Here is a 576,716-nt window from a genome sequence, read left to right as displayed (position 1 = left end):
CACAACCACTGCAGAAAGGCAGCTGTGCTCCCAGGAACATACATCATACAGCCCCAACAGGAGTCATCTCAAGAGCTTCAACTCAACACTCCAATCCGATCATACATAATAATTATACTTCTATTCATTTATGTGTCCAGTGTCCCTGAGGAAAGACATCAGTGGCATTTAGGATAGAACTACTAACAGTTGGTTGTTTACGAAAATCAGTACAGCCAGTGCACTCCCTCAACCTATGGTTCATCCTCAGCAAGTTGGTCCATCTCAGCAAGAGGGGCCAGCATTTGGGTCATCATGGAATCCTCTCCAGAGTTCCTCAATGACTCTTGAAGTGTTACATCTTTGCAGACGATTATTCCTCCTGATCTCCAAGCGTTCCACTTGCCAGGGAGAATCCTTGTCCTTCTCTTCTTTATGAGATGTCATTGATTGGGTGCCCTGTCTGCTCAGTTGATACATTCTCCCCTACCTTCAGGGGGATCCCACTGTCTTCTCAAGCCAATCCCAGGCCATTTGGGGCAGTAAAGAGTTGTGCATTCCTTTAATGTTGAATTCACAGTTCAGCAGGGAATATAATAATATGGATGTGTCTCTTCTACGGCGTCATCTTTACTGACGTGAAGGATTTGCACATCTACTGGACTTCTTTTGTGTAATCCGGAAAGATTAGGATACTAGAGTTTTCATATTGCATTGGTACAGTTTTTGGGGTGTGTTGTAGGATCGCGTTGCAGTCTTTGTAGATAAACATTCTGGCAGTCATTGCCCTGGCGAGAGCCCCAGGTGGCAGAGGTACAGCCACTGATCGAAGGACCTGTTCTATAGAGAACAATTTAGAGCTTTAAGTCTCGGTGGACGTGATGTCCCCTGATTCATTATTCCTGGAACAGCTTGGCTGAGGGGCTTTCTACGTGCTTGGGGAATTCCACGAATCGGAGCTTGTTACACCTCAAGCCCCGCGTCTGTATCCTTGAGACACCCCTTCAGTGAGGATGCCTGGGCTATCAGTGCGGACACCAGCGGCGATTCCTCTGCTTTGGCGGAAGAGCGTTTCCCCCCACCCCCACGCATCCTCCCTCTCCCCCACCAGCAGCGGCTGGAACTCCTTTACAAACAGAAGGATAATAAACTACGTTTTAAAGGGGAAGGGCATTGGGGGTGACGGGGATCTCCTCAGTGCGCATGTGTGTTTGGCCAGCCGTCTCATGACAGCCAAACACACATGCACTCTGTGGTGTCTCCAGGTTAGCACTGTGTTGCCTGGCTAGACAAAGCAGGCACAGGCTCCCAGTCTACCTGGGAGTGCCCTGGGTGGGCGCTCCCAGCCAATCCTAATGCTGCTTTGAGCAGCGTCAGGATTGGCCACAGGGCAGGCTGGGAGCCTGTGCTTTCAGTGAACATTATGTTTTCTTTACCCCCACCCTCAGCCCACCCCCTTAGAGCGCAGTGAGCCGCGACTAGCAGCCACTGTTGATTCAGGGTTTTAATTTCTTCTTACATTATGCTGACATGTCCTGCCATCTCAGATATGTCATCTGGCATATTACACATATCCACCCTTAGAAGATTCACTTCTATGGAGATCAACAAGGAATATTACTCAACCACCTCCAGTTGGCGAACCTTATGGTGTTCAATATTGATGGGGGCAGAACGGGATAACTGCTCTTCGGTCTCCCACCCCCCATCTGCTTCTCCACCAGTGGCAACCAGAGCTCGGGAGAGGGGTGTCAGAGTCCACAGACCGTTTTGCCAGGGTGGGCCTCTACTTTCCCATAGACTACCTGAGAGAAGCTAGTCCACTCCTGCTCCACCAGGCACATCTGGTGGGCTACCTGGGCCCTAGGAGCTATATTCCAATAGTGAGAAGGAGACCTTCGCAGAGTCTCACCAGAGAGCCTCCGTGTATGCACTGAATCAAATATAAGGCAGTGCCTCAGGAGGGACAACCACATCTGTTTCTTTCCCTCTATCGATGTTCTTCTTTAGAGAAGTTATGCTGACTCACCAGGCCGCCATCTCACCACACTCCTCTTTCAGTCCGTCCATGTCCAGGGGTCTTACAGGGCCTTGTGGAGCACTGTATAGTTATGATAGAGGAGGCCCTCGCAACCTCCCAACAGATTCCAATCTAGAATAAAAGATAGTACTCAGCGGGAGCATTTCATGTCTGCCGGCCCTCTCCACCTCAGCTCCTGAGATGCACCTCGGAACACAACAGGCTGTCTCGTCTTAGGCAGCGCTCTCGTATTGGGCTGTATCGCTGCTAGCTGTCTGCTCCAAAATGAAAATTAGTGGGAGAAAACAGCCATTTGTGACAGTGTTTTCATCTATAACTTCTTGTCACTAGTGCGGATTTACAAACGCAGAGTACCATTATGTCCAATAGACCCTTCTGGTTGCAGTGATATATAAGGTTTGTTGGTTCGCCAAGAACCCGAGCTTCTCAGACCCACCAACTTACGAGGTACCCAAAGCTGCACCTTTCATTAGTTTTTCATTGTGTACAGTGTAAAGAACAATTCATATGGTAATATATGATGAGTGAAAAATGGTTGTGAAGGAACCTATGTTTTTCTGAAATGTGCACCAGATAATGAGTTTGGGACCAGTGGATATTTGTACATCTCTGAATTTATGGGTACCCATAATAGCATGTGAATCAGGGGACAATCTGCAAATGTCTTCATTCTTGCACACTGGCTTACATTTGGAAGGTACACATACAGAGAAATCCAATTGGTAGTAACAAATGATCTACTATTCTGTATTCCCATATGTCTCCTGATAAATATGTATCCCACTTATATGCCTGAGCCTACCCTCTGCAACAAGAAACACTACATAAAGACACTGTATTTCCCCTAGCAGAATATTTTTTTTTGTTTTAGTTGCACAATGTCGGTAGCTACAGATTTTGGTCCCTAGCTCAGGTGCCAACCAGAAAATGTACAATACCGAGTCATTTCTGAAAACTAGACACCCAGGGGGTGTCCAATGTGGTGTGACTTATATGTTTCTACCCAGGGTTTCTTACACAGAATCATGGACGCCATTTTTGCTACCCCTGGCACTGCCTTTGTGACTCCTGGCCTCGGAGGTGGCAAATTCAGTGCCAGACACACAGTGGCAGCTTGTCCTTATGGACATCAGTTGGGGCTCCTCTATTTGTGTTCTGTACATTTTTTCTGATACTAATAGTGAATAACAATAAATTATTCACTATTAGTATAATACAAATAGAGTACAGTTAACTGGAATATGTCTTTCCATGGCAGCTGAGGTAAGTAAAAAATGCTTTTAAATGCATGTTGTGTTCATGCTTGTGGGTGAGTGTATGCGTATGAAGCTGGCTCTGTATATTCTATCTCAAAGTGATAGTGTGCACAGAGTCTAGGGGTTCCCCAAGAGGCTTGACAGAGGCAATAATAGATAAGCCTAACTGCTCAACCACACTACCACAAATAGAGCATTAGTATTATCAGCGGGTAATGTTAAGCATTTGTTGTACACACACAACCAATAAATGAGAACACACACTCAATTACTTAACTCCAGGCCAATAGGTTTTTATATAGAAAAATATTATTTTCTTAATTTATTTTAGAACCACAAGAGTGAAATTGCAGGTCAGTACATTAAATGTAAGGTACTTTGCATAGGTATAAATAGAACCTCGAATTAAAAATAGTAATGTACACAGTTTGGCATAAAATGGCAATAAGCTATATTAAAAGTGGACACTGCAAAATTCAACAGTTCCTGGGGGAGGTAAGTACAGGTTAGTTTTTGAGGTAAGTAAAGCACTTACAAGTTCAGTCTCAGGGGCATAGGCAGCCCACCGTTGGGGGTTCCAGTCAACCCCAAACACCCAGCACGAGCAACACAGGGCCGGTCAAGTGCAGACGTCAAAGAGGGTCCCAAATGACATAGACGCCTATGGGGACTTGACATAGATGCCTATGGGGACTAGTGGTGCTCCGGTTCCAGTCTACTAGCAGGTTAGTACCTGCGTCCTTGGGGAACAGACCAGTGGGGTTTTGTAGAGCACTGGGTGGGGGGGTCCCAAGCAGGCACACAAAATACACCCTGAGTGGCACAGGGGCGGCCGGGTGCAGTGGGCAAACAAGGTGTAGAGTTTTGTATAGAAATCAATGGAGGGACCCGGGGGTCACTCAGACGATGCAGGCAGGGCACTGGGAAGCTTCTCGGGCCAGCCACCGATTGAGGACCGCCTGCTGGTCACTGCTGCACCAGTGGTTGGTTCTTTACTGGCCTGGGGGCTGCGGGTGCAGTGCTTCTTCCAGGCGTCTGGTTTCTTTGTTACCGGGCAGTCACGGTCACTGTGGTCCTCTGAATTCCCCCTGCAGGCATCATCGTGGGAGTGCAGAGAGGTTGGCTCAGGGTGGACACATTGTCCGAGTCTGGGGTCCTCTCTGCGGCATTGGTTTCTCTGGACACGGGCTAGGGGCGTCGGGTGCAGAGTGGTGGAGTGAGGTGAGAGTCCCTTTAAAGATGGTTTCTTCTAGTTACTTTAGACAGGGCCGCTGTCCACTGGAGTTTCTTGGTCTTTTTGAGTTGCAGGGCAGTCCTCTGAGTCGGCAAAGGTCACTGGGCCCGCAGGATGCATCACTGTTGCAGGTTCTTTGAATCAGGAGAGAGGCCGGTAGGACTGGGGCCAAAGTGGTTGTCGACTTCCTTCTTCTCTGCGGGGTTTTCAGATCAGCAGTCCTTCTTCTTATTAGGTCGTCAGGAATCTGATTTCCTGGGCTCATGGTCGCCCCTAAATACTAGGTTTAGGGGGGTGTTTAGGGCTCGAGGGTGGCTACACCCTCCTTGTGCCGCCTCCCTTTGGGGGAGGTGGGCACATCCCTATTCCTATTGGGCTACATCCTCCAAAGCAAGATGGATGATTTTCTAAGGAGGGGTCACATCAGCTCTGGTCACCTAAGGGGTGGACCTGGCTGAGGGGGTGACTCCTCCTTGTTTTCCTCATTATCTCCCCTGACTTGCCGCCAAAAGTGGGGGCTGAGGCTGGGGGGGGGGCGGGCATCTTTAGTAGCTGGAGTGCCCTGGGGCATTGTAATACCAGGCTTGAGCCTTTGAGGCTCACTGCCAGGTGTAACAGTTCCTGCAGGGGGAGGTGTGAAGCACCGGCACCCAGGACATGCTTTGTTCCTGGTCACAGAGTGCACAAAGGCACTCACCCCATGTGACCAGAAACTAGTCTGGAAGTGGCAGGCTGGCAGAGGCCGGTCAGCCTAGCACTAGCAGTTGGGCTGGCATGCAGGGGGCAACTCTAAGATGCCCTCTGTGTGTGCATTTGTCAATAAATCCCACACTGGCCTCAGTGTGGATTTATTGTACTGAGAAGTTTGATACCAAACTTCCCAGTATTCAGTGTAGCCATTATGGAACTGTGGAGTTCGTGTTTGACAGACTCCCAGAGCATATACTCTTTATGGCTACCCTGCACTTGCAATGTCTATGAATTGGCTTAGACACTGTAGGGGCATAGCGCTCATGCGGCTATGCCCTCACCTGTGGTATAGTGCACCCTGCCTTAGGGCTATAAGGCCTGCTAGAGGGGTGACTTACCTATGCCACAGGCAGTGGGTTGTGGGAATGGCACTCTGAGGGGAGTGCCAGGTCAACTTTGTATTTTTCTCCCAACCAGCACACACAAGCAGTGAGGCAGTGTGCATGTGCTGAGGGAGGGCCCCCCAGGGTGGCATAATTCATGCTGCAGTCCTTAGAGAACTTCCCTGGCCACAGGGCCCTTGGTACCAGGGAAACCTTTTACAAGGGACTTATCTATGTGCCAGGGCTGTGCCAATTGTGGAGACAAAGGCACAGTTTTAGGGAAAGAACACTGGTGCCAGGTCCTGATCAGCAGGGTCCCAGCACTCTTTCAGTCAAAGCTGGCATCAACAAAAGGCAAAAGGTTAGGGGTAACCATGCCAACAGTGGCATTTTCCTACAGTATGTAAGTGTGAATTTATGTGTATCTGTAAGTATGTGTGAGTGAAAGTGGAGGTCAAAGGGCATGCGATGTCACTTCCGCTACCCCTGGCATTTCGGTGAATTGACGTCCATACCCAGAATCCCTTGCAAAACCTCAGTGTGTCTAACATCACATGTTTTCCTAACATTTCTGTGAGGTAATAGAATCTGCTCGGACTGTGGTAGTGCCTTGTTTAAAAATGTGCATTTTATCCTTGTATTTGTGTTGCAATCAAACATATATCCTCGCTAGACAGGTATTTAGGTTTTATGATAAAGTTTATTTGAAGAATAAAGTTCAGTTACAGTTTATAGGTGTAATATCAATCCTATATTAATGCCCCACCAAGAGCAGAATCCTGCCACTCAGCCTACTTGTGGTGCGTAGATCGAATGTGAAAGGTTGACATTCGCATTCGATCTACGAGACGGGGGTTCGGAAGGTGGCGGTTAGGAAGGAAAGGATCAGAATGAACGGAGCGGTTCCGACATTGCTCCTGTAAAGTCCCCGCATATTTTAGAATAAAATATTACCTGTTACTGCCGGTCTCCGTCTTTACAGTGGCGACGAGGCGGGCAGGAGCGATGTCGGAGGTGAGGATCGTGCTTTTATTTTCGGCGAATTTCTGGCTGCTGGTGTTTCCATAACTTGAGGGGCGGCGCATTAAGTACTTCTTGATGTCCTGTATTGGCAAGATTCCTGTTTCGGAAAAATATCTGCAACTACGCCAGGAATTATGGGTTGGAGTGTGCCCAAATTACTCTAGAGAGTGAACAACACAGTTGAAGCAGCCATTTTGAAGTGGTTTGGAGATCTTTTCAATCTTTATTAAGGAACACAGTGATAGGCACACCTGTGTGCCTACAAATAGAAAATTGGCAGCCATCTTTAAGGAGTAGACTTCGTACCTGCAAATATTGTCTACAATTACAAGGAACTAGGCACGTTTAGTGTGCTATAAATACAATTACAAGGAATTTGGTACGTTTAATTTGGAATACGGTGATAGGCACACCTTGTGCTTATAATTACAAAAAGAACCTTTATCTATACATTTGACTTGTTGGATGTGCCGGAATTTATTGTGACTGGACTCTGTTTTAAAAAAAAAAAAAAAAAAAAATACAACTGCATTCAGTAATTATTGATATAGGACATTATTAATTACAGAATGTCTAGTATTCAACCTCCACCATTTTTTTTGAATGAACCAGGAGATCCGCCCATTCAGTGGGAATTGTGGTTGGATATATTTGAGGCATATGTTGATGTGTTGGAAGAGGGCGAATGTTCACCTGATAGGCACCTTTCATTGCTTAAACATCGTTTGGGCGCTGTAGGGTTAAGGGAATTTAAAAATTTACCACCTGTAGATAATGTGCATGGGGTAGATGTGTATAAATGTGCTTTACAACAGTTACAGGATAGGTATGGCCGGAAAATAAATGTAGTTATGGAAAGATATACATTTTATTCCAGGGAACAGAAGGTTGATGAGTCTATTGACCAGTATATGGCAGTGTTAAGAGGCTTAGCGGTTACGTGTGCTTTTGACAATATGACATATGACCAAGTTTTAAGGGACCAATTATTAATGAAGACTAAATCTAAAAAAATACAGGAGAAACTTTGGTCTTCTGGGGAAATATCTTTAAAAACGGCTGTTGAAGTGGCGAGGAGCATTGAGATTACCGAAGATTGCATACAAACTATGAGGAGGGAAGTTAAAGATTGTGACAACGTTTGTACCGTAAGCAAAGACAGGGATTGCAAGGATAAAAAGAAAAAAATGGTTTCCTGGTCTGGTAGTGGGGATAACAAGTCTGGCATGAATAACAATACTAGAGTGTGCTTTAGATGCGGCGCCAGTTCGCATTTTGCAAATTTTAATGGTTGTCCGGCGATTGGGAAAAATTGCAGTGCATGTAAAAAAAAGGGACATTTTGCACGCGTCTGCAGAAGTTTCGAGAAAAAAGTGAGTTGTGTTGTGGAGAATGTGGATGATGATGAGGTTGAGGGAGGAATTCAGAATTTGGTACTAAGTATTCAAGAGCGTAACATTAAGGGAAAAGAGCTTCAATTTCCGAAGTGTTATATAAATATTGACGGTGCACGACTGGAAGTTATGGTGGACTCGTGTGCGTGGTACACTATAATAGGCAAGTCTCTATTTAATCAGTTGTGGCCTGGAAGGAGTTTACAAAAAACAAAAAACAGTCCTTGCAGTTATTCTGGTCATAAAATTGCTATTGTAGGAAAAATACAGGCAGAAATCGAATATGCTGGAAAGAAGTGTTCAGGTGAAGTTCTTGTGGCAGAAGGAGGGGCAACTATTCTGGGTTGGCCACATATATGTCAATTGGGGTTGAGGGTGGACCCTAATGCTACTCCGCCAGTGTACATTGTGAGTATGGATACGTCACAGGATGATTTGTATCATGATATAAAGGGACTATTTCCCACCGTGTTTAGTGGTTGTTTGGGAAGTATGAAAAATTTTAGACATACAATTGTATTAAAGGAGAATGCTGTTCCCATAAGGCAGAAGTTGAGGAATGTTCCCTTGAATTATAGAGAAAAATTGAAGGAGATGTTAAAGGATTTGTGTGATAATGATATTATTGAACCCATTGAGTGCTCCGATTGGGTTTCTCCGATTGTAATTTCGGTAAAATCCAGTGGGGACCTCAGGTTGTGTGTTGACCTGCGGGCACTCAATGATGCAATTTGGATAGATACATTTCCTTTACCAAATTTGCAGGAATTGATGTCGTCTATTGGAGATGCTACTGTATTTTCAACCATCGACTTGGCAAGTGCGTATCACCAGATACATTTAAGTCCTGAGTCTAAACATTGTACAGCTTTTATTACACCGGAGGGGATGTTCCAGTACAAAAGGATGCCGTTTGGATTGGCTAGTGCGTCTGCAGTTTTTCAGAGGGAATTGTCCAAAATACTTTCGAATGTTAAGGGGGCAAAGGTATTCCAGGATGACATTTTAGTATATGGTCGCGACAGAAGTGAGCATGACCGGAACTTAAAAATAGTATTGCAAGCACTGAGTGACTATGGATTAACTGCTAAGGATCAAAAGTGCAAATTTGGAGAGAGCCACGTGGAATATTTAGGTCATATTATTTCTAAGGATGGTATTCGACCTAAGGTTAGTCACATCAAAGCTATTAGTGAGGCTCCAGAACCAAGGTGCAAGGAACAATTGTTATCATTTTTAGGCCTAGCAGAGTTTTATTCTCGCTTTGTGGAAAACTTTGCATCCAAGGTGGAGAACCTCCGTGCCTTGCTGAGGAAAAATGCGACGTTCTGCTGGACAGAGATACATTCCAAGGAGTTTTCGACTATAAAGAAAGAAATTGTCAATGCCTCTTGTCTCAAATCGTTTGATGAAACTGCTGAATGTATTATAGCAGTAGATGCTTCCGCATATGGTATTGGTGCGGTTTTGTCTCAGAAGAAGAAAGGAGACACATGGGTGGTTGCATATGCTTCTCGTACTCTGTCTCAAGCAGAGAGGAACTATTCTGTAATTGAGAAGGAGTTATTGGCCGCTACGTGGGCTGTGCAACGATTTAGGATGTACATATGGGGGCGCAAATTTTAAATTTGTACGGATCACAAACCTCTGATTAATATTTTGAGCGCGGGAGGGGGAAGGAACCTCACTCCTAGGTTGGCAAGGTTGGCTTCCAAATTACAAATGTATCACTTTGAGATTTTGCATCTTCCAGGGAAAAGTAATTGTGTAGCAGATGGGTTGTCTCGGTTACCACTATCGCATAGTAGTGCCGAGGAAATTGATGATGGAGAGTGTGATGTTGCGTTCACTTATAGGGATGCTATGTTTCTGCAAAATGGGAATGTGCATGACAATTTATCTGAATGCGTGTGGATGAGAGAAATGCAGAAGGATGAGGTTTTGTTGAAAGTGAAGGAGTTTATTTTGAGAGGATGGCCATCAGAACGTAGTTTACGAGGTGAGAGCAGTACATTTTGGAAGATTAAAGAGGAATTGTCTGTGTCGAATGATATTATATTAAGAGGTGATAAAATTGTGCCTCCCTATGGTATGCGTGATACCATTGTTAAGTTGGGACATGAAGGTCATGGTGGCATGGCAAGTACCAGGAGGAAGATCAAAGAAGTTTTTTGGTGGCCGGGGTTAGATGGTATGGTAGATCGTTGGGTAAGAGAGTGTGGTAAGTGTGTACTGAGTGATAAGTCTGTGAAACCATTAGTGGTACCATTACAGTTGGTTGAGTTGCCTGATGGCCCGTGGCGCAAAGTTGCAATTGATTTTATGGGTCCGTTTGTTAACTTACCTGCTAAGGAAGGGTATGCGATTGTCCTAGTTGATTATTTTTCCAAATGGCCAGAGGTTCGTATGGTTGGCAATATAACTACTGATACTGTGATCCAATTCTTAAAAGATGTATTTGCGAGGGAAGGAATTCCTGAAACTATTGTTTCAGACAATGGTGTACAACTTACTTCTGTTAAGATGAGTTCCTTTTTGAAGAGCTGTGGGGTAAATCATGTGAGGGTGTCATTATACCATCCTGAAGGCAATGGTCAGGTTGAAAGGTTCAACAAGGTTATTAAGGACACTATACAATTAGCTTTAGAATCTAATTTGTCTTGGAAGGAGGCCATCCAAAATATGTTGTTATCATACAGAATTACGCCACATTCAGTCACTGGAAAAACACCTTTTGAGTTACTGAGGGGTCGGAAACCATCTTCTAAACTAATCCCTTGGTGGTTGATGAACAGAAGGCAAGGAAGTTTTGGTGGGGTAGACTTTAGCTCTGTGAGAAATCGGGTGCAAGAGTATCAAAACAAAGTTTTAAGCAAAATCAATAGTGGAAAAAATATGCCAAACTTGGCAGTTGGACAGTACGTACGTGTGAAGAATTTTGGGCTAATAAATAAAGGGAATGCGAGATGGTCACGCCCTATGAAAGTGGTGAAGGTATTGAATGGTGCAGTTCAGCTTGAGGATGGAAGAGTACGTAATTTGCGGCATGTGAGTTTGTTTAAAGCAAGTAACATTCCCCAGGAATTTGGGTGTGAAGATTTTGATGAAGAGAGTGGATATTTGTGGGGATACGAGGATGCGCGGCCAGACAGAGGTGAAGGAGGCGGTGAATTCCGTGGTCTTGAATCTAGGAATCGGGAGGATGACGTGATACCTATTCGTAAAAGTTTGAGAGAAAGGAAATTACCAAGGCATTTCAATGAATTTGTGATGGGAAGTTAACTAAATGGGAATGCTTCCAATTCAATGTAAAAAATTAATTTCCTTTAGAGGTACATGTATTATGTATTTTCTCTTATATGTATTTTCCAAATTTTAAGTATGTTATTTGTTTTGTTGTTGTTGATAAGAGGGCAAGATGTGTGGTGCGTAGATCGAATGTGAAAGGTTGACATTCGCATTCGATCTACGAGACGGGGGTTCGGAAGGTGGCGGTTAGGAAGGAAAGGATCAGAATGAACGGAGCGGTTCCGACATTGCTCCTGTAAAGTCCCCGCATATTTTAGAATAAAATATTACCTGTTACTGCCGGTCTCCGTCTTTACACTACTCTCTCCAACTGTTCTCTCCTGGCATACACGAACATTCTATGACATCACACACGCCCTGGCTGAGCAGCAGGTATTAGAGAAACTAGGGAGAGAGAATGCATTATACCTAAATCAGGATGTAACAATTTCTTTCCTGATGGTGACCCTTTACATGGATTTTCTCTCATATGATAATGTACTGAGAAATCACTGTATATGCAGTTTGTTTCTTGTAAGTGTTTCTGCCATCCAGTCTGTACACACCGTCCACGGGTAAGCACACAGAATGCGATGCCCTAGTATTTTCATTATTCATGGAGGCAGCCCTGCACTTGCAGACATATCAAAGCTTTGAGTCTGCACCTCTGACACAGTGTGACACAAACGGTGCTTGTATTATAAAAAACTGCCTCTGTACCACATTCTGCAGAGGAGCACTTCTATTTGGATTATCCTGGAACATTGCATATGGTGCCGGAGATGCAGCCTGACGCACTGATGCTGATTCTGACCTCTACCCTCCACAGGACAATAGCCTGTACTACACCAGACCAGTTTCCTGGCTTTCTAGTACATTTTAACCAGGGATGGAGGTCAGGCTATCTCAACTGATGTGGCAGAGGTTACTCCCGCTATGCTGTCAATAGTATAAGTAGTAAGATAGGAGTGTACCAAAATAACATTACCATGGTTCCACTGTTTACTTTTTCCCAATTTTTGTAACATTAGTTATCATGCTTTGTCTAGTTTGTCTAATAATCATACCTCATGCTATTTATGCAAAAATATGATTGTTGCAATAAATGTTCTCAAAGTCATTTCCGCATCTTTCTCTGGTCTCATCTTGGGTATACAGAGTGGCAACAAAAGGGTAGATCTATTTCCACAATTTCCTTGGGAATCTGAGTAGTCATGTTCAAGGATGCAGATATCGCCTGGTACCCTAGTGTGTTGATAATTTCAGATAGGGCACAGTGAGCTAGCTAGAAATCGTGTCAACATTTCCTGGTGGTATTGGCAGACTGAGTCCCTATATGCTGACATTTGTTGTCCAGATGCACAGCCCTTCTTAATTTGTAGGAATGTTATAACAGGATCCACAAATGTTCTACGAGCCTGAGCCCACCCACATCTTCTGATAAAATTGGTACCTTATGTGTGAGTGTGCCTTGCACAAGTGAGAGTAAAAGGCTCAAACACAACATGGACCGATCAAATTTTTCCACCCAAAAACAGACCGTATTTTGCAATGTTGGTAGCAGCAGAATTCGTGCCCTTGCTAAGCTGACAGTGATGCAAACCTACATAACCTGTGCATTTCTGAAAATTAGACACCCAGTGGAGTCTAGAGTGTCTTGACTTGCATGGCTTTCATAGGATTTTCTTACCAAGAAGCCCTTGTAAACCTCAAACGTCAGCTAAAAGCACATATTTTCCTCACATTTCTGTGAGGGAATGTTCTGGAGTCTGTGGAGAACCACAAATTTCCTACCATCCAGCATTCCCCCAAACCTCCAGACAAAAATGGTACGTCACTTGTGCGGGTGGGACTAATGCCTGTGAAAGAAAAGGATCCAAAATGCAACATGGAAAGATCATATTTTTCCATTGAAAACGCGCATATTTTTTGCAACTTGTCTAAAATGTGTTCTAAAAAAATTAGATTATGCCTCTAGGGGTTTTGGCCCATGTCTTGGGAGGGAGAGCCTACCCCTCAAAGCCTGTATGCCATTTTGTTTTACCTTAGGGAGTGCAATTGTGCCCTCTTTATATTCATATCAAATAAATATGCCCTCCAAGTGCCAGCCCGTATGTCACTGGAGCTGACCCCAGAAAAACCACGGAGGTCCCTGGTATCTAGTAGCTTACTGCTTGCTGTGCAAAATTACACTCCTTTGTCCAACAATGCCTCCCCAAATGAGGGAAGGCATCCTGGACAAAAAAAACTGCACCGGACACAGTAGCAGAGCACTCACCTGCTCGTTCCTCTGCTCTGGTGGGGATTTGTGACATTAACATGCCTCACAGCATGCTGATGTTACAGATGGATGGCAGAAGGGATTCCGGCCCCCCAAACCCTTGGGTTTTCAAAAAGGAAATTAGTTTAAACCCTCCCCAGCGTGAGTGACATCTGCACTAAAAGGGGATATGAATAGTTGTCAATGCATGTTGGCTAGGGCCTTGTAATACTAACTGAACCACTTTTACCAATATCTCTAATTAATAAAAACTCACCTACAATTGTTTCTCCAAACCAAAGTGGTTTCAGCCGGGTAAAGGTAGAATAGTTCAACATAGCACAGTTTCCTTATAGATCCTATAACCAAAGCTTCCTTACACCAGACACTTGTATTGTGTTGATTTGGTGAAAGTGATGGCCAAGTCAACTCTACTGACCTAGGATAAGATCCATCATCCCAGTGGACTCTGCTTGAGGTAGAAGATGCTCACAACATATCAAGGTCAACTACGGCCATAAAGTTTACCAGTATGCCAGACTGTTTAAATACGAGAACAGACGTATTTAGGTAGGTGAGTCTGTTTCCCACTTCTGGATTTACACTTTTTACCGAGAATATATGTCTCTCCACTAGTTCCACTCTTCGTGTTTTAAACAAGAGTTGCTGGGCAAAGCCACTGACTTGTTCTCTAATATTCTGGCCGAATGAGGTGCTTCACTGGAAGAGGGTAGGTTGAAATGGGACAGATCCTTGATCTTCATCCACCGAGGACCAGCCGTACCACAGACTTCCTTCCAGTGAGGAAATACCATCTTAACTGTTAAGAAAAGGCCTCCCTTTTGTATCCAACCCTTGGGCCAAATCTTCTTCCTCATGTCCTTTTTCCTAGTCCAAGAGGCATTTAAAAGTAAGGCCCAAACCTGCTGCTTCAAACCTGGCAGAAGTTACAAAAGTCTCTGTCAGTTGCTGTGGACAGGTACCATATGTTCTCCCATCTCAGGTGGGGCATCCCATCCCATGGACCGATGGCTTTTTATCAACAGTCACTTTTAGACTTGCATCCACTCCAGGGGATCATGTATGTTGTTAACTATCCACGGTTGGTATGCACTTACAGCCGCTCCGGACTCCAGTGACAAAACCCACTAGTCCTTAATCAGTTTTTTTGAACTTCTGATGAATATTCAATGTGTCCTTCTCTAAAGGACATAAAGCAGTTATACACCCTTGGGCAGAGAATGGGATTTTATTGGAACTACTTAAAGACATTGAAACGGTAGTGTCGTGATTTGTATAATAAACCACTTTCTTCTCTTAAAAGGTTCAAATGTGTGCCTTTGGCACGTGCTAGCAGCACAATTCAGGACTACGCTGAGTGAATTTGAAGAGAAAAGAAAGATTAAACAAGCATTGGCAAAGCCTTTTAGCCATTTTATACAGCAGTGTGGCTAGTGTGCAGCATAGCTGAAAGTTTCTAAAAATAAAAAGCAGTGTGACACAGCCAGTGCTGCCCACAAAGGATAGAGATCCGTTTTCTTAGTAAGGGGTTTGCCTCTGCCTTCACAAACAAAAAGTTTTCAGGAACAAATAACAATAACAATTGTCAGCAAATGTAAACCAACAAGAAATTAAAATACACATTGATGCATCAATTGTTTTAAATGGGGCATGGAATGCGAGCCAAAGGTTGAACATGCTGAGCAAAACAAAAATTAAGTGATAATTAAAAAAAATGATAACAACCATCCACTAATGGGTGCAAGGGTTGCAATCTAGTTTAAATTGTCAAAAGGGAGAAGGAACATGACATGGCTGTGAGGTTTGAAACTCTCAAAGACATAAAGGGCATTCAAGGAAAAATAACTCACTTGTTTAATTATCTTACTCCCCAAGCTGAGGTTTGCTATGTTAGCCCTGCATGACAACAGTGCCAAAGAGGCCATGCAGACCCAAGAGCGCAGTGCCATCTGCATATTTTTAGCATCTTGAAATCCATTGGTAGGACTTTTTTTTAGGACTGAAACCGAGGGGGCGAGAGGGGCGAATGGGGCGAATAGGGTGAATAGGGCAAGGAACAACAGGGGAAGAGGCTGGTTGGACCGGGCATGTGGCAACACAGGAGGGGTGGAAAAACTGGGCAAGCAACAGTGCAGAAGGGTGGGAGGGAGGGGATTCAAGTGAAAGGAAAAACAGCACTTCTGAATGCAGTAAGCAGTGGAAGAGATAAGAGAAGCAATACTTGGCCCATGCTTAATGGTAGGGACAAACATACATGAAGGAAGTGAAGCTGGCACTCGCTGACCGAAGAGAAGCAAGGAAATGAGTGATAATGAAGTCAATCAGTGATAAGTAATAGGAGGGCTTTAAGCCCCCTGTAATTAAGGAAAAAAGTGGCTTTGCATGCAAAATTGCATGTGTTGTTTTATGCTAAAGGGCATCAAACAACCAACGAAATCCCCATAACATTTAGGGGCATTAGAGTGAAGACAAGGTGCAAAGGGAGGTAAGGGTGACTTGAGGGTTCAAGTGGATAGAGGTAAAGGAGGGTAAGGATGACCCTACAAAGTTTTCACTAACCCGCAATCAGGTTGTCTTGGAAGCAAAACAAAAACAAAAAGAATCAAGTTGTCTTGCAAGCGAACACAAAAAGGTGACGATCTGAGTGCAAGTGGCACAGAAGAACACTAATGAACAAGTCAATCAGTAGTACCTTGTCCATGCTCCAGGGAAGGAATAAACACAGAGAGAAAAACTAAAAGCCGACACTAACTCATCAATAAAAAGCAAGAATATCAGAGTTTGAATTAACCCAACAAATGATGAGTAATTGGCAGGCCCAAATCCCTTTTTAGTTTTTCTTATTGAGTAACAATCTATGCAAGCAACAATGCATGTGTTGTCTCAGCAAGACCTAAATACGTAATGGATGAAAAACTTGCATCAATTACATTCACAAATAATTACTGTGGGCCACATTCACGTTTAAATTATTTTTGCTCAGTCGACCATTCTCGAAAGGGAGAAACCAGATGCAAGTAAGGCATGGATCTGTTCCCGTAGGAACAGTCCAGCCCAAACTGTCACATGTTCTCTAATTAATCTAGGTCACACATCAGGCCTTTGTTTTCTGTTTTTTGCTGGTTGTGCCACTGTAGACATGGTTCAACCACATGCAAATAAAGGAAGATTCTGCTCCAGTGCGCACAGTCCAGCTCATGTTACCAAACCACATGCCCTCTTGAAAGCACAAGCAACCTCAGAACAATTTCAGCCTATTTGGGCCTTATCAGTGATGTGTATGTTGCGTTTGGTGTCACTTGAGCTATTACGCCCAACTCGTGGGTAGTGGTTTTACAGAACATACCCTTCCACCTGAAAGGGCAGTGATTTACATAATATATTCTTCTATATCAGTGTATCAACAGCATCAACAATGCCGACAGGTGACAACTGGGAACAGCATTACCAATGCAAGGCACTCCTTTGATCCCAAAACAGCTCTTTGCATAACTGCTGGCTAAGGCATGGCATTGTATCTCCAAAAGGTCCGTTGCCATGCTTCTCTGGCTGATTGCCTAATGAGTCTACTCTCTCAGGAACAAAGACTCTCTCAGTTTTTCCTCTCCTTCAGACAATTTATTTTCTGGGGTTCTGTGTGAGCATTTTAAATTTGCTTTGGTCTCAAACAAATGAGGCTACTCTCTCAGGAACAAAGACACTCTCAATTTTTCCTCTCCTTCAGACAATTTATTTTCTGGGGTTCTGTGTGAGCATTTTAAATTTGCTTTGGTCTCATTCATAGGAATGATCACATGACAAGTGATGGCCACATAGGAGAATGGCTCAACTCTCCTAGCCCAGTACAGTTACAAATTGGCGTTTTCAGATTGACTGAGATGGATTTGTGCAATGCAGTGAGAACTACGAAGAATCCATACATTTCTTCACCCTGCTGGTGGGCTATAAATATTTGCTTGCTTGATTTCCTCCTCTTTAAAATCCCCCCCATCCCACCCCTCTGACTTCATGAGCCACAGTGTCACATTCATAGACTGAAGAGCTTGTTCAGGAAAGCAGCTGGCACAACAGACAATCTGATTAGCATGAATAAAGAATGGTCGTGCAGTGTGAGCACATCACTTAAAACTTGGTGCAATGAGTATCTTTTGTTTCTCTTCACCCAATAGGAATAAACCCATTGTTATACGATTTCTACAAATTTAGTAGAACTGTGTATATGACAACAAGAGCTTCATAATATAGAGATTTAGGGTCACATATTGAGTTTGGCCGAGGCCGCCCACCAAACTCTTTAGAACAGAAATCCGCCAGTCAGGTTTTTCACCCTCCTGCCCTATTATGATTTTTCCACTGGGCCTGCAGGTAGAAACAGCGCTTCTGCCCACTGGCCCAGCAGAAAACTCACTTCATCATTGACGCTGGCTCATAATCGAGCTGGCGGCAATGTTGTGGTGTGTCGGATGCAACAGCACCGTAATTTGGGCAGTGAAAAGCGCAACAGGGCTGTTCATGGTGCCTGGTCAGTGCAGGAGCCCATATGGGGCCCCCAGCACCCCATCTCTGCCGGCCTTTGCATGGCAGTGGGACCGCCATACAAAGCCGGCAGAGAGGGGACTTGTAATTCCCCAGAGCAGCACTGCCCAGGACCGCCAGGCTCATAATGAGGCCTTAAGTCTTCATATATCATGAGTAAATTTTGGTTTGTTTTGGCTAGCTTAAAGTACCACATCCAAAACCCTAAACTGACCAGGATAATAGATGCTATATGGTAACCTCAAACATGAACACGCTGATTCACAAGAAATCTGTGGAAACCAATCCAACCCTTTCATATTGTCACTCTTAAATGCCAAAGGTATACACAAGAAAGATACAAACATGCATTTTCAAAACATTTATTCAAATTATCTTATTCTTACAAAGAAAGCATAAGCTGCAACAAGGACTGTCTTCCAATAGGCAACCACACTGTTTAGATTGTACGACCCAGGACAAGATGTGCAGATTACAGGGTGGCAATGTCTACCAAGAATAAATGTGTATGCAGCACATCATGTTAGTGGAAAAATATGTAAAAAGTCACCATCAGTAAAGATGGCAAGCTAAAAATGAAAATCTATAATGGAGACTAAGTGCAAGCCTACAAAACATGTGAGGAATAGCCCTTTCAACAAAGCTTTGTTATAATTTATTTTCATTATCTGCAAACGGTGTGTGTGTATTAATCACTGGAAAGTTCAAATATACAGAGTTATGTAGTAAACGACTCATTTGCCACAAACCAGTTGTTTTAATTCAGCTTGAATTCCTGCCAGCTAACATAGTGTGGTAAAGCATGTTAGGGCCTGCTTAGTGCCTCCATTTTAAAATGCACATTTTAACAACATTTCTTTTCTGTTGGTAGCCTTTTCCATGGCTTTTCATTCATGTGATACTGTAGTGAAAAATCACTGTACGTGTTGCTTGTCTCTTGTAAACATTGATGCAATCAAGTCTGTACACTCCCTCCAGGGCAGAGCACACAGAACGCAATACCCAAAGTACGGTGATTGTCCTTGGAGACAGCTCCGTTATTGCAGACATATCATAACATCAAGCCTGCACCTCTGACACAGTGTGACATGAACAATGGTTGTAATATAAAATATGCCTCTGTGCCATATTCAACAAAGGAGCACTTCTGCTGGGATTATCCTGGAATGTGGCATACAGTGCTCGAGATGCAGCCTGGCTGACTTTGATGCTGATCCTGACCGCTAGCACACAGGACAAAAGCCTACAGTTCAGCAGACCAGCTTCCTGGCTTTCCATTACATCTTACCCAGGTATGGGGGGTTAAGCTATCTCAATTGATCTGGTAGAGGGTACTCCCACTATGCTCTTAATACTGTAGGTAGTAACAGATAGGAGCGTACCAACACCATAACATTTCCATGGTTGAACGGTTTATATTTTGCACCATTCTCGTAATGCTGGTTACCATGCTTTGTCTTGTTTGCCTACTAATCAAAGCTCATGTTTTCTATGCAATAATAAAATTGTTGAAATAAATGCTCTAAAAGACATTTTTGAATCTTTCTTGTGTCTGTTCTTGAGTACGCTGAGTGACAACAAAAGGGTAGATCTGCCTCCATGATTTCCATGGACCCTGAGTAGTTCGAGGTTGCAAAACCCATCTGGTACCCTAGTGTGCTTAGGGGTTTAAATGTGGCACTGTGTGCTAGCTATGAATCATGTCAAAATGTCCTGAGGTATAAATGGACTGAATCCCTATACTCTGATGTTTATGTTGACCAGAAAAAAAAGACCTACTTGATTCGTAGGAACCGTATAACAATAGTAGGAACATTACAACGGCCTCATTCTGCCTCTAGTAAATGTCTAGAACATGTTGTGCAACCCAGGTTGTCATCATAACACAAATATCATTGAATCACTTGCTCATTTAATATAAGTTGAAAAATCTTTCCCAATAAAGCAGAAAAATCTCTCCTACTTGCTGCTTACAAAAAGAGTAAGAAATATTCAAGCCTCACCTTACCGCCATAGAAAATATGGTTCTTCAGACCTTCATCCCATCATCATCTACAAAATTTCTCTAGCCTGCATAAAAATCATTCCTATAGTCAACTAGTCCATTTCCTCCATCAAACTGGAGACAAGACCTTGTGCCCCTTGGTGTATTAAATAGATGAGAAATCTGAAGCGGTCAACTTTAATGGCGAGCAGAAATGGAGGGCAATCTCATTCTTGGAATATAGTATTCAATACCGATTTATGATTGCTTCATTTAGTAAAGTATTTCACATAGCTAGGCACAGATACTGACACTAGTTGATTAAGAAATCTGTGTTCTTTATTCAACTTGGTGAAGTATCTGATGCCTCTCTATCAAATATTTATTAACACAACTCCTCCTCTCTTTATCTAAAGCAGTATGGCAATATTGTCCAATAATAACATAAAAGAGTAAGAATTGCTGCAGCATGAGCAAAATTTACTTTAAGTGCATCATTCTTACTTTGGCTTATAGGTGCTCTCTTAAAATCGTCAAGTGTGCAAGTCTTCCTCCTGGTAAAGGAGTACAACTTATTACCAGCGTGGAATCTTGTTGATTCTTTTACCTGCTTAGGATAAGTTGCAGTCTTGTGGCCACACGCTTAAAACTTTTATTGGTAAATCTCTGTAATTGGTGCTTTTGAGGCAGAGACAACTCTAGCCTCCTCTGTAAACAGCAGTGTCAAAACTACAGAAAACTATCCGTGCTCAGTTACAGGTCTCACTCTCTTTGCTACACAGTTGTCTGTGGTCCTTAAAACATTGTAGCAAATACCTGCATCAACATTAACAATACTGTTGCCTACAGAAAATGGACGAGGCTGCAGACAGTAGATAGATCAATGTGTGCGTCCTATACTAGATCTGTGTAGGGCATTTGGTATGCTGAAGCTAGTATTCTCTTAACCTGTCCCTCCCTCATTCAGAGAATAAGGAACTTCAGTGCCATGGTGTTCTTCCTTTATCAACGTGCAAACCTAATAGTACAAATCCATAACAGTCAGAAATACAAACAAATCCCTAATTTCTCACACCTCCATCGGATCAATATTTGTAGTTTCTGTCCAATGCTTTGTTTCAAGTAGCTTGATTACCTCAATAAACATAAGGTGATTTTCTACTTATTAGTCATAGCCTTTCTTCGAAAACACAGCATCTCATGTAGTCAACTGTAAAAAAACTATGACCTTTCCCCATTCTCCACTGAAAGTATATTTTCTACTCCTGATGGTGTATGTCACCCTTTGCATCATAGCCAACTTTGAAAAGCATATAATCCAATGTACCACATATCGTGTGTCCCTTTTCTAAGACCTATCTTTGTGAAGGACACTTCTTCACCCTAAGAATATCCCCAGGTGCCAGCAGGCGACCAGAACAATCTTCAGCAATGCTCCCACGCTCTGGTTTGTGGTACTCTGTGGCTCCACCATGACTATGCACGTCCATAGAAGTGATTGGTGGGGGGGGGTCACAAATAAGTGCCATCACTGAGCGCTGAAATCAGTTCCTTTCTTTGCACGTCTTTCAATGTAGATCAAGCTCTCCACTCCCAACTGTGTTCTTCTGACAACACCTAAACGTTTTCAGTGTGCTAAGGAATGATGTGCAAACTGAAAATGTTAGGGTTAATGTTGTACTGATACTGCAGGTAGCAGGTGTCGGCCACAGTGCGGAACAAGGTATGTCTGTAGTACTTGGGCTTTGAGTGTGGCTTTTAAGTTGTGCAATAAGTGTATCCTCATGCACCTCGAGGTTTTTCAGCACCCAAAGGCAAAAACACTTGGTTGCTGAACACAAGAAGAGGCCATGAACGAAGCCCAGGTTTGATTTGTGGTCCTGTCACAAGACTGTTTCTGTTAAAAGTTGACTTCTAAGTGAGTATTCCTGTAATTCCAAGTCAAAGTCTTGACACAAGGCACAAAAATGCCAAGCAGCACTTGTACTTTTCACACCCCTCAAAGTATAGCGGGAACTCTTGAAGGTGCAATACAGTTTGCACTCTTCCAGGGTCTCCTGAATTCAAAGCGATCACGCAGTTAGTCCTGGCAGGCCCTGAGTGTCCCAGGTCATAGTCAACATCACAACAAATGAGTGCCTTAAAAGAGGTAATGCTGCATACCTTTGGTGCGATTCTGCATCCCTCTGGCATACCTTTAGGCCCCAGGTACTGCAGGAGTCTATATTTGAACTTCTGCCACAGGGTCCACCTTCTATGCAATCTGCCGCTACAGGACCTGCCATTGACTCTTACCAACTCACTGAATTCCACCACGGTGTCAAGGTCTACTTGTTTTTCTGTACTGCACCGACTCCTCCAGTGCCAGTTGGTGATACAATTTCAACACCCTTCATGACCATGGGTGGGCATTAGCCCGATCCAGGCTTTTGTTGTGCTAAAAAAATTACTAAAGAGCAAACAGCCAGCCATACAGACACATTTCAACCCAGTGCCTCTGCCTCGATGTATGTACTAGTAGAGGGTTCAGATTATTTTTGTTTGTGATTCGGACCCAGTGAGGAAGCACCCCGTGTCCCTCACTACACTGATGATCATGAGAGGAAGGGAACAGGTTACCCTCTGTCTCATTAGACAGAGGGTTCATTGCATGCTGACATAATAAATGGACGTGACATATACTGAAATGGAGCTAGAATCGCCACCTGCACCACCAATAAAAGAAATCGCTTTTTTGCAGTAGCGGTTTGGAGCACAGCTGAAGCACTAGAATTGCAGTTGCCCACTGCTGAGATAGTCAAAAATATGTATTGACTGAGGTTCTTTAACTAATTCCAGCTCTATGTGAGCCACTATTGATTTTGAATAAGGCCATTATTGATGCCCTTGTGCATGATGTTTCAAGCTTCGATAGGTAAGGTTATTCCATGTTACTTTCCAACCCATCCTTTGGATAGGTAATCAAAAAGAATTAATGCTTTTTGAAAGAGAATGTTTTCTTCGATCAGTGTTGCACTCAGATCTATTAATACAGTTTACTTACTGGGGAGTTACACGCATACTATGGGACAATATCAACAACATAAGGGACATGCGTCAAGTTGGCCTGGATACTACAGACTGCACCAGCAGAGCCATTGGCACCAGTGTTGTACTAAGAAGTCACACCTGGGGGAGATCAACCGGGTTTTCTGGAGACATGCAAATGTCTTTAATGGATATTACCTTCCACTGCTTTAGGCAGTTTTGAGAAAAGACTGATTCAGCTCTAGAGCCATTGAAGAATGGTCTTGCCAGCATGATATTTGATCAATAAGTTCAGATGTGATTCCAAGGGGTTAACTTACAGAAAACACCAGCCCACCCAACCTGTACTGTAACAGTCAACCCAGTACTTTTGAGGCTGTGGCACCAGCAGAAAGTACTCAGTCCAGCAGGAACAGTGATCCTCTAGGTATTCCCCTCCTTGCTGCAATGACTTCCAATCTGCTTTAGTTTGCCCTCTCAAGCTCATGACTGTCTTTGCAAGACACAATACATCATTTGCTTTCCATCTGAAGATCAATCACTTCGGACAGGTGGATCTTCCAAGTTGTTCATTGGGTGAATGCTGCACCCTTCATTTCCACCCCTCTCCATCCGATCGCACACCACCAAACCCCCCACCCTCACTCCTCCATCCCACGTCACTCACTTTTCCTCCCCTTTCCCCCAGGAACACTTTTAATTCACTATTCTCCCCTTTGGACCCCTCTTTGCTCATCGGGTGCTCACCAAAGTGATGGCAGTAGTCTCTGCCCATCTTTGAAGCTTGAGAGTACACGTTTTTCAATACCTCTGTGACTGGCTGGTTAGAACGGGCACACCACAGTCAATCGTAGACACCCTTCAGAAAACAGACAAACTCCTGACATTGTTGTGTTTTACCCTCAACTACCTGAAGTCCCACCTGTGCAGTAAATTCCATTTACCAGGGCACAGTGGCATTCAAGACCTTTCCTCCACTGCAGTGAGTGCAGGACATTCAGTATATAATACTGATGCTGTATGATCAATCCTGGTTTTCAGTAGGGATGACTCTGAGGCTTTTTGATCTCCTGGCATTTTGCATCCTCCTCATCCTTAATACCAGGTGGCACATGCAGGCCCTGCAGTAGACCCTCAGTTCCTAGTAGGCCCAGTATCATGGTTGCTTCTCCAAACCCATTCAGATCTCGAAAAAAGTGGCACAGGATCTTCAGTGGGGCTGATGGATTCCATAGGTTGTAACTGATGTGTTGCTGCAGGGTTGGGGAGCACTTCAGGAAAGGTGGAGATCAGAGGCCTATGGTCTCTGGCAGAGGGGAAAGTCCATATCACTCTTTTGGAGTTTGAGCAACCATTCTGTTCCTAAAAGCCTACCTGCCACCCATCAAAGGGAGGCTGGTACAAGTACTCACAACAACATGACCGTCATGGGGCCCTGCAACAAGCATGGTGGAATGGGGACCTGGATCCCACGTTGGGAGGTGTTACGCTTCTGGAGGTGACTGGATAAGCGGAACATATTCCTGGTTTCCAACCACCTGTTGGGTCTCCCAGTGCCAAAGGGGATGAACTGAGCAGATATCTGGAAGACTGCAAGTGGCATCTTCAGCCATTGATGGCACAGACGTACACCCTGGCTAGATCAGTTCACCACAGTCAGGAAGCACATTGTGAAGAATGTGATGAGCTGAAGTTGCCTTCAAGGCACATGAATGCATTCCAGATAGAATGAAAGGAAGGAGTCCTGTGTGCATTTCTACTGCTACCTCTTCTGGCTTGGGTTCTGAGGAAGGTCAAAAGAGACTGGGCCAAAGTAATTCTTATTGCAATAGACTGGGCCAGGAGAGTGTACTACCCAGAGCTTCTGAGCATTTGTCCTTCTGGAAGACTTTCTCATCGGGAAGAACTCCCATCTATGCAACAGGGCAGGGCCCTACATCTGATTCTCTGTAACCCTACACCTCCATGTGTGGCTATTGAGCAGCGGCGAAATGTGTTTGACTTGTTTTTGATATGGTTGCTGTCTCCCCTACCATCACATGCCTTTTCATGAAGAAGATATATGCTGGGTGTTGGAGCTAACTGTTCCCTGGTGTAGTGGCCCCATACACGACAATCTTTCTAATGGTCTTTTGTTTGTTCTTACATTGACCGAGCAATGCCTTGCATGGGGCAAAGTGAAAGGTTGTTTGTTGGCACTTTCTGCCTTTTTGTGTTTACCTGATCAACTCTCTTTGTTTAAGTCACCAGTTGTGATGTGTTTTATGAAAGGTTAGACTCACATGTTTCCCTCCAAATCATTTGTTATTCCCCAATGAGAACGTAAAATTGTTTTTTGACATTTCTGGTGTGCATGCACTTTGTATCTATGGATATCTCTTCATTAAGGCTTTTGATACTTAAATCTGTCTTCCTCATTGTGATCAAGTCAGAAGCTGCATGAGTGAATGGCAAGTGCTTTAGGTGCAACCACCCTATACCAAATCTTTTCAGGGAAATTGATCCTGAGGACTCAGGTGGCCTTCTCACCGAAGTTTGTGGCTACCTTCCACTTTGGCCATTTGATCACTCTTACACCCTCTTTTCCCTGCCTCCCCCTCAAGAGAGGAAGTGCACCTCCATTTCCTCAGTCCTAAGAGGACATTGTGTAATTTCTCATGCTAAGAAGAGCAAAGCAGTGCAAAAGTAAAGATTGTCAAGGTAGGTATTCCTCTGCATTAAAATATGCTAAGCACTGACCAAGAAACACCACCTGAGGACAGCAGGCTCATCCCACCATGGGCAAGACCGCAACAACGGCTTTGGCAAAAGGGGTACCTATTCTCGCTGTCTGCCAGGCTGCAATGTTGGCATTGGTGCATAAATTCATGAAACACTGCTGCCTTACCTGTGGGCACTGGCTGCAAGGTCACTTTCCCCAGTCAGTCCTGTAGAACATTTTGATCTGAGTCCATTCTCCAGACATCTTGGGAGGTACAGCTATGACAGCTATTCTAAAGTTGAGCAATCTTCATTCAGAAGTACCCGTCAGAAGAACAAGTAACTTTCCTTTGGCAACCCATTTTCTGGTGGACACTGCCTAACCGTGGATTCCTCACTGCCCTACTATCTCTACGTTTTCTCCCTGTTTAGAAGATCAGTACACTTTCCCAGATAATTTATTCTGAACTGTGTGCCTGAGGACGCGGAATTTGAAACACACCCTGATACTGACATCTGGGTGCAGGGTGGCGGTTATATAATCCTTCACTTCCAAGAAGTCGCTTTGAAGCCACCTATTGGTGCATGGAAGCATTGCTTAAGGATTATCTAGATCCAATCTTGTGCCTGGTGATATTCTAATGCTGAGGGATCTGCGCTTGGACAGTGTAGCCACCAGAAAGTGTGCCACCAAAGCAACTAACTTGTTCCTGTGAGCATTATTATTGACTGACCTATCCACATATTTATAAGGCAATTTGTTGTGTATACTTATTCTCCTGTTTTTGCCTTTTCTAGCAAATCTCAGTCAAGCAAGTGACCCCTTTTTTAGTGGAATCTAGTACTATTCTTCTATAGCATATGTTTTATTGTGACAGTCACCCTGGAATGTCTACATAAACCAAAAGAATAGATGAAAGAACCATACTTCATTCCTGCTCTGAAATGGTTTCAGACAACTTCCTTCTATAAACACTTTCATAGAAATCTGGCCTCGACATCTCTATATTTTGAAAACTGAACACTGCTTCAATGCACCTTTACAGAACCTTCTGCCCCATGCCAGCTTTACTTCTACCAAACCATGTAGGCAAGCACCTCCTGATCTTTCTTTCAAACCATGCATTATACACCTGAAAGCCTAGTGGTTCAAGCCTCACAGCTGCATCAGAATACCTTTCTGTCGGGCACTCCAAAAACGTATGTGGTCATTACAATCTGTTGTGTGTACTGCCAGGTACTAGGAACCATGGCTTCCACTCCCATGGCAGAGGCTTGCCTGCATAATTTAGAGAACTCTTTAGGCTGGTGGGAAGCTCTCTGCCTTCAGCAGAGCTGCTGGTGCTTTGGCTTTACAAAAGCACTGAACTTCGCCAAGAGGGCCCTGTGTTTGTTGCACACGCGTGGCAACATTTTTATGTTTTCCAGATCCAAACTCCCAACACGGGAGTTCTTACATTCATGCCCAGTGAATTATTTGTCCTCTAAAACAGGTTTCTTATTTGCCATTTTATTGATTAAAAGTTGAAGCGAGTTAGACATTGTCCACATCCTCCCTATTGACCTTATTCCCAAAGGGTAAGGTTACTTTGGGACTAAACCTTTCTTTTTTACTCAAAGTGGTGATGGGGTTGCACCTTTCTCAAGTAATTTTGCGTCCCTCTTTTTGCTGTCACTTTTCAAAGGTGGAAGAGAGGCTGCATATGCTGATCACCAGGTGGGCTGTCAGATACCTCACTTACAGAAGAAACTGATGATACCTTGTGTCAGAGATATGAAAGCCCTAGTTCGGGAACAGCATTCAGAAAACAATTTTTAGAGGAACCATATTATTAATATGAACCGACAGGTAAAGATCCCCCCCAGTCTATTTCCCAGATTCCTGTATAAATGACAAATCTGAATATATTAAGCTTGTGCTACAGAATTTCCTTGTTGCCTCCTTTTATTAACTGCTTTGTAAGAAGCTCCCGTAAGGAATCTGTGGGAAGGATTATTTGTTAGATGAACATGTTAGTAACCATCAGTAACATTCTTATTGATGGATATTCCTCTTCTCACAAATGCCTTATTGCGCTCTTAGCTCCCATCTCTGAAGGTACTAGTTGGGTGTGTGGTTACTTTCCAAAATGTATCTTTATTTTGTCTCCACCGAGCCCATTCTTGCTCTTGGTATGGCTTTACAAACCTTTAACGTCAGTTGTGTGTTTGATGCCTTAAATGGCATTAAAGATCCACAGAAAATGTTCCAGATCAGGTTCTTGTAAGGGGTCAATACAAGGAATTTGCAGAATGAGGTGTAACCTTCAGAAAAAAAACATTATCAAAGGTAAGTAACCCGTTGATCATTCACTGTTGCTCCAGGCTTCAAACTTTAATACCGTGTCTGCCCAACTCAAAGGTTTTATTTTAGAGAGTTAGTAGTAAAGTGCATGCTGCGAAAGTGGGTAATACATTGAGATATAATCTACCATTGATAAGTATGTGCAGACACTAAAGTGTATTTTTCCAGCTTTATCATATTCAGAGCACATCACAGCAGTCCTAAAATTTACCATATCACTGTCACAACACTTTCTGTTACAGGGATTGACTAGAGTGACAGTCTTTAGGCTGGATTTATTTGCTGATTGGTCTTGAGACACAGTGCAAACTGCTGCTGTTAGATGTGAGTGATGGTCCACCGGTCTTCTTATTCTGCCTCACATTATCATTGGCTGCCAGTAAGGACCAGGATAAGCTTCAAGATTGGTTCCTTCAGCCAAAGGGCTTGATATGGTCACTCTCCAGTTTACTAAGTAAGATGAAGAATCTGTGCTTGTTGCGCCTTTTGCACTCCAGTAATCTTAAGCTGTTGAACGTGCCTAGAAATACCCTTTATACAGGTGTCGTAGGATTCTTACCTTGGGTGTAAGAATGCTATGTTTAGGGCTGCAGCACTACCGAGTATGGATGACAGTCAGTCTCACATCGACTGGAAGGTGTTAGCCTGACTTTTGTCAGCTAGCTAGCAGCACCACACCCAAACCTAGAAAGTAAAGTTGATTTGTGGATGCCTCAGGGAATTAGTGGTGGAACAGAGCATACCCCTTTCTCTCATTTATACAAAGTCTCACACATGATAAGGCAGACAAAAAGATGCAGGGTAAGTTTTAATATTTATTGAAGCAATTGCATCTGATGATATAGAGCATGAGTTGGGATTATGAGGCAGATGAAACATAATACAGTGATCATTGTGACCATTAAAGTAAAACATATAAACAGTCTTGCGATCCTGATCTAATCATGAGATCTAGTGATTTCTACCTAACCCTAATGTCTAAACCTGAGAGCATATTGGTGTTAGCCCTTCTGCCTGTCCCTTTCCTATAGAAGGAGCCCGACTCCATATCTGAAAGTCGACAATAGTCTGCCTGTTGTCTGCTGACAGTCCTTCAGATTAGCTGGAAAGGAAAGGCCAGGCTCAGCAAAGCTGTCAACAAAGTGGTGTGCAGCATCAGGTACCCATGGCTGGAAAGCCATCTACCCTCCTTTTGGCCTATGCAGGGTTTATATAACAAAACATGTTGTGTTCTAAGAAAAGACCTGATGTGTTGCTATGTCTAGGGTTGAGGTTTGACTCTGTAACTCTTGGAGCAACAATACTGGGTAAACTATCATGTACAAACATGACAGCCCTGAGCAGGGCACAGAGTGAAATGTGTGCAAAGGACTGATAAATGTAAGACAGGAACAACAATGCTTTCGCAGAAAGGCAGCTGATTAGAATATAAAAACAGCCAAGCTGAAAAGCAAGCTGTGCTAAAGTATAATAAAATGGACAAACAAATAAAACAAATATGTATGTAAAATGGCACAGGCTGCGGACCTAGAGCCAAAATAAGGATGGCTAATCTAGGCACTAAAAGGAACCCACGACACAGGGATTTTAGTGTTTTTGTCTGAAATACCTTGCCACAACCCTTCAGTGAAAGTGCATCCTCTAGTAGCTGAGAAGTCAGTGTCTCCCATTTGTCCAGCTACAGGATATGTTGCGGGCTCTGGAACTATATGCAAGTGAATGCAAAATCATCCTCTTGTTCAACTGCCACTGTTCTGTATTACAGTTGTCCTCCATGATAGGTTAAAACTACTCTTCATTTAGCTTCACTTGAAGCAGCACACAGACCAGGTTTTGATAGGAGTCCGTGCCTTTCTCGTCCCATGTCCCTTCTATCATCTTTTGAGGTGGTTGGCTCCTCAACTGAACCTGCCTCACGTCTTAGAGCTAGCTAGCAATGGCTATCTTTAAGAGCCTGATTTGAAGTTGCGCAATGCAAAACTCGATGAGATTTTACTGAACCCAGTAAATATCAGAAAGCCTGGGGAGAAGTATTGACTGTGTGTGGTAAATATCTTGTGATCTGAGTTTGTGCCCTGGGAATGAGGCTTACATAATGAACTGGTATTCATTTAACCAGAATCTGAATGTTTCCCCTTTTCTGTGCATTTTCCACCCAGTATATTTCACCTTATTTTTCCTTGTGAAATAAGTCAGGAAATAACTGTTGGGGTGCAAAATTGATCACACAACTCCCAGTTTTGATCCCTGGACTAACTCCTGTTGTCCCTGGATCAGAATTTACATTCTGGTTATCAGGTCCTTAGTGTGGTTGAGAATGGCTGTAGAAATACCTTTAAAGAGATGGCCTCGGACAGATCAGGTGCAGCTTTCCATATGAATTAGGAATCGACAGCAATCTTTTTGGCCCTAAAAGCAATATTTCAAGTGCTCGGGTCGAAGGTGGCAATGATTCAGACTATTCGACAGCTTTTGTTTACTTTGGGAAACTGAGCATCATTCATTCCCCTCCATACTGACATCTGAAAATAGGCTCTTCCCGGGTCTTTGTCTGTTTCACATTGCCGGGCCATTAATCACTCCGCTAAAAGTCAGGGCTGATGTCATTTTCCACCCAATAAGAGGAAACTCACCAGGCAGTCCTAAACTTAATCTGCAGGAACTAGTTACCCTAAGTCAGCTCTTGGTGGACAGGCCTGAAATCGAATGTAAGGACTGGGCTCCCTGGAAAAGCATTTGTCCCAATTATCTACAAGTTAGTCTGAATAACTAGAGGGTTCCTCTACACCTTCCCTCATCCTCCCTGAGTTCAAGAGCCCTCTGCAAGTTCAAAGACAATGTGGATGCTTCAATGCCTTTGTGGCTCCAGTCTTGTTTACCACTGGCGATTTCTGAACTTCACGTCCCTTCATCGAAGATTGCCATTCATCTTATTTTGAGGCAAGATCTGATGAGAAAACATCTCTTAGCTAAACACGTGGTGTTGCATGTATGTCCTTTTCCTTGCAGTGTGATGTCAGCCATAAAAACCTCAACCCTTCCTCAATACAAAAGGGATTGGCAGAGTCATGTCCTTACACTATCCTTTTGGAACTCGAGTATGATCGAACCTTGTAATAGGGATATGAAAACAGTCGAAATAAGGATGTTAAAAATAAATAAAATAAGGCTGCTGTGACGACCCAAAAGGTATACCGGGAGTCCTTCTATAGGGATATCATCTACTAACCAATGCCCTTGAGTTGAGCTGTTCGCATCTACTAAATGATGCCTATTAGAACCCCCTAATGATAGGGATCTCGGTATGTCTTAAAGTAGGAATATTACTAGTCCTTAATATAGTCATCTAGACGTGTCTTGATTAATCAGGAAATCTGGAGAGTTTGTGACTGGTGGGTGTCCCGTAAGGTGGTTAGAGCTGGGGCACATTCAGCAGACAATGGCAGACGTATGACAGACTCTACCCCAGCCCTGAAGGCCGTTCAGAGACATTGCTGCGTCACAAAATCTCCAAATGTATAATAACATATGGTCTGGAAAAAACGCCTCAAATTAAGAATAGACTAAATATAGAAAATATGACAGGAAGGCATCCTAAAATATGTCCGGCTTAAACTCCCCATTGAAATGCATTGAACTATATATGCATGTCGGTCCGCGCACCTGCATAAAGCATACTGCGATGGCTGTGCCATTCACTGTCTGGCAGAAGTGGGACGTGTAGAAACGGGAGCGCAGGTGAGAGAGCCGGAGATAGTCCCACAGCAGTGTCAGAGGATTCCCATGTGAGCATCGCTAAGGTCCTTCCTCATCTTCGGCATTCCACTGCAGGTGGATAGCTCTATTGACATTGTTTATCCGCAGTGAGCCCCTGCGCGTTCAAACAGCTAATTAGCGCCTTTCTCACATTCCGAAGATGCGAAGTCCTCGTTATTTTCTTAGATCCGGTGTTTACACGCAGAAAGGTAACGTTTCAGGTTTGACCTTCTGTGGGGCTTTGGCGGGTGTAATGGTGAAGTAGGTGGTTAGGTTGTCGTTGTATGTTGTTTTGGTACTTTTGTTTGTCAGTGTCCTGTAGAAACTACGACGCAGCATGACACCTAAAATAATATCCTAAGGCGCTACACTTCAATGAAGTCTAGGACTATTCTTGAAGTATGTAAAAATTACTGTGAGCATTATGACAGACTGTTACTTCTAGTAGGTGATAGCACCTTCAGCCGCCAAGATACGAAGTTACATGTTTTTATAGAGTTAACAGCGTCAGCATTAGCCCCATAGAAAATGTGATGCTTCGGGACTGCAGGTGAAATCGTTTGACTCTTTGAGTTTTACTTCACTGTTTCTAGACAAAGTCTCAGTCAGTGGGGCAGACGTGTCAGAATAATAATTTAAGCGAAGCATGTTTCAGGTATATGATTGTAATTATCTCTAGTCTATGAGTTTAAGTGCTATTTCACCGTGATAATGATTCTCGTGAAAAAGAATGTAAAAATACCTACATCTAAAATTCCATCGCTCAAGTGACGTAAATTGAGAGATTTTAGGGATCTGAGGGCGTATGTGTGCAGTTCCAAATGGCTAGCTCGATCCAGTAGCTGTTGTCCAATCACAGCACGGCCCAACTGAAGACCAGTTATGGGCACAGCTGGAGTCAAGAACTTTTTTTTTAAAGAGGGTCAGGGAGATAGAAATAGCAATGGTCACCAGCCACTGGGGCTGTACCTAGTGGCTACAAAGACTTTCAGAAGCTTTTTAGGGGCCCTGATCGCTATTGTGGTGTGGGGCTCCTCGCTGGCATAAGAGCATCTACTTGAAAAGAAATACATTGTCCTGAGCACATTTCAAGGCAGCGTCGGAATATCTTGGCAGCTAGTGGCGACTGACGTTAGTATGTTCACTCTTCACTAGTATATTGCAAAAGAAGGCCGACCCTGCTTTGGTGATACATAAACAAACTTAGCAGTTGCAGGGTGGGACAGAGGTCAAATAGTACCAGCTGCTTCTTCTTGTGACAGCCCTTAATAAACCAAATGCTAGTAGCCCATAGCTGAACGCCCTGTGGGTGCATCCACTCTTCCACAAGGATTAAACATCTCTGATTGGGTACTGATTTTACGGCGAGGGAGGAACCACAACTTTTTAAAAAAAGTGTGCAAATGGTTCTGAATTTGGAACAGCTGGCTCCAGCCTTTGCTACTTGAGACAATTCTAGGTATGTGGCAGCACCATTGGACATGAATAGAAAGTGGAAGCTCTGGGTATCCTCAGGGTATGGGATATAGCTGCGATAATGCAGGCTAAACAATGAAGATTCACAAACCCATATCTGAACCAACACTATCCAAACAATCATCAGTTTGTGGTTATTGGTGCTAACTCTGGACAGTGGCGCTCCAGGAATCTTGAGACTCCTGGGTGACTTGGCATCTTTACTGCAAAGTTGAATTTAACTGGGTTTTCTATAGGTTTGTCAGTGGTTAGCAGCAGCTCCCTTTCTCAAGAGGGTAGTCCATTTCCTCCCCTTCCACCGATCAAAGCAAAAGGGCTCCAGGAAACCAGGATACGCTCCGGCCTGATGTAAAGACTGTAACACAGTAGAGGTTCTGTCTTCCGCACTGTGTATTTCCTTGTTATGTACAATTTACTGGCTCGAGATGGTTAGTACTTATCCTTTCTCTATACCAGGAAGGTCAACAAATGGTAAGCATTCTTCACGTTTTTAGTTTTTCTGGACCTTTTGTAGTTTACTTGACTGATGTTTTTATAGACTCTTGATACAGGTTGCTACATTTTAGGACACATTGAATTGGTCAAGTTGATAATCTTTTAACTCCAAACTGAGCCAAGCAGAAGGCCACCATTGCCAGTCACCAGCCAGTACCAGGCTCCAATCAGTGCGGGGGGCTGAAATGTGGAAGGAAGAGAGGGGCTGCTGGACCACAGCCGTGATGGCTGGGATTGTTTGCCTCTTTAGTTTTGGTCTCTGTCTTATAGTGGCTGTAAAACTGGGCCAAGTACACCCCTTCTGCACTTTATTCAAGGTAGCAATGGCAAGCACCCAAAGGCTTCCAAGGAAAGTAGTATGAGGTGCAAAGACTCAGAACTCATACAATTCACTGTCTGCCCAGTGCCTGTCTAATGAAAAGAGAAGTACTTTAATGGCACAACAAAATAAAACATTACACAAATTCCCAAAAGTCAGTAGAGGGTTTGCTATTAATGGAAACAGGGTCTCACTATCTCTAATGCTGTCTTCCTGGTTCCTTTGAGGTCCCCAAGGTCTATGGTATCTAATGCAGAAAACATGACATAGGCAAAACAACCACAGGTGCAAGTTCATGATGAGATCACCGAGTTTCAGTAGCCAGTAGGTCAGTTTGTGACATCTTGGGTGAAAATAGTTCACACTGGCAACATTAATTCCTGATTGGCATGCTTATTGTTACAGTTCAAGATACAGTCTCATTCTTTCATTTGCAGGCAACGTGTTACCTGTTCAGGGATGGCACAGCTGTGGTCATATTTGTTGGGTTAGTGCTGGTGTGTTTTTGAAAGTCACACGGACTGCAGACAGCAGATTCAGTCGTCAGTGGGAAAAGCCTGGTAGGGGGGTGCTCTGTCCTTGGCATTTGCATACAATGGGACAGGTTCTTCACTGGATGTGGAAGCAATTTACTCAGTTGGAGCACCAGTTCCCCTGGATACATAAACTGTTGCAAATTTTCTTTACGTAGTTAACCACATGAACGGCACACGGGGGCCCTTCATATCTTGACTGTCTTGAACATCAATTGTTCTCAAGATGGCAGCCAAGTTTTTCTGTGTGCTCCACATGTCTGAAGAATGGCTGGGTTTCTTCTCCGAGTCTCATGCTGGGTACAGGCACTCTTCATCCTCTCTGAGCAGGCAGACAGGCAGGCTTTTCATTGTTATTGGAACCCTCTGCTTCTCCAGAAAGTTAACCAGAACTTCAGATGATGTCCCCTCACACGTGGGAGACTGGCTGTCATGCAGACATCAGCCCTGACCTCACAGCAGTGCTTTGAGTACACTGTGAAGCATTCCCTTGGTCAGTGAAGCAGCTTGGAATTGAAACAACATGGGATGGTTTTCGTCCCACTTCTACACTAATTTTACAGACTGGATGGTAACCCACTATCTAAAGATATGGAAATGATTAGAGGTGGTTTCCTTTGAAATTATTTCTGGCTCTAGTGCAAACACAGCCTTTCTGCAAGGTAATGGCTTTCACACCACATAGTGATGGTGTTGGCTCTAAGCAGCAGTATCCCAAATTTTGTCATAATGAAGTGTGATGACTGAATCTGGAAAGCTTGATTTTGCTGAAGCAGCAATGGGAATAAAAAAGGACAGGCCTTGTCTAGAAACTACCTCACCTTTAGCATCAGAATCTGCTGACCCATCCCTTCTTACTTCAGTGACTTGGTCTGCTGCCGTAACTCAAGGAATGCAGGCAATACATTTCCACTATCTGGTAAAGCTGTTTCACATCCTCCATAGAGTGCCATGTCAAACCAGGAGCTATCCAAAGGCAATCTTGCTTGTCCCACCAACTAGCTTATCACCACAATGTTGGCATCATCCACAACATGCAGACATACACTCAACACCCACACAGAATGTCAGGTTAAGAGTTTAGTTGGTACATCTTACTGATCCTTGTCATGAGTGGGGCCTTTGGGGAACACTCACCCAAGCAGAAAAAAGGTATGTCAGTACTATAAATTTACAAAAATATAGGTATGCTTCCACCACTGCTTCATGCCAACAACCCAGGACATGGACAGTAGTCCTATGTCAGTAAAGGCGTCATGCTTGATGCCCCACACCAGGTAACGGAAGAGGTTCTTGGCTCTTGGAATCACCACTGACAGGCCTAGGTCTCAGTGCACACACGATTAGATTGTCAGCTGGGTCGTCAAAAATCAGGATACTATTTTCACATGCAGACGGGCCACCCAAAGCAGGTTAATAAACCCCTCAACCATGCAGAGAACATTCCCATCCCTAAATGAATGCTGGAGCAGAATGGCTAAACCAGCCATTACTTACCATCTGCCACACACTCTCATCAAAAGGGATACATCCCAGCATTAATTCCTCTGTTATTCCTCGGTTATATTAGTGCCAATTACACTTTGATTTCTTCACCCCAACTTATTTCATAGTCATGGAGCATCCCTCTATCACCATAGGTATGCCTGTTTTCACAGTAAAACCATGTTTTCTCTCGTAATGCTGGTGAATGTGGAATTATCCAGCCGTTCTCACCCGCATGAGTACAGCACAAAGAAGCTGTCAAATGACACCAGACTTGACAAGATTGAGGCCCTAACTAAATATATGCCCTAACTAAATACATGACTTTTATGCTCATCAACATCCCTGAATGTGGGAAAACAGTAGACAGGTTGAGAAAGTAATTTAATAATGTTTGTGTGCACACCGGGGCAGTAGTGCTCAAATTTACGCTGTGCCAGCGAGCTTTTATAATGGTAAGTAAAATTATTGTTCAGGTTGTTGGTGGGACAATATTCAAAGTCTATTCCATATTTGTAATGGTGCATGGTTAAATTCTGAATGTAATGCTACCCTGAATAATTATCAGCTGTCACAATTAATTCAAACATTTATTTCCATCCACCAGTTTATTTGCCGAAGTTTATTTACCTCCGTTATTTATCAATAGTTATGCATGTGTATTTATCAGGTAAGAATCAAGTTCTTCTCACTGTCAGTGGTTTTGCAGGTTGAAACTTGTAGAGTCATATGGTATATATACTTCCGAGATATAGTCGTTGGATTCAGAAGTGTATTAAAATTGTAAAGTTCTTTTAACTTTGGATATCAACTAGGGTATCTATCTGTCTATGTATTGAAAAACAAAGATTACCTTGACATTATAGTTAGATCAGGTTATATCTTTAGGTAAAAAAAAGAAAGCAATTGGTTGAAAAAACAAGGGTTAAAGTGATTGTTGTGGGCTAAGTGTTTCTCCTTTGGTCTTGGGAAAGTTGGAATATTATATATGTCATTTTACTATGGATTCCGTGATGCCGTGCGGTTCCAAACTGACAGTTACCCTGTGGGCTAAGCAGATGGATGTGGCACAAAGTGCTGATTTCTTATCGAAGCAATAAATCTTTACTCATGAAGTTATTCTGAGTTTCTACTTTACACCCTGAAGTACCACATGATTTGGCGATGAGGGGAAAAAGAAACCATCACATTTTCAGGAACCCTAAACACGTGTTAGTCTCATCGGACTTTCCTTCTTTCTGGTCTTCATGACGTGTGCTGAAGGTACCGCCTCGCGATTCAAGGCTTCGACTAAATCATCTGCATATATTCTTATTGTTCATGAAGTTAATTGAATTGTTTGAATTGTTGGCAGTAGAAGGCCAAGAGCATGTTAAACTTCCTCGCACTATTACAAAGAGCCGCATGCGTCAATCTAAAGTCTCTCCTGTCGCTGTCATGGCGCGTGCCGGAAGCCTTGCTGATTGGAAACGCGCTGTTAACTGAAGAAGCACGGGCGCTAGCAGGGAGGCGCGCACATCAGAGGTACAAGCGCTGGCAGCACATACTTTCAAACTGGAATTCTGATCATTTTACCAGTACAGTGCGGGCAAGAAGACGCACACTTCATGAAATGCAAAGTATTTCTCAAAGAGCCCAGCAAGTTTTCAGTTCATTTTCATCAGCCAAATTAAAGTATTTAGTATAATAATAATAAAATTCTAATAAAGAAAGAGTGACTTACTTTATACAAGACTCAGCAGTAGACTTGCCAACTCACACGGTGCCACAGTGTGTCACACGATTTCGGCTCCCTGCACCCAATGAGGAGTCTAAATCACATGGTGGCAGGGAAAACGAGCTGAAGACCAGCTCGTTTTCAGAGGCTCCATACAGCCGATATCCATAAAAGGTGTGAAAACATCCCAAGAGATCGACCACAGCCTCTGATGACACTTTGGCCCATATTTATACTTTTTTAGCGCCACATTTGGGTCATTTTTTGACGCAAAAGCAGTGCAAACTTGCAAAATACGATTGTATTTTGAAAGTTTGCGCAGTTTTTGCGTAAAAAAGCGACACAAATACGGCACTCAAAAAGTATAAATATGGCCCTTTGTTTTTCTATTTTTTTTTTTAGAATGGGGTGGGGGCCTGGTAAGGGGCAGAGAGCCTCTTAATTAGCTCTTGGCACCAGGCCCCTTCCCCTCCAGAGGTCCATCTCTCCTGACATTGTGAAAATGTTTTGTAAGATGGCAGGTATGATGTGACTGCCTCTGTTGCCCTTGTTATTTCTCCTCTCATTGGCTGTTCGTTTGTGCATTGTTATTGGACATTAAGACACTTTTCCTGATTGATTGAAGAAACATTTACTGATATTATCTTCATAGTAGTATTTGTGTTTTTTTACTGTCTTATTCGTTCTTCACTCAAAATAAATAGTGTGAAATGCCAATCTTTCAGTATCTTTCCTACCTGAACCAGGTGCGCCCAGAATTTAATGGCAACAATGGTACAACTTGAAAGTTACATTCTAGCTATTGATGGAATTAATTTTAGTGCTGCAAGGAGAAAAACCCTCTTGTACAACTGTTTGGGGACAGAAGGTCAAAGGATATTTGATCACCAACCTCAGAGGACTCCACCAGCCTGAGTTGAATGGGATATTTTCACAGAAGCAGTGAAAAGACTGGGACATCATTTTAAAGAGGATCCTAGTAAAATAGTTGAGGCACACAGTTTTCACTCTGAGATGAATGCCACATGAAACTATTGACTATTACTTAGCAGAGCTCAGAATTCTAGCAGCCACATGCAAGTTTGTAGGCCCAATTGATCAATATTTAAGAGACCAGTTTATGGTGAATTGTTCTGATAACAAGGTACAAAAATGCATTTGGTGCTGCAAAAACCCAGGGCTTCAAGAAACATTAGAAATTGTTAGAGGAATAGAAATATAGGTGGCTGCATCTAAAGAAGTACAAGAGCAAAATAATCAGCTGCTGAAAATGTAAATGCTGTGATACCTAAAGCTAAGACTCAAGGAAGATCTGATTCAAGGAAAAGTGAGAAAAGTCAATCTGTTCTATCGGGACATGTTTCAGGTGTGGTTCCAAGAGTCACATGACCAATTTGAATAACTGCCCTGTAAGAGGCAAGTTTTTAAGTGAAGGAAAGTAGGTCACTTTGCACGAACATGCAAAAGGTGGTTTATGAAAATGTTCAAGAGGCAACTGCTACAATTAACAAAATGGAGGAATTCACAAGTGGGAAAAGAATGGCTCTGTTGCTGAGTGAGAGGTTGCCCATCAATATGTCAGAAGAGAATATTTATTCAGAAAAGGTAGGAAACCGTATATGTGAAAGTAAAATTGGTGAAGAAAACATGGTAGACACAGTGGACTCTGGATCACCCAGTACTATATGTTCAGAGAATATATTTGAACAAAGAATGGAAACAAGTGGAGCTGTGACCGCCAGATAAGAGATTGATATTATGGAATATTTCAGAGAAACCATTCAATACAAGGACAGAATAATCAATACTAAAGTATATGTTGCAAAGAAAGGGTACAACATCTTAGGGTGGAGAGATCAAGGCATGTTTGCAATGGTATTGAGGCCAGGAACTCCTCACCCCATTTCATTGGTAGAGAAAGTAAAGATGGAAGTGACTGTCGAAGGATGTTTGGGACAGACATAAACCTATATTCGAAGACAAACTGGAGGCGGTGAGAGGCTTTGAGCACAAAATTATGTTAAAACCCTGTGCCATACCAGTAGTGCACAAGTTTCGCAATATGCCTCTGAGTATCTGAAATAGTCTGAAATCACATTTAGGTAAGCTTTGTGAGGAAGGGGTAATTGAACAACTGGATTTGTCACAATGGATCTCACATATAGTTGTAGCCCTAAAGAAAAACAGTGATCTTAGACTCTGTGTTGACCTCTTGTCAGTGAACAAACACATTCAAGTTGACTGTTTTCCATTTCCAAAAATCCAGGAGATGTAAGCACAGTTGGGAAATGCGAGAATCTTTCCCACCTTAGATCTCAGGGCAGCATATCATCAAGTTGAATTGAGTGAATTCTCATTCTTTTACGGCCTTTAATACTCCTTTTGATGTGTTTCATTTCCTACATATGAAATTTGGCTTAGCTTCTGCGGCCTCGGTATTTTAAAAATGAATGTTTCAACTTTGGGTGAGGAAAGCAGAGTATTGGCCTACCAAGGTGCCTATCAAGATGACATTTCGATTTGCCCAGAGTCATATCATTCTCACTTGCAGAAACCTGATAGGGTTATGGGCATATTGGAATATCATAGAATTACAGTCAAGCAGGAAAAATGTAAGTTCATGTTGAAGGAGGTCGAGTATTTGGGACAAACATTTCAGCAAATGGTGTTTTGCCCAAGGAAGATCTCATAAAAGTAATCACGGATTGTCCTTCTCCGACAGATAGTCTATGTGAATATTATTCAAGATCTGTAGGGAATTTTGCATTACAAACCAAGTCCTTGAAAATATTACTGAGAATCGGGGTGAGGTATAAGTGGGATCAGGAGCAAAGTGAAGCCGCTGACATACTAAAGAATCTCATCATCCAGGCTCCTGCTTTGCAACCATGATGTGATGACTTTCCTTCAATAATAACAGTGGATGCAAGAAATGTGGGAATTGGTACAGTGATGAGTCAGCTGGTAGAAGGAAAATAAAGCACAGTGGTGTTTGCCTCCAGAAGGTTGTCTTTGGCTTAAAAAAAACTATGGCTATATTGAGAGAGAGGCGTTGGCATGTGTGTGGGGGGTGCACCACTTCGTGACGTACTTGTGGAGTAGAGAATTCACTTTGGTCATGGACTACAAGCCTCTGGTTTATATGTTTAATGATAAGGGACTAGGGGGTGCAAGCCCAAGGTTGGTAGAGTTACTTTCCAAGATGTATGAATTTAACGCTAAAGTGAAACACAGTGCAGGTGGGAAAATTTGCAGTCGAGACTTTCTTTCTAGATGGCCGTCGAGGCATGCATTACAGTGTGAAGTGTTTGACAATGAAGAACTGGCATTCGGAGTGGTAGATGGTGTGAAGATGTCAGAAAAGGTGATGTCAAACTAATGAGCTGAAACCTTATTGTAAGGTGAAAGGTGAATTGAGTGTAGAAGGAGGTAGACACTTATCTTTAATAAAACTAAGTTACATTTGGGTTTTTCCTCCTTGCTTATATTCTTTCCCTTGCTGGTTTCATTTAGCACATAGGATTAAAATTAGTTTTATTAAAGATAAGTGTCTACATATGTATTTTTTCTTTTTGTAACTTTGTCAGCAACTTTGTAATATGTTGTTCTTCTTGCTACATGTATGAAAATGTAATGTCCTGTTTGTCAATATGTTTTGCTCTTGTTAATTTATATATGTGACTATGTTATTCTCTTTCTTTATGTTTATATGCTATTTTGCAGCCCTGAAGAAGCCCATGGTTATAGGGCGAAACGCATTGGCTGCTTGTTCTCATGAATTATTTGGTGTAACAAGCTTTTTGTACCAATTAAAGTCTTGTGGAAGAAACCAAGGGATACCTCACATCATTACTTGTTCGATTATATTGGACAGCTTACACTTGATCTATCTTATTTGATTAATTGGAGTGGTGCACCCTCGTATTGTGTTTGATTATTGGGGCTTTTGTTACCCCTTAGGCTCTTATGTGCAGCAGAGGCCTTGGTGGAGTTGCACACCGCATTAGTCTTTACAAATTATCATTGTACATATTGTGATTTACTGGACACTAATAGGGATTGGTGCGTTATTTGTGGGCTTGCTGCATTCTGTTTATTTAATATATGCTTGAAAATCGCCTCTGATTCCCCGTGGCATGGGACGTGACAACCGGCGGGCGCTGTCAAATTCAGCCTGCACTATTCAACTTTTTGCTAAAGCAGTCCTGGTGGGGAGTGCTGCTGCTGACCGCTGTGCTTGTGACATTTAAACTGCCCAAGCCTGTGGAGACCCCGTTGGGGTACCAGCAGACATTAGAAAGTAGAGTATGCCCATGCAATGACATTTCACAACAATATATGGTAAAAAAATATATATTTTGTGACTATTACAAACTATATACTGGGAGATATTTGATCCTATTTTCAAAACATAGAAACCTAAGACACTGTAATGGGGCTTACTGTTACCTTCAGAAATTAACAGATGCAGAGACATGTGAATGTGTTAGCACTTTCCTCTTCTTCACAGGACGTTCTCGGCACACTATGCACTTTTAATAGGATGATTTCTTTAATAGTGATTTTAAAATTTGTATGATTTTATTTCCTTGTTTTAAGTATCCGGTAGGGAAAGATTGTAGTTTTATTTAAACAATTTTAATCTGTGAGTTGCATATTTCGTGAACTATTAAATTTAATGTTGTATTATAGACGCTTTTATGGTTTATTTCTATGAACCGAATAAAGATTGAATTCAAATTGATATTGTCTCTACAAAAATATTGAATGACAAATTATAGAAGGTAAGAATATTGCTGTATGTAATGTTATTTACTTTAATATAATCATATTGATTATTGTTTTCAATTATTTTTCTAAATAGTTATATAGACTTTTTAAGTATAGTTGTAATACTTAGTGTAATCATTTTTTATAATTAATTAGTAATTTATAATTTCGTAGCTGGTTGTTGGATTAGTAGGGGAATGGGGCGGGAAGTTATCTAAATGATAAAAAAAAAATTTAGTAATTTTTTTTAATGTTAAACATTTAATTGGTGATTATCTACATTAATTATTTTAATTATTTAGGAATATTTTATGTGTTTTTGTATAGTTAAATTGGTAATTTGTATTTTAGTAGCAGACTATTGGGTTTGTACGGGAATAGAGTTGGAAGTTATTCAAATTGTGTATATATATATATATATATATATATATATATATATATATATATATATATATATATACATCAAAAAACACAATACTCGAAAAGAGATCTCAATCAGCCCAAAGGGGTGGTGCGAAAACCGGTACGAGCAAACCGGTAATTAATGAAGCAAAAAGAGAAAAATAATATTCGCACACTCAGGTTTCAGGAACAAGAAAAATCAATTGAATCCATACACAACGCGTTTCGACTGACACAGCAGCCTTGGTCACGTGATAAGTATCACCAATAAAAAAACCTTTAAATACTCTCCTAGACTAAACATAAAAAAGGGACTATCACCATGTGAATTGAATAAAAATAAAAACCACACCACAACTACGTTGCAAATACCATTATACTAACAAAACTAGTAATAAATACATTATGTAATAAATTAATGCCCCAAATATAACTAATGTGATAAAAATGCCATCATTTGCAGTTCCACAACTTTTCCCAGATTCATATTTTTTCATAAATTCATTATTTTATAATCTGTTAAAAGGGGAACAAACACATCAGGAAACAGTGCTATTACATATTGGAATTCATATTTCTTTCTAAAACACAATGTCTATAATAAAATATTGTTATAAGTTTTAAGAAAGTAGAAAATCGACCAGATAGTTAATATATCATCAAAGCTAATTCAGGGTAAAAATGTATCTACAATACTAGATTAGGAATTCTTATCTGAACATCTGCAAAGTGGATCACCCAACGGTATTGTGAAAAATTTTACGGAGAATGAATAGGTGAAAACAAGAAGAGTAGAGTTTGATTGATCTCCATCCGACCCAGAGTATCTGAAAGGAATATCCAAAATTGAATAAATACCACAATAAGCTTAAAGAACGAGTTAATAATTAGAAACTAAATTAAAAACAAATATAATATAAAGAAACAAATAAACCAACACACCCATGTATGTTACACAGTGCATGATACACATCTCATAAACAATATCTCCACAATAAACAATAACTATTTACATCTTCAAAAAATTATCTTCAAAAAATTAATACCCTGGACAAATAGTGTAATTTTATCAACAACCTAATGGTTCTCATATAGGTGAGTATTTAATTCTTCCCCCATATTCAAACCTGTCGGGGTCTTGGTCTCTAATTCTAAGATATATATTGACTCTTTTTTCCTTAACATTAATTCTCTCTTCCCTCCTCGATGGCATGGGGGAACATGTTCGATACCAAAATAGGAAAGTTTAGTACAATCAGAGTTATGCTTTTCTTTGAAATGCCTTGCTACCGGATAATGCTCATCATTAGATGTAATAGCTCGCATGTGTTCTAAAATCCGTTTCTTCACACAATGTTTGGAACTTCCAACATACCAATTCAAGCAAGGACATTCCAAAACATAGATCACAAAGGGGGTACTGCATGTTATAAATTGAGAAATCTGTCTAGTTTTCCCAGGTTTACGTAAAACATATTGTTTCCGCATAATGCTATTACGACATGCTTTGCAATGGCCACACGGAAAGAAGCCTTGCAGGTTATGTTGTCTCAGTTGTGGAACTGTAGTAATATCATAAAGGTATTTTTGGGCCAGTATGACAGGCACATGAATCCAGTGAGCATGCATGCCATTAAGTGGCACTCAGGTGGTCATTCTGAGTCTGGCGGTAATGACCGCCGCCAGGGTGGCGGTGCAGACAGCCATATAATGAGAAAGGCAGTGAATCCACCGCAACACAGACAACTAACGCCAGCACTGCCACCGCCGATGAGCAGCATCTGGCGGCGGAAGCCAACTTCATGCAGGTGGAAGCCAATGTCCCACCCACCATATTCCGAGTCACCACACGGCCAGGATATCCAGGGTGGGCTGGCCGCTACGAAAAACCTGGCGGAAACAGAAAGTACAAAAGTAGACACCCACCTCCAGGCACAGAGATGCGTCCACGGCCGCCATGGCAAACTAACTGCTAGTCTTCCCAGCGTTGTATCTCGCCATACACCTTCAGGGCCACTGACGAAGACAACAACCAAATACCCAATGCACACAAAAAGCCAAGCAGATATGTGCCAAACATAAAGCACAACGCACACCAACACCAACAACACACCCCATAACCACACAACGACAACTAGACCACAAACACCTCAACGCAGGCATAGACAGGCATGTTGTGCGACACCACACATACACACACACCATGAACTGTATGTAGCAATGACACACAATCAATAGCAGTGAACAGACATACAAACAATGACACAGATGACAGAACACGTACAACCAACAATCAAGGAAATCCACACATGCAGCACCATACACACGGACACACACAACACCCCATACAATCTCACAAGCAAGCAGTCAGACACATTACAACATGTCCATGGCACAACCCATCTACCCAGCGCCTGCAATAACACAGACACAATCCATACACAGACCTCACACACTGTTGCACATAGATGTCACACCACCAAGTAGAAGAAAACCAGGACAAGCAACTCGTCTTGCCAACCACAGCAATGTGGGCAGATGTAATTGGAACCATACATTTTTTAAATAAATATATACAAAATCTGCCAAATGGCAAAACCAATCTGCATTAATGCAGAAACAAACTAAGTCTAAATATATCATGGCCCCAACTTGACTGCATACAGCAAATAGGCCTTCATGTCAGAGGGGCATCAATGGAACAGGCAGGCACCTCAGGGGTGTGAGGCTTAGATGTGGAAGAGGAACATTTCTGTTACGGCTTGAGAGCGGTGGCTTTGGCACTAGGAGGTGTGGATTTCTTGCTGGGTGGAGGAGCAGGGGAAACACCAGAAGTAGCACCCCAGGAATGGGAGGTGGAAAGGCCTGAGAAGGGCAGGGGGACACAGTATTTACGGGGAACACAGGATGGGAAAGAAGTAGGGAAGAGGTCAAGGGCAGCAAGGAAAGCTTTCTTAGGTACACGGGGTGGTCACATGATTGAGGGTTGGGAGTGGAGGTAGAGGGAATGCTCGTCTGACGTGTTGGTGTGCTGTATGTGGATGCTGGTGTGTGCAATGGGTGTGGTGGCTGAATGTTGGGTGGGTGAGTGGGTGTGTGTGCATTCATTGGGAGGAGGGTGGCAGGGAGAGGGCATGGGAGATGTGTGCAAGTGAGGTGGATGTGCTGCAGGTGGCAGAGACAGTAGTCATGATGAGTGCGGATGTGGGGTGTGTGTCTTGTGAATCTGCTGTTGTGGTGATTGTGGGTATGACAGGAATGATAGCAGGACCAGTGTGTGATGATGCAGTGCTGGCAGGTGTGAGTGTAAGGGCGGAGGTGGTGGGGGAAGTGTCTGTTGTTGTGTCTACAGATGTGTTGTGTGTCTGCATGCCTGTCTGAACGCTTGTGATGCCTATGACTGTCTTTGCGCACCTTGTCTGTTGTAGTGGGTGTTTGCTGGTCTATAGGTGTGCTTCAGACGGGTGTAGGGAGAGGGGTTGTGGATTGGGAACAGGTAGCTGGAGAGGGGACGGAAGATGAAGGGACACTGGCTGCTGTCAACGAGGAGGCCAGAGCCTGAAACGATCTCTGTAGGCCAGACAAGGCACCATGAATGCCTTTCAGGAACGCATTCGACTGCTGCGTCGGGGATGCCAGTCTCTGGATGGCATTCACAATGGTTGTCTTCCCCATAGAGATGGACCTCAGGAGATCAATAGCCTCCTCATTGAGGTCAGCAGGGCTGACTGGGGCAGGGGCAGAGGTGCCTGCGGCAAAGGAGACACCCACCCTCCCGGGTGAACGGCACGTGCAAATGGGTAAGGTGCTGCAGGGAGGGCGGTGCTGGAAAGGGGGGGTGGCAGACAAGGATGATGCTGGGGTGGTCCCTAATGAGTCTGCCACTGCCAGGGAGCAGCCATCAGAGGAGGAATCTGTATCAGATGTGTTGGTAGCTCCAGTCTCCCCTGTGGTGCTCCCCTCACCCTCCGTCCCACTGGTCCCATTGGCTTCAGTGGTGTCAGCCTCCTGGGTCCCATGGGCTGCTGCATCCCCACTCGCCAGTGCCCTTCCTCCTTCGCCAGATGATGCTAATGCACACATAGACAGAGGTGGAGAGACAAGGAGGGTGGGAGAAACAGTAAGGGAGGAAATGATGAAAACCCACACACCCACTTCACACATAAACAATACAGATTACTGACCCTGCCGGGGAAACAAGAGACCATTTAGCAAACATTTCTAAATGAGTCATGCAAGTGATACCCAAATTCACCTCAACCCTGCACCATAAACACCTGAATGCCTATCAACTGCCTAAATGGCGTATCCAACAATCCAGCCCAGGGACATACCCAACCACATGTCATCCATTACGGGATGATATAAATCTGAGCACAGAGGGACTGAGAACACTAACTAGCTGACAGGTATGTGTGGCGTGCATGTGGTGCAGAGGTCCATTGATGTAGCAAGTGAAGCAATTGTAATGTTCAAAAACATGGCTGTTATTACCCATATACAGTGCCAATATGACCAACTTGTTCTACTACAGCACATGCAGAGATGGAGGATGCAGCCAGTGACATGATAGCATACTTGAGCCACCCATACGTACAGGTGAACGTGTGTCACAGTATCACCACTTCTTTTCCTGCATGGCTCAACACACCTAACATGACACATGATATTGCATGATAGGTGTGACAATCAGTACTGTACATTCCCTAAATCACATCTATCTACGTATATTCCAAGTCCAGTGAGGGTCACAGTACACAGTACCATGCAGCAGTCACCTGACAGTCAACACTTACTCCCTTGTGGCTACTTTGCTGCCTTCAAGCACCTATCCAGCTCTGGGTAGGCTACCGCCAGTATGCGGCCATTAGGAGGGCCAGGGCCTGACGGGCACCCCTCCCACATTGGGAGGCCGTCCCCAGCTGGGCCTCTGTGGTCTTTTGGCCCCAGCGTCACAGGTCCTCCCACCGCTTCCTGCAGTGGGTTCTCCACCGGCTATGGACCCCCAGGGTCCGCACTTCCTTGGCAATGGCTTTCCATAACCCTTTTTTCTTGTGGCTGCTGACCTGCATGGGAAACATTCAGAAAATGGGGGGCATGATGTAAATAATACCGATACAAGCAGTAACCTTTGGTGACACACAACAAACACGGACCATGCACACTGCCAATATCCCACACATATCATGTGCATGCAAAACACCTGATCAGTCATGACATGTCAATGTGCACACACATACATCGTCAAACAGCATCCAACATGTGGGACAAAGGACGTAGTGACCTGTTGCCCTGAAGCACTGTACAACTGCCCGTACAGGGGTAGGACCCATTCCACCAGTTTCTCAAATTCCTCCGTAGTGAAGGCTGCGGCCTCAACCCCTGAAGTGCGTGCCATCGTTGCTGCAAGATACAGGACACAGCAGCACACGAAGTGGAGGTCTGTCTTGCCCAAATGCCAGGAGTCAAGTGAGCTGGCCCATGCAAAATGGCGGTTACAACCGCACCGGTCATGACCGTCACAATGTCAATGTTAACCAATGAGGAGTTGCACGGCGGTTCAGACCGCCTTCTGCTATGATGACTTCCGCCGGCGGAACGAGGTCACTTCCAGCTATGCAATGAATGCCGGATAGGCAGATGCCATATTAGTCTGTACCATGACTGTCCTGGGCTCACACTGTGTAATTACCTGCATGTTGTCACAAATAGATACATTAGGTCAAATATTGTGGACACTGACACATATAGTGAGTGTCTGGTGACATCACCACACTTGTCACTACAGTTGTCAGCATATATGATCAGTATAGTGGAACACATGGAAAGTGTACGTGTACATGTCCTGTATACGTCCATTGCCACAGGGATCATGTGCCATCGTCTGGTTAGGAATGGAGTGTGGAGTAATGTGTCTTCCCACAACAGGACAGCCAACTTGCATGAATACAACTTTGTGACTGTCCAATGTCATACTTGGTGCCCTATATTGTGAAAGGTTCCCAGATTGTTGTTTATGTCTCTGCACAGATATCGCCATAATGGAGAGATGAGGAATGCACCAGCTTACCGTTTATACCATGGAAGAGCACCACATCATCCTGACCTATAGACTGAACCGTTTGTGCATCAGGGAACTGGTCACCCAGTTGAAGCCAGACCTCCTGCCGGGTTTGAGAAATCCACATGCCATTCCTCCAACAGTTCAGGTGTTGTTAGTCCTGCATTTTCTGGCGAGTGGCTCTTTTCAGGCTACAGCGGGACTGGCTGCAGGGTTTTCACAGCCCCAGTTCAGTAAAGTGTTGCAGGATGTGCTGGATGTCCTACTCAAGCATGTGCACAGGTACATTAGGTTCCCCACTGTAAAAGCAGCCTTCTATAACATATCCAATGTCCTACATGGAATTGGGGTCATTGATGGGACTCACATTGCCTTGGTACCTCTGAGGACCAATGAACAGGTCTACAGAAACCGGAAGAGTACATATTCGCTCAAAGTACAAGTGGTGTGTCGTGAGGAACAGTAGTGTCCCTGCAATGATGTCACAGGTACAGGGAGAAAGGGCATAGCTCATAGGTATGTGTACTGCTCTCCATGTCAGCCGTTTGTACCCCTCATAACAGGGTCAGCACTCTGCCTAGCATTGTTACCCATAGTCATGTTCCCTTTTCCACACAGATGACTCTGAATACCGCAACCTGCCCTGGCTCCTGACACCTGTGAGACATCCAACTACAGGAGGGGAGGAGAGATAGAATGAGGCGCATGGCCGGACGAGGTGAGTGAATGAGCGGACATTCGGTCTCTTGAAAGCTAGATTTCAGTGCCTTTGTGTATCTGGTGGTTCCCTACAGTACCGACCAGGGAAAGTCTGCAAGATCATTGTGGCATGCTGCATGCTCATAATCTGGCCCTCAGAAGGCACAGCCCACTGTTGGAGGAGGGAGGACATTGATGCTGGAGCAGTGTTTGGGGACGGTGACTCTGATGCTGAGGGGGAGGGAGACGAGGATGAAGCACATGACAATAGGACTGACATGATTCGTCACTACTTTCAATGACGTACAGGTATGTGTGAAATGTATGTCATCTTCACATTGAAGCTGTATTGCTGAAGCCAGTCTGTAGCCAGTATTTGCATGCATCAAGGTATGTGTGGGGACTACAGCCTTCCATCTTGGTTTGCGACCTTGAAGGGTAGGTGACTTACCATGAGGGGTAGTGGAAATGCACAGCTGCTAAGTGCATGTGTGGAATGCTGGTGCCATTGTGGTGCAGCATTATAGTTGTATCAAAGGTTTAGGGTCCTCAGTCTGCCTGTTTGTGGATATGTTATGGTGACTTATCAGTCTTGTCCTGCTGCGTAGGCACGTCATGCTGCATTGTCAGCTGCTGTGTGGCAAGTACCTGTTCCTGACTACTCAGGGAGGTAAACAATAGAGGATTTTACCTGTTACATCTTTACTGTCCCACACGTGTGTGAGTGCCTATGCAGGCCCTTACATATGTGGTATCATTGCTGCTGGGCCAGTCCTACTGTGTATGTGTTCAAATGCTGTAGATGTATGACTTGGTTCACATGCCTTACAACATTGTACCTGATTCCATTTCATTTTCCCTCTTCAGGTCACATTGCTGTCTGCAAGCTGGTTACTGTATTGTCTGTTGCCATCATTGACACTGGACATCATTACAATTTGGATGTACTTACACACCTGCTGTTGTGGCACCAACATGTGTATATATTTGCTGCTTGGAAACAGGATTGCCACTACATACAATGAAGAGACGTGCACCATGACTTGTGTGAATTTGCGTTTATTAAGTGTATGACATCACAGTCCAGAGGAGTGGGGTAATGGTCTGGGTGCTGATCAAAGTGGATGGTACAGCTGTTTGTCTCACAGGTCCTGTATCCATTTACCCGGTATGATGTGTACTTGGTTTTGGACAGCCAACAGGATGTAACAGTGACACACAAGGGTGACAGTTCAGATGAGGGATCACTTCCTGGTAAGGGGATGGTCTTGGCCTCAGGTCCTGCAGGATATCTGGGCGGGCAACCTCTCTTGGGGGGGGGGGGTCCCTCAGTAGGGGTGCTGGTGGCCTGTGGGTCCTCCTGCTGGGTCTCAATTCCACAAGAAGGTGCTGGTGTTGTTGGCAGTGGTGTTGTCTGACTACTGGATGGGGCCTGCTGTTGGGTTGAGGTTATCCGCAGGATATTGTTCAATTCCTTGAACTCCCCTAATATGGAGACCATGGTGGCATTGAGTGCCTGCCACTGCTGCATGGCTCCTGGTGGTATTTCCCCTGCAGCCTTTGTGTGTCCTCCATGGTGGTGAGTATCTGGCCCATCTTGTAATGGGTTTGCTGGTAGGCTCCCAGGACTATGGAGACGGCCTCCCGGCCAGTCGTGCCCTGTACCTGCCTCGTCCATTAGCCCATGATTGCCCTCCCACTGACCCTTGCCCTTGGTGCAGTGTACCTCCTGCCACTGACAGCAGGACCGTCATTGTCTTTGGTTTGCACTATTGACTCCTGCCCCTGTCATATGGGGCACACTGATGCTTGATGTGACCTTGGGACACAGGTATGGGAAGGTGGGCTCTGCTGTGCATTGGCTGCTACAGGGGAGGTTGTTTCAGTTGTGGGCAGGGTGAGGCTGGTGGTGGTGGACTGACCACTCATGCCTGATGGGCCAGGTTCGTCGTCCATTTCCAGACTTCCAGGGGGGTCCTTTGGACCTGCTTCCAGGCCTGGGCTTTCTGTCACTGGGCTCCTGTGCTGTGTGACAGTACTTGGGAGACCTGTGTAATGAAAGGTATTGTTTCAGATGATGGTATTGTAGCAGTGACACACATGATTGTATGCCATCATTAACTGGATTTGCAGGGCAGTTATGGCATTGACAGTTACCAGTCCACTGCTTGTGTTACCATCAGTGGAATGTTGCAATGGGCCTATTTTGGAGGATAGTTAATGTTTGTCTTGCTACTGTCATTGCCATGTACTGGTGTGCATTCCTTATACTTATTGGCGATGGGGAGTGACATGGTTAACGAGCAATTGCAGAGATGTGATGTGGATGTAGCAGTCATGCAAGGGTAAGGAGTGTTGTAGTTGTGGTACTTGCTGCAGTGTGAGGTATCCATGCACTAGGTGGGCCTGTGAGGGAATGGTGTCAGTAGGGTGCTGTGGCATGCAAGGGTGGGTGTTGGGTCCATGGTGGGTTTGCGCACATTAGGGTGGTGTGAGGAGGTGAGAAGGTGATGGGGGTTCATGCTGTGCACAGGGACATGTTGGGCAGGGAGTACAGTAGACTTACCAGTGTCCAGTCCACTAGGTATTCCCATCAGCCTTTCTGGATGTAGAATGGCCAGGACCTTCTCCTCCCACGCTGACATTTCTAGGGGAGCCGATGAGGGCCCACCATCATTCCTCATGATGGCGATTTGGTGCCTGAAAGCCTAGGCCCCTACCGTCCCTCGCAGGTCCTACCACCTCTTCCTAATGTCCTCCCTTTTGTGTGGATGGTTCCCCACTGCATTCACCCCGATGACTATCCTCTGCCATAAGTTGTCCTTCTGGGCTATGGATGTCTACCGGACCTGTGCTCCAAACATTCGCGGCTCCACTCTGATGATTTTGTCAGCCATTACCCTCAGCTACTCTTCTGTGAATCGTGGTTTTTTTGGTGGTGCCATGGTGGTTGTGTTGTGGGTGGGGCTGTATGTTGTGCAGGGATTCTGGATATACTGTCTGTGTAGTGATATGTGCATGTGCTCTGTGGTGTTTGTGTGCAGTGGTGTGTTGTGTGATGCATGTTCAGTGTGATGGTGCCTGTGGTATCTAGGGGCAGTGCCTCCTTTCAGTGTGCTCTTGCCTCACTCTGTCATACTTTCTGGTTGCAGAGGGTTCTGGGTATGTGTGGGGCTGTGTTTTGCTGTGCTGTGGAGAGGTGTGTGTATGTGTCTCAGGTGTTGGGTAATGGTATTGTCCAATGTGGTGCAGTGTTCTGGTGGTGGTGCCTTTTTTCTCGTGGCAGTTCGGACCGCCAATGGATTGCCGCTGTGTTGGGACCACAGTGCTGATTTGTGAATCGTTATTTGGCAGGTGGGATATTCTCGGCATGGAGGTGCTAGTAGTGCAGCTGCTTCCTTCACGCTGTTGTTTTGGCTGATGGTGTTGTTTTCTGGGTGTATTTTGGGCAGTGTTGTGTGGGTGACTTGTAATGCGCCTGGCACTGGCGGTCTTTCTGCGGCAGCTTGCATGACGTACTTCGATAATGACAGCCAAACTTGGAATGCCCACCTCAGTCTGTAGTTAGAAGTCAGTTGTTGTGGTCAAATACAGATTAAATACTGTTATTTATCAACAAACCTTTCTTTACACTGTTCCAACTGCCTGAGTTGCTACAAGGTAGATCTCATAAATATTTTACAAACAATTTTATGCTTGAAATTCAAACTAATGCATGTAAGAAGGGGAATCTTTGTTTATAAATTCCTGATGTACAATTTCAGGGCCTTCCTACACCATGCCGCCCTGCCCCTTACATGTAGCGCGAGCCGCGACTGGTGTTACTGAAATGCAATTTGGGTTGGGTATATAGCAAAAGAACTTTTTGCAGTCGCAAAGGCTCTAGTTTTGCTATTTGGACCTCCTGTAACTGCAAAAACCCTTTACTACATCTAGCCCAATAATTTTTAAATCCTCTTATTTTCTCATCATATGGTTTAGAAGTAGGCGGTTACAAATGTAATAGCGTCTTTATTGCTTTTCAAAGGAAACATTTCCAGACAAAATATCTCCTTTCCAAAAGCACCCTTAATTAGTGTGCACCATCTTCCACGTAGTACACCACTTAAAACTGAGATGTGCAGAGGAAAGCTAAAAAGAGCACTAAGGGGGTCATTTTGACCCTGGCGGTCCGAGACCGCCAGGGCTAAAATGACGGAAGCACCGCCAACAGGCTGGCGGTGCTTCCTGGCCTATTACGCGCCGCGGTCGCACCGCCGTTGCCGACGGTTTCCCACCGTTTTAGCCCCGGCGGTGATAATCCGCCAGGGCAGCGCTGCAAGCAGCGCTGCCCTGGGGATTATGACACCCCTACCGCCAGCCTGTTTCTGGAGGTTTGCACCGCCAGGAAGAGGCTGGCGGTAAGGGGTGTCCTGGGGCCCCTGGGGGCCCCTGCTCTGCCCATGCCACTGGCATGGGCAGAGCAGGGGCCCCCTAACAGGGTCCCGGCCAGCTTTTCACTGTCTGCATAGCAGACAGTGAAAAGCGCGACGGGTGCAACTGCACCCGTCGCACGGCCGCAACACCGCCGGCTCCATTAGGAGCCGGCTCCTATGATGCGGCCTCATTCCCGCTGGCCCGGCGGGCGCAAACTTGGTTTGCGCCCGCCGGCCCAGCGGGAATGTCGTGATGGGGGCCGCGGGAGTGCGGCCGCATTGGCAGCTGCACGGCGGTTACCGCTTGGCGGGCGGCAGTAGCCGCCCCCCAATGTCGTAATGCCCCCCATAGTGTGTGAACTTATACAATACACACCCATATCTCATTTTTGGCATTGAAAAATGTAAACCTTCTCATTGAAAAATTAGTCCTTTGGAAAAAAAATCAAAAAATATCTTTGTGAATTTCTAACCTCAGATTTGCAGAATTCCTACAATGTGGACATTTCAGTGTTAGGGTGATGTAACAGAGGCATATGTCATGAAATTTAGACTGACATAAGAGTGAATTGAGGATGCCTGAAGCTATTGTGAATCAAAATTGGATGGTAGTAAAGCATAGTCGGTCTGAGATTTATGACTTCTTTGTCAATGAAACCCTTAGTACTAAACGTATCACATGTTTAGGAGCTACAAAATATAAAAGTAATTCAAGCTCTAGTAATAATTGCTGAGACAATCTGATATATTGCTTTTTTAATAACCGTGCGGTAAGCATGTCCACTTTCTGTATTCCTGTACCATTCATGGGCAATGTAATGATGTTTCAGAGTCCACACCGGATCCTCTCAACCTGACTGAAAGGCAGATGACTAAGTAGAGTTAAATAGCACACGCAAGCAGAAAAGGTCTTTGCATAGACACCTGCATTCGTATTTGATAAATGCAGAAATACAGGGTGTACTAGACTAACTTCACTTTTAGGAACAACAAAAATGTCAAAACACATTAGTACCTCTAATCTAACACCATATATTAAAAATATACAATTAAAGAAGATGCCTGGCCACACAACACATATTACGTGGCCACAAATTGTCACTTATCATAAATAAATAAATAGTAGAGGAAACTGAAGGATGGGTGTGTAGGAAGTTGGCTCTGTATGCACTATTTCAAAGTAAGGAATAGTATGCACAGAGTCCAAGGGTTCCCCTTAGAGGTAAGATAGTGGCAAAAAGAGATAATTCTAATGCTCTATTTTTGTGGTAGTGTGGTCGAGCAGTAGGCTTATCAGAGGGTAGTGTTAAGCACTTGTTGTACACACACAGGCAATAAATGAGGAACACACACTCAGAGACAATTCCAGGCCAATAGGTTTTTGTATAGAAAAATATATTTTCTTAGTTTATTTTAAGAACCACAGGTTCAAGATTTACAAACAATACTTTAAATGAAAGGTACTTCACTTAGGAACTTTAGGAACTTGGAATTAGCAAAATAGCATATACATTTTTCACACAAATGGCATATAGCTATTTTAAAACTAGACAGTGCAATTTTCAACAGTTCCTGGGGGAGGTAAGTGTTTGTTAGTTTTGCAGGTAAGTAAACCACCTACGGGGTTCAAAGTTGGGTCCAAGGTAGCCCACCGTTGGGGGTTCATGGCAACCCCAAAGTTACCACACCAGCAGCTCAGGGCCGGTCAGGTGCAGAGGTCAAAGTGGTGCCCAAAACGCATAGGCTTCAATGGAGAAGGGGGTGCCCCGGTTCCAGTCTGCCAGCAGGTAAGTACCCGTGTATTCGGAGGGCAGACCAGGGGAGTTTTGTAGGGCACCGGGGGGGACACAAGTCAGCACAAAAAGTACACCCTCAGCGGCACGGGGGTGGCCGGGTGCAGTGTGCAAACAGGCATCGGGTCCTTAATGTAATCCAATGGGAGACCAAGGGGTCTCTTCAGCGATGCAGGCAGGCAAGGGGGGGGGGCTCCTCGGGGTAGCCACTACCTGGGCAAGGGAGAGGGCCACCTGGGGGTCGCTCCTGCACTGGAGGTCGGATCCTTCAGGTCCTGGGGGCTGCGGATGCAGTGTCTTTACCAGGTGTCGGGTCTTTGAAGCAGGCAGTCGCGGTCAGGGGGAGCCTCGGGATTCCCTCTACAGGCGTCGCTGTGGGGGCTCAACTCTGGCTACTCACGGTCTCGTAGTCGCCGGGGAGTCCTCCCTGTGGTGTTTGTTCTCCACAAGTCGAGCCGGGGGCGTCGGGTGCAGAGTGCAAAGTCTCACGCTTCCGGCGGGAAACGTGTGTTGTTTCAAAGTTGCTTCTTTGTAGCAAAGTTGCAGTCTTTGTGGAACAGAGCCGCTGTCCTCGGGAGTTCTTGGTCCTTCTAGATGCAGGGTAGTCCTCTGAGGCTTCAGAGGTCGCTGGACCCTGTGGAACGCGTCGCTGGAGCAGTGTCTTTAGAAGTGGGGAGACAGGCCGGTAGAGCTGGGGCCGAAGCAGTTGGTGTCTCCGTCTTCTCTGCAGCTTTTCAGCTCAGCAGTCCTTCTTCGTCTTAGATTGCAGGAATCTATCTTGCTGTGCTCTGTGAGCCCCTAAATACTCAATTTAGGGGTGTGTTTAGGTCCGGGGGGTTAGTAGCCAATGGCTACTAGCCCTGAGGGTGGCTACACCCACTTTGTGCCTCCTCCCTGAGGGGAGGGGGGCACATCCCTAATCCTATTGGGGGAATCCTCCACCTGCAAGATCGAGGATTTCTAAAAGTCAGAGTCACCTCAGCTCAGGACACCTTAGAGGCTGCCCTGACTGGCCAGTGACTCATCCTTGTTTTTCTCATTATCTCCTCCGGCCTTGCCGCCAAAAGTGGGGCCGTGGCCGGAGGGGGCGGGCAACTCCACTAGCTGGAGTGCCCTGGGGTGCTGTAACAAAGGGGGTGAGCCTTTGAGGCTCACCGCCAGGTGTTACAGTTCCTGCAGGGGGAGGTGAGAAGCACCTCCACCCAGTACAGGCTTTGTTACTAGCCACAGAGTGACAAAGGCACTCTCCCCATGTGGCCAGCAACATGTCTGGTGTGTGGCAGGCTGCTAAAACTAGTCAGCCCACACTGGTAGTCGGTTAAGGTTTCAAGGGGCACCTCTAATGTGCCCTGTGGGGTGTATGTTACAATAAAATGTACACTGGCATCAGTGTGCATTTATTGTGCTGAGAAGTTTGATACCAAACTTCACAGTTTTCAGTGTAGCCATTATGGCGCTGTGGAGTTCGTGCATGACAGACTCCCAGACCATATACTCTTATGCCTACCCTGCACTTACAATGTCTAAGGTTTTGCTTAGACACTGTAGGGGCATAGTGCTCATGCACTTATGCCCTCACCTATGGTATAGTGCACCCTGCCTTAGGGCTGTAAAGCCTGCTAGAGGGGTGACTTATCTATACCTGTAGGCAGTGTGAGGTTGGCATGGCACCCTGAGGGGAGTGCCATGTCGACTTAGTCTTTTTATCCCCACTAGCACACACAAGCTGGCAAGCAGTGTGTCTGTGCTGAGTGAGGGGTCCCAAGGGTGCAGCCCTTAGAGACTCCCTGGCATCAGGGCCCTTGGTACCAGGGGTACCAGTTACAAGGGACTTACCTGGATGCCAGGGTGTGCCAATTGTGGAAACAAAAGTACAGGGTAGGGAAAGAGCACTGGTGCTGGGACCTGATTAGCAGGCCTCAGCACACTTTCAAATCATAACTTGGCATCAGCAAAGGCAAAAGGTCAGGGGGTAATCCTGCCAAGGAGGCATTTCCTTACAGGGTACCTCACATAAAATAACATAATTTGATTAGTATACATTTATCTCAGCTCAGCCACATTTTTCTTACATATCTGGGGCATGGTTGGTAAAGGACAGCCTCGGTTCGATTCTTGCTCTCAGCGCCACTGGTCTCCCCTTACTATAGACTATCTTTGGCATTCACCAGTCTTGCTCTTGGGTAAGGAGTAGTTTGGTGTAGGATTTGCATCTTGAGGATTCTAGTCTGACAAAGGCTTTGTATGTATTTGTGATGTTCTATTATTTTATGAGATGCACTGGATACAGAACTCTACTCAGTTTTTATTTATTTAAGGCATTTAAATTCAGCAGCTCTAACAAAGTGCTTTTTGGGTAAGAAAAAGAGTCAGTATAAAGCTATAGTAACAATAGAGTGACATTATAGGTAAGGTCAGGGACATCAAGCTTCATTTATTAGTCAGCAATGGTCTCCTTCCACCAAAACCACGCAGTCCAGCTCCGTCCAGCTTAGTGACTGAGTATTATCAAAAACAGATCTCTGAATGACTTTGGGTTATCAAAATAAAAAGTTTGAGTATTTCATGTTTTGTTACGAATACAGTTTGAAGTGTGTATAATTGGAGAACAGCACAGAAGGGGCTGAGTGTTAAGAATGTTAATGCTCTGAGTGACTTTAAATTTTGTTATGTGCGTAGCTCTTGGGGGCATGAATCTAAGTGATAGTTCCGAAATAATAAGACCTAAAATAAGATCCTGGGCTAGAGAAGTTTTAAGGCATGGGCAAAGTGGGCTATGGACCAGGGCTCCAGCTTTTCGGGGAAGGTGGGCTGATAGTACCATCTCGGTTCTGCAGAGTCTTGTCCTGATGGCCTTGAATAATTCTTAAACAGGTTGATTTAAATGTTATTCCTAATTGTTCCTTTAACTCATTTGTAATGTGGGTGATGTGTGAGAGTCTATCACAGACATTTTGCAGAGAATTCTTGTGTTTATGTTTCATGAAACATCCACAAAAAAACTTTCTTTTAGATCAAAGTGGGATCTAACATATGAGAAATGGGAGGTGTCACAGAGATTATTTGTAGTAATATTAGTGAGCTGCTACTCTGTTACAATATTGAAAACAAAAGTCACTATCCCTGAATATTAGATATGAACACATTTAGAATTTGGAGGAGTGTGCCTATTGCACTTTCAGTGACCTGGTCAAGGAGGGCATGAAACAGCTGAAATTGGATCAGGGGCCCCTAAAATAGGTTTTGCCCAGGGCCCCTAAAATCCTTAGGATGCCCCTGTCTTGAGGGACACCAGGTACCATTGAGAGCAGCACCTTGAAGGAATCTCAGTATTATGAAGACCAGAGCTCTGAGTGTGCTAATCTAGATAGCATTGTGAACAGACCACAGTATGAGATTTGGTTATTATCAAATTATATTTCTGTTTTGGTTCTGTTTGGGTTTTATAAAGAGCTCTCTGTCTGTGTTTTGCAAAAGTGCTATTCATCAAGTAAAGATGGAAGTGACTGCTGAAAGAAATTTGGGACAGACATAGACCTATATTCGAAGACAGACTGGAGGCGGTGACAGGCTTTGAGCACAAAATTATATTAAAACCCAAGCCATACCAGTAGTGCACAAGATTCTCAATATGCGACTGAGCATCCAAAATAGTCTGAAATCACATTTGGGTAAGCTTTGCGAGGAAGGGGTCATTGAACAACTGGATTTGTCACAATGGATCTCACCTATAGTTGTAGCCCTAAAGAAAATCAGTGGTCTTAGACTCTGTGTTGATCTCTTGTCACTAAACAAGCACATTGAAGTTGATTGTTTCCCATTGCCAAAAATCCAGGAGATGTTAGCACAGTTGGGAGATGCGAGAATCTTTTCCACCTTAGATCTCAGGGCAGCATATCATCAAGTTGAATTGAGTGAAGGTTCTCATTATTTGACGGCCTTTAATGCTCCTCACGATGTGTTCCCTTTCCTACATATGCCATTTGGCTTAGCTTCCACGGCCTTGGTATTTTAAAAATGAACACGTTCCACACTTGCACAACATACACAACACAATACATAACAAATGGCACCCACTTATATCACAGCACCCATTTGTTTATCCTTTTTTAAATCCTTTCTCACTACCTCACTGTCTACCGCCACTACCATGCCACCACAAAAACATCCACATTTCACTGATGATGAGTTGAGGGTCATGGTGGACGAAATTGTCAGGGTCGAGCCATATCTATTCAGAACACAGGTCCAGCAAACATCAATAGCCAGGAAAAGGGAGTTGTGGCAAAGGATAGTTGATAGGGTGAATGCAGTAGGCAGTTCCCCAGGCACAAGGGAGGACATCAAGAAGAGGTAGAATGATCTCTGGGTGAAGGTACATTCCATGGCATACAGGCACTAGCTGGCGGTCCTCATTACTGGCGGTGGGCCCCCATCTCCTCCCCCACAGTTCACATCATAGGAGGAGAAGATCTAGGACATCCTGCATCCTGAGGGCCTGAGAGGAATATTTGGAGGAGTGGAGTCGGATAAGTCACAAGAACATTCACTGTCACCAAATAGTTTTGTCTTGTATGTTCAGTCATCACCTTTCCCCACCCCAATGACCAAACCACCCACATCCCCTCTGTAAAAATCTCCAGATACCCCTCACTACCATGCCACATGTCAAGTAACCTTGGGCCACAGTGTTTGGGAAGGACATGTGAAGTCCTGGGAACTGACAGCACTACACTCCCAGAAGACACTGTTCCACCATCAACAAAACCAGAACAGTGCACTAAATGTGAAATGTCTTGCATGTGAAACTAACAATCAAACTAATCCATCCTGAATGGTTCACCATTTAACAGTTCATGGTAATGACAGCTATGCAGTGGCTCACTACTAGTACCATTACAAGTAAATCACAGCTTACAGCTGTGTCCCGTACCAAACTGGACTCTGGGAAAAGCTCCTAATAATGTCATATACTCACCTATTTGGGGGTCACCTAAATGGCAAACTGGACACACTTGCAGTACATCCAGACAGAGGCCCAGGTCAAATTGTAACACATATATTGTGTGCCAGCTCTGACACCATTGTGCATTGTTTAGCTTATAGTTGACTCAATTATGCCATACACCTTACTAGGAGAGAAATGCACATTATCATGCCGTTACTCAAACATTTAAACTCCAACATACTCCAAGCTCACAGGTACGTGGGTGTAGAATGATGGTGTGAGCCAGAGGACAGGTGCTCCAAGGGACACAACTGACCAGGAGACCATCTCCCATGTATTGGGAGCCTACCAAAATTCCCAAGGCATGATTGGCCAGGTGCTGACCATGATGGGGGAGATCAGACAGCTACAGAGGGACAAACACCAGGAAGCCATGCAACAGTGGCAGTCCCGAAATGCCATCCGGGCTTCCATTGCTGGGGTTCTGAGGGACATGTACACTACCCTGAGTAGGTTTGGCACCCAACGTCAGGCCTCTTCCACTAAAATGAGACATCAGGCCTTTCAAAATCTGTGGCTGCTAGTGGAATTGAGGCCCTGCCAGGGTAAGGGAATGCCTCAGACACCGCACCCTCTGTAGCAGAAGAACCCCCTCCAACAAACGTGGACACCTCCCTAGACATCCAGGAGGAGCAGATGCCAAGACTAAACCCACTGCCAGGAAATTAGCCTCTCCTGATAGTTTCCCCTTGTGTGTCAATGATACGCCCTAATGACTGTTCTGATACCTAACTCAATTTTTCTATGGTGCAAGGACACTGGACTTGTGTTTCCAAATGATGTAGCAGCTACCCTGATGATTTCATCCATCATGGCAGATCCCTTCACTGTTAACCTTTTGTCATTTCTGTTTCTAATCATTCATTTTGTTGGGCACTCCCCTATAAATACCACTTAACCACAGATCAGGTGTAAGTGTGATGTATCAACCGTACACAACTGTCAGGTATGACAACTATTGTACCAAAATGTTCCTCTCCAATTTTATACCTTAGTTATGATCCTCACATGTACTGGACAACCAGGATACATATTGCATTGGGATTGTAAAATAGACATGACACAAGTCACCTGTATTGTACATCTCCACATATTTATTTGGAGAATGGCAATCAGCACATTGTGAAGTCAGGCTGTGGACTTCGGTGTTTCAGCTTAGGTGTCATTCACTACCAACCCACAGAATACAGATGTTAGGGACATATCAGTCTATCACCATCCCATGAGGTAGACAGATTGGTTCAATGTATCATCAGCTAAAGCCTTATCACATATCCATACCTTATCCTTCAAAATGACAACGCCCCATGAAACAGACAGAAGTCAGTACTAATCTCCCCAGTCATGGAACTTTCCACTTACCATGGTCAGGTATCTGTAGGTATGCCACTCACCTATGTCAGACTTCAGACACATACACATTGGTCTGCAAGGGGAAACACACTGACAGCTATGCACAAGTTAGGTCACATACAGCACAAACCATAATGATAGTAGAAGTTCTGGATACCACATTATGACATGTGTTAGACACACATGGACACACACGTGGCAGCATTTGAGCCACCTCCAATACTAAACAGGTCTTGTTTGTGGAATAGGACACTTCCAAACCACTGTCCTGACAGTCTGGGCATAGAACTCACACACCACATATCTCATGCTAAACAGTACCTGGTTTAATCTATGTCCACTTCTCATGACAGTCTGCAAATCCCATCTGCCTCTGACACTGTCTGAGATTGCCAAATGAGGATGAGCCAAACAGCCAATCTGCAAATCTGTGATTGACAAAGATAAGGTATAGGCCAGAGTGGAACACATACATCACATTGTCTATTCACAGCTACAACTCTGACATTGATTGTGCATTTTCTAAATAGACTATGTACATAACAGTTCCGTACACAACTCCAAGTAACATTTTGCATGCATACCTAAGTCATGGGCTGTGCAGCCAATTAAGAACCCACTGATGGTGGTAAAGAGAACATTATGGCATGCATACCTCAACAATACCCCATGGAATCTCTATTTTAACATCACATCACATCCCTTGAGTCAGTTGAAGTACTGATTGATTACATCTGGTCTGATATCTCCAGCTTCATCCTCATCAAGCTTATCCTCACCTGGAAAATCTGCATTTCCACCCACAGAATCTGCTGGCTCCCCTCATCTGGCATGAATGGTATATGACGTCTCAGGGCAAGGTTGTGGAGGATACAGCAGGCAACAATTATTTGACATACCTTGTAGGGTGAGTAGAGGAAGGCTCCTCTTGATTTGTCTATGCTGGGAAATCTTGCCTTCAGGAGCCCAAAAGTCAACTCCACGACACACCTTGTCCTTCTGTGGACCTCATTGAAGCAGACTTCCCCTGGGATGGTTGGGTACCTCACTGGTATCAATAACCATGGATGGTTTGGGTAGCTAGAGTCCCTTGTAAGGTATAGTTACACCAATCCAAACTTTAATCTTGGACATCTACATATATGGTAGCTGGAAAAAAGGTATAGACACACAGAGGCTCTCTCTGTGTATAGTTGTGTCATCAGCAGTGGGATTTTGCTATTTCATCTAATGAAGGAATCATGGACTGCTCCTGGATACCTTGCACAAACTTATGAAATGTGTAGTTCAGCCAAACAGACCACTCGGACGTTTATGGAGTGGAAGTTTTTCCTGTTCCTATATACCTGTTCATTAGCACTTGGGGGGACAAAGGCTACATAGTTGCCATATTTGGCTCCAACCACATGTGGAATGTGTCCCAAAGCATATAAATCTGCCTTCACATGGGCCACATCCTCCTATTGGGGAAATGTGATGTAGCTGTCCAGGTGTTTTAACAATGCAGACAGTACAGCCTTCAAAACCAGACTGAATATGGGCGAGACATCCCTGCATTCAGGGCCACTGTATTCTGAAAGGACCCAGTGGCCAGTAAGTGTAGCCTACCATGACTTGAACTATGGGAGGTATGCTATTGAAACTGCGAATGGCAGGCATCAGATCTGGCTCCAACTGACAACATAGATTGATAATTGTATGCCTATCCTGGCGTTATATTTGGATTACATGTTGCGGCTTTATGGTCTGCAGGTCTGCTAGTGGACCGTACACTGGAGGTTGTCTTGCTCTCCTCAGGCCAGATAACTATGTGGGACAACACCAGAATATGTGTGAATGACTCAATCTAAACATCATGAGTATGATCACAGCAGCGTCACACATATATCTAAATCATGTCACATGAAACAGTGAATATGTGGTATTCAGCACATAACAAGGCAAAATATGAAAGCATACCGGATTTAAATTCCCTAAACCCTCCCATATTCTCTAAATGGAGATACATGGCACAGACAGTGAAAGTTACATCAACCTAGTTGACATATAACACACATTTGTTGCACCTCTACCATCTTCTGATTGTCATTTGTATGGTAACAACACTGTTTCATGTACATAACCCAAAATACCCCATTTCACTTCCTCTACTAATGATATGCACATTGGTTCTTGTAAACAGTAAGCCAGCACATAACACATTGTCATAGATACAAGTTTTTAGTAAATGACGCAACTTTCATAACTTCATCATACATATATGAGCCCTAAAATGACAGCTGCCTAACCTACTGTACAGGACATCAAGAAGTGACCTAACTCCACTGCGGATGATGTCATGGTGGTAGGCGGTTAAAACCACGGTGGACATTGCTTTTGGAACACATTGCTGCCTTTGGTGGACTTGGGCTAATGGCGACGTCCACCTGTGGTGATGGTCCTGTACATGGTAGACGTGACCGCCATCTTCTGCACAGTCCCTCACTTGACTCCTGACACTGCTGCCAGCAAGACCTCCACTACTCGAGCTGCTGTGTGCTGCCTCTAGGAGCAATCATGCTACAACCTGCAGGTGATAGAGCCCCTGCCTTCTCTCTAGAAGAGCTGGACAAGCTTGTGGAGGAGGTCCTACCCCTGTATGAACAGCTATATGGTGCACCAGAGGAGTGGGTGAGTCCAATGCAATACAGCTGGATGAAAGGTAGAGTGTATGATGATGTAGATGAAATGTGCAGGAATGAAGGATTGAGCTATCATGTGTGGGTAGATGGTTATGTGCACATGTGTATAGAAAGAATGTTGCACCTGATACATTGTAGGTAGTGTGTGATGTATTAACCCTGATCCACATATGTACATTACAGCATTTGCATCAATGTTAGTGTGCCAAATAGTTGGGCAGATGTACCATTTGAATGACATACTTGTGGTCTGGTCATATGTTTCTAGCCAACAACTGGTGCTGGTTATGCAAGTTGTATGTCTGGCTCCACTTCACACATGGCCTGATTGTAGAGGGTGACTTGAAAAAGAGTTTGAAGTGTGCGTAAGGGTATGTTTGGCTATTTGCACTAACTTAATTGTACACCATATTTGTTTTGGGATGGAGCATGTGTACATGACTTTCTCCTTTTGTCCGTGTCTTCCATGCAAGTCAACGCCCAACAGAAAAAGGGGATCTGGTGTGCCATTGCCAAGAAAGTGCAGACCCTGGGGGTCCACAGCCGCAGAGCACCCACTGTAGAAAGCGGTAGGAGGACTTGAGGTGCTGGGCCCATAAGACCACTGAGGCCCAGCTGGGGATGTCCTCACAAGGAGGAAGGGGCACCTGGCCTGTCGGACCTTGACCCCCCCACAATGGCCTGTATATTGACGGTGGCCTACCCCGCGTTGGATGGGCATTTGAGGTCAGCACAGCGTCCACAAGGGGTGGGGGAGTACTGACTACACTCATTTACATTCCTCTGCAAGGTCAGTGTATGATGTAAAAGACTCTAAGCTGTGGCAATGTGGTAAGTGCAAAAGGTTAAATGTCTCCTAAGAATGCCTAAATATAGAGTCCTCAACATTGGTATATAGATGTGCTCATTGTATTATGTAGAGGGACATATTACTCACCCGTGTCATCCCTTATGTACAATAGCATATGATGATGCACATGTGACTGTGTCATATGTGTACCACTATACTGCTTTTAATACCCTGCTGGTTGTTCCTTGCCACCTACAGATCCATACTCCCAATATCCTGATGGTAAGTTGCCCAGGTCTTTGCCCTCTGTCCATTCAAATGCCCTTTGATCCATCTCTATGTACAACATAGAGTCTGACAGGTTGAGAGCATGCCTACTATTCCTGAGGTTTCCAATGAGTGTCAACTTATTGTGAGACTGTGATCTCAATCTGACATTTCACATGCCATACTTGATATACTTACTCAGACCTGATAGGAGGTATCCACATTGGTAAGTGAGGACTAAACATTGTCACCTCTGATGTTTCATCAGAATGGACATCCTGCATGTACTAAACCATGGTAGAATAACTAGACTCCTAGTGCAACCCATATCATTGATATGAGTGTTCAGAATATTAGTACCATGTACATGTTCCCTGGATGATAAGTGGCAACACAGCAATTTCCTATTCCAATTTGTTGTGGACATGCTAAATAGGCCACAACATCTTAGTAATAGGTACAATCTATGCTGTTTTTTGCCAACATCAGCCATTTTATCCGTGTCCAGCTGCATAATGGTAACTCCGAACCTGGGCATGTTTGGTATCAAACATGTCACAATCATACCCTGATCATACCCTGATACTGTTGCCAGTATTGGTTATATGATTCTGTATCCTCTGGGGGCTCCTTAGAGGACCCCAGCATTGCTCTAATCAGTCTTCTAGGGTTTTCCGGGCAGCCCGCGCTTCTGCCACCCCTTAGACAGGTTTCTGCCCTCCTGCTGCTTGATCAGCTCAGGCAGAGGAAGGTACTACAAAGGATTTCCTGTAGGAGAGAGAAGTAACACCCTCTCCCTTGTAAGTAAGTGTTACTAGGCTTGGGAGGGGTAGCCTCCCCAAGCCACTGGTATGCTTTGAAGGGCACATTTGGTGCCCTCCATGCATGAACCAGTTTGTACCAGTCCAGGGATCCTCAGTCCCTGCTCTGGTGTGAAACTGGACAAAGGAAAGGGGAGTGACCACCCCCCTGTCCATCACCATCCCAGGGGTGGTGCCCAGAGCTCTTCCAAGTGGCCACTTGATAATGCCATCTTGAATCCAAGGTGGGCAGAGGCCCCTAATAGCATTTGATTGGCAAGGTCAGGCAGGTGACGTCACAGCCCCCTCCTGGGCTATTTACGGTCTACCTCTTGGGAGGGTCCTAAAATTCGAAATGCAAGATTTCACCAGGACTCCTCTGCATTGTTTACTTCATCTTCTGGCCACTGGAAACGCAACTGGACTCTTCAGGAACCAACAATCTGCAACTCCTGTGATGACTACGTTTTGCAACATTGTTTCTCCGGCTCCTTCCAACAACTGCAACGTTTCCCCAGCTGTGCATCCTCTGAGGTCGATGAGACCCCAGCCTGCACCAAGAAGTATGAATGAATCTTCCTGGAGTAAAGGAGTCATTCCCTTGCATCTGCAGGCACCAACTGCAACGATGACTGGCTGCGTGGATTTGCTCTGCTCTGGAACTGCATGGGTCCTGCATCACAGGAGGTGGTCTAGAGTGGTCCCTTTGGTCCTCTCTGCCAGCTGTCCAACTTGGGAGACAGTAAGCCCTTGCCTCTCCTTGTAGGATAGTACCCTGTGCAGCACGACTCTTGCAGCTACCAAGGCTTGTTTGCTCCTGCTCAAAGGGATCATCAGGCTTTGTGTAGCACCGGCCCCCAACATTTCGTCCTGCCAAGTACAGTCTCATCTCTGCTTCTCCAGCAAACTGGGACTCTTCTTCAGGCGTGCTGAGTTGGCCTCACTGCAACTTGCCTGCTGCCAGTGGGTTTCTTTTGGGGGCTGCAGACTCTTCTAGTGACTCTCCCAACTACTGAGGGTCACCCCGGACTCCTCTCTTTGGGTCGAGTCCCCTAGGCCTTGCTGGTCCTCTTCAGCCTTGCAAGACTTCTTTTGCATTTGCCTAGTCTTGTTGATGGTCTCCCTGCACGACTGTGTCACTGCAACCCGACAGCCGACGTGGGACACCATCTGCATCACTTCAGGGACTCCTCTTCAGCTCCTGTGCTGCACAGCTGGTCTTCTTTGTCCCCCGTCGACCTGGTCCTGCATCCACAGAATGGTGGGTACTGGCTCCTGCCACCACTGGACACTCCATCACAAGCTGGACCTAGTCCTCTTCCTTTGCAGATCCTTTTTTGTCAGAATCCTCCTTTGGGTTCTTTCAGTCTGGTCGGGGTCTTGTACAATCCTTTTCCAAAGTCCTCCTGTTGGGTTTGGGGAAAACAAGGTACTTACCTCTGTTCTCCTGGTCACTGGGGGTCACTCGGGTACTCACTTCTTGGGGTTCCTAGTTCCCCCAGCTCCCCTCTAATGATTCCACATTCTTGGGTGGGGGACTGTGTCTCGCATTCCACATATTTAGTATATGGTTTGGTCCTTCCCTAGGGCCTACACTATTTTCTAATACTTTTGCCAATGCTTGTTGTTTTTCTGCTCTTTATTGATCTGATTGCAATTGTGTACATAACTAGTGTGTTTATTTTCCTCCAGGTGCGGGGGACTGCCTATCAGTATTCTAGTATTTGTGTTACTATAATAAAGTGCCTTTATTTTTGTAACACTGTGTGGTTCTTTCATGTGTGATAGTGCTCTCTGACTATAGTGGGATTGCATAAGCTTTTCATGCCTCCTAAATAAGTCTTGGCTGCTCATCCACAGCTACCTCTCGAGTCCTGGCTGTCTAGACACTGCCTACACTTCACTAATAGGGGACACCTGGACCTGGTATAAGGTGATAACACCATAGGTGATCACCAAACACCAGGCCAGCTTCCTACATTGGTGGCAGCGGTGGCATAAGACACTTACTATTGCCTTACACTTGGCCACTAGTCACTTTCCACAGGAAAGACCATTACTAGGTGTTAGGTGCACACTGCACTTAGTGATCAGGATCTCTAGTCTCCTAGGTTGTGTAAGTTGGGGGTCTAGCATAGCCCTTTCTCCAAACTTCCAGGAAGCCTAGTTGTTAGAGTACTCAGGTGCACCCACACCACTCTAGCAAGATGTCTTCAATGGAAAACACACCTCAGGTCCTAGACTGTCAATATGAGAGCTACACTTTTCAAGAGTGGAGGGATCTGTGTTCTTCCAGGAAGCTGAAGACAAGGAGAAATCCCTATAAAAGTCTACTTCTGAGGTTACTACTCCAGGCTGACCAAGACAACACAGGAAGCCAGGAGGAGGAGAAAGTAGAGACCAACACTTCAGTCTTAGACAGAGTAGACCTGGGCTACATTGGGGAGGGTCAGGAGGAATCTGGGGTACATCACAGCCTTGTTAGGAGCACTGCAGGTAGTGAAAAAGGGAGGTCACTCAAATAGGCCCTCTTTTACTCCTAGAGAGTTGGTTCAGAGAGTCCCCAGAAGGAGGTATAGGTTCTCTGAAGGGACCCACTGCTCCAACTCAGAGGTAGAGTCCCTGGATAGGGAACTTGGGAAACTGAGATTGGAGAAGGCCAGGCTGAGACTGCAGCAGTTAGCCCTAATAGGGAGGTGTTAGCAGTGGAGAGAGTGACAGGATTAGGGGGTAGCTCCCCATGGTGGCAGCAGCCTTAGGTCAAGGGACACCAGGGTCAGGGTTCACTCCTATGATTCTAGGAACCTAAGCAAGATAGTCCCACCTTACAAGGTGAGAGATGATATTCACAAATGGTTCACTGCCTTAGAGAGGGCCTGTAAAGTACAAAGGGTCCCTCGGAGACAGTGGGCAGAAATCTTGTGGCTCTCCTTCTCTGACAAAGGCAGAAACAAACTCCTCACTGTCAGAGAAGAAGATGCAGATTATTATACAGCACTCACAAATGCGCACTTAGATGGACTTGGGCTAACCACTGAACAATATAGGACCACGTTCAGGGAGACCAAAAAGGAGTGCTCCCAGGATTGGATAGATTTCGTAGACTGCTCAGCTAAGGCTCTGGAAAGCAGGTTGCATGGAAGCAAAGTAAGTGAATACCAGGCCTTGCATAATCTGATTCTGAGAGAGTGCATTTTGAATAACTGCATTTCTGATCAGCTGTATTAATACCTGGTTGACTCTGATCTGACCTCTCCCCAAGAATTGGGAAAGAAAGCAGACAAATGGGTCCACACCAGGGTGGGTAGAAAAACTCACACCGGCGGTGACCACAAGAAGAAAGAAGCAGGTAAGCATTAGGACAAGGGTGGGGGCAAACGAAAAGTAAAACAGTCTATATCAGGCCCACAAAACTCTGGGTGTGGGTCTAAGGGGGTTATTACAACTTTGGAGGAGGTGTTAATCCGTCCCAAATGTGACGGATATACCACCAGCCGTATTACGAGTTCCACAGGATATAATGGACTCGTAATACGGCTGGTGGTATATCCGTCACTTTTGGGACGGATTAACACCTCCTCCAAAGTTGTAATAACCCCCTAAGTCATGTTCCTATAAGAAACCTTTCTTAAGCAAAAATGCCATAGGGCAAGTAACAGCACCTGTCCTAAGAAAGGCACCAAGCCCTCTACCACTACTACTACCCCTCCTACTTCTAGTGCCCCTAGCAATAGCAATAGTAGTGGTAATAATAGTAGTCAGTCCAAATGTGTAACTGGGCACTCCTTTGAGACTGTACTGGGTTCTGGGCTAGTCTGAGAGACCACTGAGGCTGTGTTTGTCTCTGATGGTGGCATTGACCTTGTCACCCTAGCTGCCTGTCCCCTTAATATGGGTAAGTACAGGCAGTATCCCTTAAGAAATGGTGTTGAAGCTGAGGCCTACTGGGACACAGGTGCCAGTGTCACCGGTGTCACTTGAACAATACCTACTTGGTCATACGTACCAAGTGACTGCTGCTCACAATAACGCTTTATGCCACCCTATGGCAGTTATTGACTTTACCTGGGGGGTTACTACCCCTGAAAAGGATGTAGTGTCCTCTGATTTACCTGTAGAATATCTGCTAGGTAATGACTTGGAGACTTCAGCTTGGGCTGAAGTGGAGTTGGAGGCCCATGCAACAATGCTGGGCATCCCTGGGCATATCTTTGCTCTACCTTGAGTACAGGCCAAGAGGAAAAGTGAACAGGAAACCCTGGGGCATGGCACAATGGCCCAGGAGGCCTCCTAAAAAGAAAGGCAGGCAGGGTAAAAAGTTACCCCCTGCTCAAGCTTCCAGTGATGATTCTACTCCTGAGGGAGAGGAATCTACTCCTTGGGTGGACCCTACACCAGAGGAGCTCAAAGCTGACACAGCTGAGCTCTTGGGTACAGGGGGCCCACCAGGGAGGAACCCAGTCTGGAACAGCAAACCTGTCCCACACTGGAAAGCTTAAGACAGCAAGCTGCAGCACAGGAGGCAGTGGATGTCAGTGGTAGTCATAGGGTGTATTGGGATAACAGCCTCCTTTACTCAGAAGCAAGGGACCCTAGACCTGGTGCCATCGGAAGACTGGTCATCCCTCTGAAGTTTAGGGAGTTCCTGTTAACCCTTGCACATTACATACCCCTTGCAGACCACTTGGGGAAAAGCAAGACGTAGGACAGGCTTGTCCCTCACTTTCACTGGTCCAACATGTCGGAAGACACCAAGGACACCAAGGCTCCAGTGTCACCTATCAAGCCATTGGCAAGACAGGTGGCACCCCAAAGGCCCCTTTAATCCCACTACCAGTGGTTGGGGTACACTTTGAGAGGGTTGGGGTGGATATTATTGTGCCCTTAGACCCTCCCACAGCCTCTAGAAACAGATTCATACTGGTGGTGGTGGACCATGCCACCAAGTATCCAGAAGCCATTCCTTTTAGGACCACTACAGCCCCTGCAGTGGCTAAGGCCCTCCTGGGAATTTTCTCCAGGGTGTGTTTTCCTAAAGAGGTGTTATCAGACAGAGATGCAAACTTCATGTCTGCTTACCTTAAAGCCATGTGGAAGGAGTGTGGTGTTACTTATAAATTCACCACTCCTTACCATCCTCAAACAAATGGGTTAATTGAAAGGTTAAACAAAAGCATGATAATGTGACTATCAAAGAAACTCAGAAGGAGGTGGGAGGTCCTGTTATCTTGCCTCCTCTTTGTCTACAGGGAGATTCCTCAAAAGGGAGTGGCCTACAGCCTCTTTCAACTCTAGTTTGGACACCCTATCAGGGGTCCGCTTGCCCTTGTGAAGGAAGGTTGGAGACAACCTCTCAAGCCTCCACAACAGGACATTGTGGACTATGTATTGGGCCTCAGATCTAGAATGGCCGAAAACATGAAGAGGGCATCTAAAACTCTTCAGGCCAGCCAAGGACTGCAGAAGCAGTGGCATGACTGGAAGGCTGTGCTGACTGTTTAGCAACCAGGACAGAAGGTGTGGGTGCTGGAGCCTGTGGTTCCCCAGCACTCCAGGACAAATGGAGTGGGCCACGCACTATTGTGGACAGAAAGGGTGAGGTCACCTACGCAGTTGACCTAGGCACTCCCAGAAGCCCTCGCATGGTGCTTCATGTGAACCGCCTGAAACCTTTTTATGACGGCTGACTTGACTCTGCTCATGGCCACCGATGAAAGTCAGGAAGAGGAGAGTGACCTTCTCCCTGACCTCTTTTCCCACAATACAGTGGATGGCTCAGTAGATAGGGTGGTACTTGCTGACTGCCTCTTTGAGCAACAGAAGGAGGATTGTAGAAATCTCCAAGGCCAGTTCTCTGAACTGTTCTCTCTAACTCCTGGTCAAACTACATGGTGTGAACACACCACTGACAGGTGGCAGCCTGCCTGTCAAAAGTAAAATATACAGGCAGTCTCATCAGGTCAGCAACAGCATCAAAGCTGAGATGCAAAAGATGCTAGATCTGGGAGTTATTCAGCCTTCAGACAGCCCCTGTGCTAGTCCTATAGTGTTTGTCCCAAAGCCCTCCACTCAAAATGGCAAAAACAAGATGAGGTTTTGTGTAGACTACAGAGGCTTGAATACAGTTACTAAAAGAGATGCTCATCCTATTCCTTGGGCAGATGTGCTAATAGATACACTGCCTTCTGCCAAGTATCTAAGCACCTTTGATATGACTGCTGGCTACTGGCAGATCAAGTTATCAGAGGATGCCAAACCAAAAACAGCATTCCCCACTCCTTGTGGGCATTATCACTTTACAGTGATGCCATTTGGACTGAAGAATGCCCCTGCAACATTCCAAAGACTGGTGACTAAAGTTCTCCAAGGCCTGGAAAGCTTCAGTGCAGCTTATCTTGACAATATAGTTGTCTTTAGCTTCACCTGGGAGGATCACCTGGTCCACCTTGGGGTGTATTGGAGGCTCTGCAAAACCCAGGCCTCACTATCAAGGCATCAAAGTGCCAGATAGGGCAGGGAAGGGTGGTTTATCTGAGACACCTGGTAGGTGGAGGCCAAATTCGACCACTCAAGGGCAAAATCCAAACCATCTTGGATTGGACTGCTCCTACAACTCACAGAGGCTTCACCATAGCCCCCTTAAATGACCTCACATCAAAAAGAATGCCCAAGAAAGTGACTTCAAACAGACCATGTGCTCTGCTCCTATACTAAGAAGCCCTGATTACTCCAAGCTATTTATTCCCCAGACAGATGCTTCTGAGGTAAGGATAGGGGCAGTTCTATCTCACATTAATGAGGAGGGCGAGGACCAACCTGTAGCTTTCATAAGCAGAAGGTTGCCCCTCAGGGAGAAGCGTGGGTCAGCCATAGAGAGGGTGGCCTTTGCTGTGGTCTGGGCCTTGAAGAAGCTCAAGCCATACTTGTTTGGCACTCACTTACTTGTTCAGACAGACCACAAGCCCCTTTTACACCACACACTATGCCAGGTTCCTACAATGATTAGTTGTACTGTATGTGGCTTTCATGCATGACAGGTGTACATTGTATTTAAGTTGTTGGTATGGTACCTGGGTTGTCTGGGGCACATCCTGTGGGCCCCTATAAATGTGCATGACTTTATTTACAGGTGGAGAATGACTAAGACGAGTAGCTTCCCAAAGTATGTCTCCAACTTTCCTACATGACTACTGGGACATGTGTTGACGACGTGTTTAGACTCTATCCTACTTTATGAAAAGACAAATATAGTTGTGGCATATTTGCAATTGTCAATTGTGAAAGTTGTGGACTCGGTGACATGAAATGGTTTTGACTTGCCTGCAACATGGTGCCTTGTGTTTGGCATATGATGAGGCTCCTTTCCTGGTACATTACATCAGCTAAAAATGTAGGTATGTATGGATTTAGTGTATGTGATACGTTGAAATGAATGTTACCACTGTTTCCCATTGCTTGGTTGTTGGTTGACTGTGTTGCTGTGGATATGGACTCAAGTTCATGCTGGCAAGTCAGGTTGTCATGGAATATGATATGATGGTATAGTTGGTGCGCAATAGGTGGCTTAGCTGGTGTGTGACGTTGTAATGTAGGGGTGCAGATGGTATCTAGTTGTGACATGATATTGGCACTAACCTGGTTCTACCTGGGGGTGTAGTACAAGTGGTTGTAATGTACTTGATGTTACAGTGTGATGTTAGTGTTTGAAAAGAATATGATGACCCTATCTCTCTTTCTGTTTTCCAGCATCGGCAGGTGAGGGAGATGGGGCACATCTGAGTGGGGAAGCTGCTGGCCACAGGACCTCAAGTCTTGATACCACTGACACCGAGGGACCAGGTGGCCTGGAGGGTGAGGGGCGTGCCACAGGGGAGACAGGATTCAGTTCATCATTTCAGACTCCTCCTCCAGTGGACGCTTCCTGACGGTGGCGGACCAATCTGGGACCACCCCCGCACCATCGCTGTCCGCCATCCCCCTTTCTACCACCGTCCTCCCTGTAGCTTCCCACCCACTTGGCCGTGCCCGCTCACCCAAGAGGATGAGCATCTCCTTTACTGCAGCCACCTCTGCCCCAGCCCATGTTAGCTCTGCTTTCTTCATTGACAAGGCTATTGACCTCCTGAAGTCCACCTCTGTGAGTCAATCCACCATTGTGAATGCCATCCAGTGTCTGGCAACTCAAATATAACAGAGTATTGTGTTCCTGGAGGGCATTCACAGTGCACTGGTTAGTCTAAAGAGATCCTTTCAAGGTCTGGGCTACACACTGATGACAGCAGGTCACCCTTTGTCTATTTCCCCCCCTCCACCTTCCTCTTCCCAGTCCCAAACCCATCATCCCAGACCCAGCCAAAGCACATAGACAGCCGTGCATCCACCTCAACACCCAAGGGTAGCACAGGCAGACATAAGTACCACAAGACACACCACCGGTATGCACACATGCAACATTCAGATGCACACAACAACAGTCACAACCTGCCCTGACACGCCCTCCTCCCCAGCATCACAGACAGCACACCAACATTCACAGATCTAGCCACTACACCTATCCTACCCATAGACAGCACCACAGCAGACCCTCAGACATCCACCCCAGTCACCATTCCCAGACACCACAACTACTGACAGTCCTACATGCAGCACATCCACCATACCTGCAGTCACCACCCCGACAGAGTCACCCACCCACCACGGCATCCCCCAGCACCTCATCCTAAGACACATAAATACCCTCACTCACCCACCCAACAGACACCCAGCACTCACAAGCATACCTCGCACAAACATTGACCCAAGACATCCACAACCTCTCCCTCCACACCTAGACCCTTTTGCTATGACCATCCCCGTGTGTCATAAAATCTTTCCTTTCAGAGTTTGCCCTTTTTCCTACTCCTCTCCCTGCCATGAGACCCCTAAACATTCTGTTTCCCTCCCCGAGTCTGTTCCTTCCACCTCCATGGGCTCCCCTGCCTGCAAGTACCCATGTCCCTCCCCCTGCCAAGCAGCCTACCGCTCCCCAAAAAAGCCAACCCTCCTCTAAGCCTAAAGCTAAACCTCCAATCCCAAGCCACATCCCAAAGGCACCCCTCCCAAACCTAAACCCAGTCACCCCCCTCCGCCATCCCTTCCCCCTGAAAAACCCTGACGTGCCTGCCAGCCCCCTTGATGCCCCTACCTGTGGAGGTTACATGGCAGTCAGGAGTTAAGTTCGGGGCACACATATGTGCACTGTGTACATACAGACTTTTGTATCAGGACTGGCCTATGGCCTTTGAGTTTCCCATTTCATGAATTTTAATATATTTAAAACTAACCTGTTGTTGGTTTAGTGGTTACAGCTTTGGCATGCATTTCTTTTCCTAGTATGGAGTTATTGCTGACTGACATTGGTTGTGTGTCAGTATTTGTGTGTGTGTGGTACTTGTGCTACCTGTATTGTTTGGGCAGTATGTGAGGTTGTGTGCAGTGCTTTTGTCCCACAGTGAATAGGGTGTGTGTTGTGTGATGGGCATGTGTCTGTTCGAAACATTTTGTTGTCATGCTATTGAGTGGTGTTTGTATTTACATGTGTTTGTTGCTGTGTTATGTGTCTTGGTGTGTTTTGACAGTGTGCGTGTGCATGTTTAGTGCATGGTATGATAGATACGATGTGCTTTGTGTGATGTGTATGTCGATTGGTAAGTTGTATGGTTGTGTGATTGTGTGTGTCCGTTGCATGTTGGTTGTTGGTTGTCTTGTATGTGTGATGTGTCCCTGGATAGTGTCTATTGTGAGTGCTTGCCAACGTATTGACGTGGTGTTGGTGAGAGGTGTTGTGGTGTTGTGTGTTATTTTGTGGGCCTGGGCCTGTGCTGTGTTTCCTTGTGTGTGTGTTTTTGATGTGTGTGTTGGCCGTAGTGTGTGTATTGTGTATGTGTGGTTGTGTGTGGCTCTATGTGAGTGTGCATGTCAGTGTGCAGTAGTGTGTGGTTGTCACCCTCGCACCCTCTTCCCGATGGTATATTGTGTGAGTGTACATACATTGACTTTTACAACAATAACAGGTAAGTGTGTGTACTTAAGGTTGCTGTCGTTGTCAACAAAGATTCCATGGTCTTTGTACAAGGAGGAGCAGCAGGATGAAGTCTAGTTCTGGTTCCTTGGCAGCTCCGGACGAGTATGGCTTCCTGAAGGTGAGTGTCTCCTTTTATTACGTTTGTTTCTTCCTGGGTATCCGTTGTGGTGCGACCGTGGTTGAAACCTTGACGGTGTGCTGCCTTGTAATCTGTCCAGTGGAAACAGGGTGTCTGCCAGTGCCTTCCATCATTTGTTTTGGGTTGACCGCAGTGGCGGTGCCGGCGGTGCTTTAGCTGTATTCTTGTGGTAATACCGCCATGGTCATAATTTGGTGGTCTTGTCCTCCAGCCTTTTGGCGGTACGACTTTCACCGCCAACATGGCGGTCCTGAGACCATCAAACTTGGAATGAGGCTCTTAATCAGCTGCACAAAAGGTTTCCTTAATCATACAGATATATCCCTCTCCCCATCTCAGGGTTAATGAAAGAAAAGGGGTGAGTATGGCCGCGGCCCTTTTGAAATGGTTGCCTGTGTTTCGTCCAGAGGGCTCATTTACATATTTTTACGTTACTGGAGCCTAAAAAAGCTTCATATAATTTAGCATACATGGATAGCACATAAAACCCAAATGTAATAAGTTTCATTTACACTACAGCTGACAGTTAAAGTTACAAACCATCATTGAAGGGTCCGTTAAGTAGCACTTTACATTGCATTGCATGATCAAATATTTGGCAGCCCTGCCAAGTTCAACACATCACAGGTAAATTAGTGTATTATTGTGCTGGCTAAAGAATCACTGCAGTAACCAATGGATCCTCTGCGGATTGTAGTCCAGTTTAAAAAAAATAGGTTTTTGGCCTGGGGGCAGGGTAATCCTACCCTGCTCCCTATGTGTTTCTTGTTATAAAAAAGCTCAGGAAAGTGGACTGAACTGATTCATACCAAATAACAAAGAACACTTTCTAGACCAAGATCTCACTTTCTGCCAAATTTGGTGTAATTTTGTTCAGCAGTTTTGTGGTATCCCTGTTTAATTTTCCTATGGAAACTTGCATGGAAACACATTTTGGGACCCCCTATTTTTCTTTGCTCCCCAGTTGAAGGATTACCCTGAAATGTTTGAAGAATGAGCTGATGTGGATGAACGTTTTGGGAAGGGTTTGTGAAGATTTGTCAAACGGTGCAAAAGTTATCAGCAAATGAAAAAATGCTTTTCGTATTGAAACGTGTTCCTAACCATAACTAACCAGTGACCACTGGGATATTTACATAAAAACACACCAACACACATTAACACTTTGATGGTCTTTCTGGTGGGGAAGAACCCCCAAATCCCCATTTTGGTACTTTAATGTATATGTTAAAACCCCATGCACTTACTCACCCTTGAACCCTAAATACCCTTATAACCTGAATCCTTACCCGTCACTGAAGCCTAAAAAACCCTTATTACCCATAGCCTTACATTTTCCTGAACCATAAAAACCCTTCACTATCCTGTACCCTTACCCATTTCTAAAGCCTTAATATCCCTTACCCCTAAAAACCCTTATTCCCTGTATCCTTACCCATGTCTGAACTCTAAAACACCCTAACCCCTTACTACCCTGTATCCTTACCCATGCCTGAACCCTAAAAATCCTTTAGTCCATTGTAGTAGGACCCTTGTGGCTCTGGACATACATAGGAGAGAGATTGCGTAACTCACTGGGAGGTGTTAAGGTGTGGTTATGATGTATTCAGCAATTTGTGTGTGATCGTCTGCTGAGGAACAAAGACGTCTAATCAAGAGTTCCATATGTAGCATGTTCTTTACATGTTTTTGGGCTGGGGAGGATGCTACAACTGGCGACGAATAAGAGATACATGCCCCAAAAAACACAAGACTGCTCAGTATTTGCAACAACCCAGCAGACTGATATTGTGTGCCATGTGTGCTCAAACTGATGAAAAGCAGTTCAGAGTTGGCATGTGTGGAGAAAAAGCTCTTCTCCAGCCCTTATATGGCCCTCAACGAAGTGGAAAGCCCTGCTGAGGGCAGCATTTCAAAGGCTCACCAGAATCCATTGGTAAGGCCAAAAAAGAAAGACTGTGTTGCACCATAACACAGAGCCATCATCGATACAAGTGAAACACTAAAGGCGATGATAACCAGGTATGATGCAAAAAGGGAAACGCAACAACAATCAAGTGTGAGAAACAGAATCATTACTTACCGCCAAGAGAGAACAACATTTTTCGACCTCTGCTCAGACAAGATGACTGAAGAGCAAGCACACGGCCTGTGCTTGCAGAAGTTGCATCTGCCGGTGGGCGGCAGTCGCCACATGAACAGCATATACTCTCAATAGCGGTAGAAAAGAGTGCAAAGTATGATGCTATGTTTCTGATACCATCACCTGCATTTGATACCACCATGAAACAGAATATTAACGCCATATGGACCGCATGGATTGAGACTTTCAATAATTTTATAAATGCCCTAGAAGAAGTTGATGATAAGAAAATGATTAGATATTTAAGTAAACTTGCCAGTGGCGGAGTAAAAGTATTCAATAAAATCTTGCAGACTGATGCACTATCATACCATCAAATCAAATAAGCCTTGAATACCAAGTTCAATCCAATGCTGAATGTTGACTATGAAAGGTACATTTTTAATCAAGCAAGGCAGCAACTGGTGAAATGATGGATAACTTTGTTGAAAGACTTGATGTGCTCATCAAAAACTGTGGGCCCGATTCACAAAGGTAAACTTAGACCATATGTATAAATTTTAACAAAAAGTCTAAGTTTAGACAAAAAGTCTAACTTTACTTGTAGTAAAATCAGACTTTTGGTCTAAGTTTGGACTTTTGGTCTAAGTTTAGACCAAAAGTCTAACTTTACTCGCAGCAAAGTTAGGCCCATATTTATACTTTTTTAGCACTGCATTTGTGCCGCTTTTTGATGCAAAAATGGCGCAAACTTACAAAATACAATTATATTTTGCAAGTTTGCTCCGTTTCTGCGTCAATAAATGACGCAAATGCGGCGCTAAAAAAGTATAAATATGTGCCTTAGACTTTTGTTCCAACTTTAGAATTTTGGTCTAAACATAGACAAAAAGTCTAAACTTAGACAAAAAGTCTAACTTTACTCATAGTACTCATAGTAAAGTTAGACTTTTGGTCTAAGTTTACCTTTGTGAATTGGGCCATATAAGTTTAGTAAACTTAGCGATGAAGACGCCATATGCCTTAGAATTATTGATGGCTGTCTATCAGACACTTTTTCAAAAGACTCATGTTGAGAGAGATGCTCAGTTTAGAGAAAACTAATAATGGCTGCAAGAGTTGATGAGAGAGCAGACAGACAAGCTGCTGATATGGAAGATGGAACAGCGCCAAAATAAATCAGCGTTGGTCGTAAAAAGCAGCCACAGGTACCAAGCAGATGCATTCAAGTTGATGTTGTAACAAAAGGAAAAGTTGTGTTTTTTATATGGTTTTTCATATCCCCACGAAGGTGAATGTCCTGCCATGGGACAGACGTGCAAGGGCTGTGGAAAAGTAACCCATTTCATAGTGGTTTGCAAAGCGAAAGAGAAACCAAATGCGTCATAGGAAGAAGAGAAAAAGGCAGCTGGAAAGGTGCTATCCATGCCCACAAGGTCAAAAGGCAATACTAGTTATGGCAAGTAGAATCCAGACAAAGTTGATCAACCTCATCCTACAAAGGCTGTTCAACGTCATAATTAAGCAGAAGAAGAAGATGGATGTTAGATGATGATATCGACCACAGGACATCAGGATTGGATTGACTGCATGCAAGCAGAACAAGTTAAGGTAGATCATCAAATGAAACAACCAGGTTAATTTGAACACTGCCCCATGCCAGTCGAGAAGTTTAATAACTTGTATCCTGTGCCATGCCTCAACTTGTCAAACAAAGGTATATACGTGGGTTGCTTCTAAACTGTTGCAAAGTGAAGGGTCATTCACAGCGACAATGCAATACAAAACAGAATACGTGCAAGCACCAATTCATGTACATCCAGGAACTTCAACAAGTACATGCCTTCTCAGTTTTGCTACTACTGCTGACATTGGACTGATATATCTGAATTACAACTAACATACTCAGTCCGAAATTGTGTGTCAGTTTTTACTGTCGTTTCACGGCCTAAGAGGACTAAAAACAATGCAAGTATGATTTCACATTAATGAGGACATTCGCCCTCTTGCCCAAGAAGTACCACAGAATTGCCTTTCATTTGCAAGAAGCTGTCGAGAAAGAACTAAAAGTGCTGTTGAAGCATGACATCATTGAGTGCTCCACCAGTCCTACACCATGGTTCTCACCTTTAGTGGTGGTGCCAAAACATTACGGTGGAGGTGCAGTGCATATCTGTGTTGATATGTACCAGGCCAACAAAGCAACGGCGAGAGAAAGACATCCTGGTCCACATATAGCGGACATCTTCTCCTGTCTTGACCTGAACAAGGGTTACCACCAACTATAGGTGGGAGAACTGCAGATGAATAACTACTTTTTCGACTCATGTTGGTTTATTCAGATGTAAGAGGTTGAGTTTTGGAGTATTGTAAGCTGCAGGAATTTTTCTGGATGTTATACATCAAGTAACTCATCCAGTCACACATGCTTTTAGCTACAGTGATGGCATACTGGCATTTGGAGCAACCAGAAAGGAGCATGACAAAGCTCTTGGAAAAATGTGCCAATTGCTGGCTGATGCTGGTCTCGCTCGAAATGCAGTAAAGTGTGAGTTTCACTACAACAATCTGAAATTCTCTATGCACATATTCTCTGACTGGGGAATCATTCCAGACCCAGATAAAGTGCAGGTGCTGTCAGCTACTTGCTCCCCACAAGATGTTACCATGGAGCGATCCTTCTTGGGCATGGCCAGTTACTGCTCAAGGTACATTGTGACTTTGCCACAGTAAGTGCCCCATTGAGAGAGTTGACAAAACAAAATGTTCCTTTTGAGTGGTCTGTTGAATGTGACCAGAGCTTCAAAAAATAAAACATGAGTGTAGGAGGCTGGACTGGCTTGTAGTGGGTACCAAGGGGTACTTACACCTTGCACCAGGCCCAGGTATCCCTTATTAGTGTAGAGGGGTGTCTAGCAGCTTAGGCTGGTAGAAAAGGTAGCTTAGCAGAGCAGCTTAGGCTGAACTAGGAGACGAGTGAAGCTCCCACAGTATCACTAGTGTCATATGCACAATATCATAAGAAAACACAATACACAGATATACTAAAAATAAAGGTACTTTATTTTTATGACAATATGCCAAAGTATCTCAGTGAGTACCCTCAGTATGAGGATAGCAAATATACACAAGATATATGTACACAATACCAAAATATGCAGTAATAGCAATAGAAAACAGTGCAAACAATGTATAGTCACAATGGAATGCAATGGGGGCACATAGGGATAGGGGCAACACAAACCATATACTCTAGAAGTGGAATGCGAACCACGAATGGACCCCAAACCTATGTGACCTTGTAGAGGGTGGCTGGGACTGTAAGAAAACAGTGAGGGTTAGAAAAATAGCCCAACCCAAGACCCTGAAAAATGGGTGCAAAGTGCACCTAAGTTCCCCAAAGAGCACAGAAGTCGTGATAGGGGAATTCTGCAAGGAAGACCAACACCAGCAATGCAACAATGATGGATTTCCTGACGAGAGTACCTGTGGAACAAGGGGACCAAGTCCAAGAGTCACGATCAAGTCGGGAGTGGGCAGATGCCCTGGAAATGCCAGCTGTGGGTGCAAAGAAGCTGCCACTGGATGGTAGAAGCTGTGGATTCTGCAAGAACGACAAGGGCTAGAAACTTCCCCTTTGGAAGATGGATGTCCTACGTCGTGAAGAGTCGTGCAGAGGTGTTTCCGTGCAGAAAGACCGCCAACAAGCCTTGCTAGCTACAAAGGTCGCGGTTAGGGTTTTTGGATGCTGCTGTGGCCCAGGAGGGACTAGGATGTCGCCAATTGTGTGAGGAGACAGAGGGGGCGTCCAGCAAGACAAAGAGCCCACTCAGAAGCAAGCAGCACCCGCAGAAGTGCCGGAACAGGCACAGGCACAGGACCGGTGATGCAGTTCTTTGGTGCCTGCGGTTGCAGGGGGAAGATTCCGTTGACCCACGGGAGATTTCTTCGGAGCTTCTAGTGCAGAGAGGAGGCAGACTACCCCCACAGCATGCACCACCAGGAAAACAGTCGAGAAGGCGGCAGGATCAGCGTTACAAGGTCGCAGTAGTCGTCTTTGCTACTTTGTTGCAGTTTTGCAGGCTTCCAGCGCGGTCAGCAGTCGATTCCTTGGCAGAAGGTGAAGAGAGAGATGCAGAGGAACTCTGATGAGCTCTTGCATTCGTTATCTAAAGAATTCCCCAAAGCAGAGACCCTAAATAGCCAGAAAAGGAGGTTTGGCTACCTAGGAAGGAGGATAGGCTAGCAACACAGGTAAGAGCCTATCAGAAGGAGTCTCTGACGTCACCTGCTGGCACTGGCCACTCAGAGCAGTCCAGTGTGCCAGCACACCTCTGAATCCAAGATGGCAGAGGTCTGGGGCACGCTGGAGGAGCTCTGGGCACCTCCCCTGGGAGGTGCAGGTCAGGGGAGTGGTCACTCCCCTTTCCTTTGTCCAGTTTCACGCCAGAGCAGGGCTGGGGGATCCCTGAACCGGTGTAGACTGGCTTATGCAGAGATGGGCACCATCTGTGCCCATCAAAGCATTTCCAGAGGCTGGGGGAGGCTACTCCTCCCCAGCCCTGGCACCTTTTTCCAAAGGGAGAGGGTGTAACACCCTCTCTCTGAGGAAGTCCTTTGTTCTGCCTTCCTGGGCCAGGCCTGGCTGGACCCCAGGAGGGCAGAAACCTGTCTGAGGGGTTGGCAGCAGATGCAGTGAAACCCCGGGAAAGGCAGTTTGGCAATACCCGGGTCTGTGCTAGAGACTCGGGGGATCATGGAATTGTCTCCCCAATGCCAAAATGGCATTGGGGTGACAATTCCATGACCTTAGACATGTTACATGGCCTTGTTCGGAGTTACCATTGTGACGCTGTACATAGGTAGTGACCTATGTACAGTGCACGCGTGTCATGGTGTCCCCGCACTCACAAAGTCCGGTGAATTTGCCCTGAACGATGTGGGGGCACCTTGGCTAGTGCCAGGGTGCCCACACACTAAGTAACTTTGCACCCAACCTTCACCAGGTGAAGTTTAGACATATAGGTGACTTACAAGTTACTTAAGTGCAGTGGTAAATGGCTGTGAAATAACGTGGACGTTATTTCACTCAGGCTGCAGTGGCAGGCCTGTGTAAGAATTGTCAGAGCTCCCTATGGGTGGCAAAAGAAATGCTGCAGCCCATAGGGATCTCCTGGAACCCCAATACCCTGGGTACCTCAGTACCATATACTAGGGAATTATAAGGGTGTTCCAGTATGCCAATGTGAATTGGTGAAATTGGTCACTAGCCTGTTAAAGACAATTTAGAAAGCAGAGAGAGCATAACCCCCGAGGTTCTGGTTAGCAGATCCTCAGTGAGACAGTTAGTCATCACACAGGGAACACATACAGGGCACACTTATGAGCACTGGGGCCCTGGCTGGCAGGGTCCGAGTGACACATACACTAACACAACATATATACAGTGAAATATGGGGGTAACATGCCAGGCAAGATGGTACTTTCCTACAGATTGGACAATTCAAAATACACACACCTGACATACATACACACACCACACCCACACACCCAATCCAATATAAAACACACATCCACATTACCCACAACCCCTTACAATGACCTGTTTGGAAGAAGCCCAGAGAGAGTGGATAGCAAACACAACACCAGCATCCACAGGCACAGGCACACAACACCATCACTCATACAACATCCACGCACCTCAAACAACATACCCCAACACATCCCCCCCACACATCACAACAGACAGCACCTCACACATCACCCACACCACATCATGGCACCTCAAAGACACCCCAGGTTTTCTGAGGAGGAGCTCAGGGTCCTGGTGGAGGAAATAATCTGGGTAGAGCCACAGCTATTCGGATCACAGGTGCAGCAGACATCCATTGCAAGGAAGATGGAGTTATGGCGGAGAATCGTCGACAGGGCCAACGCAGTGGGACAGCATCCAAGAACACGGGATGACATCAGGAAGAGGTGGAACGACCTACGGGGGAAGGTGCGTTCAGTGGTATCCAGACGCCAGGTAGCAGTACAGAGGACTGGCGGTGGACCCCCACCTCCTCCCCCACAACTAACAACATGGGAGGAGCAAGTCTTGGCAATCATGCATCCTGGGGGCCTGGCAGGAGTAGCAGGAGGACTGGACTCTGGTAAGTCATATCTTTACTACTATATCCCCCCCACCCTACCTGCATGCCATCACAAACTCCTACCCCTACCCTCACCCTCACACCCATCACCCCAACACTCCACAGATACCCCATTATCACAACCCACACATCCCAATCCTAAGGCCTGCATGTCACACCAATGCATGGACACACATCACCAAAGCATGTCCAGTACAGATACTCACCCAGGCTCCAAAATTAACAATCACACAAGGCCAAAGACAATAAGCCAACCAAAGGAGTAAAGGGTAACTCACACATTAGACAAGAGGGCACACACAGATACAATAACTATGCATGTACCCCCCAACAGGACCACTACCCAATGTCACCAGACAGGAGGTGCCAGCCATATTCAGTCCCCCCACAGAAGAGGCCCACAGTGATGACAGCAGCTCTGCATGCCGGGATCAAGATGACCAGCCCGGCCCATCAGGGACCTCGGGACAGTCGGTTCCCCTGCCACTGTCACAAACAACCACAGAACCACCTCCCTCAAGAAACACCCCCACAGCACCCACCCAGCGGGCCCATGCCACTGTCCCCAGGACACGTCAATCAGCAGTGTGTCCACCACTACAGAGACCCCAGGCAAACCCACTAACCCAAGACAATCAGGGACCTGGGGTCAGTGGCAGTGGGCACACGGTTCAGGGGACAGAGGCACAGGATAACAGGGAAGCTGGGAGGACTACTGTGCAACAGGGGGAGGACAGGCCCAGGGAACACACTCTCCATGAGGCACTCTCAAACATCATGGGAGCATACCTTCATTCCCAGGAGACCATGGGCACGGTACTGGCCAAGTTTCAGAAGACCCAGCGGCTGCAGGAGGAACAATACCTGGGGATCAGGGAGGACTTGAAGTCCATTACCAACACCCTGGCCACCATTGCAGGGGTGCTGGCAGACATGGCCAACACCAAGAGGGACACTTTGGCACACCAACGGGCCCCTGACACTAGCCTGAACGATGAACAGCCCTCCACCTCCGCCGGCGCTAGTGGACAGGCGGTCCAGCCACAGGAACAGCAGGCCACTAGCACCCCACCCCCTGCAGGAGAACCACCCCGCAAACGGTCCCTGCGATCCAGGCACAAGACAGAGAACATTGCCAAGACCCCCGCTAGGAAATAGGACTCTCCTGATAGTCACCCTTCTGTCCCACTCTGTTACCCTGTCCACTTTCAACTGCCATTACTCCACTTCCTATGCCCCCTTGGACAATGCACCTGTGATGCCAATAGACTGGACTCCACCATGGACATTCCTCTGCCATCACCCCAGCCCACTGCACAGCCCCCTACACTTATTATCACAGAAATAAACACTCTTGAATCACAAATCAATCTGGAGTCAGTCTGTACTTTCACAAATGTGTTATTGCAAACTTTCAGAAAAAAAGCAATGCAATGTTCATTTTCACATACCAATTTTAGACAGTTGTTGGGCAGCAGTAGACATAGCAGAAGGCAGAAAGTGGTACACAGATCTGTAAAATGGAAAGCCAAAGTGAACTGTCAGGGTCCATACACAGAGGCAAAAAGGCAGAATCATGCAATGTCCTACAGTAGTCTGATACGAGAGTAGCAGTGCCAGTCTCTTACCTGTGTCTCACTGGAAGTATTGCATGATGATGTTGTTTCGGTTGTCAATATCTTCTTCTTCTGCCTCGTCTTCTTCACTCTCCACAGGCTCCACAGCTGCCACAAGACCAACATCAGGCCCATCCTCCTGCAGAAAAGGCACCTGACGTCGCAAAGCCAGGTTGTGCAACATACAGCATTCCACGATTATCTGGCACACCTTCTTCGTGAGTAGTATAGGGAGCCACCTGTCAGATGGAGGCACCGGAACCTGGCCTTCAGGAGGCTGAAAGTACGCCGAATTATCCTCCTAGTCCGCCCATGTGCCTCATTTTAGCGTTCCTCTGCCCTTGTCCTGGGATTCCTCACTAGGGTCAGTAGCCATGACAGGTTGGGGTAACCAGAGTCACCTGCAAATATAGAGGGACAACTGTGAGACATACACCAACCATTAGGGACTCTACCATAGCCAGACACCTATGTAATCTGTGTTGGGACCTTGGGCTCACCTATTAGCCACACACGGTGCCTCTGGAGTTGCCCCATCACATAGGGGATGCTGCTATTCCTCAAAATGTAAGCGTCATGCACTGAGCCAGGATACTTGGCATTCACATGGGAGATGTACTGGTCTGCCAAACACATCATCTGCACATTCATAGAATGGTAGCTTTTGTGGTTTCTGTACACCTGTTCATTTCTGCGGGGGGGATAAATGCCACATTTGTACCATCACTGGCACCAATGATGTTGGGGATATGTCCCAGGGCATAGAAGTCGTCTTTCACTGTGGGCAAATCCTCCACCAGGGGGAATACGATGTAGCTGCGCATGTGTTTCAGCAGGGCAGACAACACTCTGGACAACACGTTAGAGAACATTGGCTGTGACATCCCTGATGCTATGGCCACTGTTGTTTGAAAGGACCCACTGGCCAGGAAATGGAGTACTGACAGGACCTGCACTAGAGGGGGGATTCCTGTGGGATGGCAGATAGCTAACATCAGGTATGGCTTCAATTGGGCACACAGTTCATGGATTGTGGCACAATCAAGTCTGTAGGTGATGATGATGTGTCTGTCTTCCATTGTCGACAGGTCCACCAGGGGACTGTATACCAGAGGATGACGCCATCTCATCATCTGCCCCATCGGACGTGGCCTATGGAGGATAAGGGTAAGCAGAGGGCCATACACCACATAGGTTTCACAAGGGTGTTTAGAACAAATGTGATGTAATCTGTGTTTAGCTCTGTATGTCCGTATTCCTGCACAAAACTGCTGTGACGCAGTTAGTTGGCCTGCCATGTGACCACCTGAAATGGCGGCTGCCTGACCTGTAAGGAGGGACAAGGGGAAATGAGATAACTGCGCTGGCGTTGTACACCGTCACGGTAGGCGGACGAAGACCGAGGCGCAATTCAGCATTGGTTATCATTAGGTCCTATGGGTTCCAGGAGCCAATGACGATGTACGCCAGCGGTGACGGTACGGACAGCCGCGGACGTTACCACCATTTTCTATCTGTTCACTCACTTGATACCTGACCTTCAACAGGAGAGGACCTACACTGCAAGTGCTGCTGTGACCTGAGTCTGGAAGCGACAATGGCTACAGTGTCTGGGGAAAGGGCCCCTGCCTTCACTGCAGAGGAGTTGGACAAACTGGTGGATGGGGTCCTCCCCCAGTACACGCAACTCTACGGTCCACCAGTCAAACAGGAGAGTACACTGTGAGCATGATGGATGGGACATGAATGTATGGAGTGGCGTCGATGGAAGATACAGGTGGGGATGGGTTGAGGCCAGCATGTGAGGATGGTCAGTGTATGTGTTTGTGGGCCAGGGTGGGTGGTTGTGGCCAATGAGTAAGAATAACCGGACGGGGAGTAAAATCCATTCCTACTTTACATTTCCTCTAGGTCAGCGCCCACCAGAAGGGTATTTGGCGTGCCATCGCCAAGGAAGTGCGGACCCTGGGGGTCTACCATAGACGGAGTAACCACTGTCGCAAAAGATGGGAGGGCCTTCGCCGCTGGGCCAAGAAGACGGCGGAAACCCAGCTGGGGATGGCCTCCCAACGTGGAAGGTGTGCCCGTCGCACCATGACCCCCCTGATGTACCAGATCCTGGCGGTGGCATATCCTGAGTTGGATGGGCGCTTGAGGGCATCACAGCAGCCATAAGGAGCTGAGTACTGTCTCATGCAGCTGACTCTGCGTGCTTTATGGGGTTTTTGGGTGTGGGAAGAGGGCTGTGGGTTCCCCTAGGGCAGGGCAAGCGTGCCAGGGTAGCTCCATTGTTAGGCAGGCTCAGTGCCAGTCCAACCCCAAAAGTGGTAGTGGCCCTCTACACCTAGTCAGGCTCCTGTGGAATCCATGTGTGCATCAAATGGGTATAGGCACAGTCCACCATGGGCATGTGATTTTCCCCTGAACTGTTAGTGCATGGCCTAGTGCATAGGGCTGCTCCCTGTGTGTTGTGTCCGCCAATGGTGGTGTTGTTGCAGGCATTGGCCATATCTCTCCTCTGTCTTCCCCCCCCTTTTTGTTTTGTCACCCTGTCCTTGTGTGCATTAGCATCAGCTGGCGGAGGAGCAGTGGCACTGGAGCAGGAGGGAGCTGCAACCCACATGGCCCTGGAGGGTGAATGTACGGAGTCTGAAGGCACCAGTGGGATGGAGGGTGAGGGAAGCTCCACGATGGGGACAGGAGGAGACACCAGCAACAGCGACTCCTCCTCTGATGGGAGCTCCCTTGCGGTGTCGGGCACCTCTGTGCCCACTGCAACAACAGGTACAGCCACCACCCTCCCTACCAGCACCGCCCTCCCAGCAGCCCCTCATTGAGTTTCCCATGCCCACTCACCCAGGAAGGTGGGCATCTCCTTTGCGCCAGGCACCTCAGGCCCTGCCCCAGTCAGCCCTGCTGCCCTCAGTGAGGAGGCTATTGACCTCCTGAGATCCCTCACTGTTGGGCAATCAACCATTTTGAATGCCATCCAGGGTGTCGAAAGGCATTTGCAGCAAACAAATGCATACCTGGAGGGCATTCATTCTGGTGTTGCATCCCAACAGAGAGCATTCCAGGCTCTGGCCTCAGCACTAATGGCAGCCATTGTCCCTGTGTCCAGCCTCCCCCCTCCAACTTCCACTACCCAGACCCCTGTACCTCAGCCTATCCCAAGCACACCATCATCAACACACAAGAGTGGACATGGCAAACATAAGCACCACACATCCCACAGGCACTCACACAAGCACCATCCCCATGCAGACACACCAACATCCACTGCCTCCACTGTGTCCCCCTCCTCCACGTCCTCCTCCTCTCTCCCAGTCTCTTCTCCACTCACACCTGCATGCACTACTGTCGTAGTTTGGACTCTTGCTCTGAGCAAGACTGCTGGTTTAAGGATGACAGTACTTTTGTTTGTAGGCGACTGCGTCTTTCCTACAACAAGTCGCAACTGTTATCCCAACCTTACCGGCTCACTAGCAGCACCTCACCAGAAACACAATAGTAAAAGGTGATTTATGGCAGCCGTTTATGCAAGGACTCAAAAATAAGACATCTCAGGGAGTGTCGTGATTAAACGGAGATTACCCTTTTCTCACAGATATATTATGTCTCATACAAACACAGGCAATGACACAGATGCAGTAAAGTTATAATAGCTTTTTATTTAACATAACTGCAATTTGCGATAAGTTGCATGGACTGCAATGATTAGGATAATGAATATAGCAAGTAACAGTATTGTGAAGACGAGAGTCATTGTTACGAAGACCCCCACCATTTTGCAATACATAGAAAAGATATATTAGATGTAAGATGCCTTAATACCCTAATAAAGAAGGCCTAACCTCCTACCTAAAGGAGAGCTGGGTTTCTTAAACCTAATCTGCCAATGCTGTGTCCATGAGAGGAGCCCTCCAACCCTCGTTACCTTGGAATGAGGTCTCTATCTCAGACTCCGCAGGGACACGAAGACTGGGTCAGCGTCAAGATGACTGCAGCATCAGTATCACTGATGGTGGCGATGCCCTCTGGTCGGAATCCCTCTGATTAGCTGTCTAAAGTGTGATGTATTTATACAGATCTACAAGGTCCCCTGACGTTGGTGTATTCCTAAACAATAGATAACAGGCATGCTTGGGACGGCAATTAATATCAACAATCCCTCGAAAGTATAGAGAGGGAAAATCCCTAAGTGTGAACACCTACTGTTTGTTTGTCTTTGGTGCTTGATCTTGATGCCTTGGTGCGGTGACACAGATAATGGAACTCATAACAAGTGGCCTAACTATAAACAAGGCAGCCATCTTAGAAGAAATAAATAATTAAATGGGCTAAGACAGAGCAAGCTAAGTAGGTTAAAAGTCACTAGGTGACGGGGGCACGAGTCTACAAGCCAGAGGCTAAGCTAACTCCTGTTATCCCATTAAAACGAACTAGGATTCACTACACTAGATCCTCAGCCACTACCTCCATCACCAACACGCCCATCACCACACACCGCTCACATGCAATCACCACCCCCACTACCATTCACACATCCCCTGTGTCTTCTCCCAGTGTGTATGTGAGCCCTCCTCCCAAACTACACAAATGCCGGCACACACCCACTCAACACCCATCCACCTCACAACAGCCTCCAGCCCATGCACCCTCACCCAAATTCAGCAGACGTACACCTCCTACAACCACTACCTCTTCCTCCACTCCCAAACCCCCTCCATCTTCCCGTCCCAGAGTGTCTAAAAAACTTTTCCTTGCAAACTTTGACCTCTTCCCTACACCTCCCCCCGGCCTTTCCCTAGGGCCAGGATGTCCAGATCCCAGCCCAGCACCTCAGCCATGAAATCCTCCAGCACTGTGGTCCTTGCAAGTCCTGTAATATTGCGGGCCGCACCCATCAGGGCTGCCAGTGCGCCACCTAATGAGGCCAAGAATCACCCTATTCCACCACCTGCCAAGGTGAAGAAGGGGACAACATGCCGTAAGGACAAGCCGCACCAAGCAAGCAGCAAGGCCTCCTCCAAGACAAAAGAGGACAGTGCCAAGGTCCCAGCAGCGACTTCCAAGGTGGGGAAGGGACACAAGGCTAAAGGGAAGTCAGCTCAGGGCACGGAGCCTCAGGGTGCGGGACTGGTGACACCCCTTCTGCAGGTCAGAACAGCAACCTGTACTATGGTGGACACCGCTGCAACCACCGCTACCTGCACCGCCACCTGCACGCCCACCTGCACGTCTGCTGCCTCTGCTCCAGTCCCCAGCATCCCCAGTGGGCAGCCGTCAATGCTGCAGGAGATGTCCTGGTGTCTCCCTCCACAGGTGCTGACACATGCACCACCGCCAGCATGTCCGCCGCTGACACCGCCGCAACCACAGCCACAGCCACCTGCCCCGCGACATACTTAGACTGTGCCACCCCAGCCGACATGGACATCATCCCCAGTGGGCAGTCGTCCAAGGCTGCAGGAGACATCCGGGACCCTGCACAGCGTACATGAGGCACCACAACCAGCACTGGCAGTACCAGCAGTTGGCAGGCTGAGTCACCGCAGGGTGGAGTGTGTCTCTGCCTCCATGGAGTATCATGCTACCTGTTCCCAGGAAATCTCGTGACTCTGACACCCAGGTGCGGGAATGGGAACTGCCACACACCATGTGAAGCACTCTGGGCACAAAGCCCACTCCAGAACCAGTGGAGAACAGCATCCACTACCCCAGTCCTTGGTAGGATGAAGCATTCTGGGCACTAAGCCCCCTCTAGAACCAGTGGAGAACAGCATCCCCTACCCCAGTCCTTCGCAGGATGAAGCACTCTGGGCACTAAGCCCCCTCCAGAACCAGTGGAGAAAAGGATCCACTAGAGAGACTGTGGCTTTGCACTCCCCAGGACCAAACAGTGGGCAAACCACCCACTTGAGAGACTTGTGAGACTGTGGCTTTGCACTCCCCAGGACCAAACAGTGGGCAAACCACCCACTTGAGAGACTTGTGAGACTGTGGCTTTGCACTCCCCAGGACCAATCAGTGGGCATGGAGCCCCCTCGTGGAGCAGTGGCTTTGTCCCTTCATCCGGCTGAGGTGCCCCCCTCCCGTTCCCCCTGAGGAGCCTGTTTTTTTTTACCTGATGCCCCAGCAGTGCTCTCTCCATTTAGAGGCAGGTATCATGTGTGGGCTTCGGCCGTGCATTTTGGGACCACTGGTCCACGGACAATGAATGGAACACTATCTAGACTTGTTTAGTTGCTGTACATATTTGTATATACTGATCGGTTACAGACCTGTTTCCATATCTGAATTTTAGATGATTACACTCGTTACAATCATTTCCTTTTGTCCTTGCGTTCTTCCAGAGGATTACGGGGTGTATATGAAATGTTGCAGCATGTATTTGTGTGGATGGTGTTTTGGGTGAGGGTCGAGGTTGGGGTGTTGCTTGTTGTGTGTGTGTGTCACTCTCTTTTTCCTCCCCCCGTGTGCTAAGTGCAGTACTCACCGTGGTCGTCACCGTCGTCTTTGCTGCTCTTGGTAGAAGAGGAGGTAAACCAACATTGGTAGCACCTGTAACTCGGGCTCCATGGCGTCCTGGTTCCTTGTTGGGTGTCAAGAGGTGAGTGGTTTCCGTTCCAAGTACTGTTTCCGCCGTGCTTTTGATGGCGTTGGTACCGCCCCGGAAAAGGTGGCGGATTGGTGCCTTGTAATACAGTGGACGGTACATTGTCTTCCGCCTGTCTGTTGGCTGTTACCGCCGCGGTGTTTGTTTCTACTGCCGTGGCGGTCGGAGTGTTAAAGTGGCTGTATGTGTTGGCGGTTTCCGCCATGGTCGTGATTCCCTTTTTTTTACCGCCAGCCTGTTGACGGTATTACCGCCGCCTTAACACCTACCGCCAGGGTTGTAATGAGGGCCTGAATGTCAAGCATTAAAAGAGCCCCACGCCAATGTTATTATTGAACGATTCATAGCCACCCTCAAGAAAGTAATTAAACAATCATTGATGAAGGGAATCGAGCTGAATCAAACCGAGTGTCAAGCTATCCATGCTTATTACTTAACTCCTCACTTCACAATGGGTGAGAGTCCAGCCACCTTGCTATTTGGGAGAGCCATCAGAACCAAATTACCACAGTGGACTGATTCTTGATTGTTGATAAGGTTCGTGCCCTGGACACTTCTCAAAAGTGCAAGATAAAGGTGACTGGGTCCTGGTCAAGCAGAAACAAAAGCAGAAAACAGACACTCCATTTGCTGTCAATCCTCTGAGGGTGGTGACACGCAAAGGACACATGGTGAGAGAACATCTTCCTGGAAAGTCCACCATCTGGGACTTGTCACACTTTGAGCACCTACCTCGGCTTTCATCAGTTTTTCCAATATTCGATGAGGCAATTCCACTGACAGTCTTGATCAAGCTCCAGAACCTGGGGGCGTGGCCAACATGGCTACCGGAGCGGCAGGATAATACTGCAGCTCCGTGCCTGGCCCACATTAACATCCTGAAAACGGCGCCCACCACCCTCTATGAGGCGGGCGCCGTCTACTCGACTACTCAGGACCACTGGCCAAGGCAGTGATCCTTTCAGCGACGCCGGGGTCCCATTGAGCGCCGAGGAGGAGCTGGCGGCCTGCAGTGTCGGAGCCAGCGGCCGCGGCTGGTGAGTTGGCTTCTTGGGGCCTCGGGCCGGCTCCTCCCCTGGGCCTTTAGCGCTCAGCGCTTTTCTGGAGGGGCCCTCTGGAGACCGGGGGGAGACGGAGAACGGGGTGATCCCCGCCCTGGGGGACGCGCCGCTGAGGCGGGAGTGGGTGCGGCCCGTCGTCCGGACCAGAGCTGCTTCTGCGGTGCCGGGTCTGCCGAGGCGCCAGGCGCGGCGCTGCTCGGCGGACCGCGGCTGAACCAGGACCCCGCGGCCTGCGTTGCATTCCTATTAATTTGACACCAGCTCTACAAACATCTACCGGACGGCATCTGAATCACTCGCTGTGGCCCCCCATCGTGCTGGAACATTGCATTTAACACGGGCGAGGCCCGATTGTGCTGGGGCCCCTGGGACCGCGCTTGACCCGGCTCGGCGGACGGCCCGCGGTGGCGGGGTAGCCACCGGGCTCGCGCTGTCCGATGAGACCATTTAGGAATCCCCCTGCTGAGCCCTGGGTGTCCGGGCTTATCGGAGCGTCATAGTGCTGCACCTCTTTCGGCGACATAACTCGAGTCGCGGTGTGTAGGGAGATTGCTCTCTCCCTCTTGGAACCTGCCCAAACGAAGTGGACAACAGTGGAATAGGGGTGTGGGAGACACCACCCCTGATTTTACTGGCTGGGTGGGCGCGCGGCGTTGCTCTGGATCCTCATCGACCCGCGCGTTCCCGGCCTGCTCCCTTGCCGTTGGTCCACGGCAGTTATAATATAATGGAAAGCTAAGTAGACACGCCATCTGCCTCACCCGCACTGTGAACTCCTCACATCCTGGTCACACCGTCGACCCGACATTGAGTTGGGCACCAGGGCTCCGCTGACTCGAGAGCTGGGGGTGGTATTGCGGCTCCCTGACAGAACTAGGGCTCCTACCGGGCTGCGCCACGCGGGACTGCGACAAACTTGACCAGTCCACTGGCATCACTAACGGTATCATCAGTGCTTGCAACTTGGGAATCTCCGGGAGCATTGAATTCCGGGCTGTCACCCCCTGACGAGGGGCACCATGCATATCAGCGGACCCAACCGGGTCCTGCTGGTTGCCGGGAACGGCGCCTGCCGCGCGGCGTGGATCGGCTGGGCACCGGACTGGGCTCAAAACTATAAAAACTGAGTAAGAAAACTGAGAAACTAAAACAGATACTAATATCAAAACGGATGCCCGTAACTCCCTCCTGTACTACAGTCTAAAAGAACTGGGGGACGCGCCGAGGGAAGACCGAAGACGTGAGCGGTCACTCCTGGCAGGCGGCTACCCGGCAATCCTGGAGTAACGAACTGGCACAGGTCAACAGGAAAATCATGGTCAAACCAAAACACCCCAAAATGGGGTCCACGGGAGAAGGAGATCCTCCCCAAACGTCTGACCAAGCAGAAACGCAATCGCTCACACAGCTGCAGCTGAATGAAACATTACGCACGCACTCCCTACAATTCGATAAAATTATGCAAGCTATAATGGACACTAAATCCTCGCTAGAAGGGAAAATCAACGCCGCAGTGCAGGAAGTCTCATTGCTGCGGGCCGACCACCGCAAATTACCTGGAAGGGTTCACGACACTGAAAAGACATTAGAAACTATCCAGGCAGAAGTAGTAGAAATGAGAAATAAAATGCAAAAAATGGAACTAGATATAACACTACTACAACGCAGGGCAGAGGAAGCTGAAGGACGCTCCAGACGTAACAACATCAGATTCCTTGGAATCCCAGAAAGAATCGAGCAGCCTAAGGCAGAGGAGTTCTTAGAGACCTGGCTGAGGAACATTCTTAAAGAGCAGCACCCCAACACAACACCAGTGATCGAAAGGGCACACAGAATACCGGGCAGACCGCCTAGACCAGGAGCACCACCCCGACCTCTAATAGCTCGCTTCCTAAATTATAGGGACAGAGACTTAGTCCTTCAGCACTTCAGAACGTCTGACCAGACCATGCTCGAGAACAACAGAATAACTGCCTACCCCGATTACACAATGGAGGTACAAAGCAGAAGAATTGCGTATAACAAGGTTAAGCAGTTGCTACGTGAAAAAGGCATCACTTACTCCCTCATGTTCCCAGCGCGACTACGCATCGTCATGGACGAGAAAACCCTAATGTTTCCCACCCCTGAAGATGCATGGACATGGATCCATGCTAAAGGATTGGCCGACCCGGCCAAGGAAGACACAGTATCCGAAGAATGGACTACCGCTAACTCCAGGAAGAAAAAGAAAAAAAACACCAAAACATCCTCCCGCCCCACAAAAGCGCAAATGGTATTGGAGCGTGCGCAAATAATAAAAGACACAAACTCATTCGCTCGTGGGGCGCTGGATGCCAGGAGCGAAACGGACACCAATGACTCCGCCTCACATGGGGGAGATACGAGTCCATCCCCCTCACCGTTGCTGGCGGGCCCGGACCTCACACCGCGATCGGCGGACGAACTTTAAACATGTAGATCTGGCATCCATGGCCCCCTTTCGTTGGCGGCAGTGACTGGGGTGTCGCGGGCCACCGGCACCGGGCCGCTGCCCCCGAGCTCCACAGCGAGTGACTGCCATTAACATGAGTACCTATGACTGACTCTCCGAAAGCTGCGCAAAGCGAATGGAACTGTAGAAACGTGAAATATCCTGTAGGTGGGCCACCCAAAGGCCCGACATCAAGGAACCCATGACCCCCTATACCTGAACGGTATCCGAACGGACCTGATCCCTTTGGAAGACTTTTTAGGCACTGGTTGTGCCATTCTACTTAACGGACGCATTCAGTCCGCAATATCCTTTTTGTTGTTATATCTATCTCTCTCTTTTTTATCTTTAGTCTACTATGGGCTTACTCCCCACTCATCGGGGATTGTGGGGTTGGGGTGGGGGGCTGGGGGCGGGCGGTGGGGGCGGTGTGGGGGGGGCGGGGCGCAGCGCGCAGCGCAGGGACTTCTCTACACCTCAACACAGCACAATGAATAAGGAACCCAGTTATAATCTCATGACTTGGAATGTTAAGGGTATGGCCGGGACTAATAAACGTCACAGAATACACGCGTTCCTAAAACGACATCACATACATATAGCAATACTACAGGAAACGCACATCACACCCACAGAGGCTGCCCGACTAGAAAAGAGCTGGTTGGGCTCAATATATAGTGCTGGCGACTCCTCCTTCGCCAGAGGGGTACTGATCTGGATAGCGCCGGCTGTCCCTTACATAGTACAACACAGCACAAGAGACAAGGAGGGCAGGTTTATACAATTGAGAGGGCTGCTGGATGGGGAGGAACTTACGATAAATGGACTATATGTCCCCAACATCAAACAAGGTGAATTCTTACAAACCAAGGCCTCACAATTAACCAACGACCTAACCTCATCATGTATATGGGGGGGGACATGAACTGCGTCTCACACATAGACAGAGACAGATCACACCCCCCGCTCACGACCTCCCAAACAATTAAAAACGCCCAAATACTGGACGCATGGATGGAAGAACGTCGACTGATCGACATATGGAGGCACTTGCACCCACACGAAAAAGTGTACTCCTACTACTCCCCAGTACACCTATTACATACCCAAATAGACCTCATCCTCACCTCACAGAACCTAACACATAAAATAACGAGAGCGGAGTATTCCGCCAGGGTAATATCAGATCACTGCCCACTCATAGTACAAATAAGATGGGGCAGACCTCGCTCATGTATTCCTACTTGGCGATTACAAACGCACCTACTACAAGACCCCCCTTTTAGGAAGGATATTGCTACACACATCTCAGCATATTTCACATCGAACGAAGGGACGGCCAGCTCAAGGGCCATCGAATGGGACGCACACAAGACAGTCATACGAGGGGCATGCATAGCAACCACAGTAGGAGTGCGGCAAACACTGACGCGCGAACTCCGAGTATTAGAACAAGAAATTCAGGTGGCTGAGGACGAATTCGCTAAAGGTTCCATAACATTGAAAACGCTTACTAACATGCGCTCCAAATGGACCGAGTCAGATAACCGCCTTAGACACTTTGATTATCGTCATCACATGGCCCGCACACACGCGGAGGGCGACAGATCCGGTAAATTATTAGCGTGGCTTATAAAAAACAAACGCCGTAACACCCCCATAGGCGCTATCCGACTGGATTCAGGCCAGATAGTTAATACACAGGCAGAGATAAATAAAACTTTCAAAGAGTACTATAGCTCGTTGTATCAGGCACGCCCTCCGCCCTCCAATGCCCATTTAAATAGCTTCTTCGACGGAGTCACCCTGAGCCACCTGACCGTTGCTCAAACTACAGAACTAGATAGCACGATAGAGATAGCTGAAATCCAACGAGCATTGCAGCAGTTAACACACAGCAAAGCACCCGGCAGCGATGGTATACCCATAGAATACTATAGTACGTTTCAGCCGCAGATTTTGGCCCCATACTTGGCAATGCTAAAGGAAGCTTTGGAATTAGGCATACTTCCTGACTCATGTCGTGAGGCGTTGATAGCGGTATTACCAAAGGCAGGCCGCGACCCTCTGGACGTCCGCTCATACAGGCCACTATCATTACTAAATACAGATTGTAAGTTACTTGGCAAAATACTAGCCAATCGCCTGCTCCCATATATATCAGAGCTGGTACATCAAGACCAAGCAGGCTTCATACCCGGTCGCAACACATTCCACAACATCAGGAATTTGCTGCGTCTAATGAGAAACTCCCCGGTAGAGGGCAATCAACAGGTTGCAGTCTCATTGGACATAGAAAAGGCGTTTGATACACTGGGTTGGCCTTTCTTAACAGAGACACTCAAACGGATGGGCTTTGGGCAAGTATATATTAGCTGGGTGAAAATACTATACACTGACCCAACAGCCAGGGTTAAGACGGCGACACAATATCCGAAAAATTCAACATTAGTAGAGGCACTAGACAGGGATGCCCGCTGTCCCCACTGTTATTTGCATTAGCGATGGAACCGCTGGCCACCCGCCTTCGCATAATGGCCCCCGCATGGGGCATATTGGACGGCCAGACACACCAGATAGTATCACTATATGCGGATGATGCGCTGATCTTCCTACAAGACCACACGGGAACCCTACCGGGCCTGTTGGAACTCCTGGAAAAATTTCGCTCGGTGGCAGGGTTAACAGTGAATTGGACAAAATCCTGCATATTCCCTATGCGCCCGATCCCCGAGGCATCGAGAACACTAACGGGCCCGAGCGGCCTGAAATGGTGTTACACACCATTTAAATATTTAGGTGTGAATATATACCACAACAATCAAGACCTTAGAGATGGTAACCTTGGCCAAGTGATCAGATCAACGAGGGGCTCTTTACCCTTCTGGTGCTCACTCCCACTATCCCCTATGGGTAGAGTGGCTATAGCAAAGATGATAGTACTGCCCAGTCTACTTTATTATTTTATGGCATTGCCCTTGATACTCCCGAGCTCCTTTTTTAGACTACTGAATAGCTTACTAACGGATCTAATATGGGGCAATGGTCGCAGACGCGTTGCATTAACAAAAGTGCTCCAACCGCTCAGGCTGGGGGGACTGGGCGCCCCCAGATTTGAAGCATACTACGCAGCTGCCCAGATACAATGGATATCTACATGGGTCGGTAATCCAACCGGGGCCGAAACACAGAGAGTGTCGCTAGAACTCGGCGGCACAGAAATAATGCAATACCTCATGAATCGAACCGATCCAGCACACACTAACAACGTGCTGCTGTATACCGCGCATTGGGCTTGGGGCCGATACGCGTTGCAAAATGCAAAAGATCCGCAATACTCACCAAGGATTCCACTACTGGCTCACCTGACATTAGCAAAAATAGCAGCCAAGGTGGGCCTGAATGCGTGGGGTAGCAGGTGCATACATACATTGGGAGATATTTATCAGGATGGACAACTTCAAACCTATGAGGCACTAACCGACAGGCATGCGCTGGGCCGGGGAGGATTTATAGCTTACGGAGCAGTCAGGCAGGTAATGCGAGAATACTGGAGAAAGGGCAACTCAGAACCAGATATCTCCCCTCTGCTCCATGAGCTGCTGGGGACTACGAATACTCCATCAAATATATCGAACATATACAACATCCTCACAACCCAAGCGGAACACAAACAGGAACAAGCAAAAAATAAATGGGATCGTGTGCTACCGGAACCACTATCCCCCAATGCATGGGAACAAGCAATGAAAATGACTCGCGAGGTCTCACGTAATCCCTGCTTCCGATACACACAGTTCAATTATGTGCACCAGACTTACCTATCACCACACCGCATAACACGCATGTTTCCCCGATCACCGCAAACATGCCCTAGATGTGACACAGAGGAGGCCACTTTCTATCACATGACATGGGAATGCCCTTCAATCCGGAACACATGGATAGAGATAGTAACGTTACTAGCCGAATGGACAAACACCGCACTATCTCCTACTCCTGAGGTATGCCTGTTGGGCATAACACCCCACCCCAAGAAACGCAAACGCACATATAAATGCATTGCCCTGGCTTTGGTGCTGTATAGACGCCTCATTGCCATGAAATGGAAAGCTCCTGGCGCTCCTAGTATTGCCCTGTGGCGAGAAGAGGGAATACGATGGACTAAAGCAGAAACACAAACACTACAGAATTTACTGGATAAGGGTATATTAGTTAAAGGCCTAGAGGTATGGAACCTATTCTTGACAGCCGCAGAAAACAAAGACGATGAACGCCCCCCCTAAACAGAGGTGCAAGAGATAGTAGATATCACATCAATGATCACAGTAAAACAGTACCATATAGACCGACGGAGGAATACGGGGAGGTGGGGGAAGAGCGGAGGAAAAAAAAAAAAAAAAAGATGAACCAATATAAAACTGTAATGCCCCTCGCAGGTGCCCCTAGGAGCATCATCGGAGTCCTGACGGGCTCCGGCGGACACTGGGGAAGTGGGACTTCGTACCCTGCTGGTCCTTACTATTGTGACCCTCTGCTCATGTACGGCGACCCACGGCTAACAGCGGGCTGGTCCCCTGTGGCCTGGGGGCGATTCGGTTGCACGTGGGTGGAGCGTTGTCGCAGTCATGAACACGTAATCGCTTTGCATGGGCCGAGGAGTGTGCCTCTTTCCCCTGCGGCGGCTGGCTCTTCCCCCCTGCCTGGGCCCCCCCCTCCTCCCCTCGGTCTAGGCCCTCCGGAACCGCCCCAGCTCCTATCTTTTTCTCTTTTTCTATGTATTCTTGACTCTTGAATTACTGCGCACATGTTGAATACACCTTGTGTGTAGAAACACAACTCTCAGAACCCAATTCGGGTACTTGTACATTCATACTGGATTTACAGAATGTGCATAAGTAATAATTACATGTATACTGTATGTTGATACATAATGTAACCTCTTGTATTTCATTTAAATGTTGCCACTCGGCTGGTAAAACAATAAAAACATATTTAAAAAAAAAAAAAAAGCTCCAGAACCTATGCCACTGGTGCAAGACAAGAATCCATCTCAACTACCTCATACCACTCAATCTGGCCAATTATTGCGAGCGCCTCGACAACTTATTAAAGAGATGTGATATAACTATTGTTTGTACTTTTTATTTAACAAGTGAGGACAGGTAATGTTGTGAGACTAGGGCCCAGATTTAAGAAGGCCTACTGACTCCTTGTGCCACAGTAGCGTAATTTTTTATGACGCTAATGTGGCTCAATGAAGCCAAATCTGCAGCATCAGATTTACAAAGTGGCGCAATGCATGCAGTGCACCACTTTGTAACCCCTTGCGCCACATTATGCCTGCGCCAGGCATAATGTGTACAAGGGGGGGCGTTCCCGTTTTAGGGGTACTGCAAAAATTCAATTTTTAGCAGCAATATTTAATGCCTGCACCGAGCAGGCATTAAAACAGTGCACACCATTATTCTTAATGGGCCCATATGTACCTTGCAGAATTCGCGCCAATCCTGCACTGTACTACAATGGCATAAAAAATGATGTCTCTATTGTCCCTAACCTGCACCATTGTGTACCATATGTTAAATATGTCACAAACATGGTGGTGTTAGGGGGGCGCTAAGGAGTGCAAGAAAAGTGGCACTGCATATAATTCTATATAACTTTTCTCAAATTTGGGTCTAGGTGCGCTAGGGCCCTTTTGACTCTGGGTGGACTTAAGAGAGAGATTGCGTAACTTGCTGAGAGGTGTTATGGTGTGGTAATAAATGCCTATGATGTAATCAGCGATTAGTGTGTGATCCATGCTGAGGAATTACGACGTCTAATGAAGAACTTCCAGTGTGGCGCGTTCTTTGGATACTCCTTGTAGGAAGCTGGCTCTTTGTATAGTATACCAAGATGAGGTATACTGAGCAAACAGTCCCGGGGTTCCCTTACTAGTGGACAGTGGCTTGCTCTGCAATCCCAAGGTGTTCTTTTTAGGGGGTAGTGTGGTCGAGCAGCCTTAGGCTAATCAGAAAGGAGTGTTAGACATTTACAAATACACACACAACCAATAAATGAGACACATGACTAAATAGGGAGATCCACACAAATTCAAAAAAATTAAAAAGTATCTTTATATATATTTAGGCACCAGAATCAATATGATCAAATAAGTAAGTTTTTCAAGAAAAATATTTTCAGGTTTCAAACGTCTGCACTGCATTTTTCAGAGGGAGCAATGTTATCCTATGGAGAAAAAAACAAATACTTCTTACAGGTATAGTACAGCGACTTATGGAACCAATCTCCTGGACTTAAGGTATGTATTGGGCAAGGTCAAAGGCAGCACCAACAGGTCACCTTGGACGGCACTATGGGGGCCATGTGAAGAGGTGCTTTTCAGTACAGGGTGCCCACTGTTAATCAATGGGGATCGGTCCAGTTGAAAAGAGGCTGCAGGTTTGGACAAGGAGTCCAATCGAGGAGAACAAACCAGTGGGTTCAAGTCTTGAGATGCTCAGGGACGTGGGGACGCCTTAGGCCCTCTTCTCCACTGACCAGGAGCGATAGGAGCACAGGTGTCCTGAGCCGGCAGGTTTTCTCCATCGGGAGCACTTGAGGGGGTCTGTGGGCAAAGGCTGCAGGTGTCATCCAGGAGTCCTCAATGGGCAAGTCCGAGATGGGTTCTGTGTTTGGAGGGCTGGGGTACCACGTTGGCACTGTTGACCCACTTCAACTTGTAGTAGGTGGCACAAGTGACGTGGTGCTTTCCACTGTCGGTTTGTTTGCAGTCCGGAGTCCTCTCAGGCCTCTTGAGGTGCCTGCAAGATGCAGGGAAGCAATACTGCTGCTCCACGGAGTTCCTGGGTCTTTGTTGAAGGCAGGAAGTCTTCATAGGCTTTTGGAGGCACAGCAGCTTGCAGGATGATTCGACTTTAGCGCAAATCAGCAGACAGGCCAGCATGGCTGGGGCCAAGTCAGGTGCTTCCTCTTCAGTCTTTGCTTTTGCGGCTCTTAGGTGTGCTTCTTCGTAGGTCAGCAGGAATCTGATTTCCTGGTGCCAGAGCCTCCCCTAAATCCTACATTTAGGGACATTACAGGGAGTGTAGGGTAGTAGCTAATGGGTTACTTACCCCAGGGGTCACTTTACCCCCTATATGACCACTTCCTGTGGGAAGTGGGCATAACCCTGTCCCAGAGGTCCTGATTCTACAACACCAAGATGGCAGATTTCTAAAAGTTGTGTCCACATCAGGCAGTGCACTTTTGGGGCAGGACTGACCTGAGGGGTGGACACACCTCCCTAAATACTAAATTTCCTGCTTGTCCGGGTGCCGAATGGGCCCTGGGGTTGGGGGGGTTGGCATCTCTCCTGTGAGTGAAGCCAGATTCAGCATACCAAGGGGGGTGGGCTTCTTTGAATCCCCCTGTCTTTGAATGCATTTTAACAGGTCATCTTATTGGGTGGGGTGTGTAAACACCTCTCCCAGAGCAGGCTTTGTTGTTGTTGACTGCCCGAAAGCAAAGACTCGCACCCTGTGAGGACAGACTTTTATCTAGTGGTGGCAGGCTGGCTAAAATTAGTAAGTCCCCAAATGGGTAGTTGGTAGGACTTCAGGGGACGCCTCTAAGGTGCCCTCTGGGTGCATGTGTTAATAAATACATCACTGCCATCAGTGAGGGTTTATTAATACTAGATGCTTTACCCCAAATATCCATAGTTTCAGTGAAGCCATCATGTAGCTGGGGAACTCGTAGTGACCAGTGTCCAGCACATGTACCTAAAATGGCTTACCTGTTCCCTCACTATGTCTAAGAATCAACAAAGACATAGCAGGGGCATAACTTCTCTTGTTGATATGTCGGCATATGTAATATAATGCATCCTACCTTAGGGCTATAAGGCCTGCTGTAGGGGTAGCTTACATATATTACACGTAGTGTTAGGGGACAGGGCACACAGGCTGTCTGCCATGTTGTGTTTTAACATTTTAGCTGCACCAAGACACACAGCCTGCAATGGCAGTCTGCATGTACTAGTTGAGGGGTCCCTGAGGGTGGCACAATACCTGCTGCAGCCCTTGGGGACCCTCTTGGTTGCCCATGTCCTAGGTACCAGGGGTTCCATTTACTAGGGACTTACAGGGACGCCAAAGGTATTTGCAATCGGGGAACAATTGCACAGTTTTAGGGAACAAGATCCAGCACTGAGGACCTGGTTAACAAGAACTCAGTGTACTTTCAGTCAAAATTGCATCAAACCAGACAGAAAGTGGGGTGACCTTGTCATAAAGGGGCACTTTCCGACACTCCTGGGCTGGAGAGGGTGGTACAGCTGCATACTTTTTCCCATCTCAGAGCTCTAGAAACCCCTTACTACCCACTAACCTTACCCATTCTGAACCCTAAAAACTCCCTAAACCCATTACTACCCTGTACCTTGTGCACTTGCATCTGAGAGCTTGAGGGAGAACTATTGAATCACAACCCCTCCTATTTTTTACGGTAAACTAAATTATAAAATGTATGCAGAGTTAGCATTTGTGTTTGCAGTCGCCGTGCTTTGCATTTAATACTCTTGTCACATTAGAATGAACATTGTATTGTGATGTAATTGCATTTATATACTTTCCCTTGACGAGGCGTTGAAGCGCTCTTGTGTTATGTCGTAAGACAGCCTCCCCACCTCAGTAAACACTCCCTTGCCTTCAGCCATCGGCAGCAATTAAGCAGAACAGCACTTCAAACAAAGTGATAACCTGGGGAAATTATTAGAGTCCCTGCAAGAGAGGTGTGGTTATCACTGTTGCCCTCCGGTTAAACATCAATATTAATTTATGCTGCCTGACTCAGTGAAATAATAAGATGCAAATGAGTACAGCTTCGTGTACAGCTTGCCCAGAAGGCTTCTTCCACTAAATGATGGAATCACATATTATACACCACGCCCATTGCAAAAAAGTAACACATTTTCCCAGATGTCATTGCGTGGAACAGGTGCAAAAAACGAGCAGAGCTTCATAATTATCCAGCCAGGAAAAAAAGGGGGGGTGGTTTCCTCCGCCTCCTTCGCTGCCTGCACATATCCATACAATATGGAAATGGGGGCTCAAAACATTTTTGATTCATAATTAAAACTAAAGATGTCCATACATTCAACACCTCACTGGGATTCCCTACTTTGGGCCTAATTACCAGTTGGTTGGTTCATTCCGACTGTTAGAAATGGGGTCTTTGGTTGGCAGTCAGTTTACCCCCTGTCCAAGCAAGGACCCTCACTCTAGTCAGGGTAAAGGAGAATCACCCTGCTCACCCCCTTGGTAGCTTGGCACGAGCAGGTAGGCTTAACTTGAGAAGCAATGTGTAAAGTATTTGTACCAACACACACAATAACTCAGTCAAAACACTACAAAATGACACAACACAGGTTTAGAAAAATAGATAATATTTATCTAAACAAAACAAGACCAAAATGACAAAAATCCAACATACACAAGTCAAGTTATGAATTTTTAAAGAATATGGGGGTCATTACAACCCCGGCGGTCGGCGTTAATATGGCAGTAAGTACTGCCAACAGGCTGGCAGTACGTACCGCCATATTATGACATAGGAGGGTTGGCTGAAGCCAATCCGCCAATATACCACTCCGACTGCCATGGCAGTAACAGTCACTGGGCTGGAGATATCCATCTCCAGCCCGGCAGCCGCCACTGTTCCGCCTGCAGGATTATGACCCCCACCTCTCCAAAGTACCCCCACCCCTCCCATACATTCACCCCTTCAGACACACACACACACGCATACACACACCAATTCCCACATGCTTCCACGCATGCATATATCCATTCACACACACATCCGTACACACTTTCAAAAATACACGCAGACACCCATTCACATAACACAACATAAACGCACTCACACCTCCATACATGCACACACGCATTCAACACACAACACACACCTGCATCCACTCACACACATTCACCCCCCCCACACACATCACCCGCCACCCCCTCCCCTGTCAGAGACCCGACTTACCTGTGTTCAGAGGGTCCTCCGGCAGGAGATGGGACGGGGCGCTGCTGCCACCAGCAGCGCCCGCCAGCAGAACACCGCCAGGCCGTATTATTGGTCATAATACCGCTGGCGGCGGTCTACTGGCGTGGCACTGCTGGTGGCAGCAGGGCCACCTTACCACCATCCACCGGCCTGGCCACAGCCAGATTTCTGCTATTCTTGTGGCAGAAATCCAGCTGTGGTCATAATACAGTGAACGGCTGGTAGCCGTGGCGACGGTCTTTTGGCGGCCGTTGCCGCAGCGGTAGGCGGTTTTTACCGCCAATGTCAAAATGACGGCCTAAGAGACTTAGGGGGTCATTCCGACCCTGGCGGTCATAGACCGCCAGGGCCGGGGACCGCGGATGCACCGCCAACAGGCCGGCGGTGCATCCAGGCCAATTCTGACCGCGGCGGTAAAGCCGCGGTCAGAAAATGGAAACCGGCGGTTTCCCGCCGGTTTTCCCCTGGCCTGAAGAATCCTCCATGGCGGCGCTGCAGGCAGCGCCGCCATGGGGATTCCGACCCCCTTCCCGCCAGCCTGGTTCTGGCGGTTTTGACCGCCAGAACCTGGCTGGTGGGAACGGGTGTCGTGGGGCCCCTGGGGGCCCCTGCAGTGCCCATGCCAATGGCATGGGCACTGCAGGGGCCCCCTAACAGGGCCCCACAAAGATTTTCAGTGTCTGCATTGCAGACACTGAAAATCGCGACGGGTGCCACTGCACCCGTCGCACGCCTTCAACTCCGCCAGCTCCATTCGGAGCCGGCTTCATTGTTGAAGGCGCTTTCCCGCTGGGCCGGTGGGCGGCCTCCTGGCGGTCGCCCGCCGGCCCAGCGGGAAAGCCAGAATGTGCACCGCGGTCATTTGACCGCGGTGCGGACATTTGGCGGCTCCCGCCGGCCCTGCGGTTACCGCGGCCGGCGGGAGTCGGAATGACCCCCTTAAACCTTTTAGAAAACAGTGAGAACGTTATTAGTGTACAAAAGTACCTGGATACCGTCAAAATAACACCGCAAGGGCGAGTGTGCGTTGGAAAAGGCCAGCGATGCGTCGATTTCTCACTCGCATGCAAGACCATGCGTCGTTCCTCCTCCGGACAGGCACCTCGGCTCCGGGCAGGCTTTGTGTTGTTTTTCCGCGCCCAGTGATGTTGCATTGAACAGCTGTTCGCACAGTCTCCCAAAACCGCGCTGCGTGGGTTTTGCGTCGTTATCAGCTTCCGTTACCAGATGTTGTGCATCGTTTCTCCAGCCATGTTGCATCAATCTTCCAGCCACGATGCAAGTGGAGCATTGATTTCAGCTATGAAGCTGGCGGCGCGTTGTTTATCAGCCGTGTCACGGACGGTGCAACGAAAAGTTCCCCGCACAGCGGTCTGTGCGTGGATTTTCAGTCTTTGTCTGCCAATTTCACCTTTCAAGGGCCCGGGAACTGGATAGGGCTCCACTTGGCAGGGCAGGAGTCTCTGCAGAGAGTCCAGGTGCTAGCAGCAGAAGTCTTTGATGGCCCTGAGACTTCAACAACAGGAGGCAAGCTCAGTTCAACCCCATGGAGATTCTTCACAAGCAGGAATGCACAACATAGCCCAGTCTTTGTCCCCTTTCACAGGCAGAAGCAGCAACTGCAAGATAGCTCCACAAAGCACAGTCAAAGGCAGGGCAGCACTTCTCCTCAGCTCTTCAGTTCTTCTCCTTGGCAGAGGTTCCTCTTGATTCCAGAAGTGATCTAACTTTCAGGGGTTTGGGTGCTGCTCTTCTTATACCTTTTCTGCCTTTGAAGTAGGTCTACTTCAAAGGAAAGTCTCTCTTGTTTGTGAGATCCTGCCTTGCCCAGGCCAGGCCTCAGATACACACCAGGGGGTTGGTGCTTGCATTGTGTGAGGACAGGCACAGCCCTTTCAGGTGTAGGTGACCTCTCCTCCCCCCTCCTAGCACAGATGGCTCATCAGGATATGCAGGCTACACCCCAGCTCCCTTTGTGTCACCATCTAAAGAGAGGTGCAAACAGCCCAACTGTCAAACTAACTCAGACAGGGAATCCACAAACAGACAGAGTCACAGAAAAGTTTAAGCAAGAAAATGCCTACTTCCTAAAAGTAGCATTTTCAAACACACAATCTCAAAACCAACTTCACTAAAAGATGTATTTTTAAATTGTGAGTTCAGAGACCCCAAACTCCAAATGTCCATCTACTCCCAAAGGGAACCTGTGCTTCAATAATATTTAAAGGCAGCCCCCATGTTAATCTATGAGAGAGATAGGCCTTGCAACTGTGAAAACCGAATTTGGCAGTATTTCACAATCAGGACATATAAAACACATTAGTATATGTGGCACCTTAAACATTCACTGCATCCTGCCCGTGGGGCTACTTAGGGCCTACCTTAGGGGTGTCTTACATGTAAGGAAAGGGAAGGTTTAGGCCTGGCAAGTGGGTACACTTGCCAAATTGAACAGGCAGTTTAAAACTGCACACACATACACTGCAGTGGCAGATCTGAGCCATGTTTACAGGGCTACTAATGTGAGTGGCACAACCAGTGATGCAGGCCCACTAGTAGCATTTGATTTACAGGCCCTGGGCACATCTAGTGCACTGTACTAGGGACATACAAGTAAATCAAATATGCCAATCATGAAAAGCCAATTACACATACATTTTACGTAGGAACACTTGCACTTTAGCACTAGATAGCAGTGGTGAAGTGCCCAGATTAACCAAAACAGCAAAAACAGAGTCCAGCACACATCAACAACCTGGGAAACAGAGGCAAAACGTTAGGGGAGACCACACCAAGGATGCCAAGTCTAACACTGACCCATGCATAAACCCCTGTTTCGGAGGGGTCGGAATTACAAGTATTTAACGCATCTGACATTTTTTTCGGATGTGGTGAATATCTCAAGGTTCGTTATATTTCGGAAGGTAGAATCTGCTGAAAATTAACAGGGGAAATATGTACACTAAAAGCAGCATGTGATTCTCCACAAACTCCTAATAGATTCTACTACTTATCTCATCCGATAAGATACATATAAATAACGTATCCTGTGGTATCGTTATTAATCAGGTGTGCTTATTAGCACCTATACTTTTAATCAGGCCCTTCATGTTTTAAGGCCTAGTAGTTCTAAAATTCACACTGAGATGCATCCAACGGGGAATGAACCCTTGCTTCCGTTTCCTGTGCGTTGCCATGTATTGCTCTTGTCATGTTTGAGAAGTCATCAGCTCCAAAAGCACCCCTTGCGTATTTGCAAAACATTGACTGGTGTTTTTCGGATGCTTGCTTTATGTGTGTCCCAGTGTCTCCCGATTATGTATGCATGATTAAATGAAACTACTACTGCCGCATGCATTAATTAACATTTGGCATAGTTGACTTTTTTATTCACATCCCACATATTTGTATCGTTAACTTTCCCATTGTCGCCTGTTTTGTTTGGTATGCAGTCTTTATCACGTAGTCTTTACCACGCAGAACTTTACCATGCAGCAAAGTACGAGGTAAATAAGGTAAGTACCAAGCAGTCCCCTTTTTGGTACTTTAACGCACAGGTAAGTAAATCTATGTATTTTATGCATTCCTATCATCTGGTGGTGCTTGTGACAGATACAAGCATCCTAGGGTGGGGTGCTACGTTGGATCAGCAGTTAGTTTAGGATCGTTGGCAAACCTCGAAGGCGAATCACTCATTCAATTGGAGGGAGTTGTTGGCAGTGGACAGATCCCTTAATCATTTTCAACCTCTTCTGTTAGGATGCAATGTGTTGGTTCACTCCAACAACACAGTGTTATATCAGTCATCAGGGCAGTACGCACAATTGCTCAATCTGGTGGCTGGCGTGATTGCATGTTGGGCAGAGTGTCATCCGCAGTCTATACGAGCTGAACATATCAGGGGGCTGAACAATGTGTTAGGGAACTCCCTGAGTCAGACATTTCCCTCTTCCTTGGACCTGAGGTTATGTCCTCTGGTGTTTCGGCTGATTTGCAGGAAGTTCGGATGTCCCCGTCTGGATCTGTTCTCTTCCAAAAGGAACTCACTTCTACCCCTGTTCTGTTCCAGGAGTCCAGGGGTGGGAGCCTGGGGTGGATCCCTTGTCCCTTCGGTGGCCTCAGGGGCTTCTTTATGCTTTCTCTCTCTTTCCTCTCATTCCACCTTTTCTGCTGAAGGTCTGGCTGTAAGGGGCTCGAGTGGTGGCCGTGCTCTCTTTTTGGCCTCGTCAAACCTGGTTCCCATTGCATCAGAACCTGACTGTTCTTCCTTGGATTTTACTGCAGGATCCCTTGCCCTTGCAACTCCTGGGTCCCAGCCTGCCAGTTCCCTTGACGCTTGAGGTCTGGTTGTTAAACGGATAACTTTGTTGAAGTAAGGATTGTCAGATCATGTTGTTTCTGTGGTACAAAGTTCACAGAGAAGGTCCATGCTCTCCTATTCTGAACATTGGGTTCATTTTGTTTCCTGGTGTTTCCTTCACAGCTTTTCTCCTGTCCGATTTCTGCTGTTGTACAATTTTTTGTGGATGGATTTGGGAAGGGTTATGCGCTTTCCACCTTGAAAGGTCAATGGCTGCTATCTGGGCTTTTCAGGACCCTGTCTCTTTGTCCACGTCTGCTGCCTCTTTGGTGTCTTGATTATTTTGCAGCTTTGTTTTCTCCGCTCCTTTGGTGTGGTCTTCTGTTCCTTTGTGGGATCTTTCATTGGTTCTTTGTGCTCTTCAGTCTGCTTTGAGCCTCAGTGGATCTGAAATTTCTTTCTTTTAAAGTTGCCTCTCTGGTGTCTGTGACTTCTGACAGACGTTTGGCGGAATTTACTGTTCTGCGTAGTTACCCTCTGTTTCTGCGGTTCTTGGATGATGCTGTGTTTCTGTGCCTGGATCCTGGGTATTGGAAAGTACCCTCTTTCTTGGCATGGCTACCCTCATTTTCTGCCTGTTGTCAGTATGTTTGACTATGTTCACTGGGATCCTGCTAACCAGGACCCTAGTGATTATGCTCTCTCCCTTTAAACTTGGTTACTTGAACCACTTACACCCCACACTTGGCATATTAGTATCCCATGTAAGTCTCTAGTATATGGTACCTAGGTACCCAAGGCATTGGGATACCAGGGGATTCCCATGGGCTGCAGCACTTATTATGCCTCCCAAGGGGAGCCCATGCAAAGTGTATCTGCAGGCCTGCCATTGCAGCCTGTGAGACAGGGTCCCAGAACCCTTTTCACTACAGGTCTTTGCACCTAGTCACTGTAAGTTACACCCACGACAGGTCTTCCTAGCCCAGAGGGCAGAGTGCAAGTACCTGTGTGTGAGAGCACCCCTGCACTAACAGAGATGCCCCCGCAAACTCCAGTTCCATTTTCCTGCACTTCGTGAGTGCGGGGACGTCATTTTATGCGTGTATTGGACATAGGTCACTACCTATGTCCAGCTGCATAATAGTAACTCCGAACCTAGCATATTTGGGATCAAACATGTCAGAATCATACCCCAATACTGTTACCAGTTTTGGAAGCATGATTCCATGCACTCTGGGGCTCCTTAGAGGACCCCCAGCATTGGCCCTACCTGCCTCCTGGGGTTTTCCGGGCAGCCCAAGTTGCTGCCACACTTCAGACAGGTTTCTGCCTCCCTACTGCTTGAACAGGTCAAGGCCAGGAAGGCATAATGAAGGATTTCCTTTGGGAGACGGGGTAACACCCTCTTTGGAAATAGGTGTTACATAGTTTGGGAAGGATAACCTCCCCAAGCCAGTTGTATGCTTTGAAGGGCACATTTGGTGCCCTCCATGCATAAACCAGTCTACACTGGTTCAGGGACACCCAGTCCGTGCTCTAGCACGAAACTGGACAATGGAAAGGGGATTGACTACTCCCCTGTCCATCACCACCCCAGGGGTGGTGCCCAGAGCTCCTGCAGAGGGTCCCTGGGTTTTGCCATCTTGAATCTAAGGTGAGCAGGGGCCTCTGGGAGCATCTGTGTGGCCAGGTCAGGCAAGTGACGCCAGAGCCCCCTCCTGATAGGCAGTCACCTGACTAGGTGAACAATCCCCCTTTCAGGGCCATTTAGGCTCTTCCTCTGGGGTGGGTCCTCAGATTCGGCTTGCAAGATTCCAGCAGGGCTCCTCTGCAACCTATGCTTTGACTTCTAGCCACTGGAACTACAACTTGACCCTCCAGCAACCAAAAATCTGCATCCACGACGAAGACTGTGCTTGCAACATTGTTTGCATGGCTCCTTCGAGCTTCTGCAACATTTCCTCAGCTGTGCATCCTCTGAGGACAGCAAATCTTCAGTCTGCATGAGAAGGAAGAAGGAATCTCCCTTAGAGTGAAGGAGTCACTCCACTGCATCTGCAGGCACCAACTGCAACAACGACCAGCTGTGTGGATCTCCTCTCATCCTGAGCTGCGTGGATCCTGCATCACGGGTGGTGGTCCGGAGTAGTCCTCTTGGTCCTTTCTGCCAGCTTTCCAACTTTAGTGGAGGTAAGCCCTTACCGTCCCACACAGGACAGTACCACGTCTCTTGCAGCTACCAAGTCTTGTTGGCATCTCCTCCGAGGGATCTTCAGGCTCTATGTAGCCCCAGCCCCCAGCACTCCATCCTGTGACACACAGCCCTCTGTGTGCTTCTCCTGGCGGCGTGGGACCCTTCTCTAGTTGTGCTGTCTGGACTCATCTGCGACTCCTGGTTCCTCTTCCAGTGGGTCTCCTGTGGGGGCTGCCTTTTCTTCTGTGGATTCTCTGCTTTGCTGAGGGTCCCCCCTAAGTTTCCCCCATGAGTTGAGTCCTCCTGGACCTTGCTGGTCCCCGGCAGCTCCCCTTTTGCCACAATTTCTGCCTTTGCCAAGGCTTGTTAGTGGCTTTTCCACTCAACTGGCTGCAATCACCCATCTGGCGTGGAACATCAACTGCATCCTCCAGGAACTCTTTACTGACTCCAGGGCTGCATTGCTGACTGTCTTCATCCCACTGTCAACCAACTCCTGCAGCCACAGCTGGATGGATAGTAGCTCCTACCCCCCCTGGACTCTTCTGTGACTTTTGGACTTGGTCCCCTTCTTCCACAGGTCTTCCTCTTTAGGAATCCACTGCTGGTTTCTTGCAGTCTTGTCTAGGTGTTGCAGTTTGGGGAACATCCAGTAACTTACTTAGGGCCAGATGTAGCAAATAAAAAATTTGCGAGTTGCAAAGTGCGAGTCAATGCGACTCGCAATTTGCAACTCGCAAATTGGTATGCAGTATGGGGTCGCAATGACCCACCTCATCAATATTCATGAGGTGGGTCGCAAATTGCGGCCCCATAGCGAATATAGGCACTCGCAAACATGGAGGCCTGCTGTCGTCAGCAGACCTCCATGTTCGTGACTGCTTTCAATAAAGCAGTTTTTTTTTTTTAAGTGTAGCCCGTTTTCCTTAAAGGAAAACGAGCTGCACTTAAAAAAAACCGAAACCTTTAGTTTTGGTATTTTTTCAGGGCAGGGAGTGGTCCGTTGGACCACTCCCTGCCCTGAAAAAATATTTTGGGGTCCATTCACAAAGTGGAAGGGGTCCCATGGGGACCCCTTCCAAATTGCGAGTGGGTTACCATCCACTTGAAGTGGATGATAACTGCGATACCATTTGCGACCGCGTACGCGGTCGCAAATGGTATTGCATACCACTCAGACTCGCAAATAGGAAAGGAACACCCCTTCCTATTTGCGATTCTGAAATGCATATTGCGAGTCGGTCCCGACTCGCAATATGCATTTCTGCATAGCAAAGAGGCATTTGCGCCTCGCAAACGGCGATTTTCGCCGTTTGCGAGGCACAAATCCTTTGCTACATCTGGCCCTTAGTTCTTCCTGGTCGCTGGGGGGTGGGGAAGGCACTGTGGTACTTACCTTTGGGGTTTCCTAGTATTCGAGCTCCCCTCTACACAGTCCACTTACCTGGGTGGAGGTCCTGCATTCGCTTTCCATTTTCTTAGTGTATGGTTTGGGCTCCCCCTAGGGTCACTATTTATTGCTACTTGCACTAGTTTCTAACACTTTCAATGCCTATTTCTGATTATTAGTGTACATACTTAGGGGCAGATTCATGGAAAGTGGTGCTGCACCGAGTGCAGCGCCACTTTCCCTGCGCCCCCCTAACACCACCATGTGTGCGCCGTATTTAAAATACGGTGCACCACGACGCAGGGAAGGGCCAATAGTGTCATTTTTCATGACACTATTTATGTACTCTGCAGGAGCAGTGCCAAAATATTGGCGCTACTCCTGCAGAGTTCATAGTAGCCGATTATAAATAATGGAAGCCCCCTTTTAACGCCTGCTATGAGCAGGCATTAAAAGTGCCATACAAAATGACGCAAGGAAATCTCTTAGATTTTCTTGCGCCATTTTTTCAGCCCCCCTGGCCAAGGCATAATGTAGAGCAAAGGGTGACAAATTCGCGCAATGCATTCATTGTGCCACTTTGTAAATATGGTGCTAGGATTTGGCCTTGTTGGGCCACATTAGCGTCAATAAAAATGACGCTAATGTGGCACAAGGTGGTGCTAGGGGCTTATAAATATGCCCCTTGGTGTGTTACCTACTATTAGAGGGTTGCCTCTCTAGTACTTTTTGGTATTTGTGTCAGTAAAATAAAGTACCTTTATTTTTGTAACACTGAGTGTTTTCTTTCGTGTGTGTAAGTACTGTGTGACTACAATGGCACTGCATGAGCTTTGCATGTCTCCTAGATAAGCCTTGGCTGCTCATCCAGAGCTACCTCTAGAGAGCCTGGCTTCTAGACACTGCCTACACTGCACTAATAGGGGATACTTGGACTTGTTATTAAGTGTAAGTTCCTTAGGTACCCACCACACACCAGGCCAGCTTCCTACATTAAGTATCCCCTATTAGTTTAGTGTAGGAAGTGTCTAGAAGCCAGGCTCTCTAGAGGTAGCTGTGGATGAGCAGCCAAGGCTTATCTAGGAGTCATGCAAAGCTCATGCAGTACAACTGTAGTCACACAGTACTAATAGGGCATACCTGGTATAAGGTGTAAGTACCTTAGGTACGCACCATACACCAGGCCAACTTCCTACACTGGGTTTCTTCCTAAGGTTACTTCCTGCTTCCATTCTTCACAGGAACTTATTTTGCCTAGACTCTGTCCTTCTCGTGAGGAGCAATTACTGCACACCTCGGATGTGAAACATGCCTTGCCTGTTTGTTTTGCCCGCACAGCCCCTTTTCGTGCTTCTGACAGCCTTTTTGTAACTTTTGGTGTTGCTGATCAAAGGAAGGGAGACTCAAAATTGACTATCAGTCGCTGGATTACGGACACAATTCCTCTGGTTTATAAGGGTGCTGGTTTGCCTTGCCCAGTGCCTGTCCAGGCACGTTCCACTAGAGGTGTCTCGGCCTTTTGGGCTGCCTTTAATGGTGTTTCCCTGGAAGAAATATGCCATGCAAGTACCTGACCATCTGAGCCTACATTTATTAGGCACTATCATCTGAACTGCACACAGCCTCCTCAAGCAAATTTTGGCTGTGGTGTTCGGCAGGCCATCGTTGGGGCTCCCTCGGATTTGTTTGTGGTTGTTGTTTTTATTAAATCACTGCATCTTCACTGGGCTGTGTTGAGTGACTTTTCGTGGGTCTTCCTTGCTGTGTGCTTTGGTATTCCTCATGTTGTAAGAACTGGGTCGAGGACGAGGGACGTAGAGGTAATGCCTTGATTACTTACATGTAATCCTCATTACTCTTAGTCCTACTCATCCTCAACCCAGTCCTGCTTCCCACCTACCCTCCCAGGAAGTGAACCAGAGCTGTAAGTGTTTTATGCATGGACTGGAGGGTGGGTGGGGCTAGGGAGCATGTCCCATTTTGTTTCCTGTCTGGGAGAGACAACCTAATGTTGTAAGGGCTGGGTCGAGGACGAGTAGGACTAAGAATAATGAGGATTACTGGTAAGTAATCAGGGCCTTAGGGGTTTTTAGCCTGATGGCATGGATAGAGATGAAGGGAGGTAAGGGTTTATAGGGTTCAGGGGCGGATGGAGGTAATGCAATGTCAGCGTTTTTTTGGGTTCAGGGGAGGGTAGAGTTAATGGGAGTTAACAGTTTTTAGAGGGATTGAGGGGGATTACTCCACCAAGAAAATTATGTATACAAGCGCACACACATATCAAACGTTCGACCTGCATTGCGTGATGAAGGCACTCGTTGTTATGCCCTGTACGGTATTATAGCATGTCATAAAGGTCAATGTGTTGTAATACCCGTGGGGGAAAAGGCTTGCAGCGTAAAGCCCAGCGCTGTAGCGTCTGATCCTCGTTTTCCTTTGTGTAATGAGACTTTCATTTCACATCCTGTTTTATTTGGAAGGGTATGTTTCATTCTATTAAAGAAGCACTGGAACATTTTCCAGACCCTCTGGATTCCCACCACAAGCATTTCAGATGCACGAAGGCAAGGAAGGCACGAGGAACCTGCGCATAGTCGTGAGCCTGGCGGAGACTGCAGTGGGTTAGGGATGGACCAACCCACCTCTCTCACCTCTAGATGTCTCTCTTTCATCCTCTCTCCCTTCTATCACCATCTCTCCTCTGTCTCACCAACTCTCTTCGCAGTTTCCAACTCTCCTCTCCGTCTGGCTCGCTCAAGCTCTGTCCCGCCACCTCTCTCTGTCACACTCTCTCATGTCTCCTTCTTTCTTCATCTTCCTCCTGTTTGTGTTTTCCCACTCATTCTCTGTTCTCTCGCTCCCTTCTCTCTCTGATGCTTCTTTCTCCATTTCTAGCGCCATATTTTTGCCCCTGCCTATGTTCTCACTCTCTCCATCTTTCTCTCCTATTCTCTGCATTCTACCCCTGACTTTGCCTCTTTCCTTCTATCGCTCTTAGAGGCATAATAAAAGAAGACATTGAGGAAAAGCCAGGCCCATTGGCTCTGCCAATTCTTGTTCCTAGTGGAATGTGCTCTTTTATTACAACTGTGGTGTTTGCTGGTGAATAGGACAATTTTGTAGCCTGTACAGTCAACCTCGCCATTACTCCTTTGTTACTAATGTCCACAGCATGTGGGAAGCATGTGCTACAAAAATAGTTCGTTTTCCTGCTGTGTTTTGTTTCTTGAATATAGTACCCAAGTACACTTATGAAATCTAAAGTATGTAATGCCCTTTCTGATGTTCTTTGAGGTTTCTGGAGAGAGGATGGCAGTGTAAGAGCCCAATTTATATGAAGGAAAGTATTCACTCTGGGCTGGAATTAAGGATGTGTTCTCATTAACTCCCTTCTCCTTGTGTATTTTAAGGTATGTGTTTCCAGCTGACAATGCCTGAGCTACAAACATTTTCAGTAGGAAACACACACCTTAAAGATGGAAAGGTTACAGGAAATTAGGCTTTAAGCATCACATATTTCAAGATTATCCTGTGCATGGGCTTAGATTGTTTTGCTAACCATGTCAGAGCCACATTTTGATATTTAGTCTAATAAATATTTCATGTATTTAGCAAGTCCTTTCTGATGGCTTGCATAATTTAGAAAACTATTTCTTGAAAACCAATTTAAACATCTTCACCATTTAGCCTCATAGCATTTTCTCGTCTTTTAATACTCCATAGAATTGTCTGATCGATTTAAATATTGAAATTGAATTTTTTAAATCTAGAGGGGTCTGGCTCCTAGTTGTAGACCTTAGACCTTGGTGGAAAACCTTTCGCCACTGCACTGTCAGTGTATCCTAATCTCTGTGTATGTGTATGTATAATAATATAACTGTTTTTAGCTCCTGAACCAGATGTAAGAACCACGTTTGTGCCAAGCAGGGTCTATCAGTATTAGTTTCCTTTTTACGTCGAATCCTGAAAGTCAGTAAATGTACTGTGCAGCTATTTCAGAATACATCCGAATTAGAAAAGTACCATTTCCCTTCGACTTTGGGTTGTAATGTCTGGCGTATAGGTTTTGGCAGTTTGTGTTTTCTTTGTGGTAAGTAAATCAATCTATATGTGGTTTTCCCCAGTTTCGAAGTTTTTCTCCATCATCTATTATTTTGATCCCATTAGTGGGAAATTGCTTTTTGTCTGCTCACAACGTCCCGCATGACTGTTTTCTTCTCTTGCTGCATTGTTTCCGAACAATTTTATATTTGTGACAATCACCCAATTCCAAGTACTTTGTGCCAGTTTCGAGAGTGGGTAGGAAATTGTTCCCTCACGTGTTCAGATGGAACATTGCCGTACTGTTTGCCATTAGAATTTGTACCCTATTGTACTGTAGCTGACACTGAAACGCCTTCAATGGTAAAAAGATTGTCTTGGTTCCAGATAGTTTGTGTTCTGTTGCACCCTGCACTGACCAGTGTCTGCCTACTTTGAGATTGGAAATATGCACACACCACTCCAATGGTAATGCATCTGTGGTATTAATGGCGCTGGGAAGATTTGTTTCGATTGTCTGCACTACATCAAATTGTCACTGTTCCACTTGTTTACTTCTTTGCGGGCTTTGCTCACTACGACTACGAGATCCTCCTAGCTGGCTGCACTTGTAACCTGATTGTTTCTCCATTCACTAGTGCCGCATTTATGGTCTCATATTTGGAATCAAATGAATACACGATGCCATATTCTCTAGTAACGTAACTACTGTCCTCACTTTTAAAGACTGAGCCATCTCTTTAGGGCGAATATGTGCCTTCACTGCTGTTATCCTCTTCGGTGTGAAAAACACTAGTGTGAATATCATATTCAGAGTTGATCCTAAAAAGGCTTTCTCCTTCTGTGGCATTGAGGAAGGTTTTTTCATGTTGACTGTGACCCCTTCCTTGGTACATTGTCTATTGGTCCCTGAATACTGCTTTGACATTGTTGGAAGAAAATCGCCTTGACCATGAAATCATTTGGATAATGTTAAACGGGAATTATTTCTCTCCTCAGATGAGCTGCCACCTTTGCCAAGGTGTTTGCAAAAACCCTCTGCAGTGACTTGACTGACAATGGTAACACTTGGAACTGGTAAATATTTTGTTTCGTAACAAACCTCAGGAAACGTCGGTGAGCTGGATGCATAGGGATGTGGAAATATCCATCTTTCAGTTCTGGTGTAGCATGCGACGCCCTTTACAGCATTTAAATCACCTCTTGAAGGATTGTCATTTTGAAATTTTGCATCTTGATAAATTGGTTTAAGGAGCACAGATCCAGTATTGGCTTTAACATCATGTCCTGTTTTGGGATCACTAACTACAGAGCTCAAGAGCCTCTCTCCTTGTGCGGAACCTCTTCTATCTTATTTTCCACCAACTAATCATTTTCTCTTTGTTGAAGAACTTGTTGTGTTTTATAATTTTCTCTCTTTTATTTTATTGTAGGTTGTGACTGTGTGAATTCTATACAATGTCCATATTTGGTGTCGTTCAGCACCCATTTGTCGTTGTTCCAGGCTCTCACTTTTTTAAGACATTGTTTATCCCACCCCTACAGATATTACACGCTCGTGGCAGAATGAGGAAGTCATTTATGTGTTGTAGCAGCTGCTCTGATTGACTGCCCTCTTGTGTTACCTTATCCCTTAAAGGTTGGCCTGCCTTGAGAATGTAGTTGCCACTGTCCTCGAGTCTGAAAGGAACCTCATTGAACTTTTTTTTATGATATTGACTAAAAAAGGGTTGTTTTTTCCCTTCTATCAGCTGACTTCCCTATTAAAAGAAGATCTTGATTATATGGTCTACCAGCTCTAAACAGTCTTGTATGCCCTTTTCTTCTGTTTGGGGTATTCCTCAGGAGAAGCCCTAATTACAATTTCTCTTGCAGATTTTAACAAAAAAAAGTGTTTAGGTCCAACAAATTAAAAGTTAGCAAAAAAAACAGCAAAATCTGTTGCCATGCACTGGAAGGCCATTCACACAGGTTGACTGGTCGCCTTTCAGTTGCTTATTGCTATATTTGGGTGTTAAACTAGAACTACTAAGGTGAAACTTTTGCTCAGTCAGTGTTACCAGGTGTAAAAATTACAAAATGATGAAGTAATACTATCATATATTGTGCTGTTATACGCTGCATAATTTGCCTGATTATGCTGTCTAATTTAGTCAACGCTGTCACATATTAGGGCCCTCCCCTGTGGTATAATACCAGTGGCCTTGGCTATACACCATTATGTGGCTGGTGCCCTTTGAGCCTTCTGACTGCCGCTTCCTACTGTTTACTATATTTTTCTATGCGTGGATCAAGGATAGTTGGTGTTTGAGCACTTTTTCTACTGTAAACACTATGGCAGAGTCAGGATCCACATGAAATCTCACATACTTGGTGAAGGCTCACATTTCTTTTCAATTTGTTAAGTAACTGCCCTTCCAGTAGCTGTTTTTCTCAAAGCAAATCTTACTTATTTTGTAGCATTGGCAAGTGTTTTTTTTATGGTGAATGGAACTTAATGTTTCTTTAAGGGAGCATATATCTTTCTATTCTACCTCCATTTAAACCCTAAAATTGTCCCTGCTCTCTCTATGACTCCTTTACATGTAACTTAATTCTGCAGGGATGTCTTACTCGGGTATGTCACTATCTCTTCCTCTTGTGAAAGTGTCTGTGTATTCTGCCAGATTTTATCTTCCTCCTATTAAATATCCTAATGTACATTATTGTCCCCCCTACACATCTGGTTTATGAATGTGAATATCTTGAGTAACACATTATCCTGTCGTGCTGTGGTTCTTCTGTAGATGGTCTCACTTTATCTCTCCTGTTTCAATGGCTCAATGTCCTTTCTGGGCTTTTTGTCTTTATTCATAATGGTTTGGGTGTTTTAAAAGAATTTAAAGCTACTTCCAAATATGTTTTCTTTATTAGGTTTATTATCGCAAAGAGGATTGCTTTTCCTTTTTTTTCGATGTCACCACCTTTTGGTATTTGCTCCCCCTACATCATTTGAAGGAACCAGATTTTATTTAATGTGCTAGACTGTGAGGCTTTACGTCTTGCTTTTTGGCTGATTGTGTCTTTTTATGTCGACGGACTTTCTACTGAACTTCACACTATTTCATCAGAATACTGCTGACCGATTAGGACACGCTCACTACTGCCATTCCCACGCTTCACAATTGTAATGTTTACACTTTTAGGAAAACATATTTTACGGACCAAGGTCAAATAACAGTATCATGTGAAAGTATGAATCTACAGCAGATTCATAAAAGCAAAACCTCCTGTATCCAGCAAGTCTGCAGTAGGATACAGTCAACATGCTTGAGCCAAGCATATTTATTACTGGGCAGCAGTGCACACGAGCTTTCCTGCTGACCTTTTACAACATGCAAACCCTATTTGTGATTTGGGCTACATGCACTTTGTGCTCAGTCTAAGCAACTGTGTTGTAAGTATCTATCACATTTTTGATGATTGTTACTCTTTGTTTTCATTTCCTTGTGGATGGTTAAGATACAGCCAAGGACCAAATGAGGAAAGAAAATGCTAAGTGAATGGGAAACAGAAGGGCGTTCTCTGGCCAAGAAAGTACAATAAAAGCTCAAGCATGGGCTCCATTCTGGAGTGGAGAAAAAATGGAGAAAGACTAAAAACATTGTAAAAGAGGGTAATTCATTTTATTCAGTGCGATTAGAAAATAGTTTACAGCACGCAAAATGAGAACTTGTGTTTGAAAAAGTAGGAGAGGTTGTTTCTGTGAAGGATGTGGAATACCTCAAAGGTGAGGACATCTCCAGTCGAGTGGAGCTGGCTAGTGGTTCAGTTCTTTACAGTACATTAACAAAGTGGAATAAGATAGACATTCAAAGCCGAGGGAAGCTGAGTAGACAAAGTGGTTCTCGGGGAATCAACTTAGAGTTCATAGCATGATTGTGCATTTCCTACCTGGAGTAAAGCCACCTTATAAACATCAGCTCCCTGGACGGAGAAAAAGGGTGAGACCACATTGGGAGACAATAGTTAAAAAAAAGACATAGGTTTCTTAAACAAGTGCAAAAATATTGTTTGCAGTTAAAGGCAATGCTTACAGTGCTCTTTGTACACAGTGTATTGTCCCCAGACTCGAGCGCGGCCTCCCTCCATCCTGAGTTACAAATTATCTAGCAGACTAAATTGGAATTGTTTAGGAACCCATATGCTAGAGGAGGCATGACCGGGTCTTGCAGCTTGATTCAGGCCTCGCCACCTCATTGCAGGGGAGAGTCCTGCTTCCCTTCTTGTGAAACTTGTGCCTGCTATGAAAGAGATCTTGCATTACATCTAGGAGGAAGCTCGTGCTTGCAAATCTGGGAGCCCTGACCTCTCTTTGGTTGGGACAGTGAAGATGCCATCAGCGCAACAGAGTGAGAGAGGCCAACATGCTTCTGCTGGGGGTTACACACATTCCCTGACAGTGAGAGAAAAGAAGCCACCCTCTCACACCGGAAGCGACCAAAGCTTCTGTACTCCAAAAGAAACCTGTCCCTCCAGCAAGAAAGGGACACAGCCTTATACACTGGGAGACCAAATTTCTGCACCATGTGACGGAAAGCCCTACAGGAGACAGATGCCAAAGATTACAGAGAAGTACCCTTGTTGCCTTTGACAACAGCTGGACTTTATGCCTGGGAAGAGATGGAAAAGATAGACATTGCTTAGCTCCCCTGAGTGAGAAAGTGAGGCTAACAATATCCGTGCCTTAGGAAGATAACTCTGAACCCAGGGAGAGTAGCCTCATCTCTGTGAATCGCAGAGATTAAACCAGAAATGTGTGCCCTGAGAGTACCAGTCCAGATTCCAGTGCTCTCAGAGACTGACCTATCCTCTGTGACCTGTGAGAGTGAAACCTGGCCTCTATGCCCTCAAGAATGAAGCCTGGCTCCGATATACTGGGTTAGTGTGTCCTGCCTTCCAGTCCCTGGGAGAATGAGATGTTGTTTTTATGCCTTATGAGGTTAAAATCTAGTCACGTACCTTGACAGCTGGTCTATGTAGACTGGAAGAAAGAGACTAGGCTTCTAGGACTTCACTGAGGAAGGCCCAGTCTGTGTGCCCGAGGACAATGGGACTTGGTCTCACTGTCCTGGAGTGACCTCTGGTCCCGTACCCTAGGAGGGAGACTCCCATACTCTCTGATATACTCGCTCGGGTATACGGTCTCATGCAGAGAAATAAAGACCTTTCCCGACATTAGATATTAGCACTTGACCTCTGGCAATCGAGACGTGGTACAAAGCAAACATGGGAAAAGTTTAAAACGACACAATTATATATATATTTATATCATTATAACTAAAACAGGTTAAAATAGAAGGAAGATCTGTAAAATGTTCCCTATACACGGAAAAGTCGAGATTTGCCATGGATACCAAATCAAAGGTCACGTTTTTTCTCCGGTCTCAGCCTTTCCATACACCTACTGGTCCTTGGGAGGGTGGACATTGCATTTACCATCAGGTGAATATTGGAGATGTGGAGGTGGCAGTCCCATGTTCACTGAAGAGCGTGGTAGGAGAACCAGCTGGACAATGCCTTACCCTTTGCCTCAGGCAGTAGGGAGGGATTTGGATGGGGTACAGTCCCAATCTGCGAGCAGCTCTTTTTGAGCTCCCATAAAACTGAAATGCTGGTAGGGACCCTCGGGTGGCACTGAAGCTGGAGCCTGAGCGCCAGCAATTTTCTTTCTTTTTTTTGAACAATATGAACACTCTTTGGCTGTTTGGGTGAATCAGTACCATTTAGCATTCTGGGAAATCTCTGGGCCGGGGGCCACCCAGTCAGCTAATTCTGTGGTTATTCCTCACTTGTCCCCTGTCCCATCTCGTCCTTCCCTTCCCGAGAATTGTCTATTTCTTGGAGGACGTCATGAAGCTGTTCTCTATGCAGAGCACTGCAAAGGCCTTGTTACAGCTTTGTGCTTTCTGCTCTAGGAGTTTGCCATTCAGGAGCGACGATGCCTGTCCTGTCACCACACTGTCGTCAGTCCTCCAAGTTTCGCAGTAGCTCTCGGTCAGTCGTCGTCCCTTCGAGTCCGTACCATGCCACAGCATCTTGTGAGGCCTAAGGAGCAGAAAAAGTTGAGGTTACCTGATTGGCCAAACATAATGTCAAGGTGGGGAAGAGGATCAAGAAAGGGAATAGACGCACAGAGTTGAAGGGGTCATGGGATGCAAAAAAATGCAAGTGGAAGAAAAAGGAGAGGGGGGAAAAGGGGTGGAAAAGGAAGGGTGGACAAATGTACAGGAGGAATAATACAGGTTATTAAAGATTCTTCTCTTCAAGCTACACATGGGAAAGCATACACTTTTTGCAAGGAACTTTGTAATCTTGTTCATCATTATCGAACTATTTAAAAGAGGTCATCAATATTGTTTGTGATGAAAAATAATGCCCACAATCATTTTTCAGTGTGTTTAACTATATAGGTTTCATTGTGCCGATCTGCATCAACTCTTTCTGACGCAAAAGTGACAGTAGAGGCTGTATTTCAGTGACACCCAGGCATACTGTTATCAATATCTTTTTTTGGCACTGTCCGCACCCTTGGAGTTCGAACCCAAAAAACATTTATCTGTGCCAATGCACAGATCTCTAATTTGGGACATTTTCAGATGCTATTCAATAGAGTTGGAAGGTGGAAGGGTGGTGAGGAATCTGTGTTAGACACAGTAACTACCAGAAAGAGCGCTGAAGGTAAGCAAGTTGTTCTTCTTGTGGATGCTTCTAACCACACATTCCTGACCTAATAATAGATACCAAAGCAGTTTCCTCACAATGTGGTTGGATTGTGGAATGGTTCAAATCAAAACGATTTCCAGTGTGAACTGGAGAAATGCCCTTCACATCAGACCTGGCTGTGAAGGCAGTGGTGCTTTGTGAATGTGTGCACTGAAGTATATGCTGCCTAACAAATCCAGGAGAGAGGTGCCACATAGTGGTCTCAGCCTTGGCCCTGACAGAATGGTCCCTCAGACAGATTGCTTCTTGGCCAATGCCTAGCAGATCTTAACAAAGAGGACTATCCATCTTGATGAGGTCTTTGCCTGCATTGCCTCACATTTGTTTGCCCCAGATCATGCCATAAAGAAATAATCATTAATCTAATGGTCTTTGGTATGATTGATGTATTAACTCAATGATCTTCTAAGGTCCAAACAAGGGAGTCTCTCCTCCTCTTTCATGAAGTGAGGTGGAACAAAGAATGTCGGAGATGTAATGGATTTTTCAACGTGAGAGTCACAACATTTGGAAGACAGACCACTCAATTCCTCAACATCAATTTTTCCTGGAAGAAGGTGGTGTAAGGAGGCTGAATTGAAAGAGCCTGACACTCACTCATGCGGTGAGCTGAAGTTATCACAACAAGAAAGAACAACTTCAGAGTCAGCAGATGTAAATGGCAGCTGTGTATCGGCTCAAAATGGGTGCACTTAGGAATCAGTAAGGACCAGAAGATGATCCCTCTGTTGCATTGCCACGAGTTTAGAAGGAAACACAAGCCAAGCCTTCAAGAAATTGCATCACAGCAGTTTATTTAGACAAGGACAGTTCGACCAATAAACCCAAAAAGGTCAAAAGGCATGACATAAAATCTTTAACAGTGCCAACTGCAAGTCCCTGCTGGGACAAAGACATTAGCAACAATACATCCGACTGTTTGTCCTGCAACAGGTCCTTATCATGGGTATCACACAAAGCCACAGACTTGTCCCAGTGTCCGGAATACACAGATTTAGTAGAAGGATGCCAGGATGCCATCGGCAGTGGCAAAATAATCGAGCCAGGGTTCTCCCCATTGCAGAGTGTGTTCATGTGGCATTTAAATATATCTCCAGGTGGTGCACGATCAAGGAAATCCCCTGTTGATTCAGCCTGTTCCGGAGTGCATCATTGCACAGGGCAAAGGACCCTACCACATGGCAGTGGTGTTGTCTGTTAGAACCCAAATCAGCCTCCGACTGCAGGAAGACTTTTAACACCAAGTAAATTGCCCTCAACTTCCATAGGTTGATGTTGGTCTCCACTGGTGAATACTCTGACTTGAACCTCTCTCAGTTGTAATATGCCGGACACCACCATCAGCTCTAGGTGGGGTAGGTAGAGGCTCCTGCTGCTGGTCTAATTACGACTGAACATATACCACTGCAGTCTTTTTGCAGTCTCCTCAAAACACAGATGGAATCTGACAGGTTCACTAGGTGCTGGGGCACACAGAGATTTTAGATACTACTGCAGAGGACGCATATGCCACCTGGGGTGGTCGAAGAGCAGGATGTAGGAGGCCAATAGGCCAAGAACCCTCAGAGGCACCATCACTGAGACCCAGGATAGAGGGTGAAAGATCAAGATCAGAGCCCGAATGTCCTGGACTCACTGATCCAGATTGAAGTCCCAAAATCGCACTGTAACCAGGGTGGCTCTGATGAAAGAGAGCCTGTGGAAAGGAGTCAGGTGTGACTTTGATGCGTTGATAGTTAACCTCAATGATGTCAGGAGGTTTACCATCGTCTGGAGGTGACCTACAACTTACTGTGGAGAGCTGGCCTTCCGAAGCCAGTCGTTGAGGTAGAGAAAGACTGTTATTCCTGACCTCCAAAGATGTACTGCACTACAACCATCACTCTTGTGAACACCCACGGGCCGTGGTGAGGCAGAGGTGGAGCACGGCAAACTGAAAACAAGCTCTTGCCCTACATCAAAACTTTGGGTTTGCAGGACGGGAACAGGAAATAGGTACCTTGTAGGTCCAATGCTGCCATCTATCCTCCAAGATCCAGGGCAGATAAAGCCCAGGCTGGCATGAGCATAGTTAATTTGTCCTTCCCCAGGAACTATTTGCAGAACCTACCTGTTGGATATTGCGGCTTGCCACCCCTAGAAAAAATGACTGATTCTGCCTCTCGTAGGGTGGTAATGCACTGCTAAAGGCAAACTAAAGTAGCTTGTTGACTGTTTTCACAGGGACGGTGGACTGGGAGGTTTGCTGCCCTTTCAGGTTTTGAAGTTATGTACTTGCTCCCTGACTCTAAACCTGAAAGGACTGGGCTGCCTGTTGCTGGGGTGGTGGTGTTGTCTGTGTGCAAAATCTCTGGCAAGGCCTCAAAAGGGCCAGGGATGTTAGGCACACTGCCTTGTAAGCATGGAGAGCCTGAGAGGGTGTGCTGTGGTTCTGCTTTCTTTGAAGTGCTTAGCTGTGGAGTCAACCTTCTAACCAAACAGGTGAAACCTGTCAAAAAGCATGTCCAAGAATGACACCTTACAGTTACCTGAGAAGCCTGTGGATCTCCTCCATGCGTTGCGCTGGAGCACCACTCTAGTCTTGAGTGCTCTATCTAAGCAATCGGTGATGCCCAGTATTGACCTTTTAACGTATCTGGCCCCATCTTGGCCATCCTGAATAGTCTGTACCAAGTTGGTACGGAATTCCTTTTGGACAGCCAGCAGGATCGCAGCAACCATTTCCCATAATGTGAGTGAGTACCTACCTAGCAACTGACTGAAGGGCAAGACTAGCCGAGTAGAATATTATTTTTCCAAATGCCTAATTTCTCTTTGACTCTCTGTTTGGGGGGGATCATAGGGAATGATTCGGGTTTTATCCTACAAGTGGAAGCCTGAGTTATCAGGCTCTCAGGAGTGGATAAAGACTGTCCGAACAGCAAAACTTCAGTGAGGACATTGGTTTTCACTTAAATATAGGGCAACTGTAATACTAGAGCTTCAGCTGTTCATCTTATAACTACAGCAAAGGAAGATGTATTTTTGGTGGAAGGGCCAGGGGTGGGGAGGGACTCAATCCTGAGACAGGGAAGTGGGCAACCCACAGGCTTCTTGAAGGACCAAATAGAAATTCTCATCATCATTTTGTAGGGGACATCATCACCCTCATCACTAAAGGCTGGTTGACTTTGATCAGAGTCCAAGCCAAAGAGTTGTTGGAGCCCTGGAGGGTGGCTCCTATGTAAAAGTACTGTTTTGTTAGAATCAGAATGAATTGGGCTGGGAATGCTGGAACTGTTTCAGGGTGAGACCTCTGTTGAGGTTGGGACAAATTGGATTCGGGAGTCGAGGAGGACAACTCGAACAAAATCCTCCTCGGGCATTGGCGTGGCAAGAACCGTCATGGACCTTGGCACCAGGTGTGGCATCAGATCCAGAGTCGAAGCTGAACCTAGGGCATCCTTGAGGCCTGAAGGAGCATCAGAGGGAGTGGCAGGGTGCCAAAGATTCACAACTTGGCTTCTTTGAAAGCTTCAGTCTGTTGTGACATTACTGCCAGCCCTGGAAATTTGAGGTGCTCTGGAATTATCTCTGGAACTGCCTCTTTGATGGGGGACTGAGAACAAGTCTGGAAGGGCAGGATCACCTTTACATCCTTCCTACTTATCAGAGAGAGTGATGAAACTGGGACAAGTCCTGTTTGGTTTTCTTGTATTTTTTCTTGGACTTTGACTTACTGGAAGACTTGGACTACAATGAAGAGCTGCCGCTGGAATGGCCCAGAATGCAGGCACTCTCAACTTTGATGCAAGATAAGCTTACACGACTTCATTCGTTGTTCAGCAAATACAGCTTGGCTTCATGATCTTGGATCATCCTCAGATTAATTAGGGCACACTTGCTGCACGACTTGGAATTGTGGTCCAAACCCCAACACCAGAGGCACACCAGATGGGGATCTGCCACAGACCTTTACTTGTGACAGTCCCTCCAAGGTTTAAACGCTCTAGTTTTAGAAGAGGACATGGTCTCTTTCACACTAGAAAAGAATTCTGAAGAAAAGCTAATCAATGGATGAGAAAAAGTTAGGAGCTAGTTCCAGATACGGAAAAAAAGCAGAGAAAGAATGGAACTGATGACAGCACACCTGGGTGGCTCTTATATGCGGCTTACACTGTCACTTCTGGGGTGTAACAAGGTTGACGTGGAACCACACAATGCCACCTATTGGTGTGCAGGAGCCATATTGAAAAATCTTTCCAAACCAGTCTAGTGCCTGGGGATTGTTTTTACAGGTGAATGATCTGCAGTTAGATGTAACCATCAAAATTCTCATCTTTGTAAGTTTTTCAGTCAGTAGCTTAATGGGTGTCTATTTCATATTTTGTTCAACCCTCCTCCAGAGTCTTCTTCAACAAGCTGATGTCATATACTACTAGTTATACAGTCTTGGTTCTACACCAAGAAATATTTCAAGAAACCGCACTCTTCCCTGATCCCCTTATAGATTAACTATTGTCAAATGTTGTTCTCCGTTGGCCAACTCCTACACAACCTCTAGGATTAGGACTTGGCAAAAGAGGGATTAATGAGCATTTTGGCCTACTTGCTTAACAATCCTTCTGAGGGACCTGAAGCACGCCACAATTGGTTGATCCCACGGTTCAAATACATAGAACTACTTTTAGATGATCTCAACGAAGGACCAGTAGCTTCCTCCTGATAAACTCAGTAAGGGACACACCCTAAATCAGCTACTTGGGGAAAATATCAATGTACCAAAGATTCAGAAAGTTGAAGACAGTACTATATTGAACAACCCTTTGATCTGTGTCCTCCTGAGTAGGGCGTCCTTCTTCTAGCAACTGAATGGGCACCTCCTCTCACCACTTCAGTGTGGGAAAAAATGGATTCTCTTCTTAGGATTGGAGATTGTACAACAATATATGCTAACCTATCCCTTGACTTTCTAACAATACCAGCTGTCCAAAATAGAGCTGCCCTATTGACCTCAATGCACTAGTCTCAAACTCGATCAGTAACTGGGTGTTTGACAACTGACTGATCCTTCAACAGACTTAGCACTCTTGGAAAAAGTTGAAGGGCAATATCTGGAGCATGATATTAAAAACTTAAATAAATATAAAACTTTAGCCATAATATGTAAAATATTATAGTAACTGACTGGAAATTAAGCTACTGGAAGAGAAGAGCGGCATGGCCCGTTGCTAGTATACTTGCAACAAGACATACATAGTACAGTACAGTACTGTAGCGTTTGTATAGTGCTACAATACCCTGATGAGACTGTGAAGAGCTCCAATTTTAATTGTTTTCTTTGGTGCCCTTTCAGAGTGTGTGGCTGCATTGGTGTGTGTAGAATGTATGAGGGAGATTGATTGGAACAGTATGTAAAGTCAACTAAACCTTCAGAAATATGCTCATTGTATGTGAACCACAGAAATAGGATACTGACAAGTCAAGTGGTAGCATTGAAGAGGTGGGATTCTAATTTTTGCTTTTGCTCTCCTCATGCTTATAGTATACACACTTACTGGCTTGAATATTTTGGTTTTTATAGTTTATAAGTCAAGTGAAACCACCATAATGTTACACATACATTTAAAGATCATACTATGTAAACATCATTCCTTAATTAATGTATCACATATGTCTGAAGTTATCAACTCACCAAGCAGAGTCCCGTAATATGTCCTTCCCATCGAATGAGAAAATGCGTGCACCTGCTTTAAGCTGAGCTTCAGAGCCCGAGAAGAGAGACTCCCAGTTATCGAAAAGAACTTCATCCTAAAGGAGAAGAAAGAGAATACATGAACCAGAAGCAAGATCAACTGAATGGTAGGTAGTGAAACATGTAAAGGAAGAGCCATACCCTGAGGTTCACTATAGGTATGGAGTTTCTATCAGCTCTTCTGACGATGCTGTACAAGTCCTGTAGTCTGGAGGACAGGAATGCCCTGAATGTGCCTTTAAGCCCGGCTGCACGGGCCTGTTCAAAGCACTGGAGATCCACTCCACGGATTGAACGCATACTACCACTCAGAGGGGCATTTAGAGCAATGAGGTGAAGCTAAAGGAGGAAAAGAAAGAAGGAATAAGAAGCAGGATCATATGAAAATACTGGCAGTATCTTCCTACCTAGCAAGAACATAGCAAGAACAGCAATTCACACAATCCTGCCATAAGCAACATCATATGGAAAAAAAATATGCGAAGTGGCATGTCTACTCATCATGATTAAAAGGCCAAGAGTTGCTTCCTCCCTAATTATGACACCATTGACAGTAAGATCTAAACTCAAAATAACACTGATAGTCAAATTGTATCAACAATGAATATTACTGAGTCCATCTCAAATGACAATACTGTCAACAATCACATTGTCTTGAATTACAGTATTACATACATTCACTTCATGTCAACTTGTGATAATAACAACACAGTCAGCATAACCCCTATCTACTTTAACCTCAAAAGTTGTCATCCTACAAATATGGTCCATTCCCACCATTCAGAACCTTTAGCCTAAAAGATGCTTTCATCTCTGTAAATGAAGAAAATCATCCGATATAACTGTCTGCTGACTGTAAACTTTTCTGCTACACCCTCACATTCTATTTTGTCTAAGCAAAGTGAAAATAAATGCAAACTCTGTTCATTCTGCACTTCAAGCATGTCAGATCATGGAACCTATGTTATCTGGGCCAACCATCACACAGTTCTCATGATCTGCTCCTCCAAACTCCAAAACATTTGACAAACCACCACATCCATTTTTACTATTCTGAATCACTCCTCACATTACACTATATCATAGAAGAACCCTGGAAAACTGAATACTGTAACAGTGCACAGCATCTACTCTTGGAGTTTGAGTCAGAATTCCGTGGCGCTGAGTGATGTGGCTGGACGCTTCTAAAATCTATGTCCCAAACTACTAGCGTGAATTCAAATATTAAATCTGTCCGAATTTAAGGCTATAAGTATAGCAGTTATAATATCAAGCAATCCAAACTCCATTAAGTGCTTCCCTAGAAAATGCATGAAGGGTACCCTCACCGCAGGCTGGAAGTCCTGGTGTCTGTGTATAGCAGCAGGGTTGCTGTGTGGCCCTGAGTTGGGCTGGAAGCTGTTTGCGACTGGCTCATTGGGTGGCTGTTCGGGGTGATGCTGGTCCTCTCGCCATGGTCTGCTCGTGGGATGTTGTGGAGGTTTTATGTTTTCCTGTGCAGGCTGGATGTAGCCGGTATTCCCCTGAGGATACTGGATGATTGGTGGCTGTTCTACCGCAACCTCATTGCCCTTTTTAAAAAAGGCGATAAAGCATTAATCCATTGTTCTAGCTTTATATTTCTTTCTCAAGAGCCTCGCAGAAATACACATTATGAACAATAGCTCACCTGTCCCTCGCCAGTCAAGGAGAAATATTGTCCAAGCTAAAAGGAAAATAAAAATAAAATTTTCAAGTCAGAATGTAATAGGACGTGAACAGTTTTGATCACAGTTCTGAAAGAATAATAATTTGTTTCTATGTAGTGTTTGTTAATTTAATTTATTCAAGTTTTCCAATGTGTTAATCTCAAAAGGGTAAAAGGCTTGAGACAGCCCAGTCAGAATTGAAAACCGCGAACTGGTCATATCAGGGGTGTACACTTAACTCACTGATCTGTTTTTCCAGAATTGATTATAAAGTGTGCATGTGTGAACACCACATTTAGAAGAACATTTTTATTTCTTTGCTCCACACTGAAGGTGGGGATGGGGTGAGGAAGTTGTGTACCTTTTCTGTGTAATTTAATGATCTTTGGGGACAAAGTGGATAGTACATTGGTCACTAACCACGTTTTGGCCCTGGAAAGTTTGCCTCATCAACTAATTTATCGTAAGACTGGGGATATTGTAATTGCATAGTAACTCTGGGTTTACTTTGGGTACAATTGCAACATTATAATAAGAAGTGTTTACAAGAGCCATAGCTTAGCACTTACACACTAGTAACTTTAGATCACACTGGGGTTAGTGGAGGTACCACTGAGCCATAGTAACAATCAAAGAGCATCACTGCTCTCTCATAGTGAATAGGTGCTTGCGAGTACCATTCTCTACCATGATACAGAGGTGATTATGAATACCACTGTTCTCCAGGGTAATGGTGGTTACCATTGCTGTCTTGAAATGTGAGGTGATGGTGAGCAATGCTGTTCTATAAAAATATATGGGTACTTGTCAGTACCACTCAGTCACAGCAGAGAGTTGAATAACACCATTCTATAGTAATACTGTGGAGAGTGGGTACCACTGTTCTGAAGTAACATCGGGTAGAAGATAGGCCTGGGCAGAATCTCGATTATGCCAGAGTAATCTCATAATTATCAGTAATTCTGAGTCAAATAGTAACAAAGCATTAACAATAATCACGACATTACTCCAGGTGGTGTGTTTAAGAGTAATTGAGAAAAACAATTGTCCCGCAAGATCACATTTAGCAAGCGAGAGCGGCTGCTCGCTATTCGTGTTCTGTTGGATTTAATGCTATTTCTTTGTGCAAAATTCATCCTTGTATCCATTTTGAATGGAGGTGGCATTTTTGCGCTAATAAATAGTGCTTAATGCAGAGCTAATGTTCTTGCATAATTGAAGCCTAATCTTGTGGAATTCTTAGGTAATCCCGCATGATTAATACTACACAGAATTATGCAAGTTACGTCCACCCCTATTAGATGGTGGGAACGTTTTGCTGTCTCCTTGTCTAAAAGCAGACACAGAAGTAAACTACTTACTTGAACAAAGCAGACCCTTAACTTAATTACCACCACCAGTCAACAAACAATAACAATAGGTGATGGATCCGGCACTTCCATTGCTGCCAGTTTTGGTTTGCAAACATGTATTATTCGCTGCTGCCAGCAGGTTTCTCAGTGTGTGGCAGTCATGACACATGCTCACAAAGTCACAGATTTGAGTTTATATTTACCCAGGTCCCTGGGAACATGTCTTTTTATGATCACTCCCATGCTTAACAATAACACTGGATACTCCCTTACATCTTATATAAGAGTTAAAATATAAAATTATATCCATAGAGACTGGGATCTTTTGAAAGTTCAAGAGGTGCACCATAAGACTCCTGCTGACTGCATGCCTAGAAGATTGCAAAGACAGAAGGTCTGCTAATAGAACCTTCCATGATCAATCTAATAAATCACACACGGAACAATATTGTCATCTCAGTCCCTAGTATGCTTAGGCTCAATAAAAACGTGAGAAAATGGATGACAGCTGGGAGGGCGAACAGTGTTGCTGAAGAATGTCCTTTGAGGATCTTATTATATCACAAATCTATTTGTTATTAAGTTATGGGAGTAACAATTCTAAATAGCTGTATGTCATGTTATGCTATTCACATTTATATACCACCAAATGTCATTGATATTGAATTGTTATGTACCTTCAATATGAGAGCCCTTTTGTGCGGATCTGAGAAGAGTATGAATGAAATGGATGAATTATTGTCTGGTAGCATCTGTGGTTTTGTTGGGTCTTGTTGTATGAGGTTATTAGAGTGTTTGTGCAGTGTTTAGATTCCAAATGGTTTATGTGAGTTGGTGTGAAAGTAGGGTGACTTTTCAGACCCACCTTCAAGGTCAGGAGAGGATTCAGAAACTTGCCATATTGAGAATCTCAGTTTACAGACCAGGACATTTTACAGCTCCACTGGCCATGATTGGGGACCTAAGAGGTCCTTCTTCCAAGTGTGAAGTATTGCAGGTTTCAGTGAGTCATTCTCTGGCAGGAAGGGATTCTAAGGACCACACATTACTGCAATGAGGTGCAAAAGGGAACTTAACCCCTCAAAACTGGTTATCAAACAGGCATAGGGCTTTCAGGATATCTGGCCATGTTCAGATAATAACAGAAAAACAAGCATTTGCAATACAATAGGTCTTGCATTTTTCGAACAAGTTAATTGTCATCTTTTGACATAAGCACCCACACGAAAAAATAAAAGAAAATATGAGACGAAACTGAGAAAAGACACCTTGGCAAAATAAAGTTGACTTTAAAAAATAAAACTTTGCAATTTTGTGCCTACTGGGCACGGTTTTGCTAGTCACAAGCCTTCTGTTTGCGGGGCACTGGAAGTTAAAAACAACAAATAGTACCTCGATCACGTCGGGCGCAGCAGACAGGCACTAATTAAGTTGCATCAATTAGTGTTTGATCTCTGGTCCACACAGAGAAATGGAAGTGATGCCAGGTGTGCCTTGATGAATTACAAGGCTGTAAAGAAGAATGCCATGCAAACCAACAAGTGATGAGTGATGGGCGGGCTCCAAGCCCTGTACTGAACACAGCAGATTCTTGCAAGCGAGATGAATGCACTAGTGCATGCACTCGCAGGCTCAACGCTGATTAGGAACTCATCAGAGGTCCAGGCATTTCTGGAGGACCAGTGTGTCTGAAGCCCCCATACTCGTGGAACCATTAGCCAGCTTACCCTTCTGACCCTTTATTGCAGACTCCTCCTTTGGGATGTTTTTTGTGTATCAGTGAATGTATAGAAGGGCCTTCCATTTTTGTCTTGCTAGGAGTACAGTCAATTATCCTTTGCTCAGCTAGAGTATAGTGTTTTTACACAGGGAGCACAAACTAGGTATATTTCTTGTGATGCAATATTGTGCGCGTGTGACTGTTATGTTTAGCCAAATATTATCAGCATCTTTCTAAGGTTTATGTCGGTGTGGTGTGTGAAAGTGCTGTTTATGTGGCTGTACTCTGCTAATTATAAGGCTTTTGAGCTGTATTGTATTCATGATGGTGAGGGTTACTGTCATGTGTGTCCTTTAAGAGTAGGGCCAATTTGGAAAAATTGCATATTGTGTTACTGTTGCTTGTGTTTGGATGTTTGATGAAAGGCCAAATATAAGATATCAAAGGTGTGTTGGTCATGTGAGAGCTGAGATTTTTTCATAAATACTTTTGTCTTTACGAAATCATACTTATACATTAATGTGTGAATTAATTTGATTATAAATTTATGTTTGCAAACATTGTGATCTACTTAGTGGCCGCCATCGAGTGAAAAGGCCTACATATGGACTCTAAATGCTAAGTTGGCACTGTGATAGAAAATATTCTGTCTCTTTAAGACAATGTTCTCTGCTAAAATAAATGCTGAAATAAAATGTGTATTTCGTGGCCTGTGCTGGGCCAAAGCAGAAGCAAGGTCATTGTGCAATGTTATCTGTACTAAATGTTTCTAGAGTATTCCATTGCTTAACAGACCTTCATTCACTGTATTTGCATATTTGCCTGTAGTTATGTTTCTAACTTATGTTTTTCCCTTGAGGAAATGGTGCAGAAGAAATGTTTCTATATTTTGTAATAACTGTCCAGTAACGGCGTATTCGGAGGGTTGCCAAACAATGGGTCTACAGATGCAGCCGGAGAAGAGGACGTACAAGACATTTTGTATTAGTTTGAGTTTCGTCAATAGAACAACAGCAAATGAAAACTGTCAGAACTAACATTCTATATAATTTTGATATCTGTTAACTTTCTCATTGGACATATTTTTCTCATGTTATGTTTTGGCCAATCACAAGAGTTTACTAAGTTTAATATAATGTTGGAGAGAGCTTTGTCATGAGGTCATTACTTCCCCGGTTTCCAGAGACTTCACTTCGTATACCTGTTGTGATCTGTCACTTTGACATTTCATGCTTTGCCAGTTGGTCGTCTGACATTCTAGTATTTTATTACTTTCTGAGTTTACTATGTCTGTTCCATACTGAACTGATTGCTGATTACCTTATTGATAGGTAATATATAGAGCTGTATATTGCATATTGTATTTGTCTTTTGTTTTTCAGGTGCCAGCTGTTACTGTTTTAAATACTGCTGCTTATTTTTGATAGCGCCATTAGTTAGATGTTTTCCTAAATTTGTGTTACTAAATCTTTTACATGAAGCCCAACATGTTAATGCTAATTAGTGGTTAGTGAGGTGTTACTTTCAAACTTGTGAATGGTCATTTACTCTTTTTGTTTGTTAATTCAATGTATTCAGTTTCTCTTGCTCAGATTCTATTGCTATGGTTTTGTGTAATCTCTATTGAGTTGTTGGTTTTAATTGCTTTAATTAAGCTTAGGTACATTAATCGATTAAATCAGTCTTTATTGTTTCTTTACATGTATCAACTGAACTTGAGAATTATTTTCGTGACTTTAGCATTGTTAATATAGGGAGATAAAATGTTTAACTTCTTAATAAAATGGTGTGGTTATTAATGGTTGTATTGATTAAAAAATGATGTATTGTGAATTAGTTGATATTTAATTTGATGCCTGTGACATTTTTTTTTAAAGCAGATTCAGCTCGGTTCATCGACTGATAGTATGAAATCCGCTATTTAGTCTGTTACGACTAAAATATAGCCGAGATTTCTGCTTTAACAGTCACGCGTTGCAAAGGTTGTCTATAATTTCTTGAATGTGGGTTGTGAATGCTTTTGTGTTTTGACAGTGAACTATTCTTTAAAACCAATCACTTTTAACATTTTATGTTTCTTCACAAATTTTATAATCCTTTTGTATTACTATTTATCAAACAAATTTTAAAACCCCTGAGGTTTAGGAAACACAGGGATGATCTGATTTATCTCCAGTCTTTAAATTGCCATGACCTCATTTGAGACATTTTCGGAAAGCGGTGGTAAGATGCAGGAATTCAATGGAGTGTTAGCCCGATATCTATTCCTACCTATTAGGGCTATTGAAGTATGTTGTTTTAAACATTGTTGTGCGTCAGAAATTGTAATGTATTTTATATTTTTGTTTTTTATGTTGGTTTGCCTATGAAATTGTTATGCACACTATGCATGTTTTTATTTTCGCAACCTTTATGGCCACAATGTGAGCCGAGTAATTTGACTTGACTTGAACAAGGTGTAGTTTTGGGTAGTGCTTCCAGAGGATGAGCAATCAGCCTTGGTTGTACTATGGGAAAGAAGCAGGGAGAGGCAGTCCTATCTTCAAAGTCAGAGGTGTATAAATCCAAGTAATCAGCTGGGCTCATGGGATTAATAAGCACTAATCTGTGTGATTCCATTCTATTTGGCACTGATGCAGATGATTGCCCCTACAAAGCAGGTTCACTGATGTCCGTCAGCAGTAACCTCCTGCTACCCACAATTACATGAGTTTCATACTCACAAGTATTTTTCTGAAACCATCTCGCACTCGCACAAAAAGCTCTGAACGTTCCAGGACAAGGACAATGCCCCCCTCGGGCATTCGATGAGCCAAGCTCAGCATGGTTTGATAGGTCTGCAGCACAGTCACCTGGCAGGGAATAAGACATGTTATACAAGCATAGCATGGAAGGAGCTGCAGCCAAGATATGAAGTGGAGGGGAGAAATGGCAAATCAAACAAGAAAAAAGGAAAAGTGGAGCAAGAGGTAATACAAATATTGCATGAACTGCTACCCGCTACCCACATGTGTAGTTCAAAGGACCTGTCTGTCTTAAAGCTTACTGATAGGTATCTCAGGTGATGTGTCATCTCGGTTCCGATAGTCAATGAATAGTCTAACAGACTCATAAAAAGTTTTAACTTAACACAATACAGTATATTTTAATGGAGATGTAAGAAAATCTCTCAAAGCTGTAGCACAACATTATTCAAAACAAGAGACCCACTACAACAGAGGTGGGTAATAAAAGGCCTAAGTTGGGATCAGGTGATTACTACTACTACTACTACCACCAGAGGTTTTACATGGTTAGGCTGCCACCTGAAAGAGTATCTTGGTGTGGAGGGACTGCTGAACAGTAGTAGGACCAGGTCTTAAAAGTCAAGAGTGAAAAGCAAGGCTGTGGGCACTTTCCATAAAGTTACTTGGTCAGGGATCAGTCAGATATTAAGTGGTAATGAGTTGCATTGTTTGTGTACTAAGTATGACAAAGACCAACCACCCAGTCTTTAACAATGGATTTCTGAACATAAGGAGATGGAGGGATGGAACTGTGCATATATTCGACCTGGCGGTGATATTGTGCAAGGGAGAGTGTCCTGGTGAGAAAATGAGTTTCTATAGTTTAGAAGGCAACAGAATACATCATGTCTGTATTTAGTGCTGAAATGTGATGCCATCTCATACCCCTGAAGATGCACCAGAAACACCGGGGATCCCTGGTGGGCCGGGTGGACCTGGGGGTCCAGGGATACTAATACCTGAAAGAAAGGTTATTGAGAGTCAGATTACAATGAAATCATGTAGAGCACACAAGAATCACAAATCTCTAGGAAGTAAATCAAGAAAATACTCACTTTGTCTGTGGGGTCCGGGAAATGAGGGGGAACCTGGTGGACCAGGGAGTCCTGGGGCACCAGGTGGACCTTGCCGTCCTTCATATCCAATTCCTGGGGGACCCTGTGGTCCTGGTGGTCCAGGAGGGCCTTGAACACTCGGTCCCTGGGATTTAACGATGGAAGACCAGATTAGTTATTATTCTTGATACATGCCCAATATGTCTAACAGTAGCCCCAAAGGGCACCATGATGGTCCCAGTGCAGAATTGTCAGTTCCATTGAGTACAGTTGACCATGACTCCTCAAACAAATATATGTTTTTTTTATCAGATGAAGCAGTCAGATATCAGCAGCTTGCGTCTATAGGAAGGCAAAGCCACCCCAAAGAGGCACAAGGAAAGACTAACAGAACTGGCACGAGTAAGACTCATCCTACGTCCAGTCCATGCAAAGAATAAGGAAAATAGAGGTTTCCCAAGCTCACAGAGGCAACCTGTATGTATTAAGTTAGAACTGAATGAAGTAAAGAGGTGCTGTGTGGTCTGGCATACCTAGTAACTGTGCCTCAGCTTATGACAGGTTGAAGAGGAGATAGTCATTTTTCTCATGTCACTTGTGGTCAGTGATACAGTAGAGCATGGAAAAATAGAACAAGTGCACATTGATTAACATGTGAAAGGCCTAAAGTGAGCAATTTTGAAGGCTAATGGTGTAGGTTTGAATGTAATCTTTCTCTGAGACACAATAATAGTTTGTGGAATGAGAGAGTGGAGTCATATTTATATATTAAAAATGAAAATGGGCACTCTCAAACGAGATCAGGTGCCCCTCGAAAGGTAAGCATATTGGCTACTCCCTACACAAACCAAATTGTGATCAAAACTCTAAAGATTTAGGCTGTATGACCTTTTTCCTGTTGGAGAGCCCCACAGCTCATGAATTCCCGATTAGGAGCATCCTTCCTGAAAGGAGAGGATTCATAGCTTCAAATTCGATTCTATTTTGAGTCCACCCCTCAAGATAAGGAGAGGATTTAGAAACTTGCCATGTAGAACAGGAAGAGATTGAGAAGTTCAATCTACATAACAGGGGAGTAGGAAGCTGGGTTCCGTTTGCAGTATCCCCCCCCACACACACACTTTTTGCCTGTTTCTTTGATGCAACTTTGACTGGAGTACACTGGGTTCCTTCTAACTAGGTCCCCATGCCAGTGTTCCTTCCAAAACAAGACACCTGGTCACTTGATCCCCAAGTGGACAGGACCTTTAGCACCTCTTTAAGTCGTTAGTAAATGGCAGCCCTGGTACCTCGGGCATGGGTACTGGAGAGGGTCCCTAAGAGCTACAGCATAACTTGTGCCACTTTAAGGGACCCAGCACCAACCTCATGCAGACTGCCATTGCAGGCTGTGTGACAAGGTGCCCCCAATAGTGAAAAACACAACATGGCATGACGTGTGCCATGTCCCTAAACATTTCATGTAATATTTGTAAGCCACCCCTACAGTGCGCCTTACAGCCCTAAGGCAGGGTGCATTATATTACATGTGTGGAAATATCTGCAAGAGCAGATATGCCCCTGCTATGTCTTTGTTAATTCTTACACATAGTAAGTGAAGAGGAAGCCATTTCAAAAACAAGTGCTGGACACTGGTCAATACGAGTTCCTCAGCTACATGATGACTTCACTGAAAATAGGGATGTTTGGTATCAAACATCTCATATTGATAAACCCTCACTGATCTAGTGATTGATTTATTAATAAATGCATCCAGAGGGCACCTTAATTAGAGGTCATCCCTGAAAACCTACCAACTGCTGGTGGGCTCTCTGACTATTTTTAGCCAGCCTAAAACCAACAAACGAGTTTCTGACCCACAGGGGTGAGAGCCTTTGCTCTCTGCAGTGCAGAAACAAAAGCCTGCTATGGAAGAGGAATTACACAACCCTCCGAAAAGGGTGACCTGCAAATCTGCATTCCAAGGCAGGAAGTTTCGAATGAGCACACTGACTTTAGTATGTAGATTTGGCTCTCCATGGAGGGAGATGCTGATCCCCCCTCCCTGCTCCAGGGCCCATATGGCACCTGGAAAGTTGGGTAAGTTAGCTATGCAGGAGCAGTGTTGCATCTGCAGGCTGGTCGCACTCCTATGGTGACTAGCCTGAAATTAACACAACCCTAGGAATGCCTTCAACTTGTGTGTGGTGGAATTAGGTATTCTGGGACAGGGTGATGCCCGCCCCCCAAAAGAAGTGGTCATCTAGGGCGGGCGCAGTGACCCCAAGGGTAAATAGCCCACTGGCTACTACCCTTCAGTCCCCTTAAGACCCTCTAAATTAAGGATTTAGGGTACCTCCTTGTACCAGGAAAACAGATCTTTGCTGGACACAAAGGAAGGTGTGGACAGAGAAGCCTGCTGACCCAAGAACTGAGGAGCATGACTGACTTGACACCAACCCTGCTTGCTGCACTCAACCCTTGTGGAGCAACTGACCTGTCCTGCTGCTGCAGTCTCCAAGAACCCAGGAGAGCTGCCAGTGGTTCACAAATCACCAAGAGCAGAGGTGCTGCTTCCCTGCATCTGCAAGCACTGCTTGTAAAGTCTGGTACTCTGCCTCATTTGCCATTGGGCCCCTAAGGGATCAATGTGCCAGGAGAAGACTTTTTGGAGCCCAGGAGGTCAGCCCTGAAACTTCACAGAAGTCTTGAGACGCTGACCGCACCAGGAGGCTCCCTGCACCTATACCTGGGGTACTGGACCCCTTACACCAACCAAGGCTTGTTGGTGGTCCAGTCTGGATTCCAACAGCACCAAAGCAGACCTACCATTGAGAGACTTTAGCATCCCTTTTTCACCAGGTCACCAAGACCCAGAGCAAGTCCCTGACAACCGCAACCCGATGCCTCAAAGCACCTCTGCACCTGAGCCCCGCAGCACAAGTCAGAGGGCGTCAACTGTGCCCACTGGGTCCTGAGACCCTCTGGAGCTGAGCCCATCCCTGGGTTTAGTCACACTGGACTTCCAGTCACCACCTGCAGCCTCTTTCTGCAGGCCCCACCCAGCACCAGACCATACACAAAAAGACACCACTGCACCGAGTCCCACAGCCCAAGAAGAAGTGGATCAATGGTGTCCTCACGTGCCCAAGGACGTCCATTGTCAAACACCCGTGGGTTCCCCTGGACTGACCTTCCAGTTCAGCTCGAAGCAACTTCCTTACCGGACCGCTTCCCATTGAAGTGAATGGGACACCAGACGCCGTAACACACCTCTGCGCCTAGATGACCAAGGAGAACAGGACCACTGGTGTCACTACTCGAGCATTGCAAGACTAGAACCCCCTTGATGGTTCGCCCAGGGTGGAATCTCAGTCCACCCCTGAAGCAACTTTGTGACCAGACCGATCCCCATAGACTTACAAGGGGCACCTGAAGCTGAACTGCACCTAATGGCCCCTGAGCCTCCCAAGGTGAGCTGTTTGTGTGGCCTTGGTCCCTGCCCTATACTCATCTTAAGTCCAGAAGATTTGTCCTATAAAGTTGCGGTGAAGTACCTGTTTGCCGTGTATGTTTTCTCTCCCATAGAGTAACACTGAATCTAGAGAAAAATGCATTGTCGACTTTTGAAAACTCTAAAAATTCCTATCTCGAAAAGTACTCACCTGATTCCAGTGATCTTGGTATCTAAATTTATACAATATTTGTTATTTTTATAAATTGATGTTGGATTTTTTCTTATCGAGTATGTGTCTCACTTACTGCCTATGTGTGTGCCTTGCATGCTTAGAACTACCCTCTGACATGTCAAATTGCTCGCCCACACTACCACGAAAGATAATGGAATGTCCTTTGTGCCTCTGTGATACTTTTAGGGTTTGTCTGGACTCTTTGTACAGTATACCGCTTTTTGGTCCATTATATAAAGAGCCAGCTTCCTACAAAGAGACAATTCACAGCTTCCTTGGCCAGGAGTGGGGGAACAAATAGATCATCCTTCCAAGTGTGAGGAGGAATGTGTGCTGTGTAACTTTAGGACATTACGGGTTGAGTGACTCACTCTCTGGCAGGAAGGGATTCCTAGGACCATGTGTCACTACATTGAGGTGCAAAGGGGAACTGAGACTCTGATCACACTATTTCAGGCAATTCAGTGCCCCACTCTCCGAACTAGGAAGAGATTCTGAGTCCCTCAGAATTGATTATTTTTATGGACATAGGGCCTTCAGGATATCTGGCCATGTGTGGATAATAATAGAAAAATTAAGAACTCACTGGAGGTCCAGGCCGTCCTGGAGGACCAGCGGGTCCAAAGCCACCATCCTCGTGGAAACCATCAGCTGGCTCACCCTTCTCTCCCTTCATTCCAGACTCCTCCTGTAAAGAACCAGAGACACACGAGTGAAAAGAAGTAAACACAAAGGCTCTGAGAAAAACATGAGAAGACAAGGCAACAGTATAACAGGGACGAAGTAGACAAATGAGATAGTGAGAGCTTGGCAAAATTAAAGCCAGCAGAGACAGAATGAGAGGCACATGGGAGATACACACACATGTATATACATAAAGAGATGCAGAAAGATAGTCAACAGCATAGAGACTCGTGTGAAGAGATACGAGACAGCAGATGCAGTAGGAGAACGCAGACTTGTTTAACATCCTACAGGAAAATTACAGTGATATCTGGTGGAGTGAGAAACAGCAGAGCAGAGGGCCACAGAAAAAAGGAGACAGAAACAAGAAAGAATTACACTTGTGAATATGGATCACAGCGGACAAAAAATATAATGATGAGATAGAGATAAAAGGCAATGCCAAGTCTCATTACCTGCAAAACTCCGTCCAATAGAACTGTGATAGTAAGAGTTCTTTATTGGCACCAACGTGCTTTAACAAATAAACCATTACCTTACAATAATTAATGCTTTCCTAAAACACTTACCGGTCTATAATTTCTGGACATTCAGCCTATGAAGACGTAACATATTCCTATACACGTCAACCCTCTCCCTGTAAACATTTATTCTCTTTCAATGAGCACTACCTTCTTCCTATAAACTCTAACTTTTTTCCTTGTATACAATATTCTGTTAAAAACACTGCCCTGTAAACACTGCCCCTTTCTATAGACTCAACCCGTCACACCCTCCTTCTCCAATGGAAGAAACTTTCCTTGAAAAAGACTCTGGGGGTCATTACAACCTCGGCGGTCTGCATGGCATGGCATGGCAGACCGCCGAGGTTGCAGGCGCCAGAATACCGCCAGCAACGGTGGTATAGCTGACTCCTTATTTTGACTTTTCCGCTAACAGAGTTACCGTCCGCTGGCCCAGCGGAAAAGTCACATCAACATTGCCGCCAGCTCGTAATTGAGCCGGCGGCAATACTGATGTGCAGCGGGTGCAGTAGCACCCGTCGCGCATTTCACTGCCCGAAATTCGGGCAGTGAAATGAGCGACGGGGCTCTGCCTGTGGGCCCCTGCACTGCCCATGCCAAGTGCATGGGCAGTGCGGGGGCCCCCAGGGGCCCCCTTACCGCCAGCCTCTTCCTGGTGGTGCAAACCGTCAGAAACAGGCTGGCGGTAGGGGAGTCATAATCCCCAGGGCAGCGCTGCTTGCAGCGCTGCCCTGGTGGATTATCACCGCCGGGGCCGAGACGGCGGTATACCGCCGGCCCCGGTGGTGCGACCGCAGCTCTACCGCCGCGGTCCAAACATGCCGGGAGGCACCGCCAGCCTGTTGGCGGTGCTCCCGTCTTTTTGGAACTGGCGGTCAAAGACCGCCAGGGTCATAGTGACCCCCTCTGTCTCAAAAATGCCTATTCCCACTATCCCCAAAGACATCGGACTCTTTATTGTATGCACATCTGCTCTAAGGCATATTAGGCACAACATAAAGGCAACAACAAATAGTTAGATGACAACATCTGGTCATAGTCAATCCCTGTCTCACTCACCCTTAGTCTGGACACAAACGAGTTGAGATCAAATGGGAAGGAACCTGTGAAGAGAGGAGAGAAGCTGCCTGAAAAACTCAAATATCGCAACATAACAAACATTCTGTTTTCCAACTCCCCTTCTCCCTGAAAGCCTATAGCATCCAGAACCTTATTCACTATGAAATCTACATTGATAACTTAAAAAGACATGCCCCTAAGTTGGTGGACAGGTGAGATGGAGTTTGGTGTCCCTGCGCCTGCCCTCTGAGGCCCCAGCCGACTGTGAGCCCCTTTGGCCCTCAGAGTAGCAGGGAGGACCGGGACCCAGGGACGGACCGGGATGCAGAGGTGGGGACGGTGATCAGGCCGGGAGGCCTGCAGACGATCGAATGCGTTTGTAAGATGGCGGACGGGCGGGAACGGGATTAGTGCCTCCCCGCCCACCGCCTGCGAAACCTGCAGCCTTTGGGGCCCCGGGACTGTCCCCGGCCCCCACAGCAGCAATGAGGTGGGGTGGACCGTGATCCGGTGGCGGCCCAGTGCGGACGGCGAGGAAAGGAGAGAGTGGGGGCTTGCGGGTGTGCAGCTCTGTGGTGGCGTCCCCACGAGAGAGGAAGAGGTGGCGCACGGGGTCCTGCGGGCTCAGTAACTGAGGGGAGAGTGGCGGTGGGACCTTTGAGGTGGAGAGCGACTGCGGAGGCCGGTGAGGAGTGAGCCTGCTGGCCCCGCGGCTCCCGGTTGACAGTGCCGGTGGAGGAATGGCAGCGGTGGCGGATGGGGACCCCCTGTGGCTGAGGGGGTAACAGCCGAGGTCCTGTGAAGCTTCCGGTGGGGCTGGCCCGTGGAGTGGACCAGAAGAAGCCTTGTGTCTGCTTGGTGGGGCATCGGAGACCCCCGCGTCAGCAAGTACTTTGGCACCGAGGTGCCCCGGTGGCAGCAGAGTCACCCAGAGCCAGGACCTGGAGGTGGGTCTGGGGGGCGCAGGAAGAGACTTCAGGCTATGGGTCTTCGTGACGGCCCCCCTCTCCCCGAGGTGAGAAGGCAGGAACCAGGTGGCAGGGAAGCACAGGGGGGCCCTGCGAGAGAGGCGAAGTAGATCCTCGGGCAGCTTTCAAGGTGGGCCGACAGAGAGGCGGAGGACAGTCCTAGGATTCATTGGAGGTCGAGCAGGACTCCCAGAACACTATCCAGGTGAGACCTGCTGAGACTTGGGCGAGGTCGGTCCCACCAGAGGCTGCGCGAGGAGAAGGAGCTGACCCGCTTTGATAGCCCGGAGGCAGGCTGAGGTTGACAGCAACACGTGGAGGCGGAGGGGGTCCTCTTGTGCCCGGAGCTTGCAGAGGGGCACAATGGCTGCAGCGCACCCCAAGAAGGACCGATCAGTCAATGAGATGCTGGCCAAGTCTATTAAGGGCAACTCAGAGGGGGACGCCACTGCCCCTGCCATGACACGGCGGGAGGGAGACGAAGAGGGGGAAGGCCCTATTACGCGGTCCTTTCTGGAGGAGCTCTTTCAGTCCCTAAAAAGAAGACCTACAAGCAGTAAAGAGGGACCTGTCCAAAGACCTGAGGGATGTGAGACACGAGCTAGAAGTAGTCAGTGAGAGAGTGAATACCCTGGAAGAGCACCAACACAACCGCGATGAAGAGATAGAACAACTCCAGCAGGAAGTCATTCTCCTACAGGAGCAACAAATCATACTCCAAGCACACACGGAGGACCTGGAGAATCGCTTGAGGTGGAACAACATCCACATCAGGGGGGTCCCCACGGGGGCAGAAGAATGTGACATCGCCCAGTAACTTGGCTCCCTCTTTCACCTGATCTTAGGGGAGGATATGGACAAGGAGGGGTGAATAGACAGAGTTCACACAGTAGGCCCCGAGAACAACTCATGGCCCTCCCGCAGACATCCTGGTCTGTGTTCACGACTTCCCTCTTAAGGAGCGCATTCTCCGCCTAGCCAGGGAGAAACACCGCTGCAATTTTGGGGCCGCTCACTGCTTCTCTACCAGGACCTGGCAGCGATCACCCTACAGAAGAAGAAGTACTTTAGGCCGATCACCTCATACCTCAGGGACAAGGGGGTTGCCTATTCTTGGGGCCATTCCTTCGGCCTGATCTTCCGCTAGGAGGGCAAGCTCCACCAACTGCGCTCACTGCAAGAAGCCTGTACCCTGCTGCAGATGAAGCGGCCCACGGAGGAGCACCTCCAGTCATCGAGACCTGACCGCAGGCGTCGGAGGCGTAACAGATGGCAGACGGTCCCGCTGCGGAATGGCAGGCCCAGAGACAGTGGCATCAGAGCGAAGGGCGGTCCTGGAGACTCTCGCCGGAGACATGGGGACGCCTAATGGAGGGGCGAGTGAGGGTCCCATGGCCTTTTGGACATAGATCAAGGGGGTGGGGTGGCGGGGAGACACCTGGAGGGGAATGGTAACTGGGGTGTTTTTCTTCCAGGTGAGGAAATGGCTTCCTGGACTATGCCGGAAGTCTGGCTCCCCGATCTGTGATTGTTAAGACAGTTGTTGTTATTTGAGGGTTGCTGGTTTGGGGGAAGGTGCCACAGGATGTACACAGAGAAACATAAAGCTTGACGGGGATGTGGGGGTCTACTAACGCCTTGGTCACAACAGGTGACAGGGCCACAGAGAGGAGGTGGCGGTTTGCAGGCCCATGACTTAGAGAAAGCACAACACCATACACATTCAAGGTAATCACACTCAATGCTAAAGGGCTGAATAACCCAATCAAGCGTTGGGCTGTTCTTTCCTATCTGGAGAATACCAGAGCGGACCTGTGTCTATTACAGGAGACCCACCTACATCCAGTGGACCATCACAGATTGCGATCTAGGTCATTACCGATACAATACTTTTCCTCACAGGGAAACAAGGTGGCGGGGTGGCACTTTTGGTGTTGCGATCTTTCCAGGGGAAGGTGGCTGACAAGGTTGCAGACATACAGGGCCAGTTACTGGCCTTCAGGGTACACATAGATGACTCTCAGGTTCTACTGGCCTCCCTTTATGCACCTAATGAGAAACAGGAAGTATTCATACGACGAGCTTTGGGAGAGGTAATGACCGCGCAGGACAGACAGGTCATCATCGGGGGAAACTTTAACTTAGTCCTCAACAACGACTGGGACAGATCGGCCTCTAGATATGGGGGGTGGGGGCTTTGACACCTGGAGGACTCCAGACATTGGAGGAGTTGGGATTGTGCGATTTTTGGAGACCAGGGGCCAGATGTAGGAAAAAAGCAATTTGCGACTTGCAAATTGCGAGTCCCTGCGACTCGCAATTTGCAAGTCGCAAATTGCTATGCAGTACGGTGTCTCAGACACCGACTGCAACTCGCAATGGGGTCGCAATGACCCACCTCATGAATATTCATGAGGTGGGTCGCAAATTGCGGCCCCATTGCGAGTATAGGCACTCGCTAACATGGAGGCCTGCTGACGTCAGCAGACCTCCATGTTAGCGACCTGCTTTTAAATAAAGCAGTTTTTTTTTTTTTTAAGTGAAGCCCGTTTTCCCTAAGGGAAAACGAGCTGCACTTTAAAAAAAACCGAAACCTTTAGTTTCGGTTTTTTTCAGGGCAGGGAGTGGTCCCTTGGACCACTCCCTGCCCTGAAAAAATATTTTGGGCTCCAGTCACAAACTGGAAGGGGTCCCATGGGGACCCCTTCCAATTTGCGATTGGGTTACCATCCACTTGAAGTGGATGGTAACTGCGATGCCATGCGGTCGCAAATGGTATTGCATCCCAATGCGACTCGCAAATAGGAAGGGAACACCCCTTCCTATTTGCGAGTCTGAAATGCATTTTGCGAGTCGGTAACGACTCGCAAAATGCATTTCTGCATTGGGATACGCGTTTTGCGACTCGCAAACGGCAAATTTTGCCGTTTGCGAGTCGCAAAACGTTTGCTACATCTGGCCCATAGACACCCCACATCCAGGGACTACACGTTCTACTCCCATGCTCATAAAACCTGTGCTCAAATTGACCTTTTCTTGGGCACTAGAGACCATCCAACAAAGTCTGAAGGGGATAGACATAGAGCCTTGCACCCTGTCGGACCACGCAGCTGTTTCCCTAACACTGACTCTTCCAGACCTTCACAGAGCCTATCGGCCTTGGAGGCTTAGGACTACTCTATTGTTGAGGCCTGCAGTGGTGGCCCAGATACAGTCGTCTATCGCAAATGTTCCAGACTTTATTGACACCCAGATGCCTCGGTTTCCGCTCTGTAGGAAACAATGAAGACGGTCGTGAGGGGTGAATTCATTTCTATCCCTGCTGCCGATAACAAAGCTCGAAGGGGAAAGAGGTCCCAGTTACAGCAGGAGGTGGTGGGACTACAGAGGATACACAAACGTACCGGGGCCTGAGGGTTTGGAGGAAGCTGAGTGTAGCCAGGGTGCAGTTAGCAAGCCTAGACATCGACAGGGCAGAATATGCAGCACTTCAACTACGCCATTCCTTTTATGTGGGGGGGGATAGGTGTAGGTGCCTCTTGGCCAGCAGACTCCGGGCACCTAGGCAATCTGCGCTGGTGGAGAGGGTGCGGTCTGGGGATGGAAGGGAGGCGGAGGATGACACACAGATAGCTGCGGCATTCCGAGACTTTTACAGGGACCTGTATTCCCTCACTGGGTCCAATTTAGAGGGGATGTGGCAGTACCTCATTAGGGCCAGCACAGCGTGACTTTCTGGCGATGAGTCAGCCCCGCTTGAGGCTCCTATAACAATAGAGGAGGTTGTTTCGTCAATAGCCCAGTTGGACGCCCTGAAGTCTGAGCCAAAGACAACCTGTCCTTTAGCTGTTCTACCTCCAAAAGACTGGGAAGACTGCCAGCACTTCGAGAAGTAACCTGGATCTCCTGTGGAGTAGTGGAGCAGCTTCCCTGCACCCACCAAAGAAGACTCACGAGGACTAAGGACTGCCTAAGCCAGACACTGGACAGCACCACTGCGCCTAGGCCCCCTAGCCAAAGTTGAAGTGGGCCAACAGTGCCAGCGTGGTCCGCATGCCCTTCAGAGCCAAAGCCCACTGTGGGTTTGCCAACAGTGGACTTTCTGTTGCCGCCTTCAATCTCTTTCTGCAGGCCCCCTCCGTCCTCGAATATCCCCTGGACCAGAACATGATGCCAAAAGACACAACTGCACTCAAGCCCCACTGCCCGAGGAGAAGTAGGAAACAGTGTCTCTATGTGCCTGAGGATCTCCTAGGTTGACCCCCCCCCTGTGGGTTCCCTCTGACTCTCCCTCCCCCCCCCAGTCCCTGCTGCAGCCACTTTCTAACCGGACTGGTCGCCACTGAAGTGAATGGGACACCCGATGCCGTAACACACCTCTGCACCCAGATACCCCAGAGCCCCCCTAGGTCCCTAGGTGCGTTGTGGGCTTAGACCTTGCCCGATACTCACCTCAAGTCCAGAAGAACAGTCCTGTAAGTCATTGCCAAGTACCTGATGCAGTGTCTCTTTCCCATAGGATAACATTAGGGCACCCGAGGCTGAAAAGCACCTCTGCACCCGGATGCCTCCGTGCCTCCTACAGTGACCTTATAGTGCTGCTTTGGACCTTGCCTCATACTTACCTTAATTTCAAAAGAACAGTCCTGTAAGTCCTTGTTACATGCCTGGATGCAGTATATGTTTTTCCCCATAGGATAACATCACCGCTCCAGAAATTGCACTGTGTGAACTTTTGAAAGCTACAAAAATCATATCTCCTGAAGTACTTACCTGATTCCAATGATCTTGGTATCTACATTATAACCAAACTGTGTTATTTTTAGAAATTGGTGTTGGATTTCCTTATTGTATGTGTGTCTCGCTTGCTGACTAGCTGTGCGCAATAAATGTTAAAAACTATCCTCTGATAAGCCTAATTGCTCGCCCATGCTACCACAAAAGAGAGCTTTTAGGGTTATTATTTTAAACCCTGTCAGCCAATCAAGGTCACCCTGGAATATCTGCATAGTGTCCCCTTACGTTGGAACAATAAATAGATAGCCAGCTTCCTTCACCTAAAACAACATGTTGGTATATTATTCCCCTGCAACATAGGCTTTATTTGGAAAAGGACAGGCAATTTAGAGTGGATGCATAGGGGTGTACTCTATCTGTGTATAGGTCTGGGCTACAATTTTGCTTTTTGAGTGTTAATATCACTGTGTGAACAATATGACACTGCATATTTACGGTTGGAGTCTAGCAAAATTATTAAGGGATTTAACTGGAGTTTCGTAAATTGGTTACATGTGGAATTTGTGATACCTACAAATTTAAAGGACTGGGTCAGGAGCAGCGTTTCTTCATCATAGCGCACACAAAGTTAACAAGTTAAGCTGTGCATTTTATATTCTGATTGTTTATCTCGGTTCATAGAAGATCTCGGTTGTTTATATCGGTCCATAGAAGATCTCCTGGTCTGAGAAGGAAGTGATGTAGGTAGTGCTTCTATGAAATGTATACAGCCAGGAGTCTTTTTTTTGGAGAAGTGGAAGTCATCCGTTAAAACTCATGTGTAAAGAAAACAGTGACCAACATTTCCTTCACCCCCATTATTTCCACCAGTATTTACCATCCTCCTATGACTTTGGCAGCACAACGTTGTCTGCATTTCCTGAATTGGACCGTCACTTTTCCCATAGTGTAAGGAAAATGACATAACAGGTGTAATTTAGTATGAGTTAAAAAATCACTTCATTATAATAAATTTATATTAATGTACTTATATTTAATTTAGGTTTAGTGTTAATATTAATGTTAATGATTTTAATTAAATTTAATAAATAATAAGTGAATAACATAATTAGAGTTAGACAGAACTAAATTAAGTGGATAAACTTTGAAGCTAAATTTAAGTATTGAAATACAAGGTTAAGTTTAGAATTAGGGTGACAATAGATGAGTATGGTTGATAGTTATTTTGATTTAATTTAATTGATAGTATAAATAAATATATGAATACATCTGATAGAATATACGTTAATTTAAATGTATATTATTTCATTGTACTAATCAGAAAATCTGTATTAAAATATGTTTATTAAATTGTGAAATTTAAATAGAGCAAGAATTAGTATAAGGGCAGGGTAATACAGGGTGAGGTAGCATTAACATCAAAATAAGTAAACCTATCGTTTTAAATAGTTACAAAAAGGGTAGAGTCAATTTTAGCACTAATTAAACTTAATCTGACTAAATTAAAAATTAGATTAAATAAATGGCTATCATTATGGTATGTTTGAGATTGGGTATGACGTAAACATAGTACAAAGTAACAGCCACGAAATGCAATTAAATTTTACGAATAAGAGGGTGAAGTAAAGATATGCTGAAGTAAAGGCGAGAAGTAAATATTTGGAGAAGCAGAAGTAAAGATGTATCAAAAAATGATCTCCCTGTGCTCCCGCTTCCAGCCATTGACTAGTTGAGATGGGTTTGCCTCCGTGGTGTCTTTATGTATGTCCTCACTTTTGGACTTTTACGGAGAGTTGTGGCTGCTAACAAGCTCTGCCACAACAATAGTGACATAAGTGAGGACATGTCAAAACCACGAGCTGAGCAAGGGAGGAGTTTAGTGAACCAGCATGGTGACATGATGTGTGTTCCTCACATGGTATGAGCCGTGAGTCTGCAGTGTGCTGAACAGTTTGGGATGTCTGTTTCTTCTTAGGGCACAGTGTGTAGTGTACCAAACGCCATTAGAAGACACATTCCGTAGTTACAGTGTGCAGTTTGTCAAAGAGCAGCGAAAGTTGTAAAGAACTAATGTGCAAAGTATAAGATTGCAGGAAATATGTTTTGGTGCACTAGTACCTGAGCGCAAGCAACGCCTTACCTGGTGGGCCTGCAGGTCCTACGTCCCCTCGTTCTCCTTGTGGCCCAGGAAGGCCAGGGATACCTCGATCACCCTTTTGGCCTAAAAGAAAGACAATAATTATTTGCAAACCACAGCATAGCATTTTGAACGAAAGGAAAGGGCCTCTCACTATTACATTAATTAAGAGATATAACTCATCCTCCTGTTGACACAGACCAGTCCACCCGACTCCTTCGATGCAGGCCATTTTTTACTAAAAAAGCAACTGTGGAAAAGCCCATAGGTCTGGCCTTGGCAAGCAGGTGCATTGATAAACGTTTAATTATTTTTTTATTGTAAGCAAATGCCACAAAAATAAAAATTAAATAAAATAGAAAAGGTTGAAAACAGGGAGCCTTGTAAACATGGTGGCCATATACTTGCTATAAAAATTTCAATTTACAAAAAATAGCCTTAATGTAAAATAACGGTACAGGTGCTTCCTTAGCAGTCAGGTGTATATATAAAAGATATAGTAAAATTTTTAGTTTTAATGCACATAGCAGGGACATTTAATTCTTTGTGGTGCAAAGAAAATATACCATTAGCCTCAAATTACTGTTCTCTGGATAGATTGTTTAAATACACAGAGGTGACAAAAAATTAATGCTAAAGAATGGGAATAAAAAAGTACTACAAAAACTATTGGTCCATCAGCTCTGGGACAGAAGTGTGCTTCTTTTTAGTTGAATGTGACGTGACCATCAAAAATGAGGCCACTAAAAGTGTATGAGAGACCAACCCACCTATATGCTGAGGTGGGCAGAAACAAAATGGTCGACAGATGAATGCACCAATGGATAAATATAGATAGCTTCTCTATGTAGTTGTATATGTATGTGCTTTTTAACTTATGAGTTGTTTTGTATATGTAGCTGGAAAACAGAGAAAGCTGTCTCAAGGCCAGACCTATCAAGAAGTAGACATCTCAGCCTTGCAATGCAACCCAGGAATGCCCAACAGAGTTGCTTCCCTTCTCAGCTTCTCGGGCATATATATTAAAGAGGGCAGTTTGCATTTCCAAGTGTGGGTAGATTCAAGGCATGTGGTAAAAATGGACAAAAATTGTATTTGCTCCAGTTCAGCTACTAGAGCCCCTAAGAAGCTGAGCATATATGGTGCTTGTTCAGGGTTTTGCACTGACACTAACATCACGTTAAAGTTCTGATACATACCATTGGGAAAATGATATTGAGAGGCAGAAAATGGGTTTAATACATGTTAGTGCCCTATTTTAATGCACTTGGGTGTCAAATGGTCGCAAAGTTTACTGTCCAGTTCAAATGTTATTTGCCATGAGTTATTTTTGTAATCACAACTTACACCTATATGTAATAATGTTAAAGTATAGCATAGGGCAATCCACTCCTAGTGAACTCTCTTTTCCCTCCTCTTTGCCCTCTGCCCTGTCCCAGTCAAAACTCTCCACTCTTTCTATAACTTATTTTGCCCATTGCTATTTTACTGGTCTCTCCTGTCTTTCTGCTTGAATGTTGTCTCTCTTCATACTTTTCTCATCATCTTATCCTTGCACCCAGCTTTGTCTTTCTTGACTCCTCCCTCCCTTCCTCTCTAGCTCCTCTTCTGTAATTTCACTGAAAGTTTATGGTTTGCAAATAGGGGAACTTACATAAGGATGAGGGTGGAAATTGTCCTCTTATCCATTTATCTCTGTTTTAAAAAGTGTTTTAGAACATTCTTCATGCATATTGGTGTAAAGGCCAAAGTTTTCGAGACAATTCAATACTTCCTGTGAAGCACAAGACACATTTGTGTTTCTGGCGAATATTTTGTGAATAAAGGAAAGGCTGCAGCAAAGGAGGAAAACTTTTGTACCACTTGATGCATAGTGCCCATGTCATACTGCTATCAGCAGGAGGGAGAAGCTGCACAAAAGCATTCTTATCTCTGCCCTTGTTGGAACTAGAGACCTGTGAGAGTGAGAATGGCCCACTTAGAAGCTTGGAAGTCCAGGTAAGACAAAAAGGGAGATCAATTTTAAGTGTTTCCTCCTAAATGATGTCAAAATAAGTGCCTTATATCTACCTTAGTCATTTTGTACTCACCTGGTAGTCCAGGATATCCTGAGTCACGGAACCCCTAAAAATAAATAAATAGAGATTAAGTGCCCATTCTGCGAGCAAATACTTTTTTATAACAACAGTTATCCATGAGACATAACATTTTCTACTAACTTTGTTTAGGCCTCAAAAAGACTAGGTGTACATGTTTGGAAAGAAAAAAACATTAAGTCCTGGACTATCCTCTGCTCAGTCAAAGCCAAGGATAAGCAACAGCAGCGCTGAAAGGAGGGATTACTGGTTCCTGCACAAAGCTGAAAAACATGAGGTCTTCCAGTTTCTCTCTTGTGCCTACCCTCTCTCTCACTTTCTCCTGGTACAAAATCTGGTAGCACCTATGTTGAACTATCTCAGTCTAATAGCACGCCATTTATAGATTAACTGCTGGTGAAGGATCCATCTGCTCAACATGAGAAATCATGGAGCTCTACAAAACTAAATCCATAGGTAAAACTGCAGACTGGTTATTTAACTCTGGAACAATAGTAGGTTACTCCCCTTCCTTCAGCACTTGTGTTTTTTCCTAACTGAGCCAAGGGATCCGCTATCAAGGTGGTCTGCATTCACCTATGGATGTAAATTCACCAATTGGCAAGGCTAGGGAGAGTGATATCACACACCTTTTGACCGATCACTGTACCAGAGGGATTATTCCTTGTCCCCACCAGTACCCTCTCAAAAGCCTTGTTTTCTCTGTCAAGGTGCTAGGGAAAATGTAAGGCATGTAGACTCCAAGCATTGAAAAAGGTCCTTAAGATCCACTTACTTTCCTTCTTTGCCACTTTCTTTGCAACATTGTGAACCAACAGTAGTTAGAGAATTGTATGAGTTAATAAAGTGCCAGCGATACCAAACAGGAAGCAAGGAGTACAAGCTGCTTTCCTGTGAAACACAAATTAACTTCCATAAATACACTCACTTGCCCTCAACACACAAGTGCTGTCTTTCGGGGCTGGATAGTAGGGTCTGGGAAAGTGGAAGTCAGCCAGCACTGCACCATCCTTGTTTTGCCAGAAGCCTAGAAGAAATGGCCATGATTCGCATAGGTCTTATAGCACGTGGTTGACTTTGCTATATTTCTCCATCCCAATGGGTGAATTCCCTGTGTGGTCTAGGATAGGTCAGGCACCTCTGTTGACAATTATATCTCTCTTGACACAGCTGCTGATACTACGGGTAACACTTTTCTTTCTTGTTGACTGTCCCAGGAGTGCCAGCATTGGCTCATAACTTTCCATACCCACCTAACATGTTTTTTTCACACCATCACACCTTTTATGGATTCACAGGCACTTTTAAAAAAATTATCAAGAAGTGCATTTTTATTTGACAATGTGGGGGATGGTGTCATAGTTTCTGCTCAGATTCTGTAATCTAGCTTGACGCACTGAGGTGTCTGCTTTGGCATCAGTATTTAGGCAATTATGCCTGGTGAAAGTGAACAAGGCTCCCTCTGTTATCACACTGGACTACAGGGTTGCAGTCCTGCATTTGCCCCCACTAAAAAGGGCATTTCCATTTCCTGGTAATGTTGGGCTGGATTTTTGGTAGCAGTCCTTTATCAAGAATACTATGCTTCTACCAATACCCTCTTTGGATAGTTAATAACCTGTATTTGGTTATCTTTTCGACAAATAAGTTTTATATCAGCTGAATACATAGACTTTGAAGAAGGTATAGGCTTTCGTAGAACCACACTGAAGTGCTATGCATTCTAAATGAATATGCCCAGTATCCCACTGGGACACTAACTGGCTTGCCATCTAAAGGTAGAAGAGAGTCATAATTTGGGTGCTCTGTTAGTCTCTTAACCTATAATTAACCTCAGACTCACAGTCCAAAGGGAAATCTGCTAATTCCATTTTCATGCGTTATCCAAACTTGTCCTCGTTAACAATTCAACACCACATATTACTAACAGATAAGGTAGGTATGTCCACAACACTGGTGGCAGCATAGTTAAGCCTTTTCAACTACTGTAATCCATCCATAAATGTTAAATGACGTGAATCTGAGCCACCCGCCTCATTTTTGGTCTGGGGAAACATTAATCAAATTTCCGCACTGAATGCCTGTTGTTTTTGTTAACCGTTGCACATTAAGTCCAACACACAGTGCTTTGTGTGATTTGAAAGTTATCTGTGGGAAAAGCCCCAGTTACTTACCAGACCCCTTTCATCTCTATCATCTTACACTTCCCTGTGCTCCTGCTTTGACCACAAACTGATAATCTGTAAATACCTCATGGCCACATTTGTTGGCAGATCACTAAAAGTGGCTGAAGGAAAACTGTAGACAAACCTCATCAAAGACCCAAGACTGGAGAACATCTTCACCAACTTTAATTATAACCTAAAACAACTTCCACTTAAGTGGCGAGATAATCAACATTCTGACTTCAACAGCTCCTCCTGTGAAGCCTTATTTATGTATTCTCCTTGGCTCTTCCATCCAATCCTAACTCATTATAGATAGCGTTAAATATTTTGAGACTCCACTTAAGGTTGTAGCTCCCTCAAAAATCTTTGTTAGGTAAAATATTTACAGACCCAGCTACTAGATGGCAGAATAATTCGGCATGTAAACCTAGAATAGGTTCCTGCTGCCAAACCTGTTATTGCTTCTTTCAACTTTGCTATTTTATAATGTTTTCTCAACTATACACGGTATCCCTTTGTGTTACCATTGTAGCATGTTAGTGATTGTTTTCTACGTACAGGCACTGTTTATATGTGTCGCTCACTTTGAGACTCCAGTACTGTTTATTGCCCTTGCTCCTAGAAACAAGCAGTAGTCTTAAAAAGCAGCTATGACACACGGACATACGAGAGCCCCCATGTACGGAATCATCACTTGTTTGTTGCACACATAGCAATGTTTTCTGGATATAGTGTTGTTACTGACTCCGTACAGTACAAGCTCTTTGAAACATAATGTAACTAATGTAAAGTTACACGCACAGCTATACATTATTCACAATATTTTGTAAAATATCCTACAAAGGTAATCACACTCACACAATCTAGTGTGAGTCACACTTAATTTACATACCCATTGAAGAGAGAAGTGATTCATACAGAAGGCAAGAACATACAGAGACCCACATGCACGCTCAAACACTATTTTAAAAAATGTTTTATTTTTTATTTTTATTTTACTCACATTGTTGCCAAAGTTGGAGTTTCCAGGTGGGCCTGGTGGACCAGGAGGACCAGGAAGTCCAGGTAAGCCCTAGAGGAAAAATCAACGCCATTAAAGTACTCTTAATGCAAGGCTGTCTTAGTCCCTCTCAAGGCACAAAAGGAAGACCCTTTCTCGCAGTAAGAGTATCAGATACAGACAATGTCTCCATGTCACAGCATTGAGGTAAACACAGCTTCGATTCTGACAATTCACATGCACATGTTGAACTGCTCCAGTGGAACATCCTTCAACGTGGGCGTCTCTTCTCCCACTTTTGAAACTACATGCGCTTTCACATCAAAACCATTAGCAATCAGCTACATGTGATAGTTTATTTATGTGCGTAGGCCATCTACACCCATATCAATTTTTAAAGCAATGTCACTACACAAACCTCACAGACCTAACGTTCCTTCACCATCGTCCATCATCAAAATCCCACTCTTCTGGATATAACTCCCTGCACACACCCAGGTCTGCACAGCAGGCCTGTGATTGTCCCCAAAACAATAAACAACTATCAATATAGAATGAAGCTCTTCCCCATACTGTTTTTGTTGCACCTAAATACATCAACAATCTTTTGATGTACAACGGAAGTTGAGATGCAAGCTCCCAATGTAACACTCTATTGTGTACAAAACTTTAAAAACAGTACTTTAATACAAATGTTCTATTGTTTTAGTTTTTACTATCAAAATGATAAATTCCGTGAGGGAGAGATTTTCTTAGATCAGTTAGCTTTATTCTATGACTGAGAAAAAGCAAGGGCACCTCAGTAATTTGATTGTGTGAGAGGAAGACAGCTGGGACATCCACTCCCACTCTTGTGTGGTGTTTGTGCTGTTTGCCGGTTCATTCAGTCTGTCTACTGCTGTGTTCTATAACTCTGGCAGGTGTATTGCGGCTACCATTGTCCTCTTTTCTACAGCCCACTTCCATTTATGTCTGCTGGTTTAGACAGCACGTGAGATTTTGTTTCCCCGACCCCCACCTTTTGTTGCTGGAGACCATGGTGGTTGTGTTATCAGTTAAGATTTGAACTGACTTCCCTGTCATATGTCTCTGGAAGGCTTTTGGGGCTAAAAAACACAGTCCTGAGTTTCAGCACATTTATGTGATAGACTGATTCTTTTGGGACCTATGGGGACCCCTATGTTCAGCTTTTTTATGTTGCCTCCCTACACCATTTGGGATGCATCTGGTGTAATGGTTACTGAGAACGTTGGCAGTTTGAATGGTCTCCCACTGTAACATTGTTTGTTTGTACCACTGCATCTCTTTCTGTACTCTGTCTGTGACAACGACTAGATCCTCCCAGCTTCTGGCTGACTGTGACCATTGCTTTTGCAGCCACAATTTGAAGTGGCCTTGTGTGCACAGTCACCTTGGATATTAAGGAGATGAAAGATGTCACTGTGCACATCATTTTCCCCACCGTTCTGTGTCATATGTTGACTCTTGTAAACACTGCAGGATTAGCCATCTAAGGTACTAAAAAGTGAGTCTCTTTCCCGCATTGAAGACTATGCATCTCTGTAGCACTCTACAATGAGCATGTCTGTTCACGAGTGAGCATCCCATGAGCAATGCAGTAAAAGTTAATTGTAATCCTAAACGACTGTGAAGATAGCTACTTACTCTGGCAGCAAGTATGGCACTTGGATCTGTGGGGTCCCCTTTCTCACCCTTGACTCCATTCATGCCGGGACGACCCTAGAAGAAAGAAAGAACAGATGGGTAACAGCTAATGGGGTTTGCACTCTACAGAAAGTAGTCTGTCTGATCTCACTCAGCATCAACTCTGAAAGTAAATGTAGGGGTTGTGCAATGCAAACGCTCAACACTGTGTGACTCTGGCAAAGTAACACCAGGACATTTCCATGCATAGTAGAATACATAGGCTACCCACATATGTAGGCCTTATGTTTGAGAACTCTCACAATAGATATAACATCAAAGAACTTTTACAGCCTGCAGAGCAGTGAGTATTTTGACAGTCAGCATAACATTGGAACACGCTTGCGGTCTGAATAAGACTGGAGCACACTCTTATCTGGCATAACTCTGTGCCCTTTGGAGAGTCAGCATAACATAGGGACATTTGTTATTGGTTCGGATTAAGGCATTCAAGGGATCAGGATACACAGTTGCATTTTTGCAGTCACCACTAGACCAGGGCATTGACATAGTCAGCACAATACACCAGGACGCTCACAGGCATGGACCACCAACGTGATGCCACTGGAAATCTCCAAAATCACAAGGCCTTGGTGCAGTGGAGATCAGCAGGTCCGACACAAACAGATCAGGATGCAATAAAGATGATGTGCGATGGAGATCATAAAGACGGTGGTCAAAAATCACAGTAATGTAAAAGATTTTATCTTGTACTAGAGACAAGGAATACAATGTGTGTAAAGAGGAACAAAATGGATAATGTATTAAATGGCTAAGAGCAGAGGAGTAATTTAGTGGATGAAAGGAAGTATAAACTGAGTAATAGTGGTACGAGTTTACTCAGAAAATCTGTGGATTGAATGGGATGATAAATGAGATGGGTAGTAGAATGAGTTGTGTTCTCATTAGGTGTAAAGAGAGGTGATGGAAGCAATAAGAATAGGTGGGAAGATAAATGGGGGAAATTTAAATTAAAAATTTCCTTACAGGTCTTCCTGGAAAACCGATCTCTCCTTTCTGTCCAGGATGCCCATGTGGTCCCTAGAGAAACAATTGAAACACAATATAGCATATAAAAATATTCCATGAACGATATCCCCACCGCGCTGCCAGTTTTTAACCATAATTATTCCCTGTTTATGCATGAACAACCCTGGGTGACCACGACGTACCAGAGGTATTAACAGAACATTTGGTCGGGGATTAGTAGTAGGCTGAGAGGGCAAAACATTTCTTACCTGTAACAACCCGTTTCAAGCTCATGGTATCGAAGGATCACATGCGGTTCTCTGACACTACATGAACTGCCAACTGAATAAACACAAACCAGTGGCCTCAGCAGCTTCTGAATGGAAACAATGTTGTGAACCAGATAGGGAGAATGAATCCATTTGGGCCAGCTCAAATATAAGACCCTCATTTACAATAGTTCAATAGGCAGGTTGTAAAAAGCAGCCTCTGATGAAATGAAGTTTTGATGTCAGGTGCATGACAGTTTATTTATAAGTTAGCCAGTTTTATGAAAACAACGTTATCTCGCAATTGACGGGCATTTTTATGCTGGCATTTATTACGGACTGTAACAGAGCCAGTGCTGGTTATGGGTTTTTTGATCTGATGAGTGGACATATATTTGTATCTGAATTAACAAGAATTGGGGGCTGGAAGTTGTTATCAAAGCTACATTTTAAGAAATATTTATATATATGCTACCCGGACTGAGCCTGCAGCTAAGCTAGAGAGATGTTTGCAAGTCCACATGTGGAACATAAATAGTGAAGTGAAATTGCTGATCCCAGATGCCAAAGGGAGCACATTGTATCAATAACAATAGGGATGTTGTGTCTTGTTATAGATCAAGTAAATTAAATGTGTTAGCACCCTTGATAACATATGAATGGAGGTCAGGAAACAATGAGGTTGAACATTTTGGATGAGAATATTTTGAAACCACTTGGGTTGTGCACGTAGTTGTCCTGTAGAGTTAATGGGCCTCCTAAAAGGCTTAACCAAGTCTTCAGATCACTCTGACATAGTATCCAATGGAAAGTGCAAATCACATAGTTCAAGTGATCTTTTAAATCTCTTGAATTTATGCAGCCCACGCCAAGAAAACTCTAAAAGTGAGCTTTGATTAATCGAGATTATATGCAACCCCCCTGAAAATGGCTTTTGATCCCTGCGGATATGATTTAGGGCATGCCTTGAGGACTATCAAATCCATTTGCTCTACACGTCCATCGATTTCCTTCTGCAACGGAGGTTATTAACCAGTTCCAGCTTCTCTGCAAGGTCCTGTATCCCAAGCAGATCAAGAAAAAGAAGCATCTGTGTTTTCTTACAGATTACATAGTCTTTTCTGCACTCCATTCCCTTGCCAGGAGCCTACTCCAGTTATCCCAATGAAAGAGCAAGATAGTTTAGAATTTAGAACACACAGCATGAGTTACCATCTGAAATGTTCCATAAAAGTGAAATGAATGAGGTTGTTCTGAAACATGTTAATACCCCTTGACCACTGCACTTCTCTGGGAAAAAAGACCCTGCTCCACCAATGTGCGGCTTAGGTTTGTGTTCTTTACTGTATGCATGGAGATAGATCTGATACACCACGAAGGTGATTAAGGCCGCTGCACCACTTTGACCCCCGTGGATGAGTAAGAAGGCCAAAACGCAAGCACAACACTTTATCACTGGTCAAAAACAAAGGATGAGGTTGTGTAAGGTTTGTGAGCTTATGAATGTATGTAAGGTTACAAGTTTGTGGAGAAATGTGTCTGCCTAGTCTCTGGGGAGACAGAAGCAAGGGGTTTGTGGGCTATTGGGGCAGCCCTGCAGGGCCTCAATCATGCTGAGCTGATAATTCCGACAGTAGCAGAGTCTCTTCACAGAGGATGGACTGGAGTCTCTGCAACCCAAAGACTGGTTGATGTGGCACGAAGCGAAGTGATGCCAAACTATGCAGATTCCATTTGGCCATTTGTTCCAAGGCAGGCCAAAAATGCAAAGGATTGACAGGGATCACTTGACCATGGACCCTCTTACTCCTGGACAGTCAATACCTGAGTGATGCACTTTATGTAACCCCTACTGACCCAAATGAGTGTATTTAGGGAGCTCGCTTGAACACCACTTGAGCCACAAAGGGCAGAAACTGGAACGGATTCTAGTCCATAGACACTGATGTTAAGATCATGCTTTCCCGAAGGCACAGTGACTGACTTAGATTTTGGTGGACAGGTTACTCCATCCCAAACATGACAGATATCTCATCCATCGTGATAGAAGCTGCATACGATATGATGCACTTGTAACAAGGCGAATGGGATATCTGTCACATTTGTGACAGGGGTAACCTGTCTGCCAAACTGTAAATCAGGTCATTGTTATTTAGGTGGACCTGAGAGCAGCTAGGAAGGACTGACCTCATATCTCCTTCCATTAAATTGTACCACTTCTCTATTATCATGCCTGCCCCAGATTATATGTAGGACATTTCTGGGTATTCTGTAATGCTGTCTCACATGAGAATGAGGGTTACAAGAGCTAATATCTGAGGGGTATGGCGAATGAGCTTTGATTGAGTGTTTATCGTGAACGTATGCATCCAGCCTACTGTGTCTGTGTTTTCGGTGCCACAGTGTGAGAGGGCTAAGCTCCAGGGCTCAACTAACGAGGAAGAAAGTAATCAAAAGAAGGAAATCTATGTGTGAAGAAACACACATGTACATACTCGGAAGGTTAAGCTATAGATTTCTACTAGCACTAAAAGACATCCTTGTTATACAAGCAGACTACCTTGGTGACTACTGGCATTGTACCTGTTGAAGGAGGCTTGGTTTCCTGCATTTGCTCATTTTGCAGGTAGCCTACCTCTATCCTACGTGTAGGAAACCATCTCTATCTGTAGAGTTTCTGTTGGAAATGTGCCCTTTCAGCATGGTCACCCTAAATTTTTCGGACTTTTTGTTGAACCCTATTTTCGCTGACTATAGAACTCTGTGCTATTTACCCCTGCTAAACAGCAGGAAAGTGCTTGTGCTCCTCCTGTGAACATGGTAAGCGAAATGTCACCAGTAGGCTGGAGCACTCATTATGCCTCACAATACAGTGACAATATAAACATGACTATAGGCTTGCCATAAATAGCAAATTTGACCTGTCAAAATAACCCCTTTTGACAGGCTGAAAACATTCCTTTTAAATATTTAGAAGTCATCCCCTAAGTAAGTCTTACTATCCATTAAGACGGGGTACATGGTATTTAAAAGAAGGACATGTAAAGGTTAATGGTTAACGCCCTCACAGTGTCTAGCATTATCTATTTTCAATATACCAGGATTGGCAGTTCCACAGCTAAGCAATGGGATATAGTACTATGTTTAGTAAATATTATCCCTTCTAGGAAACAGATACAAACTGATTTTTCTGACCTTTTGAAATATTTATTACAGGCCTAATTCACTGGTAAAATTTGATGTGTGATAAATATTTTGGAAAGATGACTTTTAAAACTGACCTTTGTTCTGCCAGAAGTTCCTGAAATGTAAACCTGCATTTTCCTCTCCCTTCTGCCAGGCAGAAATTAGCATCTAAATGGGCACAAATTAGGTGAGCCCTTGCTTCCAGGACAGGGGCAAAAGGCCTTGGGTTTGGAGAGATGTTGTTGTGCCCTTGACAGGATGGCCTGTGTGCTAGGCCAGAGAACTTGATCAACTACAAATAGGCCTGCACTGTCACACGCAAATTTAGCTAAAACCCAGGCCTGCACTGTTCTTGTATCCCTTCAGCCAGACCTTCCTCAATCACAGTGGGCTTCTTGTTGACATCACAGTTTCAGATCCTGATGGAGTATCAAATGTGCTTGACAGGTCTGCTGAAGATTTTATATGACATTAGGTGTATACTTTAAAGGAAGGAAACATAGGCCCTCATTATGACGCCCAGACCGCCGATGCCACGGGCGCCAAAATACTGCCTGTGCTGGTTGGCACCCGATTATGACATTTCCACTGGGCCAGCGGAAAAGTCACAACCACATTGTAGCTGGCTCGTAATTGAGCTGGCGCCAATGTTGAGGTGCAGCAGCACCCATCGTGCATTTCACTGCCTGTAATTTGGTCAGTGAAATGAGCGATGGGGCCCCTGCACTGCCCATGCCAAGTGCAGGGGACCCCAGGGGCACCCGAGTCCCCCTTACTGCCAGCCTGTCCATGGCGGTGTTTACCGCCATGGGCAGGCTGGCGGATGGGGACTCATAATCCCCAGGGCAGCGCTGCAAGCAGATTACGACCGCCAGGCTGCCAGCTATCGGTAGCCTGGCGGTACTGGCGGTATGACCGTGGCAGATGCGCCACGGTCATAATACGGCGGTTCGCACCGCCAGCCTGTTGGCGGTACTACCGTAATCGCTGGCAGTGCGGTCCGGGTCCGCCGGGGTCATATTGACCCCCATAATGCCAAAACAGTTCATGTGTATCCACTATCTGTTTGCTGAAATCTTACATTTGTTGCAGCAGACTTTGGTTCTTGAGTTTGTTGAGGGTACACAGTCTGCCTAAATCTAGATTTTAGTGTTTAGATGTGAGAAAACACTAGCATAAACAAGTACATTCCCCAAATACATTCACAGCCCTCAGAGCCCAAGTTTAGTGTGGATGAAGACTTTGGTCATCTTGAAAATGCCCAAAGTGGAGAGGGATAGCCCCAGGATCCTTTTACTATATTGGTTAGGGCATTACTAGAGGTCATTCCCATCCACAAGCTGGTGCCAGGCATACATGTGGCATCTACAGGCACCTACTGCAAAACACTAAGGACCTGAGGAAGATCAGTAGAGGATTAAACCTGCTGTCTGACACCTGAGAGAAGCCTAGAAGACTGGCCCTGCTCTCCCTCTTTTACTCAGGTCGCAAAGGTCATAAAGATAATGTCCAGATAAAGCTACATCAAACCTTTTCCTGCAACTTTCCCGCTGACTAGTGGCAACCGGACCTGGTCTGGACCCTCCAGTGGACCTCTGACTACCACCCTGAGAGCCTTGAAGTGCCTCCTCTGAGGTACTGGGGGGCTTTAGAAATGTACACCTGTGGCGGATTGCGACTTAAAGGACTATAGTCAGAAGGTAAAATCTTTGACCGGGAGGAACCTGGCTAGTGTATGAGACCTGTGCTCCATCGTGGTCAGTGTCAAATTGCACCAGGTCCTGTTCTACCGCAATTATTGACTATCATTGGTACGTTGTGCTTCTTGGCGCTATTTCTACATAAAAAAAATTAAATTAATTTATTTGTTTCCCTTTATTCTGTTTTTGTCATTTTGGCATCATTTTCTTTAACTACTTGTACACTCTTTTTCTTATTCATTTTGGGATTTTTATTGTTTTGCATTTCAACTTTATCAGTGTTTTAGTCCTGTGTATATACTTTACCCATTGCCTCTAAGTTAGGCCTGTCTGCTCTGTGCCACAGCTAACACACGGTTTGTGCTCAGGTTTATTTATTGACTTCAGTGGTTCACCTGACCATGATTATTACTTGAGGTGGGTACTTACCCCCTCAACCAATATCGCAGTTTTATATTGTTTCACATATACCCGATGTGAAGATCTTGTGTACAATCCACACATTATAAGTGTCTTATATTGGACATATTTATTTTGTACTTAATAATTTACGTCCAGTCATGTTACTTACCACTGGGCCTATTGGTCCCGGAAATCCTGGATCACCCTGCAATTAAAGCAGGAGAAAGAGTCAGATATACAATATCAAACACAAAAGAAGTTGGAGTATGAAGATGTGTGTGTAACTAAGGTTGTGGCTTGTTAGGATTATGGGGCACAATCAGATCCCAAATACTACCAAATCTTTAACTGAACTACTTGAGTATACGCTTTGGGCTGATACGGTTTGTCCTGCCTAGCAGTGGCACAGTCAAGCTTAACATGAAGGAATGTTGCTCTGATGCTGTATCCTCAGGAGAGAATGCTCACCGTTTTCGATAGATTTTTTCATATGATGCAACCAGATACATGGTGACATCTGGTGTTCATTTAAATATGGTGCAGTCCCATAAAGCACCTGGAGCTTGCGGTTGAAAGTCGTTATTAGGATGGGTATAGTGAGATACAAGACACCATCTAGATCTATCATGGGGTTGGAGGAAATATTTAGGGGACAGTCCCATGTATCATAATCTCTGGCGCAACAGAATGAAGAAAAATACATTCACATATCTGGAATGATAGGATAAGAAAATAGGTTAGGAAAGGTTATGAAGGTCACTGTGGTAATGGCAGTTGCCATATGTTCTAAAACTAATATAGGGTGGGTGCAGTGAGGTAATGGGGACTACAAGATACAATAAAATACAACATAAGGAGGTGCGAGCCGAGTTGATGCTGGCACAAGTAGACTCTGAAACACCACAGGCACTACCAAACTACAGCAGTGAGGATATTTATAAAGTGTACATGTATCCAAACACTGGTGCCAGACAGCTGAAGGGACAAATGAATTATCAATTGCTCTATAATTTGTAGTGGGAATCAATGGATGGAAGCTACAGTCACAAAGAGTCTAAAGAGTGATAAAGAGTCAATCACAGTCATTCAAACATCTAAAACTGGGTGTTATTGGAAATGGTTACAATGGCAGACACTTTCATGGAGAATGGCTTCATCGTTTAATGCTCACCTTCTCTCCTTTGGATTCCAAAGGCAGGAGGCTTCCAACATGGCCAAAGTATGCTCCTGACTCTCCCTTTTCACCCTGCAAGCATGCAAAGGATACAAGTCCTTGAGAAGCGGATAACAATATTTGAGTCCTTGGAGTATTAAAACACTGGGTTAACCCATTGAAAGAAGAAGTCAAACATACACCACAGACAATGAGAGGAGAAACCTGTTTTATATGGAATGTTTAAGTGGCTAAACAAGATTGATAATAAGGAACAGAAGGGTCATTCATGTAATACGTTAGGCACAGGGAGGTGGACGTGTGGTACATCAGACGCACAAGAGGGATTAAGGTATATTGATGGTAAAAGCAAGGAGGACTAAAGTGTATCTTAAAGTAAAATGAAACCCACTGTCTTTCGCAGACGATTAAAAATAATTAAACAACCTGAAATCTCACCAGTAAGAGTGATAAAAAACAATGAATATCACAGACATTAAGGTCAAAATCAGTAAGATGTACAACAGGCAGTAAGGGAAGGCAACTGTGTATCAGAAGGGTCACAATACAAAAAAGACTGCAAGAGGGAACCCCATTTAATATTACTGACTGTATGAAGTAGGGCCATTTTATTTGCCAGACAATATGAGAGGGGGCTGTGATACATCATAGAGACAAAGGAACATAAGATAGTAAAATAGGTCTCATTTTATGCTAGTAACAGAGAAACCATGGTATCATGTAGACCAGTGGTTCCCAACCTGTGGTCCCGGGACCCCTGGGGGTCCGCAAAGCCTCCTCGGGTGGTCCGCAACTACTTAGAAAATGTTATAATTTTAACAGATTAGGTCCCCAGCTTTCAGTAATGACCCAGTGGTGGGTCCCCGGATTCCAATAATGATTCAGTGGGGGTCCCCTGGTTCCAGTATTGATAAAGCGGGGGGTCCACAGAAGTCAAAAAGTTGGGAACCACTGGTGTGGACAGTAAGGGTGGGGCCCATGATATAACACAGATAATAACAGCTAGGTAAATAGTATATCAGTAAATAAGACAGGGCACATGAGAGACACAGACACTAAAAGAAGGGCCCTTATATACCAGAGCCCATAAGAGGCGGATCCTTGATATATCATAGATAATAACACATAGTCCAACAGTTTATTGGGTTGTAGAAGACAGTCCATCATGGACAACAGACAGTAAGAGGATAGCCCATAATACATCAATAAGACATGGCAATTGATAAACGACAAACTGTAAGACGTTGGCTCATGATACGCCACAGGCAATAATAGCTTTCTAGCATTTTAGGTCAAACTGCATGGATTACCCACAGAATCTATTTTCAATGCTATTTCTCATATGTTCTGATAGGATATGTATGTCGCATGTTGGAAGTATAAGTGCTGTGGTGCTTGCCATACAATTGTGCTATCAAGCTGTCTTTATGTATGTGACAGCCTAAATATAGCTTTTACATTCAGAGTCCTTCTGCCCATCCGGGATGGCTGGAGGAATCACCATTCACATTCTCCCAGAGCTTTGCTGGTCACCTGGACATCTGCCCAGCCAGATGTCAGAAATATGCCTGGGTGGACATACATTTCTGTGTTTATCAGGGAGGGCTTGCTCTTTCTGCTGAGCTTGATGCTATGCCCTTTTGATAATTTACTGCTGCTCTCATGTCATAGATTTGCCCTGCAAAGATTAATTGAAATTATGTAGTTTGAACATGGCACACCTTAAGACTGGCCCTGGCTTCCCACTGCTGCCCCACACAGAGCTAGCCCCTTGAATTCATTGGGATTTTGGAAGAAGTTCTAATACACAAGCTGGTAGAGGTGTTCAATCATTACTTTGAAAAACTGCAATTCCTTAAAACCAGTTACTAAAGCCTAAGAGCCTGGAGATGCCCTTTAGCTATGCCATGCAAGAAGAAGTGCTTCCAGACCTCCTGAGTGAATAGATGAGCTGGCCTGTCCTGAAGGACAAGCACACAGCCAAACTAAATGGGATAAGTGAAGTGGATGACTCAATGAAGCTAGTGCGCTGGAAAGACAGGGAGACTGCTTTGTCCAAAATCAACAAAGTTAGTGTTACTTAAGGGTTGGGTACGTGCTTGGGACATGGATGGCTGTTTATGTGGTGAGCATGTTGTGCCCCTTGACCCACGTAACATTGTGGGAGATTACATCTCCCCATTCAGTCTGAGTGGGACATGAGTGCTTCTCTTCTTCTCTGATAATCTTGTGCTACGACAAGTTGGCTAAAGTTGGCTGTCCTGATCCCTAAATATTTTGACTTATGTTCCTGCAATCTACGTTCAGGAGATATCACTATTACAAAATACAGCAAGACCCTTAAATAGTGTGTCCCCCAGTTGTTTGTGTGAACCAAGGGGTACCCAGTGCTGCGAGTAATTTCAATGACCTAAAACGTGTCAAACCCAGCAGGCTGTTTACAAAATACGAGCATCTAAAATTTGTGCCACTGGATTCTTGGTGGGTGTGTTAAGTGGCAATGGACATTTTGACTTTGGATCACTTTCCTCTCACCAACTAAAGGTTTCCCCTTGTGTGTTGGAAGTCCTAGTTCACTTTGGGGTTGTAGACGTTTGGGTTTTAGGCAAGATCTCAGCAGGATGGATGCACAAACTCTAAGCTAAACCCCCCTTGGGCTTAGGGCTGGTGAGAAAATAAGTGTAGATATATCAAAAGACACTTGGTACATTTGCAACATTCTGTCTGACAACGTGAATCATGCACAAATTTTGTCCATAGTAAGGAACTGAGACCTCAGGACTGCATGAGACTGCAAATGGCTCATAAGCTTCTGCTGATAGGATAACGTTTGTCAAAGTTGTTAACCTCTCTTGAAGTATTTTTAAGGGTGAATTGTTATCTTGCTTCTGTTCTTTTTTTCACAAAACTCTTTTGGTGCTGGTAGTTGGCAACCATAAAGAAAACTCAGGATGTTACTATTACATGTTCAACCCAAATACATAGAGTAGTCTCTAGGTTAATTGGAACTTGGGTTTTAAAGAGCTAATGGACCTGTCACCTACTGCTTATTGAATACAAATAACCTTTGAGGTGTATTTTTATACAATTATGGATGGCTGACTTGACCTTGTCAAAATTCAAACTTGTGATCTGCAGTTCACTGCCAGTTTCAGTTTCGAATGTTCAACACACTGAGCCACGCTGCCATAATATACAATAGTGAGTGAGATATGGGAATACGTTTTCATATTGTCAAGGGTATAAATGAACAGATGGAGAGCACTTGGTATATTATTGACAGCAAAAGGGAAGTGGACAGCATATTTTACTGTCTAATATAAAATGCAGTGGAAATAATACAATACACAAAAGACAATATGAAGATATACGTATCATCTATTGTTGTTTATCATGAACAGAGGTGGTGGCCTTATGTACAAATGAAAACAGAAAATGTCAACTATAAGAAAAATGCATCAAGTTCTCTAGATTCACAAGCTTAGCACACTCCTGGCATCTAATGGTGGGCTTAGATATCTGTAAGTTGTTTTTGTTTGAAGTCTGTTGGATCATGAAGTCTCGCTGCTTCTCCTTCTGTTGCACATTGTGCATCGACACCGATTGTTTTTCACACAGCAGGGGAGAGTATTATGGAGTATTAATGTAAAAAAGGCATTTCAAGTGCAATGTGCAGTTAAATACAGAAAGGAAAGGACCACAAAAGACACAGGTTTCTGGGTAAGAAGTTGGGCTGACGTGAACTTACAGTAATGCACTCTACTAGCAGATACTTAAAGGGTAAGTAGTATTTTCCAATGTGTGGATGATGCAGTTCTCTGGAATAAGGTCCCTAGTGTGATGTGGCTCACCATGGCCTGATGACGGGCTATGAAGTCAAAGTAGTGCTTAGTAAAGATGTGTGAAGTTAACCAGGTGGCTGCCTTACAAATATCTGCTACTGGGATTTTTCCTAGGAAAGCCATGGTTCCTGATTTTTTGCAGGTCGGGTAGATAAAACCTTCTTTGCTATGTGATAGCACACTTGGATACTTTTGACTATCCACCTAGCTATTCCTACCTTAGACATGGGATTACTTTTCTGAGGCTTCACAAAGGAGGCAAAGAGCTGATCTGATTTACGAGTGGCTCTGTCATGTCAAAATAGTACGTAAGACCTCTTTCTCTGCATCGAAATCTGGTTGTGGGAAGGAAGATGTGATCTTGTTAGCATACCAGGCCGTCAAGCCCAGGAAGGGGCTACCAGAATGAAGGTTAGTGATGTTTGCCTCAGTCTTCTTACCACGTAGGTAAGCAGTGAGAGAGGTGGAAAAGCATAAGCAAATATATCAGTTTTTCAATAATTCATTACCCATGGACTGTGGGTGTCGGTACCTGGAGGCGAAGTTTGGGCATTTTGTGTTTTTTTGGCAAACAGGTACATCTGTGTGGAGCTCCAGAGTTAGAAGTACATGTATTGAACCTTTGGGTGGAGTTCCCACTCACGGACTTATTGATGCGCCCTTCTCAGCAGGTCTACAAAGTTGTTGTCCACCCCCACAGATGTTCTGGTAGGAGATAAATGTTATGGCACAGTGCCCACTGCCAAATCTCCTGAGCTAGGTAAGATGACTGATGGGAGTATATGACAACCTGCTTCTGTAGATTGTCCATGGCAGTCATTTCAGTTCAAGTCAAGTTTTTGGAGCTAAGTGAATGGCTAGCAGCTCCAGGTAGTTGATGTGACAATCCTGTTGTTGAAAAGGTCACACTGTTGTGAAACAAACTGTTGCTGTTCCACTACTGCAGAGAGCAATGCACCTTGGCCTATACCAACACTAAACCTTTCGAGTGACTGTCAGTTTGGGATCACTGAACCTCGAGGTGCTCTTGGAGGGTGACATGTGAAGTCTTGTGTGTGGAACAGTGGTGATGCAGGAGGCCATCATTCCTAGAAGACTTATGACAATACCCGCTGTGAGCTGACTATTGGGCTGAAAAAAAGGTAGCAACTGCTGAAAAGCTGTGACTCTTCACTGCTTGGGTTAAGCCTTCCCTGTGACTTCATCCAATAAGGACCCTAGAAATGGCTGATTTGAAGAGGCTAAAGGTGGGGCTTGGTAGCATGAACCCCAGGTTGTGGACCAGGGATGCAGCAGTCGGAGTGTGTGCTAGACACTGCCGCTCCTTATCAGGCAACTGTCAAAGTAGGAAAAGAGGTAGATGCTCTCTCTTTGCATATGTGCATTCACCACTGTTAGGCACCTTGTAGACACCTGTGGAGCAGTGGTGACCCTGAAAAGAAAAGAAGACCTAGTAGTGTTGTTCACTTACCACAAAGTGAAGGTACTGTCGATGAGCAGGGTGGGTGGGGATGTGGTAACAGGCATCCTTGAGCTTGAGATCACGGGCCGTCATGAAATCACCCTGTTGGAGGAGGGGGGTGACTTCCTGCAGAGTTGCCATACAAATAAGTACTGATAGGATGTAGCGGATGAGGGGCCTGAGATCGAAGACAGACATGAGAGAGCTGCCTTTTTTGGGAATAGGAAAATAGGGAGTAGATGCCGCTTCATTGGTTTTGCGGGGGCACCCTCTCTACGCTGCACATCTGTAGGAAGGTGAGTACTTCTTCCAGAAGGTGAGAGAGATATTCCTTACTGAGGGTGCGTGTCTCTGTCGGGATGTTGGGAGGCTTTACAAGCAGTTTGAGGCAATAGTCATGTTTGACCCACTTGTCATGTGTGATTTCCTCCCAGAGACAGACCGAATCATGTGTCCTCCCCCAACAGATGATGCGTGATAGGGGGAGTCACTGTTTGGAGGTGGCATCTCCTTTGCTGGAGCCACCATTTCCCCTATCCTTTTTGTTACCTCTGTAGAAGCCCTAACTTATCCCCCTCCCTGCTTACAGGTGAAAGGACTGCTGCAGCTTTAGGTAGGACTGCTGTCGCTCAGGTGAAGTAATCTTAAGCCCCCTTTCGTGCTGCTATGTGATGTACTGTAGTGCCCCCATGGACCTAGGTGTCTCTGTATATTTCTTGATTTTTTCCAGAATCTCTTCAATCTGGCCCCCAAAAAGGTGCACCCAAATGTACGGGGGATTGAGGAGATGCTGCTGGACCTCTGGCTTGAATGGACCCAGAGATGCAGACCGAGGTATAGCGTAAAAAGTTATGCTGATATTTATGCCTCTAAAGGCTGTGTCTAAGGCATCCTATGGGCAGGGATTACTGGTGTTACAGATGATTTTGCTGTCAGACACTGTCTCCTATCCCTATCTTCTGAACTTCTCTGGGAGAGATTTAAGGAGCTCTTGCATCTCCCCTGATCGCTCCCTATCAACCTGTGACATGACAGCCACTGAATTGGCTAACTGCCAATGAGTTGCTAATTAACTGCAATCCTCTTGTCCGTGGCATGAATCCTTTTTCCTCTGCTTGTCTGGAGGGGTCTGGGCTAGTGGCCTGGGCAGAAGCGTGCCTGCGGGGGTAAGAACCAGACAGTTAGGTGGAGTCTGCCCCTTAATCTATATTGGGACTCTTGGAGAAGGTCTAAACATTTTCTAGACCCTCGGGGTAACTACACTTCTTTTAACATGTTCCTTAAAATTCTAGGGAGCAGCCATTTTGGTACATGGAAAGGCTGAGGGGTGGGCTGGGAACGCACAGCCCGGACCTGGACCTCCACTCACTGCAAGTGTCTTGGAGTGCCCCCACCCTCCCGCTGACACCCCAGCAAGCTACCTGTGGCGAGAAATTGTGGAGCGCAGCCACATCAAACCTGAGGACACCGGCTCCCACCTGCAATGCCAATAGTGGGGGGGGCATGAACCGGTAGCCGGAGGCCTTGTAGGGTGGCCAGTGGTGGATGACCTGATCTCTTTCTCTCCAACCCCTACAGCTGAGACGTCATATCCTGTGGCAGAGGCACGTGGTAGAAGTGGTGAGCTGAGGTCACTGAGGGAAAGGTTTGGGTGCCCCCATATTGCTGTTTCTGTACAGTGCTTCCTGAGTGAGCTCTAGCTACTCAAGTGTAATGGACCTGGGGTGCGCTGCAGCTTGAACAATGGCGCAGCCATCCCTGAGTCGCTCTGCCGCCAAACCCGAGATGTATGTGCACTGGTACTCACTGAATCTGTGTCACTGATTCCCCTACATTACATTATAGTCTGCCACAGCCATGGTGAAACAATGTCCACCTAAAGGGGCTGCAGTTGATAGGGTGGTGAGGCCCGACCTACTATTGCACCACATCTGCCAGAGGGGGTGGCTGGAATCCCAGGCCCTCAGAGTCAACTGCGAGGGGGGTGGTTCAGTGAACTCCTTCAAGCCAGCAGAGATGTGAACAATGTCCTAGAGCCTAAACTATCAATATCAGAATCTACTCTAGTGGGCATGTGCCCTCCTGTGCTGGACATGCAAAACAACTTTAAGACCCTTCAAATGGAGGTCTCATTGCTGCAGGCCAAGGCTGAGGATGCTGAGGGCCAGTCCCGCCGCAATAATAATTGCGTAGTGGGCCTACAGGAAGGAGCCAAAGGCTCTGATGTGGAACTCTTTCTTGAGGACTGGTTACTTAACACTGTTGGGTGGAAAGTGGTCTACCTTCTTCTCAGTGGAGAGGATATGCAGAATATTCAGCAGGACACCCCATCCTGTGGTCCCCGCCCAGGTCAGTGGTCGCCTGCTTGTTCAATTATAGTGACTGTGACCACATACTGCAGGCTGTCAGAACCAAGGGCCCTTGGCAAAATGGCAACAGTTCACTGAACATATACCCAGACTACACAGCAGGAGTACAGAAACGCAGGTTGCTCATTGATGCAGATCAAACAGAAACTTGTGACATGGAGATCTGTACTCCCTCATGTTTCTAGCCAAACTGAGAGTCATGGACTCTGGACACACATTCTTCTTCATGTCTTCTACCGAAGCATGGACATGGCTGGAGTCAAAGGGGGTCTCCCTGGCTCCTGGGCACCCCCCAGCTGGACCTTGAGGGCCACTGCTGGAGGTCAGAATGGCGGCAATGCAAAGCAACCAAGGGCTGACCTATGCAAGAGCAGGCAGTGAGAGAACAAGCTATGGTGGTGGAACTGGAATGCCACTATTGCATACTGGCTCTTCAAACAGTGCATCAGACTCCCCGGAACTGGCCTCTGCCCTAGAAGGTCTCCCTCTGGAACTTAGGTCAGGAGCTGAACTCACTCTGATGATGGCAGATCAAGCTATGTGAACTCAATCATTATATCCTTTTACACTTCTTCCTTCCTCTATGTCCCAGGGGGTGCCCCCTCTTGCCGTTCATATTAGCTGTGGCGATGGAACTGTTGGCATGGCTACTTAGGTTGTTGAGGGCCACATTGGAGAATACCAATCTGAAATGGGTGGGAGGCGATCTCGCTTTATGCGGACGATGCAGTGGTATATTTATGGGATGTACACAGAGATCTACTGCAGAAATGGACACAGTGGACAATTTTGGAACAATCTTTGAAGTGAAGCTCAATTGGGCAAAATCACTCCTCTTTCCCGTAAGACGGCTATCAAATCGCACGCACAGCACCCTCCTACTTTTTAGGCCAGAGTGGAGGATAGACACTTTTAAATATATAGGGATTAACATCTACCATTCCGATGGGGATCTGGTTCCTGGAGAATTTGGGAAGGGTGATGGCTGGTTAACATCGCTCTACACCATTCTGAAGCTATTGCCCACAGTCCCCAAAGGATGGAGTAGCTATAAGTAAAATGTTGGTACTCATTAGTTAGTTATACAATTTCTGAGCACTCCCAGTCACTTTGCCCAGGTGTTTTTAACTGAATTAAATTTGGGGTGCGCAGAGGAAAAGTGTGGCGCTTCACAAGCTATGGGTACCAATGGACAGAGCCTGACTTGGATCTCTGCACTATGAACTCTACTATTTGGGGGCACAACTGCAGTGGTCCATGCATTGGCTCTCTGTAGCCTCCCCTGGTAAGGTGGCAGTTATAAGGTACATTGAGGGATGTCAGGTAATAGATTGGGCAGTGAATCCTCACAGAGATACCTGGCCAGAATGGGCAAACATTGCTGGCACAAATATGTGCAACCCCAGAAGAACCCCATACTGTCCTCAGCAAATACTCCATTATGGGCACACCAGGCCTTTCACAAAGTGGCTGACGGGCACAATGTGAGACCATGGACAGAGGTGGCCATTGTTACGTGGGGTGACTTATACGTGCATAACGCCCTCTTGTCCTTCCCAGAGCTTAGGGACCAGAATGACATAGATGACAGACAGTTGCTCATTTACAATGGACTACCAGATTAGAACAGTAGGGGGTCCAGAACGGACGGTACCCACAGCATCCATGACACTGCAGCTACTGTTTAGCCACAGGTGCGAAAGAAAGGTAGTCACAGAGCTGTATTAGGTGCCATTGGACCAGTGCTGCGCCCTTGATGAACCTCATGAACAAATTGCCCCCCACTTAGGGGCCAAGGTCTCACAGACAGTCAATTTACTTTTGAATTGGAACAAGTTTAAAGAGACTACAGAAACTCAGCAGGAATATCTCACCCCTCAATGGGTCCACCGGATTTTCCCTGGGGTGATCCCAAAATGCACAGAAAGTACATGCGAAGAAGTGACTTTTGTCAAATGGTGTGGGCCTGCCCAGAGGTCAGGCTATTTTGGACGGAGACCTTGACCATCTTGTTGGAAATCATTGGTTGACCCTTGTCTGCGGGCCCACAGACATGCCAACTGGGGATATTACCTCGTACACAGAAGAATAAGTACACTACAAAATGTATCGACCTAGCATATGCCATACTCAAACGCCACATATTGATGATGTGGAAATCTTTGACCCCTTCACCCCTGTGATTCTGGCTGTACGATCTATCCAAATTCCAACATGGGGCTCATTGCCTTTACAGCAGAGGGTGAACCCCTAGAGGGATGTGTGGGACACATACATGGACAAACTAACCACAAAAACAGAGAGACGTCCTTGAGGATTCAAGCCTCACTAGCCTGCTAGCATACGTGTTGGTATTCCTCATATGAATATGTGTGCCACGAAGAGATCAAGACAATAGGACAGTCACTTGCACAGCATCCCCACCTGGACATAAGCATATGCATGAGATACACACACCCTGAAAGGGCTAATCACACAGGCCCCTCCTAACAAGCGACAACCCATGACATGGTGTCACCGAGAGAATATGCTGACAGACGCAACTGCTTAGATTTGTTTCTCAGGTAGTACTAGACAGTTAAACTCCTTTGGGGCATTGTTTTTTTCACCCAGGATTGCATGAGTGATATACGCAGACATGCTGAGTAGAATATCATTATTTACTCTCATCTGGGTGCTGGATATTAAGTATGTGATGGGGTGGGCACATAGATACTCTGCAGCACACAAGTGTGTATGCTTAGGCATTATCCACCCCTAAAGCAGTGTGAACAATATAATTGTTGTATCGCAGCATTGTTACATAACATGTTGTTCCCTTGAATGGAGGTTATGTACCTACTTTTTGAAAACTTAATAAAGAACTGCTGGGGAAACAAGCATTGGCAAAGCCAACAGGTCTCGCCTATGCAAGAGCTATTTATTGATTGACATTGTCAATGTGTTTTTAGCCATGTTGTACACCAGCATGGCTTTTGTCGTCATGACTAAAAGTTAGTGACATAGAGGAGAATGGCGTGGAGAGTTGCAGAGTGGAATTGCAAAGAGTGGAGTGGCAGAGAGTGTTGTGTATTTGAGTGGCAGTGTGGAGTCGCATAGAGTGGCATACACTAGAGTGACAGTAGAATGGACTGCTGTAGAATGCACTGGCGTATAGTGTTGCAGAGTACAGCTGCATTGATTGCATTGATATGGAATTCAGCGACGTAGAAAGCAGTGGTGTACATTAGAGCGATGCGGAGTGGAGTGGTGCATAGTAGGGTGGCGCAGAGCAGGTGTGGCGCATAGCAATTGTGGTTCAGAGTAGAAGAGAGTAGAGTGGCACAGAGTAGAAGAAAGTAGAGTGGCGCAGAGTAGAAGAGAGTGGCACAGGGTAGAATGATGGAGAGGGCAGTGGCATTAGGTCAAGTAGCGCAGAGTGGCGTATGGATAAGTGGCATAGCGTAGTGCACAGTAGAGTACAGTGCCATAGAGTGACGTGGCAGAGTGTAATGGTGTAGAGGGGTGCAGAGTAGAGCAGCATAGCGTGATTCAGAGTAGAGAATAGTGCTGTAAAGTGAAGTGGCAGAGTGCAGTAGCATAGAGTGGTGCAGAGTAGAACAGCACAGAGTGGTGCAGAGTAGGGCAGCATAGAATGGTGCAGAGTGGAGTAGCATAGAGTGGTGCTGAGTGCAGCAGCATAGGGTGGTGCAGCTTGGAGCAGCACAGAGTGGTGCAGATTAGAGGTGCATATTTTGGTGCAGAGAAGAGCAGCACAGAGTGGTAGAGAGTAGAGCTGCATAAAGTGGTGCAGAGCAGAGCAGCATAGAGTGGTGCAGAGTTGAGCAGGATAGAGTGTTGTAGACAAGAGTACAGTGCCGTAGAGTGAAGTGGCAAAGTGCAGTGGCCTAGAGTGGTGCAGAGTACAGCAGCATAGAGTGGTGCACATCAGAGCGGCATAGAGTGGTGCAGAGTAGAGCAGCACAGAGTAATACAAAGTAGATTTTAGTGCTGTAGAGTGAAGTGGCAAAGAGTGTTGCAGAGTATAGTGGCACTGATTGCAGCAGAATAGAGTGGCGCAGAGTGGAACAGAGTAGAGTGGGACACTGTAGAGTGGTGCAGGTGCAGAGTGGGACAGAGTAGAACAGAGTAGAGTGTGGCAGAGTGGAGTGTGGCAGAGTAGAGTGGTGCAGAGTAGAGTAGATTGGCATAGAGCAGAGTGGCTCAGAGTAGAGTGGTGTAGAGTGAAGTGGTGTAGAGCGCAGTGGCACAGAGTAAAGTGGCACAGAGCAGAGTGGCGTAGAGTGGTGTAGAGTAGAGTAGCACAGAGCGGATTGGGGCAGAAAAAGTGGGGGAGTGTAGAGTGGGAAAGAGTAGAGTGGTGAAGAGTAGAGTAGAGTGGTGTAGAGTAGAGTGGCATAGAGTAGAGTGGTGTAGAGTGCAGTGGCGCAGAATAGAGTGACAGAGTGGTGCACAGTGCAGTGGGGTAGTGTGTGGTAGCATAGAGTAGAGTGGCATAGAATGGGGCAGAGTAGAGTTGCACAGAGTAGAGGGAACTGATGCTTTTAAACCTCTTTGCACCCTACTATGCCAACCATCACAACATTGTGCTCTTCCGGGTCTCTGGATCATGCCCTGAGCTCCTGTCTCCAATGCTCTGCTTGATATTACTTGTGGTGTGTCCTATGGATTCTTACTGACAGCACTCACCAGACATCCAACACAACAGCTGAGCCCTGCTAAAACCAGGCATCAGGAACTTTGTATTTCTGGAGCTGTCAGCACATTTTCTTAGGGACATTAGCAGCATATCAGATGATGTGGGACCCACATCATGGATGCTGTGCAGTATGGCTATGAGCAATTGGGAAAATTAACTGGTCTCAATGCTTGCCTAATCTGCCACAGGCAGATGCACAGTCCCGCAAAATTGACTGCAGTTTTAAATCTGCTTACTGCAGAAAGGAAAAGGGGACTTTTTCCCATTCCTTGTTAGAAAGGCTTATCCATGAGAGCACATGGCCAAGACTAGCATTATTGACAACCACAAGCTTCATGCTTTCAGTTTTCTTCTTAGCTGGTGGGCATTGGGCCAGATACCATCACCACTGCCTACTAAGAGAATTATATATGGGGTCCTGTTCTATAACATTCACTCTACTGGGCGTTTTTTTAAATTACATGCTGGATAAAAATTAATATCTGCAATAATTACATTTTAATGACATTAGCAGCATAGCAACATGTGATAAAATACAACCTCATTTTGAACATCGTATTGGACACATGCTGCAGATATTTTGTCTTGAGGAGTGGTTACTCAGACTTAAGAGTATTAACAGAAAAATGGGAAGGGTTTAGTAAAGATGAATGTAAATGCCTATTATATAGTGGTGGCATTCAAGATCTTCATGCGCCATTCTTTTGCCTAGCTTTGGCAATCACACCTAGGAGAGTCCTAAGAACTATATTTTGCAAACATAGGGGGTCATTACAACCCTGGCGGACGGTGTTAAAGCGGCGGTAAGACCGCCAACAGGCTGGCGGTCTTTTTTTTTGTATTATGACCATGGCGGTTACAGCCATGGTCATCCGCCGCTTCTCCGTTCCGCCCGCCAGGGCGGAGACGACCGCTGGGCTGGAGACCTGGGTCTCCAGCCCGGCGGCCGTGACAATACCGCCGCCGGTATTTTGACCCGGCTTACCGCTGCGGATTTCCAGCGGTAGGAACCGCCATGAAATCCATGGCTGTAAGCACTATCAGTGGCAGGGAATTCCTTCCCTGGCACTGATAGGGGTCTCCACCACCCCCCACCCCGACTCCCTCCCCTACACCCCCCACCACCCCTGCCACCCCTCAAAGGTGGCAGGGCCCCCCTCTCCACCCCCAACATTACCTTACACATACACACCCGACACGCACGCAGGCACCACCAACACACATACACGCACACACACCGACATACATGCCAACATCCACACACACAGACACGTACATCCACATTCAAACATACACGCACACATCCATACAGCCATACCTACAGACATACACGCACTCATTCCCATACACACAACATCCCTGCAAGCATACACGCACTCACACACCCCCTCTACATACACACACACCCCCCCATGCACACACACAACACACAACACCCCCCTCCCCTCACGGACGATCAACTTACCTGTTCCGTCGATCTGCTGGGAGGGGACGGGTGCCATGGGGGCAGCTCCGCCGACACCACACCGCCAACAGAACACCGCCGTGCAGAATCACAGGACGTGATTAGCTGGGCGGTGTTCTGTTGGCGTGGTGGTGGAGGTGGAGCAACCTCCACTCCCCCGCCGCCCGCAAGTATGGCTGTTGGCGGCTCTCCATCGGAAAAACGACGGAGGGCAGCCAGCGGTCATAATACGCCGAGCGCCAAACCACCACTACTGGAGGTCTTCCACACGGCGGTCCCTCGGCGGTCTTGTTAAAAGACCGCCGAGGTTGTAATGACCACCATAATGTGTTGACTAAGGCTGGAAAAGATTGTATCCATCCCCACCATCCGCTGTTGACCATTATGGAGGTTTTGCAATTCAAGAGTTATTTGGAGATGTAATCTTTGCATGGATGCAATGGATTTTGATAATGGAAAAATGTTCTTTGTAGACGTCACATTAAGGTCAATAACAAATATAGAATTAAAATACAAAAAAAAAAATTCTCATTTTTTTCCAGCTCCCGGACCAAACATGATCCTTAGCCAGGCTTCAGTTTTAATAGTGACAACAAGTGCAAGCTTGTGCCCTGTGATTTTGAACACATTTGTTAGAATGCATTTCAAAGTAGTCCGGTGTAAAGTGAGGATTGTGAACAATGCAGGGACCGAGGCTTCATAGAGATATTTTCAGGATTGATATTCTGGTGAAAGAGGGGATCTGGGTACAGGACATATGCTTATACGTTCATTTAAGGCACTGTCAATCATGTTTGGTGGAAAGACTTTGGGATTTTACGTCATTGACTGAGTCTCTTGCTGCTTAACTTACATGCAAAACCATTTGTGGCTTCCCTGAAGATAACTGCTGCTCAGTCTAAGGCCCTCATTACAACCTCGGAGGTCTTTTGAAACGATGCCCAGGCTGCTAGAGCCAGAATACCGCCAGTGCCTGCGGTATTTCTGGCTCCCTATTATGACTTTTTCACTGGGCCAGCGGAAAAGTCACATCAACATTGCTGCCGGCTCGTAATAGAGCCGGCTGTAATGCTGATGTGAAGCGGGTGCAGTAGTACCCGTCGCGCTTTTCACTGTCCGAAATTCGGGCAGTGAAAAGGGCGACAGGGCTATTTCTGGGGCCCCCTGTACTGCCCATGCCAAGTGCATGGGCAGTGCAGGGGCACCCCAAGTCCCCCCTACTGCCAGCCTTTCCATGGCGGTGTTTACCGCTGTGGCCAGGCTGGCGGTGGGGACGCTGCCCTGGAGTTTATGACCGCCAGGAAAAAGCCTGGCGGTATAGTGGAGGAGCTGGCAGTATGGCCGTGGCTATTGCGCCTCGGTCATAATAGCTGGTGGAACACTGCCAGCCTGTTGGCGGTGTTACCACCAGCTTACGACCGGCCGCCATGGTCATAATGAGGCCCTAAGTGTGAGGTGTAGTTAGCTCCCCAGCCTGCGAAGCAGTGCTCTGGAGACAAAAGGTCACTGCCAAGGAGCTCCCCTCCTCTCTCTCAAGTCACCATAAATATTTACTATGCCAGTCTAAAATATAAATAAAGACATCAATACCTACAATTATGGGTGCATCATGTCTATATATATATATATATATGTTCGGTGGCATGTGTAGCTGCAGATACACATGCTGTGCATAGTCCGCCGTCTGGTGTTGGGTCGGAGTGTTACAAGTTGTTTTTCTTCGAAGAAGTCTTTTCGAGTCACGAGACGAGGGACTCCTCCTACTTTGGTTCCATTGCGCATGGGCGTCGACTCCATGTTAGATTGTTTTTTTCCGTCATCGGGTTCGGACGTGTTCCTTTTCGCTCCGTGTTTCGGGTCGGAAAGTTAGTCGGAATCAACGGAAAATTAGTCGGTATTGTTTCGTTCGGTATCGGGTTAGATTGGAATCGACACCGAATCTTGAAGAGCTCCGGTAGCCCTTCGGGGTAATTTCGATCCCCCGTCGGGGCCTGGTCGGCCCGACCGCGTGCAACATCGAGACTGATGGAACGGACCCCGTTCCGATTCTGTCCTAAATGCCACAGTAAATATCCCTATACAGACCAACATTTGGTCTGTAACTTGTGCCTGTCACTCGAGCACAAAGAAGAAACGTGTGAGGCCTGTCGAGCGTTTCGGTCGAGAAAAACGCTCCGAGACCGAAGAGCCAGAAGGTTGCAGATGGCGTCCACGCCGACAGGACAACAACGGTTCGAGGAAGAGGGAGAAGAAGAAACATTCTCCATCCACGAATCCGATTCCGAAGAATTCGACGTCGAAGAAACCGTGAGTAAGACGTCGAAACAAGCATCACACAGAAAAACAGACAAAGCCCAGGGGACGCCACTGCCGACAGGCCATGGCTCAACCCATAAAGTAGGTGACCGCCCATCGGCACCGAAAAAGGGCGAGCTGGTGCCGAGATCGTCCGACTCAGGTCGAGACACAGGCACGCAGCAATCTCGGGACCAAGATACTGCCGCAGAAAAGGGTCGACACCGAGACAGCGGCACCGAAGCTGCTCGGCACAGGGATAGCGGCACCGAAGATGGTCGACGCCAAGAAGGTACGACACCGAAAAAGAGGAAAATCTCTTCGGAGCCGAAAACAACAAAAGACACGGTTTCGGTGCCAAAACGCCCAGCAACCGAACCGAAAGCCAGTTCCTACTCAGAGGAACAATCACTGTCCTCCCAACTTCAAAAACACAGGTTTGAGGAGGAATTACAAACAACAGCTGTAGATCACACGCAAAAGCGGATCTTTATACAAAGTGGTACAGGGAAGATCAGCACCCTTCCCCCAATCAGAAGAAAAAGGAAACTAGATTTCCAACAACAAGAAACAACACCACAAGCAAAAGTGGTGAAGAAGGTAACTCCACCACCCTCTCCACCACCGGCAACTCCTATATCACCGGCACAGACTCCGTCACAATCACCAGCTCATACCACCATGAGCCAAGATGACCAGGACGCATGGGATCTCTATGACGCCCCAGTATCGGACAATAGCCCTGAGTCGTACCCCACTAAGCCCTCACCACCTGAGGACAGTACAGCGTATGCTCAGGTGGTAGCTAGGGCAGCAGAGTTTCATAACGTATCGCTACATTCAGAGCCTATCGAGGATGACTTCCTTTTTAACACCCTGTCCTCCACCCATAGCAATTATCAAAGCCTTCCTATGCTCCCCGGAATGCTAAGGCACGCTAAACAAATCTTTAAGGAGCCAGTTAAAAGCAGAGCAATAACCCCAAGGGTGGAGAAGAAATACAAGGCACCACCCACAGACCCTGCTTTTATTACATCACAACTGACACCAGATTCAGTTATCGTAGGAGCAGCTCGTAAAAGAGCCAACTCGCACACATCAGGCGACGGACCACCTCCAGACAAGGAGAGCCGAAAGTTTGATGCAGCCGGGAAAAGGGTTGCAGTACAAGCTGCAAATCAGTGGCGCATCGCCAACTCGCAGGCACTCCTAGCGTGATATGACAGAGCCCATTGGGACGAGATGCAGCATCTCATCGAGCACCTCCCCAAAGAATTCCAAAAACGGGCAAAACAAGTGGTTGAAGAGGGACAAAACATATCCAACAACCAAATCCGTTCTTCTATGGATGCAGCAGATACAGCTGCAAGAACTATAACTACTGCTGTAACGATAAGGAGGCACGCATGGCTGCGCACATCCGGCTTCAAACCTTAGATACAACAGGCAGTGCTCAATATGCCGTTCAATGAACAACAATTGTTTGGACCAGAAGTGGACACTGCAATTGAAAAATTAAAGAAAGACACTGACACAGCTAAAGCCATGGGCGCACTCTATTCCCCGCAGGGCAGAGGCACATTTGGCACATTTCGCAAAACTACTTTCAGAGGAGGGTTTCGAGGTCAAGCCACAAATGCCAGCACCTCACAAACAACACCGTCTACCTACCAGGGACAGTATCAAAGGGGAGGCTTTCGGGGCCAATACAGAGGGGGCCAATTCCCAAGAAACCGGGGAAAATTTCAAGGGCCCAAAACCCCTCAAAACAAGCAGTGACTCACAAGTCACTCAACCCCTTCACACAACACCAGTGGGGGGAAGACTAAGCCAGTTCTACAAATCTTGGGAGGAGATAACAACAGACACTTGGGTCTTAGCAATTATCCAACATGGTTATTGCATAGAATTTCTCCAACACCCTCCAAACGTCCCACCGAAAAAACACAAGATGTCCAAACAGCATATAGACCTTCTAGGACTAGAAGTTCAAGCATTACTGCAAAAAGACGCAATAGAATTAGTACCAAAAACACAAAAGAACACAGGAGTTTACTCACTGTACTTTCTAATACCGAAAAAGGACAAAAGTCTGAGACCAATATTGGATCTCAGAACACTAAACACCTACATCAAATCAGACCACTTTCACATGGTCACGTTACAAGACGTAATACCACTACTGAAACAGCAAGACTACATGACAACGTTAGATCTAAAAGATGCGTATTTCCATATACCGATACATCCCTCGCACAGGAAATACCTAAGGTTCGTATTCGAGGGAATACATTACCAATTCAAAGTGTTGCCATTCGGAATAACGACAGCACCAAGAGTCTTTACAAAATGTCTAGCAGTAGTAGCTGCACATATCAGGAGGCAGCAAATACACGTGTTCCCGTACCTAGACGATTGGTTAATCAAAACCAACTCGCTAACAAAGTGTTTACACCACACAGATTATGTTATACAAACCCTTTTCAAACTGGGTTTCTACATCAACTATGCAAAGTCACACCTTTTGCCGTGTCAAACACAGCAATACTTAGGAGCGACAATCAACACAACAAAAGGGGTAGCCACTCCAAGTCCACAAAGGGTTCAAAATTTTCACAAGGTGATACAAGCTATGTATCCAACACAAAAGATACACGCACAGATGGTCTTAAAACTCCTAGGCATAATGTCCTCATGCATAGCCATTGTCCCAAACGCAAGATTGCACATGCGGCCCTTACAACAGTGCCTAGCATCACAATGGTCACATGCACAGGGTCACCTTCTAGATCTGGTGTTGATAGACCGCCAAACATACATCTCGCTTCTATGGTGGAACAGTACAAATTTAAACAAAGGGCGGCCTTTCCAAGACCCAGTGCCACAATACGTGATAACAACAGATGCTTCCATGACAGGGTGGGGAGCACACCTCAATCAACACAGCATCCAAGGACAATGGGACGTACATCAAAGAAAGTTTCATATAAATCACCTAGAATTGTTAGCAGTATTTCTAGCGTTGAAAGCATTCCAACCAATGATAACCCACAAATACATTCTTGTCAAAACAGACAACATGACGACAATGTATTATTTAAACAAACAGGGGGGAACACACTCGACACAGTTGTGTCTCCTCACACAAAAAATATGGCATTGGGCAATTCACAACCACATTCGCCTAATAGCACAGTTTATTCCAGGGATCCAGAACCAGCTAGCAGACAATCTCTCTCGGGATCACCAACAGGTCCACGAATGGGAAATTCACCCCCAAATCCTGAACACTTACTTCCAAATTTGGGGAACACCTCAAATAGATCTATTTGCAACAAAAGAAAACGCAAAATGGCAAAACTTCGCATCCAGGTACCCACACCGGCAATCTCAAGGCAATGCTCTATGGATGAATTGGTCAGGGATATTTGCGTACGCTTTTCCCCCTCTCCCTCTCCTTCCATATCTAGCAAACAGATTGAGTCAAAACAAACTCAAACTCATACTAATAGCACCAACATGGGCAAGACAACCTTGGTATACCACACTACTAGACCTGTCAGTAGTACCTCATGTCAAACTACCCAACAGGCCAGATCTGTTAACACAACACAAACAACAGATCAGGCATCCAAACCCAGCATCGCTGAATCTAGCAATTTGGCTCCTGAAATCCTAGAATTTGGACACTTGAACCTCACACAAGAATGTATGGAGGTCATAAACAAGCTAGAAGGCCATCCACTAGACACTGCTATGCAAGTAAATGGAAAAGATTTGTTTGTTACTGCCATAATAATCAAGTCCAACCATTGCATGCATCTCCAAAAGATGTAGTAGGATATTTACTACATCTACAAAAAGCAAATCTAGCTTTTAATTCCATAAAAATACATCTTGCAGCAATATCTGCTTACCTGCAGATTACTCATTCAACTTCCCTATTTAGAATACCGGTCATTAAAGCGTTTATGGAGGGCCTAAAGAGAATAATACCACCAAGGACACCACCTGTTCCTTCATGGAACCTCAACATTGTCTTGACAAGGCTCATGGGTCCACCTTTCGAACCCATGCATTCTTGTGAAATGCAATACTTAACGTGGAAAGTTGCATTTCTCATTGCCATTACATCTCTAAGAAGAGTAAGTGAAATTCAGGCATTTACTATACAAGAACCACTTATTCAAATACACAAAAATAAGGTAGTTCTAAGAACCAACCCAAAATTCTTACCAAAGGTCATCTCACCGTTCCACTTAAATCAAACAGTAGAATTGCCAGTGTTCTTTCCACAGCCAGACTCAATAGCTGAAAGAGCACTACATACATTAGACATCAAAAGAGCACTAATGTACTACATTGACAGAACAAAACTAATTAGGAAAACAAAACAACTATTTATTGCATTTCAAAAACCTCATACAGGAAATCCAATATCAAAACAAGGTATAGCTAGATGGATAGTTAGGTGCATCCAAACCTGCTATCTTAAAGCAAAGAGACAGCTGCCTATTACACCAAGGGCACACTCAACCAGAAAGAAAGGTGCTACCATGGCCTTTCTAGGAAATATTCCAATGAACGAAATATGTAAGGCAGCAACATGGTCTACGCCTCACACATTTACTAAGCACTACTGTGTAGACGTGTTATCTGCACAACAAGCCACAGTAGGTCAAGCTGTACTAAGAACTTTATTTCAAACTACTTCCACTCCTACAGGCTGAACCACCGCTTTTGGGGAGATAACTGCTTACTAGTCTATGCACAGCATGTGTATCTGCAGCTACACATGCCACCGAACGGAAAATGTCACTTACCCAGTGTACATCTGTTCGTGGCATTAGTCGCTGCAGATTCACATGCGCCCACCCGCCTCCCCGGGAGCCTGTAGCCGTTTGGAAGTAATATTCAACATTTGTACATTTGTAAATATATTACTTTAACCTTCATTTTGTACATACTTAGTCATTCCATTGCATGGGCACTATTACTAACATACACAACTCCTACCTCACCCTCTGCGGGGAAAACAATCTAACATGGAGTCGACGCCCATGCGCAATGGAACCAAAGTAGGAGGAGTCCCTCGGTCTCGTGACTCGAAAAGACTTCTTTGAAGAAAAACAACTTGTAACACTCCGACCCAACACCAGACGGCGGACTATGCACAGCATGTGAATCTGCAGCGACTAATGCCACGAACAGATGTACACTGGGTAAGTGACATTTTCCATATATATTTTCCTGTTTTTGCCTAACTGGTGAAAGATATATGTTGTGTCCTGATGAACAAGTTACTTACCTTCGGTAACACATTATCTGGTAGAGACTCTATCGAGGTGCAGATTCCTTACCTTTGAACTCCCTGGTGTCAGCTTCTCACTCAGAGCATGTGTGACCCCCATTGTGGAAAAAAACACAATCAAACATGGAGTCGGTGCTCGTGCACAATGTACACCAAGAGCAGGAGTTACACCACATCTCCTGACTGGAAAGACATGTTTGAACAAAAACAACTTGCACATGTCAAGCCCAAACTATATGGCAGGAGTATGCTAAGCATGTGTATCTACAGCCACACATGCTACAAACCACCAAATGTTTGTGATATAATAAGATCTAAAAGAAGTGAAACAGATGGACTAATTTTGTTTGTTACATAAATAAATATTTATACCTACAATAGAGGTAATAAAGTAGACAAGAGTACGCGTTTTTTAAATATTAGACTATACCAAAAGTATAAGGTCTTGAAATATTAGACTATACTAACCTTTGGCCCTGTCGGTCCAGCTAAGCCCGGAGTTCCGTGATCTCCCTTAGGACCTATTGGGCCCTGCAAGAAAAACAAAAAAAGGAATTAAAACCTATTAGCATAAAGCACACAGTCTCCACCACAGGAAGTAGTGTAGATACAAGTAAAATCAGCATCATACAATCCTTCTTCACAGAACACTGTTGGAATTTGTGTCACCTTCACATTGACACAATATCAAATGAAATCCTCTCACAAAGCACCAGTTTGATAGCATGCTCCCTATTCACACAAATGCATACTATTGACACATCAGTCGTTCAAACAAGACATCAGAGTGATACCATATCTATCTTTCACACTAGACAGGGATCTTATAATGTGTCCCTCTTTCATGCAAGCAACCAATGTAATAACAAGCCCATCTTTCATGCCAGATATCTACATAATAAAATGGTTCTATTCAGCACAAGACACCAGCTTCGTTACACTGCTATTTTTTAAACAAGACATCTCCTTAATTTCATGTCTCTCCTTCATACAAATGGCTTATGAAATAACACGTCCCTCTTCAACACAAGACACCAGCCCAGTAATACTCTGCCTGCAAACACCAGCGCAAGAACACTTAGGTCCACCCGCTGCAAACTGGAGCAATGCCATCATCCTGCCCGACACCAGACATCAGTGTGTTAACCACTCATCTACACCAGTCATCATTGACTAACAACCATAATCTTCATCAGTGACTGTAGTAACACTTCTTTCTGCCCTCGTCAGTTTTGTATTGCTGCCCTCCTTTACACCAGAGATGATGGTAACAACAATCACTCCTTGGTTCTAGAAGCTAGTAAAATACAATATCTCCTCCCTGCACCATACAGTAGTATTAATCAGACATCATTCCTCTCCACAATATGCATATCTGCATGATACCTCTTGTCTGCACACTGGGGACACATATACTCATCACTGTCATCCAGTGGTGCGATGACCCTAACTGAACTGTGGTAATATCACTTTGTGGTACAGACGTGAAAGTTGCTCTTAACTCACTGGGAATCCAGCCGCTCCCGGTCTGTTCTGAAAAGGAAGTGGAAAAACAACATTTTGAAAAAGAATTGGTTTCTGGTGAATGTGGGAGGACCAGAAGTTTGAGGTAAATCTCTTGAGTTTGAAACATAGGGAAAAGAGAGAAAATCTCCCATATGTTACACAGCTAAACAAAGACAAAACATTAAAGGGCAAATTATGGTAAATGAAAAACGACTGTTGGTAAGCTTAACAAAGACTGCAACATTTCATATGCCATCCCCACCTTCTGCATGCTCCCCACTTCTGCATGCACTGAGCCAGTGCAGGGACCAAATGCCATGCTCAGCTTATACATTACATTCTGCAATGCCTGTTTAGTTCACATCAACCTGGCAATGCTACACACAGCACACCTTAGCTTGTGAATGCCATTCTCAGCTTGCTGCCCGCTGAATGCCATGCTGATCTCACTGCGCCCTGGTGTGCAATGCTCATCTCACTGTTCTCTTGAAGTCTCATTGCATACCTAATGCCATATCTAGGTAGAAGTGCCCCAAGATTGTCATGAGGGTGTCACACTGAGCCCACAAAGGGCTTATTCAGTTCCTCGTGCCATGAAAATGACACAATCACATCCCTCTTGGAGTGTCATATTATTTGAGCATGGGCGTGCTCAACTTCTTCTGCCCTTGGAATACCAATCTGTACTCTTACCATGAGACTATCTTCCTTTATTCCTGATCTACTTGTGCAATATTCTAACCTTGTAGTACAATGATCACCCCATAAATCACACCACCCAGCCATGGAAATGCAAATTCTCACCTCTTCTTTCCATGAGTTAAATGTATGGTCCATGCTCAGCTAATTTATCGAGCAATGCAATTGTTCTGAGCTCAGTCCTCTCACAGGAAGACCTGGTCAGCCTTTCCTGCAAAAGATGACAAGGTCATCCCACTCTCCCCCGATACTGCCATTCTCAACTACTATCAAAATGCCAGGCTAAGCTTGGACTGCCTTGGGAAGTGTATGCCAGCTTGGACTTACTTGTGAATGTCATGCTCAGTCAGTTTCTTTGATCCTGGAAAAGCTTTTTTCAGTGTGCCTGGGACCAGGAATGCCATGCCAAGTGTGTTGTATGCTGCAAATGCCTTGCTCAGCTCATCTTGCCTTCTGAATATCCTGATTAGTTTTTCTTGGCATGGAATGCTATGCAGAGTCTAACCTTCACAGGGAATGTCTTGCTCAATTATATCGGCCTCACAGCTCCAAGTGTAGTTAGTCCTAATCCGAGAATGCTATGCATAGCATAACTACCATTGAGCTCTTGTTTGTATCCCCATGCTCTGTTTATCCTTCCCTAGGATTGTCATGGTCAATTTATTCTGCCCTCTAACATCATGCACAGCTCATCATCCCCTGGACATGCCATGCTTAACTGTATTATTCAACATCTCTCCATGCAGGAGTCACATAGCGTACATACCTCATAACCAGGTGAATCTACATCCACTGCCTGAAAGTAAAATGTACTTGGTTTACGTACTGGTAGCCAGTTCACTGCTGCTAAATGCCTACGTCCCATCAGGCGCTTATCAGTAACCCACTTTGGATTCAATTGTAACTCACCTGGAACCAGTAGGGCAAATACCTACAGTAACACTAGCACTCACAGCGAAGAGGCTGCTATTACCAACTCGCCCCCATGGGCTTTCGTGTGACAGTGCCAAACTTTGTGTTAAACGGTGAAAAGGTAAACAGTCCTTTTTTTGATGCATGGAGTGTCATTCCTATGCAATGATAGACTTTGACATTAACATCTACTTTGCATCGCACCACTGAATATGAAAAGCAGTGTAGACGAAGTACTGTTGGTAACAGCTCAATCAGGGGTAGTGGATGCCCAGTGGTGGGATCAGAGCTCCTTCACTGCACTACTTACACAACTTCTCAACATACAATAGAGGGTTTTAGGAAGAGGTGACAATTTAGGTCAAATCCATGAATCTGGTGCATTTCACAGTAAGATATAGGCTGCTAAAAGATGCCAAAATCTCCTGGTGAAGTATTGGGAAATAATAAGAAATTACTTGGAGAATGAGAACTGGAATTATGGCTCATCTTGGTAACTCTTCTTAGTAGATCTTCCAGTCCCCTCTGTAACCCACAAAAACTCCACTCTCCACTCTGTAAATTGAGCATCTACTCTTGTGCTTACATCCAATGAAGAACTTACAGAAGACAGAGCCACTGAGGGATGGATTCTCTTAGAAGGAGAACCTAACCACTTAATTGCTAGGTACATGTGCTGTGTTACTTTCAAGGAGCCCTGGAGTGCATGTAACTCCTTTGTGTGGGAAATGCAATGACAACATCTCAGGGCATGTGTGATAACCTGGCTCTGCAAAGTGCTTTCTGAGCCCTAGAGGCAGACGGCTTAGGAAGGAAGATGTGAGGAGATACTTAGCTTGGTATTAAAATCTGACATGAGTGGGAGATAGATATATGGAGAATGGATGTATAGAGAACCACCTTATTGCTGGTAAACACAATATGGTACCACTGATATGACTACCATCTTAATTCCATTCTACTTAGAATGAAACTCTTCAAAATCCAAATGACTGCTTTGGCTTTAGTTTGCTTCTCAACAGTGTTTAATTTGAGCCATGGTTACCAGGGTTCAACACCGGCACCTATGAATGACTGCCACATGGTGGTGCTGTTTATCTTATTTGGAGATGAATTCAACAAGAGTTGTTTATTAATTCAATATACATTAAAAATGACTTATACATGCAGCCCAAGCCACAAAGCTTTGCAGGGCTGGAACAATCTCAATTGTCAAATTTATAGGAATGTGATGGTTAGTAGTTGTTTTTGTACTGTCACTGGCGGTGCTGGTCGGGGCAATGTGTGGTGCGAGCTGAAATGTCCTCCTGGCGAGGGCCCTGGCTCTCATTTCTTTTTACAAAGTAAGCACTGGTTCTCAGACTACAGAAAAAATAATAAGAACATTCTATCTGGCAAAGTATGCCAAAGACTTCTGTGTTTTTGTTATGGTATTCACTTACTATCAAAACCATAAGCATGATCCTGTTAAGACATTTGAAGAAAGGAATAGTTTTGCCTTTAAAAATATACTTTTGCAATTTGAACTTTTATTAAGTTTGCTTGACGTTTCTAGATAAATTCACAGAGGAACTTTACTAAAGCTTTCCCAGTCACACAAATAGCTTTATTATAAACTAACAGGAAGTATACCAGGGGAAAGTCTTTTGGAACAAAATGACTGACACCTACCTGAACAAAATGAGTCCAGGAGGACCACAAATACCACATTCAGGGAGCCAGTTCTGTAGTGAAATGGCTCTCAAGCTGGTAAACTATGCACAGAATTAAGCATTTCTCTCAAAATACTCTAAGCAACTCATCACTCGGCTGCCAGGAACCAACCTGCAGACATCACCAGAACATTCTAGAAATTAGTTAAGTAAAATATTGCGTTTACTGTTTACGCTCATTTCCCCTCCTCCATTCCCAACCACCGCTCTCAACTATTCCCTTTTTCAGCCATCCTCATCTAACTTAAAATATTTGCCCGCCATCTATTTCTCATTCCTCTTTCTAATTCCTCTTCAATCTCCTTACTGGGTCCTAGCATGAACCTCTGGTGCTTGTAAACGGGACCACTGACATCGTTTGTTCTGGAATACTGAGAAGCAGTTTGTACGCGTGACATCCTCCCTCATGTAACAGAAGTAATCTGACAGTTTGTAACATGGTCCCCAACCATGAATGAATTTGTGAAAGATGCATAAAACACTATCTGGGGATCACCAACACTTTCAGGAGAAGGAAGCCTTTCATAGATGCGAATGAGAGATCAAGCAAAGGGCACAATAACATCAAACCACAAGTAGAATAGAAATAGTTCAGCTAGATGGCATTAGTAAAGGAAGCTCTCTGGGCAGCCCCTAATTATAGCTAAGTGGGTCAAATGGAATACAGGAAATGCCTGCACAAAATATGGAACAAGGCAAAGATAAAAACACTAAAACTGGGCAAAGGTGCACCTACTAAAAGCCTAGAAATACAGCAGTAAGGAGTAGATTCCACACCACTTGAGCACCCGCCTCACCCCTGGATTTTAAGAGCCCTATCCATCAACATGTCCAACGTTTCTCACACGACAAGGCTCAGGCACATGAGTGAACGCTAAGTCACGTCGCTAACAACCAGTAAAGACATGACAAAAAGGAATGGGTTAGCAGAAAACTGCATAGTGGCTTTCATGACAATAAAATCATTTAATTGGTAACAAAATCAACCTTATATAAAATCCACTGAATGTTTAAACAGACACACTAAAACCTTTCTTTTGCATAATTTTAAACTTTTTTTTATCTTAAATTCTGCTTCCGGCATGGAAACTGAACAATCTTACCTCGTTATTTGATGTTACATGTATAATCTTTCCAGGTGGACCAGGAGGGCCTGGTATCCCAATACCATCACGCCCAGGCTCTCCCTAAAACCAAAGGCAAGATTTTCAGTAGGAAAGACATTTTGTTGTAACAAGTAAACTAAAAGGAATATAAGTTCCCCTTCCTGGTGGGTGGCCAAAACTACGCGTCATTGGTTCATCCACAGGCTTACATCATTCTCATATAGCTGATCTCCTAACATTTCAGACAGGTCACACTGTAGAAAGCCAGTCTGTGGGCCACAGAAAGTTCAAACGTGGCTTTGTTACACACAAATTACAGAACAGACTCCACCATGCTAGTAGGAATTCCAAAAACCTGCATGTCCCATCAGACAGATCTAGCTAACTCTTCATGAAACAGAGGGGATTTAAGACAGATTCCACACGTACGCACACCAAGTTTAGAAAACCCTACATACATCCACTAGACACTCAGTTTTACCCTTCGTGCACAACTTAATTTAGTAAAAGAATTCAATACTTGACCACGAAGGACTGAGCATCACCATTTATAGTTGTGTATCTTATTTTGTGGGACCTTTTAGGAAATAGTAGATATGCATATTTCAATAAAGCAGCCATGGGCTTGACAGAATGCTGTCACCCATATATTTTAGATTTCAGGGGCTATCCATATTTACTCATTTTGCAAAGTTCAAACATGCTGCCATTATGGAAAGCTCTATCACCTGACAGTGTTGAGGCCAAGGGGTAGGTATTTAGATGCAAGCATTACTCACCCGCTCACCAGGTTCTCCTTTTTGTCCCTGTGTATCGTATAAGAAAAATAAAATAATCAGCAATTAGTAGATTCACACAATTTCACAACATAAAGATCGTTAAATGTGGCAGCAAAGAGATGCACTTTTTTTTTCTGGAACACTGCTTGTCCATCTTCACTGACACTGCTCTGAATTCTGCAGTGCACTGTGGGAAGAGTTTGAGGTAGAACTGGTGTGAAACTCTAACAATACATTTTCATGCATGGTTTGAAATTGAACTTTAAGAGAGCTCTCAGGCAGAACTTTATGGATGATCTTTGAGGCGGGGTATGAAAAGAAGCAGTGCAGTGCTTTAAGTGCACAAGTGTGTTTGGCTGGCCGTTTCAGGCCGGCCAAACACCCGAAAACTCTTAGGTTTCTCCAAACAGCACAGACCACAGGCTTGTCTCTAAGCAGCAGTCACTGTCGCTCAGACCAGTCCTGACGCTGCTTACATACTACATTTAGCATGTAAGCAGCACCAGGATTGCTGGAGAACCTGTGCTGGAGGGAGGCGGCGGGAGACGGGCACGCAAGGTAAGTGGTTTCTTTCTTTTTTTTTGTTTTGTTTCCCCCATCGTTCACCGTCCCCACTCCCACCCCTCACCCCCTTCCTTGACATATGTGGCAGCCACCACTGGACACAGTACTCTGCAAAGGTCATCCACAAAGGTCGTCCCATGTTTGTCAGTGAGTGTGAGTCCCAAGACGCCCTCCCAGCATGTCTGATATGGGTGTGGGATGCAAGGTTTTGATTCCTAGATAGTTTCATAGGTGTGCGAGTTCAGGCGCTTGGTGCCCTCGAATGACCAGACTAGCTTCTCAAAAGGGTGGGATGATTACACGGCTGCCTGTGTGTTCAGGGTGTGGGGAGCTCAGTGGCACAACTGGAAATATTGAAGGCGTGTCGTTTGCGGAATCCAGAAATCCTGTTTGCACTGCTGAGTTTTGATAGTGGGGCACTGAAAAAGGTTGCTTAGAATCCTAAAGTCTTCTGTGACCAAGTCTCAAATGACTTGGGGAGTCAAGGCCATGGGAGAAAGGTCCTGCTGCCAAGGGGAGTGTTAGGTGAGGAGAAGGTGGTGAGACCTCGCCTGACCTCTATGCGTTATCATATTTCGAGCATGGTCCTGTTTGGCATAGATTTACATGCACTGTTGGGGAGGTTCTGTTTCAGTAGCCATTCTAAGTTCCCTAGTGACTTGCAGGCTACAGTGCAATCCATGTGGAGCTATGTCTTTTCACTGTCTCACCACCCATTCCGAAACATATCGGAGGTGTGCTGTCCAACGGTACTCTACCATTTTGGGGCAGGCCAGACCTCCTTTCATGGTGAGGTGCAGAAGCTTATTGGAGATGTTTGGCCCCCCTCCACCCTGTATAAAGATGCACAATTTATTTTGGAGAGCTTTAATGTCTGCCTCAGGTATCTAGTTTGGGAGGGACTGAAATAGGTAAGGTGCTTGGGGCAGTACATTCATATCGTATAACTTTATTTGAATACCAAAAGTATCCATAAAAGTACAAGCATACAAAGAATAAATTGTTAAAAAATAAATAGTCATAAAAGCGAGATCGAAAATATCATACACAATCTAAACAATTTGCTAGATAAAATAATTTCATCAAAATTTTGTCTTCATTTGTATTCATAGAACGATGGGCACGCACTGCTGTGCTCAGAAATGCCCCAACATGAGCAACTACCTCTTCATCAACAAGCTGTAAAAAGTTATGGAGTGTGGCCCTAAAGTTTTTGATGTCACGTCTCTTAACAAGGGGAATCAGGAAAATCCTGGAATACATGGAATAATATTTACCAAAAAAATGTAAAATGTATCGTTTGCTCAGACCTCCCGTCACAAGGGCACGGTATGATATCAAGGCCAGTACTGAAACCTAATGGAAGACATAACAAATATTTTATTGTGCCTGCCATGTAGGAAACAACAAGTTCCACTCCCATCAGCCTATTGGTCTGCTCATGTACTCCGCGGGCCAGGAAACCATCATGAAATTCATATAGGCTGCCATGCTAGGCATCTCCCTCTCTATAGTCAACCTTTCAGACTCCGCCAAGTTGAGCAAGGCCGACTGCAACAGTTTTTTTTATTAATGTTAGAATTACTCTCAGGGTCTATAAAAACATGCTAAAAACGAGCCTTGTGCAGACTTAATTTCACGCGGGTTAACCAGGGAATCTCCATACGTTTATCACAACTAAGGCAGTCCCTAATGATGTTTCTAGAGAGGCTTGCACCCTTGTTTTTCCATACTGCCAGCAATAGCAAAGGTGGGTGGATTCTGATGTAATCTTGGATATATGGAATACCAAATAGATGAGACCAAACCAGATGTGAAGAGGAAGTAGGGACCGCCAAAACCCATCTACAAAATCTATTCTCCTCAAACTGAATCGTGTCACATTTCTGGATACTCAACACCCCTGCTCCATAGGTTGCTGAGGGTATACACTGCGACTTATAAATTTCTAGTACAGAAATGAGTGTACGCACCCCTGCTGGGCTGGGGTAAACTAAACAAAGTACTAGTTGCCTTCACTAATTTTGCCCGACATTGGGCGATATGTGGCACCCAAGAGTCAGTGACCGCCACTGGAAGGTTAATTCTAAATAGGGGAACGTGCTGGTACATTTCAAACTGCTACTGCCTACAGTCACACACGGTGGACAATCAGTATTTCTTCGGGCCGCAAGCCATAACGTAGGTCTTGTTGAAGTTTGCTTGTAGATCTAATTCGGCCATAAATCTGACAAAACCAAGGATAAAAAGGTGCATCGCTCTAGGAGTCCGCGCCATTAAACCTGCATCATCCGCATACAGCAGTGAAGGCAACAGGGAACCATTAATGCTTGGAACATCAGGGGTTACATTTTTAAAAATAAAGGATGGAGGTTATTAATATATAAAATAAAAAAATGTGTTTACCCTGACCCTGGCCTTCATGTCCATGTGCAAATAAGCTAAAAACATTTGACATTTGTATATTTCCCAATTCCCTAGGGCAGAATTAAACATTTGTACGTAGTGCCCACATGGCTCCTAAAGTCATACTGGCAGGGGTGGAGGATAGACTTCTCTTCTGCCCTCCCTTATTCTGTTGAACAGGACTCCGCCCAAAATCATAACCGTAAGGGAGATGGGCCTGTAGCAACACGGCTATAATCGATCTACCTTTTTGAAAATTGGGACTATGATAGAAGTAGTCCATGTACTCAGGAGTGGGCTATGTGCCAAACCATTGAAGACTGAAAGATTGAAGTGCCCAGAATTCAGGTAAACACTTTATGAAATCAATTGGAATGCCGTCCGGCCCGGAGGCCTTCCCACTGACACTCTGGGCTACAGCCTCTTCCCCCTCTTCCAAATATACCTGAAGTCCCCTCAAGTTAGGTCTTCATTTCAAATAATTTGCGGCTTGGGGCGCAGAATACATTTTAGCGAAATATGTCTCCCATGCCCCACTAGAAACATGACAGCTAAAGGGGGCATTACATGACTCAGATGCTTCATATCCTGCATGGCCTCACAAAACAGTTTACTACTCCTTTTAGCTGTTGATAATGAATCCCATTGGGACTGAAGCACTACTGACTTCATTCTATTAGTTACCTCTTTGGAAACCTTACACTGAAATGCAATGCCTACAGGGTCCCTCCATTTGACTATCAGTGGCCTGCGTAATTGACAGTTGGCCTTTGTGCAATCCTGATCAACTCACCCAAGGTTGGTAACTGTCGTACAGGAAGGGCGCAGTAACTTTGCCCTTATATTTTCACAAAGCTTGGTAACTGCCTTTATATCCTCACAACCAATGTCATTCTCGGATAGGCAGGCCACTACCAAACTAGGGTTCTCTACTAGTATGTCATGAAAAGTCGACCGGGTTCCACCACTCTCCAGACTAATCTTAGACCATCAGTGGATGGTTGGAAGTTTCTAGTTGCACACTCCAATCTGAATGCTTCTATTGGATATAGTCCCCAAAGTCAGAAGAGACTACCCTCCCACATAGCAGTGAATCCTCAAGATTAGATGATACAAAAAACATAATCTACAGTAAAGAAACCGACACGACCCTGTAAGGTTGGTAACAAAAGTGCAACATGCGGGCCAACATACATTTTATTGTTAAAATCATAGGATGCCAAATAGCCCTGCAGTTCCATCCCCTAGTGTCTGTGCCACTCAAGATATCAGGAAGATCAATTCCTATTGCCATTTAACTGCTCATTGGCTTATAATAAGTGCAAAGCTTAGCGGTGAAATGCCCAGCTAGACAACAGCCTGCCAATATTCCTTTGGTGCCAACTCTACATTGCAAAGAAGTGTTAAAATCAAATAAATGTAAGAATTTGGTATTCAGAATAGTACTAAAATCATTGTTATAAAAAAATATGAAATACAGGGTTGCAGTCCTCTTGTATCGCTCAACCTGGTAATTCCCACTATTGGTTTCTATAACGTTCGAACAGACCCCACAGAAAAATTCACCCATATTGCCAACCCACCCGATGCTCGCCCTGACCAAGACAGAGTAGTTGGCGTGCAATAGCATTCAAACTCATCAACAAACAAGTCCTGTTTTGCCCCAGTTTCTTGAAACAGAATAACATCATTTTGCGTTATAAAAGCTACCACTATGGTACCTTAATCTTGGAAATAAGACCTGTCACATTCCAACACACTATTCTCAACGCAGAATCGTTAGAACCAAATGCTTCCGAGAAACTACAGAAACATCAGGATGTGGCAAAACTGTGGGCAAATGGGTTGGCTTTTGTAACAACCCCTATAGGCTGTCAACATTTTTGGTTTGTAAAAGTACCCTGGGGAGAGTACAATTCTTAGGCCCATATTTATACTTTTCTAGCGCCGCATTTGCGTCATTTTTTGACGCAAAAGTGACAAAAACTTACAAAATACAGTTGTATTTTGTAAGTTTGCACCGCTTTTGCGTCAAAAAGCAGCACAAATGCGGCGCTAAAAAAGTATAAATATGGGCCTTAGTTTCTTTACCGCCCCAAGCTTCCTGTGAACTGGTTTCTCACATAAGAGCGTCTTCTGAAATTCACAACAATGCAATCCCAAACTATGTCTTTTTTTAGACGGCCCACCTACCCTAGTCTACGCACCATAATGATCTAATTTATTCTACCTATATTAAACTGCTTATATTTGCTGAGCCAATCTGTACAATTATTGTGTAGGTTCAGCCATGATTCAGTTTGAGTCCTTAAGGGAAGGGATGCCAGCCAGTACTAAAACATATGGGCATGATGCAGGAGGTAAGTCCAAAAATGTTTGGCTTGAATTTGGATAAGTTCTGGGTATAACTGGCTCAGTGGTGCTTGGCCCAATCTCTCATTAGGTAACTTGATCTGGCCACCCCCACCAAGATGACCCATCTTCGAACTGGCTGGAAGTATTGGGGTAGGCCTCAGAATATTATTAGATGGGCCCTTTGGGCCTTCGGGGAGCTTTCTTGCAGCCGATCATGTTAAGGAGCTCACCCAACTACTGATATCAGGAGTTTTTTACATTAATAGCACGTTCCCAGTGTTCTCCAAAATAGACATCATAGTAAGGGTGTCTCTCACGCTACTTTCAAAGTATTTTTCGATTGTTCCTTAATTTGGGTCAATTTTCCCTCTAAATGTCCCTCAGTTTTCAGCACAAATAATCAGGGTCAGACATGTTCATAACCAAAAAATCTGAAGTTTGAGTCTGCCTCGACTGATTATTACACTGCTTGAGACACCAGGAGGAAAGCTGGCCCTGACGCTTTATGTGATGTTTACTAGCCCCCACTAGCACCTTCACAATAGATTTTTCTTCTTCACTACTGATTCCGATTCTAATGGGCTGCCAGTAGGGCTTGAGGGTATGAAAGTCTCTTCCGTGCCATCATTAATCAGATCCAAAGCAACTAAAGGGGCATGTGAATGAGCCGAAGAGCCTATAAGACAAGGGCTTGTCAGAGTACCATTAGGTGTGATATTCTGATGGCAGAACTTCCTGTTAGTGCTGTGGTCCATAGACAACCTCAGCTCAGTCAATGTAATCTCCTTTGAATTGATTCCCATAGCCCGCTCAAACATATTGTCAAAAGTAGTGGTTGAGAAAGAAGTTACAGCTGACCTTATGGGTGTCCGGCCTGCCTTACCTTTACCCATGATAATCCCAGTTGGCGCTTACCTCCGATAGTCAAAAAGCAGGTTCCAGCCCAGCCTCGTACGGTTGCAGATGGGCCCACTCTTGGCCCGGTTTTCGCCCAGACACGGACCCGGGCACATCCCACGTGAGTCCCGCACTGCTGGAGCGCAGTCTCCTGTTCAACCCCAGCGCATCTGGGCAGGATAGGGGAAGTGGATGGACAGCCCCGTTGCAGACTCGTAACTGAGGGCTGGTGTACAAAGCATGCAAACCCCGCACTGCAGGAGCACAGTCTCATTTTCAACCCCAGCGCCTCCGAGGGTTACAAGGGAAGTGGACGGAAAGCCCCGCTGCAGGCTGGGAACTGAAGGCTATAGTGCAAGGCATGGCACACCCCGCGCTGCTGGAGCAGTTTCCTTTTCAACCCCAGCGCATCTGGGCACGATACGGGAAGCGGGCAGACAGTCCCACTGCGGGCTGGTAACTGAAGGGTGTAGTGCAAAGCCTGGCGAAACCCGCACTGCAGGAGCACAGTATCCTTCTCAAACCCAGCGCCTCTAGGCGCAAAGGGGAAAGTGGACGGACAGCCCTGTTTCAGGCTGGTAACTGAAGGCTGTAGTGCAAAGCGTGGCGAACCCCATGTTGCAGGAGCGCAGCCTCCTTTTCAACCACAGTGCCTCCAAGCGCAATAGGGGAAGTAGGCAGGCAGCCATGTTGCAGGCTGGTAACTGAAGGCTGTAGCGCATAGCGTGGCGAACCCTGTGCTGCAGGAGCGCAGTCTCCTTTTCAACCCTAGCACCTCCGAGCATGACAAGGGAAGTGGCGGACAGCCCCGTTGCAGGCCGGTAACTGAAGGCTGTAGTGCAAAGCGTGGCAGTATATTCATTTTTACAACACTAATGTGTCACAGCCAGGAGATGTAAAGGGGTTTCCACCTCCTGAGGTCCTCCAGGATGTTGCGATATAGGGACGGCCAGTTCATTTTTGTGTAGTCTTCAATTAGGGGGGTTGTGGTGAGGCCCGGTATTGATTGGAGTTTGGTGCCCAATGAAAGGGGGCTAGCGACTGGAGGCAAGAGTTTTAGTCCAATGGGACGGTGAGGTTCAGCGCCAGGAATTCCTCTTCATTCATTTTAAAGCCCGAGACTCATTCAAAGGTGTCTAGTTTCTACTACTGCGGGTAGGGAGAGCTCAGGTTTTGTCAGGGTGAGGAGCAGATCATCTGTGAAGAGGTTTATTGTATGGATACTCCTTTTGAAGGGCATCCCGAGAAGACTGCTCCTAATCTGGATGGCTGAGGGACCACAAGCAAAAAGAAGCAGGGACAGTGGGCATCCCTGCCTTGTGGCCCATTCTATCCTGTAGGAAGGGGGGGCATAGGCTGTTGAGGCAGATAAAAGCAGACGGTGCCGAATATGCTGCCATGATTCAATCATTTTGGGCCTGAGTGTGAGTTTGTGCAGCACTGCTGTTAGGAAAGCCCAGCAGACCTGCTCCAAATGCCTTCTCTGCATCTAAGGATAAAAGCAGGGAGGGATTGTTGCATTTGAATGCCTTTTCCTCATGTGAGCCAGGTGGTGGATGTTGTCTGATCCCTAGCGGTTGCACATAAAGCCCACTTGGGAGGTTTTCTGAGTGTTGAGCGAGAATTTTGGTGCAGATCTTGGAGGTCTATGTTTAACAATGCCATCGAGCGGTAGGAGGTGGATTTGGTGGGGTCCTTTCCAGGTTTGGGGATGAGCACCAATTGTGCTTCACATATTGTGGGAGTTAGGCTTGTGGCAGGGGCAAAGGAGCTGAAGTGTTTATTGTTAGGTAAATATCTCCAGCTAAATAATCTTTACTGATTTAATATTTAATCTATCCTTTGATCTGCTTCAAAATGTTACTTTGTTGTTCATTCGTTATCACAGGTGAACATATGGGGCATTAGTGTAATTGTTTTCCTCCATTATGACAGCACAGTTGGTGTATGTTGTAGGTATCCAATTCTCTTGTAAGGTTCGTAAATTTTGGTATTTTTTTATGATGCACCTTTTGGGTGTGGAGAGGCACTACCAAGAATACACATTTAATGTGTGTTGGGGTATTTCCTCGTAATCTGTAGTTATTATTTTATTGCATACCATTCTTATAATATGGTTAGTAATAGTTTGTGACTGTATTATATGAAGAGATCCAGGGGCAAGCAAGAGCTATGGGGCCCAATTGTAGGCGTTGAGTCATTTTAATCCTAATGTCCCATAAGTTGTGGCTTTCTAGGTGCTCTGAATAACTGGCCATGCACTACCCCTTCAACACTTGACTCTCAGTGGTAGCATGTGTCTAGCAATCCAAGGCTTCTTGGGAGAGGTAGGTGCAAGGTTTACACAGCCAAAAGACTCAAAATATGCTCAGCAACCCTTTATAAATGTGTGTCCTGACAGATACTTGCTTTGATGAAAAAAAAGTTCGTATTTTGTATATGAACAGAAAGTGAAATACCAATAATCTACACAGTCTTTGTAAGGCCGAAACTCTAGCATTATCCAGGCAAGACACTGAGTCTCACTCCCCGAGTCACTAACTATTATTAGTTCCCATTCACAAGAGGCAACATTCAGGCTAGGCCCTGCTACTAAGTATGAGAGTTAGAAGTTCCATGATGTCTTTCAAAGTCAAAGTGTCTCTAGGCTATAGAGCTAAAGTTAGATCAGGTTCTCTGTGGGAATTATGGCCCAGTGACCAGTCTCACCTACTCCCACTTGTGTAGCACTGCAAAAGGCCTGGGATTGTGTTAGCAGCCTGGAGTCGACTGGCGTTTTGGCTTCCCTGTCAACATGGGCAGATGCTTGGTGATGAGCAGATGTCTCATTGCTGCAGCCAAGGCAGCTGAATATCCACATTGGTTTTCCGGTTTGGCAGTATGTCCTCCTGATCTCAGCAGTAGGTCTTGGGCTTCTTGTTTCTACTGTCAAAGTAGATGTTCTGGTTACATGGGTTGCAACCACCTATGCTTCATCTTTGCACATCACACATAGGAGATGGTCCTTTCTCCTGCCCATGGCGCTCACTCATCATAGGTGCATCACTAATAGTGAAACGCAAAGTGACGGCCCTCTAAGATCAGAGTGCTGCACAGGATGACAGCCCTTGTCAGTCACAGCAATGTACCAGGGAGACTGCCCTTAATCTACATGATGGAGCCACCTGGCATATGGGGCTGTGAACTTGTGAAGAACATGGGCAGATATCTCCAGTTGTGGTGCAGACCCTACTACACTGTGAATGTCACAGGGTCCTCTGATCTCAGCAGGCAGGCAGATATTGGTGCTTCAGGCTCCAGGGAAGTGGTTTTCATTTTCCCTGGTGATATCAACTCACCTAGCGGGGAGACTAGCAGACCGTGGTCCCCAGTCCTTAGAATAATAGGCAGAGGTTGCACTGAGCTTCTCCAGAATGACGTACAGTTATATTTGAACGGATTGACCATTTGACAACTTGGAGAGTCAAGCTTCCATTCCAAGCTTTCATAATCTATTTCCAGATACATATCTGATTTTGTGTCTCAGTCTTTGACATTTGTGCTGTGGCTGATACCACCTTGGAGGTGCCCATTCCTCTGTCCTGTCCTTTGACTAGGAAGCAGTCTGTCACAGCAGGAGTGACTCCAACCTTGTTAGCCCCACAACACAGGCCATGGGAGTGACTAGAGGATCAATCTTGGCTGTCAGACTCACTGATATATGCCTAACAAAAGGTTACAAAGGCCCCAGCCCTGCTCCTTATGATTCCCTGTATCTGCAGTGTTTTCTTTGTCAGCACCATCATCTCTTTCACTGTGTGCCCCAGCCCACTGACCTTTCCAGAATCAATGCGTTCTTTTGAAGTGCACAGAAGATCCTGACTCTCCCTTCCTCCAGTGTGTGTCCCAGCTCTCAGAAATGCAGGCAATGCACATATCTGTCTATGATGGCTTCTTCCATATGCCTGTCCAAGGCCCTGGATTTCCAATATGGAACCCAGAGGTCCCTATGTACTGTAACACACACAAGCACATGTACACTACAGAATGTACATGCAAACAGGAACATGTACTGTGCTCCATGCTCACATGATGTAGGTCAAGGGCAAGTTAATTACACAACAGCAGAACCTTAAATGAGTGAGACAGTAGGCCCCACTCCAGTGACACAGGTACAAATGCCTGTTCACAATACAGATCACTATTACAAAAACGCAATGCTGCCGCCACCGCACTCGTGCTACTTAAGTTTTGGTGGAGACAGTAGCCCTTTACTACTACAAAGGGAGCATGTAGTGCACGCCTTACAGTCTGACAGTCTATGAGGCAGGCCTAGGGCATGGCACACAAGCTGGGGAACTGAGGGCAGGGGTAAACGTCTGTCACCTTGCAGTGGACTTTTTGTGCCAACAGGTGTAATGAGAGAGGTTTGTTCCCTACTCATGTGTGTCTGGAGAGTGTTCACAATTTCACATGTAAGAATGGTGAGGGTTTTGATATCCCTTCCTCTTGCAAAGCAATGTCTATTGAGATGACCCCCTTCTGTAAGGCTACAAAGTGTTGGCAATTACCTTTCTCAATTGACACTAGTGAGGCCTGGCGTTTTCCCCTCTCAGTAACACTTATAGTTGCAAAGATATTTTTTTCTTATGTAAAGGCAATAAGCATAGAGGTGCTTGATTCTCCTGTACAGGTAATAAGTGAGGAAGTGATCCCTTCTCATGTACAGGCTGTAGGTGCAGATGTGCTCCCTTCTTGAGTAATGCATTAGGTGCACAGGTGCTCCCTTCTCATGTAAAGGTGATACATGTAGAAGCTCTCCTTTCTCTTGTACAGGCATTCGGTGTGGAGGAGCTCCCTCCTTATGTAAGGAAATAGGTGTAGTGGTGACCTTTTCTAAAGTGGAGAAGTGTGGCACAATGGTTAGAGCAGCAGACCCTGATGCAGAGCCCAGGACCAGGGTTCAATTCCTGCCTTGGCGGGTCTTGGGCTCAATTCCCTTGGACCAGATAATTCTCACCTCAGTGCCTAATCTAATTAATGGGTCCCACTCTGGGCAATAGCTTGCTTAATCTCCACAACAGCCCTGACAGCACTTGGATTCCTGGCTTTACCCTGGGGCTGTTCAGGAGTGGGTGCCTCACAGGGAAAAGCCAGGAGGGGTTCCACAGCGGTATGTGTACAGTGCCTTGAGACCCTAATGGGTGAGTAGTGTGCTATACAAGTGTGAAGTGTACATTTTAAAGTAAGGAAATAGGTGTAGAAATGCTCCCTCTTTATGTAAGGAAATAAATGTATGAGAATAGGTGTAGAGGTGCTCCCTTCTTATGTAAAGAAATAAGTGCAGAGGAGCTCCCTTCTTATGTTAGGAAACAGGTGTAGAGGTGCTCCATTCTTATGTAAGGAAATAAGTGTAGAGGCGGACCCTTCTACAAGTCAGTAAGGGCAGAGTGCTCCCTTTTATGTAAGGCAGTATGTTCAGTGGTGTTCCCTTCTTGTGCAAGCCAATAAATGTAGAGGTGTTCTCTACTAATTTAAAAACAGTAAGTGTAGATGCGCTCCCTTCTTGTGTAAGGCACTCAGTGCACAGGTGCTCACTTTTCGTGTAGAGGCAATAATTGTAGAAGATCTACCTTGTCATGCACAGGTAATACGTTTAGAGATGCTCCCCCTCGTGTAAAGCAATAAGGGTTGAGTGTTCCCTTTTAATTCACTTAAATTAAGGCAGAGTGCTCTTTGTTATATACAACAACATTTGGAAAGTGCTCTCTTCTTGTATCAGGCAATAAGAGCAGAGAGCTGACTTCTGATATAAAAGCAATAAATGAATTGTGGTTCCTATTTATTTTAAAACCAATATATGTAGGTGACCTCCCTTCTCAAGTACTGCAACAGACGTTTTGAGATGTACCCATCCCATGTAAGGCCAATTAATGTCTAATGTTATACATTTAAATGTTCAAAAACTTATTTAAGGTTAAAGTTCATTGCAACTATTGATCAGTGCTTGGAGGTTTGTGTATAGAAGACAATTATTTAAAGATCATTGATTGAAGGTAAAATATGAATATACTTAAATGTTAATTAATCAATATTTGTACATTTCTTTACAAGTAATTATTTAGGTCTTTACAAGTAATTTTTAGGTATCCTCATGTTCTGTTGCAGGAAAAACAAAAAAATTATTGTGCATGAAGGGACTGGGCACAGTATGTGAAAGATCTCTTGTGTCTCATGTTGTGTTCCTATGCTCCTAATTTAGTACTTTACTTTTCAAGGTATGTACAGATGCAATAACACCACAGTCAAAGTAGTTTAAACTGAAAGTGGAGGTTTTGTGAGCTCCATGACCCTCACATATTGTGGTCTTTCTTCTCAGGTCTAGAATAAGAAAACCGAAGTGGACATTTGGGTACTCACCGGGGGTCCGAGAAATCCATCTAACCCGGGCTGACCATCTAGGCCTGGAAACCCAGCTTCTCCCTGAAACAAAAATGATGGTGAGATAGAAGGCTCTTCCCTGCTCACATCCAGTCACAATGCTATTGTTAGTCAAGTAGCTTCCTACATGTCTAACATGTGGGAGTCTTTAGCCACTACTGGATAAGCCAGAGTCTCTATCTTCACTTTATAAATGTGTGAATCCATAGTGCTTCGCTAATGTGTATATGCTGCCCACCAACATAATATGTCTGATAAGTCCCTCAAACATCATTTCTACATAAAGCTCATAAAAAGACCCATTAACAATTGCAGGCTATAAGGGAAACCAAAGTGTATCTGGTTAACAATGCTAGGAATGCAATTGTTGACTACTTCTTAGTCTTACATCTGCCTTTCTGTCACTCTCAAAAGATATGGGGGAAAAAGGTGGGAGCAACAGCCCAGGAACTCATTGTGGGTCTTGACTATGGAGCTTGACTGTGAAGAATCTCTGTCCAAATTGAGAGTACATTGCAAAGTGTAGGCCCAGCATTACTGTTCTACATACTTCAGAGAAAGGAACCAGCTTTTGGAAACCAACAAAAGCGTTCTGCTTGTGGTGAAGGAGTGGACTTTTAGCCCTCAGCGAGGCTGCCTCTTTAATGGTGAAGAAATGGCTAAAGTAATACACAATCCAGTTAGAAGTACAGAACATACAACTTGTACAATGGCCACATTCCCTTTAACAAATGTTAAAACTAGTGCAATGTGTGTAGAAGGGAAACCGCTTGATGTATACAGAATGAAAGAACAGTGGGTTCTAAGGTGATTTTTAAGAAGCATATTCTCTCTCAAATAGAACTTGTAGCTGTTTATCTCAAAGGGTAACGTTAAGCCCAAACAACAAACATTGTCAACAGATTGTCTGAAGATCTAAGGTGTTCCTAGGTACTTTAACTCTGCCTGGGGTCATTTGGCCCAAGTTCTTACCTTTTGGCCTGGTGGTCCAATTGCCCCCTAGGAAAAAACAGAGGAAAAACATTACAAAAAGAGATAAGCTCTGATGTAGTGGGTGAAGGGAGTGTTGGGGAGATGTGGAATATAGTCATAAGGGGACATGCTATATCAACATGGATTTAGAAGAAATTACCGCTGACTTCGGCTGTGACAACACATTTGAGGAATGGATTTTGTTTGTGGTGTTAGGAAAGGGTTCATCATGTGGGCATAAGGTTAAACTTTCTAGTTTAACAGAGAAATGTGTTTTGAGCTGGAAGTGGAAGCCAGCTCTGATAATCTCAGTAATGAAGGTGAGAGCTCTGAGAAGCTCACTGCTTAGGTGAGAGCTATTAGAAATTCAGTCCTAGAGGGGCTAGAAATAATAGCTCTGACACGCCTGTGCTGGAAGTGAGAGCTCCGATCTTAGTACTAGAGATGAGAGCCTTGCCAGTCTCACTATTGGTGGTGGGAGTTGTGATTATCTCAGTTCTAGATGTGGGAGCTCTGATATGTCTGCACTGGAGGTTTGAGCTCTGACATGTTCTGTGCTGGAGATGGGAGCTCTGATCTCAGTTCTAGAGACAGAAGCTCTCATTATTTCTGTGCTGGAAGTGGGGCCTCTGACATGTATGAACTGGAGATGGGGGCTCTGATCCCGGTCGGAGAGATGGGGGTTCTGATAATTTCACTGATGAAAGTGAGAGCCCCCAGGTTTTAGAACTCGCCTTGCAGGTGAGAAGAGCATGGGGGTGATGTGCTAGTTCTCTGGGGATTTATACACCGAAAAGATCCTGCCTCACTCAAAGAATATAAATGTGGGGAGCAGAGGGCAGACTGTCTACAGACAAAACCATCACATTCTAAAGTGTGAGCTAAACCAGGGCACTGAAATCTAAAATGGACACCTTATCCAGACATCCTTCCGCACAGGTCAACAAAGACAACGAAAATGAGTCCTGCTATAGGGGCCAGTTATTGTGGTGCTGAGAGCCACTGATTAAAATGGAAATACTTGCCGTTCTGTGAAAATCAGTTAGCATGCTTAGTTTGTGCTGTTGAGTATCATACACAAGACTGGAGTGATTGTTTGCATATGATATGGAGTATAAGATGTTAAGATGCATTTCTCAGTGTGTGGTGTTGAATATAGCAAGCTGGAATTAATGACTTTTCTGAGTATATTTAATTCAACCTTCTGACCGACTAGGTGCACATTCTTGATTCAATACACATGTCTGAATGCAAATAATGCATCTGGAATTCTTACCTGTGTACCACGAGAAATGAACGGATTCCCGGAACCTTCCATATCATCCTAGAGCAAGGAAACACAACATGAGTGAGATCCAAACAGGTATGGCCTCTTGTATCAACAGAGTGTTAAGATATAGTGGCCTCTTTCACCATGAGAGGATGAATAGAGCCTCATAGAGGTAACAACGGTATGCAAGATCTCTCTCACACTACAGGGGGTGGCGAGGACATGTGTGGTTTATCTCACACCGAAGGGTAAAGAGAGTATGGGGGATCTGCTTGGGTTCTGACAAAGAATTTACGAAAACCACATGAGTCAATTTGCCTCATTTATGTCCTAACCCTCTTTTGCCACACTTTGTAAATTTGCTTTTTTAAAGTCTACTTTTGCCTTTATAGACCTAATGTCAGTACCTCTAATAATGAATGAAAAGTAAATTAGCATTGTTCTAGAGGAGCTTGCCTTTTACAATACATCTAGCTATGCAGGAGAGTTTTTAAACGTCAGCTTAATGACTTACGCACCCATTTATGGTTTGTATATGATCCCATTAACATAGTATCTGTGGTTAGGTCTTCCTGTGTTAAAAGAAGTAGTGGCAGGGAGGCCCACGTCCCAAAATGGGCGTTTTTCCTCTTATCACACCTTCTCAAACAAGAAAGAGAAGATCTCTCTGCACAGTAAGAAGACGTCAGTGGAACATCCCGAAGGCTGATGTTGTCTACTCATGACGACATAGTTCAGAGTAGAGTGCACAAATAGGATGTAACTCTACACAAACATTATCTAGAACAGAGACAACTGTAACTGTAAAGATTGTTTTCTACTTACAAGCCCAGCTCCAAATCCTGGTCCTGGAGGTCCTGGGGGCCCAGGAAGGCCTGGAACCCCCCGCGGTCCGATGGGTCCGGGGAGCCCGGCTAACCCAGTTTCACCTGGATTCCCTGGTAGTCCTGGGATTCCTGCATCCCCCTGCATAGCAGCAAAGTGGAAAGCTGATGTTAGTGAGCACGAACAATGCTACCGAAGCCCTATCTTTGGACTTATACTTCTAAAATAATCATATAATAAAAGAACAATACAACCAGATGAAAGAGTCACTCAAACAAGCATATGAGGATCCCAGGATATGCTGCTTCAGCATTGCCCTACCTGTGGATCTTAGGAGCAGGATTTACACATCTCAGTGTCAGTGGAAGAAAGCTGAATTGAATGAACTAGGTCTGTATAGTACCGGCGCTTTCTAAGGCGGGCACTGAACTTAAAACAGAAGCAAATCCTTTTGTAAGTAAGACACTCTTGATAAACAGGATTTGTGGGAGAATGAAGATGCATCTTAGATTTGAGGGAGAAATTATTCTCATATTCTCGTAACATTTTAAACTTTTTCACCCATTTTCACACTTATTTAATTGATGTTTTTATAAAGCACTTCTAACCACCCTGCAGTGGACTCAGAGCACTCTTGAACATAGGATGGAGAGATGGATTGCAAAATAATAAATTGCAACAATCATGTGATGGAGAGGCAGACGGGGATGAAAAGTGTCGGCTGATAGCCGATCTCAATTAAGTCCCCAACATGATGACAGGGTCTTGAAGAAGAAAAGCCCTTAGAGCCTGGTTGTTATTGCACCGGCAGTCTCAGGGACCTTTCAGGGATCTCATGCGTCAACATTTTATTTTAAAACAAAGGTGAAAAGATCCACACTACAGAATGTGATTTGATGCAGATGTAAGCATGATCTCCCACAGCTGGAAACAGAAACAATCCTACTGGGTTTTAACAACCAGTAAGGCATGCAGGAAAGGAGGAGACATGCATAATCACTGCAGTCAACCAGAGAGAACATATGCTGGACAATCACGCAATGTGCATGCAGGAGTCTAAACACAATGTAAGCAGCACAGGAAGCAAAGCCAGAGAATTCAGTGGTACCTTCGAAGGTATTGCAACTTCTGCAATCGCTGAGGGAGCACAGGTGTATATTGCAGTGGCCCTGTAGCGTGTACTACAATGTCTGGAACTCATATACTGCAGTTCTACAGCTGAATACACTGCAAAATCTGCAGCCCCTTAGGAGGTTTATGCATATATTGAAGTGGCACCACAGCAATGGGCAGCCAAGTCTGCAGAGCCTGATGGGGTAAATGTATATAATGCAGCAGTGCCGTAGGATCTTCATGCACAAACTCCATAGCAAGACACACAGTCATCTCTCTGGCAGCAACATCATGCAGATGCAAGCCATATACAAGTCCTTTACCTCGCCCCAGACCTCCCTCATAGGTGGGGAAGTGGTGTAGTGAGACAGAAGTTCTAACAGGTAGGAAGGGATAGCAGGCAGTTTGCGCTGATTAGACAGGGGAAAAAGTGAGTAGAAATGACAGCAGAGAACAAAAAGTACAAAGCAGTATGAATGAGAGTGATGGAGAAGCGGGCAGTCTTGCAATCAAACCACCTGTGGATCTAACTCAAAAGATTTCACGAAAGAACCTCCCAGTTTAACATCGGTAACCAAGCATTTCAAGGCTAACAGAGTTTGTCAATTGCATCAGCTAGCCTATGTGCTAATCATGTGTCACTGCGGATCAGAAATGAGTGCAATGCCCTGTCTAACCAAGCGGTCACTGTTGTAAAGAATTGCTAGGAAAGCCTTGCCCACCACTCCAGAAGAAAAGCTCTGTCCACCCCAGTGGTCAATGGAATACATCATTAGCTGGGCCTGCTCTGTCAACTGAATTAGTGGAAGAAAGAGGGCACTGCCCCTGAGGTTCAGCAGCCAAAGGCACGGTACAATTCTGCAGCTTTTTTGTTACTCTGCGCACAGGACAAAACCTCACTGCGCAGTGCACACTTGGTCAGTGCTTAATTTGTAAATAAAAAGGTGCCGGTGCTCAAAGCCCTCCTCTTAAACACGTGGCTGCTGCAATTAAATATGTGAACAGGGAATACTGAGGTGGTGTAATCCTGAAGCCATCCCGGGCCTCTTCAAACCATATAAAGCCACTCCCTGCCCCTTCAGCTCACTCTAGCATCTTTCTACATTCTCCCTTTGTGACGCTTTTTCGTTTTTCTCTTCCTCCGTCTTTCCCATATGTGTCTTTTGCTCGAAGCAAATGCTTGAGGCCAAAGAATATACCCCGGCCCTCAAAAATAAGTGCGGGTGCTCAGCACCGGAAACAAGCACAAATTAAGCACTGCACTTGGTGCAGTGTGCAGAGAGGCTGACCTCAAGTGTGAAAGACTCGCTGTCTAGTTTCACTACCAAGGCGCAACCGATGAGAGAAAACCAAAAAAACCTTCACAAGATAAAAGCCACAGTTTTGACATTAATACTTTGAACTTTGCACACCAATACAAGTGGATTAAGGCCGAAAGGTATGTGATGTGTGTATGAATGGAACACAACAACTAAACTTTGTAATTCACGCGGCGTACACAAAATATAGCCAGTGCCAAATGATGTAAGACATTGGTGGAGACAGAAGTGAGTTTGCAGTCAAACCAGTCATCATAAACATCGAAAGAACTGAAGAGGAGTGTACTATGTCCACTGACAGAACACAATTGTAAAGAAATGGCTCCCTGTTGCAGTTACCCCCCACTTTTTGCCTGATACTGATGCTGACTTGACTGCGAAGTGTGCTGGGACCCTGCTAACCAGGCCCCAGCACCAGTGTTCCTTCACCTAAAATGTACCATTGTATCCACAATTGGCACACCCTGGCATTCAGATAAGTCCCTTGTAACTGGTACTTCTAGTACCAAGGGCCCTGATGCCAAGGAAGGTCTCTAAGGGCTGCAGCATGTATTATGCCACCCTAGAGACCCCTCACTCAGCACAGACACACTGCTTACAAGCCTGTGTGTGCTAGTGAGAACAAAATGAGTAAGTCGACATGGCACTCCCCTCAGGGTGCCATGCCAGCCTCTCACTGCCTATGCAAGTATAGGTCAGTCACCCCTCTAGCAGGCCTTACAGCCCTAAGGCAGGGTGCACTATACCATAGGTGAGGGTACCAGTGCATGAGCATGGTACCCCTACAGTGTCTAAACAAAACCTTAGACATTGTAAGTGCAGGGTAGCCATAAGAGTATATGGTCTGGGAGTTTGTCAAACACGAACTCCACAGCACCATAATGGCTACACTGAAAACTGGGAAGTTTGGTATCAAACTTCTCAGCACAATAAATGCACACTGATGCCAGTGTACATTTTATTGTATAATACACCACAGAGGGCACCTTAGAGGTGCCCCCTGAAACTTAACCGACTGTCTGTGTAGGCTGACTAGTTCCAGCAGCCTGCCACACTAGAGACATGTTGCTGGCCCCATGGGGAGAGTGCCTTTGTCACTCTGAGGCCAGTAACAAAGCCTGCACTGGGTGGAGATGCTAACACCTCCCCCAGGCAGGAGCTGTAACACCTGGCGGTGAGCCTCAAAGGCTCACCCCTTTGTCACAGCCCAGCAGGGCACTCCAGCTTAGTGGAGTTGCCCGCCCCCTCCGGCCACGGCCCCCACTTTTGGCGGCAAGGCTGGAGGGAACAAAGAAAGCAACAAGGAGGAGTCACTGGCCAGTCAGGACAGCCCCTAAGGTGTCCTGAGCTGAGGTGACTCTGACTTTTAGAAATCCTCCATCTTGCAGATGGAGGATTCCCCCAATAGGGTTAGGATTGTGACCCCCTCCCCTTGGGAGGAGACACAAAGAGGGTGTACCCACCCTCAGGGCTAGTAGCCATTGGCTACTAACCCCCCAGACCTAAACACGCCCTTAAATTTAGTATTTAAGGGCTACCCTGAACCCTAGAAAATTAGATTCCTGCAACAACAAGAAGAAGGACTGCCCAGCTGAAAACCCCTGCAGAGGAAGACCAGAAGACAACAACTGCCTTGGCCCCAGAAACTCACCGGCCTGTCTCCTGCCTTCCAAAGAACTCTGCTCCAGCGACGCCTTCCAAAGGGACCAGCGACCTCTGACTCCTCTGAGGACTGCCCTGCTTCGACGACGACAAGAAACTCCCGAGGACAGCGGACCTGCTCCAAAAAGACTGCAACTTTGTTTCAAGAAGCAGCTTTAAAGAACCCTGCAACTCCCCGCAAGAAGCGTGAGACTTGCAACACTGCACCCGGCGACCCCGACTCGGCTGGTGGAGAACCAACACCTCAGGGAGGACCCCCGGACTACTCTACGACTGTGAGTACCAAAACCTGTCCCCCCTGAGCCCCCACAGCGCCGCCTGCAGAGGGAATCCCGAGGCTTCCCCTGACCGCGACTCTCTGAAACCTAAGTCCCGACGCCTGGAAAAGACCCTGCACCCGCAGCCCCCAGGACCTGAAGGACCGGACTTTCACTGCAGAAGTGACCCCCAGGAGTCCCTCTCCCTTGCCCAAGTGGAGGTTTCCCCGAGGAAGCCCCCCCTTGCCTGCCTGCAGCGCTGAAGAGATCCCTTGATCTCTCATTGACTAACATTGCAAACCCGACGCTTGTTTCTACACTGCACCCGGCCGCCCCCGCGCTGCTGAGGGTGAAATTTCTGTGTGGGCTTGTGTCCCCCCCGGTGCCCTACAAAACCCCCCTGGTCTGCCCTCCGAAGACGCGGGTACTTACCTGCAAGCAGACCGGAACCGGGGCACCCCCTTCTCCCCATTATAGCCTATGCGTTTTGGGCACCACTTTGAACTCTGCACCTGACCGGCCCTGAGCTGCTGGTGTGGTAACTTTGGGGTTGCTCTGAACCCCCAACGGTGGGCTACCTTGGACCAAGAACTGAACCCTGTAAGTGTCTTACTTACCTGGTAAAACTAACAAAAACTTACCTCCCCCAGGAACTGTGAAAATTGCACTGTGTCCACTTTTGAAATAGCTATTTGTGAATAACTTGAAAAGTATACATGCAATTGAAATGATTCAAAGTTCCTAATGTACTTACCTGCAATACCTTTCAAACAAGATATTACATGTTAAATTTGAACCTGTGGTTCTTAAAATAAACTAAGAAAAGATATTTTTCTATAACAAAACCTATTGACTGGATTTGTCTCTGAGTGTGTGTACCTCATTTATTGTCTATGTGTATGTACAACAAATGCTTAACACTACTCCTTGGATAAGCCTACTGCTCGACCACACTACCACAAAATAGAGCATTAGTATTATCTCTTTTTACCACTATTTTACCTCTAAGGGGAACCCTTGGACTCTGTGCATGCTATTCCTTACTTTGAAATAGCACATACAGAGCCAACTTCCTACATTGGTGGATCAGCGGTGGGGTACAAGACTTTGCATTTGCTGGACTACTCAGCCAATACCTGATCACACGACAAATTCCAAAATTGTCATTAGAAATTGATTTTTGCAATTTGAAAAGTTTTCTAAATTCTTAAAAGACCTGCTAGGGCCTTGTGTTAGATCCTGTTTAGCATTTCTTTTAGAGTTTAAAAGTTTGGTAAAAGTTTGAATTAGATTCTAGAACCAGTTTTAGATTCTTAAAAAGTATTCCAACTTTTAGAAGCAAAATGTCTAGCACAGATGTGACTGTGGTGGAACTCGACACCACACCTTACCTCCATCTTAAGATGAGGGAGCTAAGGTCACTCTGTAAAATAAAGAAAATCACAATGGGCCCCAGACCTTCCAAACTACAGCTCCAGGAGCTGTTGGCAGAGTTTGCAAAGGCCAACCCCTCTGAGGATGGCAACACAGAGGATGAAGATAGTGACTTGGAGGAAAATTCCCCCCTACCAGTCCTATTTAGGGAGAACAGGGTCTCTCAAACCCTGACTCCAAAAATAGTAGTCAGAAATGCTGGCTCCCTCACAGGAGGGTCCAGCCTCTCTGAAATCACTGAAGGTAACTCCAGTGAAGAGGACATCCAGTTAGCCAGGATGGCCAAAAGATTGGCTTTGGAAAAACAGATCCTAGCCATAGAAAGGGAAAGACAAGAGATGGGCCTAGGACCCATCAATGGTGGCAGCAACATAAATAGGGTCAGAGATTCTCCTGACATGTTGAAAATCCCTAAAGGGATTGTAACAAAATATGAAGATGGTGATGACATCACCAAATGGTTCACAGCTTTTGAGAGGGCTTGTGTAACCAGAAAAGTGAACAAATCTCACTGGGGTGCTCTCCTTTGGGAAATGTTCACAGGAAAGTGTAGGGATAGACTCCTCACACTCTCTAAAAAAGATGCAGAATCTTATGACCTCATGAAGGGTACCCTGATTGAGGGCTTTGGATTCTCCACTGAGGAGTATAGGATTAGATTCAGGGGGGCTCAAAAATCCTCGAGCCAGACCTGGGTTGATTATGTTGACTACTCAGTGAAAACACTGGATGGTTGGGTAACTGGAAATGAAGTGTATGACTATGTTGGGCTTTATAATTTGTTTATGAAAGAACACATTTTAAGTAACTGCTTCAATGAAAAGTTGCATCAGTATCTGGTAGACCTAGGTCCAATTTCTCCCCAAGAATTGGGAAAGAAGGCAGACCACTGGGTCAAGACTAGGGTAACCAAAACTTCCACTGGGGGTGACCAAAAGAAAGGGGTTACAAAGCCTCCCCAGGAGAAAGTGGGTGACACTAGAAACAAAGAAAAAGAGTCCCCTGTAGGCCCCCAAAAACCAGACCAGGTGGGTGGGCCCAGAGACACAACCCAAAACAAAGGTGGGTACCAGGGTAAGAGCTGGGATGCCACTAAGGCATGGTGCCATAACTGTAAACAGACAGGGCACCACACCAAGGACACTTCTTGTCCCAAAAACAAACCCCCTAGCAAAATCCCAGGGGTGACCAGTGTAGCCATTGGGGATGACTCCTCAGATGAGGAGGTCTTCATAGCCTTCAACTGGAAAAAGGGCCCAACAGGTGAGTTGGAGATTCCAGAGGGAAGTAGACACTTCCACCACCTACAGGTGAATGGAATCCCAGCCACTGCCCTGAGAGACACTTGTGCCAGTCACACTATTGTGCATGACAGGCTGGTGTTCTCCAACCAGTACATCCCAGGTGAGATGGCCAGAGTAAGAGTTAGCCCAGACAGGGTCACTAATAGGCCTGTGGCTTTTGTGCCCATAGAAGTGGGTGGAACTTTTAGCTGGAGAAGGGTGGTAGTCAGTACAGACCTCCCCCTTGATTGTCTCCTTGGAAATGACTACCCAGAGGTTAGTCAGAGCCTAAGAGAAGAACTGGTCCAGGGCCAGTCCTCTCCCAAGGATTCTGGAGTGCCTACCTCTGCAGTAAATGCAAGTAGGCCCCAGAAGAAAAAGAAAAGGAAACAGAGTAGGAAAGGTGGACAACCTTTAGCCAAGGTTCCAGCAAGCCAAGGAGATTCTGCTCCAGTAGGGGAGAACTCCAAAAGTGGCTCTGATAAAGTCCAACCTGACCCACAAGAAGGCCTGACTAGTCAGGCAACTGTTAAGCCTGAGTGGGTGGCTCCTCAGCTAACAGAAGAAAGAGTGGAAGAAGGGTGTTTACTACAAGATGTGGTAACCCCCCACTCTAATACAGCAGACAGGCACCCTGAACCCAAAGAAGCCTGTAACTTAGCCCCTTCCCTTGTAGGTGAAGAGCTAAAGGTGTGGTTCTGGGCACTGACAGCTGTCAGTGGCCTCTGCTGGGTGTTAGCCTTTATGGCTGCACTATCCTTGGCATGGTGGTCTGACCCCATGCCAAATAACAAGTTAGGCCCCCTGACCCTGTTGGTCATGGTGGGGTTACTCCAGCTCTGGGTAACCTCTTTGGGTAAGCTAGGGGTGACCCTGGCTAAGATAAGATTAGCAGAGGTGGATACCTCTAACCCCAAAATAGAGAGAATGGGTGAAGACATAAAAAGCACAGACAAGAGGCAGTTCAGACTAGGTCCTATCACTGTGGAAGTGGGTCAGTTCCCCAGAGGGAATGACCTGAACAGGAGGATGTAAGGCAGAGTAGGCCCTGCAACAAACCAGCCTATTTCCTCTACTCTTCCTCGCCTGACAGACTAGGAAGAGTCTCCCAGCTTGGGCTGAGTCTCCTGGCCTGTGGGCTGGGGGGGGCTTGTGTAAAGAAATGGCTCCCTGTTGCAGTTACCCCCCACTTTTTGCCTGATACTGATGCTGACTTGACTGAGAAGTGTGCTGGGACCCTGCTAACCAGGCCCCAGCACCAGTGTTCTTTCACCTAAAATGTACCATTGATCCCACAATTGGCACACCCTGGCATCCAGATAAGTCCCTTGTAACTGGTACCTCTGGTACCAAGGGCCCTGATGCCAGGGAAGGTCTCTAAGGGCTGCAGCATGTATTATGCCACCCTAGAGACCCCTCACTCAGCACAGACACACTGCTTACAAGCCTGTGTGTGCTAGTGAGAACAAAATGAGTAAGTCGACATGGCACTCCCCTCAGGGTGCCATGCCAGCCTCTCACTGCCTATGCAAGTATAGGTCAGTCACCCCTCTAGCAGGCCTTACAGCCCTAAGGCAGGGTGCACTATACCATAGGTGAGGGTACCAGTGCATGAGCATGGTACCCCTACAGTGTCTAAACAAAACCTTAGACATTGTAAGTGCAGGGTAGCCATAAGAGTATATGGTCTGGGAGTTTGTCAAACACGAACTCCACAGCACCATAATGGCTACACTGAAAACTGGGAAGTTTGGTATCAAACTTCTCAGCACAATAAATGCACACTGATGCCAGTGTACATTTTATTGTAAAATACACCACAGAGGGCACCTTAGAGGTGCCCCCTGAAACTTAACCGACTGTCTGTGTAGGCTGACTAGTTCCAGCAGCCTGCCACACTAGAGACATGTTGCTGGCCCCATGGGGAGAGTGCCTTTGTCACTCTGAGGCCAGTAGCAAAGCCTGCACTGGGTGGAGATGCTAACACCTCCCCCAGGCAGGAGCTGTAACACCTGGCGGTGAGCCTCAAAGGCTCACCCCTTTGTCACAGCCCAGCAGGGCACTCCAGCTTAGTGGAGTTGCCCGCCCCCTCCGGCCACGGCCCCCACTTTTGGCGGCAAGGCTGGAGGGAACAAAGAAAGCAACAAGGAGGAGTCACTGGCCAGTCAGGACAGCCCCTAAGGTGTCCTGAGCTGAGGTGACTCTGACTTTTAGAAATCCTCCATCTTGCAGATGGAGGATTCCCCCAATAGGGTTAGGATTGTGACCCCCTCCCCTTGGGAGGAGACACAAAGAGGGTGTACCCACCCTCAGGGCTAGTAGCCATTGGCTACTAACCCCCCAGACCTAAACACGCCCTTAAATTTAGTATTTAAGGGCTACCCTGAACCCTAGAAAATTAGATTCCTGCAACAACAAGAAGAAGGACTGCCCAGCTGAAAACCCCTGCAGAGGAAGACCAGAAGACAACAACTGCCTTGGCCCCAGAAACTCACCGGCCTGTCTCCTGCCTTCCAAAGAACTCTGCTCCAGCGACGCCTTCCAAAGGGACCAGCGACCTCTGACTCCTCTGAGGACTGCCCTGCTTCGACGACGACAAGAAACTCCTGAGGACAGCGGACCTGCTCCAAAAAGACTGCAACTTTGTTTCAAGAAGCAGCTTTAAAGAACCCTGCAACTCCCCGCAAGAAGCGTGAGACTTGCAACACTGCACCCGGTGACCCCGACTCGGCTGGTGGAGAACCAACACCTCAGGGAGGACCCCCGGACTACTCTACGACTGTGAGTACCAAAACCTGTCCCCCCTGAGCCCCCACAGCGCCGCCTGCAGAGGGAATCCCGAGGCTTCCCCTGACCGCGACTCTCTGAAACCTAAGTCCCAACGCCTGGAAAAGACCCTGCACCCGCAGCCCCCAGGACCTGAAGGACCGGACTTTCACTGCAGAAGTGACCCCCAGGAGTCCCTCTCCCTTGCCCAAGTGGAGGTTTCCCCGAGGAAGCCCCCCCTTGCCTGCCTGCAGCGCTGAAGAGATCCCTTGATCTCTCATTGACTAACATTGCAAACCCGACGCTTGTTTCTACACTGCACCCGGCTGCCCCCGCGCTGCTGAGGGTGAAATTTCTGTGTGGGCTTGTGTCCCCCCCGGTGCCCTACAAAACCCCCCTGGTCTGCCCTCCGAAGACGCGGGTACTTACCTGCAAGCAGACCGGAACCGGGGCACCCCCTTCTCTCCATTATAGCCTATGCGTTTTGGGCACCACTTTGAACTCTGCACCTGACCGGCCCTGAGCTGCTGGTGTGGTAACTTTGGGGTTGCTCTGAACCCCCAACGGTGGGCTACCTTGGACCAAGAACTGAACCCTGTAAGTGTCTTACTTACCTGGTAAAACTAACAAAAACTTACCTCCCCCAGGAACTGTGAAAATTGCACTGTGTCCACTTTTGAAATAGCTATTTGTGAATAACTTGAAAAGTATACATGCAATTGAAATGATTCAAAGTTCCTAATGTACTTACCTGCAATACCTTTCAAACAAGATATTACATGTTAAATTTGAACCTGTGGTTCTTAAAATAAACTAAGAAAATATATTTTTCTATAACAAAACCTATTGACTGGATTTGTCTCTGAGTGTGTGTACCTCATTTATTGTCTATGTGCATGTACAACAAATGCTTAACACTACTCCTTGGATAAGCCTACTGCTCGACCACACTACCACAAAATAGAGCATTAGTATTATCTCTTTTTACCACTATTTTACCTCTAAGGGGAACCCTTGGACTCTGTGCATGCTATTCCTTACTTTGAAATAGCACATACAGAGCCAACTTCCTACAACAATGACAATGGAAAGGCATGGCAGACCTCTATATCAGCAAAACCGAACTGCATGAAAAAGTGTGGGAGCAATGTGTAGGGAGCTGAATACTAATGACAAAGTGTACGTTTAGTGCATGGTCAAGAACGGCAGGTTTCAGGATGCAATGCGATGAAAGAACTGCAGATTCAACGGGAAGTGTATGTTCTCCCTTCATGCACCAATTCAAATAACAGTGAAAGGTGTGAGATCTCTGTGCATCTACAGAATTGAACAAAGGTAAAATGTGTGCGAGTTTAGTGCTTGAGAAGAACTAAATAATATGGAAAATGTATGCAAAATCCGTATGACTGCAAATAACTGAATGAACCATGATGAAAATGAGCAATATTTATATTTGAAAGGAACTGGAAGACGCCGAATGGGAGAAAGCTTTGTGCAGGAACAGAAGCGAACAACAACAAAATAGTGTGAATTTTGTGCATCAACAGAAGTTAACAACAGTGAAAAGATGCAAAAGCGCTTCAACGATGTATAAAACTATTATTTAAAAGGTGCAAACTTTGTGCATGGCCTTAACTAGATAATGGGGAAAATGTGTTAGCTTTGTGCAAACATAGAAGTAGACAACAGTATAAAGGTGTGAGCTGTATGCACATTATAAAAACGATAGTGAGAGGTTCTGAGTTTTGTTGCTCAACAGAACTGAATTCAAGTGAAAAACGTTTTGCAAAGACAAAGACAAACTTCCTGTAAAGACAACTGAACGGGAGTGAAAAGAGTATGCTGTAAGGAGGCAGAACTGAAAGAGTGTGAACAAGTTGGCGGGCAATGGGTATAGCAACTAATGAGCAAAAGAGAGATGTTGGATGAGCTTCATTTAATGGAAACAAGTGACATTATTTTACCTTCTGTCCATTGGCTCCTGGGAGACCGAGTTCACCGGGTTCACCCTGTGACGGGAGGGAGAGACAATTTTACTTATTAACATGCTGATGGAGTTATCTTACCAGGTTCGGGCAAAGCTTTGTGAGCACAGCCAGTTGTGCACTGACACTGGGGTGTGAGCTGTTCTCCCACTTCCAGGACCACACTTTAAGGTGAGAGCAGATCCAGTTGGGCTCTCACTCCCAGCTTCCGAACATCAGCTTTCCACTTCTAGCATAGACCCTCATATCTGAGCAGCACTACCTATGCTCACACTCCCAGTATCATGCACCAGAGTGTGAATTGTGCCACCTGTGCTCTCACTCCTAGGATCCGACAGATATTAACAGAATCTCCTGTATGAGCACCCCTAAGATCAAACCTTCAAGTTAAAGCAGACACCGAGCATGACCACACTCTCAGGAGGAGTCCTTCAAGTGTCAACAAACTTGCTTCTGTTCCCACTCCCATGATCAAACCGTCAAGTGTGAGTTGAACCCCAAAAGCTTTCAATTACAGGATCAGAAAGCTAGGTGTGTGCAAAGCCATTTTTGCAATACACACAAAACACACAAAATAATGCACTCAATTTTGTCATTCACAAGTGCACTAACACTCGTGGTCAGAGAGTTCAATGTGAGAAGAGCCACCTATTTAGTGAGAAGAGTGGTGGAGGTGGGATTTGTGAGACCCTATTCACCCAAATACTTTCTTTTTTACCTAGAATGTTTTAAAAATTCCACTTCAAAGATTTATCATTTACTCGTCTCCTGATGCCATACATCTCCAAATATCACCCATTCACTACTAAAACACATTCAGTGAACACTGTGTTATGACAGTTTTATATTGCCTTCCACACAATGGCACCAGGCTTTAAGTCTGTGTCAGGTGAGTTAAAGTGGACCATTCTAACTCACTTATCTTCCCAGACCCACTGATCAGGGATCCACATTAGTGAGCTCTTGAATAGATTGCCCCTGGTTATTAATGACCTCAATCCTCTATCTATTACAGAGAACCACTATAGCACCATCTACATACCGCCTTGCAGGTTGGTCCATTTTCCTTAGATCTCTCTCCCACTACTAATGGATGCTCCACACTTCCTGGGTGCGAATGTCACCTACTCCTGATTCTGCTTCATGCAAAGCACTCACACCCCAGTTACAAAGTATTTTGTGGCCTGACCCCAATCTACCATGGTTGTCCTATTCTACACAGCAGAACTGCAAATGCCACATTCACCAGCTTCTTACCGATGCTCCTGCTGGTCCTGGGCTTCCTGGAATTCCATCCTTTCCTGGCAGACCTGGCAGACCCTGTAGAAAGAAGACCACACACATCAGGAAATAGCATTCTCAACACAAATGAGATCTCTCCTCACCTATCCTGAATGAAGTCTGACAAAGACACTGCAAAGATGGAGGATCTGAAGCCAGTTTGTGGTCTTGTTATTTTATTTTCACTGGTTATACATGCACCCCATTTCCTTGAACTCTTGGTTCTGGGTTGGTGATGTATACAACATAAGCTAAGATACAGAAGATGTTTACCAAGAGAAGAGACACATCTTCAACCGGCTCTGAAAGAGCCAATGTTCTTTTACAATTCACTGCCCAAAGCTATGGTGTTCTAGAGGATTAGGATCTGGCTCCTGTTAACTTTTATCTAATTTTAAAATCTGCAGTGTCCAACCTGAAGAAGAACATATTTGGCATTGAGGAACATAGAGACAATGTTTTTTATTTAGGAAAGGTGGACGTATTTTAAAGAAAGCACTGGGTGTAATGGAAGTAGTGGGTGTAACATAAAGCAAATTCAACTCCTATGTGATGTAAATTCGCTAAGGTCATTCTCCATCTTAGGTAGGCCCCGACTCCATCTTACTTCATGGACATTGCCATGTTCCCTGTTTCTGCTAAATCAGTCATGGCTGTATGATAACACCATTATCGCTAGACCTCATCTTTCTTAAGAAACAAGATATCGTCCAGTTCTTTGATCAGTGACAGATACAAACTATAAGGTCACATTTTTCTGGTTTAGGGTTAATTCCTCCTTAAGTCAAGGATACATAACAATTGATATAGATAAGGGATCAAAGGAGTGTAGTCTGAACTGATGTCCTTTTCGTCTATAGGTCCATAACTTAAACGTCATAAGAGTACACTTTGATGTCCATAATCTAGCATGCACATTCCAATTATGATAAATATTTAGGATTTAAGGACTGCCATTAGTCTACTTGCTAGAGAGATCCTTTGCTCAGATTATCACCCAAGATTCTGACAGTGACAATCTTATCTACTGCCAGCGCACTTCACACTTCTCAGATGACACATCTCGTCTGTGGCTGATATAGCCCAGCCCCGGAGGAAGACCGTTTGACTGCTACCGCAGTGGGTGTTTCCCCTTCGCGGGGAACACTGTCTTTACACCTCCACTGATAATGAGAGTCTTTGCTGTCAACAAGGTATGCAGTTTGCCCCTTCTCCCTAAGAACCTCTAGAATCAAGTTTCTTTGCCTTTCATGCTCTCAGGGTATAGCACATAGAAAAAGGCAATAGGGTGTTGGGTTTGAAGTAAGATTTTTAGGGTATTAGGTTTGAAGTAATATTTTTAATGACATTTTAGCAATGCTAGAAATGCTCATTTTATTCTTGTTACTTGTAACCTGTCTCCTGGCTGTTTATATAATATTTGATGTGGTTGTTTTAGATGCACTGAGAAACAGATTATTTCTGTAGTAATAATTACTTTTAACATAAAATCATTTCATTCTTCTTAGTAAGATGTGTGTGGTAGTATGAATAACAAAATGAGGTTGTTGCTGTTTCTGCGATGCCACTTATCCCTTTATGTGATTGTTAGTAACCCAAAAAAGCAAGATTTTTATGCCAATTACACATTGAATAGTGTCTAGTGGGGCTACATTGATTTGTCCTTCACACTCAGTGCTGGTTCATTGAACTAAGTTCACTAGTATCACCCGTGGGTGAGCGGGGTTCCCTTGTAGAGTTACATCAAAGTCGTAACTTATGCAACATAAGAAAGTAAACAAAGAGAAGTACTTAGGACAATTTTGGGTTTCAATGAGCTGGATGTCTGTCACATGTTGTTTTCTATGCAGGTGTTTAGGTATGTGGCCATTTAAACCAAGGTAAAGACTATGGCCCTCATCATGACCCTGGCTGTCTGAAGACTGGCAGGGCTGCAGTTGTGCTCTCACCGCCGATGGGCCGACGGTGAAGACCGCCGCATTATGAGTGTGGCAGTTTGGCCTCTGCCAAACTGCCACATCCCGGCTGGTACGGCCAGAGCGGTAGGACAGCCGGGCCAGAGATCAGCATCTCTGACCCAGCGGTCCACTGAAGACCGCTGGCGGTATCACGAGTCTCCTGTCTGCCACGGTTTCCAAGGCGGTAGCACTGCCACAAAAACCCTGGCGGAAAGGCTCCCGGTGACAGGAAATTTCTTTCCTGTCGCTGGCAGATGACTTCCCCCCCCCTGCAATTGCAATATCCCCACACCTCTTCCATGACAGTGCCTCTCTCCTCCCACCCCCCTTCCATGACAGCACGCCCCTCCCCACCCCCTTCCATGACAGCACACCCTCCCCACATACATGCACACACACACTCCCCACATACACTCATTCACCAACACTTACATACACGCATTCACTCAAACGCATACATACACTCATTCACTTACACGTATACATTCACTCATGCATACATGCACTCATTCACTCACACCAACAGACACACATTCACACAAACATTCCAACATGTACTCACTTCAACAATCATACATGCATTCAAACACCCATACACACACGCATTCAAACATGCATTCAAACACCCACACACACACGCATACACACTTACATTCACACACGCAGACAACACCCACTCACACATGCACACACAACACCAACCACCCTCCCACCCCCATCCCCTGTTGGACGATCTACTTACCTTGACCAGCGAGTAGGTCGTCCACCCGGGATATGGGAACAGGCGCTTCCACCGCTGGTTGTGCCCTGCCATCAGGACACTGCCACACTGTATTACTGCTCATAATACAGCAGGCGAAATCCTTTTGGCATGGCAGGGACGGCGATGGAACCGCCTCTGCGCCTCCGACTGCCAGCACAACTACTAGAGGATTTCCACCCTAACTGTGGCAGAAATCCTTCAGTACTTGTAATATGGCAGTCTTCTGGCACCCGCTGCTTAGGAAAAGACCGGCAAAGTCAAAATGTGTAGCGTGAATGTAATTATGCCTAGTTGTTGAAGACTTAGACCCTATGTGAAAAGCAGATAACATGAAGTTGTCAAGTCAAAGTTGTCAATTTTTACATACTAGCGCTTTCACAAGTTAGGAAACAATTGCATCTGTGCCAAGATCTATGTCAAGAGCTGTGACTATAGCAGTTCCAAGAGTTTACCAGATACTTCACACATTCAGAGAAGCAAGGAATTCTACAAGTTTTTCCTGACAGAGCATTATTGTACTCTCTTCATCGCCTGGATAGTTCTAGCATCTTGGTGCTGCTCTGAGAGTAGTTTTGAGCTCCAAACGGTGTTGTTGGCAGTACATAACTGAGCACGGTACGAAGGATGCCAAACCTGGGCTTGTTCTTCACTGCCAACTGAATGGCATGAATTCAAAAAAAAGGGGACCAAAAAAACTTCCAAGTTGGTGATTTAACCATAGGATGTTTTCTGAGATTTCCATTCCAAGATGAAGTAGAGCCTTTTTTCTGTGATGTCAGTTTTTATCTGAATAAAGTAGGCAATCACAGGAGGAAGATGCTCTGCAATCCAATCGTTCCTTGAATTTTCAGCTCATTCTTCATCCCTTTGATACTATTATTGTCCCTGATTTTTCTTCCTGCAGTTTGAACTTCTGATTTCCCTATCTGGATATTATGTCCTGCTATTTTATCCTCCTTGGTGTCAGGGAGAGTTTGATGCCTTTCCATTCACTTTAGTACAGTGGCGCTGGAACAGTTTCTAAAGTGGAGGTGCTGGCAAATAGCATCACCCAACAGTTGTATATTCCATGCTGCTGATATTTATTTTGAGATATGTTTACTGTTCTTTTAAAGCAGCTAAATCTTGATTTGTGTATGTGCTAGAAAATCTGTGGAATACTGCGGACTACTTCTTTCACCTGTGCCCCAGGAAGAGTGTCACTAGTTACAATTAAAAAAGCCCTTGCAGGCAAGAAAAGAAAGTAATAGTAAATATAGCTCTTCATTTTAAAATAATTAGCAAGTTGTAAAAAGAAATTACCTGTCAAGAGACAGTTCGTATTTTAACACATAATAAATGCTTCCAGAATAATAACTAATTGTCTCTGCATTCTTAATTCTCCATTCAAACTCAATCAAGGATTTATGGGGGTGCTGCACGCTACTTCCATGCCACTGAATTAGTATTAATCTTCATCTCCAATCAAGAGCTACAAAATTGCTAAGGAACATTTTTCCCCTTTGAGTTTGTTCCTCCTAAATGGGGCACACGTAAGGCGGCACTTGACACCATACATGTGCAATGTTCTATGTAGGTTGACACGGTGGCTACTGAAGGAGTCGTCCTTTTCTCAGGCAACCGAGATGGGGACTCAGAAGACCTTCTCAACCTCCAATCCTTTCAATCTTTGACAGACTGTGATGCAAAAGACTCTTTGGATTTGGTAATGATTCCCAGTGCATGGCACAAGAGTTACACAATTACATAGCACAAGAGTTATAGCAATTGTGTCTTGCAAATTCAGTAGATCTTGAAATTATGGCCTACAAACATTTCAGTAATCCATTCAAGTGACCTGCATTATTCTGAGGATCCAGTCAAATTCACAGCTGTCTGGAATCTCTTATGGTGCATTTTGCCTTCCACCATGCACAGTTTAGTTAAGATCGAGCTAAACTGGGATACCTGATTGGTTATGAATCACTTAGAAGTGGGCACTGTAAAGAAATGGCTCCCTGTTGCAGTTACCCCCCCCCCACACTTTTTGCCTGATACTGATGCTGACTTGACTGAGAAGTGTGCTGGGACCCTGCTAACCAGGCCCCAGCGCCAGTGTTCTTTCACCTAAAATGTACCATTGTCTCCACAATTGGCACAACCCTGGCACCCAGGTAAGTCCCTTGTAACTGGTACCCATGGTACCAAGGGCCCTGATGCCAGGGAAGGTCTCTAAGGGCTGCAGAATGTCTTATGCCACCGTAGGGACCCCTCACTCAGCACAGACACACTGCTTGCCAGCTTCTGTGTGCTGGTGGGGAGAAAATGACTAAGTCGACATGGCACTCCCCTCAGGGTGCCATGCCAACCTCACACTGCCTGTGGCATAGGTAAGTCACCCCTCTAGCAGGCCTTACAGCCCTAAGGCAGGGTGCACTATACCACAGGTGAGGGCATAGGTGCATGAGCACTATGCCCCTACAGTGTCTAAGCAAAACCTTAGACATTGTAAGTGCAGGGTAGCCATAAGAGTATATGGTCTGGGAGTCTGTCAAAAACAAACTCCACAGCTCCATAATGGCTACACTGAATACTGGGAAGTTTGGTATCACACTTCTCAGAATAATAAACCCACACTGATGCCAGTGTTGGATTTATTAAAAAATGCACACAGAGGGCATCTTAGAGATGCCCCCTGTATTTTACCCAATTGTTCAGTGTAGGACTGACTGGTCTGTGCCAGCCTGCTGCTGAGAGACGAGTTTCTGACCCCATGTGGTGAGGGCCTTTGTGCTCTCTGAGGACAGAAACAAAAGCCTGCTCTGGGTGGAGGTGCTTCACACCTCCCCCCTGCAGGAAATGTAACACCTAGCAGTGAGCCTCAAAGGCTCAGGCTTCGAGTTACAGTGCCCCAGGGCACTCCAACTAGTGGAGATGGCCGCTCCCTGGACACAGCCCCCACTTTTGGCAGCAAGTCCAGGAGAGATAATGAGAAAAACAAGGAGGAGTCACTGGCCAGTCAGGACAGCCCCTAAGGTGTCCTGAGCTGAGGTGACTCTGACTTTTAGAAATCCTTCATCTTGCAGATGGAGGATTCCCCCAATAGGATTAGGGATGTGCCCCCCTCCCCTCAGGGAGGAGGCACAAAGAGGGTGTAGCCACCCTCAGGGCTAGTAGCCATTGGCTACTAACCCCCCAGACCTAAACACACCCCTAAATTGAGTATTTAGGGGCTCCCAGAACACAGCCAGATAGATTCCTGCAACCTAAGAAGAAGAGGACTGCTAAGCTGAAAAACCCTGCAGAGAAGACAGAGACACCAACTGTTTTGGCCCTAGCTCTACCGGCCTGTCTCCCCACTTCTAAAGACACTGCTCCAGCGACGCTTTCCACAGGGACCAGCGACCTCTGAAGCCTCAGAGGACTGCCCTGCATCTAGGACTAAGAACTCCCGAGGACAGCGGCTCTGTTCACCAAAGACTGCAACTTTGCAACAAAGAAGCAACTTTGAAACAACACGTGTTTCCCGCCGGAAGCGTGAGACTTGGCACTCTGCACCCGACGCCCCCGGCTCGAGTTGTGGAGAACAATCACTGCGAGACCGTGAGTAGCCAGAGTTGACCCCCCTGAGCCCCAACAGCGACGCCTGCAGAGGGAATCCCGAGGCTCCCCCTGACCGCGACTGCCTGCTTCAAAGACCCGACACCTGGTAAAGGTACTGCATCCGCAGCCCCCAGGACCTGAAGGATCCGACCTCCAGTGCAGGAGCGACCCCCAGGTGGCCCTCTCCCTTGCCCAGGTGGTGGCTACCCCGAGGAGCCCCCCCCTTGCCTGCCTGCATCGCTGAAGAGACCCCATGGTCTCCCATTGAATCCTATTGCAAACCCGACGCCTGTTTGCACACTGCACCCGGCCGCCACCTTGCCGCTGAGGGTGTACTTTCGGTGCTGACTTGTGTGTCCCCCGGTGCCCTACAAAACCCCCCTGGTCTGCCCTTCGAAGACGCGGGTACTTACCTGCTGGCAGACTGGAACCGGGGCACCCCCTTCTCCATTGAAGCCTATGTGTTTTGGGCACCACTTTGACCTCTGCACCTGACCGGCCCTGAGCTGCTGGTGTGGTAACTTTGGGGTTGCCCTGAACCCCCAACGGTGGGCTACCTTGGACCCAAACTTGAACCCCGTAGGTGGTTTACTTACCTGCAAAAACTAACAAACTCTTACTCCCCCCAGGAACTGTTGAAAATTGCACTGTCTAGTTTTAAAACAGCTATATGTGATTTATGTGAAAACTGTATATGCTATTTTGCTAATTCAAAGTTCCTAAAGTACCTACCTGCAATACCTTTCATTTGAAGTATTACATGTAAATCGTGAACCTGTGGTTCTTAAAATAAACTAAGAAAATATATTTTTCTATACAAAAACCTATTGGCCTGGAATTGTCTCTGAGTGTGTGTTCCTCATTTATTGCTTGTGTGTGTACAACAAATGCTTAACACTACTCCTTTGATAAGCCTACTGCTCGACCACACTACCACAAAATAGAGCATTAGAATTATCTCTTTTTGCCACTATCTTACCTCTAAGGGGAACCCTTGGACTCTGTGCATACTATTCCTTACTTTGAAATAGTGCATACAGAGCCAACTTCCTACAGGCACCAAATCAGACGCTGTGGTACTTCAAAGGTTCTTGGTGAAATCAAGACTTCTTAAGAGAAGTCTCGGGCAATGGTTGTGACCTGTGCCATAGGTTCTGTATACTACACTAAGAGATCTCTTTTCAAGTGATTGACTGCTAGAGTCAAATCAAGTGTTGTGGATCAGGTATCGAGGAACTGGGAAAAGGCGTTGAAACAAGTAAAGAGGATCACTCTAAATAATTAAATGTCACTGCAGAGGACACTGAAGAAAAATGCTAATTAAAAGGGATACAAGGGTAATTCAGAGCTGCAAAGATATTTCTAAGGATTGAGGGTAGAAGAGAATATATGTAAGTAAAGAGGACAGAACAAGGTATTGAGAATGCAGCACAATACCGATGAGCTGCAGACAGGGCCACAGGGAATCTTTGCTCTAGGAGCTTCTGCTGACACAGTTCAGCACTAACGTACGGGGGCTTATGATTTTATAAAATATCTCATAATCTCACAAGACGATGTCACATATTACAAACTGAGACTGTAGAAGGGTATTACGTATTGAAAGTTAAGGACAGAAAATACATTGTGCAGATAATGTCACATGTCAATGTTCAAGCTCAGGAAACAAACAAGACTAGGATGTTCTTGATTAAAATGTAGACCTGATGACAACCACAAACTATGATGCCCAACAATCATATGCACCGTTATAAAGCTGCAGTGTACAGATGCAGGAGGTTGGTTTTGTCTCTTAGTTGTGATGTAAGAAAGCATATTTGGGGTGGATGGTGATCACACTCATGTAGTTCACCCTCCTGGAGTAGTATTTTTAGTGGGTAGTATCTCTGCTTTTAGTTTGAATTGTTAAACAAAACAGAAAATGGAAGCAGCGAGTATCAGAGCTAGTCTGTGAGATGTCTGGAATGAAGGGAGACACAGCACATAACTCTTTTTGCTACCAATTGGCGGAGGTCATCATCTAACTAGCAAGAGTCTGGTATTTCAGGTGCTAAACACATTTCTCCACCACTGAGGTCCTCACATTATGGTTCTAGCCTACAACAGTTCTACAGAACCAGAGCCTAGACTGGCACTTTACCCTTTTCTGGTCCACTGTAATGAAGGAAAAGTCATTTTCTGGGTTAATTTGCATTTTTATGATTTCCTTGTAATTCCATCTTTGCACTGGTTAACAGGTAATATTGGAGCAGGGTTGTATCAATGTGATAATGGTAAACACATTTTTGATATCTGTGACAATATTTCTCAGAAGAGCAATATTGTCATATGTGACCCACATTATACTCCCCGTGTACATCTTGCAATCTGCCTCTTATGCCGTATATCTCTGTGATGTCTCACCACTTTCAGTCAATTTTTCACTGCTTCCCTGCCTCTGTGTTGAACTGCTTTTTTTCTTTTTAATACTTCTATATTTCACTGTCTCTGGGTGAGGATGTGTCTATAAGAATAGTCTCACTACACGTTGAGGCCCCTTAGTGTAAACTCCTATGACACAAATGTGCTTTTTTGTCAGATGAAAATATATTTGTTCCTCTCACTCTCACTAAGGGCCATATGTACGAAAGCTTTTTCCCATAGACACAGAATGGGTAAAATCCTTTGGTGCATCTGGCCCCTAATGCCTTATTTTCTTACACGGTATATATTTCTGTTTATTTTGTGATTTTTTAATACATTATTTTGTTCTTGAATTGTGTGTCTATGTCTCATACGAGGTGCCTCCAACTAACTTATCCCCTTGTTTGTAGTCAGTGCCAACTCTGGTCTTTGTACTTACTGGGGGTCCTTGCAGTCCAGGAGCGCCGTCTCGCCCTGCGGGGCCAGGAAGTCCTGCGCTGTGGTTCATGCCGAATTCACCTGGCACGCCTGGCAATCCAGGGACACCTGGAGGTCCTGGGGGGCCTGGAATACCTGGGGGTCCCTGAAGAGTAAGCAAAAGGCAGAGAAACATTACACAACTGTTGAGCAGTTTCCTTTCAGGAGTCATAATGTGGAGGTCGTATTTGCACCTCCGTGAACACCAGCCTGCATCACGCTGATGGAACCCTACTTTTCTTCACTCTCAGGAGTACCATTCCCTCTGCATTCAGAGAATACACTTTGCCTCTATGCCAATTCTTCCGATTGATTTTCATTTTCTCAAAAGTTACACGATTGTAGCTCATCTTGTTCTATATATTTCTTAAGACCACTGTCTGATTGTTGAATATAAAGCACACCTTAGGGAATATAAAGCACACCTTCAGTGTTCAGAGTGCCCCTCACCACCCACACGTCCACTCAGAATTCAGAGCCCTTTTCCCACCATAATACATTCCTTTTGGTGGGAGCCAGCTCCTTGCATCCATTAAATTCCCTCAGTAATAGGGTCACTCACTCTGCCCTCCAACAACCTCCCTAGTTATGAGATTCTGCTCTCCATCTACGACCCCTCCAGTGGTAAGCCCCTAGTAAAGCATGTTCACAACAAGCCTAGTTGCAGCCAGACCCATTTTACAAGGCTATGACCCATCTTTGGTTCATATTACCATTTCAGTGCCAAAGTGCCCTTCTTGCTCCACTCTCAATTCAACGTGTATGTATGATGTAGACCCAACTACATACTTCACCCCCACCACACCAGTGTCAGTATCCCCACATCGTCTTCAATTGTTCTAGTGTTCCATCATTGCACCACTCATCAAGTGCACCGGGCACAGTTCTCCACCACAATTGGTGCAAGGTCAGAAAATTGCAACACAGATCCTCTACATTCCTGTGCTAATGGTTCAAAACATGCACCTCTGTAGTTGCTGCACAGATCAGGGTGACTGATTGGTACCATAACAGTTGTTACACTGCACAGTTCACTGCCTCTCCAGGACCCGAAGTGGCTGATACATACACCATAAATATTTCCAGGGTGAAACTTTGGGTGGTATTCAAGGGTCGTCTATGTGTGCACCCTCATGTAAACTGCAAGGTCACGTCTTGCATGCTGCTTTTTTGTATGATATAATGACACATTTTCCTTTGTTCAGTAAATAGTATGTAAATGTCAACTGAGCACAATTATTAGACCCTTCACACTGCTATGATCTTTTGCCATATTAATATAATTAATGTTAAAGATAGACTCAAAGAACTTACCCTGATACTCTCCACATCTCCACCATAGCCAGAACCTTCCATGTCAATGAATGTCTGCAACCATAAACTGTGTGTTAGGTCTGAGTAAAGGGACAAAAGTTGCAGAAATGGAACTTCACACATACCAAACTACATAAACACAAAGCAACCACTGCCTGTGGGATAGGCAGCTAGGCTGGAGTGACACCAATAGCAGAAACTACTACAGCAGACAGGAAAGAATAAAACTGGGATGAAATCCACTTTCTTGCATTGAAACAGACTTACCAATTTATCTAGTTTAGAAGCAATTCCAGGGGGCCCTGGTGGTCCTGGGGGTCCTGGTGGGCCTTTGACTCCAACACCAGGATCTCCCTAAAGAGAGAAGACGATACAAAAGCAACATCAATATTAAGAGCAGCACTTTTATCACAGACGCTTCCAGCTCGGACTTGCTATCCTGATGCTCATCACCATGGCTCACCAGCTAGGGCTGAGATTAATTGTTTATGCGGGATTTAAAAACATCCGACTCCATATAGTTACCGTGCTTGATAATATGGCAGGGAGAGGTGCCCTAACCTGCCCGCCGAGGCTGAGAGCCTTGAAGCTTGTTCACTGAATGTCACATGACTGGAGGTTGTGGAGGGTTGCTGCTGAGATGTATTTTGCTGGGGTGACATACAGCCACCTCCTGAGAGTACTGAGGTGTCGGATATTCGATTTTCACTCTTTTAATAAGCTTTTTCTTCCTTACTCTATTATGATTAAGTGTATAGTGTGTTTTAGGATGGGTTACTCGGTCCCAGCAGACAGGTGATAGAGAGTTTGAAAGACAATGAGGGTTTTTTTTGGGGGGGAGAGGCTGCAGCTCTTGTTACATAAAGGTTTCTGTGATGCAGCACATGCTGTCTACTATATAAAAACATGTTTTCTGGGACACACTACTCTAAGAAAGTTTTGTTTGAAAAAAAACTAATACATGTCAAGTGGATTTCCTGTCATCACATAGAAATACAGAGACTGAAATACTGCGGAAATAGGTCTACTTCATACTCAAAACAGTCGGAAGAAACATGAGGACAAACACTGGTATCTCCTCCTCTTTCCTCGTACAGGCCTCAGATTGGCAGAGTAATAATACGACCATATAAGGTACCACATGCAAAGAATTAGTATCAATCAAAAAACATGGATTTAATGCAGATAACTCCGGAAAGGTGTCTCCCCAACTATTCGTAAGGACTCCAACCCCATGTTCAGACTGCAATCTTGTACTTGTCTACTCGAAAGAAAACATCCATTCCCAATGGTAAATCAGTTTTCCCATAGGCAATAAATAACAGTAACGTGTTAAATCACAAAACGTGTCTATGCAGAAGAGGTTACTTCAAGGTCATGCATTCCCTAAATGTAAAATAGGTTTCAGATACACGTATACAGGTAGCACCCCACTAGGGAGCTGTTATCCCTGGCTCAGCCCTTTTCCCCTCTAAGGTTCCTAGCAGCCCACAGAAATATCCTCACAGGCTCTCTTTTCAACTTACATCACACACTCTGAGAACACTCACAACTACAGGACATAGCACAGGCCCACAGATGACAGCACACAACATTATTGATATTTACCAACATCCTGAAAGATCCGTACAGAGCAACTCATGTTATCATTAGACAGCTGATGCCCATTTTTTAGGAATTTGTGAGAGAAGAGAATACTTCTCAAAGACAAAACGTATTTACGAAACACCACATATATCCGAAGCCTATACGTGTAGAATTCACAGTGTAGAGAATGCACACTTTTAGGGACAGGGAAAACAGGCACGTGTCTTATGCACTACACTTAACACCAAGTTGCAACCCCCACTCATCTCATCTTGTGAACCAATTGCGCTTACCCAGAACAATGTTCAAGGAATGTGTAGTAATAGGGAAAATGTAGCAGAAATGGAAGGGGGGGGATTCATCCTGGCACTTCTGTTTACATGCACACTCTGACCTGCCCATCACCGGCTCGCACTAGGATTGGTCTGTAGCATTGAGAGGTTTCGTACCCGTTCATAACAGAGCAATGGGAAAATATTAGGAGAGTTTAGGAAAACGTTACCCATTCAGTTTGAAGATGGTCATAGAGGGAGGCGGACCTATGATGAGAGCACTCTCTTCTCTTTAATAAGCATGCGTAGTTGATTCTATGAAGGGAGATGTACATATCCTTTCAAGCTTCATTCTTTTCCACAGAGCAAATGCCTTGGGTTTATGGGAAATGCTTGGGTAGGGCTCACCTGCTAAATTGAGTTCTCAGGAAGTTACAAAGATGTGCACTTCTGTGAATCAAGGCTATTTCGTAAATCACTGTAAATGTGAGTTATTTACCTAGTTTTGGAGAATAAGATCCATAGTATTCTGTCTGCTTGTAAATCATAGACCCACAAAGATTTTCAAATATTTACCTTTTCACCCTTCATGCCAGAATCCCCTGGAGTGCCTGGAAATCCTTGAGGTCCCACATCGCCCTACAGAGGCAAGCAAAGAAACCTGTCACCAAAGTGCTGGAGCCCGCCAGCCAAACCATAATGCCCCTAGACCACAGCACCACCCCTTTCCCTTGGCTTCTTCCTACCTACCGTGTAGGATGATAACTTGTGGCTTCCTGAAAGCTGACTGCCATCCTTGATGGGTCCTGAGGTAAATGTTTGTACTTACCGAAGATGTCAGTAGTACCCACCTAGCAGCTATTTCCTCGAAAGCTAAGGTCTGAATGTAATGCTGTGACAGGCCTGTTGACCAATCCTAAAATGGTTTTACCTATTCAGTTCTGACATCTAACCCTATAGAGCCGACTCCCTAATTGGCCGGTCCCTTCTATTGAAAACCCCCTTCCAATGCTTGACGCCCCAGGTACTGTTTTTCTCCCATGCTCTGGGTGAGCCCTTAAAAAGTGTGTCCTCGGAATAGTGCATTCCATCTGTCACACCACTAGATGTATCCTTCATCTACAAAAATTCTTGCTCTCTGTCCCTCTGTTGCTCAAATCTTTCTCTCAGAAGTGGCCTTCATGATCACCTGTCTTACACAGAAGTTACATGAAAGAAATACCTTAATAACTTAGCAGCGTTTAATGTAAACAATGTTAATAAACACTTACAGGTTTACCATCTTCTCCAGGATCGCCCTAAAGAACAAAATGAAGAATGTTAAAAACAGGATAAAACTGAGAGCAAGAGAAGTGGTGACAGAAAAAGTAGGAATATGATGGGCAGAGACGAAGATGGGTGGTAAGAGATAAAGGAAAGAGAAAGGCAAAGGAGACAGGAGGATTGGGATAGTATGTCAGCGAGGTGTAGGGAGAGAGGATGGAGAGAGGTCCAAAGAGAGAAAAGGTAAACAAGAATTTAAGTAGGAGAAAGAGAAGAAAATGACAAACTAGGGAATTTCAGAGGACTTTTATTTTACCAATTATAGAAACATGCCTTATTTTTGCAGACTAGAAGGAATTATTCTGTATTTTTTTAAGATCTAGACTAGAGGCTTATTCAGAGTTTCCCAGTTAGTCTGGGCTTCATACAGAGGTGAGTGAATTTAGTCATTAAGAAGACTGCATTGCCTCTGACATTTACTTAGGGCTGAGTGAATGTGCATTTTAAGCACAGCGAATGATTCTACACCTTAACCAAAGTTGAGAGTGTCTGAGTCTTAGCTAGAAGTGTGATCTTTAGAAGACCTAAGTGAGTCTGAATTTTAACCAGACCACAGCGTACACTCATTTAAATGTGAGCATTCACCGCTAAACACCACAGGGCTTTTTCAAAGAATATGAATTTAGTCTAGTGACAATACGGTTCAGTATCGCTACTCTAAGAATTGTCCCACCACCATTGGTCCTTGGCCTTTTAGAAAGCGTTTACTATTTTTGTTTTCAACAACTCTATATGGAAACTTCTTATGTCATTCCCTACTGTTTCCACCAAAAAAATGAATATTTTCAAAATTTATCCTCGCAGTTGCATCAAAGTATGAAGCTGGGAGAGAGGACATTGCGAAAAAAGGCAGCAAATTGCTTTATAATTATTCCACTTAATAAACTAAGGCCCATATTTATACTTTTTGAGCACCGCATTTGTGTCACTTTTTGACGCAAAAGCAGCGCAAACTTACAAAATACAATTATAATTTGTACGTTTGCGCTGCTTTTGCGTAAAAAAATGACGCAAATGCTGCGCTAAAAAAGTATAAATATGGGCCTAAATATTTCCATCCTCTCATCCAACAAACATTACTTCGATTTAAACATTTTTAAATGGGTAGTTCAGGATCCCCCTCATGGGACAAAACAACAATTTTTTTTTAAAAGATTGCCTAATGACTATAAGGCATTTTTATCATAATTAACTGAGTGATAAAAAGTGTGATGATTGACTGTGCTTTTCAGATGTAAAATAGTCACTCGTAAAATCGTCACTCATGCATCCCAGACAATGAGACTAAAATACTCCTGTGTGCTGGTCCAAGATGTCATTGACAATGCCTCAAGCCAATGTCTTAAGATTCATGAGTCAAAGATGTTAATGGCTGCATCTGCTATGATGAGTAGTAACATTAGGAATCGTCTCATAGTTATCTTTTTGAAAGAACAACAGTGTCTGGCTAATCTGGGGCATATTTGAACACATTTTCCCTATGATGTTGACTTGCAACAAACAATACCTGATGCCTCACCACTATCTGCATATTGATTTTATGTGAAGCTAATCTTTTCTAGACCTCGATCATCTGCAGAACTCCCACATACTCTTTTTAGGGAGGTGGAAAGGGTTGCAAGCATATTTATAACAGCTAGGAACCTACCACACTATCGTTGCAGATACATCATGTTTTCTTTTGCAGTTTGAATCTGGGTACAAGGTAGTATCCTCCTTACAAGGAAGAGGGGTTAGAAGTGGAAGCCGTCTTGAATAAAGGCTAGTGAGTTCCATATGTGCATCGTGAAGCTACAGCGCTTTGATTTGCAAATAAATACACTGAACTCTGGGGGCTGCTTAGAAGCATTTTATAGCGATATATTACCCACAGACACAGCTGCAGATGTTGTGATTGTTTTGCAGCCTTTTCCGTGCCCCTTATTAACACAATCTGATAAATCCCATGATCTAATTTGGCAAGCATTACTTGGTTAAAGTTTTCTCTTTGACTTTCTGTCTCCATGGTATCTCCGAGGCCTGTGCACATTGTACTTTTGTGTCCTTCTGGCATTCAATGTGTGGTAACTTCTCTCCATTGCTAATTATTGTCATGAAGATATGAGTTATCAAATGCTCATCAACAGATGTCTTTTCTGCAGGAGATGTCTCATGCTACATGTATGCACTGTCTTAAATGGTAGCCCCATTAACTTAACTAGGACCACATTCAATTCTCCTGATGGCACATAATCAACATTGTTGAATGTCATTATTTGAGTAAGGAGTGTTTTAACAGAAAGGGATGTTGTGTCGCTGATGTACTGGGATATAAAAGTATGCATCATTCAGTTATATCAATGTTATGAAGTTACCTTCCTAGAAAAACAATACGTTTCACTTTGTGGCCCTTTTGGAAACCTGTGCTCGGATGCACTTGTCCAAGTGACTCAGGCCCAATGTACAGCGGCGTGAACCTTCCTTTTCAGGAACCAGGAGGTACATGCAGTCTACTTCCTCGTGTTTTAGTGGTACCTACTCTACAACATGATTCAGTGGACGTGCACTGACGTGAATCTGGGTGTGCCAAGGGCAAAGACAGGCTGCTTCTGGGACGACTAAAGTATTAATTTGGGCTGTTAAATACTCTTCAGTTTTTACTTACGGGTTCTCCATCTTTCCCAGGAGGACCTTCCTTGCCTTCAGGTCCAGGGGGGCCAGGAGGTCCTTGGGGACCAGACACCTGCTCAACCACAGAACCATCATTTTTACGCACCACAGTGGCAGGGGGCCCAGGGGGGCCTGCAGGTCCTGGAAGCCCCAGCTCCCCTTTTTGTCCTTTTGAACCAGGATAGCCAAAGCCCGCATTACCCTAAAGAAGGGCACAAAAAAAGTGTTTAAGGGCACCTCACACCACAAAAACATAAAACACGGGCCACTGTGCCTCCCCATCTCCCGCTGACAATACATGATCCCTGCGACAAATGTGCCCCATCCCACATACGCCTTCTCATCATCCCCTGCCAGTAGGCACCACCTCTGTCATACATGCTCCTCTAACATCACCATTACACACATGAAACTTCACCAGTCGTCCCATACAAATCACACAAATTCATCACAAGTGCCGTCTCCTTTACAGACCCATCACACACAGGTTGGGACAATGTTTACATTAAAATCACATAGGCGACCACCACCAATATAGCTCCAACACACACTGGATTACTTTCTGTAAAGTGGGTACAACCATCACACAAGGCCAACCTCATACACTTCATACAGCCTCATTCATTATCATCTCTAACAATGCCTGAAACTCAGGAATGCATAAGCATCTTCCATGAAACTCAAGATCGCACAGAATGCCTCGAGCGTCTCCCGATAACTAGATCTGAGCTTATCATTAATAAACAAAATACACACGTTGTCACCAAGCGACAACAGTGCTCCCCTCACGAAAAAAGCACAATGCTAGCTTCCCTTGCTTATTGATAAACTCATCAAACACGACACCCACCAACAACCCCAAAACACCCAGGCTGTTTCATCATCACCTAGGAACCATCACTGCATACACTGCATATCCCTTCACCCACGAAATATATATGACAGTTCACCTATCCTCGACGGACACCATCAGAGAACCTCTGCCCACACATGTAACAAGACCAGCCAACCCATATCTGCACATATGAAAGAACTCACCTTGATGCCAAGTTCACCTTTTTCACCCTGCGAAATAAAGGAGATTGTCATTCAATAGCTTGACGCAGGAGTAAGACTGTTATGTCCATATACGGCAACAGCTTAAAACCTCTTGGTGACTGTGATAATGCAGAGATAATCATGCGTGATTACAGGTAGCAATGCAGAAATACCCTGTTGTGTCCATGGATGATATGCTGGTTGTTAATGTGTAACAATAGAGTTATGTCTATGAGTAGCAGTATCCCACATGCAGACTATGCAGCCCATTTAGATTGTTTTTCAAAGCTTTTTTGAGCTATTCCGCATCAAGCCACTAGATGGCAGGAGCGTATACATAACTGTAGATTGAACTTTCGAACTATTGGGGTTGATTATAAAAAGGCATGCATGAGTACGTAAGAGTATTCCTTTAGAGGCCTGGGAGAAAATTAAATGACGACAGCACAGTTCGCATAATTTGGGGAATTTAATGTTACGCCTGTTACGCTAAATTTCCCAGATGACATCCTTTCACCACTTTGTATATTTATGTGTCATTCGTGGTAAAATGTACCGCAAAAAAGAACAACAGAATGCGAGGGACAATTGTTTGTGGTGCTTTTGTTTGATGAGCTAAAGTACAGAGAGAAATTACAGATTTTCAATTCATGTAATTTCAAGTAATTTTGCAAATTTTCACAGACATGTGAAAGTAAATTACGTGAATTTCACATCACCCTGCAGTACTATTTTATGAACTCTTACATGACGTAGCAAATTGTCTCTAAAACATCTAAAATGGGGAAAAAATGTGTTTACTCAGGGAACATCCATATAGAATTAGTACAAAAGGAAAGAACTTCGCCCTGTTGCACTTTCACTATTAAGGAGTTGGGCGTCTCAGGGCCAATTGACAAAGGCCTGAAGGAGTACATAAAACAATACTCCTGTAATACTACTTCCTGTACTCATAAATGCTTTTGTGAATCTGCTCTATAAAGTTTGAATAGCTTTAAATACAGTAGCATCCCCGCATTATCACTGGTCTGGTAAAAGAGGCAGGTAATATAGTATTATTGATATCAGGAAATTAGGGGTATCGATGATGCGTCTTCCCAGTATTACTAGGGTGGGGTGTCACAAGTTGATCCAAAATAGTACCTTACACATTGTAGAATAACATGCTACTATGCTGATTTCTGCGTATAAACTTGCAATTTCTTTGCACTTAACAGAAACAAGGACCTTCAGGTAGGACCTGGAGGCTTTTTTCCTAGTAAAGCATGCAGAAAAACACTAGGGGCCTGATTTATGAAAAGTTAGCGCTGCCTTTGAGTCATTTTTTGATGCAAAAGTGGCACAAACTTACAAAATATATATAATGCGGTAATACAGCATCACTTATGATTTCGACTGGGGCTAGTGCCTCCTGTTACTAGTCCAATTAGGAACTACAGGCCACCTGCAAATAGGGCCTGATTGATTGTCAGCTAGTTTGAAAGTAAAACTTTAATCTTTTCAACTAATACATTTAGTTCTTTTTATGTGTTTACTCCAGTGCTTAATTTGTGCTTGTTGTTTCCGGTGCGGAGCACCGTCACTTATTTTTGCAGCCCAGTGCTTCATTTTCTGCCACAAGCATTTGCTGTGAGCAAAAGACACATATGGGAAAGACGGAGGAAGAGAAAAACGAAAAAGCTTCACAATGGGAGAAAGATGCAAGACTGAGCTGAAGGGGCAAGGAGTGGCTGTAAATCGATTAAAGAGGCCCGAGATGGCTTCAGGATTACACTGCCTCAGTACTCCGTGTTCGCACATTTAATGGCAGCAGCCACATGTTTAAGAGGGGAGCTTTGGGCACTGGAGCATCTCTATTTACAAATTAAGCACTGGTTTACGCTTTCATTAACAGACAATGATATGCATCAAACCATAACCACAAAGCTAACCCAAATTATTATAAAGATTTTCGTCTCTACTTTTCTACAACTCATCCTATCCACAACCCACACCTGAAGGCTAGCCACAACCCACCTCTAACTGGAACCCTTCCCACTCTCAACCTTTAACAATAACCCTTACCTTAACACAAACCCTTTTCCCTAACCCTAACTAAAACCCGACCCACTGTGCTCTTTAAAAAAAACTAAAAATTAACATACTAAAGCTTTTAAGTAGAAGCTTTTTCAAACTTTCACTTTAGAATTTATGATCTCACTAACTACAAAATTCTCATTTACTGACCAAATATCCTTCAGAACATACGACTGTGCAACAGGATGATGCTGCAATGTTGTCATCACTCATTGAGTGATTAACAATCATTTAGACACATCCCTAGGTGGCAATGCAGGACTGTCACTGGGTGATATACAGGTGATAAAATAGCACTCTTGTTTAGGGGTTCCCTATATTGCAGGAGGTCGCTGGTCACCTAACGATGATAATGACCTAACGGAAAGCTGCTACGCAGTGTTGAAAAACATTAAACAGTTGTCTATAGCGAATATACTAATTAAATGTGTGGTTCAGCAAATAGAACTAAGATTCTCTTCAAAGGGAAATTCTTACCTTTTCTCCTCTCCCGTCTGCTGTTGCCAGACCCACTGAGCTGCCGCTGTCTCCTTTGGGGCCAGCTAGACCTTGTGCCCCCTTCTCACCAGGCTCTCCCTTTGCGCCTTTGGGGCCAGGCAGCGCTGTAACTGAAAGGTGTGGTTTACAGGTACAGAAGGAGGGACTGATGCCAGACACTGTACAACGAAGCCCAAAGTCTACTGCGCTGCATCTGCCGTCTGTCCATCCTGCATCACAAACTGACCTGAACTGTGGCCTAAGCCTTTGGGAATAGTTTGAGAATAGTTTTTCTTCAATTTCACAGAGATTTTATCAGAGGCACACATCGGTGCTAGAAAGAAAGCTATGTTAGCAGAAAGGAAACACTGCACCAGGCATTTGTTACTAAATTGGTAGAGAACTCAATCCAGAAGTAGGAAGTGGGGTGAAGGTGAGCGAGGAAATGCTGGTACCAGTTGGCAGGAGCTTCTACATGTTGCTGGTGAAGATTGTTATGCACGGTCAGTAAAAGAGAACAGAGAGCAGAAGAAAGCATGTTGGCAGCAAGGGAAGCACAAGGAGCTCCAAGCTCTGATGGTGAATCAGAGTAAGAGTTCCACATGTTGGTGCAGGGCGGGTGTTATTTGTGCGCCACCATTTAGTGGTAAAGTGTGAAGAGGGGATACATGGAATATCAGTAAGAGGTGGTATGGTGATCTATTTGTTGGCGTTGGGTGTAGTGGAGACCTAAGGGGGTAGGGGAGAAATTACATGCACTAAAGTTTCTATTACAGTTGTAAGTTTTTTTGTGGTGGTGAGAAGTTCCACATGTTGGAGCAGTGCAATTTAGTGCTACACTCAGTTACATGCAATTTATATGCTCTACTTGTGTTTAATCATATTAATGTGCGTGCATTATTTTAATCAAGTAGGGTAGAGCTATATTTACCTTAATGAGAACAACCCGTAAATCTTGTGGAATTACAATCAATGTACTCACATTAAATAGAACAATATATACCTTCCTTAAATGTAAATTATGTTTTTACTCATGCTAACAGTACTTGCTCCTAAAACATTTTGATGTAAAGCTAGCCTAACTTATAATCAGGCCACCATAACATGAATTTCGATTTATTAAATGCTTTTCCAGTGTCGTCTTTTTCTGCAGGTCACTTGTCACAAGACTTACCGTATGAGACTGATGAGTAACTGAAACTTAATTTGGAGTTGACTTTGACATGGAGACCATGATGGTGGGAGAAATCCCCCTGTACCAGGCAGACGGGACTGATGTTATGTCAAAGGTCGCACAGATGGTGGCTTTTTTGTTCAGCGCTGGGAAGCTAGGGAACCTCAGCCCTGATCCTCCTAGACCTATCAGCCGCCTTCGATACAGTCTGCCACCGCACCCTACTAACCCGCTTACACGAAGCCGGCATCCAAGAAAAGGCCCTCAAATGGATCTCCTCCTTTCTCTCCGGCAGAACCCAGAGGGTCCGACTCTCACCTTTCCGCTCCAATGTCACCAACCTCATCTGCGGCGTACCCCAAGGCTCCTCACTAAGCCCAGCGTTGTTCAACGTCTACATGGCCCCCCTCGCACAACTGGCCCGCCAGCACAACCTCAGCATCCTCACCTACGCCGACGACAACCAACTCGTCCTCTCCCTGACCAAAGATCCTCTCACCGCCAAAGCCAACCTCCACGAGGGACTGAAATCCATCGCCGAGTGGATGAACAACAGCCGCCTGAAACTCAACTCCAACAAGACGGAAGTCCTCATCCTCGGGCGCACCCCCTCGTCCTGGAACGACTTGTGGTGGCCCACCGCCCTGGGCCCCCCACCCACCCCAGCCAGCCACGCACGAAATCTCGGCTTCATCCTCGACTCCACCCTCACCATGTCCAAACAGGTCAACGCAGTCTCATCCTCCTGTTTTAACACCCTCCGAATGCTCCGCAGGATCTTCAAGTGGATTTCAACAGGAACCAGAAAGACAGTGACCCAAGCCCTCGTCAGTAGCAGACTCGACTACGGCAACGCACTCTACACAGGCATCCCAACAAAAGACATCAAACGACTCCAACGCATCCAGAACGCATCCGCCCGCCTGATCCTCGACATACCCCGCCGATGTCACATCTCCCCTCACCTGAGGGACCTCCACTGGCTCCCCGTGGACAAGAGGATCACCTTTAAACTCCTCACCCACGCACACAAGGCTCTACATGACACCGGACCCGCCTACCTGAACATCAAACTCAACTTCTACGTTCCCTCACGACAACTACGCTCTGCCAACCTTGCCCTCGCCATTGTCCCCCGAATCCAGCGCAAGACCTCTGGCGGCAGATCCTTCTCCTACCTCGCCGCCAAAACCTGGAACTCACTCCCGACCTCACTGCGCCAGACCCAGGACCTCCTCACCTTCAGGAGACTCCTCAAGACATGGCTCGTCGAACGATAGCAGCACCCTCCCTCCCCCCCTAACGCCTCGAAACCCTAACGGGTACATAGCGCGCTTTATAAATTATTGATTGATTGATTGATTGAGAGTTTGCTTGCTCCCAGAGAATGGTCATTCTTGATTGGTCCATTTGGTGGGAACAGACATGGGGAGTCTTCCAGAAGTTTCTTCTCATGCTTTAATTATGTGTTCCTTAGAATAGATTAGCAGCTCCTGTCCTAACACTGAGAGGAGACCTCTTTTCAACACTGCTGCTTTCCCCTGCCAGTGGTAAGCTTCATGCTTGAGCACTCATACATGTTTCCATGAACCTTAAAATTGTTTCATCTGATGCTAACTCCTTCCTCATAGAATTAATTCCCCTTACCACTTTCAATGCCTTATTTAGAATGGGGAAGCCCCTTTATAGAATTTCATTTGATATTTTGCTTGCTTTATGTTGTCATATTTAGCTTATTTTCCCTCGTAATATATACATTCAGATTGCATGGCCATATTAATATATTAATATCTATGCTCTTGCAATATTTGTGCTACAATTTTGCTGATTGATTTAACTTGTAACCTGAACTAAACTGCCAATAAAACCCTTAAGGTTTGTACTACATCCTCTCTGTCATTTCTGTGGAATCGCATTGGTTCAACTGTGATTGAAATATATTACTGGTGTTAGTTCCTTCTTTATGCTTCAAGTCAGCAGTTAAAGGTCCATACGACCAGTGGGGGATTCTCTTTGATGATTATACTAAGAGATTGAGATTCAAGGATTTCTGCTCCATCAGTGTTCAGGTGCGGTGCTTCATTTTTGGTGGCACAGGACAATGTCCCGACCCATTAGACGATGACAGCATGTGATTAATTTCATTTGACCAAATTGGCGATGATGAATTTTGAGAAACACCATTTAATGGTGGTAATGGGTGGTGCTCTGTTATTTGTGAACAGTAGGGGACGGAAAGAAATGTACATGCCTTGGTGGAGAGTATCTGTGTTGTGTCTTATTTATTTATGCAAAATGTAACTGGAGGAGCGCCGATGGTTTGGTGATAAAGAGCCTTGACTCTCGAGGCCATATTGTTGAAGGGAGATCATGGAACAGATCAAAAGTGCTTAGTGTGCACTAATGCCCACGTATACAGTACATCCAATGAAAAGTGCCAACTTTTGTTTGCACTTTTATTGCAATTCCTTCAAAACCACTTCATGTGGTGAGTATACTTATGGCACAGCTCTCAAAAGTGCTTTAGATGATAATATAGGTGTATATATTGCAATTCCACCAGCTATGATAAAGTGCACATAAATACATTTCTATTAACACTGATTAATATGGTAGCGCGTGCACTTCTATCTCAGGCCCCTCAAAAGCTATTGGTGTAATAAATGTGTGCATTTATTGACCACTTTTCCCAAAGGTGATTAATGTAATAATGTGTGCTCTTATAAGGCACTGCAAAAGGGTAGTACACCAAATGCTGGCAGAAGTAGCCATGGGGGAACTAAAGAAGTGTATGTTTATGGTAGGGGCAGTGAGGAGCTGTAAGTGGCAGGAAGGGGAGTTAAGGTGTTTTGAAAATGTGAGTAAGAGGCAGTAAAGATCAGCAAAGGATTGTGAGGGGTGGAAGGTTACTTTTGTATAATGGTATGGGTGCAGTGAGTAGCTAGAAGTGTTTATAATTAGCTGCATGGCACCTTGTGTGCCTTTAGTGAGGAGCTACAGGTGAATGACATGGGCTGTATGGAATTCTCAGTCTGTGTATTACAGACAGAGAGGAGCTATGAGATGATAGATGTGGTATGACACACTGAATGTTAGTAGGACAGGTAGCGTGGAGTGACTGTGATAGGGTGTCACAGATCCCTAATGCTGGTAATTCAGGCAGAAAGGAGCTACAGATGATATGATAGTAAGGTTAGTAAGGGACACTGAATGTTGGCATTACAGGCAGAGAAGTGCTACAAGTGATAGTATGGGGTGATAATTAAATGTGATTGTTGATAGAACAGGCAGCAAAGAGTTACAAGAGATAGTAAGGGCAGTGAGGTGTTACAAGAGATATTAAGGGCAGTGAGGAGCTACAAGAGATAGTAAGGGCAGTGAGGAGTTACAAGAGATAGTAAGGGCAGTAAGGCACTTTGAATGTTGTTAGTATACTCAGCGAGAACCACAGGTGATAGTAAGGAGCTGTATGACACTTTGAATATTGGTAGCACAGACAGCGAGGAGCTACAGTGTTAGTAAGGGACCGTACTATACAGTGAGAAGCCAGAAGTGATGGAGCTACTGGCCACAGTAATTGGAGGAATGGTACAGTGAGGAACTACGAGTGTCAGTAAGTGGCAATATGGCACAGAGAGGAGTTACAGGTAATAGTAAGGGGTGGTATCACTCGTTTATTGGTTGTAGGAAGGCGATGCAGGTGTTAGTAAGCAGTAGGAGGGGCTGGTAAGGGGGAAAGTGAAGGTCCGTTCATAGTATATCAAGTGTTCACTCATTATAAATGAGTGAATTAATATTTATAATGCACCAGATAGATAGATAGATAGATAGATAGACACACAGACAGTTAGACAGATAGATAGACAGAGAAAAGGAGAGAGAGAGGGATAGATAGATAGATAGATAGATAGATAGATAGATAGATAGATAGATAGATAGATAGATAGATAGATAGATAGATAATTTGTTGAGTGTTGAGATGAAACGTGACTCATAAGAGGTGAAGCCTCGAGTGAGTCATGAGATACCTCCATGAACAATAGTAATAAATAGAATATTATGTAGAACCAAGGTGCTAATAAACCCACATTGGCACAGGCCTCGTCAATGTTAGTTTACCTTAATGCACGAATGTAACTTTTTGCATACTGGCCCTGGTTAAGTATGCTTTTTTTAAGTTTATAGTGGCATTCACTATATATGCAGTGAAAAATTCTATTTTTGTATCAGTGATGAGAGAGGTGAGGGGCATCATGACTGACACACAAACGCACATACACACTTATGTTGAGGTATTGTTGGAATTATGTCCAACACTTTACTCATACTATAACTAACCCCTTCCAGTGCCACTTCGTGACTGCACCCTCTTCTCCTCTCCACGGCATTACATTTCATAAACAAACACTTTTCTTACACAGGATGTTAGGCCAACATTTTGGCATAGTTCATAATCACAGAATGAAAAAAGCACATAATCGGAGCTCGTTCTGACACTAGAGGGCGCCCATAGCCCGTCAGACTTTAACTTCAGTTGGCTGTCAAAGACCATCTCGGCTCAACTGCAGGCCACATGGGGCAATATATTTTGTATATGTCCTCGGAAGATACAGAAGAGAATCAGACGAACAACACACGACAGACAGCCTTTTATCATGGTTTTCACCTAAAAACAGGAGTTTTTAAGTTTTAAATTGAGACATACCTAGTTTATAGCCTCAGCGACTCACTCACAAACTCAGAATTTCATAATTTAAAGGCAGTAACGCTTGATAAATGACTGCCAGCAAAAAGCTGCCATCTCTCCAAGGTGTCACCGATTACAGACATGGTGGGTCATCGCGTTGTGTTCTGTTTGCCAGGGGTTAACAACCTCTTTTTCTTTCGGTCCCGTTGACTTTTTAAACGCATCTTACCTCTCAGGCCCATCTGGTCTGACTCATGCCAGCTGAATCCAGGTTCACAGGGTGCTCAGCAAATACCTACGTATGCTCCATCCTCTTTCATTTACTACCCGGGTAACCAGACTGTCTACAAACAAATCTACGGTGGTAACCAGACTGTCTACAAACAAACCTACCGAGGTAAATGTGCTGTCCATAAGCACATCTACACGGCCAATGTCAGCCTATGGGTAAATATTTCACCAAAACTGCAATCTATACAGGATAAATTTATATAATGCCCACGCACACAACCTATGGCCTAGTCTAGACAACTCACAACGTGCAGGTCTGACCCCAACCTTCCTAAAATGACGAAACAAACCTCTGGTGTCACTGACCATCCAGTAGAATCTGTCATGGCTGGGCTACTGACGGATGACAATATACAAAAGTTTGTTAATATCGGCCTATGGTAACATTGCATCCTCCACATCGACTTGTCACTACATTGCATTGTGCATATATATTTCATATTCTTAACTTCACCCATATTTACCTTGGGAGGTAAGAATAAGCAGGATTAAGACTTTTAAAGATCGGCTTCCTTTATAATCTAGTAGAGGTTTGATGCAGGGAAGCGAAATTATTGACATGCAATACACAACATGTGATATAATGAGTCCTCCCCCACCTGGCTATTAACAAATGTCCATCCAGATAAAAAATGAGTGGCAAAGTCCTCCGGCACACCCATCCATAGAACACAACACACTACAAAGATCTTTAGGCGGCCCAGCCTCATTTCAAATGTATAGGACTCGACAAGACAATTAACAAATCCCTGTTAATATTGCACAACAAACATCCACGCAACAATCCCAAAGCGGGACAAAGCCGGCACTCAGATTAGTGGAGCTATGCTGATGGTAGAATGTGTTACACAAATGTGACTAACACAACGTACCATATAGAGCATTGATTGCTTAGATAACCACATCATGACTGAGGTTCAGACAGATGGTGACAACACACAGCCTAGAGGGACTTCCATACTCGCAGGCTGCCTATACATTGTCACACACAGTCCGTAGTGACTGTCACACTACACACACGACCCGATTCCAGACTTTAATTAGTGCCAATATTTGAGGCTGGGGGGAACTGGCACTCATTTCAGGACTCAGGGCCTATTTTTCTTCATCAGACTTCGACCCAGAGCTGGACAGAAAAACAAAAAGTTACTTAGCTGCACGAATCTGTTTGTAGCCAAGAGAGAAAGAAGTGGGGCAATGAAGGCAGAAAAGCTGTGACAAAGGGAGAAAAACAATGATGTAGAATAACCCGCAAAAAAAGATAAAGAGGCAGGAAGTTTGGTGGCAGAAAGGGGCTTGAGGTGGAGTAAAGGTTTGGTAATCAGTGGTATTCAGCAGCGTCGGTGGTTTGTTTCTTAGAAAAACTTTGGGCCCCTGCACATATTTTTTTATTTTTTACAAAGAAAGCATTGTCTGACTCACATAAAAGAAGCTCATGTGTACCAGTAGATTTATTTTTTGGAACTCACAAACATTGGCAGCAATGTGACTGGGAAGACGCGCCAGTTGCAGGTTTCCAGGTGTGCTACCAATGCCATGTACATTTTGGGTGTTTCAAGTTCCCCAATGCAGAATTGTACAGAAAGTACAACTCTGTATCGGGTAAAGACAGCCTCGCTGAACAATTGAGCATTTATTTTCTAGTTCTTTTATTTTCCAAAGAGAGAACAAAAAATTCTCATAGAGAAATCCTCTCCCGTACATCCCATGATGTTTTGGGGTGTTACATTCTCCTTCCCTCATAGTATGTGGATTTACCCTAGTCCTTTGCGGGAGTAAATGTCTGACTAATTCCAGTGCTGAATGTGTTGGAGAGGAGTTTGTAAATGCCCACATGCTCACAAACGTGTGGGCATTCATAAACGCTAAAGGCATTGATCTGCTCACTACTTACCCCTTGTCTGGGTTTTACTGTTGCTTTCTTATGAAGTTGTGCCATATAATTATGTGATAGTAAATGCATAGTTGTCTGCTACTAATCCTTAAGCGAATACTTGACAGGCTTAAATTGAACTACGTTGAGCCATAAGTATACATTTATGGCTATAAATAGGTTTGTGGAAGGGCCACTGCAGTTCCTACACACATCCTAACCAGATGTTCACGCCAGGAACAATCTACCGTAAATTTAAAAGTGCATATGCAGTTACCATAGAAAGTCACATCACATACAGAATACAATTACTCTGGTATCACACAAACTGTCTGTGCAGATGGCCACATAAAGCGCAATCAAGAAACACTAGCTCACACTGAAACACAGATACTGATTGTCACATTACACAAAATCAACAGTTACTGCTACACCACATACAAAGCTACTTTTAACTGTGTGTTGCGACAGTCAGTCCGGGCTACCACATCATCCCAGAGTCCACAGTCACTGTCACACATATACAGCCATTATAGACCTCTGCAACACAGCCAGCCACACATAACTTCATGATTCTTTCAGGGCCTGTCTCCTCCACATCTTCCATGCAGGTAGGGTAAAGGGCTTCTTACCTGGAGGCAAAACCAATGGTGGCTCTTTTTCCGTTTCGGGAACCTTCTCAATCCTGAAGCTCTCGTCAGGGTCCGAGGGCGTGACGGCGATGGGTGGGGAGGTCACTGGCTGCTGCTCGGGGAGTTTGGATGGAGCTACAGTGACCTAGGACACGTGGGAGTAAGAAAAGCAAAGCATTGTCAGTCTCAAGACTTATCCTTACCTGATCCGCTAGTCACCGACCCACACACCTCTTTGGTGTGGGTAGTTGAAAAAGGCTTCAGAGGCGGGGATGAGAGCACTGGGACACTACTCCACGAGTGTGGGTGAGAAAACTGGGGCTCCACTCCAAAGAAGTGAGTGAGGACACTTGGACTTCACTTCTTAGGTTCGAGAGAAGACACTGGAACTCCACTCTCACGGAAAGTTGTACCCCCTGCCAATCCCCCCATGCTTCACTGCACCCCCTATCAAGCATCATAGTGCAAAAGCAGTGCCACATGCTTGTGATCTAATATTCATGCTATGTGACAGTGTCCCCTGCCATGGCTAAGGGTGTTGTATCCAGTGGGGGTGTACCCTCTACCCATCCTCAGGATGGACTATCTAGGTCCTGTGAGAACGTGGCCCTGCCAATCATTAGGGTACCAAATCTATGGACTGTGAGACAGCCTATCCCCCTAATCCTTAGTGTAACACTAATGCCACTCGGGGGGTGCCCTTGCCAACCAGCAAGGAGTAATAGAGATGCTATTTAAAAGGATGCCCCTAACCAATAGCTATTGTGTAATACATGTGCCATATGTAAGGGTGCCCCTTACAGTTCCCAGGGTGTCCTATCCACTAGCCACTTACAAACCCTCAAGTGTGCAATCGGGGAGTGTGACCTGTCCCACTAGGGTGTCATATTGATGTCTTTGATGAGCATGCCCATTGCCAATCTTATGATTCAGGGCCTATCAGAGATGGGCCAGGACGGCCAATTGTTTTAGGCTTCAAGAAGGCCTTTAATATGGACACTATTATGGACAATTGTTGTTTTTGGTATTTGATTAATGCTTGATTAGTACGAATTAATGCTTGAAAAGCACTTTTTATAGGCCGAGGCCTTAAACACTTGAAGAAGACTGTATATTTTAAAGCCTCTGAAAGAGTCCACATGAGTGTCATATCATGCCTTGGGAGAGCGTGCCTTCTAGCTACCTTTAGTGAGTATCATCCATGCCCTTAGGCATGCCTCAATTCTATACGCAGAGTGTTATATCGATGCCATGTCTGGAAGCATTCTCTGCCAATCTGCCTGTGGGTTGCCTATGCCACGAGAGTGCGCCCCATGCCAATCACCTGGCATCACACACATGCCATGAAGGAGTGCACCAATGTAAATCTGCTGATATAATGACAATGCTATAAGGGTGTGCACCCCTGTCTATTCATTAGTGCAATACCCAGGCCTTGAGTGAGTTTACCATCTGCTATTCAGCTGGTGTTAATACCAAAGCAATGAGGGTTGTGTGTCTGGTTAGCACAAAAATCAACTGAAACTTCATGATCCAAATACCGTTCGCAAAAATATCGGTGCAGATTTTCTATTATTAACAGGACAATATTTTTCTAAACGATATTTAGGACAGCATATATATGCCAGAAGATATTTCGGTTTTGATATTCTGCTACTATAGCTATTGTCATTCATATAAATAACACGCTTGGTGGGTTTGGCTAGCAGCTAAAGCTGTCCATACCTTTTCAGTGACAGTCTTTGTGCCAGTGGTGGGCCTCTCCTCCACTCCACTTCCAAAATCTCCAGAAATCTGAGGAAACAGAAACAATCAATGAAACTGTGGCCGGGCTGGCGGAGTGTCCTGTTTGTAGGCAGTGGTGGCTTGTACCTGCATGAGTTCGAGTAGAGTGAAAATAATTGTGCACTGGTCTTGTTATGCATGAGCAATAAGGGACAGCTTGTGGGGTTGTGTGGCTGAGGGGGAATCACACAGGAGATATGGTTTTTTAGGGCTCCTTCTAGAAAAACATGGCTTCGTACTCACCACATCAGTGTCATCCTCCTCGTCCTCACACTGCAGCTCTGCTGCTCGAGGGTCCCCCCTCACTCTCAGCTCCGCAATCACCCCCTGGAAGAAAAGGGACATCAGACACTCAGTGCCAGGAATGTCAACACTCATCTGCTGCCAAAGAACCAGTGAAGCCTGATTGGACGGTGCTCATATTAGCAGGTATAAGAGAGGCGGCCAACGTCAGTGGGCACCAAATGGCATCCTTCTGGGATATCTTATATAAATAACATTTTGGTGGGAATGATTCTTAAAACTAATTATGTTTTCAATGAGTAAAATAGCCTTTGGCCTCTCATTCCCATAGCACAGATTAATAGCTCTTCCCAGATCATATCTTTCCACATACAGAATCTCCAGATGCTGGCCTGTCCCCAATTCCCTCACTGGCTAGCTCAGCCAACAAAATTCCTTCTCAGGAAAAGTGTCCGAAATTAGGATGCGATTCCTGCCAAAATGGCAGTTTGCACTTTAAAGGGAGAGGGTTGGCTAAGTTCATGTATTGGCTTAAGCAGAAGATAAACAAGCACTTTAATGCAAAACGCAGAAAAAACTCTCCTGCCAAGACCATGCGCTCTTAGAACCACTTCTTCCTCCCAGAATGAATTCACAATAACCACTCATCCGCTTCATTGTCGAACTGCTCAGTCTTCTTCGTGCCTCTTCCCCATTCCTGACTACCCCATTCTCTCTTTTCCCCCTCCTCATGTCTTCATCCCCTTTCCCCTCATGGACCTCAATGTCCTCTCAAGTCGCTTCCCATCTGGTCCACTCTCCACTCCCCCACCACCCTCGTTGTCTCGATCAGTCTGTTCTACCATCAACACATTCACATTGAAGGTAATATCACCCTTAATACTGCTCCATGCCTGGACTACTCTGTCTGGCCCCTTATATATCTTGACCACCCTTATGTCCTTCCCATCAGAACCAACCTTAATCTGACCCTTCTTGTCTTGGCCAGTCCATCATCCATAGTTTTGAACTGCTCTCTCAAGACCAACTTGCCCTTCCCTCTTATTCTTCTTTAACTCTTCCCCCATCTGGTGCACTCTCTACTCCATCACATCTTTCCCACCTTACTCCTCACTCCATCCTGATAGCCATCATGTCTGTAGCATCATGCCCCAACTCACCGTCTTCCTTCTACGAAACAACCTCTCCTCAATCTCACTGTCCGGAGTGCCCTGTCTTTTCCCTTATGCCTTACCAGCAGAACATCCTCCCCGTCTCCCTACATTAGGACTGCCATGTCCCCTCCACCAGTCTCCCTTCTGGATGACCCAAGCCTTCACGTTACCATAGTTATCACAGTTGCCTACAATTCCCCCATCACCCTGTGTTTTTGTTGGTCTCTGCATATAATGATAGAAACAGGAATAGGGCAACTTTCAACATTCTACTACGGCCCCAGCCTCACAAGATGGACAAAATGTGAATTACATCTGATGAGCTCAATTAATAAACAAAGATGACCGAAAGCCCTTTGTATGTATGTATTGTGTGTGCATCTCAAGTATGCCTTTTTGGTGGGGAGGGGGTGGAAACGTGACTGGTGAGACTGCTAAAGTAGCCTGTATGCCAGACCCAAAAATGTTAGTATTTAACTATTTGTCTGTGTTGCTCAATTACATATTCTGTTGTACATTAACATATTTCAAAGGGGCGGGGATTGGACATGGATTGGACAGAGCCTTTTGGTGTACCCCAAATTTGTAAACAGAGAGTGCTCTATGCCGCTTTGTCTGCTACAGTTCATTCGAATAAGAAGCTGGACCAGGTCTATCCTTATGTATTTAGATGTTTGGCTCCTTTTACTGGTACAGTGCACATCTGCCTTTGGTATGGCCTATTTCTAGTGGAGGACCAGCGACGTCTCCGTTGTGAAGTGCTGCATAATGTCTCACTGACGGCATTCTGTTTGTCGAACGTAGGTTTGTCATGTGTGCGGTATTTTCTGCAAAGGAATAGGTGTGATGCCTTTAGCAAGGATACTAGAAATGGGTGACATGCATGTGGGGTGGCATATGTACATGATATGTGGCCAGTTATGTGGTGGTGGTGAAGAGTGGCACATTGCTCTTGGTGCCATCTTGAGTACTGTACTGGCTGAGCAGGGGTGGGTACTGATGTGTGATGTACTATCCTGCACTAGTAGTGTTGCGTCAGGTACTTGCTGTCCCATACTTGCCATTGTTTTCCTTTGTCCCATAAATTATTCTGCAAGTTTCCCTTTTGGCTCAGTTTGCAATGCCCCTTTCCGCAAACAACAACCCTTGTGCTCCACAAGGACGCTCTTGGTAGGCCCTGGAATATGAGAGTTCATAAACTGGTCTCCTCAACTGATTCATATTTTTTGGGTACAACCTTCGGTCCATTACCTGAGATCTTAGCGTATTGCAGCCATTCTATATATTTATGGTGAAGTGTCTGCTCTCAATGGATACACCTACTGCATCCAGGTTAAATTAAGTCCGGTGAACCCCAGTAACAGGATTTTTTAAGTTAATTAATTTTTTACTGAAGGTTTATGCTCAAAATCATTACCTGGGTTGAGATCATAGTAATCATAATGAACATTGGAACGAGTTCAGAAGTAAGAATGATAGTGATCACCTTTGGTGCACCTGCTAATCAAGTTACCCTTAGATGGCTTTCATTGTCTTTTTATCTCAACACTGAATTTTAGACAGAAGACTGGCTGCTTCCCAAAGTGAAACAAAATGCTCAGCCTGTCACTCCCCACAAGTTCCTAGTCCCTGTTACTTCTTTGTCCCAAGGGTCTGGTTAGTGGGGAAGGTACACAATTTGCCACTGCTGGAGCTGTCGACTACATCACCGCTACAGCAACCCCATAGCTGCAAAGACATCTGGCACTACATTCCACCCTGGGAGCAAGATAATTCTTCTATAGTAACCAATTCCTTTGATGAGGGAAACATGTCCCAACCTGCAAGAGTGGGCTGCTGCCTATCTGCTGAAGACTAGAGTGCAAATTGGTGCCCCATTCCAGAACCTAAAGAGTTACATTGAGCTACACCTTCACATGGTGCTTCCTGAACACGGGGTTGTGTGGTGTCCATTTCCACTGGGGTGGGTACCAGACCCTGAGGACCTTGTGAAGGCCTACCACCTGCCCTGCTGTTTTCTTGCCTGGTTAGAAGTCCAAGAATTCAAGGAGTCCAAAAATAAAGCTGAGCATAGTGTCAATACGCCCATCCTATCATTGACCGGAAGTGGGCTGCACAAGAACCTGTCCTACAAATGCAGGTAAGTTGAATAGTGACTAACTGGCAAGCACACTCGCCTTGAACAGTCTCCTGCCTGTTTTCACCTCTGCGGGACACCTGCCACGCCATGATGTTTCCTGATCCTCAATAGGCTCTGATAAGGTGTTGATCATAGACCCATTGGGACCCTTAGCAGGTCTAGATGAATAATTCACATTCATGGTCCCTTTACCTGACTGGCTCCCAAAGGTCTGAGCGGTGCCTGACCCTAACCTTTTGCACATCTGCCTCTGTTGTACCGAGAATTGATGACCTGAGGAGGCAAAGCTTACTGATCTCGAGTTATTCACCTTGTAATAACTATGGCAACCCTAATTTTGAATCAGGAGACCAAAAGGTTTTCCTAAGCAAATCTCTTACGAGCAAACTCTAACATTATTGTGTCAAGGTACTGTTGAAGTTGTCCACGGGTACTTTAATTACATTGTGTTTCTGGTTGCAATTTTGCTATCAGGTGCAATCAGCTAGTGGTCACAAACAGTACAATGGGTCATACTTGTTGCTTAGACGATCAATAGTCAGTCTAATAAATTAATGTATTTTGGTTCATATACGGTTAGGGTTGGTATTTCAGTAATTAATTTGCTTCATCATATTTATTTTAAAATAAATCAATAACATTGACAAATACGGTTAGTATTAAAGTAACTGAATTTTAATTTAACTAAATATTCGTTCATTTTAAGAATTAATAAATAACATTTAAAACAATATAGGGTAATTTACTTTGATTTAATGTTTTTAAATTGAATTAATTATAGGGTTAGGGCTGCTAACATTAGAATTATAATAACGGGTGTTTAATTAAGTAGTTAAAAAGGCAGAGTTAGAATACGTAATAATGACATACGAAACAAAAATGATGCTGATTTAATTTAATTTGCAATTGAGATTGTGACAGCTGTTGTATTGTATCTAGTCTCAGCCTTCCACCACCTAGACTGAGTCTGAGCCTGAGTCCTCGACCAAGGAACTCGAAGAGAGGAGGAGGATTTGGTGACAAAGGTTTCCCTTCGCGACAGACTACCAGCACCAGGAATCACAGACAGTCTCACCTTTGTTACTTGTAGATAGTGCCCTATGATTTAACAGCTCTTGGAAGAAGCACTGATGAAACCCTTTGCCACTGCTTGTTGCAAGACAGAAGGCCAGCAGGGTATGTGGTGTGACGCGTTAACCCTTTGTGTGACACTGGCACTGTGATGATTGCCTACATCTGGGGATACAAGGCCATGAGTCCAACTCTTTCACTGGTCTTTGACATTTTGGGGTGTGATATTTTATGGCAGTGCTGGTGATATCTTGTCAGTGGGTGTGGACGTCCCACCGGTGTTATTTGTATGTAGGTGCAGTGTCATTGTGTGCATTTTCAAATGTCCTACAGGAAGGAGCTGCTGCTGAGTGGCTTTGCTAGTGGTAGGAAGGTTGCTATTGCTTTCGTTTTCTTGAAGTGTGCGTGGGCTGTTAATGTGTACCTGATCAGGGTGAATACGTGTTGAATGTGGGCTTCATATAGGTGTGCATGTGCTCTCCTCAGAGGCTGTAAGAGATGGTCAGTCTTTATGATGAAGCTGTGCGATGTGTGTTTGGTGCCCACATACCTAGTGACTACACCATGTAAGGACCAGTTGTCAATGGCCCACATAAACAAGACAAGAAGGTAGGCGGTATGAAATATATGACAAGCAAATATAGGAGAAATGCATGGAGATGAAAGAGGTCTGGGCCAGTAGACAGGACTTGCATGGGATGGTGAAGTGCATGTGTGCTGATGTGAGCAAGTCGTGGCCAGGGGGTTAGCTGGCATCACCAAGGTCGCTTCACTGTAGGCCGAAGGGCATGCAGAACACTGCAGGGGAATGTGACTTGGGCTGAGAGTCGGTCTATGTGGTGTTCAAAGCAACGTGTTGCCAGTGGCATGGTGGTGATATTTAGCACTGTGGTTGTTGAGAATCTGACTCTGGGAACAAACGACTTGAAAGACGAGTGAAGAAAAGTGCATTGAGTGGTTTGCAGTATGTGTGTGAGTGTATGATCATGAAAGCAGTGTTTTGCCCGTGGGAAGGGTTTGGCACAGTGGTTTTTGTAAAGTACACAAGATGGACATGCTGAGGCACATGCCTGGGCTGGGTTAAGCAAGAAGCAGAATTGAGGCAACATTTTGCATGTTTTGTTCAGTAGCAAAATGATTCCTGCAGGTTGGCTTTTGGCACTGTGGTGGTGTGTTACCTGGCATTCGTATAGCGAATAGTTTGCTAAAGGCTTGGCCTCTTTGCGCTTTGTGCAGATATTAGACATTAATTGTCATTCATCTAGCAAAGGTGCTCAGTTTGGAGAGTTTGTTCTCAAACCAGAAGAGGGTGGGTGGAGGGTGTGGAGGGTGGAGGATGTTGTCACTGAGGAGGTCTGTACAGTGGGGTGGGTACTGCGAACTTCCAGGCATGTGGGTGCAGCGTGCGTAGTGGGTTGTCTCTGCACAGTGGTTCACAATGGAGGTGCGATTCTTCAAGACTTGCACCAGTCCTTTGTCGGCTGTGACAGTGGAGACTTTCTAGTGCAATGTTGGTGTAGCTTTAAGATCTCATTTCTCATCCCCGAGCTGGGCATGCCTTTCCTGTCCGTAACTGATGTGGGATTCTTTTGTGTCTGGAACAAGAGAGAGAAAGCTCTGCTGTCTGGGACAGGAGAGCGATGGCATTGCTGTCTGCACTGTACATGTTAACAGCCAGCAAAGCGAGGGATTGACCTGTCCATAGTAAGGGGCAGCAGTGCTGTTTTTGCAAGTGAGGGATAGCTCCGCTGACTGTAGCAGAGAAGGGGTAGTTGTGCTGTGACAGGGGAGAATAGCTCTGCTGTCTGCGCTGAGTGAGGAATATGTCAGCTGAGCAAAGGATGCCTCTTTTGTTAGTGGTAGATGGGCGTGCTATTTCGCTTGTCTCTGGACGAATGACAGTCAACTCTGCCCGGTGATGGCGGCTTTGCCCCTCCGCTGCCAGTACCGGTACACTGACAATGGGGGCATGCTCGAAGAGTATGAGAACATACAAAGGGAGACATAAACTATGCAGTGCACACAATCTCTAGGCTCCCATGTTGCTTCTAAGTAGCATTATGAGGTGATAATGTTACGGAATGGTATTACACCCGGTTTCAGAATTCAAGTGCGTAAAATGAGTAATAACCTGTAGCAACAAGGTTAGCACATGTTTTTCCGTCTTTATGTGCAGGTTTCTCCCACCAGCCTTTTGTACGAGAAAAATACACTCAGAAATGTGTGGCAATGAAGCTTCTGCATATCTCTACCACTATTGCACCAACATAAATGAGAACCACAGTGGGTTATCTAACTTCATGAGGACTTGGAGCCGGCCCCACAATGGGTCGGAGCTTGCCAATCCATCCGCTGTAATGTATTTTGATTGGTGGGTGTTGACTGGCACCTCCCTCTCATTTACATACAGCATGCTATTGGTCTGAAGATCTATGGTGATAAGCAGGCACTAGCTGGACCCAGATAATGTACTTTAGAGAATGACCTCCTTCTTGTTGAACAAAGAGCCTTGTTGGTCGCCAGGTGGAAGCCATCCCTCGATGGAACAAGCTGTCTGTCTGTCCGTCTGCCTCTGCCCACGAGAGCCCTAGAGGACAGCTGAGTTATTCTGTTATTCCTGAGATTCCTAGAGGGTCACGGTACAGTTTTATCATTTAACACCCACTGAAGAATTCCGCGCAGCTGCAGTTTACCATGAGAAAGGGGCTGTGGCGAGGCATGAAATCCAAGGCTCTGTGAAATGCAACTGTAATCTGGGGTGGAAACTACCCATGAGAAACCTACAGCTATGTATCCCTATGGGAGGAGGCTGGGGTACCGTGCCTCCTTCCATATCCCCATCCTCCCTCCAGAGAGAAGCTGGACATTGGGCATCGCAGCACCGCCACAGCGTCGATGTGTACCTCAAGATCCCGCAACACCAAACCAGAGGGAGTTAAGTTGCAAAATCCCACCCTGCACAGTCTGTAGCCTCTTTTGCACCCTGTGGAAATACCAAGATTTTAGTAATTGTGTCCCCACAAAGGTAATAGTGACATTACACTACGTTTAGGTTTAAATGGGGAATAATCTGCTTAAAGGGTTTCTTTGCATATTTTTACTTTTTTCATTAAAAGGTGATAAGTTGCCTTGGCGTTTTGCTGGTGGTAACAACCATGGCTTGAAAGTTCAGAGAAGTGTTTTCATGCATTTCTTGATGCAGTAATACAACATTTTTCCAATTACAAACATTGCATTGTTCATATGTTGTTTGTGCTCTGCAATCAAAATACGGATTTTGCCCCCCCCGTTCCTTATTTATCTGACATGTAGTTGTGTTCAATTTTGTCTGGAAGACCCTCGGTGCCAATTCCACTGTTTTCAGTTCTAGCATCACCCCAGGCAGTGATCCCAGCAGCGTCCAGAAACCTCGCCTCCGTGTCCTTAATAGAATTGAAAATTCTTGACGCGTAAGCCAGTCATTTTTTTTTCTCCATGTGCACCCCCCACCTGTTAGCGAGGAAACTTGTGATTATGTTCATTGTTGCAACTGGGTCAGAAAACAAAGTGCCCATGAGTAAGTGTCCGCTTGTCCACCTCATCTGACGGGTCAGTGCTCTTTGAGTTACACCCACTAGAGCCTGACAGCATCTCTGACCCCTCACTGACTCATTCTTATAAAACTCTCATGTGTAGCCTCGCATGTGGTACCAACAAATGAACACTTTCCTCGCTGTGTGCACTGTCAGACACTGGCTCAGCGGCTGTGAACAGCAACTACAGCTCGGGACAGTGGCTTTTGGGACAGACAGGATTAGGGATAGAAGGCTCTTCAACAGAGGAATCAGCAGGTGGGAGGCAAGCTACCCATGAAAGAAATCAGGAGGGTCCATCGAGCAGGGGTAATAGGTAAAACCATGTGCTTTTATAATGATTCATGAAGCAAAATACGGGCTCCCGCTGTCACACTTTGTTTTTCAGCCAGAAAGTAACATCAGTTTGGTTCATTTCACCAGACTCGTTTCCTGTCTGGAGGAATAAGCTTTCCCCTCTCATCAAGGATAAAGAACCCCAAACAGGGAGATTAGTTGGCATGAAGGAAGAAAGGAAGTCAACAGATCCAACGTGTCACTAAGGAGAGATCTTAGACTGAAGCAGATCTGGGAGCGCGTGCTGCGGAAGAGGATCCGGATCCCCCCTGGAGAGGACTGTTGCAGATTACAGGCCACCCCATCCTCTTAAGTATGCCATGATTGCACGGTAGAAGAACAAGCAGGCCCCATCAGGAAATAAGCAGCCTTGCCATTCATTTTAGAAAATCCACAGCAACACAGGCTCGTTCAACCCTTTGCAATTACCTTATCTCCTGCCACTTGCAAATTAGTTGAAATTGAGAGCCCCATTAACTGAATAATTGGGAATTTGGTGGCCTGTGGTGTCATTCTCAATCGACCATCTCCTTCAGATGCTATCGGTGCACGTCAGCCTTTGCCCTGGGGCTTGAGAAGCGTTCTGGTCAATGACCCTGACACAGGGCAACTATAGTCCAAAGAAACTTAATTCCACGCTCAGCCTGGTGGGCTGGATTGGTGGTTAGGAAGTTCTGGGGGCTCGTTTTGGGGGTGTCCACTTTGATCTTGTTCCGTGATGGCTAGAGGGGAAGGCAGTAATTGTACGTGGGGAAATCTGATGACTGGATAATTACCAGCGGTGCCTTTTCAAGGTTTAAACTGCTCCCAGCCTGGATGAACTACAGCAAGGGTCAGAACGTTCGAAGGGTAATTAGACCTAATTACATTGAAAAGATGCTGATTATCACTGGTCATGCCCTGGCACTAATGAGCGAGCTAGCCCGACCAGGGAGAAACCGCCCACAAGGTCATCAACAAGCATTGGCAAAACCAATAGTTCTCATCTATGGGAGATCTATTGGCTTTGGAAATGTTTTTTTAAGCCACATTGCACAATAGTACAACCATGCGGCTGAAAGAAAACAAAATAAAAGAGCTATGACTTGTTCAACGCTGGATGCCTCATGGTGTTTTTTTTTTTTTTACTTTCAGTGATGTTGTACAGAAGCTGAGCTGCTGTGCAACATGGCTAAAAACACATTATGCCCAACCTGAACAGAGGAGTGAGGGGGAGAGGGAAGGGGGATGTGGCGCTTCAGCCATAGATGCTAACTTTGGAACTGGGTGACCAGGATTGAGTCTTGGCGTCGCCTCAACATCCTGTGATTCTAGGCAAATCACTTAAACTTCCCTGCCTAAAAAGAAAATGAATATGAACTTGTGTAATGGAACTGATGCTCATAATAAGTGCCCCAATACCTTCCTGTTGGTTCGAGCTTGGCTATTTAAAAATACAACAAAATAAGAAATAGCACCTCAATCGCAGTAAATGGACACTAACACAGATGAGTCAATCTGTACTTGGTCCATGCTCCACACAAAGACAAGGATGTGACGCAGGAAGTGACACCTGGCACATGCTGCCAAATTAGAAGGCAGCTAAGAAAAGTGATAATGATGCAAAGTAATGGGCAGGATGCAAGACTTTTTTTAGAGGTTTCTTTTTAGGATACAAGAGATCGACGGCAAGCAACAGCACCTGCGCGCTGCCTGCAGGACATACTACAAAGTGACACCTGCAGACTGCAATGCTTAGAAACCAAATGTGTGCAAGGCACTATGTAAATTTAGAAAACGCTCACTACCCGGCCCTTTCTCACAGCAGTAACATTACCCCACCTACAAAGAGCTTATTGGGAGTTACTATCTCCTTTTTGTAATTTATATTCAACCTAATGAAGATAGAAAGTATCTCTGCTAAGGTCCTACACACTGCCCCAGATGAGGTGCCTTCATTCCTGGGCTCCTGTCAGCATAAAACAGTTTTTTTGCATGTTCACAATTCCGTGTTTTCCATTGCTTGGATACAAGCAAAGGACGGTAAGACAAACTGTTTAGACAAGAAACATTATATAACTACATAAGCATACTTTGGATGTCACCAAGCACGAACTTAGGCAAACTAGTTACAGTGCTGATTACTGGACTCTCAAACACCTAGGAGAAGAACTGGTTTCTTTCCTGCTTGCTCCCGCCATAGCAAACTGTACCTCTAATTTCAACATCCAAGAACTCCAATGAGTTGGTCAACAAAACTCCAATGAGTTGGTCTATAAAACTCCACAAAGTTGATCTACAAATACTGGCACTTACCATAATTAAAAGTGTGCTACACACCGCGGATGAGATTCCTACCACACGCTACCATGGTAAGCTTGTGCTCTCTATCTGTGTTTGCTCTTGCGTGATGGCTTTTCCTATGTCCATCCTGACCTGATAGAAATAGTGCTGTGGGCTCAGTTATTCCAGAGTGTAAATTGAGACAAATTAAAGTGCTACCTAGCAGCTGTAACATGGACAGTGCTTAATTTGTAGACAAACAAGTGCTGGTGCCCAAAGCACTGCTCAGAAGCCTGTGGCCGACATCAGCATGTGTAGCCTGGAATCCACTTCAGGCCTCTTTCAACTACTACGACACTCCCTGCCCTTTTAACTCTTTCTTACAGGTTCCTGAATTCTCACATTGTGACGTCTTTCTCTCTCTTCTTCTTTCCTCTTTGTGCTTTTTCACAATTTCTGATGACCCAAAAATGAGTGTCGGCGGGTCCCACCGGGAACCACCGCCTCAAATTAAGTAACCGGACATGGAGGGATAGCAGCACACCGAACCCCAGCAAATAAAGGCCGATACAGATGAGAGGGGCCCAAAGCTTGGTAGAAAGTTGCCAATCACACAACCTGAACGAGCAAAGGGGACATAGGTGAGAGGCAATCAAGGCTTTTTAGACCATTGTGCAACACACACATCCCTCAGAGAAGGCACGCTCTGGTAACTTGCATTGCAGACCCATGCAAGAGCAAAGGGGACATGTGTGACAATCTTCGAGCGCTTGGCAGAAATCAGCCACGCACACAACACAGACCAAGGCAACTGAGGTTTGACCACATTATGGGGGAGTTCCCACTTGTATTTGTCGACAGGGCTGAAACCTATGCACCAATGCATTTAAAAGAGTATGGTAAGCAGGAATGGTTAGAGAGACAGAAATAGGTAAAAACATTTTTTTTACAACAAAAAAAGTACAGCAATCCCTTCCGTAGCTTCCAGCTCTTATTACTGCATAATTACTTCTGTTGATATTATTGCTATTATTAATTATTCTATTTCTATTATTACTTTCTACATGTTCACCATCCCGGTAAAAGCATCTGTAGGATAGTTAACATGATAAATTTAATTGAGGGTTCTACCAATCATATCTATCGAGATACTATACAATAAATGTTTTTGACATAGTAGTTGAGTATCTTTTTTAAACTTGATTGTAGACATGCTAGACTATGGGTCCTTTTTTAGGCCATGCCAACCAGACAGTGCAATCTGTCTGGATGCGCAAAGACCTAGTGTGAGCTTACTAAAAACTGACAGGGGTCTACAGCAAGCCCATTGCTTACCATTATCTGGCCTTATTGTCACTCTCATTTAATTGCTTCATATTCAATGGCTTTCCTGGCCCCAGCTTGTGTATCTTGTGTTTGTCTCTCCCTCGCAGCATAGCCTCTTTACTATATTTCTGACTCGCTGGCTTCTTTGCCTCCACTGCTCACTTACAGGGAGCTACTTATTTCTTTTTCGTTAAGCATGCCATGTGAGTGTATGTGTTTTCCAGCTCTCTCCCTCGTGTACTGTTTCTGTCATGTTGCAAGCTGTCTCTTGTGTGCTTCTCCTCTACTCTACCAAACTCCCTGCCTTCCCTTCGCTCTGTGTTGCTTTCGTATTCTTGTGCTTTCCCCACCCCGTGTTGATTTCCCTCATACTTTGCTTTCTCCTGCCCATCCGGTACCCATTGGTTAGCCCCAACGCTCTCATCTGTTGCTCCCTCCCCATATCTGCTATCTTAGTTTTTTAATGTGTTTTTTATGGAGGGTTGCTGCTGGTCCCTCTGCCTAAAGAAGTACATAATCTCCAAAAGGCATTGGCCAAACTAGTAGGTCCCAAAGGCGAGACCTTTTGGACGTGCCAGAGTGTGTTATTATATATCAGCCTCATGCCTGCCAGAGACTAGTTATCGGGTACTCATTCAAACTTGATTTATGCGCAAGAGGGGATGGAAAAAGGTGTCTACTACACTACAACAGCAACAGTTTCTCGTAGAATTTGGGACAAATTAAACACATGCAGTATAATAAATATACTGCCTAGGCCTATTTCGCTTTTTAGATGACTGGCATAATAGCTTCATTTCATTTTCTATACACATTTGTGGTCTTCCATAAGAGTTTGCTCAAATGTGTGCCTTCCTGCTTGTAGATCTTATAATTGCCATGCAGAGTTTCCATCTCCATTTTCTGGTTTAACCCATCATCATCTCAGTGTTGGCTACAGTTGGACTGAGTCCCCAGGTGAGGACGTAGGCAAATAGAGTTAGAAGTGGTAACAAAGGGAGAAGGAGAGAAGAAGTACAAGCAGCATCCAGAAGAGAGACAGTGGCAGAAAGAGCCACAAAGGGCAGAATGAAAGCAGGGTGAGTGCAGCCTGAGTCACTAGGATAAACAATAAGAGAAATAGCAGGAGATGGAGCCACTGAGGGCTGTATGAAAGGTGGTGGAGGCAGATGGAGCGCTCTGGGCAATACCAAGAGAGGCGGAAGCAGACAGGGAAATATGAAGTTGTACAAAGAGAGGCATGGGAAGTTGGATCAATCTGAAGTTGTGCCAAGAGGGTTGGAAGCTAGGAAAGAATTGAGGCACTACCCAACAAGAGGTGGAGACAGATAGGCCAATCAGAGCATTTTGTATTGAGGCTAGAGCAGAAAGACACCATGAACCATTTACGGAGGCAAGAGTACATAGATAGCGTACACAAGACGTAAGGAATACCTGATATTTGTCGGGGTCAGCACCACCGGCTTGGGCCACAAAGAGGCCTGACCCATCCTCCAATTCCATCTCATCAGGTGAGCGCTCGAAACGGACCCTCTCAAACTCATCGCAGTCCAGGAAGAGGACCACTTCTTCATCTTCTACGCTGATGGCAAAACGCGTCCACTGGTTGACCAGCGAAGTGACTGTGAATGTGGCCGCTGCGTAGGATGTTTGCGAACCAGGCTCTGTATAGTAGAAGATTATCTGCTGCTTCCCGTTCTTCACCTCTGAGAGTTTCACACCAACGTAAATGATGGACTGGGAGGCGTCAGTGATAGCAAAAAGCATACCTGCCTTGGAGGTGGTGGGTTGAACATGGAAAAGGAGTGAGAAGTCACGGAAGAAGGGGCTCGGCAGGTGGTAGCGGGCCACCTGGCCCGTGTTGGCATCAGGGCCGAAGACATAACCAGGGCTGTTGTCAGGACCAAAGATTTTGACGATCTGGTCTGGTGGTGGATCACCAATGAGTTGAAGGAGCCCAACCTCTGGGCTCAAGATCTCTGTGAATGAGAAGAAATAAACACATTAGCTATGGTGAAGTATGCCCAGTATTATTAACCACACAGGCTCAATAGCCTTTCTTCCCCACTAAGGATGTCCCTCCTCACTAAGAGGAGTATGTAAACTTGAAAAGGCAATAAAGATCTCACTGATGGCACACATTCAGGTGTGCAGAGAGCGGTGATCCAGAAGAACAGCACAAATCTCACTCATCGATGAGGTGGCAAATGGTTATGACCATGCAAAGCGAGTATTGATTTAACTCACTGTGCACTAAGAATCAGTAATCTTAAGAGATATTGCATGGATCTCACTTACAGTCTACGATATTGCATGGATCTTACTTACAGTCCACGTTAGTTGGCCAGTGACCCTGTGGGGAGAGAGCAGATCTCACCCATAGCACTTTCCACGAGGCAGGGGAAGTGTCAGTGATCATGCTGGAACAGGTTGACCAGAATTTTAATGCCAGAAACTGGGACATTTCACAAAAATAGAAGCAGCACTACAATTTTGCTGTAACCGAGCGCACAGAATGACAGCTCTCATCAGCACAGAATTACAGTAGAGGCGCTAAAAACATTAATGAAATGCAATTTTTTTAGCCGGTGTCATGCCTGTTAATTAAATTGCTCAATGAAACTATCCCTGCTTTGGAAGACATAAAAAGGCACTTCCCACCGTTTTTCAGTCGACTTTCTCTACAAACCCGGACATGAGCTCAATTTCCAAAAATCTACCACGACAGCGGGTGAAAAACCGGTACTGTCCCAGCAAATCCGTGAGGCCTGGTCACCCCATGCTGGAAGACCAGTGATCTCACTCATAGTACACACTACAACATTCACTCAAAGCGCAGGGATGGTTCGGTGACCCCGTGGGGAGTGCGCAAATTTCACTCATACCTCAGATAGGGTTTGGAAGGGTCCGTGAGTCACAAGCAGGGAACAGAGTTCGCTTGTAGCACAGGCTAGGTGAGCATGAGGGGTAAGGGGCCATTCAGAAAAAGTACTGATCTCACTTCCAACACAAACCTGGCAAGGAAGGGTCAGTGCCCATGTAAGAAGAGAACAGGTGGAACTGATAGCATGCACCAGGTGAGGAAGGGTCAGTGACAGTGTAAGGGGAGCACAGATGTCTTTCATAGCACACACTAGGTTGGGAAGAGTAAGTGAGCCTGCAGGAAGAGACGAAACTTGATTCATATTATGTACTAGGCCAGTGAGCATTGAGGAGGAGACAGTAGTTCAATGATAAGTACATACTAAGGCATTTCAAGAAGCAGTCCTGCACGTATTTGTAAAATAGGGACATGGAGGGAGGGGTGCTGACCCCGTGTCGGACATTAGGAGAAATAAATTCTGCAGAGGGAGAAGGCACAGTTACATCACACACTGGACAAGAACAAGAGGCTTTTGTTCCGTGAAGGCATTTCGCCAGTGTGCCCTTCAAAAAGGAATAACTTCCACTGTACAAATCTGCTTCAGAGTTCAGAAGAGGCTTACACTGTGTTAGCTCTGAGCACATGCACAACACAGGCCCCTCTCCTGGTGCCTCCATCGCAATGGCATGCTTTGTGCCCCCACCCTCCCCCGCTTCATCTTACCACCACATGGATGCGACTTTGTCCGCTTACTTTCTTTAATTACGGCTGTGGCAAGTTCTGGCTTTCATAGAACTCTTTACCGTTTAATCATCATAAAAAAGCATTATTTTAAAAATACATTTCTGCCCTGGCCCACACTGCTTTTCCTCCTGCATCTCTGTCAATTATTCTTTGCTTCTCTCCTCTTGTCCGCACTGGTCCTTCCATCTGCCCCTAAAACATCTGTGAAGTTTTTCTCTCCCACCGAGGTGCGACCCCTTCACCCGCCTCCTTTTCTCCAACCAGGCCCTCTGCTACCACTGAGTCCCTCAGGTCCTTAATGGGAAATTGCTACGTTTCCTCAGGACTGTTTTTTTGTTTGTTTTCAGATCTCAAAACCCTGGAACGAATGTGAGCTTTAAAGAATGTATACAGCATATTTCCCTTCTCCGCTCCAGATGTTCCATGAAGGGCCTTGTGTGTACGAGCACCGGACTCCGAACATCTGGGCGTGCTGTACCCAGGGAGAGAGCGTGCCAACTCACCCTTATCTCATCTGCATCGGTACCTCGGAGAGGGTTCAACCTATCGCTCTGGAATTACTCGACTCTATATCATTCATATCCCACTCACCTCAGTATTTTACCTCAAAAGAAGCATCCCTATTGCGCAGAGCTCCCTCCTACCTCACTCCATACCATTTGCATCAGCAGCTTTAAGTGGGCCCAGCAATATTTCTCTGGGATCGCACAAGTGCATCCCAAGTACTACACTTTCACCTTTCTACTGCACCCTAAAATGGACGACCCCATCACAAGGGGGTTCACTCTCACTTGTACTTCAAAAACTAGGAGCACTACCCAGAGACCCAGCGATCATTAGACACAAAAATACCAACACCACACAAGACCAATACACAGAGCTGTTCACTCAGAGAGAGTAACAGACATCCACAGAAGATTAAGTAAGAAAAGACATATAGGTACTATCAGAAACACAAATAACGAAAACCATTCGCAAATTCAAACACCATGGATAGGGCAATCTGGAGGTGCTCGAAGGGCTGGTCTGACAGAGCAGTGTGTGGGCTGTGTTTTTGCTGTTAGCGGGCCTGTTTTAGCGGCTGCTGGGATAGTTTTTACTGCTGATTTCACTGATAGAACCACAAACGTTGCCTGCAGCATGCACAAATGCGTACAGTCTCCCATCTCTTGCATAACACGTTTATGGATTGTCTCTACACGTTTTAAACTGCCCTGATTTGCCAATGTGCTCAACATTTGTAGCTAACTGATTCGAAAATGGGGACACTTTCAATTTGGTTTCAAGGCCCACTCTGATCATGATGGATAGAACCAAACATTAAACAAGAATTTGCAATGCAATCGGTCTCGCTTTTGCTCGAGTTAAAGCCACTAGACTTATAAACTCCTCATCTGACTTTTCTTGCCACATGACTTGAGAATCAAAAGTAAAACAGTTTCACATAAGCGAGACGATTCACAGCGTCACGTCCGCCATGAGCATCTGCGACAACAAAAGTCACAAAAGGAAAAATAAGTTCGCTCTCAGTCATACTTATCGGCAAAAGTACAGTTAGCCATGTAACAGGGTTGATAGCCAAGGCGGTAATTAAACCGCCTCAAGGAGGGACAAACATAAACCCTTTACCAATGTCATGAAAGGATTTTTAAAGGGCAGGCCCACAAACGAGAGATAGTGATGAGAGTAAGGTGGGCGTTGTTTAAAGCCCAGATACATACCAACACATCGGAAAAGCAGTGCATGCGCGCTGCTATGCTCGACCTAAAAAGGCAACAGAAAGTAGCAGACAACCTGAGGCCTCCAGAAAGAACAAGTACTCCCCCAGCTTTAAGCCTGTGATTAACCTTGTACAATGTATTCAACTGGTCTGAAACGTATTCTGTGAAAATGTAATCAGTAAAGATTTGGCAATATGAGTATAAATAAGCGTCAAAGCAAACAGAAAGACGAAGAAAATCATGTGCTAAAAAGTGGGGTGAATCAGTAACAAAGAGAAAGGTTAATGTTTTCCAAGGCTCTCTCTGTAGATTTACTTGCATGTGTGATCCTAGGGTCAGGTCATGAGAACCAGCACACAAGACCGCCCAGTGGTAGGATTAGTGGAGGAGGGAGTATGTGGAAGGTGAAGCTTGGGGGCGGGGTGCAGGAGTGAGAGGCCTATGGCTAACTTATATCATATGTGTGAAACAAAATGGGTGTCATTTAAGGCCCCAAAAAGTAAATTTGCGAACTACTAGCTTTCTATTGATGCTGCATGCTCCCGGAGTAAAGCATCCCTTGCTATCCTTATGTGGCATCACGTACACGGGCACCAACTAGCACAACCCCTCTTTGGATCATAAGCCCTGCTTTACAACTCAAGACTTGAAAGTAGCCCTCCTAGTGTCATGGGATCTCACGTCTTGAGCTAAAGCAACATAAGTTTTGTCTTTCCTTGCTACACCGGGAAAACTTATAAGCGTTATCCAGGAGGTGAGAAGAAGAGCTACAAGGTCCTGTATGCCCAGTCAAGGAAAGTTCGCTGTTCTTTGTCATGCCTACACCCCATCTACTACTGGGGCAGTGGTTTCACAGATCCACAGCTGGTGTTTTACTACAGCAGTCTCCTCACATTGCTGACACCCAACCTGCCCTTGTTCCATTGGTTTCACTCTGCCTGGGGCATTTGCACGACTGTTCCACTCACAGAGACCAATGCTTATCTGCCACTGGTGCAGAGCTCCCTCACCGTGCCCACAACCGATCTGTCGTCGCTCTGGTAGTTCCACAGCACCTAGAGCTGATATGATACTGGTTCAGTGCCCCATCATAGCGACCTGTCACTTGTGTGGTGATTTCACAAAAGTTGCAATTGATATGACACTGGTGCAATGTCCTTGCACAGAACGCATGCTGATCTGCATACATTTCATAGTGCCTCAGCAGATGAGATACTAGTGGGGTGCCATGCTGTTACCCCTAAAAGCAGCCACTGCATTAGGAAGCACTGACAAACCCAATATGTCTCTCTTTTGGGACCTACTGCCTTTGCCAATGCCTTTTGTCAATACTGTGCTTCATCAGGAAAAAAAGTATTTGCAGATGCTATGCAGCATTGGGGGGGGGGACGGGGGAATGATGTGCTGTACCTGGTGCATCATTCCGCTGGTGTGTGCATGCATGATTATGTATGCATTAATATGCATTATAGTGCATCCGCATGCCAGCATAATGACATGGCTGAAATTTTCTTTTTCTTTTTTTTTTTTAACCAATCCATGGCGGTGGACACCACTTGGATCTCTAAGTATAAAGTGTTTTTTATAGTGTGGAAGCTATATTTGGCATTTGGAGTAGCATGTCAGTAAAAACTTAAGTAATGAACCAGGGAGTAACAGAGGAGCATATGGGGGAAGCACCAGGTAGTAAGTGTAATTGTATTTATGTAGCAGTTACTACCCCTGATGAGGTGTTGAAGTGCTTTTCAGTGAGTATCATACTACTCCAGAACCCAAAAAGGATTAGTGGTGGGTTAGTGTAGGGTAATATGAGCTAATTTAAACAGTGTCTGTTAGCTGGATTGAATAGGATAATGGAGACATAGAAGAGGGAAGAGTCTAGAAAGCATTAGTTGGGAGAGCATATTAGTAAGATGAGGTTTGGGATGAGTAAAAAGATAAATGGAGGAGAAAAGAGTCTCTAGAAATGGATTGGGGAGATCACAGTAGTAAAATGAGGTGTGGGATAAGTCAAAGGAGGGATACACAAGGGAAGAATTTAGATCATAGCAGAAAAACAAGCATTTGCAATGTAATGGGTATCGCGTTTGGCCGAATTAGCGCTATTAGCATTGTAAACTCCTAACCGGACTTTTCTTGCCATATAAACTGAAAAGTAAAAGTTTACCATAAGAGAACTGAAGGCCACCAACAGCGCAAAGAAGACACACAGGGAAATAAAAGTTAGGTCACAGTGAAACCGATCAGCAAAAGTGCAATTATCCATGTAACCGGCAAAAGTGTAATTATCTATGTAACCGGCAAAGGTGCAATTACCTATGTAACAGGATCGATGTCATGCAGAGCGCTCAACAACTGCCCAGCGAGATCGTGCTGCGAAATAAAGAGAAAAAGTAGTCCAGAAACCGGATGGAAAATATCGAGCCTTGTATGTTTTCAGTGGTTGGTTGATGCACTCGAGGAGGGCTAAACAACGGAAAAGGCATGACGTTTGCATGCCTTTCACTAATGAAAGCAAGCAAATTTTAATAGGCAAGCCCACAAACCAATGAAAGTGACTGACATGACATGGGCGTGGTTAGAAGCCCAAAGAGAGATTACAACAGGGGACAGGGCACTTTGCGCTCGCCCCTATTGAGGTTTGCGGTGATCCAAGGAGGAATAGGGGAGGGAAGAGTCTAGAAAGGTTCTTAGATCATAGTAGTAGAATAAAGGTTAGGATGAGTGAGAGGCTGGAGGCAGAGGATATATTGAGCAAGGTACATGGTGAGACATAGAATACTGTATTGTTGAGAGTGACGTTTTTTTCTTCTGCAGTAGGATTAAAGTAAAGTAATAAATATATAGATACATAAGTACGTAGGGAGAGAGTAAAAGGATTAAATAGAATAAAAGGCGAGAAGCAGCACATGAGGGAAAGAGCAACACAAAGCGCAGGGACTTGACATAGGGCTAAGCACACAAGAGAGGGAGAGCAGCACAAAGCGCATGGTGGGTATATGGCGTGGGATAGGCACACAAGGGAGAGAGACGGAAAACACATGCATTCTCATGAATTGCTTAACCTATAAGAAAAAAGTAATTAACAGACAGGGGGCAGTGGAAGGAAACAAATGAGCTAGCACTAAAAAATTGTTAGTCTGTAGAGCAGGGAGAGTACAAACACACGAGGGACAAAAAGGACAAGGAAAGCCATTGAATAAGAAGCAAGAAAATAGAAGTGATAAGAAAGCCAACCAATGGATGCAGTGGGTGGGCTCTCAGTCCAATCGAAATTCTCAGTTTGTACTAAAATAGGAATTTCGCAAACAGACAGCACACATCCTGTGCATTAACTTAGAGTGGAGCTCCATTTGCATTTTGGAGGCAGGCGCCTCTGGAAAACTTCTTTCTCACACGATCGAAATCGCCTGCAGGCAGGAGGGCCCCGTCAACAATCTCCTGTTGTGGGGGCTTTGGCATCCCCAGACATGAGCTCATTCCTCTGCCACAGAAGTCATGCCAATCTCGCAAAGCGCAACTGATTGAGGGCTATGCAAGCAGCTGTGTTCAAGTATGCGGAGATACAGCGCTGAGAGACAGGCCAAGCACAAATCCTTACCCAAGGGGTCAAGCCAGACAATCCAGGGGTGATCCTGTCCAAGGGTGTCTCCACCAGGGGGGAGATCACAGCCATTCAAGGGGGGGCCAGGGCAGGGTCAGACTGGGACAGAAAATAGGCCCAGGAACCCAAATAAAAGTGGCCCTCATTAGTCAAATAGACAGCTAAAAAAAAGAGGCCCATATTTGCAAACTGAGGCAGTTTTAAAAATGTGAAGACTTGCTGTACAAGAGCTTTGCAAGATATGGAAGACTGCATGGATTTGAACTTGCTGCAGCCAGTGCTCGATCTAATATCAGGGAAATTAACAGTAAAAGCCAGCCCAGCAGACCACAAAACAGGCCCACAAATTGCTAAAAGCAGCCCTCACACAGACCTGTCAGACCAGCCATCGGTCACTGCTGGGTTGCACTATGAGGCAGTTAGACTCTGTTGGGGTTAGAGTAAACAGCAGAATGTCTTGTGGGTGAACCTCATCAATTGTGGTCTTTACCTGTCAATATAAAACAATGCCCATGTTTTGCCTCGTCTTGTCATATTGTACCACTTCCAGTGTTCTCTCTGCCGGCTATTCCACTCACTGGTCCTGTGTTCTCTGTAAGCTCCCTTACTACACATGTGCCCTCTACGACTATACTAGTGCTGCTATGCCCTCTGCCCCTGTATTAGTGATCATGTGCCCTTTACAGGCCAAACAACTGCTCCTGTACTCTTTTCTTTGAAGGCTGTTGTTGCAAACTATGCAGGTTCTGCTTCCCTGCCCTCTGCAGGGTACAGAACTGCTCATGTGCCCTCTGCAGGCTATGCCACTGTTCCTGTACCCTTGCGAGGCTTCTGAGGTATACCACTACTCCAGTGCCCTCTGTGGCTATGGCACTACTCCTGTGCATTCTGGGTCTATATGCCAGCCTCTGGGGCTTCTACAGGATAAAGCACTGCACCTGTGTCCTATGCAGGCTAAAGCAAAGCACCCCTGCATTTTGTTGCTACATTGCTACTCCCATGTCACCGCAGGCTTTAGCCTGGAACCTTTGTCCCATGGAGGATATAGCTCTGCACGTTTCCTATGGATGATATAAAACTGCTCCCCTGCCCTACGCCGGCTAAGGCACTGCTTCTGAGTTCTATAGAGGATATGGACCTACTCCCATGTCCTATGCAGGCTAAAGCACTGCTCCTGAGTTTTATGGAGAATACAGCACTGCTCTTGTGTCCTATGGAGGTTATGGCACTGCTTCTGTGTCCTACGCAGGATAAGACATTGCTCCTGTGTCCTCTGCAGGATAAGACATTGCTCCTGTGCCCTGTGGAGGATATAGCACTGCTCCCGTGTCCTGTGAAGGTTAAGGCACTGCTCCTGTGTCCTATGGAGAATATATCACTGCTCCCGTGTCCTATGCAGGATAAGGCATTGCTTCTGTGTCCTCTGGAGGATATGACACTGCCCCCGTGTCCTACGCAGAATAAGGCATTGCTCCTGTGTCCTGTGGAAGATATGGCACTGCTCCTGTGTCCTATGCAGGATAAGGCATTGCATCTGTGTCCGCTAGAGGATATGGCACTGCTCCTGTATCTTATGCAGGATAAGACATTGCTCCTGTGTCCTGTGGAGGATATAGCACTGCTCCCGTGTCCTGTGCAGTTTAAGGCACTGCTCCTGTGTCCTATGGAGAATATAGCACTGCTCCCGTGTCCTATGGATGATATAGTACTGCTCCCGTGTCCTATGCAGGATCAAGCATTGGTCCTGTGGAGTATATGTCACTGCTCCCGTGTCCTGTGCAGGTTAAGGCACTGCCCCTTTATCCTATGGGGGATACGGCACTGCCCCCATGTCCTGTGCCGGTTAGGGCACTGCTCCTGTGTCCTATGGAGGATATGGCACTGCTCCCATGTCCTATGCAGGGTAAGTCACTGCTTGATTCTTCGGAGGATATAACACTGTTTCCATGTCTTATGCCAGCTAGGGCACTGCTCCTGTGTCCTATGGAGAATATAGCACTGCTCCTGTACCCTATGGATGATATAGTACTGCTCCTGTGTCCTATGCAGGATAAGGCATTGCTTCTGTGTCTTCTGGAGGATATGGCACTGCTCCTGTGTCCTATGCAGGCTAAAGCAAAGCACCCCTGCATTTTGTTGCTACATTGCTACTCCTGTGTCACCGCAGGCTTTAGCCTGGAACCTTTGTCCCATGGAGGATATAGCTCTGCACGTTTCCTATGGATGATATAAAACTGCTCCTCTGCCCTACGCCGGCTAAGGCACTGCTTCTGAGTTCTATAGAGGATATGGACCTACTCCTGTGTCCTATGCAGGCTAAAGCACTGCTCCTGAGTTTTATAGAGAATACAGCACTGCTCTTGTGTCCTATGGAGGTTATGTCACTGCTCCTTGGTCCTATGCAGGATAAGACATTGCTTCTGTGTCCTCTGGAGGATATGGCACTGCTCCTGTGTCCTCTGCAGGATAAGACATTGCTCCTGTGTCCTCTGCAGGATAAGACATTGCTCCTGTGCCCTGTGGAGGATATAGCACTGCTCCCGTGTCCTGTGCAGGTTAAGGCACTGCTCCTGTGTCCTATGGAGGATATGGCACTGCTCCCATGTCCTATGCAGGTTAAGTCAATGCTTGATCCTACGGAGGATATAACACTGTTTCCATGTCTTATGCCAGCTAGGGCACTGCTCCTGTGTCCTATGGAGAATATAGCACTGCTCCTGTGTCCTATGGATGATATAGTACTGCTCCTGTGTCCTATGCTGGATAAGGCATTGCTTCTGTGTCTTCTGGAGGATATGCCACTGCTCCTGTGTCCTATGCAGGCTAAAGCAAAGCACCCCAGCATTTTGTTGCTACATTGCTACTCCTGTGTCACCGCAGGCTTTAGCCTGGAACCTTTGTCCCATGGAGGATATAGCTCTGCACGTTTCCTATGGATGATATAAAACTGCTCCCCTGCCCTACGCCGGCTAAGGCACTGCTTCTGAGTTCTATAGAGGATATGGACCTACTCCTGTGTCCTATGCAGGCTAAAGCACTGCTCCTGAGTTTTATGGAGAATACAGCACTGCTCTTGTGTCCTATGGAGGTTATGGCACTGCTCCTGTGTCCTATGCAGGATAAGACATTGCTTCTGTGTCCTCTGGAGGATATGGCACTGCTCCTGTGTCCTCTGCAGGATAAGACATTGCTCCTGTGTCCTCTGCAGGATAAGACATTGCTCCTGTGCCCTGTGGAGGATATGCACTGCTCCCGTGTCCTGTGCAGGTTAAGGCATTGCTTCTGTGTCCTCTGGAGAATATGGCACTGCTCCTGTGTCTTATGGAGAATATATCACTGCTCCCGTGTCCTATGCAGGATAAGGCATTGCTTCTGTGTCCTCTGGAGGATATGACACTGCTCCCGTGTCCTACGCAGGATAAGGCATTGCTCCTGTGTCCTGTGGAAGATATGGTACTGCTCCTGTGTCCTATGCAGGATAAGGCATTGCTTCTGTGTCCGCTGGAGGATATGGCACTGCTCCCGTATCCTATGCAGGATAAGACATTGCTCCTGTGTCCTGTGGAGGATATAGCACTGCTCCCGTGTCCTATGGATGATATAGTACTGCTCCCGTGTCCTATGCAGGATAAAGCATTGGTCCTGTGGAGTTTATGTCACTGCTCCCGTGTCCTGTGCAGGTTAAGGCACTGCCCCTGTGTCCTATGGGGGATACGGCACTGCCCCCATGTCCTGTGCCGGTTAGGGCACTGCTCCTGTGTCCTATGGAGGATATGGCACTGCTCCCATGTCCTATGCAGGGTAAGTCACTGCTTGATCCTACGGAGGATACAACACTGTTTCCATGTCTTATGCCAGCTAGGGCACTGCTCCTGTGTCCTATGGAGAATATAGCACTGCTCCTGTGTCCTATGGATGATATAGTACTGCTCCTGTGTCCTATGCAGGATAAGGCATTGCTTCTGTGTCTTCTGGAGGATATGGCACTGCTCCTGTGTCCTATGGATGATATAGTACTGCCTCCGTGTCCTTCGCAGGATTAGGCATTGCTCCTGTGTCCTGTGGAGGATATGGCACTGCTCATGTGTCCTGTGCAGGATAAGGCATTGCCCCTGTGTCCTATGGATGATATAGTACTGCTCCTGTGTCCTATGCAGGATTAGGCATTGCTCCTGTGTCCTGTGGAGGATATGGCACTGCTCATGTGTCCTGTGCAGGATAAGGCATTGCCCCTGTGTCCTATGGATGATATAGTACTGCTCCTGTGTCCTATGCAGGATAAGGCATTGCTCCTGTGTCCTGTGGAGGATATGGACCTACTCCCGTGTCCTATGCAGGCTAAAGGACTGCTCCCAAGTCCTATGGAGAATATAGCACTGTTCCTGTGTCTAATGGACGATATAGTACTGCTCCCGTGTCCTATGCAAGATAAGGCATTGCTCCTGTGTCCTGTGGAGGATATGGCAACGCTCCTGTGTCCTATGCAGGATAAGGCATTGCTTCTGTGTCCTCTGGAGGATATGGCACTGCTCTCATGTCCTATGCAGGATAAGACATTGCTGCTGTGTCCTGTGGAGGATATAGCACTGCTCCCGTGTCCTGTGCCGGTTAGGGCACTGCACCTATGTCCTATGGAGGATATGGCACTGCTCCCGTGTCCTATGCAGGATAAGGCACTGCTTGGTCCTACGGAGGATGTAACACTGTTTCCATGTCCTTTGCCGGCTAGGGCACTGCTCCTGTGTCCTATGGAGAATATAGCACTGTTCCTGTGTCCTACGGATGATATAGTACTGCTCCTGTGTCCTATGAAGGATAAGGCATTGCTCCTGTGTCCTGTGGAGGATATGGCACTGCTCCTGTGTCCTATGCAGGATAAGGCATTGCTTCTGTGTCCTCTGGAGGATATGGCACTGCTCCTGTGTCCTATGGATGATATAGTACTGCTCCAGTGTCCTATGCAGGCTAAGGCACTGCTCCTGTGTCCTGTGGAGGATATGGCACAGCTCCCGTGTCCTGTGATGGGTAAGGCACTGCTCCTGTGTCCTACGGAGGATATGGCTCTGCTCCTGTTTCCTATGCCGGCTTGGGCACTGCTCCTGTGTCCTATGGAGGAATATAGCACTGCTCCCATGTCCTATGCAGGCTAAGGCATTGCTCCTGCGTCCTATTAAATATATACACTGCTCCTGTGCCCTATGAATGATATAGCACTGCTCCTGGGTCCTATGCAGAATAAGGCACTGCTCCTGTGCCCCGTGGAGGACAAATCACTGCTCCTGTGTCCTATGGAGGATATGACTCTGCTCCTGTTTCCTATGCCGGCTTGGGCACTGCTCCTGTGTCCTATGCAGGAATATAGCACTGCTCCCATGTCCTATTGAGGCTAAGGCATTGCTCCTGCGTCCTATTAAATATATACACTGCTCCTGTGCCCTATGAATGATATAGCACTGCTCCTGCGTCCTATGCAGGATAAGGCACTGCTCCTGTGTCCTATGGAGGACAAATCACTGCTCCTGTGTATTTTGTCAGAATAAAATACAGCCAGGGGGTTACAACCCATTACCCAAAATATGTTTGTATTATTTCCTATTGAGAAATGGGGGGAAATTGGGCAGGCTGACTGTGGGATGGGGGAGGGAGGCCTCGGCGGTATCGTGCCATATGTGCCTCTACAGGCTACAGTACTGCTCTTGTGTACTATGCAGCTTCACAGCATGAGCCCGGTTGCCCAGTTACACCACCCCTAGGTTTTTTATGAAGTCTTTGAGCATTTAATTTAGGGTCCTCGGCCCTAAGGAGACATACATCAGTTTAAATTAATTTGTTTTACAGCACGTTTGTCACCGTAAAAAGGGGGCATTCAACTAGTAATGACAAACTGAAGTTACAACTCCCAACATACCACAGAAAAAGACAAAGAAATGGCCATGCAAAGTCACTATACGTCACTATAGGCCATTTACAATGACAGAATGTACATCATATTTATCATATCACAGTACGCAGAAGAGCAGCACCCCCTGCATGGGCCATGGGGAGATGGACCGAATCCTGCCGTACCACGAGAATCATACGAAAAAACAGCGATTCACTCGAAACCTGGACTGGTCTGACAACCACCTCATGTAGGGAGGACCCTTGGAAGCACTGATATTGGACTCACTCGAGATCAAGGTTGGAAGTGGAAGTTATCAACTTACCAGTCAAACATCTGTGATTGTCAATAACTTGCCAGTCTACAAAAGTGGAAAGAGCATGACATCAGACTAAGATGTAGGATAAAAATACTAAGAAAGACCAGTGATTGGAGAGGGGGGAGTTGTCTTAGATTCAGGGATAATGAAGCATCAGAGTATTCTGGTACTTCCCGCAATCCATAAGAGGTGTTATTACCGCACAATGCTCTAAGCACTCATAGCTAGTGGCATCCTAGTACTCAAGAGATGATGTTTTCCAATGCTCTGAGTTCCTTGACATTAAGGTAGTCAATCATTGCCTCTTGGAGTATTTGTAGATGATGCCATCCCACCTCTGATGTACTCATAGAAAATGAAACCCGACCTTTGGGAATTTATAGGTGCCCACATCCAACCCTCATTGTACTTGTAAATCATGACATTAAAAGATCTAAGCGTTCAAAGATGGTTATATCCAACCCTAGGGTACTAAGTGAGGATGATACACTGACCCTGCCATACTACCACAAGATGACACAGAACCCTTGGAGTAAAAATGAAGGGTGATACACTGACCGTGTGATACTACCACAAGGTGACACAGAACCCTTGATACACAGACCATGTCATACTACAGCATGATGACATCGAACCATCGGAGTACAAACCAGGGTGATGCAGAGACCGTGCCATACTTCAGCATGATGACAGCCAACCCTCGGAGTACTAAGCAAGGATGATACACATGACCGTGTCACACTACAGCATAAGGATATCCAACCCTTGAGGTACTCAGTGAGGAGGATACAAAGACCGTGTAACGCTGCAGCTTTATAACATCCAACCCTCGGGTTACTAAAGATGATGTTCTCCAGCTCCAAGTGTCTGACAGTGCTGTATCCCTGTGAAAGAACAGTGCCGTCTGCCAGCTCTTGCTCGGCCTTTCATCACACACTATGGTCACGTTGCACACCTTGGCTGATATGAGAATATGAAACCTAATGATAATGACATATTTAGTTCCTCTGGAGTTAATGACCATTGACTTTCGGATGTCATCTTCTAAAGTGATCTGTTTAGAAGTTTCCATGAAGCAGTCTTCGGCACCCTGTGTGAAATTCTCAGTCTTACAATTTAAACAGACTCTCAGGATTTTAGATGGCACTGCTGAGCCTTAACAGTTCGCACGCCTCGGGGTCTGTCCCCTGCATGGTCTTTTTAGGTCACACAACAGTTGTTCTGTGTTTGACGACAATAAAGCAGTGCGCATCAGATAGACTTATGGTTGTTTAAGCTCTCTGCCAGCACCTCCGTCCAGTCTGGATTCAAATACAGGCTCGGCTCCCACAATCCATCTCGTTCTCAGGTAAGAACGAATATAGCACGAAGTCAGCTCCACTCAGGAATCACTCCCCAGGAGGTAGACGGAAAGAAACGACGCCCTTTGCCTCCAATTCACCCGCAGAAAACAAACACTTTCCATTTTCCATCGTAAGAGAATAAACAACGCGTCCCCTGTTCACCTAATGAAACGGCTCTTTAGGGATCGAATTCTAGCCATTCCCCAGACCTTTGCACCCTTGCCCCTGAAACGTCATGAATAGCTTCCTGCTGCAGTCTGTGATGTCACAGCGTCGCCACCCAACCCTTTCCTCTGATAGTCGGGCGGGTGGACGGCCATCAAATCAGTGGGCACTTCCGCAGAGCGGAGCTCACTGGGGTCTGGCACACAGAAGGACCCGGGGACGCAGCCAGGAACTCCCAGTCAGGCATTGTTGGTAAAAGAAAAAGTTACTCATTTGCTGAGTTCTTGGGACAAAATGGCCATAAATTTGCTGCCAGGGTCACAAGAGAAAATAGCAGATAAAGCCAACTCTAAAGGGCATCAGGAGAATACAAACACAGGAGGAGAATGGAGGCCTGGGCGCCATGCAGCCCAGCGCGCTACGCTAAAGCCAACCAATGGGAAGGAAGCCCTTGCTCCTAGGCTTCTCCTTCAAGGAGGTCGAGCCAAGGGGCTGCTCTGGCGCAAATCCATACCAAGTGATTCAAAAGAACACCAGGCCCAGCACGTCTGCTCATTTCCCTGCTTACTTTTGTATAAGAAGCCTCTGAAAAGTCTCCAGCTTTACCAAAAGTCTGACTGTAATGTTTTTACTTGAACAAGATCTGTAGTTTCTAATGCTTTTTATGCCTTCTGAATGCTTTTTAGCACAAACTTTGCCCAATGAGTCCTGGTGAAGGTTTTTGATGAGCTTCTTCTCTATCTGGAGCCGTGAGCGCACCTTCAAATTGGGCTTTGACGGGAAGTGTGTCACCCAATTAAGATGTGCATTCTCAGGTTGGTAGTCAAGTTTAGGTATTCAAAGCCATGAGTAGTACTGTGTATTGGGGTTCCCCTGGGAACAAAAGGGGTGATAACCCTGCGTTGAGAGCAGGGGCACTAAAAGTATGCAGCAGTAGAAGACCAAATTATGTGGCAGCGTTGACTAAATCATGCAGCATACAAAGGCAAATTATGTGGCACAATGCGGGGCATTATGTGGCTGTATTATTTCACTATTTTGTCACTATAACCTGCATTATGTAGCAAGAGATGAAAATCTGTATTCATGCACAAAACACCACGGATGCAGATTTGCATAATTTAAGTGGCCTTGATTGAGATCTGATGGCATGTTAATGAGGTGATGCGGAGAAAACGTTTACATTTTTTGCTTTTCCGACATGAGGGAACTACTTCCCATTTGATTATTTTGCCATGGGCTACTAAAAAGGTCCGCAGAGACACAAGCTGGAAGTATCTTTGCCATGATATGCGTTGCAAAGGGTAGAAAAGTGCTTTACAAATACGGTACAATACAATGAAAGCAGAGAACAGCAGTGCTAGTTATGGTCTCTCCTTTGGCAACTCTTCAGTTTTTTGGAAGGGGGAGGGAAGAGAAAACCAAAGGACATGAGGTTTTGATCTCTCTGTTTATACTTTCCAGCTGTGCCTACTCAGTAAGACAATCTTTACCTAAATTTGGCAACTCCGTATATGTATTTTACTTCAATTCTTCTTGAAAATTAATTCTGACAGATGTTAAAAGAGGTTGTTAGAGAGGAACCGGTAAAACTTTAACTGAACACAGCTCGTTGCCCCTCTCCCCCGACCAATTAAAGAAACAGCTTTTATCAATATCATATACATGTTTACTATTTTTTAAGTAAATGTATTCTTTAATATGTTCAATTACGAATATGTATAAGTAAAAATATCTGTTATGTAAATGGTAACTACATAGTATAACCTTTAATATTGTCGAAGGCCATGCTTCTGTCCACACGCTTATCACATTTTGCTTTTTAGGGTCTGTTTTGGCCTTGTACACAATACTATGACATGTACAGTTCGAGATGCCCCTGCTGGCAAAACAGTGTTGTTTGTGAAACCCTCCTCTCTTCTTTGGAGTTAGGCTCAGATTGTATCAAACACATCTGTGGCTGCAGAGATTGGGGTCCTGCCAGAATCTGGTTCCAGCAGTTATTCTCACACAAGAACCTGGTTCCAGTCTGGCTCCAGCACATCACCCAGGACGTGTCTTGGAGTGCGGGATATTGACATTGGGGCCCACATAGGGGTGTCCACACTTATACGTATTTCTATAGGACGCAATATAAACTGATTCTATTTAGAACTTACTGCTAAGTGTTAATGTTATCTAATTCAATGGAATTCATTTTTATCCACGTTAGATTAACAAACATTTTAAATATGCAAACACTTAATTGTATCACTTACAAATTGAAAACAGCTGTTTGCAGCAGGGACATGATCGATGAGCCATTTCACCTGTCCATGCAGCTTGTAACTTCACCATCGCAGGACAATCAATGCAACAAATGCATTAACCCACTGAGTTTCTTACATAGGCTCGAAACCCGTGAACTGCAGGCCAAGCTAGGTAGCAAGCCCGTGAGTCCGTTGTGCTGTTTCATGATGCTTGAAACCTGTGAGGAAAGCCTACACATCGATGTCTGTAGGAAGTACAGTAACCACTGAGATGTCTCACCAGTATTATGTCCAGAGACTTGCTAAATGAGCCTAGACACCTACGGTGTGCGCCTTAACCACCTAAGCTATCTTAAAATGTGGTCTGTTTGCGACCAATAAAGTAAGTCAAAACAGCCTTATTGTCACATTTCACTTTATTGTCAATTTCTCCTAGGGCAAACTTGGTAAGACAATTAATATGTACTAGAAAGTCACAAACTGACTGCCCTTCACTCTGCTTCTCGTTCAATCTGCTCCTCGAGATTGTGACCCTCCAGACTCCACCACTTTGCATCCCCACCCACCCCAACTTGTGAGTTCCCACTGCAAATATTTTCATTTTCAGTCTTGAAAAGCCTAGCACTAAATAAGATGACTCTAAAATAAAATACGATCTATGTCTATCTCTGCAGCAGGTCTGTTAACCTGCTAATCTATCTGACTCCCAGTTGAGCCCGTGACCAGTAGGTTGCACACAAACCATTGCAGTAGACGCTCAGCCTGCGGGGCTAGCTCATTCGTACTGTTGTGTGTAACCACCTGATGTGTCAGTTTCTCAGGCTCTTTTAATGTACCACGCACAAATCTTAATGACTGGATAGATTTTAAGGACTTCAAGATTAATGTTTACTTTTCAGACCATTATCCGCCCTAAGCATCTCAGAAGTCTCCTGTTCGCTAATATGGGGTTATGGGAAGGGAAAGGAGTAAACGCAAGCCAGGGCAAATAAATGCTACCCCAAAAGAGCCCTAGTTGGTGAAGGACTCGAGTCTGGCTGCTAGTCAGGAGCACCATACACAGAGGGAACCAGGGGACAATCTCCCCTATGGGAGACTAGTGAGGATTGTGGAAGGCGCCTTGAATTATGCTGACTTGATAGAGGCTCCAGGGTGCTCTGGGCCCCGGAAGCACGCCAGACGAAGCAGTCGTCAGAACTGTAACACACATATTTACTTGCTGCAGAGGTGGACTGGTTCTGCCTGGCATGCATTGTCAACCACGCCATGTTGCAGCGTTTGACTCAGCGGCGCATGGAGCGCGCTGCAGCGTGTGTGGCCAACAGGGAACAAGAAACCAGACCAACCAGCGCAGGTTCATAAAATGGAGAAATGTGTTTGGCTCACAGTTTAAGGAAGACTGTGCATGACGTCACCCTTCAGGTACCACTGGGTGCCACAAACAACCATTTAATGTGGATGTAGTGCAAGCTGATCAGGCATTGCACACTTAACCGGAAGTGAAGATTGAGCCAATGGAGGCAGAGGTGAAATTAGCATGCTGCGATCCGAGGAAAGTCAATGACAGAGTGAAGAAGGGGGAAGATAATACCAGGGGGCTGCAAGACAAATTGGAAATCCTAACAAGGCAGGTGCAGAAATTGTAGGCAAAGTCAGAGAATTTGGGAGTAGATGCTGAAGACCACGTTCACAGGAGCAATACGAGGATGGCGGGCATAGCTTGAATATACAGAAGGCCAATGTGATGGACGGACCAGCAATGTCTGGATTAGGGCCCACTGGACACTCACGAGCTTTGTCTATTTCTATACTATCCAGCGGGTCCACAGGATGTCCTTTTATAGGGCTCCATAGGTCTCGACTCCTCACGCCATTTTGCAACGTGGTTCAACAAAAGCGCTCTCCTCTGGTGTGGCATGCTACCCATGTACCCGGGCACACTTGTACCTTGTCAAGTTTATAAAGACCTACATAAAAGCAAATGTGCTACAACAGTTGTAATGGGGAAGCTGCAAGATGCACATCTCATCAATGGTAATAATGCCAGCAAGGTGGTTTTCAGATGTGTTCTCAGCAAGCACTAAGGCAGAGGAAGGTTTTAGACTGAGTGAAAAAGAAACTATGCACCCTGGACACCAGAAGCGTGCTGTTCTTTCCCACCAACGCGAAAATAAATCAAAATAGAGAAGAAGATATTCTTCTTCATGGATCTACAGGAAGTATGGGACTGAGGTGAAAGCTGGCACCTGACAATATCACAAAAGAAGAGTAGATCAACAAGGTGTATTGGGAGGATTTTGGTTCGGCGAGTGACAAACTCAAGTAAAAACGAGGATCCAAAAGTAAACAATCACTTACAACAGTTACAGTATTGCTAAATGCAAGCCTACCAGCATTGATGGATGGTCACCGTCATACCATGAGAGAAAGGGAACAAGAGTGTCAGTGACCGAGTATAAAGGCATTGGTCCTAAAACTCATCTCCGTTATTACACTGAAAAAAAAAACTCTCTTAGCTTGTTTTAGGCCCTGATGAAAAAGGTGGTGCTTCCCAAATTAAAACAAAGATATGCAGTCCAAGACCAATAAGGACATGCTTAAATTTCCCTATGAGCGGGGTGGTCTGGACCTCCCACATACGGAGAATTGCCAGATGGCTGCACAGCTGCACTGTGCTGCTAATTGTTTCAATGAGGCCTTGCCATGGAACGTCTCTCAGTAGAGTGACCCCTTGTCCCATACAACTTCAAACATCCGTGGTTGGTGAAGAGTTTTGCAGCCAAACATGGGACATGTAGCAGTAGCGACCAGGACAACTTGACAACTTGGAAAGCAAGAAGATCACAAGTGTGTTCCCATCTGCAGCTGGTACAACACTAGGAATAGCCCAGCTCTGAATCTGCTGCTGGAGGCCTAGATCTGCTGGACTGAAAACGCAAATGATGCAGATAAACGGTTATTTAAATGGTGGATCAGAAAAGTCTTTTTGCAATGATACGTTGGCTAGGACCACGTGAGCTTGGTTTCCTGTCATGCTGAAAAAATCACAGACACTTGTGCCTTGGTTAGGCCTGTCATAAGGGGGCAAACAACTTGCATTATTATGTGAGATCAATGAAATCAAACGCAAAAGTTGCAACACTGATAGCAATAATTAAAAATGGTAGGGTTCCTCACGGGAGATGATGGATGTTGAGCATGTTTGCATGTAAAAAACAGGTGTTTCAGCAACGCCAGTACCAGGTCCATACAGTTCAGTGTGCTACGCCACAGTGACGTGATGTATTACGTATATGGAGTAGCCTTGCACCAGATGCTCTTTCTCCAAAGTAACTTTCCTTCTGATGGTGTAGCGGTGATATTGTGAAACGTTCGGGAGCCGCAGGTTGTTGCCGGTACTTGTGTTCACTAGGCTGGGTTTGAGCTGAGATCTGAAAAGATGAGTTAAGCTTCAGCTGCGGTCTTTAGCCTTTCCTTCGAGCTGAAAGAGTTATAGGTGTTAACAGGATGGCGGGAGAGCACCAACAGTAGAGGGGTTGCCACGGGATGTTGGGGTGTGGGTAGAAACAGAGGTCCTGGGGAAAGAGGCGATTGCAGACCACCTGAATGGCTGGACCGTGCTGGCAAACATCCTACTGTTCCTCACAGAAAATAGCCAGCCATAAGAAAACTGAGAGACATATATGGGATTAAAAGGAAATGCCCACGATAACCAGCCTCGCACAGAAATATGGGATCATTAAATACTGAGAGTTGTAAAACAAGAGAGTTCTCACTTTGCTTGTATTCAAAATGTCACTCTGAATCATGTACAATTATCTAAAGTTAATTACGGTTTGATTGGTTTTTATCTCTCAAAATAATGAAAGTATTGTAAAAAAAATTATACAGTTGTGTCCTACGTGCCTGCAGCCCCAATCGTGTAAACTGGGAGCCTGGGTTTAGAGAAACGTTTTGTGCCCTCGTTTAGGGTCAATGAGGCGGCCTCGGCGTTGCTGCAATCCTGTTAAGCTGAGATGGCTGCGCGCCCCTGCCTCTGAGACCTGCAGTGACACGGGAGAGACCACAGGCCAATCACCTCATCCCAGATAAACTCAGAGGCACGAGGCAGCGCTTTCCAGGAACACTGGTGATAAACACGTGGGTATGCTTTGAGCCTTTGAGGACCCGTCAGGATACAGCTACTACGCCAGGCCGCATCTGATGTTCATCAACGCCAGCTGTGGACAGAGTCGCATAATGCACCGCTTTTTTATGGACTGGAGAGGTTAGAAGAGGCATACTGATTGAGTTCTGTAGTGTGTTACTTGTTGCATTAGGGTGGCAAGGAAACAAAGGTATCTATTCTGAGCTCCTGAGAAACGAATCAACAGCCAAGCCCCAACCACGGAAGTAAGTGAAAGCTGGATTCACAGTAATGGAAGAAAAATTGTCTAGGCCCATCCTCAAGAGCAGCAAACAGTGGCACGCTCTGCCCTGAATATGGGCGATGCACCACTATATAGAGAGGCCTTACAGTGGTCATACTTGGCAGTGCCCACAATGTGTAGTGGCATATCAAGAAGTAGCCATTAACAGCACCATGGAACGGCTCCACTGACATTAATGGAGCGGTGCTTTATAGTGCCAAGAGGCTAGCCTGGGATGCTCTGGTGCATCAGCAAAGCACTGTACTCCAAAGACACACAGTAGAGAGACCTGAGCTCATGCTTCAGGAAGCACCTCATAGGCACACAGCAAATACACCCTACACCAGGTAGGAATAGGTCCCTGAATATGAACTCTAAATATGAAACGGCAAAGGGTTTTTGTAAAACAAGTAACTTAAAACCTCCTTGTTTAGACAACATACTGTAGGATGCTCCAGTACCTGCCGACGGCAGCAGAACAGCTTTCTGCTGTTCCCGCTATAGTTACAGATGAAGTCCATGGGTTTCACAGGTCATCTTTAGTGTTTTTGTTGATTCAAATGATGTTGAGAAGCAACCACCAGAGGACGATAACAACTCAAAAACTGTAAAAAACAAAAATACATCCTCACACATCATATGTCATGATACCACCAGGAGATCACCAAGAGGAACACCTTGCTCTCTTTGGTGATCTTTGGAGAGTAGTGCTACAGTTCCAGGACAAAATCTGCTTGCCGTCTGATTTAGGGCATCTCAATGCTCACAGTAGAGGCACAGCATTCATCACCAAAGTTCCTAATTCATTTAAGAAATGGAACAAATCTATGGCTCAAGCGTAGACATGTCAGCCTTAAGGCAAACACTTGTTTTGTGCTTATAGGCAGAGGGTCCATTCCTCCTTCTAGGGATGAACTTCTGTTCTGCTTCTGAAGAGATTAAACTCCTGTAACTTAAGAAGTTTACTTCATCTAATGAGAGAGCTGCTTCTACATAGAGAAGCTAATCATGCCCAGAAGAGAGGCTGGTGTCTCCCGGGCATTCTGATTTTCACATCAGGGAACAGAAACTTAGCTCAACCAGTAGAAGAGGCCAAGAAAAGTACATTTTCCATGAAACTTGGAGAAAGAGGGCCTTAGTTCTCCATCCAGAGTTTATTAACATCCAACTCCTGGGGATAGCAATAACTGGGTTGGGACATGGGAAAAGGGCCATCCAAAGCAAGGGGCTGTGGATGTTCCAATGCACTGGGAAAATAACACTTCCTGTGTTCAATGTCAAATATTGACCTCTGCACACAATGACGTCCTGTTCCCAATGGAGAGAAACTTTCTGGGTCTGTAAGAGACGTATACCATGTGAACCACTGAGGAACTTCCTGTAGCAGCTGGGAAAATTCATACAGCATCAGGGCAAAAGCAATGCATGCCCAAGGTGGTGAGAGAATCCTTTGGTGCTGAATAGGGAAATAGGAAGATCCCGGGTGGAGAGGAAGAGAAGAACCCGCTGGGCTCTTGGACAAGAGATCAATCACCTTTAAGTATGCGGGAGACAGCATCTTTCCAAAACAATGAAAAAGAGAGCAAATTAATGTAAGGTTGAGGAAGAAGATCGCCCTCCTCTGTTAGGTAAGAGAGAAACCCTTTGTACTCGGGAGCTAGCGCCATTGTATGAAACAAGCAGTGGCAATGTCAATAAGTCTGTTTTGTCATAGTTTTTGTAAATCTTCATTTTTAGGAGCTGATAGAACCTAAACCATATAAAAACATTGGCTAAAAGCAAAAAAAAGTTCTATTCTCTAAAACCTCACATTGATGTAGTATTTCCTACACTGAAAGGAACTACAATGTGTGTGGATGCACTCTTCAGAAAGAACTAAATGCTGTCACTCTTAGTCAAGTTAGCCAATGACTATAGTGGAATGACCCACTGCCCTATGCTGCTGCAGAGGGTGGAAGATAAATGTGAATGACATAACAACAGACCAATGGATGAAGACAGCTGGCTGAATCCCCCTTAAAGTAAATGTATAAGTATATATATATATCAGAGAGATAGATAGATAGATAGATAGATAGATAGATAGATAGATAGATAGATAGATAGATAGATAGATAGATAGATAGATAGATAGATAGATAGATTAAAATCATCAGGTTTTGGTTAATGTCAGACCTAAAAAGTGACAGTGATTATCCATTTAACAATACCTCTTTTATATACTGCAGTACCTTTAGGTATTGTGTACCTAACTTTATTTTCTATGTCTTTATTTAAATTAAACCACTTCTACTATGTGCATTACTCTGGGTTAGTGTGGCTTACTTCATATCACATTATCACAGCTTAAAGTGTAGCCTCTACCACACTACCTCACTATCCAATACATAAAGCATGGCTCATTGTATACTCAGCCATCCTCCGTGAATGTATAGCTTTTATCATATCACATTACCCTAGGTCTATGTATATGCAGGACGTTAGGTTACTCTATAGCCTTTATTACACCATATTGCATTAGGCTTATGTGTAGTCTATACTATGCCTCACAACTCTAAGTTTATAAATTGCCTTAAATATACCCCAGTAGCCTAGGTTAGCATATAGCAGATACCACACCATACATATCTAGAATAATGATTAACAGCTGCTTCACCCCACTACCCTAGGTTAGTGTATAGCATCCACTAAAACAGGTCCATGGTTGACAATCCCCAGAGCGGCCTCTCGATCTCTATACTCAGACACACTGTGCACATTTTATGCCATCTCTATCAACAAACTGATCTTTTAATTCTATCCATGCCTAGTCTTCAATCTCCTTGAAACCTCTACTGCGCCTTGCAGGCACCCAGCACTCCCACCTCACCTCTCGTCCTCCGTTACCATCCCGCCCCCATGCATGTCCCATCAAGCCACTCCATTAGATGCCTTCTCCCTGCTCCCACATGCCTTCCTTCTCCTCACCACCACCTCCCAAATATTTACCTTCCCCTAATAGGCCTGGGATGGATTTTATACAATAGTCTAGCTTGCTAAGTCTTGTTTACATGACACAACCATACAAAACGGCAACCAGAGGAGAACAGCGAAGAGCTACCTGGGCTTTCTCTTACCTGCCTGGAAGAGCGGGAGGGTATCAGAAAGCCATGGTGCATCTTGTCTTATTACCTGTGGAGACATTTACAAGCACGCAAGAAAGCTCCGTGTCTTCATCAGGGAGCGAGTCGCATGACAGTGGCAGCTGGACCCCTTGCAGGTGATGCCAGCACTTGTCTCGTAGGACCTCACAGAAGCTGCGGCATGGGGGTAGGAGCAGCGGTGACACCGTTGGGAGGGAAGCATTGCACCACGGCACCAGCAGCAAGCAGAAAAAGGACTCCACGAAGCGGTGGCACCCCGAAGTAAGCAAGCCCCCCCATACATGCAAAGCAGCCCGGACCTCCTGCACACTGCTATGGTTCCAGAAGTTGGGCAACTGAAAGTTGCCAATGCCAAGTCTGTGGCAAAATGGAAAGTCGACTGGAACAGGTAAGCAGTGTGCTGCAGCAAGCGTCCCACTGGGGTAGAGGGATGGAGGTCCGGCACTTAAACTACTACTAGAAGCTGAGGCGGAAGCTTTAGTGCTCGTTAGTAAATCAAATTCAAGAGAGTCAGAGAGATTGGCAGAAAAATGTCCCAGTGAATTAGGGATATCACTATTAGAAAGATGTGGACTACTAGTTCTACTTAGCTGAGCAACGGCTATCCCAGAATGCATAGCATGGTCAATGCTTGGATCGGATTGGCTGCTGCAATTTTGAAGGCTGGGGTCACCAGTCCCACACAAGACTGATTGGTTCAAATTTATCACATAGTGGGATAGGCCGTTCTGGAAATCCCCTGCCACCTCCGACGTGCTCCCACCAGGCCTACTAGTAGCATGGTTACTCTTCAGGCTCTGTGAGTCCCATGAGGTCTCTGTGGGGGATACTTGGCCTCCAGCTCCCACACCTGCGGAAAAATCTGACTGGCCTGCCCTGGGAGTAATGGTGTGGATGTGCTCCTGCCTGCCTCTAGAGTCAGGGGTGTGGAGAGACACCGGTGACATGGGGGTAACACCTGGAAGCACTGGCAAAGAAGCAATACCTGGCTGGTGCTCACCATTGTCTGACGCATTGACGGTCCCATTTTGAGATGCCAAATTCCTGGCCTTATTCTGTGGTAAGGGGAACAACATCCTTTTGGGAAGTAGTAGGAGTGTGTCTGTCGCACTCAGGGGACTTGGCGTAAGACTTTTGCCATCATCTGTGAGGTTGACCATTTCACTCTGGCTACTCTCTTGCCTTGTAGTAATCGTGGCCACCTGCTTTGTCGCCTCGGTTCCTGTGAGGTGGATGTCACGCTCCTCAAGGACCTCTAAAGGACGAAGGCCTGGGTCAGGGGTTCCATCTGATTGCACTGTGGTGGCAGGCGCTGTTATGAGTATAGCAGCTGTGGGTCCCTCAGCACCTTCAATTTCTTTGTTTTTTTTACCATCCCATTTTTGCACCAGGTCACGTATCCCTTCTGCAACATTTAATATCTCGGCCCCAACACCAGCAAGGTTTGCCTTTTGTTTAGCAGTGTGGTGCTCTGGTTGCGCTACGGCTGAGAGCGTGGCCACGGCTGCAGCAGTGGTGTTCAATGCACCCATGCCTGATGCAGCGGTGTCCTCTGGTTTTGGGTCCACTGCTGGGTCTGCTTTTTTCAGTTGAAAGATGCCCCATACTTTCTCTTCAGACTGCTCCTTTGTGGTCGGTGGAGTTGGTGTGGTTCTGGCTAGTGGTTCCATGGGCTTGGTGGAAGGTGCCTCAGTGACTACAGGAACGGTCTTGGCCAACAGCTCCTGGGCTTTGGCAGACGGTGCTCTTGTGGATGCGGGCACGGTTCTGGCCAGCAGTTCCTGGAGTTTGGTGGAAGGTGCCCCTGTGGTCTTGGCCAGCATTTCCTGGGGTTTGGGGGACACAGTCCCCGCTGCAGTGGGCTCGGGCTGATCTGCAGTTGAAGGGTGGATTGGGTTACTGGTCACCGGTGGCAGAGTGGTCACGGCGTTCTCGGTATTGCCCCAAATCCATCCTAAAAACTGAGCATCGGCAAGGGAGAGACAGGTGACCAGCAGCATCAGGGAAGCGACCTCTCGGCGCACGGGAGCCATTGGTGGTCAGTGCAAGGGAGCCCTCGTGCCCACAAATGTCCCAAGGGCAGGGTGGCGTGTCCTCTGCTGCCCTTCACACCTGCAGGGAAAGCCGTGGAGGTGTGCCTGGTGCGCTGCTGAGCCCACGCTGCCTGCCAGCCCTGGCACACAGGGGAGGGGCAGCTGCTGGGCAGGAGGAGAGCGGGTGGGAGCAGCAGGGTTGCGAGACCCCGTCAGACCCCTTCCCAAGGTGAGCCCAAGAGATCCTGGGACCGGAGCTGTGCCTGGTGGAGCCTGCCTGGGTTTCTACACGAGCCAGCCTCTCGCTGCTAACTATTTATCTGCCGCCCTCAGACTCCATTAACTCTTTCCCGTCCGGGCTTCAAATTTCAAACTCCTTCTCGTTCAAGGAGTTGTGGTAGCAGGAGGGGTCCTGGGCGCATGAATGCACTTGACACCTGACACCAGGGCCCCCGGTCGCACACATTCATGCCCCAGCAGACTAGATACGCGGAACAGTGGGGTGCCTAGAAAAAGTTTAACCCGCTAACTTTTCACCGCACAGAAAGGTCGCCGTGAACCAGAAGTCTGTAAAGTTTAACTATTTCTGCCTCGAACTGGAACTCCGCATGTTCGAGGCGCATTGGAGGGGCGCCATAGAGTTCAGTACAGAAAAGGCAGTGCGAAGGAGCCAAATACAGTTCCAGTACTATCAGGGGTGGATTGAGGGTCATTGATGGCGTGCGCACAATTCCAAAGCTGACGAGCAGGATGGAGATGCGATGGACCCGCTGGGATAAGTCCCGACGGGGATGGGGTGTCCCTGAAAAGCAGTGGTTGACCTCACTGGAGTGCCAACAGTGGGCGAGATAACATAGGGAGCAGTGGGTGAGCTTATAGCGCCCAGAACACGTGAGTTGAGTTGATGCAGCACAATGAAGCCCACTTTGTGAGACAGGATGTGGGCGCTGTAGCGAGGATGAGTGGAGTCATGGTACTCAAGTGCCAAGCGTGAGTTGGATCGACGGATATGAGTGGAGTACTGCAAGACAGGCATGAAGTGCACTGGCAGGGATGGGTAGAGCTGTAGAACTGCAGGAGCTGTGAGGGGAAGACCAAGGTGATCTGGCAAGGGCGAGCATAGTCACAGCGCTATAGGGGCAAGACTGAGGTCTGTAGGCAGAGCTGAGTGAGGTCCCAGTAGACAAGGGGGATGTGAGACCTGCGGGTAATATTTCTGAATACCAGTGTTTTACACTGCGGAAGTGAGGCTTGTGAGAGGTGTACACAACAAAGTTAAACTTGAATTTATTTCTGCAGCTCCATATATACCCTGGGGGGTTTGTTTGCCAACACTGGTTACCCTGCATCGTTCTAATCCTTTCGAGATTCATTCCTGTGCTTGTTCCGTGAGATGCCTGAATGCTTGGGGATCACCCAGCCCCTTTGGTTGCACAGATCTTGCCACCCAAGCTGAGTCCCTTACCCTGCTCATAAGGGTGCCTTAGATAAAAGCCACCTGAGCATCAAGCCAGGAGCACTCACCATATAGATGGACCTTATCTGGGTTAAGGATTAGAAACTGACCTTATCAAGGGAACGGATGATGAGGCATCCAGAGATGCAAAGATTGTCCATGATGTGGAGACAAACCCCAGGGGACTCTCACAAAAGGCAGGAGCAGCCCTAAATCTAGGATTGCGGCCGGGGAGGGATGAGAAGGGTAGTAGGAGGAAGCGTGTCCGCGCTGGGTGAAGCAGTGCAGAGTTGTGGCTAAGCCAGGCGCTCCAGGACCAGTAAACTGAAGAGAGCCTCCCTGTGTTTGTGGGTAGAGTAAGGTGGTAACAAGGTACTGAAGACTGGTTAGGTTCATAGGTCAGAGTGTTCACCTGCATAAATGCATGGTTAGTCGTTTTCAGTACAAGTGAAGATTCACAAAGGGCTCTATCTACCTTCTTGAAAAGGACCCAGCCCCAGCAAAAAAAGACACGCACTTCAGGCATCCTCACAAAAGTCAATAAGCCACTGACATTATTGGGAGGGATGCTCCTTGGAAGAGACATCGGAAGAGAAAATAACGCCAAAAGAAAAACTAGAAAACTACAATAAAACGTCTACACAACAAGAGAATAACACGGTGGACTACAGAAGGGGTGAAACTATTACCCAACAGAAGAGAAGCAACCTGTGCACAACACAGAGATGACACATCTGCACATCAGAAGAGGTGGAACCTCTGCACAACAGAAGATATGAACAGAGATAAAAACTACAAGAGAGATGAAAACTACACATCACAAGGTATAACAACTGCACAACAGAAGAGCTGAAGACTTTGCATAGAAGAAAAGCTAGAGCCTCTGCACACCAGAAGCGATGACAACTCTGCACGGCAGAACAGACGAAAACTCTGTATATCAGAAGAGATAAAATCTTTGCACACCAGAAAAGATTAAACCTCTGCACCTTGGAAGAGAAGGAAATTACACATCAGAAGAGATGTAAACTCTACCCATCAGAATAGATGAAACCTGCATAAGTGAAGAAAAGAAAACCCAACACAAGAGAACACCAGGGGCAGCTCCTCCAAAGGGCGGAGAAGCATTGCCCCACCTGCCAGCAGCGGCAGCTGCAAACCTTTTCTCCAAAAACTATAATAAACTATGTTTATTATAGTTTTTGGGTAAATGGGGCGGGGCCACGGGGATGACAAGTAATGAGGGGGAGTGCTCAGCACTCCCCCTCACTGCGCTTGTATGTTTGGCCGGCCGTCTTGGGCCGGCCAAACACACATGCACAGAAGGGTCTCTCCAGCTCAGCAACACAGTTGAGAGAGAGCCTGCACTGGGTGCTCCCAGCCAATCCTGACACTGCTCTGAGCAGCGTCAGGATTGGCCGCAGGGCAGGCTGGGAGCCTATGCTGGAGCAAGACGGAAGAGCAGAGCAACGTTGTGTTGCGTTACGGGAGCAGAGGTAAGTTTTTTAAATAATTTTTTTAATGTTATGTTTCCCTGTCCCAGCGTCAGAGGAGATTAAATCTACACATCAGAGATTCTCAATGGCTCGCAAATCAACCTACCTCATTAATATTCATGAGGTAGGTTGCAATTTGCGGCCCATTGTGAATGGCTACAATCACAGGGATGGTGGCCTGCTGGGGTCAGCAGACCACCATGTCTGTGATAGCTTCTAAATAAGGCAATTTTTTTTTTTTTTTTTTTTTTTTTAACGCAGCCCGTTTTCCTTACAGGAAAACAGGCTGCATTTAAAAAAGAAAAAGGAAAAGTTTTCTTTTCATTTTTTTAAGAGTAGGCAGTGGTCCATAAGACCACTGCATGCTCTTAAATTTTTTTTTTGCATGCATTCACAAAGGAGAAGGTGTTCCTACTTGAAGTAGGTGGTAAAATGCTAATGTTTCGTAACTGCATTTCGGTCGCAAAACATTCCTACATTCTGCTGTGATTCAGTACTAGGAAAGGATGCCCTTGACACTCCCCTTACTAATACCGAATCGGTATGTAGTTGCAATTCAAAATTGCGATTTGGTAACAAGTTACTGAATCGCAAATTGGAATTCATACATACCAAAATGCATTTTTGCGGTCGCAAACGGCCCGATTGGGCCTGGCCCAAAATCTCTGCTCACAGAAGATATGAAAACTCTGCATTATACAAAATATGCAAACTCTATAATATAGAGGACGAAAATATCAGTAAGTAAAAATATATAGGCAGGTACATATGTACTATATTTCCACGCCTATGTAGCTAGATGAAATGTATATAGTCCAGGTTCCTCCTCACTATTTAGGCTATGGTATTTCGGTGTTTCCTACTCGATATTCAGAATTACAAACCAAATTCTGCAAACTGGAAGCGATGAAAATAGTGCACAGTAAAAGAGATGACATCTGTGAACACTGGACGAGATAAACCACCAGTACATTAAAAAAATGAAAAACATTTCACATCAAGTAAGGTGAAAACTCTGTTCATTCAAAAGAGCTGAAGTTACAATTCAGACGAGATGAAAATGCTGCATATCTGAAGAAATTGTAAATCTAAACATTTCAGAACAGACTGGAGTGCTGCACGATGAAAGGGAGGAACGGTCTGCACTTTGGGCAAGTTTAGGCTTCTTCTGATTCAGCTAAGGACACCGGAGTGCAAGTGAATTTCCCTCTGTAGAGGTTGCAAAGCAAGCAAAGGTGGTACCAGTAAAAATGGAAGTTCTGGCACCAGATAACTATAACGAACTAAATGTTCAGAATTCTGTGTTGCATCGGAGAGATGGAGGCTTGCAACACATCTTTAAAATAATATTTAAAAAATCCAAGTGGAATACACAATGAATCGGAAATTCTGACCCGGAAGAAGGGGGCAACGAGAGTTCAGACAACGCTGGCCTTCCACTGAACCTTAATAGCAACAGAGTGAATGTCAATATGTCATGCAAAGTGACCAGCCATGCCACCAGGATTTAACTGACTACATTGGCATGTGTTCCACGAGGGAAGCTCCGCTCAGCCTATAGGGCGATAGAGTGTGATCTCTAGGTGTGGAGCCCTCCTCTCGCCTCTTATCTAGAGGACTCTGACATTCCAGGGTCCAAAAACACTGAAATAATTCCTGGCTCTCGAGGTGGTGGTGTTTCTGGGCTAGAAGGGGATGCAAGTATTATTAATGGCGGGGTCTCCAGATCACAACGTTGAAATAATAATGGTCTCTAGAATAGTCTTATCTTTAGCAGGAAAGAGGTTATTGAACAGGCCTTGATGGAATGAGAACAATAGGCTTCTCTCTGGTCCTTCTACCCAAGAGTGTGTGCAACCTCACACATGCCCTCCTCTAATCGATGTCTCCTCTCCCTAACCCCAGAGGCTGTGAAGGCATTTAAAGAAGAATTATGCGGTTTTTTCCCGCATCATCATGTATCTCCTGAAGCCTTCTAAAATCCCGACAGGAGCTGCGTGTACAAGAAAAGGAAGTACCACATTCACGAAGGCGGAGGGATACTACTCTCTATTGTAGCCTTATCCTCGCGCCCAAATCAAAGTTTAGAGAAGATTCCTGAAACGGGGGTTGTTCAGACTGACGCCAGTCACTCTCCGAGGGCAGGCCCATGAAATCACGGCGTTGGTACCAAGCAGGTGTTGTCCAGTCCAGGCAGCTGTCTGCAAAGATTGGGCACCTGATTAAGGGAATTCTTTTTTGTGCTTGTGCCAGTCTCGGTGCTTCAACCAGTGCGAAAATGCAGGGCTTCAAAGTCAATGCAAAGACTTCACAGTCTGAGATAAGGGGCTGTGTGAAAATAGCAGGGCGGGCCGAGCCGCTGGCGCAGTTCCAGGGTGAAGTAACTTTGTTTTCAAAAGCTGAAAGGCGGCGATAATTAAATGCATAAGCCCTGTCTGCGGGGGGCGCGCCATGAGATACGGAAGAAAGCGTTTACAAAGAGCCATTTTATGAAAACCAATGCTCTGGGAGCCTCCTTATACGGAATAACCTAACATGCATCCGAGAATTGATCACATACCGGAAGAGCCACATTATAAGCCCCCAATATAGGACCTCCTTCTCTAAACCAACTAGCAAAATGGCTGCTACACTCAGGAAAGCTTATTAATTAGGGGTGTGAAAAGGTATTTTTCTGCCTAAAAAGTTTTTTACCGTTTCTATTTTTTTCCGTTCACAAACTGCATATTTTCCCATTTTACCTTTGTCTGACCTAAGCGTTTTTGGCATTCCAATATTATTTCCATTTAATACCGTGATTATATTGCTCTCTAGTCGAACCCAGCTAATATGATACTCACATGCTGAATTTTTCTGGGAAAGTATACTTTTCTTCAGGCATTTCTGTTCACAATTCAAAATGTTGGAAGGTTTTTATCTCTGCAAGTTCACCTTTTCCGGAGCTTTTCTAAGCCCCATGGCACTTCTCAGTGCGAGGGGACTACCGGCCTCACTCAAAGGTGTGTTGTAATAGCGGGAGGTTATTCTGCCTGCCTGAGTAATACCAATACCGTAATTTACAGAATTTCTCTTAGTGCAATAAAATGAATAATAATAAAAAATTAAATTCAGAATCCAGAGGTTTTTCTTTCTCAGTACAAATGTTATTAGGTATTACTTGACAACATTTGGACCGCAAAAAAACTTCTAAGTCTATGAGAAATTTGAGCAAAACGTCTAATGCCAGTTGGGCGCACTTGGCTCAACATTACAGGGCCATTATAATTAGTGCCTTCCATACAACGAAGCAGGAATTTCCTGGGTGGTGAATCCTAGTGGGTGGAGATGTTTTGTGGTCTGAAGAAGTGGGTATTCAGATCTGTTCTCAATTACACCATCTTCCTCCTCCCTCTCCATCCAAGCAGGCGCTACAGACTTCTACAAAGAGAGACCTCGCGTTCTACACCATTTTATGAAGACTTTGTGACAGCAACACCCAAATCACATTGCGTCTAGCACTGAAGCACAGGCAACATCCCGCGAGAAGCGCCAACACAGGAAACTTTTGTACACAGGCCCTTCTGCGTTTAGTAGTCTTGTGTCTTCCCAAAAGGCAGAATTTGTTATCTTCAAATGGGATGTGCTGGAAACATTTCAAAATGCTTCTAATACGCTGAAAAAAATACGTATTTTGCTTATCTAGTCCACTTTTTAGTCCGAATGACAACCAACAATTTGCAGTTTCTGGATCTGAAACAGCCCAGCTTCAGTTGTGGCACACTCCGGATTTATGCAGTGCAAGGCACTTTGACAAACATATTGCTATTTAGAGGGACATGAGCCCTATTATTAAGCACCTTTAATGCATATATAGCATTAAGTGTTAAAATCACTAGCACTTTATACTGAGTGTTACTGTGTGGCATAAGTGTAAATAACACCTTGCCTTAGCTACAACAAATGTAGAAAGTGAACATTGTGGACGAACATCCCTTTTAGGGAAACTACAGCAGTAACATTCCGACCATCCTAGACCTTAATAAAAACAACGTGTCTCCCAGGAACCATTCCAGGAAGAGGAGCTGTCCTGTAAAAGCAGCTAGTAAATCACTCTATTATGCGATACAACCGACTCCTCCACGCCTCCTCCTTCCCCACGCCACCCCCTCCTCATTGGAAATGCTCTTCCACAGCAATCCCAATCCAACAAGTACCCTGGTAAAACAAGGATTGGCTCTGTGTGGATGTCTGGCGTTGGCTGCTAAATGTTTGACTTTGTTAATGCTTGTTTTGTTGTGTCATGTTGATTGCTAAAACGTTATTGTTGCAGCAGCTGTTGGACACTCAATCTAAAAAAAAACATTTGTTAAATGAAAAATGAAAAAAAGGAAAAAAAGAAAAAAATCTTGCCATAATATTTCTGCAACTTAAAGGAACTACATTTTGTGCTGATGTGCTCCTTGTGTACAGAAAGAATGTCACCAATCAGAGTGGCATTAGCCAGTGGCGAAGCGGGCTGCCCCACTGCCCAATGATCAATGTGTAGTACAGAAGAAAAAAGTGAATAACACATTGGCAGACAAATGAATGAAGAGGACTGACTGTAAACCCCAACAAGTAAGTATATTACATTTATAATTTTGGTAGAATCAAAATGTCTTGTTTTAATACCAGAACTAAAAACAGAACTTTTCCTATGTCTTGAACACCACAGCGGTGCACTGGTGGGTGTGTGCAAGTGGCTGTGCTGAGCAGTTCGAGGCAAAACCTGATGAGGATATTGATTATATGAGACACAGGACGGTGGGATTAGATGCCACAAGTCACAGGGCAGAGGAAAGCCTATGCATCGGGCTCCAGGGCAAAGGAATATAATTGTGCACATGCGGCACAGCATCAAACTCACGACAAAGTAGCATGATTATGTCAGACACAGGGCAGCAGAATAATATTCGTTCAAACCCTGGGTAGAAAGAAACACACGCATCGGGACAGAGAAACGTGATTAAATCAGAAACAGGGCAGCTAAATGAGCTTCCACCATAAACTGGACAAAGGGAAATAAAATTATTCCAGGCACAGGGCAGAAAACATTTTCAGCTAATTAATTGGACATGTGGCAAAGGAAAATATACATGTCAGGGTCAGGACAAGGGAATATGTTTCCATTAGACACAGGGAAGAGTGACAATTACCCACCAATCCGGGACATAATAATTAAATTACTGACCACAGTTCCATCAGAGGGCAGAGGAACACCATCTGACTCGGAGCAGAACAGATACACAATTCCATATAATTCACAACAGAGTAACACAATTCCACTTTATTAAGAATTGAAGAACACTACTCACATTACCCAGAACAGAGGAACAAAATCCCACCTTACCCAGAAAAAAGGAGCACAATTCCGTGAGAAACACAAGAGATGATTAGGATGTGACTGGAGAGAGCAATATGACTCCTAGTAACCAGAACATGGGAATCTGACTTCAGAAACTTGAAAGAGGATTATGATTTGATGAGAAACAGGACTAAAAAAGAAGGGTAACTAACAGAATATCGAGGACAATTGTGTCTTATATATTGACAATCAAAATATTGAGAAGGTAAGTGCAAATAGGTAAATATAGATTTACTATCCGCATCTACATACCTAGAATAGTAAAACTTTGCTTTCCCATAAAACCTTACCTTGACGATATACTTGTTCTCGATATTCTTGACACGATATCTTGTCCACATGATAATTTGGACCTAAAATTTTGTCCAAAACACCAAAAAAAGATTCCACTATGCCCAGAAGATTGGATCAGTATCTAGAAGTTCCTCACCAAGGTGACACAATTTTCTTCTACCTTTACCATCTCTTCTCCTGGGTACAAGTGTACCCTCTGAAGACCACAACAGTTATCATGGTCATCAGCAGACATATAACACATATAACAGTGAGCGGTGCCATCATGAGATGATAGCACAAGCACCACACAAAATTCATATAAAAATACACAGATACAATTCCACCTAACACACAAGAGAGGAATTCAATGGCATCTGAGCCAGGTCGAGGAATACAATTCCAGCAGACCATAGAGGAAACAGTGAGTTGACGCTACAGCTAAAATCAAAGCATGCCTTCCCGGAATCAGTGTGTCTGAACTTGAAGAAATACCTCCTGCTCTATTGTAGGCAGCACCCTTTGCTCTGGCTGGGAAGCTACTCTCTAGGCACCTCCCTTTGGCACTTCTTTGTAGCTGCGGGGCAGAAATGTTTCACAGGAACAATACTCTTTAACTTTCTGAAATCACCGCCTATGTCTCGCCGGGGTGCTTCCTACCTCACCTGAACCTGCATCCTCCTGCCAGAGCAGGGTATTCTGCAAACCCGATACCTTCCTGCCTGGAGCACTGAATGCAGCACTCTACTGTCCAGAGCAGAGCACTGTGGAGGCCTGACACCCCCTTCCCATTCACAGAAGGCCTCCACTCTCCCGCCCACAGCAGAGTATGCTTAAGACTTGTCATCTCCCTGTCCAGAGCACTGCCTGCTCACATCCTGCTCCATAGAAGGGTGTTCTGGGGCCTTGTCACCCTCATGACCAGAGCTTTGTGTGATCCTACTCTTCCGTACAGAGCAGGGTGTTCTGGAGTCCTGACACCCAGTGGCGTAGCATGAGCTCCTACAGCCCCCATGGGGCAGCGCACCCACAAGCGCCAGGGTGCACTCTCAGCAAAAGTGGTAGGCGGTGGGTCAGGGGGTGGGACACCCTCTCCATCTACTGTGCAGGGTGCCCCCTCAAGTTTCGTTACACCACTGCTGACACCCTCATGATCAAAGCTCCGTGTGACCGTTCTGTACAGAGCAGGGTATTCCGGAGACATGACACACTCTTGTCCAGGGCACTGTGCATGTTCAGACTATTCTGTCTGAGACAGGGTATTCCAGAGATGGGACACCTTCCTCTCCAGAGCCCTGGGAGCCCACATTCACATTCTTCTGTAAAAAGCAGAGTAATCTGGAGATCTGGCATCATCTAGGCCAGAGGACTGTGTGGTCACACTTTTCTATCCACAGAAGGATATTCATCAGCTCTCACACTCCCCTGGCTAGTAATGAGTGCTTACACTAAGCTGTCTTGAACAGGATATTCTGGAGATATGTCGCTCTTGCAACAGGGACTGGGTATGGAAGGCATGTTGACTACTGTGAGACATAATTGTTGTAAATAAAGATACATCCTTTGTAGGTTACAAGATATAGGTGTATTCAGCTTAGTAACAGGTTACAGGTAATGCCCACGAGGATCAGCATCCTTGCTGCTCAGCCCACTTTCACCCACTGACCATTCACGCTAACCAGGCACTCATCAACACTCCGTGACCTCACACACACTGGCTGAGCAGCAGAAAACTGGTAAATAAGAAAAAAATGCACAGCAACAATTCAAGGCACAACAATAATCAAAGCCTTAGACTTCCCTGTCTATGGTATGAGGGAGAAATTATATCAAAGAAACAGCAAAGATTGCTGAGTCTTCACACTCTCCTGCCAGGCTAAGATATAATGGAGGCCTGGCACTTTCCTACTTATGGTGAAGTATAATCCAGGCCTGGCAGTATTTTCCATTGAGGTGCAATGGAGCCCTAGCACTTTTTTGCCTTTAGTGAGGTAGAAGCAAGACCTAATACACTCACCCTTGAGAGGTCTGAGAGATGTAATATGTTCTTGCCTATGGGGAAGGCACTTTCCTCCACAAAGCTTGGTATGGTGAAGACTGGGTGGAAGTTTAACAAGACTTAAGGCTTGAAGGAAGGCAAGCCCAAGGTCAATCCTCATTCAACTGACGTAGACACAGACGTAAATGAGCCACTGTACTAAGTTGTGCTTTACTACCACTGCAGATCCCCTCGTATGCTTAATGTATTAATTTTGTAATGATCACTTTTGTAACACACAGGTGTAACTGCCAGCTATCTTTTTATGCATAACATTTAAGGGCCAGCTGTATGAACAACAGGTCATAAACAGAAAGTGAAAATTGCGCACTAACGTTCTGCAATCCGCCTGTCATGCTGAGATGCAACCTGTTAACTGTTAGCTCGTGTGGCAAAATCACTATTCATAGGTGGATGATGAACGACCTCCCTAATGACTGTTAATTAGACAGGTTTTAATTTACCACCCTCTGTGATTGGCCATCAGTGCACGGATAGTGGCCGGTAAGTTACTGCAGACCTCCACCCCAGCGTTCTCATTTCAAAAAGCTTCTTTAAAAAAAAATCAGCTTCACAAATGACTTACCACCTGCTTTCAAGTGTTTGAGAATACAATTGCTGCCAACAAACACTTATAAATACCATTCTGAATCAATCAGGAGTGGACTTAAAATAATTAGTATTTCAAAACTTCGAGACAGTTCAGTTTGTTGTGTCTGTTACAAAAGTGGTCATTACTACATGAATACATTAAGCATAGGTGGAGCTCTGCAGTGGTAGCAAAGAGCAACTTAGTGCAGCTAGACACATTCATCCCTGTGGCTACGTCAGTGGACGAGTCCTCGTGGCTGCGTGTGTGTCACGTATCCTGCGTCTCGCTGTTCCATTTCTCGTTCACGTGCCTTGGTGCCTGTATCAGGCGTGGTTCCTAGAAGTGCATTTAGGATGGTATCTTCCCTTTCAGTTGGCAGGGTACCCCCATAGAATCAGTCAGGTTTCAAACCCAGAAAAACTGTCTTTGTGTCTGCCATGGAGAGTGACATCAGTAGACACCAGGGCATGTTCCCAGTGGAGAACATTTTATAAACGACGAGGGCAGAATAACGCCACCCCAAAGAAAGTGTGTCACTGTGCCAAATGGCACGGAAAAGGACCGTGCCAACTGGAAGGACAGGTAAAGGGGCAAGTGGCCGCAGAAAATTGAAAGATGAATCTTGCCAAAGCCAAACACAACAGAAATGATTAAATGACGCACATTAAATGATAAATGTGAGAAACATTAGAAGTCATGAAGAGACAGTAAGACACCGGTGAGGTGGAACTAGCAGCTGGAGAACCCTTGATGTGCCCGTCCAGGAGGCACGTTTTGAGAGCGCGAGAGGCTGCATGGGTGGTGTATATTTGGAGGTTCTGTGGACGGAGGAGGAAGTAGGTCGCACACTGCGAAACCCTAGGAGTATAACAGCTGGAGCATGTAACCAGGGTGTTTATACACAAAGCCTTTCACATTGTAAACCGGACTGTGGAATGTGAAACCTGTAAAATATAATATTCTCCCGCTTTATCATATAGCGCTGCCCCTTCCCTTCCACCTGCTAACCACCCAAGAGGAGGCAAGTCAGCCAGGATGACCCCATTGACGTCACTGGGCCCATTCTGCTGGATAAGAGCGTGCGCGTGATTACAGGGCATGCAGCAGAAGGCAAAAAAAACAAAGAAAACTAGAAATACCGTGCTGTGCATTATTCACATGGTCGAAATGAGGTGGCTGCAGACGTTTCGAGGACCTCACCTCTGACCAGATCGTTCCCTCCCTTCCACAGCCAGCACTGCCCAGAAAAAGCTCTCAGCGGCCACCTCTTCCCAGGGCTCAAGCCTGCACGACTCCCTCAGTCGAGGGAGGCATGCCTCTGGCCTGGGCCGGGTCTCAGATCCGGTAGTAATTAGAAATGCATGTAAAACGGGTCCATCTGGGGCCCTATTTTCATGTCCTGAATTCTGCTGGCAAACACACTGACACATTTCTGAACAATGAACATTAAAATGTTAATGGTAATCCATATCAGCGATTTAGCTCCTGTTTATATTTCACGTGTTGCTTGCATTCCGTATTTGGTTGTACTTCTGCATATTTTTCCCTATAGCATATTGTTCCTGTATAGACCACACTTTGAACTGAGTCTCCTCCAAGGGTTTACAACAGGCCATGATTAAGAGCTCTGGAGTTAAGACTGAATGTAGTGCAAGTTTCACATAGTGACTGTCAATGGGTCAAAAAAAGTCGTCAGAATACATGGCCATCCAATCCTTGGCCACTCTGCATATTACACAGAACAATGGTCTCATATTCCAGTTGCAATAGTGATTCTGTGCAATTGTGTGTGTAAGAGATACAATCAATCAAAAAAGTTTATAAAGCATGCTACTCACCCGTAAGGGTCTCAAGGCGCTTGGGCAGGGGAGCAGGAGGGTCACTGTTCGAACAGCCATATTATGAGTTTCTTTCTGAAGAGCAGGAGGTCTTTGGTTTTGCGGAGGTTGGTGGGGAGGGAGTTCCAGGTTTTGGGGGCGAGGTAGGAGTAGGACCTGCCTCCTGTGGTGGTGCGTTGGATACGGGGGACTGTGGCTAGGGCGAGGTTGGCTGATTGGAGGTTGCAGGTGGGAGTGTGAAAGTTCACTCTTTCATTGAGGTATGTAGGGCCGGTGTTGTGGAGGGATTTGTGTGCGTGGAAGAGGATCTTGAATGTGATTCTCTTGTTTATGGGGAGCCAGTGAAGGGTTTTGAGGTGTGGTGAGATTCGTTTGTGGCGGGGGAGGCAAAGGACGAGGCGCGTGGCTGTGTTCTGGATTCTCTAGAGTTTGCATGTGAGTTTGAGTGTGGTGCCGGCGTAGAGGGCGTTACTGTAGTCTAGTCTGCTGCTGATGAGTGCATGGGTGACTGTCTTCCTGGTCTCTGGGGGAATCCATTTGAAGGATTTTTTTAGAGTGCAGAGTGTGAGGAAGCAGGAGGAGGTAAGAGCATTGATTTGCTGTGTCATGGAGAGGGAGGGGTCCAGGATGATGCTGAGGTTGCGTGCGTGGTTTGCGGTGGGCCACCAGGAGTCGTCCCATATGGTTTTGTTGGGGCCAAAGATGATGATCTCGGTTTTGTTGGAGTTAAGCTTGAGGTGGGTAATTGTCATCCAGTTGGCGGTGTCGAGGAGAGCTGCGTGTAGGTTGGTTTTGGTGGTGGTGGGATTGTGGGTGAGGGAGAGGATGAGTTGGGTGTCGTCTGCATAGGAGAGGATAGTGATTCCGTGTGATCGGAGGATGTTGGCTAGGGGGATCATGTAAATGTTGAAGAGAGTGGGGCTGAGAGAGGACCCTTGGGGGACTCCGCAGATGATCTTGGTGGTGGTGGAGTGGAAAGGTGGGAGGCGGACTCTCTGGGTCCGGTCAGTGAGGAAGGAGGTGAGCCAGTTTAAGGCTTTGTGGCAAATTCCTATGTTGTGGAGGCATGTGTGGAGTGTGTGGTGGCAGACAGTGTCAAAGGCTGCGGAGAGGTCTAGAAGGATGAGTGCGACGGTCTCGCCTTTGTCAACTTTGGTCCTAATGTCGTCAGTGCATGCGATGAGGGCGGTTTCCGTGCTGTGGTTCTTGTGGAACCCGGATTGAGAGGGGTCAAGAGTGTTGTTTTCTTCGGGGTAGTCGGATAGGCGGGTGTTGACTAATTTCTCGGGGGCCTTGGTGGGGAAGGACAGGAGGGAGATGGGGCGATATTTGGAGAGGATCTCTGGGTCGGCTTTGGGTTTCTTTACGAGAGCTGTGATTTCCGCGTGCTTCCAGGGGTCTGGGCAGGTGGTGGAGTAAAAGGAGGAGTTGATTATGTCGCGGAGTGCGGGGTCGATGGTTAGGCTGGCTTTGTTGTAGGTGCGATGTGGGCAGGGGTCGGTGGGGGATCCGGAGCGGATGGAGTTCATGTTTTTTTCAGTTTCTTCGTGTGTGGTGGGGGTTGAGTGGGTGAGTGAGGGGTGGGTGGGGTGGATGGGTGTGGTGTGAAGCTGTTGTGGATGTCCAGGATTTTGTGGTGGAAGTGGTTGGAGAGGGCATCACATAGGGGCTGTGTGTGTGAAGGGTCTATGTTGCTGGCTTTGGGTTTGGCTAGTTCATTAATAATGGTGAAGAATTCTTTGCTGTTTTGAGAGTTGTTGTCAAGGCGTGTCTTATAGTGGTCTCTTTTGGAGGTGCGTATGAGTTGGTGATGGGTGCGAATGGTGGCTTTGATGGTGGAGAAGTTGGTTGTAGAAGGTTCTTGCCGCCATATTTTCTCCACTTGGCGGCATTTGCGCTTGGAGTCTTGGAGTTCGGGGGTGAACTATGGGGCGTTCTTGTTGTTGCGGGTGGCAATGTGTTTTCTGAGGGGGGCTAGTGTGTCTGCGCAGTTGGTAATCCATTTAGAGATTACCTGTGTTGGGGTCGTTGGTGTGGGGGGGGGGGTTGTGAGCCAGTTGGGAGTTCAGGCGTTCTGTGGGGATCTTGTCCAACATGTGGTAGGGTGTGGTGTGTTGGTGGTGTGCGGGAGGTTTGGCAAAGGAGAAGTGGATGCAGTGGTGGTCAGTCCAGAGGAGTTCGGTGGTGTGGGTGTAGGCTATGTGTTGGCTTGAGGTGAAAATTGCGTCGAGCGTGTGTCCTGCTGAGTGGGTGGGTGCGGTGACCAGTTGTTTGAGTACGAGGTTGGTGAGGTTGTCTATGAGGGATGAAGAGTTGTGGTCTTGCAGGTTCTCCAAGTGAAAGTTGAAATCACCGAGGAGGATGTAGTCTTTGGAGGTGAGGGCGTGCAAGCTGATAGTGTCGGCGATGGTGTCGCAGAAGGCGGGGCGTGGGCCTGGTGGTCTGTAGATTAGTGTACTTCTGAGGGTGGAGTTGTTGTTAATGTTGATTAGGAAGTGCAGAGATACAGAGAAAACGTAGCGCTTACATGTGTGTGGGTGCGTTGTGTGTTTGGGGTGTTGTGAAGTGAAGGAGTTATGCGGAAGTCCACAGCCTTTTTAGAGAACCCCCACACACTTCTTCTCTCTTAAAGACCTCATGTTAGCTCAGTACAATAAGGATTGGTAAATACAGGAACCACAGCCCCACAAGGGAACCATGGATGTGCTTGTGCAACGAAAACACCACACCCAAAAACATCAACAGTACTGGAAAACACATTATATAACAAGCAGGGCATCTGAGAGGGGCTTAAGAGGCAGTGGAAAGGGACAAGTATGTACTAAGTAAGAGAAAAACAATATTTTGTAAAATAACATTTTTTAGGGCTGTCAAAACAGGGATGAGAGAGTGTGTGTATGTTTTGGCAGTGTGTGCATGCAAAAATCCCATGTGAAATCTGACAGACACCCCACCTTACTTGACTGAAAGCACCTATACCAAACTATTCATCAGAAAATACATTTATTAGGGGGAGTGTAACAGCCCAAACACTCCCCAGAAGCAACGCCTCCAAGCATCTCATAAAATAAATACATCAGAGAACATGAGGTCTGCACAAACATCACTTATGCTGCAGTTAGGCCCCATAAAAGGGTTGAAGGGAAACAGCAGAGGGAAACAGTTAAAGATGAGAGAAGGAGGGGAGAGTGACGGAGGCTGCATGGGTGGGGGATGATAGTGTTAGTTTTTTTCACATTGGGTTTGGTTGCCAGGCCCAATGTGAACAGCCTGATACATCCATTTCACTGTAACAAAGACTATGTTTCAGAAACTCACAGGGTTTGTGACTGGAAAATGGCTTTTTAATGTACTCAACCCATTTTGTGATTCTGAAGCAGATTGGGTTTGGAAAGGGATATCAAATCACTATTCTGAATAGAGATTTGTTATGGAATATCAAGTTTTGTTGGACTGAAATACAGTTGCAAAACACTGGAAAGTTACTGACTCACAAGTTGAGGTGGTAACACATTTGCAAAAGGGAACATATCCGTTTGGGACCTCTTTCCCATTGTGAATGTAAAAAATAAGAGTGGTAGGCAGTGCAACAGTGTACCACTGCCACTTCACAAAGAAACATAAAGAACTAAAATGTTTTTTTTTTTTTTTAATACAGCCACATTTCTTTTAAGACAAACACTTTCTACGTGATGTAACACCCTGTAGCTCTGGAACATTTAACAAATTCAGAATTTTGTGAATCCATCTATTAGTACATAGGTTGGCTCACATAATTATTTTCCATTTGTAAAAAAGTAATTTCACAGTCTGTGACCACGTTTTGCAAATTAAAATGTCATACTGCAAGTCACTAGTTCTTATTGCGCTCCTTGGCTGCTTCAAGGTGTTGAGCGGAACGAAAAAATTAAGCAGGGGACATGAGAAGCAAAGAGGGCTCCCCAAGGGCTAAGTATCAAGACAAAATAGAGATCCAGTGGCACAAGAGAAGCATATCGTATTTATTTCCATTTACAAACCATATCATTTTAACTGTTTGCTGTTGGACACCCCTCAGGTTTTGTTACTCGGAGCGTCAGCTACATCACAGTAGGAAGGCAGAAAAAAAGCCAAATATGTCCGATACTGTTGAACACCTTTAAGAAACTTCTCTGTCTCCCTCAAGGTATAGCACATTAGTATGGCATATACTAGCTTTTTACTCTTTTATGGTCTGACTTGACTATGCAGCTGTCACCAATTATGTGAGCACAACTAGAGAGAGGGTTTGCCTCCAATCACAGTGAGGAGTCAAGTACATGTTTTGTTTGGGCAGACGTTGTGCGCTTCTACAAACAAAAGTCATTGCCCTCCACACAGCAGTGATCGTTTTGTTTATTTATCCAGCTGCCTGAGCTTGAACTTTCAAGGGCACATACATGACATTGTAATGATATTCAAACGTCTTAGATAACTTGAAAATATACGATGTTTTTCTCTGGCAGCAGCATAGATAGAAGGGTAGGCATTAATCCACATAGATGTCACCTGACCTTTTAACTTCCAACAATATTATTCTACAGTACTTTGCTTCTACACAATTACATATTCCCTCCCCATGCTACTTAGTTGTAATGCTTCACATTACCATACAACATTCATTTAAAGCCAGCCCTGTTGGCATTGCCAGTTCTTTTTGAGTTTGCACCCCAGTGGCTGGTCAGAGTGTGGCACACTTGTATCCAGGCCCAGAATAAAGTGCTGGATATTCTCCCTAATCATCATCATCTCTTGGAGTGTGAATATGCTTTACATCTCAGTTCTCTCCTTTGAAGTAGGTGGCCAAATTATGTTCTGTGCCACTAAAAGGTACTGCAAATTGGTCGCAATACCAACACCATCACATGAAATGGCTTGCATTTTCCCTCTTCATTTTAAGTGGTTTGGGATGCAACCTAACACTAAGAGTTATCAAATGGTCCTGGTTCAATAGAAGAGACAAATTCCACATTTTGTGTGTATCAATTCACCAATGGCGACGCTTCAAGCTAAATTCAAGAGGCTTTTCCTATCCCTTATCTTGAAAAGGAGGACACAAATGAACTATTTCGGAGTCATTAACCTGTACTGCGCAGTCTGGAAGCCCAAAAGATGAGTTCAAAAGAAACTCCAGTCTCGGTGAAGCTGCATTTCAATTTCATTGCCTCCAGATGTCACTCTTGGTTCTGAACCTGATGGTCGATACAAACAGAAGGTGGAATCTGCAGAGTGGTGCACTGTGGGTTTTGGGTCTATATAATGATAACTCACTCCGAGGATGCCTACAGTTCATGCTCAAAACCTTACCTGCTAGTATAACATTACAGCACAGATGTGAAGCTGGAAAAGTTTGGAAAAAGAAAACATTTCCCCAATGTTACGCAAGAAGCAATACATTTTTGGCGAAGTCCTGTTTACTGTATTTAGTTGCTTGGGCTTTGCATCAAAATACATGAGTAGCTGCACGGAAATGACTAAGGATGCTCCCCCTTGACTCAAATAGAGCCAAGCAGTGCACAGTGCTACCTTATAGTACTTTCGGGCTTCTTTCCAAAACACGTTTTGCACTGAAAAGTAAACCTCAATTCTATACTTTGTGCCAGTTTGAGCCACTAATGACGCAAAGCTGGTGTAAAATGTCGGTAAATATGGGCCAGGGGCTGTTCCTCACACAGGCAAGCACCCTCACTTTAACACAAATGTTTTCAGATTCCTTGAAAGAGTGGTCACTTGGAGAACGCCCCACCCCTCTATCAGGGTCACCGTCTGTCATCTCTCGTTTGCTGTGGGGCATTGAGGATACGCCCTGTCAGCTTACGTGCTGCAGTTTTGGAAACCTCCGTCCGCCTGTAATGCACATTTCCAGGACATGTATGAAAACCTTCCTTTATTTGTGAATCCACTTCTCACCAATAACGTTTCTGGGAACCGTGCTGAGGAAGTTTTGTTTCTTGTCAGCCTCTATATTGCCCACTGCTTGCAGAGGCGATTGGGTCAATAAATCTAGAAACACACTGGGGAAATAAATCTGCCTGGTGACAGACAGACAAACTCTGGCCATTAGAAACGGATCCTGGGAGAATCCTGCAGCTGGGACCAGGGCCTGCCTATGTGACCGGAAATGTCTGCTCGGGTCCCAAAATGGCCCCCCTAGGACTCCCTCACAAGTGATTTGCAGGAACAGCGGAGTCGCTAGGACCAGCTTCACATCAACTGATGAGTTGGTTTCCCCTCGATATCATTGACGCTGTGAATATATTAACCCTAAGAAGGGGCAAGTGATAGGGTACAGGCCAGCCGGGCACCGCATATGAGGCTTGCAGATGAAGCTAATGGTGTGGAAACTTCAGCTACACTCATAGTTTTGCACTGTTGCACAGAGGACGGCTCAGGTGGTGTTGCTGTCCGCCTGCAAGCCCTAGTGGTAATTAAACAGCATCAAAGATAGTTGTCACAACAGTTCCCTCTGTGACGCTGACTCTGTTGGAAACCAAACCGCTCCATGCCAGAGGCTCAGGAGGATCCCTGTTTGAAAGACACAGGTGCTGCAGAATACAAAGGCTGAGCTGTCAGCCACCATGCTTCACGTGCATCTGTAGATGGGCCAAGAATATTGAACCTACTCAGTAGTAGTCGAAGACTGAGGACATTCACAGCTTACACATGGAAGACGTATTTCTACAGGTCTTGGAGGGAATGACATGGACATTCATCGCCCTCTCTTCCTCTAGCTGTTACTCTTAATATATATATATATATATATATATATATATATAGAGAGAGAGAGAGAGAGAGAGAGAGAGAGAGAGAGAGAGATACCATGTATTACCTAGTGGCTAGGTAGTTATAGTTAGCATCTGGTTTCTATAGAAAATGCGTTCATTGTTCTGCTAATAACTTTGGCGCCGTTTGATGAATCTCCATGTAATTTTACAAACAAATATGCCACTCACCTCAGCGTCTGTCGGGGAAGTTTTGGGTTGATCCCTCAAGCGAGGGGTGAGAAAACAGTGGGGGGGGATTGGGGAATAGGGTCCCATAACACTTTTTCCCATGCATTTTTCCATACGGATTTTGAACAGGAATAGTGCTCGAACCACTGGACAGAATTACACCAAATTTAGCAGAAAGGTAGCTCTTGGTCCCGAAAGTGCCTATTTGGTGTAAATACATTCAGCAGTTTTTGAGAAATTAAAGAAAAAACAAATTTGTAAATAAAGTAACACAAAGGCTCCACAAACCCTTCTGATCTCGTGCTGAGATCTGATTGGCTGCCAACACTTCAACAAAGAAACATTGGCAGCCATGCTGGAACTCGGCCCAGACAAAACCATTAAAAAAAAAAAAAAAAAGGGCCAGGGTAGGGACACCCTTACTCCTTAGCTGTGGTGCTGGGGTCCCAGAGAAACTCCCTGAGAGACGCTGTAGATCCGTGGATTCACCCCCAAAAAAAAAACAAGCACAAGCTCCCCCTCTTGTTTAAATGCAGCCCTGGATAGGCCAGGTCCTGGGGGCATTAAAGATTTGAATGCGGGGGGCCTGGTTAGCCCCCCGGCAGACCCAGGGACTGCTACCTCCCTGGGACTAATCTTTCATCAAATGTGGGGAAGGGGCCGCCTGACCCCCGCAGCCCTAGGGACTGCCACCTCCCCAGGGCCAAACACATTCTGTGTGTGTGAGGGGGTGCCCACCTCCCCCACTGCCTCGGGGACTGCCACCTCCCTGGGGCTAATTTTTCTTCAAATGCAGGGGGGCAATGCGGCCTAATGCTGCCCCAGGGACTGCCACCTTCCCGGGGCAATTGAAATTATGAGTTCGGGGAGCTGCCTAGACCTCCCTGCAGCCCCGGGGACTGCCACTTCCCCAGGGCAAACATTCAGTTGTGTGCGGGAAGCCACACGCCCCCGCCCCCACAGCCCCGGGAACCACCAACTCCCTAGGGCTACAATAAAAGAATGAAGGGGGTCGGTTGCAGACCCCGAGCCCCAATGACCACCACCTCCTCAGGGCAAATAGAACGTTGGAGGGAGACTGCGCGGCTCCCGCTATGTCCTGGGGTGCCCACCCCTGGGACATAGCTGTTTGCTCTGACCTGGCGGGAGCTATGACAGCTCCTGCCAAGTCAGAGCAAACACTCCGGTTCCAGCAAGCGAGAGCTGTCAATCAGCTCTCGCTTGCTGGAAGCCGAGGTTTCCTCTGTTTCTCTGCCTGCAGAAATGCAGGCAGGGAAACAGAGGAAACAATTGCTCTCACAGACAGGGAGCTACATGTTTAGCAGCTCTCCGTCTGTAACAACAATGCCAGCCTTTGCAGGAGGCAGGGAGCCGGCTGGGACCATCGGGGCCTTCAGGCTCCCCCCAGGGTCCCCAACAGTGCTGACTAGGTGCCCTAGAGCGCACCCAGCTGACATAGCTGGGCCCCGGTGGAATGGTAGCCAGGGTCGTAATCGGCCTTGGGATGGGGCTGTGTGGTCCCCGCTCCCCCCCAACAAATAATATATGAAGGCTGGGCCCAGGGGGATTGAGTCCCTAGGGCCAAAATCGGCCCAAGCAGGGGGGTCAAGCCGCCCCCCCCCAAAACAAAATAAGGTTTGTGTGAGGTTAATATTTGCAGTAAAAATGTTGATGAAAAGCTGTGCATAACTGGGGGTGAGTTATAGTTACCTTACGTATTAAAATGTAGGACAAACTATAACATCCCTGTAACCTTTGTTTTTTTTAAGTGAATATATACATATATATGTACATATACACACACACATATATATATACATACACACTGTTTCCCTGTATTTCTCTCTCTCCTCTCTTTCTCCCCCTCTCTCTCTTTCCTCTTTTCCTCCCTACTACTTTCTCCCTTTATTGTCTCTTCATCTCCCTCTTTTACCATCTCTCGGCTGCTCTTTTTTCCTCTTCCTCTCTCATCCTCTCTTTGTTCTCTCTCCCTCTCTAATTGAATTTGTAAGGTGGGAAAATCATTTTTGGGTTTAAAAAGAGCAAAAGAAACCTTTCATCTGTCCTCCCTTGAACAATTCTCTAAGAAAGCTGCTGACAAAAACCAGGTCAGATTTTGAGGTTTTTAGTGGGACTGCAGGTCCCCGTCCTTAGAGGAGACCATGCTTCTTACAGCCACTGAATTCAATCTGAAGTTTAAGGCCAAATTAAGATTTTGGGTTCTACAACCCCGATTTAATAAAAGCTCTCTCTGAAAAATCACCTGGCTTTTTGTGAAAAGCCCACGGTCTTGCTCTCTCAGCCCGAGGTGAAGTTCTGGAGTTCAGTTTGTGCTTGAAGAGTGCCCGGCACCTAGAGACAACCTATAGCCTGCGGTGGGCACTTTATAAATACCTGCACCCACAAAATACTGGTGCAGCCTGCTTCTTTCACAGAGAGTACCCTGACCACAGAATTGAATATGAGTTAAATAAATAATAATGCAGATTTCTTCATAAGCACTAGCCAAGTTGTTGCAATTGCAGGACCATTTATGTTGCTGGTAGGGTCTATTTTTTCCATTTACCCACCTGCAGCATATATGGGAGTGATAAACATAATCTTACAGTGAACTTGTGACAAAAGAAACATGGAAAGAGAGAGAGCAAGGTGGAAAAGGAAAGGAGCAAGAGTCTGTCTTGATGACCAGTTCTGTGTTGTGACTGGTTAATGGGATCTCTTGAGCTACATTTCATCGGTATATTGTCCCACAATTGTGTCCCGGCACAATTAATACCTGCAGCCCTTTGCATATAGTTTCACTTCTTTACTAATATTGCTTTTGGACAATGAATGGGTAGAATCAGTGCTAACAACTGTCCCAAAATCCTGTGATTGCGCTAATCTTCGTGTGTGGCTATCTCGCTGCACACAATGACTGCTCAGTCCCCAGAGTCACACTGGCTAAAGGAAGTTTATCTGACAGGGCAGGAGATGGCCGGCACATGGCCGTTGGCTGCTTAGATGTGTCCCAGCCCTCTGGCTTGACGCGCTGCCTAAGCCTACGGACATATTCATCAGATGCTAGATTTGCAGAATATCCCCTGGTAGCCATTGTTGAATTACTGGACTTGGAAAGTCAACATGGATTTATCTTGCCTGATTAGTAGTGACAGCGAGCAGGAAACAGAGGCCCGCCGGATGGGTTTGGGTTAGAGAGAGCATGGGATGGGGTGAGGGGTGATTGAGAGAGGGTGAGAATTTGGGCAAGATGGACTGGAAAGATACTGGACTCCAGCTGGCTGGCTGAGCGGAAACTATCTATGTTAACAGTAGGTCCATGAGGCAAACTCTCAATATTCCACAAGGACCCTCACTCACCAGCTGGAAGAAATCTCAGAAACAATGAGTTAAAAGGTTTGCACACATGAAGTCCAAAATTCACTTGAGCATTGAAGCCAGCAATGGCTGGGCCAAAGCCAGGCTGGGCATCATGTCAAAAGCAACAAAGAAGCAAGCCTGACAACGTCTCACCAGGAAAGGTGATCTTCAAAAGGCTCACAACTCGCAATCCTCTTCATGAAATGGAAGGTTTCTGAGGTCATAGGTGGCGGAGAGCCAAGCATGTGGAAATCCGTGGGCAAGCCAGTTCTTGATGTGGAACTGGCTTCATGAGGTTCCCGGTGCCTTGCTGTCAAGAGGGAAACTATTGTGCATGAGAGGCTCTAGGCCCTATCATATATTTTTGTTTAGGTGCTCTGGGTATTCATATGTCCTGTGTACTGAGCAAGGTCACTGATGACATGTAATCAGTCATTACAAGCCACAAGAACCATATATTGTTAAATTCTCTGGGGTCCAGTACTCTTGGCTTTTGAAGCACTCCATTTGATAGCTTTCTTCTGTGACAGCAGAAATAAGCATTGTTTGGCTCAGGCATCTTTCCTGACTGATGTGCAGCTGGTATGTTAAGCCAGGTATCTGCATCCCACAGCCCGAGACATGTTTTCAGGGAGGCGTGAGGAGCAACTCATGATCAACTTGGCACAACTCCTTCCCAATGGGTCATAGCTTCTGGTCCTTGCACAAACTTGTCTACTGAGTGCAGCTGGGAAGCGACAGTCCAGGGATGAACACCGGTGCATCTCCCAGCAGGGCTGTCTCATAGAGATGGAACCCAGGTGTGTGTCCCAGGCATCAAGCACATGCTTGTCCAGGTATGAACACAGGTTCACGTTCCAGATATGCAGTACAGGAAGGATCATGGCGATGAAGCCCAGATGTGTGCCCCTGGTATGATGCTGCAGCGTGAGCCTCCAATATATACATATAAAGTGCATGTCCAGAGGATGGGGTTAAAGTGGGTGTTCCAGATTGGGAATCAAAACATGTCCCAAGGATGGAGGACACGCAATCCAGGTGCACGTCCCAGGGACTGACCACATCAAGTCCAGGTATAAGTGCTGGGGATGGCTCACATGAAACCCAGGTACATGTTCAAGGGAGGGACCCCAAATCTGCCCTAGGTGTGGAAAACTGGTGCACGCCCTAGCAATAGCACACAGGTGAGGTGCTTCTTCCTGGGATGGATATCTAGTGTGTGTCCATAGGAAGGCGCTATGATGGATGGCCTCATAGGGATACACCCATGTGCATCTGTAACAGGCATGAGGCACAGGAATATTGCTGAGGGATGAAACATAGTGCACGACCAGCAGTTAGACTCCAAGCACGAGTGCAGTATGATCAAAAGATCGAGACAGCATGTGCAACTCAGGGATGTCCCAGGAGCAGGTCTCAATCACAATATATCTGCACTCCAAAGACGGATCCCATGTATATGTAATGGAGATGATGCCCTGGTGAAATGTCCTGGGGATCAGGCAAAGATAAATGCCAAAAGAATGGATCCAGGTATGTCCCCCAGGGAGTGACCTAGGTGCCAGTTCAGAGGTCAAGTGTCTGTGCATGCAACACTGACGGGTCATGGATATGTTTCCCCTCAGTACAGCCTAGGGGCATATCCCAGGAAAGAGTGCATTTGCCCACAGCAAGGATGAAGCCCACTTGTGTGTACATCAGGGTGATGTCCTGGTGTGCAATCCTGGGGTGGATCTATTTCCAAGCATTTTCGAGGTGTGTGTCCCAGTGGTGGAATACCAGTGGGTGAGTGTCAAGCAAGGGCCAGTGTCTGGACTAAACATGTTTGTATCGTAAGTGTAGCATAGCCGTCCAGTGCGTGGTCTGAGCACCAAATCATATGCCAGTGATGGAACCCTGGTGTGTGGTCATAGTATGTGCCTCAGGGAAAGGACATCAGTTTGCATGCTGAGGGCGTACCCCGGTGTGCGCTCTAAGAGTAGGTCCTGAAACGTGTGTTCTAGAGATGGAACAATGAGTGTGTGTCGGGGATCAGAGCTCCATTATGTGCCCTAGCTAAATAACTGTGTAGAGCTCAACTGTGTGCCCTATCTAAGCATCAGTGTGTCCCAGGGATGGGCTCCAGTGATCTACAACAAAGACAGTGTTGTATTGTGAGTCCTTGGGATGAAGAGCACCAGAGTGCGTCCCATGGATGAATCCTTTGTGTATTTCCTAAGGGTGGCACCATGGTGTACTTTGCAGGAAAGAAGCCCAGGTGCAAGTTCTGTGAGTCAGTCCCCAGTGTTTCTTCAATGGATGGTCCCTTGTGTGTGTCCCGGGTGGATCCCTGATGTGCGGCCCAGGGATGGGTCCCATAACTCTGCTTCAAAGGGAGTGTTGCCTTGTGTATCCTTGGGATGAACAGTAGCAGAATGCAGGTGGATCCATTGTGTATGTCCTAGGGCTGGCGTGCTTGTATGTGGCCTAGCGAAGGAGCCCAGGTGTGTGCCCCCTGAGGGAGTCCCTACAGTTTCTTCAAAAGACGGTCCCTTGGGTGTGTCCTAGGGATGCTCCCCTGATGTACCCTCCCAAGAAAGGAGCCCAGATGTGTGTCCCAGGAGTCAGTCCCTACAGTTTTTTCAAAGGGTGCTATCTTGTGTCCTAGGGATGACGCTCTGATGTACCGTGCTCCCAGGAGTCGGTGCCTGGTGTTTCTTCAAAGGACGGTCCCTTGTGTGTGTGTCCTAGACATGCCCCCCTGATGTACTGTCCCAGGGAAGGACACCGCGTGCCTATCCTAGGAGTCGGCTATAGTGTTTCTTCGAGGAACGGTCCCAGGTGGAACCCCAGTACATGTCACAGGGACGGAGGCCACTAATGCTGTGTTTCTGGGTTGCACACTCACTTCATGCACCAAGGCCAGTGCTTAATTTGTGCTTGTTGTTTCCGGTGCTGAGCACCGGCACTTATTTTTGAGGGCTGGGTCTTATTCTTGTGCCTCAGGCATTTACTGTGAGAAAAAGACCCATATGGAAAAGACGGAGGGAGGGAAAAAAACGAAAAAGCGTCACAAAGAGAGAAAGTAGAAAGCTTCTAGAGTGAGCTGAACGGGCAGGGAATGGCTTTATATGGATTGAAGAGGCCCGAGATGTCTCCAGGATTCCGTGTTCCCACATTTAATTGCAGCAGGCGCGTGTTTGAGAGGAGGGCTTTGGGCACCGGCACGTTTTTATTTACAAATTAAGCACTGACCAGGGCACTGGATTGTGTATACCTGAACGTGTCTGCAGCAGGGCGGGTGTGTCGAGGCACTTCCCAGGCCCAGAACAGGGCGAGCTCTGAACTCAGACTGCGCACGAAATTGTAATGAGCAGTTTGGGAGCTCAGCTACTGTTTTTTTCTTCGAAATGCTGCCTAGGGATGTATTGCCGTAGGGACTGGAAATGATCAACCGATTAAGGTGCCTTTGTTTAGTTCTTGCTAGGAGCCCCACGTGACAGGTGGGAGGTTAGGTGGGAGGCAGGGCGCGAGGAGGTGTTATCTCTCCTGTGATAGGTTCTTACAATGAACCTCTTTATTCGTCGGGGGGGGGGGGGGCTCTCTTTTTATGGTTTACTCCTAAGATCCTGATCAATGGAGTCGGAGCTGATGTAATCATGTGCGCCAAGAAGCGCCGATTCTGCTGGTTATGTCTACCTGGAGTGTGTCTGTGGGGAGGCGGGAGGCGCCCCTCTTTCATCAGACATTCTCTCAGACAGGTGAAAGCTACCCTGCTGCGGGCAGACTGGATGGAGAGCACAACCTGCCCCTATGTGGACATTCCTTCCCACCATCCGCTTCCCCGGCTGTGCGTGAAGTCACAGCAGCTATGGCGCGGGTTTTGACTCCTAGCGCTGCCCACAGTCTGAAGGGGGCTCAGATCCGGAGGTGTCTTGTTGTTCAGTGTCCTGAACCTGAGGGGGGCTTGAATTCTGGGCTTCCTAGTTCCAAACTATATTCACATGGTCGCTAGGAGCTCTTCATTTCCGGGTAAGGTACCTTCAGCTTCCGGTCTCCGATCTAAGGTGGCCTCTCTTCTGTTCTGCAATGAGGTGTCCTGGAGAGGTTTTATAGGCTGCAGAGGCGGACGGGGCCTGCAGCTCAGTAACCTTCGTGGACTAGGCAGAGCTAGTTTTAACTTGTCATATGCTTTACTGGCAGCCAATAGGGTGTCTTGAAGATTTTGTACCGTCTCATTCTCACATCCCAACCGTAAATGTGCTGCACTGTTCTGGACCAGTAGTAATTGTTACATTTATTTTTGGCAGGCTTAGCTATGATTAAATTTAGAACCCCGTGGAGTGGTAAAAATGTCTGCTATTCAGGTTAACGGCCCTTTTCCGCTGCATTTACACATTACCGCAGATTACTACAGCAGCACATGATAATTACTGGCAAGCTTCCCTCCAGCTAAAGTCTTCCAGAAAACATATTAGTGAAGATGTAATTCACTGTTTCTACAGGGCAACTTGAAATACTGTACTGTTTTGGTATTCATTTAGGGGCAGATTTATGAAAAGTGGCGCTGCAACTAGTGCAGCGCCACTTTTCTTGCACCCTTTAGCACCCCCCCTAACGCCCCCATGTGCGCGCTGTATTTAGAATACAGCGCACCATGGTGGTAGTCAGGGGTACTAGCATCATCATTTTTTACGCTAGTCCAGCGATTTGCGTAAAAAATGTTGATGCTAATCCTGCAAAGCACCCAGAGGCACATTGAAAACAATGGGAGCCTCCCTTTAACGCCTGCAGGGTTAAAAATGCCAATAAACATCTCTTAGATTTCTTTGCAACATTTTTTTGTCCCCCCTGGTGACGAAATGCCTCCTTCCCTACATTATGCCTGGTGCAGGCATAATGTGGCGCAAGGGGTTACAAAGTGGCGCACTGCATGCATTGCACAACTTTGTAAATATGGTGCAGTGTTTTTGGCCTTCCAACGCCACATTAGCGTAAACAAATGACACTAATGTGGCGTTGGAATGGTGCTAGGCCTTCTTAAATCTGGGCCTTAGTGCTTTCCATATCCACTGAGAGGCCTGAAGCACTTTTTTTTCAATTCTTGAGTAAGTAGCTACTCCACAGTTATAGCATCTATAACGCTTCGTAGCCCCGACATGTAGATTGTCCTACATGGTGAATGGTGGTGTGGCAGTAATGGTGCATAAAAGCACTATTACCAATATGGGACATTAGTAGCCCAGTTAATAGCATATCCCAGAAGGGCCTCCACTGCCTACAAGGCTCCATTGCATCCATGTCTGGATGTGAGCATAAAGTGGTTTCTAGATTGACTGGTGACCGAAATTTTCTCCACAGAACATTTGGAATCCCGGGTTAGGTTGCTGAATTAAGTTGGATAGTGCACAGAGGTTTTTGTCGTTGAATAGGGGCAGAATGCAGTACCCTGGGAAAATGTAGGCAGCTATGCACAGGTGGACTTTAAGTCTCTGTAGGAAGATAGTCTGGACAACGACTTCTTAGGCCTCTCTCCAGGAAATGGATATCATTCTTAGGTTAATAGATGCAAGGCCAATGGAATTACGTGGCAGAGGAGGACCAAATTATGAGGCATGATTTACTTATTTCTGGGGTAAGAAAAGGCAACTTATGAAGGCAAATTATGTGGCATAACGCAGCACATTTTGTGAAACTATATTTAGTCATTTTTACACCTAGTAACTGTATTCGAGAAAAGAGTATGCCTTAATTAGTAGCAATTTAATATCGAAATACAACAATTAGCTGAAACATGATCAGTCAACCTGTGCAAAAAATCTTCTGGGGCTCAGGAACTCGATTAGCAGATGATGAATTATGCGGCAAATCCATAATTATGCGATCATTGCTGCAGCCAGAATCGCATAATTCCAATGGCCCTGAACATCTCTCACACTTTCTCTCTTTATGGGTAGAGCTCTGCATTTTTAACACTCTTTTAACAACTTTCCAATCCCTCCTCTCTATCCTTCACTCACCCTCTTTTTCTGTTCTGTGTACCTAGTCAGACCTCCCCAGAAATCTCAAAATAGGGCGAGCACTTATTTCCATCCTTATCTTTTTTTTGCATTCACGTTCTAAATGAGAGTTTACACGTATTTGACGGCAGGGGAAACCCCAGGGTGGGGTGCTCACACCGGCTCCGGGACACACCATAGAAACACTGTGAAGCCATGTGGAATCTTCTGCACTGCTTCCGGTTGGGGCTGCGTGGAATCCTCTGCCTCTGCACTGCTTCCGGTCCGATATATCGCCGGCCTTGTTCGCACACCTGAACTATATGTCCCGCTGTGTCTATCTGGAGTTGCGTCTCACATTATGAAACAAAGCTATCCTCCCCTCTGTTATAGCCACACCCGCCTGTCTCCTAACGCTGAACTCACTAATTATTGTCATCTTAAAGGTTTAGTGGTTTTTAGTGAATTCTGAGGTTTCACTTCTTGGAAACTTCCAAGGCTTTGAGTATCCATCATTAACTGTAAATGGCATTTCCATGATCCCTGCTCTGCCCACAATAGAAACATTATTCCTTTCTCCCAAGCACAGATAAATACACCTCTGCATATATGCGCACACATGCTGTACATGCATGCCTACTGGGCATGTAGGCACACACATGTTCCCTCTAGATGAACATTTTACTGTGCATGCACACATTTTCGATGCACAACACGTTTATAGCCACGTGGCATACCAACTGTACGTGCACACCTCCTCATACACGCTATTTGAATGCCCAAATAGTATATGGCAAACAGTGCATGCACAGGTGTACTGTGTGCAGCATCAATTCTACAACAAGCAATTCATTTTCAGAACCTACGGGAGAAAGGTTCCACATAAGTAACAATCACACACTCTCCTACAGAATTATCTGTACCTGGAATAACTAGACATCCTCCCAGCCTAGAGGAGAAGGGTTCTGTCCCTGCAACAACCATTCATTCTTCCTAACTAGAGATGAAAGGATCAGACCTCCATTAGCCATACATTCTTCTAACCTCGAGATGAAATGATCTGCACTGCCAATAACCTTACATCCTTCCAGCATAGAGGTGAAAGGATCTGTGCCTCCACCAAATATTAATCCTCCAGGATCAGAAATGAAATAATGTGTACCTACAACAACCATCCACCCATCAAAACTAGAAGTGCAAGTATTTACAATTCTCTAACCATTCATCCATCCATCCAACCTAGGGGTGGAAGGCCATGCAACTATAACAACCAGTTTGTCAATGTAAGCTAGAGACAAAAGGGCCTTTTTCTCTGCCACTGTCAATTCAATAATCCATCAAGAGCTCTGGAATTTAGCAATAAACACTTCACTCATTTAAGGGGCGGGGAGGAGACAAAGACAGTGCAACTACATAGAGATGAAAACGCAAGGGGGCACATTTTGGAAAAGTGGCACTGCATCCATTACAGCGCCACTTTTCTTGCACCAACCTACCACTACCATGTGTGCGCCATATTTAATATACAGCGTAACATGGCGCAGGATGGGGGCAATAGCGTAAAAAATGTTGACGCTATTGATGTACTTTGCAGGACTAGCACCAAAAAGTTTGGCACTACTCCTGCAAAGTGCACAAAGCACATAGACGTCCATTTTAATAAATGGTGTGCCTCCTTTTAATGCCTCCTTTTAAGAAATGCTGCTAAAAATGGCGCGAAGAAATCTTTTAGATTTCACTGAGCCATTATTTTGCCCCCCCCAATGGGGGAACGCCTCCCTTGCATACATTATGCCTGACACAGGCATAATGTGGCACAAGGGGTTACAAAGTGGTGCAATGCATGCATTCCACCACTTTGTAAATATGTGGCAGTGATTTTTAAGCCCACCGCCACATTAGCGTGATAAAAAATGACACTAATGTGACGTTAGAGCTTCTTAAATCTGGGCCAAAGTCTGTAAGAGAAAATTCACCCATCTAAACTAGAGTTGAGAGCCTTCATAATACTGCAACAAATCACCGGCTTGTTTGAATGTATATGCGTTTTTAGGTGTGGCGTTAACTGATACCCATTGGTTTTATTAAAACTATGTAATAAATATAGTGGCTTTCAGTCAGCCCTCTTCGTACACTGGTCTGTTACTGAGTCATTCACATTTTTCTTCTACCCTATACAGCATTCAGCATGGGGACAATGGGTCAGCCCACCTCAGCCATAGGATAGCTTCACTGTCACTGAAGAGATCAAGTCCTTTCACAATGAGCACATCCACTCACAAGGCAGTCCCTCATCTTCCAGGGACTACTCTGGCAATTTGTGCTTTTTTAGACCAAATAATACTGTTGCTTACGTCCTTTAGATTGATGTGGGCCCGACAGCTTCTACAACAAGGTTTTCTATAAACAATGACAAAACTAAACAAGCACTGACAAAGGTTAAAGGCTGGGTGGCAATACAGGACCTATTTTCTGTGCCGCTCCTTATATTTATTGGACACTGAAACCATCTCTGCATAAGATTATCAAGTGGGACATAAGAAAAGACAAGGGATGGAGGAAAATATAAACCAAGGTGGCAGAGATAGGGCTTTTTGAGAGGTGATTAGGACAATAAGCTCCAGTGCATATTTACAGAAAGGAGAGCATCTATTTTTAGAGATAGAGAACTCTGATCAACTCAGCTGCGTGGGTGCAGAGTTGTAGTGGATTAGAGGGACGCATGCTGATTGGTTACAGATCCTGAATGGGACGTAGGCAGGTGTAGTCTAGTTGGCATAGACCCTACATGAGTAGGGAGCAACAGGCCTACCGCAGATCCAACTGGCTAGTTAGGGGATGCAGACAGGATGGCTAATGATTCGAGGTGGGCAATAAGGGATTGCAGGCCAGTCGGTTTCATACCATGGGTATTCGAGTAGGCGATAGAGGCTAGTTGCTTACAGACCCTAGACTGGTTGGTTACTGATCTCTGGCTGTTTGGTTACAGATTTCAGGCTGTTTCATTACTGGCCTTGAGAAGTGGATGTAGGCTAGATGGTTAAATACAGGACCAGCCTTTAGCGGAGCACTGGAGCTCTCTGCAACATAAATGTTCAGTACATAGAGAATTAAATAGGATAAGTAAAGGGCACTAAATGAGATTTTGCCCACGCAACTCTCTCTGCATAGGCCAGCTCTGGTTACATACCCTGGATTGTCGACTGCAGGGCAATCCGGGGCACCAAAATCAGCCCTCGGCAACAATGTTGAAACCATCCACACGCCGCAGGAGACATCTACTAGAATGGGGCCATGGGCATGGCTGGGTCACGGCACAACATCTCGCTTCCAATGAAAACCCCCGTAACCAACAGCCCACTAGGAAATATCACAGAAGGAGAACAGCCACCCAACCCTGCTGGAGTAGGGTGATGAAGGTGGTTGTTTACAGACGCTGGGTGGGGGAGCAGTTAGATGAGTAGGAAGAACCAGTCTGGTTGCTTACAAACCCTAGACTGGTGTGTTGCATGCTCGAGGTGCTGCATGAGTAGAGGAGGGTGTTTGGTTACAGTTGTTGGTTACAGACACTGGGTGATGGAGTAGGAAGAAGCAGTCTGGTTGCTTACAGACCCCAGGCTGGTGTGTTGCACGCCCTGGGTGGGTACATCAGGAAGAGGAGGGTGTTTGGTTACAGTGGTTGGTTACAGACACTGGGTGGCGTAGTTGGGGGGAGGCAGCAGTTTGGTTACATACTCTAGAAGGTGAGGTAGGGTGGCACCCTACGTTCAGGCACTATATGTCGTTGAGTTGGAGAGCCAATAAGGCGCTTCGAGCAGATGTTTTCCCTCCGCTGACATCTGCCTGGATCAGGCAGGTGCCTGAATAATGGTCCCAGTGCCCGCCTTACCAAAGCATCACTAATGCGCGTCACCACCTCTTCTTCTTCCCAGGGTCGTGTTCCAGCAGAGGGCAGCTGAGGACCCTCTTGGGCTCCAGAATCCCAGAGTCAGCGGCCCGCATGCCCCTCCCACTGGCAGCATGGCCACGGACCCCACCCCAGCTTCCCACTCACGCACATTAACAGCACAAAGCTCAGTTCATTGCAGATCTCAACAATGAACAAGAACAGTCCTTTCCAGCGACCCTGCCAACCCCGGGGCAGGTTTTACACTCCATCAGGCGTCATTCCAAGCATGGTTTCCATGTGAGGCCGGGCCCCGGAGCCCAGGCGGCTCGTATTAGAGTGAAATGTGGAACAATCAGGGCTTAAAGCAGAGATCGCGCCAGCTGTTCTCTCAGACCCCTGAGAAACAGCCAGAGACCAGCTAATCCAGCTGCCCCAGAACTCACTGGCAACCTGAGACCCTGCCGAGGTGCCTCAACCTCCGGACTTCACAGAGCCCCTCCAAGGCACCTTTGCTTCTTCAGTGCTACGGTACACGCCCGAAACCCCTTCAATGCTCCTCAGTCGTGGCCTGCATCCCCTTGCTTCTACAGTACTGACTGACTGACTGAGATACACACACATAGACCGTTAATGCTCCTCAGTCGTGGCCTGCGGCCCCTTGCTTCTGCGGGACTGACATACACACAAAAAGCAATTCAATGCTACTCAGTCGTGGCCTGCATCCCCTTGCTTCTTCAGTACTGACTGACTGACTGAGATACACACACATAGACCGTTAATGCTCCTCAGTCATGGCCTGCAGCCCCTTGCTTCTACAGTACTGACTGACTGAGATACACACACATAGACCGTTAATGCTCCTCAGTCATGGCCCGCAGCCCATTGCTTCTGCAGTACTGACTGAGCTACACAGCCAAAGCCCCATCAAAGCTCCTCAGTCGTGTCCTGCAGCCCCTTGCTTCTGCAGTACTGACTGAGCTACACATCCAAAGCTTCATCAAAGCTCCTCAGTCGTGTCCTTCAGCCCTTTGCTTCTGCAGTACTGAGGTGCACATGCAAAGCTTCATCAAAGCTCCTCAATCGTGGCCTGCAGCCCCTTGCTTCTGCAGTATTGACTGACTAGCTGAGATACACACACAAAGCACGTCAATGGTCCTCAGTCATGTCCTGCAGCCCCTTGCTTCTGCAGTATTGACTGACTAGCTGAGATACACACACAAAGCACGTCAGTGGTCCTCAGTCATGTCCTGCAGCCCGTTGCTTCTGCAGTACTGAGGTACACATACAAAGCCCTTCAATGCTCCACAGTCGTGGCCTGCAGCCTCTTGCTTCTGTAGTACTGAGATACAGCAACACTGAGATACACCCTCGAAGCGCCATCGATTGACCTCACTCGTGGCCGGCGGCCCAGTCGTGCAGCAGTTCTGAGAATGATACATGCGCAGACCTGCAGTACAGAGACCAACACCAGCTCTGATCACGCGCTGCAACCCTGACCGGTGACTTGCAATTATTTTCTTTATGCGGCAAAGATTTGTAGTTCCAATTTCTGCACTTCCTGTAGTTTGCAAAATGTCCTGGTTTATTACAATGAAAAATAATTGCTCTCACTTTATCCTTTTCGGCATAAACTGTCGCAAAAGGTCAGAATTTCCAAGCAAGGATGGTCGTAAAACATTGCAACTTCGTGAATTTGCAAATTGTCCCACAGAACTTTGCACAGGTTATGAGAAAAATCCTTCGCACCTGCTTGCTGGCACAAGTGCGCCTTCTGCGCTATCATTGACATTAACATTAACACATTAACACACAGCCCCGCCAATGCCCCTCAACCGAAACCTTCCACACTGGCTCCCACGTTCTCCGGAAATCCTTGCTCCAGGGAGCGAGAAAAAGTCCCCAAAAAGAAAAGAGCTTACACTGTTAGACATGAAGGAATTGCTTTCAGCATTTAAATAATGACCTGGGAAAAATCTGTGTTGGCCGCATCGCAATGTTAAACCTTGAACCCGCCTCCGACGGGCCCTCGTGACAGCCGCGAGGGGTTTTACTGGGAAATGTTCACCCGGAGCACTAATGTTTGACCAACCTGTGGCTGGGAAAAGAGTTTCAGTGGAAGAGCGGACGGGTTCTGACGGAGAAGAGATAAGAGTCTCGGCAAGCACAGAACAGAGAGCAGCAAACAAAGGGAGCAGAGAACGAAGAATCAGTAACAAGCACTGGCAAAGCGAATATGTCTCGCCTACGTGAGATCTATTGGCTTTGTCGAGTTTTTCTCAGCGGGACTGCTGTGAAGCATGGCTGGAAGTAAAAAAAAAAAAAAAAAGCGCAATGATGCGGTTAAGGCAGGTCACCTGATAGCGTTTTTTTTTAAATACTTTGAACCATGATGCACGGCAGAAGAGCAGCTGCACAGCATGCCTTGAAAAACAGCAACAAAGCCAAATAGTACAGCTATTTGGTTTGCCAATTGTTTTTGGCATGTTGCACAGCAGAACGACTGCTGTGCAGCACAGGAAAGTTAAAAAAATGCATAACTGGACTTTTCTTGCCACATAAATTGGTCAGCCCTGCCGCATAATTTGAGAGAAAGAGATTGAGGAATATCATGAATATCCCTCAAGCATCAGGGTCACGGGGTTGGTCTTTTTAGAACCTCGGGCTGCTGAGGTGGTCTTGGCAGACGCTAAGGCTGTCCCGTCTGCCTCCTCTTCACACCAGACAAACGCCGAGGCCAGAGCACATCAAGCCTGCAGATCATCACCGCTCTGCGGCCTTCCCTGCTAGAGAACTACTGGACCTGTTCCCTCCACTTACCCGATGACAGGACCCTCAAAACGGCGGCGACAGTACCCCAATTCTTCCTCGGTGAGAACGGAAGTAGAGCGCACTGCCGCCAGGAGAGACACTTTCAACCAATCGTAACCCAGCCGGCTCTCCAGTTTATCACAATTACCATTCAGAGGATGTTTTGACTCACGCTGAACAAACAGATCCACTTGATCTGATTCGCCGAATAGTCAATCAAAAATAATTAGATGTGTAACGAGTGAGATAGGTGAAAAGAAACTAAAAGAAAAAAGTGTTGCCACGAGCAGGGAATGGATATGTAGAATATAGAAAATATAGTATCAGAAAAATAACAGCATTGAGGAAACAGGTAAAGTATCACAAAGAGCAGAAAACCGTGTATTGGAGAAAAGAAACCAAAAGAAGACCAAAAGTAGAAAAGGGTACGAGAAAACTGAAAACAGGATGTCAATTAGAAAGAGAAGAGAATTAAGTAGCAGAGAGGAGAACAGAAAGCACGATACAGAAAGCACCGTGCACAGCACGTTCTAATGTTCTAGGGAACAGAATATACAGTATAAGGGGAAAAGAAAAGAGGAGTGGGCAAACCACGCACAATCAAAATTAGAAAAGAGTAAGGTTTAGGTGGAGGGAATTGACTCCTAACAAGAAGAACAAACAGATAAATAAGAGAATCCTGCATAAGTGCGATCAAGAGCAGGAAACAGTGCAACAGAGAAAACAAACTATAGTAGTAGTCCTAACAGAAGAACATTTAGTATTATAAAAAATAGGGAACACACCATCAGACAAGAGAAAGAAGTGTACTTGGGAATCACTGAAGAACCACAAAGGTGCCAAGATGAGCAAAAAAAAGTAGGCATTAAAGAAAAGACCAAAAGAACAAAAGACAGTATAGTTAAGAGCAAGGAATGGTGTGACAAAGTGCAGAAAGGAAAGCACAAGAGAAGTAGAAAGAGTACAATGAGAATAGAAAGGATAATACTGAAAACAGAATCTAAAGTGTTGAGGAGCAAAACTCAGAATCTATTGAAGAGAATTATATGGGGATCAAAAAGTGGAAAATAGAGTATCAAACGAAATAAATTAGAGTAAATGTCAGAATAAAAATGATAAATAATAAAAAGCAGAAAACATTTTATATATAAAAAGGAGACTCTATAGAATAATAATAGTATCAGAGACCTGAGGAAACAGGATATTCTTGAGAGATTAAATTAGTTTTAGAGAGCAAAAAAGTGTCAAAAACAGTACCATCAAAAACAGGGAAATGAGAATAAAGAATAGAAAAGACTGCACATTGGAATGGTACATAAATAAGTACTACTGGCAGAACACGCAGTATGTAAAAGTAATAAAGTATGCTGTAAAACATAAAAAAGTGTATCAGGTAACAGAAATCGGAAAAGTAACATGAGTAGGATATAGAGGATTCAAGAGCATAAACAGTATAAGAGAAATGAAAATGAGTATGACTGAGAACAGAATATGAAGGGCCATTCTGAATAGAACATCAGAGATCATAGAACAGAGTGCTATCGTGGACAAGGATGGAGTCTAAGGAACTGAGTATACAGTAACAGAGAAAATAAATTAGAGTATGAGGGAAACAAGGGGCGTTTTATCAGGTGCAGAAAACTGTGAGTACGAGAGAAAACATATTAAACTCTTACAGAAAGAACACAAAACCGTATCATAGGGTGCAGAAAATTTTTATACTTAGCAGCAGAAAACTGAGTATTAGACAGCAGAAAGCAAAGTATCAGAGAACACGCTCTTCAAAAGCTAACCATAAAGTAATAGAGAACAGAAAATAAATAGAGCACTTAATGGAGAATTTGAGAAGAGAAAAAGTGCCATTATGAGCACAGCTTAGAGTAGCAGAGAATAAAACGCCTATTACCAGAGTACAGAAAACAGATGCGTCATCAGAGTATTAGATAAAATAGAGCTCAATATTATCCGGAGTAGAACAGAGTGTCTATCATAGAAAGCAGAACAAATATCAGAAAGCACTTTTTTGTAGCGGGGTATCGCAGGTCGATTCACAAAGACACGTAGGAGTACGTAAAAGAGTGCTTCTCCAGTACTCTTCTATGCACTCTTACACGCTTTGTGAATTTACTCCAAAACAATTGGAATACAACAGGAATGAAATGGAGATGTTCCTATATATTTGGTTTAAAGTAAAAGGACTGTATCATCTTTACATATTTACTATTAGAGAGTTGGGCACTTGAGGGACTGATTCACAAAGGTGTGCAAACGTTGAGAGTTCTCCTGTATTACTGCTTCCCATACTCACAAATGCTTTTTGTCCCCATTTGTTCAGTACATCACTCTGACCCGGTACATTGATGTCTGATGCTCCGTGACACTTACAAAGCTCACCTACATACCCCAGATAACCCAAACGTGTAGCACTAATCACCCGGGAGTAGCTTGGTCAGTATGATTTAGGGGTTTGGGGTATTAACTTGGCACAGGATGCTAAAATACATTATACAACAAGAAAGGCGCATGACAGAGGCTTAAGAGGCAGTGGAAAGTGGCAGTGGTTGGTGGGTGTACTAAGAGGGAGAAAGTGTATTATTTTGTGAAATAACTAACAGAAGTCTTTCCAAACAGAGAGAGGGCTAGAGTGTGCGTTTGTTTCTGTGTGTGTAAAAATTCCTGGTGAAATCTGACAGACAGATACCTCACCATACCCGACTTAAAGCGCATGCACCCAACTATTTCTCACGAAATACATTTATTAGAGGGGTATAACACCCCACACACCACCCCGAAGCCGAGCCCCTGCAAATCTCCCCCATAGAGCGTTCATGCCTCTCAAGAGCCTTATTAGGAGGAACAACTTCCTTGTTGATCACGCCCAACCTTTTGCCACATGTTCTCAATATCCTTAAAAATACTATTTGTTTGGGAAAGATGAGTAAGAGTTGCTCTTGCCAGCCCTAAAGCGGGAACAAGCAAGCAAAGCCGCACAAAAGAGCACACAGGGGATCCTGTCTGCAGTACCAGGTGCTCCTCTGCAACTCAGAGGTCTGCCCCGCATACAGTATCCTGCAGTCCTTACAGGCCTCACAGTATACAGCAGACCCCTAGTGGCCACACAGCAAACAGCAGCTGCCAACAGTCCACACAGTATTCAACAAACAACCACTGGCCGATGACAACAAACACCCAGAAACCCCTACATGTCACACAACTTTAACAAAAGCCACTGTCTCTAGAGTACCCATCAACCACACAACAGATGCCATGCTGTGTCCAACGACACATTAGGGCCTAACAGAATTTGGCAGCCCCTAAAGGCAAACAGAGTACCCAGGAATGCCTGGACCTGGAGCTTAATTTCAGATCTTTGTTAGCTGCTGCTAGCTTCATTTTGTACAAGCTCATACCGAGATGACAATGGCTTACCTTTGTTGTTACTATACATTTGACTGGTGCAGTCAGCTCGTGGACGTGACAGGACGGAAGCAACACGAAGTAAGACAACATTCTGCTAGTTTGTAGTAAGTGTGAAAAGGGGACAAAGGTGAATTGTAGGACAGGAAGGAAAGAGGCCACATTATGGATCAGAAAATGGAAGAGGGGAAAAAAGATAATTTGAGCTGAGCATCAAAGAGGAAACATGAGTAGGGAACAAAAGAAAGACGGTTATAGACATAAATACTCAATATCTAGGCTGTAAGAGGTGTCAGGGTACAATGGGCTCTATAGCAGCATGTGAAACAAGATCAAGCAGGGAGGGATGTAGTACACTGACCGAAGAGAGAGGAGAAAGAACACACATGGAGGGAAGAAGTTAGCTGGAAAGAGTGAAAGGAACGGGTAAGAGAACTCTGGGGAGATCCTTATTTCTTAGAGAGGCTAAGAAAAAGGCAAGTCCTTCTGGGGGCACACGTGTGTACCACAGGGGTAACAGGTGTTACAGGGAAGGTGTGATCTGGTAAGAAGTGCCAGAAGGTAATCAAACCTACAAGATGCTGAGTCCCAAGTGCATAACTGTTCTTATAAGGCAATTGCAGGACAGGAGCAGAATCAGAACTGGAAGCACTGAAGCGCGACTGAAGAATCCTACAACAGGAGCAAGTTGTGTGAGTTGTTTGCAAGATCTTGACGCAAATGTTAGAATCCACTTATCAACTGGTAGTGCAGGAACCACAGTGGGTGGTCTTAGAACAGGAACCACCTGACAGGATGGATGGGAACCCAGAATAGGAATTGTTTTATAGGGAGTGACTGGGTCGGGCAGTGGGACGCTGAAATAGTGTCTTGTGTTTGGTGGTTGTTTTGAAATGTTGTTTGTGCTCGTCAGCCATCTTGGAATGCTGTTTATGTTTGGTGAAATGGTGTTTTCACTGAAAGAGAGCTGAACGGATGCTCATGCTTACATCATTCCTGTTGCTGGCCCCGAAGCATAAAAGTAGAGGACTTTAGAAAGAGGTAACTAGGGGGAAAATGGAACATTGGAAATTCAAGAGAAAACAGAAGTCACAAGATAAAAGGGTCCATGTATGACGAGACCGCAGAGGGCCTTGAGGTAGCAGAATGACACCTTGTTTCTTTTTAACTGCCTATTCGTTATATGAGGCGTATTCTTTCATGCCCTAGATAAGCTCTCAGTGTGTCCAAGATACAGACATGTTCTTGTACAGTTACTCTGATTCATCGACACAGGCCATCTGACGGCTACAGGGCCGGGCCTGGTGGTTCATCACACTAATGGATCCAGCGCAGAGATCTGTGTTTGACTTCGCTGCCGTAGGTTTGAATCTCAGCAGGTACACTAACCGAATATCAATAAAACGAGTACCATTGAATTGGATGACAATGATCGTTTTATTTTAGCATCAGGATTCGTTTCTCGGTGAACATGCACCTTACAAATGCACATGTTATGTTACCAGCCAATAATGTAAAAGCAGGCCGCTGCATTCCAGGCCTCACCGGTTTGGATACACTCTGTGGCTCCTAAGTGTTACCTTTGGCTTGGATTTTTCCTAAGTTAAAATCAGGGCCAGGGCCGATGGTGGCCCGGGGTCGGTGTCAGTGCGTGTACTGTTACTCACTGTCCCAGGACCCTGGATACTGCTGTTTGCAAGCTTGAGCCACGGTACCGGAGAGCGCTTGACCCTCCGGGCGGGGATGTGGTTGAGCCGTCCATGCACATTCAAAGGACGCGAGTTTAGGGTCTTGGTCACATATACAATGTAGCCGTTATTAAATTCAGTAAAGAACAATATACAACCACATAATCCAATTTAAAATGAAAACGACTTTACAGCAATAAAAGTTTACTGTCAAACCCGGCGGGAGGAGAGATACAAAGTGTCTTTTGGTGCCAGCGCAGCCTAGACAGCAGGCTGGCACGAGCTCCAGACACCTCAGCAACTTTGGCCCTGTCTGTGAAGTTTCCATGGCCAGCAGGAATCCACTGAGGTAGGGTGAGATAAAGTTTGGCTGCACTGGAGGTTTGGAGCTGCTTCCCATCGAATGATTCTGTCAATGTCCTTCATTGTCTGCTGGTGCCCCGCAGCCGCCTTCAACTCGTGGTTGGGCTCACGGTTGTTGGTTAGAGGTCAAAGGCCGCTAATTCAAGACTGGCTAGTCACAGATTACTTTTCTGAGTGCCCCATGTTTCTTGATTATTCGCGAATCATATTTAAGACCATTCTGGTCAAAACTGCGCTATTTTTGGACCAGGTGTTTCAGTATTTATTCTGATGTTGGAGCTGGACAGGGGGGGTGTAGTTTAAATAAAATCAGAGTGAGAAGTGCACTGCAGGCTTTTGCGAGAGGTTGGCACCAGGGAAGTGTAGATGTATGTGGATGACAGATCCCATGTCACATATCTGAAAATAACTCCTGACAGAGTTCACTGGCTCCACAGGAAGATGTGCAATGGGACAGAGGCGCCAGGGGTAGTGGCACCCTGCAGTAGGGGAACAGTCACATACATCCGACCCACAGTACCCATCACCAGACATCAAGTAGCACATTCCCCACCACCAGATATCACACCTCTCCCTCCCTCAGGTGTCATCTGCTCCTTCTTACCAACCACTGTACACCAGCCACACCACCCGAACACTAGACCTCAGCAGCTGCCATCCAGAATGCCTGCAACCTTCCAGCTATAAGCTGGAATGATCACTTTTCTGTTGCTTATTGTTGCATCTGGGTGTTGAGTTGGTACTAATGAGGGGCAACCAACGCCCAGACAATGTTACCAAGTTTAAATATAACAAAATCGTGAGGTAGTACTATTACAAAATGTGCCGCATTATGCCGCACAATTTGCATTTTCTTGCTGCATAATTTACTCAGCCATGCCGCATAATTTCACCCTCTCCTGCCGCTTAATTACAGTGGCCCTGCTTGTAACATCTTGCCAAGTTTCAATGTCAAAATGAGGTGTGCCAAGTGGAGGCGCCCATGCATGGGCTGACGCTGACGAGGAGCGGTTCTTATCGCACCACGAGGAATGCCGTGCGACGCTCCGAGGTGGAGAAAGAGCGTGGCGCACAGACGCCGCTCAACCCACAGACCCCTCCGGCCTCTAACAGTTGGGACCTCTGCCCACATTGTTCTTTGACCTGTGAGAGCTGGCAGGCGTTGGCTGCCATTGCTCAGACGCCGTGGGGCTAGAGGGGTAGAAAGCTAGACACTCAAGCCATTCAGAAATCAGAAAAAACTTCCCTCTCCTCATCTCTACGCCTCCCACTGCCTCAAGCCAGAGGGCAGCTCTTCGTAGTAAATCTTGGAGTCAGGATCGGTTAACTAACGGAAAGTATTGGTTGAAATCCAAGCTTCAGGAGGTACGAGCGAAGCCCCCAGTATACAGACTGGGGGACTACAAGATGCGCTCCATGTGCATATATGGATCGAATAGAAGGCGCGAAGAAAGAGACCATATTTATGAAAGGTTTGTTAATAAAAGAACCAAGATGGAGACTGCGGAGACGCCAATTGTTTGGCCTCAGAAGATGCCAGAAGTCAGCTTGAGGAGCCGCCATGAATCACCACAAGATGGCGCCAAGACGAAGCCCAAGGAGAAAGGAGGACTCGGGATATGTGCAGACTGCGCCAGAGGAGACTGCATGTTTGGACCAGAGAGAGAGGCCTGGAAGACGCCAACATTCCATTTTGTAAAAATGGAGAAATGCGGCCATTAAACGGGACGGAGGGGATTTCATTCGTGGCCGTGTCAAGATGTATACCACTGAGATCTGGCGAGGCACCAGTCTGAGTCCAGTCGGACAAAAATGAACATCTTCTCATGTATTTGAGCGTTTGGAACACGCAGAGTCCAATGAAGGAAAAGCATTCATGCTGACAAGACAGCTTTACACACAAATAACAGGCAGTTAATTGCTTGGGCAGGGACAATGTTTTGCAGAGGGAGTGGTCGAGCACTCCTTCGCCAATCGCTGGGGCATCAAACGTAGGTCCAATCCTAATAAATCTATATGGACATCATTTACATAGTCAGGGGTCGATTCACATAGGGACTTACGACTCGTAAAATTACTAGTGCAGAATCTCTGCACTCGGGATGGAATCTCCGCACTGCAGTGCTCCAGGAGTGCGGAGATTGCGCACTTGTGACTTTACGGGTCATAAATGCCTTTGTGAATTGGGTCCTCAGTCTCTATCCTGAATCTATGGCATGGATGAGGCCCTTCTGGGTCTACGTTGGATACACCTGGCCTACAGGATGCAGGAATGCTTTCTTACATTGGGTAGGTGTATGAGAAAGGAGCAGCAGCTTAATGAAGAAATGCTCTTCCAATTGATTGTCGGGGAGCTTCCTGGAGGCTTTCAGCTTCTTTTGTGTCTCCCCTTGTCTTACCTCTCTGCACCTTCAGTAGTAATGGAATGAATAGGGCTGGTCCAGTCCTGGACTCCAGATAGTTGCACTCCTTGTTGGGGCTCAGGGTTCATCTATATGGCCTCTGAGCTCTAAAGGAAGATTTGTGCGTCTCTCCACCCACCATCACCAATCTTCCAGGGTACGGACAGTATCTTGTGATGCTAACCTTATCTGGCAACAAGTTAAATTGAACCCGTTTCTTCCACAAAGCAAACTTCAGCAGTGCTGTTCAAGCCTTCACACTCTTGTCCCTAGCCCATGGCCTCCCAGACTCCACAATGGCACACCTTGAACACATACTTCATGAAGAATTACAATGATATCACACCCATCCTGGTGGAACTCCATTTGCTTCCCTTGCTGGCCTGCACCATTTTCAGAACCAGAGGAATCATTTACCAAGCTGTCATGTCGAGCACCCCTGCTTATCTTGAAGACAAGCTCTTGTGGCTTTTGCGTCTGTGCACCTAGAATCTGGAACAACATCCCCATATCTATTAGGATCACCTCACTGCTGCTTCTCTGTACGAAAGAGTTGAAAATACACCTGTTTAAAAAACATTACATCACAATGCATTAACAGTCCGAAAACCGGCTACCTCTCCTATCACTCATTGATGTTATGCTGCACTTTGACCATGTACAGCTCTCCGCTGACCTCTGGCTTGGTTTGTGGTATAGAAGTTCCAATATATACATACATCCTTGCAATTGTGTTCAAAACATTAAGTTCCTTTCATTTGTCAGCCATCGTTGCTGCTGTAAACCAAGGTCCAAGGTAAGGAAGTAATCTCACTGTACAATGAGGCCGCACACAGGTCTGCTCAATGCTAATTACATAAAAGAAAATCTGCGCAGAAGTGGGGTGAAAACAGTGTAGCAAGATTACATCCTGCTGCACAAACGTGCCTGTAGTGGGTAATTTAAATTAGCCCCCATTGTGTCTTCCCACATATACACACTTTAGGAGATACCCTCCATAACAATCTTCCTAACCAATCCTGGCCCACTCCCGGAACATGAAGGATGGGGATCATGTCTCCCAGGATCTCCAAGGACACTGCATCCCTACCATCCCAACACCCAGCCCTCCATGCCTGGGGAAAAGGCCTCATTGATGGTCTGTGCAAACTCCCAAAAAACATAAGCATCCCATTCCATACAATATGTAACACCTGCCTGCGCCCCCTACCCCCATGCTACATGGACAACTGGCCCATCCCCCAAATCCACAGTCTAAATAAGACCAGCATGTAACCTTTAGCTTGTTGCTCTATATAACAGTGGCCAGACCCCCCACCTCCACGCTCTAAAGAACACTGCCCTGCACTCTGTATAATCATGAAGGTTATGGGGGACCGAATTTATACAGAACGTGGGGTAAGGGGTCGGCCGGTGGTTTACTGGAGTACACCCGGGCTGCAGAGGTACAAAGAGGCAGCAGAGCACCAGCCAGACCCGCTATCATGGTTTTTAGGGGTCTTTACAGATTTTTTAATATTTTAAACTGGAGCATGATGAACATAGAGGGTCCTGGCCTGATGCGGGAGATTTGCAGATGAGCCCATTAATCAGGCTCGCTCGGTGCGTCACTTCTGGCCACACGTTCCAGGTAATCTGTGGTCTCTGCAATCTGCCTCCCCCGCCTCAGTGGCTTGCCACTTAGCGCCCAGAATCTTGTCACTCAGGTCCTTGCAATGATTGCCAGGGGTCCCTGCTGTGTGTCTGTATGATCCAAGATTGAAATGGACAGGTACTGTCCAGTATTAAGTACCTGGACTTCTTTAATTTGAAAGAGAGAGTACCTGCTCTTCTCAGCACATGTGTAATACATTTAATGAGAGAGTATCAATTCTTCTCAGGAGCAAAGAGGTACTCTAAAAAGGAGAGTACCTTCACTTCCATACTGCCATTTAAAGCACTGTCTAGGATCCCATGCAGTTTTATCTGGGGTCCTGTAGTTTGTTTGTACAATCATTATACTTTGTCATTGGGGTCCCCACAACCTGTACTGGTGTCCCTGCAGGTGGTCTTCTGCTCCCTGAGCTTGCTCTGGGGACCCTGCAGCATTAGTCTGGGGACCCACCAGGGCGTCCCGCACTCTATGATTGCAGAACCTTTGAGCAATTAATAAGGTTTGGGTACCAAATGGAGTGGCCCGATAGGGTGACATCTTTGAAGACAGTCGTTAGTAAATGCCAGTGAGTTGCTTGAGAATGCCTCATGTACAATACAGAAAAGCTGTAAACTATATCCACTGCTTCACAGGAAGCCAATGCTCTTGATAAAGAAGAGGGCTCACTCCAGTAAAAGCCAGGTGCACGGGGCAGTAGATGTGCTGTTGTGTTCCGAGCAACTTGTACTTTTTGAAGCAGAAATGAAGGGATCTCCTGATGTAAGCTATGGCCATAATACAGGCGAGAGCCGCTCGGGGTGACGAGAACAATATGTTTACCACCAGGATACAAAAAGGAAAGTAACTTTCTCAGAAGCCTCAGACTGTACAAGACAAGACTCACGAGGAAGCCTGAAATGCCAGAGGCAACTGATGGTCAATCTTAACATGAAGGCTCTTCAGCAATGTAGACGGGGCAGGCAGAGGGCCCACCTTGCAGGCCAGTAAGCATCCAGCCATGTATCACTGCGGCCATTAACCATCAAAATCTCTGTCTATCGGTATTAAGCCTAAATGTATTACTCCCGATCTATTGTATAGTTAGCTGAAACGTTTATTAAGAAGAAGGATAATTATCTGAATGAAACAAAAGCTTGCTATCATCAGCATACATTTAAGATCTAGCGGGCGTCCAATGAGAGGACTAACACCGATGGAGAAAGTGAGGCGCCCCAAGGGACTTCACAACTGACTGAGATCTTTTGTGCCGGGTAAAAGTCCAGCTTCACTGCCTTAGTCCGATGAAATAGAAAGTATCTGCACCAAAGAAATGCTGATCTTTCAGTGCCTGCTGCCCCAACAGCTAAGAGGGTGGAACGACCAGCCGTGTCACGGGCAGCTGATAAATCTAGCAATCTCAGGGCATTCCTGTGACCAGAGTCAAGCTCTGATCTGAGATCAGGGGTGGAAAGGACTGATTCTATGCTGTGGCCTGCACGCCACCCAGGGTTGTTATTCTGGCAATGATTGCACAAGTGTTTCCCTAAATATCCTTCCAATATCTTAGCTCCAGAAGGCAGTAGCGAGTTTCCCCCCCTTTTTTTTAATCCACTAAAGGGATGACTGTGGATCACTGGGGCAGTATTACTTTCACTTTTTCTCTGCGTCTCTCTCAGGTTCCTGCATTGTGTCCCTCATACCCTCTATGGATGGTTTCCAGCCCTTGTAGCGTGTATATGGGGTCCATGCAGTGTGTCTCTCAGGTCCCTGCGCTGTATCTCTCGGGTTCCTCAAGTCTATCATGTCCCTGCAGAGTGTTTCTCGAGCACCCACAGTGTCTCGCAGGTGCCTAGAGTATATAGCATTGGTCCTGTCTCACGCTTCTGGTCTCACAGAGCTACATCGCATATAGCTCTCAAGTCACTGTTAAGTGTCTCTCATGTTCCTGCAGTTTGTGTCAGGAGTTCCTGCACTGTCTCTCTCGGGTCCCTACACCATGTCTATTGGGTCACTAAAGAATGCCTATAGGGTACCTGCGCGCTCTTTCTCAGGCCCCTGCGGTTTGTTTTCTCGGTCCCTGTACTGTGTCTCTCGTGGGTCCCTGAACAGTGTGTCTCAGGTCCCTGCACTGGGTCTCTGAGGTTCTGGCAGCCTGACTCTCGAAGATCTTGAGTGTGTCTCTAGGGGTCCCTGCGCGCTGTCGCTCGGTTCCCTGCACTGCGTTTCCAGGGGTCCCTGAACGCTGTCTCTCAGGTCCCTGCAGTGTGTCTTAGGTTCCTGCACGATGTCTCTGCGGTCCCGGAGCCTGTTTCTGGGGTCCCTTGAGTGTGTCTCTGGGGTCCCTGCGCAGTGTCTCTCAGGTCCCTGCAGCGTGCCTCAGGAGGTCTCTGCGCTGTGTCTCTCAGGTCCCTGTAGTGTGTCTCTAGAGTCCCTGGCAATGCTTAATTTGTGCTTGATGTTTCCGGTGCTGAGCACGGGCCCTTATTTTTTAGGGCCGGCGCTTAGTCTTCTGCCTCAAGCTTTTGCTGCGAGCAAAAGACACATATGGGAAAGACTGAGGAAGAGAAAAACGAAAAAGCGCCACAAAGGGAGAATGTAGAAAGCTGGTAGAGTGAGCTGAAGGGGCAGGGAGTGACTTTAAATGGATTGAAGATGCTCTAGATGGCTTCAGGATTACGCTGCCTCAGTATTTCGGGCTCGCACATTAAATGCAGCGGCTGCCAGTTTCAGCTGAGGGATTTGGGCACCGGCACGTTCTTAGTTACAAATTAAGCACTGGTCCCTGGCCGTGACTCTCAGGTCCCTGCAGTGTTTCTCAGTGTCACTCAGGTCCCTGCTGTCTGTCTCTCACATCTTGCAGTGTGTCTCTGGGGTCCCTGCGCGGTGTCTCTCACATCCTGCAGTGTCTCTCTGGGGTCCCTGCGCGGGGTCTCTCACATCCCCGCAGTGTGTCTCTGGGGTCCCTGCGTGGTGTCTCTCACATCCTGCAGTGTGTCTCTGGGGTCCCTGCGCGGTGTCTCCCCGCAGTGTGTCTCCGGGGTCCCTGCGCGGTGTCTCTCACATCCTGCAGTGTGTCTCTGGGGTCCCTGCGCGGCGTCTCTCGGGTCACACTCTTCCCTCACGGGCCTACCGCGCACTCCGCTCTCCGGGCCCGGTTGGGGTTAGAACTCTGAAGATCCCGTTGTCTCTGCTGCGGAGCTGTAATCGCCGTGGGATTACATTTTAATCCTTGCCTCGTTTTACTTCCTAAACTGCTCACTGAGATATCAAACACATTCACTCTGTTCATAAAACAAATCCACCCTCTTCGCGCCGAGGATTGTACCTTACATTCCGAGGAAACTGCCAAGACATGTTTTACAAATTATAACACGGCAGGCCCTGTTCATCCGAGCACGAATACCGACCCCCTAAAAATCAAGAACCACGGGATCAGACTGAGTCTTCAGCGTTGGAAGTTCGTGTTCACACTGCTTGAGAAAGAAACACCACCTAATATCACATACACACGGGCGGGCCTTAAGGAAACTTCACTAAATAATAAAGGCAGACTGACCAAAAGGATCCTAAAAGCCACACTCTGACCACCAACCTGCCCAGGAGCACACGCTACACAATTATTACCGACAGACTTCTCAAGTGAAGTCAGTCAAAGGTATAGCGCCTAAAACTGACGGTGCCTTCCTGAAACCATCTAGAATAAGATTGCTTTAAGACTTCCTGATATTCTCCGTACAATAACGTATTTTTCGCTCCAAAGGGAGGTCATTCCGCCATTTTACCGCCAGCGTCGACCTCCTGAAACTACAAGGAACTAACAACCCTGGTTTTGTGACCTCACACATTTTGTCAGTTTAAAACTTGTGTTAGTACGTGTGTTACGGATTGCTTTGTGGGGTATTTACTACCAAGTCTCAAAAGCCTCACTCGGTTCGCAAATGGGAACTAATGTATTTTGTGCGCACAGGGCTGATATACTTTCACCACCTAACACCTGTGAGTACTCTTGCAGCAGAATTTTACATGTTTTAAAGTCTTCTCAAGAGTATCTGGGGGGGAGGCTCAGGACAATGCTGCGCGGTTGCTTTCGGACTCAGGAGCGCCACCTGGTGGCCAACTAAGTACAGTTAAGTGACAGTAAGCGAATGGAAAGAGGCCCCAGCACTAAGGGACATATTTATAAGCCCTTAGTGCCACCTTGCTCCACATTTGCGGCATTTATTTTGACACAAATGTGGCTTTAAGGTGGCATTTCCCATGAGCCATTTTACAAAATGGTGCAATGCTTGCATTGCGCCACTTTGTAACCCCTTGAGCTACATTATGCCCGCACCAGGCATAATTTATGAAAGGGGGGCGTTCCCCCCTTAGGGGGGCTGAAAAAATGGCCCAAGGAAATCTAAGGGATTTTCTTGCGCAATTTCTTTCGCCACTTTTAACACCTGCTCGGGACAGGCATTAAAAGGGGGCATACAGTTATTTATAATGGGCGCCCCTATGTACTCTGCAGGAGTAGCGTCAACATTTTGGCGCTATTCCTGCTGAGTACATCAATACCCTGCGCCATGGTGTGCTGTATTTTAAATATGACGCACACATGGTGGCAGTAGGGGGGCACTAATGGGCGCAAGGTAAGTGGCGCTGGGGCCACTTTCCTTAAATCTGCCCCTAAATCTGTAGTCATTGACCTGTTTTCTTAACATTTCAACACAGACCTTGCGGCTCACGGTATTATAATAAAATCTGGCAACTGTATGTAAGAAAGAATCGGAAAAACTGAATAGCAAACATTTCGCTGGTCCTTAGTAGGTGAGCTAATGCTTCCTCACAGTGTAGGCTTAGCAGGCTTCTTGTTCTCGTCTGCAAAACCCTGATTTGTGTTTTTGTCCCATAAATAGTCTAATGCATCCCTGGAATTGCAGACACAACAAAATTAAAGAACCAGATTGCAAAGATTTCTAAAAGAGAAGCCCAGAACTGGAACAAGGTGTCACTTGCGAAGTCACCTGGAGATCTAGCAATAGTGAGCACAAACTGACCACACCCTATTCTGAAGGTAGACACTGCAAGTATCAGTTAATAAGCTGTAGATTTTAACCAAAAAATAGTTTGTAGCTCAAACGGATCAAAAGTTACTAAAAACAAGGTGATACTTGTTTCTGCTTACTGGAAGACCCCCACAAAGGTTGACTTATCATCTTCCAGTCGCTTATTGATGTATTTGGGTGCTAAATTGGTATTAAAAAGGCAGAATATTTTTCCAGGCAGTGTTACTGTGGGAAAAAATGACCAACTAATATCACAAAAGGTGCTGCATTAGGCAGCATAATTTGCCTTTTCTTGCCACATAGTTTAGTCAATCCTGCCGCATAATTTGCTCGTTCTCTTCTGCATAACTCCAATGGCCCTGATCATAGCCTTACAGTTTTGTGTGATTTATTTTTGCCTTACTGTGGAAGACCGCTGGATGCTAAGAATTAATTTGCTGTGGGGATCAAAATACACAATGTTGTTGTAGTGCTGTTGTGGTAGCATCAAAAATTAGATCTGATTGTTGTATTTTTGTAGCTGTGGGGTTGCGGTCACAGTATTTTTGCTGAAGAGTTGTAGTTTCAATGTTTTAATTTGCTGTTATATTGTTGGACTTCTGGTGCAGTGTTCTGTTTTTATTGTGATGTAGATCTAGTGCTTCAGAGGGGTTGTTGTAATGATATGGTGATGCATGTGTAGTGGTATGGTTGTAGTGTTGTAGTTTTGTGACTAGAAACACAGTGTTTTGTAGAAGTGTTAGTAAGATAGGTTTGCAGCATTATATCTTGGTGGATGCGGTGCTGCATGTTAATGTGTTGAATATATAGGTGGTCATTCTGACCCTGGCGGTCTTTGACCGCCAGGGCGGAGGACCGCGGGAGCACCGCCGACAGGCCGGCGGTGCTCCAATGGGGATTCCGACCGCGGCGGTAAAGCCGCGGTCGGACCGGCACCACTGGCGGGCTCCCGCCAGTGTACCGCGGCCCCATTGAATCCTCCGCGGCGGCGCAGCTTGCTGCACCGCCGCGGGGATTCCGACCCCCCCTACCGCCATCCAGATCCCGGCGGTCGGACCGCCGAGATCCGGATGGCGGTAGGGGGGGTCGCGGGGCCCCTGGGGGCCCCTGCAGTGCCCATGCCACTGGCATGGGCATTGCAGGGGCCCCCGTAAGAGGGCCCCTACATGTATTTCACTGTCTGCTGCGCAGACAGTGAAATACGCGACGGGTGCAACTGCACCCGTCGCACAGCTTCCACTCCGCCGGCTCGATTCCGAGCCGGCTTCATCGTGGAAGCCTCTTTCCCGCTGGGCTGGCTGGCGGTCTGAAGGCGACCGCCCGCCAGCCCAGCGGGAAAGTCAGAATTACCGCCGCGGTCTTTCGACCGCGGAACGGTAACCTGACGGCGGGACTGTAGCGGGCGGCCTCCGCCGCCCGCCAAGGTCAGAATGAGGGCCATAGTGTTGTAGTTGTCATTTTGTAGTTGCAGTACTACAGTTGAAGTTGCTGTGAAAGGTTAAACTGTTGAAGTTGTAGCTATGCCACAGCTGTACTGCTGTAGAGTCAAATGTGTTTTATCAGTGTATTGCTGCATGTTTGGTGTTACCGATTGTAGTGTTTTTTTGTGGTTCTGTAGTTGTATTAGTTTTTGTTGTGTTAGTATTGCAGTCATAGTCTTGGTAGTGTAGTGTTGTGGTTAAGTGCTACAATGTTGTATTCCTGCTGTTGAAGTTATATTGCAGTAGTTGTTGCAATTGTAGTCTTGGTAGTGTAGTGTTGTATTTAAGTGCTACAGTGTTGTACTTCTGCTGTTGAAGATATCGTGTAGTAATTGTAGCATTGCAGTCATAGTCTTGGTAGTGTAGTGCCATGGTTTAGTTCTGTGGTTTTGTACTTCTGCTATTGAAGTTACAGTGTAGTTGTTGCAGCATTGCAGTCCTAGTCTTGGTAGTGTAGTGTTGTGGTTAAGTGCTACAGTGTTGTATTTCTGCTGCTGAAGTTAAGGTGTAGTTGTTGTAGCATTGCAGTCATAGTCTTGGTCATGTAGTGCCATGGTTTAGCTCTGCGGTGTTGTACTTCTGTTATTGAAGTTATAGTGTAGTTGTTGTAGCATTGGAGTCGTAGCATTGATCGTGTAGTGACATGGTTTAGTTCTAAAGCGTTGTACTTCCTCTGTTGAAGTTATAGTGTAGCTGTTGTAGCATTGCAGTCATAGTCTTGGTAGTGTGTTGTTGTTTTTAAGTTCTCCAGTGTTGTATTTCTGCTGTTGAATTGATAGTGTAGTTGTTGTAGCATTGCAGTCATAATCTTGGTAGTGTATTGGAGTGGTTTACATCTACGGTGTTGTACTTTTGCTGTTGACGTTATAGTGTTGTTTTTGTAGCACTGCGGTAGTAGTATTGCAAATATGTTGTAGTTAGTGCTGCTGTAGTTGTAATACTGTGGCAGTGGTGCAGGTGCATCCTGTCTTGGAAGACAGCAAGCAATTCCTAATAAATGAATGCTGCTGCAGATGCTTGGAGGAAGAAACATATTTCCAGATCAAAAATGTTGACAATTTTAATTCATTTCACAGGGCCTCATGATTGTACTAAAGTCTACATCAGTATGTAAGAAAGAATCGGAAAAACGGAATAACAAACATATCGCTGGTCCTTAGTAGGTGAGCTAATGCTTCCTCACAGTGTAGGCTTAGCAGGCTTCTTGTTCTCGTCTGCAAAACCCTGATTTGTGTTTTTGTCCCATAAATAGTCTTATGAATCCCTGGAATTGCAGATACAACAAAATGAAGTAAAGAACTAGATTGCAAAGATTTCTAAAAGAGAAGCCCAGAACTGGAACAAGGTGTCACTTGCGAAGTCACCTGGAGATCTAGCAATAGTGAGCACAAACTGACCACACCCTATTCTGAAGGTAGACACTGCATGCATCAATTAACAAGCTGTAGATTTTAACCGAAAAACTGTTTCTAGCACAAACGGACCAAAAGTTACTAAAAACAAGGTGATACTTGTTTCTGCACACTGGAAGACCCCCGCAAAGGTTGACTTATCATCTTCCAGTTGCTTATTGCTGTACTTGGGAGTTAAATTGGTATTAAAAAAGCAGAATATTTTTCCAGGCAATGTTACTGTTGGTAAAAATTATAAAATATTATCACAAAAGGTGCTGCATGAGGCACAGACAGTGACAGGATTGCAGGGGTTACCACCACAAGTCAGTATCTGCGCACGGGCACTTTGCACCCACTGCCTTAAAAGGGGTGGGATCTAAGGGCTATGCGAGTAGGGTGACCAGATTTTGAGGAGCAAAAACGGGGGCAGGTCAGCCATAAAAGAAGGGCTAACGACTTTACACTCACTTTTATATCTGGCCTGTCCCGTTTTTTTGCGGCACACACAAACATTTACAAGACTATACTTATAAAATTAGCTATGGACTGACCTCCCACCCTGCACCCCCAACCCGCCCCCACCCACCTCTCTCTGCCCCCCACCACGTCTCGCTGCTGGGAGAAGACAGGGGACTCTGTTGCCTGACAGTAACAGATAAATTACTTCATTATTGCATACTTTGTAGGCATCTGTTAAAGGAGAGCATACCTTTAATTTATGCTTCCTAGATAATCTGACCTTTGTCCCAAAAACCGGGACATTTATGTAATAATTTGACCTTTGTCCCAAAAACCGGGACATTTGTGTAAAATTAAGAGAAGCGTCGGGACACCAGGACAGTCCTCTAAAAACCGGGACTGTCCGGGGAAATCCGGGATGTCTGGTCACCCTATCAAGGGAAGTGCTGTATGTCCCGCCATACTGATTTGGCGATATTTAAAAACTGTGTGCTGATTTAGTGATCAGGGGCCAGATGTAGCAAAGGGTTTTTCCCATTCTGTGTCAATGGGAAAATGTGTTCGTACATATGGCCCCAGGTGTTTTACAGCAGTAATGTCATGCCCGATATTGGCACATCCCACGTATTGATTTGTTGGGTGGTCTCCATTTTATTACGTACCAATGACTACTCAGATGCGAATTAATACCATGCCTTCTGTTTCGGATGTATGTGTGCCTGAGCATGAAACCCCAACATGCCTCTTATAAAATGCATACAAAAATATTTATTGTGCTTCCATATTCGCCCAGTAGCATATGTCGATCAATTTCCGAAAACCTCACGCTTTTCAGAACTCAGGTTTCTACGCAAGCCTTTGTTGTAAGTTGAACGTGAGGGGAAGGATCCACAAACTACAAAACACGCATTTGCTATTTTTAAACATAAAGTATATTGTTCTTGATTGTTAGTTACCAGTGATCATTAATGGAGAAACTCTTCCACATTTCCTATACATTTCTGCCATCTTGTGTTTCTCAGGGGGATAGCCCGGCGCTTGGGCGATGCAAACAATTTAGTTACGCCTATTTCTAAAAATCTAACAGATAGAGGGCGCTAACCAGTTCCGAATGTCACGAGAAAGATAAACGCAACCTCGTACGGGGAAAAAGATGAGAAACGTAAGGTGGCACTAAGAATGAAATGAAGGGACTTTCAAAATGTAAAATGATTTGAATACAGATGGGCGAGCCATCAGATTCACAGGGAGAAGGAGTCCGTGCACATGCCGAGCTGCGAAAATGTTTGCTGTATAAATCACACAACAGACGTCACATGAAATATGATAAAGCCGCTCCAAAATTCAAGAAAGTGTATTTCCATAACATGTGAAGCGAGGCCCTTAATAAATCACACTACAACACTGCACCGAGCAGTACTTATTAAAAGCAATAGGTTTTAAACATGAACCTTTAGTTCACTAATAGGCAAGGAACTCGTATAAAAACAGTACGTGGCCCAGATATTTATAGCAAACTTGCTGTCTATTAAAACACTGCAGTAGGTTTTTGTACAACTGGAATTCTGAAGTCACACAGTTGAAAGGGCTTTCATATGCAATAATGAAAAAGAAAACGTTTTGGTGAAATAAAATCTTTGCTCTAAGATCACACTTTTTCTGATTTCACTTCAGCCAGTGCATGGGTATCTATGTTGTCTTTCCTTATATTAAGGTTTTATTTTTACCTCTTTGTGCTTTTTTCTGCAGTTTTCATATAGCAGGATCTGGACCGGAAGGTACTGGAGCGCTTTGCTTTTCATGATAATTAGCTTCATTACAAAATGTCATATTCATTGTTTAGAGGCAGGGGGGGATTAAGTGATTTGCTCAGGAACACAGGATGTTGAGCCGACGCTGAGACATGAACCTGGTCAGCAGCTCTGGCACATCCTCGGCAGAAGCAGCATGAAAGCTCGGCTCATTACGGGCTTGAGGTTCCAACAGGACTTCGAGCTGAGCCAGAGCTAAGCTCACCCCTGGCTCGAGCTTTCAGCAGCTCACCCACCTCTAGATATGAAGGTAGGGACAGTGCAATACTCTGATCAGCCTACCTCATATTAAAGAATAGAAATACATATTCTAATAAACTCATACTTAATAACACTGATGCCAGTCATGTTGTGGTGCCCTGTCATGCCCTTGTTTTTCTTTTATGTGTCATCCTGAACTGTCCTGCTACTTAGTTGTGCCATTTAATAGCGCCCTGCCAAAAAGTGTTCTATCATTCACTCGTGTCTTGCCATGCACGTGTGTTCTGTCATGCATTTACGTATTGCAGCGGTGTTGTTTGTTTTCTTGATCGGGTTGTGTACTACCATTGTGTCTTCTCATTCGTTTGTGACTGGTCATGTGATCCCACACTGTCATTATAATGACTCCTTCTCATTCTCTATCCGGTCATGCATCACAAATATGCCCATCATGTTCTGTGTAGCCCCATCAGGCCCTTTGTCACACACTTTCTCACTGTCAGGAGTCATCATATGCAGGGTGACCACCGTAAGATCAAGTACTGGTCACTACTATAATGCCAAGGATGCCCATATTAAACCAAGGATGCTTGCGTTATGGAGAGGTTGGCCATAATATTTCCAAGGAGGCCTACTTTATACCAGGGCTGCTTCTATGCCAAAAATGGCCAAACTTAGGCCAAGGATGATGATAATCCCTATTCAAGGCATGACTTCTATTATGGATGGCTAGCATAATACCAAGGACTCCAGCAGTATACTAGGAATGGTATCCTCCTGCCGGCAATGCCAGTGTGCCAGGAAATGACTACCACAATACGTGGGGTCACCGCCAGTATATTTAGGATGGCAGCTATCACATCAGAGAGCCTTGGCATCCAGAGGAGTGCTACACTAGATGTGCATCGTCCATTTATGCTTCATATGTTAAACACACGCATGCAGGAGTGTAGTTTCAGTGGGGGTGTTTGGGGTGTTACACTCCCCTAATAAATGTATTTTCTGGAAAATATTTGGGTACAGGAGCTTTCAGTCGGGTATGGTGAGATGTCTCGGATTTCGCAAGGAATTTTTACATAAACACCAACAAAAACACACACACTCCCTCCCTCTCTCTGCTTTGAAAGTCTTCATAAATGTTGATTATTTTGCAACATATTGTGCTTTCTCTCAGTTAGTACCCCTGCCAATCCGCATTTGTCTTCCATTTCACTGCACCTTTATCTCCTCTCAGGTGCCCTGCTTGTCATATCAGGTGTGTTGACATTATATGCCAGCGTGATTGTTGGGAAATCTGAAGCTCTCACCCCTCCAAACTTACTGATCAAGCCACGCCCCTGCGCACATGCATATAGACAGTACATGATCCTTGCAGGCAGACAATGCTAATCACATGCATGAACACACAAATGGAAACATACACCTCACACATACCTAACAGCTGTCGTTGCTTTCATCTTTTTTGAGCTTCCTATCCAAATTGATTTGTGATAATTTATGCTATAGACCCCATCCTGACCTGATTTAAAACTATTTTAATCCTGATTAATCTAGATTGCCATAGAATGTTTGAATTAAAATCTGCGAATTGCTGAGACTCAAATTAAGAAATACGTTTCATTTCTTTCAGAATTTTTCACACACGTGCCTTATAAATTCTAAATTGTTTACAAAAATTCAACAACGATTCATTTGGCGACTCAATAGAGCAAAGCTTTGAGATACCCGATAAGTAGAAGGATATGTGCGAAACCTAAGTGGAGGGAAATAATTAATTGCAAACAGATCCAATGAGTCACCAAAATTCACTGCTAGCAGTAAAATAAGGTCAGAGTGTCCAGGCCAACAATTTGTGATCAGTTACAAGCTGTCCTTTTTACAGGCTAAGAATTAAGCAGAGGAAGAGATGTAAACAACAGTTGTTTTGACACGAAAAAGCCAAATGAATATGATTGAGGCATCCTGTTACTAGAAGAGGGATCATTAAACCCAGTATAATGCTGCCTACAGATCAGTCTTTATGCTATCAGTCGGTAGGTCAGTGCACTGAGTCCGAGTAAGGCAGAGACAACAGTGCTTAATTTGTCAATAAAAACGTGCAGGTGCCCAAAGCCCTCCTCTTAAACACACGTCTGCTGCAATTAAATGTGCGAACAGAGAATACTGAGTCAGCGTAATCCTGAAACCATCTCAGGCCTCTTCCATCCACTTACAGCCACTCCCTGCCCCCAGCTCACTCCTGCAGTTTTCTGCCTTCTCCCATTGTGACACCTTTTCGTTTTTCTCTTCCTTCATCTTTCCCACATGTGTCTTTAGCTCACAGTAAATGATTGAGGCAGAAGAATAAGCGCCGTCCCTCAAAAATAAGTGCTGGTGCTCAGCACCGGAAACTTCAAGCACAAATTAAACACTGGGCAAAGTACTGCTCGGCAGGTCCTCCATGAGATACCTTCAGAAGGTGTAATAGTTACAACCAAGCAGTCTTTAGTTAGTGGCCAGGGTGGTCAGCAAAATAGGTTGTCATTGCACATGAGTTATTAGAAGCAATACAGGGGGGCACAGTGGGCAACTGCAAACATGTCTGCTCCATCAGCAAACCTTTCAAATCGACAACCTCCACACAACCTGCTGGTGCTGGCAGACAGTGGGTAGGCTGGGGTGGAGGCTCTTTAGGGACAAGAAACCCGCCACTTGACTTGGTTCTGGGCCTCCGCTGGGCTCAGGAGACAGGATGTTGCAGCTCTTTATTGCCTAAGCGTGACTTCGGCACTAGTAGCCTAAGAAGAAGGCCATTGGCACAGTGAGGCGCAAGAGGCACAGTAGCGATGGCAGGAACCGCTGTAGGCTGGAATGGTCTCTATCTGCTTACTCTGACATCTAGGTCCATATATCCCTCTGTAATTGGCTGGGTCTCTCTGAGAACTAACAGAAGACAGACAAAAGTGTAATCAAGTGGATCAGCTGAGCTTCCTTCAGACCTCAGGGGCAATGTTCTCACCCCTGGTTGGGGGGGGGGGGGAGTCTGTGTTTGTGTGTTCACGTGCGCACATGGGCAGCCATTATTGAACGTTTTTTAGTTTCGCAACAAATACACTCTTTAAGACGGTAGCCCATGTATGCACATATATGTAAATGTAGAAGAGGCCTTCTTTTTATGGTTTTTGTGGTAACCCTTTATATAAACCATTAGGGTACAAAATGAAAATTGACAAAGCCTAAAGGTCAGCCTCTAACACCAAACTTACTCGATTGCCAATGTTTGTTTTAATAAAATGGCCTTAGTTGTGACACACGTTTTGCAACTTTGTATATCCGAATTGATGAGAGGTAGAGGCAATTGAAGCATTGTGTGTGGCTGTGTGATGACAAGTTGAGACTACAGGCTTTGTAGTGTGTGTGTGCTTGTGTGTGTCTATATGCTTGTGAGTGTGTGTGTGTTTCCCATGCCTCCTCCAATGTGCGGTGCTGTCCCAAGCAACCAGCAGCTGAAAGAGCGGCAACTGCCCGTTTTTATTCCCACTGAGACAAAAGCAGTTCTTGTGTCATCCAGAATTTTTCTGCCACCCAGGGATGTAGAAACAGTTCCGGGTAACGGGAGCACTGTCTGAGTCAGTCATTAAGTACAATACGTGTGTCAGCTGCATACATGTAATATCCCTGACCATACTGCTCGAGTTCATCGACCAACACTGGTGACAGCACAGCCCTGGCGAACATCACACACCACTTCCACCATCTGAAATGACAGCATCCGAAATGGCAATGTCCTCAATTTGGTTTCTTTCTTCTGCCCTCTCTTAAAATAATTCAGCCATTCCTGCCCTGCCATCAGAACCCAAACTTAGCTATCAGGCGTCCTGGAGTGTCCTAGAGCATCATCCCCTCGAGCTGATAGCTGTGCCCGGATTTAGAAAGTGTCCGCTCTGGGCACCTCTCTGAAATGAAACCTGATGGAATCCTTTCGACTTCCCATCCCACAATAATGCCCCCAGGCATAGATTAGATATGGCCGCCATTGCAAAGTCAGAAGAGTTCACCCCTCACGCGGCAACTCACAGATAAGGTCTTGCTGTTGGGTTATACTTTCCCTTACCCCAGTCTGCACACCAAGGCTCGGGCTGTCTGTCGTGATAAGCAGCATCCGAGTCCAGTGCTAAATTCAGGACAAGTGGTTGCTTGTGGAGGATTTACCTATGGTGCCCAGGGTATCATTTTTGACATCAGAATTTGACTGTGAGCAAGTGAAAAAGGCAGAAAAGGGATAAAGAAGGAGAAACAGAGCGAGAGAAAATTAAGAACACAGCAATAAAGGGGAAAAAAGCAAGAACAAAGCCTGCATGAGTGAGCTAAAGAGGCAGGAAGTGGCGGGTGGTGGAAGAAAGGGACTAGGCTAGGCTGACTTGCTTTTTGGCTTTCAAAAGTGCCAGCAGAGGTCTGCTAAGAAAGCGAGACCTAAACACTTAGGGCCTGGTTTAGAGTTTGGCGGACGGGGTATTCCGTCACAAACTTGACGGATATCCCGTCCGCAGTATTAGTATGCCCATAGGATATAATGGGATCGTAATACAGCGGACGGGATATCCGTCACGTTTGCGATGGAGCAACCCCATCCGTCAAACTCTGAATCCGGCCCTTAGTCAAGTTGATAACAAAACTGTAGAAAGAGGACTGTACTGCAGTGTGAACCTTCCTGCGTCTCAACAAGTTATATACTTCCATTTCCTCAACATCAAAGGCCCTCGGGCAAAGCTGGAAACTCTAGTGATCTTCAAGAAGAGTGAAGGTTGTGCTCCCCCACTAATCATACACCAGAGCGTGTACACAGAGACAAATACTGCACTACCTTGCCTGCGCCTTTTTATCATTCAACCAAACCCTGAAAGAGCCTCTCTGACCTACGCATCACACAAAAGCGCCCACACCACAGTACACTCTCACTGTCACACACAAACAGCATTCACTGTACCTGTACTTTGTCATCAAACAAGCACACACACTGCAATGCCTAATTCCTCATCAAACACACACAACTTGCCCCTGAGCCTTATTGTATTACACAATATCTCAGGGTGTGGCACATGCATGGTACAAGATGCTGGGCAATGAAGTGTGTGTGCTCATCATCCAAGCACACACTTCATGGCCCAGCATCTCATCACACACATGGTCCACTGTCCTCATCTTCACACAATCACACAAAAAGCACTGGCTAGCTCTGGACTTCTCATCAATCTGCCACACGATTTTAATACCCCCAACCACACACACACACATTGCTTTTATGCTAACTGTGTCACGCATTCGTCACACACAAGTTCACGCACACACACTGCAGTGCCCACCCTCACACTGTCATCACGCATGCCCAAACAATATACTGCCTGTTTACCTGGCCATGACACCGGCATACAAAGAGCTGGATCTGCGTGTGACTTATATAAAGAGTTTCAACTTCAAAATAGTACCGATCCACGACATGCCTTTTCCCCATATAAAGAAGTGACGAAAACCCGTTAGGAAAATAAACAAGTGAAGCCGGCAGGTGTAGTCACAAAGGTCATGCGTTGTGCCGTCGACAGCTGCCGGCTGTGTACACACCTTCGGCTCCAACAAAGAAACCATTTCCACCCCTGCCAGGCCCACACTTACAAAGTCCCACTAACGGCAGCCTACTAAACTAACAAACTCAGACGGACAAAGTCCATCGTTGTGGCTTTTACATAGTGAAATTGAGCACCCCAGACAATCTCACAGCGAGAACAGATGTAGCCAGTCAAGGGAGTGCCACTGCACGCTTCCATCACACACACACCAGGGGCAGCAGGAACAGTGGATGCACACACTCTCTTTCTCTCACACACACACACGCACACCAGGTATGCTAGAGACAGCAGCGGGTCAAACATTCCATATGAACACCAGAGTCCTAATGCAGGAAGGTTTGTGGAGGGTTTTCACACAGGAAAGAAATTCAGTGCACGCACGGCAAAACAGTGTGGAGAGCAGAGGTGCAAACTTATTTCCCAGATATACAATTGGTACAGGAAGTGCAGTAGCACTGCAAGTTGCATCATAAGCAGTGCTTAATTTGTAAATAAAAGATGCCGGTGCCCAAACCCCTCCTCTTAAACATGCGGCTGCTGCAATTAAATGTGCGAACACGGAATACTGAGGCAGCGTAATCCCAAAGCCATCTCAAACCTCTTCAATCCATTTACAGCCACTCCCTGCCCCATCAGCTCACACCTGCAGCATTCTGCTTTCTCTCATTGTGACGCTTTTTCGTTTTTCCCTTCCTCCGTCTTTCCCATATGTGTCTTTTGCTCGCAGCAAATGCTTGAGGCAGAAGATTGAGCGCCGGCACTCAAAAATAAGTGCCGGTGCTCAGCACCGGAAACAACAAGCACAAATTAAGCACTGATCACAAGTTAAGCACATGGTACAAGCTTTGGATAATCCAAGCTAGTATGTAGGTGCTTTACAGCTTACTGCAATCAGTGTTGACAAGTCCACTCATTTCAATGCATCTCCGATTTCTTACAACTGCTTTGAAAGTTTCCATAATATTCAGACTGTCAGAGGAAAGTTATAATTGAATAAATAATACAAAACGTTGACCCCTCCACCAAGGATACACAATACAACGGTTCCTGTCCAGCGTCACCAGACAGTGGTGGTTGGCACTTTAGATCCTTCACGTCTGTTTTCCTCCTGACCACCTACCAGGGCTTGCCGGTAAACCATTCGGAACGTATTTCCCTTCATCATTCAGTTTATTTTGATTCATATTTTGGCGATAGTTACGCCATTTTGAAAAGTCAGCGCTTTCAAACTGGCAATAGATACCCACTGTGAGGACCCCATGCTCCGGCAGCCGACCGTGGGTGGAATCTCTCACTATTACACCTCTGATTCTTGCAACTGTGCCCCACATGTGTTTCTGTCCTGATGATGACCTTGCTAATTGATCTGTGAGACTCACATGTCGTCAACACCATAACATTCACACTAGGTCTTCATACAACGTTTGATGGACTGGAGGAACTGACCTGTGAATTGTTTTAATCAACAGCTTCCAGCTCCACTACTTGGGCCAAAGTTGATTGTTTATTGCATATACACGTGCACACACCAACTCATAGTTTATTTCATTTTCTTTGTGTGATCACTGGGGACACTCAGCCCGTTCTTGCATTGTTTTCATCTGTGATTATAGGGTCCTGCTGCATTACTTCCATAATTGAAAAAAAATATTTTCATATATAGATATATTCTAATTCCAGACATCAATTGCTTGGAGTAGCTAATTTGCTAATAATTCACCCATTATTCCTATGCTGAATGAGTCCACAGTGAACCATTTCCGAACAACAACTACACGTGTGCGACCACATTGCTCCAGCTCTTCAACCACGTCACTGGTTACCCATAGCCAGAAGTTTCTCCTTCCTGTTCCGTCCACAGGGTTAGCCATGGCACCAGAAATTGTTTCATTCAAGTGCCGCCAGAAAATCAAACCCACAATTGTGGTAACAAAACATCAAAAAAATATCAAGAGGCAAGTAAGTGAAGATTTTCTACACCTAGCTTCAAATATATGTACCTACACGCACATATAGCTTCAAGTTATGTAGATGTGGAGTTAGGAGTAGTAAATCTATAATTCCCTATATGCACTTACCTTTCAATATTATGTCCCTCGATATTCTTATATGACAATATTGTTATGTCGATATTTAGTAGTAAAATCAAGTGAAACTACAGTGACAAACCCAGAATAGGACAACTCAGGATTGACACCTCTAGTGTCTATTTCACCCTTCTGGAAACTAGCATTGGTGGTACATCGTTCTCTGTTCAGCCTTGCATGCTCTACATCCCACTGCCAGCAAAGATAAGAAATATCCACAACTACTAGAAATCCAGGAAGACAATACAACATATGAAACATATGATGCTCTCACAGTAAACACCGCCAACCTAGTGTCAGTTCTTGTTTGGCTTCTCGAAGGAAGAATTCATCACCCACACCATGATGGTATGTATCAGCGTATGCATCTGGACCTCTCACTCTTCTTCGCTTGACTCCATGCTTAAGCGCAGCTGTATGATAGGATCACTCCACCAGTCCCCATGCATGAAACCAATTTTTTTATGCATAATACCAAAATTCATCTCATACAAGCCATCCCACAATCCCACTCTGCCACCCAAGCAGAACAGAACAGAATAGAGTGCCACCTGTCTACTGGGGATGAACTCCGGAGCTCATCAGGATTATAAAGCGCCAGACCAAAGATACTATAACGCCGAACAGTGCAATTAAGTACACAAGCAATGTGGGACAGGGCACTGTAAAAGTGACACAGCAGGAAGTGCGGGAGAGTTAGAAAGAGGGAGAGCAAGAAAGAGAGAGGATCATGGCACGAGTCGGGGGTACACGTGGGTACATGGCGTCCACCCACAATTTTCACAAGGTTGATGCCATCCACCCTGCCAAGTAGTTGGGCGGCGCTGTAGTATGCTGAACTCGTCCCGGTGTAATGTTTAAACGCTGCGACGCATTCAGGAGCTCCCGCACGTTGTCTGCATTCCTTTTGAGCAGCAACATGCAGGGGTCAGTGAGTGAGCTTTTTTTATTCTAACTTCGAACTGGGGCCAAAACACAGGTCAAAGTTAAGTGATCATCAGGCCTCCTTTGGTTCTTGTTGGAGCTGTCTGGAGCCTCACACCTACCTGCGAATGCAATGGAAGTGAAACAAAAGCACACACCTTTTTGTCACTTCACAGGTACTTAGGAGAGGCATTGTTCTGACTTTGTTCAGTCCCTGTATGTAAGAAATATGCATACACCGAAAGAATTTCAGATGTGTTCTTCTGTCCCAGTATTTCCACAAATAGCAATTTAAATATCAGTTTTTAAAATGTCTTTTATGGTGCTACTTATACCAAAGCAAGCTGTCAGAGCGCTTTAAATCACATGTACACATTATACATTGACAATAAATCAGATAAGGGTAAATCTATGTAGATGATGTGTTACACAGGCTAGTGAGGGTTACACAGTGTATGAAGTCACATGTGCTTCAAAGCTCACCATGCTATATAAGAAGGATTACAAGTTCTGAACTGCAAGTAACAAAATTATGTTTGTGTTAAAAGCAGTAGCCCACTTTCCTATCTACAAAAAATAAAAAACTGTCATCTCCATATTACATGATGTGCTTTGCAGGAGGCACATTAACCCTCTATGCCACTTGGACTCAAAACTGGGACTAAACACGCCAGCAAATGTGTTACCCACCAGAGTTATCTTACCATTATTATTATTCTCTGAGATTTAACGGGCATACGAAGCTCTCTGCAGCAGGTGCCTTAACCCCATAAGATTTTTTTAAATGCAGTCTTTGCAACCAATTAAGCAGAACATACTTATTGCCAAGTTTCTCCTTTTGTCAATGTATTTGTGGCAGACATATCAAAAAATACATTTTGAAATAGAGGCTTAGGTTTTGTATCGGGGTTGTTTCATTTCTTTGCCACAATTCCAATGCAAAATCTAATTAGTTAAATGTGGTAATTTGCTCAAATGTACTCCTTATAGATCTGCTAAGCACATGTGTGAGATCTTAGGATCAGATGTCACTACTTGTAATGTGACTTCCTGTGAGCTTATTATGCCACTTTCTGTCATGTCACTTCCTGTGATGCCACTTGTGACTTCACGTGCCATGATGTCACATCCTGTGATATCACACGCCATGATGGCACTTCTATACTGTCTTACTTGGTTAGTCCCCCCACTCCTTTTTTAGGATTTGTGTGTTGGAGAGGATGAAGTACGACTCCTTGGATGTAACTGAACAATACCAATGAAACATATTATTTAGTACTGTTACCCCGGTTAAAGAAAAAGGCTCTCAATTTCTCACCCTCTAGTTCTTTCTCTCACAAACCCTGTCTCAGTCAGTCCCCTGTCTGGTTTGCTCTCTCTTTTCCTCTCCTAGCCTCTCTCACAAACTCTCTGTATACATTCCCCCCCCCCCTCCTGCTACCTCTGTGGTGTTTTCTAGAACAGAAGAAGAGTCGGACGAATGGAACACCCAGCATGATGGGGGAGTCTGCTGTTGGCTCCTCAAATATTCCGTATTTCAATGGTGGCTGAATAGTGTGATTTTTTTTTTCTGAGGGGTGGGATTCCGAGATGCACTCTGTGGCTTCATGTGACCGTTGGCGCAGGTTGGAGCTGAGGTGTTTCAAGTGTGACATTCCCTGGGGATGACCCCTGCCCGGGACTATGAAGTACAACATGGCTGGCACGAGGGTGAGCTATTGTATGAGTAAGCAGGTACCCGGGGGAGTAGAAGTGGCGCTAGGCCTCGAGGGCGGAAGTCGAAGGAAAGTGATGTTTGGGACCGCACGAGCTAGAAATATCGCGGGCTTAGGGGTAGAGCAAGGGAGTGGGGTTTTCACGGGGGCAGGCACATGGCATGTTCAATTGGGCCTAGCAGGAACCTGTCTTCTGATGTGCCGCAGGTGCCAGCATGTCCCCTCATAAAACCCCTTTCACATAAAATAACACACTCCTGGAGATGCAGAAGGCAGTGATGCATTAGCCCCTCCTGTACACCCCCCTACACACAACCAGCTCTTGCTCCCCCCCCATCACTCTCTCCTCTCTCATCGCATGCCTCCCCATTCCCTCCTTTTCTGTCCTCACATATGTTGCTCTCTTTTCACTTAATCCTCTTTGTTCCCCTTCACTCCCCACCCCACAAGCTGCCGGCTCTCTGTGTGAAGAAGGCTGAGAAAATTAAGCCCTTTATAAAGCGCTTCTGGTTTGAAAGGCACTGGATCCGGCTAACGTCTGTTTATTCTGTTAAATTACAGCCCATTCATGCCATATCCTCCGTGTCAATAATAGTCTTGCACAGTGACCTCTGGTGCGCGGGGACAGAGAGGGGCGAGTGTGTGGTGGGGGGGGGGGGGGGGGGGGAGCGTGCGGGTGAAGGGAAGGGGGGGGTGCGGGGGACTAGGACTTCGGAGTCACGTGGGAGAGAAGAGAGATAGAGGGACTGGAAGGAGCTGGAGAGGAGGGAAGGGGAAGGTGGGGGACGTGGCGTGGTGGTGAAGAGGAGGAAGGGGCGGAGGCAAAGGGTGGAGGAGGAGTGGAGACGAGTAGAGGGAAAGGAAACACGAAAAGGCCGGGGATTCGTGAGCTGGCATCCAGTGAACCACTGGTGGTAGGATGTGGTCCGAGCAGGAAGCACAGGATAAAAAGAATGGAACTAGATGAGCAAAAGCAGTGCTTAATTTGTAAAAAATAATAATAATAAGTGCCAGAGCCCCCCAAGAGGCTACTGCAACTTGCACCAGTCATTGCCCCTGCCAGTGCAGCCAGTGACAGCACCAACACAACTTCTAACCATCACACTCTTAAAAGTGTGACAATTCAGCCTATTCCAGGTCTCCAAAGCTAAAAGAATGGCTTGGGTGGCAGGTGTTAGTCATGTTTGATGTACATTGAATTAATAAAGAACTTGTTGTGTTTGACAAACAGCGCCACCATGTGACAGACTGTCAGAAGAGCCAATGTTGATAATTAAGTGCCAGTGCCGAGCACCACAAACCACCAGCTCAAATTAAGTACTAAGTGAAAGGAATAAAGCAGTTCATACAAAGAGTGTAGAACACAGTACTTGATATTACAGGTTATATATAAAGGGAATACATTGCACCATTAGAGACAACCTATTTGAACTAGATAAAGGACATATTCAACCTATGAGAGGCCAGGGGATAATTTTGGGCCACAGACCTGAGAAGAATCAAGGGCAGATCTCAGTGAAGGAATAATTGGTCCTGGGGGAAATGCACGTGGGTGAAGACTGTAAGCATTTTAGAAAAGTACATAGTGAACCCAGAAAACAAAGTGTGGCTCCTCAGAGAAGTAAATACTGTGCCCTCGGGAAGGAAGTATGGGCTGCAGGGCAGTATGGGTGGGCCCGGTGGAAGTGAGTTTCAGCCCCAGAGGAAGTATGGATCCCAAGGGAAGAAAGTATTGAAACAGGGCAGTAAATGTGAATCCTAAGGGAAGTAATGAAAAGCTTGAAGACTTCACATGCTCTGTATTATTATGACATCTAGTGGTTGTGTCCAGAAATGATCATATATTTCTAATTTTTCCCTGTCACTAAAGATATTAGTGGAATTTGGGTAAAAGTAAGTTTTCCTGACCAGTCTATCAAAAGGCATTCCTTTTGGGATATGTGGTGCAGATCCTTAAGTTTTGGCAGTTTGCATTTATGTGGTTGTCAACAGGTCTATCTGTGGCTTGCCACACTCTTTTAGTATTTTGTTTACTACACCCTGATCTAGTTCCTAGTTGTGCATTATGTCTTCCAGTGAGCCTAAACTGCCTGATTCTGTGTTTGGTAGGACTGGCAGGTGAATGGCTCTCAGTTATATTCTTCACTGCACTGCCCATTTCCAGACATCCCTTGCTTCTCTGGATAGCACATATCTCCTTCCACCCATTTTTTATAGGTAAAATGTTGTTGTGTTGTCTGTTTGGATCTGTACTACCCTTTTTTATGATATGTTTATGAAAGACTTTCAGGGACAGAAAGACTATCTTGAGTTCTGGCACACATCTTTTTGTGGATTTCATTGACACCCGATCCTCAAGTCTGCCATGTGCACACCCCATCCTGTAAGGGACATGTTTGATGTAACGGTCACCGGAGGAGACAACTTTGTGCATGGTGTGCCTACCGTAATGTTTACCAGTTTCAACCGTAGCATCTACCTCTGTACTTTCCCTGGAAGAGCCACTAGATTCCAGCAGAACCTCCCCTTACCTCCAAACCCCCACCCCACCAAGTCAATTGTGACCATTGACCCTGCAGCCATTCTTTGATTAGTCTCATATGGAGTCTGGCAAAGGGCGTTAGTCAAATGCACAAGGCTATAATAATCTCTAATTTCATCACTATAATTATAATCAGAGATTGTCCCTTCTGGTAAAGCCAGTTTGCTTTGTCAATGCCAAAACTGCCTTTTATATGGGAATACTTTCACCTATTCTGAGTTATGTGTTGTGCCAAAGAATACCCTTTCCTTCATGGGAACAGGAAATTATTTTTCTGAGTTCATGGAGAATCCTAGTTTGTGCAGTGTTAGCATTACTGTCTGTACACTGTCTTCCCCTTGAATGAAAGAGTTCTCCTTTACCAGTAAGCCATCTGCATAGAAGTGCATATGCATCTCATGTCTTCTCAAGTGAGCTGCCACCACTGCAAGACATTTTGTAAACCCATTTGGTCCTAATTTTATCACAAATAGAAACACTTTCCACTGGTAATGTAAATTATTTGCTACAAATGTGCGGTACCTTCTCTGCTTGTTGCACATCGGGATTTGGAAGAAGATATCCTTGAGGTCTACGGTTGCCATGTAGTTTCCTTCCTTTAGTATTAGGACGGCTTCTTGCAATGTGGCCATCTTGATTTTCTGAGTCTTGATGAGTCTGTTCAAGAATCTAAGGTGTTTGATGGGCTTCAATGTCAGTTCCTGTTTTGGGATAAGGAAATATACTAAGTACCTGCCTGGTTGTGTTCTTGTTTTGGTGCCTCTTCTATCACTCTCTTTTGTAGGGGGTCTTGTATATCTCTTTCCAGTGATCATTATTCCTTGCCTTTCCATGCCATTTTCCTTGGCTTGACATTTGGTAGAATTTCTACTAGCTTTATGCTATATCTGTGCCTTAGGATGTTGAGTACCCATTTGTCACAGGTAATTTCTCTCCACTTCTGAGCCTGAAGTTTGCCCCTAGAGGTGTTGTGTGTTGAGGTTTTTCTTTTGTGACTCACTTGGCAGTGGAGGGTGACTGCTAACGGTCTGCCCTTTGCCTTTGGCCCCTATCTCTGTGTTGTTGGGTACTGCATCTGTATGATTTTGCCCTGTACACTGGCTGGCTGAATGTTCTGGGTTTGATGACTGCTGGGCTGGAAACCTCATCTGCCCATCGGTTTCTTAGTAGGGGGTAGCTGTTCTTCTAAATATTAATCTGGACTGCAGGCTTACCCATTGCCTTTGCTGTCTCATTATCCTTCTTCATCTGATGAAGGGAGTCATCCACAACAGCTCCAAACAGACTTTCCCCAGTGAAGAACATATTTCTAATGGATGTCTTTACATCCTGTTGGAACCCAGAGACTGTTACCCAGGCCTGCCTCTTTTGTCTACTGGCCATGCTCTACTGCACCCAGAGCTGATTTTAGGCAGATGTTAGCTAATGTCTCTCCTTCTTGGATGAGAGATTTTGCCATCGTCTAGTTTTGATCAGGGAGATGCTGCATCAGGTACTCTGTCTTCTCCACTGCTAAGGTCCATACATATTCAGTAAGCCATTAGAGTTTGCTGTGCACCACTGAGCAGCAGCAGATGGCTCTATTTCCCCTCTGTCATTTCAATCTTTTTTGCTTGTTTAACTAGTAGTGGTCCCAGGATGCTGCAGCACTAGCCCTCTTCTTAGCAGCAGAGACAATTATAGAATTTGCTGGAACATTACATGTTATATACATGGTGCTTTTATTTTTTCTCCAATTTAGGCGAAACCGCCTTAGAAGATGCTGGCTCCCTGAAAACCTCTTTCCCCGATCCATGGTGCTAGGAAGAATTATTAAGCACTTCTCTTTCTTTTGATGTGAAAGTAGAGGCTCTAGCAGGAAGCATGATTTAGTCTGTTCTTCTAGTTGTTTTCTATATGTGTCAGCTCTCCTCTTTATGACAGCATTGCACAGGGAGATATCATCTGAGGGTGATGGTGTAGAGGGTATGAACCAAGGCCTTCTTCTATTGAATCTCCGTATCCTTCTGTACAACTCCTGCTGTCCCTGTGTGTCTAGCATGGGTTACTCCTAATGCACTTTCTCATCATAAAGATGCTTTTCTTCCCAAGGTTCATAGGTTGCTGTGGTTTCTAAGTCAACCTGTTCCTCTTCGCCAGTCTTACTCACCTCTGCTGTAGCAGGTATCCTACACCTCTAGAGGGATTTGTCACACTCCTACCTTTCCTGCATTAAGACTGCCATTTTGGTTTTGAGTCACCTTTTTGTATTTGACATCAAGCACACATTGTTTGGTGTCCGGCGTCATTAAAGTCTTTCTTTTTAGGGTTAAGCTGCCATTTCCCTTTGACCCCTTTCCCTTTCTATTAACCAGATCCCATTTGTTTTGTACTTTAAAGCAGTGGCGACTGGTGACATTTGAAAGTGGTGGGGCATAATAGTTCGGGCTGAGTGCCCAGTGGTGAGCATGTGTAGTGAGTGAGCCCGACCGTCACAAGGGGGGCTGGGGGAAGGTTCTCCCCTGGGAAATGTTTGAAAGAAGAGAGGGCAAATGGTACATTTTCAAGCAAATCGGAAAGCAAGAAGGTTAATAAAGCAATTGAGAATGTAGTTATGACATCAATAAAGAGATTCCAAATGATAATGACGTAGGTAGCCGCTTATTCAGTATAACCAGAGACTTTCACTTCACAACCCCCCAACACACCCACTCACTTATAAGCACTATGTATTTATTTACTTTTGCCTTCTCAATATTTTGATAACTGTGCACCTCCTTTGCACACAGTTGCACAGAATCACAATTGCAACTGGAATAAGTGACTATTACTCTGTTTGTTCAGTAGAGAGGCCATGGACCCATTCACAGGTACTGTGAGAAATTTGTAGTGCCTTCAGCCTTTACTTCAGAGCTCTCAATGGTGGCCCATTAAAAATGCCTGAGGGCAACTTAGTTCAAAGTATGCAATGTACATAGAAATAAGCTACACAAAAATACAGAAATACAACATCCTGGAAATACTGAGCACTCTTAAGGAATGCAAGATTAAGTAAAACATGAGAAATATAAACAGGAACAGAGGGCCATATGTACGAACACTTTTTCCCATAGACACCGAATGGGTAAAAACCTTTGCTACATCTGGCCCTAAATCACCGACATGGAATACCTTAACGTTTTATGCATTCATTTGTTCAGAAATTGATCAGTGTTATTTGCCAGTTGTGGATGGATGGATTGGTGGATGCATGCAGGTCTGTATGGATGGATGGATGACTGGTGATGTGGATGGATGGGTGAGGGGATGGTTGTGTTTGAAGAGGATGAATAAGAAAATATGTTGATGGGTTAATGAATGAATGAATGGGTGGGTTATGGATGGATGGAAGGATAGATGAGGTTGTGGGATGAATGGAAAGAAGGGGTGGATGGATGAATTGGATAGAAGAACAGATGGTGTTGTGGAAGGATGGATAACCTGGTGAATTGAAATATGGCATGGATTGATGAGTGAACGGATGGTCAAACAAATAGTTTTGGTGGCAAGATGGATGGAATAGATGCTGGAAGAGGTGAATTCATTCATGGATCCCTAATGGAAGGGAAGGAGGGAGTGCCACACAAGGGTAGGATTGAGACTGGGCGGTCGAGCCCTTTGCCCTGCAGGGTACAGAAAAAGTCAGACCCAGGCAAGGGTACGGGGTTGGGTTTTAATAGCCCCCGGTGCAGATGGCATGTCTGTGTCCAGCAGTGCAAGGACATGCAAAGGTCACGTGGCCCCTTATCCCAGAGAGAAGCTGGCTCCCCTCTGCAGTTACAAACTGGGGGGAATTGTAATGTCCCCTGAAGCAGATGGCATGTCAGTGTGTGCAGCAGTGCCAGGACATGCAAAGGCCATTCGTGCCCCTTATCCCAGAGAGGAGCTGGCTCCCCTCTGCACTATTAATACTGGGGAAGTTTTAATGTCCCTGGGAGGAGATGTCACGTCAATGTGTCCAAGAGTGCAAGGACGTGTAAATGCCAGGTGTCGTGTCCGTGAGGCCAGAGAGAAGCTGGCTCCCACGGTGTCCAACTGTGAAGGGATGTGCAGTGCAGAGACCACCTGATTCCCTAGTCCACAGAAAGCAGCTGGCTCCCATCTACAAGTATGGGACTGGGGGAGTTGGAACGCTCCGAGGCAGAGATGGCACGTCACTGTGTCCAACAGTTCAAGGAAGTGCACAAGCCACCAGTGCCCCTTGTCCACAGATGACAGCTGGCAGTCTGTGTGTGTGCTGTATGACACAGGAGACTAATGAAAGGACCTGCACAGACCCCTCCTTGGACAGCCATAGACCATCAGCACTACTTCCAGTGCCATAAGCGCCGCCACCAGAAACAGGTCACCCGGATTACTATGACATAGCTAATGATTTAACTTTCATCTTCCGGATTCTGAAATTTTATACAGGAAGAAAGTTTACGTCCTGAAATGTTCCTTTGCAGGCAGAAACAAGGCTGCTGTTTTACCTAGTTAAAAACACCAAAGGGGGGTTGAAATGAAACCCACAAGTATACCCCAGTGTGAGGGATCGGAAAGAGGTGGGCATTTCAGCACCAGGTGACACCAGACGAGAAATGAGCCAGCCTAGAAGGCAAGAGTGCATCTGTGCTTTAAACATATGCGTCGAGCAGGATGGCCTCTGAGCTTTCAACGGACCAGCTCGGCCTGTTCAGGCCCTGGTAAGAGGCCAAAGAATTGACTGGGTAACCCTGATGACCTCCCAGGCAAACACCGGTCACCAACAACAACAACCCCTTTGACACAGACATACCAACACACACACGCTATCCTAGGCAGCAGCTACACACAGGTATATATGATGTGTGCTGAGACTTGTGACCTTAGGCATGCGCGCACGCAAATACACACAGACACATACTAACCCACACATGCTAACACAAACACACACACACACAGCAACACACGTGGGCATACACAGATTAACACACACATACGCCATCCTACACAGAAGCCACACACAGAGGTATACGGAATCTGCGCTGAGACTTGTGACCTTTGGCAGGCACGCAGGCAAATACACACACATACTAACCTTCAGCTACTACACACACAGTAACACGTGCGCACACACTCAGATACACACAGACTGTCACTCATTTATTTTCCACTCAGAAGAATATAGATGTGTTTGATATAACAATTGGACACAGTACCACTGACTACAGCACACCAAAACCTAGAACACACACTCATTTCCACGTTCTGTCTTCCACCCATAGACGGGGCAATTCACAAACACAAGTTCAGTTTAGGGGCACAAACATCAAAATTTATACGTGTAAAGCCACATACCATGGTACTTGTACTGGGGTGGCAACATTTCCGAGCTGCAAGCAGCCCCTCCAACGCAGTGCTTGAAATGGAAAAATTAAAGTGCAGGTACTCTGTGCCAGAGTACCTGCATGTTTCCGAGAAGTGCCGGTACTCTCCAATTAAAAGTATTACGTTTTTCTGGAGATGTGCCAGTACTCTCCCTCTCAAAATAAAAAAGTGCTGGTACTTAGTACCGGAGAGTACAGGCCCATTTAAAGCACTGCTCCAACGATATGTCAAGGAAAGCGGGGCTGGTGCTTAGCCAAGTCTTCATCTGCTGCCTCCATGTCAGCGCGTGAGCCCCAAACGATGCCACAGCTCCTGCTGATCAAGCAGAGAGTCAGTGCACCCGAATGAACTGTGTCATAAAGAAGCGCTACGTTAATGTGAAGCCCGCCCTCTGACAACCTTGCTGATTGAAACACAGTCTTGGGCAGCACAGGGCGTAAGCCTAATGCGCCCACGCTGTGTTCAATCAGCGAGGCATGACTTTCATCGCAGAGGGGTGTGGCTTTATGGTCTCGAAGCCCAAAGAGGACCAGGGCTATGAAAATATAAACCCTGTTAAACCTGCGACAAGTGGAACATGCGCACTAAGCACATGTGCCAGTGAAACTTGCCTGACCCTGCCTGGTAAACCTGTACACACGTAGTGTATCATGAAAATAATAAAATAAACAAGATCAAAGATAGGAAATATGGCCTGGGCGGAGCCCCTACGCCCTCATGAAAAAAACGCCCCTGCTTTAAAGATTCCAGGAGGAACTCCATCGTTATTTTCCATTTCTAAGAGAAACTCCCACCCCAACCGTATATTTTCTGACCCATGTGGCCAAAGCACAAATTAAAAACCTGTGCATTCTCTTTGTTTTGCCTTTCGGTTTTCTTCGATGCCCAATGTTCTTTAACAAATTTCTGTCCTTTCTTGGTGCTCTTGACTCCCTTTTTGTGATGTCTCCTGTGTTTACAGTGATCTTATAAAAAGAATCTAAGGACTGTGGCAATGCTCTGGTGCATGATAGGCATACCAGGAGCCGCCCCTCCGACATGGCGGAGGAGCATCACCCTGCAGCTGAAAGCAGAAAAATAAAGGGATAATAAAAAGTATTTTATTTTTCTGCTTTCATATGCCGGGGCAGGGCCAACCTCCCTCATGTCACCAAGTGGAGGAGGAGTAGTGGTGCGCTTCTAAGTGCGCATGTCACTTTGGCCAGCCCTCCGAGGCCGGCCAAACTGACATGCACACTTAGAAACTCTCCACGCAACTGTATTTTACCGCCAGGTGTAGAGAAAGTGTAGTGCCCCACTCCCTCACCTGGGTGGCATTTCTGCCTGCTCAGGTCAATCGCAGCACTTTTTTCATGCTGCGTAGCAGCATGAGAGAAGCGTCAGAATTGGTTGGGAAAAGAAGAAGTTGAGAGGCGGCTGGAGCGGGAGCGATGGATCAGTTGTCTTACTGCCCCCCACTCCTCACGCTGACCTCCCTCCACCACCTCTTCCTGGCAGCAGCCGCAACTGGGGCCTACATGTAAAAGAAGTCATAGAGGGGTGGCTTTACCCACCTAATAGTTGACACCAGGGCTGGCTTTAGTACTGGTGGTGCCCTGTGCGACAATCTTTTTTGGTGCCCCGAGCAATGACCACCTCCTCGGATTCCTGCACTACCCCTGTCAAAAGTGCCCCTAATCACGACATAACCCCTATCTCACATTCATTTCATTTGTTTTAAAGCACTGATAAGGGCTGGTTTTGCCAATCCACTCAGCTTTCCACATAAAATACAGATCTGTTCTTTGCAGCAGGCATATTAACCCTCTGTGCTACTTTATGGCGAGCCAAAACTCTGGTCTCTCTGTGTCAGGAACATAAATCACGAGAGTTATCTTGACATCTGTATTGTTGTCTAACATCTTGAGCACATTGAACTTTGCCTCAGGTGGTTTTAGATTCTAAGTTATTGCTAAACACAGTGCCCCCTTCCCCGAGGTCAGTGCCCCCTTTCTACATCAGTGCCCAGTGCAGCTGCACCTGTCACACCCCCTTAAGCCAGCCCTGCTTGACAATGAGAGGAAAAAAAGGAGAAAATCAGGGACGTTTCCAGAAACTATGCTTAGACGGTGGAGTAATACACAGCATGTGCATCCAGAAAAGATTATCACTGCAAAAGTAAGGATGGTAAGAAGTTCGGATTCCTGGTGAAGTATGGTTAGAGAGAAGTAGGTATGGATCCCAGGGGAGGAATACATGAATAGAGGGAAGTACAGATCCATGAGAAGTAAGTATGGATAGAGGGAATTGATACAGGTCCTGGGGGTAATGATTAAGGAAGCATGACTAGAAGGAAGAATGCAAGGGTGGAAAGACATGGAGAGAGGGAAGTGGGTATGGATCACACAGGATGTAAGTACAGACAGAAGTAAGTAAGTATGGATCCCAGGAGAAGTAAGTATTGACAAAACAGAAATAAGTACAGTTGCCAAAGGAAGTAAATATAGCAGGGGATGTAATTAGCGATAGAGATAAGTAAGTAGAGGGAAGTAAGTACAAATCCCAGAGAAAGTGAATATGGCTAGAGGGAGGTAAGTACAGGTCCCAGGGGATGTAAGAAAAGGGTTCCATCATGGGAATGACAAGACCTACAGGGCACTCACATGGAAGATGTGGCACAAGTACAAGATAATGAGGGAGTAAATATGGAAGATGAGGAGTTGGAGAACTCATCCCAAGTAGGTAAAGGAAGCTAAGATATGCAGCAGTGGAAGATCTATTGGTAGAAATATGGAAGATGGGTCAGAGATGCACTGCTCAGAGGAAAGAAGTATGGTAAATAGGAAGACGTACAAGGCACTGGGGTGAGGGGGGTACTGAATATGTGGGTAGCAGTATGGAAGATGGGCAAAATTGCATAATCTAGGACAGAACTATGAAAAATGGTTGCAGAAGAAGGGCCTGGGGTGTGGTAGATGGGGGTAAAAGCCAGCGGCGGCTGCCGCTGATATCAAGGGGTGGGTTGACGAAGGGGATGGGAGTGGGGGGTGAATAAATAAAATACAAAAAAATTACTGTTCATCCCTGCCACCGTTCTCTTCTTGATCCTCGCTCGTCCTCCTTTCCTGTTCAGGTGTCCCAACATTCTCTGGGACACCAGAATATGCTTCCCAGCAATCCTGGAGCTGCTTACATGCTAAACATAGCATCTAAGAAGCGTCAGGATTGGACTACCACTCAGACACAACCCTGGGGCCTGTGCAGTTTTTCCAACCTGGCTGTCCCTTGGTGCGCATGTGTGTTTGGACAGCCAACTTGGGCCGTCCAAACACACATGGGCATTTCGTATACACAATTCTTCATCCCACCTCCCGTGTCCCATATAGGGACAAACATACACTGCCAGAAGGCAGAGTCATGCTAGAAGATATAAAGTAAAAGATCCGGGGCTAAAGGTGTTTTTATGCACATATAAGACCTGGCAGACTTTTATGACTCAGTTTCCGAAGTAGAGCGTGGGGTAAGTATAGGCAGGAATAGACATTACATGATAAGGACTGAGCACCGGTTGGGAAGCGCAGAATCACGGCTCACAGAGCACATGTGCATGAACCGACTCAGCTGCCTGAGAGGCAAGTCAAAATTAAGCGAGCGACGACCTCTGCATTTCAAATGCGTCGTGAAATGGACGCGCTCGGGTCCCTCGGCTCTAATGACAGAGCTCGTCTGCCAAAGTTTGCCTTCCGCAGACCGTCTGTTTACTGAGTGTCCGGCGAGGCTAAACAAGCCGCTGATGACAAACATCGCACTGTAAACAGCGCTCGGCCGGAGGGCAGCGCATCTGCCAGAGGCTGCGCACAGGGCGCTTTCCTTTCTCAGGCCCTTTTCAACGTGTCCTCCCACCGGCGCTGACGCCCAGCCGCATCGATGCACGAGAGAGAGACGCCGCCAGGACCCCAAGGCCCACTCATTCTGAGCTTTCCCATATCTTGAAACAAAGGCAAACTCGGCCGCCAGGACTAGTCCGAGTCCTCAGTACTTCGGCTGTTAATAGGACTGGCCTTGGATTCACGTAGCCACGCCAGGATGTTCATTAAATCAATGATACCCCCTTTGCCTCTTCGCTCTGAATGCACGATAAGATTCTGCAGCCTATCATAAAACCATGTTTAAGCCACGTCCACTTGCGGGCACCCATCAACGGCATAAACGGGTCCTTTTTGGATGCAGCTGGTGGGTAAAAGCAACTATTCTGTGGGTCCAGGACTTATCTCCATCAGACTTTGTCACAGAGGAAGCGCGTTGTGCGGGGAGGAGGGGTTTGTCAAAAAGTAGTTAAAGATAGAAAATCGGGGTCAACTGAAGAAAGGAGGGTGGTCGGAAAGGGGGTGAGAAGTGGAATCAAGTATTGGAAGCCTACGTACTCAGCAGCGAGGTAGTAGGCACCACTGGCTTTAGACAGCACTGGCAGTGGGCTTCTTAGAAAATTGTGGGCCCCTGCACCCCCCCCTTTTTAAAACAATTTAAGCACTTAATTCACCCATTATCTGTTCGTAGTCTGTTTTCACACAAATATAGAGATGACCTCCTGAAAACAGATTTACCACTATCAGTGCTTCAGTTCGGTCCTCCACAGGCTTTTTTTTTTTTTTTAAAGCCAGATATACATCCAAAACCTCTAAATATATCAGCAGCGATGTCAAAGTCTACCAAAGATTACACAGAGTTTAAAATATGACTTATTTTTTTGAAGCTTGGCCAATGGTGAACTGAGCCACAGGGATACCAGGGGTTCTCCTAGTAGACTGATGTGATGAGCTTTTTTTAGGCCTAGATGGACTGACTATACTATCCTAGGGCATTCAAGCATGTTTTAATTAGTTTCACTCTAGCTTGTATCAATCTGAAGTAATATGCAAGCCCCTCTCTCTGTACCCAGATTGAGTTTCTTAAAAATCCCACCAGCTCCTCTGCCTTCGGTCTTCTCTCAGAAATGAAAATCTAAAGCACACAGCTATTCCCTCGCATTTTTTGATGAGGAACTTTAAGTATGGACTAAGCCATACTTCCATGAAAGAGGGGTTATTATTATTATTATTATTCTATACTTATGATGTGCAAAAAGCCATCCAAACAGGGTCTCCCAGTGCTATATGTCACAGGAAGGAGAACTAGCCACAGGAGATTAAACCAGTCATGTTTTCAGCTGTTTCCGAAAGATACTTAAAGAACTAGAAGACCTAAGTTGCATAGGTAGGGTTTTCCAGAGACTAGGACCTATTGTAGAGAACAGTCTTCCATCTGAGTAAGTTTAAATTTGGGTACACAGCAGAGAGAAGGTTTGCTGGAGTGTAAGTTCTGAGTCAGTTGCTATGTTTTGATCAGGTCAAAAACATAGGTGGGGCAGTTACTGTTCTGGCCTTGAAAACATAGCATAAGTCCTCAAACTGAATGAGTTTTTCTACCTCAAGCCATTGTAATTCATGGCGGAGTGGGGTCACAGAGGTAGACATCGGAAGCCGATAAATCAATCTTAATGACTTCTAAAATATTCAGCCTGGGATGATATGACTTTCTAAAACAACATACCTAAAGCTCTGACTACTCCTGATGAGATCTCAGCCATTTGGATACAACACCCTAGATGAGGTCTCTCTGGTGACTTGTACAGTTGTGACATTACCATCACTGTGCTCGTTGAACACCTCAAACTTTCTACCGTGCCTCTCTGTCTGGATATTGTTGTATCTCGAAGAAGTCCTCCAATGTAACAGCCTGATGATCGCTTTCTCGTTTGATGATCTTCAAGACCTCACCTCTTTCCTTACACAGCTCCTCGGATCTCACTTCTCATTTTCTATTGCACTTCAAAGGTGACATCCAATCCTGTGTTATGCCACAAATCTTAACTCTCTCTCTCTGCAGAGGTCCAGAAACCATATCTCCAATCCTATGTTACACTACGACTTCACCAACCTTGTTTTTACTGCACATTAGACGTCACCTCCCATACTTTACCGTACATCAGACATCACTTCAATTCCTGGATGCGCCTCAGATCTCACCTGCAACCCAGTACAGCCCATCAGACCTCCCCACTGATCCTGTACAGCTCCTCAGATATCAGAGTACAATAATGATAAAAGAAAAAAGAAAAAAAAGGCACTTACCTTTGGATGGACGTCCTCCTCTTGACGTCTCTCCTCTCCTGGGTCCAACGTGCGATGGGACCCAGGAAACTGCACTAGCTAATCCTGGTGCTGCTTTTATGCTGGAAAGCAGCATGAAAGAAGCATCAGGATTAGTGGGAGTGGGCTCTCTCAGTGCTCACCAAAGCGCTGGAGACCTCTGCCTTCTCTAACCCAGTTGTCAATAAACTTTGTTTATTGCCAATTTATTTTTCTGTCCGGGGCATTATTTTTAGTGGGACGATGCTGCTCCACTCTCATGGAGGGGCCCCCCTTGTAAAAGGGGCTCCTTAATTGGCGCGTAGAGTGGCTTCCATGTGCGCAGGAAAGAAATAGCAAGTAAGGGACTCAAAAGGAGGAGAAACCAATTATTGTTATGTGGCTAGGCCTTTGTACTGTGCACTTCCGGCATTGGCATAGCTTTGTATCAGGTAATGGAAATGATGAGGTTCAAAGCACTTTGCGAAGTACCAGTGAGATGTTCTGTTGCCCTGAATCTAGCACTAAGATAAAAGACACGCATTTAGTAGAGCAAGGCGCAGCCCGGGCTGCTAACTAATGTCTATGGAACCTTATCTGACCTCCCATGTGGAAAACTCCTGCCTGCGGTACTGATATTGCCCCAAGCTTGTGCATCTTCCGCCCCTCCAGGGGGGAAAGGGTCATACCAAGGAAATTCTTGGGTCTGTCTCCTGTAAAGAATGCCCTCCAACCCCCAGAAGCGAAGGGTTTGTTCACCCTGAAGCCTGCCTCCCCAAACACTGGAAATCTTTAGTCCTGGGTGGGGTGGCCCATGTCCATTCTTTCCAGGTCGCGAGTGGAACTTGAGCATCGGCACTCCTGCATTCACCCGACGTCACTTCCGTTGACACTCACTGGCCTGCTCACAATCACTGGCGATCGTCATCCTGCATTTTGCCATTTTCTACTGACACTCACGCTCTTGCCTAATGTAAAAATGTAAAGTGATGCAACCCACGCAGCCGAATGTGAAGAGCAGCCTTTGAGGCTCCCATGTCTCAGAGATATTCATTGGCCTTTGTGAAGAATGCCCCCCCCACGGAAATGTTGGGGCCCCGACACCACCCACTTCAACTTTGCTTTTGCCCCCAGCTATTTGCCCCGCTGACGCCCCCACTTATCCTCACAGGCAATCCCTGTCAATTCAAGGGGCAGCCTGCATGCCTCAAACATCCGGGGCACGAGCAACCAGCAACCTACCCGGAGCAGTCTTCTTCACCCCTCGCACCTCACACCGTCCAGTGCACTCCCACCCCCTTCATCCTCACCTGACCCCGGCTATTCCACACCTAAAACTCCAAGCGTTCCCTTCTCTAGGAATGACGGACCGGGACTGGCTCCAAAGCGGCCCTCTCCCCTTCTCCTCACTGCGCGCGCTCCAGCTGGAGACGGCGGGGTTTTCCCTCCCAGGAACGTCTCATCTAATTTGACCAGGCGGCTTCAGGCAGCTTCGGGCCGCTCGGGGCCGCTCGGTTCAGACATGCTCTAACTCCCCTCTCACTCAGGACTAATTGAGGACTGTAAAGATAGGGAGACAGGTGATATGGAAAGAATGCGGCCTCCCACTCTCCTGCCTCCTTCGCTCCCCTCCATCCTCATCAGTGCAACCTCAGGCATTCACCCGGGAATTTCTGTCCTGTCAGAAACCCATGCCGCTTCTTACCGCTTGCACGGGCCAATCTTGGGCACAGGTGCAAGGCTCTCCATGAGCACATGTGCTGCTGTCAACGTCAGCCTCTGGGCGAGGGCCATAAGGCGCCTAGTTGCACAGGGGATTAAGAGCCTCTTTGCAAGTGGCTTCATGATCAAGTGTGTAAGATACACTGTTGGACGTTATGCAAGAACAATCACTGGCACACGAACCAGGCACTTGTGAGCTCATGTTCAGTGTCCATTGTGGCCCTGTATGCAACAGCTCCTGCAAGCCACTGTGAAAGGACCATCAAGATACTAACTGCAAAACAACTGTGAGTACACGTGCAAGGAACACTGTAGGCGCTCATGCAAGAATTCCGTGACTCCATTTACCAGTGCAATTATAATATATGTAAGAGCCATCATGAGCACATGTACAAGGCCTTTGTGAGCCCATCTAAAAGAGACACTGAGGGCATATGTACAACGGCTTTGTGCAAGCCTTGGAGCACCTATTTGCAAGAGTCTTCATGTGCACTTATGTAAAGGACATTCGTACAAGTGCATGACCCATAAGCAATCCAAATGAAAAGCCATAAGCAAGCACAATATGCAAGCTTAGTTGTGTAAGGGCTGTCACAAGAACATGTGAAATGGCAAACGCTAGCCTACTTGGAAGGGCGCTATGAACTGATATACAACAGCCATCATGAGCACATACGCAAGGATCTTTATGAGGATATATTCAAGGACTATCTGAGGAACATGTTGAGTGGCCACTATGATGTTATAGGCGGCACATGTGAAAGGGCCAGTGTAGACGATCTTGTAATAACCAATGCAAGCCCTAATTCAAGGACCATCATGAGCTCATGTGCAAAGGCCATCTTGAGTCTATATGCAAAAGCAATCCTGAGCACATGTGCAAAATCTATTGGGACAGCACGATCAAGAGCCTCCTGGTCTACAGATGCAAGGGCCTTCTGGAGGGCAGTAGCAAGGGGCCCTGGAATCCTATGCCGTGGAGGCAGGTTTCAAGGCACTAGGGATTTATTGAACACATGTGTAAGGGCCATGCTCAGCACATGTGCAAGGGTCATTACAGCATGTATAAGGTGCACCAGATGAACGTGTGGCACTGCCATCATAAGTGCTTATGTTAGGGGTCTGAAGACCAGATGGTCAATGGCTAGTGTGAGCCTGTATGCAAAGATTATTTTGAACTCCATATGTAAAAGTTATCATGTGCGCTTGTGCAAAAAACAAGGTGAGCACATGTGCGTGGGCCACTGGAGGCACGTGTGCCAGGGCCTTCAGAAGTGTGCATGCCAGAATTATTGAGATCACACGCAAGGCATGAGTCAATGCAAGGCTATATATTTGTGGGCTAACAGGAGCACACATGCAAGAGCCAGTGTGAGCCTATGTGCAAGGGTCTCGATGAGAAGAGGTGGAGGGACCATCAAGAACAGACATTGAGGGATAGTGTTGAGCCCATTGGGAGCACACGTGCAATGACTTTTGTGAGCAGGCAGTAAATGGCGCACAACAGCTGATGAGGCAAGGACACGCAGACACAGTGGGACCAAAAATGAGCAGATGGCAAGGGACCGACCGTGAACAAATGAGGATGGGTTTGGACAGTAAATGAAATCTGCGCTCATTCATTCACAAAAGATTCTATTGTGAGAGGAGACTAGCTGTGAAACTTCCACAGCCACAGAATGTGCCAGCAGATAAGAAACTCAAGGCCACGTCACTCGCTCCGGTTTCCATGGCTGCACTGAAAGAGCAGATCTCACAAGGCCGGGACCTTACCCAGCCCACGACTGTTCCCACCGCGCTGCCACCCTTCAGCTATTCATTCGTCACCACATACCGAGCATACCTGTAGTTCGCAAAGGCGACCTTCTCGCGGGGAATGTCAATATCACCCAGGAAGAATTCCCCTTCTCCGTACCCCTGGAATGTAACTGAGTTATATCCGTGCGCCTCGGGTGAGAAAGATGGTCTGCCTCTTGGCCCTATATGTGCACAAGACTTCCAGGTGAATAGCTCTGCGTGACCATAAGCCCAGGATTAACAAAACATCATGTTTTATTAACAGATAACTGAGCACACTTCATACCAGTAGGTGATGGACAAAGTCACTTGATTTTTGGGACGGGGGGACTTATTTTTCATCATTAAAGTTTGACTTGGAGGAAGCGAGAGAGCAGCAAAAAGGGAGACAAAGGGAGTAAGAAAAACATAAGAATCCAGTGCTAAGGGGATCAAAACGAATCTGCAAGAATGAACTAGAAGACAAGGAATGTGGGGTGTTGGAAATAAGAGTTAGGAGGCAGAATGAAGACTAGGCAGCCTTGGTGTTCAGGAAAACCAGCATTCAGCGGCGTGGGCAGCAGGCTAATGAGAAAAACCCTGGGATCCCCCTTTACTTACGATTTTAATACAGCGCTGCATTGCCACGAGGATGGCTTCACAGCGCTGTCAGTTTTGAGGACCTTCATTCTGTGGTGTCTGTTGCAGACTAGAGTCTGTTTTCTGTTGAATAGGATTACCGTTATATTGTCCCCTAATACTGTCCTTTTTAGTACAGATTTTTTATTATTAACTGGAGAGATGGAATTGTTTTTAGACTATTTTCAGGACACAATATTTACGTCAGACGATGTTTCAGATGGCTATGCTTTTGAACATTGATACTGAGCCCAAGAATATCGACATACACAAATAGTGTGGGCAGAATATTGAGGGTCCAAATACTGAAGGGTCCTAAGTGCATATTAAGAAAGTATTTTTTTTACTAATCCTGATATATATTTATATATATCTATATATATAAAAAAACTGACTGCCTGTTGGTCCATGAAAAGGAGGGGTCCCAAAGCACATTTTCCCTGAGCAATTTCCCGTAGGGATTTTGGACACGACTACAGACCAAACCAAAGAATGGAATTACACTAAGTTTGGCAGAAAGCTGGATCCTGGTCCAGAAAGTTATATTTTTGTAATTTAGTGTAAATCTGTTTAGTAGCTTTGGTGTTATTAAAGTAAAACGATTTATGTATATCCAGAGATTCAGATCCACTGTGGATCAGAGTGAAATTGTGGATCCATGCACAAACAGCAGTGCTGTGATTGGCTGTCCGCACCCGACAGTTGCAGACACCATTTTGTTCATAGGGACTCGGGTCCCAGTGGGGAAAATAACAATTAAAAGTGATAGAAGGGGTCAGAGTAGAGGTTGCCTTACCCCATGGGACTGATGGAGGCATCTGTGAGGGACCCGTCATACGCAAGAAATTGTCCCAAAAAGTTTTTTCAGTTTGGAAGGATCCGTGGATGCACCCGGATCCTCACAGATTTGAGTGGATCCACAGATCAAGACTACAGTTAAAAAACACATTCACCCACTCATAGACCCACATACCTACTCACACATCCACTTACACAGCCAATCACAGGCCCACTCACACACCCAAACAGCCACTCACACATTCACTTGCATACCCACACATCACTCACACACCCACTTACACACCCACTCACACACTCGCATACCCACTTACACACCCACACAGCCACTCACACACCTACTCACCCCCCCACTGTCACTCTCACATCCACTCACAGACCCACACAGCCAGTCACACATGCACTCACAAACTCACCACACCCACATACACACCCACACAACCACTCACACAATCAGATTACAGGGATGTTACAGTTAGGAAACAACATTAAGACGTAGAAATTCACTGAAAAAAACAAACGTTACACAAACTTTAAAGGTAGGTTCAGATTTTACATTCACAAAACCATAAAAATTCAGCAGTTATTGTTATCCCCATTAACTATAATTTGTGCCCTAAGGAAAATATAACTTGTTCTCTCGCCATGCACTGCTGATTACCCCACATACTGACATCTTTTATCACATCATTGATAATATCACTGCAACATTTGCACTGAAATTATTGATGAGAAAACTGTGCATGGCGGGTGCGTGAGCTATAGTTACCTTAGGGCACGATTTATAGTTATTAAGGTTTTTGCTTTTAACAAAAACAGATCTTTTTTATCACACCTAACTATATCGTTACTTTAACCTTGGGTTTTTTCAGTGCCTGGTTGAAGGCATATAGCTGAAACGCAGAGGCTCTTTCTCATTTGTTCACACTTTGACAGCACTATTAAAAATCCTGGCACATTTGGAATAAAATTCAACTCATTGTGAAATTGTACTGTGGTGCTATGCAAGAAAGCAAAGTGGCCACCATTTCCGCTGATTGGATTAACAAGAATTGCTGCTTCTCTGCAATATTTGGAAAGCCAAGTACAGGGCTCTTCGTGCTCCCAGGCCCATAAGTGTCTAGCCCACCCAGGCCCCTTCTATTTTTACTTTGAATTCTGGGATTTGTAGTCCTGTTTTCTCTCATTATGAAATCAGAACTACAAGTTCCAAGCAAAGCATTGGCATAGGTCTCACGTTTGGGACCGATTACCTTTTCAATGGTCTTTAGTGATGCTCCACAGCATCCCCCATACTGTGCAGCATGTCTAAAAAGAATATGACGTGTCTGTGATTTTTTAAAATTATTTTTTAACCCGCCGATCGCAGGTAAAAAGGGAAAAAGACGCAAAAGGCCTAGAAGTGGGGGTAGTGTGAGCAATGAAGGAGGTCGGGACGGAAGCAATAAAGGGAGCCGGAAGCAACATGGAGGATGTGGGGGGTAAAGTTAAGCAAACAGGCGAGCGGGAGAGAACGTGGTTGTATGTCAATGCGTGTTTCCTATATAGGTCATTCTTTACAGAAGCAGTTTTGTTGTTGGTTTACTACAGCATCAGACGCAGGAGTTAGCAAACGTAGTGCTGTAATTATAAAAGCATTATGAGAAGGCAGCTCCCGACTGCTTGTTCGCTTGTTGAGAAAGCAGTCTGCATACAGGAAGTAGAATGTTAGAAAGCCCGTTCGCAGTACCCCATCACTTGGTGCGTAAAGTGTTCATTCACGCAGCAAGCTTGTCACATTTACGAGAAGGTTTTCTAAGTGCTGTCAAGCAAGTGAACTTCGCCCATCTTACTTTTCTTTCTAAGGCACGCGCTGTCTGTGACTCACGGTTACTGGAGAAAATACTGATGCAGAAAACAGGCACCGTGGATAATGGCACGCCACGCTTTCATGTGGCCGTGCACTCCGGCTAATGGGGGCTAAATACAGCACTGAACAAAGCTCCAGAGCACAGTGCGGGTGTGTACTCTGACGGTACCTTTCCTCATTCCACGGAGTATCACACCGCTGGGCGAGAAGCAGCTTGGTGACAAGTGACCGTGGCAGGCGTGAGCCGAGGTGCGCGCGCGAGTGGCTCCTCTGCGCTAGATTAAAGGCAGTGGGGACTGCGCGAATACAGCGATAAGCAACCGTAGCTTTCTTTCGTGGGCAGTGCACTGAATGTAAATATAGAATTTAGTACGTGGTACTACTTAGAGTACGTTTGCTTCTGAGAAGTGTCTGAACTCTCCCATTAAATGTATCGCAGCAGTGTGAGAAGCGCAGGTACTCTCCATTTCAAATTAAAGAAGTGCAGGTACCAGTGCTTAATTTGCAAATAAAAACGTGCAGGTGCCCAAAGCCCCGCTTTTAAACACGCGGCTGCTGCAATTAAATGTGCGAACGCGGAATACTGAGGCAGCGTAATCCAGAAGCCATCTCGGGCCTCTTCAACCCATTTACAGCCACCCCCGGCCCTTCAGCTCACTCTAGCAGCTTTCTGCTTTCTCCCACTGTGACGCTTTTTTCGTTTTTCTCTTCCTCTATCTTTCCCATTAGTGTCTTTTGCTGGCAATAAATGCTTGAGGCAGAAAAATAAGGGCTAGCCATCAAACAAAAGTGCCAGAGCTCCCCACCGGAAACACCAAACACAAATTAAGCACTGGTACTCCCCCCTTTCACCAGACAGTGCCCGCCTATTTAAAGCACTGTTCATGAGTTTCAGTGTTTTGCCTGGGAAGAGGCATCCTAACTTTCATCTTGTAACCCAAAAGGAAGACACTGTTCCTGGCTAATGGTGGCTACTTGCTGGATCGCCATTGGGTCGCTTTTCACTCCTGTGCTTTTTAAGATTTTTTTGTACAATAAACTGGTTGCATGAGAGAGAGAGCTGGGGAGGGCGAGAAAGCACTGTGGTGGGGGTGGAATCAAACGAGGGCAAGCGCAACAGGGATAGGGGCTGGGAAGAAGCTCACAGGCGAAAAGAGCAGCACGGAGGGGGGCAGAAAAGCACATTAAGGAGACTTCTAGAAAACATGCTTTCTCGTGGAGTGCTTTGGACAAAAGAAAAAAATAGGCCCCTAAAAGCAAACAGAGGAGGCACAGAGGGCAACCAATCAAAGCGACGGTAAACAAGCTATGCTCCATGGGAGGGGCAAACACAAGATGGACAAAGCAAGCCCCTGAACAAGAAGCAAGCAAATGAGAATGACAGTAAACCCAAACAGTGGTGAGCAACAGGGGGCTGCATGCCCCTGTATGTTCTTGTTAAACCAATAGTACGTCTTTCGCAACCAGCTTGCGCTGTTACGTACACTCAACCTAAATATTGGACTGACTGAATTATTCATGCATGCATTTGGGAAACCTAATACCTTTTCACTTAGAAAGCAACCTCCACACCTAAGACATTCCTTCCAAGATGAACCTTTTCTTGATGAAGTTTACACATTGAAGTGCTATTTAATACCCCATATCTGCTTTCCTATAGATAAAGTAGAACACACATATAAGCACATTCAGCGCACTCTACTGCGCCTGTCTTTACTAATGAGATAGGAGACGGGTGGGTTTTAGATTTAAGACTGGGTGGCGCAAGGCAAGAGGTGTGCCGGCTGTTTCAGGAGTCAGGCTGATTTTTGCATCTGTGGACGTGAGTGCCTCCAGTTTGAGATAGCCAGGAAATGTTGATTCACATGGAGTTGAGACACCTTCGTTCCTAAGAAGTCTTTCTCTCCTAAAGTTTTAGAAATTTCTGGACAGGAAGGAATGAAATTTAGAAGAAGACTAAGAAGAAATTTCGGAAAAAAGGAGTGTAAGTGGACTTAGTATCACCTAAGATGAGGTTGTGACTTAATCAAAGGAACTACTCAGGGCCTGACTGGGAACCCAAGGCAGTCCTGGCAGTTTGGCTACCCCCACAAAGGCAGCAGTTGAGTGCAGCTGAGCAGCCCTGGGTGGCTCCCGGAGAGGGGATTATGCTGCCTTGCTGTTTTTGTTACTGGGACTGATAGTGCAGCACCGTAGCAAAACTGGCCCCCAGTAACAAAACCGGCTCCTACCCTTCCAGCCTCCCAGGGAAACGCCCGATTCCCGGTATAGGCAGTCCGGCCCTGGAACTACTACAATGTAAAGCAAAAAGATGGCTGAATCTACTCAGCACAGAGAACCAACAGCTCTGAACAGCAGCGATACTAACACCAGCAGCCTGATTTCTGTCTAACTTGGCACACAAATGAAAGCACTTAAAAACAATCCCAGTGAATGTCCAGGGTGAGGGAAAGAAGATTTTTGTGGAACTTTATCTCCGGGAGTGGGGCTCGTATTCACAAAGGAAAGTGTCTCATTCACGGGGAGCGCTGGGCTACCAGTGGATGACAGGGCAGTCTTAGACTTTCTAAAGACCAAGTGAACTGTTTCTCATCTCTGCTTTCTGCCTCACGGACAGCATTCACTGTAGAGGTAATGCAGCAATATTCCTAAACTGCAGTGCAGGATCGATAAAGAAAGGTTAAAAAGTGCGCACTGTCAGCTAAACTATTCTTGCCACAGACAGTGCACCGAGATTGTGTGTGTATGGGATTGAGAAGGGGTGGAGGATGTGTGTGTATGTGTAAGGGACTGAGGTATGTGAGCGAGACAGCAGAGATATCTCTGAATGCCAGGCAGCAGGAAGGTTGTGCCCTAGGGGAATGGAATGTGTATCAGACAGTGGGGAAGCTTTTGTCTGTGTATGTGTGTAAAATGTCTATGTCTGTAAGACAGTATGACTGTGTATGAATCTGAGACAGGACAGGAATGTGTATATTTAAGGAATTTTGGAGCTGTTTGTACGTAATGCATTAGCAAAGATTGTGTGTTTATGTCAGTCATTGAGATGGTATGTGGGAACCTGCTGGAATGTGTGTTTGTCGTGCAGCACTCAAGAGTGTGCAAGTCAGTTAGAAGGTGGGAGTGTAGATGTATGGCAGTAGAAAGATGTGTACCTGCATGCTGCGATTGTTTCACCCTATGCTTTTTTTAACAGAAATAAAAATGAGCACCACAAAATCCTGGACAGGATCAGTGAATCTCATTACCTTCTGTAATGCCCCTTAACCATAAGGTGCCAGATGCCCAAGTTACCCGGGGACATTCTGGGACAAGATTACTAAAGGAAATTCTTGATATCAAACAGTTGTTAATGTAAATTTTGCAGTAAATCAGACTCTTGCAGTCTATCAATGATAAAACCTAAAGCACGATCTCTCACGAATCCTGTCTAATTTATCCCTCTTGCGCATTCACTCTCCTCTTTCCCTCTGGTACTAAAACAGCTAAACAGTAACTTCAAGAAAACTTGTTTCAGTAAAAAAAAAACGTTTTCTTTCTTCCAAGAATGGAATAACACAGTTTAGACAGCAAACTTCCATCTCGCCACCCACTCACCACATCAGTGGGGGCAACCGTGTCCTTCTTCTAACTGTGCATGCTGAGAGCAACCTTGTCCCACCTGCCTGAAACAATAGCCCAGTGAGAACTACCTCGTCTCGCCAGAGTGTACATTTGTACTAATCAAACAAGCCTCGCCTCTCTCCAGTGTAACACCGCCTCTGCCACAGCAACCTTGCATCACTCCATCGTCCACTGTCCCACTGACTGTGACAGAGGTGCAGCTGAGCACTCTCGGAAGCAAGTGCTTCACAGGCTTTGCAAAGATCACCCCACAGTACCACGCTGGACCCATCCACGGACAGCAGTGACAATCTTCACAATGCTAGGGTAACATTTTCCCAGGATCATAAATTCTGAAAAGGAGGGGCTAGAGGATGTGTCTGCAGCCTTTTCTATAATTAGAGAAACGTCTGATCAATGAAATTAGTCCTAAGCTATTAATGAACATTGTTGCAGTAGCAACCACATCATATACAACCACAACACTGACCACACCTTGCAGGATTATAATAGTGACCACACAGATGTGTATCAGAATGTCAAGCGACAAAATACCACCACCAGTCATGTAGCGCAATATGGTGGGGCCCCTTTGAAGAATGTGATGAGGGGGCCGGAGTATCACATATCTCACGGATGTTGATTGGCCTGTCACTGAGAGGGGCCTCTTGAAGGGTCGGGGGTCCCTTAAATGGTTGGGGCCCCATGCCAGAGGGGCTAAAAAGGCCTCTGCTGCACCCCTGTCGTGAGCCAAAATTTCATACCTAGAATACTGATTACATAATATTATGAATGTACTTATACAAAGGTAGGTATGAATTTACTATTCTTAGCTCCATTTCGACATATGCTGAAGATAAATATATACACAGATGAGAGATATAGATGTATCTTCAGGATAATAGATATGGAGTTAAGAATGTAAATTAAACTCTATATAATTACCCAAATGAGACTGTGGTTGTCAATTTCAGGATACAGCATTTTTGGCTGGAGAATATTGTAAATTCCACATTGCAAGAGCACACTGATCACCCCAACACATAAGACGGGGAAATCAATAGCAATGTGTGGAAAAGCTTTAATAACATAAATTGCCACCACTGGACTAATGAAATAACAGCCACAGCAGCAAGTTCCCACTGTACAAAGAAAATACTGCCAGATATAAATCTCCACTAAATAACATCAACTATCATTCAAATGACAGTTTAAATATGTTTTGGACTTTAATTCATTCTGTTTTTTTGTGTTTTTTTTAAACAGCATATAACTGTCATAATACCAAGTTTTCTCTCAAATATGTGCTTTTCGTGTTAAGTAAAAACACTCAAATAACATATTTATTTCTTCACCCTCACTGACTGACTGATATACTGGGGCTTGAAAATAAAAAATCTCCATTTGACTTTGCTAGAGGGTTGAGACATATTGCAAACCCTGCAGGCTGTCAAAGAGCGAGCTTGTGTCCTAGCATGTGGCACTGCCATTGGTTTGGCATGCTCTCACTCTAAGGGTCCGGAGATGAGCAGTGTGCCTTCTTCAATGTGTTTGGACTCTGAATTACATAATATGCTGAACTGCACTTCAGGGAGCAACTTTCAAGGTACTAGGTAGCTATCAGTAGCTCCTTAACTATTTGTTGGAGACTACTGGGCTAGACATTTAGGGTCCTATTTAGAGTTTGGTGAATGGGACACTCCATGACAAATGTGGTAGATACCCCGAACACTATATTTCAAGTGAATTATAGCTTGTGGGACTTGCAATAAGGAAGACAGGAAATCTGTCACATTTTGACGGAGTATCCTGTCCATCAAACTGTAAATAAGGCCCTAATAATTCTCAATGTAGATATTTCATTAAATTGAACTGTTAAAGCCATATCCTTTCAAACATACCTGTCACCTGATACTGACCATTCTCTATTAGGGAAATGTACTTATATGGGATCAGGAATCAAACTTTAAACCACCTCTTCTAAATAAGCCTTACACGCGCATACACAGCTCCCAATGGAGCATCAAGAAAATGTAAATTGTTTTGGCTAGACACTGGCCCCCATTAGGAATTTCCTGTAAACTCAGTAGGAGATACTGTTGCTAGAATTATCAGTACTGGCGTGTATCTCCCAGGAATTAACATGGACATCAGTCAAACTGCCCGGAATGGAGAATAGCCAGCAGAATCTGGTATTACCAGGCCCTTTAAGGCTGGTTTTCCCCAGTTCCCCACTGATATTTATTACCTGCTCTGAGAAGGCAGCAAATACCTGCTGATGGCTGGTGGGAGTCAAGGGGTGCTGGGGGGGTGAGGTCGGCACTGGGGAGTGGAGAGGATCTGTCATCTCAGGGAGATACTGTCTGCTGCCGCTATTGAGTTTGATGGTGTGGATGGAGACTGGGTTGTGCCTCTGTTTGCAGCCCCTATCACCAGGGTTGGACTGGCCTATTGGGCAATTAGGCATTTCCCAATTGGCTCATCTGACAGATCAGTCTGTGGGCTGTTTTTGTCTGTTTGTGGGCCTGTTTTATGGTCTGGGCCATTTTTTACTGTTGATTTCTCTGACATCACCACAAACATTGCCTGTAGCAAAAACAAATACACACTGTCTCCCGTACCTTGCAAAACACCTATAAATCATGTTTGAAACTGCATTGATTTGCAAATCTGAACCACTCTTTTAGCTATCTAATTTGTTAATGGGGGACACTTTTATTTTGGTGTCTGGGTCTATTTTCTGTCCCAGTCTAATCCTGCCTGTCACACTCCACACCTGGTTATTCCAGGTGTGGATCTGCACTTGGTACAACTATATCCTGTGCTTTTGCACCCAGGAATTTCAGGTCAAGAAACACCATGCCTCTCAGCCTTGCTATAAGCAGCGTTCACTCATAGAATACTGCTATGGACAACTATTTATAGAGCCCAGAGTTTCCACAATTGCGTTCTAGTAGGGAGAAATGCAGTTTCACCTTTGACACTACTTTGTGCTCCATATGTATTACAAACGAGAATTGGTGGAGAAGCCCGACAGCAAGGCAGTGAAGAGGTGTGTATATGTAGGCCAGGGAGAAGGGATATCTGCATAAAGCAATTTATAGGTGTGTGAATTGAATGTAGTTGAAGAGGCCTGTGTTTATACAAAGATATGAAGTGTGACTACTGACCAGTTTGTTGTTTTCATTTAATTTACCTCATAAGATGAAACCCAAGGAACCTATGATTCACATTCATGACCAGCATTTGCAAACACATTTATGCACACAGATTTCTGCAACAAATGCATTTCGTGATGTAAGTATATTACCTAAATATAAGTGTTTATATGGTATTTGTATAGCAGAGAAAGCTAGTCAAGGATGCAGTGCAGTAGTATATAGGATCAGCAAAAGCAATAAGTCAATGATTGATAGGAGATGTATCTAGTTTGCTGGCTTTTAATGCACTGTGATGTAGTGTTCTTTAAAGAGAAGAGTCCTTAACTTTTTCCTCAATAGGAGCATCATGAATATAGTCCACTCAGGAGCCCTCAGTCTACTTGTGTCCACACACATCTTCAACTTAGGCAGAGCCAGGATGATCAGTCATTAACTCACCACACTGTTCAACACCTCGATAGCCATGGCCACTTTCCCTGATGACTGGAAGAATGCAAAGGTCAACATCGTAGAAAAGAAAACATCAGTTGACCCCTGCAAACTCTCCAACTACCTACCGATGTCCCTGCTCCAGTTTCCAGCCCAAGTATTAGAAAAACCCATTAACCAACAACACACCTCACATTTGGAATGATACCTTCTACTTGATACCACCCAATCTGGATTCCACAGCAACCACAGCACCGAAACAGCCTTTGTCGTGGACTTCAACAACATCGGAGCCCTACTCAACTAGGGAAAGACAGCAGCACTGATTCTCCTGGACCTCTCAGCAGCATTCAAACATGGTCTCCCTCCACATGCTCAAAGCAAGGCTGCACAACATCGGCCTCCAAGGAGCTGTCCTCAAATGGATTGTCTCTTTCCTCACTGGAAGCACTCAAAAAGTCTGCATACCACCATTCATCTCCGAACCCAAAGAAATCCTCTGAGGAGTACCTTAAGGATCTTTGCTCAGCCCTACCTTCTTCAACATGTAGATGATACCACTGGCCACCATCTTCTACCCTAAAGACTCAACATGATATTACGCCGACGATACAAAACTCATCATCTCCCTCTCTAAAGACACCTCCATCACCAAGACCAACTTCCACAACTAAATCACAAATGTCACCAACTTGATGAAGGAGAAGTGCTTGAAGTTCAACTTGTACAATATAAAGGTACTGATCTTTGGAAAAAAAACTCTCTGTGGGATGCCTCCTGGTGGCTCACGGAACTCTGACCTACTCCAACCCCGACTGACCATGCTAGAAGCCTAGGCATCATCCTGGACAGCAAGTTAACCATGATGTTCCAGGTCAACTCTGTCTCCTCTTCCTGCTTCTTCATACTACACATGCTTTGCAAGACCTTCAAATGATTACCCCATAGCTCAAGACGCACAATCACCCACACCCTCATCACCAGCCGACTGGACTATGGCAATACCCTCTATGTAGCAGACACACCCCATCTCCTTCGCAAACTACAGACCATACAGAACTCCGCAGTAAGACTTGTCCCTGACCTCTCAAGCAAAACAAACACACATCGCCTCAGGGAACTCCATTGGCTCCCTGTACCGAAAAGATGCAGTTCAAACTCCTGACCCACACATTCAAGTGCCTACACAACTGTGGACCCACCTACATGAACCACCTCCTGAACTTTCACCAGCCCACCAGACACCTCTGCTCTGCCTCCCTCTCGCTACCATCACTCCCCACATCCAACATAGTAAGAGAGGGGGATGATCCTTCTCCTACCTAGCAGCGAAGACATGGAACAAATTACCCCTACATCTCCGGGCCTCCCCCGCCCTCCTGAGTTCCGAAAGTAGTTAAAGCCCTGGCTCTTCAGCTGATCACCTGGACCCTGCCAGGGCCTGGATACCAACACGAGTGACAAGCTGTACTCTACAAATCAACTGATTTATTGATTGAGCAGTGCTGGGGCAGTCCTGATGGATAGTGGGAAGTTATTCCAGATCCTGGATAAATAGATAGAAAACGCCTACTCCTTGTTTTTTTCTCCTTTTTTACACTTCATAGTCTGGAGTCTGATGGAGTCCTGGCTTCTGTTGTGCTGAAAGCTACCTGACATAGTGAACCTGTCCGCAATTTAACTGGGTAGGCTGGTATGATGACTTTGTAAATGATGCTCATTAAAAGTCAATGTAATTGCTTTGCAAATGATGCAGATAAGACAGTTATTGTAAACGTGCTATGCCTGCACAAAAGTAAATAGGCATGCGCCCATTCAGCAGTAGAGCGGTGTGTGAGGATTTGGAGCAGTACACGGACATGCACGTTCTTACCTCTTTGCTAACCTTACATGGAACTAACTGCCCGCATCAGGAGTATGCATCGTACATGGAACCAGCTATTATAAATTAATCCCGAGATTAGGAACCGTGTAATCGGAATGAAAATACATCTTTGACTCTGGATCAACATCCAAAACAAACTAGCTAAAGTTACCACGGGCTGCACCCTCGAGCTCTTTGTGTGTGGCCATGGCTTGGGCCTGGGGCGGCCGCCATGTTCCCGAGGGCCAGGTGTTGATCGCATTGTGAGAGGCGGCAGGCGGGACGGCACGAGGCACACTCGGAGCACATACCGGATGTGGAGCTGAGACGGCTGGTGCTGGCTTCTCACTCATTGCCCACGCAGTTCCCGAGCAGATTTCGCAGACTTCGCAGTAACTTCATTCCACAAAGGCTATTTGTTTGCCTTCGATTTAAATTGTTTAAGCATGAAGACAGATGTCCCTGTGTGCTTTCCAAATGTCAAGCGGCACATTGGGCTTAGTGTTACTCAATATTCCCCATTTCGGAACATAGATAGTGGAAGATATTCCAAACTTCTCCCTCCTACGAGCAGAAGTTCAGTGGGACCGTCCCAGCCCTATCTTAGTCAAATTAAAGGCAACATATATTGCAAAACCTCAGAAGTTGTAAATGTTTTATCGAAATGTTCCCTCACTTTTTAGTAGAAGAATCTCTGAAGCTTTCTGACTCCCCCAGACAGATACGGCTCAAGACTGATGAAAACGTGCACATTTCCTTTCAGGCGACTGTATTATCGAGTCCATTTAGCGTTGTGCTCTGAACACCGTAATGTAGCTTCCAAAAAGCAGCATGCCATGTTTGTTACTGTCTGGAAGCCCTGTCTGGTTAAAAAAAAATAGCATCCTGGTCCACAGTGGCGGTAGAGACACATCATGGGTGTATTCCTGCAGGCCGTGGTGAGGGCCGCCTTGAGACTCTGGCAACTCACGTATATACAAAGGCGTTTGATACAACTGGGCGATTACTGTACAGTGGGGGCACTTCTGCACCCTAGGAGTTGCTAAGGCTTTCCGTACACCCCTGCTGGGACATGCAATTTTGTTTTTAGCTTTATAACTTTGAGACTAAAACCTAGGAATACAAAGTGCTGGTCAAAAAAGCTATGACTAGCTGAAGGTGTCACACATGACGTGGGTCCACTTGGTAGCTACTATGAAGCCCTGTGAATCTCAGGTCAAATCACAAAACAGCATTAAAACATCATAATGCCATGCTTACTCTGCAATATGTTGAGCAGATGTGTTCCAGGTTCTGCACAATACCATGATCCAAGATTGCAATAAAATGGGCATATCAGAAGAACCAAAAGAAGTACAAGTAACGACGATTATAGAATTTCCAAGTAAGACACGTGCAGAGGACCATCACAAAGCACCACATTGCATTAAATCAATGACACGATGTCCCCAGGCTGAAAGGTTTGGACGTAATTGCTGGTGAAAGCTCAGATAAGTGAACAGGGACTTAGTTCAGGTTTAGAGTTTGAAAAAGGAAAACACATTTCCTCCAATTACCTCAAGAGGAATGCAGCACTCTAAGCTAAGGTATGTGCTTGAAGTAGCGGCCTTAATTACACAGATACCATCACGGAGTGAGTATGTTTTATTTAAAGGCATGCAACATACTTCTTGTGCCACATACAGTGTTTACTGCCAAAGTTAAAATGTCTGGTCTGGTATCAACGAGATTGATGGCTTCCTACAAGTTTTTCTTGGCTCTGTGGTCCATGTGTTAATTGCGGATAGAGCTTGTTGTCTGTTGCCGCCATCTTTCCCTTTCCTGGCCATCTAGAGGTGCCATCTTTGGCAATATGCCTCTAGCTAGCAGAGAAATTCTGTGAGCACTTCCTTGAAAAGGAAGGCTGCAGACCGGGTGCACCGTTGGCATACCAGAGGCACGCCAAAGTCAAACCTGTCTGTGCATCTCCGCGTCCAGCACCAGCTATGTTGCTCCAAGTGCTGCAGCTTGGTCTACCAGAGTCTCAGTCTCGGGAACATAACTCATGGTTCTTAGAGCAGCTGAGGAGTGTAACATGGAGCTGCCAGTCGATCACTCTGTGGGTCCTTTTTCATGTTTTATCTGCCACATGGTGTTAGCGGTTAAACCTGAGTTGGCGAGCTCAGCTAACATCAATCAAGGTAAATTTGATAACAGCTACATCAACAAAAACGCTCATCCTCAGTGTAACACTGCTTGTGTCATCAATGTACACTCACAATGAAAACACATCCTTAATATTTTTAATTTTCTTCTTAATCATCATGTTGACCTAATATTTCTTACAGTTACTTGGCTCAACAACTGTTTTAACCCAGTTATTGTGGCTGCCATCCCCACTGGTTATTTGATTTTACATTATCATAGAGAGGGGAGGAATAGTGCAAGATTAGCCATAATTTTTCGCAATTCCATTTAATGCTCTATTTCTCAGTTGGATCAATTAAAAGAGACCTAAGGGCTACGTTTCTGTATTTGTCTCTCCCCATTCATCTTTCTCAGGGGTTTAATTTACTACCCTCCTGGTTACGTTGAGAGTTTGTTAGCTCTCTTGGAGAAGCCATCTCTTCTTAGTGCTGTCAACAGTCCAACTTCTCCATATTAGATTTAATTCTACATATTGATTTTAATGATAGGGTAGCTCAGCCCTTGATGGACACAATGTCAGTACTCAATTGGTGACATCTAGTGTCTTTGCACATGCATTCTGCTGGTCATACTATTGACCTCATTTTCTCAGACTTATCATTCATGGTCCCCCTGGCTGTGGCGCTGGCCTGATCAGACCATACTCTTATCTTCAGCATGATTGATTGCGGAGAGCAAAAAAGTAATTCCACCCCTAGAGTAAGACCGATCCTCAGAAATAATCTAAAGCCTTAGACAATACCTGTCCTTTCTTAACAGGTCCTCTAGAGATGGACGTGGACAAAGTCAATAGATGGCTTTATTGGGCCGTGGCCCTCCTCTCTGCTCCAAAAACATCCAGAACCCTTAGGCATCATCCCTCAGCCCCTGGTTTTCCCCAGCCTTCGCAAAGGGGAAAAGAACTGCAAATAGCTTGAAAGAAAATGATGTAGCAAGTATGCTCTGAAGGATAAGGAAGTGTATAAATGTGCCCTGAAGGGCTACCATAAATCAGTTAAAGATGTTCAGTCCCTTTTTTTTGCTTATAAAATTAAATTGTCCAAGAATGAGCTTCTCAAAAGATTTCAAATCTCAAAATCATTCTGCAATATAAAACCTGCAATCGGGAAAACCTTTCTTCCCCTGGCTCTGAGAAAACCTTTCGATTTTTTAAAGATAAAATCAAACAAAATCCATGCTGAGTTTATGCATACTGGCATGGAAGCTTGTAAGAAGAATGTGTTAGCAGCACTTACACCGAAAATGAATTCTTGTCTTTCGAAGCTTAAACCTATCATACTAGAAGAGCCTGCGCAAGGCATTCATAACTGTAAATCTAGATTTCCATGTGATCCTTGCTCTCTGTCTGTTTTTGCCAAGTGCCAAGGTTTTCAGGGCCGTCAACCCAGTCTTTTACACCATCCTCAATCCTTCTGGAAGGAGGTGAAGGTGGAGCCTCTGCTTAAGAAGCCCCCGGACGACTGTTCTACACTAATTGTAGGCCTATTTTGCTTCTTCTGGCAGCTGCAAAAAATGCTTGAGGAACTTATTAACATTCAGCTCAGATTATCTGGAATAGCACAAGCTTTTACATCCTACCCAGTCAAGTTTCAGTCCTTGATACAGCACAGAATTTGCACTACTGGAGGTATCGAAATCATAATCCATTACAATCGGGCTGAACAAGGGTCAGAAGACCACCTTACTTCTTCTTGACCTTTGCACATCATCTGATACTGTGTCGCACTCCACACTCCAATGGATGGTAGGCATCTAGGGAACAGTGTTAAGGTGGATATAGCCCTTTCTTTGTGACAGAGGTCACTCAGTGCTGATCTCTGTTTACTCATCCAGAAGTAAAGCATTTAACTTTGAGGTGTCACAGTGCTTTTGATATATCCCGCACTGTTTAACATGTTTATGTCACACCCCCGGCTTCCCTGATTCAGCAGACAGCTTTAGTGTTGTTTAATATGGGGATGGCACACAATTGATCTTTTCCACTGAGAAAAACGCACCTGTTACCCAAAATATCTTCAAAGTTGGTATCACCAGAGTGATGAACTGATGAAACAGAGTAACCTTAAACGCAATTCTGAAAAGGCGGAAGTCCTGCTTTTCGGAACGGCCAACTGGTAAAATGGATGGTTGCTGGCACGTCTGGTTTCGCCACCTACCAGTGAAATTCATCAATAATTTATCTTTCACTCTCATATTTTATAAGGCACTGGCTATTGCTGTGCCCTTTCGTGTCCTCTCAAGAAATTTCTAGACCTTCAGCCTCTCAAAACTTGCAAAAAAGTGCTCCACACTTTGATCACAGTGAATATGACAATATAGTACATGTTGGCCTAGTAAACACTTTGATCAATCATCTTCAGACAATCCAGAATGCAGCAGTCCCATTAATCCTTAAACTACCTTGTTGTGTATCCGTATTAGATCATCTCTAACATCTACACTGGTTGCCAGTTCTAAAGAGGATTTGCATCAAATCTCTGTTGCTGGCTTATACAGGGAGTGCAGAATTATTAGGCAAATGAGTATTTTGACCACATCATCCTCTTTATGCATGTTGTCTTACTCCAAGCTGTATAGGCTCGAAAGCCTACTACCAATTAAGCATATTAGGTGATGTGCATCTCTGTAATGAGAAGGGGTGTGGTCTAATGACATCAACACCCTATATCAGGTGTGCATAATTATTAGGCAACTTCCTTTCCTTTGGCAAAATGGGTCAAAAGAAGGACTTGACAGGCTCAGAAAAGTCAAAAATTGTGAGATATCTTGCAGAGGGATGCAGCACTCTTAAAATTGCAAAGCTTCTGAAGCGTGATCATCGAACAATCAAGCGTTTCATTCAAAATAGTCAACAGGGTCGCAAGAAACGTGTGGAAAAACCAAGGCGCAAAATAACTGCCCATGAACTGAGAAAAGTCAAGCGTGCAGCTGCCACGATGCCACTTGCCACCAGTTTGGCCATATTTCAGAGCTGCAACATCACTGGAGTGCCCAAAAGCACAAGGTGTGCAATACTCAGAGACATGGCCAAGGTAAGAAAGGCTGAAAGACGACCACCACTGAACAAGACACACAAGCTGAAACGTCAAGACTGGGCCAAGAAATATCTCAAGACTGATTTTTCTAAGGTTTTATGGACTGATGAAATGAGAGTGAGTCTTGATGGGCCAGATGGATGGGCCTGTGGCTGGATTGGTAAAGGGCAGAGAGCTCCAGTCCGACTCAGACGCCAGCAAGGTGGAGGTGGAGTACTGGTTTGGGCTGGTATCATCAAAGATGAGCTTGTGGGGCCTTTTCGGGTTGAGGATGGAGTCAAGCTCAACTCCCAGTCCTACTGCCAGTTCCTGGAAGACACCTTCTTCAAGCAGTGGTACAGGAAGAAGTCTGCATCCTTCAAGAAAAACATGATTTTCATGCAGGACAATGCTCCATCACACGTGTCCAAGTACTCCACAGCGTGGCTGGCAAGAAAGGGTATAAAAGAAGGAAATCTAATGACATGGCCTCATTGTTCACCTAATCTGAACCCCATTGAGAACCTGTGGTCCATCATCAAATGTGAGATTTACAAGGAGGGAAAACAGTACACCTCTCTGAACAGTGTCTGGGAGGCTGTGGTTGCTGCTGCACGCAATGTTGATGGTGAACAGATCAAAACACTGACAGAATCCATGGATGGCAGGCTTTTGAGTGTCCTTGCAAAGAAAGGTGGCTATATTGGTCACTGATTTTTTTGTTTTGTTTTTGAATGTCAGAAATGTATATTTGTGAATGTTGAGATGTTATATTGGTTTCACTGGTAATAATAAATAATTGAAATGGGTATATTTTTTTTTTTGTTGAGTTGCCTAATAATTATGCACAGTAATAGTCACCTGCACACACAGATATCCCCCTAACATAGCTAAAACTAAAAACAAACTAAAAACTACTTCCAAAAATATTCAGCTTTGATATTAATGAGTTTTTTGGGTTCATTGAGAACATGGTTGTTGTTCAATAATAAAATTAATCCTCAAAAATACAACTTGCCTAATAATTCTGCACTCCCTGTAGTGCGTTTTTCAATTCTGATCCTAAATATCTGTCAGAATGATTCCAGCACTATATTCTTTCTAGAACTTTGAGATCTTCTGATGCTCATTTGTTCAAGATTCCTAGGATCAGATGATCCAGAAAAGGAGGGTGCTCCTTTTCTTTCATTGTGGCCAAGGCTTAGAACCATGCACCACTGGCACTCTGCCATACTTTCATTGAGAGGCCCTTTAGAAAATTGCTAAGAACCTGAATGTTTTTATCATGTAAACCTGTCACACCCTGTGCTTAATTAAGCAGGTGGATGTCGGTGGGGCCCACAGCACTTACTTTTCCGAATCAGGGGAAAACACAGAGATGGGGAAGACAGAGAAGGAGAAAGATGGCAAAATCGTTACTAAGGGAGAAAGAGGAGACCAGCAAGAATGAGATAAAGGGGCAGGGAGTATCCGGCAGTGGATTAAAGAGGCATGGGGTGCATTTAGTATTTGGTGCGCAAACATTTAATTGCACCGGGCAGCGGGCTTTTGAGCAAATGTCCAGGGACAGCCACTTTTTCTTTCGCAACTTAAACACTAGTCACACTGTGCTAGTTGCTTCATTCTGTCAGCACGAGGAAGCTTTCTGGAGCATTAGTTGCCCTTTAGAAATTGTTTGACTCACTCACTCCTCTTTCCTTTCATTCACTGATTGAGGTTCCTAGGAAGCAAGTCCCATTATCACTTCCCTTGGATGTGGGTTGCTTTATCCATAGATCAAGGGTGTAGACGCAGAACCCATCATTTGTCGCCTAAGGTAGTGGATCCAGCCATCTAGCATCCAAGGGCTTGGATCCATTAACAAGTGTCTTAGAGTGTTGGCATCATTATCCAGTCTCCAAGGTTGAGGGACCCATTCCCCAAGTGTTTGTGTCTTATCATTCAGTATCCCAGACTCTATGTTTCATTTTCTACCATCCTAAGGAGCAGCTCTCTTCACCTGACATTCATTGGTTTTGGACCCTTCCATCTACATCTGGCACCTAAGTGTTCAAGCACTTATTCGTGCATTTATAGAAAGAGTCCAAGTGGAAACCCCTCTTCATAACAAAAGTGCAAACAACAAACCTATTTTGATACCAATAGCATAAAGGGAAAAAATGTATATGTGTTTAGAGTGCTATGCAGAAATCTGGATTCATGCCATGATTACTCAGGGCAAACACATATCCGTAATGATTTAACAAAGAAAGAAGTGAATCCATCCAAAGAGTGCAAAAATGGCAAATCCTTAATATCATCTAGAATACTAAATGCAAACCTACATATAATGCAGGATGCAAATGGCAAACCTGTTTTAAGCCAAAAACCAATATTCATACTAATAACACAAATGACCAATGTGAATGCTTACCTGGAGTGCAAATGAACAACCTGCTTTGGTACCCAGATTGCAATTGGCAAACCTGTATTCAAACTAACATACTTAAATAAAGGATCTATCTTAATGTCCGGTAATAGGATGTCAATGTTTGGGAAACACACTTAACTCATTCTACAATCAGATCACCTGTACAAAAGACGTTTTGATTTTTAAAAACTTTTAAGTGCCATATTTTAGTCTTCACTATATTAACATGTAACCAGTTGTTTTTAAGATTTATGTTAGAAGAGTCAATCTGTTTGTAAGCTCCTCGGGTTTTGCGTCAGTGGGGTGGGATCATTTGCATAATATTTTGGAGGGCCACTCGCAAATATAGTAGTAGTACTAGTATAGGCCCTTGTATAATATTTATATTAAGGCAGACAAGACACAGCCATAGCACAATCAGTCATGTCCACTAAAATGAACATTGTCATGCTGATCCACTGGACCAGATTCTGAATGCAGCAACTGGATTGCACTCAACACACCTGAAGATTATTCAAATACTGTCATGGTGACCAGGGGAAAGCCCTTATAATGTTATCAATAGCCTTTGAAAAGTCAATAAATGCCATGTGCAAACTGCCTACTCTCACTCCGCAACATTTATTATATGAGCGGCGTACAGGAAAGTTCTTATGGAAACACACGTGATCTGCAGTTAATAGTCTATGAGTCAGAAACTTTTGTTGCTGTAATCACCCCAGGAAAATTTTAGCAAGCACCTGGCTGATATAATTCTCCAATTAAATCACGTACGCTAAGATTAAGCCTGTTTGGGTCTTAAGTCACATATCCGGGAGCTACATTAGACCTAACTAACTACTAAGGAATTTCCCAACTCCAAACCCTACATTCAAATCTTTGGTCACAAAGCATCCGTGACTTTTAGTTTCCATCCTCCTTTAACAAGATATTATGTTGTCCCTTTGTTCGGGACACTCCTCCATTCCTAAAGGCTAGCTGAATTCTGCATACTATGACCATGCTCGCGAGCGAAAGTGAACCTGCGTCTATTGATAAATCAACCCTAACATTATGAGGATAATGAAAATCAGCAATATATTGTAACCATATTTATACTTTTTTCAAAAGCTCGTGAGGGGTATTCTTTCACCCAGAAGTATTTCTAGTTGCTATAAATCAAAAAGCATCTTTGCCTGTTAGTCATTCGGTTAATTTTATCTTCAGTTGCTCTACTAGCGCAAGTGTCCAACTCAATCCCAGACCAATGGTATATACGTTAAGATGGTTTCTGTACCACAAATGAAAACAAAGTAAAACCATTTTCACACTGAGTGAAACTAGCAAACTATCTCTACACCGAGAGTGTAACTTGCAAACCATCTCTATAATGAGAGCAAAACTGGCAACCCACCTCCAGACTGAGAGTAAAACTGGCAAACCATATCCACACAAGGAGTCTAACTGGCAAACCATTCCCAAAATGAGAGTAAAACTGGAAAATCACTGCCACACCTGGAGTGAAACTGGCAAACCATCTCCACAATGAGAGTAAAACTGGCAAACCACCTCTAAATTGAGCGTAATTCTGGCTAACCGCACCCTCACTGAGAGTAAAAGTGGCAAACCATACCACACCAGGAGTCTAACTGGCTAGCCATCCCCAAAATGAGAATAAAACTGGAAAATCATAACCACACCTAGATTGAAACTGGCAAAACATTGCTTCACCAAGAGTAAAACTGGCAACCCACCTCCAGACTGAGAGTAAAACTGGCAAACGTTATCTACACCAATAGTAAAACTGGTTAACCATCCCCAAAATGAGAGCAAAACTGGCAAATCGTCATCACACCTAGTGTGAAACTGGCAAACCATCTCCACAGTGGGAGTAAAACTAGCAAAGTAAAAGTGACAAACTGTCTCCACAACATGAGTAAAACTTGCAAGCCATCTCCATGAGAGTTAAAATGGAAAACCATCCCCAAAATGAGAGTGAAACTAGCAAAACACTACCACATGTACAGTGAAACTGGCAAACCATTTCCACACTGAGAGTACACACCTCAAAACAATCTCTTAATATATAACAAAATGGCTATATCAAATATAAGTCTGCACCTACTTTAGATATAGAGTACAAATGACACAACTGAACTGTTGCCACGGAAGGAAACAGGTAGAGGTGTAGTTACCTGAAAAATCAAAGGGCGATTCTAGAACAATCTAGCTCCAAACTGAAATGTCATTGCCAGAAATTGGAGGTGAAACAGTTGTAAATTGGAGCACAGAGGTTGGCAAGGTCTTGGACGCAGAGGTCCTCGGGGTAGGGGTATGGAAGGCGCTGGCACACGCCTACAAAACTTAAAGGAGTTTAGATGAGAATGAACAGTCTACAAAAGTTTTTTCGTCTTGCAACATTTCAGTACTTTTAAAGAAGCAATGTCAAATATTCCCCATGGGTTGCTTGATGTGACATTATTTGCTAGGAACCCCTCTCTAAAAATCGCTCCAGCATCACTGCTTGGACCCCAGCCTCTCCTTTTTAGGCCTGAGGCGCCCCTACATTTACCATGAGAGATCTCTGAAGAGCTCATTTGAGGAGAGAACTGCCTTTGGTGCCTACAAGCACAGCTGGAAAGGTTGCAGAATAATTTCCAGCAAACTTGTCAGGAAAGGAGTCTTTGAAAGGTGACTCGTCAGGCGCTTTGTTTAATCCTGCCACATTCCTTGCCGGGATCAGTGAAAGAGCCCTTGCAAGCTCAGAACTGCTCCAAGCGCCAGGAGATAAGAGGGAGCGGGGAGCAGAGCCTGGCAGAGACTCTTGGAGAGAGAGACCGACGGAGAGAAATGGTGTTAGAGACAGAAAACACAAGGGGGGGGGTGACGCGTGCAGGTCAAACATGAATTATGGTATCTTTTCATGAGTATTCCTGGAAAGCTGCAACTGTGCAGGTTTGAAGGTATAAGTTGGAAATGTTTTGTGAATTCCAAGAAGCCACAAACCTGCACCCAAATGCTTTTGCAAACCTGTGGGTGCAGAGTTTCCACGAAATGGGCCATCATGTTGTACGCCAGAAACTGCCAGCCCCATTGCAATGATTTTATAATGGCCTGTTTTTTTTTTTAATGGCAAAGGCTTTTGAATCAGCTAGGGCTCCATACTATGGCCCATGCCTAGGGCTCGTGGGTGACTGCTTCTCTGCCCCCATCCCTTATCTTGTTCTTTAACTAGCAGGAAAAGCTATTAGCTTTCCAACCAACGTCATCCTACCATCCCAGTACTTCAGTCTCTCTGCCAACATCCATCTTAGTTTATTAAGCCCTTTTGGCCTCCTTCTGTCAGCAGGTCTAAAGCATTCCTGAGTGATACCAAGCACCATTAAAATATCAAGAGATCTCGTGGTCAGGATAGACATAAATAAAATACAGACATGCATTATGTCAACTTGGTCTGGAAATGAATGTGTTTGAAGATATTCAGCTGCTATTGCACATTGTTTTGCATCAGAATTATTTTAGACTCGTATCCTATCAAAACTTTATTTTGGCTACAAAAGCCACCTTAAAAGTGCAGCACAGAAATATCACAGAGATTATCAAAACATAATTCTACAACATGCAGCATAAAACAAGAATAAATAAAAACAGCATAATCATAAATTGACATATGCATGATACATAACAAATGTATTAAAAGTCTCATAGGTCTGGCAACGCTATTGAAACCTGACCAAAGCAACAAGTCGTGACCCTCGAGCTCATCCCTCTGAAGGAAGAAGTGTAATTCAGTGGCGGCTGTCACTGAACAGGGGTGGTCGGGCGGGACAAGACTCGAAGGGAAGCGGAGGTGCTTAAAAAAAAAAAAAAATTAAAAAAAAAGCACTTACCTTCGAGGGGAGATGCATTTGTCTCCCCTCCGTCCTCTTCCTGTTCCTGGCTGCACAGGCTCCCAGCCAATCACGACGTCTTGATTGGTCTGAGCAGCCTGCTTTGCCACTCAGACTGGGAATGGGAGCCTGGGCATGCTCTCTACCTGGCTGTGCTATACAGCCAGGCAGAGAACAAGCAAAGTGTGCATGTCTTTTTAGCCGGCCCAACACGGCTGGTCAAACAGTCATGCGCCCTTTATATGCACATAGCCCTCCTCTGGCCCCTTCCCTCCAGCCCAGCCCGCCCCGCATTACAAGGAGAAATAAAATGATAATAACGTAGTGTACGTTAGTATAATTTTATTTTTCCTGTTTGGAAAAACCAGTGGGGCGACGCTCCTCTGCCTTAGCGGAGGAGCCGCCCCTGGTGTAATTACAGGGTAACAAGGGTTACCACCGTAAACAAAAACAAAAAAACTAAGAATTCAACAAGCCCACCTAAAAACCTTACACAAGGTGGACATTTGATGAAGTAACCACACGTGGCCAAGGTGTTGGTGGCTAAAATAACATCACTTTTGTTTTGGCAATGGCACATTTTAGGAAAGAGCAAATACTGGCACAAAGAGAGGGGGGATTTAACTGTTGCAGCTAAACCAGGGCATCACCATATCTTCCAATTCCACTCTCCCTTATGATAGTAATTAAAAACCTCTTGGTTTTGGTAGTATAAATCTGGCAAAAAAAGGTAACATGGAGCGAACTCTGTGGGGAGGACTCATCACAGACAGCCTAAAGGCTTACATGGATCGAACTGGCCAAGGGAGAAACCCGGATGTCACCTCACAAAGCAAAGTCTAAATCTGGTTAAAAGCACTCCATCGCAGGTGTTGTCAACCCACTCTAGGTATGGTCCAATACAGGCTAGATCTGAATTAGACATGGCAGAGGGGCTGGAAAAAGACCCAGTCTCCCCAGATTACTCATCAGTCAAGAATGACGTCCGCCAGCTTGTAAATACGCCCATACTGTGCACCACATGGTGAGGAGGGCTAGTTTGATAATATCCCCCACATACTCTACCCTGAGCTCTTGATGAACCATGAAGGTTGAGCAAGCAGGGGGAACTCCCAAAAGGCCCCTCAGCCCCCTGCTCTGTCTGCACTGTATGGAGTTGATAATTGAGTAGCCCCAGAAGCCAGACCCAATTGTAAGGATGGGAAGGCATCTACTCCTATAGACCTCCAGTAGGGAGCCACTGGTGTTCTTCCAATGCGAGATGCTAAGTTGTAGATATACCAGGGCTGTACTCTCGAATCTGTGGCAGACCTTGAGTTTGCAAGATCCCCAATTGCCCCTGGAACAGAAAACTAAGCCCAGGTACAAAAAATCCTGAGTGGCAGCAACGGGGAGACCCTGGAGATATACAGTATGCACCTTATGGCGCTTGGAGCCACAGGCCATGGTGAATGTTTCAGACAGATAGGGAGCAAGTCCAAGTGACCCCATAAAACTGACCAATTTCTGAAACAGGATGTTTAAGACATTAAAAGTTCTTGCAAGTAGAATGCCGTTGTCTGCGTAGTGTAATGCTGGGACTGTTTTCTTACCAATTAAAAGGGCATCCCACGTTCTTACAGAAAAGGCTGAGCCTAGGCCATTTATGTACAAAAGAAATAAAATCTGGGCCAGGACACAGCTCTGATGCACCCCTTTCACCCGTTTAAAACTATCACTGCCCTCGAGAAGGCTTGAACTAAGCTGCTATCAGTGCACATCAGACTAATTTTGCACACCTGGTTAATGCTGAAGTATGCCATTAGTCCTAACCTTGCCCTACCAGAGGGAAATGGGTTCACCAGAACCATGTGGGCTATAAAGCCACCCAGGCTTATGCCTCCACGACCCAGGTCTCTTGAAAGAAGGTAAGGCCATAATTTTGAAAGAAAGTGACCCAGTTCTCATTTCCAACTTTAATAGCGAGCCCGGCGATATTTCAAAACGGTATTTTGATCTGATGTGTAGTATCAAACATGCTAATTGGCTTCCCCACTGTTGTATCTACACCGCTGTCTTTGTAATAGGACGTTGTGGGACAAGATAAGTTTACAAAGCCCTCCTTTGTACTGGGCCCACCTCCAGGCTGACCTACACCTTGGCTAATTTCTTGGGAAGGGCACACCATATTTGCCCATGCAGCACTAAGTCAATCAATGTCAGCCAAGTCCCCCAGAGATGCAAAAAGATTCTGAACATGAATGTTATAGGGCTTTGGCAAGACTAAGAGCCAGGGAGCCCCTCACGGTTTTGGGAGTGATTAGCCAAATCTCTATAAAAGTAGCCAAATGGCAATAACTTAATATTGCCAGGCTTATGTTGGCGTTGGGCAAAGGCCCTGATCAAGTTCCCTGTTATTCGCGGGAATTGAGGAGGAGGATGGATGGAGCAATCCACAGCGAGAAAGACTTGATGGCAGATGTTGGACCATAAATAAGAGGGCACAGCTGGTGCAACCAGTGTGCAGATGATGTAATTAGGAAGCCCTGTCATTAGCGGGGTGTTATGTTCTACTCCAATCACACAACTGAAGCAATTAGACTAAATTTGAGTCCTCGATTATCTTATGTCAGAGCCAGCATCATCAAAGCAAGGCTATCATAGCCAAACCACATCTTACCGGTAGAAAGTCGCAGGACAAAAAATACAAGGTTAAAATGTCAATCTTCCACACAGTGGCACATATGCAATATTCCTAATTAATGTGGTAAAGCTTCATAAATAGATATTTGCTAGGTGGGGGGAGCTGAGGAGGGCGCATTTGAGGATATAGGCCCTCATTACAACCTCGGCGAGGCTGCGGGCACGAGAATACCACCAGTGCTGGCGGTATTTCTGGCTCCCTATTTCGACTTTTTTGCTGGGCCAGCGGACGGTAACAGTGTTACTGCCCGCTGGCCCAGCGGAAAAGTCACATCAACATTGCTGCCAGCTCGTAATAGAGCCAGCGGCAATGCTGATGTGCAGCGGGTGCAGTAGCACCCGTCGCACATTTCACTCCCCGAAATTCGGGGAGTGAAATGCGCGATGGGGCTATGCCTGGGGGCCCCTGCACTGCCCATGCCCTGCCATGCCATGCCAAGTGCTATTTATGCCAAGTGCATGGGCAGTGCAGGGGCCCCCAGGGGCACCCCAAGTCCCCTTACCGCCAGCCTTTCCATGGCGGTGTTTACCGCTGTGGCCAGGCTGGAGGTCGGGGACTCCTAATCCCCAGGGCAGCGGTGCTTGCACCGCTGCCCTGGGGATTATGACCGCCAGTATAGTGGAGGGGCCGGCGGTATGGCCGTGGCTATTGCGCCACGGTCATAATACCTGGCGGAACACCGCCAGCCTGTTTTCAGTGTTACCGCCAGCTTACCGCCGGCCGCCAGGGTTGTAACGAGGCCCATAATGTCGATCTTTAGGTGCATACTGACTTTCCACAGTTACTGACAATGTAGATTTTTTTTAAATCTCTCCATCCTCCAAATTACAGGAACAAGTCCTCTAATCATCGGTCACCTTTAGCCCTTCAAAGCTGGGATTGTAAAGGCAGATAAGAAACCTAGACCAATGCCATGTTGTCCACTGCTACAAACCTTGTGTTCAACTTCTGCTTCTCTGTGGGGATGGTAATATTATGCGATTTGAATATTGTGTCCAGGATATTGTGCACAAAAGTATTCCCTCATTAGACATAATAACAGAAAATATATATCCAAGGAGATGATATTTTGTAAACGATATCTATGTCAGACGGTATTTCTGACAATAATGTTCTGACGAGCAATCAGTTCTTGCCACAAAGCCCTCGTGTCACTTTCACACAGCTAGGGAGTGCTAACAATTACATTAACTATTCATCCTTGCAATGTATCTATGAGGACCTGGGATCTTGAACCCACTCAAGAGTCCTCCCCCCTGCACCCCCATTCCACACAAGGGCACGTTGCTTTCACTTTGTACACTCGTCAAGGGACACCCACGATAAATGTATAGATTACACACTTAAGTGTTGTAGTGTAAACACGGCCCGAGGCGGCCATATTAGATATGCAGACAGCTCAGTTGCAGGATTCCATGTAAACATTGCTACAAAGACCCGTCTTCTCCCGTGCTTTAGGCACCAGTTTATATGCAATGCAACATCAGGGTTTAACGCTGCCACTTCTATTCAACCCTCTGCATAAACATATCGCTATTTCACCATCATGCTCCATTCTGAGCACTACTGGTGGCTCTTCACGTCCATAGACCAAGTCACCTCATGCTCCAAAATTCACAGTGTCCGAAAACCCCCAACTTAATACACACAGACAGCTCTCCTAGCTCAATTCTAACAACTCGTGCTCATAGGTAGACACTTCTCGGAACATCAAATCTAGAAGCACACAATGTACACGCCCATGTACGCTCTGCCATGGACCTTCTAACTCAATACAGACAACCCATGCTCTAATACACACACTCTACACTCGCCCTTCCAACTCAATACGCTGCAAATTCACACTCCGATGTGCACACGGCCCTTCCACCTTAATGCAAACAGGCAACTCACACTCAAATCTACACACTGCTAAGCCACTGCATACAAAAACAACTTATGCTCCAATATATGCTCTCGATAGAAACACATACATAAAGACATGCACACACAAACAAGAACGTGCACACACACGTACAAACACAAGCACACACACACACACATCTTGTGACTCAGTGTACAAACTGCCATGTACACTCCAGCTATAGTCACACACCGGCAACTCATACCATCTTCTGCTCGGTGCACCCATGAACATTTGTGCTCTAGTGTACACACTGCTAAAGACCCTTGGTTGTTCCATGGAAAACTTGACTTTCGATATACACATGACATCCAAACTCCCTGCACAATCCTGACTACTGGTGCTCCTTGTGGGCAATTTTCATTATTGTATTTATTCAAGAAGCTCTGCCTTTATGAAACAGAAGCCATGACAGGGCCTGGTTTTGCCAAATTTAGATGCGTAATTAAATTATAATTTATACATGGATTTATGTAAACTTATGTACTTATGTATTTAGAAGCTCCAATTTAGGAAGCTTGACTACCGCCGATATTTAAAAGTCTAAAGAATTGTTTGGGATGTGAGTTGTCTCGACAAGTCCCTAATAGGTAAGACCTGTTAATAATGAATTCCACTAATAATCAGTTGCTCCTTAGCTGGAAGATTAGCAGATTAGGCTCGTTTTTGTAAAGTGTGTAATGTTAGGACATGGGGCCAGATGTATCAAGGTTCTTTGCATTCGCAAACGGTGCGAATGTCCATTTGCAAATGCAAAAAGCCAGTTCAGAATGTATGAAAGACATTCTGAACGCAATTATAAGGAATTGCAAAAATAGGGATTCTTTAAAATTGCGACCCTGTTTAGAGAGTCGCAAATTGTAAGGAATCCTTATTTGTGATTTCTTAGCACATGTATGAAGCCATTCCTAAATGCGATTTGGGCATTTAGGAATCGCTATTTACCACCAGGTTGAACCTGGTGGTAACCATGTGCAAAATTACAAAATGCATTTAAAATGCATTTTTAAAATGTACATGTAAATCACACATGCCCTTTTGGCATGTGTGCACCTTACATGTCCCCAAAAATATTTCTGGGGTGCAGCAGAGGGGAAATTAGGCCCCCAGCACCCTGGGGTTTTGCATTTCCAAAATTGCGATTTCTGGTTAAGAAATCGCAATTTTGGAAATGCAAAAAATTCACAGATACGAGCCAACAGGCCCATAGGTGCGAATGGGGACAGATTCTTTATTTGCGATTCAGTAATAGCATTTGCGATTTTTAAGAAATCGCTATTACCGAATCGCAAAAATCATACATACCTTTTTGCATTTATGAAATAACGATTTCTTAAAAATCGCAATTTGAGAATCGCAAATCGGTTGTATGATACATCTGGCCCATGGTCCCTTAGGACATGCTGCTCATGTTCCAAAAGCTTCCTTGGAAGGAATGTTCTTAAGGCTCTTCCACAGTGTACTTTGCCTTGTTAGAGTTGTATCTAGATCCTTTTCCAAGAATTTAAGGGTTTTACTTTATATAAGGTTCTTTTGGACTAGCTTCTTGATTAGCAGTTTCACTTACAAGTGGCATTCATAGAACTTTATGCGTGGCTTGCATCGATCTTTCTGAGTGGTGTGCATAGAACTTTGTGTCCTGTAGGACACGTAACACAAGGTCGGCTTAAGGTAGACAGGTCAGCATCGAACACAGAACTTTGAAACATGTTTCACCCCCATGAAGGCCAAGGAGTGATATGACTGAACTTTTCAAGTCTAATCACAGTCTGATAACCTGGGGCCAGATCCTTTGGTGTTTTTGGATTTCTGAGTTGGATAGCTTGCAACACTGTAATATCTCGCATTCCACCTGGAGGGCACCCTTATGAGCATGGACAGTGGGACAGTGTGAACTATGCAACTATTGCATTTCTCTTTATATAATGGGTATCTTGCCGTCAAATAGGGCTCCAAGATTTTACTTTTTGCACTGAGTATAGTGCCCACCCAGGCAGAGGGGTCTGTGAAGGACAGGGTGTCATCTGACTTATCTCCTACTGTAAGAATCTCTGCTTCCGTTTTGTACCAGTAGTTTAGGTTTTTGTGCATCCAGAAGAAAACGTGTTTGAAGCAATTGAGGATCCCCCTTCCGGCTCCAGAAGAACCTAGGTGTCGTCATCACACAAGTCAATCTACAGGGTTACAAACAGACAGTCAAACTTCTACTCACCAAACATGTGGCCCCTATGACGCACCACACACCAGAGACCACAAATCTCAACTTTCTCCCTAACATTGGTACTCTAATAACCACCATTTAATCACACAGGCAAAATGCAAAAGGTGCTTTAAAAAGTAGAAAAGTAATATGTTGACAGTGACAATACGTTGATCAATAAGTCTGCTTTGTTCATCACTGGTTTCTAGCTAGTGGCGAAGGTGCAAGGCTATAGACAGACTGGGGGATAAGACACAGACAGATTGGCTATTGAAGGCACTGCTTACAGTACGTGTCCTGGCTTACTAGTGAATGTGCTATTAAGGTCAGTCAATGGCCCTTTGTGCAGTCGCAAGAAGAAGTTTTCATTGTATTAGGTAGGCATGACTCATAACTCATTTCCCAATGAAAATATGCAGGGAAGCGTTCCTCCAGCTCGTTCATGCTAGAACAGGATCCGGGCTTCTGTATGGCAGGCAGTTCCTGTCACTCATTACTTCATTACATCATGCTTACAGAAAAGATCTGTCATGTCAAGATGGACAAAGCAGAACATGTGGCCTCGAATAACTTCAGCAAGTGTCATCTTTCCAGCAGTCCAGGGAAAGCTGCTGTCACAATAAATCAATCTTAACTCCCGCTTAAAAGTTCATGCCAACGTGACTTCCGGTTCTATTAGAAGCGCAGACACCAAGATCCGAGAGTCCGAACACGATCTCCCCAACTCGCCCCCTTCACACGGTCTGCAGTGATGCAGACAATATTCAGCCTGGCGCTGGCCGTCCATTCCATCGCCCGACTGTCGACACCTTCCACAAAGAGCCCTGGGGAGGCGCAGGAGCCTGTGGGTGCCCGCTAATAAAAACCCAGTACTAAGGTCAGTGTTGCGGCTGGTGGCTTCAGTAATAGATCAGAAGCTGAGCAAGAGAATCAATAGATGCCACCAACAAGAGCCAAGCGTTGGGCCTAGGTGGAGGTTGGTGATTCCAATTGTGGGTCATGAGTCGGGACAAAGAGCCACTTGGTGTCTTCTGCAAGAGCCTACAGTAGGGCCTGGGTTCTCCTGAAACTAGTCCAGGAGCTGTACCAATGTGCTGGTTGGTGCCCCTATAAAGAGCCCCTGGGGCAGTGGCCATTGGTGGCTCCTAGTGGAAACCTTAAGTCTGAGACATTGTTTAAGACATCTGTGAAACTTGAAACAACCACAGCAGCAAGTCCCAGAAGCTTCAATTAAAAGCCTTCAAGTGGCTGAGAAAAAAAAGATGCACTGAGATAGACAGCGCGTGATCTGGTCAGGGGTGGGCAAGCAGAGTGTGGGCTTAAAAGTGAAAGAAGAAAGGGAACACCATAAAATATGAGTGAATGGGAGCAACTCAGACATAGTAAGTAGAGGGGCCAATAGGCATATCAAGGAAATATTGACTGATACAGACACCAGGGAGCAGTTTCTGCATATATCTGGGTGAGGAGACCAATGCAGACAAAGAGGAAGTGTGACTTCTCAGATATCAGTGAAGAGTGACCAATGAAGACACAAGGTAGATGGCGATTGTTCGAGACACCAGTGAGTCTCAGTGATATGTGAAGGAATGTTAGAGTGAATACTTATTCTGTATATCAGTGGGAGAAATACCATAATTTAGATAATTTTCAGAATGGCGAAGATCAACTAGAGTAAAGTGACAACTGAGCTCTGAAGTTTCACAATTTAATGCAAGAATAGCTCTTCGAGTCCAGTTTTTTCTTTGCTCTTTGGTACTTGTAGTCTTGTCTATTGCCTTGTACGTTCACCACTACAATTACCAGAATCCAAAAGAAATACGTGGGTGGGATGAGATACTCATGGATGTACCAAGGAGCTCTGAGGGCTCTGCGACACGTTCAGGGTGAGTAAAAAAAGGTACGAAGAGAATATAGCTATTCTTATCGATGGTGAATAGGAGCTTATGTCGGTGGGGGTCACATCATCATCTACTACAGCAAGATCTTGTCTGCACACAGTGTTTGCACAATTAGCTCAATATTATGTTGGCTAACATTATCTGACCAAGTAACACTTAATCTCAAATCCTTCAGAGATTGTACAACTCTTATAATAAACATCAATATGGTAATCCAGTGTAACTCTCCTAACATAGCTCCATAGTCCAATGGACACAGAGAGTGTCAGTTCCTTCTTTAAGAAATGTCGGAAGCTCATTCCTTATGTATTCCATCTATAGCAAGTACTGCGCTCCTGCTGCAGAGTTTTTAAAACGAGACATTTCGCACTAGGCACAAACTGAACACATCCTGGGAAATATGTCAGTAATAACAGTGACAGTAAAAAACACTGATGCGGCCATTTTTTCCATAATTGCTGATGTCTGATAAAGATGGGGAATAACCAGCAGTAACTGTGACTGCTGTCCCTTTCCAAATGTCCTCTCTGGCAGTTAAAGGAAGTGTGAAACATTTCCCGAAATTAACCTGAAATGGGCGGTATTATTCAGGATCCTCCAAGCAAATTCTCTAAACTTTGAGCTGAGGTGGAGCAGCTAGAAGGCATTTCTTCTGCTCCCGCAGCAATCTGACGTGTTCTAAATAATGGAATGATATTGGAAGCTACTAAGGTTTACGTACGGTGGTATTCTTCAAGTATCTGGAACTCCCCAGGTTAGTATGCCCTGGAGCATAAGCTTGACAGCTCCTGGCACTGCCTACACCATGTTGGAGGTAGGAGAGTATATTTACTTTACCCCACCACAGCTCCTCCTACAGAACTGTTCAACTTGGTAAGTTTAGAAATGATTTCTTTTCGAAGAAGAGATAGAAAATATTACAACTGCTTAGCTTTCATTCAATAGTATTACCGATTTGACTGTCGACATCACTCTTAGTTTTTCCCTCAATAAATGTAATTTTGAAACTATCTTCTACCACATTTACTTCTTTCAAAACTTGGTTTCTAACATAAAAGATTGTCAAATAAGATTGATATTGTTTCAGCCATTTTATTCTTGAATTCTATTGACGTGTCCTGCTGTGCCAGAATCCCATATGTGATAATCCGTTTAGGATATGTTATGTAGCCTCTATGGACAATATCTTGGATTTACTTTTATCAGTCTTGTACTCAAGGCAAGGCACTGTGTATCCTTGAAGCATTTACACTTTAACTTGTGATATTTGCTATGTAGATGGGCACTCAGCCTACATAGCATAGCATGCATCATAAAAGCATAATATCCTAAAGTTCAATGCAGTTGGAATCAACACCTCAAGTCTTTTCACAATGTCCTAAGAGATGGCAGCCCAGTGGCAAGGGCATGTTATTGTGGCCTCCTCTATAAGTGCCTTGTAATCCTATGACAAACAAGTTAATGACTACAGTGAATTCATCTCAGTGATGTTGTTCCTGAGCACAGAAGAGCAGTTTTGGTAGAACGTGGTGCTTCTTCTGTTCGAAGTCCAAGTTGTACACTTATGCAAACATTACAATCCAGGGAAGCCTGGCACATTGGCCCGTACACACGAGAAGTCAGTAAGCCTCGAAGCTCCGGGGAAATGCTGTTGATGGGCCCTCAGAGGCACATGAGCAGAGGTCAGTCATCCACAAAATACACTCACTGCTGGAAACGGAGAAGAACTTAAAGAAGTTCAAGATCTTACACCAGGAGCCTGAGAGATCACTATACTGTACATTTCTGGCCAACTACTATACATTCAAGCATACATTGTCATAAAGTCTAGCAGATGACTTCTCTCTGGAACCATTATTTACCTGAGAGAGAGTATGAGTGAGAGAGTAGAAGAATGACCAAAGGTAAAAGAGGTCCAGGAAACCACCACCTCTTGTCCAGCATTTGAATGGCGAAATCCACTTCCACCCCGAACAGAGGCACTGAAGTTGGGAAGAGTAGGAAGTTGGGCAACCAGAAAAAAGAACAAAAAAACTGAAGTAAACAAAAGATTAAGGGGGTTATTACAACTTTGGAGGAGGTGTTAATCCGTCCCAAAAGTGACGGTAAAGTGACGGATATACCACCAGCCGTATTACGAGTTCCATAGGATATAATGGACTCGTAATACGACTGGTGGTATATCCGTCACTTTACCGTCACTTTTGGGACGGATTAACACCTCCTCCAAAGTTGTAATAACCCCCTAAGTGTTTCCCTGCAAATATGCTCATCATGAGCTCATCAAAACCTCTGTCCCTCAATCATGCACTCTACAAGTGTTGTCAGCACCGTAGTCACTGGCTTTTCCCACTGGGGAAAATGATCGTTTGAGGCAGTGCCAGATGGCGTCACATGCTTCATCCCTTGTTTCTTCTCTGCAATGGGTTGGCCAAGAGCCAAGTGCTCCTCACTTTTTATGTAGCCCAAAACAAACAGAAGATCGAGTTCATGGAAGTTTTTTTTTTAACCATTCACTATGTGAGTGTGTTATGTTTCGCTGCTGATGTCACATGGATTGGCTGATTAAAAATCGCCGGGTATTTGCATAAGAGGCTCAAGTGAAATTCATCAGACGACTCAAATGTTATTTTCTGCAAGCAACACTGTACAGCTACCTATAGATGAACTCTCAATGACCTATTGTGGTGTGTCAATGTGTTTAAACTACACACCGTCCCATAGAGAGCGGCATTAATCTCCCATCAACACTACCATTCAGGAGACCGGTCCCTTCATGCAGCTCTTGGAAGTGATGTCAATCATTAGAGGGTTAAACTTGAAGATGAAATAGAAACCTCTGTTGCTAGTGATGACTACAGCAACAGAAAATTCCAGCCAGGGCCAGTGCCAGCTCTCTCTGGTCGCCTGCCCACTTTACAATGTGGCCATTGTTGACAACTGCTAATGATGTGCCAGAAAGCACCCGTCACTCTCCCCTGCCATCTGACACAGGGGCACCACAATTACACCATCTTCGCTCTGATTTTGAAGACTTGAAAACTAAATGCAATGAAAAGACCAAATGAAGCATGAGTTCAAGTCAAAACTCTAATCGGTGGAGCCCTCTTCCTTTCCAATGTGGCAGTGCATTAAGGACTTTCACTGATCAAACGATAAGTATTACAGAAGACATCTTGTGGATAGAGGTACTCGACGAAGGGGGGAAACACTGGCACTGGCTGTCTCTCACATCCAGCTGTCATCGGGCATCTCTGGTCAGATTGACATGACACTGACTAAAAAAGATACCATTGACACTGGGGATCTCCTCTTCAGCTCATCCTGCAATGAGAATATTCAGCACGTATTAGTCTGCCCATTGCTCTTTTGGAGACCAGCTCATCCTTTATTGGATGCACTGGGTGAAGTTCACCTGGAACTTGGAGCATATCCTGGACACAAGTTCAACGGGCATTAGATGCATTTGGCACAATTCACTGAGCAGCATGTGTCTCTGGCTCGAGGGTGCGAGGGAAACAGTGTCCCATGCATTAGTTGTGTTTCTGGTACATGTTCACTGAGCAGTGTCTTTGGCATAGAATCTCCTGTCACTGGGTTTTTCTAGCACATCTCACTAACTGTCTGCTGAAGTAGTTTACAGTTCTTTGCTACAAATGTACCTCCTTCTGTGCGTCTCTGGCATAGGGCACAGGTGTACTGAACCAGTATCTCTGACAAGGGCTAACTGGGCATTGAGTGCCTCTGGCACATGTTCGCTAGTATTGGGGGTCTCTGACACTAATTCACCTAGCCTTCTCACTGTACTCACTCACTTAAATTTAATAAAGACAAGACAGATGTTGCTATACTGGTATTTTTTCCCGGCCATTACCAGTGGACTTCTGGGCGGGACTCAATGGTTCTCAGGATACCATACGCATATCTGTAACTTCAGTCAAGAACCTAGGGTTCCATTTTGACAAGGCCCTCACTCTGTCTAGTCAAGTGACCAAATTGCTATCCACTTGCTAATCTGTATTGAAGCTATTAATACAAATTCTCCCAAGCCACTTGAATTATTTGATTGTCCAGGCCTCTATTTTGAGTTGACTGTACTACGCCAATGCCCTCGGCCTGAATATTTAGTTAAAAGGATACACGGAATGCAATCTGCAGTGGCCAAGCTTACTTTGTCCTTGCCACACCAAAACCCAGCATCTAAGGCTCTTGACTCTCTACACTCTCTCTAGGTGCCTAAAAGAATATCTTACAAATCTATTTGCCTGGTCCACAAAGCCATCCATGGAATAGTTCCTTTATTCCTCCAGCACCAACTTCGGAGGCATGTCCCTAGTCGCCCCCTGCGTTCTGCAACTTCTAATTTACTCTGTCAACCTAAAGTCAGAAGGGTGAGAGCTGGTGGTTGAGACTGCTCTGTTCAAGAGGTTTACCTCTGAATACTCTTAGACTCTGCTCTACCACTGATCATCTGCAATTTCATAAGGCCTTAAAGATCCGGCTCTGCACACAGTCATAACCCCGGCTTGGTCTCAGCATATCCACACCTCACTGCGGTCTATCTTTAGTGCCTGGACGCCTTCTAGGCAGCAGCTCCGCTTTACAAATGCAAATAATAAAACAATAATAGCTTTCAATATCTCTGGCACAGCTTCACTAGGATTGAGTGTCTGTGGCACTAATTCACCTAGCTTTCAGTGTTTCTGACACAGCTTACATCTCACTGATGACCTTCTTTACAAGTTCACTGCGCATTGTGATCTCTTGACAAAGATTTACTGGGCATTCAGTGTCTCTGGAACAGTTCCATTTATCATCAAGTGCGGTTGGCAGTGGTTTACCTAGCTTTAAGTTATTCTGGCACAGGTTTACATCTCACTGTGAGTCTCTTGCACAAGTTCACTGAGCGTCAGGTACCCCTGGCACAAGTCACCTTTCAGTGGGTGCCTTTGGCACAAGTTCAACTATCCCTAAATTTATTTTTCATTGGTTCACTTCTAAGTGAGTATTTATTTTAGCACAAGTTAAACTTTCACATGGTGTCTTTGGAACAGGTTAATCTTTAACTGAGTGTCTCTGTAATAGGTTCTCCAGTCACTGAGAGTCGCTGACACTGGTTCCCTGATTTGTGAGTGTATCTGTCACACCGTCACTGACAGTCAGATGTTTTAAACATAGGCAGGCCAGTTAGTGTGTCTCTGGAACCGGTTCACATGGCTCTAGGCGTCAAAGGCAAAGGCCTGTAGGGCATTAAGTATCTCTGGCACGTGTTCAACTGGCACTGAGCAGCCACCCTGCGAAGCACTGCTTGATTAAAAGGTGTGCACTCATCCTTTGTCAATTCATGCCTGTTCTTGCCCTTGCTACCTTTCAATATTTGATTGTCACATCCACTTTTATAGTACATAGATTGGATGTCTCTAATGAAGAATCACAACTATTATGGACAGGAGGTAATTAGCTTTGCTGGAAGTATTTAGCTGATGAGGGGTTTCCTCCAAAAATATGAATAACTTTTTGGTGTTTTGCATGTCCACATTCAACCCCTTTACATGTACTTTTTAAGAAAAGTTATATTCCTGTGAATAGCACCAAAATTAGATTTACACAATCATATTTCTCAGTTTTCCAAACCAGAGAAGAGTTACATATCTAACTTTTGCAACAGGTGTTCATTTTTAAAAAATAATTGTTATTAAAGGCCTGCAGCTTCTATAAACAAATACATCTAATTTCAGTTAGATTTAATTGTTGGTTTTCTCCCAAACATTATGTATTCATAAATCATATGTTATTGCCATCGGGCGTTCCTGATGACATAACACAAAAAAGAGGCTGAGTGGTTTGTAAATATCTCCCAAGATGGCAATAAAGGCCCATAGTGCACATTACCAGTTGTGTACTTTTATTGTACTTATTCACTTTGGGGGGTTAGCTTGCAAATGGTACTTTTAAAAATATGGAATATTGGTGGAAAATAGTAAGTGAAATATTGGACTGGCAGGTTTGGATATCTGCAGTAAAAAGAAGAGAATAATACATATTAAGTTAAAAAAAAAAGTAGAATGAAAGTAAAAACACAATTTGCTTTGGTAAAAACACATACTGTCTGTGGAAGAGATTATTGAAGGTGGTCTATTCAAGGCATAATTAACAATGTGTTTAATGATTTTAAATTTTCAACAGCAAAAAAATATTTACAGCTCAAATTTATCAAAATAATCCTAACAGAGAATGTAATGCATATTTGGCCTATTCTTGGCACACAGTTTAGATAACTCACCACATAATTGAATCCTGTATTGTAGCATAACCCGAGTGGGTTTGTCTATAGTAATTCTCTGTAGAATGTTTTGGCAGCTGACATTATGATGATGAATTCAATATTTCACAGTAACCCAGGCGAAATGTTCCATAGTTCACACGATCCTGTGAAATATGAGTTTTATATCAAAGCATTTGTGTAATAAAAGGTGTGTAAGCCAGAAAATATATGGGACGAGCCAAGCCAGGGGTAAGGCTTGACTTTAAGAGCCAAAACATGAGCCGAGAAACCAAAAAATGTTATGCTGGCAAGTTGGTGGTTGGGTGGAGTAATAGCTCTGGGAGGGATGCAGACGGGGAGCCAGAGGCGGAATGGACCATGCTTTCACTGCACATGCTACACTACTGCCTTTACCGTAGCCCTTCCTGCCTTTTTCATCAACCTGTTAGTCTAACCACTCTTCCATGGCATACCACCTCCCCCGCTTTCCCTCCACTCCCATTTCTTACAGCTACCCATGCCCAATTCCCCTCCTTTGTCCCTTCCTGGTCCCTCACCAGGCTGTTATCTGTATCACTCTATACCTTGTTTCTTCTTAAAAACCATCCTTTTTCTAATCCACTGTCCAATTTCTCTCTTATCTCATACTAACTCCATCAACCAATCTATCAATCAATCATCATATTTGCTAAGCATGGCTTATCACCCCAGGGGCTATCCAGGTGCTTAAGATTGTCGCCGCGTGTCCGGGATACTCCTCGAAAAGCATGTTTTGAGATTTTTTCTGAATTCGTGGAAGGTGTGAAGGTGGGGGGGGGAGGTCGTTCCAGTTCTTGGCGGCTAGGTAGGTGAAGGATTGTCCTCCACACCGGATGTGACAGATTCTCGGGAGATGAGTGAGGGTGAGCTTTTTCAAGCAGAACTCCCTGGTTGGTTGTTGGAGTGAGAGTCTGTGGTTGATTAGCTTGGGTCCAGTGTTGTGGAGGGCATCAAAGGCGATGGTGAGAACTCTGAATTTGAATCTCTTGTGCACTTCCAGCAAGTGTGGACTTCTGCGGTAGGGGGTGATGTGGATTCTTCTGGGAAAGTCTGGAATGAGTCTCGCTGCTGGGTTCTGGACGGTCTGGAGGCAGTGGATGAGCTGGGATGGGAGACCGGTGTAGAGGATGTTTCCAAGATCAAGTCTGCTGGTGGTGATGGCTTAAGTGACTGCCTTTCTAGTTTCAAGGAGGATCCATTTGAAGACGTTTCGTAGCATGCGGAGATTGTGGAAGCTGGTGGGGACCACTGCGTTTATCTGTTGTTTGAATGTGAGTTTGCTGTCTATGATGACACCGAGATTGCTGGCGTGGTCCGTCGTTGATGGGGGTTGTCCAAGTGTAGGGGGCGACCAGGAGCCATCCCATGGGGAGAGATTGTGTCCGAAGATGATCACCTCTGTCTTGTCTGTGTTCAGCTTTAAGCAGTTGGATTTCATCCAGTCGATGACTTGTGTCATGGCATTGCTGAAGTTGCCTCTGGGGATGTGGGGTCTTTGGTGAGGGAGAGAATTAGCTGGGTGTCAATGGCGTGGGAGATGATTTTGAGTCCATGGGAAAGGACAATCTCAGCCAGTGGCGTCACATACATGTTGGAAAGGGTGGGGCTGACAGAGGATCCCTGGGGGGATACTCTCAGGTTCAGAGGTGAAGGGCGGGAGGCGGACCCTCTGAGTGTGGCCTGTGATGAATGGGTGTATCCATTTGGGGATGGTGCATTGGATCCCGATGTGGTGGAGTCTGGCGGTAAGGGTGAAGTGAAAGATGGTGTTGAACGCAGCAGAGAAGTCTAGGAGGATCAGGGCTGCTTTCTCTCCACAGTCGAGAAGGGATCTGATGTCGTCCATTGGGGCGATAAGTGTGGTCTCAGTGTTGTGGTTGGAGCGGAAACCGCATTGTGAGGAGTCAAGTAGGTTGAGCATTCTAGGTGATTAGTTTTTCCAGGACCTTTGCCATGAAACGGAGCAGAGAGATCTGTTTTTTGCTGGCTTTAGGACTCTGTGCACTTTACTACTGCTAACCAGTGCTAAAGTGCCGGTTCACTCTCCCCTGAACATGATAATGTTGGCTTATCACCATTTCACATATTTAATTACTAATAAATCTCTGCTAAAGAGCACTACATGTGCCCAGAGTTTCTTTAGGAGTGGCTTGAGCTCTGTTTGTTTCCATGCTTTGGGGATGGTGACAGTCCTGATGGAGGTGCTGAAGATGGGAGAGAGGATGCTGCTAATTTCCTTCAGGCCAAGCTTGAAGACGTAATGCGGGCAGGGGTCGTTGGGTTAGCCAGAGTGGGTTGAGTTCATGAGGGTGGCTGTTTCCTGTATGGATATTGGTTTCTAGTCAGTGATGAGGTTCCTGGGGGAGCCCTCTGACGGGGGTCAGTAGGTGTTTGATGCTGATGGTTTGGGGTTGAAAGTTCTTGTAGATGGCTATGATTTTGTTGTGGAAGTAGTTGGCTAGAGAGTTGCAGAGGGCCTAGTTGTTTTAGGTTGTGTTTTCAGTGGCTGCTGGGCAAGAGAACTCTTTGACGATCTTGAAGAGTTCCTTCGGGTGATTGGTGCTTTCCTCAATGCTGATGCGTAAGGCAATCTTTTTTGTTTCTTTAAGGGGGAGATGGTATTTGTTCAGTGCCCCTTTGCAGGTGGTCTGGTCTGTGGGGTCCCTGCTACAGCGCCATTTTCTTTATAGCCTTTTGCATTCTCTCTTGAGTGTGTGTAGTTTGGTGCTCCATGCGCTGGTGAAGTCACGCATAGGCGCTCGGAAGGGGAACGTCTAGAAGCAGCAAAGGCATTAGAACAGCATAGTCTCTGACAATATTAGAGTGCATGGGTTAAACTGTTTAAACTCACAGCTTGGGCTCGAGGGAACAGAAGCACCTCAGGCGGAGAGCGAACCGGGGTTCTGGCTTGAGGTAGATGTTAGCCTTTATTGGCGTGTGTGTGCGCCTGCGCAAAGACTTATGGGAAGAAGAGGCTAAATCAGTAATTCAGTCTCCCTCCCCTGTCAACGATTGTACTTAACAGCATAATACTCTTCATGCAACCGCATAAATGGTTTATGCTGTGCTGTTTTGCCATGTGCAGCAGTTACAAACACGGGTATTTAAGCAGAACTCGAACACATTCTCCTTGCATAGTCAAGAAGTGTAAGCAATGAAGATAAGAGTGTGACTGTTCTGTAGTGAGACCGTCACTGTGCTGGGAACATGGGATTTGGCCTTTGCATTGTAGTAGTAATTTTCAGGTTCCGAATTTATTACGACATTTGCTCTAAATAGCACATTTTATTGGGTGACTTTTATGTTCACTGTTACGGCACACATATGTAGACACCATTAAAATATCTGCTACACAATTATACCATATTAATACATACGTCTAAGAATTAGGCTACAATCATGTACCCCTTTAAGAAGTACACATTGTTTCTATAGTTTGTCAGATATACAAACTCGATGCAGAACTTGAACCTGAGCCAAGGGTCAAGCCTGTTTGTCATTAAATATTCACCGTTCTTTATTTGGCATGGGAAAATATAAAACATCATGCTCATTAAAGGAACACAGTCAGAGAACATAAACAAGGTTAAAAGGCTGGAGATAGTTCACTTGCCTACATATTAAAAGTAAACTAGGAACCAAACATATGGTAAAGTGATTGTAGGACAGGGTTGGGAAATGTCTTACTACATTCACAGAAGTTTCGAAAACTATATGGATATCAAGAGCCAGAAAGTGATTTCTACGCAGAATCATTTATAGATAAGTTTAGGGAGCAGCAGAATGCAAGCTTCGTGAAGTGCGCAGCTACGTGGCCCTGTGGAATGTGTGACACCTTCTGCCACGCCTGTTTCTTTTTTTACCAATAACAGTGTCTATTTTGGGACCTTTGCATTGGCAAACACTAGCATAAAAGTCCCAGCATGGAAAGTGGTGCTGGATACAAAAGGCATAATTAGCTGAAAGTGTCACTCATGATGTGTCCTCACCTTTCACCCACCAATCCTTAACCTCTACCCACCACCACCCTTACAGGAATGCCAACATGGCCTTTCCATACACACTTTTCAGCCAAACCTTACTGGACACGCTTATACTGTGCCTCCAGAGTTCTCATCCTCCAGTGATGGAGCACATAATTGTGACATTAGTGTTTGCAATTGTGTAGTAAGATCCTGGAAGCCATCGTGGCAGCCCATGATTGGTGCAAACAATGACCCGGCTCTGCTTAATACGGAGAACCGGGGCACCTCCAAGCACTAACTTGCTGGCACAATGCAGACAGCCGCCATGAAGATTCACTGCTGCTAGTGGCAAAGAGCCCACATCAGCAGTGAAAAGGTTAAACTCTGCACGTCAAATAATATAAATACATCTGGCTTTGCCCTTTGGGCTAGGAAATGTGGAGCCGAACCTTCCCAAACAGAGCCAGAGTTCCAGTGACTCAAACCACCCCAAACACAGCAAACAGTTGTCCGTGCGCCATGTTCAAACTCACAGGCCTGCACCACGGATGAGTCTCTCATGTTTATCCTCTCTAGGTTTATTAACCGGGAGTGAAGGGTGTGGGACGGGCAGCAGAGGGCCCACAACTAAGTCTGCGATGACTGACACTTGACTCAAGAGGGTGAAACCGATCGGAGGCGAGTGGCCAATCACAGACACTCCCGGAGTTTAAGAACATTATAACGAGGGCAGAGGGAATTTATTCACGTCTATTGGTGGAATGATACCAATCGGGACCATCTCACGTGTCCAGGAGGAATCGGGTTCAGCGAGCTGTTCATATCTCAGGAGTAATGAGATCCCATTCCCGTGGGGAGGTGCTGAGGGAGGGGGTAGAGTGCTATATTTCATAAACCCACTTAGGCGGTATTTGTCTCTGAATTCTTTCGGCGAGTCGCGCGGTTCATATATAACCTATTGCACACTTCCCTCCCCCTCCACCAGCCTGAACCAAGCTGGGGCAGCCCTGTCCACACCCTTCTGGGGGGGGGGTCCCAGAATAGACTGGACTCTGCTCTCGTAAGTGTAGAAGCCTCCTCCTCTCCCTACTCTCCCTCCCCCTCTCCAAATATCCCTCCACACCCTGCAGTCTCCCACCCACTCGCCCCAGACTATTTCCGTGTCCCCTGCCCAGCGTCAGCAGATCCGCACAGAGACATGCGGCTGTGCCCATCTCTGAAAACATTCCCGAACAGGTGTTGACTAGACTGTGGGTAAATAGCCCACGCCTGTTATCAATCGTTTCCTCTGGCAAGACCAGGAGAATGCAGGAGGGCTTCCCGACCCATAGCCTGGGAACTGTGGGGCTTCCCACCACATGCGGGAAGGGTGTTCCTGCAGCAGGGTTCCCATCCCAGAACCCAGATGGTACAGGGTGTCTCCCAGGAGGCTTTAATCCCAGGTCCCCGAAGATAAAGGTGTTTCCCAGCAGGGCTTCCATCTGACAGCTTAGGAGGTAAAGGTGCCCCCAGCAGGGATTCCATCCGACAGCTTAGGAGGTAAAAGTGTCCCTCAGCAGAGCTTCCATCATAAAACCCAGAAGCGAGAAGTCTTCCTGCTGCCTGGTTTTCCATCTCAGACCCTACAAAGAAAGGTGTCCCCCAGCAGAGCTTCATATCCCAGAGCCAGGGGCAGCAGGACATCTCACGCCATGAAAGAGAGATGTTCCGGAGATGTTCCTGCAGCAGGTCTTCGAGCCCAGAGCCTTGAAAAGAGAAGTGTTCCTGGAGCAGGGCTCCCCATATCTGGGCCTGGAAGGGAGAAGTGTTCCCGCAGCAGGGATCCCAGATCTAAGCCTGGGAGCGGCAAGACTTCCTATTCTATGAAGGGAGGGGTGATCCAGGAGCACGGATTCCTGAGCCTGTAAGGGAGAGGTGTTTCTCCAGCCAGGACCCATACTCACACAGATCCCATGCACACAGAAAACGGATCTGGAGGCAGGGTCTTCTCGCAATTCCATCGCCCTTGGCCAGACAAGGGCACCTGCGCATTCACACACACATACATACGCTCACACACACACCTCTCAACCCCCTCTGCTGAGGGCCAGGACATCCTTGCAGGTGATAGCTAGTGCTCTCTAAACACACACCCAACATAACATTTCAGATCTAAGCCTAGAAGGGAAAAGTGTTTCTGCAACATGGGTTCCCAGTACCGCAGCAGGGCTTCTCATCACATAGGCTCTAAAGCAGTGTTACTCAAAGTACGGCCCGGGTGGCTGCATGCAGCCCTTTTGACCTTTCCATGGGGCCCCCAGGACGCCAGTAGGGCCAGGCTGCTGTTTACTCGACTGAGCACTAATGTTAAGAGGATGTTAAATTAACATGCAATCCTTTATTTAAACATTATTTGAAGATGAAGTAAGGAAGTTGCCCTGCACTGCTTAAATGCAGGAACATTTTCATTCTTTAAGAAATCTTACAGCAAATGTCTACAACTATGATAAGGGTTCTTAAAAATTCAAAAAGTGCATTTCATTAACACGCAAAACCATTTCATCATAGTGCAGTAGATAATATCACTGCATGGAGAAGTATTTTTTTATTTTTTTTAAAGTGATAGATTTCAAACATAAATTCAGAAAAATTAATTCTTCCCCCACCTTCATAACAATTCCAATAGTGAAATAAGAGGCAAGTCAGTTGTTATATCTGCACTCTTTGATTGGCCTGATTTCCTATTTACATGAACAACTTCATCATTTATTAAATTAAACCCAGGAGAAAGGTTTGCTCGGTGCACATCCTGAAGCCATGCATTGTGAGGTCCTCTTGCATACAATAGTGAAGAAAAAGAAGGGACCGTGAAATAAAACAACTGACTAGGATCACACAATTAGGTAAAGAGGGGAAGCTGGGATTAATGCCAGGTTTTCTGGTTTCACAGTGAGTGATTGAGCTACTAGATCTATGTGCCTTTCTGTCCCCTACACCCACCATAACCTCTCCCCACCCAGAGCCCCCTCCTCCCTTTGATTGCCACTCTGCTAGCATCAATGCGGCCCTCGGTCGCACCACAGACCAAACTTTGTGGCCCCTGGGAAAATGTTTGCGAGTACCCATGCTCTAAATGGAGAGAAGGGTCCCTGCAGTAGGGCTGCCTATGCAAGATCTTAGAATGGAGAAATGTTCCTGCAGCAGAACTTCCCAGATCTGGGCATGGGATGAGCAAGGCTTCTCATCTTACGAAAAGGAGGGCTGTTTCTGTAGCATGTCTTCCCATCACTGAGCCTGGAAGGAGCAGTGCTCTACAGTAGGGTTTCTATCCAAGCGCCTGGAAGGGAGGTTTACCTCAGGGTATCCCATCCCAGGCATTAACACCAGAATTCCAGCACGTACTGGTCTCACGTTCCTTTGACTGGAAGGTTGTGTGGGAAGCACACACTACTCAGGTGTATTCTGTGCATGGCTGGTGGGGCACCTCAGCCCCCTGAACTGGCATCACATGGTGCACTTGGCATCGCCACCGTCATCTGCCACCCCCCAACCCTTCAGCTGCACTAAATATTGATTTTGCCTGACACCCAATTAATACCGGGGCCTCCTGTCGGCACCACTGCCCTTCTCTCTCATTTCTGGTTGACACCGGACTTCGAGTTGGCAGGACATGTCAGCAAAGGGGTGTAGTCAATAGAGGAGCATTCACCTCAGCAACATACAGCCACAAAAGAGGTGTGAGTTTTCCATATTGCGGTAATATCGTACTTATCTGCCACAGTCGCCGCTTACAGGCAGGACTAGAGAGGCTACTGAAAGCTCACCTCACATTGAGATATGATGTCCCTACCACCCTCCCCCTTTCCTGCGAACATTCATGGTACTGTCCCCAGTCTTAACTTAGTCCTGCAGAGAATCTACAGGGATGGCTGAGTTTCCCTGATACAAGTACAAGGAGATGAAGTTAGCAGTTCATGATTTAAGGGTTTAGGCACACCCTGATTGAAATTAGGCGCGCAAAAACACGTGAATCAGGCCCGAGGTGTCCTACTGACCCCGACCTCGCCTCGTTTGAAAGGAAGGTCAAAACGCCACAGGGGAACCGCTATTGTCATGCTAAGTATTCTTCCCCCACCTTCCGGGAATGGAGGGGTGCAGAGCAAGGGGATTTACGGACTCCCGCGGCATTGCTCGCCGGCCCTCAGCAAAAGCGCATTCTGTATTGCGCGCGCCCTTCTGTATGTCCCACCACTGGACAAGACGAGGCTTTATTTCATGGCTAACGGCATCAACCACTCAGATCAGCTCTCTGGGGAAGCCCTGTAAAGCGCAACACTTCTGGTAATGCACTGAGAGATAAACGCTGCGTCACCCCCACCTCCACAGTGGTGTGACGAAACGTGAGGACCCCCTGCAAAGTACCAGGAAGGACCTCCCCTCCCCCGGACCCAGTCAGGGTTCTGCCGCCATGAACACTGTACTGTACAGTGGGCCCCCTAGACATCCCACCCCCATCGCACCGCGGGGGCTGTGGGTGCCTTTGTTACGCCACTGCACCTCCACCTACCGCTACAACTTATGCAGGTGTTGAGAACACAGCTGCTTCTCTCTCAGTGTGTAACATTGCCGTAGATATTAACTATGCGACTAGCTGGTGTCGAGTTTAATTTCACGGACTAAACCCCTCCCTCTTGAACTAGCCCAACTATGTAATGGAATGAGGAACCCAGTGTCGTGCGGGCTGGCAAACATTGGGCCTCGTCTTCTTTCCGCAACTATGAGCAACTATATATCCACCCGAAAATGTCTAGTGCTGAAGATTATGGGCCTGATTTAAGGTTTGGAGGCCAGCGTATAGTCTGTCAGTATAGCAGACTACCATATGCCAGCTTTGGAGATGGCTGCCTTCCCAGCTGTCATCTCTGTACTTTGTTCTCTTCACAAAAAATGTAGTGGACGACTGCCTTCGGATTTGACAACCGTCCCTCAAACTTTTTCATTTCAGTTTTTTTGTTTTTCAGAAACAAATTGGACTTTGTTTCTGAAAAACAAAAAAACGAATGACTCTTACACCCTGGGAGTTTTCTCCCTGGGTGTGGGGGTCATTATATTTTTTCCTGTCTCTCCCCACCAGGTTTTTCCTGAGACTGATGGACAGAAATAAAAAGACATTTCAACATCCACCCTAAATAGGGCAGGTGGTGCAATGTCCTTCCGACGGACCCTACTGCGTAATGACGTCAGAGGAAGTATTGCACGAAAAGAGCCACTGGGGGTTCCAATGATGGAATACTTGAGGTCGGCCCATCTCTAGATGAATTGAGCAGACTGAAGGTTTGCCGGGCTTAGTACCCGGTCACATATGCGGAGACTGCCAAACTCTAAATCGGGCCCTATGTCATGCCCAGAATATTCCACAATGCTGTAAATCTGCAAATAGAGAAATGTCCCAGATGCTGCGGCTGTGTGGCCAGTGTCACCAGATGTGCCCTGCACTGCAGAATGCAACCTCCATGCTACTCAATGTGCTACATGTTGCAGAGCAGCTGCAGGTCACAAAATGTGCCACATGCTGCAGGAAGTGTTGTGTGCTGTAGAAAGCTACATATACTTTAGAATGTACCCCAATGTAGCTCAATGTGCTTCATATCACAAAGCTGCTATATGTCCCAGACTGTGCTAAATGCAGCAAAATGTGCACTATGTCACAGAAAGGGCCCGTGTCACAGAACATTATGCAGCATCTGCACTATGCAACAGAATGTACTGCATACGTTGCGCCCTGCTAAGAACATGCCCTGTCACTGACTGAACCCAAAATCAGATAATGAGTCTGATGCCAGAAAATGTACTCCATATCACAGAGTGTGCTTCTTGCCTAGAAATGTGCCACAGTGGTGCTACGACGCCTCCAAAGACATGCAATAAAATGTGCTCTGTGCCCAGGATGTTGCATTCCAAGCTTCAGAATGGGCCCCGTACTGAGAATGTGCTCTGTGCTGTACAATGTGCCCTCTGCTGCAGAATGACCAGCATGCCATGAATGCTCCTTTTCTTCATCACAAAGCAGGTGCCACACAATGTGGTCCCATTCCATCCATTGCGCTTTGTGCAGCCAGATGTGCCCCTGGCACAGAATGTGCTGCAAAATGTGGCTTGCACTGTTGAATTATCCAAAGCTGCTTTCTGACACACATTTGTGGAAGAGTCTTCTTGAAGTCCATAATTTTAAAGTCTGAAACTAAGCCATGCAGATAAGTCTTTTTCAGGCTCGGCCACGAGCAAGGTAATAGAGAAAATCATGTGTGAAGCTGCGCCTATCTGTGACAACTGCCAATGTTGTGTCAAAAATATCAAAGATCAAAATATCGAGAAGGTAAGAGGTAATAGGCAAATATAGATTTACTATTCTTAACTCCACAGCTACGTACATTGAATATATATATAGATCTCATCAAGGTACATATATATGAAGTTTAGTATAGTAAAACATCACTTTCCCATAGAAACTTATCTTCACAATATTCTTGTCCTCAATATTCTTGACAGAAAGTTTGGCAACACAATATTTTGGACTCGATATTTTGTCCAAACACCGGTAAATCAAATCATCATATGCTTTCCCAGATGTTCAAAACGGGCCCTCTTTTTGAACTGCATTATTTATGTACCTAGAGCCAGGAGGAACGGTGTAAGACGGGCACTCCATTAAAGCAATAAAGGTATCACAATACAGGGGAGAGGCCTACAGGCAGAGCTTTTTAGGAGCTTAGGAGGCGCCAGAACAACCAGAAAATGAAAGGAAACCAGTGTATATTTGGAATTCCTAAGAAACTCCAACCTTTCAAAATAAGAAACGAAGATTACCTGCTTTACAGATCTTTCGGAAACTGCAGAAATAAAACCCTTCAAAGGAGCTGAAACCAGCACACGTTGGTAAGTGGCCTGCTCGAGCTGTGCAAGCTCCGAAGACCGATTAGGTGATTTTGTTGCAAGGTTTGCAGCGCGGCCTGCTTGGCACTGCTGTATTTGTTAGCCAAGTCAGTGCGATTACCAGCGGAACTGCAGCAAACCTGTGTCAGTAAGTGCTGCATTTTCCAATCAAACGGTGTAAGGGGTCACACAAAGTGTTACACGCGGTATTTTGTGCATAATATTGCAATGATTCTAGGACATCTGTGGAAAAATAATGTTTTCAAAATAGTGTGTCTTGGCGCTGTGCCATGAAGCAGCCTTCCAATGGAGGCCGACATGGCCTAAACAAAGGCCCTGCTGCGTAATGCCGCTGACAGACCTCTTGTGACTGTAAAGGGGGAAGACGCCATGCTACATGGTTGTTGTACTTCGCAGTGTCAGCCGTTTGGATGGACTTTTTACCCGCTTAGAGGCTTCCAGTGAGCCCCAAGACTTAAGTTCCAGCCACTCTAGTCTTGGAGGCAGAGCTCCTGCTACTCTAGCTTTGGAAGCAGAGCTCTAGCTTTTCTAGTCATTGAGGCAGAGCCTGGTATATTCTAGTAATAGAGGCAGAGCTCTATCTACTCTAGTCTTTGAGGCAGGGCTCTAGTTATTCTAGCTTTCAAGGCAGGGCTCTACCTATTTCAGTCTCAGAAGCAAAGCTCTACCTATTTTAGTCATAAAGGCAAAGTTCTGCCTGTTCTAGTCATGGAAGTAGAGCTCTATCTAGTCTAGTCGCGGAGGCAAAGCTCTACCTATTCTTGTCTCAGAAGCACACTCATTGAGGCAGAGCTCTATCTAATCTAGTCTCAGAAGCGAAACTCTATCTATTCTAGTCTCTAATGCAGAGCTCTATCCATTCGAGCCTTGGATGCAGGGGTCTATCTAATCTAGCCACAGAGAGTTCTATGTATCCTTGGCCTCTGAGCAGAACTATGGGCCAGATGTAGCAAAGGGTTTTTCCCATTCTGTGTCAATGGGAAAATGTGTTCGTACATATGGCCCTATGTCTATTCAAGTCCTTCAACAGATGTTGACCTATCCATGGACCCTAATGTACAACTCTCTCTGTTCTGAGTCCGTACTCTGTCTATAAGGGGCCAGCAAGAAGAGCTGTATCGATCCTGGTCTAGGAGGCAGAGATCTGTCCTTCTTGGAGCCCAGAGTCTGAACCTGTGACGTAGAGTGCTATATGTCCTACTCACTGAAGAAGAGCTCTAGATAGAGGCCTTAGTGCAGCCTCTTACAATCCTGGATCCCTAAGGTAGACATGCTGGCCTCTGAGGCAGATCTCTCTGTATATAGGTCTCTAAAGCAGCCTTCAGTCTATCCATCGGCTTCTTGGGGGGGCAGCCTTGTGTGCCCTTTACTCCTGGCATATAGCTCTCTTTATCCCAGTTCCTAAGGGTGAGCATTGTCTATCATGAGTCGTTAGAGCAGAGCTCTATTTACCTTGGGCCCCTGAGGCAGAGCAGGTGCATAGCTCTGTTTACCAGTACATTGGCTAGACCTCTGTCTACTTATGATCCTTACTTCAAAGCTATATCTTCCTGGAAAAACTCTGTACAGTGCTCAATGCCGAGGCAGACTTATATTCAGCCTCAGTGCCCTAAGTATAGCCTAAAACAGAGGTCTTCATACTGGGGGCGGGCCCCCCTAGGGGGGACTCAGTGATCCCAGGGGGGCAGACTCCGGCCAAAAGAAGCATTATACAGATAACAGGCCTTTGTTTTAAGCAGAAGCATGTTATTGCATTTTTAAAGGGTGACAGTACATAACTGCAACGTTTAAATAGGTCTAGACATATTTAAACATTGCCATCTTTATAAAATAATTGTGAAAAATTATGCGTGGGTGGCCAATGATTTTTATTTTTCAACTGGGGGGGCGCGGCATTAAAAAGTTTGGAGACCACTGGCCTAAAATATGTTTCAAAGATGATAATGTCCCATTGTAGTTTTCAATTATTCACACATTATCAATCACCCTTTGTAAAGCCTTGCACGGCCGAATGAGTAAGTGAGTTAGAGAGTGTGTGTTGAGCAGGGGAGTGGAATGGGTAGTTTGTGAATGAGTGAGCCAGAGAGTGAACAGGTAAGCACGTAAATAGACTTGATCCTGGGTGAAGCAGTGAGTGTGTGGGTTGAGCTGAGTGAGCAAGTAGTGTGTAAGTCAGAAAGTGGGTCAGTGGATTTGTTGGGGGTGAACAGCCGAGCAAGTAGGCGAAGAAGTGAGTTTTGTAAGTGAGGAAGGTAATCGCTTAGTGAGCAGGTGAGTGAGTGGGTAAGCTAATGAGTGAATGAGTTGGATGGTAAGTGGGTGGGTTAGAGAGTAATTTTCGGCCTTATTAATGAACAGGCATGTGAGTGACTGTGCGCATGTGGAAAATGAGTGAATACATAATTGATTTAGATTGTTAGAAAATAGGTCCACTGTATCAATAGGTGAATGAGTGGATTGTTGAGAAAGTGTATATGAGGGTAATTAGTGTGTTAGTGTTGTAAATGGCTGATTGCATTAGGAAATTAGTGAACAGGAGAGAGTGAGTGGTTCAGTGAGCGGATTAGCAAAGAGAGTAAATGAGTGAGTTGCTAAGTTGGTCGATGTGTCAGTGGGATAGGAAGTGGCCCAGTGAATGAATGAGTGAGTTATTGAGTTAGCAACTGAGTGAATAGCTGAGTGAGTGGGTAAGTGAATGGGCTAGAAAGTGAGTGGATTGCTGAGTGAGTGCATCGGTAAATTAACAAGTTAGGCAGTGTTGGGTTATGAATGAATGAAGTGAGTGTTAGTGATTAAGTAAAGAGGGGAGCAGGTGACTCACAGAGATTTTAAGGCATGAGCAAAGTGGGCCCAGTGCATCCATCTTCCAAGGACAACCTGGTAAAGTGAATGGAAAATCAAAATTCCTGCCATAGTAACATAAAAAAACAGCTTAATATTCTAATTTGATAGCCCGGCATGCTTAACAGAAACATAGGGCCACATTTAGTAAGGGTCCCCACCGGAGCCAAGTCAGGTAAAGTGATGGAAAGCAGAGCAAACTCTTGCAATGATATTTATTTTTTAGCGCAAATGTTATTTTCTGCTAGAAATGTACCTTCAGCATAAATAGCACTTCGGGCGGCTTAGACGGCTTAGCACCACTTTAGATCGTGCATGTTAATTGGGTGGACTAGTGCAGACATTTTTAGTTTTTCTTGTTTTTCACACAAAGGTTGAGTTAAAAAAAAAAACAGACTGGGATTTTTTTTGTTAAAAAAAACTAACACCTCCTTGAAGCAGGAGAGAACATGAAGAAATTTGCTGTTTTCTCTAAACATTCCACACTTTGCAAGTGTGCTGCACTGTACAACACACAATATGTGAAATATTTATGAATGTGTCTAGGCGTGGGATTTTGTACAGGAAGAGTAGGCTTCCAGTATAATCCTGTATAAGGCAGCAGGCACACAACCCTCTGCACCATGGAGCGCAGGAGCAGTGAACAACAGCAGGCCATTTTCATTAATAAACATGGCGCCGCATGGCTTTCTCCCACTTGCATAATAGAGCACTGCGCAGTAGCTTTGGTTGATGTGCTGTGTTGTGCTAAATATATGATACATTTGCGCCTTAGTGTTCAAGCCTAGTGTGACAAGCCTGAACCCTTTTATTCTTAGGCACTTGGTGGCAACTAAACTGAAAAATAATTTTTCTGTCTCATTTCTCTCTTCTTGCCTGACCTCCCCTGTTGTAACTCTCTACTTCTCAAAGTACCTTATCCTCTCTTGAACTCAGGTCCCTTTACCTCACTTTTGTCTACCTCACCTCTATGTCATGTACCCGATATACCGCATTCAACTTCATCTGTCTCTACCTCTCTCATGACCCTGCCCCCTCTCTGTCATTCTCTGTGCCTTCATCTATAACTCTCTTGATCCCTTCTCTCTACCTCAACTCTCTCTCTACTCCCTCCTGCTCTCTGTACCTCACTGCTCTTCTCCCATCTTTTCTCCATATATTTCACTTCTCACACAACCCCAACTATATCTTTACCTCACATATTTATCTCTCTATCCATGTCTCTAGTACCCTACCTCTCCCTGCCTCTCTCTCAGCACTTTCTCTACCCCACTAATCTCCTTTACCTCTCTATCAGATTTCTATTTATTTGTATATCCCACCTCACATATTCTTCACTGCCTTTCTACTCTCTATACCACAACTCTCACTCGCTACCTAACTGCTCAAGTTACTTCACCCCTGGCTTGCTCTTTCACCTCTTCACCCCAACCCCTTTGCTGTCTTTCAACCTTTGGTTCCTTTCCTTCATTTCTCTAAATAAAATACTCCTTTCTGACTGCCTCTATTTTGCTACATTTACCCTTTTGTCTCTATCATCAACTCCTCTTTCTTTCTCATACACACACAAATACATCTTTGTATTGACCACTTCTATTTGAACTCACTCCCTCTACCGCAACTAGCTCACTTAACCACTCTCTTTTTAGATCTCTCTACCTCATTGTCTCTCTTCGTTCTCTGTTTCACAGTTCTCTACCTTTTTATAAACCTCACCCCTGTTTTGTTATTTCATGTATGTCTCTCAATTTCCTCTTTTCTTTCACATTATTCTTCCTATCCTTCCCCTCTTTCTCTACCTTTATCTCTTCTTCTGACCTGTTTTCCTCTACCGCTTCTTATTTTACTGCCTTTCTACCTTGCATATCTGTGCTATTCCTCAAGGTTTTTGCTTACCTCCTCCTCTGCCTGCCTTTACTTACCAATTCACCTCTTTTTTCTACATCATCACTATTGTTTCTCCTTCTTCCTCTACTTCATATCTTTTGCTATAATGTTTTCTGTCTAGCTCTTTCCAGCTCCTGTATCCTGCCCTCTCCCATTGCTCTTGCTCTGCAGGGTCACATGTAACTTTCTAGCCAGAGACGTGCACATGTGTAAAGAGGAGAAGATGGACAAGCCAGGGAAAAAAGAAAGTAGGAGAAAGCCATTTGTTTTAACCAATGGAAAGGTGGAATTTCTTGTAACCAGGCTTTAATTTTCAATGATGGAGCAAGAATGACAGTAATGAAGGGGGTATATTTGTGATTACAAATATTCACCAACTAAAGCTATAATTTTAAGCGCTACATGCACATATCTTAATTTAATATTGCACAATAGTCTACTAAATATCCAATAAGTCACTCTTATCAAATGTTCCTACAATGGGAGTAACATGCTGGTTAGCCACTGCATTCTACATAAAATGTGATGTTGCCAGTACAATAATCTAGTTCCAAGCTCACAGCAAATGACTTTATTAATGCTTGTTCAATTTTTTCATTGGTATCATTTGACTGTCAGGCACTAGGCATCTTGAAAGTCCAGCTATTTTTGCATGCCCTGGTTTCTAAAAGTAGAATTCAATATTGTTTGGCATCACCAGGACTTGAATGAGACAAAAATATGTAATAAATTCAAGGTTGTTCTGAAGAGGGGCCCCCAAAGTATATCTTGCCCCGACACCACAATTGTTAAGATGTTCGTGGGTGACAGTTTAGCTGAGTGTGTTGGTAAGTGAGTACGTGCGTGGGCTGCTGGGTGGGTTGGTAAGTAAGAGGATTAACAAATGTTCCAGTCTTCTTATGTGTTAGTGCATGTGATAGGGCCTGGGTGCACATGTGAATGAGTAGCTTAATTAGTTTAGCTTAGTCTCCCAGCTGCCTTCAGTTCTGGTTTGGGGGTCATGATGCAGTTCAGCACTGGGACATGAAAAAGCACACGTCAGACTAACACATTGCAGCCAAAAGTTTGAGAAAAATGACTTCCTATGCTGGCTTAACTTGCAAACATTCTGATTTCAAACAACATCCTTCTTCCTTCTTGTAACAAGAAAATTATCCCAAATGTGCTCTTCAGAGTAACACTCTGACTTTAATGCCCTTACTCCCCTGGGACTGCTCATTTCTAAACAGAGTTTTCAAACCCCAGATCTGCTTGAAGATTATGGCTGCTCTGTAATTCTTTTTAGGTCTCACTTATGACAGCCTATGTGCTGTATGTTGCGAGACATATTATCTTACAGAAGACTTAGAGCCATCCTTTGGCTTACCATTGGTTGGCTTTATTATCACTCTCACTTGCTTGCTTCGTATTTGTTAGCTAAATGGGCTTTCTTTCATGTCCTTGTGTTTGTCACACCTCTAGAACATGGATGGAGTACTATGTCCTTCCACCACCTATCAAAAAACAGAGTGCTTTATCACAGTTTTCTTTTTTTTGCTTCAGTAACTAATATGGAAAAAAAATAGCAGGTGAGAATTTAGCAGAGTTGTTCATGTGTAATGCGCAAGCCTGCAAAATGATGTCACCAGACACATTTAAAGCTTTAAAAAAAAAAAGATTTACTTTCAGCACAGCATTGGTGATACCAGCTCTCTCTACTTGCCAGTTTCCTCTGCCTGGTCTCTGTGTGATGCAGTCTCCTTTGCCGGTTCTTCTAGTGTGCTTTAAAGTTTTTTTTTTGCCTACTATCACTCTGTTTCTAAGTATCAACTCTGATGTTGTCTTTAAATGTGTACTACACCCTCCTCCTAACTGCTCACTCATTACTGGTTTATTTGCATCTGCTTTCTCTAACTTCCTTTTACTCCCCAATCTCTCTGTTAGTCTCCTGCCTGATGTCTGTGTGTTCTGATTAGGGACGGGTGAAAGTTTTAGTTCCACCCGCGGAGTTGGTGGAATTCTGGTCACTCTGTTTTACTCTTTAAGGAAGAGTTACACCAATCGCCACTTGCCAGAATTTTTCTGCCACCAGAAAATGCGAGCTGGCCAGTGAGATTTGCACCCCCAGCGCAATTTTATAATGTGGGCAGTTGCAAGTGGTCATGGCCAGAGGGCTGCCTCTTGAGAAGATTTGCTGTTGCTCAAGTAGATTTTCTACTCGAGTACCAGCAAAATCAACTCAATGGCTGTGCACTTTTGCGCAACGCATGGTGTCATTTGCACTAATTTTTCAGCGGAGCTCGTGCTACCAGATCTAAAATGTGAGGCGTTGGCAGAACTCTGGACAATCTTGTGAAGTTTTTATGTAATTGTTGAATTCCGTGGAGTGAAACTCTGCAAGTTCTGCCCACCCCTAGCTGCGATCACCTTTGCTTGCTCCTTCTCTGTTTCCTCGAGAAGGGGCACCCATGGGAGTATGTAGGCAACACAAATAACATAACAGGATAAAACCCTTGTGTGCTTTAGTGTCTCCGGCCGACCCCTCGTGTGCTACTATACTGCAGCATAGCATGCTGTGCTGCTACTTATGCACTTATGTGCAAGTTCCACCTCACTCTCCCTGCTCCCTTTACTCTCCATCATCTCCATAATCTCCATTCGCCTCCTTCTCATGCTCTAATCTGTTCATTAGTGCCCCTACCTGCCCCCAACACCCTCTGTCCCACACTCTCCTACATCTCTCTTAGGGCCAGATGCAGCAAAGGTTTTTACCCATTCTGTGTCTATGGGAAAAAGTGTTCGTACATATGGCCCTTACTCTCTTTTATCTCTGCGACTGAACCCAGAATGGTTTTCCCTTGCCCCTTACATGCCCTCTCGCTACTTCCCTTGACCTCCGTCTGCCAGCGCCGAGAGTTCCTTGGAAAGCACCTCACAGGGTGGCATAAGCGGCCCTAGTGACTTGCCAGGGTGCCACCCCCATCCCGGGCATTAATCCCGTTGCTAGGATACAATGTCTGGAAGAAATGCAATACCAAGGGATTAGTGTCCGGCCACGAGCTCTCCTGTGGGTTTCTGTATATAATTGGGACAAACCTGCAGGCCTTGGGGAGCCGCTAAGGCCCCAGACGTGGTGGGGGAGGGGGAGGCCTTGCTCAGGGGCTGGGGTGGGGCGAGTGCCATTCCCTCAGAGAAAGGACTTTGAACTACCTGTCTTAGCCAAAGCAGCGAGATGGGAGGGGTCCGCCTTTCCACCCACTGCCAGGCTAAGTCTTACACAGCCACACAGACTGACAAAGAGGCCTTTATCCTGGGGACAATGTGAACTCCGAGGGCGCAGAGCAACCCAGGCCCTGCAGGCCTCTGTCCTTACATGCGTGAGCCCTCGTCACACACCCAGGCCGCTGCTGGGGAACTCGGCGGGAACAAAGAGAAGGAGGGAGAGAAACGCCGCTTGATTTCTAAAATATATAAATAAATAACTAATTGCTGGGACCCGATTTCTGTTCAAAAGTCAAAGGCCAGCGTGATTGAAGGTCGGGGTGCCGAGTACAAGGCTATGTGATCTTCATTCCGCTTTATACCTCTTTAATCCATCAACTGGCACACTCACCCTTTTTATCTCACTCTTGATGGTTCTTTTTCATCCTTACTTTCTCCCTTTATCACTGTTTTCTTTCTTTTTTCCTTCTTCCCCACTTTTGTGTTTTTGTCTCACTTGCTCTGGATCAAAGTTTGAGGAGGAAAAATAAGTGCCAGTCCCCAAAAGCGAGTGTCGGCAGGCCCAATCTGCAAGGTCCGGCTCAAATTAAGTTCTACGTAGAGACCTACTGGGGCGATGAGGATAGTGCGCAACAAGAAGGGATGGCACACAGAAAAAAGGGAAGGACGAACAACAGCAAGGAAGGCATATGTAAGGCCTTGAAACTAAACGCCACCATTACCGAAGAGCAAACTTAAAAAACTCGGGCAGGCGCAGATACCTTTGCGGTATCAGCTATCTCCAACTGGAAACACTTCCTAACAACAAAGCCTCCTGTCTCCTTTGCGCTGACAACCTGGACCACGATACCTTATTCTGAGGCAGTGCAGGATCCATATCACGTCTTTCAGAAACATAATGAAACGGACGGTCACCCCTTGAATGGCCCTACTGCATGCTCTCTGTGCACGATCACCCAGCATGACTATGAATGCTGCCCACCAGAAATGTAGCATTAAACAACTGTAAATTCAATTTCATCTTTCCCAAAACCCTAAAACTGCGCCCACTTTCTGGAATTCGTATGCACTACTACTATGACTACTTTTAAGCTGTCCATGTACTCGATGTGAAGCTCTCCATAAGCCTCTTGAATTATGCACACGCTAAAGAAAAACATGAGTGAATCAAAAATCAACAACAGTCAGAAGAAGGACGTGTTTGTGCTAGTATGATGAGGGTGTGACTGACAATCAGGGGAGACTAAATATGGAGGAAACCTAGAGACAGGTTAAGCAAATCAGAGATAGAAGGAAGGAAGGGAACAACGTAAATTTCAAAAATAGTCAGAAAGCGTAGAAGGGGGAGGAATACAAAAATAACAGGCAAGATAACAGGCAGAAATAGCAATAAGAGAGAAGAAAAACAAGCATGTTGAATCCGGAAAATATTTTAGGAACAATACAAAAAAACAGGCGGGGTGGCTAAACCTTGATAAATATTTAGGCAGTTGGCTAGACCTTCAATGTAAGTGGGTTACCAAGTTAAGGGAGGAAATTCACCCTTGGAAGCAGTGAGTCCATCCACAGCTACTGCTGATAAGGGAGAGAAAAAGCTTAAGTAGAGGCAAAGTAGTATCTGTGTGTTGCACAAAATAGATATGTGGTGGTGTTGTAATTTTATGTACAGTAGTATCTGTATAGTGGCTGCATGCACAGGAGAATCTATATGTCTGCAACGCGTGTACGTAGTATCTGTACAGTGGCTGCATGCACAGGAGAATCTGTATGTCTGCAATGCGTGTACGTAGTATCTGTATAGTGGCTACATGCACAGGAGAATCTGTATGTCTGCAATGCGTGTACGTAGTATCTGTATAGTGGCTGTATGCACAGGTGAATTTGTATGTCTCCAGTGCTTGTACGTATTATTGGTATGGTGTATGCATGCACAATGGTGTATGTGTATGCATTTATGTACAGTAGTATGTGTGTGTATAGTTTCACCTCTGAGCTTTCTTTGTGTACACTAGTGTCAGCATACACAGCCGCATATTTATGGTGTTGGATATGGGACAGTGAACAGTAGGTGACCCTTCGAGTCATTACCCTCCATAGGCGTTCCTCCGTTTGTTTTTAATCTCACCTACAGTCACCGCGAATAAAGGTGCAGTATAACACAGGTGACTGATTAGGTGATTTTATCATTTCTGTAGTACAACTGGATCGCACTTCTATCCAGATAATCTTTATCATTGCACTCCCTACGAGTTCTTTTAAGGTGAGGGTGAGTCCGTCCAGGTGATGGCGGTTCAGACCGCCATTCCGGTGGTGGCGGAAGATACCACCATATTCTGAACAAGGGGGGGAAGCCACTGGCGGCCCTCCGCCACCGCCAGGCTACCGCCAATAGGCAGCCTGACAATGGCGGATTACTTTATCCGACAGGGCTGCGCTGCAAGCAGCGCTGCCCTCCGGATAAACAACCCTTGTTCCTCCAGCCTTGCCCTAGCCTCTGCCAGGTAAAGGCTGGCGGAAGGGGTGCTCCGGGGCTCCCCTAGGGACCCATGCACTTGGCATGGGCAGTGCCGGGGCCCCCGTGCAGTGCCGCGTAGGTCACTGCCCGATTTACGGGCAGTGATCTGCGCGACAGGTGCTGATGAACCTACCACACAGCGGCATTGACAACGGCTTCATGTGGAGCCTTCGGCAATGAAGAATGTATATTATTTGTCCGGCGGTGTCTCAAGGGGGCTGTCTGTCTGTGATAAGACTGCCAGCATGAACACGACGGGGTTTCCCGCCGTGTTCTTAATGACCCCCTATATAGTGTGTGACACCACCTAGTCGGTAAGGAGAAATTCCCCTCCTGACAGCCACATTTAGCACACGAACAAGTCCCGAAGTTCGGGATACAGAGAGGGTCCAGGTCAACTTCCCTGTACTTGGTACCCACTTACTATATACTATCAGTACACACAGTAGTACCTGTATGCTGTCTGTATGTGCCTTAATATCTGCGCTCACAGTAGCATCATTACAGTGTCTTGTGTACTTTAGTCACTGTATGGTGTCTCTATGCACAGTAGAGTACGTATTACGTGTGCACAACAATATCTGTATAGCATCTATCTTATGTACGAGTAGTATCTGTATAGTGTCTGTGCAAACACCAATATCTGTAGGTTGCACAGTTGTATCAGTAAGAACTCCCTCCGTTGTGTATAATCGAATCTGCATGGTGTCTGCGTGCGCAGTAGTATGTGAACGCTGCATATTAATACATTCATTTCTGCACAGTAGTATATTTATGGTTATCAATGCCTCTATTTACGGCCCCATCGCTTCGTCTTCTCCATTTTACGTGCAGTAGCAGCTGAAAGGTACATTTTGTATTTCTATATAACAGTATCTACACGGTAGCCTTATGCCCAATAGTATATGAATGCTGTCCATTGATATATGTACACTGACTCTGTGTTATTTACAGTCCTATAGATTTGCCTTCTCTATTTTACATACAGTAGAAGCTGTAAGGTGCCTTTTTTTTATTTAAGTTCGTTAGTATCTGAATGGTATCTGTATCCTCAGCTGTATATGGTATATGTACGGTGCCTCGGTTTTATGCACAGTAATATCTACTTTACGCGCAGCTGCATTTGTGTGGTAATAGACTGCGCAGTGCGCTGTATAACAGCATCTCTTTGTGCCTTTGTTGCTCATATCGTACAACACAGGGTGTGCGCACTCAGCACACAATATCTTGCGATGCTCCGTCCCACATGCAGGCAGGACCTCGATGCTCGCTGTGGGTGGCTCCTGTTCAAACACTTCGCCTCCTCGTCTCATAACGTATCCTCCTTAAAATTCCTTTCAAAACAATGCGCATTCCTGGCATTCCCTGGAGGAAGGATTAAATCGTCTTCGCGATTCCCAGGCCAAACGGAGGCCGAAAAACTCGTCTTTCTTCCCCAAAGGAAAGTGCGTTTCAGCTCGCATCTCGTCCCCATTGTTCCCGGGCCTCAGTGAATGCTTTTTAAAAGAGTCCCTCTTTATCAATCATCTGCTTACCGGGGTGAAACTGCCCCGCCAGGCAGCATGGGACAGCCCACAGCAGGCCCAGTCGAACACTGACCTCCCAGGCGGGGGAGCGGAGGCAGCCCTCCCCCACCGGTTCATATTCGCAGTCACCCCGAGGCCCCGGGCAGCTCAGACCCGACTTTAACTGGAAAAGGGGTACAAATGGGCAAAGCTTGCTTTTATCACGGATACGTGTGGACATCACTAGCTTACAAATTCCAAGGTTCGCCAAGCAGTGCCCCGGGGGGTCACGGAAGCGAAATAACACGGCCTTTGAACCACAGTGACATCAGAGGTGTGGTCCCTTGTCCCATCTTTATCTCCTCATCTGCCTTCTATTTCTTGATTAGGTGACGAGTGGAAACAAGCATTGGCAAAGTCAACAGGCTTTGCCTTTCGACTTGTTGGCATTGACAAAGGTTTTTTTCGCAATGCTTTTAAGGATATGTAAATTGAAAAACATGTTTGTTGCCGTATTGCTAATGCTGAAAAGCACCATCAAAAATAAAAGTGCGATGTAGCATACGTATGCATGCGTCATCGTGCTTTCGCATGTATTCGTCATGATACTATGAGGACCCCAGCGTTATGATGCATGCATGTGAACGCACACTGATACAGCTGCCGTTTAGTTTTTTTTGTTTAATTTACCATTTCAAACTGGCTGCCTCACATCTTTCAGAAGTAAGCTAAAAAACATGCTGCCCAGGACCAAATGGCAGACACCGGGTCCTCTAAAAAATAGATTTCTTTAATAGAATGACAGGGCATTGGGGAGGGGACAATGGCGTGATGGGAGAGTACTATGGACCTTCCTGCATTCTAAATTCGCTATTTCTGCTTGTAATTTGAACATTCTTGCATTCTTGTAATTTGTAGGCATGCAATCATGCATGCAAGCGCCTACAAAATGGCAGCTGTTATGTTTTTGTCTAATTTTAGTTGCTAATTCAAACTGAATCAGTAACAAAAAAAAAACATGATAAAAACATTCTTTTTTTTTAAAGCAATTGGAGGGGGAGCACACAGGATACGGGCAAGGGGTAGAAGCAACATGGAGTCACAGGTTTTCAAAATGGATGGGTGAAAGCAACCAGGCGTAAGCAACACAGAGACCTTGGTGGATGGTGGAAGTACCGTGAGGGTACAGGTGGGGGAGGCAATATTAGGGTGTGGATGGGGTATCAAATGGGCTAAAGTCAGCAGTTTAAAGCTGCTGGAGAGAAAGTATATAGGTGACAAGGAAATGTGGGTGAGTGGGGAAGAAAACACCGGTAAGGAGAGTAACAGAGTGCGGCAGAGACAAGCGCATGATGGAGACAGCAAGTAAACATATCGGGGCTGCCCCTCCGCTATGGCACAGCGGGGTGGCGACCAAGTGCAGGCTCCCACTCCCTCACTGAGCGGCATTTCAGCCCGCTCAGGCCAATCCCGGCACTTGTCTCATGCTGTCTAACAGCATGAGAGAAGCTCCTGGATTGGGTGGGGAGCAAAGAAAAAGAAGCATCGAGGCGAGAGCAGCAGAGCACCATGTAAGTACACTTTTTTTTCAAATACTTACCCCCTGAGCACCGCGCGCTGCTCCACCTGCTCAGCCTGCTAACAGCCACCACTGAAACATATGCACTCTAGTAAAGTGCTTAAACATAAAGGGAAAAAAAGGAAAAACAAACCTGAAAGAGAGAGCAGATGAATGACATAGTAATGCATCCATGCTCCAGGGATTGGACAAACACAACAAGAGGAAGGAAAGCCCACACAACTAACACATGAAGCAACTAAAGGAGAGTGATAATGAAGTCAACCACTGGCAAGCAATAGGTGGGCTCTAAGTCCACTGTAAGATAACAATATGTCTTGCAAAAGACAGTTAATTCCCTTACTTAGGTGAGATCTCAAAAGTGTGTCAGATGTGCTTTCCATGCAAGCTATATCACATGGCAACATTCCTCTAATATCTGTTGCCAGACTCCAAATAAAAACGTCCTTTAATCTTTCCTAGCTTAAATCCATCTTCTAAGCCAGAGTTATTGATGAAGAATAATGTTTTTGAAGAGATTTTCTGCAACCAAAGAATTAAGAAGCAGAGACGATTCTCAAAATTGTATCATGAACAGAAGCAGTGCCTTGGCAATGTCTCGCCTTTTGTTTATCAGAACCTTCAGGCTAGAAATCAGGAATGTTCTGGAACATTTCGATCATTGGCATCAAAGATTTTCAAACATAAAAGACTTTCAGAGCCACGAAACTAGATGACCCCCATTGAAAATAATCTGAGCACAGAGCCTCAGTGTTCAGTAATGCTAGACGTGTGGGTCTGGGGTGGTACATACAGTTATCATGGGGACATGGTGTGCAGCTCCCTCGCTTACACTGTAGACGTGTTGAATCTTAAGAGAGGAAGTCATATCTTGGAAACCAGGTCCATAAAAAGAAATGGCGATGTGAGCTTGGGAGGAAGAATTCTCTGAGTCCAAAAATAAATGGTCTTAAGTGCTGCTATAAATGAATGTATAATTTGAGTAAGCCAGTTTTATCCAGCGGTCATTTCAGTTGGAAGGAGGCGCACATGAACAGTCCTATGTGGGGCATGAGCATGTGTGTAATGTGTGTGTGTATATAGACCTGTAAAAACAGAGTAGACACCTGCATTCTAAGTGCAGACGCAGTGTTAGTAATTCATTATCACAGAATGGACAGACACTTGTTGACGTGTTTCGCTACTCTCTCCCTCTCTAGACGGATAGATAGATAGATAGGTAGATAGATAGGGCCATATGTATGAACACATTTTCCCATAGACATAGAATGGGTAAAACCCTTTGATACATCTGGCCCATGGTGCCTTACTGACAACTCACAGACACTTTCCCCAGATCCGGATAGACCCATTAAAACCCTGCATAAATTACCCAAAGTATTTTGCAGCACTCTTTTGTCCAAAGAAAACAAGCAGTTGTTCTTCTAGGGGAGCTGTGGATACTTATGAAAGGATTCCTAATACAGCCTTCCCTCTTCTAGGATCCCAAGAGGATGGACGAGGTCCTCGGAGGAGCTGGAACAAGTTCAGCCTTGTCTAAGTAAGTGCACAGTGCCTTGATCTCTAGGTAGAATCCTAAACCTTTATGTGCATCCAAATACGTACGTGTCATCGGACTTCAGGAGTCTTCGGTGGGTGGGGAGAGGGGGGAGTGGAATCTGTCACTAACTACAACTTATGATCATCATGGACTCTCTTTGAGTCCACCCTGAGGTGGCGAAGGCCTTGAAACCCATCAAGTTCACCTTGGTGCCCTCGACGGTATGTGTGATGGCTGTATTCAAGGATGCCTGCTCTACAGATAACTGGGCACAATTACAGATGGGTGGGCACAATGAGAAACCTTCAGGTCCTCCATTATTCCAGTTACTCTACAGGACTATTAAACAAAACATGTTAAGGAAGAGCAGGTGAGCTCCCCAATAACATCTCGTTTCAACAAATTCAGCAGTCAGCAGAGGGACACTTTGGAACACTCTACGTCATATAGTTAGCACATGAGCAAGGTAACCTTCGAGTAATGTGACATACATGATGCAAACATAATGTGGGATAATACTGTGATATGTGACTTATTGCGCTGTTTTTTGTAATTTATTCCGTATATTTTTTAGATTTGCTAATATGCACTATTAAATTAAGTGCATTTTGTGTATGTTGTTGGGCAGGTTTTGTGCTATGTTTGTATTTGCATTTATGCATTTATCTGTTGCAGTAGCAGTAGGGAAAGAAAAAAAATGGCAAAAGCTCGCCAGTGCTCAGTTGGACATATACAGACCGCCCAGCGACAGGTTGTTGGGCCGGCTGGACCGAGAAGGGATTGGCCCTGGCGCTCCTTCACTAACACTCCCTACCACCCAAGATGCTGTATGGATCAACTCCAGCAACGGTCCAGTTCTGTCCAAGTGTAATAGAAGGAAAGCATTCAACCATCACCTGTTATGTAAAATATGGCATTACCGTTGACAGAAAAACTCCGTTCATATCCCGGGCTTATTATAGAAATTTGTGTTACTCATACGATTTTGGGAGTCTTTCGGAACAAAACCTTTTTTAAATAACACTTCCATGTTTTACACTTTAATGTGTTCTCTCGAGTGTTCCTTGATGGTTGGCTGATGACAAAGAATTCAGAGGGAGGCTCAGGAAGAATTCAGAAAGGTGTGTGGGCATCTAACCACGATCTGCTTCAGTAAACCGAGGAGAGGTTGCTCCCTCCCTCCCAAACACCAAGAGCGGAGGCCAGCCGAGAAACCTGACTACCTGGGAGAAACCTGAGGAGCCGAGGGACAATCTGTGATCATGCATTAAACTACTGCATTTCAAGGTCACATCTTCATTCGCTTTTCACTCCGTTCAATCCTTCTGCTCCCTATCACTAAAGGACCCCTTGTTACCCTCTAGCCATCACTCCTTTTAACAAACTTTTCACTTCTCTCCTTTTTTTGGTTTTTCTTGTTAGCTGTGATGATGAAAATCATTGCATGACTTTTAAAAATAAGTGACGGGCCCAAAACTGAATTTAGAAGCCCAGGGCAAGCACTATAGACGTTCAGGGTGCGGAATGCCAGGGCTGTGTAGTCTTGATTCCACCACATGCCTCCTTAATCTATCACCCTACGCCCCGGTCACTCTTTAAGGTCCTTTTTCATCCCTGCTGTCTCCCTTTATCACTTTTCCCGTATTTCTTTTCCTCCTTCTTTCCCCCTTTCATGTTTTGCTCTTTGTTGCCCCGGATCAAAGTTTGCTGAGTAAATATAATTGCTGGTCCTAAAAAATGAGTGCCAGTAGGCCACACTGGCAACCACTGGCTCAAATTTAGCACTGTCTCCAATACCCACACTCAACAATTCTTTAAAGTATACACAGTTGAGGCTTTTGCTCCACCACAGGCGAATTACCCTCTCACATTGTGTTGGCTGCTCGGTGTATTGCTGCGTCTCATGAGAAGTGCTTGCATAGTCCTGCCTGGGGTACTATTTTACATCTCAGAAGTGCAATGAGCCATAACACATCAATTTCGTTATCTCACAGATGTATAGCAAACAGAAAGGTGTATTATTTTTTTACTACAGCAAGCTTTCACTAATGTTTTATTGAGGACTCGAAATGCAAGGAAGAGCTGATGGCTTGGCCATTGCTTTTTATTTCTGGTGGAACTAACTGTGAATTGTTGTCTGAGACCGACTGGGGATTGGTGGAAGAGCAGGGGATGCAAAATTCAGTCACTCTCTTCAGGAACATCAGGGGACGTAAATGGCACGCCTCAAAACTTTTTGAGTCTCTAAGGATGGCACGACTGGGGGATATGAGAGGGTAATCCCATTTACATCAATGATGATCACAATGCTTTTAGATGAAGAAGAAGTTTTGAATGTGGGTGATCCCACGGAGGGCTGTAGGAAGCATCTGCCTTACATTTAGAGACCGAATGCACATTTGAAGGGCCCATTCAGTGAAAAGAACAGTTCTTTATCCAGCCCTGTGTCACTAACAATCATCGACAATATATATTGTGACATAATTCTTAAAATGGCCCCTTTAAGCAAGACAACACCGCCCACAAGAGTGTGGGTCAAAATGTATGGAATGGTGTACAGATGTTTCGTTGAAGAAGAGGAATAAAGGGAAGAGTCAGTGTACAAAAACAGAAGGAGAGGAGAGGGAAAAAAGGAAGAGAAAAAATGACAGAAGGTAATATATTGAGGACAAAGGGAGAGAAACAGGAAGTCAACAGGGGCTGAAAGTCCGAAACAGAGACAGTGAAGAAGTAGAGAGAAAATTAAAAAATTTATAAGGAAGACACAAAAGAGAGGTGAGTGATAGGGCAGTGACTGGAGTAAGAACCGTAAAAACTGAACGGAGGGTGCAAGGTGGGGAGAAACAGGATGACGTGAGGAAGACAGTAAGATAAGAAAGGAAGGTAGAACAGTGACATAAACATGCAAGAGGACTGACATCAAAAATTGGTTTGTAGAATGAGACAAGCTCCCCTGTACAAAAAGAGATATCTTGTGTGCACAGAAACTCCCCAAGCCATGGGTACAGAGCAAACCTTTAACACTATTAATATCTAAAAAGGCATCTCCACATTCTGCTGACCTAAATGTCCTCGACTGCTAGACATGTAAAAAGCACACTGCCATCCTCAAAATAATAAATAGAGTACTACCTCAAAGTCATACAATTCCTATGTATCAACACCTCACAGAATCCAGACAAACACAATGTGAGAGAGGGAGAGGATAGTTTGATAACATAGAAAATGTCTGAATCTGGGAGAAGCAATGTATGATACACTAAAGACGCTGAAGAAGATATTTAAATGGTTCCCAAGCAACACTCAAGACCCAGCCACCAGCAAGTTGGTCTATGGGAACACCCTCTACTCTTGGGATTACCAAGAAACTCACTAGAGCATGCAGAACTCTGCAGCCAGACCCATGTGTGAGTTGTGTGACTTTCCACACACAAATCACATTACAATAACCTCATTGAACTACAACGGCTCCAATACAAATGTTCTCAATGCAAACTCTTCACACACACATCATTCAAGGCACTCTACAAGTCATGCCCTACCTACCTGAACAGTCGCTTTACCTTCCACCAACCATCCAGACCCCTACAGTTTGCAGGACTACTACTTGTCAATATCCCGCTCATACACAGAACCAGATCAGGAGGACGAGTGTCCTCTTACATCGCTCCCAAAGCGTTGAACCATCTCCCTATCCACATCACATCCTCCTCTCTTCTTGAATTCCGCAAGAAGCTGAAGACCTGGCTTTTCAATTAACCAACCTAATGAGGGCAGGGCTAGGCACACATACCTACTCAGCCCCAGGACAGCTTCGCAGGTGATAATGTGCTTTACAGATACACATAACATAACATGGCAGTCTGTTTGGCATTCACCAGTGATTAAAGTGCATTCACTGCAGGAGGCCAGGTGGGCAGGAACTTCTAGGTATAGTGGGTAGTTCTCTGCCGTACGCTAGAGTAAAGGGCCTTTAATGAGCTTGTTTGCTGGTGAGCAGCCTGCTGTCTGTCAGTCTCCTAAAATGCCCTACTTTAAAGATATTCATGATTTCACCACACTTCTGTGCAGAAAAGGAAATCTTTGCTGTTACAACCAAAGATAAATACAAAAAAGTGACCAACTGGAAACACACAGTGACAGAAAACAATGTCAAGGTGTGTCACTGAGATACAATGCAAAAAGCAGGGTCTACAATAGGCTAGAAACTGAAATGACCACTGCTAGAGTGACTGCCAGCTGGTCATTAAATATACACAGAATGTGTCAGGTTTTTAATGCCAATAAGGCATTCATGACTCTAAGCCCCTGACTTGTCATGCCACTAAAGTAGCATTGTATCATACTGATTGTGAGGCGAGAAAAGAGAAGATTTATAATGGGTGCAAAAGAGGAACTGGGGGGTTAAAGGCAAAGAGCGGGAAGGCGAAGACAGAACAAGGAAGCAGAGCATGAAGAAAAGGGAAGGAGGTGAGAGGTGTGAATGTGATGTGAGAGACAAGAGAAAGAGCACTGGCAGAACAAAGTAGAGTAATAAGCTGAAACATCTTCGAGCAAGGCGAAGGAAAGGCATTGCAATGGAAGAGAAGGACGTATCAATGGGTGGTGGATTGAAGGGACTTGTAGAAAGCAGGCAGGATGGAAGGAAGGCTTGGGATCCCATGCTCCACTTTTCTGTGAGGGGTTATGTGTGTGTTTCTGCCTGTAAACACCATGCCTCCTCCATCATCACTGCTGCATACGCGTGAGCTGTGTCTGCCTGATTCCTGCTCTCTGTAAATGTCATCTGTTCTTGTGTGTTTGCTAAAGCTTCTCCTTTTTAAAGCAACGAAAGATTCAGCAATGATTGAAAGGATGCCGTTGAAAGCTTCAGCCTTTGGCAAGGATAAAACATGACCAGCTGATATTCAGGACAGAGTATAGTTCCTACGCCCAGGAGGGCAATTCCATCTTTGTACTGAGAGAACGTGCTCAGATGATGTGAGCAGGGAACAACTTAACCTACTGCAAGAGCAATCAAACACATGCCAAGAGAAACAAAACTCCCCAGGGAGCGAGAACACATCCCCACAGAGGCAGATCATAGCCAAGAAATCCAGAGTCCATCCCACAGAACAAGAGTCCACCAACAGAGCCAGCCTAGATCCCACTAACAACATGCTCACAAAGAGCTCGCGTATACTCACAGAGCTAGTGAAAAACACAGAGAGCAACAATACACTCATATACCCATATAAACCAACAAAGGGTGAGGACGCACTCCCAGAGTCGCGGAGCAGTCCTCACAGCACTACACCCACAGAGGCAGAGTACGTCCGCAGAGATGGATTCCATTATGAGAGCCAACAGCCCACTGACCAACGGCACACCCATAATGAGATAGTGTATACACTCCAAACTAGTGAACAGCCCATAGAGACGTGCATCCATAAACTGTCCTCAAAGAGCACAGCCGAATAGTACATTCACAGAGCCCCCATACACCCCAGAGGCAGGAAAGAACCAACCCAACTGAGCAGCTGGAGCAGCGCTACATGCACAGCGTCACCCCAAACCAGTGATCATCTTCCAGAGCAGCAGTACACCCACAAAGAGCTATCAACAACACACCCACGAAAAAACAACAATGAGTGAGCGCACACTCACAGGGCCAGGGGTCAGCCCCCTCAGAGATACACCGACAGAGCTAGGGTACAGTCCACAGGGTTAGAATCCACTCCCAATGAAAACGAAGAACTCCCAGAGCAGCACACCTACAGAACCAGAGTGTAATGCTAGAGAAAGTAACAGCTCCCAGTGCATGAGTGACCCCCTCAAAACGAACTAGAAGGAGACAGCCTGCCCCTCGCCCAGCAACATGGTGTACCATGGTGTCACACGGTGCTAGAGGACCTCCAGAGATAAAGGAATCACAGTGCACCCCACAGAGGCAGAACACATCCTGCAGAGCAGAGCGAAGGCCTCGGTGCCGGAGAACAGCCTGCACACCTGGAGTACATCCAGCAGAGACCGGAGTGCACCCTCCGAAGCAAGCGCTGTATCTATAATAGAAGCAGAAGGATGGGAAACGTCCTTGGGATTTAAAATTCAAGAAACATGTTTTACTTTTTCTGAAAAAATAAAGATCTATTTAATAATTAAGCCTGCTAACCATAGGATCTGTGGTTGTGAAATAACCCGTACAGCCATAGCCTTTCTATCGCTGCGTGGTGCCAGCATTATTCATATCAACAAGCATAAACACGAGCGCACGCCGGGGGAGCCACAGCCAAACCCGAAGAGCCAGGTGTGCCACCCTGTGTGCGAGCACCTCACGGAGCCAGAGTGCAGACACGCAAAGCAAGTGCACACCCCGCGGAGCCAGAGTGCAGACACGCAAAGCAAGTGCACACCCCGCGGAGCCAGAGTGCAGACATCCACAGCAAGTGCACACCCGCGGAGCCAGAGTGCAGACACGCAAAGCAAGTGCACACCCCACGGAGCCAGAGTGCAGACATCCACAGCAAGTGCACACCCACAGAGCCAGAGTGCAGACACGCAAAGCAAGTGCACACCACACGGAGCCAGAGTGCAGACATCCACAGCAAGTGCACACCCACAGAGCCAGAGTGCAGACACGCAAAGCAAGTGCACACCCGCGGAGCCAGAGTGCAGACACGCAAAGCAAGTGCACACCTGCGGAGCCAGAGTGCAGACATCCACAGCAAGTGCACACCCGCGGAGCCAGAGTGCAGACATCCACAGCAAGGGCACACCCACGGAGCCAGCGTACCCTCACTGAGAGTCAGTGCACACCCAAGGAGCCAGAGTACCCTCACTGAGAGTCAGTGCACACCCACGGAGCCAGAGTACCCTCACTGAGAGTCAGTGCACACCCGCGGAGCCAGAGTGCAGACATCCACACCAAGTGCACACCCGCGGAGCCAGAGTGCAGACACGCAAAGCAAGTGCACACCCACGGAGCCAGAGTGCAGACACGCAAAGCAAGTGCACACCCACGGAGCCAGAGTGCAGACACGCAAAGCAAGTGCACACCCCGCGGAGCCAGAGTGCAGACACGCAAAGCAAGTGCACACCCACGGAGCCAGAGTGCAGACACGCAAAGCAAGTGCACACCCACGGAGCCAGAGTGCAGACACGCAAAGCAAGTGCACACCCCGCGGAGCCAGAGTGCAGACACGCAAAGCAAGTGCACACCCCGCGGAGCCAGAGTGCAGACACGCAAAGCAAGTGCACACCCACGGAGCCAGAGTGCAGACACGCAAAGCAAGTGCACACCCACGGAGCCAGAGTGCAGACACGCAAAGCAAGTGCACACCCCGCGGAGCCAGAGTGCAGACACGCAAAGCAAGTGCACACCCTGCGGAGCCAGAGTGCAGACACGCACAGCAAGTGCACGTCCCGCGGTGCCAGAGTGCAGACATCCACAGCAAGTGCACACCCCGCGGAGCCAGAGTGCAGACATGCACAGCAAGTGCACACCCCGTGGAGCCAGAGTGCAGACATCCACATCAAGTGCACACCCCGCGGAGCCAGAGTGCAGACATCCACAGCAAGTGCACACCCCGCGGAGCCAGAGTGCAGACATCCACAGCAAGTGCACACCCACGGAGCCAGAGTGCAGACATCCACAGAAAGTGCACACCCCGCGGAGCCAGAGTGCAGACACGCAAAGCAAGTGCACACCCCGCGGAGCCAGAGTGCAGACATCCACAGCAAGTGCACACCCATGGAGCCAGTGTACCCTCACTGAGAGTCAGTGCACACCCACGGAGCCAGAGTACCCTCACTGAGAGTCAGTGTGTGGGCACGAAGCCAGAGTACCTCACTGAGAGTCAGTGTGTGGGCACGGAGCCAGAGTACCCTCACTGAGAGTCAGTGTGTGGGCACGGAGCCAGAGTACCCTCACTGAGAGTCAGTGTGGGGGCACGGAGCCAGTGTACCCTCACTGAGAGTCAGTGTGTGGGCACGGAGCCAGTGTACCCTCACTGAGAGTCAGTGCACACCCACGGAGCCAGAGTACCCTCACTGAGAGTCAGAGTGAGGGCACGAAGCCAGAGTACCCTCACTGAGAGTCAGTGTGGGGGCACGGAGCCAGAGTACCCTCACTGAGAGTCAGTGTGTGGGCACGGAGCCAGAGTACCCTCACTGAGAGTCAGTGTGTGGGCACGAAGCCAGTGTACCCTCACTGAGAGTCAGTGTGTGGGCACGGAGCCAGAGTACCCTCACTGAGAGTCAGTGTGTGGGCCACAGACAACAGTCTTCAAGAGACAGAATGCATCCCTACTGACCAATACTAACACTACACAGATCCAAAGTGCACGTCACACACATTCAGAGTGCAACCGTACATATACCCAAAGTTTAGCCCTACCGAACCATAGTGCCCCATCACAGCCACACTGTACACACCCACTCAGAGTGCAACAGCGTGTATCCAGGGAAGATGCCACTATGTGAAACCACACACCTTACAGACTATGAGTACACACCACTGAGAGAACTAATTCCCAGAGAGCTCGTGTGCATCCCCTACACTCCATGGAGCAGGCCTACACCCCTAGAATGCACCACCGAGAGACAGCACAACCACCGAGAGACAGCACAACCGCAGGACCACAGGGCACCACAGAGAGCCACAGTATGCATCATAGTGCTGAGTAAACTCACCAGAGCCAAAGCCAGAACAAACCCATTGAGAGTCAAAGGACACTACAGAGAACATAGCCATCCCATTTCCTTCACTTCCCTCTCCCCTTGCTCGCTCCCTTTTATACTATCACTCCCTTCTGCCCCCTCATTCCTATTTCTATTACCCTTCACTCCAATGGCTATGTCTTAAGGCCCCCTAAACATCACCTGTCTACAGTCGTGGCTCACAGGGACTACAGGGGGCAGCGCGGGTGGGGGAGGATGGAGAGGAATTTAAAAAACTTAAAAAAAATAAAATAATAAACTTACCTCCGTTCCTCGCCCCACCGCTCCTTCGTCTTGCAGTGCAGGCACAGGCTCCCAGTGGCAGGGGGGCGACGCTCCTCCGCCCTAACGGAGGAGCCGACGCTGCCCGTGTACATCCAAACCACTCTGTTTTATGCCCAGTTCTCCCACCGAAGCTCTTCTTGCACCTATCCTTTCGCTCCTAGTTTCTCAACTCTTTTCATAGAGGATTGCCTCTTTCGTTTCACTGCGTTTCATCTCTTATCTACTTCCTAGAGGTACTTCGGGGCATATTTTTAATGCGCCACTGTTCTAGTGCCCCACTGCGTCCCCTTAACGACACCATGTGTGCGCCGTATTTACAATATGACGCACCATGGCAGTCGTGTCCACATTAGCGCCATAATTTATGCCGCTAATGTGGCGCTTTCCTGGATTAGCACATTAATGATGGAGCTAATGCAGCAAAGCACATGGAGGCCCACTGTTTTCAATGGGGGCGTCATCTTAATGCCTGCCTTAGGCAGGCGTTAATAATGACGCTAAAAATGGCGCAGTGAAATCTAGTAAATTTCACTGTGCCATTTGTCTGGGCCTCCCTATGTAGGAATACCCTCCTTGCATACACTATGTCTGGCAGAGGCATAATGTAGCGAATGGGTTTACAAAGTAACTCAATGCTTGCATTGCACCACTTTGTAAATATGGCACGTGGGAAATGCCACCTTAACGCCACATTTGCATCTCCTTGATCATTCCCACCAACGAATGAAGTTAACAGTGGAGTTAAACGCTGCCTCCCACTTCGCTCTGCTCCATCTCCTCTCCGTGCCCTGCATTCACATCTCAGCCTTGGCCTTGTCCGAGCTTGCTTGTGTGAGCTGCATTCTGGGGAAGGGAACTGTAGTTGCTTTAATGCTGACTTTTTACAAGGAAACCACATCTGAGGAAGCACATCCTGAGGGTGCAGAGCCCTTGTGTACAGTGTCTCACACTTGGAAACTGGCCATCCCTCTAATCTCCCACCGCGCCCCTCTGGCTCTAACATAAGGGTCCATTTCTTATCCCACTTCAGTGCTCGAAGCATGATTTATCACTCACAGGAGCTACACAAGCATGCTATAATCCTAGAAATACAAACAATATGACTTGGGGGGTGATACAAATATAGAAGATGAAGGCAAAGTAAAACTGGGGAGGATAAGGAAGAAGAAGAAGAAGAAAAGGAAGAAGATGAAGAAGAGAAGAAAAAGAAGGATGTGGGAAAAAAGAAAAATGAATACGGAAAAAGAGAAATAGGAAGAATAGTAAATGAAAAGGGAAGAACAGGAGGAGGCAGAGGAAGAAGATATAGAAAAGGAGGGGCAAGAATAAGAGAAAGATGTCGAAAAAGAAGCAGAAGAGCAGGAATACGAGGAAGGGATACAAGGAAGTGCTAGAAGAAATAGAAAAAAGAGAAAGAAAAAGAAAAAGAGAAAGAAGAAGAGAAATTGGAAGAGAAAGAAGAAGTAGTAAAAGGAGACAATGAAGGGGAAGCATATGAGGCAAGAATTTAGAAGAGGTAGAAGAAAAAGTGATAAAAGAATAAGAAAAAACCGGAAGAGGAAGAGAAATAGGAAGATGAGGATTCGGAAGAGGAAAAGGAAAAAGAAGAGAAAGAAAGAAGACTGAGAATAAGAAAAGGCAAAGAAAAGGAAGAATAGGAAACGAAGAAGATGCAAAGAAAGAAGGGAAAATAGAAGGACTATGAAGAAGAATTGAAAAACGAAGGGGGCAAAAAAAGGAAAAACAAGAGGGAGTTAAAGAAGAAGAGAAATGAAGTTTGTTATGTTTTTTTAAACTGTGTGATTATCAAGTCATTTACTTGTATGTTTAATTACCTCAGAGGATAATATAAACTAACAACAGAACACTAATGCCATAAGTATTCTCCCAATATTGGTTTTATGATGTTAGAGTATGCCTGTTATGTCATGTTAGAATCCTGTTTCTTTGAGATGACAATACACCGGACTCTGCTATCATTCTCTAGCATGCTCTCTGCATGAGCAGTGGAGCCCACCACTAAACACACGGACGTGGCTGCATACTTCCCTGTAGTTTAAGATTGGTTAGCTTCATCATTGGTTTTGTTAAACAATTCGCAATCGGTTCAGGGGATTAACCTAGCACTGCGCGTATAATGCAGACAATTACAAACACCCAATTGCCAAATATAAATACACAATCCACTTGAGAAATATCTAGAGATACATATTTAAAAAATAGCAACATACTACTTCAATAAAATAACAGGGAGTGAATCCCCAAACCAGTCATAAGTGTTTACATTCCAAAAGGTGCTAGGAGATAAGGCCAGAACTCAAAGGCCCTGCTCATCCCTCTGCTAGCCGCCTGGCGAGGAGGGAAATGTGTAGGAGTGAAATATGGACTGAGCAGTGAAAGTTTGAGAATGGCACCATGACAGGTCAGTACTAGTTACAGAATAGTAAAAGACCACGCAGGGCGTCCAGGTTACAGAGCAATCCTTCGTCAGGTTCAGGGCAGAAATGTGATGCAATGCCAAGGGATGGAACTAAAAATCATCCCTGGCAAAATGTTCACACCAGCCCAGACCACAGGAGGCCCTGACTGAAAGGACCATCAGGACATAGTCCGGTGAATGCGGCCGACCTTGCTCTAAAAGCATCCTTCCAGCCTGCTGTCCATGGGCACCACAATGGACAGAATGGCAAGTCTGGTTTGGTGCAGTGCGCTTTCCGATTGGCCACTGTTCAAAGTAAAAGGCAAAGAGCACTGATAATGTATTCTGGGTGCAACGCTTGTGAGTGTATCAGGGAAGGACAACCTTCAGAACAGAAGGCACATTGAACTTTCTCTCCAAGGGATGTGGGATGTCTTCTACTTCTCACAGAAGATCATCATACCCCTACCAGTTGAGGACGAAAGGGAATGGCCACTGCCAGTGCTTTATTTCAGCCACAGGTTGCAGAGGGGGGCGCCGAACACTCATTTTAGAGGACAGGTGCTTATTTTTCACTTCTTTCTTCATAAGACTTTGATTCAGAGCAAGAAAGAGAAATACACAAAGGGGGAAATATGAGGGAAGAGAAACAGTGACAAAGAAAGAGGCATGAGATAGATTCACAATAATAAAACTGTACTCATATTTCCCTATATTAATCCATCACTAATTCTTGTTGGGTTCTGGAGTGGCGTGCTACTCGCCGAAAAGCGCTTTGACGCCTCATCAGGGGTAGTACGCGCTATATAAATATTATTACAATACAACTACGCAGCCTCGGTATTCAGCACCCCAGCACTTGATAGAGCTGGCAGAAGGCTTCTGATTGAAACTTTGAGACCTAGCACTTATTCTTTTACAAATGAAGCACTGGCTTTGTCTCTGTGTGAACTCCATCCACAAGCCATATTTGCTGCTCTGCCATGGCAGTTCATTCTGCTCACAAGTCTGTGCAGAATGACATCAGATGTTTTCCTGAGGTCTCAGTAGGCTGATGCACTGCTTCCCCTTCCTCCATGTTTCTGGTCACCCATTAAAAACTATCAGTTTGATTTCACTTTCCTGACTTTCTTCTTGTAAACATATGGTGTTGCAGGTCCTGCACGCCACTGGTTTATAAAAATAGGTCTTGCTTTTTCTTTCATCAATGTCCCTGTCTCGGAGGTCATGTTACCAGTTTACAGTTGCCGTAATTAGGCCTTCCTTCCAATTTTATGCAGTGGGATTACTTTTACCCTTTGTCTGCATATTGTAACTATTCCTATTTCTAGTAGGATACTGAGCAGGAGCACTCAGCACTTTCTTCTCCGTTCCCCCTGTACTAATCCTGTATCCTTTCCAGGTTACATAAATAAAGGCTTAATGAACATGTGGAAAAATAAGGCATTACACAAGACACAACTTCCTCTAACTTGTATGTTTATGAATGGTTGCCAGAAAAACTGACCCCAGGCTTGCCTCGGATAGTGCCCTGTAGCAGTACATCCCATTAATATAAATACATGATAACTGTATGTCCAACCACTAAGGGTACCCACAGAGTTCTTGCTTTTCCCACATGCTATATTTAAGTAAAGGACCAATTTAGAAGCACATTCTTTCTCGATACGATATATGCCAAAAATGGCTAGCAATGAACCCTGTTTTGGTAAGAACCGTCACATCATAGTCAGTCCTTGTTCAATGCCTGGAGGTTTTAGATAGTATACTTGCACTCCAGGAGTGTGCATGCAGGGCCTCCAATGTCTTTATTTTTGCTGGATACCCTATTGAAATCGATAAGTCCATCTTCATTTTCCACTTGTTCCATTGGATGCCTGAATTGGAGTCCTGGATGCTTGATTTCAATATTGGGATACTCAGGCTCGTAGTGGTGGTGCAACTACATCACTCTCCTCTATGAGAACTAAAAATGCTGTGCAAATCGTATTCACCAAGATATTCCATATACTTACTACTGGCCCCTTTCAAAAGGAAGTGTGGGGGGATTTTGTGGATTTGCATACTAAAATACAGTGTGAACTGGATGGGATGAGAAACATTTGATCACATCACCTCCATTCTGAAGGAACTCCTTTGGCTCCCCTTGCCAGCTTGCACCTTCAAAACCAGCTCAGTCATTTACAAAGCCATCACGACTAGCACCCTCGCTTATCTTGGCGACAAGCTCACCATCTCTAACGGTTCTTGGTCACCCGAAACCAAGACACCATTGTACTCAAGAAATGTAAAAAAAAGAAGAAAAAAAACAAGGTAGCAGCATGAGGCATTTTATATCTATGCAACAGCTCAAAAGTAAATGCATGATCCCAGGGACGCCTTTGTTGGACACTACAACTGTGCTTCACTACACTTCAAACAATTAGGGAAAACGCAAAATTGCGACAACCAATATGATATTAACACTCTCTGATATCAGAAATCCACTAAAACCGTGCCAACGAACAAGTATGTTGGAGATCAGTGCAGGCTGGAAACCAAATCATGCCATTATATGCAGCTCTCTAACTTGCAGTTTACTGGGGAAATGCCTGAGTGGCAGAACGACCAGTCAGTCCCTGAAAGTAAGAGGTAATCATTACACTTAGGGTGGCCAGACGTCCCAGTTTTGCCCAGACAGTCCCGTTTTTTTAAGGACTGTCTCAGTGTCCCGACACTTTTTGTCAAAACAAAGACATGTCCTGGTTTTTGAGAGAGGGTCAGAGGTACGTGCACATTAATCACAGTGTTGTGCAGGCTCATGTTTCATCCAGCTCTCTTATCACACCAGAGACACAACTTAACATTTGAAGAGTCACCTGTTGTGTTGCTGGCATCATTCAAGCAGCACAGCAGGATTTAATAATTTAATTAGGGGTGAATAAGGGCTCCTTTAAGCCAGGGCTGGAGACTCAACAGCCAGCAAGGGACGTTTATCATAGATATATATATATATATATATATATATATATATATATATATATATATATATATATATATATGTCACTAAACAACACGTCATTCAGCGATATAAATATATATATATATATATATATATACATATATATATATATATATTACCAACAATCCTCCTGTTACGTGCAGAAAGTTCCCGGACACCAAGTGGAGGTCCAAAAGACTTAATTCACCAATGCTTCCTCCCATATATATATATATATATATATATATATATATATATATATATATCTACTAATGATGCACGTCATTCAGCTATATATATTTTGCTGAATGACGTATCAACATTTAGTCCTATTTCTATGTTTGTGCCCGTCCCGGTTTTTGGTGGTGAAAATCTAGTCACCCTAATTACACTCAGGCTGTCTCCAGTGGGGTTGGAGCGTGCATGTACAACACATCTGAGAGCTACTGAACGTGGACTGCACACTGCCAATGAGCTTCACCCTGGAGCCAGTTGGTCACATGCGAGAGCAAGCAGAGTCTAGCAGATTACATCTCTCGGATGGTAGTTTCCCATCTCCGTCAGCTGCCAGAAACAACAAACACATGATTTCCTCCTAAGGCTTCGACTACAAATTTCACATTTTTGCATCTGATATATAAAGATACCATGGGGGGCGTTATTTATCTGGTCGATAAATGGCACCTATTACATGCTCCCCTGTGAGGCTCTGGGCCGCAATGCAGCCCTTTCTCAAAGCTATTTCACTGGCTCGCTTCCTATTGTGAACAGCAGATTTGCACCAGGAATGTCTGCTCTGCACAATTCAAAATCGGGGACTATTTGTCTAACATACTCCTGCAACTCCGCGACGCACTGAAGCCACGGTATCCGTACCCAACTGATGTCCACATTCTACCACAAACGCCATCTTAACCTGTGTTTGTGTAACACTTCCATTGATCACTCCTCTGAAGGGCTATCACCAACGTTTAATTAAGAGAATTCGGCCCTCCCCAGAGGCTCTCACTTTCGGTTTATTTAACGATTCCATTAGTCAGTCCCCTGGGGAGACTAGATTTAATTGCTCATCCCTGGAGGGATCTACCCTCTTCACAGCAACCATGTCATTAACCCTGTTTACAGATTCTCAGCCACAGTATATGTAACCCTTTGCTTCCTTATTTGTATTAAGTGGTCGGATACAGAGTAAACTTAACCCACTGCCCCATAATGCCCCGGGGGGAGTTTACTTTTCCTTAGGTCATTGGAACTCTATTAAATGTTGACCTTTTGCATCCTTGTTTGTATTAAGTGGTCGGATACAGAGTAGACTTAACCCACTTCACATATTGCCCTGGGGGGTGTTTACTTTCCTTTAGGCCATTGCAACTCCATTAAATCTGTGAGTCACGGACTCCTTTTCTCGAAGAACCTTACATAACAGTTTACAGAGCTCTCCCTGTATCCTTGTTAGAGGGAATTTGTGGGAAAATATATTACACTTTGCAAAGAAAGCCACAGTATAGATATTCTGCCTGTCTTCTGTGCATATTGGTTTAATTCAACATGTCTCATCAATTCACTGGCCAGGCCTAAAACCACTGGGAGCCATGGTGTGGTGTTACTCGGTATCGCTAGAACAAGGTCCCCCTCGCCTCGTGATCACACCGAGTTAGCTGACTAAGGGCTCGTTTATGAGTCGGTCCCTGTGAATACCGCTCCAGCCAATCACGTCTCGATTTTAGTGGCCAGAAAATCCAGCTGGTGAAATCGCTCAAAGATTAGGTTCAAGCCCTGTCCAACTCCCTTCTCTTAGGCACAGGGGAGCATGGATTGCCAGCCAACAGACTCATGTGTACAGTCTGGTCGCCTCATTCCCGTCCCCCCATCCCACTAAGGCCCCCTGCTCCCATTTACCGCCTGCTACAAGCAGACACGTAGGTGGTAAATGGGACTGTTAAACGCCATGGAATTGTGAATTCTGTCTTGGTTTCTGTCCAGTAAAACCAGGTATGTGCCATTATTTCCCATTTTGTGGGTTTTAACTGGTAATTGCACGGTATTGGAGGATACCACTGCATGGTGCAGGTAATTCCAGGTGTGGAGTTTGCATCCTGGCGGTACAGTCCAGCTGGTAATTGGGGCCTAAATATTCCTTTCCCTGGGACATTCCACAACCCTTTAGCCACACAGGGGGACTTTCACAGCACCTCGGCTACAACAGATTTATAAAAGCTGTTTCTAAAGGGCCCTGACATCTTGGTACTGTGTGTTCACTCAGCATTCCTCAACAGGATGCACTCGAACTGGACGTCAGTGAGCTCTCACTGTATTCAACCTTCCCCAGAGTGAACACGGCTCATTGATTCTGAATCCTAATTAATGAATGTATTTATTTATGTATTCATCTTCAAGAGAGGTACCTTGAGGGCCACCAGCGGCAAAAAAGTACCATCTCAGGTCATTTTATCAAGATAAATGCTCAGTGACCAAACTACTAATTCTGCAGCCATTACAGCTGTCAACGCTCAGTAGTCTACCATCGGATTCTGACTACTTTCTAGTGAAATTGGCTCAGTGCTCTAATGTGGTATAGCTCTGCCCGTATGATGAGTCTTGTACAGCACTGCCGTGAAGTTTAACCAACATTTCCAGGTGCGCCACGTCAATATCAACATCATGGAACACAGGGAGTGAATTTCCTCACTCTGGTTGGATCGGTAGTGCCTGGTATATCACTAAACGAACACTCCACAAAATCTTGACTTAAAGTGTGGCTCGGGCCCGTAACTCTGAACAGCAGGTTATGTGGGAGGCAACCCTTGCCGGAAACAATGGGCACCTGCATCAGGGGACCCAAGGGAGCAGCATGTTCTGTTAACCACAGGTATGGACACAAGCAGTGCTGTTCGTCTACTGTTTTTTTTATTGCAAAGTCAATTGTTTGATTGAGAAAATTAAGCAGTTTAAATATGTTTGACAGTAGCACTTTAGGGCTTGGTTATCATGAAGCTTATCAGGCCGATAAGGGTGCAGATGTATGGAAAATAATGTACTCGTGCGTCAGATGTCAACATTGAGTTTGTTTGCATATAGAAATGCTTCATAGCACCCAAAACACCAGTGATCAACAAAGCTCCAACAGACTTGGAGAAAGATTTACCAGGAACGGCAATTGCAGATTCCCATGCAGCAATCTTTGCCCCCCTAACCCCAACCCCCACACCCCGAGCTCCAGATAATAAGCAGCAGTTAAGGACTCTGAGGGCTTTAGCTACTAACGTTGTATGGGCTACTTTTGAGGGTAACAGCCGGCTGCCCAACTCAAACTGAAGAAAAAATTAAGAACAGGCCAGTAGGACTAGAATCGGTAGGGCAGAGACATCAGACCGAGGTAGGCCGCGGAAGTAGAGCTACCTGGAAGCGGTGGGGCAACAGGTCTGGAATGTGCTGTGCGGCGACCACACTCCCGGAACCAGTGGAGAGAGAAAGTCCAGATGAATGGGAAGGAGAGGTACCTGGAATGAGTGGATCAGGGATAGCAGGCCTTGAATTACTGAGGAGGGACCTCAGATCTAGAATATTCTGACCGCGGCAGACAGCCTGAAATTACTTGGCAATGCAGATAAATCTAATTAGAAGTTTACAAAAAAGAATGTTGTCCTACAGGGCCAATGGAGTCAGACTTCAGAGACAGATACTGATTGGAATGAGATCTGATGGTTAATAACTACATGCAAATAGCCTCTCCTGGTGCCACAGTGCCGCTGTTTGCATTTCTAGCTTAGAATACGACAGTGGACATCTTAGGTTCATGGAAGTAACCAGGGTTATTGTTCCTCATGTGTTGGTGAAAAAAGCCCCACCACTTCTGTGAGGGACTGCCATTAATTCTGCCCAGTGTTCCACGCCCTACTAGAGCCATTTCAAGGTAACCACAGAAGGCAACACGCACCATCTTTAATGAGCACCAGAGGCTGTGTGCTCCAGTTGTGGGCAATAGACAGGATGCCCCTCACCAGTAAGAACCTTTTTAGGCGTAGCACACAACAAAGGGTGCCAGCTTCATAGGGAAGAGCGGCAACATTGCTGCTGTTTAATGCTGTCAGTATTTTCCAGGGAAAATACTGCAGATCTCCTGGCCCCATGCAGCCACTCACAATGTAGACATCAGTGACATCCTGATGAACCACAGCTTAAAAGAAGCGGTCCCAAAGCCCACTCAGTATCAATGAGTCTGCTTCACAACTGCACTCTCTGGTGGCGATACTGATAAAATATACAAAATAAAGTGGTCCTAAGAGTAGCGTGATCTACTGTAAATAAATATCCAGTGAAATAAAAATCTTCTGGAACAATGGAACTGCCCAAGCGGGATACTTCCAGGGGTAGATTTAATTTTAGGAGCCAGGAAAGCTATATATCTGGGGTACCTCTAGGAAGGGGGAGGACGTATAAGACCTTGAATGCAATTAGTGTTTCCGAAAGACTGGATATTTCCACTGACAAACACGATTCCTGACTGCTGGGTATATTTGCTCAGAAATACACTTCCAGTTCTGGGTGGCTTGCAGATCGCAGCACTGACCCAAGAATCTCATATGAAACAGAAGTCTAGCTGCCACCTGAAGCGTTCTGGGATTGAAAACAGCTTTACTTATAAAACAAAAGAATGAATCCATAACATGGCAGGATGCTAAGAGAACCTCACAGAGGTGTTCATTTGTGTACTTCCGTGCCACATTGCAAGTGCAGAAGTACATGCTTCTCTGTAGGTCTACCCAAGATCTCCTCACCCATTCAGACAGGACTGCTGCCATAATACAGCTGACACCCTGCATCACTGGACCAATGCACAATCGCATTCAGCAATGGCACATCTGAAGCTTCTGCATCTATACAGAATGCTGCATGAGAGCCTGATACATCACTGAATGCAGAAATAGTTTACTACCTCATCTACGCGTGAAAGAATGCAGAAAGCACAATTCACAGATCCTGCAACACTTCCAGTATGCCTGTCATGCTGCACTTGCAGGCCTTTCTATCATTGCATGCATGCATGCTTATCCCCAGTGGTGCTCCATTTGAGGTCTCTGCCTCATTGCATACTACACAGTCGTCTGAAGAAGTGGCCCATGAATTAGTTGACATATTCACATCTCTGCAACACTCTATCACCTGCAGCCTGTGCATTGTGCCCCTTTTGGGACCCCTACATTGGTACATTCATGCACTTTTGTCCACAGTAGCAACACAACTGGGACAAATGCTTGAATGCATCCATGCCTACTTGTCTGCAGTAGTGTCCCTTTTTAGAACCATCAGGAATAGTGAGTTCTCATGCACCAAACTGCAGCAGTTGTTACCTGAGAACCCTTCATCCCTGCACCCATGCTCATTTGTATGCAGTAGTGGTGCATGGTATTGCATGATGCATACACTTCTGAGCCTTCCTCATCTAAGGGGTCTCCAACCTTCTCTGTAGTAAAGGATACTTACGTTTAGTGAAAATCATCCAGAGATACAAATATTATTAGAATTGTAATACGTAGCCCATCAGACAAGTTTACATGTTTGTTTTAAATGTACACTTTTCAGTTTTTGTAGGATGGGCTGCACACAGGAGAGCTACTTATAGGTAGCTCGAGCTCTACTAGTAGCTCACAAGCTACTCAGAGACACCTGAAAAGTCTCCTTTTTATGGTCTGGCTTGCGAGGATCACCAGGAGCGGAGCTTTAACCCAACCCACAAGTTGGGAGCTATGAAAACATACTTTGATTGGGGAGAAGTTGTATGTTTCCACGAAAAAGTACAGTCTCTCCACACAGCTGTGATCATTTTGTTTATTTGTTAAGCTGTCTGAGCTTGAGCTTTCACAGGCACACACATTACATTGTAATGCTATTAAAGTGTCTTAGATAACTAGATCATTTATTTTGGTTTTCTCAGGCAGCAGAACAGATGTGAGGAGGGCAGTCATTAACCTACATGGATTTTTAGGTCCGGCTTATTAGTGAACCTGTCACCAACCTGACCTTTTAGGCTACATCAATATTATTCTACAGTTCTTTGCACCCTACATACTCATTTCCTGCTCTCTATTTATAATACTTCAAATTACCATGCAACATTCCTGTGAAGCCAGGCCCATTGGCATTGCCAATGCATGCCTGTTTTTTTGAAGCCATGCCATAAAATGACCTACCCATTTTAGACTGTCCTTAGCTGGCCTTCCATGAGAATCGCCGGGGGCAAGACTGCATAGTGTGCACAAGTGCAATTTTGCACCAACATGTCCAGATTACATAAATCACTCTGGTGCAATTTTGAATCAACAACAAAACCACAATATAACAAGACTGACCAGTACAAAAATGCACCGTCTCCACAGCAGTCTAAGCCAACCATCCTCAGTTTCTTTTAGTTCTAAACAGCGTGTGTTACTCCGAACAGAACTTGAACTCCTGCCCCTCTTTAACACCTCAAGCAGTAACCTCCTTCCGCAACTGACCAACTTGTAACCCAACTTCTGCCTCTAACTGCAGACTTGAACGACTCCATAAACCCCACCTAGGAAACTGGTCTCTCCTTTAGAGACACCCTCTGCCAGAGGAGCAGAGGCGGACACACCTTTCACTTGCATTCATTACAGCCACATACACCCGAACTGAAGAGCAACAGTCAACTTGCACTGTCCTACGTTGCAGACACATACACTCTTCATTCGGTGCCCGGGTGTCTGCATTCTAAGACGCTGAGTGGCTGCATTCACTCTCCTGCATTACAAACACTCCTTTAGTAACGGAAGAGTAGAGATAGGCATGCCTTTACTTTATTACATTACAGACACCATGCCCCGTAGCTGAAAAGCAGACACCTATCACTTCCTGCATTACATACATCACTTCATCAAGAGAAGAACAGACACATTCACTCTTCGACCTTCCCGCACCTATACAGCAACTGAAGAGCAGACAGACACCTTTGACTTAACTACATACAAATACCTCTTGACAAACTGACTCGCCTACCCTACAGACATCCCTCTGGTAGCTTAAGAGCAGACAGACACTTTATACTCTCCTGCATTACATACAACTCCACAGCAACTTACACCTTTCTGAAGAGCAGACAGACATATTTTAATCTTCTACACTAGGTGCACGTATTATCACTAATGAACAGACACCTTTCACTCTCCTGCAGTACAGACACACATACCTCAACTCGTGAGCAGACATCTTTAGCTCTCCTGAACTACAGACACACATACCTTAACTAGTGAGCAGACATATTTCACTGCTCTACACTAGACACACATACCCTAACTAGTGAGCAGACATCTTTCACTGCACTACAGACGCACATACCGTAACTGATGAGCAGACACTTTTCACTGCTCTACTGTGTTTCGGCCAATTGCCTGTTGACGATGCTTTGCTACACAGATTTTTGTGATTATTATTTCCACACAAACTCCAAAACTATATTGTGTCTAAATCCGTCTCCCCCTCCTGTGAAACTCTGAGCCAGACCCTCACTGATTCTATCTGGGCTTCGTCCAGCAACAACACGCCCACCGCCCTGTCCCTCCTTCCTGCGGAACATCTCACCTACTTTTCATGTCTTCCAACTCCTTCCTGCACTCGGGGAAGCCTGACGCTTGGCCTGGGCCCACTTCTGAAGTGCAGAATTTTCCACTTGAGATCAAGTATGTTAAACAGTTTAACTAAACTAACATAACTGCTGTTCTAACATCCCTGGTGGCGCCCTCACTACTACAGGAGCAGAACACCCTGACCAGTGTCCTTCGTTACCACATGATATTCAGACCAATAGGTACAAACACCTGAAAGCAAAATGCAGTTAAAGTGTGTCGCATACACAAACCGATTTATGATACTACATAGTTGTCTCTGACACAGTGGCAAGTGCAGTCTGTACGATGATTTACAATAATTGCAATCCTATCTGTTTCATTAAGGGTGAGGTCCTGAGCATTGCATTTGGGGTGGTAGTTATGGTTTGCGTGGTTCTTCAACCGGTTATGGATGGTGGCCCTAACCACAATTTGCGAGTTCCAGTGTTTTTTTCTGTTTAATCGCAGATGTACTCAGACAACCCAAAGTAGCATCAGTATTTTTTAATTTAAGATATACCTACAATAGCTAAAGAAGCTGCTAGAACTTCTTCTTCCAGATGCATAAACACCCCTCCCCCAAAGCAGGATTTATATGTCTGACAATGTCTAGAACTAGTTTTATCACATATATGAATACCCACTACTTGTCTGTGTTTAAGAGCCGCATGTAGCGCTTTAACTCACACAGTACCTCAAACAAGATATACATGTTACGGATGTGTAAACACTACTTGAAGGAGGATGCAGGATCTAAATCTTCTCACGTAACTAGAGGTGCATCTATATCTTCTTCTCAAAGATATATATATATATTATATATATATATATGTATATATATATATATATATATATATATATATATAAATATATATTATACATCACGTAAGGCAGTATCTACAATAATCTTTTTGTGTGTTTTCACACTGAGGCAGGATATATAGCTTTTCAAATATGTCTAAAACTACGGGTATATTTTTTTCTCGCAGATGAATTCACACTACTTTTGTGTATTTAAGAGCGGCGTGTAGTGCTTTTACTGACAGGTGTGCACACATTAAGTAGAGCAACGTTGAGTTCTCCTCACAGATTTGCACATTTTACTAAAAAGAGAACGTTTTTTTTACAGAGATGTGCGAGTCACTAAACAATCAATACATAGGTTTACCCACACACTGGCGCCTGCTTTTCCAAATGACTCACCCCTAGATAATATATAATACAAACAGATACTGCAGCAAGTGGCAAGCTGGCCCTCATTACAAGTGAAGTGTTATACCAGGGGATAACAATCTAGGACAGTGGTTCCCAACCTGTGGTCCGGGGTCCCCTGGGGGTCCGCAGAGCCACCCCAGGGGGTCCGTGACTGCTTGGAAAAAAAAATAATATTAACAGATTAGGGGCCAGATGTATCAAAGGGTTTTATCCATTCTGTGTCTATGGGAAAACGTGTTCATACATATGGCCCTAGGTCCCCAGCTTTCAGTAATGACTCATTGGGGCTCCCTGGATTCCAATAAACATTCAGTGGGGGTCCCCGGGCACCAATAATGATAAAGTAGGGGTCCACAGAAGTCAAAAGGTTTGGAACCACTGTTCTAGGAAATACAGATACCGCAGGGTTCAGGTTGCACCTGGCAAAATTTGTGTAGGGAAAACCATCGAGTTTGAGCGAACTCTGGGCCATCGTTATGCTCTTTATAGAAGCTCAAACTCCAGTGTAACCTGGTCTTCGGGATTGCGATGCAACAGTAACGAAGGCCGTAGACGCCCATCAGTGAGAAACCCAGAAACGTACGGGAAACCCAGATTCTGAAAGCGCCTTGGGACCAGAGAAATGGTGGGAATATGCTTTACAAATGTACTTAACACGCCCATCAAATGTATAGTGCTCACGAATGTGTGTAAACAGATGGCTCTCTCTGCTCACAGATGTAGTGCACATCTACTCTGCTTACACATATATTCACACCACCTGGAGCGCCATCCTCCTTTCCCGAGGGCGTTTACTTCTTTCTTGCTCAGTTCTGCTTGCACATTACTAGAAGCTACACATTTTGTCCTGCTCACAGCTGTGGGCTCCCTATATAAGGACACACACCTTCCCGTTTCAAAGAATTGAATACATCACCTCGAGGGACACATTCCTCTCTCGTTGACAGCTGTGTACACCCCACACACAGACACACTCGTCCCCTATTCACAGAGTTGTACACTTTACCTCAAGGGACACATTCCTCTCCTGTTCACAGGTTTGCACACATCACCTGGCCGACTGGCACACTGTTACTAGTACACGAACGCCGCCAACCCTACAGCGGGTGTACAGGTGTCACATATGGAAGACACAGATTATGCACTTTAAGGATTATTAACAATGACTGAACATGCACCCCATATCTCTAACACAACATCACTGACCACACTCAATACCAAAACAAAAGCACTGACAAAGACAGCAGGATTGGTTTTATGATTCAGGCAAAACAATTTTGTTTGGCAATTACGAATATTTGAATATTGTTGCACTTGGCCTTGAAATGTAACTGTATCCGCCTTTTTAAAGAGAAAGGGCCAGATGTATGAAAGTCTTTTCCTGGTCACAAACAGTCCATCGAACTATTTGCGGCCAGGAAAAGGCTTTTGCCCATGTAACAATCCTATTCTGCGAGTTGGTAACCTGTTACCGACTCACAAAATAGGTTTGTGAGTCGCTATTATGAAGGGGCGTCCCTTTCCTCATAGCGAGTCACAGAGGAACGTAAGGATGATTTGCAACTGTGAATGCAGTCACAAATCAATCACAGTTACCACTAACTTCAAGGTGGTGGTAACCCATTCGCAAGCGAAAACAATTTTTCAGAACATGTAGTGGTCCCATGGACCACTGCCCACACTGAAAAAATGAAAAGAAATCTTTTCATTTTTTTGTTTGAAATGTATCTCATTTTCCTTTAAGGAAAACAGGCTGTATTTAAAAAGAAAAAAAATGCTTTATTTCAAAAGCAGTCACAGACATGGTGGTCTGCTGTCCCCAGCAGGCCACCATCCCTGTGAATGTGGCCATTCCCAATGGGGTTGTGCATTGCGACCTACCACATGAATATTGATGAGGTAGGTAACTTGCAAACCCATTGGGAATTGCAAACAGAGTTAAATACACTGTTATACATCCCAGTTTGCGATTTACTAATAGTGAATCAGTAAGATTTGCTATTAGGAAATCACACACCCAAACCTACATACATTTGGCCCAAAAAGTGAGACGGAAGCAGAGAGAGAGAGAAGTAGAGAGAGAGAGATGGAAAGAAAGAGAAAGAGAAAAGAGATAAACAGAGGAATGAGACAGGAAAGGAAAGAGAGAGTAGAGAGTGAGATAAGAGAGATGATGTGAGTGAGGGATATAAGGCCTGATGTACTAAGCTTTTCTTCTGTGCCCAAACAACCCGATTTGCAGAATTGGGCCATTTATGCAGAGAATAAAGCATTTTGGAATGTACAAACGCCATTTTGTGATTCGGTAATTACCGAATCACAAAATAGATTTGTGAGTCGCTATTAGGAAGAAGTGTGCCAAGGGCATCCCTTCCTAATAGTGAGTCACAGTAATATGTATGATTGTTTTGCAACCATGAATGCGGTCGCAAAACAATCACAGTTACCACCAACTTCAAGTTGGTCGGTAACCATTTGCAAATGGGAATGGGTCCCCAAGGGTGTGAATGGGGGTGCAAACATTTTTTAAGAGCAGGTAATGGTCCGACGGACAACCGCCTACTCTTAAAAAATAAAAATAAATCTTTTCAGTTTTGTTTTTGTAATGCAGCCCGTTTTTCTTTAAGGAAAACAGGCTGCATTACCAAAAAAAAATGCTTTATTTAAAAAGCCGTCACAGACATGGTGGTCTGCTGACTCCAGCAGGCCACCATCCATGTCACTGTAGTCATTCACAGTGGGTCGCAAGTTACGATCTGCCTCATGAATATTGATGCGGCAGGTCCCTTTGCGACCCACTGCGAATCACTAACAGTGTTGGAGCCACTGTTGTACATTTGGTATTGTGACTTGCAATTTGCGAATCACAGAAAATGTGCAAATTTTGAATCGCAATAGCAAATGGTCATACATCTGGCCGATAGAGATGTGTGTGTGTCTGTGTGTATTCGTGGGTGTGTGATTCAGAATGATTATAAACTTCGTGGACAATTTACCTTTCCGGTTCTGAATATAGCCTTTGGTGACAGTTACAGCATTTATGGTTTATCAGCCAAGATAGATCTTGGGGCTAAGTGAAGAATGCGCCAGCATTTGCATCAAGCAGTGAACAGTCCACAATACGTGGGCCTGGAGGCCTTATCCTGCTGCCAAAGGCAACTAAGTTACACAACTTCCTAAATCCAGCTGCTCCTTGGAACTCACCAGAGAACGGGCCTCTACTGTTTCATAAATAAAGACACAATTTGCTGCTGTTTGCACACCCTTTGCTTCTTGAGCTATCCCTTGAAGACTGCCTGCGAGAGACAGACTACACACCAAGGAGTGACTCTCACCCCACTTGCAGAAACATGCAAGTGGGGTGAGAGACACCTCCACAGTTCTTATGACAAGGAAAGGACTGTAGAATGAATTAGCTAAGGCACTCTTTCCTACCCAAACAATAATTCCAAAAACATTTAAAAGCACACCTTGTCAAAGCGCAGGAAAAGGTTTTTCGCTTATTGAACTTCAGGCCAAAAAATAAATAGCCCCTATGCAACTCTGCATTTTGGGAATCACCACCATGTCCTCAGTAGCCTGTTTTTATAAATCAATTTACATTTGAATATTTATTACGTATTGATAAATGGCTTATAAAATCCTACAAAAAATCCTTCATGCTCCCCATCAAAAGTACATTTAAAAACACTTGCTTGCAAAAGTGCATCCTAATATAATTTTTATAAAATTAACAATTAAATCTTACCTTCATACAATTAGTTTATTCTCATTTCAATAAATTCCAATACATGGAATGAGTGTATCTTAAATCATTATTAGCAGCAGTCAGTGCCAGCATGTGCACTCAACTCTGATACAACCTAAAATGGGTTGAGATCTTCGTATACGAGTGAGATCATGTGGGCAAATTATTTTTTTGTGAAATGGACACTCTTATGTTTCCCGTAATCACCTTACTCACGAGGAGATTTTTTTTAGATCAACAGATTCTGTTTCCGACTTTAAAGTAGGTTCCTCATTCATAGGTCAGCAGCAGATACAGGTACACTGGTAGTGATGTTACCTTTCCAAGATACTGTGTCACTTTTTGATTAGAACCACTGAAAGAGCCTTTGGTGCAGTTGCAGGCTATATAGTGGAAGGATATATGATGTGTTTGTACTAATAATTCGGCTTCTCCTCAAAGTTCATTCAGAACAAGCGTTGCCCTTACCCTTGCAGGGTCCCTCTGTGAGAAGGGAAGGACAGATGCCAAGCAGGAATGTTTTTTTACTAGGTACATTAATCAACATTTGATTTAAAGATATTTATCAAGCAATACATGTATGACCTCTCCTTGTACTCTACTCAAGTGACTTTGCATTATCCCCATTCTGCTGCATGCAAAATAAAGTGACGTGTCTCTTGTGCACAGAGTAAATACTGTGCCATCCGTTTCTGTATTTACTACACGTGAAATCTGTACCAAGGTATCCTGCAACTTGCTTACCATCCCGAATGAGGGCATAATCCTAAAGTCTTAAGCAAGAAATCACGTACTGGTGCAAGAAATGGCAATATCACCCAGGACTTTTTATGGAAGCTACATAAGAAGGCACATTAGGATGTGTGAGAGACAACACATCCTGGCAACAAGAGTTTTAAGCCCCTTGTGAAAGTCTTCAATAGGAATGCAGATTCGTTTGTGAAATACCGTATTGAATGATTTAGAAGGGACCCGAAACAAGGCTGACACAAATCGATGCCAATACGCTCACCAAACAAACCCCTTACACATAGCATAACTGTAGCATGTGGGTCAATATGGGTCATCTTTAGCCTTCTATTTGAATTGAATTTCAAGTAGAAAAAAAATGGCATCTTCGAATGTACTTCCTGAACTTCACTTGAGTAAAAGTTAGTTTTTAAATCAATCAGAGAAACAAAAAGAACTGGCAGTGGGTGATTTGTGGTTGGGAGATTGCCATCAGGAGCAAACATTCGCGCAGATGATTGATGGGAAAACCTGACTCTATGAGCCAAGTAAGAATGCAGGGCCGCAGTATCTGAGGGAGAACAAACGAGAATCAATCAATGAAACTCAAACAGGAATGAATGGGCAGAAAAGACTACTAAATAACCAGTAAAGATGAACTCAATCACACCTCGAAATAAGCAAAGCCACTAATAAATCAAAAGTTGAGTAATGGAAAGAAAAATCCACCACTGGTACGGTACTGATGAGTAGGAAGTCCCAAAACATTTTTCTACCACCTCATCATATGGGATGGTAATAATAGCCAATGACATTCTTAAAAGTGGCTCAGGTAAGTGAGTCCTTGTGTTGATTTTGTGTTTATATTTGGGCTACCTAAGGTTTCTTTTTTTGATCCTGCTGATGGTGTACAGTAATACATACCAACATGTATTTTAATTGTAAAGATCAAATTGGGATTTTCTAAATACTCTTTAGGATCTTCTCACAACACACCTTGGGCCTGATTACAACCTTGGCGGAGGGGATTACTCCCTCCAAAATGTGACGGATATCCCGTCCACCGTATTACATGTCCCATTGGATATAATGGAACTTGTAATATGGTGGGCGGGATATCCGTCACATTTGGGACGGGGTAATCCCCTCTGCCAAGATTGTAATCAGGCCCTTTTTCTGCCATGTTTTGTTATGACTCTTTTTTTTTCGTGTTTGTTCTTCGTTAACACACACACTAGACATTTTAATTGCTGCGCACTGTTGTCGTTTGTAAACAAGCATCAGATTGTTGACACGTTAAGAAACCTTTCAGATTACACTAAAAATGAAAAAAAATCCTATCCATGAGGTTCATTCGTTGAACATATGTATTCCTCTAATAAACTACTTTAAATGGTATGCCATTATTTCTCCTAAAAAATGTACACGTTTATGAAAGTGATTATCAAATTATGGACAGTGTTGATTCAAAAGTCGTTTTGGGGTTATTTTGTGTGACACTTGCATTTATTGCACTTTATGACTCATTTACAATGTAATTATATCCTTCGGTGATTCACAGCATTGTGTTACTGAAATAGTTATTTAGAAGGGAATGTAGAAGGTGATGTAGAAACTTGTGAATACAAAACTAAACCATGTCAGAGATTAGAGAATATCTTTGGTTTAAGTAGTGGTCAACAGAACAGGGGGAAAGTGAAGGAAAATTATAATTGGTTTAAGTATTCAAAAATCAGTACTCCAAAAATACATTTTTAAGAATAACAAATTAGAAAGGAAATTAAAAGTTGTGAAAAAGAAGCCTACATGCCTTGCGCCAATACTGTAAACGTCTAGAGATAAACATTTTTTAACAATTGGACACTGAGACCGCACCATACTGTGCTTGTGAAGGAGCTGAAGTGAGGTTTAGAACATCTGCTACTGAAATATGCCTGCCTATGACAACAGCAAAAGAGAAGGGCCTGCCAAGAACAAAAGAGAAGGGCCTGCCAAGACTTCTGAAAGAGGAATGGCGACAGAAACACAACAGTCCTCATCCACATCCTTTAAGCAGATCAGTTTTCAAGGGATGAAACAAGCCTGAAGTAGGTTTAGACTCTGGAGTAACAAAGAGTGGACGATGCAATGGAGGAACGTGTATCCGTTGTATAAAATAACTTTTGTAGCAAAAGCTTGCAATCGATGATGCTACACAAAGAAACAGTGTTTATATAGTGCTTGTTAACCGCTAACTGCAAATTAAAGTTCTGCTTTATGATATTTTTTGTTACATCTCTTAGGGGGTAATTTCCAGTTTGGTGGAACTCCCACCCAGCTGGATTTTGGGATCCGCAACCTCCTTTAGAGGTGGGGGAACTGCCAGGTTTCCAACAATGGAATCTCCTCTGGCTTTGTTCTTGGAAATCGTTGAATTGGCAGCACATCGGCATCAAGACCGCTGTGTCCCAGTGGTGGCAGCTCCTCGCAATAGGCCGCTCCCTGGGATTTTCCATGCAAGAGTCTACCCAAGTGGAAAAACATGCAAAAGCCCAAAAGTACAAAAAAAAAAGGACACGAAAACTCCCTGCGCATCAGCGACCACTGTTATTTTGCTTTTTAGAAACAACCACCCACTTTGGGGTTTGTTTCTGTAAAGGAAAATATAATACTGATTGGACAAAAGTTCATGCACCAAAGCAGTGGATGAACTTTAGCCAATGAGATGCTCAGCAGGCAGGTGAGGATTTCTAAATGTGGCATTTAATTCCCCTCGGGTGGTTGGAGGCTAAGTCCACTGCGAACTAGTAGATGGTTGAGCTGCCCATCTGCCTCTAAATGTGCCCTTTGATTTGTTATTTTTTGTTACATATTAAATACAAGTCTTTGGGCCCAGCCTATTTAACAGAAACTACATTTTGGTCTGTGAGACATTTTTACTCCCTAGTTTCACCAGAAATCAGTGACAAGCAATGATAATTCCAATAGATCTGGCTTTAGCCAATCTGTGTTTTTTATTTATTTTATTTTTGCAAACCTACGCAATCGAAATTAAAAGGGTTAGAGTAATAAAACCTAAAACTACGTCCATCTAATAGTGGTGTGCATATATTTGAGAAAAATGTTAAAAATTACATGTTGCAAAAAATAGATTAAAAAACATAAGGTGACGGGCCTATCAGCACTGCCACTAAAGTGGACTACTTTCTGGGCGAGGGTGCAAACGTGCAAGAGGGAAACAGGTGCAAGAGTTGGTGCTATCACTAAGTGAACAAGTGTCTTCACTTTGCTCGATACTGGAGGCTGTGGTGGGAGTATGCGAAGTGTGAAGGACACCTGAGTTAAGCAATGGATGAAGAGGGCAGACTAAAAGCTGCTCTCTGTATGTATATATAAGCATACATTTTTATTAAGCTTTTTTGGAAAACATGAGGCTGGCAAGAGACAGCTAAAGATGTTTCTAGGCCAGATCTAAAAGCAGAACTTAAAGGAGATTTGCTAAAATGGTTAAAGCAATGTGGTTAAAGCTGGAGAGGTACAATGACTACTACATTCAATGACGCCATGAAGGTATCAATACCCTAGGTAGGTGAAACTGGGTATGATGGTTAGTGTTTTTTGTGGTTCTACAGCAAAAATCCTTGCAACCAACCGCTTGGAGTTAGAAGATGTCATTATGAGATATATTTAACAGGTCTTCCGCTGGAACAGGTGGAGGGTTCCAGCTCCTTCTAAAACTCAGCATGCACTTCTGTTTTTGGAGCAGTTATGGAGCAGGCGAAGACGTCAGTCCTTTGGACCGAGGGTGGTAAAGGGTCAAGTTGTGAAATTGTTAATATTAAGTCCAGCTCAATTCTGTGGGCCGAACACTGATCTTTCCAGGGCTGACGTCTCATAGTTTTACTGGCACGGACAAGCTAAAAAATGATGCTGCGGAATGTGCCCAGGGTATCTCAGGTATGATCACTCAACACTTTGAAGCTGTAAGAGTCGCACATGTGGCATAGGTAGCAGGACCACAGCTTGCTGTGCTGGAATGAGAGGCACGACCCAATCACGCCAACAAATAAAACATTAGGGATTGTTTGTGTTCCGGTTCAGCGGAAGGGTGACATGAATGAAGGACTGGACTTCCCATCGGAGGCAGTGGTAAGAGTGATTTGCATAGGATAAGTTTCTGTCATAGGTCATCAATTGTATTACAGTAACACCTATATTTTCGTGTTCCTGCAATAGGTTCCTATGTAACGGCAGAGATAAACTAAATACCAATAGTACAGAACATGCTCAGATGAATTAACAGTGGGCCAGATGAATTTTAGAATTTCACCCATTACTAACTGCTAAGTGAGACTCTTAGTTTTAGCCACAAACATTGGGGTCTACCATGTGGTCTGTTTGGGGCCTATGCGCATGAACCTATATTGGGACTCTGATTATCACAGGCTGCTGGGGCGTGCTCGCCGTCCACTGTTTGTCCTTGGCACTATTCTGAAGGTTCAGTTTTGAAACTTCTCACATATCTAGAGGGGATTCCAAGGGACACTGATGAATAATTACTATCAACTATAAAAAAGTGTAATTGTGGTCAATTGTGGCCTAGTGTGTTTCGGTCCGAAAAAACAGTATTTTTAAGTCCGGCTTGCCAGCAATCTATAGGACGAAATGTTACCAATTGTTTTAATTTTACGTAGAGTGGGCTTTGGCTTCATTGCACAGGAGTATTACCTTCTCTCCTCATGCTATTGGCTGTTTGGTGTATCATTCCGACCCCTGTCTAAACAGATTGGGTCCCTAGCTTTCAGTAATAACTCAGAGGGGGGTCCCCAGATTCCAATAATAATTCACTGGGGGTCCCCAGGTTCCAGTAATGATAAAGCAGGGGTGCGCAGAAGTCAAAAGGTTGGGAACCACTGCTATTGAGCACTTGCATGAGGAACTATTTTACATCTCAAAAGAAAACTCAACCATGGCACAATAATTTCTCTATACAATTGACGCACTGTATATTGAAAGCAACTGGTATCTGTTTTGTGTTTTTTCACTTCAGTGGCTCTATACAAAAAAAGATTAGTCAGGACTCAAAATGTATGCCAGATATATGTCCTTTGCTAATGTTTGTTATAATGAGCATCTATGAGGAGGCAGCACTATATCATTATCCTGATCATCCACAGATATGAAAAATAGAGGTGAGAAATACACTAAAGGCTCAAGCTAAGCTCGGACTACTCTTAGACTCAAGAGCCCTAAATGAGCCGAACTTTCATGTGGCTTCTGTCTGCCACCCACGCTTACCTCATGCATCAAGGATTAAAGACAAATCATTAATATTTGATGTAAAACAGAAAAGATAAACAGATATCAATTTATGTACTGAATGTGAAATCAGAATGTATTGATCTTAGGCAAAAAATGTATATCACAATGCCTCTTTTAACTTCATTTTGGCATTTGAGATCATCTTGAAGCATGTGAATTCAGCAAGTACTCTGTTCACTAAGTGCGCATGTGTGTGTGGCTGGCTGTCTGAGGCCGGCCAAACACACATGCGCACTTATGTTTTTGCAAACCGGCTGTATACACAGCCAGGCTGGAGAAGCAGTACAGACCACAGGCTTGTGTCTGAGTGGCACTCCGAGATGGTCAGACAAATCCTGACGCTGCTTACATGCTATATTTAGCATGTAAGCAGCGCCAGGATTGCTGGGGAGCCTGTGACACCACAACAGCAGCAAGGAGGCAGGATACAGCAGCGGGAGACGGGCGAGGGAGGTATTTTAATTTTTTTTTCCCCATCATCCCCCCTTGCCCCTTATTTGACATATGCGGCAGCCGCCGCTGAAAGTCATACGATAAGCATATAAAGGTGGTCATATATGACACACCTATCTTAGCAGTCTTAGGAGTAGGACGTTTTTCTGGTTAATTCACAGAGACTCTGACGTTTAGTAGCTCTGTTGTGTGTATAATCAATAGAGGAGAACATTCATGCTTAAATAATGCAAGGTTAGAAAGTGGTCATTTACTTGAATGTTGAATTGCCTCAACGTGAGAGCAAGTGAGATATTTAGTATCAGAGACCCACAGATCCTGTGGGCATTTCCGGAGAAGGAGCACTTCAGGAAAGATTTTTCCAAAACTTTGGGATTTCAAGCTGAAAGAGTACTATGCTCCCAGAAGTTGTTTTTTTCGCTGAAATGTTACTTTTGTTTGAAAGGTATTCAGGAATGCCACGGTGTAATACTTTATAGAGTCTAATTTTACATAATGCCAATGTTTAGCTCTTTAACGGTACATATAACATGATTTGCTTAAATGTAATTACCCATGCTGACAGTTGTCTTGTCTCTGACCTATAGCAGTTCAATCTTGTATGTCAGAAAAGCTAAAAAGACAAACAGTTGTCTGTTTTGAAACATCACAAAATCACAAAAAGTAAATATAAGCTTCCCTTTTGACACATACTCCTAGCTTGGATATAAATGATAGAACATGTTTGTGATGGCCCATTGCAGAGCGGTTTGGTGCTGATCATTTTTTCTGCTTAAAACAAAGCCATGTCATCAGCATAATACTTCTTTTGGCCAGAGCCTTGTGTCCCCCCAGGATCATTTGAGACCCCTATAGGGTAGCCTTCCCCCCCTCCAGTTTGAAGACCCCTGCTCTACAGGCATATTTGGATCTATTTGCCCGGCTGGGTTATTCTCAAGTAGATGATGTTATATGTGTCGTTTTAGTGACATATACATATTATTTTCTAGTACTGATGAAGTCATGTGGTTATTGATCCAAATAATGAAACATGTTGGCTGGAAGTATGAAAGCTGAAAACTAGTAAATTTTGATTCAATGAAGAACCAATTTTGATTGTGCCAAATGCAGACGTAAGGACACCTATCTTTTATGAGTGTGCAAAATTTGCATAACTTGCTTTTGCCTAATAACACAAAATGTTGGCACAATTATTCGATAATTCATAATTATGTGAAATGCAAAAATGCACAAAATGAATCCTTGCACCCACTTTGGATTCAAGATTGTATTTTGCGCCAAAGAACACTGGCGTTGAGAGTGGTGGTGTTTGCCCGGATGGAGAAATATCCGTAAATCCTTTATTATGTAGGCCTGATGTGGAAGCATGTTTGAATAGTCATGGAAACTTACATGTTCCAATTTGGAGACCATTGCGGTGGTTGGCCTCCTTCTTCACTTAGAACCCATGAGATGAGATGTTTGGAGTCTACTTAAACATGAAATTGGTGGAAACAGCTACAAACAAATGTTGGCGAGCGCTGTGTACTTTCTGCTAGCCAGACTTGCATAGTGTATACTTTACAAATCGAGGCTGTCTTATCAGTGCTGGGAGCTTTCAAGGAAAACCAGTTAAAGTCAGCGTAGGACTGTTGAGTTATGATTATATTCTTCTGGGGCCAGAGACCACTGAGGCAGCAAAGAACAGAACAGCTGAGGAAGTGGGCTGACCAAGGAGGCTGAGTCTCTTCGTAGGAAGTCCGGTGACTAGTGCATTCCTATGTTCAATACGAGAAGTTGTTGTTTGAACTATGGTCTTTCGGTGTGCTTTTGAGGGGGGGGGGGTGTCTAATATTTCTGATGAGTCTTAATTTGCAATTCCCCCCATTTTCTATGACTTTAATATGTGATTTTTTAAATGAGTTTAGAATGAAAGATGATAACTAGGGACTTGGTTGTTTAAACCATGTTGTGGGAAATACCTATCATTTTCAGTGTTCAATAATTCAAGTGGAAAACAGTGATTAGATTTGGGAAAGAGGATCAGAAGCTCTGTTGTTTGCATACTTCATCTGAGTTTCAAATGTCTCATCAATGACTGTATCTGTGATATGCATGTGACAGCAATGACAGATAAGCAACTTTACTTGTCATTGTGGATCTTCGGTCTAGACCTCTGATAACATGTATATCTGGTCATTTAACTTTTAGTCCAATGTTGACTCCCGGGCGTTGGAACAATAACTACATGTTTTTCATTCAACTCATCTGTACTCATGAACTTGGAAGTAACCTAAGCACAGCAGTTAAATATGTTTTAGCAATTCCACCATGATTTACATGCTGTGTTCTCTGGATCTCTCAGGATCCTGCTCACTACCATCTCTCTCTGAGGAAATTCCATCCTCACTACTGGCACACCACCCAAAGCTACTCAGTCCCTAGTCACTAGCAACAGTCATTCATGCATCCAACCAACAGCACTAGCAGCCCTCCCTCAGACAAGTGCATCCCCCAATCCGAGCACACCTCTAAGAGACACTCAATCCTTAATCACTAGCACCCCTCCTTGAGGCATTGATCCCTTATCACTGACAGCTCCTTCAGAGACAATTATGTTACTCACTCCTAGCACACCTTCCAGAGACCCTCCTTATGACAATCCCATCCCTCAATCCAGGCACACGTTCAAGAGGCACCCAACCCCTCATCACCAGCCCCCTCTTTACAGCATTCTCCTATTACTACCTCTCTCCACCCCTGTTCAGGCATTAATCCCTCATAACTAGCAACGCTCCCTGAGAGAGTTCTAGACCGCTCTCCCAGCACATTCAGCGGCACGCCATCTCTACTCACTACCAAACTTCTCTCAGACCATACCACTGCTGATTCTTGCTACACCTTTCAAAGATACTCAGTGCTTACAGCTCGCCTTTATGACAACCGCCAAGATCAAACTGCTATTCAAGAACCACCACCATTTTAAGGTAACCACAGTCACCTCTAAATAATTGTGATTCTTGCACTGTAGCTTCGATTAAAATTGTGTGAAACGCGGGCAAGCTTCTTTTTTTTGTTTTAAGGAAAAAATGCTTTCTGGATTCAACCCACATTTGTAACAAGCAATGGCAAAATCAATAGATTTTGTATGTTGAGCCCTCAATTCAATATTTGTAAAAAGCCTGCATTGATCTGCAGCAGTGAAGAACACACCAAACAAGAATTAACACTGTTCTGCATTTGGTGCATCTATGAAATAAAGAATTTAATATGTGGTGATTCCGTGCACCTTTAAGATGTGAAATAGTCACTAATGCATTACAATGGAAGCACTCCGTAGGATGCGAAAGGATACATGAAACTTGTATTTATTAGCATGAAGGGAGAAATACTGCTCTGGGTGGAGCTACGGCCCACTCACAGATATCTTAAATAATGTATTACATCAGGTAACAGCAGCTGTGCTGTCGAGCCAGACCTATAAATCCAATATAAATATATATATCCTAACGACTGAAGAAATCTTTGCCTTAAGCCACTGGAAGGGTTGGGGCTAAAATAACCTGCTGCAGTTGTTGAGTGGTTAAAGGGCCATCTGGAGAGGTGTGCATTGGTGGGAGGGGCGCGAGGCACCCAAGACAGACAGTTTCAGGGCTCGGAAACATTCTGGAATGTCTGGAAGGAATGTGCAAAGTGACCTGTGTGGTGCCTGTTAGGGCTGGAAACACCCCCTCCCGCCTCCCTCGGAGCCCACACTCCCATGTTAATCAATCAGTCCCCATGGGAAGACTGTGCAAACCATGGTACAGCACATTCCCTGAGAGGGAGACAGAAGTTAGAGGTGCGGCCATTAAACCGAGAATGTGGGACGGAATTAGAGGCTTACACATGGAGCTAAGTAGAGCCTGGAAATGGAATCAGACACACCTGGAGCGAAAGGGAGCTTGAGAATCTGATGACACACAGGTGGAGAAGAGGAGGGCCTCGGACTCTCAGACCAGACACACCTGGGGTGGAAGGAAATCAGACACACCTAGAAGGGGGGCAGGCTGGGAAGTGAATTAGGAAAAGACAGGTGGTCACACACTCATAGACTGGACATGAATGGAATCAGACACAGGCATCGGTAAGAGACTATGAATGGAACCGGACGCCCATTGACTGGAGGTGAGACGAGGAATGGAATCAGACATACAGAACGGAGACAGGACTATGAACAGAACTAGACACTCAGAGACTATGGGTGGGACGGAGAATAGAATCCCAGAGGTGGGGAAGAGACTTTGAATGGAAACAGATGCCTATAGACTGGAGGTGAGAAAGGAAACGAAAAAGACCTAGGGGTGGGGAAGGGACTACGACTTGAACTGTCCGCTCATAGACTGGATGAGAGATGGAGAATGGAATCAGACACAGGGGTCGGGAAGAAGATGGGACTATGAACAGAACCAAACACTCATAGGATGGAGGTGAGACACGGAATGGAATCAGACACAGAAAGCAGGAAAGGGGACTAAGAATGGAACCAGATGCCCAAAGACTGGAGGTGAGATGGAGAATGGAATCACACATACAGAATGGAGGTGGGACTATGAACTGAACCACACTCTCAGAAGACAATGGATGAGACGGAGAATGGAATTCCAGAGGTGGGGAAGGGACTATGAATGGGACGAGGTGCTCATAAATTGGAGGTGAGATGGGAATGGAATCAGACGCAGAGGTGGGGAAGGGACTATAAATGGAACTAGATGCTTATAGAGTGAAGGTGAGACAGGAATGAAATCAGACCCAGGGGTGGGGAAGATACTAAGAATGGAACGAGCCGCCCATGAACTGGAGGTGAAACGGAGAATGGAATCAGGCATGGAAAGTTGGGTAAGGGGCTATGAATGGAATCAGACCTCATAGGCTGGGGGTGAAACGGGTAATGGACTCGGACACAGAGAGTGGAGGAGGGGACTACGAATGGAACCAGAAGCTCATAGCCTGGAGGCTAAGTGGGGAATTAAATCAGACATGGATCAGGGAGGGGAATATGAATGGAACCAGTGCTCATAGCCTGGAGGCTAGGTAGGAAATAGAATCAGACACAGAGGGCAGGGGAGGGGACTATGAATGGAACCAGACACTCAAAGCCTGAAGCTAATTTGGGGAATAGAATCAGACACAGAGAGTGGGCGAGACTGTGAAAGCAAACATAGACTGGAGGAGAGAAGTGAACAGGGGTAGGACTATAAATGAAACCAGAAGTTCATAAATTGGAGGCGAGGTGGGAATGGAATCAGACACAGACAACGAGGGTGAGACTATGAAAGCAACCAGATGCTCATGGCCTGGAGGACAGACGGGAATGGAATCAGACACAGAGAGTGGTGGAGGGACTATGAAACGAACCAGTCATTCAGAGACTGGAGGAGAGACTGGCCATGTGGGCACACATTACAGTTGAGGTGTGGCTGGAAAGGGAATAGGACAACCCCTACAGTGGAGGAGTCTTTAAGAATTGAGTCAAAGACACCTGTAATGAAAAAGAGCCTGGAAACTGAATCAGAAGCACAAGTGCAAGGTATCAAACACGCTGGAACAAGTGAGAATCTGGGATAGAATACGGATACACATCTGAAAAGAAGGCAATTATGTAGAGTTCAGGTCGCGGACACATCTGGAGTGCAGGCATGACAATCTGAGCTATATGCATTGAGCCCTGGAAATCGAGCAGGTTAACAAATGTAATTATACAGTGATAATCCTTCTCCCCTGCCACTTATGTACCAATATCCTCACTGCTCTACTGCTCCATTGCAAGACCCAGATTTGCAAAGCCATTTACCAGTCTCAGACCTTGTGATTCACTAAATTAAAGCATTTACTTCAGTCAAATGGCTTATTGGCAAGTATTAAACCCATTTTGATATTTGATAAGTGCTTATCGAATCGCAAAATGTATACCAATCGCAATTTGGAAGGGACATGCTGAGGGCATTCCTTCCAAAATGCAATTTTTAATGCTAAGTATAAATGTTTACAACCACCATTTCAGTCACAACCCATTGATAGGCTACTGACTCCATTAAGAAAGTGTTAACTCATTTGCAAAGGGTAAAGTTTCCCCTTGCAACCTCTTCGCCTTTGGGAACACAAAAGAAAGTTTGTTTGGGAGTGGGCAGCGGTCCAGGAGGACCACTGCCAACTCTAAACCACACTTTAAAAAAAAATGCTTTTAAACACAGCCCCATTCCCTTTCAGGAAATCAGCTTGCAGTTAAAAATTAAAAAATTTATTTAAAAAGCAGTCACAGATATGGTAGTCTGCTGACCCCAACAGGCCACCAACCCTGTGATGCCCACCAATCCGAGTGTGTCGCAATTTGAGATTCACCTCATGAATAGTGATGAATATACAAGTTTAGAAAGAGAGCAGCCTTTCCATACCCTGAAACAACATTTAATTTGGAATACTTCTGACATTTAGAAGTTGGAACACATTGATAAAAATAATCATATAATTTAATTAATGAGACTATGAAGTTGAAAGAGTCTTGGTGCAATGTCACCAATACCCCAAGACCGATTTTATGTTTGACTAGATCTTAACATTAGAACATGAGATTTGTATTTACCAGTCATAGGTCACCCCTCAAACTATCCCATATCTCATTATTACTGACCAATGAAACGGACACAGCAAGATGCTGCTGTATATTAGATCATGTAATCTCCAAGTCATCGTGCAATCAGATGAAACCCTGGAGCCTCAAACTCACTGTCCAGTCTGAATGCACTCATAAAATACCTCAATCCGTGTCCAATCACGGCACACTTCTGAAGTATCCCTATCTACCCAATGAGGAACCGCATGCACTTGTATTACTTAACAAAGACCATGGCCACTGTCCAATCTTAAACCTTCACTGGAGAACTTTATATACAGAAAATAACGCACCACTGGTGCGCCTCTGCCCCTGTCCTATCAGAACGCACCCATGCAACATCTGCGCCGCTGTCCAATCGGAATGGGTCCCTGGAGGCCCCAGAGTCAGCGTGAGATCGGCCTTTCCTTCTGGGCCGAAGTTTTCAGACGTGAAATCTTTAGTGGCCCGCTCTAAAGTATGTAAATTAACTTCAGGTATTGACACCGTAAGAAAGACTCCGTGCCATAGCCAAGGTGCCGCACGCTTCCCTTGGGTGAGGTGGCAGCTCTGCATGGAGGGGGATGAGGCACCTTTCACCCAGTGCCAAAACTTACAAGGGTACATCTTCAAATGCTGAAGCCGCGGGCTGCGAAGACAGCGCGCCACGGAAACATGAGACACTCCATCCGCACAGCGAGACTACACCTGATGCCTCATTCCCAACAAGTACGGACACAGACTCGCGAGGAAAATTCAACATCAGCAGAACGAGCAAAGCCCTTCAGAGTGTGCCAATTTGTTAGCAGGGAAAATACCTCTCGCACTTTCAAAGCCTGCAGCTTTGTTCCTCTTCGAGCCTAGCTCAATGAATCCTGTCAGGCTTCTCTCCACGCTCCCAGGAAGGCCCCTCCCCCCAGTCGGGCATTCCTCTGAGAGCAGGGAGCTTTCTTAGTCAGCCCTGTCTGTCGCTGTGGCAGGAACACATAAAGGCTAGCGGTAGGCACGACAGCAGGGGGCACAGACCACGCCAGGGGGCACTGAGGGCAGAGAGGAGGGCAGGGAAAGAACAGGTAGCGGCTGCTGCGGTGTTCACGGAGGTACGGCTAAGGCTGAGCGGCGGCAGACATCAGTGAAATGTGTATGTGGTTCTATGGGTGACGGCAGGGTGAGAGAGGGGAGCAGAGTGGTTCTCGGAGGAAACACATTGTACTCGCAAACGAACGTGCGAGTCATTGAGAGTCATTGGCCATGAACGCAGAAGTTCATGGTGTTCAACGTAGGCCCATGCCCAGATTTTCAGTGTCTGCGTAAAGCAAATTCACATGCAACACATGTTCATAGCGCCAATTTTCATAGTCATTAGTTATCCTGAAATTCTGGCACAGATCCGGACCTCCTTGATCGAAGGTTGACTCCCTGCTCTAGAGTGACTGTTAGGGCCTAAGGTTACATTTACACATGAGGCAAATGTTTGGGCCTGTCTTCGTGTGTAACCTGAACATTGCAAAAGTGACTCTTCCTGACGCGTTTAGCTCAGCAGGCAGCACAGGGTGAAGTAGTCCATGAGGTATGAACTAGTGGTTATCAACTGAGGGGTTATTTGAGGAGGCAGCACATGGAAAAGTGCTGCATGAGGTGTTAGCTGGACAGCCGGGAGTGGTTTGAGGAGGTAGCCATGGAAATGTGCTTCGTGGAGTATTCGCTACTGAGGCACACGGAAGATGTTTGGAGGGGGGGCACTGTGAAATGCAGTTCGTGGGACCAGGCCAATGGGCAGCAAAGGGGATTTACGCAGCATGTGAGCAAAAGGGTGCGCGTTTCAGCTTGGAACCCATTGCTGGCAGGGGTCCACTCGTTGACAGGCAGGACTTGGCGACCTCTTTATGGCACGCAGGAGCCTTGCTGCTGTTCTCTGTAACACTGGGCCCCCAGGCTAGTACCTACATCAGAAGGGCCTGTGGCTGGCACCTACTCACGGGACGTTAGTGCTGGCACTCCTGGCTTCGAGGAGGTACCTGCACCTCATGCCATTAAAACACACACAATCCTCATTGTCACTGTTCAGTAGCCCGTGGTGGAACGTGGAAAGAGGGAGATTAAACTTTAACAATGTGTAACCCACTGCAGAGATAGGTTTATCTAACAAATTAATTGCCCATCCCTGCCCTCCTTCCTTATGGATCTGTCGCTACATCGACGTGTAGATGGGGAGGGTGCGGGTGTTAATGGTAGGAGGCTCTGGAGACAGGTTTGACCAAGAGCAGAGATCACCCTCCAGCCCCTCACACACTTGCACATGTGTCCTCGACCGTTCCCCCTTACCTCGGCCCTGAGACTCCACCGGAACAGCCAGGTACTGGGCGACAAGCAGCAGCATCCAGACACAAGAGGCCCACCTGGAAGACACAAGCAGAGCCCGGTGGGCGCTGGTTAGATCCTGCCTCTCTGGTGGTATTCCCCCGCTCCGACTCACACCACCGTGCAACTGTTGATAACCCACGAAACCACTTGTCACCACCAAGAGACTGGCCTCTGTGGCACTTTGTGACCGCAAAGATTGAGCGCAAAATGGCGCGTTTGTGACTCCCAGCCCTGCCTCCGGGGGGGCTAGAGCGAGGTGTGGTGGAGGTGCAGGAGCTTCGGGAGTGGGAGGGGGTAACTGGTGGAACTAGGGGTCGGAGCCTGGGACAACTTAAGATGAGGGTAGTGGAGCTCGGGGGAGTGGACGACCCAGTGCTATATGTGGTAATAGCATGTGTTAAGGATGTGACGGCGCTGGTGTGTGGTTAGTGGTAAGGCAGTGTAGGTCGCACTGGAATTAGGAGGACCATAGTGTAAATGCACATGGGAGTGGTGCTGGGGCCGGTAGAGGTGAACGCAGTGCGCGAGACTTGGTGAGGGGTTGGGTGAACGGTGCTGAGGGGTTTGGAAGGACCTTAAACTGTTGATGGTGCGGTGTCGGTGCCCAGGCAGGGCCTGGGGCACACGCTGTAGCTAGCTGGGCTGACTGCGTCTGGTGGGACTGAGGGTGGCTCCGGTTAAGCTAGCGAGCTGAGCTGAACCAAAAGGTGGTGAATCTGTGTAGTGCGAACGATTGGTGGTGAGATCAAGGGGCTAAGGATGCCGAAGAAGCTGGACATGGGCACGTATGTAGGTCACAGACAGGGGTAACTCAACAGGCCCGGTGAGGTCTGCTGTCAGACCTAGGGGCGGCAGCGGGGGGTGCTGGGCTGTTGCTGGGGTGTTGGCGTTAGGGTGATAATGGGCAGGTGGGGTCTGGTTTGTGGAGAAGTGTTGGCACTGGCGTGTGGATGCTGGGGTTGGGGAAGTGCTTGTGCTGGAGTGTAAGTGCTAGTGCTGGGGTTGGTGGTGGATGTGGTCATGTGCCGAGCTGCTGTTGCTAGGTTGGTTCTGTTCGAACATGGAGTAGAGCTGGGATGTTGGCGGTAAGAGTTGTGCTTCTGTGCAGATAAAACGGGTCGTGCTGGAGTGTTGGGGACAGAAATGCTGGTGGGAGGCTGCAACCACGAGCCGTGGGGATTAGGAGATGGAGAAGGTGCGGGTGCTCGTGGTGTCGAAAGTCTGGGGGTCTGGTCAGGTGGCGATGAAAGTCCTCGGGGTTCCGTCCCTTGTGCACGACTTCTGTCCCTCCGCGTCCACGAGTCCAGCCCCGGGCTCCGGGTCATTGTCCAAATCCCCCGGTCTGACTCGTGCTCCACACATCGCAGGACTCTAGAAAAGTCAACACACAGGCAGGGTAGAGGCGCAGGACTCACCTGGGCGGCATGGCGGAGGGAGTACTGCGGGCACTGCAGGGACGGGATGGATATGGCGGCCTGGGGTCCCCTGGGTAAAGCCGGAGCTCTGGGACCTGCCGAGGACCCGACAATCCAGGAGAGGAAAGTGCTGAAGAGCCAGCGAAGTGCAACTGAGAGCAGCAACTGGAACCCGGCGGAATGCCTCCCGGAGCCGTGAGCCGGCGGGTCCTAGCGCCAGACGGGTATAAGGATGGCTGTTCAGTGCCAGGGGGCTAGGACAAGGCGCGCTGTGCAACGCCAGAGGGCAAGACTGGCAAAAACGAGGGCGGCAAGAGAGGTCAAGTATTGCTAAAGGAAGACTAGTCCAGAGCAAGACTGCACAAGAAGGGTGGTAATATTGGCACAGAACCCAAACTGTCACAGGATCGTGAATAAAGGGCAACTTTAGTAACACAAAGGAAAGGGTAAGCGGCTGTCATGAAATAATGGGAAACAGGACTGGCACAGAGAGAATTAGCAAAGTCGGAACAGAACCGAGGAATAAGACTGGCATGGCACCAGGGCATTAAAAACCGGCACAGGCGGGGGAACAGTTACTGAGCCAGAAAAGATAAAACTTGCACAGGACCACGGAAGAAAGAGGCAACGACTGGAAGGAGCGGCAAGGTTGGAATAGAACCAGGGGTTTTAAGACTGGCAGTGGACCAGAGAGGCAACAGGGTCACGTAATGAGCAATGATAACATGTCACACCCGAGATGGCACGGGTGTAATGGCAATACAGCAACACAGGACTCAATGCTGGGAACATTGGACGCAAGGCTGGCACAACATATGGGTGGCAAGACCAGGACAGCACTAGTGGAGACGAGAGTCACAAACAGGGGATCCCATACTGATGCAGCACCAGCCGAGGCCAGGCTGGAGAGGTACCAGGGAATGAGGGCTAGGGCCTACTGGCAGAGCACGAGGGAAGGCTGCACTCGCACAGACTTGGAGGGAAAGCAAATGTGACAAGTGCAAAGAAGGCAAGAATTGCACAGATCTAGAAGAGGCAAGGCGGGCGCTACACCAGCGGGCAAGAATGAGGCTGAGACTGCACCTCTGGGGGCCAGAATAACACAGATCGAGGTTGGTAAGATTAGCAAAGGTAGGTGAGGCGATGCTTGCACAGCACCACAGAGCAAAAATGGCCCAGAGCCCGGAGAGGCAGAAACAGCACCAAAGGGCAAGTTGTGTGTATGACCTACAGGAGCGAGCAAGACAAGTGCTGGCATTTTTTATCTTAGATCCAGGCGCAGTTGGAGATTACTTGGTAATAACTGAGCTGGGACTGTCTTTCTGTGCTCGCTCCCAGGTCCTGAATACTTTTGATAAAAAAAGTTAACGCTTCATTCTCCTTGACTCTCCAATAGTAGTTGTTGGCAAACAATGTAGGTGTACCGAGGAGAGGTAGTTATAGTTAGGATCTAGTTTCCATAGGAAAAGCATTTTTTGTTTTGCCAATAACTGTGGTGCTGTTTGACGAATCGTCATAACATTTTCAAAATTAGTAAGACACTTGGTTCAGCTGCTGTCTTGAAAGTTTCAGGGTGATTCATTAGGCCAGAGCTGAGAAAGGGGGGCCAGGTGGTGGATGGGGGGTGGGGGGCAATGCAGAGGGTAGGCGTCCTAAAGCACTTTTGTTCCCATGCAATTGACCATAGGGATTTTGAAAACGACTTCAGCTCAAATAACCAGACGGACTTAGGCCAAATTTGGCAGAAAGCTAGCTTTTGGGCTAGAAAGAGCCCTTTTTATGATTTGGCATATACCTGTTCAGTAGTTTTCGAGTAATAAAAAAAAAAATGTATATCTAGGAACGCGGGTCCAACAGATACCATGCTGATATTTGATTGGCTACCAACATTTCAACAAGGAAGTATTGGCAGCCATTTTAGGATTCAGACACAGATTTGGGCTGCTCTAAAAAAAACAAAGGAGGGGGGCTGCGTGAAGCCATTAATGGTCCTGGGGACCGCCAACCCGCCACCCCGCATGTCCATAGGTGCCCACCCTCGGGACATAGTTTTTTGCTGTCGCATGGCTAGACCTTTGCTAGCTTCCGCCAAGTGAGAGCAAACAGTAAGTTCCCTCTCAGTGGGCGGGAGCAGGAAAACTGTAACAGCCTGGTGGGAGCGGACTTTTTATATGTCCACTGTCAAGAGGTCAGAAAAACAGATAAAAAAATTGCTCCTGCACGTAGGGAGCAGCATTCTTTGCTGGCTCCCATGGGGTGATTGAGGCTTCCCCCGCAGTCCACCAAAGTGTGCACTGGGTGGGGCTCAGGAGGTGGGGTGGTTTGGCACTGAGGGTTGGGAACCCCGGGGCCAAAATTTGAATGAGTATGGGGGTCCCTGAGGCCCCTCCTTCCCTTCCAATAATTGGCCATGCCCTGAGGGGAGTGAATCCTGAGGCCAAATAAATCAGCCCAGGGAGGGAGAGGGCATGCTTCCCCCCTCTCCTTTTATGAATTTGTCAGGGGATGTAGTCCCTGAGGCCAAAATCGGCTGAGGAAAAGGAGGGCATCCACAAAAACCCCTCCCTTTCCAATATTGGTTGGGTCCAGGGTATGGGATCCCTGGGGCTAAAATTGGGCAGGGAGGGGGGCCACTGGGGCATTGGCTGTATGGCCTGGCCGCAGCCAACCACCACCATGCACACCTCACACACTCACCATGCACTGCTACTTACCCCACATATTGCATCATTAAAGATATCTTCTACAATATCATTTATAATATGACTCCATCATTTGCAACCAAATTATTGATGAGAAACCAGTGCATGGCGGGGGTGCAAGTTATAGTTAAAATCTGAATCTAACTATATCATCCCTCTAACCTTTGGATTTATAGTGATATGTATATGTGTTCAAAATACCTAGAAACCAGCAAACCCTGTATAAAAGCCCATCTCCAATTTCCTTAGAACAGGCATCTCTAATCACCCGAAGTAATGAAATGATGCAGTTGTTCAAATAAGTTATTAAGGAAAAGTAGAATATTTCTTCTTTTTTCAACACATGCTGAGCCTCACCATTTTCTAAATCTAATCAAACTGATTATAATATATTGTTGAAACAAATTACTAATTCCTTTGATGTATTTCGGTTCACAGTAGATTCAGCCTTTATTCTTCATGACTGCACCATACTATTGTTTTCATGTGCAACAGCGAGACATGTGGTGCCTCATTCTCAAAGGTAACGTACACTTTTGAGTAATTTACACTTTTGAGTAAGTTTACTACTTTTTGCTTATTCACAAAAGCTGAGTGAAAGCTGGTAGTAAAAAACAGGAATAGTATGAGTAGTTCAAAACTGATTATTTCAGGTACTAGCCCATAAAATAAGACAAACATTTTTATAATTCATTACACAGTTCAATAAATATCTTTAGCACAAATATTTCACATAAAAACAGTCAAGGTGAAAAGCATTCTCACTAAACTAGCAAAATGATAGAAATTGCCAATAACAATTTTAAAAAGGAAAATGGCAGCGTAAAATAGTCTGATGGGTTGAGATAAGTACAATTTGGAAATTACAATGCTCCTACAAATTTACACTGTCACTTGAAAACAGGGGGCAAGGAGAAAAGAAAAAAACATTTATTTTGATGATGTATGAAAATTACATACATTTTCAAAACAATGCACCCACCCTCTTCCTAAGTATCCACGCAAAATATAAGTATCGCTAATGCCAAGTACCAACTGCTGGCTGGTGTCAGACCGTAAGAAACAATAGGCCTTCTTGTATTGTCTGACACTCATGGCAGTGCAGAGTGGTTTAAGCCCGGTCCGCCTAGGCCTATCATATGCTGGACAAAACATAAGACATGTTCAAAATCCTCAATACTATAATTACAAAGTACACATGCTGGTGAATCAGCGCAATGGGTATTCCATTTATTTGTACATTTTGTTTACTAATAGTGATCCAAGCCTGATTTTTATGAACACCGTGAGAGCAAAGGGAGGTTGAAACATGTCCATGTACAGTTCCTTAGCAGTTATGGCCTTAAAGGATAGAAAATCAGCCACCAAACCCCCAGATTTGGCCTTACCATGTTGACCAGTGAGATTGTATTGTATTGTAATAGTATTTATATAGCGCTTACTACCCCTGACGAGGCGTTGAAGTGCTTTTCGGCGAGTAGCACGCTACTCCGGAACCCAACAAGAATTAGTGGTGGATTAGTATAGGGAAATATGAGTACAGTTTTAGTATTATTATGAGTTAATTTGAGCCGTGGATATGAGAGAGTTTGTTAGTTAGATTGACTGGAGTAATGGAGGGGTGGAGGAGGAAAGAATCAAGAAGTGTTAATTGGGAGTTTATGGTAATAGGATTTAGGCTTGTGATGAGTAAAGGTAGGATGGAGGAGGGAAGAGTCTGTGGGAGGGAGTAGGGAGATCATAGTAGCAGGGTGAGATAAATGAGGGAGAATATAGTAGGGTTGTTTGGGAGATCGTGGTAGTAAAGTGAGGTTTGGGTGAGTTAGATGTGGAAGCGGAGGGGAGAGCTTAGGCAGAGTTATTTAGGAGAGGAAAGTAGTAGAATGGATTTGGGATGAGTCAGAGTGGGAATGGAGGATAGATTGATAGAGACATGACATATGATGATGGGTAGATAAGTGTGATATAAGCTGAGAGCAGAGATTCATAAGAATGTAGTATAACAAGTTATCTAGGAATTTTGCAATGACCTATGAACATGTTAAGCATAGAATAACACACACATATATATAATATATACACACACACACACACAAAAAACATACACACATGAATACACACACATATCCACACATATATGTACATACATATACCTATTTAAACCATAAGTAAATACACTTAGTTAAACTGGTTTAAAAAGTGTGTGTGTAGTTTATTGTTATGACATAGTAGCAATACATATTTTCTAAATAACTATTTATAACTAGAATATACACATAATCAGAATTTTTTTTATCAACATAGGCATATGCAGTCCATAGTTGTTTGAATATGGTGGTTATGAAGGAAAGAGACAACTCTTGATTAGTTTTCTGAAGACAAGATAGTTATCTGTGGCTCTTATAGTTGGGGGTAATGAATTCCATAGTTTGGCTGCTTGAACAGAGAAGGATGTACCATCCTATAGTCTTTTTCTTGTATGGTGGTGTTCCAAGGCGCCGTGCCAATCTTGAGCTGAGGTTTCTTTGTTGAATGTATTTGTTTTCTTTTCTGATAAAAAGCAGTCCTGTTCCATGTATAGCTTTGTGGGTGATACAAAGCAGTTTGAAAGTGCATCTTCTGGCAACGGATAACCAGTGTAGTGCTCTCAAGGCAGGGGAGATGTGGGTTGTGGCTTTACATGTAATAGTAGCCTGGCTGCGAAGTTCTGAATACGTTGTAGTTTTTCCATAATAGATAGAGATGATCCATGGTAGAGGCCATTGGCATAATCCAGTTTGGATAGTACAAGCGTGACAGTAGTTTGCACTCTGTGTGGAAATCTGAGACTTCAAGGTGATGAAGCTTGTTTGTGCTAATTTGTCCACTTGGGCATTCATAGTTAACCTGGAGTCCATGGTGATTCCAAGATTTCTAACATCCTTGGATAATTGAGGAGGTTGTCCGAGATCGTCAGGCCAGGCGCACAGTGGGTCATAATTTTTCCAGTCACCACAGTTTTGGAGGCATTTAGTTTGAGATGGCTCCAGGTCATCCACTGATCAATGGCTCTGAGGCAACTGAAGATTTCTGAGTTTTCAATGTTTTTGGGGCATTCTAATTTAAGTAGTATTTGTGTGTCATCTGCATAGTTGTAGCATGTGAGATGAAAATCATTGAATCAGTTCTGGTAATGATATCATGTAGATGTTGAAAAGCAAACATGAGATGATTGACCCTTGGGGGACCCCTGATTTTGTGAGGTAGGGTTTGGACGAGAATGGGGAAAATAGATGATATTAGATCTTTTTTGAAGATAGGATGTAATCCAGTCGAGAGCAGTCCCTTCTATGCCGGCTTTTTGGAGTCTTTGAATTAGGGTGTCATGGTCAACCGTATCAAAGGGAAGCAGAGAGGTCCAAGAGAAGTAGTGCAGCAACTGCATTGCGGTCGACTGTTTTTAAGATCATCCCAGATTGCTATGAGTGCCGATTCAGTGTCTCTTCCTGGGCGTAATCCAGTTTGGAAGTCTGAAAGTATAGAACTGTCTTCAATGAATTGTGACATCTGGGCGAATGCTGCGGGTCTAGGTTTGTTTTCTTTAATAACGGTCGTATGTATGCCTTTTTCAGGTCTATAGCAAAAGTTCCTGTAGTTAGAGTTGTTGATGATTCTTCTTACAGGTGTGGCAGCAGAAGTAGATAAAATAATGTTCTTGAAGATTTGTGGTGGACAAGGGTCAGAAGGGCAACCAGAAGGTCTGCTTGCTTTAACCAAATCCATAAATTCACCATGGGATATTTGTTTGAAGGGCTGTTGAGGCTGGGTTGGTTTATTCTTAGAGGGTATTTTAGGAAAGGGGTTGGTGCTGATGGTTTTCTTCTCTTTTAAATAGGAGTCCAATGTGTCTGCCTTGGATGTGTAATGAGCTGACAGTTTGTTTGTGAAATCATGAGTAGTGGGATGACTTCCTTCCATGCATGTAGGTTTTCGAAATTCATTGAGAATTTTATAAAATTATTTGGTTGTAGATTTAGCATTTTGAAGTCTGTCTGAGTAGTACCTTTTTTAGCTTTTTTGATTGATAATTTGTATATTCTGTTAAGTTTGTATAGCTGCAGTTTGTCTTGACTGTTGTTTGTTTTGAGCCAGGTCCACTGCAACTTTCTGATTTGTTGCTTTATCTTTTTAAGTTCTGTGTTTCTCCAAGGTGTTGGTTTTCTTTTGTCTTGTTTAGTTTTTTAGAGTTGTATTAGGATATCAAAAGCTTCCTGTAGCCAGTCATAAAGTTTTGGAACAGAATAAATTGTATCTAGATCTGTGTTGGCTGTTAGTTGTGTTTCTAAGTCGTCACAATTGAGTTTGCTCCAAGGTCGATAGGTGCATGTATGTAAGTAGTTGTGTGGTTGTTGATTTGTGGAGTTTTATGTCAGAAAGTTATCAAATGGTGGTCTGACCATGTGATTGACGTGGTGCTATGAACGGTAACTAGTTCAGGCTTAGCAAAAATGACATCGAGGATGTGTCCAGCGTTGTGTATGGGATTGTGTACAATCTGATGTAGGTTCAATGCGACTAGGCCAGAGGTGATAGCTTTTGGATGGGGCATATTGGGTTTGTCAAACCAAATGTTTAGGTCCCGAAGAATGAATAGGTTTGAGTATAATGTAATAAGGTTTGAGACTGTGGCCCTCATTACAACTTTGGCGGGCGGCGGAGGTCGCCCGCCAAAGTTGCGCGTCGTGAATACCGCACCGCGGTCGGAAGACCGTGGCGGGTATTCAGAGTTTTCCCCTGGGCTGGCGGGCGGCCGCCGAAAGGCCGCCCGCCAGCCCAGGGGAAAACGACCTTCCCACCATGAAGCCGGCTCGTAATCGAGCCGGCGGAGTGGGAAGGTGCGACGGGTGCTACTGCACCCGTCGCGTATTTCACTGTCTGCTATGCAGACAGTGAAATACATTTTGGGGCCCTCTTACGGGGGCCCCTGCAGTGCTCATGCCGTTGGCATGGGCACTGCAGGGGCCCCCAGGGGCCCCGCGACTCCCCCTCCCGCCATCCGGTTCCCGGCGGGAGAACCGCTAGGAACTGGATGGCGGGAGGGGGAGTCGGAATCCCCAAGCCGGCGCAGCAAGCTGCGCCGGCTTGGAGGATTCCTTGGGGGCAGCGGGAAACCGGCGGGAGACCGCCGGTTTCCCTTCTCTGACCGTGGTCAGAATGCCCCGCGGGGCACCGCCGGCCTGTCAGCGGTGCTCCCGCGTGCCGCGGCCCTGGCGGTTCTATACCGCCAGGGTCGTAATGAGGGCCCGTATCTAGAAAAGCATCTGGGAATGTCGAGTTGTTAGTTGGAGGTCTGTAAAGGAGGAGAAAGTTACAGGAGGAAGTTGGAGTAGGGTGGCATCTGGTGAGGAGGGCTTCACAACCTTGTATGGAAATGTTGTCTGTTTTACTGAGATTTATTGCCTGTTTGAATATAATAGCTAGTTCACCTCCTCTCTTGCCTATACGGTTTTGTGTGATGGTTTGATAGCCCGGAGGAAGGGCTTCGTGCAACACTGGGGCCATGTCATCTCCCAACCATGATTCTGTTATGAATAGTAAGTCAGGTTGTGTGTCTGTGAGCAGGTCGTAGATGTGGTGCTTGTTTTTTGAGAGTGACCGAACATTTATGAGCTGGCAGTTTAGAAAAAGTGTGCTAGTGGCAGTGTTGTTATGTTTAGGAGAAGGGTAAGCAGTATAAATTGAGCTTGAAGCAGGTGTGTTGTTAGTTGTGATAACTGTGTGAGAGTCACAATAGTCTTGTTTTTCAATATAGTGTTCCTCTTCCAGCAGGTTTAGGAGGCATTTTGTTGGGTCTGTGTGTGTGGGTGGTGGACTTGGTGGCTGAGAGAGACATGAAGAGTGGACTGTTTTTGTAGGGTAGCCTTATTATGTAATAGACAAGGGGTTACGAAATTGTTAAGAGTGGCATGTTGTTTATTTTGTTTGCGTCTGTTTAGTGTGGATAGAGTATGGGTTAGGGGTGGTGGAGGAGCATGTGGATCATGATGTAAGGCTCTAAATTGTGCAATGGAGGAGAGGCGAGTGAATGAAAGTTGCTGGGTTGGGGTGCTTGTGGTAGGTGTTTGTGCGGAGTGAAAATATAGGGGTAAAGACAGGACAGGACTTGCATTCTTTGTGTAGTCATGTGGGTGGGAGTGGGTGTGATCATAAGTATAATTAAAGTTTGTGTTGATTTGATGTGCTGATCTGTGTGTTCTGTATTGTTTTTGTCGAATAGTGAGAGGGGATATTGATGTAGTTGTTTTCGGTGAGGGATTTGTATGTGAGTTAGAGCTGGTGAGTGGAATTAGAGTATTACAGGGGGTGTTGATGTGTTTTGGAGATGAAAGTATGAGGTGTGTAAGAGGGGGTGGATGTGTGTCAGGGGAGTTTGTGTTAGTTCTGATGACTGGAAGAGGTAATATATGTGGTGGAGTGGAGTGTGGGGATTGTATGGTTGTGTGTAATTGGTGAAGAGAGGGAAGGGTGTTTGTAGATGGTGTGTTGGAAGGCTGGGTTTGGGCATTGTTATGATGAAAGGTGGTCTGTGTGGAGCAAACAGAGGATAGTATTGTTGGTTTGTATGAACATGGAGTGTGTATCTGGAAGGCTGAAAGTAATGTATAGTGTGGTTTTCTGTTGCATGGGTGATGGCAGGTTGTGTTAGTGGGAGTGGACAGAGTAATGTTTGCTGTGAGAATGCAGGGGTTTGACTGTTGTAGTTGTGGAGGATATGTGTATATGTGTTGCATAAGGGATATTGTGTTGGATGATGGGAAATTGCAATCTGTCTGTGGTCAGTTTGTGATGCATGAGTTGGATGTCTTTGCAGATAATGTGTTTGCATGTTGATGGATGTGTAGGGAGTAAAATCCTTTCTTGTAAATAGAGAATTGGGCAGTATTTCTGGCCCTAGGCCTTAGGCCTTACTAGTCCTGAACAGGCCCAAACAGGCAACTGCCCTTGTCCTCTCTGCCCTTTGCCTCGATGCCCGGGTTGAGACGCCCTGAGTCCAAGGCTTAAATAGCCCTACTCGCCAATAGAGATCTAGTCCTAAACCTAACCAATCAGATTTGTAACCCTGATTCAAAAAATCAATGGGAGACCCATTCCTAATCACCAGTCATACCCCTTAACCTGACAATAAATCACAACCTCATCCCTAGAGCCAGGAATCAATCAGATTCTCAACCCTATCCACCAATCACAACCCCAGCCCTAGAACCAGGAACCACTCAGAATCTCAGCCCTATCCACCAATCACAAACCACAGCCCTGGAACCAGGAACCAATCAGAATCTCAGCCCTATCCACCAATCACAAACCACAGCCCTGGAACCAGGAACCAATCAGAATCTCAGCCCTATCCATCAATCACAACCCCAGCCCTAGAGCCAGAAACGAATCAGAATCTCAGCCCTATCCACCAATCACAACCCCAGCCCTAGAGCCAGGAACCAATCAGAATCTCAGCCCTATCAACCAATCACAAACCCTAGCCCTAGAACCAGGAACCAATAGAAAAACCAGCCCTGAACAACCTATCAAAACACCATATGCAACAACCAATACAAACTTATATAAGGGGCAAGTTTACTGAACTCCAGTCCCTGTGGGCAGGGAGGAGGCAGCTGCTGCTCTATTCAGAATCTTCTTGGATACAGACAGGCTGAATCCACACTTCCAAGCTAGCAGAGTCTACTTTCCAGGTAAGGGGGAGATTGTTTAAAAAAACACTGAAATACCGCTTGTCGTGCACTCTGAAATGTGGATTTTTTAAGGCAAAAAAACAGGGGATGCAGACAGTTTCTATTGCTATTTCAGTAGGCATCTTTTATAATAGCCTAGTGCTGGTGGTTATTAGTGACATATGATTGCAATACTCACTCAGGCCCTAATCTTAAGGATAGAGTTTAACATATTGGAACCATGTGGGAGGTTTGACTTGCTCATTTTCAACACTTTCTATGCTGTTAACGTATAATGGGAAAGTTCTGGGGTAGACCACAGCCTGGCCCAATGTAGAAGAGGTTTCAACGTTGCCAAATTACCAACCCTCTTGAAAATAGACAGATCTCTGGAGTACCCTCTAGAGGACTAAATAAGGATCTCAAGAAGCTATTTTCCTTTGATGATATATCTTGTGAATTTACAAATCCCCAGATTTCTGCCCCAGTTAGTGCAGTAACCCAGGCTTTAGCCCTGTAAACATCGATAGCTGGATAGATGGATTTGGGAGCAGTTGCCTTGGACATCTTGACAATTGCAAATGCAGTGTGTAGCAGTATTAGTTCACTTGTTTGCAGCTGGGACTTCCATCTCTTAGATTGGTCACTTCTGATCCCAAGGTAATCACATTTTCAACCACCTGCAGAGTGGATCCTTTCATTCAGAGCACACCTCTGCAGTTTCTTTGGGGATTGAATACTATTATCTTAGTTTTTTGGCTGTTCACTTCTAACCTGAAGAGGTTACAGTACTCAGTGAATTTGTTTAACAGGTTTTGTATCCCAGATGGGGTTTGTGAGAGCAGAAGAGAGTCGTCTGCAAAGAACAGCACCAGAATGGAACACCCCCATAACCGTGGGAAGTCATAAGCACAATTACATAGGTGCTTCACCACATCATTTATATACAACGAGAATAGTGTTGATACGAGTACAGACCCTTGACATATCCTGAACTCTACAGATATGAGGTCCGTCAGTTTGCCACCAAATCCCCATCTGACTTTGGCAAATGTGTTACTGTGTAATCTTGCAAGGGTGTCTAAGAGTACATGATCTAGCTCCATTGATGCTAAGGTGGAACACAGGTTCTTTCTGGGCACTAGATCAAAGGCTGCCCTAAGGTCCACAAAGCCCATAAAAGGATGGCTCTTCTAGAGCCTGAGATATTTCGCGACAATAAGGTTGAAGTGAAAGATTTGATCTGTCATGCTCACCATAGCACGAAAACCTGCCTTTAATGGGAACATGATAAAGGCCTCATCCTCCCACTCCAGAATTCTAGTCAGGACCTGGCAACAGAAGATCTTCTGAAGGTTATCAATGAGGCTGATAATTACTAGGAACACTCCTGTCACCCTTTTTGTATACTGGCACCACACCAGGACTCGGAAATCTTCCAAACTGCAAGTATCCCATTAGACAGAGCATTACTATATGGTCCCCATACAGTAGTCTCATAACAAAACAGGTCACCAGAAACTTTATTGGGACCCAGGGCCTTCCCAGGTTTCGTAGCCTGGATAGCACCAAGAGTTTCAGAGAGGGTGAAGCATATGAATACATTTGTAGCAATGTCTCCTGAGCTCCTGGCAGTGTTAGTCTTGGGAGCAGTGGCCCCTGCATCGGTTTGAGCATAGATGTTGACAAAATGGTCTACCCACTGATCTACCCACTGCTGTGGTTGAATTGGGAGCTCTTGTAGGCTGGAAGAGCTAGCATTACCATGTGAGAAAATACTCCAGAATACCGGAGAGTCATTATCTTCCGCAGCAGCAGCTCATGCTAACCAGTTGTTCTCAGTCTAATTCTGTTTGGGGGACACAATAATGCATTTATAATGTGCACAGGCAACAGAAATTGCCTCTTGGGATCCCAGTTTAACTGCTTCAATTAATAGCTTTTTCACCTGGTGACATTTCTTGTTGAATTGAGTATTAGCGTGCTTGAGGGGGGGGGGCTTTTTGGAACTTACGTCCTTAGTACCACGCTGGTGTAAGACATTAAAAAAGTCCTCAGGATGCCCTAAAATCAAGGATATATCAAAAGGTTGCTCTGATAATGGTTTCGAGATAGCACTAAAGATGTTGTAGATTTTAGTCAACATTTTGGTGTCAATGCAAAATTTGGACCATTTAAATTTTTTTCTGTTATTGGCTAATGTTACAAGGGTCTGTGACCTATCTCCTGGCGCTGCAGAGTTTCCTATTAGATTTCCATCTGTTTTGAGCCTGAGTGCATTGTGATCACTATCAGATCTGTTTAGGATATCAAAGTTAATGACTATGGTGGTGATTCTAACCGCGGCGGGCGGCGGTCGTCGCCCGCCATGCGGTTACCGCCAAATGACCGCACCGCGGTCACAAGACCGCGGCAGCCATTCTGGCTTTCCCGCTGTGCTGGCGGGCGACCGCCAAAAGGCCGCCCGCCAGCACAGCGGGAAAGACCCAGCAACGATGAAGCCGGCTCCGAATGGTGCCGGCGGAGTTGCTGGAGTGCGACGGGTGCAGTAGCACCCGTCGCGAATTTCAGTGTCTGCTAGGCAGACACTGAAATTCTTTTTGGGGCCCTCTTACGGGGGCCCCTGCAGTGCCCATGCCATTGGCATGGGCACTGCAGGGGCCCCCAGGGGCCCCGCGGCAACCCCTACCGCCATCCTGTTCCTGGCGGGAGACCCGCCAGGAACAGGATGGCGGTAGGGGGTGTCAGAATCCCCATGGCGGCGGAGCGCGCTCCGCCGCCATGGAGGATTCTCAGGGGCAGCGGAAAGTCGGCGGTACACCGCCGACTTTCCGTTTCTGGCCGCGGCTGAACCGCTGCGGTCAGAATGCCCAGCGGTGCACCGCCAGCCTGTTGGCGGTGCTACCGCGGTCATTCGCCCTGGCGGTTTTTACCGCCAGGGTTAGAATGACCCCCTATATGCCAAATGTCAAGAACTAAGACTGGGGTCATAATCGATTCTGCTTTTAGTGTCTCCCCTATGAAAAGTGTAGGCACAATGTATATCAGCCTGGAACCTCTCATTACATGCCCTCATATCATGATTCAAATTTATGGATAAAAGCTGAATGGCGGAAGCTGGCCATGATGATAAAGGTTTACTTTCTCGTAAGGGTTGATCTCTGGCTTCATCTTCAAAGTCAATTGCTGACTCTAGACCATGTAATGGCTCACAAGGAGTATTAAAGTCTCCAGCAAATATAAGTGTAGTACTATCTAGTCTGGCAGAAAGCTGACTGGCAAGTAATTGTACTGTAGGAGACTCTTTGTTACGTTGAACTGAACAATTGTAAATATCATACAAGTCAGCCCTACAGCTGTTTTTGCCCCTTAAGGACAGACTTAGAATATCAGTATTTTTACTCTCTAATTTACACTCAATTTTGAACTTAAAAATTAATATAACAATAAACTTACTCAAAAGGGGAAACAACTGGGGTCCTTGCCAGCAAAATGACCGACTAGCAGTGTTTTCTGATGGTTCAGCTGCCCTATTACGAATTCTTTCTCAATCCTGACATCTGCGCACCATCCTACCTTGTAACTGAATGTCGGACTTCTGGGGAGATAACTGGTGTAATTAACCACTGCTTGGAGATATCCAGGGCTGCCATTGACCACCTCCGCGTCCTGCTTCCAGATCTTGGCAGCCGCCCCAACAAAGCGGCCACAGGAGGAATCACTGAAACCTGGACAGCGCAAACAGGAAGACAAATGTATTGGCCCGAGGGGAAAGCCAAAAGGGGGCCTTCTCTCTTGGCTCTCTCTCGTGGGTGCAGGAAAGTCCAGCCTGCCCCTCCAGATGCTGAAGCTGAGGAGCCGTGGGCCTGACAACATGGCCAGTGCGGGTGATCCCGGGACTCCAAGAAAGTACATCAGAGGTAGGCAGCAGTGGGAGTATCAGCCGGAGCTGGGAGACGGAGGAGGGGAAGTGATATGGAGGCTGAGGACTGAACTGGGACCCACACACTGTGGCGGTGAATCACAGTATCACAGTATCGGCACGGAGCAACGATTGGAGAGAACAGATGCTGGGCACCACATGACGTGTGGCTTGAGGGATACAGACGTCTGTCGAGGAGCAGACAACGCTACATTGAGGTGCCCCCTCTTGACCCAGTGCTATGCCCCTTGTGCCCCCCCCAAAACACCTAAGCAGCTGTCGGGGAAAACAGGAAATGGTGCAAGGCGAGCACCTGTGGTCCCAAAAGAGGAAAGCGACCATTCCTCCTCCACCACCCTGGAAAAGCAGGAACAATACAAACTGAGTTGTAGGTAAGGGGGACCCCTGAATGACATTGCAGAGGTGTCAAGGGAGTGGAAAGCCAACATCTCAATGCCCCAGAGCCACCGAGTTCCTCCTGCTACCTAACACCAGGTGGAGTCCAGTACAACCAACATGTCCAACGACAAAGAATCTAAGGTAGCCAAACAGGGGAAAATGGACAGATATATGAAAACGAATGTCTTCTAAGCTGAACACAAGGAAGGTAAATACAATATGACAGTCATTTCAGTACTTCTACAGGGCATTAACTCCTCCAGAGAGGCCCTGGAAGGAAAAATAGGAGAAGTACGTTCTGACATTAACTTACTCCATCAAGATCTATAAAATGTCTCTGACAGTATTACCCAGGCTGAAAATAGATTCTCAGAAGTAGAGGATGCAACACACAGCCTCTGTAAAGAAGTTAAGGAACTCAGCACAGCCATGAAAAAAGTGTCCTGGAGAGATGATGATGCTGAAAACTGCACAAGGAGGAATAATCTATGCTTTATAGGCTTTCTGGAATGGATTAATGGCACAAATGTGGGAATGTTCCCGGAAAAGTAATTAAAAGCTTCCCTCCCCACAGCACATTTCTCATCTTGTTTTGTTATAGAACGAGCCCAAAGGGCACTGAGTGCCAAACCTCTGGTGGGTACACCCCCACACCCATTTTCTGAACTTCCTAGACTGAGATCTAATACTTCGTGAAGTGCGCCATATGGGGTAGGTCCGCCATGAACATTCCAAATCATGGTGTTTCCCGACTACTCCCGGGAAGTCCAAAAACAGAGGCAAAACTTTGACTCAGTCAAAATGAAACTAAGAGCCCTCCACCTACAATATATGTACACTTCTTAGCGAAACTCAAAGTCCTCCATGACGGTAAAGCTCACTTTTTCCAAACACCAGAAGCTGCATGCACCTGGCTGGAGAAGCATCCACCCCTGCTGCTGGAACGAGGAGGATGAGGGAGTCAACACATCACCCAATAAGAGGGAGTGAGACCTAAACTTCAGAGGCAGGGGAAAGACTAACGAGGCACTACCAGCAAAAAGGATTCAAGGACCCCTATTCCGACCAGGTGACAAGCCTCGAATTCCTGCCTTTCATCAGATACGGAAGGGGGACTAACCAGAACATTAAAAAAGACAAACTATGTCAAAACAAGGAAGGTTGCTACATCAGATTTATCTGACCGAGATCATACATCGGATTCAGTGGGGAATCATCCATTAATGGTGGACATAGTCAACATGGAGGAGAACACTCTGGTTCAAAGATCGAGACATTGAAATAGTGCAAAATGACCGCGACCACTGAGTTACCAGATGGGCCAGGTGGAGTGGCGGAGCAGATGGAGAAGGCGAACCACTCTCCGCCCCAGGGAGGTCCAGATAGAAATTGAGAAGGTGTGTGTTACTACTTATGTTTTTGTTTTCTTGTTCTATGGACCTATGATTGCTATATCAAGTAAGGAGTTGGAGCCAACAAACAAAAGGGTGGGTGTTTGAAAGGGGTGGGGGAGGAAAACAGGCCTCTCAGGCCTGTCCTGTGACACAGTTATCACATTGATGAAGGGGAAAACATGCACAAAGGGTGGGTGAGGATGGAGAGGGGTGAGGAGGGGGACCTTAAACTTTTAAAGTTGGGTTACAGAAACAATAAATTTACACATTTAGAATGGAACAGCAGGGAATACAGACACAGAGGTGGAGGAAGCCACACACGATGGCCTAGTGCTACTACATGACACAGATGGGTGGGGCTGACACATAAGAAGATAAGAGGTGCTCAATACTGCCCTGGAATGTGAATGGACTAGGGAACAAGTTTAATGAGAGCTGATGGCAACATATGTCAGGAGACGTAAACTAGATGTAGTTCTATTGTAAGAGACGCTTTTGATGAGCACCCAATGTGGATCCTTGGGAAGAGGGGCTTAACATATACTGGCCCACACAGGCTTCATTTCAGGTTCCAGTGGATGGCCATACTAAATAGGAAAATTACCCCATTCAAGACTGAATAATCTTGGATGCACCCTAACAGGACCTATGTAGTGGTCAAGGGGATGTGGGGATGGAGAGATATAACCCTGAATAGTGTATTTGCCCCTCCAAGAGTGGAAAACGTAGCTGAGATACTACTGGAAGCGTGCTCCTCCACATACATTATGTGGGGTACCTAAACAATGTAGTTAGCCCAGCCATAGACTGCTTAGGCCCAACATCCCCATCACTAAAAGAAACACTCTTAGCAGGATTCGTGACAACCTTGGGACTGGGAGACCCCTGGAGGCGCTACCATCCCAAAGATTGAAAATACTCTTACTTTGCAGGTACCCACAAAGTATTCTCTAGACTGCACTACGTCTCTGATCTGGCAGGAGAGCTAGGATGGATAGAAAGGGTGGAATACCTGCCAAGGGGCCTATCATATCTCTCACCCCTCTGGCTGGTGCTCAGACCCCGGATCAAGGGCAGGATGGAAATGTAATGCCTGGGAACTGAGGGACAAGACAATCTCCCGTAAACTTAGAGAGAAAATAGAGCTATACTTCAATGAGAATAAGAACTCCGTTTTTGGCAGTCATACTTTTGGAGGCATATAAAACAGTGTTAAGAGATAGGGTGCAAAACATCATCACTCATTAAAAGAAGAGGGAGCAGAGGGAAATATAGTTGTTGGAGAGAAAACTGGTGGACTTGGAAGGGCAGCCGAGGGAAGGGATAGATTCATCCACCCTGCCGAAAACAGCAATTGTCCACAAGGAATACCAATCCTTAGCGCAAAACGAGGCAAAAAAACAGATCCTAGTCATGCAACACTATCTATGCTATGTGGGTGATAAGGCTGGTAGATTGCTGCAGTGTTTGGGTAAAAGAGAAGTGGAGGCAATAACGATCCATATATAGGGATACAGCAGTGAATCCTATTCCACAGCCCAGGTGATAACTATTGAATTTGCACAGTACTATGCTGATTTCTTCAAGGCTCGTCTGTCAGCCGACACGTTCTGCATAGCAGAATACCTAGATAGGGTAGCCGTCCCTACTTTGTCACCGGATGATTGTTTATCCCTAGAGGAAGACATCACTTTATCTGAAGTAGTGGCCGCAAGCTAAAGACACAGAAAATGCCAGGCCCAAACGGGATATCGGCAGAGTTTTTTAAGAGAAACGCTGGTATCCTGGGTTCACACCTGCTGCAAATGTATGTAGAGGCTAAGGAAGAGGGAACCCTCCCACTAGACCGTTGCAGCGCAACAACAGTGGTGATCCATATGCTTGGAAACCACCTACGAAATGTAGGTCATACAGCCCAATCTCTCTTCTATATATCAAAACCAAGATTCTGGCAAAGATACTAGCCACACTGCTACTAGCAGTGATTACCTCCTTAATCCATAAGGATCAATCCAGCTTTATTCAAGGGAGGGCGACAAGACTGGGGACATGATTTAGATCTTGGCAGAGGGTAATACTTCATCACAAACATGAAGGAAATACCATCTGCTGTATTACAACCCCATTATATCCTAGGGGGAATTCGGCAGACGGGATATCCGTCACGCTTTTGATGGAGTATTCCCTCTGCCAAGATCTGAATCAGACCCTTATCCTTCGCAGACTGTACAACTGGCTAGAGACAATACAGACTAGAGAGGATCCTAAAATCCTTCTATCCCTGCATGCCCAAAAGGCATTTGACTCCATCGATTGGCCTTTTCTGACACAAGCTCTGAAGAGATTCGGGTTTGGACCCAAATTCATGGTCTGGATAGCCTCACTTTACAGAAACCCGATGGCTAGGGTCAAGGTCAAAGGGGATATGCTGGTGGAATTCCCAATCAAGAGAGATAAAAGGCAGGGATGTGCCTTGTCCTTGTTAGCCCTCATATTGAAGCCATTGGCTTGCATGGTTTGGACACAACCAGACATCACAGGATTCCAAATTAGGGAGAAGGCAGTAAAGGATGAATGAATCTCACTCTGTCGACGACATCCTTCTCTATGTTACAAATCCAACTACAACACTCTCAGAGTGTTCAAGATTTTCGAACAATGTGGGACCCACACCGGCTACAGAATAAACTGGGACAACTCATGACTATGGGGGTCATTACAACATTGGCGGTAAAAGCCGCTTACCGCCGTGCAGAAGACCGCCAATACACCGCCGCGGCCGCGGAATTCCGCCACAGCTATTATGACACACATCTTGGAATCCGCCGAAATTCAGACACCCACACAAGTCCGCCACACCAAAGGTCAGTGATAAACTGGCGAATACAATACCTCCACCGTCACGCCAACAAAAACACGCCCATGCTATTACAACCTACGAATCCACGCGGCGGTCTTTCAACCGCGGTATTCCATTGGCGGTACACACTGCAGCGATCAAACTATACACACATCTCCAAAACACCGCCACATTGGACAATTCCAAATACACACACCTGATACACATACACACACAACTCCCACACACCCAACACAATATAAAACACACACCCACATCACCCACAAACCTCTACGACCACAAGTCACGACCGAAGGCCAGAGAGACAGAGAGCACAGCAACAGAGAACCCAACCACACGGAGCCACACAACACCATCACCCATACAACATTACACGCACAATACACCACACATCACTACACATTACCACACACATCAACACTGACACCACCCCACACATCACCCAGACCACCCCATGTCATGCCAAAGACACCCCCGGTTTTCCGAGGAGGAGCTCAGGGTCATGGTGGAGGAAATCCTACGTGTAGAGCCACAGCTATTTGGCTCACAGGTGCAGCACACATCCATAGCCAGGAAGATGGAGCTATGGCGCAGAATAGTCGACAGGGTCAACGCAGTGGGACAGCATCCAAGAAATCGGGAGGAAATCAGGAAGAGGTGGAACGACCTACGGGGGAAGGTGCGTTCAGTGGTCTCCAGGCACAACATCGCGGTACAGCAGACTGGCGGCGGACCCCCCCCCCTCCTCCCCCTCAACTAACAACATGGGAGGAGCAAATCTTGACCATCATGCATCCAGAGGGCCTCGGAGGAGTCGGTGGAGGAATGGACACTGGTAAGTCAAATCTCAACTGTCATATCCCCCAACCTACCTGCATGCTATCACACACCCCACCCTCACCCCCTCCCCTATCACTCCAACACCTCACTAATGTACTAATAACACAAATCACACATCCCAACACCAAGCCCTGCATGACACAACTAAGCATGGTCACCCCTCACCAAAGCATGCTCACTGCACATACCCATAACAACCCCCTAACCATCATCACACAAGGTCCTACACAGGAATGCTTGCACTGGGGTTGACAAACACCCACCCATTGCACACCATGACACACACACATGCAATAATCATGCTCTTATATCCCTGCAGGACCACTAAGGAGCGTCACCACACAGGAGGGTCCAGACATCTCCACTTCACCAACAGAAGAGGCCCACAGTGACGACAGCAGCTCTGCCCTACTGGATCCTGATGACCAGCCCGGACCATCGTGGGCCTCGGGACAGCCGGTTCCCCTCACACAGGCACAGCCCAACACTGACCTTCCCCCCTCTGGTAACACCAACACAGCACCCACCCAGCGGGCCCATATTTCCGTACCCAGAACACGTCAATCAGCGGTGTGTCCACCACTACAGGGAACCCAGGAGAACCCACCACCCCAACAACAACAGGGACCTGGGGGCAGTGGTAGTGGGCACACGGTCCAGGGGACGGAGGCACAGGAACACAGGGGAACTTGGAGGGCTGCTGTGCGACAGGGGGCGGACAGGCCAAGGGAGCTCACTCTCCACAAGACCCTCTCCTCCATCATGGGAGCATACCACCACTCCCAGGAGACGATGGCGACGGTCCTGGCCAGGTTTCAGGAGACCCAGCGCCTGCAGGAGGAGCAGTATTTGGGGTTCAGGGCGGAGCTCAGGACCATTAGCTCCGCCCTGGGCACCATCGTAGGGGTGCTGAAGGACATACAAAAAACCATGATGGACACCGTGGCACTCCAAGGGGCCCCTGACACTAGCATGGACGATGAACTGCCCACCACCTCTGCCGGCGCTAGTGGACAGGACGTCCCGCCACAGGACCACCACACCAGCACCCCCTGCAGACGGACAACCACCACGCAAGCAGTCCCTGAGATCCAGGAACAGGACAGAGCAAGATGGCAAGACCCCCACCAGGAAATGAGACCACCTTGATTGTCCTCCCACTGTCCCACTTTGTTACCCTGTCCATACTTAAACTGCCCCAGCTCCACTTCCTATGCCCATATGGGCAGTGCACCTGTGTGGCCAATAGACTGGACTCTGCCATGGACATTCCTCCACCGTCCCCCATCACCATTTTACAACCCCCCTCCATTTTTGAGAATTTAAATAAACACCCTTGAACCACAAAACAATCTGAAGTCAGTCTGTGATTTGGTAAATTTGTATTATCAATGACAGTGTCAAAATGCGTTCTCAATTGTAAAGCCAACATACCTATGTCACACATCACAAGTCCTTGAAGGATGCAAGCAGATGACACACGTTGGTAACCACACCTGTGAAACCGTAATAGAAAGGAACAACTAAGTGACCAAATACTGCTATTAAATAACAGACAGGATAGAGGTAGAAGTGTGAATGTGAAAAAAAGTTTTTCTCACCAGTGTGTCACTGGAAATATTGCTGTATGACTGACTCCCTGTTGTCTATGTCTTCTTCCTCACCTTCCTCCTCATCACTGTCTACAGGCTCCACAGGCTCCACAGCTGCCACAACACCGCCATCTGGACCATCCTCCTGCAGAAAAGGCATCTGGCGTCGCAAAGCAAGATTGTGAAGCATTAAGCAGGCGATGATGATCTGGCACACCTTCTTCGGTGAGTAGAATAGGGAACCAACTGTCATATGGAGGCACCTGAACCTGGCCTTCAGGAGGCCGAAGGTGCGTTCGATCACCCTCCTAGTCCGCCCATGGGCCTCATTGTAGCGTTCCTCTGCCCTGGTCCTGGGATTCCTCACTGAGGTCAATAGCCAGGAAAGGTTGGGGTAACCAGAGTCCCCTAATAGCCACACACGGTGCCTCTGGAGTTGACCCATCATATAAGGTATGCTGCTATTCCGCAGGATGTAGGCGTCATGCACTGAGCCAGGGAACATAGCATTTACCTGGGAGATGTACTGGTATGCCAAACATACCATCTGTACATTCATGGAATGATAACTCTTCCGGTTCCTGTACACCTGTTCACTCCTGTGGGGGGGGACCAGAGCTACATGGGTGCCATCAATAGCACCTTTGATGTTGGGGATATGTCCAAGGGCATAGAAGTCACCTTTCACTGTGGGCAAATCCTCCACCTCAGGGAAAACGATGTAGCTCCTTACGTGTTTCAGCAGGGCAGCCAACACTCTGGACAACACGTTGGAAAACATAGGCTGGGACATCCCTGATGCCATGGCCACTGTTGCCTGAAAAGATCCACTAGCAAGGAAATGGAGCACTGACAGCACCTGCACGTCAGGGGGGATTCCAGTGGGATGGTGGATTGGTGACATCAGGTCTGGCTCCAACTGGGTACATAGTTCCTGGATAGTGGCACGGTCAAACCTGTAGGTGACGATTAAATGTTGCTCCTCCATTGTCAACAGGTCCACCAGCGGTCGGTACACCGGAGGATTCCGCCATCTTCTCAAATGTCCCAGCTGACGGTGCCTAGGAAGGACAGCAGCGACCACAGAGTCAACAAATTCCCAGGTATGTACCCACAGATACACAGAACACGACACCAAACACAAAACTCTTCCTGTATGTGTGTTGAGTGTAGGCCTAGCTATGTGTGACGCAGTAGTAAAAGAAGCCATGTGGATCCCTGAAATGGCGGCTGCCTGACCTCTAAACTGGGACAATGGGAATGTGAGGTAACTGCGCTGGCGTTGTACCCCGTCGCGGTTGGCAGTCGTAGACCGCAGCACAATGCTGCATTGGTTAACATTGGACCCTATGGGTCCCAGGAGCCAATGACGAAGTGCGCCGGCGGTGATGATACGCACTGCCGCGGACGTCACCGCCGCGGACGTGACCGCCATTTTCTATCTGTTCAATCACTCGATACCTGATCTTCGACAGGAGAGGACCTACACTGCAAGTGCTGCTGTGACCTCAGTCTGGAAGAGACAATGGCTGCTGCGTCTGGGGAAAGGGCCCCTGCCTTCACTGCTCAGGAGTTGGAGAAGCTAGTAGACAGGGTCTTCCCCCAGTACATGCTACTCTATGGTCCTGCAGACCAACAGGTAAGTACACAGGGAGCACGTTGTATGGGCTATGCCTGGGTGGAAAGGGCTGGTTGTAAGAGGGAAGGGGTCAGAGTTCATGGAACATGAAGGACTGTGAATGCATGTGCCACATGGCAAGGGTAGGGATGGGGGCCACTCACATCGACGGTGCAGTTGGTAATGACTTCTCTTCTTCCCCTGTGCATGTCATGTAGGTCAGCGCCCACCAGAAGAAGGACATTTGGCGTGCCATCGCCAAGGACGTCCGGACCCTGGGGGTCGACCAGAGACGGGGCACCCACTGCCGGAAAAGATGGGAGGACATTCGCCGCTGGAGCAAGAAGACGGCGGAGGCTCAGCTGGGGATGGCCTCCCAATGTGGGAGGGGTGCCCATCGAACCATGACCCCCCTGATGTTCCGAATCCTGGCGGTGGCCTACCCGGAGTTGGATGGGCGCTTGAGGGCATCACAGCAGACACAAGGGGGTGAGTACACTCTCATTCTGGGGACTTGGCGCGCAGTTGAGGGGTCTGGGTGGGGGAGGAGGGCTGTGGGTGTACCTAGGCCAGGCAGAAATACGTAGGCTAGGCCCCTCCGTAATGCAGGGCATGTAGCACTCCACCCCACCTCAGTAGTGGGCCAAGTACAGGTATACATGCCCCTGTGGCATCCATGTGTGCAGATGTCCACCATAGCCATGTAGGCCAGATCCCAGGAATTGCATCTGTAGAGGCCAAGAGCACGGCGAAGTGCAGGGGGCTGCTGTGTCTGTATTGTCCGCCAACGGTAGCCATGCACTCAACCTGTCTTTCTTCTGTCGTCCCCTCCCCCTTTTTCTACTCTCCCTGTTCTTTTGTGCATCAGCATCATCAGGCGGAGGTACAGTGGCACCGGGGCACGAGGGAGCTGCATCCCACATGGCCATGGAGGGCCACACCACGGACTCAGAATGCACCAGTGGGACGGAGGGCGAGGGGAGCTACACGTCGTTCACCGGATCACCAACTAGCGACACGGACTCGTCCGCCGATGGGAGCTCCCTTGTGGTGGCAGCACCATCTGTGCCCCACACTTCTACAGGTACAGCCGCCACCTCCCCTACCAGCACCGCCCTCCCAGCAGCCCCTCAGCGTTCACCCCGTGCCCGCTCACCCAGGAGGGTGGGCATCACCTTCGCCCCAGGCACCTCAGGCCCTGCCCCAGTCACCCCTGCTGCCCTCATTGAGGAGGCCATTGACCTCCTCAGGTCACTCACTGTTGGGCAGTCTGCCATTGTGAATACCATCCAGGTTGTAGAAAGGGAGTTGCAACACACTAATGCATTCCTGGAGGGCATTCATTCTGGTCAGGCTGCCCATCATCGAACCCTGCAATCTTTGGCCTCAGCACTGATGGCAGCCATTGTCCCTGTCTCTAGCCTCCCCCTTCCAACTTCCTCCACCCAGACCCAATCCCCTGTACCCCAGCCTGGACCAAGCACACCATCAGACAAGCATGCATACACCTCAACACCCAAAAGTAGCTCAGGCAAACATAGGCACCACACAACCCACAGGCACTCACACAAGCATCACCCACATGCAGACACAGCAACATCCACTACCTCCACTGTGTCCCCCTCCTCGTCGTCTCCCTCCTCCCTCCCAGTATCGTCTACACTCTCACCTGCATGCACTACATCTACAGGCACTAGGACTCGCACCGGAACACCCAGCACCACACCCCGCTCACCTGCACTCACCACCCCCACTCCCATTTACACGTCCCCTGTGTCCTCTCCCAGTGTGTCTGTGAAGCCCCCTCCCAAAGTACACAAACGCCGGGACCCACACACCCAACATCCATCCACCTCACGACAGCTTCCAGTACCTGCACCTGCACCCAAAACACCTAAAGTGACACCTCCTACAACCACCTCCTCTTCCTCCACTCCCAGACCCCCTCCAGCTACCCATCCCAGTGTTCGTCAGAAAATGTCCCTCAACAACGTTGACCTCTTTGACCCCACCCCCACCCCTCCAATTCATCAGTCCCGTAGTAGCGCATCAGCCAAAAAGACTCCAGTACCAGTTGTGCGTGTCACAGGTGTGTGGAGTGCACCGGCCACCAGGGCAGGCAGCGTGACACGGAGCCAAGGCACTGCCAGTCCACCCCCTGTAAAGCATCTCAAGTTGGCAAGTGGCCGACGGGACCGGGTGAAGACTCCTGGAGGCAAAACTTCTCACAAGGGTCCCAGGGGGATTGCAGAGTCAGCTGTGACTCCTCCAAAGGCGGTGAAGTGCCAGAAGAAGTCTGCACAGCCTCGTGAGAGCAGCACGGCGGAGAAGGGCGGCATCCTCCCCGGCGGCCGGGACGCCACCGCCAGCACCGTCGTCACTGGTCCGGAGACCACCACCAGAGTCAATGCCCAGGAGGGCAGAAGTATCGTTACTGGTCAGGAGACCACCGCTGGAGTCAGTGCCCAGGAGGGCCCAAGTATTGTCACTGGTCAGGAGACCACCGCCGGAGTCAGTGCCCAGGAGGGCCCAAGTATCGTCACTGGTCCGGAGACCACCGCCGGAGTCAGTGCCCAGGAGGGCCCAAGTATCGTCACTGGTCAGGAGACCACCGCCAGAGTCAGTGCCCAGGAGGGCAGAAGTATCGTCACTGGTCAGGAGACCACCGCCGGAGTCAGTGCCCAGGAGAGCCCAAGTATCATCACTGGTCAGGAGACCACCACCAGAGTCAGTGCCCAGGAGGGCAGAAGTATTGTCACTGGTCAGGAGACCACCGCCGGAGTCAGTGCCCAGGAGGGCCCAAGTATCGTCACTGGTCAGGAGACCACCGCCGGAGTCAGTGCCCAGGAGTGCCCAAGTATCATCACTGGTCAGGAGACCACCGCCGGAGTCAGTGCCCAGGAGGGCCCCGGCTGCCACAGCCCCGCTGGACAATGAGGGACCATCTTGCCACACACCAATGCACAGGTCAGAGACCGCCATGGCAAAGCACCGCTGAACAGGGCAGGCACCGCTGAACAGCCCAGAGACCGCCATGGCAAAGCACAGCTGAACAGGGCAAAGCACCGCTGAACAGCCCAGAGACTGCCATGGCAAAGCACCGCTGAACAGGGTAAAGCACAGCTGGACAGCCCAGAGACCGCCATGGCAAAGCACCGCTGAACATGGCAAAGCACCACTGAGCAGCCCAGAGACCGCCATGGCAAAGCACCGCTGAAAAGGGCAAAGCACCGCTGAACAGCCCAGAGACCGCCATGGCAAAGCACCGCTGAACAGGGCAAGCACTGCTGCAGAAGGAAAAACCACCACATCAAGCATCATTATCCCATGTACAGCTGGGACAGTGACGGGACAGGAACTGTCACGGGGAGCCTAATCCAGTCTAGGCACCATTCCCCCTCCAGAACCATTGGAGAGATCCATCCACTACCTCTGTCCTTCACAGGATGAAGCACTCTGGGCACCAGTCCCCCGCCAGAACCAGTGGAGGCTGTTATCCACTTGGGAGACTGTGGCTTTGCATGCCCCAGGATATGGCAGTGGGCAACCCACCCACTGTAGAGACTTGAGAGACTGTGGCTTTGCACTCCCCATGATGGAACAGTGGGCAACCCACCCACTGTAGAGACTTGAGAGACTGTGGCTTTGCACTCCCCAGGATGGAACAGTGGGCAAGCCACCCACTGTAGAGACTTGAGAGACTGTGGCTTTGCACTCCCCAGCATACGGCAGTGGGCAACCCACCCACTGTAGAGACTTGAGAGACTGTGGCTTTGCACTCCCGAGGATGGAACAGTGGGCAACCCACCCACTGTAGAGACTTGAGAGACTGTGGCTTTGCACTCCCCAGGATATGGCAGTGGGCAAACCACCCACTGTAGAGACTTGAAAGACTGTGGCTTTGCACTCCCCAGGATGGAACAGTGGGCAAGCCACCACTGTAGAGACTTGAGAGACTGTGGCTTTGCACTCCCCAGGATATGGCAGTGGGCAACCCACCCACTGTAGAGACTTGAGAGACTGTGGCTTTGCACTTCCCAGGATACATCAATGGGCATGGAGCCCCGTTGTGGATCTGGCGTGGTGCTGTAATCCGGCTGAGGTGCCCCTCCTTCCCTTCCCCCTGAGGTGCCTGTTGTATTTCCCTCTGATGCCCCGGCAGTGTTCTCTCCGTTTGTGGACAGGTATCTTGTGTGGGCCACGCCTATGCATTTTTGGCCCAGTGGTGCACGGACATTGAGATGTGCATATCTGCACTACTTCTCGTAATGTATATACTTTTGAATGAATTTATATATATCTGTATATATTTGAAACATGTATATTGATACATTACAATGTTTGAACTGATTTCATTTTGTGTTTGCATTCTTCCGGGGGGTTGTGGGTTGTTACACTGTTGTTTGGAAATGCATTGGTGTGTGTGTTGTAATGTGCGAGGGTGGGGGTGTTGCGTGTGTGTGTCCCTGACTTTTGCCTCCCCCTCCCCTATGTCGTAGGTGCAGTACTCACCATTGTCTTTGCCGCCGCCGGCGCTGGTGTTCGTAGATGAGTAGGAAGACAAGGGCAGGTAGGATTTGTAATTCCGGCTCCATGGTGTCCTCCTTCCTCGTGGGATGTGTTAAGGTGAGCGTTTTCCCATTGCAAAAGCTGTTTCCGACGTGTTTTTATCCATGGTGAATCCGCCCCGGAAAAGGTGGCGGATTGGCAGGTTGTGATACTGTGGGCGGTACATTGTCTGCCGCCTGCCTGTTGGGGGTGACCGCTGCGCTGCTTGTCTGTACCGCCGTGGCGGTCGGAGTGTTAAAGTGGCTGTCTATGTTGGCGGTTTCCGCCACGGTCATAATTCCCTTTTTTTGTCCGCCGGCCTGTTTGCGTTATTACCGCAGCTTTAACACCGTCCGCCAGGGTTGTAATGACCACCTATACCTGGCAGGGGGCTACTTCAGGACCTTCCAGGAACTCTGCGCATAGACAAGTAGGGGTTCCAATATTTTGGACTCTTCATGACTACAGATAGAATCAGCAGTCTAGATCCAAACATCCAGAGAATACCAATGGACGTCCATAGAGATGTGGAAAGATGGAGAACTCTGCCACTGATGCTGTTAGAGCGAGCTGGCGTGTAAAAGATGATAACTCTGTTAAAGCTACTATAAAGCATCCAAAGCACTTACCACAAGATCCCGGAGGAGGTCTTTGCCAAGATAGAGGGAGAGGTCCGGAAACTGCTGTGGAATGGGGGACTCCCAATAGTTGCAATGCGGACACTGCAGCGCAACCAATATAACAAGGGGATTGCCCTCCCAGATATACGTTCATATTATTGGATGGGACACAATAGTGATTAATGAATGGGGCCACATGCCTGGAGACCACCCTACATACGTATTAGAGAGGACCCAATTCCAATCATACCCCTACCTTCACTACCATTATAGAGGAAAGGAAATGAGAAACGTGTTACCTGCAACACAGGCGACAACAGAAGCCTGGAAAAGGGCAGATAAATGTATGGGATGGGGATTGCAAGTCACTTCGAGAAACTCCCCTATTGGTAGGAATGCGCTTGAAATAAATTGGATAACTTAGGGGATTTGGGACATGGGCCAAACCGGGATCTCTAAGTTGGGCGACCTCTTAGACGGAGGAGACCTGATCCCCTTTAGCTCCCTCCAGTGTGGCTACCAGCTGAACCAGACACAACACTTTAAGTACATACAACTAACATGTGCATGGAGGGCAGAGAGACTAGACACTGCAGACATCCCCAACTATGCACCATTAGAGAAGAGGTTGCTCCAGGCAGAAATAGAAACAAAAGTGGTCTCCTGGCCCTATAAGAAGATAAACAAAAATATGGTAGACTCATTACAGAAATGTAGATAAAGATGGGAAGGTGGGGTAGCACTGATGCACCCGAGGGAGGTGGCAATCAAATGCATGCTAAGACTGATCCAGTTTAAGATCCTGCACAGGACCTACCATGATAGGGCCTGCTTACATAAATTCGACAGGGCAGAGTCTCCCAGTTGTCTAAGATGTGGATTTGTGATGAGGACGTATTGACACACACTATGGGACTGAACCAGAAGACAGATATACTAGACAGGTATAATTAAGGAGCTAAAGACAGTACAGGGGAAGAGATTCCGACAGATCCCAAATATATCCTCTTGGGTGTACCCACAGAAGTCAATAATCCATGAACAAAACTCCTTTTTAGCAACCTGGACCCAATAATCGCAAAAAGGGCAGTGGCTAAATACTGGGGGTACTCAACACCTGGGGAATGGAGAACGGAGGGATCTTTACGTGTTCGCTGAAAAAGTTACCTACAAGGCCAGAGAATGCCCTAAGAAGTTCCATAAGGTATGGGGTCACTGGATGAACTATTACTACGTGAAATGGAGGATGAGATGGGAGGGCCCCATGTGACCCAGTCCCACTAGAATGTCGTAGATGACCGAACTACACTGAAGGTGCTCAGACTTTTGCTTGACTGTAGTTGATAAACTGCTAATGCAATGTATTACTGTAAAGTCTGAACAAATGTATTTCCTCCAACGTACTTGAAGTTGCTGATATATTGTTGATAAATTGTTGAGCATCATGTACTTTGCAGAAAAATCAAATAAAAATATATTTTTTAAAAGTGTGAATAACTCAAAAGTGTGAGTTAACTTTGTGAATGAGGAAAAAAGGATTTAACTGGTTTGTGGTAAGTGTGATCATGTGATCATGTATTATGAGGAATAAAATACCCTTGGTTATACATTTTAAGGATATTGCAAGTCACATTGGAGTTCTATGGTCTTAGAAAGGGACTCATTCCTATATAGGTCCAAAGATAATTTTTGTAATATCTTGCAAACTTGCAAATATATGCTTTATCGTATATGTATACACACACACCACTCACACACATACACACACACTGCACACATGTAACCCCTTCCATCTTGGCTTCCCACTAAATACCTTTTATTAAAACAAGTTAACAGGAGAGATACCACAAGGTAAACCATAACTGTAGATGCACAGAATATAATACTCTGTTTTTTACCAGTGCTAGGGAAAGGAAGGGCATCAAGGCTCATTAATGTGTCATGTTCCCCAACCCACAGCAACAATGGTTATGAAATGCTTATAAATAACATATTACACTGGCTCATACCAGCATACACATACTACATACACACACATATACGTATATTCACTAACAAAAACAAAGATTACAAGGATACTATAGTTAGGAAATAGAATGAAAAACATGTTAGAAATTCACTAACAAAGGTTACATGGGTGTTATATTTAGGTTCATATTTGACACACACAAAACCATATAAATTCAGCAGTTATAGTTATCTTAAGTAACTATAGGTTGTGCCCTCTACATGCACAGTTTTGTCATCAATAATTTCACTGCAAATGTTGCAGTGATATTATCAATGATGTCATAAAATATGTCATGATTGATGTGATATATGGGGTAATTAGCAGTGCAAGGCGAGGGCGTGAGTTATAATTACCTTACAGACTGAAACCAGAGTGAGTGGCGTCAAGGAGTTGGAGGTTGTTTATTTAGTGAGGTGTATGTTAATGATTTTCTCTAAGACCTTGGACGGGAATGCTGGAATGGTAGCAGTGAGATCGGTCTTCGGACCTAACCACAGCATGGAAACTGTTGTCATTTATGCCACTGATGACATCTGCATAACTCTGGACAGAGGAGACATGGCAGCCCTCATCACCTTGTACATTTCTGCAGTATTTGACACAGTCCCCCACCCCATCTCCAGATTCTCCTTCATGACATTGGAATCCAACGACGCGCAGTGGGATGGATCTGCTCCTTCCTGTATGGAAGGACCCAGTCAGTCTGGCACTGTACACCTCAACTCCGCAATCTCATCTGCGGAGTTCTGCAAGGATCCTCCCCGATCACAAGCCCTCTTCAATGCATGCATGACCACTGTAGCAAGCATCATCTGCTCTAATGACATCAATGTCCTCTCCTATGTCATTGACACACATCTCTTTCTCTCCCTCAGAGACATGACGCCCAGTACCTGGATTAAATTCAATGCTTGCAGGACTGAAATCTTTCTATAGCTAGACACCAATAAGACCAAAATCATGATCTCTCTTGAGCGCACATCACAGTGGGACTCCACCTGGTGACCGTCATGTGAGACCTGTCAGCCTTAGGGTGGTCTTCCTCCAAACTTTTTGCCTTACTCCTCTGTTTTTACTAATCTTGTTTTTGTTGGCCTTAGGACTCTGTGCACTTTACCACTGCTAACCAGTGCTAATGTTTGTGTGCTCTCTCCTTTAAACTTGGTCAGATTGGCACATTTAGTCTAGTGAAGCGGTTTTACACTTACCCCAGGCATATACATTGAATGCTACTAGTGGGCCTGCAGCACGTATTGTGCCACCAACTTAAGTTGTATTTTAGTCGTGGCTCAGGCCTGCATTGCAGCCTGTGTGTACAATTTTAAACTTCCATTTCAACATAGGAAAGTAAACCTTTTGCTAATCCCAAACCTTTCTTTTTAGGATTAACTAATTTTTATTGATTTTCATTTACAAGATGAGCAAAACCAAGTAACATGTCAACTCACCTAAAACCACTGGCCAGCGATGAAAAAGAACCAGAAAGATCAACAATTGTGATGCCGAGGTGGTAAAGGGGAGGGGGCGGTCAAATGTCCATGAATGCAATAGAGGGGGTGGGGAGCAAGGAAGGCGGTTGAGATATCACAAGCGTGGACATCGACCAACACAGTCTAAGTGGGGGACTGCAACAAGCGAACAATTGTGTCAAGCTGGAGATCTTTGCTGTGAGATGTAGCACACGCAGGTTAGCTCCCAAAAGCTCTGTGCCAGGAGTCAGAGGCAAGGATCCCACGTTTTCTCGAATGGAGCTTATGCTCAACGAAGGCTGTCAGTTTCTCCATACCCAGCAGGTCCCATAGCTTATATAGCCGGTCTGTGGCACTGCCTCCGTGCCCCACTCCGACAAGAGAACCTGTTTGGTTGTGGAAGGGCCAGGGTGATGGGCCTCCCTCCGACCGACCGCAAGGGGTAGGTCAGCGCATTGGGGAAACCCAGTGAGATGTTGCTGGGAAACCAGGGCTGCTCACTGTCAAACATTTTATCAATGCCTGCTAGGACATCGGCCCAGTAATGGTGTAATTTAGGGCACTGCCTAAAAGTAGGCATGGGCAGTGAGCTAATGGAGTTTTTGGCACTCTGTGCTCCGCTTGGAGCAAGGAGTTCAGCCAAAAACTCTGCTAACCCACCAGAGGAGCTGAGCTCACCACTTGTGCACTGCAACCCGGTTATGGGCCACACAGCGCAAGCACAGACAGTCTGTTCTTGGGCTGTGTGGCCCATAACTGGGCTGCAGTGCGCATTCTTAGCCGGCATGGAGCTGCTGTCTGCACCAGCTCTGGATCCAGGCCTCCCTCTGCCTGCAGCCGGGGAACAGGGGGCAGAGGGAGGCAGAGAGCCAGGCTACTGGGAACGAGGACCCCGGTAAGTCCTCGTTTTTTAGGTTGAGCACAGCAGCACTCAAGCGCTGTTTTTCCGACGTGTTGGTATATATCTGGGCTTCTAAAAACGCCCATCGAATGCTCATCACTATCACTCGTTCATGGGCTTGCCCTTGAAAAATCCTTTATTTTCATTGGTAAATGCTTTACGTTTGTCCCTCCTTGGGGCGGTTTAGTTACCACCTTGGACATCGCCCCTGTTACATGGCTAATTGCACGTTAGGCGATATGTTTGACTGAGAGGGAACTACTTTTTCCATTTGTGTGTTGCTTCACGCTAATGCCGTGGCATTTGAATCGGCTTGCTTATGTAAAACTGTATTACTTTTCATTTTCCATTTAAGTGGCAAAGACAGTCCGTTTAGGAGTTTAGAACGCTAATAGCTCTAACTCAAGCAAATGCGAGACCCATTGCATTGCAAATGCCTGTTTTTAATTATGTGTGCACTGGAGCACAAGACGCCTGAAATGGCAACTTTTGATGCCTTCTACCCAGACCTGAATTCGGGCCAGGGCTGTAGGCAGTGAAAGCTGCTTTTTCAGGCCTCCTGTGCACCGGCCTGCCCAGGCAGCTTGTGCACTGGCATGCCAGTGCACAAGAGGCCTGAAAATGGCTGCTTTCACTGCCTATGACCCTCTTTTGAATGCACCTGATCTCAGAAGTGCTAAGCAGGGTTAAGTCTGGCTAACCAGGCCCGACCCTGCTTAGTGCTTCAGAAATCGGGCGCATTCAGGACAGTGTGGCACTAGGGCAGGCGCCATTGGCACTCCGCTACTCAAGGAACTTCACCTCCGTGGAATTCCACGGAGTTCTAAATCAATTCCGTAGAATATAGTGGAGTGGAACCCCATGAGCTCCACCCAGGCCTTCCTAAGAGGTAAGTCAGTGTGCTTGTGTGGTGACATTGGCACCAACAGGTATTCCACTTTGCAGTTCTTGTAGGTGTAAACTACCACTAATGTGCGATTTTAAGGAGGGTATTTTTCCCAGAGGAACTGCAAGTGAAGGTATGGGCTCGTTGTAGATTGTCCGACTATTCCTTATTGGTGAACTAAGGTTCACACTACCCTTTCCACTGTGAGCGGGCAGGAGAGGTGTTAGCACTGGGGAGCATGTTAAGGAGGCTGTAGATAACATAAAGGATGTGTTTATCATCCTGGTTGCGGGAGAAGCCACTTCTCGAAGTGAAGGAAGGGTCTACCTGTGTGGGGCATCCTAGAGGATGCTTTACCTAATGCTTGAGGGTGATTTGGTGCCAATATTCCGTGTCAGGTAAGCCATAGTCGGCTTTGAGCTGGGGGAAGTCCTGCATGCTGTTGAGGTCAAACAGGTCCCCAATCCGCTTACAGGTAGCCTCTTGTCAGAAGGAGAACAACAAAACATGTAATGCCAGAAGTCTGCATTCCCTATTATATGTGTGAGCGGTGAAATAGGTGCAGAGAGCTGTTTAGCTAAGTAGATTTTTTCTCATGTCCCCCTAATTTCCCTCACCACCGGGGAAATGTAAACCCCTGGTAGATGATGTTTCTTGAATAGCCAGGGTATTTTCCATATGTGTATGCCCTCAATAGCCTGGTCTATAAAGCACCAGTGTTTCTCCATATTCAGCCACTGCCATTCAACCAGGACCCTTAGCTGCGCCACCTGATAGTAGTGCACTAGATGGAGGAAGCCCTGCCCGCCCGTGACGATCAGCAAGTGGGACCACATCCTAGCCATAGGTGGCCACTTACTGTCCCAGATAAATGTTTCCATAAGCTGCTGAAGCTTCTGTAGAACGCTTGGGGGTGAACACCTGTGAGGCGTTCCACGGTAAATGGGGAAGGGGCGGGACAACAGCCCACTGACGTGCACAGAAGCAGTGGGGCCAGTGTAACTGGACCATACCCAGCTTCAGAAGTGCAGATCCAAGCCCACCCTCTCTAGCTAGCCAGAGAAAGGGCTGGTGCACATAGTCAAACTCATTTTCAGCATTGATGGAAATGAGTAATGAGATCCGGTTTGTTTATCAATGAGGTGGAGGATGCACTTGATCCAGGCCTATCAACCCAGGCATTTAATGCCCTATGTGGGCTGCAAGCATGCTAGTAAAACTTTTGTCATCTACATTGAGAAGCGAAATGGGACGGTGTGAGGAACAGAAAGCAGGGTCCTTCCTGAGCATGAGTATAACCGTAGGGTTGCCATTTTCATTGTGTTGGCGAGGGTTATCTGTGCACTAAAAGAGTTATACAGCGTAGTCAGCACTGGTACCAGCTGAGCAGCAAACGTTTTATAAAATGCGCATGCAAACCCATCCTGGCCAGGCACTTTTCCATTTGGAGTATCCCTATTGCTCCAAGAACCTCATCCACTGTTATGTCCCCATCTAGGAGATGGGCTCCCTCTCAGGTAAGCTGGCCAAGGAAGCCTGTGCAACGCATTCGGAGACCTTGGCATGGCTGAGCTATTCTGGCTAAAACAATTTGGCACAAAAGAGTTCGAGCTCCAACTCAATACCATTGTCGTGGTGCACCCTGGTATCAGATGGGCTCCAAATCTCTGCAATCCGGTGGCATTGGGTCTGAGCTGGCAATCTGTGGGCAAGAAGTCACCCCACCTTATTGCCCCTAGTATAATACTTCTGCCTAGTGCGGAGTGGGGCATTTTCTGTGACATCTATGTCTAACGCTTTAAGTTGTTTCCTGGCCAATGTGAGTTGGTGTTTTATCTTATGCAAACAGGTAATCTGTGGGTATTCTCTAAAGGCCTCTCCTGACCCTCTAGTGTTGTTCGCTTGCCCTGCCTGTCCGTATCAATTTTTGCTGCCACCACTATAAATGCCCCCTACCCACTGCATTAAGAGTGTCTCAAAGTAGTACCATTGAGATGTTGGAATAATCATTGGTGACGGGGTAAGTCTGTATGGTGCTTCTGATTTCTTTGACTGTGGACTTGCAAGCCAATAACGTATTATTGAGATGCCACATGCGTGATTGTGGTCCGGAGAAGGGTCCCTCTGATATAGTTGTTGCAACAGAGCTGACTGCTCTCTATAACTCTCAGCAACTGAGGGCATGCTGTCCTTTTTCCTAGCAGGAAGTCTAAACCGTTCCATGGCAGGAGCAGGTGGTGATTGGAACTGCAGCTACTGCGTTGGCTGGGGGCTGTCCTCCCCATGCTCAGGTCCCAAGATTGAGATAGCTTCGTCCAGGCTGCACACAACATGTGTCTTGCTCTTCTGGGCAAAGCAGAGGCGAAACAGGTGCCCCCACTTGTATTTGACTCCTTTGTCTCTGAGTAGGGTGGTAGCTGTTTTTTGGGTCCTGCACCTTTGGAGAGTTATTTATTAGCGATCTTTATAGATCCAGACTTTCAATCCCTCGAAGGTGACCGATCCCTCACCGTGGCCATAATCAATTCCTTCTGGCGATAATTATGAAGACAGGTCAAGATATCTTTTGGGGGGGGGTCCCAGGGACATATGAGGGGTGGCCAGCCCTGTGTGTGCGGTCCAAGATGAGATCTTTGTCAGCAAGTTCTGGTACTATAAGGTGGAAAAGGTGTAAGACGTATTCTTCCAGCTTGCCAGAGTCCACCTGCAGAGGGACCCCTTTTAGTCGAATGTTGGATCCACAGCACCTGTTCTCTAAGTCCTCCATATGGCAGCAGAAGTTGGCATTGTGATCCTGGATTTCAATCAGCAGGCGTCGGTATGCCTCCCGCGCCTCCTCCCTGGCATCGCTACCCTGTTCTAAAGTGTCAACCCTTTGGCCCACGTCACCGAACTCACAATGGATCTTTTTAATATCTCTGACTACTTCCTGCTTTAAGCCTACTATATTGTGGTGTAATATGAGGAAAAGGGTTTCCATAAACCCACAAGTGACTGGGGCTTTGCCGTCCATGTGGTCCTCTTGTAAGTCAGCAGGGAGGGATCACGGAGGAGTAGCACGTTCCTGGGTTAGTTCTGTACATTTAGAGGTAGTGTAACCTGTAGAGGTGGCCCTAAACAGCCCAGATGACAGGGTGCAGTGTATTAAAAAAGGTGGGCTTTTACTTTTAAGTTTTACATGTCCTAGTAGTGAAAAACTACTGCAAGGCCTACTTCTCCCATAGGATAACATTAGCTTCCCTTATTACATTTAATAAGCGGTAACTTTCAATTGGGAGACGGTTAGAAGTTTGAGTTCGGTGTCTAAAGAAATTAAATGTAAAGCCTTCTTTAATGGCAGTCACAGTTCTGAAAATGACACTTTTAGAAAGTTGGCATTTTCTTGTGCCAACCATTTATTGTCTGCTCCCTGTATCCAGGGCCACATGAGTAGGTGTTGCTGGCAGTTAATTCTTGTCTATTGCACCCAGCCAGTGAGAAATTGGGGAATAGTAGCTGTCAGGATGGGCCATCTCTGACCTGATGATGAGGAGGAGCTGTCACTTACCGCACTTGCACATCAAAAGGACTCTGCCCACACTTACAAAGGGTTTTGACACTAGTCTTTTGTAACTCCAGACAAGTTGGGGCCAGGGCAAGAAGGAAGGAAATTCCAAATATCTCTGAGGGGGGAAACCTTCAGAACATTCTACTACTTCAAAGTTGGCACCATGTGTAACAAGCATTTGCAATGCAATGGGTCTCGCATTTGCTCGAGTTAAAGCTATTAGTGTTGTAAACTCCTAACCAGACTTTTCTTGCCACAAACCGAAAATGAAAAGTAAAACAGTTTCACATAACTCACCGGACTTTTCTTGCCACATAAACTGAAAGTGAAAAGTAAAAGTTTCACATAAGCGAGCCGATGGCTGCCGTGAGCGCAAAGCAGACACATAAAATGAAACAGAAGTTTGCTCACAGTGAAATGTATCAGCAAAAGTGCAATTATCCATGTAACCAGCAAAAGTGCAATTATTCATGTAACCGGCAAAAGTGCAAATATCCATGTAACAGGGTCCATGACATACAAAGCACTCGACTACTGCCCTGCAAGATCGTGCTGCCTACGTATTAAAGAGAAAAAGTAGTCCAGAAACCATACCGAAAACATGGAGCCGTGTATGTTTTCAGTACTTGGCCGGTGCGCTAGAGGTGGGCTAAACACCTGAAAAGGCATGACGTACGCATGCCTTTCCCTAATTAAATCAAGCAAATTTTAAAAGGCAAGCCTACAAACCAACCAAACTGATTGGCATGACATGGGCGTGGTTAAAAGCCCCAAGAGAGATTACAACAGGGACAGAGCGCTTTGCGTTCGACCCTAAAAATGGACCCTCAGTCTCAACTCTTCTGTACTCTTCTGTACACCTCTGGACCTGTGGAACACTAGGGACTGCTGTGTTGCTCTGCCAGAATGACTGCTACCTGTTGCCCTGCAGCCCAGCTGCCTTGCTGCCTGAGTCAGAAGGACTGAACCTGCATCTTGCTCCCAGGACCACTAGAGTGACACCAGCGGCTAGGTGGCTGGCCTCCTGATCAGAGCCTCAAGGACCAAAAAGGCTCCAACTGGCTTGAACCCAGCACATGGACTCTAATTGCGAGGTGTCTTGTCTTGCAAGTAATGCCCCCGTCCAAACTCTTGGAAGTGTGTTAGAAAACGCTCTGCCAGCCCAGGTGTGATCATGGAAGCAGAACTGATGCAGTGTAATGCATCTCCTCACAGCCACATCAGAACCACCACAGAGTGACGCATCCCCAAATTTGGACCTCGCATCACAGCCCCTCGGCTCCTCAGAACCACTGCTGCATGACACTTCTTCGACGCATGCCTTTACTTCACAGACTCCTCAATGATGACATCCTCTGACGATGCAGGACTCCGCACCACAGCCCCTCATCTTCTTCAGAACCACTGGTGTGCAACACATTTTGGATGCAGGATTTTGCCTTACAGACCCTGGTTGATGGCCTCCTTGACAACGCCTCAGGACTCCATATCACAGACTTGCAGCTCCTCTGAACCACAGCTGCATGATGCATCCTTGACTTAAGGGACTTTGTTCAGCAGGCCTGGCTTGATTCACATGCCTGGCCCTGTGCTCCATTGCAGTCGGCTTGAACTTTTGACTTTGTCCCAGCCCGGCGTAAACAAATAACGACAGCTGGCATTTTTTGCTTTTAGACTCTATTTTCACTTAAATCTTTAAAATTGCATATGTCCGGTTCTACTGAATGGATTTTTTGTATTTTTGTCTCAAATCATTTATTACATTTTGCTCCATTGTTCTACGTTGGTGTGGGTTATTTTTTCTGCTCGTTGCTTTCTTTATTACTCTTGAAAGTGCTGCATAACTACTTTGCACATTGCTTCTAAGCCTCATTGCTTGTGTGAAACTACAAGACGGTTAAGCACCGTTTAATTTGGGGTTTGATTGTGACTTCTCCCTGATGGAAATTGTGGTTGCTGCTTGAGTAGGGGTTCTTCCCCCTCACCTGGTAACCCAATTTCTAACACACTCCCGACACCCACGCCAGGACCTCAGAATCAGTACCAACAGCAAACTTGACATGACCTCCCAAGTCAATGCTGTCACCGCCTCCTGCTTTCATACCTTGAAGATGCTGAGGACGATTTTTCAAATGGCTCCCAATCAGCTACTGGAAAAGTGTCACACACACCCTGGTCATAAGCAAGTTGAACTACTTGGAGCACCCTCTATGCCAGGATCAACAAAAAACTCACGTGAAGGCTGCAGACCATTCAGAACTTGGCAGCCAAAATCACTCTCAACCTCCCATGATGCACTCCCATCACACCACATCTGAAGGAGCTGCACTGGTTCCCCATTCATAAAAACGAGCCCAATTCAAACTTCTCATCCACACTTTCAAGGAACTTAATAACACTGGCCCAGCATACATCAACAATCACATCTGTTTTCACAAACCTTCCAGACACATCCGCTCATCCAGACTCCTACTTGCACAGATCCCATGCACACAGAAAATGAGATCTGGTGGGTGAGCCTCCTCCCACGTCGCTTCTAAAGAATGGAATGACCTCCCACTAAACATAAGTGCCTCCTCCCTAATTCTTGAACTCTGTTAGTAGCTGAAGACCTGGCTTTTTGAGTAGGACCACTAGGCACTGAGTAACATAACATAACATAAGAATGTTACATAACACAGCGCAATAACAAACACAACTTAACATAACATAAATACCACAACAGAACAACAAACACAACATAACATAACATGACACTACATAGCATAACATAACATAACATAACATAACATAACATAACATAACATAACATAACATTGAATGTTTGCCAGTGGTTTCAAAGCCCGTATATGTAAATGATTTCACAGGGATTATTTTATTTGCAGGATTTTTAGCTTTCCCAAGCAAATAAAAAAGTTAAACACAGCATTTCATATTTCTTACAGTGGTGGTAAAAAAACAAAAGCACTAGCACAATGAGAATGCTGCTGTTATACCTTTAATGCACACCCTTCCAGGTGCATCATTGATCCTCCTCTACACATTATAAACACAGAACCCTGCCATGTAAAGTTACACTGTCCTACATTGCATTTTATTATTATAAAAGACAAAGATGTACCAAGAACATATTCAAACATTGAGGGAAGAGAATGCAAAGCAACATGCATTTGCCATGAAGATGATAGGGGCAATAAGCAACAAATGCAAATATCACTCTTCATGACCGACACATGCCTGAGATTCTAAATAGGCTCCACAATGTAGGAGGGGAACACTACCTGTCAACCTCACACTTCTGCTACAACAACTATACCACCTGCACCAACTCCAACACCCCACCCTCCAATACTACAAACTCAACCGCCTACAGCACAAGCACAGTCTCGATCACTCTCACCACCAGCATTGTGTAGGTGGAGTAATAGGAAAAACCCCTCAAAATAACTTTTGATTTGTGGAAAAATAGCCACGTCTTTCCCTAACACCTTCACTGTATCCATTATGAGCAATACAAATCTGCACACTGTTTAATAAACAGCCTGTGTCTAATTCTCAACTGTGTTGAACGTTAGATGTTGCATTATGTACATAAGAAAGTTGTTTGCCTGTTCGGTTCTTTAAGTTCAAAGTGCATTCAAAGATGTCTGTCTTGATACCGAAAGCATATTTTGCCTAACTAAACATTTCTATTGGCTACCATGCAATGCACTAATCTGCAACATTTGTAAACAGGAAGAGAACATGAATGCTTGCGTTGTAAGTATTTTTATATTGGTAATGAAAATCAAAGTCTTTTCCAAAAAATAGTAACTTTGGGGTGAATAAAAACTGTCTTTGGGAAGGGGCAAAATTAAATCAAGTGGAGCCTTTAAACAGAGAATTGCTTATTTGGTGGAATGTGGGCAAATACTAAAAACATATCAGGAAAACATGTCCATAAACAAAGGGGGACAAATCATATTAGAAAGACCATAAATTGTCCACAAATCACTCCACTGTCCGAAATTACAGTAAAAACATCTCCCCCACGGCAGAAAGGGTGTCCAAACGATATTTTTGGTTTGAGGGCAACTGTCCCTGTCTATCCTTGCTTCCTGCCTCAACACAACGATGGTGAAGTCCTCCTATGACACAGATGTGAAATGGCTGGACGTGGCAGGACCAGATACTCCACGGGTAGAAGAAAAACAGAGGAAGTAGGGGGAACAGATATCACCAATGAACTGGGATTCAGGACAACAGGTTGTTAAGCTGATTGAGGGAGGCAGACGGAATGTATGACCTACTTTAAAATCGTCTTAAGGCCAATTCTGAGCTGTTCGGTGACCAGGCCTGTCCCTACGGCTGGAGGGCAATGAGCAGCATGCAGCCCCAAAGATGTCCTGGCAGCTCTGGCAAACCCTTCTTACCAGTTCAAATTCAATGTAACTCCTTAAGGAACTAGCCCACGTAATCCAATATTTATCCAGTTCTGTGGAAGCTGGACTGTGGTCTAATTCCAGTCAGATGTGGTGCTTGGGTCAAAATCTGAGCCACCAGTTTATCAGGACAGTCGTTGCTTCCCTGGAGCAGGCACAGTGTGAATTGTTCTATGCTAAAGCTGAGTGTGTGTTTCAACTTCCAGACCATACAACGGATGAGCAGGTTCATTTACGGATGTGATAGGCATAAAGGAAAACTGACCATTCAGATGAACCTTTGATGAGGATCATGTACACTAGTAACCATCCAATGGGGCGATGTGCAAAGGGTCACATGCAAATATAATGGGACCCATTCAGACTGTCACACACACACACACACACACACACACACTTGAAATAAAAAAGTTTCACCATAGATAGCACATCTGGATTTTTTATTTAAACAAGAGTAGAATAAAAGATGTAGCCTAAATATTATCAACACTATCGCCTGCTAGTCAGTCACGACCCCCTAACCAGCCAGGCACATTTCTCCCCGTCACTTGAAGGACGGGCACGGTGGACGCTCATCGGTCAGGGACATTTATTCTCTGCATACTGGCATATAAGAGCCAGCACCTGAATGGCCTCTTTGAATAAGAGATCACCAACTAAAAGTGTTACAGAAAGAGACTTTTCAAGAGGAAAAGGGAAAAAGTCACAGGGCAGACGAGCTGCCTCTGGGAGCTCTGGAGGTTCATCCACATGAGAACAGAGAGTGGAGGTAAGAGCAGGTCAACACCAGGGGAACAGGACCGATAAGGCATCGGTATCGGTTCACTTTCATGACACCAGGAGAGGCATAACTGCCACAGGTAGAAACACTGTCAATACGCGCACAGCACCACAGTTGCATGACTGGTACAGCACAACACGCACAGCACAACACAGATGCGGCCCTGGTACAGCACAACACACACAGCCCAACACAGATGCCTGCCTGGTACAGTACACAATAGGCAACATTGACAGAGAGGAGGAAGCTAGGGACAGATTATATAGGCACAAAAACAATGGGCTAGAATGAGACTGCCACAGCACAAGTTAAGACAACATTGGCCTAAGGGGGTACAAGGCTCGAACAGCAGCCATACCTCACTTACTGGTGTGCAAGTTTCGCACCATCTGGCAAATCTTCTGTATCCCAATGGGGACCTGGAACTACACCAGAGGGCATGACTGATACAGCAGCACGGGAGATAAGGTGTCCCCTGACTGAGGGGGTAAGGTTGGTACAGAAGAAATTCGGTAAGACTGACAAAATAACATGGGAAACAAGAATGGCATCGCCCCAAGGAAGAAAAAGGCATAATATGGTGGAAGTACAAAAGAAGGGCAAACTTTACAGGAGACAACTCGACTGCATCCAACCCATGACCTGCATCTATTTTATGTGTCTGAAGTCAAGCATCCTTTCCCTCGCATCCAGAGGCACCACTAGAGAAAGTATCTGCCCCGCTCTGACTTTCCAGTAGTCACAGTCCCTTCTTGATGGATGCTACATGGAACGCTCTTCCTATGTAACCATAAACCATACTTTTAGACCCGTTCCAGGATATTCAGAAGATTCCCATCTCTAGGTTCTACGGTGAGCCCTCTAATAAATGTCTATACACAGTAGAGAGGGACTGCTGAGGGTGAACCAAGAACCAAACGTAACAGGGATCAGTAACCATTGTCTTTGGATGGAGACATGTAAAGCCAGGAGGCTTCTGGAAGAGCCGGTCTTTCTTGGTCAGCCTCCTTTGAAAAATTTTACTGAAGTTCCTGCTCTGAAGTAGTGATCACCTCTTTAGTAAAGCTTAGGATGAGGGAGAAGAGCTGGAGGTGGCCTGCAGTGCCACCAGCACCATGCTCTGTGAGGAAGCAATGATCATTAATGTACGAGGACTCCTGTCATCATCACGTCAAGAACTGTGCTATGCATACACCTCTATACTATGGCACTGAGGTCCCTGAAGCACTATGTCTAACACTTTCAGTATTACAGTACTGGAACCCTCCCAAAACATTGTTTCTAACCCCTTCCATTGTTCATTGATTATTCCTATGCTAAGGTATTGGGGCCTTCTAGGTCAATGTGTCTGACATCTGCTGTCATTCAGTGTCACCGTGCTCCTGCACTAGAAAGAGTGGGTTATGTCTGCCTCCTGCCTACCTTTGTTAACTATCACTCCTGTGATAGAACCAGTGGGTGATTGTGTTGACCTCTGCTGTCACTCATTGACTCTCTCTATATTACTCTACTTGGACCCCCTAAATTGTTCTGTTAAACCCCTACTCACTTTCATTGGCTATCTCGATGGAACTGTAATAGGACCCTTTGGGCCATCCTATTCATCCCCGTATGTGGAACAGGAAATATTGTATACTAAAGTTTAGCGCTTTATGATGCTGAGCTAAAACCCATATCACCTGAATCCATACATATCTAATGTATATATATCTCCTATATATGCTTGCTACTTGGATAGTTAATTCCTTCTCCCTCCTGCCCCATGGAACCTTTCCTTTGTGGAGGCCGGTCACCTGGAGCTACCCTCGGTCTTATGTCATGCGCATCACGTGGTGACGCTTCTTGGGTCTGGCTGTTGGCTCCTCAAGCTTCCCTTCTGCCTGTTTATATGGTACACACCGCACAGATCTTTAATTGGTTTTGTCATCCATCACTGACTTTTGTGGCGAATAAACCGAATACTGGATTCTATGTGTGATTGTATCAAAGTATTTAGTGAATTTATGAATTCTCAGCCTCTTCGCTCCTGTTTGACTGTCTTAATGCAATTTACTTCTGCCTAGACATTAATTATTGCTTGTGTGCCACACTGAGTGCTGTTCGTATTTATTTTGCTGTGTATCACAACCGAGTTCTGTCTTTCGGAGGGTAGACTGCTTACCTCTACTTCCCACCATGCAGGCACACTTTGCGTTGTGGCGAGTGATTTTACGTTTACGTGAGTTAAATCACGCACGGCTTAATTGAGCCCGGGATGCAAGTCTCTCCAGCTCTTTTGGTGACTTTGCTTCTGCAGTGTTTACTGCTGTGCTCAATTTTGAGCAATCAGCAGCCTTTGCAACAAAGCTATACATTCCTCCGTCTAGATCAATAGAATGGGATACTGGCACTAACAGGGTCCAAGCGCCCGACACATTTTATCCCGTCAAATACCTACCAGAACTAAAAGACTCCTATTGTGTGCCATACACTGTACAAGTGAGCTCCTACTCCCACCAACATTGTGGTGCCTGTCACAAACTGCACAAGAGAAACGCTGCTCACACTAACTGGGTCCGAGTGCATTTATATACACCGTATCCAATGGATCACATCTTGGAACTATACAAGAGAGTATCTAGTCACACACTACACAAGGGAGGAGCAACTGATTCCAGAGTAGTTATTCATTCTAGCAGGGCCCAAGTGCATCTATACATCCTATGTAATGGAAGACCTACCAGCACTAGCAGGATCATAGTGCTTCATATGAACTACTCAAAAGAGGAGCTATTCTCACTAACAGTGTCCTCGTGTTTTCACACATAACACAAAAGAGGCATTCATTACGCAAACAGGGCCATTGTATCTGCCATAACATGAAATTGGAGCTACTCGCACAAATGGGGTCCTGTTGGCTGCCCCACACTATGCAAGAAAGGAGCTATTCAGACTAACAGGATCCTATTGACTGTCACACTTCAAAAGAGAGTAGGTCCTCACACTAGCAGGGTCATTGTGTTGTCGACACACAGCTGAAGATATGAGCTGTTCTCATTAACGGGTGTTTAGTATGTGCCCCACACTACACAAGAGAGAAGCTACTCACACTAGCAGGATCCTACAGTCAGGCCCATAATACACAAGAGAGGAGCTGCTCACACTGAACGGGTCTCATTGTCTGCTCTATACTACACAAGATAGAAGTTACTGGCACTAACCAGGTGCTTTAGTCTGCCACACCCTACACAAGGGAGGAGTTGCTCGCACTAACAAGATCCTTTTGTTTGCCAATCTTTACACAAGAGAGGATCTACTCACTCTAACATGGCCCTAGATTATGCTGTACCCAAAACGAGATGAGCCGCTAGCAGCAATATGGTCCTAGTGTCTGATCCATTCTACATAAGAGAGGAGGTACTGACGCTAACAGATTCATAGTACTTCATCCATCCGACGAATTGAAGTGCTAGTGACACCAACAGTGTCTTGTGTCCCATCCATCCCACTAAGTGGAGAGGATGATGAGGGTCTTAGTATGTGATCCATCCTACTCAATAGAGGAGATCCTAATGGTGCATGGTGCTATTGCCTGCTCCACTATGGCAAAAAGATGTGCAATTGATACCAACAGAGTCCTGGTGTCTCCTTTGTGTACTCGCCAGAGGAGGAACTAAATTCAGCAGGGACCTGCAATCTGACCTGCTGATACTGCTAAATGCTGATATGGTCCTAGTGCCTGCTACGTTCTACTCAACAAATGATGTACCAATGCTCACAAAACCGCACAGGTTGATTGGCACCACTTTATACTGAGGCTGACCGGAAGAGGTTCCTGGTGGTGGATCCGCACCAACAGGGTCCTAGTATCTCAACAATGCTCAGTAGAAGAGCTCTTGCAAATACCAGAGTCGCAGGCCATTTCCCAGCCTACCCAATCGAGGAGCTACACACAACCAAGGCCCTAATGCCAGCTTCACCCTACCCTTGGAGGAGCTATTGACATTAAATGCTTTGTACGTCAGTCCCACCTCTCTCAAGAGAAGGTCCAACCAGCACGCTAGAAGCCCATCTGATATCGCCACGGTCCTCGTTCTGGATCTACGCTACCATTTGGATGCTACTTAGTCAGACACTACCAGGTTTCTGACCCCCTCATCGATCCAGCCTGTCACAGAGGAGTGACTGGCACCACTACCCCTACTGGCACTATTACCACTGCTGCACTTCCGACTATTACCGCTAATACCACTATTAATAAAAATAATAATAGAATTCACTATCGTCCTAATACAAACAATGTTTCCACTGCTACTAGTACTGTAACTACTATTACAATTCATAATAATAATAATAATAATAAGTGAACTTATTACCATACTAACAATGGTAAAACTGTTACTACTACCACCACCACTGTTAAAAAGACTAATAATTTTAAGAATAATTATATTAAATCTAGTAATTCCTTATTACTACTGCCATCACCACTACTACTTTTACTAACAGTACTATTGTTATTAATATTAGTAGTAATAAAAATCCTCATAGAAATAGCACTAGTAGTAGTGGTGATTTTTTTTGTAATACTGCTGCAGTATTGGGGACTAAGGGATGCTCTCCTCACATGATTTTAGTGTACTATAGGAACATCATCAGTGTGCTAGAGAGAAGAGACACTGGCACACGCTGGGTCCTAGTGCCTGCTCCTCCCTCCCCTGTCTTCTGGCTGATCCGCTCCTGTGTGGCAGAGCCTACTTCCAGCGCAGTGCTCCCCATAGTTGCTTGCACCCTCTAGACGAAACAGCTGCCAACTGATCCCATTTCAAGTACAACGAAAACTGAACTTTACATTATGGGAGTCCTTGTTTTTTTCAATTACTGTTGTCACCGTAAACCTACGAGTTCCAGCGTGCAAAATGCCGTGGGATAGGACTGTCTGACAGTCACGCATGGCGCAGGGCAACTTCCCCGGCAGCTCCATGTGTGAACTGTGCATGCTTCGGTTTCGGCACCTCTGAAACAGAACCAACGCTATTCAGATAGCCAAGGGCCTCCACTGGCATGTGGAAAGTAAAATATATTAAGCAAAAGACTCATTGGACGATGAAGGGTTAACATTTCAAAACATCTGAGTAAACGCCGTTCACAACTATTTATGGTACTAAGTGCAATGTGCTGGGGCAGCAGAGATGGAGCAGAAACAGCTCACAGACACAACTTCTCACAATGGGGCCCCGTGGAGAGCAGGATGCAGTCCAGTCTCTCCATGGGAGCTTTCAGGGCGGATGTAAACGGCCGTGTTCGGGATAGGCTGGGGAGTGTTCAGGGGATGGTCTAAGGGGAGGATTATATGTGGGGGCTGGTTTAGGGATCCGCCCCTTCTGCGCCAGCTTGTCACGCTGCGCTGAGGTTGGCCGATCCATTTCAGGGAGTGGCAGGTGGGCTGTATAATTGTGAAACATGGCAGCGGGCCATTACATTGAGGCAGTACGGGCCGCGCTTTGCATTTTGGGTGAAGCTGGCCGTAGTGACCTGCTCAGGCTTGGTGTCCTTGACCAGGCCTGGGTAGACATGACTTGCGCGCTGTACGCAGCGGCACATGGAGTGGCGGCGGTGATCGCCACCTGCCACTCCCCATCTAAGAGGGCACATAAAAAGGTAAAAAGGGGGCAGGTGCAGCTCGTCCACCCCCCCTTCCAATAGAATTAATGGGGGACGCCACAGGGGGAGCCACAGATGGATGCAGGGCTGGTGGGGGAGGAGCTTACGAGGGAGGGGCTGACTGGGGGACCGGCAGGCTCTTTGGAACAGGGCCTGCCACAGGTTGGGCCTGCTCAGCAGGCAGAGCAGGAGCTTTGTGGGCCTGTTGTGCTGGAGCAACCCCTTGATCTCACTGTGGCTGGGGTGCCAGCAAAAATGCAAAGGCAAGGAAAGGGACAGGTGTTGGGGGGCAGCAAGGGGAATGGGAAGGGGGAAAAAAGGCAGCACTGCTGCTGGTGGGGTCCTGGGGGGACCAATGGCTGGCAGCAAGGGTGTGGCAGCCTGTAGGGGTGCTGGGGACAGATGGAAGCGGGCAGCAGAGTAGAAGGGGAGTTTGAGGCACTGCAACACCCTTCCACTGACTGGTCGGCAGTGGACATTGAGGCCAGGATTCAGAAGCAGAGGAAGCTGGTGGCGGAGACGAAGGAAAGGTGGGCCAAGCTATGCAAGGAGACGGTGGAGGCAGAGGGGAGGTCCAGGAAGGCGAAGAGGAAGTCATTGAGGGTTAGCGGGGCCAAAAAGAAGGGCATGGTTTGGGGAGGGCTGTTGGGTGTGTGTCCCTGATGAGGAGAAGGGGACAGATCAGGAGGTTAGTGTGGCTGGTGGGACAGGCAACATGACGGCTGCACTTGGCACCCCCTCGCAGTGCGGTGGGGGGAGTCAATGCCAGCATCAGATGCTGGCAGAAAGGTGGTGAAGCCAACGGGGCGCAACACGGCCCCAGGATGTAGGTAGGAAGCCATAGAAGAGTCTTCAGCTGCCTTCCCTACACTGTGGGAACGCATGAAGCTCAGGCCTGGCTTACGGCACAGGGGACTCGGGTTGGATGACAAATACGACATGGTGGCTGCAGCGGATGCTGATAAAGGAATGGGTGTGGATGAAGAGGATGTGTGTGATTTGGATTATGATGAGGACCTGGATGACTAGGAGGAAGGGGAGATTCACAAAAATGAGGTGAGCGGGGTACAAAGGAACGGGCAGGGCTGCAGGAGCGGCAGAACACCCTCTTTTGTTACTGTTTTGCAGGTGTCAAAGTCTATCACGCGCGGGCGCGAGGTCTCCCGCAAGGAAGGAGGCAGGCCCTAGTCGCTGATAAATGCTGGAACTCCTGGTCGCGGGGTCCAAGGTAAGGGAGACTGGTGGGCCCCATGGGATGATCGTAGTGGCAAGGCCGGCATAGCTCAATACAAGTCTATTTTTGTGGGGGGAGATTTGATACACATTCAGCCTAGTGCAGGTGTGGTACTTGTAGGCAGTAAGGACCAGGTGGGAGACAAAGTGCTGCTGGTGCAAGGCGGGGACGGGGACACACTGGCAAGCGGGGGAAAAGGAGGATGATGCCATGGAGGGGGCGGGATACAAGAAGAGACTCCCATACATGGGACTCGCTATGCCTTTGGGTTCACACGTAGCAGATAAGACTAAAACGATGATATGGAGACACAAGTATGTTGATGTTTTCAAACTTCTTCACAGGGACATTCAGGCAAAGGAAGGTTCTAAGGAGGATGAGTGGGAACTGACGTGTAGGCCTAGGGTCCCCAAAACTATAGATAATTGGACCTCCTCTTTTTTGATTTACGTCATTATCTACTGTGAGAGATACCTATATAGGCTCATTGCCATGTTTAAGTGCATGGCCATTATTCAAAAAGCCCAAATGCACTTCAGGAGTTTTGCGTGGCTGAACAATGATGCAGAGTTCAGGGCCAGAGTGAGCATTAAATCGGAAAAGCCATGGGGTGATGTGGACTCGGAGTTATGGGTGCAATGGATGGCTAATTTGCACTCAGCAGAATCCACACACACGGCTAAGGTCTCCCGGTAGTCTACAAGCCTTTTCAGCAGCGTCCCGCTCAGGGAGGGGTGGGTACGTGAACGTGAGCGTGAATGTCACAAAACAGAAAAAGCTTGGCGCCAGGAACCCTCAATGATCAACTTCTCTACCCTCAAAACCACCATACGCAAACATCACCTACTCATAAGGACCACCAAAAGGGCTTACTAAGAGGAACGCATAGACAATAACTCACATAACAGCAAGGTCCTCTTTACCATCATCAAAGAGCTTACCAAACCCAAATCCTGCTCTGCAACTCCCTCTCCAACCACTTCCACCTCAAAATCTTAGATATACACAACAGCTTCACACCACCAGCACCCACCACCACCGACACGACCAACAACAACACCCCCCCTTCCCAACCTACTACACACCTGGGCCCCTACCAGCGACGTTAAAAATGAAGTAACCATGAATTTCATCCACTCAGGCTCCCCCTCGGACCCCTGCCCCCACTGCATCTTCAACAAGGCCAGCCCAACCATCGCTCCCAAGCTTTGCGCCGTAATCAACAGCTCCTTCAACGTCGCCACCTTCCCAGACTCCTGGAAGCACGCAGAAGTAACCGCACTCCTGAAAAAACCCAAAGCAAATCCTGATGACCTCACGAACTACCGCCCAATTTCTCTTCTCCCCTTCCCCGCCAAGGTCGCTGAGAAGTTAGTGAACGCCCGCCTGTCTCACTTCCTAGAGGGAAACAACGCACTTGACACCTCCCAGTCTTGATTCCGCAAGAACCACAGCACTGAGACCGCCCTCATTGCCTGTACTGACGACATCAGAACCAGAGTCGACAAAGGCGAGAGCGTCGCGCTCATCCTCCTGGACCTCTCAGCAGCCTTCAACACTGTCTGCCACCAAATACTCCATACAGGCCTCTACAACGCAGGAATACAACACAAGGCCCTGGACTGGCTCGCCTCCTTCCTCACCGAAAGGACCCAGAAAGTCTGCCTCCCTCCCTTCCAGTCCCCAGCAACCAAGATCATCTGCGGAGTTCCCCAAGGGTCCTCCCTCAGCCCCACCCTCTTCAACATTTACATGGCCCCGTTCGCCAACATCCTCCGCCCACACGGAATTACCATCATATCCTACGCAGACGACACCCAGCTCGTCATCTCCCTCACCAGGAATCCCACCACTCCCAAGACCAATCTCCACGCCGGGATTCTAGACACCGCCAAATGGATGACAGCAAACCACCTCAAACTATACTCCAACAAAACCGAAATCCTCATCTTCGGCCCCAACAAAACAATATGGGATGACTCCTGGTTGCCCACCACCCTAGGATCACCGCCAACACCCGCCACCCACGCACGCAACCTCAGTGTCATCTTAGATTCTTCTCTCTCCATGACCCAGCAAATCAACTCGATCACCTCCTCCTGCTTCAACACCCTCTACCCCATGCTGCGAAAAACCTTCAAACGGATACCCATGGAAACCAGAAAGACCGTCACCCATGCACTCATCAGCAGCAGTCTAGACTACGGAAACACCCTCTATGCTGGCACCACAGTCAAGCTTCAGCAGAAACTCCAGAGGATCCAAAACGCAGCCGCACACCTCATCCTGAACCTCCCATGCCATGAACACATCTCCGCCCACCTCAGATCCCTCCACTGGCTTCTTATCGACAAAAGGGTAATCTTCAAAGTCCTCATCCACGCACACAAATCCCTCCACAACTCTGGACCAGCCTACCTCAACGAAAGAGTAAACTTCCACATTCCCACTCGCCACCTCCGCTCCGCCGACCTTGCCCTCGCCACAGTTCCTCGCATCCAACGCACCACCTCCGGAGGCAGGTCCTTCTCCTACCTCGCCCCCAAAACCTGGAATTCCCTCCCCACCAACCTCCGCAAGACCCAGGACCTCCTGTCTTTCAGAAAACACCTCAAGACCTGGCTTTTCAAACAGTAAAACGGCAGTCCACCCCCCCAATTGCCCCCCAGCGCCTTGAGACCCTTACCGGTGAGTAGCGCGCTCTATAAATTTTTTGATTGATTGATTGGTATGCCACAGAGGGCCCCCGTAACTAGCTCAGGAGCATGTTGGAACTTCGACAAGGGGTTTCGCTCCAAGCACCCCTGTAAATTTGAAACATGAGTGTTCCAAATGCAGGGACACACATCCAGTCATTTAATGTTTTTACCTCACCAGTCCAGAGGAGCAGTGGAGATCGACGAGGGGGAGAGGTGGGCAAGGTGCTCCTGGGCCAAAGGGAACCTACTACAATTAGGTTGGCGAGGTTACTGCCCTGGTTGCGCAAGTACCCGGATACGGACACAGCGCTCAAATTGGAATGGGGTTTCAGAGACGGTTTCCGGGTGGGATACCAGGGTCCACGGTTAAAGAGATGGGTGGACAATTTTCCGTCAGCTAAGGCTACGCCAGAAGTGGTGGTGGAGAAATTGAGAAAGGAAGTGGCAGAGGGCAGAATTGTGGGCCCCTTTTACGAGTGGCCCATTGAGGATTTGATAATTTCACCTTTGTGGGTGGTACCAAAAAAGAGCAGAGGGGATTTTCGGCTGATACACCATTTATTATGGTCTGAAGGGGCATCAGTAAATGATTTCATCACGCTAGAGGATACAAGGGTGGTATACGCCATAGTGGACAAAGCCATTCGGCTCACACGGGGGTGTGGCAAGAGTGATGAGCTGGCTAAGTGCAATATAAAAGCAGTTTTTCGGCTACTCCCCATTCACTTTGAGGATTTTTCTTTGCTAGGTATGCAGTTGGGGGGAACATTTACATGGACAGAGTGCTGCCTCGGGGTTTGCTATTTCCTGTGCTTTGTTTGAGGCATTCATTACCTTTCTGCAGTGGGTTATTGTTCAGGTGAGTGGACATCGGATGATTTTCTTTTTGTAGGGACTCCACATTCTGACTCGTGTGGTAGGGCACTGCGGTGCTTTGAGCAATTGGCACTGGATTTTGGGGTGCCCTTAGCTCCTGAGAAAACAGAGGGCCCTAGCTATGTCTTCACTTTTTTGGACATCGAACTGGACACAAAGGAATTCATAGCACGTCTACTTGCGGTGAAGGTCGAAGAGATTCTGCTATTCTTGCGGCAGATCAGGTTGAAACAGAAGATTGAACTGCGCGTGGCTCAACAACTCCTTGGTTTCCTTAACTTTGCATGCAGAGTGGTCCAGAGTGGTAGGACTTTCTGCAAGGGCATGGGGTTGACAATGTCAGGTGCATCCCTCCCTCATCACAGGATCCGGTTGACCATGGGTTTGCGAGAAGACATCATGGTATGGGACCTGTTTTTGACACAGTTTAACGGGGTCTTCATGTCTTTTCGGGAGGAGGACACTGTCTGGCAGGTGCAGATTTTCTCGGGCGCGGCAGGTGCCTCGGGTTTTGGTCTGTTCTGGGATGCAAGTGGTGTGTGGAGACGTGGCCTGCTCAATGGTTGAGTCAGGGTAGGAGCATTGCCTTTTTGGAATTCTTTCCTCTGCTGGTGGTTTTGTCGGTGTGGGGGGATGAACTAGCTAACTGGAGAGTGATGTTCCATGTGGACAATCTGACACAGGTTGACTTGGTGAACAGACAGAGGGCCAGGTATCTCAGAGTACTGCGGTCGCTGAGGAGGTTTACGTTGCTTAACGTTGAATATCATATTGAAGGCTGTGTATATTCCAGGGGTCAACAATTCCATTGCAGATTCCCTTTCTTGTTTGCAGTGGCAGCGTTTCTGGCAAATGTCACCCGGCGCAGAGGAGCACAAGACAGAGGTCCCGGCAGACATTTGGTAGTGGGGGGCGTGATGGTCATGAGACTGGTGGAGAGGTAGCCAGCAGAATCAACCCTCAGGAGTTACCCCCTAGCATGGTTGGAATTTCAGGATTTTGAAGTTTGCGGAAGGCAGTTTTGGAGGCAGGAGCAAGTAATGCTTGAGGCTCGGGTGCTGTGTTTTGTTGTATTTTTTATTCAGAAGGGTTTATCACCAGCCACAATTGGGGGCAAGTTGGCAGGGGTATCTTTTTATGGGAAGTTGTTTTTTGGCTGGGACCCGACGAGGAATGACATTCTGGGAAAATGCTGAAAGGTTAGGGGAGAATGCGCTCACGGTCAGGTTTTTGTGTGAAGCTATTACGTTTGAGTTGCTTTTGGATATTTTGCATGTTTTGCCCGTTTGTTATTTGAATGCCCACGAGGTGGCTCTGTTTTGCTTGTGTATGATATGGATGTTTTTGGAGCATTTTGAGTGTCTGGACTGCTGGGTGTGGGGAAAGCTTGTGGTTTAAGGGTGAGTGATGTGCAACGACAGGGTGAGCGATTAGGAATCTGGTTGAGGCAATCAAAGACGGATCAACTGGGTAAGGATAAGTGGATATGGTTAGAGCAAGGAGGAGTGTTGAAAGCCTGCTCGTCCAGGAATGGGACATTTTCAAGGAGCACATTGTGAGTCGATGGGAGAGTGTTTTTTGTCACGAGAATGGTACGAAGGTTACAGCTTTCCAGTTGTCCTTTTTGAGAATGGTTCTGAGACGCCTGGGGAGGCAATTTTGGTACTCACTCCTTCAGAATTCGTGCATCGACTGAAGCGGCCATGTTGGGGTGGGATTGGGATTGAATCAGGCGCATTGGGAGGTGGCGGTCAAAATGTTGCGAGAGATATGTAAAGGCCTGACGATGTTTTAGGGGGAAGTAAGCGCAAGTTTGGGGTAAGGGCATGTTTTTCCAGGTGTGGGTTTTTCTGAGTGTGGTGGGGGGGTTATTGTTTGCACGCTGACATTTGTTTCTCCTTCTAGGTTGTGTGCATGGCCCGGAGAAAAATAAGGCGGACATGTGGCTGGTCGGACACTCTTTCATTCATTGGGTGGCTAAATATGCAGAGAAGCAGGTTTATGGACGATCTCTAGGACTCCCGAGTAGCAGGCATGAAGTGTTGTGGTGGGGAAAGAGCAAAATGAGGTTGGGCAATTTGCTTCCTTTTTATCACATCGATTATGCTGACATGGAAATGTCCTAATGTATTGGTATTACACCTTGGGGAGAATGATCTGGTCCATCTCTCTGGGCTCACCCTACTGCAAAACATGCAATGGGATCTGGCATTGCTGCGGTGCAACATGCATGGGACTTGTTTGGTGTGGACAGAATTTGTGCCTAAGAGGAAATGGCGAGGAGCACTGAAACACGGGGCTATTGAAAGGGCCCGAAGGAAGCTCAATAGGGCTATGCAGGTTTTCTGCTGGGCACATGACATTAAAGTGTTGATGCACGATGGGATAAAAGAAGATGAGCAGGTGCTTTTCAGGGATGACGGTGTGCATCTCTCGGAGATGGGGAATGCACATTACATGTTGGAATTCGAGTTTCTTGTTGACCAATATATGGGGAGAGAAACTTTGGCGGAGTGAGTCTGCTGGAAGGGCATGAAGTGTTGCAGTGGGTTCGCTGGTGGGGCAGTAAAATGGCAAAAGGGTTTGTGCTGGGTGGCAGAGAGATGGGGGAGGGTGGAGAGTCAGATGCGGGCCTGTCTACCCTTCCAGGGGGGAAAAAGAAGCAGGTGAAGGATGACAGACTTGGGGAGGCCCAAGTCAGGCATGGGATAAAAGGAAAAGGGGGATGTGTGGGAGAATGGAAGTGGAGGCTGGGTGAGCAAAGGATAAGTGGGGGATTGAAGTGAGAATGGAAGACAGGGAGTTCTAAGGTTAAAGATGAAAAGCTGTTCCTTAAAAGTTCCAGTTATGTTGATGTAGTATCATAATGAGCAAGCCTGTCCTAATAGATGGCTTTTTACAGTAGTCAATGGGTATCGGAGTCTATGTCCCGAGACGATCTGAAACACCAGAGGATGGAACGGGCTATGGAAACCTTGGGCCCTTGCCCACATTGGCTGGAAATTTACAGATCTTGGGCGTCAGGCAAATATGCGAGTGACCCATAGAGTTAAATTTGTACTTGTGTCATGATTTCAGAACTGGTAAACTGGGTTTTGTGTTGCTCCGTCTCATAAAGTTGCCGAGCATGGCTGCCCCAAAGTGCAGCACTACCTGTCCAATAATGAGCTTCGGTGCCCTACAATGGGTATGATGCACTATATAAATGATAGGAAGCAATTCAAATGTATTTTTTTAGGCAGACTTTATGGCATTATTATTATTAGTATTACTACATTTCCGAGAGGTCAAAATTACCTCGGAGGAATGTTAATCATCTGATTGCACGGGCGATTCTGAAAAGAGTGGCGCGTGCGCAGATGCTTATCAAGGAGCCTTCAGGATTAGCGCCCCAGGCTTTGATCCTGCAGATATTAAACTCTGAGGGGGCCGGTTCTGACATAGTCTGAGCATGCTAGCGCCCTGGGAACAAACAACGCTGCGCTAAGAGAGGTCGTAGGTCAGGCCTGGCAGGGGCGTGCACGAGCTGAAGGATAAGAGGCAGGAATGAGGCAGAAACACAAGGTGCTGACCGAGAGAGGTCCTATGAGAGACGCAAGAGCTGAGAGAGACGAGGCAGGAAAGAGCCAGAAACAGAGCGTACTTATCGCACTGAGGGTCCTAATGGGATTCCTATTGCTATTCTTGAAAAAAAAAACACACACCAAATACATGAGCCAGGCTCCTCCTGCTACTTTTCTCTGAATCTGTATTTTCAGGAAGTATTTCACCATCTTGCCACAGTCCACCCATCTGATGCGTATAAAATGCAGTACGATTGCCTTGCTAGGTGCATTAGGGAAAACATCTTTAGTCATGGGTAGGCAAAACCGAAAATTCCCTTAGTGCGGACAGGATTCCAGCCAAGTTGTTCAGGCCTGGATACTGTTTCAACATTACATTAATGTTGGAAAAGTATGTGGAGAAAAGGGGAATGCCAGTACACATTACTTGTATTTATTTTGTTGCATCCCCATTTTCTGAGGTAGACCATGCAGTACTGTGTCAGAAACAGAATATTTTGTGTGTTCTTTTAACCATGATAATAGTCCCTCACTCAGACACGTGGAACTAGCTATTAATGGGATCCAAAGGCAGATTTCCAAAAAAGGACACGCCCCTCTCTTCTCCATTTACTTATCCGATCTTCCAAGTGCTCCTACAAAAGCAAGAAGGGTTTTCTCTTGAGTCTGGGGATGAAGCAACCTGTTTGCTTACAATGGAAATAATACTTTTTTTTCATGCCCTATCAGCCTCCAGAACAAAATTTATCACCTTTTAACATTTGCTCCATGACATCATTTATCTGACCATTTAAATAAAACTAAAATAATGTTTTTCTCAAAATGACCCAGCAACTTGTTTTTTTCGTGTAAAATGTCATCTTCTTATTTAGAAAAGATAAAAGTATATTTTTACTTGAGGAAAATAGTGAAGCAGAATTTGTCTTGACCTCTGCCGAAGAATCAGGGTTTTCAGAAGTGCCTCATGTTATGAGTCTGTATAACATCTACCTAAGCAGTACACTAAGAGGCATTTTGCATCGTTTTGGAAGGAGCAGAAGCCAAAGTCCCACTTTCCTTCGTAAATGGGATTAAGGCTGCATTCCTGTAAAACTGTTACTTATTGAGAAAGCCGAAGGAAGGATTAGGGAGACTTTTTTTAGGTCTAGTGTCTAGTTTATTTGTGCAGCCATTTTATTTACACCTGCTTCGACTAGTATTAGTACCAACAAACACATAAAAGGGGATGGGGGAATACTTGCTATTAATTTAACCCACTGGAAATTACCATGGGTAGCATTCCATCTATCGTTTTTTGACACTGTGCCACTCTGGATAGCGGTGTGCTTTATACAACTCAGTACTTAATTTACTCCTCAAGTGAACAATCCATACTAAATTGCCACGTAAGGCCCTATCTAGAAGGGACCACAAGTAACTCCACATTGGTTTCGGCCTTATTAGGATTTGTCAGTGACATACAACTTGGACCCAGTGGCACAGCGAGCAAGGGACCCACGTCTGGGCATGCCCTTGCCCACTTAGGGCATTACACTAAACATATAGCATTATCTTACACGCCGCTAATAAGTCCTTGTTCAGAATTCACAGAAGTAGTCTTAGTGCCCTCCAAGAAATATTCTACCAAGAACTGCTATTGGACAGTAGTCTTGCTTTTTAGTCATTTATTTTAAACCTTAATTTGGCCTTAGATTGGAATTTCAAGTGAACTGGGGGAAGGTTGATCGCCTATGAATGAGATTAAAATTGCTGTGACGGTTCTATAGTTTGAGGGAAGATTGCAGGTAATATATTACACCGCCGTGCTATTTCTTGTCCATCTAAGGTTTGTAAATCTCCCATTCAGAAAACTACTACAGCACATCTTCTATTGGTGAACATTCAAATGATATTTTTATCTACTTAATTCCGGGTTCAGGCCAGGAGAATGTTTTAATTTTTATGGCTCAAACTAATGCTTTTAGATATCCTGATATCCAGATGCCTGCCAATGAATTTAAACAGGCAAGGTATATGGGCAATGAAAAAAGTCAGTGAATTTATTTTTCCAATAAATAACATGTAGATGCCAGGGAGAAAAGAAGTATTATAATATAGTGTTGTGATTGATATATATATACATCCAGCTCAATTGCCGCTACTACCGAGTTGCCAACGAAGGAGTGCAGGAGTGGCGTGAAAATCTGGCACGGCTGCCAGCAACAACATTTTCCAATTCACGCTTTGCAAGAGACGTGCACTCAGGGACAATTTAACTGGTTTTATTCAAGTGTTATAACCAGCCCCATCAATGCATTTAGGCTAAACAGCCTTGTTCACGTTTGGGGTGGTGGTGTATAGCAACCTACATATACAAGCATGACACTCAACACCGTAAAAGGACTAGAAAATGCCTGTTCCTCAGTTACACCAGACCCTCCATAATTGAACTGAGCTGATAAAGTTAACATTGTTATAATCATACTTAAATAGTTTAATCAGGATCTGTCACAGGTATTATAAAATAATAACAGAATACCCTGTTAAATAGATCTCACCAAACATTTCTTTCATAAGTTCATTATACATATCACAAGTCCGTAGCTCTCATAGCTCATAATACTTTGGTCATACTTTAAGCCTATTGTAAGGCAAACTGTTCGTTCCCCACCCTGATAGATAATGCTTGAATCATGGGTATTAATTCTACAAAGGGGGGCAGGTGGCTCAACCAGTGTAGTCAATAACAGGATTATATGCTGCTGCATCAATCAATAGGCTCCAATGGGCATATCATACCATAAATATATGATAATGCTGTTCTATACTCAACTGTCAAATGTCACACTGTTACATTGTCATATCAATGACAATTACAACACGTTCTAGAGCAAGTCATATGCTAGCAATAATCTATATTCTCAAATTTGTCAGATTTGTTCAAGGTTATCACAAACTACCATGAAGCCCAAGTGGGCTGTTGTATAACCACCTTCCAAATACATTAATATGAATTAATGCAAAATAACAAAAAACACGGGTGGGCCATATTCAACCTTCCTTCAGATGGTACTAGTAGTCCAGTATCATGTAATGCACAAAAAGAAAAAGAGGAAAACCATCACACTGTTGCTCCAAGTGCCAGAAGAAAAGGGGAGGGTGCCCCAGCCGGGGCCATCTCTCAAACACAGCTTCCCAGGTGAGAGTCCCTTCCTCTCCTCTGTACAAAATAAAACGAATACTGGTTACATTAACTGACTGAGAGGGTGTCTAAAATTATATAATCATATATGATCTGTAAGTTACAGTTCAATTCACAGTTCTGCACAAAATTACAAATTTCTACTGTCCTATTCAAATCTTTTCTACCAGAATACCCGCTATCCTTTATACTAGATGTACATGTGACTCCTCATCAAAGTTCAACCCATCTGGGACTTTAATATTAAGTCTAATAATCCATCTAGACTTAGGGGGTCATTCTAACTTCGGCGGGCGGCGGAGGCCGCCCGCCAAAGTTCCCCCACCAGAACACCGCTGCACGGTCAAATGACCGCCGCGGTGATTCTGACTTTCCCGCTGGGCGGGCGGGCGACCGCCAAAAGGCCGCCCGCCCGCCCAGCGGGAAAGCACCAGCAACGAGGAAGCCGGCTCCGAATGGAGCCGGCGGAGTTGCTGGTGTGCGACGGGTGCAGTTGCACCCGTCGAGATTTTCAGTGTCTGCCACGCAGACAATGAAAATCAATGTGGGGCCCTGTTAGGGGGCCCCACGACACCCGTTCCCGCCAGCCAGGTTCTGGCGGTGAAAACCGCCAGAACCAGGCTGGCGGGAAGGGGGTCGGAATCCCCATGGCGGCGCTGCTTGCAGCGCTGCCGTGGAGGATTCCCTGGGGCAGCGGGAAGCCGGCGGGAAACCGCCGGCTTCCCTTTTCTGACTGCGGCTTTTCCGCCGCGGTCAGAATGCCCCCGGAAGCACCGCCAGCCTGTTGGCGGTGCTTCCTCCGTCACCTACCCTGGCGGTCTATGACCGCCAGGCTAGGAATGACCCCCTTAGTCTTAGTAGCAAGCCCACCTGGACTCCCTCTCTGGGTATTGATGGATCGTTGTCAATCCCTATATACTTTAATAGATTCTGATCACTGAAATTATGTATCTCAAAGTGTCTTGCAACCGGGTAATTTTTATCATGCTTCATTATTGCTAAGCATGTTCCAATATTCTCTTTTTAACCAGGTGTACTGTGCGCTCTACGTATCTCAAACCACATGGGCATTCTAGGACATACACAACAAAAGAAGTGTTACAACTGATGAATCTAGAAATAACTCCTGTGCTTTGATCTGGCAATGTAATTACTTTGCAGCTAGATGAATGTGCACAGACTTAAATTTTCCACAAACAAAGAAGCCCTTGAGGGATTCTGCCCTAGCATTGATGTTATCAGCTTTCTTACTTATATCTGTATTTACCAACAGATCTCGCAGAGATTTAGCTTTCCAGTACGTGACCCTGGGTCTTTCTCCTATGTCATTATCCAATATCGGGTCACATTTCAACATATCCCAATTTTCACGTGTGTTTCCTGATCTGACATTATATGTGGTGATGATTCTCATTTCACTCTCTTCCATGCCTTCAGTTTTAGCCTCTTTGTCCATGTTAGAGCTGAACAAAATTTCTGTCCTAGTATGCTTATAAACCCTTTGAGTCGATTTCTCCAGTACCCATTCAAGGTAACCACTGTTCAGAAATCATTTTACTGTTATTTGCTTTTCTTCTTCGAAAAGAGTACTGTCACTGCAATTTCTTTTAGCCCAGATAAGGTCCCCATATGGGATGCTCCATTGAAGTTGACTAGGGTGGCTGCTATGTACATGGAGTAAGCTATTGCCCAATGTGGCTTTGTGATGTAATTTAGACACAATTCTGTCTCTCACCACTTGCAACACCACATCCAGAAACACTATGCTGTTAGTAATGTAGTTTTTTTTTTTAAATCTTTATTTATATTTTAGTAAAGTCATTTACAACATAACAAAGTATTCATCTTGCTGCAAACTTATCAATCACTTGACGTATTTAGGTGGTAGTTTACGGTAAACAGTCCTGCACATTTCCCCTCCACCCTAAAACATTGGGTCATCAATCTAGTCACAGTCACTGCCTATGTTCATGTGATTCTGTTTTATTATGTCCCATCAGGATGTCTCTCCTGTTTCAGGTTTGTTTGCTTCCATTCCAGCAAGGTAGCGGTCAAAGGCCTCCCAGTATTTCTCCAGCCTAGTGGTGGGGGGGAGCATCTCACTATAGTTGTCTGACTGTGTGTTACAGTATGCCATATCTCTATGCCATTCTTGTATTGTGGGGACTGGGCCGCGATCCCATCTCATAGCTATTCGCCGTTTGGCTAATAGGAACCCCATCGCCAGTAGCCTGCGGTTTTGGGCCGCTAATTGTTTATCCCAGCTCAAAAGTGCTGTCATCGGTTCGCATGTCATCTGCTCTCCAGTGATACTATTTAGTTCCTGTGTCACTGCCTTCCAAAACTGCTGTACCATTCCACACCCCCAAGACATATGCAAGAATCCAGCATGTTCCTCTCCACATCTGGGACAATTAGCTGTCTCTCTCAGTCCATATTGATAGAGTCGTAGGGGGGTATAATAGGCTCTATTTAGATATTTAAAATGTATTAGCCGGTGTCGGGCGTTTAAGGATATGGATTTCGTTCTAGAGCAGCAGTATCGCCATTGTGCGTCTGTGATCTGCACCTCCAGCTCTCTTTGCCACTCCAGGCAAGCTCTCGATAACTCATGTTCCCTAGTCCCCTGAACATGTGCATAGAGACAAGAAATCAGTCGGCGAGGTTGTTTTCCCAACAGTACTACCGAGAGGGCCTGTACCTCGGGGGGTTCCTGCATATCCTCTCCCAATAATTTTGTAAGAGAATGTCTCACCTTGTGGTACCGATATCTGTGTAGGGAAGTGGGTGTCTCCCTGTCCCTTGCTATTGCGTCCCAGGTCTTCACTATGCCCTCTTCGAAGATATCTCCCATTTTTGTCAATGCCTATTTCGCGCATGGATTGCACCAACCTACGGTCTCTCCCAGGAGAAAACCAGGCACAGCATTCTACCGGGGCATGCGGAGAATATAATAATACCAGCCCCTGCTTTTTAATAAGTTCATGCCATGCTCGTGTGACCGAATTTATGGACGCAAATTCCCTATTTCGTCTACGGGGTGTGTGGAACAACCTGCTGCTCAGTTGCTCTGGGGCAGCTAGTTCCCTCTCAATCCTTAGCCACGGGGCCTCACCCGTCCCATGAAGCCACTCCTGTGCCACTGCTGCATGTGCTGCTATGTAATATATCTCAAGGTCTGGGGCGCCCAATCCCCCCATCTCATATGGGAGTGTCAGAGTTCGCCAATTCACACGAGGGACCTTGTTCGCCCATGCCAATTTTATTTATAACGTTTTTAGAGCGGCAAAGTATGTCTTCGGCAGGACTATAGGTATATTTTGAAAGAGGAATAGAAAGCACGGTAAAACCACCATTTTCATCAGTGCTATGCGCCCAAGTAATGACAACGGCAGTTTGATCCACCTCTCCACATCCATCGACAAGTTTTTCAGTGCAGTTTCAAAATTATCCTCTATCACTCTCTTAGGGTCAGTATGCACTTGTATCCCCAGATATCTGACAGTGTTAGTCTCCCACGCCAGCGGGAAGTCTACGTCTACCTGCGTTGTTACTGGAGTTAAGGGAAATACGAGGGACTTATTCCAATTTATTACTAGCCCTGACAGAGAGCCAAATTTTATGATTTCTCGTAGTATTGGAGCGACGCTACGCTCAGGATTTTTGATATATAATAGGGTATCGTCTGCATATTTAGACAAAACAAGGGTGTAATTTTGAACTCTGAGGCCCCGGTGTCCATGGTACTCTCTTATTGCACACGGCAAGGGCTCCGCAACCAACGCATATAACAGGGGAGACAATGGACATCCCTGTCTAGTGCCCCTCATAATCCCAAACGATTCAATCACCGTACCGTTAGCGCAAACTCTGGCTCGGGGGTCGCCATACAATGTGGAGATCATTTGGAGGAAGGTGTCGCCCACCCCAAATCTGCGCAAAGTCGCCCTTAGGAACTCCCATTCTACCGAGTCGAACGCCTTTTCAGCATCCAGGAAGACTGCCACCGCCTTCAACTCCGGGTTAATGTTTTGTATTGTGCCAAATAATGTGCGAAGACTCATGGACAGACTGCGACCGGGGACAAAACCAGCCTGCTCAGGTTGGATCAGACGCGGCTGCACTTCAGCCAAGTGATCAGCCAAAATCCGGGCGAAAATTTTTACATCTACATTTAATAGCGACAATGGCCTATAAGAGGAGCAGTTTTCTCGGGGTTTACCCGGTTTGAGCAAGGCTATTATCATTGCTTCTCTCATTGATGGGGGCATACTGCCCTTTTCTACCATTTCATCATATACGTCTTTTAATTTTGGGAGTAATAGGTGTTGGTATGCTTTGTAGAAGTATACTGTCAGCCCATCTGGACCAGGAGCTTTCCCCTCAGCCATACCTCCCAGCGCTTTCGTAATTTCGCTTAGGGTCAAGGGTGCACCAAGAGCCTCTCTATCCTCCTGTGTCAGTCTGGGCATAGCGATATGTGTGAGGTAGTCTGTTATTGCATCCGAGCTTGGGTCTACCCTGGAGAAATATAATGATTGATAGTATTCTCGGAATCTATCAGCTATACGTTCAGGGTCTCTTATTTCCTCTCCCCCCTCGGATCGTATGGTTTCATTTGTGTTTTTGCCTCGCTGGGGACGTATCAATCCTGCCAGTACTGCCCCCGGTCTTTCTCCCTCCCCGTATATACGGGCTGTGGCGTATTTACCCAGGTGTTGTATTTCTGCGTGAGCTGTCTCTTGGTATTCTTGTATCTTAGCGCAAATTTGGCTTAACACGTTAGCATCTGCGGTGTCACTGTGGTCTCGCTCCAGTTTTGATAAGTCGCTTTCGAGTATTTGGAGCTGCCGCCTTATCGATCGGAGCACCCCAGCATGTTTGGTTATGGTGATCCCCCTGATGTACACCTTAAAGGTTTCCCATACCGTGCCTACCTCGGGAACGGAACCCTCATTAATCCGGAAGAACTCTGTGATCTCTGAGGCCAATTCGGCCTTAAAGACAGAATCTAGAAGTGAAAAGGGAGGAAACCTCCATGAAAATGGAGGAGCCTTTATTATACCTGTTGTCAACAGTATCGTCACTGGGGAGTGGTCTGAATATGTTAGGGGCCAAGGAGCTTCCGGGGTTAGGCTGCCCAGCAACCGGCGAGCCACTAGCCAAAAATCTATACGCATGTGTAGATTGTGCGCAGCCGAATAGTGTGTATAGCCCCCTCTCTCGGGGTGTCAATCACGCCACACGTCAACAATATCCAGTTCAGCGGCTAAACGCGATATCTCGCGTGCCGCCGCCGCCGGCCTTCTAGCTACCCCACCCGATCTGTCTAGTGCCGGGTCCAATGTACAGTTGAAGTCCCCGCACCAGAGCTGTGGCTGTCCTCCCCAGGAGCCCGCCCTAAGTGCCAGTTCTCGATAAAATAGTGGGTCATCATAATTGGGGCCATATATACCTATCAGTAAGAATGTGAATGCTCGCACCGTGCAGCGTGCCACCACATATTGCCCTCCTGGGTCCGCTGCCACCAAGGAGAGACCAATATCAGTTTCTTTTGAAGCCCAAATCAGCACACCCCTGGAATGTGATGTGTATCCTGCCGCAACGAATTGTCCCTGCAATCTCCGAGATGTGAGCATGGGGTTGTTGGGGGCTAAGTGTGTCTCCTGCAGGATAGCTATAGCTACCTTGTGATTACGTAGGTACGCAATTACTTTTGTGAGTCTTTCGCGCGTCATTGAGGCCCGAACGTTCCAAGTTATCAATCGAAGCTGCTTGCGATCTTTATCTATGTTACGGTGTGTGTGTGCGGAGGCTTGTCTTCTCTATTATTGTGCAGTGTAGTATTAATTCTATTTGTGTTGTAAATTTGCAGTTCCTTATCTTGTGTAAAAGTATGTACTCAATTAACTTTCCCCGAACATCCCTCTGCCCTCCCTCCCCCTCCCACGATAGGCTATATCCCGACTTGCCCATCTCGCCCATCCTTTACCCAACTTCGACTTCCCCCACCCCCCTCCCAAAACAACACCTCTCCTTTCCTGAGGTATAAGTGGAGCACACATCAGGGCGGATGTTGCCCCGCTTTGTCTCTGTGTTAGCGTGCCAGCCACCTATTTGGTGAGTAGTCATATCACTTTTGTTCTCATATTGCGCTCAGTTTGTTCAATAACGTGCGGTGCATGTGTTCTCTCTGTTCCGTTGTGTCTCAAGCGTTCCATCCTCTGCAGGTTGGTAGTGTGTCGAGGATGGTACTGGGTAAAGCATTCTGTACTCCAGGTGCATGGACCGTAACTGTTTTTTCCCCTCAATGAATTTTCTCCTCGCCTCTTGTATCTGTGCTGTGAAGTCCGGGTATATCGACAACGTCATTCCCTCATATTGCAATTGTTTAAGTTCTCTTGCGCGGCGCAAGGCGGCGTCACGATCCCTAAAGTTTAATAGCCTGGCGATGATTGGGCGCAGAGGGGACCCCGGGGGTGGGCGAGCCGCCAAGGATCTGTGCGCTCTCTCTACTACAAATAGGTCCGAAAAAGGTAGTTTGACCCAGTAGTTGCACCAGTAATTGTTCAATGTGGCTTTCCATGTTGGTGATCGCGGTGGATTCCGCAAGGCCTACTATGCGTATATTATTCCTTCTGGACCGGGCCTCCATATCCTCCACTTTTAGCTTGAGCACACCTAGTTCTTTGCTAAGTTTCGACTGGCCGCTTACCAGTACCGTTTGCCCGTCTTCAGTCGCAGACACCCTATTCTCCACATGGTCTAATCTCTCCGTGTGCTTATCTATGTGTTCAGACATTCTGTCCATGCGGTAAGCGAGGGCGTCTATTTTCCCATCTATTTGGTTAAGGCTGTGTTGCATTGAAACTAGGAGCTGCCTTAAGTTCGGTCCTCCCCCTGGAGTGCCCTCCGGGCCTTTCTTTGAGTCTGTCGCTGTTCCATCTCCTGCAGGGTCCTGCGCTCTTCGTCGCTCAAATTGCAGTCGGCCTTGCGTTTTGTCTGTCTTGCCCATTTTTTAGGTGTCGTAGTGTTTTTTGCTCGCGGCCCCAAGAAGCACCCGCTGCCAGCGCACCCCGCTGGCCTCTATGGATGGCGCTGTGCGCTAATGGTTATCGACGCTGGGTGTAATCGTCCCGTTTTGCTCGGTTGTACGTTAAGAGTGCTACGCTTGTTAATCATGCCCTTTAATGTTCCGGTCTCACCTAGTCAAGTGCGCCAACAGTGGGGCCCCCGCGGAACCAGCGGCCTCCCGGGCCCTGCCACACAATGTCAAATCCAGCGTACTCCGTTGCCCCTAATGCGCCATTTCTAATTTTCACCAAAAGACCGGTCCCAACTTTCGAGGGTAGGGGGTGCCCACCTGTATCCACACGCAGTGTTTCTCGAGCGCACTCGTACCCTCGGTGCTCTCTTGCGTCGTACTCCGGCCCACCTCACCTCATCGCATGGTGTCCAAGGTTCGTCTCTGGGGTCGCCCTCCTCCGCGGAGCCCGAGAGACGCTCCACCTCTCTCTGTCTCTCCGGGCTTTTGTCCTCGATCGTCTTTCCTCCGGGGCCGCACTGGTCCGCACCCGCGGTGCACCACACGTCCCTCTCTCGGCTAGCCGCCGACGCGTTTCACTCTACAGGACTCCCGTACTTCCTTTTTTTTCGGGGAAAAAGGGCATCCGCATGTGCCTCCACCTCGTAGCTGTCTTTGGCATCGCACTTGGTAGCATAATTCGAATGTGACATGTAGGATTATGAACGGATTTTATGGTGGCTGTCGGAGCCTCACTACAACGCGGCCATCTTGTAGCCGGGCAAGCTCCGCCCCAACCTAGTACTGTAGTTTGCTGTGAATTGCAAATTTTGATTGTTGTCATTCAGTTTGGCTTCAAACTCTGTGGCCTCTGTTTCACTTCCCTGCCATATCAAAAATAAGTCATCAATGAAATGTAGCACTAGCTCCTCTCACCAGCCCATAAATAAATTCACATAGCTGGGAGCGAAGCTGTTGCCCATCGCAGTTCCTCCTTCTTGTCTGTACAGAGTCTTGTCAAACAGAAAGATATTATTGTTGTTAGAAATGAGGTCTTTTCATGTTACCCCCTGTCCAAGCAAGGCCCCCATTCTAGTCAGAGTAAAAGAGAATCACCCTCAGCTAACACCCGCTCACCCCCTTGGTAGCTTGGCACAAGCAGGCAGGCTTAACTTCAGAGTGCTAGGTGTGAAGTATTTGTATCAACACACAGAGTAACTTAATGAAAACACTACAAAATAACACAACACAGGTTTAGAAAAATAGAAAATATTTATCTAAACAAAACAAGACCAAAATGACAAAAATCCAACATACACAGTCAAGTTATTAATGAAAAAGGAAAAAGAGTCTTCATGTTCTTTTAAACACAACGCTAACGCTGTTAGTGTGAAAATGTACCTGGGTCGCATAAAAAATAACCCCTCACGGGTGAGTGTGCGTCGAAAGAAGCTTGCGATGTGTCAATATCACTCACGAGCAAGACTGTGTGTCGTTTCTCTGTCGGTTGGGTTGGCGTGTGTTGTTTCTTCTCTCTGCAGGAGAACGATGCGTCGATCCAGACAAGCACTCTCGGGTCCGGACAGGCTTGCGTTGTTTTTTCGCGCCCAGCAATGTTGCGTCGTTGCAGCCTCTATTAGCAATGGCGAGTGTCGTTTCTCTAGCCGCGTACATCAATTTCACAGCCGCGCTGCAAGTACTGCGTTGATTTTAGCAGCGGTGGCGTGTTGTTTCTTTAGCCGCTCTCAGAGGTTGCGTCGGAAATTTCCCCGCACGGCGATCTGTGCATGGATTCCCAATCTTGGTCCACCAGCTTCAACTGTCAAGGCCCCAGGAACTGGATAGGGCAACACTTGGCAGGGCAGGAGTCTCAGCAGAGGCTCCAGGTGCTGGCAGAGAAAAGTCTTTGCTGTCCCTGAGACTTCAACAACAGGAGGCAAGCTCAGTTTCATGCCCTTGGAGAGTTCTTCACAAGCAGGAAGGCACACAAAGTCCAGTCTGCGTCCTCTTGGTTTCCAGAAGTTATCTAAATTCTGTGGTTTTGGGTGCCCTTCTTCTACCCATTTTGCCCTTTGAAGTAGGCTTACTTCAAAGAAAAGTCTCTCTTGTTTGTGTAATCCTGCCTTGCCCAGTCCAGGACCCAGACACACACCAGGGGGTTGGAGACTGCATTGTGTGAGGGCAGGCACAGCCCTTTCAGGTGTGAGTGGCCACTCCTGCCCTCCCTCCTAGCACAGATGGCTCATCAGGAAATGCAGACTACACCCCAGCTCCCTTTGTGTCACTGTCTAGTGTGAGGTGCAAGCAGCCCAACTGTCAAACAGACCCAGACAGGGAATCCACAAACAGGCAGAGTCACAGAATGGTTTAAGCAAGAAAATGCTTACTTCCTAAAAGTGGCATTTTCAAACACACAATCTAAAAATCAACTTTACTAAAAGATGTATTTTTAAATTGTGAGCTCAGAGACCCCAAATTCCACATGTCTTTCCGCTCCCAAAGGGAATCTACACTTCAATCATATTTAAAGGCAGCCCCCATGTAAACCTATGAGAGGGATAGGTCTGGCAACAGTGAACACAGAATTTAGCAGTATTTCACTGTTAGGACATATAAAACACATTAGTATATATCCTACCTTAAATATACACTGCACCCTGCCCATGGGGCTACCTAGGGCTTACCTTAGGGGTGCCTTACATGTAAGAAAAGGGAAGGTTTAGGCCTGGCAAGTGGGTACACTTACCAAGTCGGATTGGCAGTTTAAAACTGAACACACAGACACTGCAGTGGCAGGTCTGAGCCATGGTTACAGGGCCACTATTGTGGGTGGCACAACCAGTGTTGCAGGCCCACTAGTAGCATTTGATTTATAGGCCCCGGGCACCTCTGCTGTACTGCACTAGGGACTTACCAGTAAATCAAATATGCCAATCATGGATGAACCAATTACATACACATTTTGTATAGGAGCACTTGCACGTTAGCACTGGTTAGCAGTGGTAAAGTGGCCAGAGTAACAGAAACAGCAAAAACAAAGCCAAGCACACATCAACAACCTGGGAAACAGAGGCAAAAAGTTAAGGGAGACCACGCCAAGGATGAAAAGTCTAACAATTGCTAAGGCAGAATGTCAACATCTTTTACAGCATTTGGGTATGTGAGTATAAACTCACTGGTCTACCTCTTAAAAAATATTCACAGGTTCTTTTATACCATCACTGTGACGTGGTCCCAATGTATGTCTCCGATCCTCCTGAATTGAATTGTCCGTGAGTGCATGTCACTTGCAAAGCGGGAATTGGAAAATATACATATATGACCTACTGGCGGTCGACAGTAAGTAGTTATAGTTAGGATCTAATTTCCATAGGTGGAGCATTTTTTTTTTGCCTATAGCTTTGGTGCTGCTTGATGAAACTTCACAAATTTTTCAAAATTATACTTAGGGCAGGTCAGCTGCTGTCTTGAAAGTTTTGGGGTGATTTGTCAAGCAGGGGCTGAGGAAAAGAGGGGATCCCAAAATGCGTTTCCCCATTCATTTTTCCTAATGGTCTTTAGATGCGCCTAAAGCCTAAACTGCTGAACGGAACTACACCAAATTTGGCAGGAAGCTAGATCCTGTTCCGCAGAATATGCTTTTCGTTCTTTGGTGTAAATCCAGTCAGTAGTTCTGGAGTAACTTAAGGATGAAAAATATGGATCTATAGGGATGCAAAAAAATTGAAAAAAAAAACACCCACTGCTTCCAACCTCATGCTGCGCATGGCAGGAGGCAGTGCGCATCTTGGGTTTGGGTGCATGCAGGAGGGTTGGCTGCTGGGCCTGGTTATAACCCAGGCCCTGCGGCCAACCCCTGATGTGTACGGCCAAAGGTTGTGTGAGCAACTGGTTATATTTACATCTGTGTTTGCTGATAAACGCATAGAAATTCACTGAAAAAACCTTTGGTTTTGTGCGAGGAAATTCAGAACCTAGGTGGCGGTCACCAGGATAGTGCATATAATACAAGGCCCGGGGGGGGGCCCTGAAGCACAGGGGGCCCATAGGCCCCCCAGATAAAATGAAGTCCTGGGGAGGAGGCTGTCCTCATTGCAGCAAGAGGGGGCATGGGCCCCCTGCATATGACAAAAAATGAAAACTCAGGGGAGGTGGTGGTCCCTGGAGCTGTGTGGTGTGGGAACTGAGAGGTCTCCCCCACACTAAATTTGTAATGCTCCCGGGACCTGGACCACCGAGAGGACTATAAAAAAAAAATAAGGTTTGCGAACTCACAGCAAAAAAATAATTAAAACCTTTTTTTTTTGCCCTGGGGGGTCCCTCTGAGATCCACCCATCATTGCTAATAGGTCAGGGTGTCCCAACCCTGGCCCATTTTATTTTATTTTTACTTTTTTTCTGGGACTCGGCTCAAGTCGAGTTCCAAGATGACTGCCAACACTTCCTTGTTTTAAGTGTGTTCACCCAATCAGAGCTGTGCATTTCCCTTCGCGAATACTTCACGAGCAGAGATATACAAATTTGAATCTCCCTAAATTTCTCAAAAACTATTGAACAGACTTACTCCAAATAAGCAAAAGCATGATCTACGTATCAACAGCTGCCAAATTTGGTGTAATTCCATCCAGTGGTTCAGCATGAAGTTGTGTCTAAAGAATCCTATGGAAATTAACCAGGGAAACACAATGTTTTTTTAGTCCCATTTTTCTCAGCCCCTGCTTGATGGATCACCCTGAAACTTTCCATGGGCAACAAGAATTACTGCAACACTTTTTTTTGCAAAATGTCGTGAAGATTCCTCAAACGGTGCCAAAGATATAGGCAAGTCAAAAAACTATTTTCCTATGGAAACATGGTGCTAACTATGACTACCTACTGGCAACCACCAGTTGCTAATATATATATATATATATATATATATATATATATATATATATATATATATATATATATATATATATAATATATATATATTTACACACACACACACATATATATATATACATACATATATGTATATATAACAATGTAATGTTGGCGTTTCTTGGCTACATCCACAATACTAATAGTTACATTGTTATTTTTCTTCACTTGGCTCCCGCCGCCATGATGTTATGAGGAATTGCTTAAGCCTGCAGAAGTATTTCGTGGCTGATCTAATTATCACCGGAACCGGCACGCTATCGGCCTTGACGCAAGTATAGCGTTGCCGGGTATGTCGGGGTAAGGAGCAAGTGGTGAGATGGTTTCGCTTTGTTTCCTCGACACGGTGTGACAACGCAGAGGTATGAGAAAGGACCCGCAGAGAACAAACAGTGTACCTGTGAACACATTGAACCTGAAGCTGACGGTCTCTTTGTTTATTTTATTTTTAACGGCGATGTCGCGTGGAACTGCAGGTAGACGTCTTTTCAAAATATACCAATTCTGTTAAGCCGTTCCTTTGGAGGGTTCAGTTTTCTGCAGGTATCGAAGGTTATGACAGTTTCGCCTTTATGACTGATGAATTGAACTAAGACTTTGGTTCTGGCTAGTGTGGACAGAATCTCTGAATGTTATTACTTTCAACGAGTGGGTAGCTTGCGATCATTAAAGCAAAAGCTCTGGGACATATTTGTCAATTTTTAATTTGGACTTGTTTAAAGATAAAGACATCATTTGGCAGGGGTTTTGCCCTTTCTTCTATGTATGGTTTGGGCATCTATGGCTTGTGATCGTGATGTGGTGGAACTAAAGTGCTGAATGGAGATGTCTTTCAAGAAGAAAATTCTCCTCCCGTCGTTTTTTCCTACTTTTTGTCTACCTGCATTATTTACTGTGAGATTTATTGACATGGATGACTGGCATGTAAGGCGGGCAGAAACAGCGTGCAGTATTTTCAGTGAAGAACAAGAAGCTCAATCTCTGGGTGGAATAACATCAAGTGGCAGATGGGAACCCTCTAGAACTTTGAAACAGAATCTATCTCTACATGAGAAATTATTGAGGAAAGAAATTAATCGTTGGTGGGAGACCACATCGCTTGATAATTACATTGAGGTAGGCGGGGTCCTAGAGGTGTGTGTATTCTTATCACCCCGATTTATCAGAATCCTAATCCAAAACTACTGGAGGAATGGTCAGCTCAGATGGCCTCCACATGTAAAGGGATGCTGGGCCTTTTGTCCAAATATGCAAAGTTGGAACTGGAATAAACGTGTGAAGAGATAGTGAAGATAAAAACAATTTTGGATCAGCATACTAATCAGGAAGAGATTAAGAAAATCACAATAGGTATGGAGCAGAGACTTATTAAATATGAACAAGAAATTCAGATGAAGAAAAGGAAGAAATTCTTGCGAGACAAATGTGATTATGCTTCAGGCAGAATTCTTACTTTTGGTAGAAAATATGATAATGCAGTGAGAGCGTTTAAGCAAGGAGGTGCATTAAGATAGCAGGAACCTGGTCCATCAGAATCTGGTTCAGAAATCTATTCGGATGTAGTGGTAGTGGTAGAGAGGGGGCACCTTTATCTACCTTGGATGAATATAATTTTTTACACCAAAGCTGGGGCCCACGAGACAAACCTTGGCCAGGAGGAAAAGACGTAGACAGCGACAAAGTTAGAAAATCAGGAGAGGTGGAAGGAAGAAACAACACAGAATTGCCTCAGGGGAGATCAACATGGCAAACAAAGAAGAAATAATTGAAGAACAAATTATCAGTGAAAATATTTTGACTGTGGTTAATTTATCATCACATGAACTGAATGCGGATGAACAGTCCCTTTTGGAGCTAAGTCTGTCTTTCTGCCCTAAGGCTAACATGGATTATTGTAGAACTCGCATTGAAGTTTTCCTTTTTTGTAGGAAATTGAAATTGTTAAAGAGCTTTTCTCAACTAAGGAATAAGTCGTGAAAAGGTTCAGTGCAAGTTCTTGATATAGATAATACTTTTGATAATTTATGTCTGAGTGATATAGAAGGTCTTAGGACCTTACATGATTTGGAATATGGTATAGAGTCTTGTCAATCAGGGAGAGAATTTTTGGTGGCAATGAATTTGGAGGTGGATAGGACAAGCAGTAATTTGTTTAAACCTAAATCCAAGTGTAATCCAAATACCCCACATAATAACATTGACAACTTTCAGGAATTAGTGACAACGTATCTGTTTAGATTATGGCAGAAGAGTGTGAATCATTTTGCTGAAAATCTTTCTGTACCTCAAAGATTGGCCCTCCGCTCATTAGCGGAAGATACAAATGTGGTCATTAAACCTTCAGATAAGGGTGGGAATGTGGTCTTATGGGATGTACAGGCATATTTGAAGGAGGCAGAGAGACAGTTTATGAGATCAAGAGATTATGAGGTATCATCATGTGAAATCTATAGGTAGTCTATAGGCAGGTACCACAGTAAATTAAGTGATTGGAGAGAACGGAGTCTCATTAGCACAGAAGAATTTCAGTTTTTAAATGGGCAGAAACCAGTGGTACCTTGCTTTAATATGCCTCCTAAAATCCACAAGAATAAGACTAACCCTCCAGGCAGGCCGATCATTTCAGCGAATAGTAGTTTGTTAGAACCCAATTCTATTTATTTGGACTTTTTCTTGTTGCCTTATATTTTGAACCTCCCATTTTACTGTAGAGATATTATTTCCAGAATTGAGGAGATACCTTGGAAGTCGACATATCTTTTGGTTACCATAGATGCGGTGGCTTTATACACATGTATTGACCATACTTTGGGAACTGGAACGTGTAAACATTTTTTCAGTGACAAAGCCATTAATATGTATGATCATACTATGATGCTACTTGATATGTTGGATGTTTGTCTCAGCAACAATTCTTTTCATTTTCAATCATAAATTGTACAGACAGGTGACTGGGACCACTATGAGAAGTTGCTTTGCTCCACGTTTTGCTGACATTTTCATGGGCTGGTGGGAGCAACAACATATCTGGATAGATTAAAATGAGCATTGGACGAGTCATATAGCCCTCTAGATTAGATATATTAATGACATCTTTGTCATTTGGGATGGATCTGTGAATCTCTTGCTTGAGTTCTTGAATTTTAGTTCAATTAATGAGATACATTTATCTTTTACTCATCAATTCTACAGTAATGCTATTGATTTTTTGGATGTACATGTAGAAATTCAGGGAGGCAAGGTTTGTACTAGTCTTTATCGAAAAGAGACGGAAGGTAATAGCCTTTTACATGGACACAGTCATCATCCGACCAAGGTGAAGTGGAGTATTCCTTATGGTGAATTACTGAGGGCACAACGTAATTGTAATGATGAAGCTACATATGAGAGAGAAGAGACTTTGATGCTACATAGATTTAGAGTTAGAGGATACTCTCCTCAGGTTCTCTTGGCAGTCAGGGACAGAGCAAGAAATGTCTCTAGAAAGGATCTCTTTACTCAGAGATCGGGCCCTTCAAAAGATGAGGGTAAGGTGAGACTGATCAACTCCTATAATGCCGAATCTCAGGAGATTAGGAGGATGATCTCCAAGCACTGGTATGTGGTTAGAGCAGATAGTGTGATTGGTGATAAGGTTTCTCCGTCTCCTCTGATCACTTATCGTAAAGCCAAATCGATGAGACATTTCCTGGTACATAGTGATCTGAAGCAGCTTCCGAAACAGACCAAATGGTTAACTGAACAGAAAGGCTTCTATAAATGCGGTAATTGTAAAGCTGCAAGGACAGTGCAAATGTTAAGCCTTACACCATGCCGAATGGACAAGAAAAGAAGATCAATAAAGTAATCACATGTAATAGTGATTTTTGCGCCTAGGTTTTAGTATGCCAGTGTGGTTTACGGTACATTGGAAGTACTATCTTCCCAGTTAAAAAACGGATTTTGGAGCATCAGAGAACAATCAGAAAGCTGTGATAGGAATTATACAGTAGCGAGGCATTGGGAAAAAGAACATGGCAAGAATTTGGATAACTTGTCTTATTTTGGCATTGACAGGGTGGAGGTTTCTTTAAGAGGTGGTGAAAGATAGAGGAAACTCTGGGTATTGGAGTCTGAATATATTGTGCGTCTTAACAGCAAGGCCCCGTTGGGCCTGAAGCTTGATGAGGAGCTTTCGGTGCACCTTGGCAGTTTGCCAGTAATGAGATGACTGGTATTGATTTATGCATTTGTTGGAGATACATGGTGGACAAGAATTAAGGATTGGTAGGGAGAATTGATAGCACTGTTCAGCACTTTTTCACATTTATATATATATGTTTTTGGCGCACTAGTTAATTTGGGTGTAATTTTTAGTTTTTTCCTTTTTGAAGTGGATATCAGATATGGAATAATAGAGTATATGAAAAAAGAAAAAATGAATTATAGTAAATAAAATGTGCTTTTTGGGAGTTGGATATAGAAAAAGTTGTATAAGAATACAAATATGTTGAAATAAGATTAATCATGTGATGTGAATGTATTTGCAAGAAAACTTTGAAATATCATATGGCCACTTGGCCAGTAGTTGCGGATATATATATACAAATATACTTCTAGCATTGGCCAGATTTGTTTTATAGATTTGATTCGATTTTTCTAGAGTTTATTAGCCATTAGATATTTTGATATATCATTTGGCATTTGTTTAGTGCATTAAAGATGAATATTTAAAATGTTTCCACAAATAACAATAGTGTGATTTCTATCTTAACATTTATAACATAGGTCTGTTTAACACAAAGATATTCGTACATATATTTCTGAATTATTTATTATTTTTTACAACTAAAAATCTGATTTACTATCCTGGATGTAATTAGAGATTGATAGTTTTGTTAGTGTTGAAACATTTTATTTCTTTTTTTTAATTGTGATAAGTTTGCAGTCTTTTTTTGAGGTTTATTGTTTGTTATGTCTTTTTAGGGGGGGTAGTGCATTTTAACTTTATATACATAGTTATATATGGTTGAATGCCCACCAGATTGGAAATGAAGTGAATTGATACGGTGAGGCCACTGTGAAAGATCGGGAGGATTGCCTATTAAAATGAGGCAGCAAGGACTACATCCCCTTGTGGATATCGGAGTGGAATTGATGGATTCTGGGATTTTTGCAGAGGGTGTGTTCAGAACAGCGTGATGTCAGTAGCATAAAATGTAACATCAAACTATAGAGTTGAAGCCTTGTGTATTGTGCAGGAAAGTATATTACTCTGTCCAACATTAAATTGACTTCTTTGAAGTAAGACTAGTTTATCTACTGATGGCATTAATCAAAGGCAAGTGATTCTGCAATGTGCCAACATAGAAGAATTTAATTGTTGAAGTAACAGTGCAATTGCAATACACTATGGAATTTATAGTGGAATTTCCATCACCCGTGAATGACCTCCTTACTTGAAGTCTGTCCTTTATGTTGTTGTACCTACATTTAAAAGGGAGTAAAACTGACCACTCTGCATTGCTATATGATTAAGACCCAAGCAGTTTCGAAACGCATCATGGTGACTATGGAATCTTTGCAAATAAATTATGCCTTTTTACAACCCAGTTGGTAGGCTTGATTCACTCTGCTGGGTTCAGGAGAGTGTTTTCTTTAGAATATATATATATATATATATATATATATATATATATATATATATACATATATATATATATCCATCAGGAGTTGTCCAACATCAAAGGAACAAAATCCCACAACGAAAAACAACCAGCCGTGACTCCATGCAAGAATGTGTTTATTACTTAAAATAAGAAAATCCTAACACGATTCGGAGTGCTAGCTCCTTGGTCACAGGTCAAAAAGAATGTTCCTTCGTACATACATTTTAAGCTAAGAGAAAACATAGAGACGGGACTAAAGCCAGTCTCTAGACACCTATTGTAAAAGTGTCAGACATTTTGAAACGGAGAACTATTATTATTACATTAATGTATATGGCCATACACTAACTACTTATTCACACATCAAAACAAAACAAATGTTGCATTATATATGCACTTGAACTTCAAGAAAAGAATATAAGAAAACATATTTAGAAAAAAGGAAAAACCCTGCTAGTCTCTAGGTACTAAATGCAAAGTGTCGGACATATTTAAACGAAATTCGTATAATACATCATCCAATAACTCATTATGATTTCACTTTTATGTATCTCTCGTAATGCAAGTGGAGCTCAAATACTAATAAATACATATATGTACTTCTTGCATGACTAGTCTCTCAAAAACGATATTGTTATTACGGCAATATAGAATAGATATTACAATACTCATCTAGTATGTAGAATGCACTCGTCAGGGGTTAAAAACCCTTACACAGGTATAATGGCTCCTTGCATTCCACCAACACTGCTCAGCAATTTTGTTATACCTAATAACAAAGTATGACATAAAAAATAATTATTAACAAATAGTAATAATAACATTTAACAATCATTATATCATATTCCCTTGTTTTACTCACAATGAGGATTACTGCCCCCCATATCTAAGTAGACCTAAGATGAACTGCAAGTTCCTCATCCTGATTAAATCCATGTGTAAAAATAGTAGAATATTTAATAGTTAATTTAGATTCTAATTGTCTGAGTTACAGTTCTCTATTACCACCTCTTATACTGACAGAAATGCTGCCTAGCACACAAAATTTCAACAAATCCCTATTTTTCTAGTGAGCAACAGCAAAGTGTCTTGCGATCGGATATGTTTTATCATCATTAGTTATAGCTCTCATATGTTCCAATACTCTTTTTTTCTCTTTATGGATCGTGCTACCAATACAATACTTGTTACATGGGCAGCTGAGAGTGTAGACACAGTATTCAGTATTGCAATTAAGGTGCTTTCTAATAACAAAGGGGCATAAATTCCTAGGTAGCTGAATCTTACGACAATTGCTGCTGCCCTTACAGGCTTTACATTTACCACATATGAAAAAGCCCTGAACTATGAATTCCTTATTCACCAGGGATGATTGCACTAGGCTTTTGCATAGACGATCTTTTAGAGATGCACATCTTCTAAAGGTCACCTGAGGTTGTTCTCCAATTGAGTTTGCTAAGTGTTCATCGGTTTTGAGAATATACCAATATTTCATTAAGATGCGTCCCATGCTTGAGTATTAAAGGTAGTAATGAACCTGATTGTTTGGTTATCATCTGCATTATTACATTTCTGTGATATCAGTAATTGTTCCTGATCTAATAAAAGTACTTTTTCACAGGAACTATCAATTAATTTGTGAGAGTATCCTCTCTCTAAGAATCTATTTCTCATTGTTTGCATTTCTGCCACAAAATCACTATTCTCACTACAATTTCTTCTTGCTCTCAAGAGTTCACCATAAGGGATACTGTGAATTAGGTTTTTAGGATGGCAACTATTAGCATGGAGAAGGCTATTCCTTGCTGTTTTCTTTCAAAACAGGATACTTGTTAGTCTAGTTTGTTTGACTTGTAACTTGAGAACCAAAAATTCAATTTCCGAATGATGTATATGTGAAGTCAATTTCAAATTCATCTGATTTGTATTTAACTCTTTCACAAATTCTACAGCCTGATCTTCACTTCCTCTCCAAATGCAAAAAATATCATCAATATAGCGTACCCATAATATCCCATGCTCATCAAACATCTGCATGTTATAAACAACTTGCTCCTCCCACCAGCTGAGGAAAGAACCTGCATAGCTAGGGGCAAAGCAAGTACCCATTGCAGTCCCTTCCAATTGTAGATACACTTGATGATTAAATATGAAGAAATTGTTGGTTAAACATATTTTCATCATATATAGTAACATTTCAGTATGCTGTAAATGAGATAACGGTCTTGCCCTGAAAAAGTGCTTACATGCAGCAATGCCTAAGTAATGGGGAATGCAAGTATATAGACTTTCAACATCCAATCTTAATAATAGGAATTGCTCATCCCAGGGCACCTCATGAATCCTTCTTAGAAAATCCCTGGTGTCCTTAATGTATGATGGTAATGCTTCTACAAAAGGTCTAAGAAAGAAATCAATATATTTAGATGTATTCTCCAACGCACTACCTCTAGAGGAGACAATTGGTCTGCCGGGTGGATTGATAGAATCCTTATGTAATTTAGGTAACAAATATAGTACTGGTAATTTGGGATGAGTACATCTCAGAAATAAGAATTCTTCCTTTACAATAACTTGGTCAGTTACCCAATCATTTAATTTGTCACCATATTTCTTATTAGCTTCATGATGTTGTTTGTGCGTTTTTTCGTATTGTCTGCTATCACTGAGTTGCCTCTGACCCTCCTCCAAATATTTAGACGAAGGCCAGATTACCACATTACTGCCTTTGTCAGAGGGTTTAATGACTATATTTGCATTATTGTTTAACTCAAGAATAGCCTGTAGTTGTGAATTTAAGTTGTGATGACCAAATCTTCTATTCTTATTCCTATTCAATCTTTTAAATTCACTAATGACACATTTTTCAAATACATCAATCGATGCAGATGTCACTTGGGGGCAGAAAGTGGATCTAGGTTTAAATATGTCAATAGCTGCACAATCTAGATTAGTTTGAAATCCTTCCCTTTCCAGACTGGCTATAGTATCATTCTCCCACTTACTATCACCCATTAACTGTCCCATCGTTTGAAATGTCTCAATGTCCGCAATTTGTAACGGAGACAGAGTTGTCTGCCGTGACTCACCGTTCGTAAGTGGCTGGTGTGAAGGCGAAGTTTGCTTGAAAAAAATAATAATAATAATAATAATATATATATATATATATATATATATATATATACATACAACAATATCATCTGCAGAAATATGTTGAGATTCCCCAAAATATACAAAATTATACAAAATGCTGATTCAACATTCTGCGCTACTTTTGGCATAAAATGCACCCTCACATTCATTTTTGGATGTGAGGACTCACTTCACACGAAAAAGTGCAAAATTGCTTTAGCACAAACAAAAGCCAGTTTAATTCTGTCAATTAATGTTGTTACCAATCACCTGCAATTAGATTTTTTTAAGTTTAACCAGCTTTATCAAATGTAAAAACCATAAACATAGGAAGCACTATACAAGGCATTTGAACTTTCTGAGCAAATGAAAGCTTTTTATATTTTAGACATTTCATTGGGAAGGGAAAGGGAGAGAGAGATGTAAATCATCAACTAACAAATAACCATCAAATATCAGTGTGTAATACATATAATAAGTAAAAGGTATACAATATATAAAATATAGGTTGAGTGAAAGATAACATAAGGAAAGATAATGCAGAGAATGAAATTCATGGCGATTTACATTTTTCAGAGGATATATATAACATGCGTTGCTCAGCCTTAAAGTCTAAATTATCAGTCAATGGGGACTAAAATAATTTTCTAATAATCTGAGGTTTGCATGAAAAAAGAAAAGCTACATCTAAACGATGATAATGACATAAATTATACCACCAAGCTTTGAAAGAAATATTTGTAGCACATTTCCAATTAAGTTTAATTTGTTGAAAAGCTAGGACTGGCATGAGATCAAACTATCCATCTTTCTGCAATCTCAGTAAAAGGCTATCTGAAAGGCTTCCTAAAAAAGGATAGAAGGGGAATGAGGACATTTTAGAATACCATTTAGTGTAAGGTGGGACCAGATCTTACTCCAAAAAGTGCAGTGGGAGATCATAAAAATAAAAGTTGCATAAGGTCCACAAGGGAATGACCACAGAATCAACAGTCTTTATTTTTGGAGTGTGAAAAACTGGCTATAGAACCTCGTGTATGACATAATCTATGATAGAAATAGTATATAGATTAAGTTGTAGAAGCAGTTCTGAAAATTTTTAGCATTCTATTCCATATCTTACTCCAGATTAGGATAGACCAAGCACATCCCAAATCAGCTTCCCAATTAAGTTCTACTTTAGATTTATGATGATTAGAATCTGGTGTGAGAAAAATATTTGTAAATAGAGGAAGCTTTAGGAGTAGAAGTAAGAATATGTAAGGACGAGGATTTAGGAGAAGGAGTAGAAACCTCGCCAGGAAGGAAAGAGAGGCTATCTAAAACTATTTCTAAAAGAAGAGAAAATCTATGTAAAAAGGATTTTCAACAGTTGAACGCTGCTAGGAATTGAGGGAAGGGGCGAGGATCCATGCCTTCAAATAGATCCTGGACCCAAATTATACCCCAACTTCTCCAGGACTTCCAATATGAAAGTCTATGATTTATAGTGGTAAGAGTGTTATACCAATTAAGGGAATGCAAAAAAGACTCTCAAGATATAGGGGCTGGAAGATGATAAGGTCATAAAAGAAGGCAAGTATGTTTGAAGAGAAGTGGGGAAGTAATTACATTTTTTGAGGAAAAAGTGATAGCTTCCTGAGTAGGGATTGGCTTAAGTAAACAATGTTCAATATCTAGCCAAACAGGAGTAAAAGAGGAAGAGGCTGAAAGCAGCAGTTTAGAAGCTTGTCTTAAACAAAAAGCCTTATGGTATGCACAAAAGTCTGAATTAGGTTTCCTAAGACAAGGTAAGGAAATTCTATATTTATTATTCTTCCAAATAAATTTGGAAAGAAAGGATTCAATCTGTTTAAAATAGGTCAGAGGAATATATACAGGCCTCATGAATAAAATATATAAGAGAATTGGGGTAACCGTCATTGTAATGGAATCAAGATGGCCCCACCAAGATAGAAATAATGGGTTCCAAGTAGAAAGAAGTTTGTCAAGTTGAGAGATTACTTCTTTCATATTAACCCTTCTAGTAGTTATACATGAGTTTGTGAACCAAATACCCAAGTATTTAATTTTAGAACTATTCCAATTGAAACCAGTTAATTACAAAGATTGTTTAAGACAAAATTTGGTAAGGGGTAAAACTTCAGTTTTGTCAGAGTTGATTTTATAACCTGAAACAGAGGAGGATTGAGACATTTCCTGAAGAAAAGCAGGAAGAGTGATTTCCAGGTTAGAAAGAAAGAGAAGAATATCATCCGCATAAGCAGAAAGCTTCAAATTATTGTCACCATATTGAAAACCTGATATAAGGTTGTTACTACGAATACAAGATAAAAAGTGTTCAAGGGCTAAAACAAAAAGGGAGATAACCAACACCCTTGTTGAACTCCTCTTTTTATTGAGAAAAATTATGATGTACATCCATTGATCAACACACAAGCAGTCGGAGCTGAATAAAGGAGAAATATTAGTGACATAATCTTGGGACCAAATCCATTCCAAACAAGAGATTTAAACCAAAAAGTCAAATAAAATCTATCAAACACTTTTTTGGCATCAATCGCAACAGCAGCTAAGGAAGTAGATAAAGAAGAGGCTTTATAAGAGATATTTAAAAATAGTCTGGGATTGTCCAAAGAAAGGTAACTCTTAATGAATCCACATTGTTCTTTACCAATTAACTTAGGGAGAAATGATTTGAGATGTAACACAAGTAATTTGGCAAAGATTTTATAGTCTACATTGACAAGAGATATGGGACGAAAGTTTTTACAGTGAGAGTGATTACAAACTTATACATGAATAAGACAAATTATTGCTTCTTGAAAAGTACCACCAGCAACTCCAGAATGCTGGAAAAACTTAAAAAGATGTAAAAGCAGGGGAAGCAGTAATTGAGAGCAATGAAAATAGAATTCTACTATGACCAGATTTGCTTTGTTTGAAAGAGTGAAGAGTTTTAAGTATTTCTGAAAGGGATAAATTCTTTCCTAAGGACATAAAATTAATATTATCATGAGAAGGTGGAGGAATGCTATTAAGATAAGTCTTGATGACAGAAGAGTCAGCAGGGAACTCAGGAGTCTACAATTGTTGATAAAAAGTCCTAGATTGTGCTACGATGTTTAGGTCACGTTTCTTTAGGTGAATGAATGGAATCAATTAAAGTACGTTGTTTCCTGACCTTAAGATAATTAGCAAAAAGTTTCCCAACTTTGTTACGACCACCATAGTAATGGGCATTGCCACAGAGTAAGATGGACGAGGCATTATCTGTACTTAATTGATGAAAATTTAATTTAGCATGTACAAGTTCCCATATAGTAGAGTTTGAGGAAGAAGTGTAAAATTGGAGTTCAAGACATTTCATAGTAGATAACAGTGATTTCTGTTGGTTAGCGATAATGTTCTTCTTTTTGGAAATAAAATCGATAATAAATCCATGGGCGACAGCTTTGAAAGTATCCCACAATATATGGGGGAGTTGTATCAGAATTTGGGTTATGGGTAAAAAAATCCTCAGTGAACCTGATGAATGATGAAGAAAATATGGGATCCAATAAGAGAGAATTATTAAACCTCCATCTATTCGATTTGGGATGTGTTGGGAGTAAGTCCAAATCCACAAAAACAGGGGCATGATCAGAAATAATAATGGGTTCAACAATGGGAGCAATAAGATTTTGTACGAGATGTTTACTGAGAAAAATATGATCCAGACGAGAAAGGGACCCATGAGGAGGGGAATAAAAGGAAAATTATTTTGTAGTAGGATTACATAAACGCCAAGCATCTAATAAATGATTCTGGAAAATTGCAGCTTTCAATTGCTTATGGGTTTTATGAGGGAGAAAATGAAATTGAGATTGCCGATCAATAAATTGATCTGCTATCCGATTGTAATCCCCTCCTAAAAGGAACAAGTCATCTTTATATTGAAGGCATTTATGAGCAATTTTAGGCCAAAATGAATAATCCGGCAAGATTGGACCTTAAACGTTAAACACAGCTAATGTAACATTATTAATCAACAATTTAACAATCAATCATCTTCTCTCAGAGTCTGTTTCTTGGGTAATAAGAAAACATTTCAGCTTTTTATGACATAAAATAATTACCCCATTCTTCTTATTAGCTGTAGGAGAAACAAAAACTGATCCCACTCAACTACATTGGAGTTTTAATGCCTCCATGTTGTTAAGATAATTCTGTTGTAGAAGAACAAGATCCGGAGTGTAGGAAGCTAAATGAGATAAAATTATTTTTATGGGGTTAAGAAAACCTTTCACAAGTTATAACTCTAAATGTAACAAACAGCTAATAAATGCAAAGCAATATAACCAACAATATTGAATTTAAAAAAGATGGAAATAGGGGAGAAAAAACGAAAACACAAGAATGCCAGATTGCAAACACAAGAGGGAAGAAGAATAAGGATAGTATCAAAATGAAAAAAAGGAAAAAGAGTAAATACAACCAATGAAGACAGTACATGGCATTAAAAACTGCTGACTTAAATATATACCTTGGGAAGAAATGAGAAGGAGATAAGGAGTGGTGACACAACGGATGAAGACAGCACAACCAACAAGGGGCAACGCACCACAATGGAAAATAGACAAAATTGACCAAAAACAATTACATGAAGATTTTTGAAAATCTGCAATAACAGTAGAAATATAACAACTTGAACCAGTGGGGATATTATGAAATTCTCAACCTATATATTGGGAGAAAAAGAAAGTTTGTGACTCAATCAATCTTTCTAAAAACTCAGATTGAAGAGGCAGGACCAGCAGTGCCCATCGAAGTCGTCAAGTGTAAGTTAACATACTTTCAGCTGGATCTTTGAAAGTAGTAGTGGATTTCTCAAAAGTGACTTTGAACGTGCAAGGATGGAACAACCCGAAATGTGCACCCATAGCTCTCATTGCAGGGTGACAATCGAGGAAGTCTTTTCTGCATTTAGCCGTTGCTGTTGAAACATCTTGTGACAGGAACAGTTTTGTACCAGGCCACAAAAGTTTTTTTTTTTGATTTAGCAGCCATCAGGATTTTCATCAAATCAGTGAATTCTAAGAATAAGATAATGGTCCCTCGAGGTTTGACTGTAGCATTTAATGAAGACAGGCAAGTACGTTGTCTGTGAGCTCATTGAATGTTAAGAGAAACAGATGAAGGTAGCTCAAAAAGCTTTTTCAGGAACAAAGTAAATAAGGTCACCATATTGTCACCTTCGACTCCTTCTGGAAAACTATATAAGCGTATAATATTGTGTCTATTCCTCCTTTCCTAGTCTTCTGCTTGTTTACCTAACAATACAACATCCATCTCCAAAACTGCCTGTTTTTATGAGACATTCTGTAAGTCACTGACATTTTTCTCAACTAAAGCTATTCTAGCCTTCATATTTGACCATCTATCATCTAGGGTTTGTAGGTGTGGTCGGGCCGAGCCAAACTCACCTCTCGCACAGGCAACAGTCTCTGGGACGGATGAATCCGAGACGTCACTTCCGCGTCTTCAGGTTGCCTTGGGTTTGCCCTCGGCATTGCTGACGCGTTTCCCTGTTGCCAGGGAAATGCCAGAACACATCCGGGACGCCGAGAACAGTAAAAGGGGACCCCGCGGACAGCCAGGGGAGAGAGAAGTAGGAGAGACAGAGGACGTACAGTGAAAGGAGACGGAGGACGTGTGGAGCGAGGAGACAGAGGTCGTACAACGGACGGAGACGGAGGAGCGGAGTACCGAATCCCTGGAGGAAGGAGCCGAAGGAGGAGCCACGGAGAGGAAAAGACCGGAGCAGGAACACCCAGAAGCCAGCCACGGCCCGGAGGGTCGTGGCTTACAAAGGTACGATCCATTCTAGGAACGGGGGAGTTTAAATTAAAGAAGACAGTGGGGAAGGGAACCGGGGAGTTGGGGAAGGCAATAAAGGAGGGGCCACAAGGGGAAGAGGCTTAAGGAAAAGGAGACGGACTCTCACACGCAGACTTTAAAACCCGGTGTGCACGATAAAACCCCCATCACTGCGATTCCTTGTCCTGTGCACGGTTACCCCACACCTTACCTTATTCCTCACAACCCTTCCCCCTCGTTATAAGGAAACTAACCCCAGAAAACAACCCACCACTTACCTTGGCATTGTTCTGTTTGTCTTTTGCCGGTAATCCACTGGAGCCAGCCGCAGTACTCCGCATTCGCCGACCTAGGAGAAAAGAAGGAATACAGTGTAACAAGGAAGGAAGAACCCACAACCCTAAAGAACCCCAGTGTGGACTATAATTTTTGTTTGGTTTTTGTTTTGATTGGACTTAAAGGGAAAAGAAAAGGAAGAAAACAAATAAACTCTTGTGTTACTTACCCTACTATCCGATCTCAGTCTGGTTTATGCCGTTCAGTCTGCCACAGTAGGCAACTATTTGTTTATTCAATGACTGTTCGCAGAGCTCTAATTTCCTCCAACACCATATCCAAAGAAGCAGGGGACATGGATTTAGATGGTGAAGAAGGATCATGTTTAATTCTTTTATTCACGGGAGAAGGCAACTGTTGTTTTAATGGTGCAAGTGCAGATTGTGTTGAACGAGAATTAATGGTGGACTGGGCCATATCTAGAGAAGAACTTGGATTTTCTATGGAGGGCAAACTTGAAGAGTGACAAGAGTGAGACATGGTCCCAGAATTAGCTCTATTCTAAAATAAAGTTTAAAAAAAAAATATTGTCCATAAATAATTTGATGCAAAATAGAAGTATATAAAGTATCTGTGTAGAACTCTTCAGATAGAAAAATGTACCATAACTCTTAGCACAAGAACAACGTAGACTATGTAGTACTTCAAAGTAATACCACCATTCAGGGAAAAAAGAGTATTATTAAGTTTGAAAACAATTTTCATTGCACCTATACCAGCTAGAGAGCAGGCCAAAAAGCAGATAATTGCCTGTACCTCAGGCACAGATTAAGTGCTGATTGCTATAAACAGTCATCCCAGTAGAATTCAAAATGGTGGCCAGGTTACACAGAATCAATTCACCTGTTGTTAATTGGGCGAAAATGAATAAAAAATGTGGAACAAGTAAATATTCCTGTCCGGAGGTGTTCCGGTCTTCAAAGCATACCTTTTAAAAGTTAATTGTCTGCCGGCAACAAATGAGCGAGTAACGGTAAATCCAGCACGGCATGGAGTTCCCCGTCTAGGTGGCCATCTTAGGCAGTGTCCTAGCCACCCCTCTGCAATAGGATTTTTACTTGAATAGAATCAAGAAATTATGTGACATGGCAAAATTGCCAAATTTCAGGCATTTTTCATAATAAGAGTAACATGAAATTCAGGGAATTGCACAGGATTACACTGGCGTAAATAACATTTCACCCAATGTTTTTCCCTTATTCAGTGAAATTTTCCATGGACAAATTCTACCTGATTCGAACTAGCAAAAAAAACCTAGAGTTGTAGATTTTCCACTGGGTTT

The 576,716-nt window shown here is 45.5% G+C and overlaps 1 protein-coding gene across 7 annotated transcripts; it reads right to left on the bottom strand.

Annotated features, from left to right (window-relative positions):
• Positions 1-122,810: 122,810 nt before the first annotated feature.
• Positions 122,811-489,276, bottom strand: COL18A1 (collagen type XVIII alpha 1 chain). 7 transcript variants are annotated; one of them, XM_069225464.1, is made up of 42 exons: positions 489,100-489,276; positions 487,646-487,719; positions 269,578-270,122; positions 256,283-256,366; positions 255,980-256,048; positions 254,255-254,399; positions 245,598-245,728; positions 243,045-243,071; positions 242,002-242,208; positions 239,306-239,332; positions 238,611-238,673; positions 236,443-236,529; positions 236,176-236,229; positions 234,824-234,967; positions 225,655-225,717; positions 224,377-224,421; positions 212,579-212,719; positions 211,760-211,807; positions 210,484-210,510; positions 209,491-209,553; positions 196,870-196,896; positions 196,088-196,171; positions 193,127-193,156; positions 191,662-191,688; positions 190,624-190,686; positions 168,710-168,784; positions 167,708-167,743; positions 162,000-162,053; positions 160,974-161,048; positions 159,312-159,380; positions 156,135-156,168; positions 154,048-154,128; positions 146,203-146,246; positions 144,522-144,623; positions 140,268-140,412; positions 140,098-140,171; positions 139,150-139,278; positions 133,336-133,371; positions 132,995-133,237; positions 131,808-132,005; positions 131,607-131,722; positions 122,811-125,254 (listed from the first exon to the last, which is right to left on the bottom strand). In XM_069225464.1, the coding sequence occupies exons 1-42, from the start codon at positions 489,108-489,110 to the stop codon at positions 125,041-125,043; spliced, it is 4,011 nt and encodes a 1,336-aa protein (XP_069081565.1). In that variant the 5' UTR covers positions 489,111-489,276; the 3' UTR covers positions 122,811-125,040. The 7 variants fall into 7 exon arrangements, with proteins under 7 accessions (XP_069081565.1, XP_069081564.1, XP_069081560.1 ...); XM_069225463.1 differs by lacking the exon at positions 193,127-193,156 and having other exon boundaries at positions 489,100-489,249; XM_069225459.1 differs by lacking the exons at positions 487,646-487,719; positions 489,100-489,276 and adding an exon at positions 295,585-296,908.
• Between the last annotated feature and the right edge of the window lie 87,440 nt (positions 489,277-576,716).

Source organism: Pleurodeles waltl, chromosome 3_1, assembly GCF_031143425.1.
Source record: "Pleurodeles waltl isolate 20211129_DDA chromosome 3_1, aPleWal1.hap1.20221129, whole genome shotgun sequence".
Classification (NCBI taxonomy): Eukaryota; Metazoa; Chordata; class Amphibia; order Caudata; family Salamandridae; genus Pleurodeles; species Pleurodeles waltl.
The sequence above is the reverse complement of the archived record's forward strand: the minus strand, read 5'-3'. Positions and strand labels throughout refer to the sequence as shown.

Coding starts and splice junctions, on each gene's coding strand:
- COL18A1 (XM_069225458.1), bottom strand. CDS start 296,617: ATGGCTCCCGTGCGCCGAGAGGTCGCTTCCCTGATGCTGCTGGTCACC. Junction 159,381..160,973: donor GTGCCATACTTGCTGCCAGA/GTAAGTAGCTAT, acceptor TTTTTCCTCTAG/GGCTTACCTGGACTTCCTGG. Junction 133,238..133,335: donor CCTTGACTGGCGAGGGACAG/GTGAGCTATTGT, acceptor TTTTTTAAAAAG/GGCAATGAGGTTGCGGTAGA.